The following is a 576,716-nucleotide window of genomic DNA, read 5'->3' as shown; positions in this document are numbered from 1 at the left end:
GGTCCAGTCAGGAAGGTGACAGGGCTCGTATATGTGGGATATAGGTTCCTTTAATGTATTTCTTGGCTCAGACCATAGAGTCCTTGTGTGGCCCTGGTTGGAACTTCAAGTTGCCTTCTCTCAGAAATGCCTTTGGCTTTGTTAGTACAGCTCCTTCCACAGGCACAAGCAAGGAGAAATTATATCTACAAGGCTGAATTAGGATGGAAAGCTTTCATAAGAAGGCAATTAAAAATAGGTCTGTGCATTATACTTGGGACTGATGAGAACCATGTGATATGAAAGGTACTTTATCCTATGCTCTGGTGGAGGCCCAGTTCAAGGTACCTTTAACAATTCTACTGATTACAAAGCAGAATGAAGAAGCATGATTGCCCTGTTCACGAGATTCTGAGCAAAGCATGGAAGCATGAAGACTAACTTGTCTGTTGTGTAGATTTCATGAAATCTTTGATTTTTTTAAAGCTAATTATGATAATTGATCTCTGTTTTCAAACGTGACTCCTGAAAGCAGACTGAGCAGCTGGCTAAACAACCCACATCACTCATCCCTCTGGATCTTGTCGTTTGGGAAATCTGTTTTGACTCGTTAGACCTTTCAAATTTCATCATTAAATGTGCCTGACCTAATCAGGAGGCACCTGCTCTACCAGGGCTGGAACAACTTCAGTCCATCTAATGGGTTAATCATGCGGCTCTGCCTAGCAAAGATGACTGGTAATGAGATGGACATGCACCTACCAGGAAATGAGCAGGGAGACAATTTTTTTAGAGGTGAAAGAAATATGCCACAGTAAATAAATATTAATTATCCCTGTTGTTCTTTGAAGTTTGTTTTTTGCGGGGGAAAGGTAGAAGTTTTTTAATGCTCTGATGTCCTATCTTATCCTTTTGATTTTTTTAAAAATTAAATAGAAAATAAAGTCAGTTCGATGCTGCTCCTTTCTTTCCACTCTCCCCTCACCCCATGCATACATACCACTGGGTTTCTGTGTTCCTTATTTAAGGATCGGGTGTTACATAGGTCTTCTGTCAGTTGATAGATTTCACCCCCAGCAAGCAGTGGCTCTCCAAAGACATTTTGATTGATGACAGAAAATTTTCATGGAATTTTCACAGGTTAAATATATCCTTTGGATTTCTTAAATATACACACTATGGATGTCAGCAACCAGTACGGTATGGGGGATTTTATGTTTGTTAAACTCTCTACAAAATAGCTATCAAAGAAACCTGAATGATTTAGAGTACGATAAAAATACAGGCCTACATTTCAGAAGCGATCCCGTACTTCTATTGGTTCAATTTTTAGTTGCTTAAACATAGGCACCTAGGACTCCTCTATTCCAATGACGCTGAGTAGAGCTGTCCAAAAAGCAGGATTTCTGGTTTCTGAGAAACTCTGAAGAGTTTTTTCAAAAAATTGCCATTTTCATGCCAACTGGATATATCTTGAAAACACTGATCTGAGGCATTCTGTAAAGAGAGTAATCTTCCTGGATCCTGCGCTTGCACAGAGAAACTGACATTCTTGTACTTTCACATCTGCTTAGAAAAGGCAGAAGCTTATTCTAGGGCTGGACCAGGGTTTTTGGAGGCTTCCTGGTTTGCTGCTGTAGAGCTGGGAGCTGAACCATTTGTTAAAGCTGGAAGGCTTTCAGACTCCAGCCACACAGCAGAGAACCGGGAATTCTGACTGTTCTGAAGTCATGTACCTTTGAATTTCAGGGTTCTGGCCCTTGGGCAGTGCCTATGATAGATCTGCCTTTGAGACAAGGCCTCTGCAAAACTTCAGGTCCCTTGCCCAGAGGCAGAGTACCGTGAGTCTAAATAGACCTTGTAGTTAACAAAAATTTGCCAGACCTGAGATGTTTCAGATGAAGGGCTTTGGGGTTTAATGAATTGGCATTTTCCATCTACATGTATTTCCATCAGAAAATGTTTGACCATCTCCAGTGCTGGAGACCTACTACTCTCATTGATAAGATGACAATTGACACTTCCGATAGTTGGGGACAAACTCTTTCAAGCTGAGCAACCAAAAACCACGCCAGCTATTTTGGAAAATATGCTTCTTATTGTGTCCAAGGTTTTGCTTTTGCTATATCTACATTTATATTTAATCAGTAGCTATTTTGAGAGAGCTATTTTGAGGGAATTAGGGTCTTCAAATGGGTTTTATATATGCAAATACCTCTTGTAATAAAAAGCTGAGCTTAGGTTCAGAAGAGTAAGGCTCTGTATGCTTTGGAATTTAACAAAATTGCAGCCCACCCCCATTCAGTGTGCAATTATAACAAGACATTTATCTTCACTTCCTCTCTTAATCTAGTAATAAGTTACTCTGGGGTGTGCATTATGCCTAATAAGCGCATTAAGTTAGCCCAATACACACCCCAGTGTGGTTTAGTGCTATTGAAGCATGATTCATTAAGTGTGTATTTTATTTTGATTTTTCCCCTTATCTATTAGCTTGTCAGCAATGATGGGGCTGAATGAAGCCTTTCCATCTATTCAGCTCTTATTGTTTAGTATTCACCATGATTTTTTGTCTTTTGCCTATATCACTCAGGATTCCTAGGTTGTCTGCCATTTGAGTGTTAGCCATGCCTGTAACTGGTGAGCTTCTGAGATCAGGACATTTGATCTGGCATGGTTGTAGGCTTCATTTTAACAATTTTATTTAAACAAAGAGCTTTGTAGGGGGTTATGCAACTATAAAAACTAGTTCTTAGTAAAAGGATAAGAAAAAAATGTTTGATTGTGTGTGTTGTCCATTGTTTTCTGTTAAGCAGAACAGACAAGATTGCTTGATAGGGATTTTCTATTCTGTGTTAGAGAAAAAGAACTTACTAAAAAGAATTGAAACCAGACATTAGATTTGCTTTCCTTTCTGAATGGGGCAAGGCCCTGTTATCGCTGGGGAAGGCAGGTTCTGTGGTCCATTTCCTGCCAAAGAGAGGGCTCTTGTACTCAAGAGCTTTCCTATTTTGTTGGCAAATTAACTGATCCCCATAGCTCTGTTGAACAGTCATGGCCATAGAGAGAGGAAAGTCTTAGATGGCTATGCTCAGTCTTATGACAGGCATTTGGAACCAGAATCAATGTTCATCAAGGTGCTAATGCAGAAACTAGAGTTTATGGTTTCCTGGACTGCTTAACAGCTGGACTGCTATGTTACCAACTAGAGCTTTGTCAGAGTAATCAGCTATAATCCTAGCTATAATGATTTTCAAGAATCAAGTATGACAGTCACAAATACATGAATCATTATAGACAGATCTGTTTTCAGTAGGAAAGAGTAAATTCTTCCAGTCAGCCATAGACAGGAGTGGGAGGTTTCTGCTGCTATGGCTACTTGGGCTTCCCACAGTGTTGAGGAGTCCAAGGCAACAGACACGAAAACTATGGGAATGCTGATGAAAACAGACATTGCAGAATTGTAAATATAAGTATTAATTTTGAAAATCGGATTATGGCCGCAGTTCATGAAAAACACAGTTAGTCTGTGTGTATTCAAGAAAATACTTAAGCACATGCATAAGTGCTATTAACTTCCATGGGCCTTAAACATGTGTAAAGTGCTCTCCTGAAGATAAAAGCTTTCTGAAATTAGGGTCTGTAAAAGTTATACTTTTCATATTAAGGAAGGGGACAGTATTAGAGCATTTGTTTATCCAGTCAAAGCTAATCAACACACCTTGAATTTCTAATCATCACAGACTGCTTGTGAATGACTTACAAATTAAGAAACATTTTCTAAAATGACTTGGCTAATAATTTTAAATACAGAATTAGCCAGAGCGAATCATACTTTATATATAAAATATCTCGAGCCATTAAATAGAAAGATTTTTTTGAATAAATTAGTCACAAATTATTCTTGTAGCACTTTATTTAATGCATGACACATTCAGGGTATGTGCAGACATTACACTTAAATGTTTCTTTTCACCTATTTCTTTTTATGTTGGTCTTCAGAAAGTGTTCTCCGTTCCTATCCTCCCCCAACCCAACTGGGCTATTTTTAGCCTCCCAACCCTACCCACCCTCAGACAGACAGCCCCTGTGGACCCACCAACTCCCTCAACCCCCACGATCCCACCCACCCCTTCCCCCATGCCATCTTACTTAGATTGGGTTCCTGGTGCAGATCTTGGCGCTGGCAAACATCTGCTAAAGTGGGACCTAAAGCAGGTCACGTGATCATAGATTGGGTCCCATAAACATGTGCACGTTTTCTTGATCACTGCAGAGCACTATGAAATAAATGTGGTCCTTAATAGAAAACGATGTTGATTATGGCTCTCTTTAATTAAGCAGATTGTGCCAGCAAGCATTTATAAATTCTTACATTGAAACTGTTTGAGTTAAGACGTTCTGCTTCTGCGTGTGGAATCCATTTCTTTTTTGCTTGTTCCCCTTTCAGAACTAGAGCTGGATTGCAACTCAGCAGGTTAATTCTCCTTTCTTCTAAGATCTTCCATTTGTTACCGAAGTCCTACCCCTGGCATGAAGTGATACATTTTTAGAAATGAATTTTGTGAGGATTTATTCTGGGAGGAAAGATAAAAACAATTCAAAATGTTTCTTTTTCTAGTGAAGCAAGGAAACATCTGCTTGAATTGCAAGCTGCTTATTAGTCTTGCTCTTAATAGAGGCAGACAGGGAAAGACTTTATCATGAGTAACAAAAGCCTGGCCCAAGCTGATACAAATAACTTCTACATTAGGAATTAATACAAAATTTTGGAGTTTATGAAACTGTCCAGCTAATCAGAAGAATAATTGCGAGGACAGGAAGTGTTGGCATTCTTGTAGCATAATTATAGAGGCAAGTACACACACACACATTTAGGGACACTATTAAATAGAGCCACTTAAATATCCTAAGATATGATAAAGTAGAAAACATTTGGCCAAGTACCACATTCCCATTAGGCAATATGTACTGGTCAGACAACAGTAGAGAGTGACTGAATTTCCAGAAAGACTTGAGAAGCTATAAGGAGAGCTCGTGTTGTATTTAAATGGGAGTTGGGCACCTAACCCCTCAACGTAGAGATTCTTCCTTTGAAAATTGCCTACATTAGAATGGAACAAATGTTTCTCTTCGAAAGAGAGAATAATTCTAATATAATGAAAGGCCTAGTCTGTCTGTCGGTGTGTCTGCCTGTCTGTAATACTTTTAAGTCAGGGCTGGGCTCAGTGCTTGGATGGCATGGCCCCATCTCTTGTGAGCAGCACTGTTGGCACCACTCGCTGTGAGTGGGGCCGCACCAGCTGAGTGCCAACCCCATCCCAGTCCACTATGAGCAGTGCATCCTTAGCTGAGCACTCAGCCTAGCCCCATCCCCATCCCCATCGCTAGCAAGCAGTGCTGAGCCTGGTGCTGCTCGCAGCAGGTGGGGAAGCGGGCAGGGTTGGGCTCAGTACTTCGCTGCCAGGGCCCCATCCCCTGCAAGCAGCGCTTCTGGTGCCACTTGCAGGGGATGCGGCTGCACCAGCTGAGTGCTGCGAAGCCCAACTCTGTCCCCATCCCCATTCTGTGAGAGCAGCACAGAGCTCACAGGGGATGGGGTCGTACCAGCCCAGTGCTGAGCTGGCCCTGTCTACTGTGAGAAGCGCTGCTGAACACCGAGCCCAGCTCTGCTCACAGGGGGTGGGGTTTGGTGCTCAGCTGGTGTGGTCTCATCCCGTGCAAGTGGAGCTGGGCTCGATGCTTGGTTGGTGACGCCCTATCCCCTGCAAACAGTGCTGGTGTGGCCCAGGTAGCACCGCTCACAGGGTATAGGGCCACACCAGCGGAGCACTGAGCCTAACCGAGCCCAGCCCCAGCCCCAATTTTTGGATGTGGCACGGTGTATAAGTTGAGTTTGATTTTGAAGATGCAAAAATTGGGTCTCAAAACCCAACTTATACACCATGTTTGCCACCACCACAAACTTCCCTGGCAGCAGCTCAAACTTGGACCCACACAGCCCAGGCCACACAGCCAATCGCTGTCTATCCTCTTGGTGGTGCATGAGCAGTTGCCCAAAAGTATTACAGACAGGCAGACACACAGACAGACAGACTAGGCCTTTCATTATATTAGAATTATTCTCTCTTTCGAAGAGAAACATTTGTTCCATTTTCATGTAGGCAATTTTCAAAGGAAGAATCTCTACGTTGAGGGGTCAGCACTATCTAGATGCACTATTTAGTAATTACACAACCCATCTACTCAAGAAGATTAATTTCTTCTATCCTTGCTTAAAAGCACAGGACTCTGATGCTTTTACCTGGGGGTGGGACTTTTCTGATTTGTCAAAACTGAAATGTTTTACAGGCACATAAACGTTTCAATGATCATTCATCAAAGCTTTAGCAGGTTTCACTTGGAAAGCTGCCTGGTTTCCTGCCAATTCACCTTGTAGGCTGCTCAGAAACACAGAGTTTCTTGTCACAGGGCTTTAGGGTAGTCCCACTATGTGGCTGGGACTTGCTGGTAGGGGCTCAGTGCTTTTAGATTCCTGAGTCAACTGGCTTCCCAGGGTGCCTGACTTTTACAGCTTCAGAAAACAGCTGCTGCCAGTGTCAGACAGCCCATGAGGCCAGAGTCAGTTGGACACTCTGATAACCACAGCCCCAGAACCATTTGTAGCTCTGGAAGCCCTGGCAGATACATGACAAATATCATATCGTTCACACTCAAGCCATTCACTTAGGCTCTCTCCTTGCCACACTTTGGAATTCTCTGGGAATTATTATAAGACTTCATAATTCTCAGAAATTTTATTCTTCATTTTTTTAGACCACAGTATTTCCTCCTGAATGCTTCACTCCATCCCCCCATCAGATAATTGTGAATGTATTGCTTAATTCTAGTGGTAGTAAGCAATGTTTTTCAGACAAGTGCTGCCAGTATGGGTAGTTAAATACACAAATGTTGTGACTAATCTTGCAAGGTACTGCATACGTTGAGTCTAGTTGGCAATCACAGCACTCCACAGCTCACTGGAAGTGCTGTCCAGTGTTCACGTTCAGGTCAGCCTTTTACTGATTGGGACTGATATAATTAGTTAAGCAGAGATATTAAATTAGCCTCTCATATAGTTTGCACACTGTTTGTAGAAACTTATACAGCATTTATGCTATATTTTAGAGCAACCTCTGAAGACATGTGCCACGTTGACAACTCAATCTAAAAATATTGTTCAAAAAACATTGGGATGGCAACAGAGGAAAAACTAACCTGTTTTCTTGAGTGTTGGGGAAAGCCCATCTACATGTGTTTCCAGAGGGGGAAGCTTTAGATAAACGATCAGTTTCCATGACAATCAGTGCTTTTGTGTTCTCATTTAATCCCTTCTGTCATTGTGAAGTTTGTTTATGGAGGCATTCCAGTGTCTTTTATGGTTATCATGGTTAAAATGTTGCAGTAATTTAAAATGTACCTAGCTTACAATTTAGTCCAACTTGCCTGATGACCAGGGATCTGGGTTTTCTCTGTCCTATGGAAAAACAGAGAAAACCATGGATTTCCTCTGTTGCCAGAGGAAAACATGGATTTCTCATTTTACCAGCAAAACCTGTGGATTTTGCAGTTTTGCAAAGAGCTCTCTGCGCACTGGCAGAGTTGCAGCCTGCAGGGGGTTGGGTGGGGGTGGGAGAAAGGCAGCCAGGCAGGGGGCACCATGTCTAGATACATGGCTGCCAGCAGCTCCCATAGGTAAGTGGAGAGGAGGGGATTGAGGGCGCCATAGGAAGGGAGGGAGTTGAACAGGGCTGGGCAATGTGTGAGGCCACAGTGCACTACTGCAGGGCCCTGGTAGGGAGTAGGATGGGGTTGCGGGTGGCTCATCCAGGGCATGAGGGTGGGGCTAGCTCTCTGCCATTACATGCACTCCTGGGAGGCAGGGGGACCCATGCCCCCCAGTTCTGTGCTTGGGGTGGGCGTGGGCTGCCTGCTGCAGGCTGGGGCTCCCACCCTGCTACCCTCCCTTGCAGGGGGTGGCAGCATTGAGTTATGCCCCTCACTGCTGCTACAGTGGAGCTCACAGCAGCAAAAAGATCCCTGCACAGCCCCACTGTGCCCTGCAGCACCGCGCCACACCTGCCGGGCTGTGGAGGCCCTGGAGTAGGGCAGCAGGGCAGGAACCCTAGCCTGCAGCAGGTAGCTGATGCCTGCCCCCACCCTGCACATAGATCTGGGTGGCTTGGGTCCCCACTGCCCCTCCAGGGAGTGTGCTCAGTGATGGGGTGCTGGCCTTCCTGTCCCAGCCCACAGTAGGCAGGCAGCATGGTGGGGAGCTGGGCTCTGTGCTCTGCTCCACTGAAGCCACCACTGCCTCCTGCCAGGGGCAGGGGCCTGTGGACCTGGGACCCTAGGTCCATAGCTCTGGAGCTAGGGGCCCCCTCTGGCAGAGCTGGGGGGCAGGGAACCATGGATGGGGAGTGAGGGACACCAGCAGGGCCAGGGATCTGTAGAGAGGAGTGAGAGACACCAGTAGGGCCAGTGAGTTGTGAGGGGTACCAGCAAGGCTGGGGGTGGGGTGGGAGTGAGGGGGACAAGCAGGGTTAGGGGTGTTGGGGGGGGGGGGACTGAGGGGGCACCAGCAGGGCCAGGAGGGCTGTGGGGGGTGGGGGAGTGAGGGTCCTTTCATTTTAATCCTAGATTTTGGTGTGGTTATAAGAGAATTTTCAATTTTTTATTAGAAAATTAGTGATTTTTTGTTATCAAGGAAAACCAGGATCCCTGCTGATGGCAACATTTTTCAAAGGATTTATGAGTAAAAAAAATCCTGGGGTATGAAAAAATCTGATTTTTCATTTGAGCTGCTGTTTGAGCTGCCTCTTCCTTATTGCTGTGTTTATCCACTTATACATTGGATCTAGTGCTAATGTCACTAGAACTATCTTGATTTACTCCAGTTCAAGATCTGGGCCACTGAATTTACCAGAATCTGCTCAGGGTACTACCATGCTACCAGGATGGTATTTGTATGAAGGTCCTGATCACTTCCAAAGCTAATTTAGTGTATTAAGGCTGACCTGAAAACGAAAAATTCACTTTCATGAAAAACATTAAGATGTTGACTTTATTTTCACTCAATATCAGAACAATGCTAAGATCTTCTAAATTTCTTCTGAGCTGATGAATGTGAGAGATCAAGGTAGATCAAGTACGTGAACCTGGATCTCTTATATCGCAGATAAATATAGCGTGTGGGGCGGGGGGGAGGGGGAATTGTGCATATCTGAAGGTTTTACTGAAAAAATCCTGCCCCCAAATGATTAACCAAATTCTTACTTTAAAAACAAAACCAAAACCAAAAAATCCTCCAGATACTGCAGAGCAAAGTTAATATACTAGACTTTAACATCCTGTGATCGAATGTTGTTATAAGAATTGAATTTAATTAGATCCCTATGCTTTCATTGGACCTCTGAAGACACCTTTAAGTCAGTGCACTATTTTAACATAGTTTTTGTTGAGAAGTAGGCCAGCACTGCAATGCTTCATAAATCTTGTGCAATTATCAGTTTTTAACAGAACACTGACAAAACCAAAAAAAGTAAAATAGTAAAAAAAAAATTTATCAACCTGAAGCAAAAATATTTGGTTTTATTACCAAAACAACGGTATAAATGGAGTCAAACGAAATATTTATTTGACCAGAAATGACACCTTTACTGGGCTGAAGGAACTGTTTATCTTCTTTCAAAAATCACATGTAGGTCATTTACCTCTGAGTTTTATCTTTTACTTATCTCAAGCTGAGGAAGGGTACTCTGTTCCTGAAATCTTATATATAATCTCTCCCAACCATGCAGTTGGTCCAATAAAAGATATTACCTCCCAAACTCCTTGCACGTGTATGTAAATTTGAAATTAAACTTTTAAAAATGAAAAATTGAAATGTTTTCTTTGAAAATGTTGAATGATAATGTACTGAGTTTAATTTTTTTTTTTTTTGGGAGGGGGGGAGGTCTGTGACAGCAATTTGATAAATTCAGCCCAAAATTTTATAAATTTATTTAGCTGATACAATGGTGCATTTTTTGGTGAAAAAAGTTACACCCAATAAAAATGAGTAATGAGTTGAGGAGCGGTGGATGAGCAGTGTGAGAAAAATGTTTGCTGTTCTTAGTTTTTGCCATACTCAGATATATCACCTTCTCTTAAATGTGCTGGAATTTAGCAATCTATCTCCCAGATTTTAAAAATAACTTCTTATTGGAAAAAATATATTTATGTACATATTACTACCTGTTTTACAATCAGAGGCTAAAATGAAGTATTTTCCAAATATATTTTTGGCTCATTTAAAGCCATTTTAAGATTATTGGGACTAATTAGCAAAATGTGATTCATTAAAATTGGGGGAAATATATGACTGAGTAGATTACTGGAAAGTGAACTGAAAATTTATTACTGTGCTGGCAGTGTCACAGTTATTAATTTTGAAGGATACATTATTCACAAAGATATGATTCTGCACCTAGAGATTAACTAACTCAGTAGTTCCATGGTCTATGATTTGAGAGCTATATGCATGAAACCAAATTAGATGATTGGAACAAAGCCACCAGAGCACAAGACATGGCATTCTGGGTTTATATATGCTGTTAAATTCCTAGTGACAGGGGGAATGTAAACATTGAAAAGCTTTGTATGATGGTCACTTGAAAAAAAATCAGCAATCCTCACGCTTTCAAAGCTAACCAGCCCAAAGTCTGCCTGGAACATTAAAAAAGAAAAGCCACCACCTGCCCCCTTTACGCTGGAAACCTCTGTAAAGATCAAAAGATTTTTAAAAAATTCTACCTATTGCTTATTTGATAGATCTGAACTATTATGAGAAACTTCTGATAGTTACAGGCTATATTTGTGAGGTTTTTATAGATAAAATTATTGACTGGAGCATGAATAAAAGTCTAACTAGTAATGAAACAAAGAGCCAGATGTTCAGTTGATGATCATTTGAGTAGTTCCATTGATTTAATTTGATTAATATCAACAAAGATTTTGATTCAAAGAGAGCAGTTAAAATATAACAGGTCTGGTTCTGAGCCTACAAATATAGTCAACATACTTTGTGTCAACTAAGGTGCCTTCCCAGAACATTTTGCCAAAGTTCCATATAATGGTATATAATTACACACGGTAATATTAAAGAAAATGACTCTCTCTGAATTATTTTTATGATATTTTGGAATTTCTTTCATCAGAATATTCTCGTCTTCAATATGGGCATGTTAAGTTATTTCCAGCAAATGTGGAATAATAGCTGTGGTCACCCACAAAACTGTTGAACGGTATACTTAAAGTTCTTACTGCTTATAATGGTTTTTTTGTTTTGTTTTGCTTCCTATAATTTAATAATAATTGATTATAGTGGTACGAGTTGTGTTGAAATAATTGGTTTCCTAATGGCATGACTAAATATTACCCTTTGTAGGTCACTGTCATGTCCCATAAACAGAGACATCTCAAAAGGGCTTTGAAAGCACTTGGATTGATTCTAGTTGACATTGCAATTACTGATGTTGATATCATTAAGGAATGTCCATCCGTAATCTATGGTTGGAACTGTTGGTGCCTGCTATGTAATTATTGTTTATCACTTGTTTTATGTTAAAACCTAGAAAATGTGGGAGCCATTAGGTGTCGCATCTAACCACCTAATAACCTGTTGTCATATGATGTTAGGGAAACATACAGTGTATTTGTCTGAACTCATGGCACCCTATATTGTAAAAATGCTTTACAGCTATTGAAAAGGACCTAATTCTGTTCCGTTTGGAGCCACCATGAGTTTTGCAAGTACATAATTGTGCATAATAGAGCAACTTCTTCATATAGCATTTTAGGACAGCTGGTGAAGACATATAAAGCTGAAAACAGTCCTCAAAGCTGACAGTAGTCTTTCATGGGCAATGGGTATAAGTTCAGTAATTAAATTGGATAGGAAATCTATAGCTGGTGTTAACAGTGAAACTGCTAAGAACAGCTGAGCTTTCATGAATGTTCAGCTACTTAACGTGGAATGGCCAGCTGCTTAACAAAGAATAAGAAATGCTTTTATCCATGAGCTCTGTGGGGATAGCAAATGCCATTTGCTATAAATGGCTACTAGTATTAACCATGCACATTTTTACATGGCAGGGACTACCAGGGATTTAGCTGTGCAGAATGGGAGAGAACCATTAAAGAAGGACTAGGTACCTAACTGACACTAATATCCAGAGGTCTTGAATTTTCTGACATTGAAATTCCCTAGGTGCCCAAAGCTCCTCTTCTGGCATGCCAGAAGCATCTTATTTATGGCAGTGGTGAACAGCTTAGCATCTACGTGACACCTAGCCTATATCAGGATTCCTGAACTAGGTGTCCCTCTGCTTATTTCACCTCAGTCTGGTTAAGTATCCTCACAGCATACCTGATGAATTGGGCTCTGTCCAACATGAAGAAGCTGACCTACCACATCTAGGGGCACTTGCTTAAGATGTGGAAGATATGGGTTCATGTCCTTTTTTCTGCCTTGGGGGGATTTGAATCCACACCTTCCATTTCCCAGGTGAATGTTCTAACCACAAGACTACAGGCCTTCTAGGGTAGGCAGTACTGTCATTCCCTCTTGTTGAAGTTGTTCCAACCTTGCATGGCCTACTTAAATATTAACTAGGACAGAGAAGGATTGTGCAAGACTATTGTTGTGAGAGATTAGGCCTCTCAGCTGGATTCCAGTTCTTGCTGTACTGGATATGTCACTGTTTTATATTAAGCACTCCTGGGAGCTGGGAGAGAAAGCCACGTCGCTTTCCTAGATGAGGATGCTAACCAGTAAGTTTAGACAGTTATGTCCATTCTGACTTGCTCACTCTCTTTCTTTGGGCAAAGTGCATGCAAAGTGGACAGCTTCAGCAAAAGTAAATGCGAGTCGAATCTATGACCCAGAAAAGAATACGATCAGGTAGAGAAGTCACTCTAGGTTAACATCCTATCAAGAAGAGGCAGAAATGGGGCCTAGCCTTTTTCCATCAGTTTATTGGTCTTACCATTGCTTACCATTGCATTATTGGATGGGGCAATGCCTTTTCCACCTCCTCCAGTCAAGTTTTGAAAGAAAGGACTGACTCTAGCTTTGTTTTTGGGAAAAAAGGGCTTGGTCACTTGACTCCAAGCTACAGCATAATGTGCCTAAATCCTCAAGAGGGGCAGGATATGAGGAAATATCGTGCTCATCAACACTTTTACTGTGCTTGTCCACATTTTACACAGCTTCCCATTTGCATGCTAGTTTTGATGGATCCCATTCTTCATTGTTCTTCATCTGAGATGTTGAACTTGGATATTGTGAATTCCACAAAGAGCCTAAAAGTTAGGTGCTTACTCAGCACTGTAATTCCTAAATCCCTTTATAGCCATAGGTTAATGTAGCTGTCCCAGTTGGTATTTGGCCAGGATACCATAATAATTAGAACCTCTTTCCTTATGTAAAGTATTATGCATTTGTAACGACTATCAGGGTATAGCACTTTGGTGTTGCATCTCAGGCAGCTCAAAGGTAACTTATCGTAGAAATACAATTGGATCAAAAGCTGTAATTTTTACTGATATAATAGAGCAGACGTTAATGTGTATGTACCTTGGGTACGCATGCACAACTTCCACAGCCCCAGTAATACTGATATTTCTCATGACTGGAAGAGGTCTCTGTAATTCTGGAGATTGAGAAAATGCCATTGTGTTTCTGCTATTTGAACGTTTTCCATCAGCCTTTCTTGTTGGACCTTCCCATGGTTAGTTTATAAATTGCCTTGAGAATAATTTAGCATAAAAGCTAAATTCTTTTTCCATTCTCTAAACCTTTCTTGAAGCAAGGCCATTCTGGAAATGAGTGATATGTAGCATACAAATTATATGTGTTTATTTCTTGGCCACTGTAAATAGAATGCATAATGAATAGTTGGGGGGTATTATTAGCATGTGTGCATTGAGCACATGAGAAAGATAAGATGAACTTTTTGGCTTCTATTTTCCAGTTGTTGTAATCCTAACTCAAAACAACCTTCCCTTCTGTAAACAGGGATAAAGAGTTATTTTTTAAACTGCTAATATCTATATATTACACTGAAGATATTTTCTTGCAACAACAAAAAATGATGTATTCATATCTCATTAAATATATTGTCATGTTTAGAGCAATATGCAGACCTTGGAATCTGTGGATTACAAGACTGAACTGCGCTCAGTATCCTTTGAATTTGCAATTTTTTCCCTGAAAATAACTCCCCACACAAACAAACAGCAAAGTATTTATTGAACAACTCTTTCAATGTCCATGCACTCAAAGAGGGCATTGTGTCATCTGCTGGCAAATATTCTTAAGTTGCTTTCCATTTATTCTTCTTTTGCAATGTTGAATGGTTTGTCACTGGCAGGGGGAGAAAGGCATTTATTGTTTCTACACAGAATTACATTCATATGTGAAATATCCACATGCTACATTTAAGATACAAGAGATTTTCAACTTAAAAAAACCCTAAAAAGACAAAAAACCATAAACCAGGAGCTTATGTTGTTTTGTGAATCAGAAAATAATTTTACATACAGAAAAGTTGGAGGGGGAAAAAACTCCCTGTGCTGTAAATGACAATAATCTTTATTAATAAAATTACTGTAATTTATATGAAAATGAATAACATACAGAAGCTTTGGTGACATTACATTTCTAAACCACTAATTTACTTATAGTTTCATGGTTTCTAGGGTCAGAAGGGACCTGAGCAGATCATCCAGTCTGACCCCCTGCCATGGCAGAAAAGAGTGCTGGAGTAAAACGACCCCAGCAAGGTGTTCATCTAACCTCCTCTTAAAGGCCCCCTGGGTAGGAGCCTGCACCACTTCTCTTGGAAGTTGGTTCCAGATCCTAGCTGCCCTGACCGTGAAGTAGCGCCCCCTGATGTCTAGTCTGAATCTACCTCTGCCAGCTTGTGACTGTTATTCCTAGTGCTCTCTGACTAGTTTGTAACAGGCCACTAGATCCCCCCTCAGCCTTCTCTTGTGGAGGCTGAACAGGTTCAGGTCCCATAGCCTCTCCTCATAGGGTCTGTTGTCCCCTGATCATGCGAGTGGCCTCCTCTGGACCCTCTCCATGTTGTCCACATCCCTCTTGAAGTGCGGTGCCCAGATGCAGTACTCCAACTGTGCCCTGACCAGTGTCGTATAGAGAGGGAGGATCACCTCCTTGGTCCTGCTTGAGATGCATCTGTGGATTAATGACAAGTTGCGGTTGGCCTTCCTGACTGCATCCTTACACTGCCGGCCCATGTTCATCTTGGCATTAATGATGGCTACAAGATCCTTTTCTGCCTCTGCACTGACGAGAAGGGAGTTCCCCAGCCTGTAGGTATGCTGCTGGTTCTTCCTTCCCAGGTGCAGCACCTTGCACTTGTCAGTGTTGAATACCATCCTATTCTTGTCCGCCCACCCCTGTAACCTGTCTAGGTCTGATTGCAGCCTATTCCTCCCTTCTAGCATGCCCACATCCCCCTACATCTTAGTGTCATCAGCAAATTTGAACAGGGTGCTTATTACCCCCTCGTCCAAGTCGCTGATGAAGATGTTGAACAGTGCAGGCCTGAGGACCGAGCCCTGGGGGACCCCACTGCCCACATCCCTCCAGGTCGAAAATGACCCATCCACCACCACTCCTGGGTGTGGCCCTCCAGCCAGTTGGCGACCCATTTGACTGTGTGGGTGTCGACATCACAGTCCCCCAGTTTCTTCATGAGAACGGGGTGAGAGACAGTGTTGAAGGCCTTCCGAAAGTCCAAGAAGACTATGTCCACTGCTACCCCTGCATCTAAGGATTTGGTGTTCTGGTCATAGAAGGCCACCAGGTTGGTCTGACAGGACCTGCCTCTAATGAACCCATGTTGGTTGCCCCTAAGCATAATCTCCCCTGCTGGCCCCTCATGGACATGTGCCAGAATAATTCTCTCAAAAAGCTTGCCCAGGATTGAGGTAAGACTAACTGGCCTATAGTTTCCCAGGTCCTCTTTCCTCCTCTTTTTGAAAATGGGGACCACATTGGCCCTCTTCCAGTCCTCTGGCACCACACCAGAGCACCACAAGTGCTCGTAAAGCCATGTCAGGGGTCCCGCAATGACCTCAGCCAATTCCCTCAGTACTCTGCGGTGGAGATCATCCAGACCAGCTGATTTGAATACAGCCAGTCCTTGCAGAAGTTCCCTGAGTAGATCCTCACTAACTCTTGGCCTAGGTAGGCCTCCCCTGGGGCCTAAGGGGGGCCCAGAGGGGAGGGTGGCTGTTCCGGTCCCTGCTCAGGAAAATGGAGGCAAAGAAATCGTTAAATATGTTAGCTTTGCCATTTATAGTGCCATTGTTACTTATTTTGCCATTAAAAGACTAAAAGTAGTGTCATACAGTACGCACATTAATAAGCAGCATTTATGTAGTGCTTTCTATCTTCATGATAATGTACAAGCATTCATTCCAAACCTGGGAGGTAGACGGATATAAGTTATGCTTTAGTTTTTATGGTAGTTCAGGGTAACTATTTCTAACAGAGGTTATATTTTTAAAGGTTTAAAATTAGTTTGTATCATGTTTCAGAAATCCTTGTATTTCCACCATCAAAATGAGTCAAGACCTGTCATTTGTAGATCTCAGAATATTAACCTATAGCCACAAAAAAGTGTTCTGTGTACTCCGAGCAGCAGGTGTACCACCATCCAATAATCATCTGGGTCACAAAAAGTCATGAGTCATGTGAGCTGCTTTTTAGGAAGGCTTGAAATAATATGAATTTCTCTGGCTCATTAAAATCAGAATGGGAAGGAAAGGACACAGAGCTGACTGCCGAGTGATATAGCTTTTGCCATGTGTATTTTAATACTATAAAAAACATTGCCAAAAAGTCACTCTCAAGTGCAATCTAGAGCAATTGAGAGTTTTTCCACCATTGTCATTTAATTTCAGTAATCAAACACAAAAATTAATCTGAGGCTTGTCCACCTCAGGACAGCCAGTGCATCAGTATTTTGGCTAATAATATGAAGTCAACCCACATATGTTAACTTAAATATAAATCTTATCTACAGGACTGACATGGCTGTTGCCTCTAGTCCTTTTTTTAAAAAGGCATTAATGTTTCTGGATACACTTTAAAGGAGACTTTATAGATGTGCAAGGATAATACTCACCAGTAATGTACTGTAAACTGGGCATGCACAGCAAATTGGACAATACATCACTGCTCTAATTAAACCATTATAAAGTGACTATTTCTGTGACAAATGTGTTCTAGTCCTCTCATATTTTACTTGAGTAAATGATAAAAGCTATAGTTAAATTTTAATAGGGTATGTTTACAAAGGCTTTTTTTAAACTGATGCCAAAATATACAATCTGTAGTCTGTATTTTTATGTGCCCCAAGGTGGAGTCTAGGTTATTTTTATGGTAAACATATGGAAAGTTTTTTACTTGCTATTTCTTTTCCAAATAAAGTTTTTCATTAAAGTATGCCTTTTTTGTTGATCTATTCATGCTGTTGCAAGACTCAGGAATGATGGATCTATCATGACTAAATTTCTCCACTCTTTAGAAAGAATGGAGAACTGGAATGTGTTCATGACTTCACTTCGGATAAAAAGTGCCACGGTGCACCAAAAATCTGGACATATGGCTGGTAAGCTGAATGGGAACTGAGCATCTCAGTGGAAACTATTTACCGTCTGTTGGGATTCTCAGAATCTTTACTTTCAGTCTTTAGTCTCCATCATTTCTAAGAGCGTCATAAAGTGGTTGGACTAAATGGACTGCCTTGGACTAAATGGCCTCTTGAGATTCTTTTTTATGCACGTTTTATGTATTATCAGTGTTTGGATACTGTTTTACAAAACTAAAGCATTCTCCTGCAAGTGTTTTCTCCATATGACTAGGTCTTATTTAGATGAGTAGTTCCCTTAGTCAGTGAGGATTTGCAAGTTTGGGCTTCAGACAGTAAATGAAAAATTTTAATGAAAAACAACCTTTTCCAAATCTGCTGTCTGAAGAACTGCTTTTAACTACTCATTACATAGTACCTTAGGACCTGGAGTCTGACTCCATAGGAGTTGAAAGATTCCCCTAATGGTCCAAAAAGCCAGGCAAGAGAAAAAAAAGGGTTTGTTTTGTTTTTAAACACAGCTCTTTCCTTGCAAAGTATGTGGTTTGTTCTAATTGCAAGAGGTATTTTAATATCCATTGAAAAAAGCATTAAAATAGAGAATAAAAAGGGTAAAATGTTCTCTGAAATTATGAATTAAGTGTTGCAAAATCAACAGATCATTTATATTTATATAAGTATTTATATGTATTTATATCTATATGGCTTTATTTATATATTTTAAATACATTAATAAATCACTGAAGATCTGTGATGTACCATCCTTACCTGGGATCTGCCTACCCTGAACTTGTTATTCCTGTAGGACGTATTAACTTTCTTTGCTTTCTTCTAGAACTTGGGTGGGCCCACCATAGATATGGCTTGTCATACTGTAGCTTATAAACACTGTATTAGTTAACAGAACAAACACTTAGATCCCAAGAAACTCTGTGGTTATACACTTAGTTGCTGTAAAATAAAGGACTCTATTAAAGCAAATAGCAAGGGTTTTGGACAAATGTTAAAATCTATGTACAAAGAAGAGTGTCTATTTGTAGCTAAATCAAATCCTGTGCGAGTGCCAGCATGTTGTTACACTTCACCAGGAGCAGACTGGGAAGCAGATTGTGACTTTGTTACAAGTAACTTCCCAATTCCCATGCTGCCTTGAATGGAAGAGCCCTGTGCCTGATCTGTTCCTGGTGCAAATGTGTCTTCTGGTATTGGGAAGGCAGATAAGAACTTCCTGGTTCCCGTGGTAAAAAGGCAACTTGTATTTTCCTTTACTATGGGTCCTTTGCCTGCAAACTTGTATGCACGTGCTTGCCTTTAATATAAATAAGGAGTCCCACTGAAAATACGCTTATTTGTATACCTGATATCCAGGGGTCAAAAAAACCTGCGGGAAAAAAGTGTGGAGCGGCGCACATGAGGGCAGTGTGTGCTGTGTAAAACCAGAACCTAGCCAGTTGGAGCTGCACTCCAGCTGCCGGCCAGGCTCCGTATGGCAGGATTGCTGCTGCTGCTGCAGCCCCAGGAGGCCCCCAGGACCTCAGGTAAGGCTGCTGGGGCCAGCCCAGTACTGGCCCTAGCCTCCCTTACTCCACACGAGATAACCTGTTGTGTGCCAGAAGGTGCATGACATAGATGTCCCCAAGGACAACTAGCAGCAGCACAAGGTATACTGCTGCTAGTTGTCCCCAAGGAACCAAACGCTCATGCACATGTGAATGGGGCCTATGAGTTGCAAGTGTTTACAGGGTTTACTAGCCTATCAATGAGACTGATCTGTCCAGGGTCTTTACACACTCTGACAGTTCACTTAACAGACTTGCTATGAGTAGTATACTTGCAGGCTGTAATAAATAAGATATGATAAATAAGATATGAAAAAGAAAGATGGAGCCTCCCCCCCCCCCCCCAAAAAAAAAAAAAAAGTTGATTTCTTTGGAGAAAAACGCAACATGAATAAGATGGTAAAGAACAAGAAGGTTATTCCAAATGGTGAAAGCTGAAGAGAAGGAGCATCTGGTGACTGTGTACTGGTTTAGGGAGACTCCAGATGACTTCAGTGGGCTTCACATCAAGCCTCAGAAGGGCAAAGGGAATGAGAAAACAAATATAGAGAAATGTGCTTTGGTTTAAAGTTTTCTGTAGGAGGTTCTGACAACTGGAAGGTCAGATGGAAGTGTATCTGGAAATGGGTTGGGGATAGACAGTACTGCTGTTTAGAGGGTTGCGTGTTATGGTCATACTTCATTTTATGTGAATGGAGGCAGGCACTGGCATTTTGTATGTACTGGAGCTTGGCTAATGTGATATGGGTGTTTTTAGAGACAGGAGCTGCAACTGAGGAATGATGAAGTGACACAAGAGGATTTCATCAGGAGGGGTGGCATGTCTGATAAACTCTGCAGAGGTGTTGACAGACAAATTAGCATCCATGGAGAAGGAATATTCAGAGTCAGGTTATGTCTAGCAGAGGTGAACAAGGAATTTGAACTGAAGAGGGAGAATTTGGTAAGGACAGGAAGGACAAATTAAAGTCCCAGCTGTACTGGTCCTGTCCCTATGGTCACTGATAAAAACTCATCTTCATCCTCTCTGTAATAACCCTTCAAGTATTTGAAGACTGTAATCAAAGTCCCCCTAAATCTTCTCTTCTCCAGACTCAATAACCCTAGTTTTCTCAGCATCTAGCAGGTGGAAGATAGGAAAGGGTGGGAGAAAAACAAAGAACAGTCAGCACCAAGCTTGAAGCCTATGAATCCCATCTTTACCATGGCCATCCCTGCCCTGCTTTGTGCCCTCCCTGTTCCATCCATCATTTCACTTGCTGATTCTCTCTTCTCCTTGTTCCCACATCTACACTCTATGGTCATGATCTTCTGTCTACCACTCACTCTCCCTTCTCATCCTTGGTTGCTTTCACAGTGCATGGCAGACACACAAGCTCTTTACTCATGTGACAGAGATTCCTTTTCAGGTGAGTAGGATGGGAGAGAGCACTAGAGCCCCCAGTTATGGTGCAGCTGCAATGAAAGCAGGAGTCGTGGCACCTGCACTCTCAGAGAGGTGTGATGGGCCTGAGGAAATGGAGTCATTTAGAAGATAAGGGGAAATCAGGGTAAGAATGTGAAAAAAATCTGTCATCAGGCAAATAATATGATGTGCTTTATCATTTTTATATATGTTCTGTTTGTGTATCTATTTTTAGTAAAATATATCATGAGCGAATTCAATGGAATTGTAATTGCATTTGTGAATAATGCTTCTTGGTAAACATGAATAATCCATCATGGATGACATCATTGTAACTCTGAGCTGCCACCCTTAGTAAAGACAGGATTATTCTTTCATATATCGCAACCGCCACTGATTATCCTTTAATTAAGGACACATTAGGCACGTGACAAATGCATCTTATGTTATCAGCATGAGGCCTTCAGTGTTAGTAAATAAAGTTGTACATGCAATCCAGCACTGCCAGTATCTTGCTGGCATGTTTTCTTGAACATGTCCAGAGCATTGTCTATCCCTCACAGAAAGTCTATATGTATGTAATACTAAATGCCTCTCTTCAGTGTTAAGGTGAAACCTGTAGTGATGTCATGAGTGTCACATTTCATGGCATGAAAATTAATAATGACGCAATTTTTTTCCTTACTGGGAATGCTGAAATGATGCCACGTACATTTCTTGAAGTGGAGGGCTTTGTTTGTCTGAGATTAAAATGATTTTGAAGAGGTGTGATACCCAGTACAATACTACAGAGCTGCACAGGATCACACTGACCCTGCTGGTGGTTATTCAGTGTTTGGACTGCAGTAGCACCTGGGAGTGCCAGTCATGGCCTAACGTCCTATTGTGATAGATGCTGTTTAAATCCAGTACATGGTGATTCCTGCCCCAAAGAGCTTGCAGTCAAAATTCTACAAGGTAATACGGTAACAGGCTTTCATGTCTCTTCTGTATATAAGCACATGAATACAGATGAACTGGCAGGCGTGTGTGTGTGAAAGACCATAACAGTGTGAATTATGCTGATATATATTTTTACTTCAGTTTCTGAGTTTACAAAAGACTCCTCTGAATGTTTGACAGTTGTTCTGTGGAGATAAAATAATGAGAACTCATCACAGATATGTACGTATGCACTCACACACACATTTTAACTTACAAAGAATCAATGCCCAGCTTTCCTCTTCAGAAAAATTGCAAAAGACAAGCCTTGTAAACACTTTCCTCAGTGCATGTAAACTGGTACAGTGCTATTGATATTGGTATCCCTGTGGAATATATTGTATTTTCACACACACGCACACACGCATGCATACACCCCCCCCCCACGTTAGCACAGGCAACTTCTCCCCACCTCAGTGCTTTTAGGACTTATTCACACAATTTATGTCAAAGAAGAACCTGACATCAATGAGAGTATTTCCATTGACTTAAGGACCTGATCCAAATCTATTACTCACCAGACATGTACTGTATTCCAGTATTTCCAGGAATGCACTAATGTATTTCATATGTCCCCCCACAGATCATGTGAGTCTGTTTGCTCTGGTTAAAGAAGATTAATTCAAGCTGTAGCTGCTTAATTGTTTCAGCTCTGGAAATACTCAGTTCAGTACTTAGCATGTTGGACAAGATGGGACTTAGGACATAAGCTCTCTTGGTTTTATTGTTACTCTCCCCATCCTTGATGTATTCCTTAAATCTCCAGCCTCTGGAGTGAATTAATTAGAGAAGAAACTTGGCTTTCTTTTTCTTACTTTTTCTATTTTAAGTTTCTCATGGGCTTGGCAAAGGACCAGAAAGTGAATAAACTGAATGGTCATAGATCAGAAAGCAAAAGGGCTGCAACATTAGTTTAAAAAAATAAATAAAAATATATTTTTAAACATTTTTCATTAAAAAAAAATTTGTGTTATATTTTGATACATCATGATTGTTGTATGTCTGTAGTCAGTGATACTGATACAACCTATTTTAGGCTGATGGGTGTAGACCCTTTCCAGTCTTCCCTCACGTGAAATGATGAACAGCTCTTGATTAAAATTAACTGCTGAATCATAGCTCTTTAGCATAAATTTCAGAACTGGTGCCATTTAATGAGGTTAAGTATCCTGGCAGGGTGCTTCACCTCTTTGAATGGCAGATGCCAAACCCAGATTCATGTTCATTCCCTTCCCCCCTGTTCTGCCTTTGTTCCTTAATGGCTCGCCCAGTTCTCAAAAGGCTGTAGGTTGTATTCCCTTCTTGAGGCAAAGGGGGACACTAGCAGAACAACTGAACTGTGTTCTAGAGGGGACAAGGACCATCATTATTTCTGGGCTTTGTGCCTGAGGCTGATGAAGCAAGGGAAAGATCTGTGGTACCTTCTCTCTCCTTGAACACACTCTCATGTGCCAGAATAATCTGGCCCTAGGCATATAAAAGCCTGTTAAGTAAAGGTGGTTGTCATAACTGTCAGTTAGGTATCAGGATCTGTGTTACATGCTGTATGCCTAGCAGATTAGCACTCATGCCAGCAGTGGTGAGAAGTTCATGGAAAATGGTATTGAGAAGGTACCTATCAATGGGTCCCTTAGTGAGACTTCTCTGGGTAAGACTTACCAGCTGAGTCAGAGTTTTACTCTCTTCTGATACTTAATGGAAGTCTTCCAGGTTGCATTTATTCATTTGTACTGATAACAGGGTACTTCTACTTAGTCAGTTTGAAGTCAGTTTTTGCAAATTATTGCCCGCCCAGCATGATCATCGGAAAGCCAGAGAGATTGGCAAGGATGCTAATTGCAGTGCTCTGTATAGACACGTGACTACCTGGCACCTGTTCCTCCTAGCATGATGCTCTTTATCATTATGTTGCAAGAGGCCTTGACAGAGAGTAGAAGCAGAATAAGGATAACTTCTTGCTGCTTCCTGCAGTCAGAGAGCAGTTTGGTTACAGCATTTTTGATTCTTTTGAAGTCTTAAGAATAGAGGTTTAGGGAGATAGTAGAATAAGAGAACTGCAATAGTCCAGGTGTGAAGTAAGTAAGGATTTCCTTAGGAAAGTAGTAGAAGTAGCAAAATTAGCATAAGAGTAGTTATGACCAGGGATCCTAGTCTTGTGTGGAAAAAACCCCAACAATCTCCAAAAAACCCCACATTTTTTTCCACAAATAAAATGAAACACGTAGGAACTTACCATGGCAGATGTGCAAAGTGTGCCTTTATTCTTGCTCTTCTTGCTGTGCCTCCCCCCACTGCAGATTGGCTGCGGGACCCCAGCAGCCCCATGCCTCTTGCCAATCAGAGGTGAGGTGCAGGGCTGTTGAGGCCCCACAACCAATCAGCAGTGAGGGGGGCACAAAAAGGCAAATTCCATGGTTTTCCATGGGAAATGGATTTCAAGGATTCCTGGTCATGACAAATGGTGCAGCTCTGAGGTTTTTGACAATCATAGTTGCAGGCAAAGGAAATGTGGATGAAAAAAAAGAATGCAGGGTCAAAGGTTGACTTCAAGATTCCTGGACTTGGTAGAAAATTAAAGACTGATTCCAATGAAGCTAAATACATGGTAATTCAATTTATTGTAGTAACACAGACTGAATGTCCTGTACAAACTCAACCAGGAGACACCTTGTTTGATCCACTCACTGCCCAGTGATCCAGTACCCAGTGAAGCTGATGGCAGACTAGCACTGAATTCAGTGAACTGAAGACTGCATTATTAAAATACAGTGTTGCAAACAATGTCACCATTTGAACTTTTATCTCTGTATCTAAAACGTAACAGTTCATGTTTTTGGGATAATGCCATACCGCACTAATTCTGATACTATGATGAAACAAATATAGATAAATATATTTTTAAAACTGATCACAGCTTTCACTTGGTTATTTGGGGATTTGGGGGTGGGGAAACTTTAGCTCTAGCTGCTACAGAAAAAATTCAATTTCCAATTTTATAGACGCACATCATTTTTAAAGATGGTAACAGTGAAGTCGAAGATAGCCCAGAAAGGAATTTTCACTCAGAAAAAAGGACTTTTATCTTTGCTGTATTTTAGCAGCAGAAAACAATGGTAATATCAGAAGCTGACAGTCTTAGATAGATGATATCTAATATGGTCTGAAATGTACCAAATCAAATGAGGCAGAATTGGAGGTTATCCACAGAGAAGTCATGTCAAAATGTAAAGCTAGCAGTGAAACATCTGAGAATGCAAAAACCCAGAATAGAGGGACATGGAGAAAATATCCCAGTGGAGGGAAATGAGTGGACAATGCAGTACCTGTCTGAAACAATGAAGGGGCAAGTGGAACAATAGGAATCACACTGCAAGGAACGTACTGGAGAGGCTGACTTCTCTGAGGTGTTCAAGGATAATCAGAACCATTAAAATCCATTTCTAGATTAAATAAACTAAGAGTATAGGGAAATTTAGATTAATCAGAAGAAGCAAGTTGTTGACCACTCAGCAGTGTGAAAGAGTCAAATGCTGTCAAATAAGTGGGTTTATGTTGGCTCTAAGGGATATTGTTGTGTCACAAACAATATACGTGAGATCAGACAGCAGTAAGTACATTCACATGGGAGTGGTCATACTGGCCCTGAACTCCGTGGTTTGTTTCCATAAAAACTATGACTGAGCATAAGACATGGTTTATCAGTGATCAAAACAGATGGAAGTTATTTAGGGCCTCAAAGACACCTTTCAAACACTTATCACACAGATCTGTGATGAAGCAAATGCTATGCAAGAACCTAAAAGAAAACCTAGCCTTGAAATATAAAAAATATACTTGAGCCTCAGAACTTGCAAATGTTAATAATGGAGTAGAAGGGGGAGTAAGACTGCAAACAGCTTTCCATCCCAGAAGAATTTTTTTTTGTTCAAAAAATGTTCCCTATCCTGAATGAAGTTGAAACGTAAATATCAATGTTTCACAAAGCAAAAAACTGAAAAAAATGGGAATGAGTTTTTTGTTTAGATCATGTTGAAATGCTTTCTTTCTGTTTTGACCTTTTAATATTTTTATGTTTTTTCTACTTTTTTATCACTATTTAAATTTTCATATGAAATGTTGCTGTGAACTCCTCCAAATAGATTTTTTTTCTTTACAGTGCAGTTTTGACAATGTTGAACCTTTCTTCCTGAATATTTTCAAAAAGGGAAACTGTTGAAACCGAGACTTTCTTGTTGTCGAATAATTAGCTTCCATGTTTCAAGGACAAATTCCTAATCTGATCTAGTAAAAAACATTTTTGGTTTGCAATATCAAACCCTTCCTGAAACTTACAGCCTGAAAGTATGGAGAAAGATATTAATACTTTAGTTCAAAGATGTCAGTGTCACAGCCTACAGGCCAAATAAGGCCTACACAGCTGTGCCATGTGGCACTCAGGGTTAATCTGAGGGCCAAGAATTTGGTGTTTTAACAAAACCCAGCATACAGAGCATTGCTGGTGATGTGTGTCCATGCCAGGATCAAGTTTTGACTGTGTTACCTCCACCACTTCTGCTCAGCTGGCTGCTGACACCACTGCCGTGTCCAGATCTGGCCTGGGGGACAGCACATTTGACACATCTGCATGAATTCATTAAGAAAGGATGAAAAAGTAGAAAACCAGACTGAAGCTGGTCAGTGGGATAATCTTTGCAAAAGCAGAGAAAATTCCTTTAATTGAAATGAGAGTCAGGAAAAAGGAGGTGAAGTTGTGATAGGGATTAGTATGTGATGTGATTTTTCTTGACTGAGGAACATAGGTAGAAAAAGTAGGTGGTTGAAAAATTGACACCACGACATTTTATTGATAATCACTTTCTAACAAAATGAAAATTCTCGTGGAAAAAAAATCCTAAACAAAAGCTGTTTTGGTTTTTTTTAGCAAATACGTAAAATAACTGAATAAGTAAGTACTTTAAAGTAGCATAAACAATTTTCCTACCAGGTCTATTGGAAATGAAATACCTGGTTATAGTAGCTGATGAAGAACATAGGAGTTGAGAATCAAATCGTAATCAGGAGTCATTTTACTTCATAGACAATATGAGTGAGGTGATGACAGTAGCAGATGAGAATGGAAAGAGTAGGAAGGTGTCAGACTGCAGGAGAGAGATGTGTTGTGGAGGTGGTTGTGGAGCAAGGTGTTAATTAGTTGAGCACATGCACTATAGGTGACCAGTGCCTTTGGTGATGACTGATGAGGCACACCAGATCTCTGCTCTCAGGCATATGCAAAGCCCTATGGATAGAGAGGAAAAATGCATATCTTTGAGGGGTGTTGTACATTTAAGTTTTATGTATTACAGTAACAGCCTTACTCATGAGTGTCAGAGATGTGAGTGTTGAAGCACTCACTGTAATGACTGAACAGAAAACATACACCCCACCCTTTAAAGGCATATGTTTATTATGTAGAGTAAGAGGAAAGCAACTGCATTTTAACTACTTAAATGTATAGAAACCAGGAAGGGCTTAGGGGTTTTGGCATGTAGCTATCTCAAGGTGAGAAAGGTAGGTGAGTATCTTTAATGATGAAGATTGGTGCACTGTGTTCTGGCCTGGGGGAAGAGGAATATATTTTATAGACCTTGCACAGCATACAACACAGCCAGGTATTCAGGCATCAGTAATCTAATGAGTATTGCTAGTATTAAAAATAGAAATGATGATTCTATAAAAAGCCAAATGAATGCCCAAATCAGGAAAAAGATTGGTGCTCGATGGGTTTAGGATAGAGGTTGGTCATCTGTAACTGGAGCTCTTGTAAAATAAATAGATTAAATCCAACAGAACTTTTATGCCTAATTAAAATAAAGAGATTCCTTCATTCTGAAACAAAACTGTCGTTCTTCAATTTTCAATCATCATTTCCATCATAGTTCTAGAACAAAGCAATATCTCAGTGGTTTAGCTAGGCACATCTGTGACTCCTGCTTTGTGTAATCATGTCAGCCTCTGATGTTACCTTGTCCTCAGAGTCTATTTTTCAGTGAATTCCTTTGACTTCCTTGTGCTTTGTATCACTTCTGTTGCATATTGTCTAAATGCATTGATGACGCATAGGGGGTGCATGCAGTGCATGTGCACCCCCTGAGCTTGGCAGCGCACCGCTGCAAAAGGCACCACTGACACTGCCAGTGGGACCTGTGGGTGGTCACCACTCACCACCACCGACACTGTTGGCGGTGTCTGTGGGCGGTCCCCAATCACAGCCGGCCACCGCGGCCACTGCTGGCAGCATCTGTGGGTGGTTGCCTACCGCCAGTTGGAGCTCGACAACCCCTGCCCTGCTGCTGACAGCACCGTGGCTGCCTGTGGGAGCTTGGCACTCGCTGCCAGGGTCCCACTGCCAACAGTGCCACCACCACCTGTGGGAGGAGCTCGCCGTGCCCCTCAGCCTCTGGGGGCATGTGGCGTTCATGTCTAAATGCCAGGGAGAGAGTGACCTGGGCAAGCAGTCACTCTGTGTTGCTTGCTTGTACAAAGTTACCCTAATTCCTGTTTAAGGTTTCTAGAAGTTGTTGCAAATAGCATCTTAATAACAATAACCAGAGGTTTATGTTCTCAATGTCCTTACACTGGGAAGGCTAATATTGAAACCTAATTAGCCATATTAATCTGAAGTCAAGGAGAAGGCAGGGTAGATTTGCATCTTGTAGATTACCTGAAGTAGAAAGTAACATTGCCAAGTGCTAGTGTTCTACAATCAGGAGTCAAACCCTTGACATCTATGAGATTATTTTTTAAATCCTGAGATTTCCAATTCTGTTGAATTGCTTTCTGATTTCTATGACTTTAGGACACAAAGGTGCAGACAGAAGAGCAACTTCCCATTGTAATTTATGGCACGTCATAGGAACTGAAGTTACAACATTTCCCCAGATGTGACAGAAGTTTGGTGTTGGGTTCCAGGGATTGGGGAATCCTGCTGTTGTTTAAAGTGGCTGTGAACCTGCAGCCACTCTCCCCATAGCCATACCCCTGCCCCTTCCATCCCTGGCACTGTTTCAGAATGGGAGTGGGGAAAGGGAGTGGATGAAGCTCTTTCTGGGGGTTCCCAGCCAGCACTGGAAAGTAAGGTGGGTGGATCAGACCCCCCAGTAAAGTTGGGAGAGGAGCTCCAATCTAGCCACCCTACCCTCCAGCACTGGCCAAAAAAAAACCCCAGACCAAACTCCCTCCATTCCCTTTCTCCCCTCCCATTCTAAAGATAATGCCAGAGCAGGGCTGAGCTGCAATCAGCCCAGTCCTGTGCACAGACAGATGTTACTGAGGGCATGCCATTTTCAAGCATCTTCATCTGAACCCTCATGCAATGAGGTTTCAACTTTTCACAGGATAGGGCCCTTTTAAAGTACTCTGCAGCTGTTCACTTCTGTTTGGTCATGGCTTAGAGCACTTTTAGGGGCCAGAACAGGTGAAAATTGTCACTTCTGTCAGTGCCTTTAGGTCACATTTTCAAGTTGTTCTCTGCGTCCAGAAACAGCAAATTTCACTTTGTTCAGTGAAACTTTACAATCTCCTATAGACAAATCATTCTAGGATATGAAGCTCTATGAAAAATAGCAAATGCCATGAAATATGTGATTAAAAAACCCATAAAACCTAGTGATACTTAAGACGCAATAATGCATAAAAGCATCTCAGGATAATAATCTTCCTTTTGGGACAGTAGATTCCTTTATACATGATTTATTTTTAAATTTAATCTCCACTGCTCCTCTTAGAAATTTGAAATGATTTTTCTTTCCTCCAAAACTCTTTGATAAACATTGTTTATTATTTTTGTATGTTTTGAAAAGAGCTGCATTTAACAATGCTGTTCTTCTTCATAAATCAAAACCACATTGTATGCCACAACATATTCAGTGTACTACCATGAATGCCCAACTTAGACCTTTTACACTGTTAGCTAGGAGCTTATTTTGGAAGATTTCCAAAAGCTGTGGTAGTCGCTGCAGAATCTAGTGATGCAGGAGGCTGACATACAATTCTACCAAAGCTACTTGCTTGGCCTTTTTTGGTCTTAAATCATCTTCTCAGATCTGCCTAATATATGACTAACATGACTTTTAAGCTTTTCTGTACCAAAGTAATTTGCTTTGGGGTGGAGAGTTTATACAGATGGCTAAATTATGACCCACAGAAAATGTTTTTGACTGAAATATGTAATCTTCTAAAATGAAGGCTTTTATTACTGCAGGGAGCTTTGTACACAGAGGGAGCTGTATGCACGTGACTGTTTTGTTTGTGATAGGGAGCTAGCCATGTCCTCAAGTATATCCCCTTCCTGAGAACTTAAGGTAGATTTTCCACAGGGTAAAGATCTGAGAGTAGATTAGAAAAAATATCTGCCAGAAATGGTTTAAATATAGTTTGCCCTGTCTCGGGACAGAGGGTTGGACTAGATCGGGTAACCAACCCATGGCATAGGTGCCACAAGTGGCATGGACAGTCTTTGTGTGTGGCACATGGCAGATCATGGAAAGAGTAGAGAACACAGCACCAGGGAGAAGAAAGCAGAGCAACAGACTGACCCAAAATGCACAGGGCTGGAAACAAAACAGAACAACACATTAGGCAGGGGAAGGGTATCAAGTAGCACAAGGGGAGGGTGCAGGATTTACCTTGTGGCATGTCTATCAAAAATGTTGCCCACCACTGGGCGAGATGACCTCCTGAGGCTCCTTCCATCCCCTTTTTTTTTGCTATGATTCTGTAGAGAGGAATGGAGGCAGTCAGTGCACAGCCTGACCTAGGAAGCAGGCCAACGAGTAGGAGAAGGTGGGTGATGGTAGAAGGCGGGTGATGGTAGAAGTCTTGTGGGCTTGGTAGGATAACAATGTAGACAAAATGTAATATTGTAGTATGGCCTTTTGTGTGGTGTGCCCTTGTCGAAGGCCTCATATTAACTAAGTGGCATGTAATCGGGAATACATGTACTCCAGTCAGACAGGAAAAGAATCAAGTTAATTTGTTTCTGCATACTTCTTCCTCACCTCCCAAGTTTAAGGGAGAAGGACCAAAATGAAAAAGGAAGGAGCAGCAAAACACAACACTCCTTTCATCAACAATACCTGTCTCCCTCACTGCAAACCAACTTAATAACCTGTGTCCCCCAGTCTGTCCTTCTCTTTTGCAGTTTCCCATTAATGCCCTGCCAATGACTGACACTCACTCCCACATAAATGACAAGCTGCACTGAACAAGGAGTTTCTCACAGGGATTTCTTCCTTTGGATTCCTTTCATGGGTATATGCCCTGGAGGAAGAAATCTGGGCCAAATGTATTTTTTAGTGAAAAAAATTATCTGGCATCTAACTTTCTGGCTTATGTTACTCAAATCTCAAGCCAGGTTTGCCACCCTTTAAGCAAACTGGATTGAATTCTGTTTGGGTGGAATCAAAGGAAAGTTTATTTAGGAACTGACCCGTTCTTAGTCATGGTTGAAACCTGAACCTCCACACAGACCTGGGAAGAGATAGGAAGCAATGTGCTCCCTTATTATAGCGCACTGCTACAGTGATGTTGGGGCTATAAATAACCGTGTGCCACCAGCACAGTGCAATACAGGCTGTTACTGTGCCATCATTTAGGACTTCCAAAAGGAAGGACTTCCAAAAGGAAATACTAAATGACGGTGCAGTAAAAAAAGGTGCCATAGGGATACATGTAGATATGCCCAGTGTGGAGGGAAAGTGTGTGTGGGGGAATTCTTGCCTTTGGGGACTTGAAAAAGTCCTCAATTGCAGAAAAGGAGGGGGTGTGGCCACATCACTGCACCTCTTTTGGATCCACTCTTGTTATCCTGTGCAGTTCTCAGAATAAAGGAGGGAATCTCTGAGTGGTTGATAAAGGGGTTACTCCCCACCCCCAAGCCTTGATTCAGGATAACTAGATTCTCCTCTTTTTGTCAGTTCCATGGTTGTGAACTAGGAACCGGCAATAGAAACAGTGCTAGCTGTTTACACCTATTACTGCAAAAATCAGTATGGCTTGTCAGCACAGCTCAGACCAGGGCTGTTTTGCAGAAAGTTGAATAATGACTGAAATAGTGATGTTTGGCCAAATTTCTCTATTTCCTTACAACTTTCATGGGCATTTTAATGTCTCAGAGAGGTGGGTCATTTTACCCTTGTTTGTAGGCTTACAGGATTTGGGAGAAGAAATACTGTAAGACCTGGGCTCACATCAATTTGAGCCTATGCACTGATCCCAGAGACTTTAGCAAAGTCTAAAAAATTTAAACAAAAGGGCAAATTATTAGACCTTTTATAGATGGATATTTTAGGACATTTTTCCATTCATCCTCTTCCTCCTTTTCAGTCCCTCTAACAAGTCTTGTCTAGTTTCACCTAACTTGAAATGATTTCTGATATAGCTAAAAGCAGAAAAAGGCTCTTCTTTTTCTTCCAGGTACATTCTTATACTCAGATAACTAGCAATGGCTTAATTGATTTTGGCTGAAACTTTCCAAAGAAAATTCCCTTTTGGGCTAAGATTAATACTGGGAAATTTAAACTGAAAAGGAGCAATTTTAAGAGTGGTAGAAGAATAAATAGGGGTTTAGAAAAGCACAACTCTTTGAACCATATGTTTATGATGAAGGTGATATCATTCACTTTGACAGAAGGAAACTGCCTCAGATTCTTCAGGATCAAAGAAATTGAATTATCGTCTCAGGTCCTGTCAATGTACATCACAAGCTATGTATTTAATAGCGGCCATTTCGTTCTTTTGGCCTCTTACAAAGAAAAGTGTATTTTTCAATGAAACTGTTGAAAATCATTTTTAAAGAGCAGTCAAGAATCTTTTCTAAAAGTGCCAAAGAGAGCAACAGGCAGGCTCATTGTTCTGTGTTAAGGACAGGTTGTGTAGTGTATTTTGAGTAAACCAACAAACTACTGCTAACATGATTTCAAGTGAGCAGTTTAATAGGGTGTAAACTGAGAAACAAGTGAATTTCAGAAGATGCTGTTAAGGTGGAGGAGATATGTCCAAGCACAGTCTGTTAATGAAGGGATTATGTCTGGAAGCAACAACCTGAGTTCTATATGTTGAAATGAAGATATAGCAGCTGAGATCTGTGCATAAATATGGTTTTGTGTGTGTGCATGCACATATAAAATACATTCTTTTAAAACTGCATAAAAGAGTATTTCCCAGTAGTTAGGAACTACCAGAAATGAGGGGACCTGTGCATAGTTTCATTTGTGTATTGTCAAATAGTCATGATCACGTTATTTTTTTTCTATTAGATTCTTCTTAATTTAGTTCACAGAGGGTGCATCTACGCATGCATTTGATTTGGGATCAGTTTACTCATGAGTAGACTACTCACTAGTAAATGCTCCTAGACAGGCATCTACACATGCAGTGAAGCAGGAGCAGATTTGCTGCTAATGGCAGCAAACTGTTCCTGCTTCCTGGGCCCCCTGCAATGGGCCCCAGTCATCATTGGGGAAGCTCTAGGATCCCCCTGGGTGCTATCCCAGGGTCTGGCAGGAAGCACCAGGCAAAGATGCAGCTGTCTCCTGGCCAGGACTGGGACATTACACCCTGTGCCTGGTGGCTGCCTGCTGCTGGGCTGGGGACAACGTCCCCTGCCCTGGCAGCAGGGAGCTCCTGGCCTTGGCTCCCTTTGTACTTCCAAAAGGAATGACTTCCAAAAGGAAGTACTAAATGACGGTGCACTAACAAAGGTACACTTGGTAGGGGACTTGGAAAGAGCTGCACAGGAGGTGCAGGTTCCAGCCCCCTGCCCCAACCTTCTGGTGAGGGCAAAGGGCTGGGACCTGCCACTGACCAGGACAATTCCCAGCCCCTGCCCTGCATGTGGGGTTGAGGCTGGGGAGCATGTTCCCCACTCAACTCCACAAGCATAATGCTGGGTGGAGAACAGACTGTGAAACAAACTGGAGAGCTTCTTCCCCACTCAGCTCCATGAGCATGCAGCTGGGTGGGGAGCAAGCTGGGGAGCTTGTTCTCTGCTCAGCTCTATTCTCACAGAACTGAGTGGGGAACAAGCTCTCCAGCCTGTTCCCCACCAATCTCTGTGCTCATGGATCTGGAAGATAAGGGTCTCCCAGCACTGGTCCCATGGCCATGGAGCTGGTTCTGGGAGATAAGGGTCTTCCAGTACCAGCTCCATAGTTGTACTGGTCCCACGACCACAGAGCTGGTGCTGGGAGGTAGGGATCTCCCAGAGCCCTGCTCTCCAATTGTGATTCGGAGATAAGGATCTCCTAGACCCCACTTCCTGATTGCAATTTCAGAGCAGGGGGCTTGGAGCTCCCTGCTCCCTACCCAGAGTCCCATGGTGGGGCAGGGAGCAATCTCCTGCCCCCTGGTGGATTGCTGAGCAGGAGCAGATTTGCTCCTGGCCAGGCATCTACATGAGTGCTACTGCGCCATTACTAATTGAAAGTAAATTTCCTACTTGCATTTGCAGGTAGCAAGTTTACTCACGATTAGCAAGATTTACTGTGTAGTAAGCATGTGCACATGTAGATGCACATGCTTACTGCACAGTAAACTCTGGTTCTGCACAGTTAAGCGTCTTGTATAGATGAACCCAGAATGGATGGGGCACTTAATGTTTGTAAAGAACTAAGATGCTACAATCAGCGTCACAGAAAATTTCTGAGGATGCCAGGATGTGCTGTAAGTAACGTACAGAAACACATAAAACAAATATTGCATAGTTGTTTATTCACTGAGTGTTGCTCATTCTTTGTACTGAATATGGAAAAAATTGTATGCAATCACATAATATAAACATTTTTTCATACTGCCTTGCTTGACGCATGCTCACTTTCTAGTGTATCATTTTCTAACTGTAATGTTAGAGATGTGCACAAGATAGAAATCTTGCTGTGCAGAGGATTTTCAGATTTGGCTTCTTTCTGAACCAGGACAAAACCAGAAGATTTAAAATTTTTCCACAACAGTAGATGTCTTAGATCAGGGGTTTGCAATCTGAACCTCGTGGGCCAGATCCAGTGTGCAGGGCCATTGGTTCTGGCCCTTGGATGTGGGTTTCAGTGGCATTTGGTGGCAGGTCCTGTGCTGCTTTGGGTGGTAGAAGGTGCCTTCCCCCATGGCATGGTGGGGAGAAGCAGTGATGGTCAGGTCTAGAGCCAGACTGCCTCTCTGCCTCTGACCTGAGCTGGGTCAGTCCAGCCCACAGTCTGAAAACTGCCAACTGCTGCCTAGGGTAGTTGCTTTTCTGAATTGATCAATATATTATATATTTGGGGCTGTTAATTAATCACAGTTAATGTGCAAGATTAATGCATTAATCATTTGTTCATGTTAATTTTTTAATGAGTTAATCACACACGTGGTTTTGGAGCCCGTGCCCAGACTCTGCTCCACTGCTGTCACTGCCACCTCCAGGCTGCTCCATGGGGCAGCAGTGGCAGCACAGAGGACCACAGGGCAGCCCGGGCATGGGCTGCAGGAGGCTGCAACAGGGTAGGGAGGGGTAAGCACAGATGCAGACATGCAGCTGCAGTCTGCAGGCAGCCAGGAATGCAGCCCGGTGAATGTGGAGCACTGCTCAGCAGTCAAGTCAGTGAAGGGGAAGGGGCATGGGGGAGGGAAGAGGTGTTGTGGGGGCAGATTGAGGCCCCCATGGGGATGGAGGGAGTGGGGACAGAGGCAGGGATTGGGGCTGGGGTGAATGGGGCCCCAGGGCAGGTTGTGGGATGATTGAAGCTGCAGGTGGCTCATCCAGGGATGCAGGTGTGCTCTGCCTCTGTGCATACCCTGGGGGAGGCATAGGGGGCACATGACCGCTGGATTTGTGTTTTGGGCAGAGGCAGGCTGCCACTGTGGGCTGGGGCTCTGCGCCCCATTGCCATTGTTGATGTCCAAACACTTCGTTGAAAGCAGAACTGCATTTCTCAAACAGAAAATAACTTATTCAAGGATTTTCCAGCCATCTTCATAACATTCTTTTTAACTTAATATTTGATGTAGCAAAATATGTAGTTTAGCATGAACAACTCTGTTTAAAGTAGCAGTCCTGCAGACACTGTGAAGGATTCATGTTAGGATTCAGTCTATCTTACTTTATAATGATGATTTAGATATGTTGTAACCCACTGCTCAGCATGAGCTACATGCCACAGTCTGCATTTAACCTGCAGAGGAGGTGCATCTGCTATGGTTGTTTCTTAGGGACTGACTGACTGAGTTCCAAAAGGACTTTAGTGGTAAAATAATTGAAATGTCTTTAAAAAATTGGTTCTGAGCCCTCAGCTGTTCAAGAGAGATTGCCCCTTGTGCCTGTGTAGAACCTAACTGCTTCCTTCTGCTGTTCCTTGAAAAACCATGGCCTTTCCCCTTTAGCTCAAGATGTACAATCTGATACTTTAGCTATGGAAGTTCTGTGTTCAGACCTGGATTTGAACTTCATAACACCCTACCATCTCCAGACTGTGTTAAGCTATTCATCTCCCTTCTAGCACCCCAGACTTTGGGGAAGAACAGATTCAGAGCTAAGCATTATGCCACAAGTCCAGCTCTGACATTAGTTTTTCATCCAGTGCAAATACTAAAACACCAGTCACTGCTCAGCTCAGCCATGCAGGCTCAAATGAAAGCACACACTCATTTATATAGCACTGCACTATGCACCATTTTTAAACTGCTTCTCATCAGCTGCCCAGTTTGTCCAACACTTCAGGCTTTATTACTTCAAGGAGGGGTTGCAACTCCTCTGTGCCAAAATTGCCAGTTGCACTGGGTTGAGACAACCATTAAACTCCTTAGGAGTGAAGCCAATTTCATTATGAATCATGGATTTTGTGGATTACCACATGCTAGACTTAAAGGGCAAATAACTTTGCTACTGCAGGAATAACAGTCTTGGGGAGATCAAAAGCAAGGAGGAAAAATAAATGCCTCCAGTCATGAAGAGTGCTCAAAATGATTCGTGGCACAAAGATTTTATATAACTGATGCACGCACAGCAAAGCAAAACCATGCTGTTGAAAGGGGCTTAACAGCACAGTAAATAAAAGACAGAGGATATACATCCTTATATAGTGGAGACTTGTGGGCCAAAATTTTAAAAAATGGGTGCCCAAAGCCAGGCCATTTAGGCACCCAAAATTAGCTTGCTTTTCATTGCCTTGTACGGGAACTTTCAAGCACTTTTAAAAATAAGAGCCAAGTCTGAAAACTACAAACCTGAAGGAGTAGGTATGTTCTCAGAAGTGCCCAGGAATCAGCATCTCTCACTGGTTTCCAACCATGGCTTAAAATGGAGTTAGGAAAGACGATTCCATAGTCATGAGTTTCCAAAAATTGGAAGTTTCTTATGTGAGAGAAGAGGGCAGAGAGAAGAACTAGCCAGTACAAGGCAGTGATATATCATGGATGAACATAGAGCTGATGGACTTAAATGTTTTTAAAATAGCCTGTATTGTACAAAATATTGTCATGCTACAATATTTAAACTTTGAACTAACTCTTGTGCTCCTCCTCAGATGCCAAACACAAGTTATTCTCAGGCAGAAATGATTTTTCCTTCAAGGTTTCATTATAAAAGTTTCCAAATACAGCAAAATAACAAGCATGCCTCTTTAGCCACAAGTCCAGAAATTCACAAACCTCAGATTACTTCAAAGCATCCATCAAAAATACTAGGCTCCCTGCCAGCCTGAGGATCTCCTGTGTACTGGAGCTGGTAGGCCCATATATGCTAAGACTACAAGTAGGATTTTGTGTCTGTTTAGGCACAATCAGCTGAACAAAAAGCAGAGCTTACTTTGTATCCACATAACTTTTCTGCCATCACACCCATGGTTTTCCGCCTACACCTATATTCTCACCATGTTTGGGGTTTTTTTGGCAGGGGTGAGGCAGGAGGTGTTGAGTGCACTCTCTGCAACACTGCCAGTCAGTGCCTACCAACAGCTGCTTGGGCCAAGGACCAGGGGTGGTGTTTATTGTACACTCTGTCTATGTGGCCTCATAAGTAGAAACAATACCTTCCAAGTATTTAAGAATAGAAATAACAGTGATAGCTTCTCCTTTGCCTGTTTCCAGCCTGTAGGGGGAATTACATCATTAGTTTGTAAGTTTTCAAGATAAAGATTGTATATATGCATGGGCGGGCTGCTTGATAGGGAATGCAAAGAAACTGAAGGAAAACAAAGTAAAAGAAATGAATTGTACCTTTAATTCTGAAAGCATAGAAGGCAGCCTAAAAGTCTCATGTAAAAGTGAGGTCCACAGTCCGCACTCATTTCTCATAAGAAGATAAGAACTGCCATTTACTAACTTTTAGACCATCTTGTCTGGTGTCCTGTGTTATACAGTGCAAGCGAGGGGATGCTGAAAGGGAGAGTGAACTGATTTCGCTCCTACAAATTCTCTCCCATCTTCCTGTTGGAAGATCTCCCTGTTGGTCAACTGTTGTCATTTTAACAGGATGTAGCTCATGGCAAGTCATGTGGTGATACAGAGGTTATCCCCCAGGTAGGTATGCAGGGCTTTGAATGTAAGGATAGAAACCTTAAATAATATTTATACATAGGAGAGGGCCCTAAGGTGTTGGCTTTTGCCAAGTGGATGGGCTTTGAACTAGTGGGAGCTTTAGCGCTATGACTTCACCCTTAGGAGCTGTGCCAGTTGAACCTGTCCACCGCAAATAGATGTCCAGTGAAACAAAGTGGTTGGAGTTTTAAGCTGCCCTTTATTAGCTGAATGATGTAACAAGAAAGAGCCTTTGGAGTATTTTATAAAACCATCCATTCCTTTGGTTCAGTTTGTTCCAACAAAAGACAGGGAGGCCAGGTTTCAAGTTGGCTGAAAATGTATTGCCTTGTATGTGGAAAGTGCTTTTTTTATATGTCTGTAAAGAAAAATGAAATCCTACATAGGCCTTGTTAGGCATAACTGAGGCCACAGACATTTGTTTGTTGCGGGTAGGTCTTGTTTGACCAATCTCATTTCCTTCTATGACCAGGTGACCTATCATCTGGACAAGGGAGAAGAGATTAATGTCATATATCTTGACTTCAAAAAAGCTTTTGATCTGGTATCCCATGATCACCTCTTGGCCAAACTGTCCAGTTGTGGCCTTGGCTCCACCACGATCCGCTGGCTGGGAAATTGGCTTCGTGGTCGGACCCAGAGGGTTGTGATTGATGGCAGTCACTCATCATGGTGCCCTGTGACCAGTGGGGTCCCTCAAGGCTCTGTCCTGGGACCCATACTGTTCAACATCTTCATTAACGATGTGGACATTGGAGTCAGGAGTGGACTGGCCAAGTTCGCCGATGACACCAAACTTTGGGGCAAAGCATCCACGCCAGAAGATAGGCGGGTGATCCAGGCTGACCTGGACAAGCTCAGCAAATGGGCAGACGAGAACCTCATGGTGTTTAACACTGATAAATGCAAGGTTCTCCACCTTGGGAGGAAAAACCTGCAGCACCCTTATAGGCTCGGTAGTGCTACGTTGGTTAGCACTACAGAAGAAAGAGACTTGGGGGTCATCATTGACCACAAGATGAACATGAGCCTGCAATGCGATGCTGCGGCTAGTAAAGCGACCAAAATGCTGGCGTGCATCCATAGATGCTTCTCGAGCAAATCCCGGGACGTCATCCTCCCCTTGTACTTGGCCTTGGTGAGGCCGCAGCTGGAGTACTGCATCCAGTTTTGGGATCCACAATTCAAAAAGGATGTGGAGAAGCTTGAGAGAGTCCAGAGGACAGCCACGCACATGATCAGAGGTCAGGAAAACAGATCTTACGATGACAGGCTGAGAGCCATGAGTCTCTTTAGCCTGGAAAAGCGCAGGCTCAGGGGTGATCTGATGGCCACCTATAAGTTTATCAGGGATGACCACCAGGATCTGGGGAAACGTCTGTTCACCAGAGCACCCCAAGGGATGACGAGGTCGAACGGTCACAAACTCCTGCAAGAGCGTTTCAGGCTGGACATAAGGAAGAATTTCTTTACTGTCCGAGCCCCCAAGGTCTGGAACAGTCTGCCAGCGGAGGTGGTTCAAGCACCTACATTGAACACCTTCAAGAGTAAATTGGATGCTTATCTTGCTGGGATCCTATGACCCCAGCTGACTTCCTGCCCTTTGGGCAGGGGGCTGGACTCGATGATCTCCCGAGGTCCCTTCCAGCCCTAATGTCTATGAAATCTATGAAATATGATCTGGATGTCCCAGGAAAACCATAGCTGTAAGAAAAGAAGGGAAAAAAGTTGTATCTATATGATGCAGTCCTTTGAATTGAGGTGAATTTGCCCTAACCCAAGGAGATTTTGCTCTGGTTTCAATCTCGAGCAATTTCTTTTCTGGGCAAGGTAGCTTGACCCTGTCCCAATGATCTTGTAAAAGGCAATTGAGTAAGAAAAGTTTACAGCTAGGTTGAACATGCAAGGGCAGAGTTCCCTCAGTCCCATAAAAGGAACAGTTTGCACCTTTTCTGCTTATCTCTGCTCAGTTAACAGAAGGCTGCTTCAATTTTCTTTCTTTGTACCAGATGTGGATGGGCTCTCCTGCCTTAGATATGCCCCAGAATGACGCAGATTTGTGATGTGACATGCTGGCACCATGTCACATCATTATTATTTTTATGATCTATTTATGGAACCCTGGACAGGTACAATGTGCCGAGCAAACATCTGAGCTCTCTGTAGATCTTGTATTCTACAGCTGCAACAACAAATGGCATACAGCAGAATCAGCACAAGGTAGGGTGTAGCCAGATCCCTATCCTATTACAGCATGACTGTTGTGCTGCAGTGCTCATGATCAAAAAGCCCAAGAAGCTCACTAAAAGGGCAATTCACAGCCTCCCAAAATTGTGAGCTCACCCTTTTCCCTTTGACCTTCTTCAGCCTATCTGTAAATCTTCATGCACAGTCCTGTCTTGTACACTTGACATTTACATCTCTCTGGCAGTGCACAGCTTTGAATAAAATAGTCTTCATCTGCTGTCAAGATGCACTCAGGCAAGGGGTTTTCATTTAGTTTTATAAAGGCTAACTCAGAACATTTATACTTGTCCCAGTGAAGCAAACATTTGGGAGGCTTAAAGGCCAAAGTTCCTTGTGTAGGTAATATGGCTCATCTGGCAGCCCTGAACTTTTGTTTAGAGAACAACACCTACGCTGCTGGGCGCCCAGCCAAGAGCTGCACCCACATAGAGCTCAGCCCAGCCAAGATGAAAGAAATTAACTTTCTACTGGCAGAGTGCTTCCCCCTTCCCCCCACACACTTTTTTTTCTTTTTTTTTTAGTTATTTTTTTAATGAAAGCAATTTAATTTTGTCACTGAGCCTCCCCCCTCATTCTTTTAATATTTTTTCCAGAATCCCATCCATGTTCTTTCTGAGGCTATTTAAAACATTCTGCAAACCATAAATATACCTGTTGAGAAAGCTGAAGCTGCTATGGTTGCTGCTAATGTTTAGTTATAAAGCAAGGGCATTAATCAGCAAGTGTACATATTCTAAGACAGCAATTAGACTCTATCCTCATTGGTTTCTCCCACAGCACCCTTCGTGGCATTCTCTGTGCTGTTCTCTACACCTTCCTGGACCTACCCATATTGCTATGATTGCTGTTCTGTATTTGTATGGTAGAAAAACCTACTGACCCCAGTCAAGGATCCCATTGTGCTAGGAGGTGTACACACACAAAATACAAAGTCACTGCACAACTCAAAGAACTCACAGTCTGAAGTCTATGAGCAGAGGCAGCAGATGGACAGTGAGACCAGTATGACTGGAATAATACAAATGGTCACCTAAAGGCCAAATAACTTAAAGGTCACTAAAGGCCCCAAATGTACCATTGACAAAGCAAGACCTGACAACTTCCTCCTGCTCAGATGACTGAAACCAACAGTTAGGTAGAGCAGATTGTTCAGCAGCCTCTCAAAGTAGTTTAGGGTGGACCTGTGTGCCTTGTACACAGCACGGCTTGCAGGCTGTTCCTGAGCATGATGGTAAGGTGTGCACATGGGCCACCTCAGGACATCTCTTCTGTCTGATTGCCTGGGCAGAAGTCAGTGGCCAGGGCTCATTTTATTAGCAGCAGACCCAAGTTTGGAAGGAACCATATTGGCATGCCTTATGATCTTCCATCCTTTCAGTCAGGGGGCTCCAACTTGCTTGGCCCCCTGGCCTGCCTCCAGACTGTGGGGCTCCTCATGGGCTGGATCCAGAACCACTTCCAGTGATGAGGCAGGCCTATATTGGTTCCACTTCCAGTGAATGACAGGCCTATATTGGTTCAGGGAGACACAGGGGTTAACACGGCTGTTCCTTGCCCTGCTGCTGCCAAAGAAGAGTTGCCAACGGGATTTGGTATGCTAGCATTGGCACTGGGGCATTATCTACCATGGCTCCCTGTACCATGGGGATTAATACCACCACTTACCCACCCTTCAAATCCATGCCCCTCCAGAAGCCCTGTGTACCAGATGACACTCCTACTTCAAATCAAAAAACGTGGTAAAGCCAAAGGAAGACAGTTTAGGTTTTCTAACTCAGCCCTGCACTTCAAACACCAGGGTGTCCTTCCTCCTGTGTTTTCTTTTGGATCTAGGCCTCGTGCTCAGTTTCAGCCTTGAGCTCGTTCTTAAGATGGATTTATGGCCCCCAGCAGGTGATTTTGTACTGTAAAAGCTGACACACCTTTAGCTGTACTCTAGGCCTCCCCTAGCAAGCACTTCTATAATAACGTAACCTTGTAAAATATTTTTTGGTATCTGATGCTATCTCGTGTGTTCTTTGCTTACATCATTACACCCTTGAGGACTGCTCCTGGCATGTACTCCCTTGTTGCTTATTATATTGTTTTCTAATAGGCGAGCTTCCTGTAATAGCTTCACGTAGAAGATGTCCTAGACTCCGTGTTAATGTGTCACACTTGCTCTGAGTAGGGCAAACAGAGGTGAGTCTGGACAAAGTGAGCTTGGCTGTCTGACTAGGCTTGACTAGATTTTATCAAGAGGTTGCAATCAAACAGATGGCTCTGAGAGTCTTACAAAAAGGTCAATAAAAGGCAACAATTTTACAATGGCCAGATAACACCTAATACTCTCTTTGAAATAAAAAGATTTATCCACTTAATTTTGCTTGATTCAAAAACAAAAGTGTGGTGATAAAAAAGTAGTTGTTTTATTAAAAGACTTCACTGTATAAATCCTCTTAGCAAACTGGAAGGTGGGCTAGAAAAGTGATCAGTTTAATCATAGCAGCATTTCAAAGTGAGGTAAGCCTCTTTGTCTCATCAGGTCCATCAGCTGCATCAGAAAGATGAGGCAAAAGCCAAGGATTTATTCCTGCTGGGCATGGTTTTGATAAAGAGTTTTATTTGGGAGACGTGTTTGAAGCACCTCTTCATTTTGTGATCACCCACACTAGGAGCATTGCTGAGTGAAAACATCAACCTGTAGGCAATCTGAGTCTGAGGTCCAGCCCTGTTGGGTCCATTGTAATAACACAGAATGGATGTAAAGGTACTCCCAGTGGGCAGCTGAGACTTCCTCTAGCATTTTTATTCCTTGCCCCTTGGGTAGCGGGCATCTCAGGTGCTAGAAGACAGCAGGGCTGGAATGTACTGCAACCCACCAATTTCTGCCATTGCAATTGCCTGTTCAGAGACCTTACAAGCCAGTGCAATTTACAGAAGGGAGCCAAAAAGTTTGCCTTCAGGACTAGAGTATAGTGAAAGGCTGGGCTACCTCCAGTGCACCTGGGCATTCAGCTCTCTGAATTCTGGTCCAATTGTACTTTGCAATCTACACTGCCGACTGTTAGTGTCACGTGGAGCTTCCCTGGAGGGCTTTTCCACTCCCTCTTGCAAACTTAAAAGAACTTTTGGACGTTATAAACAGCTAGTAACAAGTTTTATCAGGTTTTAACAGTCTTGTGGAGATTAACTGAACTGATTTACTGGCAATGATGCAGTGCCTCTCCTTATATACACATACACTGTTTATTGCCAGTCTTGTTCAGTTATGTTTTTAATCTCCAGGGAACAGTGATTAGGATGATAGATATTTTCATACTTGGAGGGAAGGCACATGCCATATGCAGTCCTAAATGGGGTTAGCTTGCAAAGTCTTCTTCCTGCGTCACTGTAATGTTTGCGTTTTCCTGCAAGTTAAGGGATGGATGAACTGGAAATGGTAGTTTAATACTCTTAAAGGATAGGGCTTGCTTTTACCAACAGGATCATGAAATTTCAAAATCAGTATTTTATAGAAAAGCCTTGTAGGCCAAAAGGCTGGGAAAAAAGTGACTTGTTTTCTCTCCTGTGCAGACAGAAGCTGTGCTATTTAACTGCAGGTTACAAAAATGAAGCATTAATAGTTTTTTCAGCTGATCTGATGGGGCTTTGATCCCTTCTGCCATCCCAGCTCCCCATGTCATGACCACGGCAGAGCAGCAAAATACCTGCCCCGCTATTAAAGGAAGGAAAGCCAGTCCATCTCTTCCCTCTGTTCCAATACTGCACTGGTTGTGCTGACCTGAGGTGGATTGCTCCTTTTTCTCTGCTGCAGGGTGAGCCTACTATGCACTCAAAGGAGTCAGTGTTTCAGGATTTGATTTCACCTTCCCAACACCTCTGCTTCCCAGTGAAGTGGTTTCATCCCAGTCGTTTGGTGCTGGAGTAAAAGGGATCTGCAGACTATCTCACTGAGCTTCAGGTAGTGGAACACAACAGTGCAAAGGAGGAAGAGAAATGAGTCTAGTTTCTTAAACACTAGCCCAGAGGTAGGCAACGTTTTTTGGCTGGAGTGCCGAAAAAAACATGATGTGTACCTTAGAAGGTGCCGGAGTGCCGGCATGCCAGAAAAACAAAATGGGGGGCAGGGGGGAGGGTGTACATGGCAGGACACACTGCGTAGTAGTATATTTAATAATCATAAATGTTGCCTTTGTTGTTGTGTATTCCTTTTTTGTTGAGCATGTTTCAATGAGAGAGAAAAAAGACAAATAAGAGAAGGGAAAAGGAGAGCAGAGAGAGAACCAGACACATGCACACGCACACAGAGAACCAAAACACACCCGGAACAGAAACATGCACACAGACACACAGGACCAGACAGAGGCAGACAAACATGCAGAACCAGATGTGTGGGCACATGGAGCTGGGCTCCTGGGCCACTGGACAAAGTCTGCTCCGAAGCATGCATGCACCTGCTGGTATGGAGCTAATACCAGAGCCTGGAGCAGATGTTTGCAGCCTCCTGGCTGCAGCCAGCCCAGGCTCTGGGTAGCTGCTGCCAGCCATGGCAGGGCTTGCAGCCACCAAGCTGCCTGCTGGGAGCAGCCCAGGCTTCGTGGCTGCCTAGAGCCCAGGCTGGCGATGGTGTGCCAAGCAAAATGGCTTCACATGCTGTGCTCCGCACATGTGCAGGGGGTTGCTGACACCTGCACTAGCCTGTTTTTCTCTGGGCCATTTTTCTTGTTCTCCAGCAGCAGCTTGCTCTGATTTATTTCCAGCCCCTCTCCATCACACTTCTCCTCTGAGGACTGAAAGAATTGAACTGTCCCAAAGCTGGGCCACTATCCCCTTTTATGGAGGATCTGGAATTATTGGTTTGTGTTGCTCACTGGAATAAAAACAAATATGAAAATATTAAAATCTCCCACCAAGTGAAACTGCCTTTCTTCACCCAGCTCTAAGCTAGGCACTGAAGAATGGGATGCTCACATATGCTCCTTATTATTATCTGGATGATGTATTTATTTCATGGTCATTCAGTTAGGCCCCTTTAGCAAATTCCTTTCTATTAATTCAAGCAAGGGGGACTGATAGTGTTGAATAATGTGGAACAAATCTGTGCCACCCAGTCTATACAACAAGGATGTCCTATTCATGTCTTAGTTTACAGTGGCAGACTTTTGAGGGTGGTTTGCTCTTCTTCTGCTGATGTTTCGGAAGACATCTTCTTAGCAAATATCCCAGGTATTTAAGCTGTTACCAGTCCTGTGCAATGTGTTTCCAGATGTGTTCTTAACTCTGCCCTTCAGAGCTCTTAGAAAACTTTATCTAGTTGTTCAAGATACTCCTAAATATTAAATTGAATATCTATGTCTGGGGTTAGCAATGTTTTTGGGCAGAATGCCAAAAACACCCACAACCTTGACTTGTAAGAAGTTGGCATGCCAGGGCTGGACAAGCAGGGAAGCTGCAAGTAGCCCGATTCTTGTTGTGGCAGCTGAGCCTCAGCTCTTCCCTGCCATCCACCCTGAGGCATGTGAGCAATGCCTTTGAGTGCTATGCTCTGGCACATGTGGCGGGGGTTGCCTACCCCTGGTCTATGTTGTCCAATTATATAGCTGCACTGGATTTACATCTTCTAAAGGGCCACTCCCGTTATTTTGAAACATAATCAGTGCTCTTTGTAAAGCAGTACAAACTGAATGCAATTTTTAATGCAGAGGACTCCTTTGATGGTTGGATTAAAGGCATTTGCCAGTGATCCTTGCATAGGTCCAGGATTGAGTTACATTTAGTTCTTCCTATGGGCTCAAACACTTTATGAGTGGGAAGCATGGCATGCAAGTCAGGTTTGCATTCAATGGTACAATTTAGAAAATGTGTACAGAATTCTGTCTTTCTTTCCTGGGTAACAGAACTTCTGGGCCAACCTACTTGTTGGGGTTAGGTGTTGTAAGGCCAAGCCCCCCTGGCCTGGCATCTTCCTGATGAATGATGTCAGGATGGGGAGGCATTGATATTAGCCCCTACCCATTTTCTGGTGTTATTTTCTCACCCATCATGACTTTGATCTTCTTTCAGTTAGGGAACTGGTTCTGCTGGGTGATAAGTCTGGGCCTGTTGGAGGAATTTCTTCATGGGGCTCTGCCACCCTTACCACTTCCTCAGAAACTAAACAACTCTTCTCTTTCGTCTGGGGTTGATCCCCTACCCTCTCTTTTTATCAGTTATGTAGGGATCCTCAAACACACACTAGGGCAAAACTCAACTTAAGTCTTTCCTTGTCCTTCAGTCAAGTTTGACTCTTTGTTATAAATTGGCTCTATCAGTCCAGCTGGCTTGAGTTGCCATGTCCCTGGCAGACTGATGATCCCAAGCCACGTATCACCCATGTCCTCAAGTACCTGCTTTGCCTGGTACTTCACTCCTGCACCCAGCGAGTCGCCCTGGCTGTCCACGGGGGTCCTCTAACCAGCCTTGCCTGTTGTCATGCACCATTCACCTGCCAGTAGCTACAAGCTGGTGCTGACCAGAAAGTCCTACACTGTCTCCTCTCTGTAGATGCCACAGTCTCTTCCCAGTTGCTGCTGTCTGGGGCCAAAAGTATTGTCCACACTCCCTGGCAACCAATTCAGATGGAGCACTCACTTTGGAAGCACAGCACAGTGATCCAGGCCCTGGCTGTGCACCTGAGATAAGTGAAAGGTGATTATCACCCTTGGGTTCCCCTTTGCCCTCAGAACCTTTCCTCTCACATCACCCATTAGCTGAATGATCAGTCCTTACTATACCAGCATTGCAGACACATCTTAAACAGCTGAACAAATGTCATATAAATCTCATTAAATAGTAAAGTTAAAAGCATGTTCCTCCTAGTTGTCTCAAAGCTTTATAGGGCTAATTGGATTTCAGCTTAAAATGAAGTTTCTTGCCTGGTTGTGGTTACAATGATAACAATCTGGTTTTGGCAGTGTGCATGGTGAAGCTGTAGCTTTAATACTAGTGCATGAGGAATTAGGTACTTATTTCTCATTGCTATAAATGGTCACCTAATCTTGTTATTCATTCAATTTATTGTGTCACCTGTTTGATTGCCATCAAATGGAATAAATGGGTACATCTAAATGTGCTATTAGCATGAAGAAATAAACTCTGGTACAGTCAGCTGCTCTCAGGTGCAGTGTTTACATGTGCACTCAGGACTGCAACACTTTGAGCCAGGGGGGAGTGGCCCCAGGCTGGCAGGTGTCAGGGCTGGAGTCAGCTCCAAGCTCCAGGTAGTGCCATCAGAAGGTGGAGAGGCTGGCTGGAGCATGAGATGCCAGAGTAGGCAGCAGGCGGCCCCCACACTTTTACACCTTTGTGCCCCAACCAGCCCCTGTCACCATCTATATGTGTCCTAATAGTGGCACACATATAAACTGTGATGTTTTCAGCTCTGCAGTAAAGCACATGTGTAGATGCACGCAATGACTCAAAATTATGTTCTTTTTCCAAAATAGCGCATTAGTGAAGTATCTTTGGGCCAGCTACATAAATCTTCAGCTGATGTGTCACATCTGGAAAATCTGAGTCAATTGCCCAACAACTTTTTTTCCTGTCAGCATTATTACAGTGCATTGCATAATCATCTATAGATAATCTGTGTTGTATAGAGTCAGAGATCACCATTAAACTACAAAATCAAATTATAGTTTGAATATATTCCTTGGTCATCCATCTAAAAAGTTCATAGAACATGCAGAGCACAGAAACTTTGGGCAAGAAGCTCAGATAGGCTGTTTATAATATCTTATCACCTCCCTGGGGTTTCATTTGCTGTGCTTATTTTGCAGAGGATTCATCAGTCATGTTTTGCAAAGGAGACTCAAGTGCAATCTTCACAACCTCCAGAAAGAGGAACTCACTTCCGTGTCAGCATGCTTCCCCCTAGCAAGTATTTCCCTCAATCCTCCTTACATATATGATGAATTAGGGCAAAAGGATTCTGCACAAATAGGAACTAAGGTCCTGATTCACCCATGACATCAGTTTTACACCATCATTCAAATGCAAAGCTGATAGAGCAAAAGTGAGTCAAGCACTTGATGTTTCAAGTTTGAAGGATTTGACATAGATATGGAGATAAGCCCAATTCTCCTGGGAGTAAGTAAACAAAGTGAAGTAAACGATGACCCAAGAACAAGAGGGTATAAACTTGTCTTGAATAAATTTAGGTGACAAATTAGGTTTTTAACCCTCAGAGCCGTGGAATAGCATTGAAAAAGCTCTACAAAGCTTTTCAGTAAGCTTTACTTACTGAAAATAAACCTTCAGAGGTTCTGGAATAGGCCTCTAATAGGAACAGTTTTAAACAGAGCTTGATAAATTTATGAAGGGGATTATATCACGTGATTGCTTCAGAGTGCAGGAGACCTGATGCAGGAACTCAGTAGGTCATTTCCAATGCTACTTTCTATATTTCTGTAAATGATCCATAGACCAAAGGCTTTCACATTTCTCCTTAAACTGCTCATTGCACAGCTTGCAGTCAAAAGAATTCTACTGGGCAAGTTATGTTGTTGGAGTTTAAGAGCTCTATATAATGGTTTATGGCAAGATGGTGAGATGATTTGGCAGGAGATAATAGAACTCTATTCTGTAAAGCTTGTTCAATAAGGTTTAATGCTGATCACAAGAAAGGGAAACATTTCACATGAGTTAAAGTAAAACACAGCCCTCCAACTAGGATTGTAAACCCTCCAGGATTGCCTTGGAGTCTCCAGGAATCAGATATACAGCTCCAGTAGGGCTGTGCAAAGCTTCGGGTGGTGATTCAATTCAGGAGATTTGGCCCAATTCAGTGGCTGAATCTCCAAAACTGAACCGAATCAGGGGACCAATGTAATGGTCCAAATCAATTCAAAGCTCTCTGAATCTTCAGAAAAGATTTGGAGAACTTTGATGATTAAGGCAGTCTCCCTGCTGCAACCACTCTGAGCTGGTAAGTACTAGGGGCGGGAGAGGGGAAGGGGGGAGGGGACCATGGGGGGACCCCTGCCAGCCCTCCTGACTCCATCCTGCTCCCCCAGCCCACCCATGGCTGCTCCCCTGCCCCAGCTTGGTACTTTAAAGAAAAGCCCCAGTGCTCACCAGGTGCTGCTGGGTGGGGGTGCAATCCCTGCTGTCCCCCACTGCTCCATGCTGCATGGGGAGCTCTGCACGAGCCCCTCAGGCCCCCCGCCAGTCCCCCAACCCCCCCATGGGTGCCACACCCAGGCCAGCTCCAGCCCTTTAAGGAAAAAAAAGCCGAGAAAAGCCCTGGGACTCACTGCTCCTGGTTCAGACTCGGGGCTTTGGGGGCTCATACAGAGCCCCCCCCATGTGGTGCAGGGCAGTGGGGGGCAGTTGGGATGCCCCTGCTGGCAGGAGCAGTGAGTCCTGGGGCTTTTTTTGGAGGGGGAGTTCTTAAAGGGCTGGAGCAGGCCCCAGGTGGGGCACCCATGGGAGGCCTGGGGGAGCAAGGGGAAGGGAGTCGGGGGGGGCTCATGTGGAGCCCCCCCATGCAGTGTGGGGCAGTTGGGGGCAACAGGGATTGCCCCCTGCCTGGCAGCACCCAGTGACCGGGGCTTTTTTTTTTTTTACAAGTGCCGGGAACTAGGGCAGCCATTGCTGGGCTGAGGGAGGGGTGGGGGAAAGTCACCCAGGAGATAAATAATAGGGCATTCATTATAATAAATATTAAATATTGAATATGATTTATACAATGGTCCAGTCGGTTTTTAAAATGTAATAGGAATGTGCATTTGCCTTCCTGACATAAAGTCTATGCACCATAATTTGTAACTGATAAATGCAAGCTTGTGGGCATGTTCACGTTGTGTCTCAGGCAAGCTAGCATTCTGGGAACCTCCCAGAGTAGACGCAAACAGATTTGGCAACCCTACCCTCAACCTAGAAGTCAGTCCTACAGCATCTGAGTGTTGCACTCAACTTTCTTTAAGGACCTCTACATGCCAAAACTCTTCCAGTCCCTTTCCTGAGCACCTAAGAAATGGAATGGTGGACGTGGAGTTAACTTCTTGTTCACTGGGGACTGGATAGATTTCTTATAACCAGGGGTCCCAGAAATCTGTTTGCCATGGAAAAACATGGAATATATGTTTTTACAGAGAATATTTAGAATTTCCAGGAAAAAAAAAGCAAAATTTACTGAAAATAAAATTCTGGCTCCCCAGTGGGAGCCAGTGCTTCTCATGGCTGTTATGGCAGTTTGCCAGGGGGAGAAGCCACTGGCACACATGGAAGCAGCCATGTGGCAGCTGCCCCCTCCTTCCTCCACTGCTGATTGGCTAAGAGGGCAGCCCCTCCTGTGGCCTCACCGCTCTTTGCCAATCAGCAGCAAGGGGTGGGGCTACATGAATGGCAGCCCTCTTGGCCAGTCAGTGGCAAGGGGCTGCCTGAAGGGCAGCTTTCTTGACCTATTAGCAACAAAGGCTGGTGCTGATGCGAGGACCTCTCAGCCAGTCAGCATTGTGGGGGGGCTTGCCATGGGGAAACATGGGTTTTTATGTTTTTATTGGTGATTTTTTTTTTTACCATGGAAAACTAGGATCCCCGCTTACAGCTTGTCACATGATGCCTGAGGATGATGCTAAACTTTTGAGCATGTAATAATTACCCTCAGTTTTGCTGATGTGTGAAATGCAGGATACCCAACAGTAAGAAGAGAAATGATGCTGCATTCTGTACTTTAGATAAGGTTTTTAGTTTGCCATTTTAAGGCATTTTCTTCTTTCATTGCAAAGAGCTTTGATTTATTTATACCAGTTGACAAAAGCATCTTGATTTATGGCTCTGAAAAGTATTTGCAGTAAGAACAAACATTTGGGAGAACTAGAGATGCTTGCTGAGTGTAATTGTATAGCCATTTTGCATCTTGTGAAAATGTCTAGTCAAACCATTTTGCGCATGGAAGAAAGGAAAAGTATTGGTCTTGTTTTTTGTTTCTTGCCCCTGATTTTGCTTTGCAGAGGTATCTGAGAGCTTTCTCTTGGTTAATCTTGGGCTGTGTCTGGACCACAAACTTACCATGCCTACTGGCGATGACCTCGGGTATGTCATGCTGCTCCACACATGACTCCCTTCTCACCAGCCAGAAGCAGCATAGCTTCATCCATGTGATGCAAATGGGAACAATCTAGCAGTAGTGTAAGTAGGTGTTGGAACAACTGGCGCATCAGCCCGGGCACCAACTGTGAGAGGGAAGCAGGATTCCCCTCTTTTGCCCTGGAGTCTTTGCCATGGCAGGGATTGCTTAGTGCTGCAGGGCCGTAGGAGTTGGGCAGCACAGCTCTGCACCTAGCAGAGTATCTGAAGGGGCGAGAGGCAAGTGGGTGGAGTGGAATGGTGCTCCTCCCCAATCTCCAGGGGAGCTTACGCCACAACACAGGCAACCCTGTCCTCAGCAGCACATCTGAGGCAGGGGGGAGTGTGAACTGGGCATCATAGTTGGCTCCCAAGGAGCACGCATCTCAGGGCTGCAGTGGCAGCTGTCTTTAGTATGCAGAAAGCCCAGGTAGGTAAGACTTCCCTTCCCTTCACCTGACCTCCCCACCAAATACACACCCCAGGCTCTGAATGATCTTGCTACACCTCTGCTATTTAGCATTGTGACATTTAGCTTGACCTCTGCACTGCACAGACACAGCTATCCGGTTTCCAGTTGGGGGAGCAGGGTAATAAGCATTGGGGATTGCAGCATGTTGGGGTTTCATGCAGTTTTTCTGTGAGGAAATGAAAGGAAATAATTTAATACCAGCACATGATCAGATGGGTAGATGCTGGTTTTGATTTAGTTTAGGTTGCAAATTCAAAGATGTCCAACCCCTAGAGCAGTGTGGTTCTGGTACTGCCTTCCAATGGGGGTAACTGGGTCAAAAACACTCACTCATTTTAAAACGGTGCCTGTCAGTTAAATTGTCTTCAGCACCACATGGATATAACATCACTATTGCTTGCAGTCTCAAACATGTCATGCTGTTGGGTGTAGGGTGGCATGAGCAGAGTGCCTCACTATGTTGTGCGGTATGGGTGGCAGGAATGATCTGCCACCCTTACAATCTCAAGTTGGCTTTAAGCAGTTTAGGTCATTCCCAAGCACAGCCTTCATCTTGTTGTACAATGTGACAATGCTGAAGGCAGGGGTTCTTGTGGCAGGGACCCTTATGAAACAACTTCTTGAGTGGTTTCTTAATGTCGGTAGTTCCTTCTTTCATTTACAAAAAATTCCTGGCATGTATATGACTTGAGTTTCTGCTCCCTTATCTTATTTGCTTTGTTCTGTATGACTTATACCTGAGTGAGACACCTGAGCGGTGAGTCATAAGCCTTAAAGGCAAGGAAACGGAAGGATCCCTTCCACTTCTTTTCAGGAGTCAATATGAGAGGAGAGGTGGGTGTCTGCAGAGAAGATTCTTCTTATCCTTCACAATTCAGCAACATGAGAAGAAACTCCGTTCTCCTTTTCCTGTTTGCTCTCAGTCAGATGGCAGAGGGGACACGTGGTCTTACCATAAATTTCTCAGTGTAGATGGCAGAAGGGACTAGTGGTCTTCCCATAAATTTCCTTTTCATTTCTTGTAACTGATAACCAGAGGGCTTATCCTCCTTGTATGGTCTATGGCCACACTACGTGGTCTATGGCCGTGTTTGAAGAACCACAGATGTAAAGAACTGCTTGAAGAATTTCATTCCAAATCTTTGCATCACATGAAGTAGGCCTTGTGCCCAAGGATTCCAGTGAACAGTGGAGGACACCTACACCAACTGAAGAGCATTTAGGTTGAAGTGATGTTAGAGTAGAGATCACTTCCTGAAGTGGTCTGCTTCACTTCTTGGTTCTGCTGCTGGCACACTTAGTATTCAAGTTGGCTCAAAGCCGCCGTGGAAGGCTTTTTTTTTTAAACCCATCACATTCCTGGCCCAGCCCTTAAATACTTCACCACTGTGTCATTTTCATGGTGAAATGTCTCTGCTTCATGTTTTTTGACTCATACAGTTGCAATTGACCCCAGTATTGTCTTCATCAATATTGTGGCAAAGCTTTAAATTCTGGCATATCTTATTTGTACCCAAATAAAAAGCTAAGACCTACCATCATATCTCAGTAGCCAGCTTCCAGGACCAAGCTCTGAAACAGCAACTCTGCTCACAAATAAAACGGTTTCCTTTACTTTGTGGCGAGAGTCTGTGACTTAGTAATTAGTTTGAAATGAAACAGACACACAGAAGTCCACTACTGTGGCTTTTTTGTACTCTTGATATAGTGCTGAGGGAATGTGACTTTGCCACCGGAGCAGCTTGTGATGTGTGTGCTGCTCTGAAAACTAGATCTGTGGCAAATGGGTACTTAATTTTCATAATAACAGCTAACAATTAGGTTTTATTCCCTTCATCATTAAGGATTTCTTAAGGATTTCTCTGGATGTGGAAAGGCCATCTGCAAAGATGGTGAAGTTCACATATGTGGTGCAAGCGTGCCTTTTGTTTTTTGTGAGTAGTAGAGTCTCATGGCTCTTCTGTGTCTGATTTTCTTATTGTTTTACTATATATAGCCCAATCTCTATAACATGAACAGTTCTGATACAAGCAGTATCATAAATTCAGATGTATGCATTCCTTTCACATAAAACAAATACAAGAAAGAAAAGAAACTGTTCTTATATATAAGACACCTTAGCATAGGTGGCTTCTACTGTCCTTTGACTATTTTAAGTGTAAAAGTTACCCACTGCTCAATTCAAGGGTGCATGCACTTCCTTCTGCAAGTAAATTCCACTAGACATTTAACTGCATATGTCTGGTTTATTTATATCCTTTAAAAAAAACCAAAACAGACACAAGCTTGGAAAATGGGCACAAAACTAGGTTATGTAACCACATATATCATTCATGCCCCCTTCTTTCTTCCTTTTCCATTTTTTTCACCTATTTTCACACTCAGTGACTGTCAACACATATGCATGTGAGAAACTCAAATATACTGGCATGTTTACTAGCATTCTGTCAATAGAAATTATATATTTATTATGACTGCATCAGTATTGAGTTCTTAATCTTTCTTCCCTCAGATTTAAGGCCTGGGGATTTTTTTGTTTGTTTTTTTACCAGTGGCTTCTATTATCACGGCTACAATTTGTATCTATGAATAGTTGTGAAAACATTAACTTACTGTTTGTAACATTAGTAGATTCTTTATATCTTTGCCCTTTCAAATCACAGTTGAGAAAAAATACAGAAACACAGAACTGCCGGCACTGTTATTTAAATGCTCAAAACTAACTTGAAACCCTATTAACTACCAAACTTTTACAAAATAAGAGCAGCAGAATCACCTATTAAATTTAGCAACCTATCCTGAAATTTCATTATTTGTAAAGAATGGAAAAATATGTTTACAAGCATTAAAATTGATATTCTTTAATGATGTGGTTAATAATCTTAGGCCATTTAGTGCTTGTAGATTTAGGGCATTATTTTTAATGTTCAGTTGAAACCATGAAGGGCATGTCTGGGCATTGTAACAAACAAACAGACCTCTGTTAACTTTCTAGGGTGGTGCTTAATTTACTTTTATACTGCAGTAATCAATGAGAGAAATAGAAAATGAACAGTGGAAAAACTCCACATAGATTTGGAAAAGAGCCACTGAAAACAAACTGCACTTGTGCTTTGTATTTAATTTAAGATAGTAAAATAGTTGAAACAGTTTAAGAAAATAATTTCTCAGCTATAGATTATGAATCCATGTTCATATAAAAAGAAATCCAAATGCATTGCACAAGATAAGAATATTATAAGCAGCTCAGGTAGTCGGGGAGGTTCCTTACTTCATACTAACACATCTCCCGAGATACAAGTGTCTATTGTAGTACCGTGTCATGATCAGGAAACTTGGTTTTCTCTGATTAAAAATTGCAGATTCTCTGATAAAACCCCCCAAATTCTTTGCCTAAAAATAAAAAATCTGTTTTTCCATCATTAAAATGAAACACCACTATATATAGGTATCAGTTAAACACAACGTTTAATGATGAATTTACCATTTTAAAGCAATTTGGAAGCCCGCCAGTGCCTCAATCATTGTAATAAATTCTAAATACCTATATATACTGGTGTTTGATTTTGGTTTTTTTAACATAAAAGATCAGAACTCCTCCTTCCCCCTTTGTTCACCAGGACATGGGTCTGGCTGTGGCTGTCCCCCTACATATTTTGTGGCATTAGAGTAGCCCTAATATGCTGGTGCCCTGCCCATGCTGTTGAACTCTTGGAGTCTTTTACTGCACAACATGCTTTGTAGTCTTTAATAGGGCTGTGCAGGGCTTCAGTTGCCAATTTAATTCAGAGAAGATTCGTCCTGATTCAGCAGCTGAATCTGAATGGAATTGGGAGACCCATTAAAAAGTCTGAATAGAACCCAAAGCCTCCAAATCAATTTGAAAAAGATTCAGAGAGATTCAGAGATTCAGATCAGCCAGGGAGAGGCAAGCACAGCTGGGTGGCTGCAGGTTCTCCCACAGCTCCTCTGGCTGTGCCTGCCTCTACACAGGCAGGGGGAGCCATGGGAGAAGCCCCCATGGCTTCCCTGCCCAGCCCCATGCCCCGCCTGGCCTCAGGCTCCTGGCACTTTAAAAAAAAAGAAAAGAAAAAGCCTGCATTCACTGGCTGTAGCACCAATGATTAGGGCCACTAGGGGCTCATGGCAAAGTCCCCCTGTGCAGTGTGGGGCAGTGGGGATCACCCTCTCTATCCCCACACCTCACACCCGTGCAGCAGGAAACTCTGAAACAGGAAACTCTGAGACAGATTCGGCTGAATTGAAATGGAACAGTGATCTGAAACACCGAAACAAATCACTTGTCCCTCCAAGACAGCCGAATCTGAAATGGAAATGAAACATAGCTGTTTCACACAGTGCTTGTCTTTAATCCTGACTTTTCTGTGAGCACTTTCCAATTTGTCAACATCTGTCTTGAACTGGGGACATCACAACCAGTTACAATGTTCCTACATTATTCCAACTTGTGGTACAATAATGCTTAAGAGCAAAAGTCAATGATCTGGGCCTAAAGTTTTGTAGACACTGTACTAACTCAGAACTTTCTGTTAATATATGCCAATACCCTATTAGCTTTGGGTTTCCCCCCACCCCCCCAAAAAATACACTGTTGATTCATATTCAGCTTGTGAATTATAATCGCCAGATCTTGTTCCTCAGTATTATAGTCTAGCCAGTTATTTGCCACGTTATATTTGCTTATTTGATTGTTCCATCCTAAGTGTCATACTTTACATTTGTCCTTATTAAATTTTATCTGATTTATTTCAGTCCATGTTTTTCAGGGTTATTTAGAATGCTAATACTCTCCTCTAGGATAGGGACAGAAGTTACACATAAACCAGTATAAGTGATCAGAAAGTGGTTCAAATCCGTAATACAACAGAAGTTCAGTGCACATAAATTGCATTAAAAATGGCCAAAACCAGTTTAAAACAAACCTGGATGGATGTAGTATCAGACTTAACTGATTTAGGTTAAACCAGTTTATTGAACTTCTGTCCCATATTCCCTCTGTGTACAAATTAACTCACAGTCCTTCAGCATCCCAGGATGCTTTGCACCTCCCTGCAAACCCCACCCCCCTTCATAGGGTGGGTGGGCTAGCTTTGGCCCAAGCTGTCTGCTCCAGCTGAGCAGGGAGGCATGCTTTCGTGCGCCTGGCTTCTCGCCTGAGCTACTGCAGGCATGTGGCTGCATTTCTGGAATTAAAAGTGACTGTCTGTTCACTTGCTTTTCAATTCAATCTACTCAGCTTAGGCTAACCTGCAAAGATTGAATCAATTCAGCCTTGGGCTTTTAAACTATAGGTACTTAGCTGTAATGTGCCTGCTCCTCCCCCCTTCCCCTCCCCCCAACCCACTTGTTGTCATCCACAATTTACAAACTAAGGCAAAAACTTTGAACATCCTTCCTGGTTTGTATGCTTTATGCAGCAGAACCTTCCATTGCTGCTGTATTCAGGATCTTTGCATGGCCCTCAGGATTTGTCTCTAGGTAATACCATTCAGATTTAAATCTGGCTGGTTCTTCATGCCCAGTTATAGATGGTACATGCATGCATGAAACAGGGAGGGGCAGATTCTAGGGACCCCCCGATTGGGGATCATGGAATGGAGGGGTAACTCAGGGAGGGAGTTTTAAACTTTAGGACTAGAAGAGACAGAGAGGCTTCTGAGGCAAATCTAGAGAGGGGACTAGACTCCTGAGGTTCCTTTCAGTGTAAGCCACAGTGGGTACATTTACACATGCATTTAAGCATGACTAATTTTAATGTGCATTAAACTAATGCACATTAAGCGATTTTTAGCAGGTGTCTACACATGTAGGGGCTGGGCACTAAAGTTAGTGGACTTGACACTAAAATTAGTGCCAAGTCCCTGCAGCCTTGCTATGTGCTCCTAGTGGCTGGGCAGACCCAGCACTAAAGTTAGTGCTAGGTCACGTCTACACATGCATAAATGTGCTTTAACTAATCGCACCTAAATTTAATACCTATATTTGCAGGTATCAAATTTAGATGTGATTAGCCTAATTTTGCCATTTTAATGCACATTAAGGATGTGCACATGTAGATGTGTGTCTGTAATATGTATTAAATCGGGTTAATGTGCATTAACGTGTATCACGTAGATGCGCCCAGTGAGCATTATATGCCCAGAGCCAAGAGGGTATGAGTTTATTAATATCCCCAGTTCAGTTTCTATTATGCTGATAAAGATGGTGGCGTCACAAAACATTGAAAATATTTCTAATATGTTTTTAAAATATCACTTTGCAGAGCTAATTTCACATGTCTGAATAATAGTTGAGTGGTTTTGCCAAAATGTCATGCAGCTTAGCAAGCCAAGTCATTCAACTTTCCAGCTTGGTGAATTATTGAAAACCAAGAAGCACTACCATTTGATGTCTTTGCAGAAACTAAAATAATTTTCTTATGTTTTGGTAGAACACTACAGGAAATGTCTGAAAGGCAAGGATTTTTTTGTGATGTTATTGATTTCTAGGATAGCACTGGAGAGCTGCAAGCTCTCTCAACTCTGTAGTTGATTCAATAAAAGATATTACAAAAAATGATCACCTCAAGAAGTGTTCTTAACACTTGATTGAAAATAAGCTATGGATGTTAATGGTTACACTTTTACAAATATTTACATGACTCTACCTGAAATTTCAAATACATTAGAAAAAACTGAGAAGTTGGAATTCAGATTTTGATCTGAACTTCCCCAAAATGTGAACAGAGAAGTTGATTTAAAAATACTGGAAGTCAATTTTTCATGAATTATTGCCTTGTTGCTAATTTCATAACACAGAACACTCACAAGGTTTTTTCCTGTATGTCTTTTACTTTATAGATTTAGCTCTTGTCTACTCCTGATTATACCAGGGTGACCAATGCTATATCAGAAAAGACAAGAAACTAAACACAACATTAATGATAGAGAAAGGGATTTATTTTCAATCAGGGTTTCCGTGGGGTAATATTAAGACTAAAGGTCCAGCTGCACCTAGCAGCTCATTGGGTTAGTATGGCTAAGACAAATCAGTTTATGTAGCCAAGAGCACACAGGGGTGTGTTGTGGTTAGCATGAGTCTTTAACTCCGCAGCCCAAATGATCATTTACAACTGAGTATGGCCTTCAGCAGAGCCCTGAAGCAAGGCTTAAGTTCTCACTTTTGGAGCTGCAGTCTTCTGTGGTACCATACACATTCCCCATGCCTTTTCCCCTCATTGGTATGAATTATAATTTGCATTTGAAAGTCAAGATAAGCCCTGATAGTGCAAGGAACTTTTTTTACATGAGGGTGTATACAAGAAGTAAAGAGTTGCACTGCTGGAGATGCACATGGTGCTAACTCTACTGTCCTCCAAAACAGGCAAGACTAAAGCTCTTTGTTTTTGTTAACACCTAATTGACACTTGAAAGGGTGATTCTGGTAAAGATTTAACACTCTCACCCTTTGGCCATTGTGTCAGAACTCAAGATATGCCAATAAATTTTTAAAAAATTTGATGGCTCAACTGAAAACAAAAACCAAAGAAGTTTTGTTTTCTTTTAATTTATTTCTTTAAAAAAAAGCTTTTTCTTCAGTAAATTTAAGCAAATTGTTAAGCAAATTTTCATTTTTAATGAAAAATGAATAGCTCAAAATGTTTCATTTTGACACTATTTTTATTTTTTCACTTTGTTTATTTTTATTACAATACAATTAACTTGACAATAATTTATTAATAGTTTTTCATAAGCCCACATATACATTTCTTTGGCAAATGAAATATTTAATTGATACCTTTTGCCTTGGTCTAGGTATGTGCACTTTATCATGACCTCCTGAATTTCTAACCAACGAGAAGAGGAAAAAAGAAAAAAAGGAAACTAGATTTGACAATCTGATATTTCTTAAGTGAAAGGCATCCAGAAAAAAGGAACATAGGCTTTAAAACTATTTAGAAAATTACAGTATTGTAGCTAATTTTTATACTATTTACAATGCTGATAAATGCAATATTTTTAGATGCAGAAACAGTAGATTACTCAAGAATTCAGTACTTGCTTCTGGTGAGTAACTCAGAATCAAAGTAGCAGGGACTTTTAAAAAGTTATGATGTAATCTTTGTCTCTTCATTGTAAGCAATGGTTTGTGTTGCAACCTTTGTCTGTTTTTAGCGGTAAAACTTCAATGTTTAGTACATAAAGTTTTCACAGCAACAGTAGCACACTTCCCTAGCCATTCAATATTTCATAACTTTGCCAGTGACAAACTCTGTGTTCACACAGTAATCACTTATGACTTAATATGGATTCAGTTTCTTGTTCCTCTTTTATTTTTAGTCAGCTTTGCCAACTGGAAAGTTTCTCTTTGTTCTCTAACTACAGGCCATAGGAGTCTTCTGTTCAGAAGTCTTTTCAGAGCAAATGTAGCTATCACTTCTAAAACCACAGAAGCTCTTCCCATCCTTGTGCCTGGCACAGAGATGGAACAGGACAAAATGAAGGTATCTTTATTCTGTTTCTGGGGTGCAGCTACATGTGCCCCCCATGAAGCAGTTGTTAGTGTGTTAGTACTAGTTCATTGTTGTGTGTCCCAAGAGAATGCAGCACCACCAGGAATAGTTATTGACAATCACAGCATTGAGTTCACTGAGTTCATTTGACAGTAAAGGCAGTTTCCCCTACTAAGTAGCCTTTCAAAGCCCCTGCCTCAGCCAGGTAACGATGTTGACCTAGAAGTCTTACAGAGGTCCCTATCTTAACTATTGATGTCAAGTATGTGACCTGAGGGAGTTGTCTGCTAGGATACCAATCGAGACAACCAATGGACCTCAGCATGTGACCTCATAAAAGCCTGCTTCTCCACATTAAGACCATCTGTACTAGAGATGCTGAACCAGAAGCTCTACACAGATGTGGGTTTGACAAACAGAGGTGAAGAAGAGCAAGTTTACAGACTACTGATAAAAACTTGAGCCTTGGTTTCAACACAGGAAGCAAAGCTGCTAGAGTTAGTGACTTTATAGAGGCCTGAGACTTGTCATCGGTCCAGCAAGCTAGAGATAATGAGCAGGGATGAAAATAAGAGGTGCCACATGGCAGTGCAATTTCCCCTCAGCTGCTTTCACCAGGGAGAGAGTTCCCTCACAGCTCCTTTTGGTCCTCCCTAGATGATGGCTGTCGCTATACTTCCTGCAGAAGAAGAAAGTTCCAAATGAGGATTTTTCCATCTCACATTTCTGTATTATCTGCATATGCTGCCTAAGTACAGTTCTTGGGTGTTTGTTTCCCCTTGCAGTGCAAAAATAATGAACAATTCTATCATTTAAACATTCACAATTAGGCTTCAGGACAAGCATACACTGAGGAAGAAAAGGAGCTCTTAACTCTTCTATTAGAGCAATTCTACCTGTCCACAGAACCCTAAGAGGGGATACGGAAGGGAGTAATGATGCCCTGTATAAGATCACAAAAGCTATCTCCCACGCATCAAACCACTGGTCATCCACTGGCCATCACCAGGCCAGTAGAAGAGGGGTTAGGAACTGTCTTCATGAGAAGATAGAAGATTAGATCTTTTAACAAGTACAGTTTTTCATTCCTTGCTCAGGTTTATGCTACATTTCACACATCCCTATCAGGCCTTTACTGAAGCTTAGAGTAGTCCCAGGCATCTGAGGCATTGCTCCAGAATATGACTGTAAGGTCACATCTATACCTGATGCTACATCACCATAGCGATGTGCTACAGTGATGTAGTGTTGGCAGGCATAATTTGTGATACCAATACTATGTTGCTGCAGTGGTGAGCTACTTTTCTATAGCACATCATTATAACAATGTATAACTGTGCACTGACGGGATAGTGTAGTAATGGCTGTTATTGCTCTGTCATTTATTACTTCCTAAAGCTGGTGCTGCATCCTCTTGGGACACACAACAATGAACTTGTTGGCTGCATCCAGACAAGCAGGGGCATGTGTGTGTAGCAGCACAAAGTACTAAATGACAGCACAGTAACAACTGCACCATGGAAGCACATGTAGGTGCGCCCCAGAAGTAGAATAAAGGTACCTTCATTTTGTTCTGCTCCATCTCTGTGCCAAACACAGGGATGGGAAGGACTTCTGTGGCTTTAGAAGTGATAGCTATATTTGCTCTGAAAAGAGCCATGAACTAGGTATCCTACTGCCTGTAGCTAGAAAGCAAAGAAAAACTTTCCAGTTTACAAAGTTGACTAAAAATTAAAAGGGGAACTAGAAACTGAATCCTGATTAAGTCATAGATGATTATTGTGTGAACACAGAGTTTGTCACTGGCAAAGTTATGAAATATTTATTGAACGCCTAGGTAAGTGTGCTACTGTCGCTGTGAGAACTAAGCTGGTACTACTAAGCTTGTGCTGCATTCCTGCTGGTGCTGCATATTCTTGGGGGACACAGCAATGAACTTGTTGGCTGTCTCCAGACAAGAAGATGTAGCCAGACAAGCACAAGCAAATTAGCAGCATGGCACACGTTTTAACATGCAAGGCTGAGGTTTGTGGCACCACAAACTGCATGTGCCTGCATGTGTGGCTATGACCAATGGATTTATAAAGCAAAGAGGAGGTAAAATCAGTTTCTATGCCCCAAAAACGAAACTGTTGAAAGCATCTAAACAGGTGCAGAGCTTAGTGTTACTAGTTTCTTTGTGGTAGAGAAGCTCAAAGGAAGAGAAAAATAGGGCTGTATAAATCCTACAGGATTTGGGTTGTGCGTCTTGAACTGATTCATATAGGGTTTATCCATCATAGCTGGCAGAGAAGCAACTCCTGCAGAAAGAAAACCCTTTGAATACAACTGCAAGGTCTTGTGTTTTTGTCCTGGTCCCAGCTAAACTTAATTAATGTGGAGCACCTTTAGGGAGAATTGAGATAGCCTGTGTTCAGCAAGCTGTTCTGGAGCCTGAGCTGAGGTTTGCAAATGGGTTAGACCCCCAATCAAGTTTGATTTCAGTTAGATTCTTTGTAAATTATTCACAAGCCTAAATAAAGCAGAGCCAGGAGTGGGTATAGGACAAAATCCTGCCACTGTCTTCCAATACAGTGGAGGGCTATTCAAGGGACATTGTTAATGCGCTATTAATAATTTTCTGAATCACTGCAGTTTTCATTCATGTCACTTCAGTAATTGCCCATTCTTCTGACAGCTTGAAACCACAGTGGTGCCTTAAGAAACTCTTCCACCTTCTTAAAGCTTTCTACTGTATCTGAAGCAATGCTCAGGGATTGCTAGGCAGCTCATGTTGTTTATTTTCTTTTTTTAATGAGCAAGAATATTTTAATATGTGTTGTAGAAACAAATAATGTAATAAAAAAATGAAACTCTCACGCCTGCCAGTGGGGATGGTTCTACTAAATTATTTTCCACTGGCTGTATTTTGATTGCTATGTCCTAAAAATAAGCTGGAAATACTGCCCACACGTCAAGATTTTGGTAAACATCTAAGCTGCTTTTAAGACAGAGAGACACACTGGTTTAAGAAAGGAAGATGTAATGTATGTGAGCCCCCGGTTGAACAAGATGACAAGATTGCTATCAGGGAGACTTGTTAGACTGTATAATAATCACCCAAAAGAAATGATAGAAGACCCATTACCTGACAACTGGACTTGGCAAAAACAGTTTAAGAGCAATCCTGCATTAGAGTACTAGTATTTTGTGACCATAAGCTCAGGGTCTTTTCCAGCTATGATTCTACAGGTATTAGTGTATGAAGACAGAAATGTTGACTTAATATCTGTGGTGCTAGTTAGCAGAATAACTTTCTCCTTGGGTGTTTAGGATGTTATGCCTGGTTAGATGTTGATATATGTATTTATTGATTAAATGCATGTAGAAATTCATTAATTTTGGAAGGTAATGGACAGAGAAGGCATTGGGTATGGAAAAGATGTATTTTGAGCCTTCCAATTCTTACAAAGCCCCTTGAGGAGAAAGTGGAATTATCACTTCATTGGCAACATTGCAGATGTTTGTTTAATGGAAAAATAGTTGAGAAGCAAGCAGGAGCACATTCCTGTTGAAGAAAAGGAGCCTTGTGCCTAGGACATTGGGGAAAGTATTCAAAAACAGTTAATCCTTATACAAAAATTATCTGCTTTGGTTTGTTAGGCAGCTGGAGTTAGATCGGCTTATTCAGTAGCAACACAATAAAGCTGGGGGGTTTTGGAACCTGATCTGGTTCTTAGTATCCCTCCAGATCAGGCTCTGTGAATGGCTGGGAGGGAAGGGGAAGGCAAGACAACACCATGTTTATTGCAACAGTAATATTTCTGTTGGATCCACACCTCTTCCTCCTCTGCCCTTCATGGCTTATCTTTGCATCTCACTGAGCCAAAATGTGTCCCATTACTTAGTAAAGATCCTGCTCACAAATGTAAGTTAAATGGGAGAATCATGTTCTGCCAAATTCAGCCTTTATATGAAAAAAAAAAATCATTAGGTTTGAGAAAGGGCATTAAAGGTAGAAAAACTCTCAGCCTAGTATTTAGGCTGCTGTTGTAGCAGAGCGAGTCTTGGGTTTCACTCCCTGCTCACAGGCCAGTTTTTGCATTTTGTTGAACTGTCTCATGCAGAATACTTTCATTCTGTTCTACGTGGAAGTGCAGCTTCAATAGGAGGGGTGCAGGACATTTCACTCAGACTAACCTATTGCTTGGTGGGGAGGAGGTGGAAGATGTAGATTTTTATCCTTTCAGGCAGTGGTGGAAGAAAACAGTGAGTCTTGCTAGCTCTTTGAAAGGGCGCAGGCTCCCCACTTCAGGAGAAGCTTCCTGCTGTGGATCGTGATTGACTGGATATACTTCCTGGCAGTCCTAGATGAGGTATATGGCAGGAGGGGTTTAAGACTCACCCCTGGGCTCTGGGCTGCTTATTAGTTAGATCCAGATCTCTGCACCTTGAGGACACTGATTTTTGCTGGTTCCTGATAATGTTGGCAGTTTTGGACTTTTTTCTGAGGTGCATAGCTCTGTATTTTATGGGAAGCATAAATGCTGCCCTGAGGGCTTTGGATTTCATTCCAGGAACCTGAAAATTAATTACTGCATTGGACAAATCTGTTGGGTTTTTTTTGTGTGGGGGGGTTGTGGCTCTAATTATAACGATCCATGGAATTCATAGACTTTCAAATTCTGACTTCCATGGAATTGCACCACTCCAGATCATTTGGACTAAGGTTTGGGGAGGCCTGTGATACTCATGAAACAAATGAAAGAGACTGACTGACTTTGTTTCTTTCTTCCTCTCTTTTTCTTTTACTATTTTGTCTTGCCTTTATGACTCCAGTAGGCTTTCTTAGCAAAATTAATATTGTGGTCTCTAGCTACTGGTAGACATTTACTTTGGAGTAGGGTATCAGAGTACTTTGCAAGATGTTAGTGGCCGCATCTGCATATGCAGTGGACTACACAGTTCTTACTGTGCAGCCATTTAGTACTTGCATAAGTAACCAGTCTTACTGTGCAGTCCCATCACTGCATGGTTATTCTTAGATGCTATTTTTAGATGCTACTGCCCGGTAGCAAAGAGATACTGTGTAGTAGCTCGTTACTGTGGTGCAGTAGCATTGCTGTCATGGTTTGTGCCCAGCGATACTACAGTGCCATAGCAATGAGCTATTGCGCCATAGCATTTCATGTAGATGCACCCACAGTGGGTCAAATTCTGTATTTCGGCCTGCACTACACAAACAAATGCTGGATCCTAATTACTGAAGAATTTAATCTTATAGATTTGGAACATCACTTATATATATATATGAGAGAGAGATGTTAATATATATTAAACAGATGCTGATATTGATATATATCTCAGCATCTGTTTAATATATTCTGTATTTAAGCCTGCATTATACAGAGTGGTGTTCTAAATCTACATGACTAGATTTATGCAGGCAATTTAATCTTAAAAAAACTGAGTCCCTAACATTTGATGAAATGAGATCTTGCTGCAGTTAATTGCATGTATACTGCTGAATTCTTATAGTTTATGTAGCATAATACCTACAGGCACAGAATTAAAGTCCTTTTTGTGGACGGCACTGTTTGAACATGTAAGAATCTCTTCCTAAGAGAGTTTGGAATCTCAATGGACAAGACAGTCAAAAGAAGACTCTTAGCCTTCGTTTTACAGATCAGGAGCTGAATATAGAGATGAAGTATTTTCACTCAGTTTACATGGGAAGAAGCCTGTAAGAGAACTGGGAATTGAACAGAATCTAGAAAATCTGGGCCTTACAGTAACCAGTACTCCTTATACAAGGTAATCAAAAGAAGATTAAGAAGGACTGAAGAGGGCAATAGCCCTGTGGAAGCTTGCTTATGGTTAAGGTGGAACTTCATCAACAGAGGCTGCATGCTAATCAACAATCCTAAAGCATAAGAGATACTGAATTTTGTCTTTTGAAACAATTGTTCCAGCTATTTAGTTGGTCTAATAAAGATATTACATTTACTCAAAGAACCTTGTCTACATCTTCTGACAGACTAGTGGCTTCAAGAGGCCTGCAGAAAGCAGGCTTTGGAAGGACTGGCATTGGCATTGTTTCTTTGTTTGGAAGACAACTGGGCATGATGTTAAGAACAGGGAGATTTACTGGGAATCATGGGCTACTCATTTGTCTGTAGACTGCTGGGGGAAAAAAAGACTAGTTTCCTACATGCCGTGTTCGGAGGCATAAAACACTCTTTAAAAATGGACTTCCTTTGTAGTACATAGAGACTTGTGCCTGGGACTTAATGTTGTGTCCATTAGTGTAATGCAATGCAAATTATTAGGTTAAGCTCCTGGAAAAAATGTACTGATGTGAGCAGTTTTTTGGAGACTTTGTTTCCAACTGATGTAAATTCTTTTGCTGAAATTAGGAAATAAAAATGTATCTTCCTTTTTCTTCCTTTAAGCTAGGCCTGTCATATGAAAAACAGATCATAAGCTTCAGCTCTAGATGAATGCTATTGCTGTCTTTTGGTGGAAGAAAAAAATTGTGCATTGGAAATGAAACTTTTAGAAACTGAGAAAGTAACAGTGATGATCAGGGATCCAAGAGGCGAGACTTATGGGGAAAGGCTGAAAGAATTAGGTTTATTTAGTCTGGAGAAGAGATGACTGAAGGGGGATTTGATAACTAGTCTTCAAATACCAGAAGGGTAGTTACAGAGAGGATGGAGATGAGCTTTTCTCCATGACAGAACTCAAGATGGAACAGGGGAAATTTAGGATGGAGATTAGGAGAAACTTTTTAACTATGCAAATGGTCAAGCACTGGAACTGGCTACCTGAAGAAACTGTGAAATCTCCATCCTTGGAAGTTTTCAAGAGCAGATTAGACAGACACTTGTCTGGAATGGTTTAGTCAGGGATGACCTTGCCTTGAGCAAGGGGCTGGACTAGATGACCATATGACATTGCTTCCAGTCCTACTTTCTTATAATCCTACTTTCTAGCAGTAACCTGGCAGAGCATCAAACACAAGGTCTCAGCAAAGGAAAGTCTAGGGTCTTTCTGAACACACACACACACACACACACACACACACACACACACACACACACACACACACACACCCCCTTTGCCTAATTCTCCACCTCCAAGCTTTACACTGATGTAACTCATTGAATTTACTCTTTCCTCTCATATCAACATGAAACAAAACTAGCCCTTGTACTTCAAATGTTATTGTTATGTTGCAGAAACAGAAATGAGAAATCCAGCTCAGATTGTCTTGGGATACTAGGAATTCAATCAAAGTTTAAGAAATGCACACAATTATTTAAATTTCTTTCCCCAAGAGGTTTTAATAAACATTTGATTTTTTTTAAACCTCTCACAATGTACACCACATTTAAATGTACATCAAGCTCAGATAAAAAATAAAGTTTTCTTACAAATTACATTTTTCCAGTGAATTGTTTTTGCAGTAAAAATAGCTGCTACATAAATTCCTCCTGATCTCTGAAAAGGAGTCACAAATATTTCCAAAAATAGAATTCATACAGAATAAACTGGAACCAAAAAGTAAAGAAAAACAAATCAACTGAAAAAAAAAAAAATTGTATACAAGCAAATTAAGAGGACATGCATAGAGGTTCAAAACATATGCCATTTATCAAAGAAAAATGACATTTATCCATATTCATATTTTAACTTTCAGGTAGAGGAGAAACCACAAAACAGGCCCTTTATGTCCAAGTTTCTTGTAAAAATGCCAAGATGTGTAAAGAATATGCCAGCTATGCTCATGGCAAAATGTTGAATGAAACCCTCTGTATGACTTTTATACTACCAGCATATACAACAGCATGTACACGTTCCTAGCATTTTATAACATCCCTCAGGCAGATTAAATATTTGTAGAAGGCTGTATGTCCTATTCAAACATGAAACAAACATTTATGTTTAAGGTCTTCCTAGTTAAAAAAAAAAAAAAACCCACTCATACAATTAGTTTAAATTACAATATACAGTATCTGTTAAATAGGAACATTACAGCATTTCAAAAAGGAGGGGGAAAAAAAAAAAAAAAAAAAAAAAAAATCGCAGAATATATACACAAACTGACCGCTGAAATGGTGAGATTTCCTCCCCCTCTGCCGAGAGAACTTTACAATTGCTATGCCTGGTTCCAACGCATTTCCGTACATGTGCAGTATGCTCATGTATAACAAAGATGTACTTTAGAAGAGATTACAGATTCTTCTCACTGCCCATTTTAAATAAATAGTGTTTTTTTTTTAAATGGATCATAATATACAATGTAAGCTATAATGATAACTTAAGTTTTGAGCTAGAATTCTGATGCATCCCTGGTCTCTCATCCAAGCTTTGGTTTTAAAAACCACCCAGATGAATATGGCAGTGCACACAGCCAAAAAAACCATTTAATCCTAGAGCCTTTCTTTGTCTTCAGGCTGGAGTTTGGCCCCGTGCTGACTTCTGTTCTGTTCAAGGGACCGATGCAGCAATTTATGAAGCCATTGCATCTGATGAAATAAGGCCACTTCTTCCTCCAACTTTCCCTGGTTACAACATTGTTTCTTTAAGGTCCTTATTTCTTAACAGTTGCACCAATCTGGATAGTCAAAAAAGCTGCCTGCAGATGGTTCCCTGTCACAGTTTGAACACGTGATCTCTGCCAGTTTTTCAGATTGCTGTGCTCAGTCTTCTGTGTCTGGCTGTACTCCTAGCATGGCATGCAGCTCCTCTGCCGTGTACCCCAGCAAGTTCTGTAGGTCACATACAAAGCGATATACATAACGTTTCCCTGAAGTCTTGTGGATGATATTCTTGTCATAATAGTAGCGTAAGCCTCGGCTCAGCTTCTCATAGTTCATTTTTGGCTTGTTTTTCCTTCTTCCCCACCGTCGTGCCACCTGCAGCCAAAAGGAAGGGGAAAAAATTAAATACTCTCTCAGGCAGTGGCTGATCTATTGGAAAAATTTAATTACTTAGTAGTCAAGCCATTTTATTTGGTTCAAATGGCCTGAATTCAGTGGAGATACTTGGCTGACTGGGAGTAGCAGGGCTGAACACTTAATAAACAGCCTCTGCTCAGATTACTGGCATTAGTTTGAATTGAGAAAAGCATAGTTTATGACCAAAACAATGGACACAATGCCAATTCAGAGTAGGTGGGCCCATATGACACCTTGTCTCAGAAGGGATTAATAAAAAATAAATAAAATAGAAAAAACCCCCACCTCTAAATAGAGATGTGGTTAAGAGTAAATTTATAAACAGTGCAGTATAATTCCTTAAGTGAAACTTGAATGAGACAGAGTCACTTCGGACTCTGTATCCTAAAGACATCAATAGGAGTCTTTCAGGGAGCCTTGGATCAGATCTCTTAACTGAATCAGAAAACAAAAATTTCATCATCAGTGAGAAAGCTGAAGAAGTTTATTCTAGCTGTTAAATAACTGAAACTTGTTTCTGAATGCATCACAGTAGTAATTCGATGGATATCTTTAAAAAAAAAAAAAAAGGAACCATACAGCCCTCAATATATGTACATGACATGTCATAAGTTTGTGCATTCCCAACTGCATTGCTTAAACTGGGTTTTCTTTAGGCAGTATAAGCAATGCTGTAAATCAAATGTGACAGCAACATGCAAAGTTGGAATGTTCCATCACATTGTTTTCATGCACTTAAGTGATTGGACTGATCACTGACCTTGAGAAGTCCTTCACCTTAGCCTAGCTTGTATAGTAACATATTTGCAGACAAACTGATTTCACTAATAGTCTGATTTTGTAAAACTTGTGTCTTGTGGAACAGCTCCACAGAGGGACTGCTTACATACTTACAGGATAAGCACCCTAAATTTTTTTATTTCATAAAAAATTAGGCACACACCTCATCTGGGTCAGCAAGTTTAAACTCCCATCCATCTCCGGTCCAGCTAATAAATGACTGACAGGACTTGTCAGTTAGTAACTCGAGAAGGAATTGCCATAGTTGTATAGGTCCACTGCCTGTATACAAACAAGATAAGGAAAAAAAAAATCAGTAAAATGACTGATTTCAATTAAAGGCTATATTATGGAATAAAGAAATGATTTCATTTTAACATACTAGGATGAGGCAAAGAACACTAACAGCTCGTTTGTGACAAATTTGCGGAGGGGAGTCATTAGAATGAGACAAGATCACCATTTTCAATCAAAATGATTATTTGAACTAAGCCTTTTCTCTCTCGATTCCTTTCTGCTGACATATTTAAAATCTTAAGATCCTGTTTTCAGGAAGTTTTGCCAGGGCAAAAACTTCCTGAAAAAGGAAGGTTTACCTGAGCAAGGCCACTAGCAATGAACAGTTAGTAGGTGAGTCAGTGTCTGTGAATGTAATGAACTGGACACGTTGCCTGATCTACCTTCTTTTCAGAAAGTCAGAACTGTCAGTTATAAAAATGGAATGCAGTCTTAGTTTTGATGTGGTCTGTATTTACTTTGCATAGAGCAATAGTCCAGTGATATTTGCTTTATTAATATTTGGACTTGAATCAGTTCATGAAGAAACAATGTTATCTAAGGAAGGGTATATTATACTTCTGAACTATAAATACCCTCTGTAGATGTGTATCAGTATGACAAAAGAGAGACATGAAGAGATGTATTTTGTTACTTCACTTACCTGTAAAGCCAGCTAGAATTGCTGCAGGTATAACTGGTTTCCCTTGCTCTACAGGATCACTTCTTTCTTGAATGTAGTCTTTGAAAGACATTGTAGGTTTGTTGAGACACAGAGACTGGTTACAGTCATCTTCAAAACTTTCATAGGATGGAACACGTTGTAAGTCCACTAAAGATGACTGGCTGTTCCAGGACTGAAGCAAGGAATCTGAGCTTTCATAGCTTTCTGTGCCACTGTCACTCGATTCATGCTCTCTAAGCTTCCCTTGAAGGGAAAAAAAAAAAAAAAAAAAAAATCATCGTTACTTATTCTGGCAAACAAAACTACGTAAAGAAAAAAAGAACATACATCACGTGGCCAGGGGGCTAAAAGTATGTCTTACCAGAATTATCTATCAGCAAATTCAGATTTCTTGAGAAATCCTGGTTCATGGAGCAGTAGTTCACACCAACTGTTTCTAGTTGAGTTTTGGGGAATATCGGAAATTCTTGATCTGGGTTGAGGAGGTTTGGTCTTGCAGAAGTCTGACACACATCATTCAGGAGATTGGGTTTGGAGTAACTGAGGGTTTTGGGGTAGCTAGGTAGCAGCATACCATATGGGTTCTGTTCCATATTAACACCTAATGGAAAATTAAAGAATTCATAAGTTATTTACAGCAGTCCTAGTTACAACAATGCCTTTGAAGCAGAACAAACCCCAGGCTCCCCAATGCTACATATACACACACACAGTTAGGTAACCAAGAATTTTTTTTGCTCAAAACCTGCCTGAGTGGGGGAGAAAAAAAAAAAAGAGCAAGGAAAACTATGTTATGGTCTTAAATCGAAAATCCGGCGACAGTGAGAGGCTACCCTTCTCTTCAAAAGGCTTTGAACCAGATTATCACAAAACTGGTTCTTTCCAGTATGATTAATAGACCACTGCTAGAGCTTTCTGGTTCAAAGGGACTAGAACCAATTGAAAAAGCTGTGAGAGCTTAGGTAATTCTAGGAAGGTCCTTTCTAAATTTAGGAATCAGCAGATTAAAGAGCTAGAGAATTCATGTGTTAAAAGTACAACTCTAAATATACAGATCTGGAGGATGGGGGAAGAGGGGTTCCAAGATCCATGTAATTTCTCCCCCACCTCCACCTCTACTCCACCCACGCTCAAAGGCTGGTAACAAAAAAGGGGGTTAAATACGACTCCTGCTAAAACTTATCCATTCTGGTTTTTTTATTCAAGCTAGTAATAGTGGTGTTCTACATACAGGAGTTTGGGTACTACATACACTAAAACCAAGCTTGTGTTTTAACTGACTTACTTAATGAGTTGTTGTTGACCCAGTGAGGGACAGAGGTGAGATGAGAAGATTCAGCATACTGATCTTGTGTCTTTTCTTGGCTGTCTGAAAAACAGAACAAACGTATTTCTATTTACTGATCTGGACAGGAAAACCTAGGAAGCCTTAAAGTGTTTTTGTGATATCAGTAACAAGATACTAAATCCACATCAAATCAAGCTTTTGAAAAAAGTACTTGCTAGCAAGTAATATTTAATGCCAATGAAATTCTGATATTCAACCTGTCTAAAAATCTGCAGCACGTTTTAAGGCTAAGATTCTGCAAACATTCATACAACTGTTTAATTTGTACACACATGCAGTTCCAAGAAGCCAAAGATACTAGGTATGTGTGTGTTTGTGGGATCAGAGCTTTTGATAACTGTTTTATACACAAGATAACAACACAACCAAGTTTAGCTAGACAACAAGACCACTGGTTTGTCTGCTACTGCCCAACAGTGGAGTTGTCTCAATACTGGTCCTGTGCTTATTCATTTACTAAACTGCTAATAATCACAGAACAAGAAGTTTCCACTTTTTTTGATCAGTTGCTTAGGCTTCCATCCTGCAAACCAACTGGAAGGCACATATGAATGTGTCCATTGGGAGACCTATTGACTTTGTTCATCTGCACTGAGTGCATTTGTGTAGGTTGTTTAGGCAGTTAAATACAAAATTTAGTAAAAATTATTATAGTAGTGTTTGTCTTCATTATTGGAATTACAGTTTAGATTCTGGTTATCTAGCTACCTTTTATCATCTGTTCCAGGTGTTCCCACAGAATCTCCCCCACATAATCAGGTGCCAGCTCCAGGAAATGTTCCTTGCCCAAGCTGCACAAGTTTTGGCCATTCATGAGGAACCGATGAAAGTTTACATTGGCCAAAGTAAACTCATTGGTAGCCCATAAAAGCCATTGACAAACTTGGTTCTCAGTCCACAGCCAAGGGTCTGTAGGGAGAAAGAAAAATAAAATTTAGAGGCAACCTTTGAAATTAATAAGAACCTAAAATAAGTTTAGTTAAAAAGAAATGAGTGGGGACTCAAAATTAGATAGGATTTTAGTTCTGGAGCTCAACTATCAGTAAGTTAGCATTTTAAAACAACACTCTAAATTTTCCTGCCTGACCCAGTTTGAAACAGTTGATGAGCTCATTTTTCTTATGTTGCCAAATACAAGCTCTGCATGCCCCCCCCATTTATATTAGCATGTCTAATCTTTCCACATAAACCTGTGCCAAATTCACAGACGATGTATGTTTGTACTTTCTAATAGATAATCCTCAATGAGAAGGAATTGTACTAATTAATTGTTACCTTTCACTTTTTAAGTGAAAAAAGGAGGTTATAGAAAGAAAACACTTACTATTTGGAATACCCAGGCGACACCGTTCTTTGGTGAAACCATTAAAAGTATCTTTTAAGGCCTGACTCATCACAGCCTTACTGCATGGGGTCAAGAGTGGCAATTCACAGTTGTTTGACTCTAAAAGAAAGATGGGGGCGGAGAAGAACATGTGAATATTTAGTTGAAGGGTAGTCATGAGAGAGAATCTATTTGGTTATTTAGGTGACTACAAAAGGAGGAACTGAAAAAAACCCTAAATAAACAAGCCAGTCAGAATACATCCATTTTAGGCCTTGCAACATTTGACTTAACACATATCATGACATTATCAATTGCAAAGATTTATTTTGATACAGATCTTCAGTAATTTCTGGTGGTAAGAAGTATAATTTGGTTATGTGGGGATTTAATTATCTTTGTTAGGAAATAAGGTGAGAGACGCTTCAATTCTTCTAGCGTAATTCTAGTGACCATTGTGTAAAAATCTCTCTGCCTCATATTTTTAATCCAGTCTGAAAGCTTTAGAAGAAGCTGTGATGAAATGGCTTGTGGAGACATCCTAGACTGAGTTGCAGCCCTGTTCATCCATGCATCAGTCCTTTGAGTTGTGTTGTCATGTTTTATTCAGATTTTAGCACTGTGCACACAGCTGCAAGGCTATTCTAGCTTTTTAAGCCTTTGGTACTATCAGGAGTTCCACATGATAAAACAGGTCAAACACCACACCCACATAGTTCATTGCAAGATGGTGCCTATGTGTTTCCATCACACCCATCACCAATATATTGGAGTGCTTGTTTGCTTGATGATGTCTGGTTGCCAGATCAGGTCACTCATTAGAATAAAATCAGTTAGATAAGAGGCTCAGTGACCTTCCAGTCTAAGAAGCCTAGAGGTATAATATTTATGTTCTTTTGTACCATGCTTTTTTCTGTGGGGGAGAGAAGCCAGAGAAAATTTTAGGTGAGGCTTAATGGAAAACTCTTGGCGAGTACAGTGCTACCACAAGAATTTTTTGTTATGCCAAATTTCGTACTTTAGTGTGTTGTGTTAAAGCTGTAAAATGCACCCCAGAAGGAGGAGACAGAGAGCAAGCTCATGGGCTTTAGAATGCCTGTATCTGTCCATTCTGCTGGACTGAACTTTTATATTCTGTATTTCCCTCTCCCTGCCTTGCTTCAAAATTATTTCCGACTAAAATACTAGAAGTGGAAGATGAAGAAGTTGAAAACTATCAGCAATATTAGCAACTTGTTGTACAGGCAGCCTCAAGTCTGTTCCAGAAACTTTCCACAGACACCAATTCCTTTTATGCTCATGAACTCTGCTTTAACATGGGAAGCTGTAAACTATCATTGCAACTACTCTTGCGAATAAAACTAAGTGTGTTGGCAAAGTTAAAGCCCTAAAGTAACTTAAAAAAACAGCTCCCCCACCCAAAATACTCCACAATGCTTGTTTTTACAGTCAAAAAAATTATTGTTGCTCAAAGAGAAAGGGTTACTGAAGCCAATACCAAATACATTTTATTTGAGCTGTTGATTTTGCTGTTCAGACTACAGAACAATATTTACCATAAGAAGTTGAATCAAAGCCTGTTGGCACTTCTTGAAGCGTCTGATCTTCATTTAATGTGGGAAAATATCCAGTAAATAAAGAGTTTCCTCCATCAAAGGTGTCAAACGCTGGCTGACGCTGCAAGATGGTTTAAGAAAACAAGTACGCAGTGTAAGCATTTTATCAGAACATTGCCAAGAACAGCTAAAAGGAGTTGAATTTCCCCACGGTTGATAAAAACAGGATTCAGACTATGATACAAGCATTATACTTAAGTTCAAGTTATGAATACCAGAAACAATATAAATGTTTAAGGCTCCAACTACAGTGAATGCTCTCTAGGTCCCAACATGAATAGAGCTACTGCATTTAAGTGTGCAGCCTGTGTACAAGTGTGTCTGTATAAGTTATACAGCAGAACCACTCCCGTCTTTCCTGACCCTCTAGGCCAGATCCTACATAGCTAGTGTAAACTGGCATGGCTCTACTGGCTTCAGTAGAACCATTTTACAAATCATAGGACCAGATCCTCAATCTGTGTAGAATAACTGTGCAACCTTCATAATGTATTAATGCTGCTCATTTGCATTTTTAAGACTGCACTGCCTGAGTGAAACTAAGTCAGAGGCTAAATGACCTCAATTAAGCTTTGATGTTTACACCACCACTAAGGTGAAAAGGCTGGGGAGAGGGGTAAGTGCCTATATGAGCTGTTAATGACTCTAGCAAAATGCTATTACAGTAAGAAGCACAGCACATCTGTTTACAGAGTGGCAGCTGCATCTCTGCAATGGCAAAAAGGCAATATAAACCTCTTTTTAAAAATGAGACTGTAAGAAGTGATATGAAAAGACTTGCTTCTGGTACTTTATAAAAGGCACAAGCAGCAGATGATATTTTAACCTTTCTTGGAACTTGAGTTATCATATCAACAGTTGTGCATGTACACTAAATGTTTAAAGAGAAATCTATATTAGTATATTTATTGTTTTAACCTATTGCAGTAGTGGTATTATCCTCTGGGTAACAATTATAACAATATGAACAGATAGTGAATAACTGAGGACTGAAGTAAATTTATTTACATTTTTTGAAAGATTTAATCTACATCATATTATTAGGAGGTGTTGTACAGCCCCACATGACTTATGTAACAGTTTCTCACATGTGATTTATTTTTATTTTTGTAGTGGTTTAAGTTACTAGACTGTGCATTTAACAAACGAGTTTAATTCTCAATTGTCTAATAGAACTTTTTACTAGTTTAATAGACAGGGGTAAGTAGGACTTACTGTAATAGAAAGTTTCTTTCTAGAAAAAATAATTAGGTTCATTAAGTATAAAACTTGTAGACTCCATTTCCCAAATAATATTTAAATAGAAAATGGTACAACTGGGAAATGCTGCATAGATAGAAAGTAGTAATACAAGATCTCACTGCTCACATGACCCCCTGTTTCATAAACAGATGTAAATCCACATACCTTTTTTTTTTTTTTTTGGTAAGATAAAAGAAGTGAGCTGCATAAGTTTGTACTTTTGTATGCCAAATAATCATATGGGGAACAAATTGTAATAGCTGGTAGTGAGTGTGGCTAGAAGTTCCCAGTGAGATTTAAAAACCACTTAGGGTTACACTAAAATAGGAAACTGCAGAATACAGCATATGGCAGCACATGTTCAACAACACAAGTTGAGCTTGAGGCACTTTCTATTTGTTCCCCATTTTCTTAGCCATGCACTTAAATGAAGGCACAGAATTCTGCTTAAAGCAAACTCAGTATAGTTTTGACATGCTATCATCACTTGGTTATAGCAGCTTGAATTGTGCTTCCAGCAGAGTGTAAGTGTTTGAATTCTTTTCTCAATCCACCATATTTCCTTTTTGGAGTTTACAGCTCCACCTCTTCCTGGGGTTATTTTAGTTTTGAGTTGCTGCCCTGGCAATTAACAAGTAGGACATACTTTGGCAAGCTGCATTGTATTTCAGGGCACAACTCATAGCACCATGTAGCCCACAAAAAAGCTGCCAGGAAGGAAAAATCTCTTTAGGTGGCTTCCCTTTAATGGTTAACCGAGTCCAAAAAATATGCCAGTAGAGAGCTGAGAGAATGTAATTTGTTCTAAACAACAAAAAGTATTCAGGAACAATGACAAAGAATAAAGTGTCAGGGTAAAATACTTCAAAGCTCTCATCTAAATTAAATGGTTAATAGCTGCCTAGAAAACTCCTTTTCTGTTAATAGAGAATAGCTCTGATTCATCACTAGTACCTAGAAGGAAGGCCAAGTTCTTTCAACATCATTTGGAAACTCCTGTGTTTTGTGTAAATATATGACCCTTATACTGAGTCATTGGAAAAAATGCAGTACCATGAACGAGTAGAAAGCATACTGGATTTTACACTTGTAAAGCTTTCAATAAATAGTAGAGGAAAGATCTACATGGGATAAATCCTGCTCACCTTACTTATAGTCAACAGAACGTTATTTGACCTCAAAATATACATGAGAACTGCTATTACAAATTTAAGTACAACTTAAAGCAAGTCCAAAAGAACTGCAAATAAGCAGTGAGTACCTGATAATGGAATAGTACCTTAAAGGCTGAGACATGAAATTGTATTGTTACTAATGTCTATTTTGTTTTATGCCTGGCATAACAACTGTGTGCTGTTCTATACAGTAAACAAATTAACAAAAAAAACCACATTCCCCCCTTCACCTCCACTTCAGCCCTTTAAGCTCACTTCTTAAACAAATCTCTGGTATCCGAATTGCTCTAAAAATAAAATCCTCAGTGATCGCAGCATTTCTTTTGGTTCAAGGATTCAGAAAGTCTGACTGGTCTTTATTCAATTTACCTTGATCATCACTACATAAAGAATCAAGGCTGAGATTGCAGGGGGGGCGCGGGGGTGGAAACTGTCATATAGATAAAAAGAGAAGCACTTGCAGACAGCTAGAAAAAGAATCTTTTATTCCTACTTTGTCCTCTTGTCTATAAATTCCTTCTAAATGGAGTCAATACATTTGAATCATTATAAAATGTAATAGCCTGCTTTTGTTTTCCTGCTGTACACTATTTTCATTTGGTACTAGGCTTGCATGTAATAAGTGAATAACAAGACAAGTTCTAAATTTTCTGCATACCATAGTAATGCTTTTATAACTAAGAACTAAAGCTGCATATCAAAATGCGACAGCCGCACAAAATTAAACACAAAAAAACCCAGTCCTGCTGCCTTTACTTGCACCTAAATGCCCATTACTTCAAAGAATTAGAACTCAGTATCTGACCCTATATTTTACTATGAGATCTTCAGGATTGGTGGGAATTATGATGGAATTAACTGTTCATCCAATATGTTTGTCAGTTTTAAGTGTCTGGGTACAGAGGGCTTGCTCTAGCTCTAAGTGCCAACTAGAAGAAGAGAACCTCATCTGCAATAAGACTTTTAGCACTTGAGAATCTATCCTCTCATCAGCATGTCCATACAGTTCCTTCATTAGCATTCACAGACTATAAATATGTGCAATGAGTAGATGCAACCGTTTGGCTTCAGAAGCATCTAACCTAAGAGAACTCACCTTGAGGATTCCTCTGTAGAGGTTAGACACAGGAGCTACCTGATCCATGTTCTTGATTCCAAAATCACTCATCTGAGAAATAGAAACAGAATACAGGAACCATATTATTACCTCTGTAAGTGCATATTCACAAATAGAAACATCTTATCTGCTCTAGAACAGAACAGGTTGAGTAAGGTGGAGCAAGAACAGAACTAGGTTATGTGCTATGTACTTGGGCAGGGCCCAATTAGGCACTCTCCTTTCAAGGGCTTAAAAAAAAAAAAAAATCAACAAACAAGCTGTATCAGTTATGGGCTGTGATCTCTTCATACTGCTAGCTGACATAACTCTTCAAGGTAGGCAAGGCCTTAAGCATACTCAGATTTGGAGTCACTTGTCTTTGTTTACTGCATCTTTTTTTTTTTTTAAACATGCCAGCCATAAAACATTTGGGATATTCAGAGAGGAGACGGATTGTAATGAGTTCTTTATCAGGCAAAATTCATAACTGAGAATGATCCAGAGTACACTGTTAATTCAATCAAGCTGTTATTCAATGTAAGTTGCATAAAAAATGTGAAATTTAATAGCCTAAAAATAATAGCTTGTTGATAGCCATGTTTCGATTATTTGACATGGGATTCTTGTGGTCAGTTGAATAAATAAGCGTTTGAGAATTATCAGCAAAAAGACAACCAACCCACTATAAAGGAAGGGAATTACACAATACCAACTTAGGCTCTTTGGGCATTTCAAAAGCAATGTGCAGTATAGGTTCTTTGGGTAAATCCAATATCTTTTATTAGACCAACTAAAATAGTTGGAAAACTTCTTCTCTGCAAGCTTTCAGGTACAAACCAGGGTGCATCTGAAGTTATGTGCTCTTCCTGGATGGGATAGAATAGAAGCCAGAGGCTGCTTGTCTCCCATCCAGGAAGAGTATATAACTGCAGATGTTTCTGACTGAAGCAGGGTGTTTGTACCCAAAAGCTTGCAAAGAAGAATTTTTCCCAACTATTTTAGTTGGCCTAATAAAAGATATTGGATTGACCCAAAGAACTTTCTCTGCCTATGCCCTTAGACCAACACAGCTACAACCAACACCCATGTACAGTAAAATACATTTTTAGTATAGTTTGTACCATGTCATGTGTGGATGGTACGTGTTTTAACTTTCCCATTTTATGGGAATTTTAGAGTTGCCTATTCCGAAAAAAAACTAATGACCCGATTTTCTTTACATGAAAGAGAAAGCAACCCTAAACTATCAGTTACTTTGCATGCTTCGTAACTGAAAGTGTAACTAATTTTGGTTTTAAAAAGTTTCAGGCTACCTCTCAAGTTTCCACTTGAAAGGGTTTCTAACTGAAACCAATAACTTGATTGCAGTGACACAAGTATTGTCATACTGGCAGAAGTACTGTCATATAATGTATAATACAAAGAAACAGTATTGTGTGATCTCAGGACTTGTACTCTGAAATCTATGTAATGGAATAAAAAGTGATAAGATTACTGTGCAGTCACTCAGCAAGGAAAGCTCAGACAAGGAAGTACCTTTTTTTTTGGGTGGTGGTCAAGTTTATCATGGTGACGTAAAAGTGAGACTAAATGCTGTACTCAGACTCTATTGAAAAGCTGTTTGTTTAAACACTTTCCACCCCCCCACTTTCTACCTCCTCCTCATGGTGATTGTTTCAGCCTCACAGAAACTATCTAGAAACTTGTATTTGTTCTGAAATTCCTTATCATGGAAAGGAGTGTAGGTTGTAGTCGTGTTGGTCTCAGGACATAGGCAGATAAGGTTCTTCGGGTGAATCTGATATCTTTTATTAGACCAACTTAAATAGCTGGAAAACAATTATTAAGCAAAGCTTTCGGGTTTAAAAACCCTTCGTCGAGCTAAGGAAGTTTCTGCAGTTGGTGTGTGCTCTTCCTGGATGGAATGAAAAGTAACACTGATTACCTGTCTTGTAAGCATACCAGACCAGCCTCTGGCTTCTTTACTTTTTTTTCCATCCAGGAAGAGCACACACCAACTGCTTAAACTTCCATATCCTGACAAAGTGTTTTTGAACCCCAAAGCTTGCTTAATAATTGTTTTCCAGCTATTCAAGTTGGTCTAATAACAGATATCAGATTCACCCAAAGAACCTTGTCTGCCTATTATCATGGAAAGGACATCAACAAATGTTCTCCTGTTCTTTCTGTTTTTTTAAATGACTTTACTAAAGGTATGTAAAACTCCAAGTGCAATCTTAAACCAGTTAAAAAAGAAACTGCAAATAAAAGGTTTTTAGCAAATAAACTGCAAATAAGAGCTGGTCTGGCTATATTTGTTCTCTCTAAGTGACACCCTACAGAATCCGTCCATATTTAAACAAACATGATAAACCTATTCCCTCCTTTCTATTTGATCACTTTAAAAGCAAAATTAAAAAACAAACAAACAAAGAACAACAACCTAAGGACTTGTTTCAGATACAATGTTAGCTGTTTCTGAGTATACAAGGCTTATGACCAAAAATATATTAAATTCATTGAAAGGAATTGTCAACTTCACAGGTCATTAATACCACCCAAGCATGTAATATACAGCTATCATTTTACTTAAATTAGATTATTAACAAATGTTATGCTTTAGGAGAGAACTTTGAGAACAGATGAACTGTTCACAACATACGCCTCAAGTTTCTTCGGTCCCTGCCCTGAAGATACTACAGTTTAAATGACTATTCTTCTTCTTCTGTGGCTCCTTTTTTTTCTTTCTTTCTTATAGCATGTGTGTTGGGGAGGAGGGTAGCATTAAAATACACAGAGAAGAAGTGTCCAGCTCTGAGAAGTAACTCCTGACACAGTCGCATTTGTGTGCGATATCACATTACTTATGTTCTTAATAAACTTTACATTTTGAACCCATCCTGTATCACTAGTATGGCTTCCAACGATTTCAGGTTCAATCCTGGCCTGGTGGAAGTCAGTAGAGCTTTATCACTCATCTAGAGGAACAGGATTTTCTCTTCTATATTTTCATGATTTGTCTGAGTAAAGGGTTCAGAGTACAAAGAGTAATTTTATGCAATAACTAGCATATCTGACATTCTTCCAGTTACTAAATGTAGCCCCTAGGACCGTTGTCATTTGATGTTCTAAACACACTATGATTTTTCTGGATCTTGTTTTCAGAACGTACGTGGCACACCGAGCACTGGAAAACAGACTGCCAGTTCAGCAAATTCAGGCTACCAAATCCCTGCATATTGACACCACAATGTCTACCTTCTAACCGAGTTCAAGTCGTACAACAAAGATGCAAACAGGCCTAGTGTCACTGGCTTGCACCTGCTGCCTAATCAAACATTGAAGTGTCCACCTATGCAGTCTGGAGCTTGTACATGGCTACTAGAAAACAAATGGGGCTGAGATGACCATCCTTTCAGTGCTCTTGAAAGGGTTAAATCCTGCACAGAAGAAAGCTGGTGTTCTCCCTCTCTGAAAAGACACAACAGCAGGATGCTGTTGGGCCTGACTGCTTATCCCACCCCCACTCACCACACACTGGCATTGGGCCTGGCTACTTCCACCCCCACTCGACCCAACCCACCCACTGCTCCTTGCCCTTGCCACAAGCCTTCTCTCCACACCCCCACACGGTTGCAAGTGGGTGAACCTGAACAGGGTCAACAGGCTCAGGCACTGATTAACGAATTAGCTGAACTGGGGCCCACGGCTTCCCAGCAGGGGCGAGAGTGTGCTTGCTCACGATGCCCGAGAGCTGGCAACTGGTCGGAAGACCAGGAAACAAAACACAACAAAACAAAACAAAAAAACCCACAAACCCAAAAAAACCTACTCAACCAAGCCAGCCTGTCTAAACCATCACGACACCTAAGAACTGGCAAATGGTTGGAAGGCCAAAGAAAAAACAAACACTCAACCAAACCAAAGTAGCCTGTCCTAGGCAGGCCAGTCTGAGCAGGCGATGGATGTACAGAGCTACATCTAAGCCTGCGTGTCCTAGGCGGGCTCCTCTGGCAGCTAGAGAGGCAAGGCATAGGGGGCTGGCAGGCGGTGGCCACGCTACCAAGCCAGCCTGTCCTAGGCAGCCTCCTCCGGCAGCTGGAAAGGCAAGGCGCAGGCTGCGGCTCCACGTCTAACCCGGCCGGTGCCAGGCGGGCTCCTCCAGCGGCTGGGCCGGCGAGCCATCTGCCTTGGAGCTGGAGGGTGCAGAGCGCCCCCCCCGGCAGGGCCAGGCTCCTTCCCCCCGCGTCCCCCAGGGAGCATCGCTGCGGGGACCCAACCCCGCAGCCGCCCGGCTTCCCCTACCTGCCGCTGCTGCTGCGGGTGCGGGTGCGGGTGTGGGGCGGACCGCTGCGCTGTGCCGAGCGCCGCGAGCCGGGCAGCCGCTCTTCAGAGGCAGCGGCGAGAAGAGGAGGAGCCCGGCGCGCGCCCCCGCCCCGCAGCCCGCCCTCTGCTGCGGCCGGCAGGGGCGGCCGCAGCGGCTCCCGCGCGCACACGTGCAGTCATCCTCACACACGCCCGCGCCCTCGCGCGCTGTCTCACACACGCACGCACTCATTCCTGCCCTCAGCCTCACACGCATACACTCACTCACTCACACATACTCGCATACACAGACGTACCACACCCTCATACACTCACTCACTCACACATACATGCACACTGACTTATGCACACATTCACACACACTCGCACACATACACACTCGCTCATACTCGCACACACCCTCAAACACTTGCCCACGCACATACACGCTCACACCCTCACACGCACACTTGCACACTCACTTTTGCGCGCACACACTCACACACATACACTCACATGCTCACTCATACACTTACTTTCACATGGTTGCATGCACACATACACATGCATGCTAGCACACATACACACCCAGGCGCTTGTACACACAGACACTTGCACACTTTCTCACACATGCACCCACTTTCTCACGCGTGCACACACACACACACACACAGAGCCACTCACACTTTAAAAGGAGCAACAGCAGCAGCAGAAGGTGATATTTATTTAAATGATGAATTTCAACGGTAGTGTCTTCAGGGCAGGGACCAAGGAAACTTGATGAGTGTATTGTGGTCCCTTGGGCCATTCAGACAAGTGGTTCTCAACCTGGGGGTGCTGCCACCACACCCAGAGAGTCTCTGAAGGGTGCCACAGGGTGCTGTGCAACGTTAGCACTGCTCCCAGAGATTTTAAATAGCAATCTTCCATATCAAACATATTCCTGCCCTATTTAGGGCTGTCCAGGGCTTAAGACAAATTGCCCTAGAATTGTTCTGAATTCAAAAAGGAATAAATACCAAGAGCCTTGACTCCTCCTTCATGTGTTTTAATCCTTTCTCTCTCTCACATGCACATGCAGGCCATAGCAGAAGTGCTCATGGTCCAGCAAATTCTGTTAGATGCCTTGTCACACAAGGACACAAAAAAGAAATGCACACACTCACACACATGCATCCACAAGCTTTAAAAAATAGAGGAAGAGCATCCATTATTTAAAGTGTAGTATCTTCAGGGCAGGGACCAAATAAACTTGAGTAGATGATGAACAGTGAACAGTAGTATTTTTGGAGGGGTGTCTTGAGTTGAAAAAAGATTGCAAAGCACTGTATTAACATGTCTGAAGCTACCAGAACAGAGGACCTTTCATTCAAAAACCCTCTTATTGTCCCCTGCCATCTGGAGGGTCCAGGTGCTACAGAAGGGAGGTTTATACCTTGCCACTTCCAAAACAGTTTAGATTAAAAAACACAAGCCTTTTTAGCTTATCCATTTAATTGGCTGACTATTTCATCTGATTCCACAATTGGGATTTGTCGGTGAGCAGTCCAAGGAAGAAGACAAGATTTCTTGGATAGATAAATGTGTATTGTGAGAATATTTGCAGTTGTAAATCAGGGATTTTCTTTCTGGGTTACTAGGTGGGAAGATCTTAGAGCTGGCCCTACAGAAAACCTTGACTTTTTAATCTGCAAAAGTGGGATGTATTCTCAGCCATCTGTTTCTGTAGTCATAGTCCCATTCAAATCTTCAGGGACTCATAGCAATCTGGGAAATTCAGGATTAGAAGTAGCCTGTATTAGAAGGTACATGTATTTGATTTGGTTGTTTTATCCAAGACAATGACTGCCCATTTTGCATCCTGTAGGAACATTGCTATTAAGCTGAAAAATATAAGATTTTGACTGGTCACCTCTCCTTAAGGTCATGAGATAGCATAAGCTATTTTTCACACGTCTGGAGAAAACACTATCACACCTTAAAGTCTTTGCTTACAGTGCTCCTTCCTGAGCTGAGCTGCTGTTTCATCTGCCTTTGACTGTTTTGAAAGATGAAGAGTAAACTAACAGAAGACAATTTATGTAAACAGAATTTATTATTAAGAAGGTGTCATGGCTGGCAGAAGAATGTGCTCTAGTCATTTTCTGTCCATAGAGAATGATAACTTCTGTGTCTTCTTTCCATTCTTCCCAAAGGGAAAAGTGGTTTATACCAAATCTGCTTGTCTAGATACAACACTCTCCTGTTGGTGCCTCAGGGGATCACTGCACAAAGCAGGGGGAGAAAAAAATCAGAGCTACAGCCAGATTTTTCTCTGACCATAGTCAAGATAGTTCATACGGATGAGGTATTTTTTTCCTAAGTGATTTTTATTGTGATTATTGACTATTATCTCAATGACTTTAAATAATTCTCCTAACAAAAGTTTATGTGAATGAAGCCTGAAAGTGAATATTAATGGTGGAGAAGTATACAACTTATGTTCCAGCTGAATTTAATTTTAAAACTCAATGGTAATGGTGACAGTTGTTGAATTAATCTAAATCATTCCATGCATTTATATAACACCTTCCATAATAGTTTTAGGTAGTGTTGGGTATTTGACTGGTCAAAAAAATGTGGTCAATTGACCAGTCAAATATTGGTCAAAAATTGTAAAAAACTGCCAACAGGTCCAAATAATACACAGAAAAAGCACAAATGTTCCATTTAAAAATGTGTGAAAACAATTAAAAATCATATTTCTGTTAAGAAAACTACAAACAATGTAGGGTTTTTTTGAAAATTGCTATAATCTTTGACCGGACAAAAAATATGCAGTCAATTGACCAGTCAAATGACAATATTTGGGTGGCCAGTTGACTGGCTTGCCAACCCTAGTTCCAGGTGCTGTACTAGAATGTAAATCAATATCAAATGCATATTTAAAGTTAGTACCCATTCACCTGTGTGAATTTCAGTCTGAATGACTACCCTGCCTTCTGCCTGACACCAACCTGAACCATAACAGATACTCAAAAAAGCCTCAAAAAATCTACCTGCCCCAGAAAAGTGGCAAACCTACCTTCTTGGTGGAGGTCGTAAATAGTCACATTTTTGCAGAATTTTAATTTAAAAACATTCTTGTCTGGATCTTTGAAGAGGTAACCTCCTCAAGGTGAGATAGAGTGGGCCAGGGAGATAAAACTGGCTTTGTTAGAGCCAGAAGTTATGAAACAAAAGCTGCATTCTGTTTACTTTTCTTTTTTTACCATTGATTCATTGCATGCCTTTTGGGCAAGCTACTTAGCCTGTTTTACTCTGTTCCTTAATTAAGGCACAACAGAACTGCTTGGTAACCCTTTGTAAGCCACTTTGAGATCTTTAGATGAAATATGCTATGGCACTGATTTGGAAAAAAAACAACATAGTGCTGAGTTTTTAAGGGTATTTAGGTGCCTAACTGAATGGATTTTGAAGCAAATCACATGCCTTAAATGTCTTTTAAAAAACTGTCCTATAAGTAAAATTATTACATTGTTCTATTTAACCCAATTCACATTTTAACTTAATTCATGCATTGGTACATAGCACAAGGAGGTGACTTTTCTTGAAATACCTCAATAACTGCTGTTGCTTTGTTTTAGAATCCTTCATTGGATTTCAGATTGCTATTTGAGCATGTCTTAAATCAGGATTTTTGACATTTAACAGTTGTAGCTTCCTTTAGCACTGGTGCTACAACTCTTAAATTCCCCATTTGCTGCCCTTTACTAATAGCTCCCCCACAATATATGGTTCTAGGTGTCTGCACTTTATTGCTTATTGAACTGCTGCCTCAGAATAAGATTCTTTAACTCAATATTTCTTTTGTAGCTTCTCCTCTTCCATCTCAATAGGAACCTATAATCTGATTTCTTTTATGTACATAAATCCAGGCATATTATGACAGCATACTTTGGAGAAGCACAACAACATTTGATTATGATGATGGCATTTCTTAGTGTAGGAGAGTCCTGATCTCGTAAGGCAACATCTGTTAAAATCCTAAGGGAAACCATTACAAAGGGTATCTGGGGAGTAATTTTAATTAAAAGACTGACAAAAACAATCATGCCGCCCTTTGTATAAGGGAAGCAGCTGTCAGAAACGATAACATGAAAGATAGGAAGTTACTTATTCTTTGATCCTTTATGTGCTGAGATCCTATGAAAAATGCCCATTTTTGCCTGGATTTTTAAATAACTGTGCTAAAAGCTGTATTTGCATCAGTTTTATACCCCCTTAATTTTTATGTGATCTGACCAAGAAAATTACATTTTCAGAACTCTTCCAGGCAGTTCCATAATAACTTTTATTCCTAAATGTGTTGCATTTTTCCTTGTTTTAACGTACTGTAAAGCACAGTGATGTATACAGAGGAGCCATATAAGTCAATGAATACTTACAATGTCAGTACCATTGTGAAATTTTCATTGAGAATCTTCATTGTGAAATCACTGTGGGGAACTGGCGCCTTTTTTTGCACGTTCTTGTAGCTGAGTTCTCACGCTGTTGTCAAGTAACTAGAAAGGTGAAAGCCTGACCATGAGAGAAGAGAAGTAAGTGTTAAGGCAGGAATTGCTATGAACTCATTGTATGAGGATTCTCCAGTAAGTTGTCAACTAAGACGTTGTCTCAGTACTCATCATCATGTGTTTCCAGGACAGCTTTGAGTGAGGTCACAGCTTTTGGGTAGTTTCACTAGTCTTTTCTTGGTATGGTGTCTTATACACATTTTTTTCAAAGAACGATCCTCTGATTTTGTGATTCCTGGGGAAGGAAGTTATTCAGATTTTGCAAAATATTTAAATATGAGATGTTTTAATGTTCAAATTTCTCCCTGCTTTCATTGAAAACCATAGACACTTTTCTAAGGGCATAGTTTGGCTTAATATTATCAAATTAAATATAGGTACTTTATGGAAGAAACAAAAGCAGCAGGGTACATAAATCTCTAGATTTGTTGAGCAGAGGTATAATGATTTGTATGTTTTCTGTGGGGGGAAAGAGAGGATTGGATCCATGGATTTTCATGGTATGAAGGAGTTTGTTCTAGGCTTGATCTATATACAGAACTCCTATTCATGTCAAGAAAGGAATGGAACCCTAGAAATCTGTGGTTTTAAATCTAATTGAACATTCGAGATGTGTAAAAGGAAAGACACAAAGAGGGGCTATGTTACAAAACAAGCCCCAGGACTTTCTGGAGTGGAAGCCCCAGCATGCCTTTAAACTATACAATGCACATTCATCTGCACGTTGCTTCTCTTTCCTTGGTAATGTGTCTGAGGGTGGGAATAGCCCTGAAGTGGCCTACCTGGCCAACTGAACTAACTTGGAATGGTTGCAGTCTTTGCTGTCAGGACTGAGAGTGTGCTTGGCACCTGTTCAGAAAGTTTCTGTGTTCTCCCTCCCTTACACATTCATACAGCACCAGCAGCAGTCTGGCAGAATAGCATATTTGCATTCATTACTTTTATAAAACACAGATGAAAAATGCCCACACGTTTGCACCTAAAACAGAGGGTACTGTCTATTCGGTCATAGCATAAAAATTAAAATTAACATCTTTAAAAGTTAAAGGTCTCTTTGTCTCAGTTTCAAAAACATCAGCATTCAAACTCAGTGCTGCTATGAGTAAAATAAATGAAGGTCCATACTTGATCTGTGATCTAAATGAAATTAATTCAGGGATGAAACTCTGGTTACTCAAAGGAAGATGTAGCAAGTGATTGGTCATGTACAGTTTCAGAAGAGGCAAAGAGAAACGGCAGTCACAGAATCACTCTTTCAAACCCATATACTTTCTGTTCATTTTGAGGTAGAAACTGTAAAATAATATTTGGAGAATAAAACTTGATAAAGGTAAGTTCTAGAAAGACATCTCAGTGAGTCATAAAATACAGTAATATATTAATGTACATCATTATTTTTAACACATGCAGACTGTCATTAATAATTCTGGCAAAGACAAATGCTCTGTTACAGCTCTCTGTAGGCAAGTTTGGACAAAAGAAATCATTGCCATATTCTGCCTATGTTGCATAAAATTGATGATCATTAAGTAAACCTGTCAACTCAGTCATTTATACTTAAAAAACTCAAAAGATTTTATGTTTGTGTGGTTTTTGAATTAGGTGTAAATGATATACATAATGATATACATTATGCCTCGCATAATGTGAGCAGTTGGACAGACAGAGATGCATAACACATGAACTTTGTTATTATGCGTCATGCCATTTGAAAAACTAAGCCTTTACTCTTCATATTAAAATGGAAGGTTAGTCATTAAACTATTCAGCCAGGCTGTTGCTTAAGAGATTACTCATGCCATTTACAGTACATTTAATTCATTTTGTGCTGTGAGAGGCATAAAATAAAAAGCACATGTTAATATTTTAAGGCGAGGGTGTCCAGACACTGAAGAGACTATCCTGTACTAATTTTAGGTGGTTTGTTGTTGTTGTTGTTCAGAAGTATTGTATCTTTCTGGAAGAGTTTTCTTTCAGTATCTGAAGGGTTTTATTTCCAATTGTTGATTGCATTTCACCTGCTGCTCATTTTCTTTTATAAGTTTACCTTTCCTCTGTACAGACTTACCATGCTGTTGCCCCAGGTTTACTCATTAATTACTCATGTTAATTAAGCTTCCACGGATCTATGCAGAGGAATAACTCTTTTCCCAGAAAGTGTTTTCATATGTTAATCTATATCTATTTCTCAAATTTATTATTTCACTTCTCCTCTCTGGTATTACCAAGCTTACCAGTTGGTTCTTTGGCAGGTTAGTGTGCATTTTTAAAACCACTAATTTTGCTCTGCATAGGTTTAGGATGACACTTGACAATGCAAAATCAAAAAGCCATTCAGGAAGTTTGTGTTTTGTTCTGCAAGCTATTACAGTCTGGGTAGGTGCAATTTTTGTCACTGAGCATTGGATGAATGTTCAGAACCACTGCTAAACCCATGACCCTCCCCTACTGACATATTCTGTTACCTTTAAGGAGTCAAACTAGTAATGACAGCCATTTGGCTGATACTTAGCTCCTTTCTACTTCTCTGTCTGTTCACATCCTGTATCGTCTGAAAGAAATTTCTTTCCAAATCTCTTCAGCCAGTGAAGTAAAGAAGTGGAGGATGGATCTCTAGTTCTATACAGTGCCTTATGGTACCTTATGTACCAAGTTCCAGGACTATATGTGGGGAGTGGAATTTACACAACTGAAAGTGAACAATGCCATATCCAATTTCTTGGTCTAGTATGAGAAAAAATGTTATGATTTAATACATACGTGTTCTTACTCTGTGCTAGAACATGCATACCCAGAGTGCAATGGAGAAGCTTATGCTAACTGTGGTTAGGACAAAAACACTTATTATGTTCACACAATGTACCTCAGAATCTTGGTCAAATTTTGGCAAGTATATCATATAAGGACCTCCCAGACATGTGGATTTCAGTATCAGCAGTGTGAGCCAATTTGTCTGCCTTTATTTAGACATGAACAAAACTCCATGCAGTGGCTGCTCTGGAGACTATTCAAAATTGGTGGCTAGTGTGTAAGCTATATGTTGAGTGAAAATCTTCCACACAATGATGATGAGCTCAAGGTCTATGCACCAGATATGTCCTGTTTTAACTTTCACGTTTCCTACATGGTAGACAGTCAAAGTCTGCCTAACTAGAACTTGAACTAAATCTCAAAGAAATATTGGGTACATTAAAGTTCCCTCTAGGAAGGTCTAATGTCTACATTGATTACATGGAAAACTGCCCACCGTTTATTAATAGATATGTTTTCAAGGCTAGGTACAGACAGTCAAACAACCCGAGGCTGAATAAATTCAGTCTTTGCAAGTTAGTCTAAGCTGCTGGAATTAAACTGAAACAGAAGTAAACAGACATTTACCTTTGATACAGGCATACAGCCACATGCCTGCAGTGGCTCAGGCCAGAAGCCAGGGGGTGTTAGAACAGGCTCTCTGTGTGTTCATTTCCTCTTCCTCCTGCCCGAGGCCTCTGGGATTTGCAGTCCAGATTTAAGCAGCAGGACTCTGCAGGGTTGCTCATCACTTCCTCTTCCCACTTCCCCCTACAAACTGGGCTGCAATACCCCCCCCACCATAGACTGGTCCAACTCCCCAGCCAGGGTTGCCCCCCACACCTCCTTGTCAGCCAGCCCTTACTGTTCCAGCTAGGGAACAGAGGGGTGGGTAGGGTGGCCATTTGTCTGGTTTTATAGAGGACAGGCTGTTTTTCTGGTCCTCTGTCCTCTATTGATATGACACCTCCCACCCCCCCTCCTGCTGCCAACACCGCTGTAGCCGCCTGCGGGAGCTCCCTGCTTGGCTCGCCCCTGCTGCTGAAACCACCGTGGCTGCCTGTGGGAGCTCCCTGCTTGGCTTGCCCCCGCTGCCAATACTGCTGTGTTCATTGTGGTAGGACAGTTCCATTTAGTGCAACTGTACCCATATTCTTGAGGTACCTCAATAGCCACCCTAGGGGTAGGGCAAGCCCTGCTCTCTGGAGCAGACAGCACAGCCCAGCCCAGGGCTAGAAAGCATGTTGGGATGCTGGGGGACTCTGATTTAACTTGAACCAGGAAGGGGTCTGGGACAGAAGTTTCATAAATCGGTTTGAACCAGATCAGTTAAGTCTGATACTACATTCAGCCAGGTTTATCTTAAATCAGTTTCAGCCATTTTGAAATTGGTTTATGTGCACTAACCTTCTGTTCTGTTAAAGGTTTAAAACCAATTTCTGATCACTTGAACTGGTTTATGTGTAATTTCTATCTCTAGCCAATGAGGCCTAGCTCATTCTTAGCTAAACCTTTACTTTTGTATGTCCAGGGGCATAATGCCAAATTAGTCACTTGCAGAAGAGAGAAATTTTCAACCACAATCTGCATTCTGCAGAACCCTGACAAAACTAGGCCCTTTTCAAAATAATTAAAACCAGCAGTGGCTTTATCCTTCCAACTCTTTTCGAATGGGGCAGGTGCAATGACTGTATCTGTTATCTGTAACCTAACATGGTTAAAATAGGAATTAAAAAAAATGGTTAAAAATGGCCTAGATGTTGTATATATTGTATCAGACATCCTCTCCTATCTTGTGCTTCTTAAAATTCAGAAAACTATGTTTAAGGTGAGTCATTAAGATTTATTAAAGAATATCTGTGTGAAAACAACAAATTAAGTAGGAAAAAGATGCTGGAGTTTTTGTTTTAGATACACAGACATTGAACATGATGTGCTATGTCCTATGATGGTGAAACAATATTGTTTACAAAGCAACAAGTGAAAGCGCTGTCACTTACCTATTAATCTACCTGAGCAATATTCACTCTGCAAATTTTAGAGTATAAATGATTAGGCTTTTTTTTTTTTTTTTTGAGTGGGGGGTGGCATAGGAAGGCAGTGCGGCAGGTGAAATCTACTTAATTACCAAGTCAGGATCCAAGGTGTAAGAAATACTTAGTAGTCTAGCCCCTGAAAACAGCTGCTCTCTGGGCATGTCTACATGAGACGTTTACTGCAGAGTAAGCTAGTAATTTCCTCAGTAAACGTCTAGCATCTACATGTGTGGTCCTATTAAGCTGCAGGAAACTAATAAACTCCATAGCACTGCATCTGTAGATGCTGACAAGGCTGGCTGGGGCAGGAGGGGGGCCGCCTGCCAGCTAGCCCTACACTGAAGCACCCTCATGCCTCAGCCAGCCACTCTGCAGCATGTTAAGCCAGGTCAGAGCTGCCCCAGGCTGGCAGGTTGACCTCCTGGGGCTCTTGCCAGCAGGGGCTGCTCTGACCCAGCTCAGCATGCTGTGGTTTCAGGCGTACATTCAAATGGTGCACCCGGGAGCAATAAAATCTGGCATGGTATGTGCCAGAGTTTATTGCTGAGTACTAATAGCACATGTGGATGCACCCTGTGACTACTATTTATAGGCTGAAAAAGCATCCACAGTTTTAGTGCTCTGACTGCAGGCAGTACAGTACTGAGGCTATGATCTCTGTATACCTGCTGTTCTTAGCTTGCTGATCTTCTCAATCAGGCTATGGAAGGATGGCATAGAGCTGGGTGGGAAACAATTTTCTTTTCCCACAAGAATCTGACTTTCTGTCTCCACTGAGAAGAGGAAAAGTTCTCAAGCTCAAAAGTTTTGTGAATAGAAAATTTCGGGAGGTTGGGTGGGAAATTGGATTTGCGTTTGATTTCGACTTGTTTCATGTGTTTATACTTTAAAAAAATGTTAATTTATACTAAATTCCAAACCCTCAAATGGAACTTTTTCTCACTGAATAGTATCAAAATGGGACATGTTGACAATTTCAAAACTTGTTTGCCAAACTTCCAGAGTGGGGATTTCATCAAAACTGTGAAAAGTTTGTCTCGATACATTGGTATGTTCCAGTGAAGAATGGCTGTTTTTAAAAAAAAATATTCCTAACCAGCTCTGGGCTGACAGATAGAGCTATTCTTTAGATAGAAGAGACCCTTGATCATGTCTGCACCAAGCAGTCCTCACGGTACGCTCTATACAGAGGCCCATTCCTCACAACACTGAATTTCATGTTTTGGGCCAGATGTAGCCCAGTTACTCAGTAGAGAAATCCCATTGACTCTGAGATTTTTTTTTGTGTATTTGCTCACTGAGGTGGAAAGGAGACCATCAATAAATAGGTATCCGTAGCAATGTATTCCCTACCTGCTATTTGCCCAGCATTCAAAAACTTTGAATTTCTCTGAAGATAAATTTGCTTTTTTTAACACAGTGTAAAATTGGTGCGTCTTTCATTGTTTCAACAAAATGTGATGTTATTAAGTTGAGTAATTTGTAGCAAAATGAGAATGAGTACTAAAGTATTTTTAAGAAAAATATATTTCTTATGTATTCTACCATAACTTTTAAGTATTCAGTTTGTGTGCTACCACAATGATTTTAACAAATTTGATATCCTTATTTTCATCAGTGTATAGAAGCTGTATTTTGAAAATAATACACTTTATCATATTTGTGCATTTTTAGACCAAATTCAGAGCAGAGAAAGACAAGAATGGAGTTGTAGGCTTGACTTCAGTAGGGTTTATCTGGGGTCTTGTATCAGTTTGAAAGTTCTCAGGTACCCAGGGAGAATATAAATATTGTCTGTGAGAAACAAGCTATTTGGTTGTACAGAAAACAACAGACAAATTTCAAGGGATGATGATTTTGATTTAACCTTTAAATTCTTTGTTTTCTTGCAGTGTCCAACATTTTTTCTTAATCCCGAAAGCTTTGGAAATGAATACCAATTCTATGCAGCTGGGTAGATGACCACTCAAATGATGTGCTTAAATAGTAGTTATTGGTAGCTATCTTTAAAAAGATCCTCTCTGTCACTCAGACCACCTGCCCTCCCCGCCCCAACCTTCCAGTCCTCCTGCAACTCTCCTTGAGGCAGTCATTTGGGCTGACGTATCTCCCAGTGTCTGCCCTGACAATAAACCCTACCCAGTGCCCTAAACATAGTGGCTTGAAAGGTGTGCTCTAAAAGGAACTTGTTGGACTCCCACTTGGAGACTAGGTTTGCACAGTAACAAAGTACACCATTGTGAAAACACTGGAGGTTAATATGTTCCATAACTCATAAACAATCCATCTACCCCCACATCACACACTTTGACTAGAAAAGCTTCCCTCACTTCTTTATGCCTCTGCATCCTGTTTCACACTCCAGTGGAAAGTTTACTTATTGAGACAGATGAAAAGGGCTTATATGACCCTGCACTACTACATACATTCCTTTTGGTGTTTTCAGTACTCATGAGTAGACTGCAATTTTTTCCTTCCCATATATTACGCATACACACACAAAACAAGCATATCAATGTATGATAGTTCCTTATGCTTAGTCATATATATGTATGTATATGTATATCATGTGAACTCATGCTTGTTTTCAGCAATGTTTTTGTTACTTCAGAGCAGTATGGATTTTACATTTATTTAAGTAAATTGTTTTTCATAGCAACTTGAGCACTGAGCAATCAAGATTTGTTGTGGCTTCTGTTTTTTGAGAGATTTGTTTGTCACAATTTGCAGAGAGCTCAGATGAACAAAATAATGATTTGGTCATGTACTCCACAAGTAGGGGCTAGACTGGATGCCTCCCAGGATCGATGGTGAGACAAAGAGGGCATGTCTACACGTGCATTAATGTGCCTTTGCTACTGCAGTTATTTTAGTACCTCTAATATAAGGTACTACATTAAGTCCCATTACTCTGTGCTAATGTGCAACAACAAAGGGGAATATTTTTTATGATGCTTCATGTGCAGTAGACTAACTCTACTGCATATTAGCTCATTAGTACAGTTTTACCACGATGCACTAATGTGCAGTACAATAGGCTACTACACATGATGGCTAAATACAGACACTCTAAAAGCCATAGCCTAAATTGATTCAATCTTTTCAGGCTAGTCTAGCCTGAAGACATTGAACTGATTTGCAAGTGAATAAACATTCACTTTTTAATCTGGAAATGCAGCCACATGCCTGCAGTGGCTCAGGCTAGAAGGTGGGGTCACTAGAGCAGCCCTCCCTTCCCTTTGGCAGCAGCTGCAAGGCTGGAGGGAAGCTGAGCAGAAGGGAGGCGGGGAGCAGGGGAAGAGGGGGAGTGTGGCCAGGCCCTGGCAGGTTGCTGAATATGACTGGGGAGGGTTTTAAACCCCCATGTTGGCCTGCAGGGATCCCAGCCAGGTGTGGCTGGAAGAGGAAGGGGAAAGCAGCCCTTACAAAGTTTGTCCCCAAGCAAGGAGGGGGAAATCGTGGCCTGGGCAGTGCCTCAGGTGAAGGGGTGGAGGGAAGAGGATTAAACTCCCCTGTCTCCATTCTGTCTCACCGGCACAGGGACTCCAGCAAGGGTCTGCCCAGCTGGTGGGAGGGAGGGGAGATAGGGGAGTTTAATCCCCATCCCTGTCCACCGTTCACCTGAGGCTGCTGCCCAGGTGGGCTCTAGCCACATCCCCTGCTCCGTAAGCAGGAAGGAAAGCTGGGCAGATCTGGGCTGGGGTCCCATGTGGATGGGAGAGGGTATGCACGGGGAGTTTAATCCCTCTCCCTTCCCCTGAGCCTGCTGGCCCATGCTGCCCTGCCCATTCCACTCCAGTGGGGAAAAGTCCAGTAGGGCTTGCTCTGTCCCCACTAGGCAGACTGGGCTGTGCCAGCTGTGTTTCCCACCCCACCTCTCAGCCAGCTGTCACTGCTCATGCTAAGGAGCAGAGGGTCAGGGTCAGCCCTGCTCTGCCTGAGCAGACAGCCCAGCCCAAGCCTGGGACTCATGCTGGGATACTGGGGCACTCTGATTTAACCTGAACCAGGAAGGGGTCTGGGACAGAAGTTCCGTAAACCAGTTTAATCTAAATCAGTTAAATGTGATATGATACTACATTCAACCAGGTGTACCTTAAACCAGTTTTGGCCATTTTGAAACCAGTTTATGTGCACTGAACTTCTGTTCTGTTACAGGTTTAAATCAGTTTCTGATCACTTAAACTGGTGTATGTGTAACTTCTGTCCCTAGCCTACAGCATCCTGTGTAGATGCTCCCAGAGCTTACCTGTTCAAATCCAAACCAGATAGTAGTTACTATCTGAAGGCTATTAAATGGCTAATAGAAAAGGAGTTGGTTGAGTTCACTCCAGTTTGAACTTGGCAGGTGGCCACCATAACTGGTACTTACATTTGCCAACTCTTAGCAAGGAGGTCAAGAGTGAGCAGGCATGGAGACTGGGCACCAATCCATGATCCATTTGAGAGAGAGTAATCAACATGCTGGTTTGTTTTAAAATGTATTATTCTGTATTTCTTGCATTGCCCTTTACCATATGATATATGTTCTGTGAACCATTAGGGGATTTAATTGTTGTTTTAAAAAGAACAGGGCTGGTGGCAGAATGTCTTCACTCAGGATCCTTCCCTCTATAACTTGTTCTTCTTCCTGTTCTGGCAGAGCTTGTGGTCCTGGGACATCAGAGATCATTAAAACTCTTATCTCTTTCTCCAAAGTTCTGTGAGAGTTAAGTAAAAGTGATGCAGTTTGGAGCATTTTTAGATTTGTTTGTATTAAGAAGATCTGTCCTACAATGATCCTATGTGATTTGTGTGTATTTTATAAATTAGGAACATTAGGCAGGCACACTTTAGCTTTTTATATTTACAAAACTGAATTCTCTGGGCTCTGTATATTTGGCAGCTTTCATCAGTACTGCATATGTTTAGTGAATTTTCAAAAGGTCTGATTCCTAGCCCTCTTTATGAATTTACAGACCACAGTAGACATTGTTTTCATCCTGTGGTTGAAGGGATCACCATTTTTGTTGTTGCATTAACTTCAAGTGACCTTAAAAAGACTCTGGCATCCATTGTGCTGGGTGCTGTACAAATCCAACCAGACTCTTGTTCGAAAGATTTTGCAGCCTAATATGACAAGATGCAGCAGAGTTGGTGTAATAGACAAAGGACTGAGTAGAGATGATGCGAGTGAGAATGATTAGATTGGTTGTATTCATAACTGACTCATTTCAAGCCAATATTTATATATTGTAAGGAAGAGAGAAATGAATTTGTTCAGGTTACTTCTCTTGCCATTATCATTGTCCATTTATATTCTTTCTTAAAACTTTCTGTACCATGGCATCTACACAAGCCCCAATGTTTAGGCAGCTGGTTTGCAGTGACCAGTTTTTCCACATAAAATATGATTCCACAGGTTCTTGTGTATGGAGCAGAGCAGAGTTGAGAGAGAATGTGTTAAGGTACACAAGATAGGAAGGATTAAATTATAAAAGAGCCAAGTCTGGGCAAAAACCTGAAGTCTTCATTTGATGTGAGGAGTAGTCATGTAAGATTCCCAGCCAGGAATATAATCTTTTCTGTTGAAAACAAACCAAAACAAAAGACTATGTTGTTGAGAACATGGGAAAGATGTGTCAGGGAGGCCAGAAAAAAAAGACTGCCACAGTCGGGATGGGAGAGAAATACCCATTTTTGATGAATCACTAGTCTTTATCCACATGTCAAAAGTTAAAGAAAACAAAACTTGTGGCCATTTTCCCTTAGCTATTCAATTAAAACTAAACACAGTTTAGCGAGTTAGATATTTCACATACATCTCACACTTATCAACACAGTCAACTCAAGCATTTTATTTTTATCACAACATACTAAATATGGCTTTTGGTGAATTAATAAAAGATCAGCTCTGACAACTGAGGATAATGTATCTAGTTTTGGTTAACATTGGGTGCATCTTCACATCACCCTATAGTGATGTTATGGCACTGTTGAGAAGTACTAAAGCACAATGCAGTAACTGCCTCTGCTGCTCTGTGTGCACGGTTAGTTTTAGCCACTACTTTGCCATAGTGGCATGCTAAAACGGGGGAGTGTGCTGCCATGGCAAAGTAGCTACTGGTCACATGTAGATTCACATGATCGCTATGTTGCTGTAGTGCATTGTATGGCAATGCAGTGCATCACTACGGTGATGTAGGATGATGTGTAGATGTGCCCGTTGTATGCTAAATCCAGAAGTACTTCTTTCTTATGAATTTCCACAAGGTTGCAATAAACTGAGTATATGGCAATGTGCACTGAAGAGGTGACTATTTTCTAATACACATGCATTTCCAGGGAATAGTAAACAATGTTGGAGTCATTCCTAATGACTGATACTTAACTCTCAGTCATCTATTCCTCTAGATATTATTATTTACATACATGATTACTGTATTGCACTTAAAGTTAGGATATACACACATTTATTTAACTGGAATTAAAACTTGAACTTGTGTTTGCTGATCTGAATTCCAATCCTTACTCATCCATCATTTATGAAGATTATATATCTAGAATGTGACGTGCATAATTAGGATTAATTAAAGCCATCAGCAGTATGCTGAAAGACTTGCATTGAAAATAGGGGTGGAATAATTAAAGCAATTAGCCAGGACTGACTCTTTGTAATGCAGCTTCTTGAAAATATGGAACAATAATCACTGATCTTCTGGACAGAGATGGACAAAGCATTTGTCTGGTATTTAATTTTGTAAATCTGAATTAACTGGGATGCTGCAGTTCTGAATTCCATTGCATCAGAAGGCCTTTAAAAGGGAATAGCTATTAGATATAAAGTTCCCATTTTTATGTCTCTCTAAGGAATTTAAAATAATTATATTTTTGGAGTACATAAAAAAGCATTTAGGCTATGAACAATGGTACTTAAACCTAGCAAGATGCTTCCTGCTTTTAGCTCTGAGCACTTTGATTTATAGCACTTAATTTATCTGAGCTGTACATAGTGTGAATACAGTGAGTAGAAGAGGTCTTATTTCACTCTCTGCTCCCATATTGTCTGTATGTTAATGCTTGCCCTTAGATTTATGTGCAAGTTACAACACAGAAGATACCTCACATTCTTTATTTCTTCCTGTAGGCTTAACAAGCTTCCTATTTATTATTTATTTCAAGGGAGGTGTGAGGGAATCTAACACCTACACTTTGGAAACTTGCCTCTGTCATCAGGAGTTTACAAACTATGACTGGGACTAGAACTCAAAGGATGAGAGAAAAGAAGAGTGAAGGACTGCTACACAGATTTTAAAGACTCTCCAAAGACAGTGATTTTTTTTTTTTTTTTTGGACAGATCAATAAAGGGGCTTGGACACTCTAGGCTGAGCATGGTAGTGCACTTGGGCTAGGGACAGAAGTTAAACCTAAACTGTGTAAGTGATTGGAAACCAGTTCAAATCTGTAAAATAAACAGAGCTAGGGACAGACATTACACATAGACCATCTTAAGTGATTAGAAACTGGTTTAAACCTGTAACAGAACAGATTCAGTGCACATAAACCAGTTTCAAAATGGCTGAAACCAGTTTGAGATAAACCTGGTTGAATGTAGTATCAGATTTGGCTTAAATGATTTGGCTTAAACCAGTTTATGCAATGTCTGTCCCAGACCCAGAAGTTCAGTACACATGAGCTGCTTTCAAAGGGCACTTTCACACATGCGAGGAGTCTGCTCCGACATGCCAAAAATCCAGTGCATTGGAGCAGACTCAATTAATTGAGTCTGCTGGAGCACATGATTGACATGCCCAGTGCTGCGTTGGGTATAGATGTATAAGTGGTGCAGTGTGCATTAATAGTGAGAAAATGGCAGGCACTGCTTTTTGAACTAAAACACATTTGATGTTCTTTAGTTTGAAGCTTACTGCTGCTATATGCTCGATACTGACACACACTGCACCGCTTATACATGTGAATACAATGCAGCACCAGGTGCTTTTCTTAGCACGATCGCTAATTAAAAGCACCTGGCGCTGCATCAGGAGCACATGTAAAAATGCCCAAAATGGCTGAAATTGGTTTAAGATAAGTCTGATACTACATCCATCCAGGTTTAATTGATTTAGATTAAAATCGGTTTATTGAACTTGTGTCTCAGATCTCCTTCAGGTTCAAGTTAACTCAGTTTTCCAGCATCCCAGGATGCTTTGCACCCTTTCTACAATCCAACCCTCTGCAGGGTGGGTGGGCTAGCTTTGGCCCAAGCTGTCTGCTCTGACCTAGCAGGGAGGCATGCTTTAGGGGCCTCCCTTTCCTGCTACCCGCCTCCCTCATCCCCCACTCGGCTTCTGGCCTGGGCCACTGCAGGCACGTGGCTGCATTTCTGGAATCAAAAGTGAATGTCTATTCACTTACTTGTCAGTTTAATCTAAGTATCTTAGTGTGAGGGAGTGGGGCCTAGGAGCGGCCGTGAACTCCCTAGCACCTCCTACCGTCACGTTAGGGTGGACTCAGCACCCTCAGAATCTCACCTGCCACAACTTTGATGACAAATAAGTTGTATGGGGGGCTGCCTCTGTTCCCCTAGTTGACAGTACCGATGTTCCTGCCCCTACTCTGAAATGGGTTCTCTCTATGCACCCCGCCTTAAGGACTATGCGTGCCTCCAAACCTCCCCTTCAGCACACCCCAAGCCTTGCAGCTGTTCCGTGGGACGTTGTGCGGTCCCTCACCCCTCTGGTGCTCCCTCTCTCTCTCCTTGTCAGGCACCCTGAGCTCCTCGCCCGTCTGCTGCCCTGTCGCCACCGCCCTTGGGGCCTGGCTTGAAGCCGCCGCCCTGTACTGGGCCTTGCCCCCTTTGGGGCCAATACCGCGCTCCTCGCGCTCTCTCTCCACCCGCTCTGGGGCCTGATACTGCCGCCCTCTCTGGGGCCACTACCGCGCTCTCTCTCTGCCCTGCTCTGGGGCCTTGCCCTCTCAGGGGCCGCTACCGTGCTCCGCACGCTAGGGGCACAGGCAACCACCACCGTGCCTGTCCCCTTTACTCTTCTCTGGGTCCAGTTGCCCCCACTGGGGCAAAACACCGCCTTTATGGGCTGGGGTCTGCAACCCTGCACACTGTGCCTCCCTGGCACAATACAGTGCCTCTCCAGCACAGAGGATAGTGCCCCACTGGCACTGTGCCCCTACTGGGCACCTGGAACCCCCAAGCTGTTGGGGAGCCCCACTGAGGCCTCCTCACTCCCCTACAGCCTCACCCGGTCCTCCGGTGCAAACTGTAACATAAACCACACAGAGTCTCCGTGCTCCAAACATAAACACAAGCCCCCACCAAGGCTCTCAAGCCTACCTCCCTTTAGGGCATTCTTGTCCCCCACATCATCGCAGCTGGTCAGCATAGTAAGGCTGCAACTACTAACCCAGGCCACTCAGCTCAGCCACAGAGCTTCTGCTCCTATGACAGTCAAAAGGGAACTGCTGCTCAGGCTCTGGCCTAAGCTGTTTATAAAGGCCCGGCCCTGCCCCCTTCTGGCCACCTGACCCGCCTAGTCGCCCTGGCAACCGGCACCTGAGCTGCCCTGGTGATTGGCAACTCTGCCAATCTCACTTACAGTCACGGAGCACCTACTTGACTCCGTGACACTTAGACTAACTTGTGAACATAAAATTGATTCAGCCTTAGGCTTTTTGACTGTCTGTACTTAGTCTTGATGCCTGTAAGGGAATCCACAGCCCTGAGTTAGTTACTGATGGTTCCTACAAGATGATGGGACTCTAATCAACCCCCTCCCCTGCCCCCCTCCAGCTCAGGCAAACCCCAGATGGCAGCTCACTGCTGTTTGCTTCCCCCTCCCCACTTCCTTCTTGATGACAGCCCCAGTGATATCTTTCAGGGGGCTGATAGCAACCTGGCTTGAGCCCAATGCCTGGCAGCAGTGGGGGCAGTGGCACAGAGTTGTGCCTCCCCTCCCACTATCAGCACTTACATGTGCACCTATGTACAGAAGAACTTTCTTTCAAAACAAAACAAAAAATCTAAGGAGGGGTCAGGGCTGTATAGAGAAACTAGTAGCTGTTCATTCTCCAGAAACATTGGGAAAGAATGTGGCTGTTGCCCCTGAACTTTGTAGGCCTAAATCAGGTAGATGTTCTGAGAAAATACTGTATCAGATCGAGCCCAACAGGCAAAATAGGAGGGCCTAGTTTCTAGATCCTAAAAAGGTCTAAACCTGAGCTAGGCAGCTGGGAGTTTGTAACCAAGCAAAGCACTCAAGGGAGCCCACCCCTGCCCCAGCCCTGGTACAATCTGTGGGCAAGGCAAGAGCCCCCAAGGGGACACTTGCCTGCCTGTACACAAATGCCAGGAGCTTAGGGAATAAGCAGGAGGAGCTCGTCCTCCTGCTTAATGCAAATAATTATGATATCATAGGGATAACAGAGACCTGGTGGGACTCCACCCATGACTGAACCATGGGTATAGATGGCTATACCTTGTACAGGAGGGATCATGTAGATAAAAGGGACGGGGGTGTAGCTCTCTATGTTAAGGAAAGCTACGCGTCCCAGCAAGCTGATATTGGTGACCAGGGTGGACGACTGGAAACCCTTAGGTTAAAATCCATGGGGAACATGGCACAGGGGACACAACGGTGGGAGTCTACTACAGACCTCCCACCCAAAGTCAAAAGCTTGACCAGGAGTTCGCCCGGGAACTGGCTGAGGCCACCATGCTCCAGGACCATGGTTGTCATGGGTGACTTCAGTTACCCAGATACCTCGTGGGAGGATCACTCAGTGAAATCCAAGTGGTTGCAAAGCTTCCTCTCATGTGTGGATGACCTCTACCTGACTCAAGAAATTTATGGGCCGAGAGGTAAACCGCTGCTCGACCTGGTACTGGCTACTGGGGATGACCTAATTGGCGACCTAGTGATCAATGGGAAGCTGGGTGACAGCGACCATGAACTGATCACCTTCAGCATCTGCCATAAAGCTGGCAAGTCAGTCAGGACCATGGAAGTCCTTGACTTCAGGAAAGCTGACTTTGACAAGCTCAGGAGGCTTGTCAGTGAAGCCCTAAGGGACCATGACCCCAGGGAGAGGGGAGTTCAAGAAGAGTGGTTGCTTCTCAAGGGAACGATCCTCAATGCATAAGCTAATTCTATTCCATCTCGGAGGAAAGGCAGCAAGAGGGCACAGCAGCCCCCCTGGTTCTCCAGGGATCTAGCAGACCTCCTGAGGCTAAAAAGAAAGGCCTACAAAGGATGGAGGATGGGATTCACCTCCAAGGAGGAATATTCTGCACTGGTCTGGTCCTGCAAGGAGCAAACCAGGAAAACCAAGGCTGCAAATGAACTCCAACTAGGTTTGAGTATTAAGGACAATAAAAAGTTCTTTTTCAGATATGTGGGGAGCTGGAGGAAAAGCAAGGGAAACATTGGACCCCTGCTAAACCCGATGGGGCAACTGACACCCAGGAAAAAGCCAACCTATTTAATGGGTACTTTGTGTCAGTCTTTCATCAGTCCCATGGGACACTCATACCCACTACGGGACAGGGAGGTCCAGGTGAGGGAGATTGCCCTCCATTAATGCTGCCCTCATGAAGAAACACCTTGAGAAGCTGGATACCTTCAAGTCAGCCAGCCCTGACAGTCTACCCCCCAGGGTACTCAAGGAGCTGGCGAGCATCATAGCCCAGCCTCTGTCACGGATCTTGAAAACTCCTGGTGCTCTAGTGTAGTGCCTGAGGACTGGAAGAATGCCAATGTGGTGCCTATCTTCAATAAAGGGAGGAAAGTGGATCTGGCAAACTATAGGCCCATCAGCCTGACTTCTATCCCGGGGAAGATCTTAGAAAAGTTTATTAAAGAGGCCATCCTTAAGGGATAGCCAGTACAGGTTTGCTGCGGGTAGATCTTGCTTGACCAATCTCATTTCCTTCTACAACCAGGTGACCTATCACCTGGACAACGGAGAAGAGACTGATGTCATATATCTTGACTTCAAAAAAGCCTTTGATCTGGTACCCTATGATCACCTCTTGGCGAAACTGGCCAATTGTGGCCTTGGGTCCACCACAATCCACTGGCTGGGAAATTGGCTCCGTGATAAGACCCAGAGGATAGTAATTGATGGAAGTCAATCGTCATGGTGTCCTGTGACCAGTGGGGTCCCCCAAGGCTCTGTCCTTGGACCCATGTTGTTCAACATCTTCATTAAGATGGATAGGTTACAGGGGTGGGCTAACAAAAACAGTATGCGTTTCAATACTGACAAGTGCAGCGTGCTGCACTTGGGCAGTAGTAACGAGCAGCACACTTATAGGATGGGAAACTTCCTTCTTGAGATTATGGAGGCAGAAGGGGATCTTGGAGTCATTATCGACTCCAAGATGGACACGGGCCAACAATGCAAGGTCACAGTTGTCAGGGCTAACCGGACCTTGTTGTGCATCCACAGGTGCATCTCAAGTAGGGCCAAGTAGGTGATCCTCCCCCTCTACGTGACACTGGTCAGGCCACAGCTGGAGTACTGTGTCCAGTTCTGTGCACCCCACTTCAGGAAGGATGTGGACAACATTGAGAGGGTCTAGAGGAGGGTCACCCACATGATCCGGGGACAACAGGGCAGACCCTACAATGAGAGACTGTGGGACCTGAACCTGTTCAGCCTTCACAAGAGAAGGCTGAGGGGGGACCTGGTGACCATCTATAAACTAGGGGGGACCAGAAGGGTTTGGGAGAAACCTTGTTTCCCCTAGTGCCCCCTGGCATGACAAGGAATAATGGACACAAATTATTGGAGAGTAGGTTTAGACTAGACATCCATAAGAACTACTTCACTGTCAGGGCGGCTAGGATCTGGAACCAACTTCCAAGGGAAGTGGTCCTGGCTCCTACCCTGGGGGTCTTTAAGAAGAAGCTTGATGCCTACATGGTGGGAGGCATCTGAGCCCAGTTTTTCTCATGGTTAGGCGGGGGGTCAGACTTCAAGATCTACAAGGTCCCTTCTGACCCTACTTCTATGAACTATGAACTATAACGATGTGGACATTGGAGTCAGAAGTGGACTGGCCAAGTTCACCGATGACACCAAACTTTGGGGGAAAGCATCCACACCAGAAGACAGGAGGGTGATCCAGGCTGACCTGGACAGGCTCAGCAAATGGGTGGACGAGAACCAACCGAAAAATGCAAGTTCTCCACCTTGGGAATAAAAACCTGCAGCATCCTTATAGGCTTGAAAGTGCTACGCTGACTAGCACTATGGAAGAAAGAGACTTGGGGGTAATGATTGACCACAAGATGAACATGAGCCTCCAATGCGATGCTGCAGCTAGTAAAGCGACCAAAACGCTGGCTTGCATCCATAGATGCTTCTCAAGCAAATCCCAGGACGTCATTCTCCCCTTGTACTCGGCCTTGGTGAGGCCGCAGCTGGAGTACTGCGTCCAGTTTTGGGCCCCGCAATTCAAAAAGGATGTGGAGAAGCTTGAGAGAGTCCAGAGAAGAGCCACGCGCATGCTCAGAGGTCAGGAAAACAGACCTTACGACAGCAGGCTGAAAGCCATGGGACTCTTTAGCCTGGAAAAGCGCAGGCTCAGGGGTGATCTGATGGCCACCTATAAGTTTATCAGGGGTGACCACCAGTATCTGGGGGAACATTTGTTCACCAGAGCGCTCCAAGGGATGATGAGGTCGAATAGTCTTAAACTACTACAAGACCTTTTCAGGCTGGACATAAGGAAAAATTTCTTTACTGTCTGAGCCTCCATGGTCTGGGACAGCCTGCCATTGGAGGTGGTTCAAGCACCTACATTGACCACCTTCAAGACCAAATTGACCCCAGCTGACTTTCTGCCCTTTGGGGGGGGGGGGCTGGACTTGATGATCTTCTGACGTCCCTTCCAGCCCTAATGTCTATGAATTCTTTGAAATCTATGAACCATCAAGATTTGAAGCACTTCTCTACATGCAGCTATAGGCACATGGGGAACTTGAATGATAAAACAACTGAAGTGTCCATGGATTTCAGGTGACACCAGGCTTAGGTGGAACTGAACAGGATTTTGAGGATGTAATTTTTATACTCAAGCACCTAGACCCCATTTTGGTATAAAAACTGAGACTTGAGTCATTGTGAAGATCTAGCAATTTACTGTCACCCTTCTTAGTTGGGGTAACAGCCTTTATTTTTATAGAGTTTATCTGTATCATAAGAAATATATGATAGGTCTTCCAGTCACTTTGATGTATGCACCTCTAATTATTACTATAAAGCCCTCTGTTTTAGAAAGGCTTAAAAAGGAGCACTGTAAAATCAATGTTGTTGTTTTTTTGTGGGAGAAAAGAACTTTGCACAGAGGTTGTCACTTGACTTATTTGCAGATTCTTAGGGGTTTTTTGTATTTTCAAGGAAATTAGTTTGATTGTGAGCCAAATTCTGCTTGTCACACAGATGCAGTTCCCAGAATTTGATTCTCATTCTTCCATGTTTTGCATTAAAATCCCAAGTCAGTAAAACACATAAGTGCTATTGATTTCAGTGGAACTTAGACATGTTTAGAGTGAAGCATGCACTTTAAGTGCTTTGTTGAATCAGAGCCTATGCTTCTAAACTGAATATAACTGTAAAGAGTTGCAATGTCAAATTTTTTCTTTAACCAGCTCATTAGTATTTTTAGGGTCTGACAAAATTCTGTTTTATAAAACCCAAATTAAGCTGTTTGTGAAAGGAAATAATGTCTTAAGGGAAGTTAGGAAAACATTACCATATTTCTAATTGCTAATCTTTTTCATGTTGTCAGCTTGCACCTTAAGTAAGGGCAAGGGAAATAATTGTTTAACTTCCTTCCTATTTAATGTGGTCACTTTATTGCTTGCAAAAATGGCCATTGCTGGTAACAGTTACCACTTAAGGCTGAATTGTGACATACAGACACAGCCCTACATTGGGGGTGGTGTCATTGTCCACAGTGTCAGGGAGCACTCAGATGCATCCTGCCTTGAGGAGAAGGAAAGCTTCCCAGAGCTAATTAGAGCATGGAGTGTGCTCCTCTTACAGTCTCTTTTTTATATTGTCAACAATCTTAATTTCACAATAAAGAGAAAAATAGAAACATGCTTCCTCTGTGCCCCATCCAGCAATGCCATGAAGCTCTGGAAAAGGGTGGATGAAGCAGTCTTGTACAGTGGCCGTACAAAGTGTGAGGAAGGAATCTCCACAGCCTTTTAACTAATCAAAGTTCCTTTTAGTTTACAAGCACTTATCACTGTAGTCCAGTGTTTGTGTTATGAACAATTTCTCAAACATGCCTTCTTGGGAGCTTTTTTTTTTCATTTGAAGGTTTTCTTTTACCAAATATTTTCTATATACATTCAGGCTGAACTTCAGGCCTCAGAATTAGACCCAAGACTCTATTATACATGAACACCCATAGTATGAAACTGCTCAAACTCAGCACTGTTTTTCTGCAGTGAAAATCTATGGTGCTCTGAGGTTTTGCTGTATTGCCTTTTTTAGGAAGCTTGTATTCACTTTATGTAATGCACCAAAATTTTAACTTACTTTCCACCTGATTTTCCCAGATCATCATCATATTAACATGTTTCTACTGTGTTGGTGAATGAAACTGATCTCCTGCTTTTAAATATGTCTCATAATATGCTGAAAATTCCTTGCATCATAGCATTGTAATGTAGATTTGTAGGCTGAAAGATGCATACAAACCTGGCTAACCAGTTTGGGGGGAATTGTATTTCTCAGACTGAGAATCCAGCAGGTAACTCAAAGTTGGTAGAATAAAATGACCTCAGAAAGTCAGGATCATACAAAGTATCTTGAGAACATAGGCAAGACAGTATTTGTGATTTAATATATTTTGTAGATGGGATTATGTAATAGCTGCCCCAATGATTTACTAGTGCTGCAAGACATAAAGGGTATTACGTGTTATACTTAGAAAGTTTGCAGAGCCATCACACATTAATGCTTACTAGCCACATCTACACAGTGCGCTTAACTGCACAGTAAACTGATTAATGGAGTAAAGCATCACTCTCTACATGTGTAATGCTGTTAGGCTGCAGTAAACTAATTAACACCACTGTAAGATAGTACTGTTGGGGACAGTACTGTCTTATACCAGGGTAATTAACACGGTAATTAACTGCGATTAAATACACATGTAGACACTAACCACAGACATAAATTGTGCCTGGTCAACCCAACCAGAAAGGGGCAGACTCTTGCTTGCTACCTAGCTGCATGGCTCCCTTGTGCTCCAGGGAGCCCCTCTGCCACCCAATGCTGCTACCTGTAGCCCAGGGCTGACCCCTTATGCCCCTGGCCCTGGCGTAAACTGTCCTGCCCTAGCTCTATTCAGCAAATTGCTGCTGTTCCAGATGCATGCGTAGATGCTGTACCCAGGAGTAGTTTACTCAAACTGCTCCAGAGTTTATTATTTGAATTAATTGAATGTGTAGATGCACCTACTATGATCTAAATATAGCACCATACTGGAGTTTTAAACTGGCTCAGTATAGTGCAGGGATTAGGAGTGACACTGGCATGGCATAGGAGCCGGTCCCAGTCCCCACGCTACACTGGAGCCTTAACCAGCTTCTGTGTGATATGGGGGTTGGCACTAGCTCTCATGCCACTCCATGGTCACTTCCAGCCCTGCACCACGCTGGGGCTTTGAACTGCCAAGGCTCCAGTGGAGTGGGGGAAGGGTGAGCCCTACAGAGCTGTTTGACAGGTTTCCAGCCTCCTTACTTCACCAGAGCCTTGAGCCCAAGGCTTCACAGGCTCCCACCACACTAGAGCCTTGCTGATTCAAAGCTCTGGGGTGGTAAGGAGCCCAGGAGCCCAACAACAGCATTGCTATGCTCAGCCCCAGCCCTAACCCTATCCACCCCCCATCCCCTGCTTGTATTACCTCCATGGAGCAGTCCAACGTCGTCTCAACACATTAGGTAATATGGCTTGGAAATGCTCCTTGCCAGAAAAGACCTAACTTTACTAGGCTACAATAGCACTTAGCACATGCTTCGCTGCTTGAACGCTGGGACACTAGTGCTATAAGTGCAGTTAGTACATGCTAAGTATAACACGTAACAATACCGAAAAAAAGCTCAGATCCACAGAACTAAAGCCTAGGGTTTGCGTATGTTTGATGTGCTAAATCTTTCTGAAGCAATCTTTAACTAGACTTCAAACCTTGCACCAACTATTTTTCTTAAAAACAAAGTTTTGTAGGCAAATCATAGTATTTAATCTTCCCAGTTTGCCTATGCACACGATTGTAGCTACTTATGCAAAACTGTATGCCCTAATTTTGAGATTGGTGATGAAAACATATCTCTAATTATCTTGAATTATATGCTCAGGAATAGGACACCTTTATTGATCCAGATATGTTTATCACTGTGTGTGGAGGTTCTGATGAAACCTTGATGATTTTGCAAGCTTTGGAGTAACTAAATATATTTATACAGAGTTTGCTTCTCTTGATTTTATCTTACTGAATAAGTGAGATCCAATAGGTGTTCCCTGCTTTCTTATCGGTGAAACCACCATTTGTGACGTAAGGGACTTTAGCTTCCAGTCAGTCCACAATATATACCTATTCTGGTAAGCATAGATTCATAGAACTTTTTAGTGAGCTGACCAAAAAATATCTAGTTAGAAAAATACCCAGTCTTGGTATAAGAACATCAAGCAAGTGAGGCAGTGGATTCTCCTTAGGTAAATTGTTCAACTCAGGAAATTTGCCTGAGTTCAAACTTTTTGGACTAGTCTTTTGCCTTTAAAGTCTGCTACTATCTTATTTCTGGATCTGTCTGAAAAGTGTTTTATGGAGAACTCCATTAGATGAGGTGTGCAGGTCTTTGGCATTTTGGGGGGGGGGGTTTGCCAGTTTTTATGGAGTCAATACTTGACAGCCTGGATGTTCTAACTTCTGTGTAACTGCCAGTAGTTTCAAGGGGCAATTCTTTTTTATTAATTTTTTAAAAATGAAACACAAAAATCAGAAATACATATATATCAACTATATATGTCAATCTAAACTACATACATCTCTCACAAACACTAACTAATAAAGGGGAAAAGAAAAAAAAGGAGAAGAGAAGAGACAGGAACAGAAAAAGAAAGCAGCTGTGCAAGGAGTAATAATTTAGTTACCAAAATAGTCTAAGAACTTTTTCCAAATTGCACCAAACTTTTTGAAGCAGTTAAGCCTGATAATTGTGAGTTTCTCCATAAATGCCAGGTGTGTCACCTTAACATACTATATTTTGACCTTTGGAGATGTTCTACTTTTCCAAAGCAGTAATATAATCCTGCATGTCACTAATAAGGACCACCTTAAGAGTGCAATCTGGGAAGGATTCAGTTTGAATTCCTTAGGGATATATCCAAGAACACACATTATTTACAAAAGTATCAATGCTGGTTTAGAACCATGTTAACTCTGGTTATAATTTCTTTCCAAAAAGAATTGATAATAGGGCATGACCAAAACATGTGATCAAGAGTTGCTTGCAATAGATTACATCTCCAGTCTATTTCATTTTGTAAGTTTAGAGGTATCCCAGTGCAGATGAAAAATGATCCTTTTCAAAAGTCTACATCAATTTTTGATGTTCAAATATTGTGAATTTTGCTGATTCTCACTGGGTTCTATCATTTGGATAACTAGGCCTTCATTCTACTATAGTCATAAACAATCTATATCATATCTGTTATGTGACAATATATATTCAGAGTGTGATGCCACAGAATGCAGAGAAGAAGTATATTTCAAGGTAAAAAAAATTATATATCTGGAGTATTTGCTATACACAAAGCCTCAGGTCCAAAATAGTTTTCTAATACTTTGTGCAACTGCATATATTGCCATTTAGCTGTTTCCAGAGGGCAAGGTTACCAACTGTCTGTAAATTTAAGGACAGTCCATAAAGAAACAGGAAAAAATGTCTGTCTATGAAGTCCCTAAAAAAGGAGCCACCCATAAAAGACTAAGAAACACTGAGCTTGTTTGAAGACCCGTCACTGACATTGGAATGAGGCTAGATCAAAGTGCCAATGGGAAAACTGTGTAGAGCAGTGCCACCTGGTGTCTGCATGGGAGTGCAGATTGATACCTTGCAGGAAACTGTCCATCAGCCACACTCCTACCTCAGTCATGAGCTACTGCTCTGTGTCCCAGCCATCACCTGCCTGTAGCAGCTGCTCAGGGCTCACTTCAAAGGACGCAGGGCCATGGAGCTCTGGGATACCTCAATTCTAGCCCTGGAGCCTATGTGGCTGGTAGGAGGGGGAGGGAAAAGGCAGTGGGTTGAGGGTCTGGGGGAGGGATTAAGTTTGAGGATGAGCTTTGGGGATGAGCATGATGCAGGGTGATGTTGGGGGTATCGAGGTATGGGATGAGTAGGGAACCCTTGGTGTGGGGGCAACATTGTGTAAAACCATTGCTGCAATCAAGCAGGTTGCCAAACTAAGAACATTTTTTTTCCATAATCTCCAATTTTTTTACTGACAACCACACTTTTTTTTACTATGGTTGGTGTTAAACCCCTAAATTTGAACCCAGACCTTCTAGCTTTCCTCCAGTGCCTTGAAGAAGGCTTATATTTACATTATGTAAAACATGTGTCATTAAAAAGTCTGTCAATAGAAGAGTTTGGTTTTCAGTAAAAAATTTGCAGATTATCAGTAAAAATAATTTCTTGGTTTGGTAATCCTGTTGGAAGGCTATATTCATCAGATAACTCAGAAAAGGGTTCAATATGATTTCCTACTAGAGGCTGGTATACATGTATAATTCCCTTGTCCATCCACTTTATCCACATCAGCTTGTGGGATGCATACTTTAAAAAGGGTTTGCCCCAAATAGAAGCCATATGATATAATGAAGGATGAAACTTCAGTAAGTATGTCAAATTTTTCCAAGCATGTTGGCTTGCAAAAATTGTAGGGCTTAGAGAGTTAGAAAGAAACCTGTTGAACATTTGGTTGATTTTAACAAAATAGGATTGTGGCATTATGACTGGCAGGTTATGTAATGGGCACAACATTCATTTTTTAAAATATTAACTTCCCCCCCCACAAGGAAATTGCCAAACTACTCCATTGGTTCAATCCTTTAATATTACATCAAATTTCTTCTGAAAGTTTGGCAGAAAATAACATTAATGTCCTTTGATATTTTAATACCCAAATAAGAGACATGTTCTGATTGCTACTAAAACTGCTATTTGCTAAACATTTCCTTTGTGGTATGCCTGTTTAGTCCAAGTAACACATATTTCTTAAAATTAATATTATAAACAGATAGATGCTAAAATTGCTGATTAATGATAAGAGAGCAGGAACTGATCTCTCAGGCTGTGAGTATTAGTGCATCATCGATGTACAACAGAATCTTGTGTTCACTACCATAATGCCTTTTATATTGCCCTCATTCCTTATAGCTGTAGCCAATGGGTGTCTATACATGTGCTCTGGGGGGGAATGCATTTTAATTAGACTGGCTCCTGGACAGCTGCTCTAATTAAAGGGCCTCAGCATCACATGATTTAAGCATCCCACATTTCAAAATGGCTTGGGGGTGCTTTAACTAAAGCTCATTTGACAAGTTTTAGTTAAAGTGCCCTCAGCCATTTTGAAACATGGGACATTTAATACGTGACAATGAAGCACACTGGAACGTTTTAATTAGAGCACTCCAGCAGACTCAATTAAACAAGTCTGCTCTGATGCATTCTAATTAGAACACAACAGAGAACGTGTATAGCACCCAGTGGTTCTAATGCTAAATCAAATATAAGGTGGAGAGAATGGCCAAGTCCTCTTTTTCAAGGGAAATGGATCAGTTAGCTTACTATTGGTCACAACTCTTAAATGGGATTTGTATATAACAACTGCACATACACTTGTTGACTTGTATATAACAATTGTATATAACCACTGTACATCCACCTTTTGAATTCTTTACTAAAGCTCCTTTGTAATACCCAAAGAGGTACTTCTAAGAAACACAATCAGAGGCCTTCTCTGCATCAAGTCATGAAAAAAGCCATAGGGACTCTGGAATTTTGTACCCAAGGGGCAATTCTAATGTTAAAACAGCCAAATTGCATACATGGTCTTCCAGACCTCCTTTCTGATACAAACTATGATAGGATGGCAAAAAGGGTGACACAGATCTGTTTTGTCAGCTCTGTACAATTCCGAGATTCTCTCTATGCCAGAGGGTTTCCAGGTAGCTCATCCAGACAGCTTTATGCCTTTGGACCAGCATGGGGAGACGTAGTGATAAGAAAATCATGTCTGTTATTTTAACATTGACAGCACCATCTCAATACTAACCAGGAACTGCAAGTCCAGCAAAATGATTTATCCACTTCAACTCCTCCTTCCACTTGTCTAGGCTGATATTCTTGTAATTAGATGTCTGCCATGGGAGGGGGAGCATTAATAAAGTTTGAGAACTAAAGAATGTAAAAAATTATCTGTTTTGCAAGAGTGCTGATTTTTGGACTCTGTGGCTTCCTTTCACTGATTATGTAAGAAAGAACACTGTGGTACAGAGCTTCACTCCCTGGAAAATTTCTCTCTATCTTAAACTCAGCCTGAATGCTTACATTTCTGTCTTTGTAAATATTCTTAGCACGCCTGCTGTTCTTTGTGATATATGCCTGCTGTACTGCATTTTGTTTTATTCATGGCTGATCCAGTGCTCCATAGTTTTTTATGTCTTATTTTTTATTGCCTCTGAATGTCTTGCAATAAGACGAGCTTTTATTATTATATCGTAAATATGCTATTAAGATAGGAAAAATTAAGGTCATGAAACTGCAATTGAGAGTAGTAGTATTTTGAGGAAAGACAAAACAGAATGTCAAGAGTGATTTAGATATGTAACTCCATATAAATTGTATTTGATGTTTTTCTATGAGAGATTATAAGAATAATAAAACCTGGAATTGACTCTAAAGCTTTAAAAATCAGTTAATTTACTGGAAAATATTAGGGAGCGTAACCTATTCTTGAAAACTCTGTATTGTGTGATATATTAAAAAAACATAATTATTCAGCTTTTCCATACTGAGATATGGAAACTTTATCCCTTTCCAAAATGAAAACATTCCAAATCTATATAGAAAACAGCATCCATGCTTACTCACAAGTAATTGCATTCTTTTCTATGTATCATTGATATTACCATTGGCATAAAGCCCCTTCTCCAGATTGCAAGTGAACAACACGTTTAGCTTGTGGGATTTCATAAGGTCACAATAGGGTTGGACCTTGTCAATAGTTAGACGAGGTTCCATCATGGAAAACAGAGATGCTGCTACAGGAAGCATTCTTGGTGATTCAGTGGCTCTTTTTCTCTGAATCATTATTGATCCACTGTCTCATTACACTCTTTTGGATGAGACATAAAATTGACATCCTTGCCACCCATAATTACTAACTATGCCATGGCATTGTTTTTCTTGCAAGAGCAGGGCTGTTAATTTATAATGGTCTGGCCAAATTCCAGTTCTGATAAATACATTTGGCCTATGTAAACTTCCTCCACAATTTCAATTTGATCTGTTAGTCTTCTTTTCATAACCTGAAGTATTAAACAGCTCCTGTGTTTTCTTTCAGTCCACAGCTTACTAATTTTTGGTGGTAGATGACGCAATCCTGCTATCCATATAATTTGTAAAGTACTTTGGAATCCTTCCAAAAAGAAGATTTATATGATTATCATACATTTAGACATCTGGACAGAGTCACCTGTTTGTCCTTCTTGTCTATATGGACTTCAGCTGCTTAAAGTGTGCAGTTTCATTCTGATCTTCTGTTTGAGATAAGCTCCTTTACTTACGTGATCTGCAAAAGGACAGACCTTTTGCACCTTTCTTTTCTTTTAAGGATGGCTTGGAGGTTTTCTGAAGATTTGGTTGTTTCCTTCAATATTTTTCTCTGCTTGTTGGACATTAGGGCTGTGCAAAGCTTTGCCAGCTGTTTCGTTTTGGTGCTGTTTCGACTCGTTTTGAGTTCAAAACAGTGAAATCGAAATGAAACAACGGGCTTCAAAACAGACTTGAAACAAAACAAGGCCAGTTGAAATGTTTTGAAATGTTTTGAGTTTCAAAGTAGCAGCCAGGTGGTGGGAGGCAGGGGAGAGGCAGGGCTGTGCTCTGAACAGCTCCACAGCCCCAGGTGCCTGTACTCTGTGGGGCTGGCAGAGCGAATCGGAGTGCAGAGCCAGCTCTAGCCACCCCCCGCCGCTGGGGTGCACCCCGATTGGCTCCATCATCCCCATGGAGCTCAGCCCGCTTCCCTCCCTCCCTTCACCGGCTCAGCTCCCAGTGGCTGGCAGCCCTGTGGAACTGATCCCAGTGGGGGGAAGCGGAGCACAGCACTGGGGCTGCGCTCCACCTCCCTCCACAGGCTCAGCTCCTAGCACCAGTCCCAGGCAGCAATGGCAGCCTTCTGCCCACCCCTCCCGGGACGATTGCAGGACCCTGCTGGACTCCTCCCCGGGGTGTGGGCCCCAATCTGCCTGTGGTTACAGGAGAGTGCTCCTCCTCCAGTTTTGTGCTTCCCTATTATAGCTTATGGGCAAAATGTCAAACAGCAAAACTGTTTCAACAAAACGAAACAGAACAATGCTTTCAAAATTAAACAAAACTCAAAACAAAACACTGTTCCATTGAAATCTCAAAACAGAAGTCAAAGTGGAACAGTGCTGTTTCGCACAGCTCTATTAGACATGTAGATGGTTATTTGGGTTCCCCTAAGTCACTGTTGTTCACTTGACAATGAGAAACAAGCACGAAGGCTGTTTTTGGGAGCCATGTCATCCAGTTGGGTGCCACTGTTTTAAGGTTTAAGAAAAAGGAGCTTCTCCCAAATTTTATTATTTACAAAATGTGTTCAAGTAGTTTTAAACCTAACAAAAAAAGTTTTTTTTTTCCTCCAGTACCACTCTCTGGAGGTCATTTTTAGAGACTGCCTGATCCATTTCCTATTTCTTCTTGTAGCAAAGAGACTCAGCATTGAGTTAGATTTCTTAGGCTAATATTAGAGACAGCCAAAACAAACAAACAGAAAATCACCATTCAGCACCACTTGGTGAGAGAGAGAGAGAGAGAGAGAGAGAGAGCAAATTAAAAGATAAAGCTGTGGCCTTCAGTGAGGACTAGTTTGCTTTTAAACACCAGCATCCACGAAGTGGCTCAGTGCTCTTTAATTTACGCACTTTGACTTCAAACCTTTAGTTGATTTGCCTTAGTTTTCTAAGTATCTCCTTATATAAGAGCCTTAAAAGGTAAATCATATTCCTTGTGTTCAGGTCAAGGAAATGAGTAGTTTATGGGAAAAGAAGGAGTCTTGCATACTTTGTTACATACACAGCAGAGAATATGCCAGAGTGGCTACTGCAGCCTCCAGTAGCTATTCTCTCAGTTTCTGTGGATGGTAGATTTGCATATGTATGGATTGTTATAAAAACTGACCTGCCTGTAGCTCCACTGTGTTCAGGGTCCTCTTATACACTTGTTTGGGTTCACAAGACTTTTGTGTGATAACATCCCTTAGGAGATGTCCACACCATGTTGGACTGTGCTAAGGAGCACTGATATGAAAACATGTGTTCATCCACTCCAACTCCACTGGCATTCACCAATTGCTCGGAAAATGTTGTAGCTGCTTTTGGCCAGCAGCCAAGGCTGCTTGCAATCTCAGATGTCCTTTTGAAGTGGTGATGGGCATAACATGCTTTTTTGGTGATGCTACCAAGCCCTGTCCAGTGTGGTACAAGCATGCCCCGAGAGGCCACAATTGAAACTGGGGTACCATTGTCTTAGGTGCCATACAAATGCAAGCAGTCCCTGGGAGCTTATAAAATAGACAAGAGAGTCAAAGGGCAGGAGAAAGAAACAACTATCGTCATTCTTGCTTGGAAAACTGAAAAGAGAGACAGAGTGCCTTGTCTCTGTCTGCGGTAGAGCTGAGAAATTAAATCCAGTTTCCAGAGTGTCAGCCCAGTGTGATGAGACCATCTTTTTCAGTATCATTGTAGAACCTTGACTAGATTCTGAGAAATATCAGAAATATAAACTGGTTTCCACTTTCAGTACAATCCATATACAATTTATCCTACAGTTTAAGCTAATGTTTTATTTTTAGATCAATTCTACCTCAGCCACAATTATGGCTGGTATCAATCAAGTTTATAATAATTATTTTATGTCTGACTACCCACTTGTAATATGTATGCATAAGCAGAATGAAAACTGGCTGGATTCCTCCCCTCTCTTCCTCAACAAAAGCCATGTCATTGGTAGGGTGCTAAAGCTTTACATCCAATGTAAATGGAATAACTGAGCATGAAACTAGCTTACAAAATGCCTAAGGATCCTTGCTTTCTATTATATGTACATGATACAATTTCTGAAGAGCTAATCTGCTGACTATGGCTTGATTTTAAGCACTAAGCAGAAAACATGTGTTTAACACTGCTTTATTGGACAGTCAGAAGCATTTGTGGGATTTGCGTGGGAGTACAAAATTCCTTATGATGAGAAATTGAGTCAGTTTGTTGGCATCTCATCTAGTGGCTGTTTATATGTAAACCTGAAACCAAACTAAGCAAACAAGAGTGAAGCTATCCAAGGCCTAAAATGTCATCTGGCAGAGAGGAATACTGTAAATATCAGATAAGAGTGCACAGAACCAATTGGCTGCTATTAACACTGACATGAGCTGTTCACCAGACCTCCGAAACCTTGTCATAAAGCCTTTGTAGGCTTACTTCCCCTAAGTCACTGCTGTTCATTTGAGGATGAGAAAAAAGTATGAAGGCTGCTTTTGTTTATGTTGGTATGGGAAAAGGGACAAAGAAAAGAGCAAGAGAAATTGATTTTGTGGGTCTATAGAAAAGAGCCAGATCATACTCTCATTAAAGTGCACTGCAAAATTCTCACACATTTTTCAGTGGTAGTACTATAAGCCTGAAGCATAATGAGACACTTTTAAGGTTCTAATGCTTGTACGTTGAAGAAACAATGGAGAACTATATTTAACATATCAGTTGCATATTGTGTATCTCTGTATTTGGGGTTACTGTTGCTTTCCTGTGTAATAACTATATATGGAACACAATAGACAGAGTTGGTCAGGAAATATTTCTTTTTTCTGCAAAAAATATCAGGTGGGTTTTGTTAGTCTGGTAGCAGTATCCTAGCACATTTACTGTGATAATAACTGAAGGAAGTTTCAGTTGGCATTAAACTAGCTTTACATTAGAAATATCTGTTCTAGGATCAAGAGTCTTAGAATCAGTTATTATGTATAGAATCTGAACTGTCACGACAAAGGATGTATTTTAAAAGCAAGAAAACAGGCTCATTTTTTTTGTCCCCATTGTGTTGAAAAATACTACTGGCCATCTTTAAACAATTAATTGGAGCAGCAGCCATTTAGATGCTAGGAAATGTGAAAGGTTTTCTTTGAGACTGTTACCTAGAATCAGATTCAGCCAGTTTTTCTTTTTTTAACACCACTGTTATTCTATTGACTTAAGTGGAGTTAGTCATTATTTAACTGGCATAAGTAACATCAGAATTAAATTCGCTAAACAGGGTCGACCTGTCCTATCCTGTGAAACCTGTGGCCGCAGGGGGTCCTGCAGCCAAGGGGCCCTGTGGCCATGAACACTCCAAATCAATGCCGTTGCAAGGGAGAGCTGGGCGGTTGCCACCAGTCCACGTTGCTGCCACCACAGACTTCATTATTGACCACTCCCCCCCCACTGCCAGCTTCTTCATGTCAGGGGGCCCCAAAAATATATCCTGCAGGGGGTCCAAAAAAAATTGTGGGCCAGCCCTGCCTGTAAACAGAAGTAAATGTAGCTTTACCCTGGAACTGAACTCACCTAATGGGCAGTCCTATTCTGTCTTAGAATCATAGAAAATTAGGGCTGGAAGAGACCTCAGGAGGTCATCTAGTCCAGCCCCCTGCTCAAAGCAGGACCATCCCAAATTTCATCATCCCAGGCAAGGTTATGTTTACCCGAGTCTTAAAAACTTCTAAGGATGGAGAGTCCATAACCACTCTGGGTAACCTGTTCCAGTGTTTACTACCTTCTTCATTAAAATTTTTCCTAATATCTAACCTTAAATTTCCTTGCTACAACTTGATACCATTGTTCTTTGTTCTGTCATCTGCCACCACTGAGAACAGTTTAGCTCCATCCTATTCGGAACCAGGTAGTTGAAAGCTGCTATTAAATAGATTTTCATAGATTTCATAGACATTAGGGCTGGAAGGGACATCGGAAGATCACCAAGTCCAGCCACCTGCCCGAGGGGCAGGAAGTCAGCTGGGGTCATAGGATCCCAGCAAAATAAGCATCCAATTTACTCTTGAAGGTGTTCAATGTAGGTGCCTGAACCACCTCCAATGGCAGACTGTTCCAGACCTTGGGGGCTCAGACAGTAAAGAAATTCTTCCTTATGTCCAGCGTGAAACAGTCTTGCAGTAGTTTATAACCGTTCGATCTCGTCATCTCTTGGAGTGCTCTGGTGAACAAATGTTCCCCCAGATCCTGGTGGTCACCCCTGATAAACTTATAGGTGGCCATCAGATTACCCCTGAGCCTGCGCTTTTCCAGGCTAAAGAGCCCCATGGCTCTCAGCCTGTTGTCATAAAGTCTGTTTCCTGACTTCTGATCATGTGTCTCTGGACTCTCTCAAGCTTCTCCACATCCTTTTTGAACTGTGGGGCCCAAAACTGGTCACAGTACTCCAGCTGCGGCCTCACCAAGGCCAAGTACAAGGACAGTTTGACGTCCTGGGATTTGCTTGAGAAGCATCTATGGATGCAAGCCAGCATTTTGGTCGCTTTACTAGCTGCAGCATCTCATTGCAGGCTCGTGTTCATCTTGTGGTCAATGATGACCCCCAAGTCTCTTTCTTCCATAGTGCTAGCCAGTGTAGCACTGCTGAGTCTTTAAAGATGCTGCAGGTTTTTCCTCCTAAGGTGGAGAACCTTGCATTTTTCAGTGTTAAACACTATCAGATTCTCGTCTGCCCAGTTGCTGAGCCTGTCCAGGTCAGCCTGGATCAGCCTCCTGTGGATGCTCATGTCTTCAGGTGTGGATGCTTTGCCCCAAATTTTGGTGTTATCGGCGAACTTGGCCAGTCTGCTTCCAACTCCAATGTCCACATCATTAATGAAGATGTTGAACAAGGACAGAGCCTTGGAGAACCCCACTGGTCACAGGGCACCATGACAATTGACTTCCATCAATTACAACCCTCTGGGTCCAACCACGGAGCCAATTTCCCAGCCAGCGCATCATGGTGGACCTGAGGCCACAACTGGCCAGTTTTGCCAAGAGGCGATCATGGGATACTAGATCAAAGGCTTTTTTGAAGTCAAGATATATGACATCAATCTCTTCTCCCTTGTCCAGGTGATCGATCACCTGGTCGTAGAAGGAAATGAGATTGGTCAAGCAAGATCTACCCGCAACAAACCTGTGCTGGCTATCCCTCAGGATGTTGGTGTTGGCCAGTCCATTAAGGATGGCCTCTTTAATAAACTTTTCTAAGACCTTCCCCAGGATAGAAGTCAGGCTGATGGGCCTATAGTTTGCCGGATTCATTTTCCTCCCTTTCTTGAAGATAGGCACCACAATGGTCTTCTTCCAGTCTTCGGGCACCACACCAAAGAGCCAGGAGTTCTCAAAGATCTGTGCCAGAGGCTGAGCTATGATGCTCGCCAGCTCCTTGAGTACCCTGGGGTGTAGATTGTCAGGGCCAGCTGACTTGAAGGTATCCAGCCTCTCAAGGTGTTCCTTCACGAGGTCAGCATTGAAGGAGGGCAGGGCGTCTCCCTCACCCGGACCTCCCTGTCCCATAGTGGAACTCATGAAAGACTGATGCAAAGTTCCTGTTTAATAGGTTGGCTTTTTCCTGGGTGTCGGTTGTCAGTTGCCCCATCGGGTTTAGCAGGGGTCCAATGTTTCCCTTGCTTTTCCTCCAGCTCCCCACATATCTGGAAAAGGACTTTTTATTGTCCTTAGTACTTGAAGCTAGTTGGAGTTCAGTTGCAGCCTTGGTTTTCCTGGTTTGCTCCTTGCAGGACCAGACCAGTGCAGAATATTCCTCCTTGGAGGTGAATCCCATCCTCCATCCTTTGTAGGCCTTTCTTTTTAGCCTCAGGAGGTCTGCTAGATCCCTGGAGAGCCAGGAGGGCTGCTGTGCCTTCTTGCTGCCTTTCCTCCGTGCTGGAATATATTTAGCTTGTGCATTGAGGATCGCTCCCTTGAGAAGCAACCACTCTTCCTGAACTCCCCTCCCCCTGGGGTCGTGGTCCCTTAGGGCTTAACTGAAACGCCTCCTGAGCTTGTCAAAGTCAGCTTTCCTGAAGTCAAGGACTTCCATGTTGCTGACTGACTTGCCAGCTTTATGGCAGATGGTGAAGGTGATCAGCTCGTGGTCACTATCACCCAGCTTCCCATTGATCCTCTCTCAGTCTTCTGTTGTTCCGATTAAAGAATCTCAGTTCCTTCAGCCTCTCCTAACAAGTCATGTGCTTCTGCCCCCTAACCATTCACAACAAGGAGACATTGATGGCTCATATTAAGCTTACTATAACCCCTCAGTGCATTTTCTGTAGAGCTGCTGCTTAGCCAGTCAGGCTGCAGTCTGTACTGGTGCATGGGATTGTTCCATCCTACAAGCAGGACTTTGCACTTCTTATTGAACCTCATCAGATTTCTTTTGGTCCAATCCTTCAATTTGTCTGGGTCACTTTGAATCCTAGCCCTACCCTCCAGCATATCTACCACTCCCCCCATCTTGATGTCATCTGCAAACTTGCTAAGCATGCACTCCATCCCATCGTCCAGGTAATTGATAAAGATATTGAACAAAACCAGGCCCAGGACTGAACAAAACCAGGCCCAGGACTGAACAAAACCAGCCCCAGGACTGGGGCACTCCACTTGAGACTTTCTTCTGAAAGGGTTTTCTTTACTATGTTTTCCCCCTTGACCCCAGTATGGCTGACTTTCTTCAAGTGAAGACTTGATTCATTATTGTGTTTGGTGACTTTCCATATGTGTGCTACCTGTAAAGCTCCTGCAATATTTTGTGACATTAGCTTTACCTTTTGAGTATGTGATTCATCCAGTTTAAAACTTGCCTGTTGTATCTTTCTGTGTGGCAGAATTTCTAAACTAATGTTATCAATGGTTTCTCTTCTGGTACATTTCTGTAACATTAGTAGGGTGTTGGATTATCTAGTTCTGATGGAATGAGACTTACAAGTACAGCCCTCTTTAAAAAAGAAAAAGATGTAATAGAGTTACCTTCTCTGTTGTCTGAGTCAACTAGGATGCAAAAAGCAAACGTGTAAAAACAACTACAACAAAACCAAAAAAAACCCCCAAAAAATCGGATTAAAAAAATATCTTGGTTATGTCCTCATCAATTAGTTCATTTTAGAAGTCAAAAGATTCATTTTCTAACTTTTTGTGGCCATGTGGGTGCTTTACATACTCATATACAATGCTAAGACTTCTGGGGAGATATCCTGGAGCTTTTTGCACTGAAGTAAGATAAGCCACTTTGGGCATGTCTACATGAGATGTTTTACTGCACTAATCTACCATGCAATAAAGCGTCATCATCTACTGCACAATAAATTAGTCTACTGTGTAGTTGGCCACTACCTGTAGATACAGGTACTAGATTTACCACAGAGTAGCCACAGGCAGCAGGGGGCAAGGGAACTGCCCCCTGCCCCAGGCAGCTGCCTTTTAGCCCCCACTTCAATTATCTGATCAGAGTGGGGATCTGGGACACTGTCCCCATGCCCCAGGCTGCTGCCGATCAGATCACGGGGCTGGGAGGGAGCTGCCTCAGAGGTGGGTCAGCTTCCCCCACCACCTCCAGAGCCCAGGCCTGACCCTGGTGCCCCCTTCCAGCTCTAGGGTTGGTACTAGGGGGAGCCTGGAGCTCCCACTGGATGTCGTAGGGGGACAGAGCAAGGCAAGAGTAGCTTGGCCTGCACTGAACTTGCTCCTGTCCAGAGAATTTGCTCCTGACAGGTGCATGTGTAGACATGCTTCCAGGAAAAGCTTACTGCACCTTATTTTACTGCACAGTAAGCTTAAAGCACATTAATAGCATATGTAAACATGTTCTTTATAAATTTTCCCAGAATATTATGGAAGAATTTCCCCATCTATTCTGGGCATGCTGGTGAATTGTGGGAAGGTTTGGGAGGATTAACAGTGCTGGAACAGGGCTAGTCTTTGACTACACCAGTGGGCATATTAGCAGCTGAAAAATAGGGGTGAGCTTTAGCTTGTACTTTCTGACTGGCCAGGCAGTTTCAATGAAAGAACTACCAGTCTTGACCAGACTTCAGTCAAAGGCAACACTTGAATTATAATTTTGTAGTGAAGACAAGCCCTAAGTTTTTCTTTTAGATCTTCTGATTTTGGTTGCTTGTTAACAGCCACACTGGAATTTCTTTATAATCAATCATAACTGGGACAGTGTGGGGACAGTGAACAGTAGAATGAAAGAGTCAATATAAGCAACTTGTTTTCCTGTTCTAAAAAATTAAAATTAAAAATTAAGTCCACCAATAACAGGTTATTCTAAAGTAATTGGCTAAGGAGATACAGGATCTGACATGCAAAACAGTAATTGGAAAGATGTTATTATCATAAAATAACATACATTTTTATTTTATTAAAACCTACTAAATAGGAACAGCATTTTCTCTCCACCAAAATGTCTTCAGTTATATAATAAACACAAAATGTGCCTTTACCCTCCAGGGCTTTTCCACACTCTGTTAACAGGCTACAGCAGGTCTCTTAAATATACAGCAGGGTATATTGTGTACTTGAGAATAAGGAACAGAGCATACTATTAAGGACTGCAAGTACTTATATCTGTAGGTAGTATGAGCTTGCCTAAACAATTTACACGATTGTTAAACAAAACTTGGCAAAAGCTAGAGAAGGAGATTCTGTGCATTACAGAACAAACACTTATCTCTTACCCACTTTAAACAATGACTGATTCTACTTAACTAATGATATCTGAAGCTTTTCAGTAAAACTGCTAACAAAACTTATCCACATCCCATTGTTTTCATAGACATTATAGATTTCATAGACATAAGGGCTGGAAGGGGCCTCGTGAGATCACCAGGTCAAGCCCCCTCCCCAAAGGGTAGGAAATCAGCTGGGGTCAAATGACCCCAGTAAGATAATCATCCAAACACTTGTTTTTCTAGAAAAGGAATTAAATTATACTAAATAGAATATAGTATTAATCCTGGATTTTTAATTTTATAGACAGATTTTGGAGAGATGGACCGCCCCATCTATTCTTTGTGAAATCAAGTTTCTGACTTTGATATCACCTCAGCCCCTAATTTATCCTCCTATTGGGATTTTTAAAATAGATTCCTCATCCTTCAACAGTAGAAGAATTAGGCTATTGAGGCAAAAATTAGGAGATGAGCACCTAAATACCTATCTTTTTAGGATCTTGACCACTGATTTCCAATAGAATTTAGGTTACTAAGTCATTTAAGTCTTCTTGACATTTTTGCTTTCTTTTGGCCATTATCTTATAACCAGTTTGAATATGTCTATGCTGATATTTAGAATTGACCTGGGGATGCTCCCCAACCAGTATGAACTATGTGACCTTGTAGCTCATACCTTGTAGCTCATACCAAAGCCATCCACACTGTGCTCCTTACTTTGCACTAAGAGTTATCCCAGGTCCTCTTGTTTTGTCTTTCTAGTAACTGGGATGCAGACTGCTTGTCTTTCTGTCTAGCTTTTGGAAATGTGGGGTTGCGTTGGTGGAGACCAAGTTTTTTGCTCTGAATTTGGTCTTTTGCTAGCCAGGATAGGGAATACTCTGGAGGCTGAGTGCTCCATCCAGGGTGTCACAGGGGCACTTAGGTGCCCTGTTCCTAGAATAGGATTAAGGAGCTGCCAATCACCGGGGCAACTCAGGTGCCGGTTGCTGTAGCAACCAGGACAGTCAGGTGACTGGAAGGGGGCAGGGCCAGGCCTATATAAACAGCCCAGGCCAGAGCCTGGGAGGTAGTTCCCTCTGGGTGGCTGCAGGAGCAAAAGCGGTGGGAGAGCTGAGTAGGCCGAGAGAATGGTAGTAGCCTGACTGGCTATAGGATGATCAGAGCTAGAGAGCTGAGTGAGTACGGGCTTTGAGTTACAAGCCCGGAGGCTTATTGTGTTTGTGTTGTAGCCGTTTGGCTCATGGCTTAGTTATGGTTATACCGGAGGACCGGGTGAGGCTGTAGGGGTGTGAGGAGGCCTCATGGGAGCTCCCCAATAATCTGGGGGTTCCTGGTGCACACTGGGGCACAGCATGTGGTGCCAGTGGGGCACAGCTGTTCGCGCCAGTGAGGCGCGGTGTGTGGGGTGTAGAGACCCCAGCCCGTAAGGGCGATATTTTGTCCAGTGTGGGCAAATGACCCAGGAAAGGGTCAAGGGGCCAGACATGGCTATGGGCCACCTGAGCCCCAAGCGTGAGAGGCACGGCAAGGGCCCCAGAAGGGGCAACAAGCGTGAGAGGTGCAGCAGAGGCCCCAGAGAAGGCAAAGGATGCGAGCAGCATGAGAAGCACAGCGCAAGCGCGAGAGGCGCGACGTAGGCCCCGAGAGGGCGAGGAGGCATGGGGGGGGGCACATGAAGTTTCCAGACACCCACCAGGGTATGAGCAGGAAAGGATCCCGGAGGGGCTCCACTGTGGTGGGGACCCCAGAGGGTCAGAGGGGCGCAGGTTGAGTGACTGGCCCAGGAGCACCAGAGAGAGGGGCGCAGGTTGAGTGACTGGCCCAAAGGCACTGGTAGAGGGGCGCGGGTTGCACGACCAGTCCAGGGGTACCAGTGAAGGGGTGCCAGGGCGCAATAAGCCCAGGAGTACTAGAGAGTGGGTGCCGGGGCGTGACAAGCCCAGGGGTGCCAGGCAGGGGCACCAGGGTGTGATGGGCCCAGGGGTGCCAGAGAGTGGCGCCGAAGGGCAGGGACCTAATAACGTCCAGGATCAGCTGTGAGGCTTGGGGCATGCTGAAGGGGAGGCATGCATTGCCCATAAGGCCGGAGGGTATAGGGGGCCATCCCAACTGGAATGAAAAGTAGTATCGGCACAGTGTCTAGGCGATGAGTGGCAGCCTCCCCAATTGAACCAGTTAACATCAAAGACGTGGCGGGCGAGGATCAGAGGGTACTGAATCACCTAATTGGCACGGCAAGGGGCGCTAGGGAGCTTCACAGCTGCTCACTAGGCCCCGCCCCATGACACAAGGAAAGAAGTATTTCCTGTCCTGTTCCATAATTTAAAAATGGCTTTGTTATAGGAGAAGTTGCATAGATAATCCTTGATCAAGCAGCTGGGTTGGCTTACTTTTGGTCTTGTGGGAGGAGAACAAAAGGGGGAAATGGAAGTATCTCAGGTGACAACCTTCAAAATGAAAATCATGTTACATTGGTACTTACAATAAGGCAGGGGTGCCAAGAATCTCTGCACTGCTCCACAGATGGGTGTGCCATAGTAAGTGCACAGAGCTAGTCCAGTGTGTATGCCATACTGGCTTCCTGTACCATGGGCAGCACCCACGGAGCAGGGTCCACGTTATGAGTCGCAGGGCAGCGCAAGCTCTGGAGCAAGGCCCTATGTGCTAGCTCCAGCACAGCTTGATCCAGACTAGCTCCAGAACCAGCATACAGTGTTGGCCCAGTGTAGAAGCTGAATTCAGTACATGACCCAGACAAAGCCCCTTTGCCATGTGCAGCTCCCATAGTGCCAGGCTTAGCCTGTGAACCAGACTGGTTCTGCACATTGCATTCAGTGAATGGGGTTGATCCAATACCCTCAGGCCAGATTATATGGCTCCAGAGCTGGATCCAGGATATAGGCAGTGTTTGACACCCCTGCAATAAAGTAGTTGTGTAATTTGGTTTTGTGTTGAATACTTATTACGACTCTCCTCTGCATGCTTGCTACTCATTAGTATATGTGTTTCCTTTTGGATGTGGCACCTCACTAGAAAGACAGGAGGGTAGGTTGCAGTGGCTTCTAGCCACATTTATACCACTCTTTTTGGTGCTCTGAGCCAATGAACTCTACTGTGCTGCTTCGTATTAACACTGTGCTGTCTACTTCGCTAGTATTTTAGGAAGAGCAATCCTACCCTTTCCTATTCTACAGTGCTTGGCATTCTATGACTTTGTGGGAGGAAGTGACAGCAAGCAAGGAGGAGGAGTCTGAGTCAGTGTAACTGGAGGAGGCAACACCAAATTCCAGCCCTATGGGTCAAATGATTTGTCTGTGCTCCGGATCCAGCCCAAGAGCTGGTCCTGTACTTTGAATCTGACCTATGGACTGTCCCCCTGCCACTCACCTGCCCTACAGGGCTGGATGATTTGGGCACTGCTCACCTGGACTAGCTATTTTTATTGATGTCTGACCATCTTGAGGAACTTTTCTGCAAAGCAAGTGATGTAAATGATGCAAATGATGATTTTGAGGAGCTTTTCTTTTAAAGATGTGGCTCTGCCGAGAAGCATTTCTAACATACCTCATTAAAAGAGAGATTTTTTTCAAAGCATCCAGTGTTGGTTTAATACTGCTCCGATTGAAGTCCCACGGACTTCATGGGAGTACAGTAAAATCTCTGTTATCTGGTACTTCACCAACCAAAATACCTTATTAACCAGAATTTTAGCGCCACGCTAAAAGCAACAGAATGCACTTGGTGCCTCACTGTGCCACTTTGCCTCCCACTGCACTGCTGAAAGCAGCAGGACACAAATGGCATTGTGCCATGCTGCTTTACCTCCTGCTGCACAGGGGGACAAGGCGGGGGAAGCTCGCATGCAGTGGCCACTGCCGCAGTCACCCACCACCCTGTGCTGCTGCTGCTCTGTGCACAGCTGCCACCACCCCCTCCCTCCCACTTCCCATTCCCCACTCGTGCCAGATAACAGGGATTTTACTGCAATTGCATCAACACTAGATACTTCTGAAAACTCTACTGTCCGGGCCTGGCAGGAATCCCCTGGTTCCTCCAGCTCCTTGTCTCCCTGTATTCAGTAGAGTCAGGCCTTAGAAAGTTTTTCAATGTTTTCCCAAACAGTCATGCATAGAAGAAGAGGAAGAGAAGGGAAGAGGTCCACTGCCCACTAACAGCTTGGATAAGCCAACCAAAGTCTAGTATCATGCACCTTTTTTTTGCAGAAAGACACACAACAGCACAAATTATTTACTAAACTGAGCTCTGTAAGTGAAGATATATGCCATCCAGTCCCAAAAAAAAAGGGGGGCAAAAAAAGTGGGGGGGAATGGGGGGATAGTAACAGCTTGTTGTAGAGCAAGGATTAGCAAAGAAACCTGTAAGGAATCATTCTCCGGCTGTAAATTGATGCGGTAGCATACTGAATAGAGATTTCTGCATTCTACCCTGACTTCTGAGGCAGGTTCTGTATGGCTCACATTTCAGCATGTTACTGATGCAATTGTGTGGTTGGAGTTTTAATCCAACAAGAGGATCTGAAGTCTATAGTATTGCTTCTCTTCCTAGTATCCACTTCTGTTAGCTTATTTAGCAGCCAACATTTTTAATGACAGTCATATTTTCTTTCATGTGCCATTTCTTCATACCTTACATCTGAAATACATGTGTGTCAATGACAGTCATACTTTGAATCTCAGAGGGCATGTCTACATGAGATGCTGCGTTGCTGTAGTGATGAGCTATGGTGATGTAGCATCAGCCAGCACTAACCGTGATGCCACCAATACTGCGCAGTAGCAACAGCTGGTTGCTACTGCATGCATAGTAAGGTTGAAAACAACCTGTACACTGCCAGGACTGTGCAGTACCAGCCGGTATGATGTAGTTATTTCACACTTGTGAAAGCTAAAGTAAATACTGAAACAAGTACTAAATAACTGCGCTGTACCAACTGTGCAGTCAGGGGCATGGGCAGATGTACCCAGAAAGTATATGATTCATCTACTAGATCAGTTATTAACATTTCTTAAATATTATTGATGCAGGGTTTAATTGCTCCCTTTCATATGAAAGCCTGTGGAAGAGGCAAAAGGGAAGACATCCCTGTGGTATTTTGTTCAGATGACTTCCAAATTGTTGTTCTAGAAAGCGGCAGGGTTTTCCCCTGTCTATGGATCAGATTATTTAACTGGCCTCCAAACTGTGTAGCTTATGGGTCAGGGCCATTTGTGCACAGGACCTGCATCTCTGTTCTCAGCATTGCCATTTCCTAGATGCCCATTCCCTACAATGGCAGAGCTACTTCAGAGGAAGTGTACAGTCAGCGTTTCCCCAGCTGTCATGAGAACCAAATATCTCCTTGAGAAGTGGAAAAGATCCCCATCAAGAAGATTCCTGGAAAGGATTCTTGGGGAATCCTCTTTGAATTTTGGCAGAAGGATGCTTATTCTGCTGTCTCACCTGCTATACTTCACATGCACACTTGCAATTCCATTGAGAGCTTTCCGTAAGCCTTTGGCCCTGGCCCAGGACCTTGACTCATTGGAGGCTGCCCGCCCCTCTCTTGTGCCTGAGAGGAGAGGAATGTGACTCACGCAGAGAGGCGGCCTTCCACATGTGGACTGGTGCTTCATCAAAGCCCCAAAATATGTCATTAAATTTACTTTCCACCGTTCAAGTGACTCAGTGTCATGCAAGCTCAGTTTTGATACATTCTTTAACTTAGAATTACTTTTGCTCCCAACATCATCTTTCCTACAGTAGCACTTGGCAGCAACAAATTAGTTTTCTACACCAGCCGCTGTTGCTGTATTGTGCAATACTTTTCTACATGCCCTCTGTCAGGCTTTGAACTGCACTTCATTTCAGTTGTCGGCTCCCATTGATGTGTTGAGATCCAGGAACTCATTATAAACTGTTGTGCAGTAGTTCTCTTTCTCCCCCAATGGCTAGGTCCATTTTGGGTTGGACTGGCTGTCTTATTTGCAATTATACCTCTGTACAGTCACTGGCAATGGCTTTTTAATTTTGCACAGTAAATGGTAATGGGCACTTACTGTACACAACAGCTTTTTTTTTTTTTTACTTCTCCAAAACTTCTATGCAGTAATCACTAGGTTTCTAGTGGATGACTTACCATCTAAAATTATAAGCCTAGGATATTATAAAGCCATAGTAAATAATTTAGTGACTTCCTTTCAGCTTGAGATTCTATTTTGTTCAATATGTTTTGAGGTGGAAATATTTCTCTGGGGGGAATAATTTAGTTCAGTTTTCTAATTTGATTAAGGAAGTCAAGTCTGCTCGTTTCATACATAGACAGGAATTTTAATGCACCAGGGAGATGTTTAGATATCTGAGTAGGTGTGCTTAATATGTTTTCCTTAATTGTATTTCCTTTCCACTAAATAAGAAAAGCCTTATCGTAATGGGACTAATCTTCCTAGTTCCCCTTGCTTTTCTTTCCTGGTTTTAATTGTACTGCTCCTCACAATCACAGTTGCATACTGTTTTATTGCATTTCTCCATAATGGGTTGTGTGCACACTAGCAATATTTGATTTATACTCTGAGGTCAGACTTTGCACTGGTTTACACCTCAGGAAACCAATTTATTTCACTGGGATTGTGCTGGGTGACAAACAAAACTCTTATAATTAAACCAGAGAACGAAATTCTCCAATTGATAAGAGTAAAGCATGTGTAACCAAAGTCAATGGGAGCCTATAATTTGTCCTGCACTGAAGTCACTGCTTCTTGAATAGATAAGACTCTGTGGTTTATATTTTTTTTCACTATTGAAAGGGTAAAATGAAGATTATATTATACTTTATTCTTTAAACAAACCTCAGTCTTTCCATATGACTTGTCTAAAAATGTAGCACAGTGGTTTTAAACTTTTTTTCATTAGTGGACCTCTAAAAAATTTCAAATGAAGGCACAGACCCTGGTTTTTGGTATTTTACTAATAAGGTAGGGGAGTAGAAATGAACATGTGATATAGGCACATATTGCTCTTTTCTCTCTTTTATATGTGAGTAGATAAATAAAGATTTGATTAAGTACATTTTGGACCTTTTTAAAAGTTGACTGCTGAGGCCTTAGGGTGCACTTGCTCACCTTCTCAAGCTTTCCTCTGCAACCTTGAGAGCTAGAAATAATGATTTTATTTTAAAGGAAAAAAAAATTCTTATGCCATCTGTTAAAAGATTTTCAGCAGCTGGAGCTTTAAGAAAAAGTCCAAATATTCCTAGACTTGTGTTTAAATTGCAAGAGTTGACAACACTGTAACAGGCATAACAAAACTGGGGTGTTAGTCTGCACAGTATAGGACATGTTATTTGTTTTTTTTCCCCCTTGCTTGTGTAGAAATTGAAATGGAAATGTGCCCTTACACAAGATCCTACAACTTTCTCATGTTGGTAATCCTTGCTCATGTGAGAAGTCTCAGTACCATACAAGTTTTATTGCACCATGAATTTTTTCAATTATGTGCTGGCCCTAGTAAATATGTGCCACAGAGTCATTCTACTGAGCTGTGGGTGCGTCTACATGAAATGCTTCACTGGGCAGTAGACTAATCTACTGCACAGTAAAGCACCACTATGTGACCATGTGCAGCAGCGACTGTGCAGTAAAATAGGCTAATGCGCAGTTTTCTACTACTTGTAAATACAGACAGTAGATTTACTGTGCAGTAGCACACATACAGACAGCTGACTAGGAGTAAATTGCTTTCAGACAGCCCAGGCAACGGGGGTGGGAAAACTTTCCCCTCCCCCGGGCAGCTGTCTGCTTCCCAGCCCTCATTCCAATCAGCCGATCAGAGCCGGAGCTAGGATGTCATCCGCTGGCCTGGCAGTAGGCAGCTGCCAGGGCCCTACTCCAAGATCAGAGTGGGGGCTGGGACATCGTCCCCCCATCTCAGCAGCTGGGCCCCTGCTTTGATTTTGGGGCAATCTCTGATCCAAACTCTGAGATCACAATGGGTGACCGGCAGCTGCTCTGATCTCAGAGTGGAGGTTGGCAGCTCCCCTCCCACCTCCCAGAGCCCAAGTCTGACCCTAGTGCTCCCTGCCAGCCTGGGGCTGGCACCCGGGGGAGCCTGGAGCTCCCCCTGACTGCTGTAGGGGAACAGGGCAGGGCAGAAGTATCCTTGCACTGAACTGCTCCCATCAGGAGCAAATTTGCTTCTCAAGGGTGCACATGTAGATGCACTTCCAGGGACAGCTTACTTACAGTATTTTACTGCACAATAAATGTTCAGTGCACTAAGTAATAGCATGTGTAGACATACACTGTGAGACCTTGAAGTCAAAAGAGCTAGGTGTTAGCATTACTAATATCTGAATGCTTATTTATGTGAATGAATGACTGCAAGATTAAGCTTGCAGAGGAGTTATAAAATCAGGTTTCTGCACCTCTCGCTGCCTATACCTGTGTGGTGGGGAGTTTGGGGGGGGGAGGGAATGCATTTAAATTAGAGTGGTTCCCAGACAGCCTCTCTACTTAAAACGGCTCACCCCACATTTCAAAATGGCTACAGTGGCAATTTAACTAAAGCTCATTCAATGAGGTTTAGTTTAAAAGCCCCCAGAACCATTTTGAAGTGTGGAGGGGCTTAATACACAAGATGGTGAGGCAATGCTGGGGAGTTCTAATTAGAATATGAATGAGCATGTCTATAGGCAGCTTATAAGACCAAACAGACTGGTGTTTTTTGAAAAAGGGAATTACTTTTACCTCATTCTAATATAATGTGATGCATAGAATATAACACAAAGGATCTGATTAATCAAGAATTTGTTTCAGTGCCTGTTGAAGTAAATGGAAGAATTCCCATTGAATTCAGTGGGTACTAGTTCAGGCCACAAATTAACAGGTAAGCGCTCTCTCTCTCTCTCTCTATATATATATATCTATATATAGATATCTATCTATAGATATATCTAGATATATATATCTATATATATAGGTGGTGATAGCATGTGTGTATATAAAATGTCTACACACACACATGAACAACTATTCTTTATAAAGATACTTTCCTATATCGACTGCTAGATCTAACCATAGCTGCTGGATATCTATATTTAAACAGCAAATTAATGCTTCATTAGTAGGACTTAATAGGACTCTCTTCCCTGTTCTTGTTTTCTATGGAGAAGATTCTGATTTGGCTCTGTAGTGACTCCAGAAGTATTTATTCTCAATTCACACACACACAAGATCAGAATCTGAACTTGAAAGAATAGTAATCTTGTCATTGTTAGGGATAGATGAGCCTTTTCAAAATAAAATGTGACACGCTTTTGCCCAAATTGAAAAGCAAACCTGAACAGAACCTCTCTGAGGTTCTGGCACAGGGGCACTAAGGTGCCCTGTTCCTAGGCAGGAATAAGGGCAGCTGCCGATCACAAGGACAGCTCAGGTGATGGTTGCTGGGGCAACCGTGCTGGTCAGGTGACCAGAAGGGGGCAGGGCCGGGCCTTTATAAACAGCCCAGGCTGAAGCCTAGCTAGCAGTTCCCTGCTGACAACTGGAGAGGCAAGAGCTTTGCAGTAGAGCCAAGCAGAGCAGAGGTGAGCGGTGCAGCCTGGTCACCCAGGCGGTTGCATCATGGTAAGGGGGAGAGAACCCTGACTGGGAAGCTTGAAGGTGGGACATAGTGGCCATAAGGGCATGGCACTTAAGTTCTAGCCAGGAGGCTCATTTTCAGTTACAGCCATTTGGCTCATGGCTTTACGTTTCTTGTTTGTTGTTGCTACATACCAGAGGACCGGGTGAGAGGAGGCCTCATGGGAGCTCCCCAGTAATCTGGGAGTTCCTGGTGCCCTGTGGGGGGTATAGTGAGCGGTGCCGGGTAGGCATAGCTGTTCACGCCGGTATGGTGCGGTGTTGAGGGGTGTTGACCCCAGCCCTGTGGGGTGATAAGCAGAGAAGCCCAAGTAGGGCAATAGACCCTGATGGTGGTCTAGTGGGCCAGGCACAGCTATGGCCACCTGAGCCCCAACTGTGAGAAGGACTTGAGAGGGGAATAAGCTTATTGAGAAGCCCGGTGAGGACTAGGAGTGCTTAAGCATGAAGAGACTGGCCCGATAGGACACAGTCTGTATGAGAGAAGCCCCAGGAGCGCGCACGTGTACTGAGAGAAGCCCCAGGAGGGGTGCGGACTGGAAAGGGTCCCAGAGGGGCTCCACAGTGGGTGGGGACTCCGAAGGGTCAAAGGGGCCAGGTAAGGCCCAGGCCGCCTGAGCCCAATGGGAAAGAGTACTGTCAGTAAGCCCGAGAGGGCTAACGGATAGAGGGGCGCCGGTTGCATGACAAGCCCAGGGGCACTGGGCAGGGTGCAGAAAAGAAAAGGATAACGTCCGGAAGAGCTGCGAGGCTTGGGGCATGCTAAAGGGGAGGTTGGAGGCACGCATAGCCCATAGGGCTGGGGTGCACCAGGTCACTCGGAACGGGGGACACTGTAAGTGTAGCATGGTGTCCAGGGTGACAAGAGGCAGCCTCCCTTCTAGAACCATATACCAACAAGATGTGGCGGGCGAGTAAGAGGGTGCTGGATCGCCTAATTGGCACGGCAGGGGGTGCTAGTGGGATCACGGCTGCTCCTAGGCCCCACTCTGTGACAGGTTCAGATTCCATTTTGCTATATAGGCTCTTTTTCCTGCCCTATCACCAGCTTATCAACGAGTGCCTTCCTTTTCATGACTAGTTTCTATCATTGTTTTCTCATTTCAGAAGAGTGCTGGGTAGTTGAGATTTTTTAAAAATATTTTTTTATATTATAAACAGGTTGTTTTAGGTTTATGTTGGAGAAAGCAGTCAAAAAAATGTCTAGTGCTTATTATTAAGATGGCGAGATTCATGCTTGTCCCTCGTTGCTAGAGGACTTAATTTCATAGACTTTCTGAGTTTCTGGATGTAGCTTGGACTCTCAGAACATCAAAGACTCCCTGGCTAGGTACAGACAGTCAAAAAGCCCAAGGCTGAATTGATTCAGTCTTTGTAGGTTAGTCTAAACTGCAGAGATTAAACTGAAACAGAAGTGAACAGACACTTACCTCTGATTTAGGAAATGCAGCCACATGACTGCAACAGCTCAGGCCAGAAGCTTACGGGGGTGGAGGGGTGCGGTGCTAGAGCATGGCTTTCTGGGTGTGTTCACTTCCTCTTTCTGCTGCTCCCAAGGTCTGTGGACTCTGCAGGATTGCTCGTCACTTCCTCTGCCTGTTTCCAGGTACCTCTGGGACTTGTAGTCCACAATTGCAGCCAGCAGTGAGTTTGAGCAGGGGAAGGGCCCCCCAGGCCTCAGATGGGGTTTGCCTGGGAGGTGGCAGGGGGGACAGTCCCATCCCACCCCCCTGCAGACTGGGCTGCATCCCCAGCTGGGCTTGCCAGCCCTTACTGCCCCAGCTAGGGAGCAGAGGGAAGGAGCCAACCCTGCTCCCTGGAGCAGACAGCCCAGCCCAGCCCAGGACCAGAAAGCATGTAATTTAACTTGAACCAGGAAGGGGTCTGGGACAGAATTTTCATAAACTGGGTTGACCCAAATCAGTTGCATCTAATACTACATTCAGCCAGGTTTATCTTAAACCAGGCTTAAGACATTTTGAAAGTGGTTTATGTGTACTGAATTTATGTTCTGTTACAGGTTTAAACCAGTTTCTGATCACTTACACTGGTTTATGTGTAACTTCTTTCCCTAGCCCCTGTTTCTGAAGAAGGGTGATTACCCCCAAAAGCAACTACTTGGTTTGTCTAATAAAAGCTATCACATCTACCCAAAGAACCTTGCCTACCTATAGACTTACTGAGAAACTTTTTCTCTTGACAGGGATATTTTCCTTGCTACTCCTATTTACTATTTCCCTTTTATATTCTTCTGTGCTTCTTGGTTCTATGGAGAAAGAAACAGAAGTGCAGAAACCCCATGACAGTAATTCATCGTTCTTCTGATGTGATCATGAGTGCTGGAATGCTTGTATGAGAGCCTGTGAGTTCTGCCCTGCAGAGTTAAGAAGTTCACATAGTCTGCATGAGGTCTGGATAAACATCTGAACTTTTGGATGTTTATCTGAACTGAACTTGAACCCTTAGGTCTGCCAATCAGTAGCTAATTATCAGTAAAACTTTTGTTAAAAATGTTAAAAGTAGTTATAGAACAAAATTCACAAGCAACAGACAAAAGGAATCCTTTGGCAAAGTCTTGTAATTAACCCTTTTTTTTTACTGGAGCAAAGTTTTACAGTGGATACTGTTTACAGGAGACAGTGTTACTATTTTAGCATTTACAGTGATGCAGCTCAGAGGGCTCACCCACATTTGAGGCTTATTGTTTTGGGTGGCATCCAAACATAGTAAATAATCCAAAGATTTTACATTCTGCAAAACTGGACATAACATGCAGAGGACAAATTGATGGGAGTGACTGGACAACAAAAATAATAGGATGTGAATCAGTCGGGAACAAGATTCACCAAAACCATTACTCCCTTGTGATGATATCATCATTATTTGTAATAATTAAAATGTTTCTTTCATGAGGGCTAAACTGTAAATAGGATCCCTTCTGGGAAAAAGGAAGTTAGGCCTATTGCTGTAAAATAAATGTAACCCAGGCAGTACTCCAAGAGGTACCCCCTCTCCAATTGAAGGGATCAAATCGGCTGCAAAAACGCTGTGGGAGGTGTAGCAATTCTCCTCCAAGCCCTACAGAGCAGAGCTAGACCACCAGTGGGGACTTAACCATATACCTTTTAATACTGGGAACATAACAGGCATAAATCAGAGGGTACAGTGGACACTACAATGCCCCAACACTTACAGTCATTGACCAAAAAACAGGGTTAACAAAATATAAAACACAAACAGGAGAACAAACGATATGGGCTGGTGAAATATAAAGAGAGGCACAGAAATGCAAAATGTCAAATGACAAGGAAATATAGGGCCTTAGTACCTGGAGGGGGAGAAAACACAATGGCCTGTTTTGACTGCAAGAAGATTTGCTTCTTGTTAGCTCACTCACCCCAAGTCATCTCAGCTGGGACTTGAACCCAGATCTCCCATATAACAGGCAGGAACACAGCCACCACTGATGGCACTGTACTAGCCTGTTAGGGGTCTTGACCTTCCTGGAGCCCCAGCCTCACATTGAGCTGCCTGACCCTCTTGGAGGAGCTAGTATCAGAGCTGGGAACCTCTCAGGTCACTGCTCAGATCCTTCCTGGAGCTGGGGAGCCTCTTCTGCTGGCTGTAACCTCTCCCAGGAAATCCTGGAGCCCAGCAGGGAGCCTCTCCTGCTAGCTACATGCCATGCTGCTGAGGGCCCCACTACTGCCTGCAGGTCCTGATCGTTCAGGCTCTTCTAAGGCACTGCTTCTACCCTACTGGCTCAGCTCTTGCCAGCTCTGTGAAGCTCCTTCCTTGTTGTCCCTTGCTGGTCTCTCCTGAGTCAGCCCATGCTGCCCCTTTTATCTCCTTCCGGGTGACCCAAGGGGCCAATCAGGGGACATGGGGGGTGAGTCTCTGGGGCCTGATTGGTGTGGAAAGGGAATCCCAAGTCCTCCAATCATCTTTTGCCCTTTCAAAACCCCTGGGCCAGGTCACTGCCAGCCAGCCCGTCACATCAATTATTTAATTGAATAAATAAAACATTATTGTTGATGCATGGCTTAGTTATCATGTTACTACCCTTATGGTGACGTTAAACTTTAACACAATAAAGCTCGGTGCTCAGAGAGAACAGTTTCCACCCACATGGATAAATATTGATCCCTGTGATAAAGAAGGACAAACATACAGATGGCACAGTATGAAAGAAAGGAACCTGATATGGTAGGTTTATTTTTACTGCATAGTAAAAGAAAGTTTAGTCTCTCAACTGAGAACAGGGAAGGGCAGTGGATAGCTTATCAAAAAGCAGTTTATGGGGTAATAAATACTCCAACTTCAGACTTAATATCTATAGGCTGGCTCTGCACAAAAGCAAATACACTTGCATAGTGAAATCCTGGGTGCAATTAAGTCAATGGGATTTTGGTCATTACTTTCACCAGGGCCAGACTTTTATGAAGACACCAAGCCATAAGTTCTCTGACTTGGTTTTACCATTTTGTAAAAGCTTAAATTATTTATTTACAATCATTTTTTCCTACTGAACTTGCATTTGAAATGCCACTATTTCAGTTGTGAAGTGATTGTTTCTGGTTATTCTCTTCCTGAATGCACACTAACCTTGGCCTCTGTGTGAATGTGTGTGCGCCCATCTGCACGTAGTATACTGCTGTCAGGGCCACAATGTGCACTTCAGCGCTTAGACTGAAAGTATTAATTATATTCCAGGACACACAAACATTTCTGTATATTAGAATTTTTCTTTACAGGCCATGCATAATGTATCTGAAGTACAAAGTAGTAGTAGTAGTGGTAATAAAATACCCAGCTACTTCTGAACTTCCATAACCTGATGATCTGCTCTGGAATTTTCCAGACAAGGAGATATAAGGCCAAATTTTCTACAGGTAAAGACCCACATCATAAGCATAAATCTGTACACGCTTGACTTTGAAATTCAAGCATCTATCTGAGCAAACTTATTTAAAGACACTGAAATATGTACTTGTATAACTGCAGTTATAGGCCAGTAGTTATGTGTTCGAGTACATCTATCCAATATATATTTTCATACATAATTTTCCCTTTCTAACATCTGCCCCCTATTCTCCCTAGTATATATATTCAAATAATCATCTAGGAATCATTTTAGCTTTCTGATGCTTTCTATGGGACGCCAGCTGATTGGTTGATAAATAATCAATAGAGGCAATTTGAAAAAAATAGTTTGTGTTCAATAGTGCTGTACCCCAGAGAAGGATTTGGCCTAGGCTTATGAGAAAGCTAGAAAAAAGTTAATCTGTGGGAATGTTACTTCATTCTCAAAATTAATAGGTACTAAACTTATGAAGGTGGTGGAATGTGTTATGAAAGAAAGACTAGTTTATACATTTAATGAGAAAAACTGTCTAAGAACTAGAAGATGGCCAGGTACATATTTTAAACTGTATAGGAACTCGTGCTATGAAACAAATATTGGTAACATAAATAGCCGTGGTCCCAAAGTACTGTCAGCAAGGTAATTGCTGTGATGGCAGGGAGGTGGTGTGCTCTCTGGACACTGTGGGACAGAGGGGGATGTGAAGAAGTGTGGCACCTCTCTGGAGGAGGAAGCTCATATGAATTTTGAACTCTCTATCCTTTACCTTCTACTGTCTTGAACAGTCCTCTGGTGTTTCTGTGCTTCTCTCCTGTGAATCCACCATGGTGGAGAGGGAGAGAAGAGTGGGTTCTACAGCTGACATGCCATAATGTTCTTAGTGCCATTTTTGGGTACCAGTGACTGTGGGAGAGGGGAGGAGATGAGGGAAATGAAACCAGCAGCCAAGAGCTAAGATAACTGTGTGACTGGCACTGACTCACCCCGCATGCCAGATCTGCCCACAGTCCAACCCATGCACCAGCCTGATCCCATGTACTGGATCCTTCAGTAACTGAGTGACTCTGGCATGTCTACATGTGCATTAATGTGCTGTGGATAATACACATTACGTCTAGTACCCCTAATAACAGGTACTAACTAAATGTGCAGTAACTGGTGCTACTGCACAGTAGCGCCAACACACATCTTTTTAGTGGTGGTAATGTGCTTTAGATTAATTCTGCTGCACATTAGTGCAATAGCACAGCTTTTGCTGTGAAACGCTAATGCACGGTCAAATTTGTCTATTGTACATTTAGCATCTCATGTAGATGTGCCCATCTGAAATCAATAAGACTATGCACAGTGAGTAAAGAATAGGCTTAGACAGCATTAACTGGAGATGTTTATGTGGCTTTCATTAATGTATGTTATCCTTAAGGTTAGGCTAAGTGCTGAAGTTGTGCTTGCATCTTCCTTATTCCAGTTATTTGCCACAGGTGGCATGCAATGTTTTTTAATTCCACACGCTTTTTATCCTTAGACCCACAAAAATGTCAATTTATTACTGGGTTTTTTAAAGAAAAATATCTTCAGCTTTCCATCTCTCTCTCTGCATCATCACTTTTTCATAATAAGACCTTTCTCAAGGCTTTCCCCAGCACACTGAATCAGTAGGCATTTTGCATGCCCAACTGTCTGGATGGATGGGTCTCGGTATCTAGCACTTCCTTCGATGTTCAAGCATTGATTGACTCTTAAAGAGAGACTGTAACTACCCCAGTGCTTTACAAATCTCCTACCTGTGTCACATTGCAGGTATAGGCCTCAGTGAATGTATGGTAGGTACAGGCACAGAAAACCTAGTTTTGCTTATGAGCGCCACTTTCAAATCAAAGGAAAGAGGAGTCTCTCAGGAAGATCAAAGAGCCATCTGGTCTTTGAAATTACTGTGTAGTATTAGTGCTACAGTACAGGCATAAGCATTAAACCTCAGGCCTTACAGACCCCCCTGTCAGCACTTATGAGAGTTCGATTCAATTCAGTGGTACTTTGTTGACAGGACAAATTATATGTCGCCTAAGTGTGAAAGGGATGAAGCCTTGGGTTACTGTTGGATGTAGACACAGCATATCAAGTATCTGTGCTTGGTGTGTTTGGTGATATATCCCTTATGAGGATTTGTCATTTCCTACTCCTGTTTTGGTGGGAAGCTGAAATCTAGCATGACATTTCCTTTGTCATCTTTTTGTTATGTATAACTTTTCCTCCTCAATTCTTTAATGGAAAGGTTCTTATTCCTGGTAATTTTGCAGAAATATTTTTCTTGAGCTTCTGCATATTTTCCATATGGAAGCAGTACACATGTTTCTTCTCTGTCAAATTAACTACATGGTTATTTCCCTCTAGAACTGTACTGTGCTTTGTCTTTTCATTTCTGCCTATAATTTACAAACACGAATTCTCATTTGATAAGAGTTTGCCTTGGTTTTGCATATCTCACCATAATGAGGTAATCTACCACTGTAATAGCTTGGTGTGAAGATCTGTTATGGTATAGCTTGCTGTTGTTGGTGGCTTTTGATCTATCCCTCCCTGTAACTTCTATATTGCTGCTTTAGCTTAATGTTTTGAATGTCATTTGACTATGCCTGGGTTTACTTTCTCTATTGGTATAAAAATGATTTAGTGCTGTAACCTGAAACAATGTTGCATAAGAGTAGGTTATATTTTCATTTGGAGTTAGTTCTTAATCTGTTAGCACTTCATAGGGGTGATTATCCCTGTTCAACTTGGAAAGTTTCCTTATGGGGTGGTATCTGTGTTCATATATGAAACTGATCAAAAAGCAGGTTTTTTAGCTTGGTTTTGTTCTGAAATTTAATTTCAGAATGATTTAGACCTAAATGGAGTTAGATCTGATAAAGTTTCATTGAACCAAAAGGGTTTTGAAAAAGAAAATTTCAGGCTCAGCATATTAGAATTTTTCAGTAAACTTAGTTTCATCAGAACACTTCTGACCAGTTCTGTTCATCCAGTAGTGTACTTGTTTGAAGAAACTCTGGTGTGGGCTTTGTCCCACTTAATGGTGAAGTTGACTGCCCAAATTTTCTCTTTTACCGAGTTGGTGGAAAGGCAAATTCTCTAATAAAACTTGTTTAGTGACTTCTTTATGGTGAAAAACATGCTCATAATTTCGTTTGCAATGCCTTTTAGCCAGTCTGATTCTGCTGGATCATTTTTTCATGTGATACAAGGGGGTATATGAAATTGTTATGCCTCTGTAAAACACAAATGCATGCGTGTGCACACATACACACGTTTGATTGGCAGGAACTTTCAAAAAATGCCCGAGGACCTCTGTTTGCAAACTGACCTGCACAGTCCATGTGTTGCAATACGTTTATAGGAGATGGATATTAAAAAGTTTTAACTTCCTACTTTCAGTTCCAGGCTGAGTTAATTTGTTTATGCTTGTATGCTTAGGGCTAGAGCCTTAGCTATGCATCAAGAACACTGTTCTCTGCCCCTAAAGAGGGGGGAAGGGGTATTAAAGTGGGACTCCTTTATCCAGTTTGCTCTCCAAAACGAGAAACCCTAGTTAGGTGCCTAAGGAGACTTTCTTTAGCCATTGATAATCTGGGAAAGAGCTACTGGATAGGAAGGGAGGTCAACCCAACAAGATTAAAAAATGTAAACAGGAAAACATTATTGAAACAGTTTAAATCAGAATCTCAGACACCTCTTGGATTTGTTGTGCCAACCTTCATCACAGTTGCTGGGTGAGGACACATAGAAGTATCAAGACAAGAGGAAGGAAATGACCAAAGCCAGAAAAAGAAACTATCTCCTTTGGTTTTACAAAGAGCCAAGATTAAAATGTGAAATGGGTGTAAAATGTAGAGTTGTACAAATCTGAGGATGGGGATTGATTATGAGCTGCTACTCGAAGTGCTGCTTTAAGGAAGGCTACATCATATTCATGAGATGAAAACAGTGAGGCATAAACTTGCTCCCATTAAAATCAATTGGAGTTTTGTTACAGACTTCAGTGGGAGCATGTTGAGTACTTTGGAGGGCATAAACAAGTGGAGATTCAAGGACTGATAAAGAAAAGCATGATTTGATTTTGGTAGCTAGTAATCCTACTGATCCTAGATACTGTATCAGCAGATAGACCTGCCTTCTTCATGGACTTCTCTGTTAGAATAATTACAGAAGGAAGGGAGACAGAATTTGTAAAGCTGGGGTGGAAGCTGGGTAGAGGCAATGGAACAACTATGGTCCTGGGCTGAAGAAATGAAAACCTTAAAAGCAAAAGTTTGCTCAGAATTAGAAGGGGTTATGTCATGCTGCCTCTAAGTTTGTCTTCTGTATACATTTAGTGCATAAAGGAGCTGCAAAAAGGACCTTAAGAAAGGCCTGGGCTAGTAGGAAATTGTTTGAGATAAGTCTGAATTCAAATATATTTTCTGGGGTAAATTTGCTGCTGCTGTGCACCAAATACAATCACTTTGGGCCTCATCCAAGACCGTATGGAGTTGTTAGGCATCTCTCTATTGACTTGATTTGACCAGATCCATAAATAGCTACAAAAGTGGTTGGTGCAAAATGCTTCTGTTCTAATCAGAATAAATCACTTTCAAATTGCATTAGCTCTACTAAGAAGTGATTTTAAACTTATACTGAAAAAGTCACTTTTATTTTGGAGCTCTATTGTATCAGTCTTAACCTCATCATTATCCAGTGTGGAGAAATAGGAAAACTTAGTACTGACCTTAACCCCAAGGAGATAAATAGTAAAATACCTATAAAAGCTGGGTTGGGCATAGGTGTTAAACCCTGTGTTGTTGTCACTGGGCACATCTACACGAGATGCTTAATGAGCAGTAGCCTAATAACACTGAGCAGTAGCGTTCTAGGCAATATGTTACTGCGTGGTGGTATTAGGCTACTGTGCAGTAAGCGTCACGAAACAAGCCATGTGCTGGCAGTACTATGAAATAGCATGAGTTACTGTGCATTTAGTTAGTACTTCATTAAGCAAGTACTAAATTAAATACGCAGTAACAATTGTGCATTAATGAACATGCAGGCACTCCCACTGTTAGGGAACATCTCTAGGATAACAGATTGTCTCCTTTTTATGGATGAGGAAGTGGCAACATTTAAGTTTCCTTAAATGTCAACATTGCACCTACCTTTTAGAAGGACTGGATCTGCAGGACTGACTGGAGAATGGAAAGGATCACTATTTTCACTTTGTTCAGAAGTGGGTTATCTGTTGTCCCATATTCATCACTTTTTTCCCCCTTTTCTACTGTGGATGTCTTTAAAAAAAAAAAAGAAAAGAAAAGGAAGGGGGGGAAAAAATCCTTCATTGAGGAGAGTAAGAACAAGAAGTCAGACACCCAATTTACACTTTTTTTTTTTTTTTTAACTGTTTTATAACAGTGAGTATTATGACTCACTGTTATAAAATATGGTCCCTTTGGGGACATTGCTGTTTGCCTTCTGCAGTTCATTTAAGTTATCTTCCTTATTGCACTACAGTGAACAATAACACATTTTCTGAGAGCATAATATTCTGACATGTTCAAGGCAGGCAGCTGACTTTGGCTGGATCACTCACCAAGTGAAGCCTCCTGTGATGGGAACACTTTGGTAACCTCAAAAATAAACATGGTGCTTCTACCAAGAAATGGAAGTCCCCCGTTAAAACATCAGTGAAACCTTCACTATGATTTTTTTTTTTTTTTAAGAATTCAAAGAAATAAATAGTTTACAGATGAGAAACAAATGTTGTGCCTCCCCACCTTTGAAGCAACTCCACTGAAAGAAATGCATCGTCTTCCCAGTCAGAATGGAGCAATGGGGAAACAACTGCAATAGTTATAATAAGTAAATAATAAGGTCCTGATCCTAGAAACACTTACACATGTAAGTAACTTTATGTACTTGAATAGTCCTATTAGATTCTACTGCAGCACATAAAGTTATTCATATGAACAAGTGTTTGCAGGGTCACCATCAGCAAGGTAGGGATAAGAATGCAGACCTCCTCTGTGAAGTGCTTTGAGAGCTGCTGATTAAAAGTGCTATCTAAGAGCCATGTCTTATTATGTACTAACATCAGAGCTGAAGGGTGAATGCAAATCAAACTGAAAAAAGGGCTTTGCAGTTTCAAGTAGAAGTCATAAATAAGTAAAGAAAGAAAGAAAAAGTTTGGGAAACAAATGTGCAAAAGGAATAAATAAGTCTTGAGAAATAACACTGCAAAAATAATGGGGAAAAATGTTCAAATACAATTTTAAAAGAGAGAGAATGTTGAAAAACCTTTGTCCCCCCACAGCAGTAGCTGTCCAGTCCATTTCATGTATAATTTTTTTCTCTTACACATTGAACATCTACTCTGCTTTCAGACATGCTATATGCTTGATTCTCCTGTCACTTACATCACTGTAAATCAGGATTAATTCCACAGAAGTGAATACAGTTACAGTGCTGTGAGGGGAGCTTGTTATATTTTCCTATGTGCTCTGTGGGTATAATCCTGGCTTCTCTGAAGTCAACAATTAAACTCCCATTAACTACAAAAGCAGTGAGGACCTCACCCTACATCTTCCTGTACAGACATCTACATGCTGCATCTATTTGCTGTGCAGCATGCATCTTTCTTTCAGTGCTATTATAGATGACGTATCTTGCTGTGTAGTTTGCTACTTAAAGTGATGATGTATCTTTATACCAAATTGCTATAATTTATCCTACTGCTTCAACTGAATAAGAAGCACTTTTAAGTTCAATTCCCTTTACTGAGTTTGATGTATTTTTATACCAACCTCTTTTCTTACATACATAATAAAAAGGATCATTTGGCAACACATCAGGATTTCTTTCTTTACAAGAGGACAGTGTGCTTTTTCTCTTTTAAATTGACTGCATTTTTAAACTTTCACGAGGCAATCCTAGTCTGCTTCTTTTTAATGTGATATTTGTTACACTAATGATTTGGGTTCAACAACGCAGCCAATTCATGTATATTTAAACATCTGTGTAGGACTCATAAAGATAAAAGATGCAATGTTATAAAATTCTACTGCACTGCACTGGATACAGTGATTTTTTTTTTTTTTCCACTTACAATGCCCTTGCCATTGTAAGTACTGTACGTATAGTGCCACCATCTGGTTGATAAGAGCAACGGGTTTAATTTCCAGATTTTTTTTTTTGATTCACTTTTGCCATTCTTACAGAAAAAAATAACATACTGCTCTGTGGGAAGTGGCTAATTTAATCTCTTCCTTTTAGTTAAGAGGAATAATTTAAAGAGAGTAACTATAATTGGTGATATTGGATATTAAGGACCCTCCATACCCCTCTCCTCAAAAATAGGATATAAAGGAATTTTCTTTTTAAAATCATTAATATAATGATAATATTTTAATATTATTAAAATATTAATATTTTAAAGGGAATATACTCAGTTTTAACAACTGAGTTATATGGGTGTGTTTGTGGGTATATACAAATATAAAAATGTTCATGTGTGCATTACCAATATTTGACTTTCAATGTGCAAAAAAAGAAGAATCTGTTTTTCCTGTGCTGTGTGTTTACTTTTCATGCTTCAGTCAGCTTGGAAAATCAAAATAGACGAATCAGTTCTGTTGACAGCCAATGTCACTTTCTGGTCTTCATTTCCTAGTGGAAACTGGTAGTACAAGAGTTGCAAATGCTACAGAGACATATTTGGTTCCTGTGAGAGTTTGGATGAGCAAGTTTTTAAGGGATCAAATCTCCAAAATGCCTTTGGTCTGCCAAAACTAAAAAGATCCAATTACATTATAGATATTTTATAGCTGATCTTTTAAAGCAGCAGTTCACTTCATCCTGTGTTTATAGATTAGTTACTTCTTTGTGAAACTACAGAGCAGCAGTTTAGAAAAACTGGTTTCTCTGGTTGGGTTCATACTTCAAATCTTTGCCACTTGCTGGCAGCCCCATTGCAACCTTTTCTTTCCCAACACCCCAGATTCAAGATGCACCCTCTGTTCTGGATTCTAGTACTTCTGTGCTCTCTGTTTCCAATCCAGCATTGTATCTCCATTCGCTAAGAGAATTCAGGGCCACTAAGAATCCCATAAGTAGCTGACTGTGCCAAACTATGGGGCAACCTGGGGTTTTGAGGATGCTAACCATTCTTGGCTGCTGACTTTTTCACCATTATATGCCCTGGAAGAGGAGTCATTTTGGAATTTCATAGATTTCGTAGACATTAGGGCTGGAAGGGACCTCGGGAGATCATCGAGTCCAGCCCCCTGCCCAAAGGGCAGGAAGTCAGCTGGGGTCATAGGATCCCAGCAAGATAAGCATCCAATTTACTCTTGAAGGTGTTCAATGTAGGTGCTTGAACCACCTCTGATGGCAGGCTCTTCCAGACCTTGGGGGCTCGGACAGTAAAGAAATTCTTCCTTATGTCCAGCCTGAAACGCTCTTGCAGGAGTTTGTGACCGTTCGACCTCGTCATCCCTTGGGGCGCTCTGGTGAACAAATGTTCCCCCAGATCCTGGTGGTCACCCCTGATAAACTTACAGGTGGCCATCAGATCACCCCTGAGCCTGCGCTTTTCCAGGCTAAAGAGTCCCATGGCGCTCAGCCTGTCATCGTAAGATCTGTTTTCCTGACCTCTGATCATGCGCGTGGCTCTCCTCTGGACTCTCTCAAGCTTCTCCACATCCTTTTTGAATTGTGGAGCCCAAAACTGGACGCAGTACTCCAGCTGCGGCCTCACCAAGGCCGAGTACAAGGGGAGAATGACGTCCCGGGATCTGCTCGAGAAGCATCTATGGATGCAAGCCAGCGTTTTGGTCGCTTTATTAGCTGCAGCATCGCATTGCAGGCTCATGTTCATCTTGTGGTCAATGATGACCCCCCAAGTCTCTTTCTTCTGTAGTGCTAACCAACGTAGCACTGCCGAGCCTATAAGGGTGCTGCAGGTTTTTCCTCCCAAGGTGGAGAACCTTGCATTTTTCGGTGTTAAACACCATGAGGTTCTCGTCTGCCCATTTGCTGAGCTTGTCCAGGTCAGCCTGGATCACCCGCCTATCTTCTGGCGTGGATGCTTTGCTCCAAAGTTTGGTGTCATCGGCGAACTTGGCCAGTCCACTCCTGACTCCAATGTCCACATCGTTAATGAAGATGTTGAACAGTATGGGTCCCAGGACAGAGCCTTGGGGGACCCCACTGGTCACAGGACACCATGATGATTGACTATCAATTACTACCCTCTGGGTCCGACCACGAAGCCAATTTTCCAGCCAGCAGATCGTGGTGGAGCCAAGGCCACAACTGGGCAGTTTGGCCAAGAGGTGATCATGGGATACCAGATCAAAAGCTTTTCTGAAGTCAAGATATATGACATCAATCTCTCCTCCCTTGTCCAGGTGATAGGTCACCTGGTCATAGAAGGAAATGAGATTGGTCAAACAAGACCTATCCGCAACAAACCCGTGCTGGCTGTCCCTTAGAACGTTAGCCTGGGCCAGTCCATCAAGGATGGCCTCCTTAATAAACTTTTCTAAGATCTTCCCCAGAATAGAAGTCAGGCTAATGGGCCTGTAGTTAGCCGGATCCACTCTCCTCCCTTTCTTGAAGATCGGCACCACATTGGCCTTCTTCCAGTCTTCTGGCACTACACCAGAGCACCAGGAGTTTTCAAAGATCTGTGCCAGGGGCTGGGCTATGATGCTCGCCAGCTCCTTGAGTACCCTGGGGTGCAGGTTGTCAGGACCAGCTGACTTGAAGGTATCCAGCTTCTCAAGGTGTTCGTTCACGAGGTCAGCATTGATGGAGGGTAGGGGATCCCCCTCACCCAGATTTCCCTGTCCCATAGCAGGCATGGGCATCCCGTGTGACTGATGAAAGACTGATGCAAAGTACCTATTTAATAGGTTGGCTTTTTCCTGGGCGTCAGTTCTCAGTTGCCCCATCTGGTTTAGCAGGGGTCCAACATTGCCCTTGCTTTTCCTCCGGCTCCCCACATATCTGAAAAAGGACTTTTTGTTGTCCTTGATGCCTGAAGCTAATTGGAGTTCAGTTCCAGCCTTGGCTTTCCTGGTTTGCTCCCTGCAGGACCGGACCAGCGTGGAATAATCCTCCTTGGAGGTGAATCCCGTCCTCCATCCTTTGTAGGCTTTCCTTTTTAGCCACAGTAGGTCTGCTAGGTCCCTGGAGAGCCAGGAGGGCTGCTGTGCCTTCTTGTTGCCTTTCCTCCGTGTTGGAATAGATTTAGCTTGTGCACTGAGGATCGCTTCCTTGAGAAGCAACCACTCCTCTTGAACTCCCATCTCCCTGGGGTCATGGTTCCTGAGGGCCTGACCGACTAGCCTCTTGAGCTTGTCAAAGTCGGCTTTTCTGAAGTCAAGGACGTCTGTGTTGCTGACTGACTTGCCAGCTTTACAGCGGATGGTGAAGGTGATCAGCTCGTGGTCACTGTCGCTCAACTTCCCATCAATCACTAGGTCGCTGATTAGGTCGTCCCCCGTAGCCAGTACCAGGTCAAGCAGCGCTTTGCCTCTCGTTGGCCCATAGACTTCTTGAGTCAGGTAGAGGTCATTCACGCGCGAGAGAAAGCTTTGCGCCCGCTCAGATTTAGCTGAGTGATCTTCCCAGGAGATGTCCGGGTAATTGAAGTCACCCATGACAACCAAGGTCCTGGAGCAAGCGGCCTCAGTCAGTTCCCGGGCGAACTCCTGGTCAAGCTCGGGACTTTGAGTGGGAGGTCTGTAGTAGACTCCCACCGTTGTGTCCCCTGTGCCGAATTCCCCACGAATTTTTACCCAGAAGGTCTCTAGCTGTCCATGCTGGTCGCCAACATCAGCTTGCAGGGCCATGTAGCTTTCCTTCACATAGAGAGCTACACCCCCGCCCCTTTTGTCAATACGATCCCTCCTGTATAGGGTATAGCCCTCTATACCCATGGTCCAGTCATGGGTGGAGTCCCACCAGGTCTCCGTTATCCCAAAGACATCATATTTCTTTGCACTGAGCAGGAGGACGAGCTCGTCCTGCTTGTTGCCCAGGCTCCTGGCATTAGTGTACAGGCAGGGAAGTGTGCCCTTGGGGGCTCTTGCCTTGCCCACAGATTGTGCCAGGGCTGGGCAGGGGTGGGCTCCCTTAAGTGACCCCTTAAGTGCCTTGGTCCGCTGGCTTTGCAAGGGCCGTTCAGCGGGCCAGCAGGGGCAGTAGTCCCCCCATCCCCCAGCGGGCTTAGTTTAAAGCCCGGTGGAGCAGGTCAGCCAGCCTGGCTGAGAAGAGCCTCCTCCCCAGGGAAGAGAGGTGGAGGCCATCCCTTCCCAGCAGCTCGCTGCCACTCTCTCCAAAGAGCGGGCTGTGGTCATGGAAGCCAAAGCCTTCCCGATAACACCAGCGCCGCAGTCTTTGGTTCACCGCGTGGATCCTCCTCTCCCTCCTCAGCCCATAGCCCGAGACTGGGAGGATCGAGGAAAACACCACCTGAGCTCCCAGACCCCTAAGCCCCGCTCCCAACTCCCTGTAGCACCTCATGACCTGGCTGGGGGTGCGCCGAGCCGTGTCATTGGTGCCCACATGAATAAGGAGCATGGGGTAGTGGTCTGTGGGCCGGAGGAGCTGTGGGATCCTCTCCACAATGTCTCGGATGCGGGCCCCCAGGAAGCAGCAGACTTCCCGGGCTAAGGGGTCGGGGCGGCAGATTGCCCCCTCGGTGCCCCGCAGGATGGAGTCTCCCACAACAAACACCTTATGCTTTGTCCTGGGGAGAGCGGGGCCAGTAGCTGCGGTCGAGCCTGGGTTGCCTGCGGGAGCTGGCAACTGCATGGGCTCTGCTGGGGCTGCAAGAGGTGCGAACCTGTTGCTAAGCTCCGGCGGGGCAGGGGCCTTGGTGCAGCAGGCCTTGGGGCCCTTGACCACCTTGGTCCATGCCCCTGACTGGGCAGAGCAGGAGGTCCCAGAGTCCTCCTTAGTCGCGGAGGGAGACAGAGTTCTCCCCAGCGGCTCCCGGGGGAGAAGGGCCTGGCAGTAGGAGTCTATCTCCTGCTCACAGTCCCTGATGGCACGCAGTCTCAGGAACTGCTGTCATGGCTCCAAACTGACTCAAGACGTACCAGATCAAGTAGTCTCTCTCTTTGGGACTTCAGTTTTGTATTTCAACAGCAGGGCTGGACACAGGTATGGGCAAAATGGGGCCTGGACAGAAACAAGGCCCCAAAATGGTAGTTGTTGTTATTGTTGTTGTTGTTATTGTTGTTATTATTATTATTATCTCTGGCATGGGGGGTCCAATACGACAAGTTTGCCTGGCCTCCAGGAGTCTAAGTATGGTGCTGTCTAACAGTGTACGGAGGAGGATCACAGCAGGGAATCAGGGCCTTGCTTATAATAGGTTGGGTCCCATAGTATTTCCCCAAAAGGTGAGAGAAATTATTTATATAACACTTAACATTGCCCACATCTTCTCTATTTTGCATGTATAAAACAAAGCCACAAATATGACATCTACTCAAGGGCACAACAGTGAAAATATCACTTGCATAAGCTCAGTTATTTGCTAATGTGTTTCCTTTGAAAAACTCTGCTGCGCAGGTGCTCTGAGTAATTAACTGTTTTATAGGACACTTGAGGCAAACATTTTCAGAGAGGGAGACTTTGGTAATCTCCTGGCCCCAGAGAGTTGTTTCATTTTTAATTGTGCATTTTAGGGTCTATTGGGCTCTGATATTTTACATCATATGGAAACAAAAAGCACACTGCTGTCATTGTAGTCTTCTGTTCAGGGTCATTGACTGAATTACCTCACGATAGGCTAGTTAACTCTTCTGGCCTCCTTTTCCTACTCATGTTTCCACACAGCACTCGAAAGAGATGAAGAAAGGGATAAAACAGTCCCACTGTTGCAGAGTTATGGGCTATTTTATTTTTCATTCAATGACATTTTAGCAATGTGTTGCTCTACTCAAGTAATATAGATTCAGAGAAGTAGTAGCTTGACGGAGGGAATTTGCTTTCTGATGTCATAAGTTTGGCATATTTGCTTTCATGTAAAAAAAAAAATAGTGTTTTTTTTCTGTTTGCTGCAAACAAAATGAAGGTTCCTTTTCAAGCATTTTTCTCTTCTGTGCAAATATTAATTAGAATAAACAAGGCCCACACAGTTTCCTTGAGAAGGAAATACATAGTGACCTTTTGTAAGTTTTACAAAAGGCTTTGCGTTGCTAAATGTCAGTTGGTTATTCATTATAGTAATATTTTCCTAGGGCCTGATCGGGCCCCAGCCAGAAGAGCACAGGAGAAGACTTGGCTGTCTATTAAAAGCTGCCTCAACCCTCTATTCTAGTCCACTGACATCTATTTGGGAGCCAAGCGTCAGGACTGACGGGAATTTGTGTAACATTCAAGGTGCAGGCAGAAATGGCATTTGTGGTGCAATCAGCCCACTGAAATTGCTCTAAAGCCATGCCCAGACCGAAGAGCATGGCTGCAGAGCCCTCCAATAGCATGACAAATTAGCCCTCGTTGTATGAGGGTTCAAATGTGTTTGCAGGACAGCATGTCTAAATCTGGCTTTGTGGACACAGATACTAGATGCAGAAGTAGGACTGGCTTCCAAATCACCCATAGTTTAGGAGAATTTGGATTCAGGATTTTGGTTTGGTTCTACCTCCAAGCATAACTTGTGAAGGTGTCAGTGCTATGAGCAGGACCAGATGAGAAGCCTCCAACTCTGATTTCTGCTTTCATTTCCAGCTTAAAAGTATGACATCCAGGAAAGTGAGCACAAATAGACATACATGAGCCAGCTTTCATCTAGATAGACTTCAGTGTGGGCTATACAACCCCTTCAGGGACTCTGAGTACATATTCAAATTGTTAGCTAGCACTGAAGTTCATGCCTCTGCATTGTCACTGCTGTGGTTGCCTGTGCTATTTTAATTTAGTTAGCTCATGCATGCTTGCATGACCTATGGTTGTACTTTTGATTTCTTTGTAGACATTGCACAGAATATATTTAGCAATATATTTAGTTTTTTGCCTATGGTCTGTCAAGATTATCACATGGGAAATTATTTTGATTTATAGAATGAGCCAAATTTTCACCACAAACTTCAAGAGAATTACACCAGGTATGATTGTGGCCCTTTACATATAATAAGTTACTTGTGCTAGGGGTTGTACAGTACTAAAGCTAGGCATGTTTTAATAATGAAGAAAAGAGTTGGATGCAGTGCTAACACTAAAGGCTAAATCCTAGCACAGATTTATGCTCTGGACAGATGTAAAAATCCAAACGTGTGTGGGTGTGCGTGGCTGAAGAAGATCTTCAGAATTGATCCGAAGAAAATGAGGAACACCTTTTGAAACCCTTCCTGAAATTTCTGCACACTCCACAGGGCATGGCAGAGTCCTCTAACATCCCCTGTTACTTTGCTCCTTGCTCTCCATGTCCTCCCCCGCCCCACAATACATACACACTAGGAGGATGGTGAGGACCATGGCAGACAGCTAGTGAATACTCACTGTCTTGTGTGCTCATCTGTCCTTGGAAGCTTAAAGGAGCCAAGAGACATCCAAGGAATTCTTCTCTCCAGACCCCTGTCAGCCCCTGGTCTCTTGTGTCTCTTTAAGAAAGCAGAGGATGAAATACAGGGATTCCTGCTGTCCTTCCAGGGGCTATAGAGAAGGATTGCTTGTCTGCCTCAGACCTGGGAGACTCCTGAGGACAGCTGGGTGCATGGGAGAGTGCTCACTGGCTGTCCACAGTACTGTAGCAAGGAAGTCTGGTGCCCAAGGCAAGCCTACAGAGGCAGCCCGCCCTCGCCCTGTGCAGAGATCCGGGTGGGGGGTACATGCCCCCCCATGCTTGCCTAAGAATGCACGCAGTGGCAGGAGCCACCCTCCTCCCATCCCCCTACGCCCTCCCCCACAATGAGCCACTTGCAACTTTCTCCCGTGCCCCACCCCAGTAGGGCAGTACCTGTTGGCACCCCTTCACTACAGCACCCAGAGCAGTTGCCCCACTTGCTCCCCCTCCTTGCTTTGATACTGGCTGTCCACCCCACTCCTGCTCTTGCCCAGTGGGGGAAGAAGAGAAATTGGGGCTGCCAGAAGACCAAGCAACCCCCTATCATGCCCTCTGCCTGGAGATCACTGCTGCCTGCCACTGCAGAGATTTTGAAGTGCTCCAACAAGAAGGTACATCTCTGAATAGCACTGCAGTGCTCCAAACCCCCTGAGAGACATGCAGGTAAAGGCACAATTGGATCTGATGCATGATCCACACAACCATGCTTCCTGCCATGCTACACCAACATGGCAGAAAGCATGATTGTGTAATCAAGCATCACATCCCTTCCTGTCTTTTTGGTGGTGGAAGGAGAGCCTGAGATATGCTTTTGTGATTCTGGGCTCCTCCTGCACCAGCAAGGAGAAAGGTCCTATAGCTGGGAGCCCTGTCAACTCCCAGCTAACCAGGGTACCTGGCCACATGTTCAATTAATAGTGTGTTAGGAACAGGCTACAAAGTAATTACACATTTTTTGTGGAATAACATTGTGGCTTATCCTTGTTTTATGATGCCATTCATTGATTGAATGTGTGGCCAGGTTACAGCTTAAGACATGATTGACTGGTTAATCATGTCTTAAAGGTAATATGTGCCATGGGGCCTGAGTTTGCATTATTCCAAACTGCGACACAATTTGGAGCACTTCAAATGCATGCCCATAGCTCTCACTGCTTAAAACTGGGCTTCAGCAGATTTAGGTATCTAAATTGAAAACTGAAATCTGAAAATCCTGATCAACTGTGCCTAATCCTGGGGGGGGGCCCTAAACTCACTAGAACTCTTTATGCATTTTACATTAAACAGTCACCGAATACCAACCATAAATTGTCCTTGGAACAGAGACCTCAGAGATGCTTTCCTCTGTAAATACTTGTTAATTGGTTTCATTCTGTTTCAGTTTTATTTGAATGCTGGAGTAGTGCTCTTAAAGAAATAGTAATAAATGCCAAGAAAATGGGAGCAAGCGGGGGACAAAAAGAACACTGAATTCTTCTTATGATCAAACAGTATACCTGTGACACATGTCAAGTTTGTGTTACTTTAAGGGTATATATTAGGCAACACAACAGAGTAAAAGGGGATAAATACAGAATGTTGGACTCGGGGGTGGGGGGGGGGGTGGAGGTCTGAGTAATTCAGAATGGAAGGATAGAGGAGTCAGCAGGTAATACCCACATGAAACAGGAGTGGATCACACATACCTGAAAAGGAGTTAGGGACCAGAAGTCAACTGGAGAGCAAAAAAGGAGACACAGCACAACTTACACAGCTTACAAGGAAGAACTAATTTAATACTTTAGTATTTAGGTAATAAGTCACTAAAGGAGAAATATGCAGCAGTAGAGCAGTTTTGGCTAGTATCCTATGAATGGGGGAAGGGTGGCCCAATAACTTATTCCCCAGAGAGCAATTTGATGGAGATTCCCCAGTGACGGTAGCTCTGCTTAGTTACCAGACTTTCACCCATGGCTGTCATCTGAAATTGTTTTAAAAAAAATACATAAAGATGAGGAAAAGAATAGCCAGTTTGAACTAAAATGCTTCTGCTGGGTAATTAAAAATAATGAGAGATAAATCATGTCACAAAGACATTTGTAGCTGAGGTTATAAAAGTCTTTCTCCCTCTGTAAAAAAAAAAAAAAAAAAAAAAGAAGAAAAAGACAAATCAAATACAATTACTATGAAGTATGATTGTTGCTTAAATGTATTACAAAAATACAAACACTAATACTGGAAGATCATAGGAAGAAAGAAATGAGCACAAAGAGAGAAGATGCAGTCTATTAGTGTCAAATGCAGTCATCAAGTTTCACAATATATTTAGGAACCATCCTGTTGTCCAAAAAAACTTTGACATATCATTATAACCCGTGATGTTGTCTGGACAACTCTTACATAAGGCAGCAGCAATCTATTACCTTAGCAATAGTTGCAAATGGCTTTTCCAAATTTAAGAATAATTTAATAATTAATTTGATATAGAAAAAAATATAGAATCACTTTGGATGCTTGTTCTAGTCTGAACAGAGCCAGCAAGGCCATTAAAACTTATAGCTCCTTCTCCCCCTTCCAATAATTTTTCTTCAGATTTCTCATGTACCTTGCTGGAAAACCTGAGTGTATACCTGTAGTTTTTTACAGTATCTGAACAGTAACACCAGAGAACTAGCATGTGAAATGATTGAAATCATTACTCATTTGAAGTACTGTAAAGCTTTAATTTTAATGGAACTGCCCAGAGTATAAGGTACTGTTCAGTGCAAGGACTGGGTGAACCAATGAGCTGTAGAAAATGGAGGTTTTGGGATGTTTGGCTCTTTTACCGTTTTTTTTTTAATTGGGGAAGGATGAATAGAGCATGGTTTTCGCTTGTAGTCTGACATCAATTTGTAAAGTGTCAGTGATGATGATACTTAAACACCAAAACCTTTCCAAAAACTATTTCATGGTGCTGCAGTGGGATACTTTCTACTCTTGCATTTCTAAGCCAATTTATAGCTGTAAAGTATTACCTACACTTTAGAGGAAAAGTTTGCTTTCCCTCCATCACTAATCTTGTGTTATGATGACATGAGCCATGTTCATATTAGGGTGAACCAATGAGCTGTAGAAAATGGAGGTTTGGGGATGTTTAGTTTTTTCTTTTTACCTTTTTTATTGGAGAAGGATGAATATAGCATGATTTTTGCTTAAATGATTGCATGCATTTTTAAACAGTTCCACTTTGGTTATGTTTGTGCACCTTTTCCTATATGTCTTCTTTGAGAATTTGAGTGACTGATTTTTCACTGGCACAAATTCATGGAAAGTATATTTGAAAGTTGCATGTATGAGCATTATGATTATTGTTTCCAGTAGTGCCCACAATCTGCTAGCTTCTGTACAAGCATACCAGAAAAGGCTTTCCCTGCCCCAAAGAATGTACCTCATTCATTAAAACTGAATTTGAAACTTACACATTGAGAGCACTCTAGCCAGAAATGTTTCTGTGCTCACCCATGGTTCTTTCTAATGGTGAGAACACATTATGAATGATCTGACTAATTTAACCAAGTCACTACTTAAATAGTGAGCTTTCCATCCTCTTAACCCTGTATGATCAATGCAGAAAATTAAAAAAAAAAAAAAAAGTAAATATGTTTGTTCAATAGTGAATAAAATACATGCAAGAAAATTGCAATCTAAGGGTAAAAAGATGGCATTAGAAGGCTACAGTCATTTAATACTCATTACAAAATATTTACTGTGATCTATTAATATTCTTTCCAGTGGGGACCCCCTTTAAGGAAGACGCTAAGGGGACTGAGATGATAAGGTGACAAGGGATTTATAAACACATTTTAAATGATCATAAGGAGATGGTTAACTATGTTGGTCTGAACTCAGGCAGAAGGCAGGATAGAGATGTACTTTATAGACTAACTGAATCAGGAAACATAAGCTTTTGTGAACAAGAGCTCACTTCATCAGATGCTGTGACAAGACACACAGAGAGCAAGCTATCAGAGAGAGTGGCTTGAAAATAAAAGGCAGAGGAGACAGGGAGGTGGGAGATCATAGGGAGTGGGGGCAGTGCTGTTGAGGCTATATTTAACACAATCCAGTCTGTGAATGATTTCTGGTTTTGCAATTTTGCATTCAAGTTGACTTTTAAAGTTGTATTATTTAAGAACAGCCATTCTGAGGTCAGCGATGAAATATCCAGGAAGATCAAAGTGTTCTGCCACAGGCTTTTGTGTGTTTTTGTACTTGATGGCAGGTCAGTGTCCTTTCCTCCTTGCATGTAGATGTTGCCCTGTCTGTCCAATGGAGACAGCAGGAGGGCACTGCAAGAAGGTCAGGTAATGTTCCAGCTTCTGCATATATGTCCCGTTTTGCTTGCAGCTCCAAAAAGTAAGAGAACTTAAAAGGGGCTGGTAGAGGATACAACTTTGCAGGCAAGATGCTATTCACTTTGGTGATTGACCACAGTGCTCCAAAGGATGCTTTACCCAAGATGACCTTTGTAGTGATAGTTCAAACAAACTGGTAAAATCCATTGTTTCTGTAAAACTTCAACTCCGACTAAGCATACATTTCCCTAGATGTGGCCTGACACTTGACAGCTGGCAGAAACCACTAAGTACGTGCTATTTCTATTTCTGCGTCTTAACTGGCATGGAGGGAATGGTAAAGAATGATAGATTTGATAGACCCCTCTCCCCAACACTGCCTGCTACCTTTCAACCCTGCCTTAGGTAAAGAGTTTCAGTGAACATTTCCTCAGAGAGAAATTTGGCTCAAAAATACTGTTGTTCATTCATTGCTCTCACACCCTTTACAAAGGTGTGGTACTATTATTCCTAAATTATAGTTGTGGAAGCTGAAGCCCAGAGAGCTGTATGACTTAAAGGGAACAAGACACTTACTGCATATTAGCCTAATATAATAACGGTGTGCAGTAGTGTGTCATGGCAAAAACTGTGCTAATAGCCTACTGCCCAGTGTTTTTAAGCTAATGCACAGTAAGCATCACTAAACCATGCAGTGGTTACTGTACAGTAAATCTAGGTAGTGCACATTTAGTTAGTACTTTTTTAAGGAAGTACTAAACTAAATGCACAGTATCTAAGGTATCCTGTTGTAGTGGTATTCATCTAGAGGCAAAAGGAATCAGAACTCGTGGGAGAAGTAATATTTTTTATTAGACCAACTAGATTTTTGCAAAAAAAATTTTTCAGTTGCAAGCTTTCGGCCATAAGCACCCTTTTCTCCTATGACTGAAAAGGGTGTTTGTGAAGAAGAAGCTCATGCCTGAAAGCTTGCAATCAAAGACATTTTTTTGGTTAAATCTAGTCACTGCATCCCCTGCTCACTCTCAATGGCTGCCCTGCCTCCTCTCCCAGCTCTTTGAAAAAAAGCCCCCATTCACTGGCTGCTACTAAATGGGGGGGGCATGCTCCCCGCTGCCCAATGCCACATGGGGGCTCTGCCACAAGCCCCCTGATCCCCACCCATGCTCCCAGCTCCCCCATGGCTGCCTTGCCTGCGCCAGCTCCTGGCCTTTTAAAACAAACAAACAAAAAAAGCACCGGCTCACTGGCTCCTGCCAAGTGGGGGGCGATCCCTGCTACCCCCACTGTCCCACATGGAATGGGGGCTCTGCTAGAAGCCCTGAGGCTGCTGCAGCACCTGGTGAGTTGGGGCTTCTTTTTTTTTAAAGGGTTGGGAGCTGGGGTGGGTGAGGTAGCCATGGGGGGACTGGGAGAATGGGTGGGGGTTGGGGGGCTCATGGCAGAGCCCACCACACAGCTCGGGCAGTGGGGGCAGCAGGGATTACCCCCCAGGCAAGCAGCAACCGGTGAGTGGGGGCTTTTTTTTAAAGAACCAGGAGCTGGGGCCAGGCAGGGCAGCCATGTGGGGGCTGGGAGAGCAGGCAGGGGTCAGGGGGCGCTCAGGGGGCTAGGGGAGCAGGCAGGGGATAGGGCCTTGCAGGAGTCCTCCTGTGGTCTCCTGCCCCCTCCTTCAGCCCCCTCCCCTCCCCATCCCCTATTTACCAGCACGGAGTCCAGGTCCAGCTTCCTGCTGCAGTGAATGGGAACTACTCAAATCGCCAAAGCTCTCTGAATCTTTTCCAAATCTATTTAGAGAGTTTCTAATTGATTCAGACCTTTTAATTGCTCTCCTGATTTGATTTGGATTTGGAGATTTGGCCACCAAATCGGGCTGAATCTCCTCCGATTAGAATCGGTACCCAAAGCTTCACAAAACCCTAGTGTGCATACATGGGCTGTTAGTAGACAAACCGGGAACTTCATTTACCATGGTTATGTCTCTAGTACCTTCACAAACCCTGGCAACGCATAGGGGTACACGGGGGGGGGTGTGCACCTCTGACAGTGCTGGTCCACCCCCTGACAGACTACGCTCCCCACTTAGGCAACAGGCAGTGGGGGCAGGCGAGAGCATTGCTGCCCCCCTCCCCCCCCCCCGTGAGGGCAAACCAGGTGCGGGGAGTGGGAGCACCAGATAAAGTTCTGCAGCCATTTCCGGGAGCTCTGTGGACACTTCCTGATTGGCAAGATTGGCCTTGGGGGGGACCCTCCCCAGGTTCTGACTAGTCACTTGTGGGGGAACACATGCCTCTCCAACTAAGGTGGCACCGGTTGCCCATGTTCACAAAAATTAATTTCTGACAAATTCGCTTAAAATACCATGATGTAAAAATTTGGCTTATAAACTAAGACTAACTAGGCGTAGTCTATTTCAGTGATTATGAAACTTTTTAGACTCAAGATACTTCCCAATGGAGTCAAAGCATCCCTTCAGATAATGCCAGCTTTTAGTCATTTTTTGACTACAGAAAAAGAGCAATTTTTCTGTTGCAAGGAACTCAGAAGGACCATCACAGGTTAGAGTGTTTTCCTAGTGGGGTCCCTCAAGCCTCTGTCCTGGGACCCATTCTGTTCAACATCTTCATTAACGATGTGGACATTGGAGTCAGGAGTGGACTGGCCAAGTTCGCCGATGACACCAAAATTTGGGGCAAAGCATCCACGCCAGAAGATAGGCGGGTGATCCAGGCTGACCTGGACAAGCTCAGCAAATGGGCAGACGAGAACCTCATGGTGTTTAACACCGAAAAATGCAAGGTTCTCCACCTTGGGAGGAAAAACCTGCAGCACCCTTATAGGCTCGGCAGTGCTACGTTGGTTAGCACTACAGAAGAAAAAGACTTGCGGGTCATCATTGACCACAAGATGAACATGAGCCTGCAATGCGATGCTGCGGCTAGTAAAGCGACCAAAATGCTGGCGTGCATCCATAGATGCTTCTCGAGCAAATCCCGGGATGTCATTCTCCCCTTGTACTCGGCCTTGGTGAGGCCGCAGCTGGAGTACTGCTCCACAATTCAAAAAGGATGTGGAGAAGCTTGAGAGAGTCCAGAGGAGAGCCACGCGCATGATCAGAGGTCAGGAAAACAGATCTTACGATGACAGGCTGAGAGCCATGGGACTCTTTAGCCTGGAAAAGCGCAGGTTCGGGGTGATCTGATGGTCACCTATAAGTTTATCAGGTGATCTGATGACCACGAGGATCTGGGGGAATGTTTGTTCACCAGAGTGCCCCAAGGGATGACGAGGTCGAACAGTCACAAACTCCTGCAAGAGCGTTTCAGGCTGGACATAAGGAAGAATTTCTTTACTGTCCGAGCCCCCAAGGTCTGGAACAGTCTGCCATCAGAGGTGGTTCAAGCACCTACATTGAACACCTTCAAGAGTAAATTGGATGCTTATCTTGCTGGGATCCTATGACCCCAGCTGACTTCCTGCCCTTTGGGCAGGGGGCTGGACTCGATGATCTCCCGAGGTTCCTTCCAGCCCTAATGTCTATGAAATCTATTTGAATGAATTCCTATTTCAAATCTCTGGGTTTATTTTGTAAATCATGTGTAAGTGCTTGCACACCTAACAGTGCTAATATTGAGTGGCACCCTGCAGGACTCTTAAAAGATGATTCCCTAGTGGGCCACAACACCTTGGTTGAGAATCACTGTTCTATTTGATTCCCATACAAGTAGAGTGAGAGGCAAAGGTCTCTGTCAGAATATCAATATATTGCCTGATTTATGGGGCTGCTACCAAAGTAAGTTTTACCAGTCACAATTTTTCAGAGATTTAAAATGAAACTAGCATCCCAAAGAACCTTTTTAAAAATTTTTTTAGTGACACGTTGGTTTGTATGGGCCTGGATCTTATTTTCAAGTCCTAGGCATTAAAAGACAATTTAAGAGCTTTTCTAAGTGGATATTTTGTACACCTCCTCAGACTATTCAGGGCACCTCACATTTTGTAATAATTTCCCTTGGGGTCATTCCCAAAAGAAAGTTTTTCATTTAAACATGTACACTTGGAACTCTTTATTTAATAGAGACGGCTTGCTTTCTTTGTGTCAATATGATTTCTATGTCTAGAAGTACTGCATATATGCAAGTACTGTACATATCTTGTAGCACTGTGGAGTTTTGTGGGTCCACAACACCTTATTGTCTAGTCTCGCAATTTGAGTGTCTCTTCGGTACTATAGTTTGGTTAGATGGAGTGGTCCCAGCTTATTTAAAACTAACTGGAGTAACTGCGTCCAGCTGCCCAGTGGGGTTTGTACTACTGTGGACCTAAATTACTGGCATTAAGTGCTACAAACCAGAGGGTGGATATGAAGGCCATGCCTCTTTCTTATATACTCAGGCCTGACAGAGAGCCCTAAATCCCAGTTTATTGTTGATCTCAGCCCTGGGACTACACTGGAAGTCACCCCAGGCTGGGACCAACAATCAGCTGATTGTTTTCTCATTAGCCTTCACAAAGTTGCAGGCCCTCAGCCAGGCTGGCTGCCTCCTCTTAAGGGGACAGGCTATCATTTTAGGGAAAGTCACCTCAGGTATGGATCAAATAAATAAAATTTCAGGTATTGTCAGGACCATATCAGTCTTGAGCCAGCTCTGGTTGCTCTGCTGCACATTCAATTTGAGGTGTGATAAAAACCAGCTGCAAAAATAATACACATCCTTGGTGGAATATTTTTGTGGCTGGTTTTCTATTTTGTTTCACCATTAATTACTTGAATGTGTTCCAGAGGTACTTATGGCATGATTAACAGATTAATTGCATCTTACTTGCAACATCTGCCCAGAACCATAGAGAACACATATTATTATTCACCAATACAATAGTACTTACAAACCCTCACTTAACTGTCTTAGTATAAATGTTCTCTGTATATGTTTTGCACCATTGACTATGGAGCGTATCATGATTTGGAAACTATCGCTCTTTGTGACTCTGCACAACATTTTGTTTGTAGTTATTGCTCTTTTGGGCTTTGATTTATGTAGTGATGGTGATACCTTTCCCACAGTCTAATATTCATGGCTGTAAGGAATTCATTTGCATTGCTTCCCACTCTGGTCTATTTCCCACCAAGAGTACCTCAGTTTCCAGGACAATTTCTATGTGATTCATACTTTCTGACCCATTTTTCTCTTTCAGACCAGCTACCAAGCAGCCAATTCTTTTTTTTCTTATAACCCCCTTCTAGTAATAATGGTACTTTTTCTAGAGTGGAAATTTTCAGGATTTTACCTACTGCAACCATTTTCAGTTTTGTTTTGTTTATTTTTAAGTACTTATTTAAGGTACAGAAGAGAAAGTATAAGACTACTTGTTGAAATGCGCTGCATATGTTTTGCAGAAACAATTCATTCTTGTGAAATTATTAAAGACTTCTTTGTTTTTATAGTAGAATCTGAAAGGTAACCATGCTCTCACCTGTTTTTGTTCATTTAGTCAGTCCTTTTTCTTCAGCTATATAGTAGAAAGGTGAGGCATTGGTACAGGGGAGAATAGAATCCTTCCTCCCTGCTTCATTTTTTAGAGCACAAATGAATTATAGTCTTTGTCTGCTTTGTAGTTCTTGAGATATGCAAAGGATGTCTTGGCTTTTGACTCCTCATTGACTAATGCCTTGCATTCAAACGCTTGTCTGTCTCTATCCCAATTATACAGTTGGTTCTATAACAGATATTACCCTAAGAAATCCTTGTTTCTCACATATGTTTGTAAAGTGACTCTTCAAAATTCCTTTGAATTTCTCAACCCCATTCTGAAAATGCCTTTTTTCCCCCCTCTACAAGATCCTCATTGAACCTTTGTTCCTGTAAACACCTTCGGTTCCTGCTGGCATCAGTTGGATCATATGGCTTTAATTGTTGTTTATCAAAACATCAAAGATGTTGCTAGGAACATAAAAAATAGGACTGAATTGGATCTCATGGGATATCAAGTCCAGCACCTGATATTGTAGACCATCACATTATCTAATTCCTTCCATAAATGTATCTATCTCTATCTTGAAACCGTTTGGGTTTTTTGCCCCCACTATTTCTTTTGGAAGGCTGTTCTAGAACTTCATGCTTCTCATGGTTAGAAACCTAAATTTATTCACTGCCAGTTTCTTCCTATCTGTTTTTGTGCCAACATCATCCTTTAGCTTAAACAGCTTATTTATCTCTCTGATTTATTTATAGATATCCCCTCTTAGCTTTCCCTTTCGCTAGGCTAAACAAATCAGTTCTAGTCTGCTCTTATAAGACAGGCTTTCTATGCCCATGATCATCTTAATTGCCTTTCTCTGCAGTTGGAGGTCATGTGTCTAAACATGGATGAACAGTAATGTAAACTGATTTCCAGATGAGGTCCCAACAGGGCCTTGTACAACTACAGTGGCATTAATACTTCTCTCTGTCCACTAGTAATAGCTCACATGATATATGCAAGGATCAAATTTGCTCTTTTCAGAGGTTCATTGCATTGCAGACTCATGGCCATCCTGTGGACAGTTAATAAGTTAGAAGAGGTCTTTCTTCTCTTCTGTCATTTCCAACGGTGAAGTCTCTAGCTTATAGCAAAGCTTTCTGTCTTTGCTCCCTAAAACTATCACCTTGAACTTGTTTATCCAATTTCATCCCAGTGCTCCAAGTCACCACTTCTTTCTGTGATGACTTATACGGTTCCAATCCTCCTCTGCTCTGATAGAATGCAGGAGATATTGTCATGAAATTCTTCTGAGCTATTTCAGAGCAATGGAGAAGCACTAAGTCAGTGGCTTTCTGTATGTATGACAGGACTTGTAACAACTATTTATGTGGCACTGTATATGGCCATAATAATGTGAAGTGGCCGAATTCTTGTCCTAAACAATTGAAAGTGACTTTTAATCTTTCAGCTGGTAACTTGTATCAGTTAGAAAGGCACTGGATTGAAGTCACTACAGCTCCTTGCAGACACCTCACTCCTTTTGTATCATTTGTAAGATTAAGGCAAAAGAGCCTAGTCCAGTTTTCGGAAATCAGTTGGAGATGGAAAGTGTCCTATAGTGGATAGAGCAGTGCAGGCGATATTTTTGGGAATGTAGTGTATTGCTATCTTCAGGCCTCTTCAACCAAGCTTTTGCTCCCCAAGCACCTCTTAACAAGCCCCAGAAATATACTGTCTTTTAGGGTAGGGACAGAAGTTGCACATAAACTGACATAAGTGATCAGAAACTGGTTCACATCTGTAACGCAACAGAAGTTCAGTGCACATAAACTGTGCTCAAAGTGGTAAAAAATGGTTTAAGATAAACCTAGATGGATGTAGTATCAGACTTAACTGATTTAGGTTACATTTGTCAATTGAACTTCGGTCCCAGATCTGCTTTAGATTCAAGTTAACTCACAGTCCTCCAGCATCCCAGGAGGACCCTCTCAGGGTGGGTGGGCTAGCCTTAACTCAAGCTGTCTGCTCCAGCTGAACAGGGAGGCATGCTCTAGTGCCCCCGGGCTTCTGGCCTGAGCCACTGCAGGCATGTGGCTGCATTTTCAGAATCAAAAGTGAATGTCTGTTCACTTGCTTATTGGTTCAGTCTATGCAGCTTATACTAACCCATGAAGATTGAATCGATTCAGCCTTGGTTTTTTTGATTGTCTGTACTTAGCCTTAACAAATAAAACAAGAAAAAAACAAAACAAAAAAAATAACCTTTGTTGTTCTAGACACTGGGAGGGGTCCACTGTGGCACCTGTCTTTCCACAGAAGGCTTGTGGGAGTGTCCCATCTCTGGTGGTTCTCCACACCTCCTTCTGGTTCAGCCTGCTAGGGATTTTGGCTCCAAGCAAACCATTTTCTCATTTGCCTTCACAAAGTTGCAGGCCCTCAGCCAGGCTGGCTGCCTCCTCTTAAGGGGACAGGCTATCATTTTAGAGAAAGAAAGTCACCTCAGGTATGGATGAAATAAATAAAATTTCAGAAAAATCAGCAAAACAAAAATACTGTTTTAATTTAAGAAACTTAAAAACCAAATAATGGTTAATTAGTGGTAACATCACAACAATTCATATGATGGAAGCAACAGAAATCATTCACACACTGGAGAGATGGTTCCATGGAGAAAGGAAAGTGGGAAAAGGTGACTGATAAGGAATTTCTTTATTCCTGAAAACTAGTCTAACATTTCTCCTAACTAAGCAGTTAGTTCAATAATACATATCACCAAAAAGTCCTTTTCTTTTCGTAAGAAATTCCTTAGCAGTTATTAAATAGTGCTGGAGGAAATAAAGGTAAAGCATGTGACCATTTAGCTAAAACCATAAAAAGCATATTTTGCAGGTTTAGCTTTGAAAGTGATAGCAGTCTCTCCATAATTGCCAGGAATACTAGTTATGCAAGGTTATATGCAAACCTGATAATATGTGAAAGAATAAGATGTGGGGAGAAGTGGGCACACTGGAGGGGAGGGACAGAATTCAACTAGATCTAGACAGGTTACAGAGGTGGGAGGATGAAAATAGGATGGAATTCAATAGAGACAAGTGCAAGGTGCTGCATCTAGGGAGAAGGAAAAAGCAACACACCTATAGGCTGGGGAACACCCTTCTCAACAACACAGTGGCTGAAAGGATCCTGGAGTCATTGTTGACTCCAGGATGGACATGGCCACCAATGCGAGGAAACAGTCAGTAAGGCTAACTGCACCTTGTCGTGCATCTACAGATGCATCACAAGCAGGTCCAGGGAGGTGATCCTTCCCCTCTGTGCGGCACTGGTCAGGCCACAGTTGAAGTACTACATCTGGTTCTGGGTGCCACACTTCAAGAGAGATGTAGCATTGAGAGGGTTCAGAGGAAGGCCACTCACATGTTCAAGGGGCAGCAGGCCAGGCCCTTCAAAGATAGACTAAAGGGCCTGAATCTGTTCAGCCTCCACAAGAGAAGACAGAGGAGATCTGGTGGACATCTATAAACTCACCAGGGGAACCAGCAGAAAATAGGTGAGGCTCTGTTCCCCTGGGCACCACCTGGGATAATAAGGAATAACGGTCACAAATTGATTGAGAGCAGGTTCAGGCTTGGTATCAGGAGGCATTACTTTTTGGTTAGGGCTGCCAGGCTCTGGAATGGGCTCCCAAGGGAGGTGGTGCTCTCCCCTACCTTGGGGGTCTTCAAAAGTAGGTTGGATAGCTATCTGGCTAGGGTATTATGATCCCAGTCCTCATTCCTGCCTAGAGCAGAGGGTCAGACTAGGTGATCTGCTCAGGTTCCTTCCAACACTAAAAACTATGAAAAGAAACACAAAAGCCAGAGATCATATAATAGTATGGTTAGCTTTCATTAGCTCTTTAGTCTGCTGGGTACTTCCTTTTTGTTGCAACAGTGGGAGACCTGTTTAGGGATTCTATGGCCTTTAGGCTAAGTGCAGATAGTCAAAAAGCCCAAGGCTGAATTGATTCTGTCTTCACAGGTTAGTCTAAGCTGCGTTGATTGAACTGATAAGCAAGTGATCAGACATTCACTTTTGATTCCAAAAATGCAGCCACATGCTTTCAGGGGCCCAGGCCAGAAGGCGGGGAGGGGGGAGGGGCTCAGCTGGAGCAGATAGCTGGGGCCCAAGGCTAGCCCATCCACCCTAGGTGAGGAGAGGGGCGTTGCAGGGAGGAGAAAAGCATTCTGGGATGGGGGGGGGAACTGTGAGTTCACTTGAATCTGGAGGGGATCTGGAACAGAAGTTCAATAAACCAGTTCAACCTAAATCAGTTAAGTCTGATACTACATCCATCCAGGTTTATCTTAAACCAGGTTTGGCTATTTTGAAAGTGGTTTATGTGCATTGAACTTTTGTTATATTACAGATTTAAACCTGTTTCCTATCAGTTATACCAGTTTATGTGTAATTTCTCTTCCTAGCCATTGTGACTACTGCTGCCTAAGGCTAACCTTTTTGGCAGTGTGCCACATGCTAAGGCCTACCCCTTCCCTGATCCCCATGCAAGAGAGGTGTCACCACCAAGAATTAAGTTAACTCTTCCCAGGTCCTGCAACTGCCATAGTTTTCTATGGCAAGCAAGGTTCTAAGTCTTTAATTTGGCAGTGGCTGTAGGGCTAGGTTAACCCAGGTGTCAGGGACAGTATTTTTCCATCTTCTTTCATTGGGTACAGTCTAAGCTAAGCATGCAGCTTGAGCTGAGCACAAAGGTCACACCCATACCTGAAGGCCTCTGGGTCCCAACATAGGGAAGGGTTAGTCTACTTCTTGGCAGTGACACTTGACACTATTCTTACAGCAGAGATTTGCTTTGCATAACCAGGGACTCAAACTCTCCCTGCCTTCATTCTGCTGCCTGCCTTTACCAAGCATCCACATGCTCATGTTCCACACACAGCAGCTGCCCATGCCACAGGTTAGCCACCCCTGGCCTAAAGGACAAAACCACAGTCCTTGGCAATGATACTTTTATTGCAAACACATCACTTTTCTTTAAAACCCTGAAATGTGGAGTGTTCTTTTGTTTGACTGCTATTCAGTGCCTCCAGCAGTAGGAGGGAGACCAACTCTGAAAACTGTTATGCTGGGGAGCAAAGACTTATCTTACATGAGTTCTTCCAATTTCTTTTACCCATCCTGAGCTTGCCACACCTCATCCACAATACCAAAATGATCTATAAGGTCTCCCTTTCTCTCTGCTTCATTCAGTAAATAGACCTAATTCCTAAACAGAATACTGTGAATGCAACAGCTGCCTCTGGCAAGGTGTGAAGGTTTACAGTAGGGGTGTACAAAGCAGGCTGTATTTGATTTGGATTCAGCCTGAATCAGAGATAGTGATTCAATTAGTTGATTTGGATCCCAATTTGATTTGGCTGAATCCGAATCTGAAGATTCTATGCTGATTCAGAGAATCAGCAATTTGGCCATAGAAACAGCTTTAAATGTTTTTTCTACATACCTCAAGGTACCAGGCACAGCTTATGAATACTATGATGTTGGGGTGGATGGAGCATCCCACAGGAGTATGAGGGGGGCCCCCTGTGTGCTTGGCGGTGGACTCCCTCCATACTGCCAGCTTGGCAGTCAGCTGTGAGGTGACCCTGGGTGCCCCCCAGACCCAGGAGACACCAGTTGCCGAGCCAGTGGGCAGAGTGGGGGTCCCCCCTGTGCTCCATGGTGGACCTGGAAGTGGACCGGAAGTGCTTCTGATCCACTTCCGGGTCCACCACCAAGCATGCTGGGGACCCACCCATGCTCCTGTGGGACACTCCATCTGCCCCAGCATCTCAGCATTCATGAGCCACCTGGTACCTTGAGGTATGTAGAAAACATTACTTGCTTTATTTTATTACTTTTTGTTTGTGCGGCTGCTGTTATACATTGATTTAATTTCTTTATGTCTGTCCCTGCCAGTTTATTTTATACTCCTAAAAGGAATAATTGGCATTGGGGTGTATATGATACTGCTCAATGTATAGGACTACAATAATGACCTAATGCTCTCAGAAAGGCCAATGGCAGTTTTTCCATTAGCTTCTTCAGCAAGAACTGGATTGGGGCTGTCTCACTATTTGGCAAGCATTATTTTTAACTCACAGGCCCATTTATATAATGACTGCCCTCAATTTGGCCCCATGAGTTTGTGAGCTTGATTCCAGTGTCGAACTTTACCTTGAACGGGTTTTAAAACATATCTTCTGTTTATATAGTCATCACGTGCCTGAATGTTTGCTTTTAATTTACTGCTGTTCAACTATTCTGGTAGAAACAGATGTTTAAAAGTTAAAAAATATTTAAAAAAATAAAATTTTAAAATTGAAAATGAAAGTGTAATTGCTGGTTTGGCAGGCAGAAAGGGCCTGAGGTTCTGGAAAGCTGATAATCATGTTCTTTGTGTAATGAGACCTAATCACAGGGGAATAAATGAAACTGTTCTCTGATACTTCATGACATCTTTTGCAAGATTTGTTGAAACTTAATTTGGGTGAGGGGGAAGGGGTGGGGGGAAAGTCCTGAAATTTGGGGGAGGGGGGAAAGTCCTGAAATTGAAAGGAAGCACAAGGAAATCATCTCAATTCCTAGCACATGTTTTGTTATATCTGTTTTTCCCAACTTATAGTAAAAAAAAAAAGGTATACATTTTGGTGAAGAGTAATGTAAAAAGGCAGTAATGAGTGTTTGTCTTTTAGTCTGACTGAAATAGCAAAGATGGAAATGATTATGTCTGATAAAGCCATTTAAGTGAACTGCTAAATGCCATGTATGTTTACTGTTTCCAAAGGGATGTGTATATTTTCAGGTATACTAGAACAGGACTAATTACCATGAAGAAAATAGGAATCAAGTATTATTTTACAATGTGTTCATTCTAGCCTGAGGTTTACAAGAAGGCTGAATAATTTAATGCATTTCACCAAAGACATATAAAAGGGAAAAAAGGTATAGACTTTCTTTCTTTCTTTCTTTCTCTGGCTGGGCCATGTTTCTGATTGTCGGGGAAAACCGAACTGAATGGATCGGGCCCCAAGGTCACGGTGGGCCGGGGTGGCAATCAGATACAGACAGGTGGGATTAACGGCGTAGAGTCGGGAGATAGGGACTCGGAGCGGATTGAAATTAAGGTGGATTTATTTCACTTACGCTTCAGGCGTAGGCAGAGAAGTCTTCAGTTACAGTTAGGAACGAACAACAGTAAACAACAAAGGGGTCTGTTGGCCCATGAGGTTCAGTCCGAAGACCTAGTCCCAGGGCTGGTCAACAGCTCATTAAATGGATGATACAAACAACAAAACGAAAACTGTAACAGTTGAACGATGAACTGCGTGACGCCAGTCCAAGGTAATGGACAATCGGGTGGTTGAAGGAGAAAGCCGAGGTCGGAAGCCAGGAGATGATGCAGCGGAGACGTTGGTTCAGAGGGATGAGCAGAATCGTAGTCAGAGAAGAAAGCCGAGGTCGATGATCCGGAACCGGGTTATAACAGAGTCCAAAGGGTGATCCACAATCGTAGCTGTTAGTCAATACGAAGGTAAGTCAGAAGCCAGGCAAGCGTAGTCAGAATGTACGTAACGATTAATACGAAAAGCAACCAGCAACAGAGGTGAGAGAGGAGATCTATAGGCCCAAGAGCCTGACTGAGAGACAGTCCCTGCAGCAGCAGCCTCTGTCTCCAGTCCACACGATCTCCCCCCCTCCAGGAGGGGCTCACTGAACTTTTATATGAATTTAGTGGCCAATCAAAGTGCTCTCCGCAGAGAAATTTCTAGTCCGATTACCTCATGTCAGGTTCTGACTGAGCATGCTCTCAGTCAGGAGCTGACACAGTCTGAGCATGCCTCTGTGGGGAAAGTAGGTCAACAATGATTGACAGGTCCGCAGGTCACCCAGCGGGCAAGGGCTGGGTGAGCCTTGGAACTTTCCACTCACAGAATCAAACCGCCCATGTCAGTTTAACCTCTTCTGTACTGGCAGCACATACTCGAAAAATTTCCATGACACTGATATGGCCGGCTGGACTGGGTGTTGGCTAAGGGTCTGGCTACCCATTTGGGCATGCAGTCGGTCTGCTGTGCCACCCGTCTCCTGGGAGACTTCCAGGCCATGGCTGCCCTGGAGGACCACCGAGCAGTGTGGATCATTCCTGCTGGAAATGTCCCCAGTGAGCCCTTTTTGCCTCTGCCCATCATCCCAGCCATGGGCCGTGACCTGGGTGGTGGGCCTGGCACTTTAATGGTTCTTCCTGTACCTCCTGACAGTGATGCCAGGTTTCACTTTGATGCAGTCCCCCAGAAGACCCTGTACATGGGGGTGATTCATGTCCATCATGCCCATGTCCTTGCCGTTCATCCTGACATGATGAGGTGAGGGCACCTAGTGGGACCAGCACTCATTCTGACCTGCCCCTCTTGGCACACGCTTTCTAATCTGCCCACTGCCAAAAGGACTGGCAACTCCCAGTGGTGGTTGCTGCATGGGATACTGGCCAATGGCACTCTCATTCACCATATGAATCCAGCTGCATCAGTGGCCTGCCCCTTTTGTCCAAGGGAGGTAGAGGAGGATCTGTTCCATGTCTTCCTCAGGTGCCCCCAGTTCCCACCAGTTTTTGCTACCCTTGGCACTTTGTTTGAGGAGCTGGACTTGGACCCCTCAGAAGGTACCTTCTTCTTTTTTCCTTTTCATACCTGGTGGCTAAGGGGGGGTGTCATCTGCCTGGCCAAATTTCTGCTTGACCAGGCCAAGAGCTGGAGGAACCGGCTTGCATCCTCAAGAGCTGGAAGAACTGGCTTGCTGTGCCTGGTTCTGATGATGCTCTATGGCTCTTTCAGTTCTTGGTCCAGGCATGCCTGTTGCTGGGATTGAGCATACGGTCCTCCAGTGGACAGTCCCCACCTTCCAAGTGCATTGAGCCATTCAGGGGGTCCCTTGTTGTACTGTTACCCCCTTCTTCTCCTAATAAACATTTATAAAAGTCTGCCTGTCTGCAGGCAGTGCTCACCTTTGAGGCATGCTGGGCCCTTGAGGGAGCACTGTGCTACGTGGAAGACAGCTGTCTTCAATACGCGCTCTGATCTCATGACTTGCCTAGGTGACTGGGCAGGCTCAGTGTCAGACTGCATGTGCCCTGGACCCTCACCAGGCTGCTTTTTGCTCTCTTTTTTTTGTGTGGGAAGTTGAAGGTGTTATCACATGTGTGGTTGGCTAGAGCAGGGTAGGAATTGTTTGTTTGTAGATGGTTTTGGCTGTATGACCATGTGGCCAGTGTCCTGACTGCTTAATGGCATGTTAGACACGACATGTAACTCAATGAAGGTATCCATCACAGGATGATGTTATGAATGTAATGACATGGTGCTCTTGGTTTAATGGTAATTTGTTTGTCTTTGCTTTGTATATCGGACCGGGACCCCAGAGGGGCCAACGTTTTGTACCCTGAACCCCTGAATAAAGTAGCTAAAAAGTCAAAGTCCTTCCTTCCTTTCTTTCTGTGGTCCTAAGAGGCTTAGAAAAAGTAAATTCAAATCTCAATTTTTATTTTAAAAATAAAATCTGGGCCTATAATAGTATTTGAGCCCATAACAATATTTGAAAGGTTATCTTAAAAACATAAACCAATATAACTCTCAGTACACTGGCAACAAGGGCTAAAGAAACAAAGATCCTTGGGGAAAGAACCTGAGGGTGTAGAGGAGCTTAAATATTCTTCCGTAACCTTTTACCTCATATGCAGTTTTATTTAAACTGCCAGTCCAATTGAGGCGCTATTTCCCAGCAGCACTTGCCGGATTTGGCATGCTGGCCCTCTACATTGTGGATTGGCAGTGGGTCAAGGAGCTGGCTACATTTGCAACACAAATGTGGGTGGGGGCAACACAAAGTATTTAACAAGACTTCTGTAAGGGGTAAAAACTGACTCTATACATTTAGTAATCCTTTTGTCAGTCACAGAAGGCTACAGTTAAGGATGAGAGTGGTTAGGATTCTTTGGGGAGAAAAAGAAAGCTTTTTAGAGAAGTTTACTATTATCATCTCATTTGTTCCAATTACGATCTGATCTGTTCCAACTGTATTATATCTTTGAGCAAGTCAAAATGTTTTCCAAGCTCCGTCTTTCCAGCTGCCAATTCAGCAACTCTTCTTTTAAAAAAAATTATGACTGGTGCTTTGTGTAAGTGACTTATCATTCCATTCTCTAAGGTCCCAATTCAAGAACACACTTAAGGGATGTGCTTAATAGGAGCCATTAGACCCATTCTGTCTACCCCGCTACTGCACATCCATGTGAGATCAGATACGTAAGCCATGAAGCAGGAGGAGGGAACGGCTAAAGGGAGAGAGGTTACTATCCTTAGGAATTATCTCAGTCACCTCAGTGCAAGTTCTGTATGTTGCTTTTATTCTTATAATCAATAAACACTTTAAGCAAAAATAGAAAAAAGAAGCTATGCAGTAAAACAGCGTGTGGTGCTGGCCCATCGCAGGGAAGGGAGCAGCAGCCTGCAGAAAGCCATGTGAACAGCTGGATTATTTGTGTGGCCATGTGATCCAAAATGGAAGACATGTGTCACACTGCAAATCTGTGTGACTTGGCAGGCATGTGCTAAGACGGGAGCTGTGGGGCCTCTTGGGTTTTCTACCACCCTTCAGATTCTTGGCTGTCACATTAATCCACATTAAATCCAACCTCTCCTTTCCAGGGATTGACTCCTACATCTTTTTTTCATCTTTCATTGCAGCCAAGCAACATCCTGTGCAGCTGAAACCTATTCAGCTCCAGAATCCTCCTACAAGGAGCACGCTGCAGGAGAAGCCTTTGGCCTTTTCTAGTGGCGATGGCCAAGTATGTGTGTAATGTGCTTAGTCTCCGCTGGCCCACACAGCAAGAGACTCTGTGCCTCTCTTGAACTTGGGTGTAACACTTTCCCCCTGCCATTGGGCGGGCCAGCTCTAGACTAATATTTTCTGTATAGTTAATGATGACAGGGCAAGTGCTGTACCCTGGTGGAAATTTGCCATTTGAAAAATTGCCTAAAAATATATCCTACAGTAAATGTTTCTAGGCATGATTAAGTGTGCATGTCGACTGCAGTATGTGGAGAGTTTCCCAAAAAGCAAATGTCTCAACTATATTTTTTGTCAGGATTTGATATTTTTAACAGTTTATTTTTATTGTCTTATTTACAAATGGTGGAAGCCCCTCTGGGAACTAAGAATTCAAAAAGACCTGTAAAGATGAAAGCCCATAAAAGTCTTTTAAAGGTAAAAAAAATGGGACATGATAGGGGGAACGTTTTGAGCTTTGACAGAAAAGGCAGTTTGGTAGTTAGGCTCTTAGATTTGGATTCAGGAGACTTGAGTTCAATTCCCTACACTACCACAGGCTGCTTGTATGACTTTAGGCAAGTCACTTAATCTTGCCGTATCTCAGTCCCCCATCTGTTAAACTGGGATAATAATCCTCTCTTACCTCACAAGGGTGTTGTAAGGAAATATATGTTAAGGATTGAGTCACCCAGATAAAGGCCACATTACTACTTTAGATTGAAGCTGGGTAGTGTTATAACTTTTGGGAGCTCCTATTGATGTTTCTTTGAAACATCTAGAAAATCTGAGCTTTGCTCTGCACTTTTATGGCTTACTGAACCTAGTGGGTGAATATTTCATTGCTAAAAAACGGGCACACGTAGAAGGATGCACGTGCGTCTCCTGTGTTCTGTGCACTTCTCTTTTTGCAATGAAATGTGAAATTCAAGTGGTCAGTGCAGAATTGGAACAAAAAGTTGCTTGGATCCACATAGTTGAACATGAGCCTGCAATGCGATGCTGCGGCTAGTAAAGCGACCAAAATGCTGGCTTGCATCCATAGATGCTTCTCAAGCAAATCCTGGGACGTCATTCTCCCCTTGTACTCGGCCTTGGTGAGGCCGCAGCTGGAGTACTGCTCCACAATTCAAAAAGGATGTGGAGAAGCTTGAGAGAGTCCAGAGGAGAGCCACGCGCATGATCAGAGGTCAGGAAAACAGATCTTACGATGACAGGCTGAGAGCCATGGGACTCTTTAGCCTGGAAAAGCGCAGGCTCAGGGGTGATCTGATGGCCACCTATAAGCTTATCAGGGGTGACCACCAGGATCTGGGGAAACGTCTGTTCACCGGAGCGCCCCAAGGGATGATGAGGTCGAACAGTCACAAACTCCTGCAAGAGCGTTTCAGGCTGGACATAAGGAAGAATTTCTTTACTGTCCGAGCCCCCAAGGTCTGGAACAGTCTGCCAGCGGAGGTGGTTCAAGCGCCTACATTGAACACCTTCAAGAGTAAATTGGATGCTTATCTTGCTGGGATCCTATGACCCCAGCTGACTTCCTGCCCTTTGGGCAGGGGGCTGGACTCGATGATCTCCCGAGGTCCCTTCCAGCCCTAATGTCTATGAAATCTATGAAATAGTTAGGGGTCTATTTAAATTGTGGTGGTACTAACCAGTTTTCATGGGTGATCACACTGTTAAGTTCTAATTCTGCAATCATTTCACAGCAGTCCGCCCCTCAGTGCTGATAGGCAGAGAGGCCCGTGGGGTGGTGGGGAATAAAGGATGAAGGGGTGGCCTCCATCTTGATTACTAGCTGCTCTTCCTGTGGCCCTGCGTCTTGGTGCTGATTGGTAGAGAGGCCCCGTGGGGAAGACGGACAAGGTAGCAGATGCCATCTTTTCTGCTACCCTCTGTGCCATCCTTCCAGCAGGTGCCCTCCCCTCCCAGCAGTGGGGGCTACTGGCTCCCACTGGGGAGTAGGCATTTTTTTTTTTATTATTTTGGTTTTGTGGATAAACCCAGATTTCGCAGTTTCTGCGAAATCCACAAAAGGTGAATTAAGTAGATCCCTACACAGAGTAGATTTCAGTGATGCCATTTTGCACTCCCGACATAATATGAACATGGAATTTTAAGTACATAGGAAAGGCAGAGCATTGTGTATGACAGCAACCCGTGAAACAAAAATTTTCCCTTAAAAGTGTCTGGTGGTGTGTACCATCTAGACACCTAGAGTTGATTTCTACAAAGATGAGAGAGGAGCATTTCAATTATGCCCTCTGAGACAAATTAACACAAACCTACTTCATGTTCATGCAAGATTTGTAGGGCTATGATCTATTTGAGTTGTAGCCTAGTTAATCTTAGAAGTAGATTTTTATAAAGCTGCTAACTGGTATTTCAAGAAGCCCCTAGGGTGTTTTGTTTTCATACAAAGCCTTGTTTGGAGAAATACTGTGAGAGCTTTTAAAGCAGATTGCCTGCTGTTAAAAGGGCTAGTTGAACAATCAATGATTTCTTTATGCAAAATTTTTGGCGGAAAAAACTTTTAAAAATGCACTTTGTAAAATTTCCAAAGAAATACTCTGATTCCTATAAAATCTGAGGAATGCCTTTCTGTGCACCTCCTCTCACTTATTTTTAATAATGTCAAAAGTTATTCAAAGAAACTGAACGTAGACCTCTCCAGTACTCGCATTTTCTAACAGCATTTTCTCCAGTTTTCTTTATATTGCAACATTAGCAAGTTTCTTTCCATTTAAGCAAAGAGTATCTGTTTAAAAAAAGGAACAAGTACACAAACAAAATATGACAGAACTTCATAGAATAGCTAAAGAACAGGGGAAATTCATTTTTTTGGTATACTCTTCATAAATCACTTGGGACTCTTGGAAAAGATGTGTGGGAAAGATACTGTTCATACCAGTAGCCCTGTTGCATCATACTACAATCTGGTCAGCTCTTACAAACAAAGCACATATGGATTCAAGTCCTGGGGAAATTTCTAGATACATTAGGAAGTGTGCCATGGCAATTCAATAGGGGCACCTATACAAGTTACATTTTCATGTAATCAGGCCCCTGAAAGTATTTTATAGCCATGATGTATCACATGTGCATGGCTGCAGAGACCTTCTTAAATGACCAATTGTGCAAAAAATTAACTCTCATCAAATCTACTATTATCTGAAGGTGTTCTAAAACAGAGCAACTTAGGGAACTAGTGTTCCTTCAAGAGTTAATTTTCAGTGCCTTTGTAGGCCTGTCAGCAGGGGAGGGAGGAGGAGTCTGTCTAGAGGCTGTCAAGATGCCCAGGCAGGGGACAGGTGCAGGGAGCCTCTATTCACTTTGCACCCAACCCCAAGCTACTCTAGCTGGGATATTGGAGGGACCCAGGCTGGCCTGCAAGATAAGAGGGCTCCATTCCACCCTGTCCCCCGCTTCAGCTTTAGGCACAGCAAAGTCCATGTTGCTCCCTCTCTCTCCCCCTCCTTCCCCTGCTGAAAGCCTTGGAGCTGGGGGTGAGGCTGGGAAGAGGGGCAGGTTCTTGGAGGCTGCTGGAGTGCCCCTGCCTGCTGGCCAGGGCTAGTGCAGGCAGGTTCGATCCCTCCTGACCCAACAGGTGAATGTCTTTTGGGTCAGGGGGAATGGAGGGAGGGGGCTCTAGCTCATAGTACTTTATGTAACACGGCATGAGTTAGAGCGCATCCCCTAAACCTCTGTAGGCACCCTAGATAGCAATCTTTCCTCTGTATCAGCACTGAATTAGTGGTCCAACATTTGACAGGGAATGTGCACTACTGGCTAAGGTGCCAGAGATTGTGGAGGAGAGAAAGGGAGCAGAGCTTCTGGTTGCTTATGTCTAGGAAAGGTCTAGGACATTTTTTTGGAAAGTTTTAGGGACTTACCTCTGCTTCCTGGCTACATTGCAGCTTGTATAATCCTTTTCTACTGACCTCTTGTCTCTTGAGTTTAAGTCAAATAAGAAACTCCTCAGTTTCTCTCGCTACCTTTGTTATATCTTGTTAAGGCTCTTTCTACAAGGTATGGACTGCCTGCTATAACTTCTAGATATTTCTAATTCTTTTCCCTACTCAACTTCTTGATTTAAACCCAAGGTCTTCTAACATATTCTAGGGGGGAAAAAATGAGAGAAAGAAAGAATAACTGTCACAGAATAGCAAAACGCTTGGTGGTGGGAGTACCTGGCAAGAATATGGAGGAATGGGAAAGGGATTTAACTTTGGATTTCTGCCATCCTATTGAAGAGCTTGGAGCATGAGGCTGCTGGACATTGAAGGATACATTTCTTTTTTTTTTTTATCTGTCCTAGAGCTGAGAACACTTTACTGATGAGCGTTTCTTCAAAATGGAATGTTTCGATGCCGACAAATTTGGCATTTTCTCATGAAATATGTGCTATTTAAGATTTCCTATCCTGTTCTAATTCTGAATGATCTCACTTCCCAATGTCTTCAGTATCAGCTGACAGCACTCAGAACCAGCTGGAGTAGCTGCATTTTCTCCTTTGTGTAATTGCCCAAATGTATAGTGCACTCTGTGTGTACATGAGCATTATGCACTCAAGCTCAAAGACGTTTGGGTCAGAAGTGTGCATGAAGTGTTCATACAGGTGTAGGTTGTAGTTGTGCTGGTCTAAGGACATAGGCAGACAAGGTTCGTTGGGTAAATCTAATATCTTTTATTAGACCAACTCAAACAGTTGGACAAATTAGCAAGTTTTCAGCTTTAAGTACCCTTCGTCAAGCTGGGGAAGCATCTGTAGTTGGTGTGTGCTCTTCCTGGATGGAATGAATAGATTTAAGTCAGACAAGAAAGTACCAGTCAGTGAGATAAAGGGTAAGGAAAGTTTGAAGGGTAAAATCCTGGGTGCTTCTGGTCCACTTCTGGGTCTGCCACCGAGCACGCTGGTCCACGCCCCTGTGGAATGCTCAATCTGCCCCAGCAGCTCAGCATTCACAAGCTGCCTGAGTTCCAATTCAATTCAGAGAGATTAAAGGATCTCCCGATTCAGTTCGGATTCGGAGATTTGGCCACCGAATTGAGCTGAATTCAACCGAATTGAATCAGTGACTAAAATTTTGAACAGCCATACTGTCTGCCCTGCCACATGCACAAACATTGACTTAGAGTCGTGGTACTGACAGACTTATGCTCTCAGACTCTCATAATATTAATGTCTACACTATGTCAGTCAGTGCTTGGAAGCACTGCTGTCAAAACATTCCCAGCCCACTTTGCCCTGCTCTGCACATGTTGCATGCCAAAAACATGTCTTGTGGCTGCCATTACAGTGGCATTGACACCCAGTGCTGCTGTCATGAATACACCGAAGACTGAGAGCCAGACAACAGTGGTGGGTGTGCCCTGGGCAGGTGCCACAAGGAAGCGGTATGTCATTTTTAGCATGTGTGGAATAACAGCAAGTGGGAAGAGCATGTTTTCATGGAAATGCTTCCTACTGCTTTCTGACACAGGGTAGATGTGCCTTGAATCTCCATGGCCATCCACATCCATCACCTTAATGCCACTGGAATCATTATCACTTTCAGTACCAACAGTGCCATAGGAAGGAAGTTTGGCACCTGGGACAAGACTGAAAACACTGCCTTTAATTATTATTAAAAATAATAATTTTAATTGTGTGTCAAAGAAGAAAAATATTACATTTATTACCATACATACAAAATTTATAGTTAAAAAACATACATTCCAGGTTTGGGGGGACATGTCTTTGCGGGGAGTGGGAGAGATGGATTATACCACCCCTATGTTGGGCTTTACTAGGGTGTGAGTGGGCCACACCAATGCCAGTTGCAGGGGGGGAGCATGGACTATACCAGTGTGGGTGCACGGCCCTACCAATGCAGCCGAGGAGGGAGGGAGGCAGTGCTGTGCAAGTGCTGCTGGCAAGTGAGCAGACTGTATCAGTGTTGAGAGCTGGAGTTGTGGGTGGGCTATGCGAAGCCGGGATCTGATATGGGGGTGATGGAACCCGAGCAGGGCATGGGAGAGAGGTGCAGTGGCTTGTGAGGAGCCATTGGCAAAGGCAAAGGGGTGGGCATCCTGCATGGGCTGCACCTCAGGTGGCCCACTCCCCACCCCCTGCCAGGGCACATGGGAGGCACTTGCTCCCAGCTCACTAGCCTGATCTTGACTCGCCTATTGGCACCACTTCGCTTTGATGCCCAGGGCAATCTCCCCGCTTGGCCCTCCCTTGCTACAGCACTGAGTACCAAGCTCTCTAGTGGTACTAAGGTCTTTGGCACCATCAATAGAGACAGTGTTCTTATTCCTTTTAGTCTTGATCAGTCTGTGGTGGAGGGAAGGAGCGGGGGCTAGATCAAGGCCCCCATGGTGAGGGGCAGTGCCACAGAGGCACGTGCAGGGGTAAGTTGAGTGGGGCCATGGCCAGGTGGGACTTACCTGCTGGGGAGGCATACTCCCAAATACATTTTTCTCCCTCTGCCTTGATCTGCCCCCCAACCCCCACAGACTTACCTGCTGGGGGAGGGGGAGTGGTGGCAGTGCACGGTAGAACTTGGATTGCTTTTAAATGCCAAGAGTGATCTCCTACTTAAAAAGGTTGGCGACAACAGCTGTACATGGACACTTATAAGAAAATGCATCAAGGAATACACAGGCCCTGTAAGAATCAACAATGCAGCCCTCATCCTCCTTCCATTACAGATCATCTGAAATGCCTAGGAATAAACAACATTTCCATAGGTGAGAGACAACCCACTCTGACATCTCATTTGTCTCATTCCACCTCAGGTCATAGACAGTCATTCTGAAAGGACCGTTGAGATAATTGAATCAACTCCAAGGATCCTAGCCTATGTCCCCTTATAGGAACTGTTTGGTCCATTTTGAGCAAACATGGACCCATATTATTACGGACCAGTGAGTCTTGGACACTGTGAGCTGGCTGCAGCAGTTCAATTCAATGCCTGCTTCTAATTGCTCTTTCCCAACCCTTTTCAGAGACCTTTGTTAGGATCGTGCAGTTAACAGGAGGCCCTTCAGCATCAGGAAGGGATTTGTACATCAGTTACTTTCTAATTCAGAAAAGAAAAGGAAGGTGGCAATTTGTCTTGGACTGGAGGGTACTCAGTATATTCAGCTCTAGGATCCAGTTCAAGATGGTCAGGTTAGCCGTCATAAACCCTTCCTTGCACCTCTTGGTGTTAGCCTTAAGATGCCTGCTTTCTTGTCCCTGTCATATCTTTCCACTTGGAAATTTCTGAGATTCATTCTAGCTCAAAACCGCTACTGTTAACAGGCCTTGCCCTTTGATTCTAAATATCTCTGAGAGACTTTACTGTGGTACCTATAGAGGAAACAGCCCTTTGCAAGAAAAACAATGTATGAATGCATCCTAACTTAAAGGTCTGAGTAGTGAATGGGATATCTTTGCTGTGGATGCTAAAAACATGTCATGCATTCTCCATCTGATCTGGGATTGGGGTCTGGAGAGGACCAATGGCAAGTCAGATCTTCTGCTGTTTGAACAGACTGGAGTAGGAAAGCATAGCATTCCCCCTTTCCACAGAGTCAAGAAGGCACTGGATGCAAATCTTGGACTTAGAAGCAATCTGTTTTGTTTCTGAGAGATACTGCATCTGATTAACGTGAACAAAAGGATGGAGGGAGGAAATCCTGAGGGGTATCTGTGGGAATTTCTTCCCTGCAGAACACTGGAAATGTGGTGTGCTCCAATGGGCGGGGGAGCTGGGCTGGGGAGCTTCCTCCCGGGCACTAGTGACTGCTGTTCCTTACCTCTCAGAGGCTCTTTGCAGATTCAGTTCATCATTGCTCACACTCAAGTTACATGTTCACACTTTGTGTGCGTCTCCCCTCCCCCCCCACCTCAACTGAAAGTTCATATTCTGATTTCACTGCTTTGTCCACTGGGGATATAACAGAAATTAATGGGCTTAAATTGCAGCAAGAAAGACTTGGGTTAGACATTATGAAAAATATTCAAACTTTAGAGCTAGTTAAGAGCTGGAATAGATTACCTTCTTGGAATAGATGTTTTTAAGAACAGATTAGACCAATGGTTCTCAACTTTTTTGAACTCAAGGCCCCTCTCCATAACTTTTATGAAGTAAGTGACAACGAATTTCACAGTTAATTTAAAAATTACAGTGCTTACCTCCTTGCAGATGAGCCTGGCAGTGGGAATGGGGAATCAGCCGGGCAGGGACAAGCCTGTGCCTGCTCTTATCTGCTTAGTTTAGCTTCTTATTGCCTAACCCCTAATGGCACCCATCAAAAGATCCAGAGGCACCCTAGATTATGGACTGCTGTAGTAAGGACCAAGCTGGGTCCTGCACTTGCTAGGACAATGGCTACCAGGCTGCCCTACAGTCCATGGACCCTCTGGGCCATCCTGATGGTGAGTCCACAGGCCAACAGCATGCCTCTCTGCCATGCACCTGCTCCCCAAGTGAGATGGGCAGACAGCAGGCAATGTGTTCCACATGTGCCCATCCCCCATGCAGGCTGAGAGCCAGAAGCCACCTGGGCCCGAAGCCCAACCCAGAAGGACAACAAGTGGCCAGTGCATCTGGTGCTGCCTATAGCCTGGAGGCCACAGCTGCAGGTTATGATGAGCCCCACAGGGCTCTCAGCATCTGGCAGTGGCTGCAGGGCACATGGGAGTATACAGGGGTCCAGGATGGCCAACCTGGAACTTCCTTTATAGGGCAGCACCAACCCCAGAGATGGGGAGGCACTGGCATAGGCACTGGCCCACACCACTTCTACCAGAGCTGAGGATGTCCTACCTGAGACCAGCTTTACCCTGGCTCCCTCAGCAGGATCCTGACCACACTGCAGATGCTGGATGCCAGGTACCTGCAAGGGCCTCAAAGCGGGTGGTAGTGCCCATGGTCCCAAACTACCCAAAGGGTTTGTATCAATACAGCCCTGCCCTGTGAATTAGGCTTGTAACTGGGGGTAAACCCTGAAGAGCCTCAGCCTCCTGAAGAGAAGGAGGCTGTAGGCTGCAAGGCCGAAGCAAGGCCCATAAGCAGACACAGACATAGCTATTGACATTACATCAGTTTATTTATTTCTACATAGCCCAGACTCCATTAGCTGCAGACCTTCACCAGGGTCCCAGGGCTTGGCCAGCTCACGTTGGTCCCACACTGCTTGGTTTTCCTATCCCACTGGACCTTTTCTCCCAGCACATGAAGACAGGCACCTAGGAAGGCCAGGCATCTATCCTGATCATCAGTGGAACACCTGAGTAGAAAGGGGTGGTGTGTAGTGGAGGTGGAGCCCTACCAAGACTCCCAGACCTTGAGATCTGTGTCCATTTCAATGAACCCCATATAGTCAGGTGCCACTTCCTGATATCCTTTGTATTTACATCAAGTTGCAACACACAAGATAAAGAAATAAGGTGACAAAACACCCACTGAGAGTATAGCACCAGGGCCCAACCTCAGTGTGACCCTTCAACCTGGGTCCCATTACAGTTGCTCTTTGGCTTTGGTCTATCGGAAGTAATGGAAAATAGTAACCACTCTGAATAAGAGTAAATGCATTTGATGACAATAATAGTGGAATCATGGAAAGCATAAATTAATCTCATTTTATATCATTCAACATACAATAAGCCACAAGGCTCAGAAGTAGGTAGCAGAATTAAAAATACAGTGGTGCTTCATAGATCATTGTAGCAAGTTGAAGATTTCAATCCTGTCTTGAAGACACTGAAAAGCTAGGTGCCTGAAAGGACATCTAAAGCTCTGGAATTTTGACCTCTCTTAAAATCTCTGCTTGTAAGGAAGAGTGGAATTACCCACTGTAAAAGAACAGGGTATCCTCAGCAACTTGACCAAGAACAAGAAACTTGACCCATTAAGGCATAAAGGCTACTTGAAAACAGTCACTTTCTGGTCCAAGTGAATAGTGCATTTCCTCAGTCTCATTTTCAGTAACAAAAGCATACAGCACGTTAAAAAAACCACCCCAAAAACTAAACAAAAAACCCAAATGCTAATCAAGAAAATACATCATATGCAGATTTAACCTGTGGAGAAAAATGGAGTTTCATCTTGATTATATTTGTTGGGTATCTCATTTCATGCATTGCTGATAGCTATGCAGCTACCATGGTCTTAGCATAAGAAATTATGGAAACAGTCAAAGAACCTTTTGCACAAAGTATTTTTCAGGCTGGCAAATGTCTAATAAACAAGGGTGAGTGATGCTGAAAACGGTATGTCTTTCTCTTCATTCACCAAAGTGCCTTTCACTATAAGTGTACTCAAGGTTGCCAACTGTCCATAAACTTACAGACAGTCAGTAAAAAATTAGCTAAAAACACTTGTCTATTAAGGACATAAATATCTAAGCTCCAGCTGCTTTGTGAAGCTCCGTCTTGAGAAGAAGCTGGAGCTTCACTGAAGAAGAGACAAAAGTAGAACTCCACTACTTGGTGTCTGAGGGGAAGTACAGCATCCTGCAGAAAGACTTCCCTGAGTACTTTGTAGACATCTTGCCATCGAGCCATGTTCTGCTGCTGGTTACCATTGTGTAATACCTCTGGGTTGCAGGTAGGCGTTTTTGGGAGTCCATGCAGGGATGGGGGAAGGATGACCAGTGAAGGTAAGACTGGGGAGTAGGTGGGGGGAGGAGGGCGCCATGATGCATGGGGGTATCAGGGTGTGGGATAAATAGGGGAATCTTGTGGTGGGGCAGCAAGACCATAAAACCATTGCTGTAGTTGCGTAAGGCTCCCAACCAAAAGTTTTATTTACTGACTGTAAAAACATGCCAGTAAAATAGTCTGTCAGTAAAAGCTTTGCAGATTGTCAATAAAAAAAAAAAAATTTCTTGAGTTAGCAGCCCTGACCGTACTATTAGTAGATATTATAAACTCTTTATGTGGCTATATATGAGAATAATTCTATTCTATAGCAAGAGCAGAGGTGGGGCAAAGACTGGATGTATCAAAATCTAAACTTGCTAAATAGAGTGGTGATAAGCAAACTATAAATACACAGACAGATGAATTTATCACAATAGCATAAGCTTTGTATTAGTTGACTTAGATCTCTTCATCCACAGTTGACATGGATAGCCCTGTGTTGAGCAGGGGTAAAACTAGATGACCTCATGAGGTTTCTTTCCACCCTATCTTTCTATGATTCTATGCTCATGGAATTTTTTAGTGGATCCAGTGCTTATGGTAAGTGTCACATTGGAACCCTTGTATTTATCCATAGAAGAAAAACATCACTCGTAAGTTTCTCCACAGAGGTTCAACTTGGAAAAATCATACTACAATAAAATTTCTGTCATCCAGTACTTCACCAACTGGAATACCTTATTAACATGAACTTTGGTGTGGCGCCACGTGGTATTGCTTTGCCTCCTACTGCACTGTTGAACATGGCAGGATGCACATAGTGCCACACCACACCACTTTGCTCCCTGCTGTGCAGAGGGAGCAGGGGGTGGGAAGCTCACACACAGCAGCCACTGCTGCCAGCCACCACCCTGCGCTGTTGCCACTCCGCGTGTGGCTGGTGCCAACCCCTCCCCCAGCCCCTGCTCCCCACTCCATGTGCAGCTGCTGCCACCCCCCCCCCCCAGCCAGAAACACTGTGCCTCAGGTAATTGTCACTTTTAGCTAACCGGCACCCCCCATTCCCTACTCAAGCCAGATAACAGGGATTTTACTGTATAAGCGTGGGAGGAAATTCAGCCTTTACATCTATTTCAACCGGTGGCAACATGCAGGGGGTGCATGGGGGTACACATGTACCCCCTAAGAGTGCTGGTGCACCCCCTGACAGGCCGCACTCCCCACTTAGACAATGGGTAGGGAGCACCCAGGGCATCTGCAGTGGGCACTATCCGGCTGCACAGAGGAGGCTGGGGGCAGCTTGGCCACAACCTAGCCCCACAGGGAAAGGGGGTGTGGCTTGGCCCCCCAGGGAGAAAGGGAGCAAGGCCCAGCCCCAACCCAGCCCTGCAGGGGAAAAGGGAGCATGGCCAAGCCCCTACCCAGCCCTATGAGGGAGGCAGTGTAGCCCAGACCCAACCCAGCCCGTAGGGGGAGAAATGTGTGTGGCCTGGCTCTAGTCCAGATATAGGAGGGAGGGAGTGTGGCCCAGCCCTGTGGGGGGAAAGAAGCACAGCCCAGCTCTGACCAGCTGTCTGAATGCTTGGGGTTGGGGAATTTGGCTGGTGGGAGGGTGGCCATATTCATAGATTCATAGATGTAGGTTCAGAAGGGACCTAACTACATCATCAAGTCTGACCCCCTGCCCTGGGCAGGAGAGAATTCTGGGCTCATATGACCCCAGCTAGGTAATTATCAAGCCTTCTCTTAAAGACCCCCAAGGCAGGAGCCAGCACCACTTCCTTGGAAGTTGGTTCCAGACCCTAGGTGCCCTGACTGTGAAATAGTGTCTTCTAATGTCCAGCCTGAACCTACTCTCAAACAGCTTACAGCCATTATTCCTTGTTACTCTGGGAGGTGCACAGGTGAACGGGGTCTCTCCCATTCCCCGCTGGCCCTCCTTGGTAAGTCTGTAGATGGCCAGAAGGTCCCCCTCAGCCTTCTCTTGTGAAGGCTGAACAGGTTCAGGCCCCGTAGCCTCTCCTCATAGGGTCTGCCGCGCTGTCTCCAGATCATGTGAATGGTCCTCTCGATGCTGACCACATCTCTCCTGAAGTGTGCCCAGAACTGGATGCAGTACTCCAACTGTGGCCTGACCAGTCTCACATAGAGGGGGAGGATCACCTCCTTGGCCCTGCTTGTGATGCATCTGTCACTTTGCTTTCTGCCACTGTGCTTTTGAGAAGGGAGTTCCCCAGCCTATAGGTATGCTGCTGGTTCTTACTGCCTAAGTGCAGTACCCTGCACTTGTCAGTATTGAATTGCATCCTATCGCATTCACCCACCCCTGTAACCTGTCCAGGTCCAGCTGTATCCTGTCCCTCCTTTCTAGTGTGCTCACCTCACCCCAGATCTTGGTGTCATCAGTGAATTTTCACCCCCTCATCCAAGTCACTAATAAAGAGATTAAACAGTGTGGGCCCAAGGACCGAGCTCTGGAGGACCCCACTGCCCACATCCCTCCAGGTTGAATACGACCCATCCACCATCACTCTGGGTGCGGTCCCTCAGCCAATTTGCAACCCATCTGACTGTGTAGGCATCAAGTCGCCTAGCTTTTTAATGAGAATGGCGTGGGAGGCAGTGTCAAAGGCCTTCCTGAAGTCCAGAAACACTACGTCCACCGCAACACCTGCGTCCAGTGATTTTGTGACCTGATCATAGAAGGCAATCAGGTTGGTCTGACAGGACCTGCCGCTAATGAAGCCATGCTGGTTGCCCCCTGCCGGTCCTTCCCAGATGTGCTCCTGCATAATCTTCTCAAAGAGCTTCCCCAGGATCAAGGTAAGACTAATGGGCTTATAGTTGCCCAGGTCCTTCCTCCTCCAGTTTTTGAAAATGGGGACCACATTGGCCCTCTTCCAGTCATCTGGCACCTAGCCAGAGTACCATGAGTGCTCGTAAAGCCGTGCCAGGGGCCCCTGCAATAACTCCTGCCAAATCCCTCAGCACCTTGGGGTAGAGAGCATCTGGACCTGCTGATTTGAACACATCCAGCCCCTCCAGAAGTTCCCTAACTCAGTCCTACCCGACCGTAGGCCTGTCAGAGTTTTCTCCTGAGTCTGTCCTGAATCTCAGTGGGGGAGTCCGGGTCCCTGCACAAAAAAATGGAGGCAAAGAAATTGTTAAAAAGGTCTACCTTTTCCTCTGGTGCAACCACCAGATTACCTAGCGTATCCAGCAGAGCCCCCACACTACCCAGTGCTTTCTCCATATTCCCTATGTATTAAAAAAAGGACTTTTTGTTGTCCTTGATGCTAGCCCTAGTTTGTATCTGCCTTAGATTTCCTAACAGTCTCCCTACAAGCCCGAGCAATGGAGGTATACTCCTCTTTGGTGATAGCCCCTCCCTTCCACTGGATGTATACCTCTTTTTTGGCTTTCAGGCATTTCTGAATGCCTTTGGTGAGCCAGGGGGGCTTTTGAGCACTCTTGCTCCTTTTGATTCTCATAGAGACTGTCACCCCCTGGGCATGGAGAATCATCTCCTTAAGGAACGACCACTCATCTTGGACACCCAGTTCCACAACTCTCCAGGACCCCAGTGACTCTCCTACCAATATCCTCAACTCATTGAAGTTGGCCGTCTTAAAGTCAAGGGCTACTGCCTTACTGCAGGCCCTTGACACCCTGCGCTGTATGGTGAATTCCAGGAGACAATGATCACTGTCACCCAGGTGGTCCCTGGGTCCACCAGGTCATCACATGTGGCCAGAACCAGGTCCAGGAGAGCATCCCTCCTGGTGGGACTGTGCACCTCCTAGGTTAAGTGGAGGTCCTGTATCTCAGCAAGGAACTTACATGAGTGGTCTGACCTGGCTGACTGCTCCTCCCAGCAGATGTCCAAGTAATTTAGATCACACATGACGACTACATCCCTTGCCTTAAGTGCCTCCACAAGCTGGCTGGAGAATTCGCAGTCCAGCTCTTCCCCTTGGTTAGGTGGTCTGTAGTAGACCCCCACCGTTAAGTCCCTTTCCCCATGACCCCCCTGTATTCTAATCTAGAGCACTTCAGCCTGCCCCCCACTCTGACCCCATCCTGTTACTTGAGGACACGTATTGCTCTTTGACGTAGAGCGCCACACCCCTGCCTTTCCTCCCCATTCTATCCTGCCTGTATAGTCTGTAGCCCCTAATGTTTACTGTCCAGTCATGGGATGAATCCCACCAGGTTTCTATGAGCCCTACTATGTCTGGGTTTGTACTTGCTCTCTGGAGGGTGAGTTCCTCCTGCTTATTTCCCATGCTACGAGCATTAGTGTAGAGGCATTTAAGGCCTTATATTGGTACATGCACTCCCCCCAATTCTTAGGACTATCTGGACCCCCATCAATTACCTGGGTGCTCCTTGTGCTTGTCACCCATCTTGGTTGGGAGGTGTTCTTTTGTCCTCCTGTGGCCCCAGGTGAAGCTAGTTTAAAGCATACCATATGAGATCAGCCAACCTGGAAGAAAAGACAAACTTGCCTTTAGGGAAGAGATGTAGCCCATCCCCCCAATCATGTCTCCTGTGCAAAAGTGTGGGTCGTTGTCCAGGAACCCAAGCCCTGCCTGGCCACACCAGCTTCATAGCCACCAGTTAACCTTGCCAATGCAGGCCTCGTGTCACCATCCGCGTCTACTATTAATGCCCATGGCTCCCCTGCTGCCAAATTTCCTCACTCAGGGAGAGCCCTTGAGGTCAGATGGCTCCATTGCCTGCATTTGGCCTGCAGGCTAGAAGTTGAGTACCCCTGTAGTATAGTGTTAATTATAGTGATGGGATAGTAATAAAGATAGCTGTCCACTAGAAACTGAACTGATATTACCCTACTCATATGAGCTACTAAAATGCCATGATATGGTGACAAGTCAATTCAATTGGATTGAATGGATAATACCTGGATGGATAATACCTCATCTGTATTAATGTCTTAGAGGTGAAAAGTTTCATTTCTATTTATTCATCCTTTGAACTATCCATTCTCTTGGTGGTTTTATGGCTACTTCATCTTGTGCTACACACCGTCTCTTGAAGCACTTTAACTTTTTTCCATTTAAGATCCAGAAAGAGAATATAAATGTTGTATCAAGAATGTTTCTAAAAATGTCACTAAAATAAAATAATGACCAGAGATGGGGCTAATCCAGCATCAAAACTTGTCTGAAGTTTGGTGAGTAGTAGTTGAGGAGATAAGAATCTGAATGTGGATCCTATCCCAAATTTTGCATGTGATTTCTAGTTCTGAAATACATTAAAGCAAAACCATTCAGGCAAATACTTTCAGAAGCCAAAGTGTTCAACATCCAAATCCAGGCCTGAATCTGTCAGCTCAGCCTCTTTCTGCTAACAGTATAAGTCACACATAAAATCTCATCTCAAGATGAATCTGCTTAAAGATGGATGCTAAACAAATAAGCCTGACAATAGCATGACCTCAGAGTGACTGTATTTGCTGGTGAGTAAAAAACACTTAGAATAATTTACTATTTCATGAAGTGATGCAGCTGGTTACTTAAAATATTCCTGCCTGCCACATGGAGAGAGAAATGACCACAGGAAGTGGTTCTAGAAAGCCATTTTCATTCCGCTGTGGCTTCTTTTGCTAAATCAGTTGCAGTAAAGACCTGCTCCAAATGATGCATTTTTCCTGCCCTGGTTTATTTTGTACTTGTTCAATAAAATAGTTTCCAAAAAAGACAACATTGTAATTTTTAATAGGATTTGTTAAAAATAGCTGAGCTGTGGTCAGAGGGATGACCACAGGAAGTGATTTTTTTTCCGTGATCATTCTTCCTTCTCTATCACTGACGTTTTAAAATGTGTACAGCAGATAGCCTGTTAATTTGATTTAAAATTCATCACACATAAAAAACAAATGCTAAATCTACTTTTAATCCCCAAAATTGCAAGTGACTGAGTCATTGGAGGACTGGGGTCTTAGTATTCTAAGGAGATTGTCAAAGTACTGAGCTGCTAGTCACTGATTGACATAATATGAAGATGTACAAGAATAAATGTCTTTTTAATGTTGATACACTGGGGAAATGTACAAGGTCAAACTATTATCTCAGTGCATGTTATTTACATGATCTGTGTGCTAGAGAGTTGTGGAGAGCCTAAAAAGGGAAGGAAGCATTTGTCTCAGTGTTCCTGCCCATTCAGAGTTTTATGGAATGAATGCTGTCAAAGATCCAGGGATATCTTTTCTTGCTTTTTACATGATCCTAACCTCTAACTCACTCCCACAGCTAGCTGTGGCACGAAGCCAGGGAACTGGGTTTTGCAGGTTTCTTGAATTGCTGTGCCATCTTCTCCCCCTTCTTTTGACTCAGCAGACCTAGTGTGGATGTCACAGTCCCACTGCTTGAAATGCTCCATGAACAAGCATTCACACCGCTTCAGCCATTTAAAAAAAAGCTGATGCAGTAGAAAAGTCCATCCCATCGGATGAGGTTGAAGTTCTAATCAGTTGGGGTGAAAGCATTTGACTGAACATTTGCATACAATCCCAACTGATTGGGGACACCCTGTGGCACCTCAGTTTGCCCATCACCTGCCCTGTTCCCCTTCAGAGATATACTCTGACTGGTTATGCTCTGTTGCTTTAGCCTGAGTGACATAGAGCCCTTCCCCATGACAGCTCAGGAACTGGGAAAGCCCGGCCCATCTCCACAGCCCAGAGGCTGAGGCAGGGCCAAATTAATGCATAGACAACTAGGCACATGCCTAGGGCCCTAAGCATGTGGAGGGGGCCCAGTCCTTCCCTCCGTGGAGGTGGTGTGACTGGCCCTGTCCACCTCCCTCCCCTTTCCCTCCCCTCTGCTGGCCTTACTGCCATGGCAGCTTCTTCCTAGCAGTGGCTCTGAGCCCTGCTCTCTGCGGACAGCAGATCTGGGGGGGAGGGAGGTCTCAACTGGCCTGGTGTCCACAAGTTTGTTTGCTTAGGGCCTAGTAAAAGGTTAAATTGGCCCTTGGCTGAGGAGCTGTCACAAACCCAGATGGTGCTGGAGGAGGAAAGCCAGCATAAGACCCTGTGTTGTCACTGCCCTGCCCCACCCCATCACCATCCAGAGCCCTCCAACCTTCCCCCACCCAGACACATCCCACTCCTGTCCTCAATCCAGAGACCCCTGACCCTGCCCTGGACATGGCCCAGCCTGCCCCCACTGCCCTGGAGACCCCTGACCTCCCTCCCTGATCCAGACATGACCTGGCCTATCCCCACTGCCCCGGGACTCCTGATCCCCTCTAGACATGGTTCAGCCTGCCCTGGGGGCCTCCAGGACTCCCAAAACCCCCATGGACATGATCCACCCCTGCCACCCAACACACCGCCACAGTCGTGAAGACTGTCAGATTCATCCCCACCACAGACCCTACCTAGATGACTTGGTCTAGGTCTGTACAGGGAGTGCGAGTGGGGTCTTCAGCCCTGGTAGGGACATATTCCTGCAATTTTTGTAAAGAGGGAGCAGATTCTGGCAAAATGACCCTTCTCCCCCCCCCCCCCACATGCCCCCAAGATTCAGGGATCTTATCCCTCATTCCTGGCCCTTATATAAACATGGCCTGGCCTGGAGACCCCGGCCCCAACATTCCCAGCCCCTTCAATCTCCCTTCATGGACCCTACATGGTCTACCAGACTTTATCTGTGCAGGAGGCAGGGGGAAGGTCTTGGGCCCTGGTGGGCCAGATCCTGCATGCTTTGGACAGGAGGGAGCAGGGTATGACAGATCAACCATGCCCCCTCTTGCCTCCAAACTATAGGAATCCTACCCCCCAGGACCTAATACTGCACCTGGCACAGGCATGGGCTGGACCCACCTCCAACACCCCATTACCAGAGACTCCTGACATCCCCATCCCCCTTCCCTGCCCCTCCATCTTTCTTCCCTCCCACCTCCCCCCATGTCAGGTTCCCCCATTCCCCATATCCCCTCCCATGGAACAACCCCCTTCCTTCTGTCCCCAAACTGTGGAGATCCCACCCCCACCAAGACCTGAAACTTCCACCCAAATTGACATAGCCCCTGACCCATTCTCAGAGACTCCCCCTGCCCCTCCATTCCTGGCCCCCACCCCCTTGCCTCTACCCCTGTTCATGGCCCTCCCATCCCCCTTCCTCCCAACTCCTGTTCCTGGCTCCTTATGCCCCCACTCCTACCCCTCATGAACCTTACCTGGACCACCACATGTCCTGGTAGGACTGGATCCCACAGTTTTTGGACAGGAGGGGGTGGGGGTCTGTCAGACCAATCCCACCCCTCCCAATCCCAAAATGTAGGGTTTTCACCCCAGCCAATACTGGGGACCCCAAACCAACACCCCTGCAGGGACGCTACTGGCCCCCATACTCTGTAGGAGCTGGAGACCCTGGATCCACCCCCACAACACTACCACTAACCTGCTTGCCACCCCTTTTTCTTGAAGCCTGAGGTGCTTCCCCAACCTGAGGGACTAGAGAGCTACTGAAGAGCAAAGATCTGCATTAGACCTGACAGCTAGTGGTACAGAGGCAAGGATCCATTGGGTTGCTGAAGGGGCAACTGCAGGCTTGAGATACAGGATGTCTCCTATGAGTTTGCTGTCTGAGAGCCTGACAGCTGAGTGAGGGAGAGGGTATTGTGGAGAGGGAAAGGTGAGATCCCTTTTAGCAGCAGCCGATCGACCCTGACCTGTGCCCTTGGCTATTGTCACCTCTATCCAGGTGGACAGAAAACGCCTGCATAGCACACTGGGATGTATGCTCTGGGTCCCCTTAGCTGGGTACTTCTAGCATTGCAGGTTGTCTACGAATCATGCAGACTGCCCTTTGCACTTATGTAGTGGTTAAGCCATTTGAAAATCAACCAGTTGAACTTCAACCATTTGAACATTAACCTTTGTACATTTGTACACCCACACTGAGGACATCGTTACTATGGTAGTTTCAGAAGTTCACTTTGTCTTCAGTGCTTATTCAATGTAGAAGGTTAAGTGGTCTTTTTTCACAGCTTAAAGAAAGAGAAATATACCCTTGGGCCTAAAGTATATGTCATCTCTGTCTCTCCTTGCCAGCCAGCCTTGTAAGAAAGTAGCAGATAGATTGAAATACTGTACATAAAACCAGTTGTGAAAAAAAAAAACAGCGTAGACAACTTTAAGCAAACTATTCCCTAGAGATGAGTCTCAGCAAAACCTTGGATATGAACACCCCTCCAGAACTCTGAGGAATTCTTTTATTTAAACACTTACTTGCAGAGTAAATATTATACAATACAAGGTAGTAGACTTGGACCTTACATGATGTAATGAACATATACAATATATTTGCTGTTGCTGTGAATTTATGTACAGAAAGCTGGCTTTTCTACAGAAACACATAACCTAAAACATTGTTTGCTGCAAAACCAATGTTTTTATACCTTGTTATTGCTGAGGAACTTAAATATCTAATCTTTGAACATATCTTTAAAAATGACATTTCAGTTTTCCTTTTCATTTACATTGAAACCAGAGAATAATAGGAACCTTTCGACTGAATGAAATTAAATGTTTCTGCGCTATTAGGCTATATCATTGAAACTAGTGCATTTATAACAGATGGGCAATGTCAAAAAATAACCCAGTTTACTAAAGTCAGTAGACAATGTTTGTGTATGTGTGTTTGGCAGGGGTGGGGGTTAGGGCTTGTGCCCAAACCAGGAAATAAATAGGACCTTTTTTCTAACAAATGTTAACTAAGAAATTTCTCCTTTTCTAAACATTTCATAGACACAAATACATAAACACATTATCTGAGAGCCATGGTCCTACAAACACTTGGGGCTATGTTTATCTTTATTCATATAACCAGTCCCACAGAAGGTATAAAACACTTAATTTTCTAACACTGAGTGAGGATGTGTTTGGGGCTTTGTAAATAAAATAAAGCATGTGATCAAGTATTTGCTGAATTGGGGCCTTTGAGCTCAATCCTGCATTCATAAAAAGTCTGTTTGAATTGGACTGTTGGCTCAAAAGACAGTAGGATAAGGCCCTAAGTCTTTATTCTTACAGGCTGTATTTTCACCTCTACATATTCCTTTACAGTGCAATGATCCGTTAAATTTAGAATACCATTTTTAGAATTTATTTTATGAACATACAAAAAATAATTACGTTGTGAAAAAGCATGCAGGCTTTTGAAATGCCATTTGTGAAATGTTCCAACTATGTATGACTGGCTCACTTACTACAGTTCCCAATTGCCATCTGAACATCTATTTTTCCAAGCATTTAAGAAAAGTGATGTGTACATTTTTCATGTGTAATTAGGCAGTGTAATGTGATCCCTTGCTGCAGTCAAGCTGCCATGTGCCATAGCCTCACTGAATAGCTTCCAGATTTCAACCCAATCTCTTCTGTCTAGACTCTACGTTGCTATTTTTTTTCTCCTAGCTTAAAACAGACTCCAATATAAAATGCCAAAAACAGAAGTTTTTGTCCCTCTTTCTCATAAAGATGTGGGACAGATCTCTCAGGCCCAGACGAGAGCTGGGTCCCAGACTTTCATAAGACACGTGTCGTCTGAAACTGACATTAAAGATTGTGCAGGCGTTTCAGCAGGTCATGCACAAAAAATTGCTTAAGAATATGGTTTTCATTAACAAAGTGAGTATTTTTAGAGAGGTGTGGTTCAGTTCAGATGAAAAAGAAAGAAAGAAAAATGAAAGCCGCACAAGAGATCCCAAACTGTTACATTAGTTATATTGCTGTTGAAATGTAGTGTGTTCTCTTTATAAAGCAGTTTTTGGGAGTGAAATAATATATACCATGCCAGGACCAGGTGCATATTATGCAGAATGTTTATAATCAGAGTTAAAGTATAGCAGATTTGTATTAGAAAAAGCTGTCTCAGAGAACTTTGCAGTGTAAGTGCAACGTTTTAATCCTGGACATTACATATGAAATCCCTGACTAAACTAATTATCTTTACTAAAACGAAAATACTAGTAAAAGATTTCACAGATAACTGCAGGAAACTTGTATCTTGTCTGATATAGTTTTAAACTTCATGTTCTCTTACCAGCTTTTAAATTTGACTGTAGCTTGTTTGATTTAAATTGTGTGAATAAGCTAAAATTTTCAAAGATGATTCATTTCCAGAGAAAGATACAGTTGGGAAAAGAAATTAATGATGAGGCTTTCTTTCTCTGAATTGCTTTTCTGCATATTTTCCTGAAAAATTGCTACATTTTTATATATGCTACAATAAATATGCCTTTCCAAAACTACCTAAAATAGAAGTTACTCTGTCTTTTAAAAGGAAGAGCCTTGGAAATTCACCATTTTTAGATAAAATTTCTTTTAAAAAATATTTATTTTCATATGCACTTTTCCAATACCTCTCCTTATGTTTTATTTTCTCTTTTTTCCATTGAAAACATGGCTTTTTGAATATTTTCTATGTGACTGTCATCTTTTCTCAAAAAACACACATTTCTGATTGGGAATATTTAGCATATTCAAAAATGGGAAAAATGGTTCTTCCTTTCATTTAAAAAATCATATATAACAGCAAACTTTTACATAAATATTGTTCCATATGGTAAAAGGTAAAACTGTTGAGTTGTTGAATAATTATATGTGCTTTTAAGAATACTTTTACACATATGCATAGGAAGTTAACACAAAATTCCAGCTATCATTGAAACTTTTTCAGCAGTTACAAACAATAAAAAAGCTAATGAAAAACTTCATAGAAAGTCTGAGGCATTTTAATTGATTTTTATAATAAAATCAAGCCCTTTAAAAATACTCTTCAACAGTAAAATTATAACAAAAATTCATTTTTAAATGCACTGATTTCAAAGTGATTTTAAAAAGGTGGATTAATGTTTGACAGACGGGGAAAATGAAACACAGAGTTAAAGGGTTTAGTGAAGGCCACACAAAGAGCCAATGGGAATAAAACCTGGGTCTCTTTATATACAAACTAGGCCCAGTGAACAGTACAATTCTGCTAAACTTCACTTCTGGGTTACTATTGACTATGACCTGTTTATCATTCAGTTTTCCATTTTAATTTAATTCCAATTAAATATAGATATATAAAAGCTATGGGAGTTGTTACATTAAGGACTGTGATTAGCCATCCAGCTCCACTATTATAATGGGGGGGTTCATAGGCTGTATGTCAATGCAGAATTTATACCTATGTGTCTGGCAGGCTTTGGATCAGTAATGGGGTTTTACACAGAATATCTACTCTATGTTGCATAGATTTTAATAGATTTTAAAGCCAGATGGGACTACTTATGATAATCTATTTTGACCTGCATAACACAGACCTTACAGAATTTCACTCTGCGACTCTTGCACGTAATCTTGTATCTTGTATTATTATACATTTTGGAATATTCCTTTTAATATTTTCTAAAACATTAAGGGTCTGCTTCTGATCTCTGCTTCTCATACATACATGTTATCAGAAAATAGAATGGGTTCACATCAGCCTCCATGCTAAACGGCAGTGTTGCCTTGGTATACTGTCATCCTTCACAAGCCCTTTATGACAGATTATTGTGTCTAGCACACCTATGCTACGTGTGTGGCTTGACAAAATAAGGGAGGTTTGGTTCTAAGTACTTGTACTTATGTTCCAATTTGAAACCACAGTATCAAAAGCATATTTCATGAGTGTACCATATTTATACAGTTTTTGGAATATACAATGCGTATAAACCCACAGGGATTCAGAATTGATAGGGAGCAGTCTAGATACAAGTGACTTTACGTATCCTCCAACTAATTCAGATATTCAGATACAAAACTAGTATTCAGAAATATCACGTAAGCCTGTGATACTATATGATGAACTGTGAGACCATAAACTGGGAAGTGATTTATACTTCTCCACTATGTAGTTTTTTTCATCTGTGACAGGCAGAATAGTCTTCATTTACTAGCGAATCCAAGCATTATCTGGTACAAATTACTGCCACGAATTAAACATGTTATTCATTTTTATTATTTCAGAAATTGTGTGTGAAAGAATGCAATAAAATACCGATTGTTTACACTAAAGGAGATTGCAATTTATTTTGGCATGATTCTTAGTGAAGTACAAGATATGCTATATGAGTTGAGGAGAGGGGTAGGCCTCCACAAAGGTAGTATGATTTCTGAAAATTCACCTTTATGATATACTTTTTAAATCAGTGTGGTATATGACATGTCACCAGGTGCTGCAAAAGGTTGCCTTACCATGTACAAGAGGTTTGTATGTTGCATGTGCATATATAAACACACACACATGCATCCTAAAAATGCTGTAATATGAATACTATATATCTGGCATACAGTATTTCTAGGATATACATACGGTTTTGATCACTAGTCATAAATTTGATGTGAAAATTCAGATTATATATGTCCCTGTGTGTCTCTCTATAGATATATAAAACGTTAGTATCCTGTTCTGTGTCTTGATACAACCAGTAAAGAAATGACTTGGAAACCTGTGCTGGATTAATAAAGTAGATGAGACATATGGTAGAGCAAAAGTACATAAATAGAGATGTGTATATAGACATGAGTATAGGTAAAACACCACACATATATGCCAGAATTATGGCTATTAAATGCCATTCACTCCCAGTCATACACATCACTGCCAGGCAGAGAGCAATATATAAATGTTTGTACTCACTTTTATGCTCTGGAACAAATTTTGTGTACTTGATAGTAGAATTTAGCCAATCACTAAAGTACATAAAGACTGCATATAATAGAGAAACAGTTTAAGGAAAAGAAATGATCCAAACAGTGTAATTATTTAAATTATACAACCCCCCTACTGCACATTGAGTCCTTTGGAGGTTTTTAAATTAGGCCAGGATCTTTTCAAAGGTCATAATATACTAGATGACTAAAGATTAATTGAACAATTTAAGACCATGTGCAAACCCCCCCGCAAACAAGTAATTTTACTGTATTAAAATTATTCATTGCTCTTTATCAAACTACTTAAAAACATTTTTTTTAGGTCAGACTTGTCCTTATGCAGTTCTCAGTTGAGGGCAAATTAGGACTGTTTATATTAAGATGCAAGGGCTGGCTCCAAAGTAACAAGCTACTTAAATTCTTTGTTATTAAATTAATACACATCTTAGAAGTAATGCTGTATCACTGTCTTGCCTGACCTTTTGTCATTAAGCCTCCTAAAAAATTAAACGTTTGTCTCTACATTTTAAAAATGTTACCATGTGACTGGAAAAGTTCATAGTTCTTCAGAAAATGCATGTTTAATGTTTCTGAGATTATTCATTTTTTGATTAGTTATTCTTTGAATTTAGGAAGTGGTATAAAATACTAATTTGCAATTACTATAGTAAAAATGCTTTGGATAAAATAAAATATGGCATAAGAAGTTACTCTGAAAGTGAACGAAAAATGATTTTTTTTGGAATAATAATAATAATAAGAGGAAGAAGTGTGGTTATCTTTTTGTTCTTTATTGTTGTTTTTATGCCTTTTGTTGTCAATAAATTTTTTTTTCTGAGGAAAAAGAAGTATCAAAATACAAAAAGAAGAAATGTTTATGTCGCATTTTTCTAGCTCAGTTTTGCTGACTCAAGAGGCTGAGCTAAGGTTCAGAGTAGTAGTACCAAACCTTCCAGATGACTTTCCATGTCAAACCTCTGCAACTTTTGAGGTTCATCCATCAACAGTTTGGGCCCTGATTCAAAGACCATTGAAATCAGTCCGTGTCTTTCTGTCGAGTCCAATGGGCGCTGAGCCAGGCTTTTTCAGCGTATTTTCCATTTGTTAAACCTAAGCAGCAGCTTGAGCAAAGACCATAAAATCACCAATTTTGTTTGATTGAAAATTGTTTAAAATACTCCAAAACTGGTCACAAAGGCTCCATAACTGATTGGTGTAGAACTCTGATTAGGACATAGTTGATCCATTTAGCTGCTATTTCTCTCCTAATGAAATGTTATCTTTTACTACTCAGTAACAGTAATATAGAGGAATTGTATCTCTTCCCTGAATTAATAGTCATCTTTGGGTCTTGTCAAAGGGAGTCAGAAATGTCAGTGTCCTACTTGTGCACACTTAATGAATATTTCAAAAGTCATCTTTTCTGAAATTAAAAAAACATATTATTTGACAGTAGAAGGTGTATTAATATGTCTTTCTATCCACCTTGATTTAAATGCCATTTTTACAAAAGAAAACCTTTTAAATGAATGCCATCCATACCTATGAGAGGTAATATTGATATGTTGTCTATCACAAAGTTGCCTGAAGTTAGAGGTTAATTTTTTATAGGATAAATGTAACCTGTTTTCATTTCAATGAGGAAGTTAATCACTACTATTGTGTTTGTTTCTTTCACATCAATACTCAAACACACACGTATATATGTATATGTATACGTAAATGTTTGTGTATATGGATCAGATACAGGTCATATTTATCTTCATATACTGATACTAAAACATGTATTTCTTATTTTATTGAAAATTGTTATTAATAAAAGATACTATTTTACTTGTACAGAACTTTGTTTCATCTGAGAGTGTATTTAAGAATTAGACTCAACATATGCAGATTTTACATCTGTTAAAATCCTACTACAAAGAGGGTAAATGCTTTGCCCTAAAACCCATATGACAGGCTAGTGATGTGGCTACAAACAGTTTTTGAGACCTGACTTACAGATCCCTGCCTATCCTACACATTCTTTGGTACTCAGAAAATCTGGAATACTTTTCAGTCGTCAACTTACAGGTACAGTGGAAGTGTGGGCTCAGTATAGAAATGAACGGGAGAAATTATTGGGGTTTATTACACAAGAGGTAAGAAATTTATTGTAATTACTTCTTTTGGTCTTAAAACCTGTGACTCTTAAGTGCTAAACAAACAAATGTGAACCCCTCTTATTTTACAGATGGAAAAGTAGAGGCACAGGCATTAAACCCTTATCAAAGATAATTCGATAAAAGAGCAGGCGTTCATCACAAATGAGGCAAAAGGGCAAAAGTTAGGGCTATGGGTTAGGGTCAGATTTTGCCTTTGACTTCAGTGGAACCAAGTTTTCATCCCTGCAATACCTATTAATGTCAATGGGAATTGTAGATGTCTATATCTTTAAAGATAAGGTCCCAGGTGACTGGAACATATATATTCTTCCATCAGCACTGAAAGTTACATATACGTGGAACAATTAAAATCAATTTGGTAAAAAAATGTCAACAGCTGTGCCACTATCCAGTCCTATCATTCTGAAAGAATATTAGAAAATCTGTTTAATAACAATTTATATTTCAAAATGAGAAATTTCAGTATTGCTTGTCAGTTTTAAAGTTTTTGTGAAAAAAATAAAGGGTGAAAAGTATGTGAATATTTTCCCACTGCCTTAATGGGAAAGCAGAAGAAGCCTTAATGCCAAGAATTAATGCTCCTATTAACTAAATGAAAATTTCTATTTCTTTGAGTAGGAACAGGATCAAGTAACTGGTTTCCGGAGAGAAAGTACTGATATTCAGCAGGGTTTCTACAGCATTTTAAGGAGCAGAGGTTAGTCCATTAACAACTGCCTGACAATGTGAACTCCACTAGATGAAGAGTAGAATTATTGTCACCCAGTTAAAGAGGAGGGAAGCTGGAACAATAATAAACCCATCAGCCATCTTTAGCCTGATAGGTTCCAGACTATATTCCTTTTACACCATTGAAGAGGCCAGTGTGGGCAACTCCATGCGGTTGCATAAGGATGGAAGTCCATTCTGTTGAAATGAAATTAGCTTCACTGCCCACAGATAGCAGGCTAGCCACATAAAATGTTAATGAGCTATAATTGCTTGGATTTTTTTATTCTTTCAGGACTTTGCTAAGTGCAAAATACAAGGGATGTCATACAATATAAAATATAATGACAAGCAGTTTGGAACATGTGAATAAAAATTTCATCTCCACCTTGCCCTTTTTTTTAAATAATTCAACCAGTCTTCATATTAGGGTAGTAACTGCAGAAGTGGCCATTTCCATTTACGTAATTAGGGAAAGACTCGGTGACATTTCTGAGTATGATATATAAGTTGTGGATGCCTATACTTTTGAAAATCAGGTCCCAAGTGACTGGACCACATATTCTTCCATCAACACTGGAAGTGACATGTACAAGGAACAATTAAAATCAATTGGGCTTAAAAGAAATTGACAGCTGTGCCAGTATTGCATCCTTTCCTCCTGAAAGAATCCTAGAAGATCTCTTTAATTACAGTTTATTTTTCAAAATTAGAAATTTCAATATTGTTTCTCCTTATGAAATCCTTGTGACAGAATGAAGACATCCTCATGACAGGATGAAGAAATCCTTGTGACAGAATGAAGCCCTTGATGAAGGCTACGCACAGGCAGATCCCAGGTTGCTGCTGCTGTTGCACAAATGGAGGTTCCCCAATCCTTTTTGTATAAGGAGAGCTCAGTGATAGCTGTACAATGTGTTTAATAGCCTCTGATTCTGGGCATTTGGCAACCTGATGCGAATTATACCCTGTGCCACATTACAGAGGAAACCATTATTGGACCTGCTGTGCACACAAAAGAACTAACCCAAGTCCAACTATGGTGCAGGAGTTTTAGACCCAGTAAAGCAAAATGGGCCACAACATTGCTTAGCTGTCCCTGGAACCCACCTATTCTTCATAAGAAAACATAATTCCCCTCTTTGCCTTCTGCTACTCTACAGAATGAATCCTTGTAGCTTTGCATTGCACAGATTTGCAGCCACTGATATGCAGGGACTGGTAGATCTTCAGCTACCTTAATGTATTGCTCTCCTTTTTGTTTCAATGGGAGATTCATTTTGGGTCCTCTTCCTGCTAGATTTATGTGCTCCAAAGATTTAAGTATATTAGTGTGGGTAATCTCACTCCATTACTTCCTATAAAACAGAATCTGTGACTTCCTCCCTGGTGTGCATTTACCCTAGTGAAATAGGCTACTATTTTCATATTTAACTCATAAAAACCAGCTCAAGACGTGTCTGCCCAAAGAACAGAACACGTAGGACGACTAAGCAAGAACTTTTATTACTCCTAACAGCCTCAGTGTTACATGAAATAGCAAGCACTAGCTATTGTTTTGAGTTGCAGCCCTCACATCTTCACTCAGGCTCCCTTTCAGCTTTGAAAGAAGCCAAAAAAAAAAAGTCAGAAATTTACAAGGCTTTTTAAAAACCTAGATGAGGCAATTAAATCTGCAGACTGGAGGATGTGAACCTTGAAAGGCCCTTTACAGAATATCAAAAGAAAGAGAGGATTATATTTAGCAGGTGTGACAGCCCACTCAGGACATTTCATTGAGAAAGGGGCCTGACATTATCCAGGAACCAATACTTAAATTAATATAAACCATCTTTGGGCCAAGGTGCTTTCTTTTCTTTTCTTTTCTTTTCTTTTCTTTTGCATTAGGACATCATAAGGTTTTCTGGCTCCTTCAGAAGTGAAGGGTCCCAGAATCACGGGGCATGTAAAAAAGAGAAGACATTAAAAAAGGGAGCTGAAGAGAGGCAGGATGGGGCTGACAAACCCTCTGCCTGCTGCAAGCACGGGTCTGCTCAGCGTTCTCCCTCTCCTGTCTCATTCAGAGATCCGCATCAGGATGCGCAAAAAGCCTATTTCTTCACATGAAGCCGAGGGGAGAAGTTAGGCACGGGGCTTTGTGTCTACCGCAGGGCAGGCCGGACCTCCCCCACCGGCTCCAGAGGGACCTGCAGCCTCTGAGCCCTTTGCAGCCCGCGCCCGCTCCAGCGGCGGAGTCTCCCGTTCCCCAGTGGCAGGGGCGAGCATCCCTCCTTTCCTCCTGAGTCCCCTGTTCAGTGCAAGGGACCAGAAATCCTGACTGGTCCCTTTCTGTCCTCAATTCCCAGCCCTGCTCATCTCAAGCAGGAAACTGGACGGGTGGTACTGGGAGGAGGTATCCAAGTTAACTATTCGTATTGTAGAGCTATAAAGCTACATAACCCATCCTCGCCATAGCACATACAGTGCTGGGGAGAGAGACAGGGCAAATTACATTGCGCTGATATTATTATTATTATTGTCATCATCATTATCATCATTTCTATTATCACCATCATTATTATTGTTATGATCATTATCCATATTATCATTATTATAATACTTTTTGTTATCGTTATCATTATCACTATTCTTACCATCATTATCATTATTATTGTAATTATTATCATCATTGTTATCGTTATCATTAGCATCACTACTATCAGCGTTATCATTATTACTATCATTGCTATTATCATTATCATTATCACTATCAATATTATCATTATTATAATTTTTATCATTATTATCATCATTATCACTATTGTCATCATCTTTTCATCGTTATTACTATCATTGCTATTATCATTATCAATATTATTATCATAATCATGTTGTTATTATTATCATTATCACTATTATCATCAGTGTCATCACTATCATTATTATCATCATTATCATTATCATCATCGTTATCATCATTATTACTATCATTTTTATTATTATCAGTATTATTATCATTATTATAAACGTGTTATCATTATTAGCACCATTGCCATCACTATCATCATTATTATTATCATCATTATCATTCTCACTGTTATCATCAGTGTCATCACTGTCATCATTATCATTGTTATTATCATCATCATCATTACTATCCTTTTTATTAGTAGTATTATTATCATTATTATAAACATGTTATCATTATCATTATTAGCACCATTGCCATCACTATCATCGTTATTACTTTAATCTTTATCATCATTGTTATCATTATTATCATTATCATCACCATTATCATTATCACTATCATTGTTATGATCATTATCAATATTATCATAATTATAATCCTTTTTGTTATTACCATTGTCACTATTATCATCATTTCTATTATCATTATAATTGGCATCATTTTTATTAGTCATCATGATCATTATTATCATTAATATGAATATTGATGTTATTGCTGTTGTTATTATTATTAGCCATTAATTAGGCCCAGTCAGGTCTTCAGTCTTCTGCAATGAAAGGAACCCCGGAGGCACACGATGCGATCGATGGACACGAATTGATGGCAGTGAATCAACACTGGGCAACTGTGTCGTGCCCTCTCTACCAGCTGTTGCTTCAGACCTGTAGGTCCTTCTCCTTGCTTCTTTTTTTTCCCCCAGTCATTCAAAAATCTGTGGGGTGTGTGTGTGTGGTATATGCCCGATCTCACCCATCTGCTTCCTTTCAGTGGGAGGGACACTGGTGGGAAGCCCGCATTCACGCCTTGCCATGTGCCCTCTGGCCGCTCTGGAGTTAAGGCTCCTCGGAGCCTATCCCCAATCCCAGCCTGGGCAGTGTCTCAAATGAGTCCTAGACCCACTTGGGGTTTTTTATTTTTTTTATTTTTTATTATTATTATTATTATTATTTTTCCCTTCCAAACAGGAAATGGAGTCCCGAAGGCTTTTTAACCGGGGAAAGAAGCGAGGAGGGCTTTTTTAACTGAGCCCTGAGCCTGACCCAGACTTGGGGGTCTGTGTGTGTGTGTGTGTGTGTGTGCGTGCGTGTGTGTCCCCCTCCCCCCCCCCATTATTTTGGCAGACTTTTCGGAATGTCTGGGCGCTCAGGGCTCTGCTTCACGGACCAGATTTCTGAAGCAAGAAAAAGAGAAAGTTATAGACTCAACCACAGAAATGTAAACATGTCTGCAGCTAAAATAACTCCGCGCTCATTGAAAACACTCCTCGCTCACAATCAGACTTCTGTGCGCTCGGCGCAATAAAACGGCATGTTAATAGCCACCAATTAATCCATTATGTAGCCCTGCTTGACAAAACGGAGGCGCTTTTTCATCGTCATCATCATCATCATTGTTATTATCCTCATTATTTAATTAAAGGAATACGCCTTGGCGTTTGTTTTGTCCCCGTCGCGTCCCCCCCTTTTCTGCTTCCCCCTCTCTTCCTCGTGCGCTGGCTCCCGGCACCTGGCACGGGGCGGCGGGACAGCAAGCCCGGCGGGGCGGGCAGGACGGGCCCCGCGGTAAGCCGCGTCTTACAGCCCCGGGGAGGGGGCGAGGAGCCTTCAAAGCACTGGTGCGATGCACAGCACTTCCCAATGCCCCCCCCTCTCCCCCCGCATTGGCTGCCTGCTTTCAAGAGGAACAAGAAGTTGCAAGAAGAAGGTCCTTTCACTTCCTCAGCTCTGGATGTGTCCCCCCCCACCCCTTCCCTTGCCAGGCGCAGCCTCAGCCCCTACTTTGAATCCCAGATCTTTTTCTTCCAAGAGTCGGGGGGGGGGTGACCCAACCCCCCCGGTTCTCTTCCAAGCTTTCGGGTGCAGGGGACGTGCCTTGCCCTGGAGGCGGGGCAGTGCGCGGGGACGTGCTGCCTCACGAGGCTCTACATGAGGGGGGGCGCTTCTCCTCAGGTCAAGTTCAAGTCCCCCCCCCGGAGGGCGTCCTCCCCCGGCCCAGCCTCCCTGCGGGTGGGAGGGAGCCCGGGCGGGCAGCGAGGGAAGAGCCTCGGGCTTGGCGGCTGCCCTCGTCCCGGATTGGCGAGAAAGAAAGAGCCTCATTGAGCCCGGGGCCAGGGCTATGGGCTGAGCCCGCTCCGCCCGGGGTGAGTCAGTGTGCGGCTGCAGCCCGGCGCTGCCCCCCTCCCCTCGCACACAGGCGCGGGCGCCGGCGGCCGCCACTGCCTGCTCCCCCTGCCCTGGACTCGGCCCGGCCCGGCTCGGTAAGTGCCTCCCTCTCGCGGGGAGCAGCCCGCAGCTGGGAGCAGCTGGGACCTGGCTGGGGAGCGGGGCAGGGAGCTGCCGGGACGGGGGCAGGGGGCTGCAACAGGCTGCCCGTGCGGGTGGGGGAGCCTTCATCCTTAGGAGGGCTCGAAGACCCCGCTAGACAAAGCCTGGGCTGGGCTGGGCTGGTCCGGTCCCGCTTTGAGGCCCATCTACTTTCCTAGATGTGAGGGCTGGAAGGGAGCTGGCAAGGTCATGGGGTCCGCCCCCCCCCAAGGGGCAGGGGTCAAATGATCCCAGCAAGATAGGCAAGTAAGGCATCCAAGTGCTTCTTAAGGGCATCTAGAGTAGGTGCCTTGCACCGCCGGGGGGGCGCTACCTTCGGGGGGAGTTTATTCCAGGCCCAGGGGACTGGGACAGTAAAGAAGTGTTTTCTTATGACCAGCCTAAAACGGTCCTCCTCAAGAGTTTGTGACTGTTGGACCTAGTCTTCCCATGGGGTGCTCTGGTGAACAGGCGTTCCCAGTGCACACCCCTTATATACTTGCAGGCTTTGGACTAGATGACCTCCTGTGGTCCCTTCCTGCCCTCCTTTTTGAGGATATTGGGATCCCATGAAGTTTCTTGGCTGTGGAGCACAGCCTTGCTTTCCAAACATTGTATGGCAGGAGCTGTTAAGTTTCCTTTAAGGCACGTGCATGGTTTGAAGCGGGGTTCACAGCCTTGCTGTCCACAGCATCACTGCAAGGTGAAGCTAGTGCAGAGGATTCCCCCCCATTTCCTGTGACCAGGCAGGTCATCCTGATATCCCTCCTCCCGCTTATGAATTTAATATGTGGCAGTAGAATGGGACGATTATTTTGCCTGACTTGGACTAAAATGCTGCAACCCCCTCCCCCCCAAACAGCAGAAGCTGTTAAGTGTCCTTTAAAGCATGTGCAAGGTTGGGGGGAGTTGCACAGCATCACCCTAAAATGTGTCCTCCAAGGGATGATATATAGCACTGCCAAGGGAGAAGAGACTCTTTGGACCTCCTTGGTACTTTGCTCAGCCACTCTCTGGAGCCCTCCTGCCTCAAGCAACTTGGTGTCTTGAATGTATCCATTTCTAAAGCGCTCCTTATTTTTGTTTGATCCCACAAAAGGGTAGGGGAGAAAAGCATGTCTTAGGATTCTGTGGAAATAGGTCTGGTTACTGGCCACTGGCTGTAAAGTTTGGGGATATTTTCCAGGTCTAACTTCATAGCTAGCTAGAGTTTTTCTGCTTTGCATGTATACCTGGTTTCAAGGTAATTGCAGACTTAATTCATTAGTTGTGCCATACCCGGAAGGTGTAGCGGGGGGGGCTGTGTGTCACATTCACTGTCCCCAGTGTGACCTTGTTCATCCTTCTGCTGTTTTAATACCCTTTATTGCTTGCCCATGATTTTTCCATTCTGCTCCCTCCCTCCCCCCATTTCGTATTAGCAGCTCCAGGTTTTTTTTCCTCGGTTTCTTTTTCTCCTCCCTGTACAATCCATCATTATATTCACTGATGCCGACAGTACCTTTTTAAAAATCACATAGCTCTTGAGCATGCACAAACTAAAGGGACATAGAGAGCTATTCCCTGCACATCTCTCCTCCACCCCTGCGCTGAAGTTATCTATCTAAGGAGATTCAGAATGGGTTGTGGCACATGGTAGAGTAAGTGCACTGATACAGAAACTCTACTCAAATGATCAGATGGCCTCCCAGTAGAATTTTGAGCGTGAGCAATCATATTTACAAAAGCTAAAATTGTTGGTTACAACTAGAATAAACTTCCATTCATCCCTGTGCTTACTCTGACCTCCACTGTACATGTGAATTCTTAATTTTTAGTCAAAAGTCTAATTTTGTTTTAAATGTCATTCTGCATATTTAACAAAAGCTTTTGTGCTGGAGTAATAATTTATAAATCGCATTCTGCTCATGTAACTTTCCCCACTAGGGAAAGTCAGATAGTTAAGTGTATGGACTGCACATGGAGAACTGTCACATTCCTTAGTTTTAACCCTTTATTGACCCCCATCCTTTCATTTAAGAAATAAGACAGACCGTGTCTGGTTAGATCAAGAAAGCAAAAATATAATCAGGATATATCTATTAGATATAATTCCAACCTTACCTATTTAAAGTAATACATTATAATTGATCAGGAGAGGGAAGAAACTTTGCATGGAGTGTCTAACACCGTTCTCATTTAAAAAAATAGGAAATGGAAATCAAGCCAATCTATTATTAATATTATGTGGCACAAGTATATTTTTGATGAACAATGTTTTATCCATTTCTGAAAGGAAGTTTTTGAAAAAAGTAGAGATTGTAGATCAAAATGATAACTCCAGTCCTTATTTCTGCCTCATAGGCAAATATGCTAACAATAGCTAGCTTACTACAACTCCGGGAAAAACTTTATAGGGAAAAATTCCTCAGCTCGGAAAACATTTCAAAGCTTAGAGCTTTGAATAGCATCCATCCCCACCTTCCTCAATATATCCTCAAGGGTTAAACAAATCTTATAGTACTGGATAGAGTTACATGTTACAAGAATTTTATAAATGATCTGTCAGTTTAGGTTCTAGAAGTGATTAGTGTTTTTTCCTGCTAAACTATTGTTCGAATTTTGTTATACTTAGTGTAGTCTTTTAGCTATAAATATACAGTTTGATTACATTGTTATAGATGCATCCTTCTCCTAACAGTTTGTAGTGCCGTCTACTTTTATTTTTTCAGCTACTTTTATTTTTTTACCGCCACCTTTATTTTTTCAGCTCTCTGAAATACTTTTAACAAGTTTTGCTTTGAATTCTTTGCCAGACTCTCCAGTAATCCAAGACATTAATTCCATTGAGGGGTTTCAGGGATATAAAGCATGAGAGTAAAATTCAGAATGTCACAAACTTCACAAAGGAAGAAATTTGTTGTTGCAAAGTTGTTCATTTGTATGTTCTTACAGCGTATTTTTTCTCTCTGAAATCTGTATTTTAAAAAGCATATTAATATTGAAAATATTCTTTGTTGGATCTGTACCATGACCTGTGTAATGTGCTGATGTGACTTTGGTACTTGCTGTCATTTTGGAAGCTTATTTTGGGCATACACATATAACTGTGTAAAGAAATACAAGATAACAACTTGTAAAGCAATTAGTTTGAGCAGCATCACATGAGCTAAACACCTTACCATCGATAAGGCAAATCCCTTCCGTTTTGCTTCACCCAAACTGCTAACACTCCACTCTCTAAATATAAGCCTAACTGGATTAGTTTCCTCTCTACAGAGTAGTTCATTATGATGCACTTTCGATGGTATCCACGTACACAGCAAAGCACTGTTTCTTCTCTTTCCTGATTGTGCCTACTCAGTAAGGGACAAAGCGTTTGAAAATCTGTTACAGTGGTGATGGCATCCAGAGGTTCCAAACATCTTTTCTTTTCTTTCTTTCCATCTGCAGTTATTAAAAAATGGAAGACTTAATACAAAGTATTAGCAGAATTACTTAAAAGCACTGAGACTGAAACAGGCCCCTTTCACTAAAAAGATCATTTACAAATGTTTTAATTATTGTCATTTCAGGGTTTTTTGAAGTTGGCATGTTTTTCTGGGAGGGATAGATAGAGGGTCAAACAGTAGTCCCTTAGGCCGGGTACAGACATTACACTTTTACTGATATAAGTGATCAGAAACTGGTCTGTAACCTTAACAGAACAGAAGTTTGGCACATATCGACTGGTTTAAAAATGGTGGAACCTGGTCTAAGACTTGGCCCTCCCTCTGTCCCTCATCCCTTAGCCCCTGCACCGAAGGGCAAATGTGTGTTCTGTTTGCTGCCAATCTAAACTATATCGCTAACAGAAAACTGCCTTAGCTCGATTCTGCCCTGGCCTTTTTGAATGCCTGTACCTAGCCTTAATCATGGAATCCTATGGAAGTCCAAGGGACTACCTTGAGAAGAAACCTACCTGTAGAGAATGTGCGCAGAGAAGGCCTCTGGCTTGATCTAGTTTCCACTGAGGTCAACAATGCAGGACCTAATTCTGTGCGTCTAATAATTCACACTGCATTTTTCTAGCACTTATTTTTTTTAGCCTGTATTTTGTATGTGAAACTTTCCCTACTGTTTAATTTTAAATGGTCTTGCTCAGAATTTTTTTTTAGTAAGACAGTTTCAGCTTCCAGTAGACTAATGTTTATCTACGGCTTGGAAGAAATATCTTATCTCCGCACTCTGGTTTTCATTATAGTCCCAAACTGGTCACTTTCACAACATATAGAGTGCTTTTGTTCCCAGCGTGCTCCTGGTCCTACACTTTATAGTCAGGTAAAACTTGCAGTGATGTCAAACTTCATTGAAAATTTTGTCTAAATAGACAATTCATGTTTGTATCCTGTGAGTTCACATTTGATTTGGCATGCTACAAGGCTGCATAGTAGGAGGGCAAAATTTAATATGCTTACTTGCTAGGATAGTAAGACTAGTGTAGGTAGAAAGCCAGCAGTCTAAAATTACTTTGCTAAATTTAAATGTCAGTAAAAAGTAGGTAACAGAAAAAAATTAAAGGGTATATCTAAATATGGAGCTGCGGACATAATCTGTTATATTTAAACTGCATTTTAACCTATTCTATTTATGTATAGTATATGTATAATCTGGAGAGCTTGATTGAGTATAAGAAACAGTTATTTAACAATGAAAACATAGGGGTATATTCTTCTCCAGATGCAATATGTGCATGGATAGTACTGATTCACATATAGGTATATTTTATTTGTGATGACACACAAGTCAGAATTTTTTCATGTTGACTGAGAACTAAAATGATATTTGATCTAGAATAAACACAAGTGGATTTACAAAAGGTCTTATTCCCACGCTTATATTTGTGACAAAACTGTCATTAACTTGAATGGAAATATTTGCCTGCATAGAGCATGGGGTTGTGCCCTAACAATCCCTTTATCAAAGTTGCAGTGTTACAACATGCTCTGTGCCAATGCTTTTTTAATTAAAAAAATTCTGAAGGGGAAAAAGATTGTTCTTGCATGCTGCTTGCATCAGACAAAATCCCTTCTTGGAACAACTTTCTTCCAGTAGGAGAAACTTACTCCAGAATAAAACACACTTTTTTTTTGAGAAGATAATTAATATTTATATGATGCGTTATCAAATAGAAGGCAATAAGCATATGTTCTCATTTTATCTGGAGATGCAAAGTACACTGCTGCAGAACAGTTTAAAAATAAAACCCTGATTTTACAGTCAGTTTTATATGAGAAGTCCCATGGAACTCTGTTGGACTATTCACTTGTGTGAGGGTACTTTTGTGCAAGTGGTTGTAGAACTGGGCCTTATTTTTTGCATTAAGGAGGCCAAGGTAGAAGATCTAATTTATCATGTGTCCATCAGCTGGAATTTAGATATTTGTTAAAGTATTCTGTAAGTAGCAGTCCTTCCAGTACTTTTTGCCATGTTTCTATTTATACTTCTAATATATAGTAACCACTAAATTATTCACGTTCTGAGATTATGTCATAGCGTTTAAATAAATTAATTTTTTACCTTTCTTAAAAGGTCAAGTTTTAGAAATAATCATTATCACTGAGTCACATTGCACTTGGGACCTTCTTCAGAATCTACCCCTTAGTCCAAAACTTTCAATTATAGGTGCTTACAGTTGTTCACATCTGTAAGTAGGGATTGAAATAAGGGATCTGCTGTTTCAGAGTGATGACCACACAGCATTCCCAAGAATCAGATCACGTTAATATATGCCTAATTGTGGATTTAACCTGCTGACTTGGGAGTTCGGGGGTTTCCACAATGGCATGAAGATGATATCTTTTTCCTTGACAGGCAGAAATAGGAGAGGCTGTTCAGATGAACTTTTTAAAGACTTTAGGAGTGACCTCCTTTGAGAGCACTGGGGCAAGAATTTGTAGGTGGAACGACAGAGTGGCAGGGCATATCCAGTAGGTCAGAGAATAATACCTGTCTCCTAGCCCACAACCTAATTTACAAGAAGTGGATGCAACAGGACGCAATCACAGGAGAGCAAAGAAGCTGGGCTGTGATAGCGGTTGCAACTATGTGCAGATGCTATAGTAGGTTAGAAGTATATTTCTATTCCATGCTTGCCCTACTGTATATCCCCCGCACAAGAATTTTTTACTCCTAGCTTTGCACTGAACTCCATGAATTAGCCATAACTGTTTGGAGTTCTAAGGCTTTGCACAATTATCTATTGCTAATTATATTATAATAATGTTATGATACTGCTGAGGTCAGGGCCCCATTTTCCTATTCACTGAACTTACACAGAATACAATTTAATAGGTAATTTTCTATCTTCTAAATGATGAATCTTAGAGATTAACTTCAGCTAATCACAGCATTTTCCTGGCTTTACTATTTTACTGTACGTTGGCAATTTTATGATCGTTTGCTCCTTAAAAGTAGATAGGTGCAGTATCCTAAAAGTTTTTCAAATCAAAACAGATCTTATAACTGTGCATTTTCTTAAATCTACAAGTTTCAGTGCATTCCATGAATAAATGTGGTTATTTTAATGAAATTAAATGGGTGCAAGAGAATTGTAAGTTTAATGACAAATATACCAGATTTTTTTAATAAACTATATTCTATATAAAAGTGAGAATACATATGAACTACAGGTATCCCTTGATTTATGCGGGTTCTTTATATGCGAATTCACTCTTATTTAGACCCATAATTCATTATATGGAAAGTAAATTCGCTCTTATGTGATCAGCATAGATGCCCACCCCCCCGCCCAAGCAGGTAAGTCTGTGGGGGGGAGGGGAAAGGGCCATGGCCCCATTCACCCCAGCCCTGGCTGCAGTGGCCCTGGGAGTGGCTGGCGCCAGCTGCCTGCAGCCACTGGGCTGCACCGTGTTTTGCCTCTCCCCCTGTGCCTGGGCTCCACTTGTCCCCACTCACCTCTGCTCCTAGGCTGTGCTATGCCCTGGTGCAGGCAGCCGGCATCGGCCATTCCCAGGGCTACTGCAGCAGGAGTTGGGGTGAGTGAGGACAGGCAGAACCCCAGGGGGTTTAGAGCACAATGCAGCCCAGCAGTTACAGGCAGCTGGTGTCGTCCCATCCTGGGGCTGTTGCAGTAGGGACTGGGGTGAGTGCCGCCACCCAGGGCTCTGTTTGCCCACGCTCACCCTAGCCTGTGCTGAAGTGGCCTTGGGACCATGGGCATGGCGCAGCCCAGGAGCAGATGTGAGTAGGGACTGAAGGAGCCCAGGGGTGGGAGGACAGGTGGAGCACGGTGCAGCCAAGCAGCTCTAGGCAGCTGGTGCCGGCTGCTACTGGGGCCACTGCAGCCAGGGTTGGGGTGAGTGCCGTACCCCGCTCTGCCCAGGGCTGTGCTTGTCCACACTCACCCCAGCGCATGGTGGAGTGGCTCCGGGAGCAGCTGACACCAGCTGCCTGCACCAGGGCACAGTGCAACCCATGTACTGTATAAATCTAGAGAAACCTGTATGCCTGTCATCAAACTCCTGTTAGACAACCAAAATACAGCACCATTGCTTTTCCTTTTTTAATTTTTACATACCTTATTAGAAAATTGGATTTATAAGGAAAGAAATTACTGGATATGTAGAAGCAAAGTCTTTTAATTTACATTCAGGTTTTTAAGGGAGCTTTGTCAATTTTGAACAGCAGACATAAACTTTGTGATTTAGAATTCTGTTTATGAAATAGACTATTCTGTGAAATTCACAAATTATTCATTGAGGATTTATGGTATTACTTTAAAAATGATTTACAAGATTCTTATAGGAATATGTATGATAAAATTAAGCCATGATTTCTCAAAAAGACTTTTCACTGTAACGTTTTTTTCTGTGATTGTGGTTGGTAGTTCAAAACTTCATAAAGTTGTTAGAACAAATTTGTTCTACTGACATGAGAAGAAAATTTTGAAATATATAGTGGATTTTTTTTTAAACAGTAGTCTAATTCTGCCTCAGTTTACTTCCCATGTATACTTAGAACGTCTTTTACGTTTTTCCCTGGATGAAAACAGGGAATTTTTTAAAATGTCATTGAAGAGATTTCTGGTATTTTTAAGTTTTATAACAAACAACCCCCGGTGTACTCTGCATCTCTTGCAAACAAGACAAGCTAAATCATTTGCCACCCATGCATATGTCAGTGTCCTGAAATTACAAGAAACAAATCTAACTAGAGATAATTAGGGCCCCACTTCAACAAAGCCATTTGCTGTGTGATAGAAATAAGTGGTTGTCCAAGTCAGATCCTAAGATCTTGGTTCTTCCATCTTTACTCAGGCAACTTCATGTTGACTCAATAGGAGTATTGCTGGAATGCGAATGTTAGAATTGTTTCCTTAAGGACTGACCCAAATCCACTGAAGTCAATGGAAAAATCCCCAGTTGATGGAAGTAGGTTCTGGATTGAGGCCTAGGATGCCAGTGGCTGCTTCAGGTAGATTTCACAAAAAGCATGTTATGATAAAAAGATCAACTGAAAGTTTTAAATCTAAATTATTTAGTGATGTCATATTGTTCATTTAATGTTTTCCTTTTAAGGTTGACAGCGTTTTTATTAATGTGTAGAGATCGTGTTAATACAGATAACTTTCAAGCCATTTTGTTTTGGGTGACCATCACTGCTTAGAAATATATACACACTATCAAAGCAGCAATAATGGTTAATCTGAGCAGATGATAAGCCCACAAACTGTTTCTCTACAGTGCTTTCACTAAGAATAGAAAAAGAAACAGGCATTTTATGCTTTCTGCTGCAATATCTATTTGAACTTCAGTAGAAAAATATGACATTTGAAAATATTAACCAAAATGATTTTTTCAGTGTTAAAACAATATTAAAACTAAACAAACTGGTGTATACTGCACTTCTTCTAGTAAGATTATTTTCTGTTTTTAAGGGAAACAACATGCCTTAAAAATATGAATTTGAGTTTTAAAAATGTTCAGATGTTGTTGACGTTATACACAGCAAGTGAATTTCACCCACGTTGTAAAATACCCAAGTATGGTGTATGAACCACTTTAATTTCTCTGCGATAATTTGGAGAGCTTGACTGAGTATAAGAAACAGTTATATAACAATGAAAACGTAGGGGTATATTCTTCTCTAGTGCTGGACTCTGCTGTGGGTTCATAGATTTCATAGACATTAGGGCTGGAAGGGACCTCGGGAGATCATCGAGTCCAGCCCCCTGCCCAAAGGGCAGGAAGTCAGCTGGGGTCATAGGATCCCAGCAAGATAAGCATCCAATTTACTCTTGAAGGTGTTCAATGTAGGCGCTTGAACCACCTCCGCTGGCAGACTGTTCCAGACCTTGGGGGCTCGGACAGTAAAGAAATTCTTCCTTATGTCCAGCCTGAAACGGTCTTGCAGGAGTTTGTGACCGTTCGACCTTGTCATCCCTTGGGGTGCTCTGGTGAACAGACGTTCCCCCAGATCCTGGTGGTCACCCCTGATAAACTTATATGTCTCCAATTTCACTATTACAGGACAAAGGCAGACAGGACAGTGTCCCCTTAGGGCTTTTTGAAGCTAATCAACAGGTCAGCTGGTAATGTCCCTTCCTTCCTTACTTAGAAAAAGATATTTAAGAAGAGCTTGAACTAATGATAGAGGCTTTTGTTTTGTTGATGGCTAATAAACTCTGTGTTATCAGCCCCCTGCTGGCTCCCTCCCCTGTCAGGTTTGCTGCAGACAGTATGAAGAAGCAGGGGAAGGGATATTGAAAAGCTCAGTATCATCAACAGATGTGTGCACCCTGCTTTTGCCTCAGAGTGCTAGTCTGAGGCTGGGGTCTGACAACACTCCTGCCCCTTGAGCAGCAAGCAGGGAAAAGCCTGGGACTGTGCAGGCAGGATATGGGTTTAAACTTCTCCCTAATCAGAGCGTCCTGCCAGGGCCTGGCCATACACCCCATCAGCTCAGGACTGTGGAAGGGAAGGGAGAGCTGCTCTACCACTCCCTGGCTTCTAGCCTAAGCCATTGTAGGCATGTGCCTGCATTTCCTCAGTCCAGAAGGAATGTCTGTGCACCTGCAAACCAGTTCAACCTAGGCAGGTTAGACTAACCTGCAAAGATTGAATCAATACAGGCTCAGGCTTTTTGAATGTCTGTCCCTAGCCCAAGTGCTAAGCCACCCCATTAGATGCAGCTTATCTCTGATATTAGAATTCTACATTCAAAAGCCACTCTATAGGGCTACAAATAGACAGTGCATTTGTCTTGAGATAAACCATTTTATCTGAGCAGTCATTCAGATGTCCATTGTCCTGGGATAAAATAAGATAAGTGCATCTGAAAAAAAAGTAGTAGTGCATTCAGTTGCTTGCTAAACCCTGATTTGAAGGGTGATGTGTACACACCCGTCCTGGGATATTTCTGTTTCAGGACAAGCACAGACACAACTTGTCCGGGGACAAAGGCAATGTCTGTTCTTAGCCTCTGAGCAATCATGTTTGCTGCATGTTAGTGACTTCTGTGACAGTTTACAGACAACAAAGAAGCAGGTTTAGCTAATTGAAAACTCTTCAAGCCTAACCTGGTATTAAGAGGCTAAACAGTGTTCCTTTTGGCTCATACAACATCACTAGTCATAAAGATTCTGCAGCTACAACTTAGCCAGAAAGCCTCTTGACATCATGTGACCCAGGATAGAATTAATTTAATTCTCTCATTGCTGGGTTGGTTCTGCAGGACTAAAGAGGAGTGAAAAGTAGTACAAATCTATTTCAGTCACTAAAGCAAGCAGACGTGACTCAGAACCCAGGGAACAGAGGTATTGAGTAAAAAGGTGTCATTTTTACATAGTGATTTCTCTGACCATATTGCCCTTTAAACTCTTACTAAAATAGCATACATGTTCTGGCACTTCTCTTGGAAACCTGAAATGTGAGTAAGAGAGAGGGTGTTTTGCTGTATTTCAACATGTACTTCAAACTAGACAAATTCATTGTGATGGAGAAACACTGAAAAACAGTTGAACTCATTGCAAAGGGGAATTTTGTTGGATAAATCTGAGGTGCGGGAGAGGACAGTGTGACTCCTATTTCCGTTAGGTCTTTGTCCCAGGTCAATGATGAGATGAATTCTTGATGATTGTCAGCTTCTATAGTAAATTTGAATCCCCTAGTTTCCCTTGGAAAGACTAATGTAATTGTAAATCCTAAATTAGGCTGAAGTGTAGCAAGGCTCCTTTGATCATTCACTAGATGCTACTCTTAGATTGTGCAAAGTGAGTGGTCTAAGCTAAAAATGAATCTGAAACCACATTGACGTAAGCCATATGTGTTTATGATCTTTGAGGAAACAAATCATCACTGGCAACCAAAACCCTGAAGTGGTAATGTTGATATTCAAGTGAGATTAAAATATTCACTGCTTCTGTGCACCTATGGTATAATCCGACTCCCACTGGAGTTAATTAAGCACACTATTTTACACCAGCTCAGAATTTGACCCAGCAAACTACCAGAAGAAGCTGAATATTTATCGTTTTCCATGTAATAAGTGACCAGGTAAAAGAAGCAAATTCCATTTCCTGCTACAACCACATTAGTACATTTCTGAGCTCTAGTCTTGAGTTTAAAGAGGCAAATTGGAAGCCTACTGGCCCATGAACAACTCAGTCCCACTATAAACCTGTGGGGGACTTGTAATTGAGAATATTTTCTATTGGGCCAATAATCCTATCAAAAAGCAAGAAATTTATTTAAGGATTCACTCCATAATCAACATTTTCAGTTGGTTTTAAATTTAAAAAAGTACAGCAAAGTCCCTATGTTCCTCTATTTAGAAGTAACCCAGGGAAGAGTTCAGAAATGAATGGTTCACACTGGGCACATCTACACAAGGTGCTTTACTGTGCATTAGACTACTTTGCAGTAAAGCATCACTGGCTACACGTGCATGGGACTTACTGCGCAGTAAATCAAGCTAATGCATGGTTTGCTAGTACAGGTGCTAGATTAACCACGCATTCACTACTGTGCAATTGCTCCCAGTCAGTGTAGTCAGCTGGAGGCCACAGGAGGTGTTGGGAGAAGTGGGGGGAGGAGCAGGGGGGACACTATCCAGGGCTCTGGTGTGGAGTTTGGGATCACAGCCTGGCTTAGTGGTGCTGGCTTGGGGCGATGTCCCATGGCCAAGCAGCAGCAGTGGTCTGAGCTCTCCCCTCACTTTGCTTGCTAAGAGGACAGGGGAGTTCTCTGTCCCTGGTCCCAGCTCTGCTCAGGTCCTGGCTTCCCCCAGGCATGGGCAGGGACTGGGAGCTGACAGGCATGCGCTGCATAGGCAGGAGCAGGGCTGAAGGGGATAGGAAAGCTCTCTGTCCTTGGTCTAGCAATGCGGGGACAGAGAGCTCCTCCATCATGGTGCTGCTGAGCTCCAGACTCCTGGGAGGAGTTCCACCATCCCCTCAGCAACCAAAGTGAGGGGACAGCTGAGGGCACTGCTGCAGCTTGGCCACAGGGCATCACCCAAAATCAATGCTGCTGAAGCAGGTTGCAATCCAAAGCTTCACCTGGCTGGGAGCTGTCCCCTGCTCCAGAACAACTCCTCCCCCAAGAGCCCAGGCCTGACTCCTGTTCCCCCTTCTAGCCTAGGACTGGCACCAGGGGAGTCTGGAGCTCTCCCTGGCTGCTGCAGGGGGTAGAGCAGAGCAGAAGCAGCTGTGGACTCAATTGCTCCCACTGGGAGCAAATTTTCTCCCAATGTGGGTGCACATGTAGATGTGTTCCCAGGCACACTTTACTGCACCTTATTTTAATGTTCAGTAACCTTAAGGCATGTTAACTGCACGTGTAGATGCACCCGGACTATGGATGAAATCCTGACCCTATTGAAGTGAGGGCAGTTTTCCTACTGACTTCAAGGGGAAGGGGTTGACTCTGTTTCCTCTCAGTGATTCTCCTGGTAGTAGTGGTTATCTCAGGCCTACAAACTTATTGATCACCCCAAAGATCTGCACAATTTAGGGTCTAAGACCCTATTTTCTTTTTTGCTCAAGCAAGTTATGTCTTGCCTACAGAAGGAAATTCCTTTGTACAAACTTGAGAGTTTCCTATTTCTTCCCTCAGAGCTAGAAGTACAGCACCATATACATAAAAGCCCTGTGTCTCCTGTTGCTCAGTCAATCCAATTCCAGGCCCTTTGGGTCAGTATAGCTTTGCTGTCAGGGTCTTTTAACTTCCCTTTCCCTAATCTTTGGTAGTAGAGCCAAGTAGTACTTCAACTGTAGGATCTTCCTAGTTTTGCTCTGTTGAAATTCTGAAAGGCGTTTGGGAAATGAAAAAATTAATAGCCGGAGTGTAAGACAATTACATCATTCTTTACACCAGCTTCCCTTCTCCTCTTTGGGTGGGATGAGTGATTTTTAAAGGGGAAGGAAAAAAGCAACAGAAACCCCATGTGCTTTGGCAAAAGTTTCTACCGCAGTCCTTGCTAATTAACACCTGAGTGGATAGTCTTATAGGAGAGACTATAAAGAATGAATGACCACAAAGTTAAAATGTCCTTCTCAGCCTGCTTTTGGACTGTTCAGAATAGAGTTTAGGAAAGTTGGTGGAATAATAAAAGGGATTGCAGCTGCTGTCCTTTGGAGGGAGGACTTAATTGTCCAGTGCTTTCTATATATTTCCTTTTGTCAGCACTCAATTCATTTTAAAAAAAGAGAATTCCACACACAAAACTTGAAGCACTGCAAAATAAAATATACATTCATGTGTCTGAATCTTTCATCTTTCTATAGACTGCATTTGTGACTATAGATTTCAAATAAAAGCAGAAAGGATGTCCCTAGTTTTGAATGACTCAGCAGATGGTGTTCCACAGCAGGGTTATCCCTCAAGTTTCACAAGTCCTGACCAACCATTTAATGAGTCATTTTTCCTCTCACAGCCTATAATAAATCTCACATTTAATATTTGCTAAACCTTTTATTGTCTAAAGAATTGTCTGTATTTTGTATTGAATTAGGTGGCCTTGTTCTGCACATTATTCAACAAGCAAAACTTATGCATTGGTCATAAATCCATTTGGTCTGAAGAGGTTGCTGAACAGTTATCTTAGTACAGTCTGTCTTCTGTGGAATGTACTGGTCTAAAAGATGCTGCTCCTATATTCTGTGCCCTGGCAATAATGAATGTCTTGGGGAAATGGGCTAAGGGAAGCCCATTTCCAATTATTAGGGAAAACTACTGATGCAAAAGATCATTTCACATTAGAAATTGCTCTACAAAATCCCTAAAGAAACATCCTTCATGTAGACATGACCCCATTATCTTGGAAGAACATAAAAAGGCAAATAAACTCTAAGTTATGCTGGCCACAAATAAGTTTGTTCAAAAATGGATGCAACAGGAAAACATTCATGTTGTTATGAAGGGGAAAACTATTGGAATAAGCAGTCAAGAACAACTCTCCCTCCAATGCATTGAAATAAATGACCCTTGTTGTTCTGTCAGTTTTGAAAGGAAGCATCCCTTGCATACCTGCTTTCCGTGGAGATGACAGCAACCTGTAGTCAGCTACCACATACGTACTTGCTATTTTTCAAAATGTTTCAGCATTCTTCCAGGAATATAACTTGTTCTTTCATGATTGGTCCTTCATTTTTTTTTCTACCCTCTTATGCTTGTTCACTCCCATTCAGGACACATACCATGCCCCTTATGCAGTTAAACAGCCATATTTATGAACACTGGTATAAGTGATGCATAATATTTTGGTTTGCAACTGTGTGATCTGGAAGGTCTGTGCTGTTCTGCTGCTGAAAACCTGATCTCAAGCCAAGTTAGCTATAGAGGCATAACTAGACAGATTTGTGCCCTAGGTAGTTAGTGCCCTGCCACATACCTTCTTTGCAGGGTTTTGGCTCTAGAGGTTTTGCCAACAGGTAGTGGCCCAGGAGCAGCAGCCAGAGTTTGCTGCTTCCGGCGGGAAAGTGTCGCCCTATTTTTTTGCCACCAACACCAATTTTTTGCAACAAGGGTAATGTTGTAGTGGGTGTCTGCTATACACCAGCAGACTAGGAGGAAGTGCTGGATGAGGCCTTCTTCAAACAGCTAGCAGAAGTTTCCCAATCACAAGATGTGGTTCTCATGGGGGACTTCAATAACCCTGACATCTGCAGGAAGGGCAATACAGCAGTGCACAGGAAATCCAGGAAGTTTTTAGAGAGTGTTGGGAATAACTTCCTGGTGCAAGTGCTGGAGCAGCCAACTAGGGGCCTTGCTCTTCTTGCTTGCTGCTCACAAATGGGGAAGAATTGGTGGAGAATGTAGTAGTGGATGGCAACTGGGGCAGCAGTGACCACAAGATGATTGAAGTCAGGATCCTGAGGGAAGTACAGAAGGAGAGCAGCAGAGAAATGACTCTGGATTTCAAAAAAGTAGACTTTGACTTGCTCAGGGAACTAATGGGCAGGATCCCTTGGGAAGCCAGTCTGAGGGAGCAAAGAGCCCAGGAGGCTCAATAAGCCTTACTGAGGGTCCAGGAATAAAGCATCCCAATGTGCAGAAAAAATAGCAAGTATGGCCGAAGACCAGCTTGGCTTAGCATAGAACTTTTCAGTAAACTAAATCACTAAAAAGCAAGCTTATAAGAAGTGGAAATTTGGACAAATAAATAGGCAGGAATTAGCGGTGCACTGATAGAGAATTTTTGGGCCAATACCAATAGCCAGTTTTTAAGGAGGCATATCAGCCAATACGAGTCTGATTTCCAATACAGCTGCATGCAGCTGATAAGTCCATTGTAGTGGAAGGGGTGCGGGGGGCAGATCAACACTCCCTGCAGTGAGGGAGGGGGCAGGGGTAGGCACTGCCCAAATGGGGCAGAGTGTGGGATGGAACCATGGCTTACTGTGCGGGCAGCTCCCACTTCTGCTTGCACCCCAAAGGGTATGGGGGGGCGTGTGCCCCTGAATCTGTGCAAGGTGGGGTGGGAGGGCTGCAGGTGAAGGTTGGAGCTGGGGCGGGGCTGAGCTTGAGGCAGGGGATTGGGATGGGCTGCAGAAACCCCAGTTTTTGCTGCAGCCCCACTCCCACTGACACTATACTCCTGGTGCAGCCCTGGCTCTTCCTGGCACGTGGGTGGTGACGAGGTGTTGAACTGGGATCGTGATGGCCATGCAGTGGTGGTGGTGCTGGGAGTGGAGCTATGGCAAAATTTGGGGGGGCTGCATCTCCCTACCCCAAATTCAGCCACTGCTGAGAAGAGCCCAGCACAGCCCTGGCTCCAACTGGCAGCTGCAGCCTGCCTGCCACACCCTGCACAGATCCTGAGGCGCACGCCCCCCTCCCCCCACTTGCCCTCCCATAGTGCAGTGTTGGGAGCCACCCCCCCCAAGAGCCACGGCTCCATCCTGCACCCCGCCATGCCCAGCTGGGCAGTGCCTGTCCCCTTCCTCACCACAGGGGGCGTTGATCTGCCCCCCCTACACCTCTTTCCTCCCTCCTCCCCTTCCACCACAATGTACTTAACAGCTGCACGCAGCTGCTTCTCGCTGCCTGAGTGCTGTGCTGTGGCTGTGTGCACACCCAAGCGTTTATCGGCTAAATTATTAACCGCGTTGGGCCGATTTCCAATACAGCCAATTTTCTTGATATTGGTACCAATCCAATATAGGACTGATGTATTGGTGCACCTCTAGTAGGAATATAAGAGCATTGCTTGACCATGCAGGGATGAAGTCAGGCAATTGAAGTTGCAGGTAGCAAAGGATGTGAAGGGTAAGAAGAAGGGTTTCTACAAGTATGTTGTTAGCAAGAAGAGGATCAGGGAAAGTGTGGGTCCCTTATTGAATGGGGGAGGAAACTGTGACAAAGGATGCAGAAAAGGATGAAGTGCTCAATGCCGTTTTTGCCTCAGTCATAATTTCATAGTTTCATAGTTGGTAGGGTCGGAAGGGACCTGAGCAGATCATCAGGTCCAACCCCCTGCTATGGCAGGAAAGAATACTGGGGTACTCTTAAAGACCCCCAAGGTAGGAGCCAGCACCACTTCTCTTGGAAGTTGGTTCCACATCCTAGCCGCCCTGACAGTGAAGTAGCGCCTCCTGATGTCTAGTCTGGCACATCAGTCTAGTCACAGTACTGCCAGCTTGTGACTGTTATTTCTAGTCACTCCTGGTAGTGCTCGGGGAAACAGGGACTCCCCCAGTGACTGCTGGTCCCCTCTAACTAGTTTGTAAACAGCCACTAGATCCCTTCCCTTCACTAGCCTTCTCTTGTGGAGGCTGAACAGGTTCAGGTCCCTCAGCCTGCCCTGCTGCCCCCTGATGATGAGAGTGGCCCTCCTCTGGACCCTCTCCATGTTGTCCACATCCCTCCTGAAGTGCGGTGCTCAGAACTGGACGCAGTACTCCAGCTGCGGCCTGACCAGTGCCGCATAGAGGGGGAGGATCACCTCCTTGGACCTGCTCGAGATGCATCTGTGGATGCATTACAAGGTATGGTAGGCCTTCCTGACTGTGTCCTCACACTGTCGGCCCATGTTCATTTTGGCATCAGTGATGACTCCAAGATCCTTTTCTGCCTCTGCACTGGTGAGAAGGGAGTTCCCCACCCTGTAGGTATGCTGCTGGTTCTTCCTCCTCAGGTGCAGCACTTTGCACTTGTCAGTGTTGAATCCCATCCTATTCTGATCCGCCCACCCCTGTAACCTGTCTAGGTCTGATTACAGCCTATTCCACCCTTCTAGTGTGCCCACATCCCCCCACATCTTAGTGTCATCTGCGAATTTGAACAGATTTAGCCCCTTGTCCAAGTTGCTGATAAAGATATTGAACAGTGCAGGCCTGAGGACTGAGCCCTGTGGAACCTCACTGCCCACATGCCTCCAGGTCGAAAATGACCCATCCATTACCACTGTCTGGGTACGGCCCTCCAGCCAGTTAGTGACTCATTTGACTGTGTATGTGTCGACACCACAGTCCTAGTTTTTTTAATGAGAATGCAGTGAGAGGCAGTGTCGAAGGCCTTCCTAAAATCCAGAAATACTATGTCCACTGCTACCCCTGCGTCTAAGGATTTTGTGACCTGGTCATAGAAGGCCACCAGGTTGGTCTGACAGGATCTGCCTCTAATGAACCTATGTTGTTGCCCCTAAGCATAATCTCCCCTGCTGGCCCCTTGTAGACATGCACCAGGATAATTCTCTCAAAAAGCTTACCCAGGATTGAGGTAAGACTAACTGGCCTATAGTTTCCTGGGTCCTCCTTCCTCCCTTTTTTGAAAATGGGAACCACATTGGCCCCTTTCCAGTCCTCTGGCACAACACCAGAGCACCACGAGTGCCTATAAAGCCATGCCAGGGTCCCACAATGACCTCTGCTAATTCCCTCAGCACTCTGGGGTGGAGATCATCAGGACCAGCTGATTTAAATATGTCCAGTCCCTCCAGAAGTTCCCTGACTAGATTCTCACTGACCCTAGGCCTTGGTGCACCTCCCCTGGGGCCTGTGGGGGTCCTGGTGGTGGGGGCTGATATGGTCCCTGCTCAGGAAAATGGAGACAAAGAACTTGTTAAATAGGTTAGCTTTGTCATCTGGTGTGATGACCAGATTTCCTAGCGTGTCTTGCAGAGGCCCAACATTACCTGGTACCTTCTTTTTACCCCTTATGTATTTAAAAAAGGACTTCTTGTTGTCCTTGATCTGGGTAGCTAGTCCCAGTTCCATCTCTGCCTTCACCTTCCCGACCACCCCCCTGCAGCCCTGAGCAACCGAGGGATAGTCCTCCCTGGTGATGGCCCCTCCCTTCCATTGGATGTACACCTCCCTTTTAGCTAGAAGACATTCCTGTATGCTTTTGGTGAGCCATGGGGGCTTTTGCACCTTCTTGCCCCCTTTGATCCATGTTGGGATTACCTCCCTTTGGGCTTGGATCATCGTCTCCTTAAGAAACGACCACTCTTCTTGGACACCTGACTCCTCTCCCCTCTGGGACCTCAGTGCCTCTCTGACTATTCTTCTTACCTCATTGAAGTCCTCCCTTCTGAAGTCCGGGGCTGCTGCCTTGCCACAGGCCTTTGCCACCTTGCACTGGATGATGAATTCCAGCAGGCAATGATCACTATTGCCCAGGTGGTTGACCACCCGCAGCCCCCTCACCAGGTTGTTGCCCATGGCCAGCACCAGGTCCAAAAAGGCGTCTCCCCTGGTGGGTCTATGCACCTCCTGGGTTAGATGGACGTCCTGTATTTAGGCTAGGAACCTATGTGAGTGGTTAGACCTGGCTGACTGTTCTTCCCAGCAGATGTCTGGAAAGTTCAGGCCACCCATGATGACTATGTCTTCTGACCTAACTACCTCCGTGAGCTGACTTAAGAATTCCCAGTTTTGCTCTTCCCCTTGGTTGGGTGGTCTGTAGTAGACCCCCATGGTTAAGTCCCTTTCCCCTCAACTTCCTTGTATTCTAAGCCAGAGAACTTCAGTGTTCCCCTCCTCTCACCTTGTGCTACTTGATAAGGATGTGTATCCCTCCTTGACTTAGAGCGCCACACCCCCACCTTTCCTCTCTATCCTATCCCTCCTGTACAGCCTATAGCCCTTGATATTCACTGCCCAGTCATGCATTGGGTCCCACCACATTTCTGTGAGCCCCACTATGTCTGGGTTTGTTGTCAGCTAGCAGGAGGGTAAGTTCCTCTTGCTTGTTCCCCATACTACAAGCGTTTGTGTAGAGGCATTTGAGGTCTCCTGAAGATGTGTGCACTGGCCCCCTAATCTCAGTACTGCCCTGGCCCCTGTTGCTTACTTGGATATTTGTTCTGCTCATTGTTGGTCTAGGCTGGGCTGTTCTTGTGGGCGATGCTTGGTTTAGTGGTCCAAGCCTTCCTCCGCCCTCATCTTCCCCTTCCCTCAACAAGTCTAGTTTAAAGCCCACTGGAGGAGATCCGCCAACCTAGAAGAGAACTTACCTTTGGGGGAAAAGTGAAGCCCATCCCACCCGAGCATGTCTCTCGTTCTGATGTGCAGGTCATTGTCTAGGAAGCCGAAGCCCGCCTCGATACACAGGCAAGGTCAGCTCCCAGACTACTGCACCCGGCAGCACAGTTTGGGGAGGAGGTGAGCAGCCAACAGTGATGAAAAAACAGGTGAGGGCCTAGCCTAGTTAGAAAAGCTGGACATATACAAGTCCATGGGGCTGGATGGGATGCATCCAAGTGTGCTGACGGACCTGGCTGATGAAATTGCAGAGCCATTGGCCATCACCTTTGAAAACTCATGACAATAAGGAATGGTCCTGGAAAATTGGAAAAGGGCAAACACAGGGCCCATATTTAGGAAAGGGAAAAAGAGGGATCCAGGGAAGTACTGACCAGTCAGCTTCACCTGGGTCCCTGGAAAAATCATGAAGCAGATCCTCAAGGATTCCATCATGAAGCTTCTGGAGGAGAAGAAGGTGATTAGGAATAGTCAGCATGGATTCACCAGGGGCAAGTTATGCCTGACCAACCTGAATGCTTTTTATGATGAGGTGACTGGCTCTGTGGATACAGGCAGACCAGTGGATGGGAAATACCTTTATTTTAGCATGGCTTTTTATAACATCTCCCACAACATTCTTGCAGGCAAGTTAAGGAGATATAGGTTGGATGAATGGACTGTAAGGTAGACAGAAAGCTGGCTGGATTGTTTGGCTCAACAAGCAGTATTCAATGGCTCAATGTCTAGTTGGTAGCCTGTATCAAGTGGAATGCTGCAGGGGTTGGTCCTGGGCTGGTGTTGTTCAATGTCTTCATCAATGATCTCAAAGACTGCATAGAGTGCACTCTCAGCAGGTTTGCAGATAACACCAAGCTGAGAGGAATAGGAGATATGCTGGAGGATAGTGCTAGGATTCAGAGTGACCTAGATAAATTGAAGGATTGGGCCAAAGAAATCTCATGATATTCAATAGGGAGAAGTACAAAGTCCTGCACTTAAGACAGAACAATCCCATGTACCAGGACAGGCTGAGGACTTGCTGGTTGGGTAGCAGCTCTGCAGAGAAAGACCTGGGTGTTACAGTGGATAGTAAGCTGAATATGAGTCAGCAGTGTGCCCTCCTTACAAAGAAGGCTAACAGTGTGCTGGGCTGCATCAGTAGGAGTGTTGCCAGCAGTTCAAAGGAACCCCTCTATTCAGCACTGGTGAGGCCACATCTGGAGTACTATGTTCAGTTTTGGGCCCCCCCACTGCAGAAAGGATGTGGACAAATTGGAGAGGGTTCAGTGGAGGGCAACAAAAATGGTTTGGGGGCTGGGAGACATGACTTATGAGGAGAGGCTGATGGAACTTGGCTCATTTAGTCTAGAGAAGAGGAGACTGAGAAGGAATTTAATAGCAGCCTTTAACTACCTGAAGGGTTCGAAAGGGGAAGGAGTTAAACTGTTCTCAGTGGTGATAGATGATGGAACAAGGAGCAATGCTCTCAAGTTGCAGCAAGGGAAGTTTAGATATTAGGAAGAATTTTCTCACTGGGTAGTAAAACACTGGGACAGGTTACCCAGAGAGGTGGTGAAATCTCCATCCTTGGAGGTTTTTAAGACAAAGCTTTGTCTGGGAAGATCTAGTTGGGGATGGTCCTGCCTCAAGCAGGGGGGTTAGACTAGATGATCTCCTGAGGTCCCTTCCAATCCTAATTTTCTGACCCTGAATCTATGTTGAAAGGCCAAAATACCACCCTTTTTCAACAGGAAAAAACAGGGTGGCACCTCCCCCCAACAGTTATGAACTCCAGCTATTGCTCCTGTATCGCCACCCACTGCCACTTGACAGAGCTACATTTCCCAAAATGCCTTTCACTTCCTCATATTTGCTTCTTCTGTGCTGGTGCTGTTTTCTTGCCAGAGCTGAAGCCAGGAAGCTGCAGAAAGAGAGGAAGTGGGGAGGGAGGTTGATGCACTTCCCACTTTATTCTGTCTCTTTCTCCTGCACCAAGGCAATGCCTGGGGCTTGTGGCCCACTCTCCCCCACCTTATGCTATTGGACCTTTGAGGAGTTTCCTTGTGTGGAAATAGTACCTTGTGGAATAGTACACCATCAGCTTCTCCTGTGTCACTGTTCTTTAGCCTGCCAATAAAGGGAATGTGAATGTGGGAAAATAGATGTGAGCAGAGAGTCATTTATCTTCTGATGATCCCTAACTGCTGAAGTAGGCTCTTGTCCTTGCTCTGATCTGTGCACAGGTGTCTCAAAGTTTGGGGAGGTACAACCATGACTTAAAATACCTTTTTGTTGAGACTGAGGGCAAACATCTTCAAAGCACTTTGTTCTAGTTTATGTCTGTATAGAGCTTGTGCAAAACCACAGAGCAGAATATAATTTGTAATATTGCTTACTAGTCTCAGAAGTGCCTTCTTCATTTAACATTACTAAAGGGCACTCTTCAGGGGAGACACTACAGCCAAACTGAGGTCTAATAATTGAATATTCAAGTGTACATGGTTTTAAACTATTACTTGCATAAAAATCATTAAACTTGTAACTGATAATGAGAAAAATGTTTATGTGATTAGTGGTTTACCACTTTGGTTCCCAGAGGATAAAAACAACTTCATAAAATTGACCACAGAATGTCCATTTTTAGCCTCTAGGAAGGGCACATGCTTTAGAAAATATGAAACCTGTCATTTTTAGAAATAATTTAGTATTCTCATTTGAGTAAGTTGGTCAAAATACCCTTTGAACATATTAGAATAGCAGGGATGTGGGGCTTAGTCTTACAGCTAATGACATCAGTAAGAATTGGGTAGGATCAAATCCAGTATATGTGTGTGTGCGTGTGTGTGTGTGTATGTGTCTGGATGAACCACATCTCCCTCTTCCCCTCCCTCTTCCAAGTATGTCAGACAAATTGGGACCTGCTCCTACACCCACTGAATTAAATGATACCTATATGCTTCAAGCACAGTGGGATCGAACCCCTTGAAGGATGGGGAATTTAATCAAAATTTGTTTTAGCAGTGGTTTTAGAGCCTGCACACTCTGGGCTTGCAAGACTTTTTTAATGGAAAAGAGAGCTTTCAGTGTCTGTACTTTTTTAAAAAATAACTTAATTCACCAGGAACGGTCCAAAGCATTCTGGCATACAGCAGTGCTGCTACTACAGTGGTTGGGAGGATCATTACACTATGCTATCTGCTAGTTTTGTTTTTAATAAGAGCAGCAGAGAGGGGTGGTGTTTTCTAAGATTGTCTTTGATTCTAAATACATATGCAGTAGATATGACTGATTTCATGCATTGACTAGGTAGTTTGCTCTTGTGTAAAAATGGAAGTCATTCCCTGCCTGCTCCCCTCCTGTTAAAGTGACTGTTGTGCCTTATTCAAAATGAAAATCAATCAAAGAAGAAACACATTTGGGTACATGACAAGAGAAACAGAATGTTGCCAGGGTGAATTTTTATGGAAATGATCTCTGCATAGTATTTCCATGAAAAGGCAACTTACTTACTGGTTTTTCAAGAGACAGAGTATAATGTACCACACCCTAAAACTGGCAAAGTCTATACACTTTTCACATATTTTAAAATTAGGCAAAAAGGAAGCCACACTCAAGACATAAAGGTTTTTCTTATTTACTGTGATATAATCAAGTTTCCTTGGAAATGAAACAAAATAAATGGGGGCTGGGGAACAGAGTTTTATGGAACTAAAATTCATATGTAAAACTAGAATAATGAACGATCCACTGAAAAGGAGAACTTAATTTTATAAAAAGCCCACCCTAAATAAAGTTACAGTGATGGCTTTTAAAGTTTGTCTGCCCTACATGCATGAAACTGGTTGATGGCACTCCCACGGGGAGTTTCATACAGCAGAGGATTGTAAGAGTGGTTCAAAGCACTCCAGCATACAGTAGCACTGCTCCTGCCAGAGATGGGGGAATTGTGGGGGGGCAGAGGATTACTGAAGAACCTTATATACTAGCTTTGCTTTTATTAAAGGCGATTGGGAGTGGGTGTGCTTTGTTTCAGGTTATCTTTGATTCTAAATAGTACTGAGGTTATGCAGTAGATATACAAATACAGTAGTCTACAAAACCTTAATCTTATTCTGATTGATACTTGTGAAACTTTTGATATTCACTTTTATTGAATCAAGATTGAGCCTAGAGGGGGAAATAATCCAGAAGAGGGAAAATGAAGGATTGCTGATTTGAGAGTGCAGAAAAGTCAAAATGATAAAAAAGTCAACCTAAACTTTGAATTTCTGTCAAAATGTACTCATTTGAATATATATTTCTAAAGGAAATACATTTGGGGTATTTGTGTTAAAAAAAACCCCCAAAACCTACACAGACCTTTTTCTCTTTCTCTGTTTCTCTGTATTTAAAATGATTAAAGAATCAGTACCTGCTTCAGAGTTGAGCATGACTTGAGAGTTGGAGTTCCAGACACATTAGTTTAATATTGAGGTAAGACAGACAGGGATAACAGAGGTGAGAAGGAGGTTGCAAGCTTTCATTATGATGATGTCCCTGGATAAGAAGCTTTCATTATGAAAGCCTGCAACCTCCTAGCCCTGTGCTGATGGTGCAGATGTGACTGTATTATTGTTTTAATATGGTAATCACTCTACAGCTAGAGCTTCATCTTCATCCTTAAGTTGCCTTCAGTATCAGATGCACTGCCTTTGTCAAAGGGGCTGATACTACCCACTTGCCATCTCTGGCTTCTTCCTCCCAACCCAGCATTATTACCTCAGTCATGTATGAAGCACTGAATTAGTTTATGGTCTTCTACCAACTGCAAATTAATGAACTTGGCCCATAGCTGATACAATAGACTTCCAACATTTTATCCAGAGGTTTAATCCTGGATAAGACTCCTCATCCAGGGACATCATTATATTTGTATGAGCAACTATTTGTTTGCATATGCCCATGTTAGGTTTTACAAAAACATCAAGCGCTCATACATTGCAGAATTAAGTCATTTAAAAGAGAGGAATATTTCCTTAGCTGGTATAAATTATGTAATGAATGGTTCTGTTACAGTTGAGAATCCCACAATTTTTGTGTTCAATATTAAAAACTAAATCCTGGCTTCTGTTGAAATGTATATCAAGTGAAGGAAGAATTTGGGCTGCCAACAGAGAAAGGCCGTTTGTGTGTACATAATCAGTCTGCTGAGGTGTTAACTATGTTAATTCTCAGAAAGTCAGTAGGTTCTGAAGGTAGTCAGAATCTTACAACAGCTCTATCTCTGGTCATGATGAGGTAAACTAAAAGGAAGTGCTAGCAGCCCATAAGGACACTCAGTAGAGTACATTCTGCCCTTTGGGAATTTCCCTGTAAGAGATATATTTGGCATTGTCCCTGTTCCAGCAGGGCAGCATCTTGGCATGGAGTCCTCCAAGATACATTTTCTATAGGGGATAAATGCTAATATACCATGGAAAACATATCAATAACTTGTGTTGACATCAATGGACCATTGGTGATGACTGTGGAAAGGGATTCTATTACTGAGGAGTGGTACTGATAACACTGTTTCATTCAATGCACAACAAAACATTAACCCTTTCAATGATGTCACATATGGGGGAAAAGCTTTATTACTTTTACTTTGTGATTTAACTTTGAAAGACATATATAAACACATAAATGTCACTGGGTAAAAAATAAAAATGGCTCAGCATAAGTTATAAATGACAATAGCTGTCCCAGAATGAGTGAATATAAGGCTGAGTTCAATCTGTTGCAGTCAATAAACTGTTTGTGTAGTGCTTTCATGGTCTATGATGTCAGAAGAGCTTTGGAGTGAATTACAGCCTTCTGTTTACTCTGGGGCCATTTATTATCCTGTGTGTAGCTGAAGACACGTTTCACTACAAGAAACAATTAATGGATTTTTTTTCCTCCTAAAAAGAAGAAAAATCAGTGTATGTCAACACTCTGCCTCTCCCCACCCCAGATACAACTCATATTGAGCATTAGAAAAGGGATATTGCATTAGAAAAGGGACTTTAAGCTAAGTCCCCAGTGCCTATATTTTTCAGCCCACTACAGGAAGGGTTCACAGAGTGTATCCAGAAAGATGTTTTTGTTCCCCCACCTTGGGTTTCAGTCCCAAGACTGCCAATTAAATTATCCCATAAATCCTCCATTATAGGTAGTAAAACCTAATTTTAGATTTCCTGCCCACTCCAGTGTCTTGCCTGATTGCTACCAGTTGGACAGAGGTTCAACCTGTTAAGCAGACAATTGTAGTGAATTGCTGTTTTTTTCTATGCCACATGTGGCGAATTTTTTAATATGTGGGATTTGGTCATAATTCTCTCTGGCTAGTTTTTTTTACCTTTTAGTTGCTAAAACTTTTTGTAAAGCTACAACTTATACATCTGTAATTTATTCTTTTGTAAAAAAAATGTTGTGAGTGAAAAAGTTATTAAAATGTTGATTAAAGGAAAAGGTGACGTTTTATGTGACAGCTGTGGCTAAAATAATAATATCTCATAATTAGTTATTTTATAGCTCTTGTAAAGACTGCATTAATAGGGCAAACACATTAATTCCATTACAAAAATGTAAGCTGCAAATGTTTTAGACAAACTGAAAATTACCTTCTTCTTTTCCTTCATGGCCAGATCCAAATGTATGATTTTTCTCCAGACAGTGCTAATTTCTTAAGGACATCTTCTGATAGCTTTTCTTTAAATGTATGGCACTTTTTTCTACAAATGTCATTTAAAAAAAGAACTCTTTTTGTCCTGGGCCTGCCCAACGTCAAGTAGAGTAGAACCATGGCCCATGACTAGAGCCTTTAGGCATTATTAATACAAATAAAAATAGTAGTTATAGGCCAACTGATAGTGTACACAATGGTGGGAAGCAGGGGGAAGCAGAATCGGGTCTTAAAGCATTTTTGCCTTGATCTCTGGGGCTGGAGAAAGAAATTACACATAAAGGACATATATACACAAATATATACATATATAAATGGTATACACATAAATGGTATAAATGATTGGAAACTGGTTCAAATCTGTAACAGAAGAGAAGTTCAGTGCATATAAACCACTATTCAAATGGTCAAAACCAGTTTAAAATATACCTGGATGAATGTAGTATCAGACTTAACTGATTTAGGTTAAATCGGTTTATTGAATTTCTTTCCCAGATCCCCTTCAAATTCAAGCTAACTCACAGTCCCCCAGCATCTTAAGATGCTTTCCACCTCCCTCGCAAGCCCCCAACCTCACAGGATGGGTGTGCTAGGTGTCTGCTCCAGCCAAGCAGGGAGGTGTGGTTTAGTGCTCCCCAGCTTCTGGCCTAAGCTGCTGCAGGCATGTAGCTGCACTTCTGGAATTGAAAGTGAATGTTTGTTTACTTGCCTGTTGGTTCAATCTGTGCATCTTAAACTAACCTGTGAAGATTGAATCAATTCAGCCGCAGGCTTTTTCACTTTGTGTACTTAGCCTGCAGGAGTAGACCACTGACCTTATGTGGAACACATCTGTTGCTGAGATTCCCTAAGAATACATGGGTCTGCCTGTGTAAAACTGTAATACTAAGCAAATTTCCACTTCTAAAACTATCTAATAGAGTTGAATATTTTTCTGTCATTTTGGTTAGAACATGTTCCTCCAAGCTGTAAAATGCCTTGGAAAACTGAAATGCTTTTGAAAACTATAATTGACAGGATTTATTATAACTATGACCTGAATATGGAACTCCAAATGTTACTGTTGGTTGTGGGAGTTTTTTTCAGCTCCCAAAGGCCATAACAGGAAGTTATAATATTCAATACAAGGCATAAAGTCGTATTATTGACACTTGTGACTGCACACATGAGGAAAGTTACCCATAGGTACATCAGAAGCAAAAGAACTCCTCCTCCTGAGCAAAGTTACACACATACAGCTTTATAGACTTATATACACATAAATGGTATACACATAAATGGTATAAATGATTGGAAACTGGTTCAAATCTTTAACAGAAGAGAAGTTCAGTGCATATAAACCACTTTCAAATGGTCAAAACCAGTTTAAGATATACCTGGATGGATGTAGTATCAGACTTAACTGATTTAGGTTAAATCGGTTTATTGAATTTCTGTCCCAGATCCCCTTCAAATTCAAGCTAACTCACAGTCCCCCAGCATCTTAAGATGCTTTGCACCTCCCTTGCAAGCCCCCAACCTCACAGGATGGGTGAGCTAGGCTTTGCCCAAGGTGTCTGCTTCAGCCAAGCAGGGAGGTCTAGCTTTATAGACTTAGCCTTCACAGTCCCTTTAGGCTGTAATATAATTTTACAATTTAGAGAGATCTGCCTGTGACAACTGCTCCTATGATAGTAGCTATTGCATAACTACTCAAAAGATCTTTTAATTTAGAAAACAAACTGTGATGGACAGTAGGTGTAGTAGGTAGGTTCTCTCCTAAGTGTAGAGTTACTCTTTAACTCAATTGTATAAAGAGCAGCAATAACATAAGTCCTTACTAAAGTGCTTTTTTGTCTCTCGCACTTTTGGTTTATTATTATAGGGCTGTTCATGAGTAGAATGATTTCATGGAAGGATCTCATCTTCCGAAATGGTAACAGAGGTAACGATTTAAAAATGGAAGACATAAAGGAATAACACGGGCTTTACTAATAAAGCAAAGAAGAAATAAAGGATGATCAAAATTAAGCCCCATGAGCCAGCATGGAATCCTTTTAAAATTAAGAAAAAATCACACCTGTAACATTATTTACATGTTTATGGTAGCACCTATTGCATAACAGATGCTTTCAAAGCAGACTGGGAAGAATAATGCCTTCTCTAGGAGCTCACAACTGATGAAAGACAGAGAGTTAGAGAGAAATAGAGGAAGATGGAAATGTATGTGCTTTTTTCTATGATAACCATCCCTGTAGCTAAACGAGTGTTTTGTACATGGGTGTAACTAATAACATTGCTTACATTCTATGTACTCTATAAGCCCTTGGACATTTGCTCCAGAAGCTACCTCTTGCTCTGGAATTGTGCTACACCATCAGGACCTTGAGCTCAAAAGTCATATCCATTATGGTTGCAAAAAAGTAACCTTAAAATATGAAACGAGTATAAATCCTTAAAGTAGTATCACATTTCCCCTGAAGATACTTGAAAAAAGGAGTTATAGAAGGATGGATTATTCCACCTGTCTCTGGAGCACTGATTTTGAAACCTAATTCTGACCGTACAAATGTTAACGTTGGGTGCGTCTACTTGCACATTAACAGGCTTTAGTTAACGAACATTAAATCTAGTACCTCCATGGTGAGGTACTAAGAAAATGAGCATTAGCCTGTTTTCATGCACATTAACTAAATAGCACAGATTTTTTAGTGATGCTTTAATGAACATTAAAATAAGCTAATTGCATTAAAGCACACATGTAGACACACACCGTCTACTAATTCTCATTTGATTGGTCTTCACAGAATTACAAGCTATGCCTGCCAATACGCCAGAAATTTGAGTTTCATTTTGGCCATCTTTGGCATTGAAGTGATACATTCTAAATAAAAAATTGCTTGCTGAAAATTTTAAAACTTAGGAGCAGTGAGAACACAATGGAAGTTAATATTGTATTCAGTGACACTAAGGCCCCTGGCAGACATGCGGGTAAAGGCACCATGGGATCTGATGCATGATTCAGGTGATCATACTTCCTACCATGCAGCATGTGCATGGCAGGAGGTATGACTGTGGGATTGAGCATCAGATCCCGTCACATCTTATTGGCAGTGCAAAGGGAGCCCAGGATTCTGGGCTCCCCCAGCACTGGCAAGTAACAAGCTCTTGCACCAGGGAACCCCATCATCTGTCAGCTGCCAGCCTTGGGGATGCACGGTATGTACATGGAACCCCCAGCTGATCAAGGTTTCCCACCTTGGCAGTGCCATGAAAGTTCCTGTAGCTAGGAATGCCATCAGCTGATGACTCCCAGGTGTGGGGTGCATGGTGTGCGCCCATGGATTGGAGCCTATATCTGCTGATGGGGCTCCTAGCCATGAGAGCACATGCTGCACCCTTGTGCCTCATTAGCTGGTGACTGCCACCCTCAGGAGTCCCATCAGTGGGTGGGGCTTCTAGTTACAGGGGTGCACCCTATGGTTAGGAGTTCCAGCCTGGACACAGTCAATGTAATGGTGTCACAGGAACTAGCTACAAAGTTATTACACACTTTTTGTATAATAATGTTGTGGCTTATTCCTTTTATTATGCCATTGATTGCATTAACAATTGGCCAGATAGTTATTTAAGAAATGATGAACTAATTAATCACATCTTAAATGTAATGTGTGCCCGAGGTATAGTTATTCTGTACTGCTGGTTTTAGACATCTTCCTACTTCACTGTTTTAAAATCTTGGGTTTTTTATTTTAGCGGAAACAGCTGCAGAATGTCCAGCTTTTGGCACTGAAGTGCCTAATAATCTGAGCATCTAGCTGCAGAATTGAGGCTAGGCTTGCTGCAGGGCTTGTGGGGTCTGGAATCTGCTGCTGTTGCAAACAAAAATGTCTCTCTGGTACTCTAAAAGGATGAGACATACTGGAGTTTCTAATTTTTAGTATTACTTATTCTTTATTATTAATAGATTAGTGGGGATTTTTCCAAAGACTCCTATGAGTCACAAAAGCTCACATTACTAAACCTTACATATTCATTTATTTATTCAACTACACATTAGAGCTTATGGTCTTTTTAGCCCAGAAAGAGCCAAAATACTGTAAGCATAAATATAGTTTATTGATTTGTAGAGGTCATAAATATCTCTTTTAGGATCTAATTCATCTTGAGCTGTGTGAATCTAAAGAGGAGTCAAAATCAGGAAAGAGGGGGTGTATAGTGATCCTTGGGACAAACTGTGTATTCATAACCAGAATGAGACCTTGGCAGACAGTAGTTAGAATTAACTGGCACCAGCCAGACAGCTTTATTTTATACACTGCAAGGTTATGAGAGTTTTATATATTTATTTATTTTGCCAATTAAGGGCTCAATCCGGCTCCCAGCAAACTCAATGACAAAACTCCCATTGATAAATATCTGGTGCAGATGCTATAAGAGCCTGGTTGGGGTTGGGGGTGTAGTTGTGGGCTATATATGCCTCCAGTGAGGTGCTGTGCATTCCACTCTCCCCTTGAAGTCAATAGGAGTTCAAGGAAGTAGCCACTTGCAAAAGGTGTGTGCACCCATATGGCTAAGTAACTGGGCTCAATTGTCATCTTTGGAGTAGGAAGCACTAAAAGAACTGTTTGTAGCTCCCTAGTCTTAGAGCTAGTTCTACACTGTCTCTGTCTCCAGTATTGCCTAATACAATCTCAGGTCAGCTTTAAACTATACTATCTGGCTTTGTAGCCAAGAAGCTAGAACCTAAACTGGCATGCCCCTGCAATAAGTTTTCCAAGCGTAAGGATCAGTGAGGCTGGCAACAAGTGCGCTCTATGCTGGTTGTGTCAAACTGTGATCTCCCCACACTGTAACAGAATCATTGCAGGTAGGATCTTTTGACAAGCTGGTGGCAGAGAATGCTGAAAAAAGAGGAAATTTCAAGCATCTTATTCAATAGAAGTCATTTCAATAGAAATTAGATTTCTTTTCACTCTTGTGGTTGTCCCAACCAAGGAGAGGTACAGGGACAGGAGACTTTGGGAATTGGATTTCCCTGAGAGCCTGGTTCCAACAAACCTTTATCCTGACAACCCAGGAGAGGCCCAGGCCTATGTGATTGGTAAGCATCTCTCTTACTACCTGATATTTTGGAAGAACTTCACCAATGGCAAATATATATTCAGGCTAAGGTACAGAAGGGATTTGATAAACAGAGAAAAGTTCATTCATTCACAAATTTCAGAGAAGCTGCAGAAACAGACAAGGGCATATAGCTATTTACTTTCTATCTGAATGGTAGAACAAGATCTTCCAAAAGATAAACTTGTCTGAAGTATATTTGTGGGGTTTTTGGTTTCTTTCTTTTTTTTTTCCCATTCAGAAGGGATTCAAAGACATCATAATCAGGACTTCAGTGCTGTAGACAATTCCAGATGGGGGGTCCTCCATAATTACAAGATTTTTAACACCCTAGTAGATTTCAGAAGTCTAGCTACCCATTCTAATCAGAGCAGCACACAGACAGTTCCTAAGAATAGCCTGTGCTTACTCGAAGTGCCAGTTCCATTTATCTCTCAACTACTGTGTGGGTATTTTCCAAGTCACTCCTGGGAATCTTACATCCAGCAAACCATGCTTTTCCTCCATTACCATCACAAATGACCTCAGGTCTCAGATTTCAAACAAGCAAAAGATACAGGATCAAAAGATGATGGAAGGAGCTCAATGGAAAAAAATGGCTAATCAATTGAAGTCATAGACATAGTACTGCAGGTCTACAGAAAATGTTCTATATCAAGGAAATACTAGGATACTTTGAACAAAGGTGTAGCAAGGTGTAGAAAAAGGAAATTGAGTACCTGGTGACCAATATGTTGTCAGTTCTTTAGCTCCTTCAAGATTTTTTTTCAAGATAACTTGTTCATGGTTTAAGATGCTCTGCTTATGGATCTACCTCTGAGAATGGGAATGTGTTTATACTTCTGTAAATTTCCTTCATGGGATTATTCTGGACCTACGCCAAGCTCAGAAAGCCTCCCACTAATTTCAGTGGAAACTTGGTGTTTACTTTGTGTAAATCAATTTAAGCTAAATCAATTTAAATCAATTTAAATGGAATTGTAAATCAGCTTAAGCTAAATAGCATAATTTTGTTTTATAACAAGAGTCTCCATAGACAAACATACTGATGTAAGAAGAGGTGTGAATTCAGACTGATATTTTTTGTTATATTGGTATAGTTGTGGGTCAGCCCTCGAGTTTTTGGTGATCTGGATTTGCTGGCAGAAAAAGCATAGTTTGTGGTTAGATATTAGATATTTAAATGATATATTTTTCTTTTATTGTTGTGAGACAAAAATTCCTGGTAGAGACAGTATTAGATCAGACAAAAAAGATCCTTAAAATGTATTAGGCCCTAGAGTTAAGCTGATTTACACCAGCTGGGTATCTGGTCACAATTTTTACATTCCAGTTCTGTGTTTTCATTTAATAACAGTGTTCTTAATGAAGTCACTAGGGTTTTACTGTAAATGGATGTTATACATACTGTAACACCATACTATTAAATACAGGATGAGGCTACATGTACATTAACATGCTTTAGTTAATGTGCATTAAGGGTGCCTGTTAATGAGCCAAGAGGCTGCTTCAATGCACTATAATTACAACATGTCAGAGCAGACTCAATTAATTGAGTCTACTGGAATGTGATAATTACCACACTCCAGCAGCCTCTGTGTCTCGTATATCACTGTCCTTGCGCTTCAAAATGTGAAGGTGGCTCTTTAACTAAAGCTTGTTTGACAGGCTTTAGATGAAATGGCCTTGCTGACACTTTGAAGAGTGGGGGCGCTGATACATAAGATGCTCTGGGCTCTTTAATTAGAGTGGCTTTTGGTGCTACTCTAATTAAAGCACCGCCTCCCACCCCCTGCCAGAGCACATATAAAACTACCCTAAATATAGTACAGGCAGTCCTTGAACTTACAGCACAATTGGTTCCTGAAAACTATGTCTTCAGTTGAAATGTTGTAACTTGGAACCAATTTTCTCATAAGAAACAATGGGGGATAATACCCCAGAATTTTGTACTCAATCAATTATAGATGAGTAATATAGCTATATTAATGTATTTATATTGTAAATAGCAATCATATTGATTTGGAAGGACTTCTTTGAGGTGACTTTGCTGGACTTTTTGAAGGGTTCTTGGCTAGAGTCTTCTCAGGAGCCTTGGCTGCAGGTTTTTCTGGAGACTTGTCTGCTTTCTGAAAGAAAGTGTCCAAGCAAGTTTGGACAGATGTTCTCCAAGGAGATGAGGGACACAGCAAACTTGTTTGCTGGCATGGCGTCACATCAGATCAAGCATTGTAAGTTGAAACTGATGTCATAAAGTTGAAACAGGGTGTCAATTTATAAATGTTGTAAGTACGAAATGTTGTAACTTGAAAAATTGTAAGTCGAGGACTGCCCGTACTGCCATGGTGAGGTACTAGGAAAATGTGCATTAGCTTGTCTTAATGCACATTAACTAAAGAGAACAGTTTTTTAGTAATGTTTTAATGCACATTAATATAGGCTAATAGTCATTAAAGTGTATGTGTAGCTGTATCCACAGTAAAATACTGGTGCACATTGTTGTTTGCAGCCTGTCACCGGGGCAGAGAAAAAAAGGGTCATTTAGCTGCAAGAGTGGTTCAAAGCATTCCAGCATACAGTAGTACTGCTCCTGCCTGTGACTGGGGGAATTGGGGGGGGGGGGCCGAGGGCAATTGGCTAGTCACCTCAGATGTCTGCACATGAATGCATGGAGCCTGGGAAACAAGCAGGAAGAATTTAAGTCCCCACACACTCAAGGAACTATGACATGATTGGAATAACAAACTTGGTGGGATAGCTGGCAGGACTGGAGCACTGTCATGGATGGGTACAAATTGTTCAGGAAGGCCAGACAGGCCAGAAGAGGAGGAGTAGTTGTGCTGTATAGAGCTGTATGATTGCTAAAAGCTCCAGTATGAAACTGCAGACAGGCCTGTTGAAAGTCTCTGGGTTAAGGTTAAAGGAGAGAACAACAAGGGTGATAACATGGTGGGTATCTGCTATAGACCACCAGACCAGAAAGATAAGGTAAACTTTCTTCAGACAACTAGTGGAAGTTTCCAGATCAGAGGTCATGGTTTTCAGTGCATGGGGGACTTCAGTCACCCTGACATCTGCTGGGAGAGTGATACAGCAGTGCACAGGCAATCCAGAAAGTTTTTGGAGAGTCCTGAAGACAGCTTCCTGGTACAAGTATTGGAAAGACCAACTAGGAGCCAGGCTCTTCTTGACCTGCTGCTCACAAATAGGGAAGAGTTGGTGGAGAATGTAGTAGTGGATGGAAACTTAGGCAGCAGCGATTATGAGATGATTGGGTTCAGGATCCTGAGGAAAGGAAGGATGGAGAGCAGAAGAGTAAGGACCCTGGACTTCAGAAAAGCAGACTTTTGTCTTGCTCAGGGAACTGATGGGCAGGACCACCTGGGAAGCCAGTCTGAGGGGGAAAGGAGTCCAGGAGAGCTGGTTGTATTTTAAGGAAACCTTACTGAGAGCGCAGGAACAACTCATCCCGATGTGCAGTATGGAAATGTGGTAAGTGACCAGCTTGGCTTAGCAGAGAACTCTTCAGTGAACTTAAACACAAAGAGCAAGCTTACAAGAAGTGGAATCATGGACAACCAACTTGAGAGGAGTATAAGAATATTGCTCAGGCATGCAGGGATGAAGTCAGGAAAGGCAAAGTGCAACTGGAGTCACATCTAGCAAGGGAGGTGAAGAGTAAAAAGAAGGTTTCCTACAAACATGTTAATAACAAAAGGAAAGTCAAAGAAAGTGTGGGTCCCTTACTGACTGGGGAAGGCCATCTAGTGACAGATGATGAGGAAAAGGCTGAAGTACTCAATGCCTTTTTTTACCTTGGTTTTTAACAGGCAAAGTCAGCTCCTAGACTACTGTGCCGGGCAGCACAGTTTGGGGAGGAGGTGAGCATCCCTCAGTTGTGAAAGAACAGGTTAGGAACTATTTAGAGAAGCTGGACATGTACAAGTGCTGAGGGAGTTGGTTGATGTGATTGCAGAGCCACAGGCCATTATCTCTGAAAAATCATGGTGATCAGGGGAAGTACCAGATGTTTGGAAAATATAGTGCCCATCTTTACAAAAGGGAAGAAGGAGGATTCAGGGATCTACAAACAAATCAGGCTTACCTCAGTCCCCAGAAAAATCATGGAGCAAGTCCTCAAGGGATCCACTTTTGAGTACTTAGAGAAGAACAATGTGATTAGGAACAGTCAGCATGGATTCACTAAGGGCAAGTCATGCCTGATCAATCTGATTGCCTTCTATGATGTGATAACTGGCTCCATGGATGCAGGGAAAGCAGTGGACATAATATACCTTGACTTTAGCAAGCTTTTGATATGGTCTCCCACAGCAGCCTCGCAAGCTAGATGAGGAAGTATGGATTGGTTGAACAGACTGTAACATGGATAGAAAGCTGGCTGGATTGTTGGGCTCAACAGGTAGTAGTCAATGACTCAATGTTTAGCTGGCAGCTGGTATCAAGTAGAGTGCCCCAGGGGTTGGTTCTGGGGCTGGTTTTGTTCAATATTTTCATCAATGACTTGGAAGATGGGATGGAGTACCTTCAGCAATTTCGCGGATTACACCAAACTGGGGGCTAGTAGATACACTGGAGGGCAGGGCTAGAATTCAGGATCATCTAGACAAATTGGAGGATTGGGCCAAAGAAATCGCATGAGGTTCAACAAGGACAAGTGCAAATTCCTGCACTTAGGATGGAAGAATCCCATGTACCAGGACAGGCTGGGGACTCACTGGTTGGGCATCAGCTCTGCAGAAAAGTACCTGGGGGTTACAGTGGACAATAAGTTGGATACTAGTCAGCAGTGTGCCCTTGTTGCCAAGAAGGCTAACAGCATACTGGACTGCATTAGTAGGAATGTTGTCAGCATATTCAGGGAAGTAATTATTCTACTCTTCTGTACTGGTGAGGCCACATCTGGAGTACTGTGTCTAGTTTTGGGCCCACCACTATAGAAGGGATGTGGACAAGTTGGAGAGAGTCCGAAGGAGAGCAACGAAAATGGTTCAAGGGCTGGAGTACTTGACTTATGAGCAGAGACAGAGGGGACTGGGTTTGTTTAGTTTGCAGAAGAGAAGACTGAGAGGGGATTTGATAGCAGGCTTTAACTACCAGAGGGGTGGTTCCATAGCAAATGGAGTTAGGCTGTTCACAATGATGACAGATGACAGAACAAGGAGCAATGATCTCAAGTTGCAGCAAGGGATGTTTAGGTTGGATATTAGGAAAAGCTTTCTCACTAGGAGGGTGGAAACAAATTATCTAGAGAGGTGGTGGAAGGTATATTATTCTTGGAGGTTTTTAAGGCCTGGCTTGACAAAGCCCTGGCTGCAATGATGTAATTGGGGATAGTCCTGCTTTGAGCAGGGGGTTGCACTAGATGACCTCCTGATGTTCCTTCCAATGTTAATTTTCTATGATTCTGTAAGACATTTACTGTGGAGTTGCCTAAAGTAAAGTCTACACGTGTGGCCCTATTAAGGCACATTTAACTAATAAATGCTGCTGAAGGTTAGTTGTGTTACTTGTAAACACAAGAACTGTCCTGCGGTGGCATTATTTAGTGTGCCACAATGCACATGTAGACACTGACAGAGCTGACTTGTGCACGAGGTTACTTTAGTGTGGGGGCTGCCTCATGCTCCAGCCAGCCCCTTTGCAACACAGTGAGCCCAGTCAGAGCAGCCCCAGGATGGCTGGCTTGTCAGCTGGGGCTTCTTCAGCCCAGCTCAATGTGCTGTGGTCTTGTGTGCATGCGTAAATGTTCCAGAGTTTATTCAGTTGCATTAACAGCACATGTAGACTTGCCCACTGATCTTAATTCACCATTATTAATTAAATATGCTAAAGGACACCTTTTAATACATGGTGTTTACTTACTTTTTCATTTTCTGCATTTTTGCTGAATGGTCAGTTTATTTCTCAGAATGCTCTTCAGAGCAGACAGTTGCTTTCTTGTTAGTTTAGGGTCCATTTAAGTCAATGGGAGTTTTTATTGACTTCAGGGGGGTTTCCATCAGGCCAAGAGGAATTTCAGTGGGAGTTAAGTGGCTAGATACCTTTGAGGATCTTGGGTTTAAATCCCTTAATTCTGTTTTTGAGGTTGAACCAGTTATCTGCCCTGGAGATTTCCTTGCAATGCCTGAATTAGTAAAAAAAACCCTGAAATTATTTTTGTTATTATATACTGGTAGTGAACTTAAGGTGTTATCTTTTAAAGCTGTCAGTGTAGCATATTACAACAGGTTTCAAATGCAGTGAAAATTCAGCATTTTTGCTTCTTTCATAGTGTTTCTACTCATATCATGTTTATTTCATTTTACAAGTTACAGATAGGCTAAGTACAGGCAGTCAAAAAGCCCAAGGCTGAATCAATTCAGTCTTTGCAGGTTAGTCTAAGCTGTGTAGATTGAATCAATAAGCAAGTGAACAGACATTCACTTTTGATTCTGGAAATGTAAGCCACATGCCCCCAGAAGCTGGGGGTGGGGAAGTGGAGGGGCATTAGAGCATACTTCCCTACTCAGTGGGAACAGACAGCTTTGGCTAAGGCTAGTCCACCCACCCTGCAAGGGTGTGTTTGCTGAAGAACTGCAAAACATCCTAGGATGGTGGGGGACCGAGAATGAAATTGAAACAAGAAAGGATTTGGGACAGAATTTCCATAAACTGGTTTAACCTAAATCAGTTATGTCTGCTAGTGCATCCAATCAGATTTATCTTAAACCAGTTTGGGCCATTTTGGAAGTGGTTTATATGCACTGAACTTCTGTTATGTTACAGGTTTAAATCAGTTTCTGATCACTTAAACCAGTTTTTGTGTAATTTCTGTCCCTAGCCATAGAGGAGTTGTGGAGAAAAGGGGGAAAGAGTGTTTAAAAAAGTATCACTGGAAGAAAGGGTATCATGGTTGTAATGAATGCCACCATCAAAAAATGGAATACAAGTGGCGCATAGGAAAATATCAGAAGGATGAAGATAAAATAGTTTGCATAAATTAATTGAGCTTGATTTGATTCTTCCACTTCTCCACCCTGCACTGCGAACAAAAAGAATATGTTCAGGGAATGGAAGATACTTGGGAGAAAAACATTCTTGAAACCAAGGAGTATAACTTATTTACAATAGCTTTTTAATAATGAAGTTGACAATAGTTTCCAAATGGCAAGCTGTCTTGTCTGTACAGAAATGCATGGGGACTGAGAAACAAGAAAGAAGAATTGGAAGTCCTTGCACAGTCATGGAACTATGATGTAATTGGAATAACAGAGACTTGGTGGGATAGCTCTCATGACTGCAGCAGTGTCATGGATGGGTACAAACTGTATAGGAAGGACAGGCAGGAGAGAAAAGGAGGAGTAGCGCTTTATGAAAAATGGTTGTACAGTTGCTCAGAGCTCTGCTATGAAACTAGGGATAGGTCTGTTGAAAGTCTCAGGGTAAGGGTCAGAGGGGAGGGCAACAAAGGTGATAGCATGGTAGAGGGTTGCGATAGACAAGTGATTCTTAGCCTTCTTCACACTGGGATCGATTAGCATAATTATCAGATTGCTGTGACCCACACCCTCCTTGTCCCTGACCCACAGAGTGTCTCTGTCTCTGTTTCTCCCCCCTTCCCCTTCAGCTGCTACATCCGGCCCCCTCCCTCCCTCCCTCTCCCACTGCTTTATGTGTGCTCATCATGTGATATATTTTGACATTATCAGGTTTTTGTTATTGTCTCCCGCAACATTCTCGCAAGCAAGCTAAGGAAGTGCAGGTTGGATGAATGGAGTATGTGGTGGATTTGTTAGGCTCAGAGGGTAGTAATCAATGGCTCAATGTCTAGTTGGCAGCCAGTCTCAGTGGAATGCCCCAGTAGTTGGTCCTGGGCTGGTTTTGTTCAAACCTCCCAGCTCCCAGCATGCTGCTGTGACCAGGCTCCATGTGCTGCGGTGGAGGGGCTGCCTGGGGCACAGGGTGCCTCAGCACAGGGCTAGCCAGCAGGCAGCCCCCACACTGAAACACCATGCCCTTGCCAGCCTGGAAGCAGCACAGGGAGATGGCAAAGTAGGCAGCCTATGACTGCTTACTGCCCTGTCTCCGTGCACTGTGGAGCCCCTGCACTGCAGCTGGCTGGAGCACAGTATACCTCAAAATGGTGAAGCAGGCAGCCCTGGGCTGGATGCTCCCCTGTCTCCACATGCCCCAGCATGGGGGCTCCACTGCTGAGCCCCCATGTTGAGGCACCTGGAGATGGGGGAGCAGCAGCTGGCTGGGAGCCCCAGGCAGTAGGGCTGTGAGACGCTTCAGAGCTGATTCGATTCAGAAGAGATTTGTCCCAACTTGATGGCCAAATCTCCAAATCTGAATCAAATCAGGGAGCAATAAAAAGGTCCAAATTGATTCCGAAGATTTGGAGAGCTTTGATGATTCAGACAGTCCCCGGTGGTTGCAGCAGGAAGCTGTAGCCAGACTTGGAGCCGGTAAGTACGGGGCGGAGGCCCCATCCCCTGCCTGCTCCCCAACTCCCCCAACCCCCACCCACTCCCCCAGTCCCCCCATGGCTGCCCCTCCCACCCCAATTCCTGGCACTTTAAAAAAAGCCCCCAGTCACCGTGCGCTGCCAGGTGGTGCGGGGGGGGCACGATTCCTGCTACCCCCCACTGTCCCATACTGCATGGGAGGCTCTGCCATGAACCCCCCAAACCCCACACTGTCCCTGCCCAGCCCTACCCCCCCATGGCTGCCCTGCTTGCCCCAGCTCTGGCCATTTAAGAAAAAAAAACTGAGAAAAACCCCAGGACTCTCCACTCCTGCAGCAGCCTTGAGGGGTTTTTCTTGGTTTTATTTTTTCTTTAAAGGGCTGGAGCTAGGGCAGGGCTGGGACAGCCATGGGGAGGTGGGGGACAGCAGGAGGGGTCAGGGGGCTTGTGGAGAGCACCCCCATGTAGCATGGGGAATTGGGGGCAATGCCCCCCTGCTCAGCAGCACCTGGTGAGTTGGAGATTTTTTTTCAAATTGCCGGGAGCTGGGCCAGGCGGGGCAGCCATTGCCCGGCTGGGAGAGTGGGCGGGGGATGGGCCTGGGTGATTTGCAGATTTGGCAGCAGCCGAATCTATTCGGCCAAATCTGTTCAGGACAGTGATTCAAATCACCAGATTAAATCACTGTCCCCTGAATTGGCCGAATCCAAATCCAAAGTGAATACTAGCCACTTTGAACAGGCTTACTGGGCAGTATCCCTTGAGATGGGGAATCAAGCAACATAGGGCTTGCTACTCCCATTTTCATGTACCTTGGTGCAGGGACTCCAAGAAGTGGAAACTCGAACACAGAGCCTTCGTGCTGAGGCACGTTAGTGCTCTGTCCTGAAGCATGAAGAGACGGGAGTAGCCAGCTCTGGGCTGCCTGCTCCTTCATTCCTAGACACACTGCACCCCAGCCACCTGATTTCTTGCCATAAAGCTTTGCAGCTGGCTAGGGCACAGTGTGCCTCAGTGCTGGGGATCCACAGCGTGCAGAGATTGGAAAGCAGATAGCCCAGGACCCAGGCAGCCCAGGGAGCAGCCCAGCCCTGTCTTTGCATTTGTCCCTGAAGATGCTATTTTGGTGTACTTTGCATTGCTTCCCTGCCCCTCCCCACCCCCTTTTTTTCTAGCAGGATTTCCTGGTAGCAAATTTTGCCCCTGCACTGCAAATTAGCAGCACCATGCACAGTTTAACATGCAATGCATGTGGTTTGTGGCACCACAAACTGCATGTGTCTGCATGTGTGGATGCAGCCTGAGAGGGATTTAATAGCAGCTTTCAACTACCTGAAGGGGGTTCCAAAGAGGATGGAGCTGGGCTGTTCTCAGTGGTACCAGATGACAGAACAGGGAGCAATGATCTCAAGTTTTAAGCCAGTTTAGGTTAGATATTAGGAAAAGCTTTCTCATGAGGTGGGCGGTAAAGCACTGGAACAGGCTAGCCAGAGAGGTTGTATAATCTCCGTCCTTGGAGGCTTTTAAGATCCAGCTAGACAAAGCCTTGAGCAGGTGTTTGGATTAGATGACCTCCTGAAGTCCCTTCCAACCCTAATTTTCCTTGGTTCTTTTATGTAAAATGGCAAAAATATGTTGTGAGTGGAATTTTTAAGGCTGCACAAGGTTTAAAACTTAATTCTCACTCCAACTTAGAAAGGCAAATAGTAGAGAAGAAATAGGAAATACAGAAAAGTTTTAAAAAGTTCATTTGATTTGTCATGGCCCAAAGCATCACATATTATAAGAAATGGTCCCATCCTTATTTTCTAATACTGTTGTTTGTGCTCTCTCTTCCAACCTTTTAAAAGTTTAAAACAAAATAAATTCTCTGAAAGTTTATTTCACCGTTTTTAAGTGTTGATATTCAGATGCAGTAAAAGGTCTAAACTGACTTAGACAAAACATTGTGTTTAATGGGTGTTTTGCTTAAGTAAATACTTTAAGACTGTACCACTTTGACATAAGTCTCAGAATACTGTGATAGGACTCTGCCTCATTACCCAGGGAAAAAAGAGTGTTACCACTGCCATTGGTCATCTTCACTGTCTCCCCATCTATCTCCAAATCTAATTTTATGTGGCCTGCCTGGTTTTCAAAACCTTTGTGGACTAGGTTTCTGGCCTAATGCCTCCCCTATTCCTGAACTTTTCCAGTCTTGACATCTTGTCTTATTTCACAGTGGAACCAGTTCACTGGGACTTATTTATGTAATTATTATTTCTGTTGAGTAATCCTGGAATGGCCATCCCTGGCCTTTGGGGTCAGTCTGTCTTAGTGTCAGTAGCACTAATTAATATTGGGATAGTGTTACCCATGTACAATATTGCTCTTTGCTTCCTCTAAGCTCAGCAAATTCTTTCTTTTTCATCTAAGGAATCTAAAAAGTTTCCTTCAAAGATAGATTAGCACCCGTACAGTTATTTCAGATTTTTGCTGGTGTAATTAAGACATAAGTAGGGCATTAATGAAATTTTGAATGGAAAAAAAAAGTCAGGGTTTCTCTGGTATAGGTTTATAGGGATGATCCTACCTCAGGCAGGCGGTTGCCTTAGATGACCTCTGGAGGTATCTTCCAGCCCTACTTCTGTGTGCTAAGGAGTAGGGCTGCAAGGGGCACCTAAAAGGGGCACTGTTAGCTAATTTTAAGTTAAAAAATTTTCCAGTTCATGCTGACTTAAAATACTACTGCTATAAGATTTTTTCTTTCTTATCAACTACTTTTTACAAGTAATAGTTAAGATCATTGTAAGAGAAAAAGATCAGAAAAAAGATATGTCCAGTTGGTTTACTTTATACAGTGTATTTGACAGCACTTTTTGTGCAGTTCTTTAACCCTGCATGGTCAGTCATTTTCTCTCTTTGCTTTTGGAGGCATTTCACACAAAATCAAAAGATAGAAAACATTAACAGTGTGATTTTAAGACCATAGTTACGTGCACAGTAGTAAGACTGCCTTTCTTCTTTGTTTTTGAATTTGTCTATAGTTTAGATCTGGGCTGTTCAAATTCAAAGCAGCCAGGGGCTGCATGCCACCCCAGTCATAGGCCCTGGGTTGCACACTGTGAAGGCTGCATGCCATGGGGGCAGCAGGTTGCACAGGCTCCCCAGGATCCTGAACATGCAGGCAGTACTAGCCACTCCCTTGCCACTATGCGGGCAGTGTGAACCCTTCCCCAACCATGGAAACCCATCCACCACTTTATGAGCAGTGCAAGTTCCCCCACCACCACTGCATTAGCTCCATACTGTTTCTTCCTCACAGACAGTGCACACCCCTGTCCTATCACTGCTGCATGAGCACCACGAGCCCTCCCTGTTGTATGGTCTCACCTCTCTGCTGCAGTGCTGTATGGGCAGCAGAAGCTTCCCACCTTTCTGGCAATGAGCTCGCCAAGTCCCTCTTGCTGTGCTGCCCTGCCCCAGAGACTGTGGCTGACACAGCATCAGAAGCAGTGGTGGAGTGGCAGCTGAGTGGGAGCCCACAGGATGCAGGTTAACCCCTTGTGGGCCACCAGTTGGACAGCTCCAATCAAGGATGTTGCTTTGTCTCTATTTTGGTTACACATACACATGAGAACGTGTTAGCTTTTATTCCTTGAGCTGTACTAAATGATGTTAATAAAAGAACAATGCGGGGAGAAGTAATTTATAATTCAGGGATGAACAAAGGAAACGGACCATGGATGATAAAGGGCCAAAGCTTGTAGAAGAGGGAAAAGTGAAAGTTCCTTGCCATGATTTTCCTGTCCCTGAGCTTCAAGGATCCTCCACAATATAAGCATTGTGTCAGTGAAGTGTTCTAGGAATGGGGAGGCTTGAGTTAGAAGCAGTTTCCTGGTGCAATTTGTCGCCTTGCAAAATGGCATGCAAAAGGGGAGTTTGTGTAGCAGCAGGATGTGTGTGTCCCTGTGGACATATGTTCTGGTGAGAACTGCAACAGTTTATTTTGTAGATCAAAGAGTGCTGTATAATTTTGGTTCTTTTTCTCCTACTGGGCAACTCCTCCACCCTTCATAGGTTGGGGTGGCACGCGAGGCAGGGGGAAAGCAAAGGCCAATATTGCAAGTTCATAGTCAAAGTTTCAGGAAATTATATAATGTAAATGATGGTGGTTGCTTACCATCAGGCTTTGTACTGTTCAAAGGGCATTTGAACAGCAACACTGGCAACCCATGTTTCTCTAAAACTCATCTAACATGCAGGTATAATAGTATACATCTCTGTTTATTGTTTGGTTACCACAGTTACCCGTGCCAATACTTCTAACAACAAGAGCCTTAATTTTAGGCTTCTACCTGCCTTTAAGTAACTAAATCAGTAGCCTCATTTTCACAGGTTCTGAACATTCAGCACTCTTGATTTGAAGAAAGCTGCTGGCTGCTCAATAATTCTGAAAATCAGGCCATGTGTTTGGTGTCCAAGGTTTTATGCATAAGCATCTCTTTTTTAAAGTCATGGCCAAATGGAGAGTATTGTCCCATATTTGTAGATAGAAAATAAGAAAATGTAATTTCTTGGCTTTTTGTTGTATTTGTATTAATAAAGCAAATGCCATAAAATTGATGCACTATTTTAAAGGCATTAAACTGAAGTTATGGCAGGAACATGGGGCCAGGTTCTTCTGTGGTATATACCATGGCTAAATCTGACTCAATGGGTGTGTCTACATGAGATGCTTTACTGTGTATTAGCCTAATATGCAGTAAAGTGTCACTGTCTACATGTATAATAACTGCATATTAGATTAGTCTAATGTGTGATTTGCTAGTAACAAAAGATACAGACTAGAAAAATGGTGCAATAACTAATGCTCTAAAGTGCCTATGTAGATGCTGGCTGGAAGCAAATTGCTCCCAGTCAGCCTAGGTAGCAGAGGACCACAGGGGGTGGGGAGGAGCTGTCCCCAGTTTTGGCAGCAGCTTCCAGCCATGCAAAGCTTGGGATCACAGCCTGGCTCAGTGGTGCTGACTTGGGATGATGCTCCATGGCTAAGCAACAGCAGCATCCTGATCTCTCTCCTCACTTTGCTTGCAGGTGTTGGAGGAGGCCAGGATGAACTTGCTTCATTACCAGTGCAATACTTTTAATAACACGAGACTTAAATTTAAGCTTCTACTTTCCATTTAAGTATCTAAATCAGTAGCCCCATCTTCACAGATTCTGAATATTCAGCAGCAGGAGCCAGGAGCTGAGCAGTACTGGAATCGGGAGGGGGGGACCCAGAACTTCCCGTCTGGCAGAGGAGGACAGGTGATTTTGGGGTGCTGTGCTGTGCCTTGGGGCATGGGCTGAGGGATTCCAGCCTGTGGCTGCCCTCCTTCCAGTTGAGTGCCTTGAGAGGCAGAGTGACTCTGAGGCAAAAAGGATGTCATTAACCAAGAGCCATCCCAGGACACTGGAGCAGGGCCTGAGGCTGCCAAGTGGGAGGATGCCTCTTTATCTTTCTTGATGATGAACTGATCCAGGGCATTCATCCTGGCCTCCTCCACTGCCTGCAGGCAAAATGGAGGGAGAGATCAGGGTGCTGCTGCCACTTAGCTATGGGGCAGCACCCCAAGCCAGTGCCACTGAATCAGGCTGTGATCCTGAGGTCTGTGTAGCTGGGAACTCTGCCTCAAAGCTGGAGACAGCTCCCCCTGCCATCCAAGATCTTGAAGCAAGGCCCATGACCCTTGCCAGCCATGGGCTGTCCCCAGTGCCCCCAGTAGCCTGGGGCTGGCATCTAGGGAGCATGGAGCCTCTCTCTGGCTGCTGCAGGGGGGGAAAAGCAGGGCAGGAGCAGCCCTGGACTTGGCTGATACTGTTGGGCTCAATTTACTCCTGACATGGGTCCACGTGTAGACATGTGGCCAGGAGCACTTTAATGAGCCTGAATTTTCTGCACAGATACAGAGAGAGGGTTGGGGGGCACTTTAATTAGAGCGGGTGTGAGACCTGCTTTAATTAAACCACCCACAGTATCACGTGTATTCAGCATCCCACACTTCAAAATGGTGGCAGGGATGCTTTAACTAAAACTTGTTTGATGAGCTTTAGTTAAAGCACCCCCCACCCTGCCATTTTGAAGCATGGGGATGCTGATGTGGCATCCTGCTGGAGTGTGTAATTAGCACACTCTAACAGACTCTCAGTAGACTCAATTAACTGAGTCTGCTCCAATGCATGCTAATTAGCACACGTCAGAGCAGAGGTCCGTCACGTGTAATGGTGCCCATTAATTGCACTGGTAGATGTGCTCAGTGTGATGAAAATAAGTATTAAGAATAAGGTATAGGTAACAAATCTTTTAAAATACCTCCATCCTATTTTTCAAAAATGAGTTTCAATCTCAGAATCTTATGCATCATTAAAAAGAATGAGACTTGAGTACCTAAGTCTATCATGCACTTTTGAATTTGTTTATATTTAGCCTTTTTTCTATGGCTTCATCAGATCTTGACTTTGCCATTAGCAACTTTGTACCCACTCATATCACAGGCAGTTTGAGGAATGCAGATTTCCATGTATCCAAGCCACAACATTTTACTCATGCCTTCTGAGCTGCTGTTAATTTTTTTAAAAAACTCTCCGTCCTTCCACCCTTTCACACTGAGTCCTGATTCAACACTTGTGAGAAGTAGTGGAACAGTCACATAGATTTTGATGACAGTTGGGTTACATCATAAATGAGCTAAGAGCTTAAAAGTTATTCATAGATTTCATGACATTAGGGCTGGAAGGGACCTCATATTGGGTCTAGCCCCCTCCCCGAGGGGCAGGAAGTCAGCTAGGGTCAAAGGATCTCAGCAAGATAAGCCTCCAAATGTTTCTTAAATGTGTCCAGAGTAGGTGCTTGTCCCACCTCTGGGGGTAGTCTGTTCCAGGCCTTGGGGGCATGGATGGTAATGAAATTTTTCCTTATGTCCAGCCTAAAATGGTCTTGCAGTAGTTTGTGACTCTTGGACCTTGTCATGCCTTGGGGTGTTCTGGTGAACAGGCATTCCCCCAGATCTTGATGCACACCCCTGATGTACTTAAAGGCTACCACCAAGTCACCCCTGAGCCCACACTTCTCTAGGCTGAAGAGTCCCATAGCTTGCTGTCTCTCTTCATAAGGCCTGTTCTCTTGCCCTCTGATCATGTGTGTGGCTCTCCTCTGGACTCTTTCAAGCTTCTCCCTCTCCTTCCTAAATTGTGGAGCCCAGATTTGGATGCAGTACTCCAGCTGCAGCCTCACCAAGGCCAAATACGGCTGGAAGATGACATCCTGTGTCTTGCTCGAGATGCATCGGTAGATGCAAGCCAAAGTTTTGTTCACTTTGCCAGCTGTGGTATTGCACTGGCTATATAAAAATGACTGAAATCAGTTTAAGAGAAACTTGGATGGATGTAGTATCAGACTTAACTGATTTAGATTAAATCAGTTTATTGAACTTCTCTCCCAGAACCCCTCCATATTCAAGTTAACTCACAGTTCCCCAGCATCCCAGGATGCTTTGCAACTCCCCCTTACAGAGTGGATGGGCTAAACTTGGCCCCAGCTATCTTCTCTAGCCAAGCAGGGAGGCATGCTCTGGTGCCCCCAGCTTCTGGCCTGAGCCACTGCAGGCATGTGGCTACATTTCTGGAATCAAAAGTGGATGTCTGTTCACTCACTTATCAGTTCAATCTATGCAGCTTAGACCAGGGGTGGGCAATTATTTTGGGCAGAGGGCCACTTACTTTTGGCAGGCTGTTGAGGGCTGCATGGGTAGCCCTGACCCTTGACAGGTGCCCTTCCCCTTGACAGGTGCCCCACCCCCTGGTCACCATCTTGGGCAAATGTCCCAATGTCTTGGGACCAGTATCTCAGGGTCAGCACTGGTGGGGCCCAAAGTGGGGCACAGGCTGGCAGGGGTCTTTGGAGCCGGGCTGGGCTGCACCAGCAGGGAGTGGGGTGAGCTGGCCTGGCTCCATAGAGTCCCTGCCAGCTGGGACCCCGCACTCCTGCCACACTGCTCTGGGCCCTGCCAGCACTGGCCCTGGGACACCGATGTGGGCCCCGTGCTCCTGCTAGCTCCCATACCTGCTCAGTCCCAGTGACCCCCAGCCCTGTGGTACAGGTGGGGGACAGCGCACAGCCCCAATTCCCTGCTCCCCAGCAGGAAAGGAGCTAGTGCTGAGCGCAGGGAAGAGCGGCCTCTCACCCACCCCATGGCCAGCATTCCCTGTTGCAAGCTCTTGCGGCCCGCACAGGGCTGTCTGGAGCAGGCACAGACAGTCCCACATGGGCTGCAAGTGGCTGCAGCATGGGACACCGGCCATGGGGTGAGCAAGGGGCTGCTTTTTCCCATGCTCAGCATCAGCTTGTAACCTGACCCTGCTGCCAGGTTGGGCCCTGTGCCAGCTCTGGGCTTTCCCGTCAGGATTGCGCATGGCGACAACAGCTGCAGCCCCTCAGCTTGCTGCGCTGGGCAGTGTTTGGTGCTGCTGCCCACCCAGAGCTTGCACACTGGGCAGCCCACTGGCGGCGGTGGCAAATGCTGCCTGGTGCGGCAAGCGGGGGGTGGGGGGAGCCGCAGCTGCTGTTGCAGTGCGCAGCCCTGATGGGCAAGCCCGGAGCTGGTGCAGGGCTCAGGCTGGCTGTGGGGCTGGGTTACAAGATGGTGCTGAGCATGGGGGGGGGGAAGCAGCCCCTCTCTTCCCTGTGGCCAGTGCCCCATGCTGCAGCCACTCACAGCCCATGTGGGACTGCCTGTGCCTGCTCCAAACAGCCCTGTGTGGGCTGCGAGGAGCTGCAGCATGGGGCACCAGCCATGGGGTGGGCAAGGGGCCGCTTTGCTCCATGCCAAGAAGGAGCCCAGGGAAAAGCTCAGCACAGGGGGGGGGAAAAGTAGCCCCTCACCCACCTCATGCCCAGCGCTCCCTGCTGCAGCCACTTGCAGCCTGCACAGGGCTGTTTGGAGCAGGCACAGGCAGACCCAGGCAGGCTACAAGTGGCTACAAGTGGGGTGCCAGCCACGGGGTGGGCGAGGGGCCGCTTTTCCCCCCCTGCACTCAGCTTTTCCCTGGGCTTCTTCCCTGCCCAGGGTCCTCCCCTGCCCTCTCCCCTTTCCCCCTTACCTGCAATTCCAGCATGGGGCAGCCATGTGGTCTCAGGCCAGAAGCCCCTGCTGGGGCTTCCAGCTGATGGGGCAGGGCCAGGTGGGCCCTGCTGTTGTGGGAGCCCGCTGGGCTTGCCCTGGGTCCTACTGCCCTTGGATAGCTGTCATTTTTAACGGGAACCAAGGGCAGATAAATATTAAATTTTGTAAATTTTTAGGGGCTCTGTGGGCCGGATAGAATGGCCTTATGGGCCGGATCTGGCCTGCAGGCCATATTTTGCCCACCCCTGGCTTAGATGAACCTGTAAAGATTGAATCAATTCAGCCTTGGGCCTTTGACTGTCTGTACTTAGCCCATATGAAAAACTGTATATTTGTAAAGCAACTCTGCATCCTTTCTGGGTTGATGTTGAATAATGTGTTATAAATTCTATGCTGCGGCTTTCCATTTGCTACTCAGACTTTACAGTTTCTCAAATGAAAGGGCTATGTTTCATCCACTAGACTACTGCAGGATTCAGACGCTAAAAAGAATTAGTCTAAAATTATACATTCAGTCAGTATTCACTATTTATAGACATTTTTCAAATGCATTTGAAATAAAATGAAAACAGAGTCATGAAGGCTACAAATCAAAGTATTATTAAAGATGACTTATATCCTTCCAATGTACTTGGTTTAACTGTAGGTATACTATATTTCTATTTTTATAATGTATTAACATTTTTATTAATAAAACTAGATTTAAATTACAGTGGAAATGCCAGTCTTTCTGATACGTACTTTTCCAGAGCTTTTTGCAATAAAAGTCAACACTTATTGAAAGTCACTTTCCTTTTTAAATGACTAGTGTTTGTACAGCTGGTTCTTTCTTTTCTTTTCTTTTCTTTTTTTAAGTTCATACATTTGAAATGGAGGTGCCAAAAGTTAAAAACAGAAATTAAACCAATAGAAAGAAGGAGCTAATGCCAAGGACAAATAACAGGGTTGAAAAGGATGTAGTCATATGAAGGAAAATGAGTCTGAAAAGTTCAAAGCCTGCAATATACTGTTTTATTTCATGTATGTATTCTGCATAACGACAGCATTCAAATAGGTCATTTTTATTTGGTAAATATTTTAGTTAGTTTACTAGATGTAGTTATCTTTTTTATTAATTCATTTGAAATAAAAAGTATATATCTGACCACTACATAAGTTGATATAAGTTGATATTGCTTCCCAGGGAACCTCTAGTTTCATATTCATCCAATATGAATAGATTGGGCCAGAAAGGCCATATTATTTCTCAAAGGGAACCTTGCTAAGGCTAGATGGGTGGTTTGTATACCTCCCCATTATTAACCTATGTTTTCTTTGTGGACTCCAGGCCCTGGTAGGAATGTTTTTCAGAGGATACTGCAGATTCAGCTGATTTGTTTTCTGCATGTGGAGAGGCCTTCTATACATGGCTCTGGAAGAGAAATAACTGAGCCCCATTAGTGTCATTTAAACCATACATATGGAGTTTTATATTGGTTATTGTTCTACCTGACACTTAGGTCGATTATGTCTACTTCTTTCTAAGACTCGAGGGAACGTACCTTATGCCTGAAAGCTGTCTAAATCACCCCAACTATGCAGTTGTTTCAACATAAAAGAACTTTGCCTTTCACTTAAGCCATGCTAAAAAAACATGCTGGAGCTTCCTGAATATTCAGTATGGTCCTGTTGGGCTTTATTTAAGTTTATGCATCTCCTAATTATATCAGATCTCCAGATTTGAAAGTTCACCATGCAGGGCCATTTGTCACACTCCTTGGACAACTTGAGATGCATAAATCAATTAAAAGATTTCATGTATCTATGTAGTAGAATACCTGTCAGTTCTCTACATTAGGGAGGATATTCTTTAATTAGTTACTGCAAACTTCATTTTACATTAAAATGGTGTTCTTTTGATTTGTCTTTCAGAAGCAAAAAGTTCTCCCAAGCCCAGCACTATCTCTGCTGTAACACTAAGCAGAGTAATCCAATGGTGGGAAATCTGACTGTGGTGTGGGAGGTTGAATCTGTAGTGGTGGAAGGTAGGCCCTTGGCAGATGTGTAAGTGAAGGTGTGAGGAGATCTGATGCCTGATCCACACAATCACACTTCCTGCCACACCATATGTTCATGGCAGGAAGCATGACTGTGGGATTGAGCATTAGATCCCATCATGCCTTATTGATGGAACAGAGGGAGCCTGGGATTGTGATCCCAGGCTCCCCCTGTACCAGCAAGTAGACAGCTCTCATGGCTGTGCCCCCAATGTTGGGAGCCATTACCTAACCTGGGCTCCTGTACCTTCAAGGTTGGAAGCTGTCAGCTGATGGGACTTTGTGGCTGGTTCTAATCACACCATTAATTAAATGTGTCATGGGCAACTGGTGCCTCCCGAGTCGGGGGAGGGGGGGCACCATATCGCTAATGGGGGGAGGTCTCTCAGTGGCCGATCACCAAGCCAGTGGCAAAACCAGAAGTTCACTTCCGGTTTCACGGCTGGTGCTTCCAGGAGGTGCACAGCTGATCTCAGAGGGTGCACGTACAGCCACGTGCATCCCCTACATGTCACAAATGGAGTGTGTCATCAGGCTGGGGCTCCCATCTGTGGGGACACACCATTCACCCCCATGGCTGGAAGTCATAGTTTCACGGTTGTTAAGGTCAGAAGGGACCTCAATAGATCATTGAATTCGACCCCCTGCCCTGGGCAGGAAAGAGTGTTGGTGTCGTATGGCACCTGGTTGGGGTCATATAACCTGCCCAGGGCCTTGGGTCAGACTCAATGATCTACTGAAGTCCCTTCCAACCCTAACAACTATGAACTATGACTTCTAGCCATGTGGGTGCATGGTGTGTCCCCACAGCTGGGAGCCCCAGCCTGATGACACATTCATTTAATGGTGTGATAGGAACCAGCGATAAAGTTAGCACACACTTTTTGTGTAACAACTTTGTGGCTTATTCCTTGTTATTACACTGTTGGGTATTATACGCTATGAATTCCATTAACATGGAGCCAGGTAACAATTTAAGACATTAAATGGTTAATTATGTCTTAAGTGTAACATGTGTCAGAGGCAGCAGAAAGGAAACTGAGTTGGCCTAGCACAATCCTTGTGGTGGCAGTAGGAGAGAAGATATGTTTTGGATAACCAGGAACCACATTAGTGCTGAGTGAACACATCTCTGAAGCAGTCTGCTTATTGAGGCTGCAGGACAATTAGCGTTCACCTTTTGTAGGAATGCTAAAAGGTAACAATGATTTAATTGATAAGTCTTCTTTTGAGCAACTCCCACAGCAGTGCAGCATCCTGAATTCAGGAAAAATAATCTGGCTTTAAGTGTAAAAGAAAACGTTACCATGATATTACCCATAGAAAAACCGTGGCCGAAAGAACTGATTTTAGTTCACTGAGATACTCCTTATGTCACAAACCCTGTACTTCCATAATGCAATAGATAGAGTAGCAGTAAATACCACTGTTGACTAACTTCTTACATATGACACTTCTTTACATATGATTCTTCTTACATATGTCAATTCTTACTTTAATTGTCATATGCAAGATACTCCATACATATGACAATTAAAAACATACACAAAAAGAGAAAACTCTTAGCAATGTTTTGTTTATTTAATATAGCTAATCTAAGATGTTTAAATTTATATTTTATTCTTGACATAAAATTAATTTTAGATGTTATATACTTGTGCTCAACTATAAAAAGACAACATTGCCTCATATGGCACAACTGGATAACAAAATGTAGTAGATAATTTATTCAGTAAATCTAGCTTCTTATTTTGTTCTGTTTAAGTTCATTAATTATCTGCAGATATCTTTTACATTTCTTACGACTCATCCAGTAAATAATTTCTAGGAGTAATATTTGATTTGTAGATCATCATTTGTGGAATCATTCATTACAAGTATTCAAAATGCAAGAACTTCTATTTAATTTGAATTGGCTATGTTAGTCACATGTTATTGTTTCTGTAAATTTTTTCATTTAGTTTTGTAGGCTTTAAATCTAATCTAATTGGTTTTCTATACTTACTTAAAATGCATGATTGGTATCATTTTTGATAACACAAATTTCAACTTTAGAATCAAATGCTTACAGAAACGTGTTGAGGTATTTATCCAGAGCTATTAAGGATTTTTAAAAGAGTATTATTTCTTTTTTTATAAACAGCTTTGTGCTAGGTGCTAGGCATGGTATAAAACGTTAATATTTTAATCCAGGGGTTGGCAAAGTATAGCCTGTGGGCCAGATAAAGCCCACAAAGCCATTTGATTTAGCCTGTGGATATGGGGCTTTTGAGGTATTTGGTGGTGGGGAACTTTGGCAGAAGTCACTCTCCCCATGCCATCATAGGTAGGGGCCACTTTAATTTGGGCTGCAGGGGATTTCAGGGGAAAGCCCAAAATTTAGGGTTTCCCCTGAAGCCCTGGAAAACTGCAATTTGGCTGGAAATGGCCTGGAACTATAGGGGAGAGGGAAGGCAGGGGAAAAAAGTTAACCCCCCCCAAACCCTCTCCCGCAAAACAAAAAACAAAACTGACCTGAAGCACAGAGAAGAAAGGCAGCAGAGCCCCGGAAACCCTGTGGAAGCTCCACGTGTTTCCAGGGGCTGCCTAGTGCAAGCAGAGCACCTGCCAGGGCTCAGCCAATCAGGTTGTTTGATTCCTTGCTTTGGCAGAGAGTTTACGAGCCCTGCCAAGAGCAGGTAAGTACCCCCTGCCCTAGGGATTGTGGGCATAGGCATGCCAGGTGCCTGTCCCCACAGTCTGGGGTGGGGCACAGGGTGCCCCCACACCCTACCTGGCATGGCCCCCCTCCATTTTGCTTTGCTGCTACATAGGAGCAGAGAGGAATTTCCCCCTCCCCTTCTATGATTGGCAGGGCAGAGCAGGGCTCTGGAGAGTTAAAAGTTAGCACTCAGTAAAAGTTGCTGTTTAATAAAGTTTATTTATTATGGTTTCATTAAGTTTGTGGTAAGCTTCTAAGTGGTAAGCTTTACTTAAAAGTTGTTGTTTAATAAGTGGTGAGCTTTACTTTCTTAAAACAGCTGAAGAACAGTCCGTGTGCTGCTGTTCAATGGTAATCAGCCCCATGGTGGGCTTCCTCAACCAATCATAGGTGTGGGAGACCCAACCCTGAAAAACACCTGAAATTGGCTCTGGTGAGCCTGCAGGGAGCCGGCTTCTCCCCTGCTGGAGCCTGAAGTACAGTGGTCCCTAATCATAGGGAAAAGCACTAGTAGCTGGGTCCTAGCACATGCCTATCTCTGACCCCAACTGGGCCAGTCAGGGACACCGCTTTAAATGGGTGGTGACCTTATTTTAATAGATTCATAGAAGTAGGGTCGGAAGGGACCTTGCAGATCTTCTAGTCAGGAGAAAACTGGGCTCAAATGACCCCAGCTAGGTAATCGTCAAGCCTCCAAAAGACCCCCAAGGTAGGAGCCAGTACCACCTTCCCTTAGAAGTTGGTTCCAGATCCTAGCCACCCTGACTTTGAAGTAATGCCTTCTAATGTCTAGTCTGAACCTACTCTCTAACAACTTATGGCTGTTATTCCTTGTTACTCCGTGAGGCACTTGGGGGAACAAGGTCTCTCCCATTCCCCACTGGTCCCCCTCTAGAAAGTTTATAGAAGGCCACCAGGTCCCCTCTCAGCCTTCTCTTGTGAAGGCTGAACAGGTTAAGGTCCTGTAGCCTCTCCTCGTAGGGTCTGCCCTGCTGTCCCTGGGTCATGTGAGTAAATCTCTGTGTTGCATGAAGCGACAATTACTTTGATTCTGTGCAGCACTTTCAGTATGACTGCATAAAATGGTTCTGTGAATCAACTTTTCTGTTAAACAGATACACCTTCTTTACCATTTGTATTTGTTCTGCTTGTGGTTGTATTTGGTGGTTCTTGTGGTGCCTTAGTCATTTAGGTCAGGACTGTCCAACAGCTGGCCTGCAGTTTGCATGTGGCTTGCAAAAGTTAACAGGTGGCATGTGGGCTTACGGTCCAGGTGCCATTTCTCTCGTTACTCTCCTGTTGCTGCCACCACAGTCCCTTGGCTCCACTTCCCTCCTTCAGAAGACCACCAGAGAGCCTGCAGCTTGTGGGTGCCTGTATGCCGCTGCATGGCTCAGCAGTGCACAGCGGTCAGGGGAGGACACCTGTGGTGCAGTACGATGGGGAATCCTGTGCAGTGCTGTGTGGGTATGGTGTGTGACTTACGTGGCATGCAGCCTGGGAGGTGTGCATCTTCTATCCACTTGTAAATTGGACATCCCTGTCCTAAATAAAAGATCCTTGTACTATTCAGTATTTTCTCCCAATGACATAACAAAGTCATTTTGTCCAGGCTTGAAATAGTAGTTCTCTATTTTGCACCCTCTTCAGTTTTTCAACATCCTTTTTTAAAATATGGACAACAGAACTGTATACATTATTCTGTTATCAGTCTGAGCATTGCTGTCTATAAAACCACCTGCTCTTATTTCTAGTCACTACTCCCTCTGTTTATCAATGTAAGGATTGCCTTAGGCCTTTCTAATACAGCATCACCCTAGGAGTGCATGTTTGTCTGTGTGCCTCCTACAAAGATCCTTTCCCAAGTCACTGTTCCATAGAGTTCCAGCAGTTCTGTCGGTTTTGTAGCTATGGCCTGCCTATGAAACATCCCCCAAACTACAAACAGATCTAGGGGCCTTGTAAAGGGATCTCTGGCCTTGATATTCCTAGTTTGGAATATAGATAAAGGGTTTGTCTTAGATAAAATCTATTACAAACTTTCAGCCAGTGATTTAATCATATTTTCAAATGTGCAGCTAGAAACTTCTTTTAAAAATAGAAAGCTGAGGATTATTACAATAATATAATATATCTAGGTAGTGCGGCAGAGTGAACTAAAGTCATTGACATTGTGCTTTCAAAGGCCAAATCTGGAGCTAATTCTTCAAGTCCTTCATGCACAGAACAGCCCTAAAGGCAAAGACAGTTCAACCCATGGAAGGCTTGCAGGAATCAGTCTGATATTATACTGCAAGAGAATATCTGCTTGGCTATGTATTGTTATAGAGTTATAGTTCATGATTGTACTTTTCAGAAATAAAGGGGTGCAGTGGCAGTACTATTCAGCTGTCTCATTACAGCTTCAGAGGTGTGATTTAGAGCCTTGTTTCCAGACTTGTGTCAAAGGCCTCTGCCCATTGACCCAGCTATAGATGACTACCTAGTTATTTGGGTCAGGGAGTCAGAGGCAGCCAGATGTGAATGCTGCCCACCTCATTCCTCTGTGTGCTGTTGGCTAAAGCATCTAGCAGGCCTTACGCTTGGTAACTGAATGGTTCTTTTTGGCTCAGGCAGACCATGATTTTCAAGACATATTTTTATTTGCCTTTATCTGTCATCAAAGGATATTGCATTTTCCCAGTTTGTGGCTTCTGCCTTGAAATCCTATTTCCTTGCTTCTTTGAACTTATTAAATATATTTATCTTGCTACAGCTGATATTTTAAGTGTTATATTGGTTAAAGCTTTTGAAAAAAGGGACTTCTTTTAATAGAGAACTGACCATAACTTGGAGATAACCACCATTTTGTTGCCATATCCCCCTCCTGACGTCATCCTGCTTTCATACAAAGTCCTGTTTTTCTTTGGAATGTTGTATTTCTGTCCGAGTACTTGGGTGCATAATTATAACTTGCAGACAAAAATACAATGGTGGCTCCTTTCCTGCCGTATTTTTTATTCTTGTGGAGTCTATTGCTCCACACCTGCAGTTTAGCATGGAGGTTGAATATCCAGACATAGAAATATGACAGACCTGATCTTGGGTGAAACAGAAAGGTAACAAAACACATTAGGCAAGAGTTTGATTTGATCCAGAAGTTTTACCGGTGGTTTTCCACTTGGAAAACACAAGGTCTTGAGTACATTCTTAACCCTCCCCTTGGTATCTCATGCATGTGTATAAGTATCCTGTAACAGGATAAGCATCAGGGACTAATCATTATCAATCGCTTTTACACAGAAGTAAGATAGACAGTTAAAACCTTGAACTATGGAAAGTAGTCATTGCAGTTAAATGTGTCAGATGTGACTCAAAAGTCTCCTTCCTTTCTGAAGATATAACTTTGTTCATTTTAACCACATTTGTAAGTGGCCTGGATGAAGAGGTGCCGTTTGGGGAATTCCTAACATTTTTTTAATTAGTGGGAGATTCAGAAATAGCAACAGTGCATTCCATATTAATGCATAATCTTCATGATGTTGACTTTGAATAAAGTGGTATTTTTCAAAAAAAAATTGAAGAAGTTACTCATCAAAGACATATTATGTTGAGGCTAATAATAAAAATAAACATTTTCATCCATAGCCTAAATTTTCTACTGTAGAAGAGCCAGCTCCAGGCCAGATCCTCCCTTGAGATGTTAAGCAGGATCTAAACTGGGTATCTGATGTGCAATGTGGAAATGTGACTTCTGCACATGCTTCCATATTCTAATGAGAGATTCTTACAGGTTCTGCCACCTTATTTCATTGAAAGCAGTGGATTTCCATAAACAAGGACTGTTTCTAAAACAAGTTTTAACTCTCTCTGCTACCAACTTCCTCAAAAAAATTGTGGCACCCAGCAGCATTATGTTTTATACAAAAGATGCTCTGCTGCTTCACTTCGGGGAGGAGGGTAAAGAGAAATATTGGTCAACACTGCTGCAGAGAGAGGGGAAAGAAACAACTGCATGGTTGCATTGATTTGCACGTATAGATATTAAGGGCAGAAATCATTTATTAGGACTGTTGAATGAAATGTAGCCAAGACCCCACGAAATCAGGTTGTAAAAAATGTCTCAAGTATGATCACATGCACCTCAATAATTAATTACCATCTTTCTTATGTTGATGTTCAGACGTATCACCTCTCAGAGTAGACTCACTGGGAAATCATTTCTTCCTCCTCAGAAACAAATTCTTTTTTTTTTTTCATTTTTGTGGATATTGTTCTTCTGATTTTTTTAGTTTTCTCAAAAAGCTATACATTTTCATTTATTCCTGACAAACAAAATACAAAACCCCAGGTTGTGGTTTTCCATTAAAATTGAATTCTAATGAAGATTTCCATCTTGTCAAAAAGCATTTTCCATCCAAGAAAAAACAGACTTTACTAACTTAGGGCTTTGTTACATGTTACACTATGGGCCACACAAATATTGATCAGTGTTAGTGGTGAGTTTGAAACAGTCATGTGTTCAAACCAGCAGGGCCTGGAGGACTGAAAGGTAAGAATCCCCACCTCCCCTCCCACCCCAATTCCAGGCTTCCTCCCTCCCTCCTGGGGCTCCCCTATTTCCTCCTTTCCCTGCCCCCATTCCCAGGGCTCCACCCTGGCTCCTCAGGGCTCACCCCTACCACTTCCCTTCATTGCCTGTTAACTCTTCCTTACCTGCTCCCCTGGGAGAGACAGCATGGGCAGCCACAAGTAAGCTATGGGAGGGAGCAGGGGGGTACAGTTAGTGGGGATGTGGGGGGCTGGTGGGGGGCAGGGAGGGGAAGTAGGCCCGATTTGGGCCAGCAGGGGAGGTGGAGCAGGTGGGGTGTTTACATTAAGGCATAACCTAGAGTGGCTGCACCTTTGTGTAACATGATCTGGGTAACCTGGATCAGAGATAATCCTGCCCCGGAGTGGCATAACTTTGAGCCACATAACAAGTGCTTAAAACCAGTTTCATGTGTTAATGTGTGCATAAACCAGGTGTTAAAAGCTCCAGGAGCCACCAAAAATTACCATGTAATGAAGCTTTTTCTGCACACTGATGTGCATTTTGTCACTTATACAACTGCACATGGTGCAGTGCAGTTCACCTCAGCTTCACCAAAGCAGTGGATCTCTGGCATGTCACGGGACAAAAAAGTACGTGTAGAAATGCCGTTTGAGTACAGAGGTTACAATGAAAGCAAAAAAAAATGTTCTACAGAAGGGAAAAATTAAACAGAGAACTACCTAATGTTATACAATGCAACCTCGTTACAATTCAGTGTAGTGATTTGCCTATTCTGTGCAAAAAGGGTACTCAGTTGGAAAAACAGTGATCATAGAAGGGTGCCACATTAGCAGAATGCCTTTATAAGCTATTTTATCTCTGGTTTATTAATCCTGACCAGTAAACACTCCTGTGGTGATAGAGGTTGTAATCTGGAGACACTCCTTTAGTTAGACTACAGAAACTGGGAATTGGGAGATGGTCCCTCAATTTGGTTGCTAGTCAGTTAGTTGGACAGACTGAAGGACTGCAGAAGCTTGCTTACTGCTCCACAAATAAAACTTGCTTTTTCATTTTTCTCGTTCATGTATGTCTGTGTTTATTACTACAGTGATCACTACAGTTCCTACAATTCTAAGTATTTATTTCACAGTTACTATTAGTTGCCAGTAGTTGTGCCACATATGGTCATATTTCTCACAAACCTCACAAATGGCTGGTGTGTGGAAGAGTCTGATTCCCTGTTGCTGCAGCAGGGCCAGGGAAATTGTTTCCATCTCTAGAAGGTTTAGAAATACTGGATCATGCAATCTCCATATTCTTCTGTTCAAGAAAACTAGTACAATATTTCCAAAATGTCTGTATGATACCTTTCTTCTCCTTTGTACTGCTTATACTGCAACCAAGACACACTGAGTGAAATTGTGGTTCCACCAAAGTTGAGGGGAAAAACCCAGTTCACTTTAGCAGATGAGGATTTCACCTCTTTTCTTTACAATATCAATAAATAACTTAATTCATACCTATGATGGTAGGAGTGAAAACTACAGGCCGTGGACAAGCAGAACAGCTGTGTCACCTAGGACATTTACCCACCAAAGGCTGTGTACACACCTTCAAATGATCCGGGAGTATTCTGTCAAGTTTGTTCTCCTGGTAGAAAAACTTACCCAGAGATGCCTGAATAAACATTTGAATGCTGAGACTGTGAAGGGCAGAGAGCTTGCAATATGCAACTAGGGGTACCCTGGGCACACTTCTCCTTCAGTCTGCCTGGCACCAGATGGTAGGAGTCCACTGGGTAGCTCTGATCAACTTATCCAGATTGCTCAGAGTCAACCCATGTCTCCCTGCAGCACAGTGTAGGGTTGTGGAGGGGTATGTTCTGCTCCCTGCTTAGCTGGAGCAGAAGAGTCTATCCTGAGTGACATATTGGGAGTGTCTACATGTGCATTTATGCCAGGTTAAATTTACTGTGCAGTTAGTGGGAATGTCTACATGTGCAGGCATTATAGCACGTTAACACTGTGTGGACTGACATGGGACTAAAGTTAGTCCGAAGTCTTTCTACACACACAGTGTTATGGTGCAGTAAGGCGTCTACATGTGCATTACTATGCAGTAACTAATCAGGGGTAAATTTGATACCTGCATGATGCCAGGTATCAAATTTATACTCAAATTGGCATAAATTGCCATATTTACTGCATAATACGGGCATGCACATGTAGACACATGTCTGAACTGTGCAGTAATTTTGGTACCTGTGCAGTAAATGTGCATGTGTAGATTCGCCCACTGTGTCCTTGGGGGAAGTAAGGTGGGAGGGGGAGAGAGCTGGAGCACAGCACCCCGGGATATTGGAGAATGATGCTGTAACTTCTCTCAGAAGAGAACATATACAGGCATTTACTCTTTCAGGAGAAACTCCCTGGGAGTTTTTTAACTCTTGCTGTTCCCAGGTTATTTTTCTCCTGAAGTAGCCATTTTTTCTCTAGGAGAAAAATCCTGAACATCTGTACACTCATGGCATCTCTTGGGAGTAACTAATCCCAGTGACTCTCTTTGAAAAGGGCCTGCCACTTTGACTCTTGCAGTTGTATAAGTGACAAAATGTGCGTCAAGGCTGAGCAAATGGTAGTGGTATGCTTTTGAACTAAAACACATAGAAGGTGCTTTAGATCCAAAGTGCACTACTGTCATTTTCTGTGCGCTGATGTGTATAAATGCCCAATTTCTGTATGTAGCCACAGAAAGGGCAGCTTGATGTTCTGACAGTGACGCAGTGTTCCAGTGACACAATTGCCTTGCTGGTATGGGCTGCTAAGAAAATGTCTGCTACTTAGGTATTGTATCTTCTGGACAACCTAACTTTAGCTTGTCCTATACACCATCTCACCAGTGTGGAAGAGTAGATCCCAAGTAAGATAGGAATAGCCTTTAATTCCATCATTGGGTCCTGATAAACAAAACTCAGGAATGAATAGAGACCTACCTTTTAAAATCTGACAACTGAAAAACCAAGGTTCCTACACAGTATATGGCTTATGCAGGTTACAGATGTTATGAGGGGATTTGAAATTTTACTGGCACTCATTTGGGATGATTTGCATAATTCACTTATGTATTCACCTCCTGTGACTAAGGGTAAAGATCCCAGTGTTATGCTTATAAAAATCTCTGTACAACACCACATCATATTACTCACCACATAATTTGGATGTGTGTGCATGAGTTTCCATTCATAGCTGTTCATATTACCTCATCCTAACATATTTATGAAATGTGCATTTATATCATTGCATGACAAATGCCCTTTGAGGAGAAGTGACAAGAGACTGGTCCTGAGTTTAATTATCATCCAGGAAGGACTTTTCTTCTACTCACTCTAGTAATCTGTGTTTAGGTGATAATCTGATATGACTGTTGCCTTTAGAATTATGTTACTTTCCACCACATGAGAATCTGGTCCATGAATTTTAGCAGGTTGTTTTTTATATACACAGCATTCTGTTATGGTTAATACATATATATATACACACACACACAATATAGATGAATTTTGTGCATTCTGAGTTCTGCATATATTTTGAGCTAAAATATCTGCAGACCATCTGTGGTCTATTCCCTTTGAAAATGTGTTTATTATTTACTAGTGGCCAAATTGTGCTCAGTTTCAGTGGATGTAGCATAGGGTAGAATTTGACTTTAAACCTTTTTTCAACCAATTAAACAGAATAGCAGGTAATTCTTACTGCATTTTAGTTCAATAGATATGGTGCAGCATGAAGGATCTGCATCTATTTAGGTGAGCATAATGTTGCAAGTTTATGCCAAAGTACTTTATTAATTCAATTAATTTAGGATTCCATCTACAAAATGAAGGATGCTGCAGAGGTAACACTGGTGCATGTAAGTGAATTACAGTATATCTGTATTGTCACCATGCTGGTCCTGAGCCCACTGGTGGAAGGAGCCCCACTCACTCACCCCTGTCCCACATGAATCCCATGCCAGAAAATGTGTGTAGTCATGTTTCGGCACATACCTAGTGATGCCCTCAGGATCCCAGTCTCAGGATTATGCCACTGCTTTAATGATGACTAAATAATATTTTTTTCGGCATGCAGTATGTGTGGAACAGGAGTAGATAGGCAGAGTTTGTTTTATGGTGGTAGTCTCAGGATTTCTTTGGTGTTCGCATAGACTTACCATAACTCACATGTGCAGGTAGGCATTGCCTCTATATATGTGTATAAACAATACATTACCTTGCTTGTAGATGAGAGCATCATTTAATTAGATACCTTTAGATATGTACAGCCTCCAGAGCAGAGAAGAGATACCTCTCCTTAAGTCTCCATGCATATGTTTAAATAGTTTAATCCTTTTGATTTGACTATAAAATAGGAAAGCAGTTTCGTTATTCCTAGTGAACTCCAGAGCTATGCATACTTCCAGGGCTCCGTGATACATTCATGCAATTTCAAAAATGGTACTTGAGGTATGTATAAATAGAAAAGCCTGTATAGTTGTTCTCCTCCATGTAGAGAATATACTTGTTTTGGGAGTGTATGACAGTAAAGATGCATGTCCAGGTAATTATATCAAGAGCACAACTTTATTTTTATTTTTTTTACATTGTGCTCCAAATGATCCAGGACACTGGTATGCAATTTGTCCCTGTTAATTTAGTGTACAATGATAAATGCTATTACTGTTATTCCATTGTTTTGCTTCATATATGTATTTCCAAAGCAAAGTGAATGAAGCCAGCTGTTAACTAAGAACACCAAGTTCTATAAGAATTCTCCTGAAGTACAGCCAATGTAAAGAACCCTTCTGTATACACTAAAATATGCTACCACTCAAGATTCAGGACCTGATGTAAGTACTTGCACATAAGCAAGTACTGAAATACCACGGATATCACTGAAGTTTAAATACATGCATAAAGTAAAACACAGATTTATAAATTTCCCTAAAAAAGGGATGCTTTCCTGAATCAGGGCTTTAGCTCCATTTAGGATCAGGTTCTGTTCTTAAATTAAAGACATGCTTAATAGGAATGCAGGTCAAAATATACAGCCTAGTGCAGACCCTTTGACAGACTGTCAAGCACAACATGACTTGCATGAAATTTGTGGAGTTTCTGACAATAAATACCGTCTGGCGCAAAGAGTTAGTACCAGATGTCTGAAGCTTCCAATTCCAGCTATTAAAAGTGGAACTTACATGATTTCAGTAATGCTTTTGTTTGGGGGGAAAAAGCAAGAAATGTCATAAGCACTCTTTTAAGCAATGATTGGCATAGGTAGAAATAGAAAGACATATTTCTATGGAAGATGGCCAACATGGTGCCTATCTTCAAGAGGGGAAGGAAGGAAGACCTGGGGAACTACAGACTAATCAGTTTGACCTCAATCCCTGGAAAGATCTTGGAAAAAAATTATTAAAGAATCCATTAACAACAGGCTAATGGAAGGCATCATTCTGAGAGATGCCCAACACAGCTTCCTTATGGGTAAGTCATGCCTGACCAACCTCATTTCCTTCTGCGACCAGGTGACGTGTCACCTGGGCTGTTGAGGAGAGGCTGATGTCATTTACTTGGATTTCGAAAAAGACTTTGACTTGGTCTCTCATGATGTCTTCATGGTAAAATTGGGGAGCTGTGGCTTTGGCAACCTTACAGACCAGTGGCTGGGGAACAGTCTCCATTGTTGGACCCAGAAAGTGATTGTCAATAGAACTGAGTCAATATGGTGCATGGTGACCAGTGGCATCCTCCAGAGTTCTCGGACCAGTACTCTTTAATATATTTATAAAACTAGATTCAGGTGTCAGAAGTGCACTGGCTAAGTTTGCAGACAACACCAAATTATGGGGAAGCACAGTCACTCTAGAGGATAGTCTGGGGATTCAGGCTGACCTGGACAGGCTTGCAAGGTGGGCGGATCGAACCTGATGACATTCAACATAGAGAAATGCAAGGTTCTCCACCTTGGGAGAAAGAACCCACAACATACTTATAGGCTTGGCAGTGTGTCACGGTGTGGGGTCTAGGGGTGGCCACGATCCCTCTAGCCCCCCCCACTGTGTCAATTAGGCAATCCAGCACCCTCTATCCTCTCCCGCCACATCTTTGCTGGTAAATGGTTCAATTAGGGAGGCTGCCTTTTATCTCCTAATCCATGGTATTTGCTAAACTATCCCCTGTTCTGTATGGGGTGACTCGATACACCCCAGCCTTAAGGGCCATGCGTGCCTCCTACCTCCCCTTTAGCACGCCCCAAGCCTTGCAGCTCTTCCTGGACGTTATCTGGTCCTTAACCTCTTGCGCCCCCCTCTGGCGCCCCTGGGCTTGTCACGCAACCAGCGCCCCCCTCTGGCGCCCCCTGGGCTTGTCACGCAACCAGCGCCCCCTGACTACTGATTAGCCCTATTGGGCTTACTAACGATATTCCTCCCACTGGGCCAGTGGCTTACTCCTTACCTAGCCCCTTTGGGTTCCCATCCACCACCTGTGTCAATTGGGCTGTATCAATTAGGCTCAGGCGGCCTGAGCCTTACCTAGCCCCTCTGGGCTCCTGTCAACAATCTGTGTCCAATTAGGCTCAGGCGGCCTAAGCCCTACCTGGCCCCTTTGGCCCCTCGAGGTTCCCACTGCTGTGGAGTCTCTCCAGGATCCTTCCTTGTCTGTACCCCTGCCGGGGTTTCAATCAAGTCACAGTGGGGCTCAGGCGGCCTAAGCCTTACCTGACCCCTTTTGAGTCCCCAGCACTGTGGAGCCCTCCGGGACCCTTTCCTGGTCCTACATCCGGTTGGGGCTCAGGTGGCCACAGCCATGCCTGGCCCCCTGGACCACCGTCTGGGTCACTTGCCCTACTAGGGCTTCTCCCCGACTTGCCCCACAGGGCAGGGGTCAATACCCCCCAACACGCGCCCCACTGGCACAAACAGCTGTGCCCGCCCAGCACCGCTCACTGTACCCTGCTGGGCACCAGGAACCCCCAGATTATTGGGGAGCTCCCATGAGGCATCCTCACACCCCTACAGCCTCACCCGGTCCTCCGGTATAACCATAACTAAACCATGAGCTTGGTTGCCCCAGCAACTGGCACCTGGGCGGCCTTAAAGTGTAGCAGCTGCCCTTATTTATTCCAAGACACGGGGCACCCAAGTGCCCCCGTGACACAGTGCTACACTCACTAGCACCATGACCGAAAGAAACTTGGGGGGTCATGACTGACCACAAGATGAAAATGAGCCACCGATACGATGCCACAACCAGTAAAGCAATTAAAATCCTGGCTTGCATCTACTGATGCATCTCAAGCAAGACCCAAGATGTCATCCTCCCACTTTCCTCGGCCTTGGTGAGGCCGCAGCTGAAGTACTGCATCCAGTTCTGGGCTCCACACTTTAAAAAGAATTTGGAGAAGCTTGATAGGGTCCAGAGGAGAGCCATGCACATGATCAGAGGTAAAGAGAGCTGAGAGGTATGGGACTCAGCCTGGAGAAGCATAGGCTCGGGGGACTTGGTGGCAGCCTGTATGTACATTAAGGGTGTGTATCAGGATCTGGGGGAACATCTGTTCACCAGGGCACCCCAAGGAAAGACAAGTTTAAATGGTCACAAACTGCTGGAAGACCATTTTAGACCAGACATGAGAAAATTTTTCTTTACCATCTGAGTCACCAGAATCTGGAATAGACTCCCCCCAGAAGTGGTGCAAGCACCTACTCTGGACATGTTCAAGAAGCATTTGGATGATTATCTTGTTGGGGTAATGTGACCCCAGCTGAGTTCCTGCCCTTTGTGCAGGGGGCTGGACCTGATGATCTCATGAGATCCCTTCTAGCCCTAATGTCTATGAAATCTAAGAATTTTTTTTGAATAGCTTGGAATCTACAAGGGGCTGTTTCCAGCCTGATGGAATAGTTAAATAGTTATCTGAGAGAGAATTAAGAATATGCTGTTAAAGATGAGGTTTAAAATAGCATCCTCTGTAAGGCATCACTGCTACTCAATACTGCCTTCTATGGGAAGAATATAAAATTTTGATAACAATTACCTATGCATTCTTTGAATTTAAACTGTACAAGTATTACTTGTTTTGGATTTCCATACTGGCTTCCATATTTGCTATCTTCTCTCTCTCTTTTTTTTTTTAAAAAGAATGCTTTCCTCTGGTGTCATAATGTACTATGGCTAAGTACTAACATAATCCTGCAATGCGATGCTGCGGCTAGGAAAGCGAGCAAAACGCTGGCTTGCATCCATAGATGCTTCTCAAGCAAATCCCGGGACGTCATTCTCCCCTTGTACTCGGCCTTGGTGAGGCCGCAGCTGGAGTACTGCATCCAGTTTTGGGCTCCACAATTCAAAAAGGACGTGGAGAAGCTTGAGAGAGTCCAGAGAAGAGCCACACGCATGATCAGAGGTCAGGAAAACAGACCTTACGATGACAGGCTGAGAGCCATGGGGCTCTTTAGCCTGGAAAAGCGCAGGCTCAGGGGTGATCTGACGGCCATCTATAAGTTTATCAGGGGTGACCACCAGTATCTGGGGGAACGTCTGTTCACCAGAGCGCCCCAGGGGATGATGAGGTCGAATGGTCATAAACTACTACAAGACTGTTTCAGGTTGGACATAAGGAGGAATTTCTTTACTGTCTGAGCCCCCAAGGTCTGGAACAGCCTGCCATCAGAGGTGGTTCAAGCACCTACATTGAACACCTTCGAGAGTAAATTGGATGCTTATCTTGCTGGGATCTTACGATCACAGCTGGTTTCCTGGCCTTTGGGTGGGGGGCTGGACTCGATGATCTTCCGAGGTCCCTTCCAGCCTTAATGTCTATGAAATCTATGAAATCCAAGCAACTCCTCCCAAGTTTCTGCCCCTGCTGCTCGCTCTAGGACTATTTGATTTTTAGAAAGCCTGATGACCCTATTCCAGAAGAAAATGTGTCATCTCCTAAACATAGTCAACCCCATAAGTTGGACATCTGAACCCTCTGTGCAAAATACTGCCTTTGCATCTATGAACCAGAAGGGCAAGGGCAGCCAAGCTTGGCTAGATGCAGGGTGGGTCTCTAATCTATTATGGCATAGAACAAGGGTTTTCAACCTTTAAAAATAAGTGTACCCCCGGTATCCCCATTTTTAATGAGTGTACCCCCAGGGGGAGGGTGTGGCAAGTGGCTGGACACGGAGCAGGGGGAAGGTGGTGGCTGGTGGCTGGAAACAGAGCAGAGGGGTGGGGGTTGGCACATGGCTGGATGCGGAGCGGGGGGGGGGGGGCGGCAAGCGGCCAGATGCAGAGCAGGGGCATGACAAGTGGTGGAGTGGCAGTAGCACAGCATCTGTGCAGCCCTGCTCTTGCCCCACCCCAGCCCTGCTCCTGTGAGGCAGTAGTGCGGGGTGGCAGCACTCGTCCCTGCCTGCCTCCATGTACCCCCCCGGACCCTTTCAAAGTACCCCCCAGGGGTACGCGTACCTCCGGCTGACAACCCCTGGCATAGACTGTACCAAACCTCAGCAGCCTTTCTAATGCATGAAGCACATTGTAGCATGTACATGGCTTTGGGGAGCTGGTGCTGTTACCATGGGTTCAGGTTAGACCTCCACACCATCTTTGACCCACAGAGTGTGACTAGTTTTGTTAACTAAGCCATCATTCCAGTTTTTAAGAGAGTGCTAAGTGGGTATTGTTAACCCTCATGATGTAAATTAAATGCATTTACAGTTTTTTAAGTTTGACGGGCTAGATTTTTAAATGCAGATAAGCCCCTAGTGGGGTTTTCAAAACCACATAGATTCTTAACTCTTACTGAAATCAGTGTAGTAGGGTCAGAGTGTTGCTGAAAACCTGATGGTCCAGGAAATATGCAAGAAGCAAAGTTTGCTTGGTGATATCTTTTATCATGTCATCTGTATAGTTGGAAGAGTGTTAGACAGGATTTCAGGGAAAACATGCCCTTCTTCAGGTCACCTGATATCAGCATTTAGCCTTAAATAAGTAGACAAAACCCCGAGCCTCAGATTATTTTAGCTTGAAGAACAGATATAGTAAATTATAACAAAAATGTTACTGTTTGTGAAAGAGAAGAAAATTAATGACAGTGTCACTGTGTCATTTTAAATGATGGAAAGGGGTCTGACAACATAGGGGGGAAAAAAGAAACATTTTGTAAAGGAATCTCAGATCTTCTAGGCTTTTAGTGAAAAAATAAACAAATTCAGATTAATTGAAAGGCTGCTAAAATCTGTCACATTTCTGCCTAGGTTTTCCCAATTTTTTTACTACAAACCATAACTTATTAGCAGAACCATCCCTTGGGGCGACAAATCTGGGCAACTGCCTTGGTCCTTGCACTTTGGAGGCCCTGAAGATAGTGCTGTACAGGCCTTTGTGCTCCAACCACCCACCACCCTGCCCTCACACAGGCCCCACAGAGCCTGATATGCCCCAGACCCCACGTACCCCTAGGGTCAGCTCTGCTTTTTAGCACATATCTCAAGTTGTTAGATAGTACTTTGTAAAACTGTTTTTAAAAGTCTTATGTTTTGAATTTCCCAAGAGTTTTATGTTTAAAATTCTGTTGAACTAGCTTAGTGGTTCTCAGCCAAGGTGCTGTAAAACCCACTCTGGCATGCCATGGCATAGGCAGCTGATGCCGGCAGCAGCCATGTGAAGCTGCTCTGTGCACAGGGCTGAAGCGTGCATGCATTCTTACTGTGTTAGGAATCTCAGATAATTATAAAGCAGATAGGATTGCTGGCTTGGGCTGTATCCCTTCCCAGTCCGGTCCCCCACCCACTCCCATGCTCCTTGTGGAAAAAGAGACACATAAGTAGAGCTGTCCTGTGTGCCTCTTTCTGGCAAGAGTTGGGGGTGGGGAGCAGACTGGGAAGTTTGACAGCCTGAAGCAGCTCTCCTGTCTGCTTTAGGGCTGTCAGAGAACCCTACTGCAACAAGAGCACATGCATGTGCCACAGCCTTTCCTGGGCTGGCTGTGCAGCAGCCACCTGGAGGCAGCATCACCCAGTTGAGAAGCACTGAGGTAAGTTGAGGCAACACCAGGAGTAGTCCTCAACCAGGGTTGATGCCACATTAACAAAAGTGGGAAAGGGGTGCCTTGACTCTGAAAAGCTTGAAAACCACTGAGCAAGATGATGTATCAAATCCTAAGCTGTTGTGAATGGGCACAGCTGCATTGAAGTTCCGCTCATTTACATCTGAGAATCTGTCCCAATCGCCTTGTGTCTTCTTAGTATAACGTACCATCAGTTAAGTTCACTGAGGACTTTCCCTGGGGTCTGAAGTAGAAGATCAGCCCCTGACATTTGTTTTCTCCTGTGTAAAATATTTTAACTGAGTCTGTAGAAACAAACATCAGATGTATGCCACTATTGCTGTGGGGGAAAGGGGCGTGGGGAACAAGCATGAAACAAAACTTAGACCTTGTTCCCCATAAAAGAAAACAGAGTCCTTTGCAAATAAACTTAAAAAATACAGATGCTTAAATGCTTGTGATTTTTTGTTTTCTTGATTATGCAGTTGCCTTGGGGCCTGAACTTCTGGGAAACACGTTGGCCTGTTAAAGGACATGATTCAGACTGTCCCAGATCCAGCAGCTCATATCAAGGTAAATTTCCTGTTTATTATTCATCTTCAGATGTTCAGGAAGTTAAAATTTTAAGAATTATATATGTCCCCTACTGGTCTATTGTATGCCTCTAAATTCTATCAATTTAGTGGATTATCTCTTTCATTCCTTTATATGTGGTCAGATATTTCACAAGATGCAATTTTTTCACAGTATGCCATTTTTTTGTTTTGCTTTTGTTTCAAAGTCTGAAATATGACTTCAGTTGGTTAAAGTAACAGAAAATGCTTTGAGGATAACTCTATGGATTACAGGGCTCTGATTTTTCATTTAAAATTTGTGATGCTTGATAAACTAATCCACCTGGAGGTTACAAATCTCATAGAGCCCAGATCCCTAGCTATTGAAATGGCAAAATTTTCACTGGCTTTAATTGGAAAAGAAAAATGTAAAAAAACAACTCCCCCCCCCAATTTCCTCTCCCCCCCCCCCCCCAAAAAAAAAATCCAATAGTTTTTGGTTGTATATAAATAATGGAGATTTTTGCCACTAACTTCAGTAGAACTAGAATTGGGTTCTGTATGTGGGTTGCCTAGCTTGCTGGTTTCTGCAGATGGATTTTGAGGAGCTTAAAATACAGTCTTTAAGCAACAAAGCAAGCAAACAAATAAACAAAGCCAAGGCTTTCTGCATTGTCTCATACACTAGGAGGGATGCCCTTTGGCTTTGGCCCCAGCATGGTAGCTTGGCCCTTCCTTGTAGGAAGTTGTTCTGGTTGTTTGCTCCTCCTCTGCTTACTCTTCTGGGACTGTGTCATAATTCCTAGGGGGACACTCCCTGCTTATCCAAAATATCCTGTGGCTGGGTTTTCTCAGCAGGCCAGGCCATTCCCTTTTAAACAGATAGATTTCCCTGTTACAGGCTCAAACTGCAGCACTGTTTTGCTACATCTTTAAAGCTGTAGTATTTTTTACCTTCATTATTTACATCATATTAAACTCAACATATTTTTTTATCCTTCAGATATAATTTATATAATTAAACTTATAAATGGAGCCTCATGCTGTAGTATTAATGCTAACATTTTGGAAATAGCATAGACATCATAGACCTGAACCCAACAAGCTAACTTTGGTTGTCAAGATACTGTATTTCTGCCTATGTGTTGTATCATTGTAACGGTTTTGTTTGGAAAGAGTTGCATAGAATCATAGACTAGGAGGGCTAAAAAGGGCCTACACAGGTCATCTAGTCCTGAGGCAGGATCATCCTTGTCCAAACCACCCCATACAATCCATAATCTCAACTCTACATAAGACTATCAACCCTCATACAACTCAGACCTAACACTTTAACGTGCCATAGGTAAAGCAGGGGAACTGTGGCAGCCAATGTCCTGATTCTGTGAAATATTGTCAATATATGATCAAGGGATCCTGGGTAGAGGGCCATGCCCCATGCTATAGAGGAAAAGAAACCCCACCACAGTCCATACCAATCTAACCTTGGAGTACAATTTCTTCCTGACCCCAAATATGGCAGCAAGTCTTACCCTAAGCAAAGGGGCAAGATCCTCTAGCCAGGAACCTCTGGTTTTGGTCCCAGCAGAAGCACTGGCATACCCCAGTCCCAATCCCCAACCTTCGCTGCAGCCAACACCTAATGCCTCTGAGGAAGGCTTAAAAACACTCTGACATATGTAACAGAAAAGGGAGTGGGGAGGTTGGCAACCATCAAGGCCCAGAAGCACGGGAAATACCCATCGTAGATCATCCCTGACCAGTGACTGCCCAACCTCTTCTTAAACACAACCAGTGAAGGAGAGTCAACAACTTCCCTTGGCCATCTGGTCCTCTGCCTCACTGTTCTAACAGTGAAGAAGTTTTTCCTGATTTCTAATCTAAACTTACTTTGCTGCAACTTCAAACCATTGGTTCACATTGTCTTCTCTGCAGCAAGAGAGAAACGGTGCTTTCCCTCTTCGTTATGGCAGCCCTTCAGATATTTGAAGACTACTATCATGACCCTTCTTAAGCATCTTTTCTGCAAGCTGAATATGCCTAGCTCCTTCAGCCTCTCCTCATATGACTTGCTTTCTAAGCCCTCTATTGTCTTTCCTGCCTGCCTCTGGACCCTCTCTAACTTCTCCATGTCCTTTTTAAAATGTGGGACCCAGAACTGCACAGAGTACTCCAAAAAAGGCTTAACAAGTGCTGGGTAGTGAAGTCACATGCTGTGTCTTGCACCTAATGCTTCTACTGATGCATCCTAAAATTGCATTCACTTTTTGTGCAGATGCATCACACTGCAAACTCACTGAAACTATGATCTTCCAAGACTCCCAGGTCCCTTCCGTAGTGCTGCCACCCAGCCAGGTGTCACCTACTTTATATTTACGTTTTTGATTATTTCTGCAAAGGTATATCACTTTGCATTTGTCCACATTGAACTTCATCCTGTTAACTCTACCCCAACTTTCTAATCTGTCAAGATACATCTGAATTGGGCTCACATCCTCCGTGTTCACAGTCCTTTCCAGTTTCATGTTGTCTGCAAACTTGCTCAAGCTTTCTATGCCAGTGTCCAAATTAATAAACACATTGATAGCATTGGGCCCAGGAGAGAACCGTGGGACTCCACTCAAAACCTCCTGCCATTTTGACATGGACCCATTAATAATTACGCTTTGCTTACAGCTATTGAGCCAGTTATTTATCCACCTTGTAGTAGTTTTATCAAGACCACATTTCTCTAATTTATGTATGAGAAGGTCATGTAGGACCTTGTCAAAACCCTTGCTGAAGTCTAAATATGCTATACAACAACATACCCTTCATCCAGTCAAGTAGTTACTTTGTCAAAGAAGGAGATCAAGTTTGTTTGATCTGATTTGTTTTTCATAAATCCATGCTAGCTGCCTGTAATAAGCCTTTCCTCTTCCAGATGATTGCAAATGACCTTCCTTAGGATATGCTCCAGTAACTTTCCACATATTGAGTTGAGGCTAACCGGTCTGTAGTTCCCCATGTCCTCCTTCTTGCCTTTTTTAAAGTGGGGCACTAGGTTGGCCCTTTTCCAGTCCTCTGGTACCTGGACTGTCTCCCACAACTTCATGAAAATCATTCCCAAGGGCTCTGAGATCTCCTTTGACATGTCCTTCAGTACCCTGAGAAGAAGTTCATCTGGCTCTGCTGACTTGAATTCATTCAGACCCAACAAAAACTCCCTGGCTCTTTTGTTATCTCCTCCCTCAGTTTGCATAGCTAGCTGGGAAATGACAGATTCCAGATTATACCTCCTAAAGAGCACGACTACAACAATCCTATTCCTGGAACTAAATTTCTCTGCACAAGTGTCAGAAGTAGGGAAAAATACTGCTATTTGTTTACCACAAACATTTCAGTTATTGTTATTGCATCTCCTGCCTTCTAAAGATACTCTTGATAAATGCTTTTGCAGCAACAGCAGAAATAGATCAGTTATGCAGTTGGGTTCTGAGAAGTTTTTAAGTGAAATGTGATGTTTCTTTTGATATCCACTTCCAAGTATTGAACACATCTATGTTTTATTTGTATCAGATGCATTTTTAATTGTTGTTTCTTACACTGTTTGAGCTGATGTCTTCCTGGTTGCTTATCTGTATATCTATAATTTTGCTAGCTCTTTATATAAATTTACCATTTGAACCATTTCATTTTTTATGGATTTCTTTCTCAATAAGGTGGTTGAAACTAATCAGCAGCTTACTGAGGAATGATTGCATTTGTATAAATAACAATTTTTACTTTTTCCTATTAGAAAGTCTTAACTCATTGAACCTTCTCACCTAACAAATGCAACAAACTCTTGAAATGTGCTCGAATATTGCAGTGACCCCAGAGCAGACAGACAGTGTGGCAAAAGTGCTTTTCACCATTCTCTTTGTTCAAATGTTTTTGTGGAATCTAAGTACTAAAATACTTAGTTCATAATAATTTGAAATCAAAATAGTAACCAATTCAAATCTTTTTAAGGCATCTAATACCTTTTTGTGAAGTCTTAGTAATTTCAGAGCCAAAAATAACATAAAAGAACTGATTTTCATGTATTTTGCCAAAAATTACATCAGAAGAAGCTTTCACAAGGAGAATTGAATTTCAGTAGGGGGAGGCTGTGTATACTTGTGTGACTTTTGTGGTGAGACTAATAATGACATTTTCTGACAGGCTGGCATTTGCAACCACCCATATTCTTCTCTGTGCATGGAAAATACACAAACTTATGCCCTGCATCTTCCAGGAACAGCTGCTAGGAGTTTGATCAACTAGATTTGAAGCAGGCCTCAGAAGTGCACTTGCTGTGGACAAGTAATACTTCCGTGATTTTACGTCCACAGAGCACAGCTGAGCAAGCAACCAGTCTGGTAACAAGGAAGATGAAAGGCAGATTAAAGGAATCTGTTTGCAGCAGTAAAACATGCAAAAGTTAGTTATAAACATGGACAAGAAGTTTATCCCATCCATTTTCTTAACATGTTTGGGATATCAGTACTAGCTAAGTAAACTTTTATTCTTCCACATTAATTATGGAATTCTTTTAAGTATAAACATATTCCTAGAACAAAGTAGTAAATGCTTCTTTGGATATAACTGTAAAAATTGAGTAGGCTAAATAATTAAAAATAAACTAAGGAACTTGCATCGTCTGGGAAATGGTCTACCATATTTTCTAGTAGGTAACCTCTCCCCAGAATAAAATTTTGTAGAAAAAGTTTTTAAATAAACCTGATTTACTTTTGGTCAACTTTTATTACAGTCATGTTTGCTGTCATATTTTATATAGTCTTATATATTTTGAAACCTGTTTAGATTGCAATGCATCTTACAGTTGTCTGTGGTTAGTTTTACCTGTAATGTTGCAGTGCTTGTTTTTTATAGCTTTTCATTAAATCCACAAAAAGATATCTTCACTTTCACAACCACTGAAGCCACAGAAGTCTTCCTATTCAGAACTGTAGCTCTTATTTTCACTTACTACATATAGAATGTGATCTTCGCTGTCATCGGGTACATTGCTCACTCTGTATTTCTTCAGTAACTTAACAAGAGCTTCTCATTTGACTTGATCCCCTGAAGTTTCTACCTGCTCACAAATATGTGTACTGGTAGGCCTTTTTAGCCTTCCTGAAGCTATATGGCTCTGATGTTCAGTGTCCATCACCCACTCATTCCAGAGTTCCTTCATAAAGCAGCACTGGCCTTGCCCCCTCCCAACCCTGCTCCCTGGAGGCAACGGCAGCATGGGGTGCTGGCCAAAGGGGTGGAGGGGATGGCAAGGCAAGGTTCCCTCTTCCCCGCCACTCCTTGGAGGGAGTGGTGGCATGATGGTGGGGAACAGGGTCAGACCCACTGTGGCAGGGAGGGGGCAGGAGGGGAATGGGGTTGGGGCTGCCATGCCAGAGGTGGGAACAGGGTCTTGCCCGCTGAGGTGTCGGGCAGGGTTGGGCTTACTGCAGTTGAGGGGGGCTAGGGGAGTGGGCCTGGACCTGAACAACTCGCCCGAAGTCAGGCCCAAAGTGATTAGGGGGGAGGCGGAGCAGAAACAGGGTCGGACGAGGACGGTGGGGAGCAGGGGTGCAGGGCCGGAAGCTGGGCTCCATCTCTGCCAGCCTCCCCTGTCATTTTTGAATGGGCAATTTGCTAGTATATATATAGTGGTGTTTCATTTTAATTGGGGATTTGGGGGGGGGTTAATCAGAGAATTAGCAATTTTTAAACAGAGAAAACCAGGATCCCTGATAAGATGCCCTTTATATCAAGTTACATTTCTCAGGAGGCAAAACAGTTTCTCATACTCTAGAAAATATGGTAACCAGCCTGGTAGGCCTTTTCTAGCACTACTTTTTTCCATAATTTAAGAGGGACACAGTAATTTTGTTTTATTTTACTCATTATTCATGTAGTTTTGTTTAGTTATGATTGGTCAGGTCAGTCACATGGTGTTATTTCTTTACGTTGTTTAGTGAATGAACATATACTTTTGGAGAGGAAGCTAGTTACTTTGAGTTTAAAACTGCAACTTTGAAGCTAACTTTCCAGGAACATCTGTGCTTTTAAAATTCAAGCACTTGAATATTTGTAGAAAATAGACTCAAAAGGAAAGGAGGAAAGGCAGTATGATCAATGTGAATATTTATAGACATTTCTGTGCAATACCAATGGCAATTTTTTCATGATGTGAAATTTTATATTAGACATGTAGGGGGAAAAAAATCCTGCTAGTGACAAAAGGAAAAGCTAACTATTCTCACAGTCATGTCATTATACTTTAGAATGAGAAATGAGGAAGTGTGTCTTATTTTTAAAAAATAAAAGCCCTCCACATTTAGGAGTGGTTTAATTCTGAATCTAGACTGAGAGGCCACATCTAGACCCATCTCTAGCACCACACACTGCACATGCAGGTGATCCCTGTGCTGCTATGTTTCAGCGCGGGTTGGTTTTTTTTTTTACCTTAGGAGATTCCATGCCAAAAAAAGTGGGGTGTTGTACATGGCAACAACACATGCTGCCCCAAACTGTAACCTGGCCAGCAAGAGCCCTGCTCTGGGTGCTGGCCAGGCTCCCAGGTGCAAGACCCCTGTGGCTGCAGCTCCCGGAGGCCCTAGGAACCCAGGTAAGGCTGCTGGGTCCAGCACAGTTTCTGGCCTGTCTTTTTTACCTCACCCAGGGTAACCTGCCACAGCATGCATGGCACAGACATTCCCCAGGGACAAGGTGTGCCACTGCTACTTGTCTTTGGGGAAACAAACAGCCATATTTGTCTGGACACAGCCAGATGTTGTGGCTTTATCTTTGTGAACATCAAACCATTCTGTTTGAAGTGTTTATAACTCTCATTTCTTTTAAAATGACTTGTTTACTTACTAGTTCTGGATGTGTGCTTTCATCACCATATCATAACTTTGGGGAGCTGTGGCGGTGTGGGTGCTAAGACACACAGTTAACAACCCAGAAGTTGCAAGTTTGGAGCCATAGCAGAAGTCTTCATGGCATGTCCCTGTCAGATTCTATCAAAAATGTAAATTCTGCTAAATACCTTGTCACAAGGACATGAAAAGAGAAAGGATCGTATTTTTGTGTTTACACTTAAAATCACTTGACATGAATGAAAATTGAAGGCTAATTTTAGAAGAACAATAATACATGCAGTTGTTTAGTCCTAGTATACAGAATGAAAGACTGGCATGGAAATTTTGGCTTTATCCAGCAAACAATGACATACATGCTTAAACTTCGTCTATATTTCATAGATTTCACAGATTTCATAGACATTAGGGCTGGAAGGGACCTCGGGAGATCATCGAGTCCTGTTAAGTAAATGGGATTACTTGCATCTGCAGAACTAAGCATGCGCATAGCTGACTGTAGGATCAGAGCCCAAGTTTCAACAGAGTTGTTACTGGCAGAGAGAAATTCACAAACTAGCAACATGAGACTAATATCAAGCATAACTGTACAAAATTAAGATGTTTATTTGATTTAAAATGCAGCCAAGAAATTCTTTTTCAGACAGCAAGCTTGGGTTAAGACAAAAAAAATCCACTTTGGGCAGTCTTTTGGAGAAGTTTTTTGGTTGTTATTGAAAGTGCTGCTATAGAAAGTGTTACTGTCTGTGGCATGGCTTGAGTTCCCTCACTCTTCCAAACTAGTTCTGCTATATGAGGATAGTATGCCAACTATGAAGCAGACTGAATGCTAGGAAGAAGACAATGATGAGGATTTCAATTGTCTCTGTATGTGCCTAAGTTTAGTTGCTGTGCTACCTAACTTTTGAGCACCTACCTTAAGAGAGTGACTTAAAATGACTGGGTCAGTGCCTAGCATTCTCATAAAGTCAACGGAGAACATCAGACCCACCTAAGTGGGATTCAGGTGTCTAGTTGTTTTCCACAGAGAAGCGGAGTGGTATGTGCCTCTAAATGGCCATTCATAAAACTTGGAAATACTTAGAGGTTGTCAATAGGAATGACTTCTGTAAATTCCCACTATTCTAAAACTATCCATTAACTGTTCCCAATTTCCTTGCAATTCACAACACATAATAGCAATTCTGTGCTGCATTTCTAAGGACAGTTAAGTTCATGATGCATGAGTCCATTTGACCAGTAGTTAGAGCAGTTGTCCAGGACATGGGCAACCCAAGTCTTAGCCCCCTTTCATCCTTAAGGAATTACTGTATTTGTTTGAATATGAGATGAGGTGTCCCCCGCTCCAATCAGCATGGGGAAAACAGCACCTCATCTTACATTTGCATATAAGAAAACCTCACTAAATACATTGCCTATCGTTACATTGCTGCCAGAAGCATCATGTTCTCAGTAATGGAAACCAACTCTTAAGCTGATTGAATGCAGCCCACACTGAGCATGCCTGTAGAACACATGGCCCATATTGGACAAACATAACTGATGAGAACCCTTTTTTTTCTTTCGCTAATTAAAAAAGACAGGCAAGAGGTGTTCCTTCCCCAGAGAACTGGCACTGGGCTTAGAAGTACTGTGATATCAGGCTGGCACCAGGAGGGCCAGAGCCAGACCTGACACCCTCCTTTGATGACAAAAACCAAGATGCTGCTAGGAAACTTTCTTTCTCGGCAGGGGTGGCATGGTCCTTAAAAAAACCCGGGTTAAAAAACCAGGTTATTTCAGCCCACCTGAATAACATACAGTGCTCACTGTGCTCAGTCCCCCTCAGTGCTAACTCTTTTCCACTCATAGTGAACCACTTCACTGAATACATTTCAACTTCCTCTTCAGTTTCACAACTTGGTTTGTAGCTACAGCTTTAAAAAATCAGTTCTCTTTTAAATTTTCTCACCCAACCATATTCTTCCAGCATTCCAGAAAATCAGAACATAATACTTGTCAGCAGACATTATTAGTTCAGACAGAAGAAAACATTCTTTTAAGTCGTTATATGCTAATAAAGCACAAAATAAACAAACTGTGGCAACAGAAAAATATATAATTAAATGTTTAAGTCCAAGATTGATTTTTAAATTGCTAATAAGTTCTATCAAAACAAAAATAAGGGCAGTTTTACCAGTTGCGTCTAATCAGTGCTTCAATTTAAATACATAGCTATAAACGTCAAAATATACAAGTTCTTATGTGAGCGAAGAAGTGTAACCAGAATGCAAATACATTCTTCCCTTGACCAGAATCCTCTAATGGGAAGGACTGAGGATTCTGGATTTGGCAGCAATGGGGGGCAGAGCTTAGGGTATGCATAGCTATCTCTGGAATTCTCTTTAAGAAGGATGCCAGCCTGCCTTTATACATATCATTTCAAAATTAACTGGAAGTCCTGAACTAAGGCAGAAATTTGATTCTGGGCTTCTTGATTACCTGAGGCCTTCGTATTTAGGAGACAATCCCTGCCTTTGAAGTCTACCCTGGCTTGTTCTGAGCTGAGCAGAAGAGACACTTGAGCAACATCACACTGTTTCCAAAAGAGAAAGGTGCTGATGACAGAGCATTCTTGCAGATGGTCTTTTTTCCTGGGACAGTCTCTCTCCTGCTCTTGTCTTGCCTGTTGCCCTTCCACGAATGTTTACATGCAAGATTTTTTGTGAAGGGTGGGGTCTGGGAAGGATGAGATCTGTGGGGAATGGGGAAGGCAGTTCTGCTTAGCTGTACAATTGTATTTGTTGCTACTGTTTATGGCTTGGGCACTTCATTTTATTTTTAATAAAATTGATGATCAGCTATATCAACTCATTTCACTGGTTGGCCTGGGCAGTTTTAACATGTAGATTGCATAATAGAGCTAGAATGGGGTTGCCAGTTGATACAAATTAAGCCGCCTTATTAAATTGCCTTCAGCTGTTCTCTGCAAATGCTTTTAAAGAAACTTCTGCAAAATTTTTTCAGATAAAAACAGCAAAAGAAAAAAATCCAGCCTCAGTGGTATTCTGAGCTACTACATCTGTTTGCAGGACTGGGAAGCTTAAAAAGCAGTGTGTGTTTACAGGCAAGTAACACAAAACCATAAGGAATTATGAGCATTAGTGGAATGAGTTAATTTTTTTGAGACTAGAGTCCAAGTGAATTAAACCAGAAAGAGGAATCAAACCTGTGAAAGTGAGTTTACTTGATTTTTTAATTTGCTGTTGGTGTTTACGGCTTAGAGGTTTGAAAGACATATCCATACTATCCAATGAGATTAGTCTCTTTTCTCTTTGCAGAATGCTTATGAGCAGTTTATGATTTCCTTTAATTCAGTCATTAGATTTATTTACTAATATTATTTATTAATACTTGTTTTTTACTTTAGGAATTAATTATGAATGGTTCATTCCAAGAATTTAATGCTCGGTATTTGAAACTTATGCTGTGTTTCTCAACTGTCATTAGGAAAATAAATCACCAAGTGTTTCTTTTCCCTGACTGACCAAGCATGAAACATTTAGGTGTGCAAATTTTAAATCTGATTTCTCATATATATGCATCTTTTGAAATCTGCATTTTGAGGACATTCATTCCAGTAAAATTCAATAGCACTCTCGTTGATGGAAAGCAGAGGAGACAGTTTTTCTCCCACTCACACATCTATGAGATTTTCAAAAGGGGGGCAGCAGGTCATTTTAGAACAATTGGAGCTGCTGGGAGATAATCACTTTTGAAATCTGGGCACAAATCTGAAGGCAATTCATTCAAAAGTCAAACAAATATTTGCAGAAAATCTTTTCATTACAGTAGGTCAACTATACTTAAGCAGTTTTTATTTTAAACTGTAATGCCATGCTTCTCTGTAGATTAGAGGAAAATTTCACATAGGAACAGTGAATTCAAGTTAAATTGACTCTTCTTTCTTAGGGTTTGTCTGGATTGCCGATATTCTTAGTTATACTGTAGCAGTCTAATTATATTAACTATAAAGTGCTTTAATTAGACTAAACTGATGTATTCCCCCTCCTGAACAAGAGAGGCTTTTTCACTTTATTTTAAATCACTTCCTTAGTGATATAAGCTTAATTTGAAACAGGCACTCTTACACTAGAATAAGAGGCCAGATATAAAAGTTACGCTTATTGTGCATTAAGTGCATAGAAAACAGTCTACAACTGTAAACAGACAGTCAGAGCACATAGTGTGCTGTAAAAATGGTTGATCCTGCTCTAAGATAATCCTGGATGGATGTGGTATCAGACTTCAGGGCTGTAGGTTAGAGCACCATAATGAATATCTCTGTACCACATCCCATTGCGAGTCACAGTGGGTCACATTCTGCTGACATCCCAATGAAGCATTGTGGTACCCTGCTCACCTCTCCTTGTGGGATGGCAGTCTAGCTTACACCAGAGCTCGTCCCTTCTGCCCAAGCACCAGGCTAGCTCCACCCCTGAGCTGTCAGTGATCCAAAGTGGCGAAGCCCGCCTCCAACCCCTGCCCCCTTGTTCCCTCTGGCTAGCCGTGAGCCACTATGTGGTATTATTGTTCAGTGTGCAGATTCCATCTACCTGTTCTGGGCATTTGTAAAGACTGAAGCTTTTGATTAAGTGCTGTGCTCTGCTGGACAATGTATTCACACAGGGGGCAGTCCAAGACATTCATCTTGTACTGTGTTGTTTTGAAGTGTCTGAATCCAGATTTCAGTCTGTTCAGCTTGACCCACGCTTCTCTGTCAAGATCATGCCCAATGGGTAACTCATTTGGTGTAGGTATAAAATGCTGTAGAAATTGCTTTCAGCCCAGGTTACTCTGAATGATCATTTTATTTTCCATTTAGCACAACACACAAGGCCACAGTACCCAGCCTGCTGGGCTCTCCACAGGCCCAGAAACCTAGCAACAGGGGAGTGGTTAGGATCTGTCTTCTTATGTCACTTGATCTAATGCTGTAGAGTGCAGGAAATACATCTGTGTGCAAGTTGTGCAGCCTGTTAAGTGTTTCTGTGCACTGTTAAGTACCATATCAAGGTTTTTAGTGCAATGATTTCTGGACCATGCAGGAGCAATCTTTTGGGGCATATACCCTACAATGAGAGACTGTGAGACCTGAACCTGTTCAGCTTTCACAAGAGAAGGCTGAGGGGGGACCTGGTGACTGTCTATAAACTCACTAGGGGGGACCAGAAGGGTTTGGGGGAGACACTGTTTCTCCTAGCACCTCCTGGCATAACAAGGAATAACGGCCACAAGTTGTTGGAGAGTAGGTTTAGATTAGACATCCACAAGAACTACTTCACAGTCAGGGCAGCTAGGATCTGGAACCAACTTCCAAGGGAAGTGGTGCTGGCTTCTACCCTGGGGGTCTTTAAGAAGAGGCTTGATGCCTACCTGGCTGGACCCATTTGAGTCCAGTTTTTCTCCTGCCCAGGCGGGGGGTCAGACTTGAAGATCTACAAGGTCCCCTCCAACCCTACCTACTATGATTCTATGATACACCATTGCATGTGCTGTAGTTCTGAGCATTTTAAATTGACATCCCATGTTATGCTGGCTAAATGTCTTATGGCAGATACCCATGCAGAGACTTTACAGCTGACCTTCTGAATGTGAAGTTTATAGGTGAGGGAACTGTTTAATATGACTCATTGTTAAGCTGGGGTATGCTCATGAAGAAGGATCTAGTTGCCTATTTTGATGTTTAGCATGCTCTTGGCTTAATTGTCCATGTGGAAGACGGATGATACTGATTTACTGATGCTCCTCATTGACCTCATGCCTCTCAAACAACCCCCCCAAACCTCTGCACCACAGGCCTGGAAAGAAGGTACAGCACCAGGCTTGGTGCCCTCTGCTGTTGTTGAGGGGCGTATCAGTTGTGTTGCATTGAGTGGGACATTGTGTTACACTGAGTTGTCAGTCTGGGTAATTGACAACTGACCACCCCATCCCTCAAAGTCAGTGTCTTTACCCAAATCCATCTGACACAAACCTTAACCCAAACAGACCTCAATATATACTGAAAGCTTTTTTTCAAGACCCAAAGCCATGGTGTAACCAACCGGTGAAACTGCGTGTTTTTGCTGGCAATCTTCTAGATGCCATTTGGCAAAGCAGCTATGAATGAGCAGTTCTACAGGTAAGGTGCAGAGGGAAATGGGAATTCTCTCTAAAAATGCCCCTTTCCCCCCAAAAAACTCCATCTCCTCCTGGAGAACCAGAGTTAGTTCATGCCTCCAGACCCTGACACTTGGATTTCCCATCCTTCCCAGCTCTCACGGTGGGGAGATGGCACCTGAGCATCTGGGTTTTCCCAGCTGGGAGATGGAACACATATGTATTGTGCCATGGTCAGTGTTGGTTCATGAAGAGCTTTGTGGTTTCTGGTCCTGGGTAGGGAAAAGGCCCCAGACAAGGGACTCATCAGAAGTCCCTTGGTGTCTCCCTTGTCTGCAGGCTCCAAATTTGTGCCTGGGAGGCCTGGTTATGGAGCCTGAGATGCTGGATCCAGGATGGTCACCCAGACACCTGCAGACTGCTGAAGATATACACTTCTGCCCCTGGGGCAGGGGGCTGGACTCAATCCTCTGGGGTCCCTTCCAGCCCAAATGTTTATGAAATCTATGAATAGACAGCATCAGTGATGTGAGGACCAAAAGGGACTCTCAGTATAGGGCATTAGAATGGACAAGTTGGCAACTGCTTGCACCCACAGTGCTGTGGTGTATGAGAGTCACATTGCAGAATAGGGAGTTTATGTACGTAATCAAAGGACACTTGGAATCCAACTATGACACCCTTGAGTAGTGTCAGTGCTGCCTTCTGTAGGGAGACTGTTGTCCTCCCACCACGGAGAACCCCAGTCCAAGGACTATATCCTGAGATGACAGAAATGGGGGTCCCAAAACGGGAGGCCCTGGATGGCCACCTTGGGGGAATGCTCCACACTGTGCATTGATTGGGAGATGCTGGGGTATGGGGGAGCCTTGGAACAGAGGTATGGTGCTTGGAAGCTGCTGATCTATGGTCTAAGGAGCCAGGAAGGTGTCTGGCAGGGCCAAAATGTGAAAAGCATCTTTGAGGTAGGGAAGGAAGTCCAGGGTGCTTGAGACTCAATGCCAGGGCTGGCATTAACTTTGCCTACCTTCCAGGGCCAACACACTACACCCAGCCACTGGTGGTCATTGTCATAGGTGCACAGTCCCAAAGATGTTCCAGGTTTGTCCTGGAAGGGGGCAGAGGCACTCAGAACAAGGGGTGGGGCAAGCTCACCAACCCACTAGGTCAGGGACTGCAGGCCTGGGTCCCACTGTGGAGGATTGGGACAGCCTCTGTGAATAGGCACTCCCCTGGTCTCTGGTCCAAGTTCCAGAATGGGCAGCATTCCAGTTTTTCTTTATTTTGTACATGCACATTTGACAACATTAAATGCAGGGGCAGCAATTTCATGTGTGTCATTCCCCCTGCCACCCTAATGTTTTGTGTTTTGTTAAGTTGAGCCCATATGGCTGCCCACCCCATTTCCCCCCCTCTATGTCCCACCCAGTGCAGGCAGTGTCTTTCTCCATTCTCTCAATTCTTCTCTCAACTGAGAAGAAGGTTCCAAATTCTGGAGAGGGCAATGTTGCACAGTTTTTGTTTAATAAATACACTAACAATTTGACAGCTTCAACATTTGATTAAAATAAGGCATCTCTCTTCCTTGCTCCGCATTCTGATGCACCTTGATGTATGTCTCTAGGGGGAAATGGGGAAGGAGAGGAGAAGGGGGATGGTGTGTGTTGTGGACAGAGGTGCCTGTAATGATGGGCCAGAGGAGATCATGGAAGGAGACCTGTGGCTTAGTACCAGGGCATGGGCAGTCAAAGCCCTCCGGCTCTACTCATCCAGGGAGGGCTCCCAGCCCACACAGGTGAGGAGCTACTTAGCCAGGGCTTCATGGATTTGGACAGCCTGCCATGGTGTGAGGCCAGGGCCAACAATATCGGTCAGGGGTGGGAGCACAGGCATCTGGGGCATACCCACACACACACCCACCCACCCCAAGCATCTGAGACACATGCACACACACAGAACCCAGGCATCCAATATATGCATATATGCATGTGTGGTATAGCCGGCTGATGGCTCATAGCCATGATGAGCTGCTGACGCCTCAGGTCCAGGTGGGCAGCTGTGATGCCCCTGCCAACCAATCAGGGCTGGCTGGGACCTTTTGGCTTCGGCAGCCTGGGGCCCCATGGGGCAAAGTGGGAGGCATGCAAGAGCCCTCCCCCCCCCCCGCCAAACCTGCTGTGCAGGCAGGCTCTGAGCCCCCACACCAAAAGGCTAACTTGTGTTCTGGTTCCTCCTGAACTGAACGGGAGTGTTTAGAGTAAAGCTTGAAAGTTAGAGCGTTTTCACTGCCAGCTTCTTGAATGTCTGTACTTAGCCAGAGTGTCCAAATGGGGTGTTGCTGTGGTATAACTTGAGGAGTTCTCAATCTTTTTCTTCCTGAGGCCCCCCCCCCAGCATGCTGTAAAAACTCCATGGCCTGCCTGTGCCACAGCAACTGCCCAGCCCTCAGCTTTGCCTGTACAGCCCTATGTGCAGTGAGTGGGGTTAGTGGTGGGGAGCCCTGGGGCCCCACTCACCTGAGCAGCAGCAAGGTGGAGCCTTGCCTGCCTGCCTGCAGCACTACTTGCAAGATGGAGGCTGTAGGGCCAGGCAGGGCAGGCCCATCCCTGCCCCTTCCTTGAGACTTGCCTCAAGAGGTTGAGGCACCTCCTCCCTGAGCTGGACAGGACCAGGAAGGGCAGACCCCCTGAAGCCTGTTTGCAGCCTCTCCAAGGGACCATAGACCTCCCCAGTTGAGAGCTATTGATATAATAGCTCCATCTAAAATTCCACTGCATTTTATAGTAATGTAACTTTTCTATGTTGTAAAGCTCTAAATAGAAAAAGGGCAAAGTAGCAGGCTCCTGATCTATAAATCCACTCTTCTCTTTCTATTAAATATACTTCAGTTTTGTATTGTTCACCTTGATGGTGCAGTGGGCTCTAAACGAGAGAAATGCTTTGAGGACTATCTCAGAAGGGTACCTTGTGTCTGAAAGTTTGTCTAAATCTCTCCCAACCATGCAGTTGGTCCAATAAAAGATATCACCCACAAAAATCCTTGCCCCTTGCAACTTTCTTGAACTATCACAGTGATAACATCACTCCAATACTCAGTCCGTCAAATCATTTGTCTTCATGGTTTTCTGAAGTACGTTTTATTTACAGATCTCGTAAGATCATAAATTACATACTATTTCTCAAAGATATGGATCTTTCCAATGTGAAAAAAGTAAGGAAGGCTTCTCCTAAAATCAGAGGGGGCATGGAGCGAGAGACACTTAAAAAACAAACACTGAGTTTTTATGCAGTAAATATACTAGAAAATGACTTTGGAGTCTTCCTTTCCAGTGGTAATCCCTATTTAAAAAAAACCTAATAAAATGCTGTATAAAAGAAATTCCTGGGGCAGTGCAGAACTAGGGATAGAGCCAGATGTGCTGGTTAATAACCCAGCACATGTCCAAAGCCAGGCCAGGAGTCACTTGCTATCACCTAAGCCAGACATTCTATATAGATACAAAGCAATACTGCAGAGAATGACTGATCATATGCAATCATATTTTTTTAAAAGAAAAAAGAGGGGACACGAGGACGGAACTAGAGACAGTGTGTCTGTCCTAAGGAACAGCAAAGTAGAAGACACTGTCCTCCACATACGCATTAGTCTGCCTGTGTGGATTCTGTTATCCAGATGTTGGGCTAGATCCTATGGCAGGGATTGTGAGGAAAAATCCTTTTAAAAGAAATCAATTTCCAGCGCTAAAATTAAGGTTGCCAGATTTTGTAAATATAATAGTGAATGTAATTTCTAAAAAGTTTCTTTTTTTTTAAACTCTAGTCACAGTGTTTGCTGTTGCTGGCATTTGTGTATGCTTCTGAGTATCTTCCAGATAAAAATGCAGTTACCTTAATTTTAAGCTTAAATTTGACAAACAGCTGTAACACTGCGATACCTTAGGATAAATGACCACCTAGTTAAATGGTTCTCAAACCAGCTCTAAGAAGTTTTAAAATAACTTATGTTATTTTGTCAATTGGCTTGATTAAATTATATGTTCAAAACCTGATGTGATTTTCCCTCATCCCTGTCTTAGCTCAAACAGAAATTTGCTTTAATTGAGATATCATACCTATTATCCAAAAGTACAGCTAGAGCAATGATCAAAATATATCAGCGTCATCTGAATTAAAAAAAAAAGATTCAAGTTTTCTCTAAATGAAAAAAATAAATTAGATGGAAATATAAATTGCTTGAAGCAGTTATAATGTATTTGTAATTTGAAATCAAAGTCTTTATGTTGCAAAGTGGAATGCATGCTGCATATGCACAAATGATATTATAAAAGGCAGTTTTGCTTTTGTGTAGTCCCAAACCTATAACAGACTCCAGCATTTATGCATATATGGGAGCTAGGCTCCAAGTACATGGTTCTCATTGCAGAAGCAGAATCTGTAATGGAAAACCAAGTTACAGGAACACTAAAAGCTGTGCACAATTGGCTTGAAATGGTAATGACAAAATAAAAGAAAAGCATCTGTGAATCAATGTTTATTTTAATGAGTCAAATGGTTTGGTTTGTTCCTTATCTATGGAGTTTGCATGAGGAATACAGCATTTCCAAAACTGAATTCTGATACTCAGATGTTGCTACTTCTACTATATTTCTTTCCAACTATCAGAGAAAGTGAGACTCTAACTAGATGAAAACTTGTACAGAGGATTTTTTTGTCTGTCAAACAGAACCAATATTGGTTACAATTCACTTTGGAAAAGCAATCTGAAAATAAACAAAACAAACTATGACTGGACTAAAAAAATAACTGCATAAATTTTGTCTATATATCATTTTTCATTTTGGAACACTATCTGTCAAATAGGATTTGTGAGAAATCTTAGCCTACGATCTTACTGAAAACCAGAATTTTGAATGTAGATTTCTTGGTGGTCCTTCCCAGAAGTCTGTTCAATATGTATTATTTATTTGGACCATATTATGCATTTCCTAAAATATAAAAGACCTCTGTAGTTAATGTCTTTCTTATTTTTTTAGCATATAAGATGTACCACAAGTTACCATATTATCAAACCAGAGTCAGAGAAAATGTAGTTCCTTTATTTTTATACAGTAACAGTAAATGACACTGTTTCCTAGGAGGAGGAAGTGAAATTGAGCATGTTTGAGAGAGCATGTCTGACGGTGAGTGGTGAAGTTGATGAAAAAGTGTATAGTTCGTATGTCTCACCTGCAAAACGGCAAGCGGTGGTTCTGACTACTGAATCCATTTGGACATTTTAAAGCATTGAATGATGCAGAAGGACTGGGAAAAGGGGCAGATATCCTTACTTGAGAATGAAGATACAATTTCAGACAGTTCTTGAAAACATTTCCCTTTGCCTTTCAACATCTCTTCTATCCAGTCTAGAATCACTTCCAGTGGCTTTATGTCAGCCTATAAAGCCTGCTTCTGCACTGAGGAAGGTGGATAGTGGAGCTATGAAGAAATGTAAAGAGCTGAATGTACTCTGTGCAATCTGGTACACAAATCCATTGATCTTGCAACCTGCCCTTGGGGTTTAACCCATGTGTTAAACAGGGGTATGACTGAAACTTGTGGGACTCCATAGATGAATGCTTTTGAAGCACAGAAGTCCATCATAATCCACTATATTCTGTTGATATAAGAGTATTGGCACTAACACAGGGTGATTCATCCACCCCTGAGAGATCTCTGAGGCAATTTGACATTATTCAGACTGATATCATTAAATAATGAGGACTGAATGTTATTCTTAGACACTGGATTAAATTTTCGGTTTAGAAGTATATGAAAGGGCTCTTTGATTTTGGAAAATTCCTATGACACTGTCAAATCTGCTAACAGGATTAAGTCATCCACCCACTTTCAAAATGAAGTATCACATCCTTATATGCATCTCTTCAGTATATTTTCAGGCGGCTTTTCAACAGATTCTGATTTATGAGTATTAAACTAGTGATTATCAACAGTACCAGGTCCAAGAACTTCAAAATCTTACAGAGGGTTTGTCCCAAATGTTTTTGTTTATTTTGCGGCATGTTTGATCAACCCCTTCATGTTTTTTATTTGAGTTTCTAGTTTTAATAAATTCAGTCTCAGTGATACTCAGCTAAAGCATAATTTTTGGTTTCGGGTTTGTTGCTGAATTTTGTCTTGATTCAGCCCCAAACCATAATGCCCCTTCCAAGTACCTAAAACCTGGCTCTAGCCCATTAATAAGGAAAACCTATTTACGTAGCCACTGGTAGCTCAAGGTTGGGGTTTGTAACTAACTCCAGGTTTCATGTGGTTCAAGGCTCATATTAAAAATGTCACATAGTCTATTCCTGGCAATTAAAATGACTTCTGTTCTGCCTCTTGTTTGTGCCTCTGTCCTGTCTGTTGATGCCCCTCAGTTATTCTACTGTGTTTTGCTAGTCTGAGTTATGCTGAGCTGGCTCTTCCTGATTGTATATGAATAATCCCTTTCCACCCGTCCATTTTGCAGATTTTGCAGGTGTCCAGAATTAGCAAAGACTTTGCAGGCCTCTGGCGGAAGATATATAAATATAATACTGTCATTCCTTTAAGAATTCCAGCAACAGCAGGTTTAGAGAATGCAAAAAGCATGGCACACATGTGAATTGTCTGTCTTGCACTGTTTTTACCACATGGATTTTATTGAGACTGCCAGTAAAACTGAGAGGTAGGGGGAAGGGTTTTCAATCCTTTCAGGAGGTCAGCCATACATGAATTTTTGTCTTGAAACTTTGATTATATTCTGATTGCTGTTGATCTTTATTTAAACTGAGAGACACAAAATGCTTTTGAGGGTCACCTGTGTTATTTCATAGATTATAAGGGCATGACGGACCATTTGTGCTGAACTGGACCGACCTGTATAATGCAGGCCATAGAAATTCACTCAATAATTTCTGCATCCAGATAAAGGTAAAATGAGTGTGGGTATCTAGTCTAGAGACTTCCTTAAAACTATTTTTTGAGTTGCCAGTATCAAGAGAGAAAATGCTGGAACAAACTCATAAATGAAATAACCAGAAGTTATCAGGACCTGATGGTTTTAATCCAAGAACTGTGAAAGAATTTAAGAATGAGGTGGCTGAGCAGCTAACAACAGCAATAGAACAAGTTATTGAAGTCTTGGACTTAAAAGCAACAAATTATTGTATATTTTTCTCTTTAAAAAGGAAGAATACTGTTGATTATAGTTGCTTACAGACATGAAAAAACAGTGCTTTACTTTCAGCTTGACACACTACCAAGCCAAGCACAGCACATGCTTAAAAGAGGCATCATATTAGTTTGACCCAGCTCGCCCAAATTCTGTATAGATCAGGCACTCCAGTAGGGCCTTTGGGCACTTTTATCTAATGGCTGACTGAATAAGCTGAAGGGTACAATCTATACAACTCTGAGGAGCCAGGTCAAACTAATGTGCTTTCTCTTCCAGTAAAGTGCTGGTTTTTAATTTTTTTTTTACCGTCTGTCAGTAGCCTATGAAAATTAAAGACTCCTGAGCCTTCTTGCAGGACCAAAAAAATAGAAATGATAAGTAGTGGCAAAGTTATTAAAATACCTAGATGAACATAATATCAAATGAACAAATCCATACTGTTTCTGGAAAGAAAATTCATTACTTTCTGACATACCAGCATTGTTTGGGTCAATAAACTAATGGATCAAGAAGAAAAGACAAAAAGCTTAAGAAAATGAATTAGCCAAAGGATAACAGGTTACATCCAAAGATAAGAAACTAGCTAAAGATGGATAGCAACAGTGATGATAATAGTGATTTTGAAGTATTAAACATTCAATTTTCAGCATTTCACCAAATATTAATAGCAGGCTGTCCTAGACCCCATCCTAAAACTAGTGTCCATTGTATATAAAGTTATGACTTGGAGGAGGGTATGAACCATATCATGGGAGAAACTTGCAGATGACAATATTATTCAGGTTAGTCAAAACTAAGTGATATGTGATGAAATTCAAATGGTTTCACAAAGCCAGGTCATGGAGGCAATGTGAGGACAGATGAAATCCAAGGGAGGTAAGTGTTAAGTAACACATATTGAAAAGGACAGTTTGGGCCAGACATGCACACTGCTTGGATTAAGTATATCGAACTCTTATTCTAGTATAGGTCTGAGTGCACACTACTATTAACCTCTTTTCATATTAATAATTGTATACCTCTGTTTTGCTAATGTATTTGTAGTTGATGACAGAACATTAACAAACAGCTCGTGACTACCTATACCCTGTAACAATCTCTGAAATGGAATTAAAAATTTCAAATACATAGGTTTGTTGAGTTTCTCCTTTTCTTTTTAATTTTTTGTAATATGAAAGTGTATTGAACCTGTTTTGATGCAGAGGAGAAATCTGTTTTTTTAATAGGTTGTTCTGAGATATGTGTACAATGTGTTCTTAGCTAATATACATTTGCTGCCTCTTTGCCTTGTAAAAATATCCTGTTTTTACTTCCTCTTATATTAAGAGAAGTGAAAAGGTTTTGAGGTTTCAGGAATAGAGAAGTAGAATATAAAACAGAAGTACCAACTGCTTGCTTTTCAGTTACATATTAGTAATCCAAATTTAAATTCCTTCCACAACCTACTGAAGATATAACTTAAGGTTTTTGTGGGGGTTTTGTATTGCAGCCTATTTGGCCAGGTTCTTTTGTGATTTTAAATGAATTTTGAGGTTAACCTGTGGCTCCCACAGGATCCTATATTACATGATGAAGTTTCTACATGATTTAGTTTCTACATGGATAGCATATCTTTATTTTTGTATATTCAGTACTCAAGAAAGACTGATAGTCAGAGACTAAAGTTTTTTACATAAGAACATAAAAACTACCATTTACTGGGTCATTGAGTCCAGTATCCTGTCTCTCTCAGTGTCAGAGTGGATGCTGAAGGGGAGGCTAATAAGACAATCCAGAAAGCTCCTCCTTCAATACAGTTTCCAGAACGTAGAGGTTTAGAAATTCTGATTCAGAGGCTGCAGCCCTATCCATCATGTTCAGTGCCTACTAATGGATTTTTCCTACCTGAAGTTATCCAGTCCACTTTTGAACTGTGTAAAAATATCAGTCTCCACAACAATTTGTGGCAGTGAGTTGACAAGTTAATTACTCATTGTGTGAAAAAGAACTTCCTTTCATTAGTTTTAAATCCCCCACCTACTAATTTCATATTGTCCCCTAGTTCTAGTATTTTGAGACAGTAAATAATAAAGCCTAATTTACTTTTTTTGCACCATTTAATATTTTGTAAGCCTCAATCATCTCTTTTTTTAAGATGAAAGGTCCTAGCCTATTTTGTCTGTTTTCCTATGGAAGGTCCTCATGCCTCTGATCAAACTTGTCCACAGAGAGGATACAGAAAAGGAGGTGGTGATGGAAGCTTCTTAAGATTGCTCTGCCCATGCACCTGAATCTGACCTGGAACAACAATTTGCTAGGATAAAAGGGTAATTCAGTCTTTGTATATATGCTATACAGGTCCTTTTGCCCGAGCTGGACAACCTTGTGGCCTACTGAATTGGTCTTTTGAGATATGGACACTGGCAACCAGACAACCCACTACATATACCTTGTATAAATCAATGAATAATCAGTCATCTGCTAGCGACACCTTTTGGTTACTGTTGAACAGAGCTGGTTTTAAAACACAGCATCAAAAGCCTTGTATTTCTCATTTCCAGATTGCTGTGCCAACGGCTTGACTAAATACCACATCTATTCTGAAGAAAACAATATAAAACAGATATAGCACATCACTTTCAAGTCTCTATTAGTAGCAGTGTATGCATGAAAGGCAAAATGCCTGTTATTTAAATTGATCTGAATCCTTAAGATTGTATGGTCAGAACTAACAACCCAGTGTCACCATCCATGTGAAATGAAATTTCTTGCTTTAAAAATTCTAACTTTCTACAATGAGACATCTTACCTCTGATTTATTCCAATGTGTTCCTGGTATCTCATACACATAGGCTGATTTTCTCTAACAGAAAGACATAGTCACTCTTCTTTAATAAGAAGTGGACACTTGCTACCTTCATTTATAATAAGAGTAGATGTATGGAAGAAAAATGCCACCAAATAAATTTACAGCTATTAACTGGAATTGGCTGCCTCTGCGCTTTACATCTTTAAAAATATACTTGAACAATACAAGCTGTGGCTTTAATCCACAATGACCAGAGAGAGACACAGAGATTAGTTAAAATTCAAGATGGTTACTGTGTTTTCATAGATTTCTGTGGGAAGGCAAAACATTTTTCTCTTGGTCTCATAGGACTTTTAAAGTTCTTTTAAAGTCAGTGAACTCTGTTTTACATGGTAATTTTCCTTTTATTAGCACGTCTAGTTTATAGATAATTTTTAAAAGTATTTTTAATCATGTAATTTTAGGTCTGAAATACTCTGCTTTAATGCTGTGTCTGTGCTTGGCTGAGCCTATAAAATAAATACATAATAATACATGCTTCCAAAAAAATAATATCTTAATTCACAGTCTCATTATCCAAGTTGATGGTATCATAACTAACTGGAATCCATGTGTCTCCTGCAGATTTAAAATATTTGCTGACATGGAGGCATAGCATTCTTGGCTATTTGCACCATATGGTTTATAACTTACATTTATAGTGTCTCTTTCATCCTGAAGGAATCCCAGGGTGCTATACAAACTATTTTTATAGGAGTTGCCTCAATCATCAATGAAATGAAGCTAGTTCTGAGGTGAAACATGGCAACTGTTCAACCGTAATTTGAGTCTCTTCTGCAAAACTTGAACAATTTTTTTAAAATTCAGTATTTGTTAAATGACATTTGCTATGATCCTCAGTTGGCATAAATCAGCATTTAGCTGCATTATCTTTTGTGGAGTGATACCAAATAATACAAAGGAACTGACTCTATGTATTTTTCCATTGTCTGGAGCTTTGTAATAACTTTAGAAGCCACTTTCAGATTCACACTTGTGAATTTAAAAAAAAAAATACCAAAAGAGCACTATCATGCCAGAGAATCTATCTCAGGACAACCTGGCTGTGTCTACATGTGCACTTAACTGAGTAGGCTAATTAGCTGCCAAGTAAAGCATCACCATCTACACATGCAATACTATAAGGCCACAGTAAACTAATTAACATCTCCATAATACAGTACTGTCAGTCTACACATGTGTTTAACCACAGTTAATTGCCCTGCCATAAAACAATATTGTACAAGGGACAGTACTATCTTACAGCAGGGTAATTAACTTAATTTAAACACATGTGTAGCCTCTGACCGTGGGCATAAATTGCACCAGTCAGCCCAACCAGCAGAGGACCAGATTTCTGCTTGCTGCATGGCCACATGGCTCTGGACTTTTAGTACTCTCATGCTCTAATTGCAGCTGTCCCAGGCACATGTGTAGATGCTGCACCTGTGAGTAGTTTACTCTGACTCAAACTGCTCCAGAGTTAATAACTTTGTATTAATTAATTGCATGTGTAGAGTCACCCCTGGTGTTCTGTTCTCACCTCTGCCACTGACCAGCAGCCCCTGTCTGATCAGTGTAACATTTTGCATAAAATGAGCCATGTTCAGCCTAGAGTATGTACTTCCTCATTTCAGGACCACTGAAAAAAATAAACACATTCTTAATATCAGGGAAAAATGGGAAACACAGCCCAGGAAACAGGCAGCAGGGGCAAGGACAGGAACATAACTTTGGTGACTTGTTTTGGTTGCTTTTGTATGAGGCACAGTTGACCATTCTAGATGAAAGAACGAGCGGTGCAGTGGCTAGGCTCAAATCCCTATTTGCCACAGACTTCCTCCTTGGTCTTGGATACATTACTTAATCTCTCTGTGCCTCCATTACCATCTGTGAAATATAAAAAATGGTCCATTTGTAAAACAGGGATAATAATATTTCCATGCCTCACATGGTTATTTTGAGGCTAAATACATAAAAAGGTGCATATGCACCTAGATTGACAAAACCAATAACCATTGCTGCGTGACTATTTTAAAAATCTCTCTCTCTTAGGGTCTGAAACACAGTTGTGCTTTCGTATCTTAGCATCCAAGATGCTGTTGGATCATTTACCTTGATGTTTAGTTGAGTTTAGTTTGGCATATCTGCTTTTTTTTTTAATCTGTTCAAATATCTGCAAATCTTGTTGCAAAATCCTCCCTGATCTTCACACCAAAGAGCAACTCACAAAGACACTTGCATGGGCTGAAAGGAACAGACTTTCACCTTCAGCTTCCTCTGCACAAAAATGAAGTTTATTTTCTACCTATGGGGATTTTTTTACCATCTTTAATTTTCCCTGAGCCTCATGAAGGGTGTGTGAGCCCGAAAGGTTGCAGAAAAAGATATATTTGTTGCAATTTCTTAGTTGATCTAATAAAAGGTATCATTTCTGTACCAACAGTTCTAGAGTTTTGCATTTCATTTTGTCTCAGATTAGTATGGCTACCAAATAGATCTCTGCAAGTACTGTCTAAATTGCAAATTGCTCCTCCCTGGGTAAAAAGTGCTGTGGAAATGAATGATTTCATAGACATTAGGGCTGGAAGGGACCTCGGGAGATCATCGAGTCCAGCCCCCTGCCCAAAGGGCAGGAAGTCAGCTGGGGTCATAGGATCCCAGCAAGATAAGCATCCAATTTACTCTCGAAGGTGTTCAATGTAGGTGCTTGAACCACCTCCGCTGGCAGACTGTTCCAGACCTTGGGGGCTCGGACAGTAAAGAAATTCTTCCTTATGTCCAGCCTGAAACGGTCTTGCAGGAGTTTGTGACCGTTCGACCTCGTCATCCCTTGGGGCACTCTGGTGAACAGACGTTCCCCCAGATACTGGTGGTCACCCCTGATAAACTTATAGGTGGCCATCAGATCACCCCTGAGCCTGCGCTTTTCCAGGCTAAAGAGTCCCGTGGCTCTCAGCCTGTCATCGTAAGATCTGTTTTCCTGACCTCTGATCATGCGCGTGGCTCTTCTCTGGACTCTCTCAAGCTTCTCCACATCCTTTTTGAATTGTGGAGTCCAAAACTGGACACAGTACTCCAGCTGCAGCCTCACCAAGGCCGAGTACAAGGGGAGAATGACGTCCCGGGATTTGCTCGAGAAGCATCTATGGATGCACGCCAGCATTTTGGTCGCTTTACTAGCCGCAGCATCGCATTGCAGGCTCATGTTCATCTTGTGGTCAATGATGACCCGCAAGTCTTTTTCTTCTGTAGTGCTAACCAACGTAGCACTGCCGAGCCTATAAGGGTGCTGCAGGTTTTTCCTCCCAAGGTGGAGAACCTTGCATTTTTCGGTGTTAAACACCATGAATTTCTCGTCTGCCCATTTGCTGAGCTTGTCCAGGTCAGCCTGGATCACCCGCCTATCTTCTGGCGTGGATGCTTTGCCCCAAAGTTTGGTGTCATCGGCGAACTTGGCCAGTCCACTCCTAACTCCAATGTCCACATCATTAATGAAGATGTTGAACAGTATGGGTCCCAGGACAGAGCCTTGAGGGACCCCACTGGTTACAGGGCACCATGATGAGTGACTGCCATCAATCACAACCCTCTGGGTCCGACCACGAAGCCAATTTCCCAGCCTGCGGATCATGGTGGAGCCAAGGCCACAACTGGGCAGTTTGGCCAAGAGGTGATCATGGGATACCAGATCAAAAGCCTTTTTGAAGTCAAGATATATGACATCAATCTCTTCTCCCTTGTCCAGGTGATAGGTCACCTGGTCATAGAAGGAAATGAGATTGGTCAAACAAGACCTACCCGCAACAAACCCGTGCTGGCTGTCCCTTAGAATGTTAGCCTGGGCCAGTCCTTCAAGGATGGCCTCCTTAATAAACTTTTCTAAGATCTTCCCCAGGATAGAAGTCAGGCTAATGGGCCTGTAGTTAGCCGGATCCACTCTCCTCCCTTTCTTGAAGAGCAGCACCACATTGGCCTTCTTCCAGTCTTTGGGCACTACACCAGAGCACCAGGAGTTTTCAAAGGTCCGTGCCAGGGGCTGGGCTATGACGCTCGCCAGCTCCTTGAGTACCCTGGGGTGCAGGTTATCAGGGCCGGCTGACTTGAAGGTATCCAGCTTCTCAAGGTGTTCGTTCACGAGGTCAGCATTGATGGAGGGTAGGGGATTCCCCTCACCCAGATTTCCCTGTCCCATAGCAGGCATGGGCATCCCGTGTGACTGATGAAAGACTGACGCAAAGTACCTATTTAATAGGTTGGCTTTTTCCTGGGCGTCAGTTCTCAGTTGCCCCATCTGGTTTAGCAGAGGTCCAACATTGCCCTTGCTTTTCCTCTGGCTCCCCACATACCTGAAAAAGGACTTTTTGTTGTCCTTGATGCCTGAAGCTAGTTGGAGTTCAGTTGCAGCCTTGGCTTTCCTGGTTTGGTCCCTGCAGGACCGGACCAGCGTGGAGTAATCCTCCTTGGAGGTGAATCCCGTCCTCCATCCTTTGTAGGCTTTCCTTTTTAGCCACAGTAGGTCCGCTAGGTTTCTGGAGAGCCAGGGGGGCTGCTGTGCCTTCTTGCTGCCTTTCCTCCATGTTGGAATAGATTTAGCTTGTGCACTGAGGATCGCTTCCTTGAGAAGCAACCACTCTTCTTGAACTCCCATCTCCCTGGGGTCATGGTCCCTGAGGGCCTGACCGACTAGCCTCTTGAGCTTGTCAAAGTCGGCTTTTCTGAAGTCAAGGACTTCTGTGTTACTGACTGACTTGCCAGCTTTACAGCGGATGGTGAAGATGATCAGCTCGTGGTCGCTGTCACCCAACTTCCCATCAATCACTAGGTCACTGATTAGGTCATCCCCCGTAGCCAGTACCAGGTCAAGCAGCGCTTTGCCTCTCGTTGGCCCATAGACTTCTTGGGTCAGGTAGAGGTCATCCACGCACGAGAGAGCTTTGCGCCCACTCAGATTTAGCTGAGTGATCTTCCCAGGAGATGTCCGGGTAATTGAAGTCACCCATGACAACCAAGGTCCTGGAGCAAGCGGCCTCAGTCAGTTCCCGGGCGAACTCCTGGTCAAGCTCGGGACTTTGAGTGGGAGGTCTGTAGTAGACTCCCACCATTGTGTCCCCTGTGCCGAATTCCCCACGAATTTTTACCCAGAGGGTCTCTAGCTGTCCATGAGTGACTTGCCTGGGTAAGGGTTTCAGGATTTGACCCAGTCTGCATAGATATTACAAGCATTGTGCTCTGTACAATAGGAAAGCTGTATTCTGAGAAAATAAACTAGTGATTTCATAAGAACATACACTACGCATAGGCGGATCTAGAATTTTGAAATGAAGGGTGCAGATAGTGAGGTGCATCATCGCATACACAACAACACACATTTTTCTTCAGGTAAAAATAAATTAGAAGCTTTAGTAGTAAGCTAGGGGCCTAGGGCTGTATTATTCAGTTTATCATTAAAGGAAAAGCAAATATAACTTCACTGGAATGAGTTAAAAGCAATTTGCAGGGCTGTAAAATAGGAGCTTCAGGAGCCACTGACAGCAGAACTGCAGAATAAAGGATAGCTCAATACCTTGGTGGAATACCAAGACCATAAATAAAAGAAGAGAGGGTCATTAACATCTGTAGAAGGAAGAATTTCGAAGGGGTCAGGTAGATTATAATGAGCCATGAAATGAAATGACTCCCTCAACCCTGCTTGACAAGACATATATTGCTGCTACTTGCCAGGAAGTTGGTTTTAAACTTTGGATGGACCAGGAATCAAAGTGGGGTGCAAATGCACCAATGCACCATTCTTCCTCCTATTCCACGCCCCCCCCCCCACACCTGGCCCGCTCCTTCCTGAACATACATCAGAACATAAGAACTGCCACTAATTGGATGAGATCACCAAGGTCCATTTTGTCCAGTATCCTGTGTCACACAGTGGCAGAGAGTAGATGCTGAGAGGTAGAGTGAACAGAGTTTGACTAGAGTTTTTCCATGTTTCTTCTCTCACTTGCAGCCTTCAGAATTTAAGGTCTAGAAAGTTCTGATTCAGAGGCTGTGCCCCTCACTCCCATGCTCAATAGCTACTGATGCCCATTGCCTCCAAGAATTTGTCTAATCCCTTTTTGTCTAATCCTTTTATGTTCTTATGTTTAATCTTCTTTTACCAAATCATAACTGGGTGCATCTACACATGCGCTTTACTGAGGAGTAGACTATTTAGCTCTGCAGTAAGGTGTCACGTTCTATACACACACTGGTATTAGGGAGCAGTAAATTAATTAACTCTGCCATAGTACTGTCCCTGTCCAATGGGGACAGTACTATCCTGAGATGAAGTTATTTAGTCCATCGAAACACATGTGCAGATAGTGACAGGAGCTGCCTGGGGCACGAAGGTGCTAAAATGCCAGGGGCTGCCTGCCACCTAGCCCTGCACTTTAGCCCCTCTGGCACCCAACACCACCACCCAGAGACTGGGGCTGACCCCCCAGATCCCCTGCCAGCTTGGGGATGCTCTGCCCTGGCTCAAATAGCTGAGGTCCCAGGCACACTTGTAAACGCTGTACTTGGGAGCAGTTTTCTCCTGCACAAACTGCACTGGAGTTTATCAATTCACCTGAATGGCACATGTAGGTGCACCCACTGTCAATTATATGTTTTCTAATGGTTTTTGAACTAGAGATTATGATTTATCTATAAATTCCACTAGAGGAAAGGACTAAACTAGATTTAGATTCTCAAATAATTTCCCTTGAACAGTTTTTTTCTTTTATTCTTAAAAGATGTATGCATTCTCATAATCTCGTAACTGTCAGTCAGAGCCAAAAGCTCTCAAATTTTATCTTAGTCTTTAAAATCTTGGGATCCTACAATGCAAGAACTTTCCACTGTATTGAAAATTCACACAAAAAGTTACTAGAAAAATTAGCGCCAGCACAGAGCACATGTACTTGTATTAAATAGTATATGTGCCTATAAGATTTTGTTTGGAAGTCACTGTCAGTGGGATCACAATTTCAAATGCTGTAGCATGTTTCATGTGATCTTGAGTCAATTAGTCTTTGTTCATGTAGATTACTATTATATATATTTTACAATTAGTATACAGTGAATAGATATGGAAAACTCTGTCTACACATAGGCACACACATATGTACAACATATACCCGTAGCTTTGTGTCTGTGTATGTGCATGTGTGCATACCTTCGTGCATGTATATTTTAATGAGAATTCAGTCCTGAGAGTCTATAATAGTAGCACTCCTAGTATTACTGGTTTTGGCTTCTTAGATACAGGAAAATTGTTATAGAGCCAGAAATCTGACTTACTTGGCTGGGGGCAGAATTTCTTCTATCTTGTTCTGCATGTGGTTATAACTTAATACCATTCTTTTATTTCTGACAGGCAAACAATTTGGAAAAAAAAATTTAAAAATGTCTCCTTGAACTTGAAGTTCAAGATCAGCTGCACACATGTGGAGATGTAAAACTTTTACATAAGCCTGCAGTATAGACAATTCTGATCACAGCGAAGTTCTTACAGAATTTTCTATAATACCTCACTGATATGAACATGAAAGACATTTTGTTTGGTATTTAGAGTGTCTGAAAAGTGACCAAAGAGTCAATAATTAAATGTCAGTTTCTTCCTAGTGCCCATCATTAATTATCTTCAAGTGGGGAAGGTAGTTGCAGTTTGAAATATTATGGTGGTTCATTTTTTTGACATGTATTAACATAGAAATGCATTAATTACCTCATACTGCTTTATCTTTACATTTACAAACAGAATAAAGCTTTGAAAAATATTTCTAGAAATGTAGGACATAATTAGTTCATTGGTTAAAGAAATAAATCAAAGAGGATGGATGATTGGAGATATTGCGCATATGATTATTAACTGTTAAGGTTTGATAATCTCTTCTGTATTGTATAATATATAAAATACAGACTTATCTCTCCTGAAGAGTTTTTCCCTCTAAGTAGAAAAGACACAGAGTAGACAGAATGCACTTTGAGGCCTAAAAGGGAATAAGTATGATTTTTAGAAATAAATTAATAAAATATGGATAAATATCTTGCAGAAAAAAGTTGCATAAGATTTACCTTAATACCTCTTTCCTGCTTGTATATAAGCTAAATTATATAATCATGGCTTTTTTTCCTTGTTTGGTGCACATCTGAATGCTTTTTAGAAATAGAGAAAGGTAGTTAGCCATGTTAGGCTGAAGCCTGCCTTTTGGAAGCAGTCCATGGGCTAATGACTCCGTTCTGAAAAGGACCCCATGCTCACTGTTTTCCATTGATTAGCTTTAGGTGGCTCCCTGCTCAGCATTTGTTTCTCTAAATTGCCCTCTTCAGGTGCCTGACTCACCATCTTACTGAACATCAGTTATTCCTAATGACCAGCTGTTAGAAATACCAGTAATGAAACAGTTGTTTCAAGTAGCACACAAGCAGCTGAGGTCATCTTTACTATTATCAATCTGCAATTATAGCAAATTTAAAGGTTTGAAGTAAATCCTACTGAATTTTGACCAGCTGCAGTTACTTAATTTGCTTCAAAGGTCATGAATTTCAATTTAGAAATGCTTAAAATGATTTTGATGAACGTTAAAAAATGATGAATGAACAGTTTTTCAAGTGTGAAAATATTTGTATCACTGACTGCATTAATCCAAGTATTTTGACACATTATGAAACATCAGGAACATAGTAAGCAAATGTGATAACTGCTGAGATTCCCTAATATTTTGATGAACTTCCACTATTGAGCTGATGTAAATACTGTTAAGCCTATAGTAGCAATGTCATCTGACTCATAGACTGTTTGAGAACATTGGATAAAAATATCAACCTTAGCACCAGAGTTTGTAAACAAGGCACCAAAAATGTACATGGAGAACAGTTACCTGTTTCAAGGATTTGTGACTCAGAGGCACCATTCAGTGCTTTGTGGGGCAGAAACCATGTTTTTGTTTTGTATTTGTAGACTGTCTAGTACAGCAAGTTGGTTTAATAAAATATCTAGTTGGTCTAATAAAAGATATCACCTCTTCCACACGTTTTGATTCCTTTTGCTTCTAGACCAATATGGCTACAACCTGGATACCTAGTACAGCAAGCACTTCTGTTCTGTGTTCATGGAGTGTCTAGTACCTGGTTTATGACTGGGATTCCTAGGCACTACTGCAATACAAATACTAGTAGAAATAATACTGATAGCATAATTTGGCCTTAGGAGTTTTGGCCTTGATGCCTGCTTTTCACTAAAATTAATGAGAATCAGGCATCCAAATCCCCTGGGTGTCTTTCAGAATGTTAGCTCACATATACAGCATGACAATTCCCATTAACACTTTGTTGGCATGTTGGTTTACAGTGAATCAAATGAAAGAGGTTTACCACTTAGATGACCATAATTTTCCCCTGAAGAATGATAGGTAATCTTATGAAGTATCTTAACAAAATAGTCACATGGCCAGACCCTGCTTGACATATTGATATGATAGATATGATAGAACCAGAAGTGCCACAGCTACAAATATACTATTCTGGAGAACACTTAAAGGTTGCACGTTTCAAAAAGAACTATCTTCACAGAGCTCTCTCTGGGTCACAAATCACAGTCTTTGCATCAGTTGCTCACCTATACTACTGCACTGACAATTTGTATGAAACATAGAATTCATAGACATTAGGGCTGGAAGGGACCTTGCAAGATCACTGGGCAGGAACTCAGCTGGAGTCACATTACCCCAGCAAGATAATCATCCAAACACTTCTTGAATGTGTCTAGAGTAGGTGCTTCCACCACTTCTGGGGAGAGTCTATTCTAGTCCTATGCTGCTCAGCCTCTCCTCAAGACCTGTCCTCTTGATCTCTAATCATATGCATGGCTCTCCTCTAAACTCTCTCAAGCTTCTCGACATCCTTTCTAAAGTGTGGAGCCCAGAACTGGATGCAATACTCCCAGCTGTGGCCTAACTGAGGCCGAGTAAAGCAGGAGGATGAATTCTTGAGTTTTGCTGTAGGTGCATCAGTAGATGAAAGCCAGAGTTTTATTTGCTTTGCTGGCTGCAGCATTGTATTGGTGGCTCATGTTCATCTTGTGGTCAATCATGACCCCCAAGTCTCTTTCGATTGTGGTGCTAGTGAGTGTAGCACTGCCGAGCCTATAAGTATGACGTGAGTTTTTTCTCCTGCAGTGGAGCATTTCTCATTGCATTTCTCCGTATTGAATATCATCGGGTTTTGATCTGCCCACCTTGCAAATCTCCCCAGGTTGGTCTGAATTGCCAGCCTATCCTCTAGTGTGACCACACTTACCCATAATTTGGTGTCATCTGCAAACTTAGCCAGTCCCCTTCTGACACCTGAATCCAGATCATTTATAAATATATTAAAGAGTGGGTGTGTGCGAAGTTTGATTCAGATTCAGATACAGCCCAAATCAGGGACAGTGATTCAATTCATTGATTTGGATCACTGTCCCTGATTTGATTTGGCTGAATCCGAATCTGAAGATTCGATGCTGTTTTAGAGAATCATCAATTTGTCCATAGACACAGCTTTAACAGTTTTTTCTACATACCTCAAGGTCCAGGTGCAGCGCATGATCGCTGTGATGCTGGGGTGCATGAAGCCTCCCACAGGAGTATAGGGGGGCCCTCTCTGGTGGACCTGGACCTGGAAGTAGACCAGAAGTGCTTCTGGTCCACTTCTGGGTCTGCTGCTGAGTGCATTGGGAAGCCCCCCATGCTTCTGTGGGATACTCTGTGCACCCCAGTATCACACCATTCATGAGTCCCTTCTACCTAGAGGTATGTAGAAAAAACATTTAGAGCTGTCTCTGTCTGAATCTTTCTGAATCAATTCAGAGGGTTCCAATTTGATTTGGAGAGATTAAAGAGTCCTCTGATTCGATCTGGATTTGGAGATTTGGCCAATGAATCAGGCTGAATCTCCACCGAATCAAATCAGGGACTGAAGCTTTGCACAGCCCTATTAAAGAGTACTGGTCTGAGTACTGAGACCTGGGGGATGCCACTGGTCACCACACACCATGTTGACTCTGTTCCATTGACTATCACTCTCTGGGTCCAACCATGAAGCCAGTTCCCCAGCCATCAGACCATAAGGTTGTTGAGGCCACAGTTCCAAAATTTTACCATAAGGACATCATGGGAGACCAAGTCAAAGGCTTTTTTGAAACACCTGGTCATAGAAGGAAATGAGGTTGTTCAAGCAAGACCTACCTGCAATGAAGCCATGTTGGCTACCGCTCAGAACATTGCCTTCCATTAGCCTGTTGTTGATAGTATCTTTGATGATTTTTTGATGATCTCTTCAGGGATTGAGGTCAAACTGACTGGTCTGTAGTTCCCTAGATCTTCCTTCCTTCCTTGAAGGTAGGCACCACATTGGCCCTCTTCCAATCTTCAGGAACCTCTCCCAAGTGCCACAAGTTCTCAAATATCCTTGCCATTGGTCATGCTATGATATCAGCCAACTCTTTTAACTCCAGGCCAGCTGACTTGTGGATGTCTAGCCTCTTAAGCTGTTCCCTCACAAGATCTTTGTCAATTACAGGTGTATGATTGCCCTTATCCTGGTAGTCCCACATCTTGTCAGGCAGGGTGAGGAAAGATTTAACCTAGGAAAAGCACTGGGTCCCTACTCAGATTTGAACTCACAGCCATTGTATCCTTAACACGGCAGTCAAGCCACAGCACCACACAACAAGGCCGAACAAAATCCTCATAGCTCTGTTGGGTGTGGAGGGGCATTAATTTTTTTTTCATTGCAAAATGAAATGTGTGCATGATAACAATGCAGAAAAAGCAATGCTATTGAGGAAAATAAGCAGAGGAAAGTATTTCAAAGATCTTCAGCATACATGGTGACCCCTTAAAATTATCTTTGTGCAAAAGACATTTCCTTATGTTTTATTTGCTGTAGGAAAAGTGGAGCTGTCCAGCATTGTAGGCAAAAGACACTGAATTTTCCTGGAGTATAGAAACCAAGCAGTCTTTTACATAGAGGAAGTGTACATGTGTGTATAAGAAATCCTCCTTCCTCTCCTATCTCTGTATAGCAACACATACACATGCAAGTGGCATTCTTGCTCAATTGTAGACTGTTTTATTCTTGATACACACAAATTTGCAAGAGCTAAGAAAGCACTGAAAGTTTCTGACATCAGGTACAAAAATTAAATAAAAGTGGAACTGGGTAGTTGGAAATTCGGCTTTGAAATGGGACAGTCTTCAAAGCTGGCTTGCCTAGACTGTGTCATGATACACAGCCTTTTGTTTTGCATAAGTGCTTATTTTAATGAGGTAGTGCAATGCAGCTCATTGAAATCAAAAACATATGATGCACCCTAGGCAAGAGAAAGGCAATAACTATACAGATTTTGCAGAGGGCTAGTCATACCACAGGCTACCATTATAACAGAAAAAACAACAAGAATTTTAATATAGCTGTCTGGCCAAATATATTAATTTAAATGGAATGGCTTTTTCTGATATTATAGCTGTGAGGCACAATGTTCTACTGGCAAACATCTTCAAACCCGCTTTTTAGAAGATCCATTTCAAATTATTTATCTGCACCAGGTCTTGATGGTATGTAGATTTGGGAGTCCAACAAAAATAGCTTTTGATCATTTCTTTGACCTTTCCTGGGGTTTGACATGAGAGAAGATTGTAATACAGAAGGCTAATTTTTTAATGTGCATTTCCTTGCAAAATATTGAAAATATGGCACTTTTTTACTCTAAGCATCTTACCATAAACCATCAGTAGCTCTTACAGAAAAAAATTGTGACAAGTGTGCACATTTTGTTTAATGAAATGCTCTTCATTCTGTTCAGTAACTTATTTGATTTTAGTACTGTATTTTTCTGAAATGATTAAATTCCAGCATTTCTGAAATGATCAGATTCTGTAACCATTACTTACAGAAAAAGATCTGGTGGGTGCTTGCTGAGCAGTCTTGAAAAGCTGACAACTTCCATTTGGGTTGCACCCTTTTAAAATCTGGTTCCAGTTGTGGGTGCTGAGCCCCCTCCTAAAACTGACCTTCAATGTTCCATTTTCTGTCATAATTTTAGAAGCCTGAAAATATATTTTCTTCCCCTCCTGCAATTACGACTTTTTCCACTTGGCAAATTTGAGAAGTTTTCTCCCCTGTGTATAAGTAGAGTCAGCATGATCACATCTGGTTTTGTTTAACACCAACTTTGGTTTACATACCAGTAGCTCTTTATCTTGACAAAACATCTTTGCACGCTAGTCTCATTCCTTGATAGCACAGAGCTCTGGGGACATAGAACCGTTAATAGGCCGAGCACTTTCAAAACCCGTTGATGTTAATGTGCTCAGCACCTCTTTGGAAGGGCTCAGTCGGTTATGTTGTAATGCTTATTGTTGTTCCTGCTACAGCCAGAAGATATTGCTCTCAGCACTAGGAGCTAAATACTAATTGTCCAGTTAACTGAAGGAAAATTAAAAGAGTTTCTAATCCATCTTCTTTCTCACCCGATCCTGGGCTGATTGGGTCCTTCCAAAATGACTTCTGGAATAATTTAGAATAGTCTGAAGCTGTAATTCTCAAAGCAGGTACCCCAACACCCTTGAATGCCTTGAGATCCTTTTATGGGTGCCTCAAGGTACCCCACAGTGTTAGCACTGTTGTGTGCGCAAACATGATTCACAAGATAAACCCAGAAATTTCAAATAGGAATCCATAGTATTATAAACATTTGAGCTGTTGTGATCTTTCTGAGTTCTTTGTAACAGAAACATTTCTCTATTTTTCTTCTACAGTTAAAAAACACATGAAAACTTGGAGTTGCCTTTTTCTGAGGGGTGCCTTCAGTCAAATGGGGACTGCTTTGAGAATAAAAAGGTTGAGAACCACTGGTCTAAGAGCTGTTTTAACCTTCACTTGTAATAGCACTTCAAAGCTGCTGACTTGGGTGGGGTACAGGTGATACTGTCTCTGTGCTTCTGCCTCAAGGAGAATATTCAGTTACCTTCATTGTACAAGCTTTTTGGCTACTTTGCACTCCTGGTGGAGAATAAATTAGATAATCAGTGGCTGTAAATCTAGCCCCACTCTCTTGTTGTTGACAGTGCCAATGGGCCACCCAACTTAATTTGGCACTGCGTAAACACAGAACTATAGACAGTCTTTGCCCTGAATGTTGCATCACATGACCTCCATCTACTCCCCGGAGAAGGCCTTCCGTGAAAATACAATGCAGCTGTTCTGTGATGTTAAGAGTAGGACATTGTCAAGCAGTTGCCTGGTTATAGCATCTTTCCCAAATAGATATGAACACTGCTGGGAAGAAAGTGTAATAGTATAATCAACAACCTCTGTGGTTTCCACTCTGTGCTGGCAAGTCATGTCCTTTGGGGAGGATGGGGGAGGCAAAGATAAGTTCTAGCTTAGGGCACCACCATTCCTGAGAGAACAAGGCTACTCTAACAGATAAGCGACACCTGAAGACCAATGCAGAGGAGTGGGCTGGCTGTCTGAACAAATGTCCCAGCTATCTGTGGATACCTTTTAAATCAAAGTATAGTTGCAGGGTTTAGACAATCATTCTGCCTGTACTGCTGATGGAGACCATGCTTCCAGCACTTTTTCTCGATCCCCCATGAGTAGTGTACTGTCCCTGCCCATGAGTTTTTCTGTGAGAAGGGGTGGGATGTCCCATTGTGAGTAACTCCAAGGCAGTTTCACCCACTATTTTGCCTTGTATTTCTCCCTTTGTCATCTAATTATCATTTGGCAATTGTTGCCTTTTACATCCATCAACTAGGGAAATGCACCTGTGCTGAGCCATTGGCGTCAAGATTGTGGATCCTTTAGCCACAACAGAATTTTACAAGAGAGTCTGACTACAGTATCATGGCCAGTCTTTATTTGTGTAATAAGCCACACCTACCCCTTCCCCAACTTCAATACCCCCTAAATCTAAATCTTGAGCTAAATTATATTCCCTGAGTTTATTTTTCATATTGTCTCTTACACATGGCAAACAAGATATATAGTGCTATTGAATTCAATAAGTTGACTTTTGCCTACAGCATTTCAGTCAAACTTTTCTAAAAACACAGCATTGTGCTTAAGCTAGATGAGCACCTTTCCATTAGCGCTGGTAGTTTTAAGAACCATTTTATTTAATAAGGAAAGAATAATTCTTTAAGATGTAAAAGTTATCTAGTGATGATCAGAACTGTGATTTGTTCAACATGCAATTTTTTTTATGAACCTGTTTACTAGTTTCCTTTGTATAACCATTTTTGACATCCTTGCTGGCTGAGTTTGTACAGTTGATTGCCACGTCTCATTGAGTTGGAGCTTACCAAACCTGGTTTTCCTCCAAGTTACGTGCCTTCTAATGACTGGTTTGCTGTTCTGAGCATTGTTGGAGGATATTCAAATTTGTGTCAGAATCAGAGTATTTTCCAACAAAATGTTCTTGTTTATAAGGATTGGTAGTTTTTATGAAGCACCAACTTACTGTCTTCTTTTATTAAGGCCTCCAGCTGTAAATCTCTGTGGGCCAGATCTCAAGAGATGCTGAAGACTTGTAATGCCCAATGACAGTGCAATCTATGGGCAATGCAATCCTCAGCACATCTTGATATTCGACTTGCAATTGGAATACACCTTTATCTCTGCTGAAGATAAAGCAGCTGTTCCAACTGAAGTGATTTATGAAATCTTTGCCAGATCATTTCAAAGATGGGAAACTGCCAGTTTCTCCAATGAATCATCTTGGGCCAGTATTATGTACTCTTCTACTGCATTCTGTTTACATTAATTTACAGGTATGATATTTGTGTTCATATCTATGGGAATTGATCAATCACTTCCCCCTCTAATCCCTTTCTCTCAGGGATTATAGGGGCTTCTTGCATCACTGCTTCCTTTAGCTGCAATCATGGATTATTCATTACTTTTCCAGGAACTTAATAATATTTTTCCTTGTTTGGGTTTGAATTTTTTGTCATTTGTTTTTAAGTTTATCATTAGGAGCCTGATTCCTAGCTTTTGTTTCTATCTCAGCATGCTGACCTTCAATTTGAGAAATCATGCAACCATTTAATTAACTTTAAGCACATGCTTAGATTCCATTGATTTAAATTGGACTTAAAACATGTTTAAAGTGAAGCATGGATTCAGGTGTTCTTTTTGCCTAGCAATGCTTTCCTCAGGAAGTGTTTGAGTGCTTCATCTTAGAATAGATCTTACCTTCCTTTGGGGTCATGGCATAGATTGTAGGGGTGCACTGATAGAGATTTCTTGGGCTGATACTGATGGCTGGTTTTTAATAAGCCATATCAGTCAATAGCTATCTGATCACCAATATACACCCCTGCAGTGCCACCCCAAGCACAAGCTGGACCATCCCCCCTGCCCCAGCGGGAAGAGCCGGTGCTGCTCCCGGCTCCAGCCTGCAACGGCAATCTGCCCTTGCCCCACACGCAGACCCAGGGGCACATGCCCCCCATGTCTCCTGGGGTACGTGTAGCAGCAGGATCTGCCTCCCCCTCCCCTGGCTGTCCGTGTGCCTCACTGTAGCGGTGCACATGGCATTTATGAGCCACGTTATCGGCCACATCACCCAAAAAAAGCCAATCGCCGATACTGTCAATTTTCCTTATATTGGTGCCGATCTGATATGGAAGCAATGTAACCGTGCACCTCTAATAGATTGTCTTCTTCAGTTTGCATTTGCAGATGGTTAATCTGCTAAACCAATACTACTTCAGATTGTAAAGACATCACAGCTTTCATCAGTTTCTGCTTGCCACTCGATGCAATTGATCATCTGCATGAACCTGAAGGTTTCAAGTAGAATCCTACATGGGTCTGTCCTGGGTCCAGTGCTGTTCAATGTATTTATGAACAATTTGTATGCTACAATAGAGAGCTTCCTGAGCCAACTTGCAGATGACAAAACTAGGAAGGATTGCTCACACACTGGACACAGGTGGAATTCAGAAGGATCCTAAAAGCTGAGCTGAAGCTAATAAAATGAAGTTCAATGAAGACAAATGGAAGGTGCTGCTCATCAGGAAGAAAAATCAGAAACACAAATACAAAGTAGGTGAGAACTAGCCGCATGGCAGCATCGTGGAGAAGTATCTAGGAATCTTGGTTGGTCACAGACATAACGAGTCTGAAATGTGACACGGCGGCACAAAAGGCAAACGTGGTTTTGGGCTGCATCAGTAGGAACATTAGGTACAAAACACAGGAATCACCAAGCTTCTTTACTTGGTACTAGGTAAGCAGTATTGTGTGCCATTTTTGGTTCCACACTTTAAAAGAACATGGAGAAGTTAGATATAGTACAGAGGTATATGACAAAAATAATAAAGGGCTTGGAAGACAAACCATAGGAGAAGAGCTTGAAAGAAATAGGTAAGTTTAACTTACAGAAAAGATGATTAAGAGGGGACATAAAGAAGAGGAAGAACACATTTTCTCCCTTGCTGCTCAGGGTAGTACACAGACCAACGGCTTGAAGTTGCAGTAAACTATGTTTCAATTTGATGTCAGGAAAAAAACCTCTTGAATGTTAGAATAGTGAGGCAGTGGAGTAGATTTCCATGGGAAGTTGTGGAAACTCTATTGTTGGTGTTAAGGAAGATGAGAAGCCAAGGATGATTGTGAAGTAGCTGTACCTATGTTATGCTATGAGTATTTCCCAGACTTTTGGGCTTTGCTGGTTGCCACATGGGACCAAGAAGGCATTTTTCCCTCTCCTATTGCTACACATCATGTTTTTTTTCCACCTTCCTCAGAAACACTGTGTATTGGCTGCCGCCAAGGCTGGGTATTTTAACTAGGGTGTGCCGGCACTCTTGTTGGAACTAAAACGTATAGTCCCAACAACTTCCTGTCTGGAGGGTGTTGACCCTCCACTCAGAGTCAGACCAATTTGGGGTCAGGATGACATTTCACCCCATTAGTATCATCCTATAATGATCAGGGAGGAATTTCACTCCATCATGGTCAGTTTGGCATATAGTTGTGGGAGTTTTGCTTTCTTCTGTAGTGGAAGGAGGGGAGCATAGCCCTCTTCCTTGGATCTCTCAAACATAGTTTCACACTCTTTGCAGCAGTAGGATGCCAACTACTATTGTCCCCCTGCTTTACCTGTGGTAAATGTTAGGTTGTTGACTATGTAGTTTTAGTTATAGGTTTTATGGGATTCTTGCAATAGAGTTGATTCTGCTTCAAGCATGGGGTTAAACTAGACATCCAAGGTCCCTTTCAGCTCTACTTTTCTATAATTCTGTGATTCTATGATCCTAGCATCAAAGAGTTACTTTTCCAACTCTTCACAAGGTACCAAGTTTGTTTTTTAACTTGGTACCGAAAACATCACAAATATGGAATTAGGGTTGCTTAGCAGTGCTTTATACTTCTACAAAATGTGGAAGTTGGCAGCTAGAGACTGAAACCCCTGAGAAGCAGGAACTATACACAACAAAATAAAACAAATGTTTATTAGAAAATAAAGAAATGCCAAACACCTGCACTCCCTTAATTCAGAACCTCTTTTGGCAAAAAACACATCACATCACTTTCTGAAAACAATGAAAGGCCATGTGAAGTAAGCCCTCCCAGACTTTATTGTATACCCCACACCTCTAATTTGCATTTGGCACATACAGCTCCTGGGAAGCCTAGCTAGAGAAACAAAAACAGTTTATTGTGGAAATGTTGAGAGCAGTTTTCTTGGATTTTTTTTTCTTTTTTATTCAGTTGATACTGTTCATCAGAATTTTCCTGTGTTTGTATGTCAGTTTGACCAAAGCTAGGGTTACCATATTTCCAGTTCCAAAGAGGACACCTATGGAGGGGACCTCAATCCCAACTCACAGCTCCCTGGCACTGTCAGTGCCCCACACTCCTGACCCACAGCCCCCCAAACCCCTGCTACCCCTCACTCCCAAGCCACAACCCCCACCCCAGCCCTCCCAGTGCCCCTCACTCCCAAGCCACAGCCCCGTGTTCCTGCTGTGGCCCCTCACTCCTGACTTTCAGACCCATGATGAAGGGGGAGGCACCTCCCTCCTGCCCCCTGACAGATGCAGCCCCAGCATCCGGCCACCATCCTCCAGCACTGGCAGGCACCTCCCTCACACACCCATCCCTTTCCACTAACCCCCTGGTACACACACACACACACACACACACACACACACACACACACACACACAGAGCTCTCCTCCCCCCTGGACAGTCTCTAAACCCTGGCCCTCCAACCCCCAGCCTCCATAGACTTACCTGCATTCATCTGTCAGGGTTGCTCCCACCACCCTGTCTAGTTGTATGCCGGCCACATGTGTGTGCACATGCAGGTCCATGTGGCACCCTCTGTCTCCAATTATCCTCTGCCTCCAATCGCCCCACGCAGTTGCCAGCCTGCAAGGGAGAACCTATGGTTTCCTCCTTTAAAAGGGAGAATCCATGTTTTTCTACAGCAAATAGAAAACTTAGATCCCTGGTAAACACGCATGTTGTTAGGACAAGCCGGGAAATGCAGTTCTACCAGCAAAATACCCAGACATTTTTTCATATTTCAAAAAACCTAATGGATGAGATCAGAGGACCCAAACAGAAGACGTACAGGAAAACCTGGACATATGTTAACTTTAACTATTTAAAGTTAAAGTTATGTTAACTTTAACTAACTTAAAAGCTATTTTTAACCAAGTAAACTGTTCACAAATGCAAAAAAAAAAGGGGGGGGGGAGGCAAAACAGCTAAGAAACAACAACAAAAAATTCTCATCATGTCTTGGGCCTTTCTGTGACAATGCATTCTTATGCCTCTCCTGAAAGATAGCTCTCTGCTTACACTACCTACATCCTTTATCTATCTAATATAAAGAGAAGGACTTTTACCACCTACATTCCTGCTACATTCTGGATTCTTTTTAGGGTAGGTTCTATACAAGTCCTGAACACAGCAGCCTGGCATTTCTGACTGGTTAAATGACTGCCCAAAGTGGAATGGTAGCGTAAATTACACAGATACAGGAGTATATTTTATATCCATAGATGATTGTGCTTGAAAGCAATAATGTACCTTAAAAGACATGACTATAGCCAAATTTTTAATAGAAAAAATAGTTAGCCTACACAAAGAAATGTAAAAGGACAGAAAACAAACCAGCACCTTACTAGTTGCTCATTGCATTAGAGAGGTAAACAACAAAGGAACAACTCTGCAATTGAAGAAGTGATGTGTTTTGACCCCCCCCTCTCCTTTTATAATAAATAACAAAAATGGTGGTAAACTCAGTGTACATTATATGCTGTATATACTCAGCAAGGTTTTATTGACAGGTGTAGAAGTAGTACAAAGGAGACTTACTTTATTTCCCAGCTGTACTTGAACCAATACAGACATTTTACATTGTTACCCAATTCAGTGTTGTTTGAAAAGATCATTTCTAGAACAGTGACTCAATACTATCATAGCACTTGCTGTAACTCTTGAATTTTTTATTTTTCTAATAGAAGTCCAAGCCAGAAAACCCCACTGCTTGGCAATTGATGAGAACCATTTAGCAAGAATTTTGACGCTGCAATTATGTGGTTCTAAGTCAAATACTACATCTCAAATTCTTTCCTCATGGAGAGAACTGTGAAGCTGGCAAACCTGACAATGTCTTGCTTGGATTATGTTTCTGATATTGGTGGGAAAACAGTTTGAGTTGAAAATGGTTGGTTTGAATCAAACCTGCACAAATATACTTTTTAGATAAATGCACTATTGTCTAGCATTACACATTATTTGTATTGTGGTAGCACCTAAAGACAGGAGCATAACTTGAAATTTTGGGCAAAGCAGTTGTGGGTGGGGAAGGGAGCACTTGCCTCCCTGTTCAGGGGTTGCTGTAGTTGTGGTAACAGCATGGGCTGCTGTCACCTCAGACCAAGCTTTCTGAACAGGGACTGCGGCAGCAGGGACACTGTGGGCTTTGCAGGGTTGCCCCCTCTGAATTGGTGCCTGGGTTTGGTGGGCTGCTTACCTCTTTACCTCCTCCCAAGTTATGCTGCTACCTAAAGACTCCAAAGATAATTGGGGTCCCATTCCATTAGGCACTGTGCAGATGGGTAGGAGAACACAGTGTTTGATCTGAAGAGTAATGCTTGAGACAATAAAAAAAAGAGTAATAACTGATACAGGGAAGTATGTAAGCATACCATACTTACTTGCATACAACATGCCACCCCATAATACATACACCTAGTCTAGGGAAGGAAAAATGAAGAAAAAATATTTTCATCAAGTCTTAACTTCCACAGCACAAGCTTAACATGGCTGGATCCTGCTGCTTGGCAAGCAGGGCAGAGCCCACTGCAGTGTCACTCAATCTCTAGCTGAAGCTACAGACATATAGTTTTATTACTCAGTGGCTGTAACGGTGTTAAAACTAAGGGTAGCGTGAGCATATGGGACAATGTGAAATCCAGAACACTGCTCCTCCCCCGCAACTCCTGCAGGCAAAGGTGGGGGTGGGACATGACTGGTATTACTATTCAGTCAGCTATGGAGTCAGTGGCCCATTAAAGACCCGTTGTTCTTTACTTCACTACTGTTAGTAGTCACCTTTTTAAATGGTCATTCCATTAATCAAGTTATGCTATTAAGGCAGTTAGGGCTGTCTGCTAGGGCTTCCTATTTCAAAGCTCATGCCTGGGATGCTCATTTTAATTTTCATCAGATGGCAGGGACTGGCTTCCAAAATCCAGGACAGTCCTAGCCAGTTCAGGACATATGGTCACCCTAAGGGTACATATAGCCATTACATATAGCCATTACTAAATCTATGCAGGTGTTCAGGGAGGTTTAAATTGCCCCCAAATGGTGGGCCTGATCTAAACTAGTTCACATGAGGAGGCTCAGATGAACTAGAGCGGGAACAGGTTAACCTGATCTATCAAATGCTTGTACACATTTGGAGCACAGCCCTGGGGCTGAGAAAGCCCAGTCACTCACCCCAGCCCTGGGCTATGCTCTTTTTACCCCACCGATTCTGACCAAGCTATTTTTAGCTCCCAAACCCGCTATCCTCAGAAGGACAACTCCTCCTCCCCATAGACCCACCAACCCTCCCATGCATATCAAATAGCACCCCCCCAGCCAAATCCCACCCACTCCTCCTCCCACCATGAATTATTTACTCCTGTTTCCCCATGCAGCTCCTGGAACCAGTGAATGGCTGTATGTGTTGCTCTTAGTCTACATTCAGGTAGACCATTCATGTAAAGCTACATGAACATAGACCCGGAGCAGAAAAGGGCTGTACGTACCTCCAGCCCCTGTTCTGGGTGTTAGAAGTAGTCGGGCAGGATTTGGGAATGGACATACCCTGGGGCATCTAGTGGAGTTGCATTGCCTCTGGAGCCACTGGGAAAAGGGGCCAGGTGCACCCTTCAGGGTAGAAGGAAGATCCTAGTCACATGTAGTCATATGGGCAGGGAGCAAGCCTCCATTGGCCCCCTGGAGTTCTGGTAGAGCAGAAAAGGGGAACAAGAACATGGACTTCCCCTGGAGAGAGGAATGCACAGCTGACTTAAGGACCTGTACACTCTGCATGGATATGTGGAGCAGGAACATCCAAACAGCTGGGATGATAGGGTTAAGCCTGGTAAGCCTGAAGGGGATCAGGATGAGACTGGGTCTGGACAAGACAAGAGGAGCTGAGACCGCCCATTAGTTCCATGTCCTGCTGATCTGGTGGTGTCTCCAGGAATGTGATGAATCAATTGCTAGTGACCCAGGTCTCTTGACTTGATTTGATGATAGGACTTATTTGGGTGAATTATCTATTGACTATGCGAGAAGTTGATGAACTGCTTGTTGATTAGGAGGAGGGGGAAATAATTAATTGATTTACAATAATGAAAAGACATTGATGAATTAATTGAAGATTACTTTGGGAAGACAGAACTGAAGCGAATGTACCAGATTTATGAACCTGATTAGTTGACGGTTGGATACTCTAAAGAGATAGTGAATTAATTGATTCCCATCACGAAGGGTCAATGAGCTAACTGTTGCCTGGTCTGGGGAGAGAATATCTTGGTAGACCTTTACTGGGGATTCAACTAAACTGACCATCAAGTCTGCTGGGATCTCTGTAGACGGAGTTGATTGCTGTAGGACTTGGAGCCTCCAATCATGTTGATGTGATGAACCCCAGAATCTCCTTCAAGTATGAAGACTTAGACAAGAGATAAAATATTGCATAATGCACCAATGGCATGGGTCACAGCTGGTGGGTGCCTAGGGTGGTTAGTTCCTAATCAGGCCTGGGCTCCAGAGTTGAGATCACAAAATCTAACATCAGACTTTGAGTGGAAAGGGCAGATGTAGGGGAGGAGGACCCTTGCAAAAAGGACCAGCTTCAGCAATTTGGATTTCTGCCCTTGTATAGCATTCAGCCTCCCTCTATGTGAACAAGTTGTGGCAGGCAAGAGCAAAGGCACACAGGGATTTGGGGAATGCAGAGGAGAGAGGCAAACACAGCCACACTTGCTTACAATACCCTAACTGTGATCCTGAGGGGTGCCCTCTGCCCTTCCCTTCTAGGGTGGGAGAGAAGCACAGCACATGGCAACCATTACACAGCAGTCGTTACATGCTTCAATTCCAGCGTAGAAAGTTAGCTTCCCCATTGAACACATACCTTCCCATTTTGGAGGGCTGATTTTTAGGAAAATGGTGCATGAAGTATGTGAATAAATATAAATTTTGTAGGGTATTGTGGGGTGAGTTGTTTTCAATCTTTTCTACTGATGCAGTTTCACTTTGCATAGTAAGTATTTAAATAGATGGGGAAGGGCAGAGAATTAAGTAACTCTACAAGTCAGTGGGTAGGGCATTGACCTGGGAGGTAGAAACTTAATCTTGAACTGCCACACTCCAAGTAAGTGTTTTAAGCACTGGCCTGTTAAAGTAAAAAAGGGAACTCCCTTCTCTGACAGTTTTGTAAATCTAGCCTTTCCTGTCATTGTCTTTTAGTATGAGTACCCAAGAACAGAATGTTGAAACGATTTATGTTGAAAGAGTAAGAAAGAAAAAAAAATCCACTGAAACAAACCTTTTCAACATTTTCAAAATGTTTTGTCATTTTCACTTGGGCCAAAACTATTCAGGGATTTTGACTTGAATTCAGAAATACTCTTTCCTACCCCAATATTACAATTTTAGATTTTTAAGAAACAGCATTTTTGTTTACCAAAATAGTTTTGCTGAGCTCTAATAAAAGGCTGTTTATGTGGTATGAGTTTGCAAGAATGGGTCTTTAGTTTTGCCTTTAAACAGGGTAGAGCGCTGTGCCTAAGTATTAACTATGTGATTTAATATGCTACCTGCCTCATGACTGAATTTGAAGGCTCATAAGAGAGGGCAAATAAACTTGAGCTGACATTACTAAGTATCGTTAAAAGAAGTAAACCTACCTTTCAATGATGACTCTGTGTGTGTGTGTGTGTGTGTGTGTGTGTATGTAAATTGGCTTTTCAATTCAGAAAGCAAAAATACAAAATCTGAGTTTGTATTGATTGGTGGGGGTAGCAATGGTGTTATACAGGTGATTTAAAATCTGGTTATGTTTGATTTGAATACTTTTGTTCATAAATTGCCTCAAGTATCAGGAGCATGAAATTGATACACTATAAAATTGAAATGCATTATAAATATGAATGATTATTTAGAAAATTATTAATTTTCTGTATCCCTGTGTCATGAGGTGCTGAGACAAATCTTGGTAGCTCAACTTATTGGAAAGCACCACTATACCTACAGGAGACAGAATTTGTAGGACACTAGTGTTTTTCAACAACCCCAATGCCAAGTCATTGTTAGCACAACAAGAAATAAAATAAATGCCTTAATTATGGATAATAGCTATATTAGAAAAATTAACTTTCTATCCTAATTACAATACTTTTAAAGATAATCTAGAGATCATTTTGAGAATATCTCATCTATTTTATCTTTTTCTTTCTTTCTTTCTTTTTCCCAATTGGCCCTTCTCAAAGCTGCTCTGCAACTCAACCAGACAAGAGGGTTCAAATTTTCAGAAACTTGACAGAATTTTTGCACCTACCATTTAGATCATTTTGAATTCTAAGTATCTCAGTGCATTTATAAATCAAATAATTTGATGACCTAAATTCGGAGTGCAAAACTGTATCTTTAGTTATTTGAGCTTCCATTTTGTGGTACATGAAAGGAAGCTCAGTCTAAGCATGAGAATTTCTCACTAATTTTATAATGTGAACAACTAGGGTCCTGATCCTGCACTCTGAGTAGTCAGGACTGAGTAGTCCTATTTAAGTCAATGGAGCCCAAAATATGGTAAGTAATAAGTCTTTGCAAAACTGGAATCCAAGAATAGTTTTATTCCAAAACCAAACATGGGTTGCTTAAAAAATACAGTGAAAGATGTGACAACAGTGCCATTGCCTGTAGTGCCATTTACAAAATACAAGAAATTAGAAGCACTGCAATAGTAATAGTTATGGGAAATATAAATCAAGGTTACTTTGAAACCAAAGGAGACATTTTCTATTAAGACTAGAGAATCCTAGCCAAACCACTTCTGGGCATCAGATGACACCAATTTGACTAATGTTTTGCAGTTAATAAGCCAGACAAAATTTTCATGCTCAAGTTTCAAGCCTCAGGTTACCAAAATAGGACTGTATAGTAGAACTTGGTTGCAGCTTTCAGTGTGACTAGGCTATAACTTTTCCATAACAGGGAGCTGAAAGTGTAAAATATATTTTTAAAAAAGAAAGAAAAAAAGCAATAAGGCAAAATTCACCCAACAAATAGTAGAGTCCCCATCTACAAATTTGAAAGCGAGAGTGGGTATACAATATGCAACATACTCCCAGATAGAATGCTAAATGGTTTATCTTGAAAACTTCATGGGGAAGGTTATGCTTCCAATAGTTTTTTTTTAAATTACAGTGAAATAGTAGTGCATGTAAATCTTTTTCTAAAAAGGAACTTCTTTCTTCCCTGGAATGATAAGAAGACAAGTTTTAGGAAACAAGGGCCTAATTCTGTATCTGTTGAAGTCAGTGGAAGCATTGATATTGACTTCAGCGAGGGCTGGATTAGACCCAAAGCAAAGGAAGGAAAATGCTCTTTGAAAGTGCACTGATGAAGTCCTGAGTACTTTGAAGCCAGGGAGCTCAGGATCTTGGAAGACTGGGCTCAAAATACTGCAATTTTTAGAATGAGTGACATTTTGAGTAGATGACAGATATAAAATAAAAAATCCTACCTCAGCTCCATTTTATTCCAACTAAATTATAAATATTTATTTTTTTGGTTCTGATTCTTGGGAAAGCTGTGGGCTACAAGATAATTTGGCACATATGTGTTAGCAGGTCTGGTATATCAGCCATAGTGGGAGAAGAATTTAAGAATTTCCTTTGTTGGCCCTAAATCATGTGCTAAATCCTACCCATTAGTGACTCTCTCAAATATCTGTTCTTCTCAACCAAGTCATTAAGTAACCTACTTTTTGCTACTTGTAAAGTTATCTGTTTAGAGATAGATTTCCAATTCTTGGGAAACTTTGATGTTTTGAGATGTTTTGTTACAAATAAGAATGTTACCAATAATCTAAAAATATCCCACAAAGTGGAATTTCTTAAACATCTGTGTTTCAGAAATATTAGCATCTAGTATTCCCAAAGCCAGTTCCAGGCTCCCATCACCCACGCAGGAAACCTGAATGCCCAGGAAGTTCCACGGGTTTTGGTTTAGCAAGCATCTTAAAAACTCTGAGATCTTTGGTCTGGTGGTCCTGGAGACTGTGGCTACCGAAACTCTGATGTCTTTTCATGGGTGGTTGCTTGGAAGCTGTCAACCTTAGACGCTGGGGCTTGCCAGAAGCCTGCCAGAGAACAGGTAGCCCTCTGTGCGGAACTCTGCTATCTATGGTTTCATACAACTTGCTGATCCCTTGACATTTTCATCAAACATTTTGGCTTGATGTGGCATATTTCAGTTTGAGCAGTCATTTTTTTGCAAACATAGATTATGCAAAAGTTCTCTATTTTTGTGTCTGATGAACATATTTGACTTTTTACCTATTTATTCCCTTTGGTTTGTATTTTGCACTTAATTGTTTTAGTACTTATAGGGGCAAGACTTCTACAAACTTTTGTAGAGTTGGGATTATTCCTCTAAACTGGAATGTTAGGAGTTATGTTATCATTTACATGTTAGCTAAAAGTATGCATATATACTTACACACCTGCATAATGTATGTATATTTGCACACTGCACATACTTGTCTACTTTGTAAGATTTTTTAGAGCAAGGACACTGGTAAAATATTAGTTCCATTGAGGACAATAAGAGTTTTGACACTGATTTCAAGAGGGGCAGGATACTGCCTGCCACTTTTATTTTTATTCTTTGTAGAACATCATGAATGTCAATTGTTCTTCAGAACTCTGAGAAATGATGATGATGATGATGATAAATCCTAAATTTTCTAAAATAATTACATTATAACAGTTAACCAGGTGTTCTGGTTTCCTAAGAAAGAAAAACTTCCACATCATTTACTTCTATTAAGGTATTCAGAATTCTGTCTATCTTTTTACTCTTTCCCTTGCAAAAGCAGTTAGTCATTGTGCTCAGCTAAGTGCTCTGGAAACTAATTTTACCACAATTTATTCATCACATGATGTTCTTGCTTCTTTTTTCAACATGTTTTTCCAAATATGCTACATTTGACAAAAGTATCAGATCAGGTAGAACATTGTCAGTGACATTTCTTGGTTTCTGGATATGCATAGCATTCACCATCACATGTTCCTCACCCAATGAGTGATGTTATTATGTATTTACAGGGGTTCCCTGGCATATTCCATTTTCAAAAACTCTTTCATAAATTATTTGGGTAAATGCCAAATACCATAAACTGCCAATAGAGAGGTCTTGGAATTTCTTAGTTACCAAATAAAAGTACTTTATACTACCTGAACAAGCATTAGTAGGCATCTTTGCAAACATATTAAAGCTCTGATACCTGGCATCAGACTGACAGGAAGAGGCAGCATTTTTGTTGCCAAAGAGTTGAGTGAATAATCTGCAGCACATAAATTATACCGTGAACTTGGTCTCTTCTCCTTTTTCTCAAGCAAACACAATCAAATTGTGAATTCCACAAAGTTTTTTTTGCTATGATCCTTGATCACATATTGCTTTATTCTAGATCATGAATAAGTATAGTTGGACGGAATATAAGAGATTCAATATTTGAGCTGGATCAGTTATTAGAGATCAGTTGGTGCCATTTGGGTCATAATTCTGCTGTTGGGGCTGGTGGTCAGTTAGAAATAGCAGAGAAAGAGAACAGCATTTTCGAAAATTGCAAATCTTTCTTTTCTGAAGCTACACAGGTCTTGTGTTGAAGCAATGTTCATGGACTATTTAAGTTAGTGTGACTTTTGCTAGGTTCATATTTTCAATTTACTTTTTATTTGATTACTTTCCTGCAAAAGGATTGTACAATGGCTAGCATGTCTTCCAGTTTCCAGGCTTTTTGGACAGCAAGTACCGGCATTTGGAATGTGCACTTTTGGCAGTTAAAAAATATGTGGAGAGGTTCCACTTTTACTGTATGCAACATGTGTTTAGTGTTTTGAAATACAGTCACATGAGCAGGTCCCCATGGAGCTTGAATCTGTGCTTTAGTTTTGATAAAAGTAGCGTACTTTTGGGGGAGCTGAGTAACTAAATCAACCTGTCATCTTAGTCTCTATCATTCTTTTAGCAGTGCATCTCCCATACAACCATGGAATGCAACCAAAGTGTGTGTGTGTGTGTGTAACAGAGAGAGAGAGAGAGAGAGAGAGAGAGGGAGAGAGTTTTAACATGATACAACCAGGTAACTGGCAAAGAGATGAGTAAGGTTAATGCTGTCTATGTGCACTTATGGCTTCTTTTGTAACTGCCTCTGTTCCACGCCACTGAAGAATCATGCCTCTGAAGAAAATTGCCTGAGCTGAAACATCTGATGTTGGAAATATTTTCCATGCCCCTGAATCCACCTATATTTGGTTTAAATCTGCACAACACTGGGCGCACGTTTAATGCAATGAATTAAAATCCATATTATGCAAGTCCTTTAGCTCTTGACTCTATTAAAAAAAAGTCTAGGTGGTCAAAGGGTGGCAGTTTTGAGTTATTAAGAATGATCTGGATTAGCCCCAGTCTCTCTGGGTCACTAGGTTCCAAACTCAGATATTTCACATCTGTTTCTTGTTCACAGTCACTAACAAAGAAGCACAATATGTATACAGTCCCAATTTTAGTTGTATGCCTGTTCCTTTAAGGAACTCAACTAGGTACTAAAAAAAAGTGCAGCTATACCTCCTATTCAAATTTACAGATTAGGCAAAAGAACAGGGGTGAAAGGTCATTTAAAACAGTTGAAAGCATTTTCTATAGACTTCCTGATTGCAGGGGGGGAGGGGGGAAGAGAAAGCCTTGCAGTCCTATGAGGTATGCCATAAAAGCCAGAGCCGTGTGAGAGACACTTTAATGGGTTCCATTCTTGATGAAAATCTTAAAACAGCTTCACTAATATGGTATAGAAATCTAATATACCAGACATTTTCTCTGTGTGCAGTGGTCTTTTATTTAGGGAGGATAAGACCTGAAGGATAGCATTCAGTAGCAAACTATTCAAACCTTATTATAAATTTGAGCTAAACTATGCATCCAAATTATTTTAAAAACATTTCTGAAAAGGTGACAAAATATCTTGACTTTCAGACAAAGGCCTAAAATCTCTCTATAAATATTAATCTGTACAGCACTCCTTTGAATAAGGAGGTATAATTATCACCAGAAATCCTGGTTTTCTCTTTTTAAAAATTGCAAATTGTCCGATAAAAAATACATTCTCTAATTAAGCCCCCTCATATCCGTCACTTCCCACCCACAGCCCCCACCCCTCCCAGCCCTGCCAGAGTGGCTGCAGGGCCAGGGACACAGGTCTACAGCCCCCTGCCCCCTGAAGCAGCACCTGAGCCTCAGCTGCCACCCGTGGGAAGCGGTGGCTGCTGCAGTGGAGTGGAGCACAGAGCCTGGCTCCCCTTCCCCTACAGGCAGCATGATGGGAGCAGAGCCTATGGAAAGTGGGGGCAGATGCTGGCTGACTGCTGCAGACTTGGGCTTTCCACCGTGCTGCCCACCCCGTGGGTCCTCTGGGCCCAGTGGGCGGGATCCGGTGCAGCAGGGCAGAGCAGGCCCAGGCAGGGAAGCTTGATGCCACTGCTAGAAGCCAAGCACCACCCTGGCAAGGCACCCCCTGCCCTTGCTGCTGCATGGGGTTTGCGGCAGCAGCAACAAATGACCCGTCCAGCCCCGCTCTGCCGTGCTGCCCTGGGTCTTGCCTAGTGCACCTTGGAGGCCTCAGGGAAAAGGCAGCAGGGTGGGGAGCCCAAGCCTGCAGCAGGCAGCCTGCACCCACCCCTGTCCCATGCATAAATCTTGGGGGCACATGACCCTTATGCCCATCCTGCAGATGTGCGCAGTAGTGGGGAGCCAGCCCCCACAGCACAGTGGTGGGATCAGCAGGCAGGGCGCAATCCCCGCTGCCCCCCGCTGCCCCACGTTGCACTGGGGGGCTCTGCCACGAGCCCCCAGAAGCCCCAACACCACTTTTTTTTTTTTAAAGAGCAGGGCAGTCATGGGGGGCCAGGAGAGTGGGCGGGGTTTGGCAGGCTCATAACAGAGCCCCACACATAGTACGGGGTAGCAGGGGGCAGTGGGGATCACCCCGCACCTCTCAGCAGCCAGTGACTGGGGGCATTTTTTTTTTTTGAAAGAACTGGGAGCTGGGGCTGGTGGGGCAGCCATGGGGGAGGGGCTGGGGGAGCAGGCAGGGGATGGGGCCTGGCAGGGGTCCCCCCATGGTTCCCTCTGCCTCCTCCAGCCCCCCCCCGCCCCACTTACTAGCCTGCAGCAGGAAGCAGGGACTGCCCAAATCTCTGAAGCTCTCTGAATCTTTTCTGAATTGATTTGGACATTTTAATTTGTCTCCTGATTCAATTCAGATTTGGAGATTCTGCCACTGAATCAGGCTGAATCTCCACCGAACCTTCACATAGCCCGACCAGGTAGGCAAGCTTTGCATGCCATGCTACATCAGCAATCAGATCTACATATGCAGATTGCTCTGAAGTTAAGAAGATTTTTACTTCCTCTTGCAACTCATACAAACATGACAGAACTTTTCCACAGGAAAGCCAGCATACTTCCATGTGCAAAAGCGAACTTTCATGTTCTGTTCCCATATCCTCACATAACAATGAGAAAAGGCAACTTTTCAAGGGCCATGCTTTATTAAATTCACTATTTTTATTGTTCCATCCAACACTGAGGAGAGTTCTTCTGGCAATGTTTTGGCCACAAGAGCTTCCTGGTGCAGAAAACAGTAGGTCACCAGCACCTCAGGGTTTTCTTGCTTGACTTTGTTTAAAAACCATTTCACTTTCCCTGTCATAGAGGCCACCCAGTCAGTGCAGACATTCAAGCAGCTTCTCCATTCTAGTTCTCCCTCCTCAAGATAGGTCATTGTCACCCTGAATATTTTGTTTCCAGTTGTGTTACTGGTAGCTGCTTGCAAAATATATATATATACACACACACACATTATACCATCTCCATCAATGTACCCATTGTTAGCCAAGAGCTGAGCGTGACCACTGATGTCTTTTTACTCATCAAGCAGCAAAGCAAATTTTCCACTTAATTTTATTTTTTCTTGAACAACAGCTTCAATGTCAGCAGACATATCATCATTGCAGCTACTTATCATATTATCTGAAAGGTGAACCTTTGCGGTTCCATTGACTGCATCTGAGCCAAACATTACTCTCAAAATACTGATAAAATTAAAGATTCTCCAATTGTATGTTGCTTTTTTGTATTTGCAACAAGCTCAGAGATCAAGTAGCTTGCCTCCAGCACTTTATCAGATGCCATTACACTCTTTCACCATTCGCACTTTGTTTTTTATATTGAATGTTGAAATGCTTGAAAAAAATCTCTGTCCGTGTTGGCAAGAGATGGGTGTTTGGTTGTAAGATGTTGTTTCAATTTACTTGGCACCATGGTATGGTTTGAAAGTTTCTCCTCATACACAAGATGTAGTGGAAGAGGAAAAGTTGGTTCACTGGTAAACAAAAATCCACAATGCAAATAATTCTCAAAGTAGTGTCAGCTTTCCTTTTTGATTTCTTCATGCTCATGTTCACCTTTGTCAGTGCAAGTGAATTTGGAGGAATCAGAATCTTGTCTTTTCAAATATTTATCCATTTTCCATTTTATATTCAAAATTCACCACTGTAAGTGCACGCTCCATGAATACTCCACTCAACACGATTTTTTTTACCACATACAAAGTCATTAGAGCATAGCATGACTTACTGTCTCACGTCTGTATGCCGGAACAGCAACATGACACAATATGCTTTGGTTCCAAACGGGTTTTTTTATAAACAATATCTTTCATTTATTCATTTATTTATTTTTCTAATATATGACTTTTTTCCAAAATCCCATGGCACACGTGTTCATTTCTGATGGCACACTGTTGTGCTGTGGCACACAGGCTGGGAAACACTGGTCTAATGTGTAACTTCAGCCAAAGCCATAAGGATGGTTCAGACTTTCAAGTACTTGGAAATTGGGAGTCCCTGGTGATCATTACTTAGATTTTCTGTTCTTCAGTTTTTCCATCTGTAAAATGGAAATGACACTATTTCCTTGCCTAACCAGGTTGTTTTGAGGATAAATACATTAAATACTATGAGACGCTCCCCTGTAACTGTGACAGGTGCTATACAAGTACTTAAGGTAAAAAAAAAATGGGGAACTATTATTTAGTCTCCCCTTCCTTGTATGCTTTGAGGGTGAGATCTATAATTAGGCTGAGGATACATGAGTATAAGAATGAAGATAATTAGACTTACTGAGTAGATTGCATGATATGATGATTAGGCAGAGTATATACTTGTGTGTGGGCATGTTTGTGTTCATGTTGTGTTCAAACTATTATTGAAGTACCTTCTTAAAGAAAATGAATTTGAAAATGGACTGAGGTTTAGAGGGTAAATATAGGACACCTGGAATCAGGTGGCACTTAGAACTGGGGGACTTTAAAAATGAAGTTATGGGTGATGGAAAATATTTGTGTACTCAGGTCAAATTCAGTACAGCAAAAAAAATGTTTGGAGAAAACCGAATGTTTCGTTTCAATATTTTTATATACAAAATGCTTCAATCTTTCATTTTTAAATTGCCAAACTTTAATTAAAAAAAAACAAAACAGCTTAAACTCAAAGAAAAATGCAACATCTCATTTGGGATAATGCAGCATCCCATTTGGGGTTAAACAAAATGTTTTGGTTTCCCCCCAAAATATTTTCCCTTTTACTTTACCAAGAAAACAGAAGAAAATGTTTTGGGCTGTCTCCAAATGAAACTTTCCCCCTCAAATTCTGGTTTAGCCAGAAAACTGCAAACACACTTTTTTCTCATATTTCGGGCATAAAAGACAATATGAAAAAAGATAGATGGTGACGGTCCAGACATAGGTGTGTTAGCCTATAAGTTGTGTTGACTGAAGATGGCAAGCAAATGGGAGAAAAGAGATGTAAAGGAGCTAAGTTGGGCAGAAAGGAGCTAAGATGGGGCTGTTGTTAAAAGTTAAAACAGTAATCTGAATATTTTACTGGGGATGAAAAATGTTGACATGATAAGAAAAAATCTGCATGATACATTTCTGTGAAAATATATTTCCCTGTATTGCCCCTGATGTCAGAGAAGTATACTGTAACTGAGTAGCAAACAATGCAAGTAACCGGATCAGACAAGCTAAAGTATTTCTTTTAGAGGGGCACTGAGCACCCTCTAGTGACAACAATCATTGCAACTGAAAAGAGTCAGCGGCGCTCAATCTAGTTCTCATTCCATTCAAAGCAATGAGGCTCAAACAAGTAATGCATTGCACACCTCTTAAGAAGTGGTGTGTCCCAATTCACTCAGCACACTGCACGACTCCATTATAAGCCATTTCTTGGCTTGTAAAAATGCAATATTTGCATTTGGGAAAGTGTCAGAGGGAGGATGACCTGTTATTCCTCTCCCTGTTGTGGTTTAAAATAGAAAATAAAGCAAAAAAAAAACACCCAAAGTTTTGATACAAAGCTGAAGAGAAAACAATGCTTTTCAAAGCAAATATAGGCATAATTCTACAATGGTGGAGAATAGGACGAGGAAACTGATGGAAAACCTGAAAAGCAGAGAAAATAAGCTGCAATATAAAACCTTTTCCTTGCACTGGGATGCTTAGGTGCTGCTTAACCTTGATGCATTAATTAGCCAGATTCTTGTATACTTATTCCCCTGGAAAAGTACCTTATCCCAGGAGTTAACTTCAGTGCAACTATTCCTGGACTGATGCCCATTCAGTGAGAGTAAAGGTGAGAATTTTGCCTTTATTTTAAAGGAAACACTGCTCCTATTCTGATAGATAGACAGATACTTTCTGCATGATGTTTACCAGTCGGATGTTAATCTGAGGATGGGGAAAAAGGCAGAAAAATTCTTCAGAGAGGTTTTCTGAATATCTTGGAGGAGGTACTGCCTTCTACTGTAAGACATATAGATAGATGAATCACTTCCTCTGATTTGCAAGTGATACTCTATTAATACTAGATAGATAGATAGATAGATAGATATGACCCTTCTGCTGGGAACCAAACCCAAGCAACAAGGGCCGGGTTCAGTTCTGGAGCTCTAAATATATTTTACCTTGGCTCAAGCCCCCACTCAGACTACCTGGGAAACAATAAATGAATTGCTAGTGTCCCACAAAAAAAAACCTCCTTACAAGCAGTGTAAACACAAAAGACATATTTATTACAGAAAACAGAGAAAAACACCAAATGCAATTTAAAACACTACTAACTACAGAGCAAAATCTATAGGTGGCACCCTCTTGCAGATGCTTCACCCATACCCAAGCAGTCTGGGACTTGGGGGTCCCCAACAGGTAGTTCTGGGGTCCTGCATCCCTATACCTGCCTTCAGAAATGGGCAGGAGAGGGGGGCCCACACCAGAGAGTCCTATGAGCTGCTCCTAGGGTTCACTGGACTGTGGAGAGTTGCTCGATAGCATGCCTTCTTCTGTGTTGCAAGGAGCTCCATTGCTCCTGGAGACGTGGTAGAGTGCCAACCTCCACTTCCACATGGTGGCTTTGAGGGGTTAACCATAGTTTCTGTCAGCATAGCACACCTCAAGTTGCAATCCCAGTTTACTGGGCAGAAAACTGTAAGATAATTAAAAGGAAAGGTCAGGCCTATCTTGCTGAGCCTGAATTGGGCAGCAAAACGCCAGCCAAGCCTATACTGCACTAAGGCCTGGATAGACAACAAGTAGTGCCAGGTCTCATCCTGGCTCAAACCGTGCCAGGCTTCACATGAGCCCAAAAATGCCAGCCAAACATATGGCTGGGATTCAGCCACACAGCCAGGCTGAAATGCAATACCTGTAAAAGAACAAAAAGGCATATGGCTGCAGCCTGGATATCCAGTCTCAGCTATATCACTGTACTGAGACAATACAATTACAAAACAGAGGGATCAGCAACTGCCAAGACCCATTCCTGGGAAGTTTGCTCCAGAGATTAATAGCCCCATGACATTAACCTACTTAAGAAAAAAAAAGAAAGGGAGGAAATAGGAGTCTCAAACTCTTGAGACAGACTTTCTGTCCTTGTAACTGTAAATCCATAGCTTTTGCTTGCCTCTCCAGTAAAGAGAAGGGGAGGCCTGCCTCTCCCCCCAAGGAGCAGGTTTTCTGGCTCCCAGTTCAGCTGTGCAGCATTTAGCAGCCCTAGGAGAAAAAGCTAGAAACCTTAGGAGTTGCTCTTATATACCTGGTGTGACATCACCCTAGCCTTGCCCAATTAGTGAGTGCTACGCACCAGCCTCTTTCTCACTCACCTACCTGGAGGATCTTCTGCTACCTCTGGCCAATGAGGCCAGAGGGTTTTACATATTTTTCCCAGATACAGGGCCCAGCTTGCCATGTGCTGTGGATGTGGCCAGAACAATAGGAGCCATCTTGCCTACATAAAACACACACACACATGCAAAAACACAATACGCAACCCAGTGTGTGTGTGGGGGGGGGCTTATATAAAAATAAATCAATAAATAGAAAATTGTATTAATAGAGTCTCACTTGCAAATACACACACACACACACACACACACACACACACTTGATTTGCAAGTGATACTCTGTAAGCCCACCCCCCCACACACACATATGTGGCAGGCTGGCCAGTGTATATATATACACGCACATACACACACACGCACTCTTGATTTGCAAGAGATACTCTGTTAATACAATTTCTATTTATTGATTTATTTTTATATAAGCCCCCCCCCCCCTCACACACACACATGTGGCAGGCTGGTCAGTGGACTCACCAGCAGCCCAGATTGTTAACTTGAGCGCAAAATGGCTCAGGCCAGTTCCTGGAGCATTTCCACCAATGAGGAGGAGACAGGAGGCAAGCTTGTCCAGCCCTGACCCAGGGGCAGGGTGAAGAATTGGACCTGAGGGAGAACTAACCCTTCAGGCATTCCTATTGGTCCATTTTCAATTGGGATGGAGCTTCCAGAAGGAATAAAAGCCCATGTGCCCAGCACCTGGAGAGCTGATGGGGAGGGATGATGAAGACAGGGCTTGTGAAGAGCTGGTAGAGCTGACCAGTGGGGCCAAGGAGTCGCCCCAGAAGCGCCCCAGAAGATTCCACCACCTAGCAGAGAGCAGCAAGGGTCTGTGTCCCCAGCCCGGCCACAGAGGGAGCCATGGCACTGGTGCACAGATTGGTGCATGGAGGATCCGGGAATGGACGAGACCCCGGCAACTGCACAAGGCAGCGCGGGTCTCCAACACTGCACGAGGCAGGGGCAACAGTGCACAGTTTTATATATATGTAAGCTCTTAATGTATAAGTGATACTCTGTTAGTACAATTTTATATATATTTTTTTTTATATAACCCCCCACACTGGGCTGTGTATTACGTTTATATATGTGTGTGTGTGTGTGCATGCGCACACGTGCGTGCATGTGCATGTGTGTGTATAAAATTGTGTTAAAAGAGGACATACTTGCAAATCAGAGGAAGTGATTCTTCCATGCAATTCAGCACCAATGAGGTCTCACCTGGAGTCCTGTGTCCAGTTCTGGGACCCCACACTTCAAGAAGAATGTGGATAGTTTGGAAAGAGTCTAGTGGAGAACAACAAAAATAATCAGAACCCTTCAAGACTTTTGAAGAAAGGCTGAAAGAGCAAGGGTTACTTAGTCTGCAGAAGTGAAGACTGAGGGGGCATTTGATAACAGTCTTCAAATACCTGAAGAGCAATTACAAAGAGGATGGAGATGGTCTTTTTCTCTGCAGCTGTAGGGGATAGGACTAGGAGCAATAGCATCAAGCTGCAACAAGGGAAATTTAAGTTGGAGATTAGGAGGAACTTCCTGACCATGAGGGTGTTCAAGCATTGGACTAAGGCTACTTAGAGAAGTAATGGGATCTTCTTGCTTGAAAACGTTCAGAAGCTGGTTAGACAAACATCTGGGCTGGGCTGGTTTAGTCAGGTATAACCCCTCCTTGATCAGAGAGCTGGATTAGATGACCTTGTGAGGTCCCTTCAGACCTACTTTCTTATGATTCCTAGAATTCCTATGATAAACACAGTTGATGATTATACCCTCTTTCAACTTCCACCAGATGCTGAGTGGGATTTCCCCCAGCACAGACAGAGTGTAAATCTGCTGGAGAATATACCTCTTCATGACAGCTCAGTGTAGGGGTAGGCCAGGGGTAAGGCAGTGAGAACAGAGTGCATTGCATTAAGGAAATTCTGTGCATTGGTATGGTTCAAAATAAGTCCTGGGTTTTAAGATGTAAATTAGAACAACCAGGCCACATCCAGATGAGTGCAGCTGCGTGGTATGTGGCACCTCAGACATGTCTGCAGCACCGCACACCATACCTTCAGGTGTTCTCTGCATTGCAAGGTAGTAGTGCATAGTGGCAGGGTGGGTGTTCGAACCTGAGAGATCCCGGGGTCAGAAAAACCTGTGCAAAAAAAAGGTGGGGCAGCACATGTGGGGGCAGTGCACCCCTCAAAAATGGAGCTTGGTCTGCCAGAGCTACACTGTGGTTGCCAGCCAGGCTCTGAGCAGCAGGATCACCACGGCTGCAGCTCCACGTGGCCCCCAGGACCGCAGGTAAAGTTGCTGGGGCCAGCCCAGTGCTGGCCCCAGCCTCCCCTACCCCACCCTGAGTAATTTGCTGCATGCCAGAGGGTGTGTGGCATGGGCATTCCTCAGGGAAAAGCAGCAGCAGCACAAGTTGTTCTGCTGCTGCTTGTTCCTAGGGAATAAAACATCCATGCTCATCTGTATGCAGCCCTAGAGGTTGCTCTAACACAGTGGGGGTCAACCTTTTGAGCAAGCAGGCCACAAATTAACCCTACACCCTCCTCAAATATCACTCTGATTCCCTTCCCCTGCTGCTTTGCTTTCTTCTTCCAGTCCTGTGCTCCCTGTTTGATCTGCTGCTTTGCTTTTTCTTTTTTTTTTGCTTTTTCCCTGCCCAGTTTGCTGCTTTCTGCTTCTTGCCCTATATGCCTCTGTGCTGTTTGTCCCGCTTGTGGCACCTGTGCCACAGGTTGGCTGCCCCTCCTTTAATTTATGGCAGGGTGATTTTGGCCCTCAGAGCAGCTCAGAATTGAAAAAGTGGCAAAAAACACTCCTGTAATATACAGCATACAATCTACCCTCTTTTTGAGGAAGCTCTGTATCTAGTGGTGCAGAGCACTAGAAGTTGACTATAGGTTGGGAGTGGAAGGACAGAGAGAGCAGCTGTACCTGGAGTCTTAATCCAGCTGGGCATACCTACAAAGGGGTTCAGAGGGACTACAACTAGTATTTCAGACTGAAGTACCAGGCATGAGAGGGCTGGCCTAGCCTCCTCCTGAGCTATGGGGATGGATGTTTTTATCCCCATGAACCCACAATTAGTCCCCTATGAAAAACCATTTATGTGAGCTTTCTTGTTGTGAGGAAGGAGATTATCACTCTTTGCGAACAGATTTACTGGCACTTTCTTCTGAGTCAGTTAAAACAGTGAATTAGGGAGAGGAAGTCCTGCTTGAGAGTTTGGTGAAAACTTGATAAGAATATATTTTCCCCTCACACACAAAGTCTGAGTTTAGTTTGGCCAAACTTTATAAAAAACTCTCCTAGCTACATTTAATCAAAATACTAAGCTTTTTAAATAATGAAAGGTGTATTTAACTGAATGACACAAATGCATATAGGGTGGTATGATAGATGTGCCATGCACTGACATTAAAAAAATCCCTATCTTTATTAAAATCTATATCCAAAAAACCCCCCCAATGACATGAGAACTAGTTTTATTCATTATTACTATTTGTATGTAGTCTGGTTCTACTTTAAATGTATTTTTTACATGTACTTGCTACTTCTGGTGAGAAAAAGGGGCTTCATTTCTTTTTTTATCCAGATTATATTAATTTGTATATACCAAGAACTTGTTACTGGTTGCCATTTTCAAAAGCTGTGCTGAGTCATTATCTTTATAGACCCCATACACATGATCCATATGCGTTTAAGAGGGAATTATTTATATGTAATGGGACACTATCAACTTGAAAGTACATTTTCTCCAAGCAAAAAAAGTATTTATGATATTGACAATAGTTAAGCATATTGAAAAGGAAGGGACTTTAAAGATCTAATTTACCAGTCACTTTCTGTTCTGTTTATTTTATGCATTTGATGGGATAATGGGTAAGGAAAAGTAATTAAGTTAGTCATTTTTGTTTACTGATTTATACCCCAATCCAGTAACTGACACCAAAGAGTACACCCTGGGGAATTATGCAATTATGTGCCCGCACAATTTTGCACATAAAAGGCATGCCCGTGCATAATCACATAATTTTATGATGGCAAGCTCTGTGCTTTCACCTCTGTGAGGCTCCCAGCACTCCAGGTGGGAGCCCCATGATGTGGAGGCACAGAGCTGCATGACTGGACAGCTGGGCACATGGTGAGGGGAGCTCCTGCCTGCAGGTGGGAGGGGTGGCATGGAGTTTGTGGGCATGGGGTGTGTGTTGGTGAGTGTGGGATTTGTGGGTGGGTATGGGCCTCACACCCTCAGTCTGGGCGGGCTCCATGCCTCTGCATGGGGCTTCCAGCACTCCATCTGGAAGCTACATGTGCAGACAAGTAGAAGCCCTCCTGACCTGATGATGTGTGGCTCCATGCCTCCATGTGCAGCTTCCGCTGAAGTGCTAGAAGCCCCACATAGAGGCATGGAGCCTGCCTGGCTGAATGATGCATGGACAAGGAGACGCGCACCATTAGACTGGGCAGGAAGCCGCACATGAAGGCACAGAGTCGCATGCCATCAGGCTGGGTGGGCTCCTGCTTGCCCCTGCACACGGCTTCCCACTGGAGTACTGGAAACCTCACACAGAAGCATAGAGCCTGCCCAGCCTAACGGCATGTGGCTCCTGGTCCATGCACTATTGGGCCGGGCTGGCTGGCTCTGTGCCTTCCAGTACTCCAGCAGGAAGCCGTGCATGGAGGCATGGAGCCTGCCCAGCCCAATGGTGCACGGTTTCTGCTTGCAGTGCTGTGATCTGCATATGCTGGCACGGATCCAGCCTGATCTGGTTTGAAGGCCTGCACTAGTGGGCCAGGCCAGCTGTGCCAGCACATTCAGGGCCTGGGTCTTAGCCAGAGCTGCACGCCACAAGGGGCTCTGCCTGCCACAGCTATGAGCACCCCAAAGGCCCACTGCCGTAGCTGACCTGGGCTGTGCACCCTGGGGAGGGATGTAGGATGGTGGGGCTCACACCACCTACAAAACCAAACCACACACACCCACACCCACACCCCATCACAATTCCCCTCACAAACATTTCCAAGCATATTCCCATACCCATACTGCCCCACAAACCCCTCCCCCCCACACACAACTACAACCTCCTTCATAGCCCCTCCACCAGCTCCACACCTGTCTACAACCCCCCACATACACCCATACCCCTCACACCTTCACAAACCCCTCCCACACATAAATCCCCACACCTACCCCTGAACCATAAAATACCTAAATATATTTCTAAAGAAGGTACAAATAATGTCATATTTATTTTATTTTAATTTGTAAAAAAAAAAAAAAAAAAAAGTAATTCATTTTGCACAATTTAGATTTTTTTCTGCACATAATTTTCAATTTTCTGAGCATAATTCCCTGAATGGGAGTGCTCTGTCCACAGGGCTCAACCAGTGCACAATCTTTGCATGATTTCAGCCTTTGTTTTCTGGAGCTTTATGGAGTAACAATTAAGTCAACAGCAAAGCTCCCACTAAACCTGAGGGGCACATGCCCTGGCCCTTGTGTTAGAAAGACTAGCTTTCAAAAACTCCAGGAAAATGTTTATTTTAAAACATCTGTTTAACATAATTTCCTTACTCTTTCCCTTCCCTTTCTTTCAACTGTGGGACACTCTCTGCTAGATTTATACTTTTATAAAAGCTTGTTTTCACACAACTTACATTTAAGGTATGCTTGAAAATAAAAGCACCCTTTTCACTTAACAAGAAATTCAGCTACTTATCATCATCTCCATACGGTTGGGTGATAGTTTAGCTAGTGGATAGAGGAGGTGCTATTTTGCTACTGTTAATGCTTTGCAATGACCCACATCAAGATAAGCTTTATGTAGATACGGTCTTTAAATTGGCTGGCTTTACTCACTAATAGAGAGGTAGTTAGCCCTGTTAGTCTGGAGTCAGGCAGAAGATAGGGCAGGGTGGCATCTTAGCAGGGGTGATGTGTAGGGGGTGCACGCGGGTGCACATGCACCCCCTGAGCGTAGCGGTGCACCCCCTATAAAAAGGCACCACTGACAGTGTCAGCGGCACCTGTGGGCAGTTGCTGCTCACCACCCCACCACTGACACCACTACCAGCAGCATCTGCAGATGGTTGCCAACCCCTGGTTGGCACTTGCCAACCCCCACCTCCCTGCCACCAACAGCGCCTGCGGTGTCTGCTGGAGCTGCCCTGCCTACCACTGCCACTCTCTCACTGCTGCTGTGCCCCACCCCCAAGCTACAGGGACCACGTTTGGGTGGCCTAAGCCCCATTAGCCCTGGCCTTCTGCCACTTATAGAGATAGGTGTCCATTGCCCCTCTTTAAATACCTTTGAAGTACACCCCCCCCCACAAAACTGTTTATGTCTTTAAGTTAATAGCAGCCCATTCAAGTTAATTGCTAGTCATTCCAGAGACAAACCTGTCAGGCTGTGTGCTCTGACTGGCCACTTCACTGGCAGAAGAGCAGCAATGCATCTTGGAAGGGCTATGTGTGTAAATGGTTGTGCTACTCCTGTTTTGATCCAAGTTAAAACACAGGACAAATAGAACTGCCTCAAATGAGATGTCTGCTTACAACCTTAGGAACTACCTGGTTTAGAGAGGCATGAACTTTCATAGGCAAGAAGTCATTTAGTCAAACAATTCTGGTCCTGCCACCCTAACTTACTTTCTGCCTTACTCACTGCTCATGTCTGACTCTGTTGAGAAGATTTTCAGGAGCTTAAGTTACCCTTTGACCAATAAGAATTCAAATAATTTTAACATGTTGTATTTTAATTTATTGTATAGTATCCACTGTCCGCATATTAAGAAATACCTATCTTTCTGCTTAATGAGTACAGTTATACAAAAAAAGAAAGCTGTTATGGTCTGTGATATTTTTATAAAACTGAGGGCCACAGAGCCTGAGACAAGGGGTATTGTACAAATGATTTCTGGTAGGACTAAAGAGATTTAAGGGTGGTAGTGCAATTTAGGATTACATGAAAAGAGCGATATAAAACAGACATATTAAGATATATTTAGAGATGATTATCTGCATGCTCTGCTATAAATGTAGACATTATTCTGATCAACCGTTGATCAGGGAGCATGAGGATAAAAACCTGCTGTGGCTTTTAGTGCCCCCACAGTGCAGGCACTACGGGCTCAGTTCTGGCTTCCTGGTCAGGTTGGGCCCAGAACAGCATTCTTGGTTATTCTCTCTGACAGCAATCTGAACATGATGGACTGCAGAACACATAAAGGGTAGGTTTTTCATTAAATGTTAAAATATATTCCCATAATGGTGCATTCTCATATTCATTGTATATCAAATTCAAGACATGAATAGTATTTTAAGATATCAATTGTATTTTAAATTGCAAATAATTTATGTGGTTTAGAAATGTCTTAGGGTGCATACAAGCATTATATTTTTGCTGGTGGAATCACAGTTCCACAAGCAGAAATCCTAAGTTTACAAGTGTTCAAATAACTTCTACCAGACCAAAAATGGCAGGTGCAATAGCAACTTCTCCCATTTCCAACAAGGTAGAGTTTCTACCAGAGAAACAAATGCTTGTACATCCACCTCTCTGAGAGAAGACTCCACACTGCTGCCTGGCATTCCAGCACACATTGTTCTGCCCCTCCACCCGCCAATCTCTAGAGAGACAGTCTGTGATTTAGCTAGGGACTACTGATCCAGCTGAGCATAGAACAAACCCCACCTCCTGTCAGCTTTGGGTTTGGGAAAGTCCAGGTCTGGAGCTGTCTAGCTGACAACCATCCAACTTGAAGCAGGTGGGAAAAACTCATCCTGTAGGACCCAGACTGGTCCATCCTGCCTCTACCATTCCTAGATCCCCCAATCTATCCCCCTTCCCAAGGCCGTGGACACAGACCTGAAAGACCAGTCTATGTTGTGGGGAAAACAGTGGGCTCCTTTCCCAGCAAAGACAGTGTGTACACTGTTTGGGTATGGGAGAGGGTAGGGACCCAGATCTGCCAGACTCCACCCCTGTACCCAAACAGTATAGGTAAAGCCCCAATAGGAACATAGTCCACCAACCCCCATCCTCTTGCGACATGGACTGACCTGATCTGGCCACTGCTAGGAACAGAGGCCCCATACCCACTCCTCAAGGCAGCACCCAATGCACCAGCACCCAACTTCAACCCACCAGGACCTAAATCATCAGCACCTGACCATGACCAGGTTCACCCAACCTGCTCTGGAAATGGGTCTGTCAGCTGATTTCATAGGTGAAGCTGACAGGCTTGAAAAGACAGCAGACACACTCTGCTGTTTTAAAGCCTGACAGCTTAGAGGGAGGAAGGGGTTGTTATGAGGTAGAGGGAGGTAGTCCCCTGGGGTGGCCAGTAAATCGGCCCAGATCTGTGCCCTTGATTGGTGTGAGTTGTCTCCAGGCAGACAAGAGAGCCTGAAAAGCACGTTGGGACTGTGCAGTGGGACTCCCCAGCAATCTGCAGAGCACCCAGCTGGGCTCCATAACACTTGTACAGTGTTCTACCAATAAGGTTTTCAAATGTTCAAATTAAACTGCTACACTTCTAGTGGTTCATTTGAATGCTTGCATGCACCCTTAACTGTATATTTTTAGGTCAGTATTTATATTTTAAAACGATGTGCAATACATATTCTTCTTCTTATGTCTCTACACCACATTTGACCATTTTGTTACACATTCTTGTATTTGCTTACTGTGCTTTGTGAGATCTTTCATTGTACGTGTGCCTTCAAGCAGCGAACATTGCAGCAGGTGTTGCATAGTTTGTGGCTGTGTGCCAGTCACAGGTGGTTGAACCAATGTTATAGCCCCACTTTTTATTACTTCCTTGGAGTGTCCAACTCCTGTGCATAGGCAGTCAAGACATCACCATATTTGCAATGACTCATCAGCCCCTGGTGGTAAGTATGCAGCCACTGGAATATCCATTTTTTCACTGTCAGGTATTTTTTTAGTCTCTTGTTCTGCATACATAGTCATGTCTCCTTGAGTGTAGCATCAAGCGTTTGGGTATTAGCGAGGAATCTCCTGTTTGACTTTGGTTGTTTGTGTGCTACAGGATCGTTGTACAGTGGATGTCTTACATCTTTAGTTTGTCTTGATCCCTCTATCCTGATGGCTACTGCTCCTCTGTCAGGAAGAGCAATGCCAGCCAGCAGGTACACACTGTTTAGGCTGGTAGGCTTCAGACATCCTGTGATGCATCAGCAGTTATTATTCAGAATGGGGTCAAGGTGCTTAGCATATAGGCATCTCCCCCATACAAGGCATGCATACTTGGCAGATGAGAAGCTGAGAGCTAAAGCGGTGGTTCAGATGGTTGTGGGGCTAGCTTCCCATTTTGAGTTGGTGAGCTTATGTAAAATGTTGTTATGAATGCTCACCTTCACTTTTGTCTTCATGATGTGATCTTTGTCTGAGAGGGTTCAATCAAGGGTGACTCCAATGTAAATTGAATTTGGACAGTGGGATAATGGGGTCCCAAACCATGTAATGGTGGCCTCATTGTTTTTCAGATGCAAGGCACATACTTGCATTTTCACTGGGTTGGCATGTAATTGGTTTTCAATGTAGTATGAGGTTAGGCCAATTAGTGCCTTGCTTAGGGATTTTTTGATATGGTCAAAGCAAGTGTTTTGGGCTGTTATGCACAGGTCATCTGCATAGATGAAACATTTTGTTTCCAAATTGATTGGTTGGTCATTTGTATAGAAGTTATATAGCAGCAGTGCAAGTACGCTTCCTTGGGGGAGGCCATTTATCTGTTGCTTTCATCTGGTTTGCTTTGAATCCAGTTTGACAAAAAAAAATCTGTTTTTGAGCAGGGTTCATATCAGCTTTGTAAGGCGCAGATCTTCTGTCATTTCCAGGGTCTTGTGGAGAAGTCATTAGTGCTTAACTGTACCATAAACGGCTGATAGGTCAGTGAACACAGCTCCAGTGATTTGACATCTTTCAAAACTGTCTTCAATTTGTTGAGTTAGATTGTACAGATGGCTTGTTGTTGATTTTCCAGGGTGAAAGCCACCTTGTTCAAGGATTAGGTGTTTACCCACATATGGGGCAGGCCAGTTCAGTATCAGTTATTCATACAGTTTGTACGTGGGGCATAGCAAAGAGATAGGTCTGGAGCTCAGATAGACATTTAGGACCTGCAATAAATTAAGCATTTTTCTGTCCTGGATTTTTTTTTTACCCCCTTTTAAAACTTAATCTTCTAAATTACTTTGTAGATGCAGACAGAAGTGATGATTATTGCCTGATCTGGCCACAGAAAGTGGTCTTTAGCCATGACCAAACACAAGTGCGTGGCTGCTAAGATTGCCAACTCTGTTTGAATCTATTCTGGGAGGTTTCTAGAATGCCAACGTGCCCACAACACAACATAAACGCACCCACATGCTTGTGTATGTCAGTTACGGATTACAGTGAGTAGAGTTCACTTCAGGAAGGCAAGTGCACATCACTATTACATTTTTAAAACCCACTGGACTACTGTATACATCCAATTTAACACTTAATATTTATTTTAATGAATGCCTTTTCATTTTTCTCCCAGGTTACTCTCAGCAGTCTCCTGGAGATTTATATGTAATTCCTGGAGACTCCAAGGCAATCCTGCAGGGCTGGCAACCTTAACAGCTGCAAACAGCTTAAAAATTGGGTGAAAATATGAACCCTCATTGCATGAGGAGTCAGACGAAGACATTTCAAAACATAGCATCCTCTGTCTGCACTGCCTCCCAGCCTCAAGCTGTTTTCAGAATGGCAGGATGGGAAAGGGACTGGAGGGAGTTCAGTCTTGTTTTTTTTAACCCCCACTAGAAGGTGGGGCAGGGGTATTGGAGATGCGGGGGAGCTCCAATTCACCCATCCAACCCTCCAGCACCAGCTGGGGAACCCCTAGAACAAGCTCCTTCTGCTATCTTTCCTCCTTCCCATTCTGAAACCAAGACAGGCTGGGAGAGAGGAGGGGCCATTGCTAAGGGAAACTGACTGCAGACTTGCAGCCACCAGATAGATTCTCCACCCACCAGGAAGCAACAGTGAACTTCTGTTTGGTCCAGATGATAGTTGTAACTCAGAACACTTCCTGCAAAACATTCTCAGTTATAGCAGGGAACTTGTCTGCACCCTTAAGTGCATGCTAAATAGTTTCATAGTTTCTAGGGTTGGAAGGGACCTGAGTAGATCATCTAGTCTGACCCCCTGCCATGGCAGGAAAGATTACTGGGGTCAAACAACTGCAGCAAGGTGTTCATCTAACCTCCTCTTAAAGACCCCCTGGGTAGGAGCCAGCACCACTTCTCTTGGAAGTTGGTTCCAGATCCTAGCCGCCCTGACTGTGAAGTAGCACCTCCTGATATCCAACCTAAACCTGCCCTCTGCCAGCTTGTGACTGTTATTCCTGGTCACTCCTGGCAATGCTCGGGGGAACAGGGACTCCCCCAATGCCTGCTGGTCCCCTCTGACTAGTTTGTAACAGGCCACTAGATCCCACCTCAGCCTTCTCTTCTGGAGGCTGAACAGGTTCAGGTCCCATAGCCTGTCCTCATAGGGCCTGCCCTGCTGCCCCCGATCATGTGAGTGGTCCTCCTCTGGACCCTCTCCATGTTGTCCACATCCCTCTTGAAGTGCGGCGCCCAGAACTGGACGCAGTACTCCAGCTGCGGCCTGACCAGTGCTGCATAGAGGGGGAGGATCACCTCCTTGGACCTGCTCGCGATGCATCTGTGGATGCATGACAAGGTACGGTTGGCCTTCCTGACTGCATCCCCACACTGCCGGCCCATGTTCATCTTGTAGTCAACGATGACTCCAAGATCCTTTTCTGCCTCTGTACTGACGAGAAGGGAATTCCCCAACCTGTAGGTATGGTGCCAGTTGTTCCTCCCGAGGTGCATCACTTTGCACTTGTTGGTGTTAAATCCCATCCTATTCTCATCTACCCACCCCTGTAACCTGTCTAGGTCCGATTGTAGCCTATTGCTCCCTTCTAGCATGTCCACATCCCCCCCACATCTTAGTGTCATCAGAAAATTTGAACAGGGTGCTTTTTACCCCCTCGTCCAAGTCACTGATGAAGATGTTGAACAGTGAGGACCCGAGGACCGAGCCCTGCGGAACCCCACCGTCCACATCCCTCCACGTTGAAAATGACCCATCCACCACCACTCTCTGGGTGCGGCCCTCCAGCCAGTTGGCGACCCAATTGACTGTGTGTTGACTGTGTGGGTGTCAACACCACAGTCCCCCAGTTTCTTAATGAGAACAGGGTGAGAGACAGTGTCGAATGCCTTCTGAAAGTCCAGGAAGACTATGTCCACTGCTACCACTGCATCTAATGATTTGGTAATCTGATCATAGAAGGCTACCAGGTTGGTCTGGCAGGACCTGCCACTGATGAACCCGTGTTGGTTGCCCCTAAGCATGAAATGTTAAATACATGCTTAAGTGTTTTGCTATTCTTAGGCTTATAGTTTCAGTTTGAATGTAAATGAAAACTTCCATAGAATTTTGCCAGTTTAACTTAGAAATGTCTGGTGAATTCAGGTGTCTAAATGAGGTTTGTGGCTCCGTTGTAGGCAGGGACGATACGTAGGGGATGCATGCAGGTGCACATGCACCCCCCTGAGTGTGGCAGTGCACCCCCTGCAAAAAGGCACCACCGACACTGCCGGTGGTGCCTGCAGGCAGTCACTGCTCGCCACCCTGCCGCCAGTCCATGATCACCGCTGTGGTTGGTCGCCTACTTCTGGTCAGCACTCATCACCCCCTCGCTCCACACCAGCGACGCTGGCAGCATTTGTGGGAGCTCCACGCTTACTGCCACCAAGCTCCTACTGCTGCGCACCTGCCACCAACACCACAGCCATGCCCCCTTAGCCGCCGGGGGTACATGCCATTCTTGCTCATAGGGCCAATTAGAATTACTGTTTGGACATAGCTGACTAAGCTCTGCCCAAGTCCCATTTAAGGATTTAAAGGACCAATCTGTATCGAGTCCTTTGTAAAGTCCTTGTTGAAGGGCTTTGTCAATTTAAAACTGCAAAGTGGCTTACACATGATCTCTACAACAGTGAGGTACCTAGACTCCTGGTAGCCCCAGGTGAACTTTTAGTATGGGCCCTCCTTTGCCAGAGATAATAATAATAATAATTGGAGAACAGAAAAAAAATACTATTTTTGGGCCCCCTTTCTGTCCAGGCCCTGGGTGGCCCCCCCAGTTCACCCATGCCTGTGTCCAGGTCTGCAAATATATATAGTAGAAGAATAGAGCTATGTCACCTGTCTCGTACATCCAAAAAGAATGCAGAATTCAAGAGATCTGAGGAGATGCAAAATGAGTTAGAGTGAGATCGGTATTAATGCATGTTGTTAAATGATTGTATGAGGAGACCTCTTTAGACACATTATATAATGCTTTGAAAATTTCTAGAAATAAAAGTCCCAATATTCTGGATGTCTTGGACATTGTTTGGAAATGAAATGGCAAGAAATCAACATCCCTGTGAAATACACGTACTGTAAATTGCTCCCTTTTCTTATTATTCATAATGAAAATAGGAAAGTTACCATAATTTTCCTACTCCAAACAGGCACAGTAATGAAACTGATACAAATTACAAAGATATACGAGAATACAATTACATTGGACTACATATATAAAGTAACTCATTGAAATAGTATATCATCCCATCACAGAGCTAAATCTGAACTATTCTAAAGTGACCAGCAGTTATCACTGTGTGGGTATTACACTTAACCCTTGTGTATTCTTTTTGCCACATCCACCATCCTATTGGCTTCACCTTTTTACTGTTACTGCTTTCTTACAAGTAGTTTTGAAGCAAAATATATAATTTATCAGAAGCCGAGTCTGCAAATAAGTAATAAAAGGCAAGTGAGAAATACTGGAAGGAAAATGGGTCTCTGTATGAATTTCTTAGACTGAATAACAAAAGCAAAACTAAATCTGTCAGCTGACTCATCCCTGTGTCAATGCAAAGGACAAGTCAGGGAGGCAGGGCAGGGCAATCAGGGTTTCAGTAACCACTACCTAAATTTGAAGGTGCCAGGGGCTTAATCAGCTCTAACCACTGGTTAGGGATTAATTGGGGCAGAGGTACAGCTTGGCAACACATCACCATTCTCCCCAAAAGCCTGACCTAGATCACTCTTAAACCTATTTAATAATTTTCAAGTATGCTTTAGTGGGCAAATCCTGTTCCCACTTCACAGTTTAGTTAGCAGAGGAGCAGAAATCATGTGCCAAGCAATGAAGGGGCTGGGAGGTTGCAGTAGTTTCTATTGCTTTTTTTCTCCTTTTCCACATAGGTATAATGAACAGTAGGTTACTGTGATCACACTCCTGTCAGGCTTCTCCTGTAACAAAAGTTCTTTTTTTAAATTCATCAGTGGTGCATTCAATCTTAAGCCTTCCCAACCTGTCAAAAATTGCCAGCAACACAATGCTTGTGATGAACACTAAGGGGTGGGAACCACCTTTCTTTTTCAGTTTCTGTGTAGCAGTTTGCACTGTGCTATCCCAGTTGATGATGTTGGTACAGCAATACTAATATAAGGGTATTAATAAGTAGTAGTAATAATAATAACAAAGCAACATCTTTTTTATTGAGAGGGAATTGCCAGGGAAATTGATTTCAGTTTCAGAGACTGGTAAAGAAAGAGAGAAATAGGATGGAAATATTAACGTTTATTATGGACATGGGGGTCTCTTTTGAAAGCTTAAATTATTTCACAGTCTCTTTTCCTCACTGAGGAAGAGGTAGCAAAAATAAATCATGAATTCCAATTCATCTGTGTCTTAGTTAATAATAATATATTATTAATAATAATGTCTTAATAATATAGTAGGTCAGGTCAGCTAAAAGCTGTTAATAGCTCAAATGTCTATGAAGTTAGTAGACAAATTCAAAGACGGCATAAGCAGGTTACATGTAAGTGATGTTAGTGGAATTAAATGCAGTTGCACCAAATCTGACTTTGGCCCTAAATTGGTAAGTCCCCAAGGGATAGCCTATGTGAAACGATCTCGAATTTGGCTCGTTTCATCTGACATCTGTATCCTGCTTCAGTGTGGCATGTTATACTTAGTGCACATCAGATCACACCTGCCTAAGCTGTCATAGGCAATTGACTTTTTTGTTAAAAAAATCTTGTAGTTGCATATCATCAAGAAAAACAACTTTGTTTTTAGGACCTCTTATCTCTTTGCTCCCAAATATCCTGTTTCTTCGAGTTGCAGTAGCCAGGACCAATAGAAACCTCTTCCTGCCATTGGCTGACTTCATTTCCCAGAGTTAGCACAATCTCATCCGCTCTAAACAACCTCATCAAAACTTCTTTCTGGTCAGAGCGAAGCAATAATTTTTATTAACAATTATTAACGATCAATAATCTTGATCGCATTATGGCAAGCACTATTAAGGTAAGAAAGGGGTATATTTCTATTAAACCTTTTTTTTTTAATAATATGTTCTTTGGTTTCCTTTATCAACATAGATAAGTTAGAATTGGGCAACACCCCCACTGCCACAATAGAGGACAACAAGATTTCCTCTGTACTGCCTAGTAAATTTCCTTTTTCCTACTGCAACCATCCGCAAGGCTTAAAAACTTCAAACTCGGAAAAAAATTGGGTTTTTTAAATTCACTGTTCAGTGCTGTGGATTGCATATGCAAAACCCTTTTATGAGAGCTTCTGAAATTTCTTGTAGGTATCATTTATGGATGTGTACATGGACTGCCATAAGGGGATAGGGTGTTCGCTGAAAGGAAAATAGTTTCCTCCGATTGCTAACCTTTTGGATACAGGGACACAAATATTTGCAAAAGGGAATGAAGAGATACCGGCTCTTATTTTTCTGGGTTTTTCTTTTTGTTGCTGTTGTTTGGTTGATTGGTTTTTTAATTTTTTTGCATCATGCAGCTGTTACCACTTTGTTTTTTTCTGGAAATTCTGTACTGATATTTCAGGATTTTTCTCAAATGTTATTTTAGTGGTAGCGGCAATCTGATTGATGTGTTCTTTCTGTCTATTTTTTGGACAATAAAAACCTGTCATTGGTACATAATTAATCTTTATGAGTAAGTGTTATTTTTAAAAGTTGTTTAAAAGACTGCTTTTCTGGGTTTTGGCAGTTTCATTGCTCAGATAGCTCTATCTATCTATCTATCTATTTAGTTTTTGCTTCTGAATATGTTGCAATAGACATCAGTTACAGATATAGCAATAGCTGTGATTAACTGCAGAAGAAAACTAACTGTAGCTAAATGCTTGATGACAATGAAATCATTTTTATGAGAAGTGCAAAAGTACATATACAATAAGAACTCTACATCATTATGTTTTTTGCAGATACTGAATCCAGATATTTAATTGCTTCATGATATTATGTTTTTTTAATACTTTTCCAATTAGGTCAAAGATTTTTCTGGATGATATAGAACAATATAGCAGCAATGATGAACTCTTAAATAGTTTAATTAAAGTTTGATTCCTGGATAACTTCTGCTTAGCTGCTTAGTTTTTAAAAGTCATTTGGCATTCTTTTTATAATATGAAAATCTTAATAGAAGACAATTTGAGGGGTATATATATTTTTAAAATCCTTATTGTCTTGTAATCTCAGAGTTTACAAGCGTATCTTGATAGAGATCAAAATCTAACTCTACTTGGCCAGTGCCTGTCATGTGCTGAATACCTCCTGTAACAGCTGAATTCCCATTGACTTCACTGGCAATTTAAAAGTACCCAAGCATCTGTCAGGAAACACTCAGCACTTTGCAGGATCTGGCCTGAGATGAAAATGTTGAGGTTCCTAGAGTAAGGCTCAGCGAGACTAAGAGAAAATGCTGTGTATTAAGTAAGCAATACTGTGTGTCTCTTTTAATCAGAGAGAGGTACTTTGCCTGTTAAGCTGAAGTCAGGCAGAAGGCAGGGTAGATCTAGACCTCACAGACTAACTGAAACTCTTAAGCAAAACATCCTACTGATGTTAGTGGGAAATTCTGCTTAACAACTGATGGTCCAATATTTCTAGATGCAGTAAAGGTTTTCTGATTTGGCATGATTTATATTTCTATATTTTTATAGGTGTAGTATGGTAGATCCTTAACAGCTAGTATAATACTGTTATATATTTCTTACTGCCTTCAACCTTAACAAAAAGAACAATTAGCTTCGTGTTACACCACATTTCCTTAATGCAAGTTTCAACAGAGATAGCAAGGTCTCAAGGGTGCAATAGTTTGTGGATTTTTGTCTCCTCATTTTGGGTCAATCGCTGTGGTGCAAGTTTTGTGTAATTAAGGCCTAAGGATTTTAGATTTAGTCAACTGGAAAGGCCTTAGTTCTAAAACCAGAATTTAATTTATGCAAGTGCAAAATGGAAATCAGCTGGGGAGAAATTATAACTGTTTTGTTCTCAAGACTCAGGAAGTATCTAACATGAAGATGGTTTTCAGTCCCAAGAGATTCAAGTCCTGTTCTAGATAAACAGAGCAGTCATTTGATTGAGAGAGAGATCAGCAACTAAATTTCCTGTTTGCTTGCTTAAAATGAGTCTGCGTTTTTCTTAAGCAATGGTATAATATAATTTCTCACTTCGGGGCCATTTCAAAATGATGGTCCAGATCCTCAGCTGGTGGAAAGCAGCATTGCTCACTTAGTGGCTACACCAGCTAAAGCCCTGCGCCAAACCTTAAAAGCCTTGTTAAGAATCCAGATTGGATCTGTGTATGAGATGCCCATTCTTCTCCACAGGAGCCTTGCATATTCAGCAGCAGTGAGAATCTGCCCTGGAATACTGAGTTTTGATTTTTAACAGGGTACAAATTGCTACTGATATATATGTACATGTTGGTACACTTTCAGTATAACTGACTGATCACTTTTTAGCATGCTAAACCTGCAATCACTTCTACACTTTCATGCTTATTTTTAAACACAGAAGTAGTCTCACTATCAGGACTAATTGGTGTATTTATAGATAAACATTTGACTTATAAATGTCAGAATTTGTGGGATCAGGACCAGTGTTACAAATATGGTATCACTATCATTTTTGTAAGTCTCAGCTACGTGGTTACCTTTGTGTATTCTAACTTTAGAGTACCTCATAATAACTTTCCCCATGATGATGTAGAAAGTGGAGTGTTTGATGGTTCACCCAAAGCCTGGTTGGTAAAGCTCAGGAGATTCAACAGCTTTTGCAAGAAAGTCTCGAACAGCTTGCTAGCTAGAGTTGGTATCTATGGAGAATGGCTACTCCAAAGATTGGAAAAGACAACTCTGTCTTTTCCCCAGACTTCTGGATAATTTAGTGACCTTTCGCTATATATATACTCTAAGAAAACTAAATTGGCTCAGGCCCGCAGTCCCTCTATAGTCCACAATAGTGGCCAGTAGCAGCTGTTTTAGAGGACGATGAAGAAAATCCCACAATGGAACATTATGGAATAATCTGACCATAGGAAAAGTTTCTTTCTAAACTTCATAATTCAGCAGTTTGTTTACGCCAATTTAATTCTAATGTATTGATCTTATCCATCTGATGTAACTGGATGCTCTCATTATTCATGTTTAAATGTTTTTAGTATTCTGAGGGCAAACTGCTCTTCCAAGCAGTGTAAGGTATCTTAACAATAAGGACAGCAAATGCAAGGAAGCAACATCTTGTTCTGACATAAATTGTATCCTAAAGGTGTGTGCAGGGTGTACAGAACACTGTGTACAAAAAAATGAAGGCTATAGAATAAACACAGAACCATTGACTATAGGCTTCTTGGCAGGCTAAACACACACACACACACACACACACACACACACACACACACACACACACACACACACACACACACACACACACACACACACACACACACACACCCCCTCCCTCCCTCCCTCCCCCAGAGCCAGCCAAATACATCTATTTTTATTTTTTAGAATGTCTTGGAGAAATAATTTAATCTTACCTTGTGGCTGGAATAAATATACTTGAATCTCCTTTTATAATCTTACCCTGCAACGCAGGAAGGAATGTAAACTGAAAAAAAGTCTTCAATTGAAATTTTAATTGCATACCTGGCAGCTGGCTCTGTTACTTAGCATGCCTTCCAGGGCAATTAGTTATTTTATATAATAAAATCCATTCTGTTTGTAATCTACATTTTATAATGGCTTATCAATTACAATTGTGGATAGTTCTTTTCACCTAATCTACCTGTAAGCATATATATTGGTGCTTTTTATTAGTAGTTTCCTTTGTGTGATTGGCCTGGGAGCTGTGCTTTGTAAGATAAAATGTCTACATGCATGATATAGGAATTTGGAATACTTGAGGTTATCGTGGCTGGAGTTATGAATTCTGCAGATCACCGCAGAGTGTGGGTGTGCTGATTACATCAGTCTATATAATGCAAGATCCTTTCATAAGAAATTTTAGTCTGAACACTTCTGTATAATACTGTTACTTTTCCTTCACTCTCTTTTTTGAAAGCAAGATACTGGAATATTTTCAAAACCAAGCAAAAACTGAAGGCAGTTTAAAAACTTGCTGACGTTCTGTGGAAAGCTTAAAGAAAGATTCTGTTTGGAGATGGGTACGATTACATTACAGCACTCATAATTTATACAGTATTCTGTATTTCTGTTCCTTGCATTAAAGCAAGATATATAAAAATGTATTCTTCATGTAGGACACAATCCAACAAAGCACTCAAGCATGTGCTTAAAGTTTAAGCAGATGAATGATCCTATTGACTTCAAGGATCCACCTGCTTAGAATTAAATAAATGCCAAAGGGCCTTGCTGAATCCAGTCCTAACAGACGAACAAGAACAGAATCAGGGCCTTGGAGCCCTTAGCTCTGAACCTGTGCACCACAGTTCAGACAAATTTCCCACTGATTTAAATGAGAGCTTTTATCAAATAAGGGCTGCAGACCGGGATCATAATTATTTCCAGATCAAACAATGATGTTGCCATAAACATAAATTCATTACATGAAGCAACTAGGAAAAAACATAAGTCTTTACAAAAGGGAAGGGTGTGGGGAGGCACAGCCTTAGCCCTCCAGGTGATTTCTTCCTGCTTACACCAAAGGCTGAATTTGATCTGGAGATTCTGTTTCCCTCAAAATGATTCAACCAGTAAAGAACAAGGGATGAAAAATGCCTAGTTTTTGGGTTGTATTTTTTAACAGAAACTAAGATAAGAATAATGTTTTCCAAGAATTCTGAGAGACAACAGCTCCTTAAACAGTAATATTAATAGAATTAAACATCCTGAGCCCACAAGGGCTTGCCTGCTGACAGATCATATGGAAACACTTTTAAGAAATGCTTAGACAACAGATTGTTTTTCCAAAGTGACAATTCAGAATCCAGTAAATATGTATAATATTAATATATGATTCTATTCATTTAAAATTGATTACTCCATTTTGCTTTCTAAAACAACCCAGCAGAATAGTTTTAGAAAGTCCGTTTCATGAAAAGAAAGAACTTCACTCATATTATCAGTTTTAACAAACTAGCATTTAAATAGTGAGGTATATTGGTTCTATTTTAAAACTCAGTGAAGTCAATACAAATTTTACCATTGACTGCAATTGGTTTTGGATATGCCTACTGTTAGTTTATTGAAAAGCAACTTCCTTTAGTGGACAAAATTGTGGTGGAGTTATTTACACTAATGAAAAGATACATGTTAATTGACCGACAAAATTAACATGTAAATGGCTTAATTTATTGTTTTTGTATTTTATATCGCTAATATTTGTGGAATGCTGATTGTGTTCATTGTGCAGAATGCAAAGGAGAACATGAGACCTGCTCTCAGGGCTTTATATATTCAGTTGCTGCATTCTAGACCAAAATATGGAATATATCTGCATGATATCAGGCCTTGGTTAGATATTATAAATAAGCCTTTTTTTTTATTAGATAAATGCCCCATTTGTCACTTTTTATTTTCCTAGTTAAGGGAAAAATTGTATAATTCCATAGTAAACCCTTTGGGTTGGGTGAAGAAAAGAGAAGTTGTCAGATGTTTAAGTAAGATTCATCTTGCAAATCAATAGTAAATGGAAGTTCCCTTCCCACAAGGATCTGTCTTTTCATGATGATTTTTAATAGTCCCTTCCCTCCTGCCATGTATGAATCCTAGGTAAAGAGTTTGTGGTTTTTATTATGTAAATGCCTATCCCATTGGGAAATTAAATGAAAATTACTTATTTCATGTAAATCATGAAATAGTTATTAGTTAATCATGACTTTTGATTACTATTGGGTTAAAACCAATAAGCAATACATGAAAGATTCTATATTGATTCTGGCAGGTATTGTGCTATAGGTGTAGCCACTGTCACTAGTGAAATACTGGAACAATTACTGACATAATATTAATTAACTGCTAAAGGTTCAAAGGGTCATGTGTAAGGAGCATGATTTTGTACAAGATACATCATGCCAACTTTTAAATAGATTTTTAGATAGACTTTGGAAATTAGTGGTTGGAGGGAATGCATATCTATAATGGCTCAAATGTATCTGTAGATTAATTCAGTTGATGAGGAAAGGTGAGACTCAGCTGATGAAAACTGATTTACACTAGCTAACAATATGATCCATTAAAAATTTATTACATATGCATAGCTAGTTAAGCAGTGATTTATGGAAAAGAGAGATGCATAACAAATCACAATATCTAAGTGTGTTCATCCCAAGAAGGGAGAACATAGGACAGGGTATAACTCTTAACATATGATCCTCTATATAAGATATGAGAGAGAATCCATATGAGATCTGTGGGGAGAAGCCACAAATTCTGATTCCCTGTCCTCTTCCTTATACACTAGAAACCATAGTAAAGGGGATCTTCTGACCATTCAATATTTACAGTTTTGTTGAAAGGAACAAATGATGGAGTTTAAACTCTCTTTGGAAAATGATTTGTAAATACAGTGAGATCACACAGGACTTTTAAAAGCCTTGTTCTTCAGAGCTGAAAAACATCTTTTTTTAGACTATATGTTTATTACCTTGATAAACAGTAAAATGCTGCCACAGCAATTACCTTGATGATAAAGTGTCTGTAGACAGATACTTCCTGTGTTCATTTCCTACCCTGATAACTCGCCAAATCAGGGAGTACCAATACAGGAAGTGCTTTCAATAGGAACTTCCTATCTACTAATATCTAATTCATTAAAAGGAACTAACCACTTAATGTTCAATATGAAGGTAATTTTTACCTATTCTGTTTAAACATAAACCATTATATATCAGACTTGCTGATGTGAAATAAACAGGATCACAGGAACTTTTGTATTTGACTATGAGTTTTGGTATATTGCAGTAGTGGATAAGATGATCTCAGTATATTGAATATCAGGATGTTTAAAAAGTGCTTTGGAATTCCTTGAGGGAAAAATAAACTGTGTCCTGTGGTAGTCATATTGTGCATTAGAGGAAGACTAGATTTTATTTAATTTTGTAATCTCCTAGAGTAGAGATCTTCCGTCTTTTAAAATTGATGGGCAAAAGTTCTTTAAAGTGTATTATGGAGAGCAATCTTTCATTGGCACAAAAATGGACTAAATGATCTAATAAGCCTTGTTTCCCTGATGTCTGTGATTCTACCGATTTATTATGGAAAGAGGAGTGTGGGACAGCCCCGTTGCTAATAATGTCATCCTTATGGAATGCCTTTTGTAGGACAATAGTGTCCGCATATGGAGAGGAGTGGATTCGTCTCAAGACAGGTGGACTGAATAAGGAACAATGGAGACTTGGCAGGAACACTTCTTGGATTACCTTCTTATGTTCATCTCTGCTACCCACTTAACATCAAATTAACATCTCTACTACCCTCTTAACAAGATAGGCTTGTCCAATATATTGTTGAGGGCATGGTCCAGTATATTATTGAGTCATGGGTACCAAGAGTAATCTGATATGCAAGATGCATTCATTTGAGCTGATTAGGGAAACTGCCTCATTGTTCAGACAAACAGAACTATGACTGACTTATAAGTCTGGACTTCTGGTGGGGAAAAGAGAAACATGGACCAAGGGAAACAGAAATAAAGGCATACAAACTCAAATAGTCATAATAAAAGTTGGGTAACTGTTTTCAGACACATGAATAGAACGGACAAGGCTTTGATAACATAGGATAAAATTCTGACCACATGGAAGTTAATGGGAGCCTGGCCATTGATTTCAATGCAGCCAGGACTTTGTCCAAACTATTCAGGGGGCTGGGATTTGGAACTTGCTTCCTGTCTTTGATGAGATGCTGGTCATTGTTCTTTCAATGACTTCATTGACTTCAGTGGAATCACTCCAGTTTTCTGCAAGTGTAACTGAGATCAATATTGGGACCATTGCCTTGCTATGCCAATAAGCCTGGTCTAAATCAGACATAGTGTGGTTCTGTCTTTCAGAAACAGACTCGGGTTCTGTTACCTGTAAGCCACTGCAGCTACCATGACTGACATCATTTTTAGAAGAAAGGTTAGTTAAACTGATATTATTTTCTGGAGGGCCCTGGCACTTTTAGGTCAAATGTGAGAGTTGACTTGCAGACTGTCTCAAATGTAATGCTAACAAGTAAATGAACACACCAGTTATCTGATAGAAGAAGGTTGCCATGTATTGAGCAGCCTTTACATTTATGTTAACACAAGTGAATCACTTTATCATAACTACATTTTACCAAGTTACAGGTTTGGGGCCTAAAGCAGTACATCATCATTGGGAAAATGTAATCTACCCTAACGTGGAACTTAACTAAGCTGAGCTAACTTGTTTCAGCTTGCTAATATTTTTACTGTTGCTAATGTCTGGTTTATTTGCACCAGCTTCCCTGATAACTCATATGCAGGGTATTTCCTTGATACCAATAGCTACTGCATGTAGTCAAAATGATTTCTTGTTCGCTAATCAGATCAACTTATTAAGCAAAGGCCAGAGCTACAGTTCACAAAATAGTCATGCAACCTCTACTTTTTTGTAATTTTTTTCCTGAGATTTGCCATCAGAGCACTGCTGCACATCCAGTTTTCACGGAATGAAAATCTGATTGTTTAGTCTACACAGAAAAAAGGGATCCTGTGCCTTTAATGTTGTTTGTAACGGTTGGACAGAGCTTGTCAGGTGAAGGTTAATTGCTCTCCAGTTAAAGCAGTTCTCTGCACAGATGGGTTATCAGGGCTGAACACTCGTTACAAGATTAATCTCATTTCCGACAAGACTTCCCTTTCCTTTAACTGATTTTTGCTCAGCCATTGGACCTGTCATCAGCCGTTAAAAGAATGGTGGATTACCTCTGGGATATTAATGCTTATGTACAGTGAAACAATACAAAGTGTGTGTCATATCGGCAGGGAACATCTTTAGGAGACAGCACATATTAGTGCCGTTATGAAGGTCGAGATTCATAAACAACTGAAACAATCAGGAATATTTGAATTAACCCTCTTAATGAACACAGTCTCAAGCTGATTCATCCTAAGGTTCCTTTTTGTATGTCAGCCTTATTCTAAGTGTTCTATTCCAAGTTCCCAAACTACATTTTTGATGACATTTTAATTGAACTATTTGATATATCTGAAATGTGAATAGTCTGCATCTTTACCTTTATGGAGACCACTTTAAGCTAAAATACCATTTTTTTCGAAACTCCCTTTTCTTTGAAAAAAAAACAAAAAAGAAAAAATGCAAATGATAAGTTTGGCTGGTTTATTTAAGATCTGTTTCAACAACAGTGTAATGTGATGGTCAAAGTAAGGTACTGAGCATAAGAACTTCTGGGATTCTCTTTCTGACATTGACATAATTCAGGATTAAATCCATTGTCATTGAAGATGTTCCAGTGACATAAAATGAAGGTAGGTGAAAATAAAATCAGACCCATGAAATGATCTCAGACAAATAATATAATCTCTTAACCTCTCTCTATCTGGAATTGTAATGGTGTGGCAGGGAAGCTTTGAAAAGCTAGACAGAATGGAAGAGAATGGAAGAGGCTTAGGTTCAAACACAAAACTCTCTAGAGTTTTGGGTTTATTTCAGGAATTCTGATATGACCGAAATAACACAACATGGCAAAAATCTCTGGCTACTGAGTTTCTTCCATGCAGCTTCACAGTCAGTAAATTCCAAAACACAAAACAAATATTCAAACTAACAAACAGGGGAGCTCTTATGTTTCCTCAGAATTTCCTATCTTGGCATCTTGTCAGCAAAATCCCTGTCCTTTTAAGGGGCCTTTCCATTGCCTTCAGTGGCTTTAAATCAGGCCCCCAGTTCTCTGGATCACATCAGCCAAAATGAGGGCTGTGTATCTTAAGCTCTAAGATAGGACTATTGTAGGTGAATGGACCTATTAGTTCTGATCCAGCAAAGTACTTAGGAACAATCTACACTTGTGGTCCCACTGCTGCTTTAAGCTTGTTTCAGCTTGCAAATATTTTCAGCTTTGCTGTGTTGGGGACTGTAACAGGGAGTCCTCTTGGGGCCGACTTCCCAGTGGCCCGCCCACCCGTTTCTGGGCTAACCACCTACCTTCTCTCCTGCCACACCTTGTTGTTAATAGTTTAATTGATCTTAATAAGCAGGAGGCTGCCTATTTCTTGCCCCGATGCCAGGGGGTGCTATCTGCAGCTCCATTCCTCCCCTATACTGCAGCCCAAGCCTCACAGATGGCATCCAGATGTTCTCACAATCACTGGCCCCATTCTGAGCCCCATAATCCTAGTGTTGAACCCCTCTATGGTCCCTCCATTCCAGCGGTCAAATCCACCTTCATCCTGGGCAGCATAGCTCCCTAAACTGCGTTCCCTTCTGACAGTGGTTCCCCCAGGACCTTTGGCTCACTAGCCCTGGCCCACCTCCAGGCCCTCAGCTCTTGGGCATCCCTCATGGTGGGCCCCTGGCCCTTTGACTCTTCCAGTCCTGGCCCCAGCATTGACCAATCAGGGGAAGTCCAGACAGGTGTGAGTCTATGGCCCCACTCTCTTTCTCTGGGGGTCCACCCTCCAGACCCTACAAAGGGGTAACCTACCCAGTTGTGAGGGCTAAGGGTTATGGCACCCCGATCCATCTTTCACCAGGGTGGTAACTGGCCTGGCATTTCCTAGGGGCCCCTGCACCACTGGGAGCCCCACCAGGCCACCCACTCCCGGCAGGGTGCAGTTTTAGGTCATACTCAGGACCAGGTGCCTCCTGACCATCCCCTACAGCTCCTCCCTTACCTCCAGATGATACCAGCAGCCCTGTAGCCAGGCAGTGTTGTTGCCTGGCCTCACAGCAACAAAATGCCCTGTTTATATGGGCAGCCCTAAATCTAAAATGGCTTCCCTAATCAGGCAACTGCCAGCTGCTGTCTCAGGCCCTTAAAATGGCAGGTACAAACAATGCCCTGCCACAAGGGACTATATTTGAACAAGGTGTGATCCTAATTTTTTGTTATTGAATTAAGGTATAGGAAATAACAGAACCAGTTCTACAAAAACGGTGGAATTCTATTTCCCTTTGTGCAGCTGTTTCACCTGCTTTCTGTATCTAAAAGGCAGACTTTAACTAGGCCTGTGTGAATCAGCTAGTATTCACTTCGGATTCAGAGTCAGGGGACAGTGATTCAAAATGGTGATTCAAATCAGTGTCCTGAATCGATTCAGCCAAATCTGATTCAGAAATTTGGCCACTGCCGAATCAGCCAAATCTCCAAATAAAACAGGCCTCCATCCCCCTGCCCATTCTCCCAGCCCAATCAATGGCTGCCCCGGCCCCAGCATCCCAGCTCTTTGAAAAAAAAAAAGCCCTGCACTCACCAGCTCCTGCCAGGCTGGAGGGGTGGGGGTGATCCCTGCTGCCCCCACTGCCCCACACTGTGTGTGTGGGGGCGGGTTCTGCTATGAGTCCCCACAAGCTCCAGCAGCTGCTGCAGCAGCCAGTGAGTGCAGGGCTTTTTTTTTTTTTAATGCCAGGATGCTGGGGCTGGGTGGGGCAGCCATTGATGGGGCTGGGAGAGTGGGTCGGGGGATGGTCGGGGGGCTCAGAGAGCAGGCAGAGGATGGGGCCTGGTGGGGGTCCCCCCATGGTCCCCTTGCCCCCTACTTACTGGCACGGAGTCCAGGTCCAGCTCCCAGAAGCACCAAGTAGAGACTGCCTGAACCTCTGAAGTTGTCTGTAGCTTTTCTGAATTGATTTGGAGAGCTTTAGATCAATTTGGACCTTTTACTGATCTCCCAATTTGATTTGGATTTGGAAATTAGACCACCAAATCGGGCTGAATCTCCTCCGAATCAAATGAGCACATGAAGCTTTGTACAGACCTACTTTGAACTACATAAATGCAAAAAAAAGCCATTTGTATACAAGTAGTGCTTCTATTTGCATTGTGAGTGTGTAAGTATACTCATGTGGGTTGAGAATGAACAGCATGCTGTGCACTGGCCAGGCACATATGGGACTACATATGTGCGTCCATTCTGGACTGTACCCACATCTAAGCCATGAAAATATAGATAGCCAGAACCCCAGGTCTAATGTTTGTTATCTCCAGGGGGAAGGAGGTGGGCTTCTGGTTTAGTTCCAGTAGCTAAGTGGTTAGGGCACTGCCCCAGGAAGTCAAAGACCCAGTTTCTATCCCTCTTGCCCAGAGGATTTTTGAACCTGTCTCTAATCACAATGCCCCCTGATCAGGCATTAATAGGCATAGTCCCCTGGGCAGCTCAGAGAGGGATACCTGTAGGAAAGGGAGGAAGGGAAGTAGCTAGAGGATGTGTGGTTCAGTGAGAGCAGGGTTGCTGGCCTAGAAAGGAGCAGAGTCTAGTTTCTAGCCTGGACCCTTGCTTGACATTGAGGCAGAAACCTCCCTGCTTCACTATCTTCCATCCATCATACCCCATGGCTATTAAATGCAAAGGGTAGTAGGTCAGCCAAAAAAAGGAGCACTGGAGAGTTCTCTGGTAAATGTCTGATCTCTGGTGTGGTGCTTAGACCACTATGCTGAGAAGTTAGAGAGAGGTACATTCAAACCCCTCTCTGAATAAAGAGAGGACAAGACATCCTTTGGCTTCCTGGATGACTGCACTCACTACTCATCCCTCATGGTTAAATTATGGGGGGGGAGGGGCCTTCCTACACCACCTCCCCCATTTCTACATAATTTATGCTCAGATACATGTACCTAGGTTATGTGCTCAGTCAATATATCACCCTAATGCATGTGCTCAGTCTACACATGCAAGCTCACATTCTCCAAAGCTTAAAGTGAGGGTCAAAAATGGTCAGGCAGACTGCTAAAAAATAGCCATTTAGATTCATGAAGGGAAAGAGCTGAAGTGGCTTACTACTGGAAGTCAGCCTTGTGCGCAATGAGGAGAGTGCACCACACATCTTATTAGCAGACCTGTTCAGAAAATGCTCTCCTGAAAAATTTCAATAAAGACATTTTATTTGTTTGGTTTTATTTTGTTGGAATCTGTGCTTTTTGGTTTTATTTTGTTGGAAAAAACTGTTCAGGTTTTTTTTTTCCCCAACAAAAACCTAACAACTCAGCTAAAACAGATTTTTTTTTAAAATGACATTTGTCCCTTCTAAAAAACCTTGAAAAAAATTGAATTAGCTGTATTACATGGTAAAATGTAAGCTGTTGAAATGAGAGTATGTGGCCTGTATGAAAATTCATGCAGAAAGGAAAACAGGCAAAAAGGCATTCATGCAAAAAGGCAAACAGAAAACCCTGGTAAGAACTACACTGAGCTGAGTCAGAAAAAAGGAAGCAGAGTTAAGGTATTTTCCTGGGTATGCAGTATTAATCAACAGTACTTAAAATATTGGCTGTGACTTCCAAAATATAAGCCTAAAATCAGACTCTTAAATCTATATTGAGGCATCTAAAATAGTGGCCTGATTTTCAAGTGACAAACACCAAGTAGCTCCCACTGATTTTGTTCATGCTGCTGTTGGATGGGGAGTTTTTGTAATGTCACATGATTATCTTGTAAGTCACAAGTGCTAATGTGGCAGTCCTCAGCCTATCAATGCTAGTAGAGCAATGCATACTGTAATTTATTTCCAAGAGAAAAAAATGCAGATTTGAAGTTATATTCAAAGTATCAACTCTTTCTTCATTTTCACTAAATCAAGCCTCTCCAGACACCAAACAAATAATATAGAAAGTAATGCAGTTAAAAAAAAATAATTACCTGGCAAACAAGACTGGAGTAGGTTTCTTGTGCTCTGTCTTGTTTTTCCAATCCACCCCTGTTCCACACCCTCCATCTATGCTCATAGGTTGCAGCTTTACAGCAATTTCTCTGCTAGTTTCTTTCTATATTTAGCCCTACTTAAAAGCATGCCAAAATAGTGAGTGTCCTCATTTAGAACAATTATAACCTTGTTCCCCTTGAAACTACCCAACTCATTTTTCTTTTTTTTCTTTATTGGGGTGACAATAACAGTAAATGCGACTTTTACCATATAATTTATGATGTAAAAGACACTGAAAAGATTGAAAGAGCAGCAGTGGCCTATAAATTCTGAAGCTACAAAACTGGCAAGCATTGGCGATGCTTAGGGGATACATGGGGATGCATGTGCACCCCCTAAGATTGGCCATGTACCCCCTGACATAGGTCACCACTGACACTGCTGGTGGCCTCTGCAAGCAGTCACCATCTCCATTCGCCACCCCGCCTCTTACTGCCAACACCTCCATGGCCGCCTGCAGACGATCCCTGCTTAGCCTGTCCTTACTGCCGACATCACCGCAGCCACCTATGGGTGGTCCCCACTTGCCACCACCATGCCCCCGCTCCCACCACTGCCACCACTGCCTGTAGGAGGTCCTGTGCCCCCCCCCAGTTTTGGGAGGCATGAGGCATTCATGCTGGAAAGTATACTGAGAATTTGGCAAGTACAGCTCTTTGTTTTTTAAATATGTGTTGACTACATGTTAAATACCTTTTTAAATATAGAAATACCTATCAAATCATTCTTGAATTAGTGACCTTTAATTTTTCATCCCCTCTCCCTCTTCCCCCCATGGCTTCTCTCTTTCTGGGATGGAACCCAGATTCAAGGTACAGTTATCTCTAGTTCCTTTACTTTTTCAAATCCTTGTCTCTCCATGTGAACAAACTTTTTAGAGTCCATAATACAATAAGTTCTACTCAAAGTAGTTTTCCTTTCTAGGATTGTGCCTTAATAATGATGTCTTCACCCTATAGTGGAAGTTTTATTGAGCTTCAGCCTTCATCAGTTTCAAGCAAATCTTAGGAGCTAGGGACAGACATTCAAAAAGCCTGAGCTTGAATTGATTCAATCTTTGCAGGTTATTCTAACCTGGCTAGGCTGAACCGGTTTACAGGTGCACGGACATTCTTTCTGGACTGAGGAAATGCAGGCATATGCCTGCAGTGGCTTGGTCTAGAAGCCAGGGGGCACTAGAGCAGGCCTCCCTTCCCTTCACAGTGCTGAGCTAAGGGGGGCAGGGGCATGGCCAGGCCCCAACAAGACATTCAGATTAGGGAGGGGTCCCATCCCCCATCCCCCACTGCTCTTTACCAAGGAGGGAGACAGCATGGAGTTGATAATGCAGCATTTAGAACTCTATCAAGAAAACAAAAGCCTCTCTCATTACTTCAAGCTTTCCTTAATCAGCTTTTTCCAAGAAAGGTACAGAGGGACATTACCAGCTGACTTGCTGATTAGCTCCAAAAAGCCCTAAGTGGACACTGTCCTGTCTGTCTTTGTCCCTTACACAGGGGGAGAATCTTTGCTTGAGCAGGGAGTAGGGTGGGGGAGCAGAGGAGCAGATCCAGCCCTGCTCTGGAGCAGACAGCCCTGCCCAGGGCTGCAAAGCATCTAGGATGTGGGGGGACTCTGGTTTAAGCTAAACCAGAAGGGGGTCTGAGACAGACATTGTATAAACCAGTTTGACCTAAATCAGTTAAATCTGATGCTACTTTCAACCAGGTTTATCTCAAACCGATTTCAGCCATTTGCAAGCTGGTTTATGTGCACTAAACAACTGTTCTGTTACAGGTTTAAACCAGTTTCTGATCACTTAAACTGATTTGTGTGTAATGTCTGTCCTTAGCCAAATAGTGAAATTTACAGTGTTGCCAACCCTCATAATTTCATTTTAAGTCTTGGTAATATATGACAGTAGGGCTGTGTGAAGCTTCAGGTGGTGATTTGATTCAGAGGAGATTCGGCACAATTTGGTGGCCAAATCTCTGAATGCAGATCAAATCAGGGGACCAATTCAAAGGTCCGAATTGATTCAAAGCTCTCTGAATCTTTGGAAAAGATTTGGAAAGCTTTGACGATTCAGGCAGTCCCCACCCACTGCAGCAGAAAACTGCAGCAGACTCCGAGCTGGTAAGTACTAGGGGCAGGGGAGGGGACCATGGGGGGACCCCTGCCAGTCTCCATGGCCCCCTCCACTCCCCCAACCCCTGCCAACCCCTGTCTGCTCCCCCAGCCCCTGCCTGCCCCAGCTCGGTACTTTAAAAAAAAGCCCTGGTACTCACCAGGTGCTGCCGGGCAGGGATGTGATCCCTGCTTCCCCCCACTGCCCCACAGTGCATGGGGGGCTTTGCACAATCCCATCCCCCCCTGTTACCCCAGCTCCCCCACAGCTGCCCCGCCTAGGCCAGCTCCAGCCCTTTAAGAAAAAAACAACAAGATAAGCCCCAGGACTCACTGCTCCTGGTGTGGCCTCAGGACTTTGGGGGCTCATGCACAGCCCCCCACGTGGCTTGGGGATTGCCCCCCACCAGCAGGAGTGGTGAGTCCGGGAGTTTTTTCATTTTTTTTCTTAAAGGGCTGGAGCTGGGGCAGGTGGGGCACTTGTGGGTGGGCTGGGGGTATAGTGGAGGGTCAGGGGGCTTGTGCAGAGCCACCCCACTCAGTGTGAGGCAGTGGGGATCGCCCTCTGTCTGGCAGCACCCAGTGAGTCAGGGCATTTTTTTTAACAAGTGCCAGGAGCTGGGGTGGACAGGGCAGCCATTGCCAGGCTGGGAGAGTGGGCAGGGAATGGGCCTGGCCTGGCTGATTCAGAGATTCGGCAGGAGTCGAATCTCTGAATCAGATTCAGCCAAATCAAATCAGGACAGTGACTTGAATCACCGAATTGAATTACTGTCCCCTGAATCAACCGAATCCAAATCTGAAGGGTATACTAGCCGCTTCGCACAGGCCTATTTGACAGTTTTCTTAAAGCCACAGTTCCTGAAATTCTGTGAATTCTTAAAAATATCAGGTTTCGCTTACAAAAGAGGCAAGTATCCATATCCCATGTTTGTAGAGAAATACTTGAAAATGTCACCCAAATACACCCTCAAAGCCAGGAGGCAAATAAAAACACAAATTATTCTTTTAAGCCACATGATTTTTGGTAGACTGGTCAGTGATTTTTGAATGTCTTGAGGTGGTAATACCGAATTCAGCACAACACAGAGGACTTAACACGTTTCAATTTGTGTGAAGGCTTGCATAGTATACAGGTGTTGCATTTGTCTCGTGCTGGCCCTTTGCACAGAGGTACATTTCACCTCAAGGGAATAGTAATGTAGGGCCAATCTTGGACATTCCAACATAGGTCAAACTTTAATTAGCCTGGGTCAACAGGATTAGGTTTGTAATTAATAAAAGGAGTCATATAACTTTTTTTGGTCAAGTTTCCAATTTAAAATATGGGGTTCAGATTGAATCAGCCTTATACTGAACATTGGTGTTAGATGACAGGTACTAAAAATCCTAAAACATTTGGAAAGAAATGGACTTGGCTAATATTCCAATGTTTTGTGAGAAGATGTATATATTATATAGTAGCTGATAGATGCTTATTTCTTGGCATAAAGTATGCCTGGTGTTTGTGGTGTCACGATATAAACATAATCTATACCTACATATTACAATGTGCAGATTTATAATTTTGAATTGAGATTTCTGCAGATGGGTGTTAAACATTTTCTGCCACTGTAGTAATATTGTAGTGCCGTAAAAACTTATTAATTTTCTAAAGTATATTAGAAATTTAACAAATGGGAAGTGAGAAATATTAGGAATTATCTCTTTAAGGCTTTTACTATAGACTAGAACAGATATAAAAAATGGGATTGGGATGATACTGAAAACAAAATTCCAGAATTGCAGATGATGCCAAAACTAGAGACTGAGCAGAAGCAAAAACAACTTAATTCAAAATAGATTTGTAAATGTTTGTTTATATGACTGGAGGAATATGGATAAATTCAGTTCAGTATTGATAAATACAGAGCAGGTGGCCATGATGCAATGAATTGACACAATTTTTGAGGGAAAGGAAGTGATTGTCTATCATCTGCAGGATTTGGAAATTTTTGTGGGGAAAAATACTGAACAGGAGACATTAAAAAGGCAAAGAAGAAATGATGGCCTGGATTCCTATTTACATCAACACTGTGTAAATTACACTAGCCTTAAAAGCTCATGTATAGTGCCAACCTGATTTAAAGAGGCCTTGATGTAAACGAGATTCTGGCTCTATATATTAACAAACAGGGAAAAACAGAGGATTGTATTTTTCAAAATACCTACCAAGGGCCATACAGAAGTGTATCTGTGGTTCATGTTTTTCCCTGTATGTTTGGGAAATATGTAGAAAAGCCAAAGCTCAGGCACCAAAACCAGCATTTTGTGCTTCCATTTACCAGATTATTCTATGCAGTTGTTGATGGTTTATGTGTGAAGACCTTGAGCCTTCATTTTAAAAAGGTTTGGTTCCTACAGAAAAGTTTTATTATATTATGTGTTCACTAAAGGTAGTTTAGGGCCACCACATGCCTGGGTTATTAGTTGTCATCCACAACTGGACTGGGACCACTGCCCTGTGAGTGAGACACCTGTCTCCTTCTTAGGTCTCGCCTCCTCTTTTGGAGTGTTTTGTATCCCTGGAAGTCTACAGCCTACAGCTGGGCCAAGTAGTAAAAAGGAGGATTCCAGGTATTGTCCACCTACTTCTACACCACTTTGGCACAGCCACACAGATGGGGCCTAGCATCCAACATTCCTGGTTTCAGAATCTTCCCAGCAAATGTTATACCTAAATCCACTACTTGATAATCAGCTAGCAGTTGCTGTTTGAAGATTAACTGTGAATTGCTGCATACATTTTCTGATATGTTTTCAGTTCAGCCCAATATGTATAGTGAATCCTCCATTTGTTTATGTTAATTTATTTGCACTCCCTATATATACCACTTCAGATCTTTTATTGTGACAGTCATTTACCAGAAGTTTAAATATCAGAGTATCTATCGATCACCAAAATAGGGGCATTTCTATATTACTGGTTAGGTAAAAGTTACACTATAATTTCCTGGCCTATTCTAATAGCAGAGAAAATATGAAATGAAGAATTTAACAACAGGTTTGTATTTTTCTACTGTTTTATCTTGTCCGATACTGAGTCTAAAAATTCAAAAGCAATTCTAATCTATTATTCAGCAGTGCTGAGTTAAATATCAAGTGCTGATTTTATCAGCTGTGGAGCATGAGGGAACTTTTAGTACAGTAGCTTGCAGTAGAAGCAGTCAGTACAATAACCTCTAAAGTGCTTTTTAAACACTTTCTAAGCATCCTGGAATCTGTGGTTCAGCTGATCAAACAGGAGAAAAAATCAGTAAAACAACATGAATGCTCGGTGTTTTAAGTTTAATGAAACAGTTCACTGAACTTGTACACGTCAGTGGGAATCTTTGGGGAGCTCTGTTGGAAGATTGTTCAGTTTTATAAGCGTTTCTATCTGCATACTGAGTTTTTGCAACATTAACCAATAGATAGTCACTCATACAGTTCTTTCTGCCTGGATTGTTGTGGATATTGCCACTGTATTGAAATCCTTGTGGATATTGTCTTGATGTTGCTCTCTGCCATCCTCTCTGATTGATTACTTCACACGCAAGTTCATTCTAACATCCTAGTTCCTACTGGGACTTTCCAGTCTCAGCCTACTTTCTAATCATATTCTACCCCTCTTCAGATTTTTCTGATCTATTCACCTATGCCCACTGTCTCAATCCTCACACATAATACTTGAAACCTCCTTCCAGTCACCTCTTTCCTTAGCAGCTCTCTGCCTCTGAAACTTGTATCTGCCCTGAGCTGCTTTGGTTTTATCAACACCTGTGGGAGTATATTGGCCTTGTACACTCAGTCCAGTTACTCCATCTTCCCTAGGAGACTAGAAGAAACATAGGACTTGGAATTCTACATTTATAAAAGACATAAACGAGGTCTTAATTTTCAAATAACTGATATAAAATATTTGTTTATATAAGAATATATTTAAATTTTCTGTTAACATTTGTTATGTGAAACATACAAATCCAGTTTGAAAAAGAAAGAAAAAATACAACAAGCCATGGTAGAAATAAGAAAACATTGATTGCACTTCAAGTCAAAAGTCTTCTCTATGGTAATGGCATGTGCCTGGAACTTTAAAGGAGGGGGAACACTTTTCTAATGCACCAAGTTAGTGAGGTGGTGCTGAACATGAGATGAAAAAAAATCCCAGACTCCAGTGCAATGAATTGTTTCCTTCTACCTTATGTAGACATACCCCCCCAACTAGACATGGCTTCCATTGGGAGAGATGTGGACAACTTCAGGAAACCCAGAGGTGGGAACGTAGGAATAGAAAAAGCCCCTAGGGCAGGGGTAGGCAAAATCCAGCCCATGGGCTGGATTGGCCCATGGTGGACTCCATTTCCCAGCAACCTCTGCCCATGTCACTGTAGCTGGTTTCCATGGAGACCCCAGGAGGGGCAGGGCCAAGCACATCTCCAACCTCTCAGGGCATGCAAGCAATGGATTGCAGCTCTGCCCTGGCTCTGAACCACTTAGCCACCACCGCAAAATCCTGGCCCCAGCCCTGGAGCAGCTCTCCACCCAGCCATATGCCCTGCCAGTGCTGCTTTGGCCCGGCCCCGCAGTGTCATGGCCCCACCCCTTCTGGGGCTTCCATGGAAGCTGGCCACACTGACATGGACAGGGGCTGCTAGGAAATGGAGTCTGGCCACCAGTCAGATCTGCCATTTTGCCCACCTCTGCCCTAGGGCCATCAAAGTCAATTCCCAGGTAGATAGGTACTTTTCATTCATTGTTGCCTTTGGGAAAAACTGCAAAGAAGAAATAGCCAGATACTTCAGCTTATAGGAACAGCCAGTAGCATAACAGTTTTCATGTAAACCCTGGCCCCGCAGTGTCATGGCCCCACCCCTCCTTGGGTGCTTAGGGAAAACCCTTCAGGAAAGTGGGATATGGCATGTGCTGAGAGCTGCTTTCAGGGAGTCGTGAGTTCTGAGAGCGGGGGCGGGGAGCAGCTGCCTTACCCATGCCAGGGCTCCTCCACAGTTCCAGCTGAGCTGCTGCCGGTGCTGCTGCACATGGTCTTAAAGCAGCAGCAGCTGAAAGCTGTTTTGGCATTCCTGCCACACCAATGCTTCTGGGGTAAAGACTTCATGGCATGGGGAGGGAGACTTCCAGAACCCCTCCTACCTTGATGCCTGGGGTGGGTGCCACTCTCGCCCATCATGAGTTGCTGTAGAAGTAGTCAAAGCAGGGAACATGGGGCATTCCAATAATTTTCTAGTTTTGACTGGATGCTCTTTGACCTATAGGCTAGGGATAGAAGTTACACATAAACCAGTTTACGTGATCAGAAACTGGTTTAAACCTGTAACACAACAGAAGTTCTGTGCACATAAACTACTTTCAAAATGTAGCCCTGGGCTATGCTGTCTGCTCCGGTGGAGCAGGGCTGGCTCTTCCCTACTGCTGTCAGAGCTGAGGCAGTAAAGCCTCTGCTCCCCAGCCTCAGCCTGTGCCTATCAATACAGCAGGACAGGAGGAGGGGAACAGATGAGAGACCACCCCAACCCTGGTCTGCACACCACAAGGGGAGGGAAAGCACCTCCATGGGACTTAGAGCCTCCCTGAACAGACCCTAGAGCCAAGCTGGATTCACCGTAACTCCCCACCCTTCCCCCCCGACAGCTGCACTTGCCTCTGGGGGGCGAGAGAATGCACCCACCTAGCATGGGACCCCGAACTGGGGTCTGCAAGACACAGGGAGCAAGCCCCCTCCACTGGGTTTTTCACCCCCATCCCTTCCCAGGGAGCCAGGCTGAGAATCCTTAGCCCTTCCCCCTCACCAGCTGTCCTTGCCTCTGAGGGTCTGGCTGCCTTTCCAGTTTCAGAAATGAGCACTAGTTCATGTCATTATCAGCTCAATCTGTGCAGTTCAGAGTAAACTTTGAAGGTTGAATCGATTCTGCCTTGAGCTTTTTGACTGTCTGTACTTAACAATACTAATTGACTGCTTATGCCAACTCTCTGTCCCTCAGTCTCTTCACCTCACTGTCATTTAACATAGTTACTTTTTGGTTACCAAATGTAAGGACATAGTTCTGATTGCTAGATATGGCTCCCACTCCAGGTTTCCTGCAATGAAGTAATTAGTTTGTCTCTCAAGGGACGCAGCAGAATACTGCCTCATGCCACAGGAATATTAAAACAGGAAGTCAGACAATTTGGAACCAGCATTCCAACTCAGGAAAGAACTTGCAATCCGGGGTGTCTTGGGGGATGCTGGGGCACAGCCCCAAAATTTGCAAGTGTACTGTAAAATTTGGGTTGGTTCTTCACTTTGCCCACACTCCACATCTGTCTTTCCTCTCCTCCTCTCCCTTGCCTTATCCACCTCCTCCAAGGTACCCTTTCCTGTCAATTTTTTTTCCATTTTCTGTATCACCTTCGAATTCAAATCAAATCCTGGAACTTGTATGGGTTTTGCTGCAGTCTCATTGTCCAACCTAGTTATATTTTAACTTCTTGTCCTGTCTATTTAGATGTTAAGCTTCTTGGGGTAAAGAGGCTTTACTACTGTATTTAAGTACAATGTCCAGCATAGTGGAACCTCATTCTTGGTTGGTCAATATACACTGCATTAATACTATGATTAATAAATAATAAGGGGGGAGGGGAGTGAAATGTCCTTTCTTGGTGTTATGAGAACCTACAGCAAGCAGTCAACAAACTGGACAAGTGTGACCTCCTCCCTAAATGTCATTTCCAGTAGAGTATGTTTCACATCTATATCATGCAAGCATTAATGAAATGGTACTATTTTTGATGGTGGGTTTCCTGTGTGTTACACCTTTTGTCTGCAGAAAACAAATGTCAATGGCATTTTGTAACTGAAAGGATAAAATGGGCTTCACTTTAACACATTTTACAGATGGTACAGACTCATTAATTGGGAAAATGGATTATAGCTGCCAAGTTAATTCTAAAAATGGAGTCTTTTGACTTGCAGACATGTTTCGGGTAGGGCAATTGAAATACTTTGTCATTTAGTTTTATTCCCTTTTTTCTGCTTTCATGGCCTTGACAGCCCAAATTTGGAAGCAGGAGTTAGAAACAGCGTAGTAACATTTGCCACTGACTTTTATCAGATGTGCCACAATGTAGAATACCTACAGGAGCTCACTGCATGGGAAATGGGAGCTATGCGTGGGTTTTTCTGATTTAAATGAGTCTCAGCAACTTCAAAGATTGCAGTGTTTGCCCAGGAAATTAATTAATTTGATTTTCTGTTTCATTCTTATTGAATGATGTGCTTTATTTTGCTTTATGTAGTGCATACTTTAATTTTGCTAGATTGCTAAGAAGCTTAAATGGCATTTGTTTACTTTCCTTATGGATGAGACTTGAAATCATGACCTGAGTATGACTCATACATTGTATATAATGATATGGCAGTTTTGGACTCCAAGACATATAAAGGTGTTCTTGGAAGCTAAAAAACCAAGGTACAAATCAGTTAGACATTTGGGTGATTTTGAAACCTCAGATCCTTTGAAATAGTTGGCAATATGCCTATTGCATATTTACAGTTATGCAACTCTTCCTCTGTGTGACTTTTAAAGTTACTCCTTCCTTTTTTCTTCACGTCCCTTGGTGGTACCAAAACATTGAGCTTTTTTTCCCCTCTCTCTCTCTTCTTGGTATGGAGCATTGTTCTGTGGAAATGGGTTGTTTTGAGTTCACACTTTGTTTTCCTGCTGTTTTTCTGGGAAGTTGGATATGACACAAAAGATATGAGAACAGCTTGTAGGAAATGGGTTTGTTTGGGGAAACAATAAAAGAGCAACTGCTAGCATACCTTTCAGATGTATGCATAACATACAAGATTCACACACACACACACACACACACACACACGTATATTTATGTAGCATTTCTTAATGCTATCATCAGATAAATCAGTATTTTTGATGTATCCTAAACTTTGTATAATTACTGCTTCACTTCACATGGTAAGGATGATTAATTATGTTGTTCAGCTACTCTCTAACCTCTCCGATGTATTTTGAGCTGTGAGGAACAAGTCAACTTAATGTTTTGATATTCTAATATAAATACCTAAGTTCTCTGGGCTACATATTGCCCTCATTTTGCAACGAAATTTTTACTGGTGTCACTTTAAGATAGTACATATGATCCTTTATATTGACCATACATATCTGCATTTACATCTGTCTACTTTGGTTAGTCCATAAGGTGCAAAACTACCTTGCCTTAACTTTATGTTGACTCTAGAGGTTAATGATGTTGCAGGACAGTGATATGTTCTGAAGGAGAACTGCAAGTAATTGTTTTAACTGAATCAGTTTTAAGAATCTACCATCACCTAATTCTGCTATCCATACAATTGTCCTTGACCTGCAGTATTTTTACTGCAGTGGCATCTTCCTTCTTTGTATATGTTGCCATTATTCCTGAGTGAATATTTTTCAGCAAATAGTTAATGTGCGATTACTAAATTATTCACAGAAGAAAATATAGATAGATAGGGATATCTAACTTGAAAGCAGAACAAATCATTTTAAAACAAGATTCTATTTTGGGAGGAGGGTTGATCTGAAACAATTTCTTTCTTGTGATATTCTTGGTTTTGTCTACTCAATGGTAGTGTATTGTTCATGCAGCTCTAGTTACATTATACCACAAGACTTTTTTTACTAGTCTTATATTTAATGTGTGATCTGATACAACAATATCCTTAAGATATTCCTGATTCAAGAAAGAATGAAAAGGACACTAGGTTGTACACAGTAAAGGATGCAATTGAAAAGTTTGCTCAAAATCCAGAGAGATTACCCATACAAGCAGCATGCCACGGTTTAAATTGGAAACACCACAAGAACCATTTAGTATACAGTATTTAGAGAGCAAATACACAAAAGTGTGAGGAAGTAAGAAGGGAATCTAATGGAGATTAAGAACATAGTAAGGTGTTATGCAAAAAAAAAAGAAAGTGGTCTTAATGTGGTGACCTAAAACTGGCTATATTTATTTGCATTCTAATTCCAGCTTCTAAATCTAGAATTTGCATCCTAATTTCAGTTTCCTAATTGCAGAGTACTTAGAAAATGGCAAGAAAAAAATCTGACTCCAAAGTAAATAAAAACATATGTATAAACAAAGATGCTTTTATCTGCATTTTTTCAAAGTCATCAAGTAGGGTAATGACTTTAATAAGCATAGAGTTTGATGAATGCTTTCCAAGTAGGGATAGTGGCTCATAAATATGTATGACTTTGGACATAGCGGTGTATATTGTAACTTCAGCAGCCAAATGTGGGACCTGGGGAAGTGCACTTCCTTAGCATTCTGGCTAGGGCTGCTAAGAAAAAAGCAGCGGGACAATTGCTCTGAGAATGACCTCAAGCAGTTTCTACACTCCATTTACAGGTGCTGTGTGTAATTTCCCGCACCTCTGGGTTGGCCAACAGCAGTGAAAAGAGGCGAGAGAGAGGAATAAAAGCCCTACCCACACCCTTACTTTAACACCATCATTTTGGGCCAAGTTTTCACATGATCAGAAAGTGGAAGATGCCCACCAGAAATCTGGATGGGCCAGATGTAAAGTGGAAAGTTCCTCTTCCTCTTCTCTGCATATATCTGATCTGGGGTAAAATTATCAATAGTACCTCAGTGGGGTAAGAGCACAAACCCAAGTGACTTTCAAAGAGACACAGGCTTCTCAGTGCCTGAATCAATTTGGAAAATTTTACCACAGATCCCATGTGACCATGCTAAAATGTGAAAAGTAGGTGCCTGGGTACTTACCACGTCACATCTGCCAGAGTTCAATTGTCACACCAGTTTAGGCATTTAGGAGCCCAAGTTGAAAGTCATTGTGAGTTGGGTTCCTACCTCCCTTAGGTGCTTTAGTTCCTTTTATCCTTGAGTCTTATTTGTCTCTTAATTTTTTAGATTTGTAACATGTTTCTGATTCTTCCTGTGATGATTTGTTTGGCAGAGTAGGTTCTATATATATGTTTAGCATTGGTTGGACTAAAATATTTTGATGATTTAAATATTTTTATTTTAAAATGTGCCCAGAAGCTGAAAACACAATCACCTTAAAATGGAAATATATACAATTAATTTTGTTAGGCTTATTGTGAATACAATATCTGATCTTGGAGTTACAGTTCAACAGTAAAGAAGGTTGTAGATTCCACCTTCTGTGCTGACTGAGGGAGTCTCAGGATCCTCTTCTCCTTAGCTAGCTACAGGCAGTCAAAAAGCCCAAGGCTGAATCAATTCAGTCTTTGTAGGTTAATCTAAACTGCAGAGATTACATTGAAACTGAAATAAAAAGGCATTTACTTTTGATTCAGGAAATGCAGCCACATACCTGCAGTGGTTCAGGCCAGAAGCTGGGAGGCGCTAGAGTATAGCTCTCTAGCTGTGTATGTACTTCCTCTTCCTGCTGCCCCCAAGGTTTCTGGGATTTGCAGTCCAGAATTACAGCAGCAGGACTCTGCAAGGTTGCTCATCACTTCTTTCACGTACCTCTGGGATTTGTAGTCCACAGTTGCATCCAGCAGTAAATTTGAGTTGGGGAAGGGATGTTTAACCCCACTCCCTGGCCCCAGAACCCAGCTGCGGTTTGCTAGGGAGGGGCACAGACTAGGCCATATCCCCAGCTGGGCTTGCTCCCTACTTGTCAGCCATCCCTCAGTGCCCCAGCTAGGGAGTAGAACTCAGAGCCTCTCTGGACCAAAGAGCACAGCCCAGCCCAGCCCAGGGCTGGAAAGCATGCTGGGATGCTGGGGGACTCTGATTGAACTTGAACCAGGAAGGGCTCTGAGATAGAAGTCTCGTAAACCAGTTTGACCCAAATCAGTTAAGTCTGATACTATATTCAACCAGGCCTATCTTAAACCAATTTCAGCCATTTTGAAACCGGTTTATGTACACTGATATTCTGTTCTGTTACATGCTTAAACCAGTTTCTGATCACTTAAACCAGTTTATGTGCAACTTCCGTCCCTAGCCCTTTAGTCACTTCAATTGGCAGAAAAAATCCATGATTGTTTATGTTGAGGTTTTCTGGATAAATCTGCAAAACCAAAATACAAGCACTCAAATTGTGTCCAAGTACAACTTGTAATTCCAGACTGAGATGAATAGCCTCACAAAACACAGTAATTCTTTTTAAAAATTGTTGGGGCGGCTACCTGTTGTTCCAAAAATGCGAAGTAGAAACCCAGAGAGGATAGGGTTACAAGACTAGAATGAAATCTATGTGTTGGGTCATACAGCTATTTTGGCCCTGAGAATAAGTTTCTCAATATCATTTTGATCTAACAGCAAGGAAAGTTCTTAGCAAGTGTGGCATGCAGCCTCAGCTCATTTCCTATTGGGCTATGGTCCACTTTACAAACCTGCCACCCATTTTGCCAAATAAATCTTTGCTTGAAAGAAGACTGAGACAAAAACAGATGTTTATATTTTTTAACAAAGTAGAGGGCTGGCTGCTCAGTTAGGCCGATGATAAGGTCTGAAACTGGAATAGCTTGGGAGAGGCTGTGTGCTGGCAGTGGGCTGACACAGGATTTGAAGGAGCTTTTGATCCAAGTACTCTCAGTTCTTTACCCTTTTTGGAGTCTCAGAAGTTATCAACAAAACTGAGAGAGAAAATAGTTTGAAAGTTTTTAAAGTTGACAATAATATCAAGATGGAAAAAAACAAAAGTCCATTGTAGTATCTTCAAGAAGTGGTTATTCAAGCCTCAGTGTTATTTTGCTTATTAGATGGATGGAAGAACTAAAATAAACACACAAAGTTAGGTATTCTTTAAAAATATATATACAATATACAATTGGATAGCTGCAGAATACAATTGCAATCTTTTTGGCATTCATGAATTTAGCTTTTCCTAAATTATTCCTAGTTATTTAGGGATAAACATTATAGGCCTGATTTATCATTGTGCTACTCCGAGTTTGCACAAGTGTAACAACGCTGATTTGAGGCCTTCTGGTCTTTAAGGAAGAGATCAACAGCACAAGAACTTGGTATGTACCTAACTCCTAATTTCCATTAATGTATTTGACAATCTCACACAATTTTTTAAAAATTTTGTTCCTTTAAAAAAACCCTATCATTAAATAAGACCCCATTTTTCTCTGGTCTACTGTGCACTCTTCGATATTGTAACTGAAGTATCCTATCACTGGGTAATCAGGCAATTTGTTAATACTGTGATAGTGTTGATTCTTGGTGAGACTAGCCTGAAATTCCTTCTGTTTTTGTACAGGAAGCATGTTTGGCTTGCATGTGTCAGTGCACAAAGCCATAAACCTGACTACTTTAGTGATTTCACACAGCAAATACAATGAAGAAAACTCAGCAAGCCTGAGCTAGTCACAAACTATATCGCCACTTGCTTGAATAGCAAACCTGCCAGTTAATAAATGAAGCTTAGTGCTAACCCTGCTATCAAAGACCAGCCAGACCTTTGTCCCAAGACTTCTGTAAAAGCAATATGCATTATGTTTCATTAGCTAATGCTTGCAGTTTCTGATGCCCATGACTTCTGCAAAATGTTTTGAAGTTTCTATCCCTTAACTCAAGTTTGGGACTCTATATGTTGCTTTAAATTATTGTGAGGTATCAGATGAAATAGCTCATTGTGATATGGCATGTCTTTAAAAGTAGGTCCCCTTTGCATCCTTAATGCATCCTGTGAGAGAAACCCCCAAGCATGGCACGTCCATCTGCTCCTACTTGACCACTTCAGTGCAATGTCCCCAGTAGCCTCTCTTAAGGACACTGGAGACTGAGGTCTCAAGAACAGCCACAAGGAGACCTCCTCAGAGAAGCTTCATGGGTGCATTTCTGGGTTTGGTGCATGCAAGGAAACATGTGTGGCATCCCTCCTAAGGCATGCTGGGAATGCAGCATAGATGTATCCTAAGACATTTATAGGGACTTTCCAGTCTTTGAAGATGATTGGTCCACCAACCTTTTGGATGTGGTAATGATGTCATAATACCCTGCATGGAGCATTGCCCAGCAGGTGGCGCTGGTCTAGGAACTGTGGAGACCTAGATTCTAATTCTAGCTTCTTAGGTAACTCAATTTCCCAATGTGTAATAGGAATTGAAAAGAATGTGTCTTCTCTTGAAAGCATTTTGAGATCTAGGGGTAAATGCCTGATATTATAAATATTATGTCATGGATAAGATGTGATGACAAAAAGATGAATACCAATGGCTTTGGCAAAAATAAAGTTATGGAAATTAAAATCATTAAATTAAAAAATATAATTCTCTTTCAAGCTTTGTGTTTTTAGGATATCTGGGAACTTAATTACATTATAAAATACAAAGCTTCTGCATCCAGTCCTGCATCCCCTTGTTTGTGGAGCCAAGAGAATGATTCACATAAATAAATGCTGTAGGTCTAGACCCTGCCTACTTACCAGCAGTTGCTTTCATGGCCTCAAATTTCATATTGTCATTTTGATTTAGGGTCAGATATTTCTTTTTCTGAGTGGGACTATGGTTGTATCTCTCTCTGGCTTTCAAATATGCTTTAAATTTTTCCAGCAAGACATGAAGACCCCCAATAAGTGGCAGCAGAATGCCTTTATTTGAATTACTACTGACTTCTCAAATGCCCATTTCAAATAGGTGGAGGATGTTAACTGAATTGGCAATAATATTCTTATGGGTGGAGGTGAGGACAACATCTGTCTTTCCTATCTTGTACTGGCCAAGGCTTTTTGTTGTTTCTGAACTCTCTCATGAATATAAGAAGTGGAATTTTGTCTGATTGAATGAATCCAAGTCATAGAGATTTAGCGATAGAACACTTTCCAGATGTGTGCTCCAACTCCTGAAGCAGGTGACTACATTTTAAGTTTTAACCTTTGTCAGTATCTTCCACACACAGTATTAAATATCTTTTGATGAAGCTTCTTTTGAGGATGGTCAGAATAGAGTTGTAAGACTGTCATGATCTAATAAACTGGCAAGAGCATTAATCATTTGATTCTAGTTCACTTGCTATTACCTAGTGCAATGAATCTGAGGCTCAAAGACTTGGCTGCAAATTTGGATAACATTCCAACAGCAGTTCAACCACAGTTTGGTTTACTACGCGGTACTGCCAGTTTCTGACCTGGGTACAGTGGAGGACTCAAGACTAGAAGATTATCCAATGTCCTGTGAGATGTTATTGACTTGCCACTGGTATCGTATTAGCTATATTGTAAAAACGGCATTTTTAACCTCTGAGATTAGGTTTTGCTATCCAGCAAACAGCCTCCTAAAGTGTAAAATAAAGGGAAAATATGCCTGACAATAACAATAAAAGTAGCAAGCTGCAGCTATGAATTTCTGTATATCATTTGATAAAAATCAATGGAAACTGTTCCATGCAACTGTATATTCTGTGCTCTTAGTTCCAGTCTGGTTGACCATTATTTGGCTCATTTTTATGGCCACAGTTTCATACAAAGCCTCTTGATTCAGAAAACACAAGTTTTGCCTGTGACCGGCAAGACAGCCAGGCAGTTTTAACTGATATCTCTCCACTGAAATCAGTGGAGTTATGCTGATTTGCACTGACTCAGGATCTGTCACTTCACATATTCATTTTCACTATGCATGGGGTCAATGAATGATAACTAGAAAGAAACTTGTTGCTATCTGGCTCTTGAACCTGCAGCTTTTTGTTGATGAGTGCTTTTCTTTTTCCACTCTTCACATATATTCCATCTCTGTATTTGTTTAAATTCATGTCATGCACCTATAATACCTATAATAATATCTATATTAAACATATAGTAGTCATCCTTACATGCTAATTAATAGATTGAGATTTGAATGGAGGTGCATGAAGTCATGGACCGGGGTGGATTCAGAGGGGTGCAGCACTGCAGATTCACTGTGTTTTCACCACTCTCTCTGCCTTTCCCCCCCGTCTCCCCATAGGAGTAGTGGTGTGTTGAACCTCTTTTTGTAAATTCTGGATCCACCCATAGACATGGATGGGGAGGGGAAACGGAAACGGAAACAACGATGTGGCTTCATAGGGTACAGAACAGGGCAGAGCCTAGTTAACATGTTAATTAGTACTTGAAAAACCCAGGTGTGACAGCTTATACATGTATATGTCATTCTGATAAAATTGTTGATGGGAAAGAATTTATTAATTGTTTCACATTCTAATTTTATTTTGATAATGGCAATATGTGTTGTTTTAAAAAGGTAAGGGGTTTTGTCTTGCCTTTATGCTTGTGGTTTTAGGAGTTTATATCACTAAAATCTGAAATGTAGTATAATTTACATCTTATTAATACTATTTGCACCATATTTAATAATGTGTATTACAACATTTCTACAGGTCTGAAACAAAATAGTTTGATATGTTTATTCAGAAAAAAATTGATCTGATTCAAGATTGATTTTTATTCTGAAATGCCAGAATATCCTGAAAATTTAAATTTTTGCTTTCTGACCAACTCTAGTGTCTATAAAAGTATAGGAGGTAGACTGTGTTGGGAGAACAGTTTTCAGGCTTAGGAAACATATGCTTATGTATCTGAAAAATATGTATTCAAGTAGAATGAAAGCTCATGCAGATGGTGAGAAATAAGTTGAAAATAGGGTTACATAGAAAAGGTTACATAAACAAACTGATATGTTTAAAACAAAGGAAATTAGTTCTGCTGTATACGGGGCAGAAAAGGGCTCTCACTTTGAATACTGTTTGCATTATAAAGTAGCCAAGCTCTAGAAAAACTACAGAGGAATGCAGCAAACTTATGTAGGGGGTTAGGAAGTCTTTGTTCAGAGAAAAGCCTCAAAAGTTTTAACATCTTAAGTCTGGGGGGGAAAAAAGAATAAGAAATCAAACCCTTCCATATTTCAGGTAGGCTAAAGTGAACCAAGAAGATCTTGAATATGTATTCTACCTGTAGGGAAGAAGCAGTAAATCCAGAGCCTATCTGGAAAATTGAAGGAAAGAGTCAAGCTAGAGGTTAAGTAATGTTCCTATTCTTGATGCCTGATCCAGCCCTCATCAAAGAGAATGGAAAGACAGCTATTCACTACAGTGAGAGCTGGACTGGCCCCAGAACATTATTGGAAAGTTGAACAGTCTACCATATGATGATATGGAAGCAGACTACATAAATGCATCTTCGGCAAAACAAGAGCTACATTCTGCAGCTGGAATAAATGTATATAATAATGCTATTAATTTATACCTTTATCCAAACTCTTTTAATATCCTGCTCTAGGATTTTTGTAGTAACTTTCTATATTGGTAAATTCTACTGCTTAGCTATATGCTGCCTTAAGAAGTATTTTTTCTTTTTTTAATTTTACTAGATTTTAAGAAAAATGGTCTTTGCTTTTAATTTATGAGATTTAACAAAAAGGAGGGACTGATTACCCTTCATAATGCAGAATACTTTGATCATATGTCCTGAAATTTCTGCTTTCCAGCCCAAATAATCTTGGTTTGATTAAACAAACACCTTTCCTCTAATGATTTAATGTCTGCTTTAAAAGTATAATTGTCCCTATTGTTCTGCTAAATCAGTCTGTTATTCGGGGGATGGGGTTGTTTTGTTTTGTTTGGGCTTTTTTGACTTATCAAAACGAATAAACCAAAATCAAATACAGAAGGACATTCTGTTCTTTCACCCTTGGTACAGAAAGTTCAAATGAGAGCCCTGGTACACGAACTAAAAAACAAACTCTGAATGAAAAATAATTATATTCTTTTGTGCTGCTGATAGTGGGGCAGCAATTCTGTCAAAAGAATGAAAATGGTTGTCAGATATAATTTTACTTCTCATAGTACATCAAAGTATTCAATTTCATGTACATACATGAATAATCTTTCCCGTCTGTCACTACAGTCTATGCTTCATCATGCCATGCCATGCAGACCACTAGTTACTAGGAATGAATGCTTTAACTTTTGAGATGTCAGAAGAATATATTGTCTCATGAAATCCAGGAAGATGACCCATCCAATTACTATAACTGTTCCCAGAAAGGTACAAAACTTGGCAGAGTAGGAGGAAGCCTTGTATGACTCTATTTTTATAATATGTTAATATTTACTTTGCCTACTTGATGTTGCCAATTTTTTTGGGTAACAGCATTAATATAAATGTGAAAAAGATTAGCATGAAAATAAGTGATGAAAAATGTTTAATAAAAACATAAATGACATCCATATGCAAAAAGCTATTTTGTTATGTAACCACATATATCTATGTGTGCTTGTGTGTGTGGCTAGATCATAAAGTTATTTTTCATATTGTTGATTACTGAGACGTTTTAAATTAAATGTTTCAGAAGATTGCACTTAAAATTTTATGAATACAAGCTATACATTTATACAAATAACATGTTTGTAGAAAATAAGAATCTATGTCTTCCTAGCCTTTGCAGTTGAAAAGAGAGAAGAGCCTATCAGGCATACCATATAAAAATAATTTTTACTCATTTCGAGTTTAAACATTTCAAATAATAAAATTCTATTCACAAATAATTTAACAATGGATGAAACAATTAGCCATTAAAAATGTTAGTCTATGATTTGGTGATTCATAAGAGTTGGATAAAAATGTGTGAAACCTGAATAGCTTATTATAGTATTAACATGAAAAAATGATGAAATACATTATTTGCAAATATTTTTTAATGATTGCTATTGTTCTTTACTGTAGATATATATGTAGGTGTATACAGATGTATATGTATAACATATGGTCAGTCCCTCTCAGTTCTTGTATAATAAAAATTCCCTTTGAAGTCTAAATGGCTTGGCTAAGACAGCAGAGTATGTGTGAGTCTGCACCTGACTTCCCTTATGTATGCATATTAACTACTGATGGCATTGGACAGTACAAGGAAGTAATAAAAAAGAAAATAATTGTGCTTATCTAATTCATACATTAATATAATGGTTAAGTCTTAGGGGCCTTACTAGAGAGTAACTGAGGATAGATAGTATGGGTAGAAGTACAGGAGGAACAAACTGTTTTTGGGTGCCCTATCATTTCTTGAATGACAAGATTGTATGTAGTCACAACAAATTCCAAATTTCATGGTACTATTTTATACTTTTCTACAATATGAAACTCATATTTTTCTTCATACCATGAACCATCCTGAGATGATTAGATACTGCTTTATCTTTGAGCTAAATTCTGAAGCGTCTTGAGTCACACATTGTTAAGCCTACTTCAGAGGCCATGGAAAAATCAACATTTATCAACCCTACTATATCCAAACATGTTCTATAGGTATTCCATGCTCTAAAAACAAGTAAAAGATGTGATAATCTAACATATCATGGGGTAGTAACAATTGGAAGGCTGAGAAAAGGAGAGGATGGAAAGTATGATGGCCTGAATCCTGGCAGACAGAAAATACTGTGAAATGGCAGCTAAGAATACTAAGTTCCAAGTTTCCAGCAGTGAAATCCTTGTCCCACTGAAGTCAACAGCCATATTTCCTTTAATTTCTGGGCTGAAATCCCAACCCCACTGATGTGCAGGGGGAGAGGAGAGAATAGAATAATGTAATCCTAGAAGAATACAACTGGAAAGGATCTCAGGATGTGATCTAGTCCAACCGCCTGCTCAGTGTAATCTATTCCAGTGCTTATCTACCCTCATAGTTTGAAAGCTATTCCTAGTGTCCAACCTTGGTTCCCCTTGGTGCAATTTACCTTTAGTTCATTTACTGTCCCTTATGAACACAAAGAATACTTGATCACCATCCTTTTTATAACAACTCTTTTGCATTTGAAGATTTGTATCAATACTTATCTCCTGAGATTTCTCCAGACTAAATAATTTAAGTTCTTTCAACCCTTCTTTGCATGTCATGTTTTCTAGATCTCTACTCATTTTTGTTGTTCTCCTCTGGACTCTTTCCTATTTGTCTATGTCATTTTTGAAGAACAGTGCCCAAAACTAGACACAATACTTAGGTGGGTCCTCGTGTGCTGAATAGAGTGGAAGAAAGACTTCCCATGCCTTAGCTGTGACACTTACTTTTTTAATAGTTTGCCTTTTTTTTTTCTTGTTTTGCAACAACACTACACTTTTGACTCATATTCTGTTTGCGGTCCACTATAGTTGCTTGGAAGTAAGATTATCCTGTTCTAGGTTATGTTCCTAAGGTATGCTGACTCCACAGGTAAAGCTCTGTCAATTGTTCAAACTTGTTCAAACTGAGAATTGGACAGGATGTTTTCTCCAAATATCTTGTCTTCCCCAGATATCTACACCTTCCAACAGCAAGGGAAAGAAGGTGCATGTGGTGTCACCCAGGACTTATAGGTGCAGACACAAATGCAGCTCCCTGCTGTAACTGAGAAAGTTTTGCAGGAATCGTTCTAAGTAACAAAGTTCATTGGGCAATAGTAAAGTAAAGACAGACAGTACATGTAGTCTGGTTATTATGGAAGCTTCACCCTGCCACTAATTCCTCCACATGAAATAACCAATGTGTACAAAGATATGACAGAAAGTACAGATATTCCCACACTGCCTCCATAGCCCTTTTCTGATAACTGATAAATCACAAGGCAACACACTAGTGGAATCTGAACTCAATTGCCAAATCGTATGAGGAATTCCTGTGGTAGACTGGATATTTTTAGCTCAGAAATCATTTAGAATGAGACGTGTTCCTGATAAATGTAGCTAGACACAATCTTTTATATTAATTTATGGGCTTTATTTTTCTGTTTTGATCTGTTCTGTTTTGATCATAGTCTTTACACTATCACTATAATTGTTACTAACTGCCATAGTTTTTGGGGGGGGATTTAGTATAATCAGCTCAGATACATTGAATCCACTGAAATACATTTCATTTCTCCCCTTTATGTAATATAACATGTCAGGTTGTACATTCATAGGATGTTGAAAAATAACATGGAGATGTTGTAAAATAAACTAAGGGGGAGGCAATATTTTATGATAGTGATTCATGCCGATAGATACAGATTTAGTAAATCCTCCTGTCTCTTAAAATCCTGGTTTGTGTTGTATAAATACCCCCAAACAGTCTTCAGTCATGTTGTTCAGAGCCATGCTTAGTGTGATCTTGGAATAAAAGGTGTTTTATTTAGAAGGAGGGTGTGGGGTGCCTGCATGCTTGTGCATGTGGGTAAATAAAACCAATCAGCAGCATTTTTATGCAACTTTCAGAAATGTCACATATTGATTACAGATTAAAGTAACATTCTACCTGCTATTTTTGCAGCCTTCACTTTGCTTTCTTATGTATAATTCATACTTTCTTATACACATTTACGGTAATCAGTATTGCCAAAGTTAACATTACATAATATGTTATTCAGTCCATGTACTGACTCCACAGCGGAGCAGAGGAGAAGGAAGTGGGCAGAAAACTGTCTCAGACACTGAATGGCAGTCCATCCAGTATTGCGGGTACATGCTCAAGGGGGAGTATATTTTCATGGAAAATTACAGAATACAGTAAAAGAAAATATTTTCCCCCCTGAGAGACTTAATTCCTTTGAACCTCTGGAAATGAAAATAAGAAAGTTGGATGTAAAGATCCCTTACTAAATGATGCAGCATCAAAGGGTTTTGACACCTCTTTCCCCTGACCTCTCTTCAGTGCATCCTCCTACTTGGAGCCAGGATGGTGGGGATAAAAATCCCCAGCAGTCACCCCACCTTTCTAGTAGAGCAGTTCTCACTTCTTCCCACTAGCATCTGGTATGATGTTTGCACGCTGTCAGGATCCCTAAGAATATCAGGAGTTCTGAGCTACTAGGAGCACAGTGAAGAGGTGGCAAAGGGATGGGGGTAGAAAATAGGCTGGTAACTTAACTATGCAATGGTTCAGGTAATGCCCAGATTCTTGTGGCAGCTTTCGTGCAGCCTTTGTGTAATGTGAGTAATGATAATGATACTTTGTAAAACATTTTCCAATATTTGATGTGTACTCCCTGATACAAAGTTATAGCCTTGTTGCCAGCTCTTGTGATTTTATTGCAAGTCTCATGATATTTAGTGCTTAGCTTGAAGATTCAGTTCCTGAAGTCAGGAGATTAACTGATAATCTCATGTTTCATTTAAAAAATGTCAGCATCTAGCATTCCAGGTTGTGGAAGAAAGAATGAATGTTATCGAAATATACCCTGAGGGCTCAGAAACCAGGAGAAAAGGAGCACTAAATGCATTGCCTTTTTTAAAAAGTCAAACATTTTAAGACAATGTCATGACTTTAAAGTGTGATTAATGTTTTTGAACAGCTGGAATTAGTATTACTGTAGTTTATTCTTTTCTCCAAACATTGTGACTCCTATAGCTCTAGCTCGTGTATCTGTTTCATTCTCTGTTGTCAGGACCATCACCAAGGATGTTGCCTGTTACAGCACACTGACCATCCCACACAAAATGTCCCCAGTGGGGTGTGGTCTGTGATCTACCACTTACTCTTACCAAGCCTGTCTAGCAGACCTAGCTCATGAAGTCTGTTAGTATGTCTAACTTTTGTCAGATGGCTAGTTCATATACTGCTCTCGGCTGGGACTATGTACTCTCAGGCAAGCAGGTCTCTTGTTTGGTGACTTGGTTTTGCCCTGGAATTCTCCAACCCACAACTTATTCTCAGGGCACCAATACGCTCCGGGCTGTCTCTCTGCTCCCTGGCTATATACTGGTCAGAGCAGAGCTTGACATAAGGGGTTCAAACCTTCTTTGTGCTATACTAGGGCAACAAGCAGGTGTTACGTCTATCCAAACTGTGCCATCTAAAAGAGCTATGGTGACTTTAACTGGTTAAAAATAGCAACAAGAAGAAATAAAGTCATTACAAGATTAATTGCAATGGTACAGTAAAAGGGAGATGATCTTTTTTGTAGGCTACATCATTCTCGGGTTCAGTCCCCAACTACATGCAGCTGCAGCTGCCTTCCAACTGCCAGTCTTTTGTACTCAGCCACCTAGACCGTTCCAGGCTGTAAAGGTGCCGTAACCACACTGTCACCACAGCAAGGAAAAGGAGGCAGGGAACCTCTTCCCACATATGCAGCAAATTAGGATCTCCATGCAGTTCTCAAAGAAGTGCTCTGAGAGAGAGATGGCTTATGGGTTGGTCAACATGCCACACTCTCAAGGGAGTTTGGTTTGTGGTTTAAGGGTGGTGTCCAGCCAACCAGTCAGTTAGCACCTCTTTTGCAGCCAGCAGCAAACATTAGCTTTGTTTGCATTTTTATTTTGCTGACAGAAAGACCAAAATCCCTGCAACAGAGGTTACACCCAACTATATCTCTTCTCCCCATCACTCTGCTTTTCAGAAAAGGATTTGGCACTAATCTTACAGGAAGGAAGAGAAACTCCCTGTGATTTAGCACAGTCGATTCCTTAATCATTTTGCAGGGCAGTTAATGCCTAATACTCATGGATCCTTCTGCCAGATATGGCTTTTTAATGTCTTTATTTTGAATTTGCATTATTTACAGCAGTGTTGGTACAGGGTTCTTTTTCATCAGTCCCAGAAAGTGAACTCTTTTATGTGTCTATAGCAAAGGTGCTCAAAGTTTTTATAAAAATTAAAATTAGAAATGGGCTGAGGGTTGCACAGAAAAGCATTATAAAAACACACATTATTAGTCATTTTAGGCTTAGCAATACAAAGTAAAAAAGTTCAGTATCCTGTTGAATTATTATAAATTTAATAAACATAATTAAACTTTAAAATTAAATAGTGTCCTGTGCAGTAAGTAAAGGTGGATGGGCCACTGGCTTTTGTTAGCCTACCAGGATCTGGCTGGTTTCCAGGTTCTTAGTGTTGGTGTGGGAGAGACCAGATGGTGACTGCCCAGCTGGCAACACTACCTTACCTCATCTCCCTGGGCTTCCCAGTGCCTGAAGAGAAAACTGGGAACATGGTGGGAGTGAGATCATAATCTGCAACAGAAGAGTGGGCCTTTCTTTGAAATTACTTTCTGCTGTTGTCAGCCCTGTGCAGCACCCTGTACATGGGTTGGGTGGGTATTCATTGCATTTTCCCATCCAGTTGCCAAAGTTTTCATGGAGATCCAGAACCCGTGAGCCGAGCATCTCTACTGTTCACCTCTTCTTTCCCCTTCCCCTCCAATGAATTCAATGGTAGGGAAAATAGGATCCAAGCAGCAGAGGCTGTGCTCGTCTCCCATGCTCTAGAGCTGTGTGAAAGCTCTGAACCTACCAGCAGGCTCTGGCTGGAGTCACAGCTTTTGTGCAGCTGTGGAGCTCAGGAACTGAACACTACCACCAGCCAGAGCCCAAGTTGACACGCTAGTAAACTCAAAGCTTCCCTGCAGCTCCACAGCTCAGGAGCTGAGCGCTGCCACCACTATTGCTGCTCATCCTCTCTTTTTCCCTGCTGCTGAATTAAGTGGTGGGCTATGGGAGGGGAACGTGAATGGCAATTGTGCTTAGTTCATGGGCTCCAGAGCTGTAGGAAAGCTCTGAGCTTACTGGCATATATGTCTGTGAAAATGAATGCTGCTGCTGCTGCTGCTGCTGCTCCTACCCTCCTTTTGTCTGTCACAGAATTCAGTGGCAGAGGAAAGAAGGGGAGGAGCAGCAGTAGCATTCACTTGCACTGTCATGCTAGTGATCAGCTATTCACACCAGCTTCACTGGCTGCACCTGAGGATGAGCACCACTGATCTGCAGAATAACAATAGGACAGACTATGGCAGTGCTTGTGTTCCCATCCCGCTCCTTCTCATGTTCATAGCTGAATAATAAAATCAAAAGATCACTTTGAGGGAAAATATGTAGGGTGTTCTGCAGGCCTATACAGTTTTTGTCCATTCTGCTAAGACCAACAAAACACCAATTGTGGTGACAGCTTTTCTAATGTTGAGATGTTTCAGCACAGTAACAGGGTAGAGACCACTTATATATTTCACAACTGAGAAAACATCAGCTCTTATGATGTAGCTCTCGTGAAGCTAAAAGGATCAGTATTCCACCAAGCTTCGTGTAAGCCATTCAGTCAACTTAGGTCATACAGAAATTCCAGGTTAGGAAGAGATCATGATTTCAATACTAGAAGGCTCAAGAGCCAGATCATCACTTTGGGATGTTCTTTGGGTCAGAGACTCTCTTTCTGTTACTGTGTGCTGTGCTTCCAGTAATTATTTTACTGCACTTCTTGTAATTATATTACAACAAATGATCTTTAGAATGCAAATAAACCGTCAATACATACCTTTCATATGATGCCTGAAACGTAACTTATTCTCATAAATGTTTTGATAATATCTGTACTACCTCTCTGATACAGTGTCATGCTTATTTCTTCTGTTTGGTTTTTAGGAAGCATTATCAGTAGTGAGTGAAGATCAGTCCTTGTTTGAGTGTGCCTACGGAACGCCACACCTTAGTAAGACAGAGATGACTGCCTCCTCTTCCAGTGAATATGGGCAGACGTCAAAGATGAGTCCACGTGTCCCCCAGCAAGATTGGTTATCACAACCCCCCACCAGAGTCACCATCAAGATGGAGTGTAACCCAAACCAAGTAAATGGGTCAAGGTAATGAAGCCAGAGTTTAAAATTACTACTAATAAAGCCTTATGCCATTTGTGTCCACCTGTGGTCCAAACTACCATAGCAACTGAATAGCTGTATAGAACAGCGAAATTGGTCCATGTCAAAATGGAATGTAAGGGAAAAGACAGTGAAACATTTTAATTTTTGACTGGTTTCTTTCTGTTTTGTATTGCGTTATTTTTTCCATAGTATTGTGCAGGCAGATTTAGCAGCTCCATGTAGTACAGTATATTTGCTAACTCCTTTTATAAGAGGTCAGCAGGCTGTATTGTGAAAATAGTGTATTTATTCACTTATTGTATGTACCTTTCCCTCCCCCCCCCCCAAAAAAAATAAGGTATATGTTTTGAACAAGGAAGCTGATGTCTACACTAGAATGAAGACATAAGGTTGCCATAATGGCTTCCAAGACCTCTGCTGCTTTTCGTTTCCTTCTCGGGTGCAGGCAGGAGAAGCAGTCACTACTCAGGTCACTCACTGTATCCTTGCAAACCAGGGTTAAAACCTGAGCATCAGAGCTAGTAGGAGGGAGAATGGTACAGGTAGCTGGAAGCATTCAGCCATGTTGAATCCATGTTATGGAAGGGACGATGCTGGAAAAACCTTTTTTTCCTTCATTCTGTCCTACCAAAACAGGGTACATGTCTTATCCTGGGGGAAGGTATATGGTATGTGAGAAGAGAGGTATACTTTCAAGACCTTTTTTGTCTGATAAAAGGCTAAAATGGAGAAAGTAAATTGAGTTATGTACTTCTCTAAATTTCTCATCATGAAGGGGTTTTTTGAGAATGAAAAATATGTGCAAAACAATTTTTATGCAAAAATTTGCTTTTGGGAACTTTAAAAATAAAGTTGCATATTCTTGTTATCCTTATCTAATCGAAGTCATTATAGTTATATTAAAGGTTTTAATTAGATGATTGGATTTTGGAAGGCTTAATTCCCTTTCTTTTTCTTGTCAGCTGCATTAGCAAACAGGTTCATTTTGTTGCTAACTTATTCTAGTAAATAGGGTGCCTGAGCTGCACTAATATATAACCTGTTCATTTTACCTTTGTGGATAAATGTTTGCTGCTACCAGAGAGAGATAAAAGTATATATTCTTTGTCAAGAATCTATACTTTTCTTCTACTTCCCTAGTAGTAATGTAGTGTCATTAAGGTGAGTGTGAAGCAGATACTCTGAATATGTTCATGGATATGTATAAAATGATGGGTTCCCTTAGTTACTAGATTCAGAATATGTTTATCTTAACAGCAATATTGTACCACTCATAAATGTTACTGTCTATAAATGTTATTGTTACTATAAATGGGGTACTGTCTGTTTCTTTCTCTAATCAAGTTCAGCAGGTTTGTAATTTATCCACACGCCACTATATAGCAATTGTTTGTTCACAAGCTATGTTGATTTTTATGGTTGAAATACAATCTCCAATTGACATGCGCAAGACATTTGTTTTTCATGTAATTGTGACTAGTTTAGGAGGCAAGTTTCCTATGTAGCCAAGGTGAAAGTGCAGTCATACAGTAACACAGAACAGTGCAGAGTCTCTCTTCCTTTCAGAAGCTTAGTTGAATTTGTGTGTTTTAAAGTGTTGGATGGGGCCCCAAAGAGCCTAGAAAATGTTGTCCAAGTTTGTTAACTAGACTTTATTGGAGCTGTGAGAGAGTGGTAATTACAAATGGCTGGGATCTGGGGCTGCTGTCTTTGTCATAACCAAACAGTCCAATGTAGAAACCAAGTCCTAAGAGCCTACACTTACTGTGCGATACGCATGCAGAAAGCACTCTACAGCCATAACTGAACAGACATTCATGACGCATAAAGAACTTTTAAAATGGCGGATCCCATTCTAAGTTAACCCTGGATGGATGTGATATCAGAAAAAATCATTTTAGGTTAGAGCACTTTATCAAACCTCTGTACCAGATCCCACTGTGAGTCAAGGTAGGTCAAGGTAGGCTGCATTCTACCCCTTACAGCACACTAGCCTTGGCCAGTGCCCATCTGCTTTGGGTGAGCCCTGGACCAGCCCTGACCCCAGGTTGTCAGAGAGAGGAGACAGAAAAGGCTCTGTCTCCCTCTTGTGTGGCCAGGCAGGGGAGGGAGAACAGAACCCCTGCTGTGACCTGTCCCCAACTTTCTGGTTTGGGTCTTGGGGTGGCTGGGCTGGGTCCACATGGCAGGGTGGCTCTGTTCCCCACCACCACCCCAGCCTTCTGACAGATGCAGCTTAGAGCTGTACATGGCTTTTCACAGCACCAGGAACTGGAGGTGAGAAGGAGGGGATTGGAGCCCCTCGATTTCACCTCCCTCCCCCTCAGCCTGCTGGCTAAAGTCTTGTGGGGGTAGAGGAAGCTGGGTCCACATGAGAGGTGGGCTCTGGTTTCCCCAGCCTCCTGATGCAGTGAAAAGCCATACATAGTTGTGAGCTGCTGCTGTCAGGAGGCTGGGATGGGGAAGGAACAAAACCCTCTCCTGCCATGTGCCCCCCAGCCTGCTAGCTTGGGCCAGGCCAGGCCCATGCAGTAGGGAGGCTCCTTTTCCCCTGCCCCTCCTGCCCAGCCTCTTAATGGCTGCAGCTTGGAGCTATTCACAGCTTTTTGTTGTGCTGGGAAGTAGGGGCAGGTGGGCAGCAGGACAGAACACATACGCACCCAGGACCCAGCAAGCGGGGGGGCGGGGAGAGGGGCACATGGTGGGGGGGCTCTGTTTTCCCACCTGAGCATCCTGGTACAGGTGTTCCTGGTGCAGTTAAAAGCCACATGCACCTCCAAGCTTCAGTTGTCAAGAGGTTGGAGCTGGTGGGGGGTGGAAATGGAGACTCCCTGCCATGTGGGGCCAGCCCAGGCCCTCCAAGACCTGACCCAGCAAGCTGAGGGCAACCCAGATGGCAGGGGGCCTCCATTCCCTGTCCTCACCCATCAGCTGCTGGCACTGACAGCAGCCAATGTGTTTGAGGGGCAGGGCTAGGGCGAGGGGCTGTATTAGTTAATCAGGCATGGCTGGCTGCTTGGTTGGCCTCAGCATTCTCCAGCAGCCTTCTGGGAGGTGTGTTGGAGGACCCAGGCCTGCTGGCCTCACCAGTGCAAGCAGGCTCTGAGCCCCTCCCCACCAAACAGTGAACATCTGTTCTGCTCACTCCTAACCTAATCTAAAGCACTTTGAGTAAAGCTGGATACTTAGAGTGCTTGTACCTCAGGCTTTTTAAACATCTATACTTAGCCATAATGAAAAGGGGAGTGCTGTTGATCTTTACTGTCATTCCTCTGAATTACCTAGAGTAGCCTAGCACTGAGGAACATAGTCACAGGCCAGGACTCCATTGTGCTCTGTGCTGTACAAAACCAGAACAAAAAAATAGTCCATGCCTCAAAAAAGATTTCAATCTTAAAATAAGACAATAGAGAACAATCGGGTATGGACAGATGAGGAGCACCAGCCAATGATCACAATGGCAGAGGGAAATTTTAAAGGGGGATTTGAAGGAGGATGATGAGATAGTTTTGCAGTTGTCTATTAGGAGTTCTTCGCAATGTGAAGATCAGCCTGAAAGCAAACACATTGGTGCTTGCTTGAAAAACCGTGCATGAGTGACCTGAGGCTTTATATTTAACATTTCTCATCCTTGAACAGTTCACTTTTAAAGTTTCTGCAGGGCAGCAACCCTAAATATCTCTGAGAAAGTGATCAATTATTTTAAATGGTGAGGTGTGCAGCTACAGAAGTTGCACTTCATCACTTTGTAATAAAAGCACCTGCACTTATTCACATAGTAATCTGATCTCTCAGACTGATTCGTTTAAAAAAAAAAAACCCAAACCAGCCACATGCAGAGTGGTTACTGTTTGCATTTGCTGTACTCCCATGCCACATGCATGGTAAAACAGCCTGACGGTGGGTCACATCTATACAATTGTGGGATACATTTCAAAACTGGAGATGGAAACTGTACTGAAGTCAAATGTGATATTTCACCAAAGGATTAGGACATACTGAAATTAACCCATAGTTAACTGAAATATAAACAATACCTCAGTAACCAGTGTTACATGAAGTCTTCTTATAATTCAGATGGTTAGGACTAAATATTTATTTTTGCATGAATACAGAAGATTAATTATAATTTATTAATTTAAAAGCAGTATTTCATGTGTTTTCTCCAATGCTTTTGGGCTGTGTTGGCTGCAGCCTGGGGCCAAGAAGAAATTTTTTCCCCTCCCATTTTTCTCCTCCTTCCTCAGAAGCCGTGGGTGTTAGCTGCAGCCAAGGTTAGGCATTTTGACTGGGGTGAGCTGATGTATTTGCTGGAACTAAAACCTAGAGGTTCCTAATTGGAGAGTTTTGCCCTGCTTCTTAGGGTCAGACTGATCAGCTACATTTGGGATCAGTCACATTTCTCCACAGTCAGATCAGCATGGGCTGTAGGATGTTTTGCTGTTGTGTAACAGGACTTTTTGACGAACACCTGTATAGGATCATTTGGGTAGTGATGATCTTGCGTTGAACATGGGGTTGACCTCCTGGAGTCCTTTCCAGGCCTACTTCTTTATGATTCTGTGATTCTCCCTAATATTACATTTAAGTATTTCCATTAGTTTCAGTGAGTTTCAGTGAGTTCTGTATGAGAATTGATGGTGAGAATGTCTCCAGCCAAGATCAGCAAAATGCTCAAGAATATACAAATAGCATTCATAGTTGATTAGCCTCATTGTAATAATTATCAATGTTATACATAACTAAAGGCAAACTCTAGGTTTCAAATACTCTGAAATTGTAGGGGAAATCTAGATAATATAGACATATGAATGTTGCAGTTGATCCTTTTTCTAAAATAGACCAAATCAGAATCTTGGATTAAAATTCTCCCAAATTTTGGGATGTTGGAAATCTAGAACCAATCTGTGTATTAGAGCCAGAAACAATTTCTACTGGGCATATTATGGCTCCAAAGAGTTGCCAGACTACCTGGAATGCCCAGCCACACAGCTTTTCTCCATTCTCGCCCCATTTGCTAGCCATAGGAAGTAGAAAAGATGTATGAGCCTTTACAGACCTTTGCACCAATGGTGAACCCCCTTATATTAGACAAATACCCACAGAACTTACATCAGCTTTAGGACTTGGTTAAACTAGCTGAATAGCAGATTAAGATCTGACTCATGATTTTTATCTTGCCAGTATTTAAAGATGACAAAGTAGTCACCATTCTTTGTCAACTGTGAGTGCATGTGAGCTGGCCCACAGAATTGTACTCCAGGTCACACTGTTCTGGAAGATAAAGCCAGTCACTGTTCTAGTTTTTAAAAAGCACTTGATAAGAACGATGATCATCTAAAGTTACCATAGCAAATTATGATTGTATATCTAAATCGAAAAAACATCCTTAATCCTGAATACACTGAATTTAAAATAAATACTGAAGCTTTTCTGTTTGAAATAAGGTTCAATTTACTAATTTTGTATGCACCAACCTGCCACATTGACAGAGCAAAATACAACCAATGAATGATGCTATACCTCCTTTAGTGAGCCATGAGAATTTATGAATCTCTACAGTTCCTTAGGCAAGATTTTATGCTAAAAATAGAGGATTAAAAACAATTTTTTTCATGAATATGCAGCTATATATGTACTTACTAAAATTTTTAAATGTAACAATGTAATTTAAAAAAAACCCAAACTTTTATGAAAAAAAAACTATTACACTTTTGTGTCTAACAAATCCATGAAAAAAACAGATTTGTACTTAATTATTATATACATGCATACACATACATACAGCACAAGCTTTCGTGAGCTGTAGCTCACTTCATCAGATGCTGTGATGGATACTGTGACAGCATCTGATGAAGTGAGCTAGCGCTCATGAAAACTTGTGCCATATATCTCGTATCTTAAAAGTGTATCTTTATATCTATATATATATATAATATCTTTAAACATATATACTATAATTATATCATATTGTATAATTGTGACATTTTATGGTATGTGAAAGCCATTCCCATTCTAAGAGCCTGCAGAAAAGCCCATACACAGCTAAAGTATTTATTAAAAGAGATTAGTTACCAGTAGCATAAGTATATTGGCAATATATTAATATTGTAATACAGTAAGAGCCGGCATGCCGGCTAATAAGGTAAAAACAAAACCAGAAGTGCCCACCGTGACACTTCCAGTTTCACCGAGCCCCCACAGCCCGGGGCAAAGCAGCCTGTGCTGCTGAACCTCCACAATAACAGTTCTTTTCCCCTTTCTCTTCTGCCCACCTCCCTGTCCCTCGCAGCAGGAGGGGCAGCAGCGTGGTGGGAGGGGCGGCGGCGCACCAGACGTGGCAGGAGAGGCGGCCTCTCAGGTAGCCTGCATATTTTGTTATCTGGCACTCCCGATTCCCCATGGATGCCGGATAACAAAGTTTTGCTGTATATACGCAAAATGAATGTGTGCACGCACATGCATGTGTGTGTGTGTAGTCTCATAGGTCTGAAAATAATTTTCTCCATACATAGGTACAGCAGGACTCCTGACTACTAGGGGTGTGTGAAACAGGCCCTATTTGATTCAGAATTGGGGACAGTGATTTAATTTGTTGATTTGGATCACTGTCCTGATTCAATTAGGCCAAATCCAAATCTGAAGATTCGATGCTGATTCAGAGAATCAGCAATTTGGACATAGCCACAGCTTCAAATGTTTTTTCTATATACCTCGAGGTACCAGGCACAGCTTGTGAATGCTGCGATGGTGGGGCAGATGGAGCATCCCACAGGAGTGCGGGGGGTCCCCTGCATGCATAGTTGGCCCAGGAATGGACCAGAAGCACTTCTGGTCCACTTCTGGGTCCGCCAAAGAGTGCACAGCCCACCGTGCTGCCTGGCTCAGCGACTGGCCACAGGAGGCCCTGGGTGCCCCCCAGATCCAGGAGGCACCAGTCACTGTGCCAAGGGGTGAGGGTGGGGGCCCCTGTGCACTCTCCGGAGGACCCAGAAGTGGACCAGAAATGCTTCTGGTCCACTTCTAGGTCTGCTGCTGAGCATGCTGGGGAACCGCCCCATGCTCCTGTGGGACACTCCATGCACTCCAGCATCGCAGCATTCATGAGCCGCCTTGAATACCTTGAGATATGTAGAAAAAACATTTAAAGCTGAATCTATCTCTGAATATCTCTGAATCACCTAATCTTTCTGAATTTATCTGAATCAATTGGAGAGTTCTGATTCAATTCAGAGAGATTAAAGGGTCCTCTGATTTGATTCAAATTCAGAGATTCGGCCACCAAATCAAGCTGAATCTCCACTGTATCGAATCAAGAACTGAAGCTTCACATAGCCCTACTGCCTACTTCCAGCAGATTCAGGTGTTAGGGCAAAGGCAGAAGGTTCCACAGTTTTTCCACCAGACTTTCTGCTGTTTGCCATGTACTTAGTTCAAGGGGCAGTACTGGCTACATTTCTGTGGTGTGTGAATCGCACAGTGCTGACAGGACATGCTGTTTGCAGCCCTGTACACTTTTTCTGCAGATGTGCTTTCACTAAAGCCACTTAGGCTGATCTAGTTATATTTATACCTATATTACTACCAAATTATTGTAAAGGAGCCCTCATGTAAATGAGACTCAACTCCTATATTATAGTAGCTGTTTATTTGCATTATTTTTCTTACATGGTACATTTCCTTAATGTTCACTAATAATTATATTTAAAAAATGGGAGAATGCATCTGCATAACATGAGACAGGCCAGGGCACTATTGTCTGAGGTGCATGAAACACACACACACACAGACCCATCCACCCACACACATATGTGAGCAGCCCATGCTCACTGCAGCACTCTTTCCTTGCTCCACCTTGCTCAGGCCAATTCCTGCCCCAGGCAAGAGAAGCAGTGCCTAGCCCAACCTCCCCCTTGCCTCTGGCTGCTGCTCAGGAGAAGCTGGGCCAAGCATGTGTGGGCAGGGTGGTGCCTGCTCCTGTCTGCCCACCTTGCTCCCACACAGCATCAGTGGTGTCTTCTTGCTTACCTGCCTATCTGGCATACCATGCCACTGCGCCTCCTCTCTGGACTGCACCCCACGCCCCTGCCTGTTTGCCTCTGCCTACAGCAATGCCACTGACTGGGGGGTTGGTGGGGGTAGGATATCAAAATGCAAGTTTACCCAGGGTGCCATTATATGAGAGGTGGAGCATGCAAAACTGAGCACAAGATACCACAAAGGAGTACATGCAGCACAGTCAGTTACTTGCTGTTTTGCATCTAGAAGGAATGTTGCTATAAGTTTCCTTCTTATTATTTTATACTGCTTCCTGACTACATATATACTTTACTCTGGAAGAGGATATAAAATTTTAAGAGTGTACTGAGCCTTCAACAAATTAAGAACAAAGTACCTTTTCCAACCAGAAATAGACTGTTCTCTCAGTGCACTGTAATTCTTTCCCCAACAGTACTTCAGCACTTTGGTTTTAACTACACTACATTAAATTTCAAAACATAATAGCTTCTGCTGTTAGCTCACCTATGGATTATATCCCAAAAGTTTGGCTTCCCACTTATAAAATAAAACTCTTATTACTTTTAAATACAAAAAAGAAGCTACATTAAAAGAAAATTAAAGGGTTATTTTCAGTGTATTGCACAGGGGCTTAGATATGCAGTTTCCTTTAACAATAGTAGGATTTTTAAAACTAACCCATTGTGCACAGCACTAGAAATTACAGCCTTAAGGGCATAACCTAAAATACATAAAACAAAAAATTTTTAAATTAATGTTGTCATTCTCTTTGATTCTTCTGCATATATACTAATAATAATATATATTATTGTTATATATTATTATAATAATAATAAGATACAGCATTAAATTAGGTTATTTCATGTCCATTATATGAGAACAGCTATTATATAACTCCAAGACATCAACCTTATGGTAACTTTAATGCAATCCAGCATTTTGATCATCAAAATCAAGCAATTTTGCCTGAATTTTCCTTGTGCATTGGCATTTTACTTCCATCATCATTTGCCTTAGATCCAGAAGATTTGCTGTGTTAACGGCCATAAGTTGTTGGAGAGTAGGTTTAGATTAGACATCCGTAAGAACTACTTCACAGTTAGGGCAGCTAGGATCTGGAACCAACTTCCAAGGGAAGTGGTGCTGGCTTCTACCCTAGGGGTCTTTAAGAGGAGGCTTGATGCCTACCTGGCTGGAGTCATTTGAGCCCAGTTTTTTCTCCTGCCCAGGCAGGGGGGTCAGACTTGAAGATCTACAAGGTCCCTTCTGACCCTACTTCTATGATTCTATGATTAACAAGGCACTACAGTGTAAATGAAGAAACTGTATTGCTCATATAATTCTTTCTGCATGTTCATTGCAATTATTTATACATTTAATATCATTAAGTGTGCAAAAACCCATTAAAATTTATGTATGAAATCCATTTTATATACATAGGATCCAATTCACTGCAGTGCAAATACTTACATAAAAGCTTTTGTCCCATATCTCTAAGTTCATTAGTGGCCTCTGGATACTTTCATTAATAGGACTTAATACACATATACTACAAAGTCCATTAATGAAAGATATACAAAGATATGAATGATAAGGACTCTCTTTTTAGTATGTAAAACTTAAGTGTTGCATAGGCACTTCTGCAGAATTGTAAGACTGGAATGAAGTCCACATATTTTGAAGCATTAGAGTATGAAAAAAGCTCTTGGAAAATTAATTGTAGTATAATCATAGCAGAAGTTATTAAATATTAGATTGGTAGATTTAGGTGTCTTTACCAAATTTAAAAAAACTAGCTATCATAAAGACCTAACATTTTAGAAAATGCTATTTAAAACACTCACTAATTGTGCTTCAGTGTTGCTTGAAAACCATTTGAAGTATGAAATTGTATGTCATGTATCCTTTTGGTTGACTTATTTGGGAAACACCATTTTTTTCCCCTTTTACTGCCTCCATATGCAGACTGCGGTGTCTCATAGAGATAGGCGAGTCAGCTCTACGTGAAACAGTATAGCAGTGGTAGCCTGGAGTCCATGGGGGCTAATTTACCCTGCCAAAAAGTAGGATTATTATCCTGCGCAGATAGTCTGTGTCCTGTCTGCATCTCAGATAATTTAAAACTAGATAAGTATCTCTATACAACACTGCAGTCTATAGTATAGACATATCCCTCTAGGAGGTGGAGTTGCTTATAATATTTAGAACTGTATAATACATTTTTAATATTAACACAAAGAAATCCAATTGATAAAAATCATTGTGACACCATTCCTTTTTCAATGGCATTTTTTTTTCCATAACTGAAGTGCAGTCCTCCAGCTGGTGTTTGACACCATCCTTTCCATCATTTGGTGGTATACCACTATACTCACTAATCATATACTGGGTAAACCTCAGCACAGACTAAATGATGAGTCTGATCCAAAGCCCATTTATGTTCATAGGAATCTTTCCACTCACTTCAGCAGACTTTGGGTCAGGCCATATTTCAGCCATAGTAAAACTGAAAACTAAGAGGTTGACTTATTTAATTTACTTATTTGAGCCATTTCCATAAACTGGTATTAACTCTGGTGAAAGGGTTGGGCTTTCCATGCTCAGACAGAGTAGTCAGGTGGTGGTAGTGGCTGTGGCCTAGACAGGGAAAACTGAAACTTTAGTATCTTCTTTATATTGCTTTGTGTTTGCTGCTCTGTGAAGCTGGTCATTGCCCTAAAAAGCCAACAAATTCACATTTTCTTTTGGCTTAGCTCTATTCTTGGCACAAACTTGCTGCCAAGAGGATAAAAAAATAAGGCACATGTATCCAACTCATCTTTTGAAACATTTTAATAAGGTTTAGGCTACTTCAAGGAGTGGAGAAGTTAATTATGTCATCACAATGTCTTTCCAGAAGATTTTATTTGGTGCCGTTCTGGCAGGTGCTAACTAGAAAGAAGGCAGTTGACTTGCCAATCCAGTATAGAATCATAGAAAACAAGGGTTGGAAGGGACCTCAGGAGGTCCTCTAGTCCAACTGCCTGCTCAAAGCAGGATCATCCCCAGCTAGATTATCCCCACCAAGGCTTTGTCTAAAACCTCCAAGGATGGAGATTCCATAACCTCTCTGGGTGCCTGTTCCAGTGCTTTACTATCCTCCTAGTGAGAGTTTTTCCTAATATCTAACTTAAACTTCACTTGCTGCAACTTGAGACCATTGCTCCTGGTTCTGTCTCATGCCACTGCTGATAACAGTCTAGTTCCATCCTCTTTGGAACCCCCTTCAGGTAGCTGAAGGCTGCTATTAAGTCCCTCCCCCTGCCCCTGATTTTCTCCAGACTAAATAAGCCAAGGTCCCTCAGTCTTTCCTCCTAAGTCACGTGACCCAGTGCGCTAACCCTTTTCACTGCTCTCCACTGGACTCTCTCAATTTGTCTATATCCTCTCTGTAGTGCGGGGCCCAAAACTGGACACAGTACTCCAAATATAGCCTCACCAGTGCCAAAGAGGTGAAGAATCACTTTGCTTGACCTATTGGTAACACTCCTACCAATGCAGCCCAGTATGCTGTTAGCCTTCTTCCCAGCAAGGACACACTGTTGGATCATATTCTACTTACTGTCCACTGTAACCCCCAGGTCCTTTTTTGGAGATCTGCTGCTTAGCCACTCAATCCCCAGCCTGTACTGGTACATAGGATTGTTCCATCCTAAGTGCAGGACTTTGCACTTGTCCTTATTTAGCCTCATGAGATTTATTTTGTTCCAGTTTTCCAATTTGTCAGGGTCTCTTTGAATCCTACCCCTACCCTTCAGTGTATCTATTACTCCCCACAGCTTGGTGTCATCTATAAACCTGCTGAGGGTGCACTCAATCCCATCTTCTAGGTTGTTGATGAAGATATTGAACAAAACCAGCCCCAGGACTGACCCCTGGGGCACTTCACTTCATACTGGCTGCCAACTAGACATTGAGCCATTGATTACTGCCCTCTGAGCCCAACAATCCAGCTAGTTTTTTTTATCCACCTTACAGTCCATTCTTCCTTAGCTTGCTTGCAAGAAGGTTGTGGGAGACCATATAAAAAGCCTGCTGAAGTCAAGGTGTATCCCATCCACTGTTCTTCCTGCATCCACCGGATCAGTTATCTCACAGAAGTCATTCAGGCTGGTCAGGCATGACTTGCCCTTGGTGAATCCATGCTGACTGTTCCTAATACCTTCTTCTCCTTTGAGTGCTTAGAAATTGATTCCTTGAGGGCCTAAGGTGAGGACTGAGGTGAGGCTGTCCAGTCTGTAGTTCCCTTTCTTAAAGATGGGCACTATATTTGCCCATTTTCAATCATCCAGGACCTTTTTTAGCACTTTAGAACTTTCCCAATAGACATGAGTTTTCAAAGATAATGGCTGTGCAATCACATCAGCCAACTGCCTCAGTACCCTCAGGTGCTTTGTGTCCATCCTCCTGGACTTTTCCATGCCCAGCTTTTCTAAATAGTCCCTAACCTGTTGTTTTATAACTGTTGGCTGCTCACCTCCTCCCCAAACTGCTGTGTGGTGCAGTAGTCTGGGAGCTGACCTTGCCTGTGAAGACTGATGTGAAAAGGGCATCAAGTACTTCAGCCTTTTCCATATAATCTGACTTGTTTAATTTGAAGTGATGCAATTGTACAACTGCTACTTGTTGTTATATGTTCATTGTGGGGTTGCTATTTCTTAATCTGTAAGAATAAGGAGAGACGTATCAAGTTTGAATGTTCTTTTCTCCCTTGGAAAAGTAAACAAGGTTTTAAAAAATGGGCGTCTTTCAGGAGTCCAAGGAAGAGAAATCTCTCCCTAAATCCATATACAGAATGTCTCACAAAAATGTATATGCACCTTTCTTATTCTAAATACAAAGATATGCAGATCAATAGTGCTGATTCTTGAGAGTAAGAAACATTACTTAGAGTATACCACTGTGGGTGTTGAAAAATGTCCGCCACAGCAATAAACAACAGAGCACCACATATGTGTGTATACAGAGTTGCAGAGACACGTAACTAGTGAGATATCAAAAAGTGCTAAAAAAAAAAGCATTAGTTTTGTTTCTGAATTTAGAAATAGGGGCTTAAGTTTGATCTTCTGAAAATGTTGGTGTGAAACGCTGCAAAACCTATCATCATCAACAACAACAGCATTCATTTGATGTCCTTATGGTTAACATATATTACAATAGGAGCCAAGAAAGAATGTGTTATGTACTTTGCAATCACAGTGCAGCAGAGAAGCTCTGTCCTAAGAAGTTTCCAGTTATAGCTGGACATATTTTGCTTTGGTTTGGTTTTTTAGTGAATAGTTTATTCAGCAAGAAAGGCAGTTTCAGTGCCTACCAAGGCTATTGCCATATTCAGGTTGAGTTTGCTGATTATTTACTGCTGAACAAAATAATCTTAGATTAGTAGCTGGGTTTCCCCAATGTTCTCTGTTGTTTACCAAATAGGCTAATATCTTGGATACTCACTCACCTGAAATTGGAGGACCCACATTCAAGACTTTTTTGCCTGAAAGAATCCAAACGCATCTCTCCCCATGAAGAAAAATGCTGTAACCATCATGCTACAGATTATTCTGAGGTGACTGTTTTCAGTCTCTTCTGTTGGAAGGGTTCTGCTCTGTAGAAAATACATAAATATTCATTGCAGTACAAATTGGAACCTGGGTGAGTGCATTTAGCACCAGACTATAGAAGCATTCTTTTCTGCTTAAATGCCATGCAGAGAAGAACATCTCCAGTAGAAAGAGTGAAGACAAGCCATACCACAATACCCTGCTGCTGAGTTGGTGACTCTCCTATAATGTGGGAAATATAGGTTCAAATCCTTTCAGGAAATTGAACCTGGGTTTCTCATACCCTAGATGAATATCCCAAGCAGTGGCCTACTGAGTAAAATCATGGAACCATAAAAAGAAAGAGCTGGAAAGGACTTCAAGATGCCATCTAAGCTAATTCTCTTCTCAAGACAGGTTCATCTAACCTGCTCTTAAAAACTCCAAAGACAGGGATTCCACAGCCTCTCTAGGTAATCTAGTCCAATGCCTAATTGCCAGGGATCTGGGTTTTCCATTTTCCACAGAAAAACAGAGAAAACTGCAGATTTCCTGTTTTTAGCAGAGACAATGCAGATTCTCTTTTTTAGCAGAGAAACCCACGAATTTCCCTGCTTTGACAAAGAGCTCTGCAGGCTGGCAAAGTTCCAGCCTGCAAGAGCTGTTTGCAAAAGGGGTGGGAAAGGGAAGGGCCCAACACTTGCACTTACTGGAGGCTGCTTCAGGCTCACTCTTCTTGCTGCAGGTAAGTGGGGCTTGGGGGTTGTGGGGCAGGGCTGGGGAGGGAAGCTGGATTGGAAATGAGGGAGTGGGGAGGTTTGCAGCTGGCCTGGCACTCCGTTGGAGAGGGGGTTTGCAGCCTTCCCACTCCTGGCCAGAGTGCTTGGCCAGCTACAATCTTCCCTACTCCCTTAGTCCCGAGCCAGCTTGGGCACTCTCTGGCCAGCAGGTGGGGTTTCCAGTTGGCCTGCAAGTGGGACTGCAAATCCCCCCTCCCCTGGCTGGAGTGCCTGGCCAGCTGCAAGCCATGGGTCACAAATGCTGTGCTCCCTGCCCTGCTGCTCTCCCCCAGGCCCTCCAGAGCACAACATGTGCAACTGGCACAGCAGGCCACGCATGAAAGCTGCCTGCCACTGCAAGCTCCATGCTGCCCTGGCCACACTTCCTCTGTGTACATGGGGACAGTGCATACCCCCGTGCCCCTCCCCCCACAGATCTGGGGGCATGGGTCCCCCCTGCTCCCCGGGAGTGCACCTGCCACTGGGAGCCAGCTCCACCCAAGCCTGTAGCAGGTAGGCAGCAGGGGGGAGCCGGCTCATGCTTCTGCTGTAGCAGCTGCTACCTGGGTCCCTGGCCCTATAGCCCTGGCAGCTGGGGGGCCCCTCAAGCAGGGCTGGGGGGCTGGAGTGAGGGACACCAAGCGATTGGGGCGGGGGAGCTGTGGGAGCATTTAATTTTAACCACAGATTTGGGGATTTTTACCAGAGAATCTGTGATTTTTTTTATCACAGAAAACCAGGATCCCTACAAATTACCCACATGGTTAGAAATGTTTTCCTAATATTCAACATAGATCTTCCTTGCTAAAGTTTAAGACTGCTATTCCTGTGACAGCAACCTCCTCATGCCTAAGTCTAGGCCTTTACACCATCTTGCTTTTGTTAAAGTTGTCTGAAATGAAGGAAATAATTCACAGGCCCTATTTACACAATGGATTCAGGGTGGCATAGTGGCTAGAGCATAGATCCATATGAAACAGCTTCATAGTAGGAAAGGATAAGCAAACAAAAAATACTGAAGGGAGAGGGACAAATGAAGTGAAGTGAATGAGGGGAACCAGGCTATAGAGACAAGGGAAGGAGAGGAGTAAGGTCAGGAGACTGGTGCAGAAGGAAGGGAGGGTCAAGCAACCATTCAATCAGCACAGGGTGAAGTCTAAGCAAAGTTATAGGAAGTACTCTTTATATCTAGAGATCCCTGCTTCAGCTGCCCCTGTTCCTGCCAGCTGGAGTCTTGGGCTGATTAATTCAACCTTGTGCAGATGTTCAACACAAAATCTCTGCAGAACTTGAATATCACTAACGGCATGTTTTGTGGGTTTAACTGTTATAGGAGGCACGTTAGCTCATAGTACAGGGTTAAATTTTACTTCTAGAGAATGATGGGGCATTGAAAGTTTCAAAACTCTGCAGCTCTTATCAATGCAATGCACTATTGTATGTTTTATAGCTTAAATATAAGTAGTATGCACTGTATTTAATTAGCAATAGATACTAATGCTTTAAGAGAGGAAAATCTTAGTAAGATAAAGAAAACTGGTTAATCTCCAACTTGTGCACACCAATTTCACAACACAAATAATGCCAATCACTAAAATCAGCAGACATTCCAGAGACTGGAGACTATGGTTTCCATACAAGATGTCACTTCTTTTTATGCTAGGCATGCTGTACTTCACTAACCTTCTATGTGATCCCTGCCCACAAAAGAAGGCATATGTGGTTTGGGAAGGGCCCTGACTCCCAACGCACTAGTATTTTATGAAACCACAAACACAACAGGCTTACAAGCTCTTGAAACAAAATACAATTTGAGAAATGTAATCCATTACTATTCTAATAGAATTTCTATAAAAATCATAAAAGAAAAATAAGAGAAAATGGGTCCTGAAAGTTATAGGCCAACTGGGAAGTTATTGTGGCTTCAGCCAGACTACCACTGTATCAGACTTCAGAGTTCTCCCAGGCAGCAATCTCATTGTACATTACAGATACACAGAACATCACTTCTTAGCTGGGGCAGGTAATGCCCCCCTCCTCCTCACTGTATTTTCCTTTTCCTCACTCCAACCTCACACATAAGAAATATTGAAGTGTTTGTGCTAATGGAGAAATGACAATGTGCAGTCAAACTTAAACCAGCTGTTTCCCTACACTCTGAACACAAAGAGCAGGGCTGGTAATATTTATAGTATGACTGGCCTCTAGTGAGCCAGATGTTGACTGCCTTAATTTGCTGTGATGGCCTCAAGGCTTCAGGCAGCTGTGGATTGTGAGATAGTTAAAGAAGAGGGGGGAGAGGAGAAGATTGTTTCAATTAGCAAGAAATCATTGTTTGATTGAAAATGTACAGCTTCTGCATATACTTCCTGATACATAATCATCTTTTGTTTTGTCTGCAGAATATCAGTAAGTTGCATGTATTAATGCATGGTGTTCTCTTTATCCTTTTACTGTATGAAATAACAGACTTTTGATTCGAGACCCAGTTATAACAGCACATTTGATCCCTGGTCTTATATGAGCTATCTTTTTGAAACAGGTCATCCACTAGGCTGCTAATAAAAAGCATATGAATCCATTGATAGGAATCTTGTCTATAGGGACTGGAAAGTGTCCCCAGCAGGACTGGCAGTTCAGAATATGTCCTGGGTTTGGAGAAGGAAAAACAGTTATAAAGAGTTTTGATAAAAGCTGCAGGCTTATTCCACTGAACTGAATAATAAATATCATCAACTTCAGCAGAAGCAGAACTAGGCACATAGGACATTCTGTTCTTTTCTGGACAACTAGGTGCTCAGATCTGGTCATCTACATGGCATTTTTTGGAAGTAAGTAGTATGTGCCCTAGCATGACATGACTGCAGTGTTGTGCTAGGAAGCAAAAGAAGCCCTAGTTCAACCCTCCCCCAGGCAAGGCAGGCCCAGAATCCAGGAGCTCCAGCTCCCAGATGAGTTGCATTTATCAATAGGGTAAACTCCTGTTACCTTTTTTTCCACTCCTGAGTCCAAGGTCTGGTAGTCATGAGTTTTGGACAATACATTTCTGGGTGTCTTAAGACCACTACATACCCACAGAAGGGGTGTAGGCATCCAGAAAAGAATGGAATGCCCCCTCATGGTGTTTGTTAGGAAATATAAACTCACATGTATTTTTAATGTTTCATTCATAAATCAAATTGCAATCAAGTGGAAATAATTTGTAATACTTTTTAAAGAAAGGAGTTGTACAAAAGTGGGAGTGTATTTTCTTCACAATGGGCCACATGTACTGAATACACTCAGCAAATTTCAGTGGCAATATGCTTGTATAAAAATTGAATGAGGATTACTTTTTGTGAGCATATAATACCAATCAGTTTTGACTTCAGTTATGCTTTACCAGAACATATGTAGCATAACCTGAATTCTATCAAACCACTAAGCTGGGCTTCTGATACCAGGACAGAAGACTGTCTTCATAGTCACAGTTCATATCTCACTTTACATCAATGTAATCAACCCTCTGGGCTCTCTGTAAAGCCTCTATCTGCTTCTCTTCTCTATCTGTTATCCAGAAGTAGGCATTTTGGATTGCCTGTTTTCTTCTGGGGGATGCAAATAATATTGGAGGTGAAAAGATGCTTATTTTTTTTGTATTCATATGGTAAGGCAAGTTTCAATTGATGTGGACCTTTGTGCAGTAACTCACGTGTTCTTGATTTAGGCACAAAAAAGACTATTAAAACATTTCAGTGAACATTTGTTGATTAAAAGCTGTAATGAAAAAAATTGAAAAAAACCACTAAAATGTCAGCAGTGGAAGGGAACATTTCTAAAAAGTCTATTTTTCAATGAAAACCCTTCTTTTGAAAACTGCTGACTATACAAGTGAGTACATGCAGGGGAAGGAGAGTAGACTGAGTATAGCTTGAAACAAACTAAGTATGTTATGACCTTCAGATGATGTAATTTTGGTTAAATATGATTTACGTATAGTGGCCCTCTTTGTCTGAGGGATACTTCTTTGCATGGCTTCTAGAAAAGAAAAGGTAGGGCAGCTTCACAGAACTGTTTCTCCTTTCCCAGTTGTCTATGGAAGGCATTATGAAATGTTGGGATAAGATAAAGAGAGAGCATGGACCAGAGCTGAATAGGCTGCATTTCAGAATAGAAAGGGGTGGGGGGGGTAAACTGGGCATGAAGCCAGGAAACAGCCCCATTTTCTCATCCCCAGATCACTGGAGATCACGAATACATACTGGCGGGGGCAGGGGGATGCAAACTTTGAGATGAAAGCAGGCATGAGAAATCCATGCCCTACTCCCAGCCTGCTTAACCATGTTTTGGAGTGCAGTTTTGCCAGGATAGTCTCACAGAGTCCTTCTACTCTTCTGAGACCTCTCCTTCCACTCCTGCCCATGAGGGAATCACCCAGGCTTTGGCTGTTAGATTAACTAAACTAAGCACTCTATGGAGATTTCTGTAATACAGATGTCATTTTTCCCTACTGATAAATGAATGAGTTTTTCATATCACAAGGACTCTACAAAAGGATAATGTAAAATACTTTTGCTTAAAAAGTTATTTTTTATTTCCATTTTTCACTCAGTAAGGTACTTAATGGCATACAGAAATCTTTTCCAAAATAATTCATGACAAAGAATTAAAGAAAAGATTTCATATAATTATTTATGAACTCCATCCTGCTTCCACTGGCATCAAGGGATGGCAAAACTCCTAGGAGTTTCAATGAAAGCAAGAGCAGGCGCTAAATGGACCACCCTATCGTCTTGACTTTAAGTGTTCCTAAATAAAGTGAAGACATCCACTTGCAAGAGCAGAAGTATTTCAACCACAGACATTTAGCAGCATTCAGAATTAGCTCATTACATGACAAAACACTAATTGCTCTACAAGAGGGCTCTTGGTTAGCAGCACCCAAATAACTTGTAGCCTTGAGGAGGTGAGGGGGGGAAGGGTTGTAAACTCCAGGTGTAATGAAGTATATTTACAAAAGGGTAAAAATAACATGCAGCTGTGAAGAAAAACATCTCAGGTTTCAGTTCAAGCCCAGAGTTCAGAACGGATTGCTACGACGCTGCACCATTTGTACTGGGCACACTTTCTGAAGGCTGCTTTCCACTGCCCTTGGTCCCCTGATGATTCAGAAATAAAACAGACTCACAAAATGTCCTAAAAAACTTTTTCAGACAATCCCTCTCTTGTTGTTCTAAGTCCTAAAAATATCTTTTTCTAGCGGCTGCTCATGTTTTCAGCTTTTATGGAATTTACTTATATTTGCTGAATTAAGAGCCCATTTCAGAAAAGCACCTAAGCACAGGCTTTACTTTAAGCACGTGAACAGTGACTTTAGTTTCACTGGAACTATATACATGTGAATAGTTAAGCAATGGTGTATATGCCTTGCTTATTTGGGGCTTCAGCCATTTTTCCAGTAGGTTAAAGGGTCTCTTGCTCATCTGCTTCTGGATTTTAATGAAAAATGAGGACTTAAGTTGTGATTTTTTTTTTTCTCTCTGCTCTGTTTATATTCAGATCAGAGAACCACCCCAGCAGCCCTGTCACTCTGCCAAAAACCCTTTGCTACTGCTGGATCTTTCACGTAATTTGCCGTTCAGTGTTTACAATAGATTCTTAATGCATGGTTGGCCATGGAAATGGTACAGCTAAAGCAGACATTGTATTTTACAGCTACAAGACGTTTCTGTTGCCTTGCGTTCCCAGGTCTTTTTACAGAAATAAAAATCCAGTCACTTTTGTCAGTTAGTTTGGAAGATCTTGATAGTAGGGTTTTTTTCCCCAATCTGTTCAAAATAATCTCTGTGTTCAAAAAACTCACTGAACTGGCCAAACTGCCCTCATTTTTGTCCGTGTAACCTCACTGACTTCCGTGGAGTGGTACGGATATAACTGAGGGCAGAATTTGGCCTGCATCTCTCAGTATAAATTGGATTAAGTATGTAAACTGAATAATACAGAAATGCCATTTCTGTTTGTTAAGGGTAAACAAGAAACAAAGTGATATTTTACCCTCGGTCTTTGCAAAAGCTCATTGTGGCAGGTAAATATGTCTGGGGGAAAAAGATTATTTGTTTTTCTGCTTACCTTGATTTAAATAGAAATAGGAGGCAGCCCTTAATTATCTATTTAAAAGTGTGCAGTGGTGGGGGGGAACATTTGCCCTGGTGGAATAAAGCCCATGTGTTCTGACTGAGCAGGTGGAGATTAAATCCACTGTCATCCAACCTAAAGCTATGTGTTGCTGCGGTTTAACTCCTACATCCATCTTTGTGACTTTTTTTAGGCCTGTTGGTTGGCATAATTGTTGCTGCTCCTTAACGCCGAATAGATTGAACTCAGAAGGTTATGCAGTTATTTTATAGCTGAAAACAGTATTGGAATCTAATATTTCCAAGACAATCATGGTTAGCTTCTGTCTGTATTCACAGAGCTGAGAACAGCCTCTGGCATGACACAAGTGAAATGGTTTTTGTCTCTTAATTATCATGATATGGAAAAATGAATACCAATATTTGCAAAGTATTCATAATTTCAGATGACTTGAACTGAAGCTGCCAGAGTATAACACCTCAAAAATCAAATGCCATGATCAGATATATACAAATGCTATTTAATATAAAATAAAAATGGAGGCACAAAAATAATGGATACCTTAATAACTTGGGCCTTAACTTTTTTGTACCTCACTTCTCCAAGTATAAATGTTGGAGGATATCATGCTGTTAATTCTCTGAAAACTGTAATGAAAATCACATACACATATTACTGAATATGGAGATATTAAATTATTATACGTACATATACAGATAACAGATGATATAATGGTTTTACTCTCCAGTTTGGACACAGGATAAAATACCTGCCAAAAAATCACATTAGCAATATTTGGAATTGCCTGATTTATATTTTATGGTGTAACTTCATGTGAAGACCTAGCCAAAAATCTCTGAACCGATTGGCACAAAAATAGCAAAAAACAAAATCGTTTTCTCAGGAAGTTTTTTTCCTGTTGATTGCATGCTGTCATCACATTGCAGCAGCACAGCAATGGCAAAGCAGTAAATTCATAGGTATGAAGTTATTTCAGCATGAAACTTTTTTTTTCATTCTCTCAGAAACAGTACATTAGAAACTATATAAGTTCTAAGTCGGCAAGGTATTTTAGAGAATGACTAATGTTGCCTTCAATAGGACAATTAATGTTCTTGCATTTAGGCATGTGTTTCATTAACTTGCTGAACTGAAACCTGAAGTCTGGACCTTTTATTTGGAAGTTTGTTGAATATTTGAACACCAAATGTATCAGGGTTTTGAAAATGAATCTTTACTTTAAAAAAGAAGCAAGCTTGAATTAGTTCTGTACTTTAAGGAAATATTTAGAAACTGTCTCTTTATATTCCTTTTGAATACAGTGCGTGGACTATAGGACAAAGTGTGTGTACCTTTCCCTTTTTGTCCTCAGACAAATGCAAAGCAGTTCTGTGAAAGCATCTGTATTCAGGACATCTACAGATTTCCCCTTTGACATGCCCTGCTTTGCTTGTACTAGAAGGCTAAATCATCTGAACTGGGCAGCTTGCAAGACTCATACTGAAACACTTGAGGTGGAGACAGAGGAGCAGTTTTTTGTTATAACTCATGGCACTTTGCAGGAAGCACAATGAGTTACAATGATCCCCTGGATCCAACAAACAGTCACTGCTGAGTCCCAGGAGCTGGGAGATCAAACTGCTGTTTACAGCAGCTGCGAGCCTGCAGCTGCTCTCCCCTAGCAACACCACACCCCATAGAAAATATTATTTGGGGAGCTGAGTGCATGCATCAGCATGAGAACAACAACTCCTGTCGTGCTCTGTGCAGTACAACGCATGCACAATTAGCCTTTTCTTCCGCAGCTGCATGGAGCTGAGTGCATGTGGGACGCTGGCCTGGCTGCATGTCAAGCAGTGCAGTGGTGCTGCCACTGTCACCAGCCACCACAAAATTAATTTTCAGGGGGGCTAAGCCTCCCTCAAGCCCCAGGCCTCCACTGCCCATGCTGCTCAACCCTCCCAGGCAGGGCAGTATTTTCAGAATAGAATGAAGGAAAGGAAGCAGAGGGAGCTCCTTCTGGGGGTTATGCAGCTGGCACTGGAGGGTGGGGCAGGTGGACTGGAGCCCACCGCTGCCTATCATCTAGCCACAGGGCTCTGCAAGCTGGGGCACACTTGTGACCTAACCAGCCCCTCCACAGCCTGACACTGCCTCCTGGAACCCAGGGCTCACGCCCCAGACCCCCTCCCAGCCTGGGGCTGCTCCACCCTGGTTCAAACTACTTCAGTCCTAAGTGCAGCATCTGCACATGTGTCCTGGATTGTGTCAGTTTGAGTATCTACATATGCCATTAAGGTGTTGTGATAAACCAGCACAAACTGCACCAGAGTTTATCACAGTGCCTTGATGGCATGTGTAGTATGAGTTATTGGAAGAAGGTGTTGAAGGAAACTAATACCTGGAAAAGCAGTCAGTTACTTAACCAAAGTGGTATACATCTGAGCACTACTAAAAATACACGGTCTCTCTCAAACAATATTTATTATACCAGAAGACTGCTGTATAGCAAATGTTGAGCCTGTATGGTCTCAGGAAAATTCAGAAAATTGCAGAACAGTAACCAAGTATATATGTGTGTACTTGATTAATTAGTTGAATGATTTAGTAAAAACTGAATAATAAATCATGTACAAAAGCATAATATAATATCTATCCCACACAATTTCTTCCCTCACTATCCTATTATGCTTCTTTGAACAAATCAGTAAAGCAGTAGATTAAGAGGAACCAACTGATATAATTTATTTAGACTTCTGAAAGGTATTTGGCAAGACATATGTCTTACCACAAGCTGTTACTATAAAACTTAAGTAGTCCAGATAAGGGGCATAATATTTTCATGGATCAAGCCCTGGTTTCAGACAGTAAACTGGGACTAAGAAATGGAAATCTTTCTTCATGGAAAAAAGGTTAAACCAAATTTGGTGATGGCACAAAATTATTTAGATTAGTCAGATCTAAAGATGAATGTGAGGGACGCCAGGAGAATCTAATGCACATGGAAGAATGACTAATATGATTACAAATGAAAATGAAAGTTGACAAATGTAAAACACTGCATAGTGAAGAGAAAATAAATTAATTATTCATATTCTTTGCTGGATTAACCCTGTTAATTAAGAAGAAAGAACCTTGGTATAGAGATCCTTGGTATAGGACTGAAGTGTTTTGGAGCATCTTCATCTGAACCCTCATGCAATGAGGGTTTAGATTTTTTGTGGGATTGGGCCCTTTCAAAGCACTCTGCAGTCATGTATTTGTGTTTGGTTATGGCTGCAGGGCACTTTCAGGGGCCAGATTGGGCAAGAACTGTCACTTATGTCTGTGCCTTTGGTGTATATGTAAAACAACATGGGCCTGCCCTGACCCATGCTTTCCTGTTTCAGTATGTAGAAGATCCACTCAGTTATGCTGACTTTAATTGATTGGGTTTGGGAGAAGCCAAGACTGAGGTGCAAAAACCTTTTATGGGATAAAGTGTTCAAGGAAAAGAAAATGTCTTGAGAGTAATATTTTTGTAGATAGAACGTCTGTCTAATCTAACATGACTTTTTGCCTGCTATATACAACCAGAGAATAGATCTGCATATTAAATAGTAGAATTACATGAATGTTTATGACCTCAATTCTGCATCAGAAGAAAAAAATCGCCCTTCTGTTTCAAGGATTGTATTCCTTTCCTTTTGATTTGTGAAGCAATTCTTGGTTGTATGATGAAACATACTGTAGACCTTAAACTAAGGCTTAAATATGCCTATGTCTGGCAGGAAGCAAATCGTGATGTTATTAAAAGGCCATTAGGGAACCCCTCTGTGGAATGTTAAACTCTAAAGGCTCTGTTCAGAAACCAAAGCCAAAATTAAAGAGATGTCTGGTTGCAGATCCTCTGCAGACTTTCAGTGCTTAACTAGAGAACCATGGAGATTCTACTAGTCAGGACCTGAAAGTTTTTTACCCCTATCGTGCTTGTGATATTTTGAATCACAGCTTTGCCAAAAGTGCCCCTTGTATAAGCCATATATAGAAGAATGTCTACACTGCAGTATATGATAGGCAAATAAGCATCAGCTTAGTGTAACAATAACCACATTGGAGGGAGAAAGTACTCCAAAACTAAACAGCTTGTGACAGTTTTTTTCTCACGTCTCCTGCTTTCTGTGCACCAGGTTTGTTTTCAAATGTTCTCTAGTCCATAACATATTTACAGAAAGCAGCTGCATAGCTGCTTGTGGCCATCAAGCCTAGAACAATCACCAGCAAAGTCCAGTTCTAGCCTGACCCTCAAAAATTAATTTCTGGCAGCTGTAGGTTTGAATATGTCATGCCAGAGCCTCGCCTGATATAAAGCAGTGTATTGAAATCAGTCACATTTTCAGAGCAGGTCCCAAATCAGTTTTGATGCTAGTTGCCACAGTTTCCAAAAACTGGCCTGTCCTTACAATAAAACCTTTCTTTCTAGCTTGTATAGCATTAGTGTTATTATTACTGAAAATTGTAATATGGGTAGTATAATTATTTAAGCATTTTTTGTCATTTCTGTAGGAATTCCCCTGATGACTGCAGTGTGGCAAAAGGAGGAAAGATGGTTGGCAGCTCTGACACTGTTGGGATGAATTATGGAAGCTACATGGAAGAGAAACATGTTCCACCACCAAACATGACAACCAATGAACGAAGAGTTATTGTTCCAGCAGGTTAGAAAGTTTAAACAAGAAATTCCCCTTTCAAGTAAAAAAGTCTGTTACCACTAGGAAATTTTGTTGACCTGATAAGATTTAAAACATTAGCCATCTTCTGTACTAAACTAGATATGGAACATGTTAAAGACTAAATTTAAGTAGAGTGATTAGAAAGAAAAAAAATGAGCTCCCAGGTTTCTTATTAAGAACAACTCGAGAAATAACATAAGAAAGCCTCCTCATGTGCCAATGCTGACTGCTTTTTAGGCAGCACTGGGCAAGCTGCAGGATTCAGCTGCTTCCTCCCTGACTTTATCAGTGGCTTACAGAGCAATTTGCCACCATCTAGATTGAAGGGATTGACCAGGTCTTTGCATGATTCTTCACTGACCCTAGTACAGAACAGAAGAAGAGAAAATATTCCACCCAGTGCTGAATTAAGATTTATTGGGACCCTGAGCAAACAGAAAATTGGAGGCCCCTCGCACCCCATTATAAACATGAGTATATTAAGGGGAGGCATGGGGGTACCTTGCATGGCTGAGGGGGAGGGAGGAGCCCTGAAGCCACAATTGGGCTGGGAACTCACCAGTGTCATGGTGCTTGGTGGCCTGGGAGCAGTTGTTGTGGAGCACATAGTTCTCCATCTGCAGCTCCATGGAGCCACGGGCATCAGCACTGTAGCAGGTCAGCCTGCGTCTGACCCCGTTCTCAGAAATGCTGGGCCTGCTGCGCACAAACAGCTGTCACCAGGGGCCACTGCCTCCCCACCCAGCCCTGCCCCAAACTGGCCTGGAGAGCCATACCCGCCTGCCCGCGGAGCCTTGCCGGTGCTGCAGACAGTGCACAGCCATGAGCATCCAGCATGAGGCGAGGAGGCTGCCCCCACAGAATGGCTGCCCTGGCTGCAGGGCTGTCAGGTAAGGGTGTGTGCTGGGCAGCACCACCAGGCCCCCAATTATGCACTTGCACTGCAACTGACTCTTCCCGTAACGCTGCCTGCAGCCTGGGACAGGGCCCTTGCTGGATCCCACATGTATCAACTCCACCTCGGCCTCAGCCTGGTGTCTGGTGTCCTGTCTGGTGTTTTCCAGTGCCACGGTGCCTGCAGGAAGGCAGGTGGTCCCTGGCACACACAGTTAGCCTCCCCTATGATTTTTTCCTATGGGGGACCTGATTGACAGAGGCCTCCCGGGCCCATGCCTTAATTTGCCCCTTGTAATCCCACTCCATGCAAATACAAGACACCACCTGGCCCTAAGCATAACAGAAAGGTTGGCTTTTATGAAATCAAACAACAGGGATGATCATGCCTTGAGCAGGGGAAGGGGTTGGGGATTGGATAACCTCTTGAGGTCCCTTCAAACCCTAGTTTTCCATTATTCTATGAATTTATAAAACCCATTTGTAGAGATTATTCTCAGTGCTTGAGCTGTGTAATAAATGTTCATAAGCAACCTAATAATTTGCTGCAATAGAATGGCATGGCTGATAAACATTGTATGTGGTAGCAAACTTTATTATGGGATTCAGAAGACTAATTGAACAAGAAAGCATTCACTGTTGTGTGAACTGCCTTCTTTGGGCACCTCAGGTGCAAGAAAAAAGCCTAAATAGAAACTCAAAAAATATACATGCTACTGGGTATATGGATATACAAATATACAAACAAACATAACACCTAGTATATTGTATTATTATTTTCCATACTGCAGAAATTACTTTGTATGAAACATTTCTGCTTCTTCCATATTGCTTAATGTTTTTACAGTTATTCGGTTGCTAAGGTCTGCAAGAGTACTAGCTGTGGCTAATTTTGCAAGCTGCAATGATTTCAGTTATTTGTTAAGATACACACATATGCACACAAATATATTGCATTATCCTCCACATGTATTTAAGTAGTGCTTTTCTGAACTTCAGCAAAGTGAGGCATTGAATGACTAAGTATTCTGAAAACTGAAAACAGGCAGTGTTTGAACATGATAGCATTGGATAACTTTGGAAAGTGAATATTTCTTTCATTGATCATTGCTACCTTTTCCAGTCTTTTAGTAATCACCGATTTGTGAAGATCATAAAGCTCACTTTCCTTTTATCCACTTCCTTTGCAATATATTTTTAGATGAATTTGAATGTGATGCAAGGAAAAAGATGATCATAAGCACAACCAGTTATTTTGTGAACAGAAGAAGAAATATTTTGGGTGAAGCTCAGCTGTTGTACATCCAGGCGTTTTCAGTTCTCCACCACTAGTGCAATCTACCAACTGATATGGCAAAGATATGTAAAGTCCAAAAGAAGGGTTCATAATTTACAGCTAAGCTAACATTTTGAATAGAGCTTACAGTTCACATTCAAATTCATCACCATAAATATGAAGCATTTGGAAAGTTTGTACATATAATAAAAGTATGGGCAAACCTTTGAAGCTTTTGTTTATTGACTTTTGTATGACTCAAATTGCACTGATAGACTTCTTAGATAACCCATTAGGGCTGACAACCAGTTATCCTCTCTTCCTCAAGCACTCTAGTTCCTTCCTGGAAGCCACATTACCAGTGCACATTTCCTTCCTCAGCAGCTAGCCCTCTGTCCATGAGGTCCATTAGGGTTCTTTGGACAAACACTTACTAGATTATGGACCACTACACAAGTCATGCTGTTTTGAGGCTTTTGTTTTTGATGTGGGATCATCATACATGATGGATCTCAAAAACTCCAGAGAGCTAAGGGCTCAGGCCTTCAAAAGCTTAAAAATACCTGTAAGAGCATTATTTTAAAAAACCTAGACTATATGGAAGTTGAAGAGAACAGCAGCAAATAGGCTGACTTAGCTGATCAATGCCACATGCCTCTGAAAATGGCTATGGGGGGAACAAATGTAATTCAACTTGACTAAGGGAAGAAAAGTAATTCTGAGGCTAATGCACTAGATAGGAACTCCAAACATGAAGGTTCCTAACTCTTCCACAAGATTCTTGTCTGAACCTGAACAAGTCTCTTAATGCTTCAGTGTTTGTCTTCAGTGTACGTTGTCTCGTACTCTCTATATACACCTCAGGGAATTATGCGCAGAAAAAATCAAAATGATGAGCAGGAAAACTCAAAATTATGCAAAATTAATTACATTTTTTTAACAAAATTAAAATATAACACTATTTGAACCTTCTTTGGAAATATATGCAAGTATTTTGTGTGGTTGGGGGTGGGGTAGAGTATGTATGTGAGGGGGATTTGTAAAGGTGTGTGTGGGGGGTTGTACGTGGTTTTGGGAGGAGTGGGGTTTGTAAAGGGGTATGGGGTGTATGGGGGGATTTGGGTGGGTATGGGAGTATGTGGAGTTTGTGGGTGGGTAAGGGGTTTGTGCAGGGGTTATGAAGGGGTGTGGGAGGTGTGGGGGGTTCTGGGGATGTGTGTAGGTGGGTGTGGGGCCCCCCACCACATATCCCCCGCATAGTGCACAGCCCTCACCACCAGCAGCTCAGCAGCAGCAGGCCCGATGGCACATGACTCCGTGCCTCCTTTGCAGCTTCCTCCCAGTCCCATGGTATGCAGCTCCCAGTCACGCACCATCGGGCCAAACTGGCTCTCCACTTAGAGGGGGCTTCCAGCACTCTAGTGGGAAGCCACACAATGAGGCACAGAATCATGTGCCATTGAACTGGGTAGGATTCTGCTTCCTTCCATATGTGGCTTCCCACTGGAGTGCTGGAAGCCCCACTTTGAGGCATGGAGCCAGCTGGCCCAACCTGATGGCACACAGCCCCAAGCCCCCCACAAACCCCATGCACACCCACCTCTCCTGCAGGCAGGAGCTCCCTTCCCCACTTACCCAGCTGTCTAATCACATGGCTCTGTGCCTTCACATCAGGGGACTCCCACCTGGAGTGCCAGGAGCCCTGATGAGGTGGAGGCAGAGAGCCCATCATAGTTAAATTATGCAATTATGCATGGTCATGGCTTTTATGCACAAAATTGTGTAATTCCCAAGCATGTATCTATCATCTTCTGTCTCTTTAAAATGTAGGCACACCTATCTCTTACTGTGAATAATCCACATGCAATTAATGCAAAGGGATAAACTCCAGAGTTGTTTCAGCCAGAGTACACTGCTCCTAGGCACAGCATCTACATGTGTGCCTGGAATAGCAGTACTCTGAGCTGGGGCAGAACAGACCCAGGCTGGCAGCAGGCTTTAAGGGTCAGACCTAGACTCTGGGTGGTAGCAGAGGGGCTGGCTAGGGCCTGAAAGTGCCAAATGTGCAGCACGATGTGGCAGGCAGAAGTCTGACCCTCTGCTTCCTTTGCTGATCAGGTGCAATTTACACTCGGGTCAACCTTTACATGTGTGTTTCACCACAGTTAATAACTCTAAACTAATACAATACTATCCCTGACCGTACTGTCTTATGGCAGAGTTAATTTACTGTGCCCTAATACCAGTGCACATGTAGACAACGCCACTTTACTGCGGAGTTAATTACTCTACTCCACAGTAAAGTGCATGTATAGATGTACCCAGTGTGTGGTTTAAAAAGGATATTGGTATTGCTTGGGGCCTCACAAACTACTGTAATATACAGTAATAATGAGAAGTCAGTAGTCTTTTGGGATGGATGAGGAGGTAACTTAAGGGAGTAAATGGAGGTATACTTGGGAATAGAGATTTATTTAAACCTCAAAACAGTGTGGACTGGATTCAGGAATGTGTCAATAATTGAACAGATCATATTTTTTTTCTCACAACCAGCTTTGCCACAACTTGATGTAGGTCACAAAAACTAGTGTAAGACAGGAGCAATGTAGCAGTATACATTAGTACAAAAGAATATTTTCGAGTAGAAAGTGAAGAATGCTGTATCCAGTAAAAGCTATGCTAATTTAGTGAGTAACAAGCCAAACCATGACGTTGTACTCAGACTTTTTCTCTGCTCTCCTTTTCTCCTAATGTAGTAAATTAATTTCTGGTATGTCTCTGCTGAAGTCAATATAACAGGGATTAAGATGATCCAGTTTGATTATAGTTGGTGCATCTACACAAGATGTTTACTGCAGAGCAGCCTAATTAGATTCACAGTAAAGGTCTCAACATCTTCATGTGCAGCCCCATTAGGCCACAGTAAACTAATAAACTCTGCCCCTGCGGCAGAGTTTTTAATGCACAGCAACACATGTAGATGCTGACAGTGCTAGCTGGGGTGCAAGGGTGGTTCAGTGTTGGGACTGCCTGCCAGCTAGCCACACACTGGAGCACCCTCATGCTCCAGCCAGCCCCTCCATAGAACGTTGAGCTGAGTCAGAGCACGCCGGGCCAGCTGGCTAACCCTACAGGCCTGCTGCCACCTGCAGCTGCTCTGACCCAGCTCAATGTGCTGTGGTTCCAGGCACAAGTGTAAATGATATGTATGTAAATTATATGCATTGGTAAACAGAGTTTATTGCTTTGAATTGCACATGTAGATGCACCCAGTGTATAGTAATTTGCAATTGGTCCACCACATCAGATAAAAATTGATAACAGTATGTTTGTAAAACCATCAGATCCTACACTGTGGAGCACAGACCACGTGCGTCAGTGGTTGGAATGGGCTGTGAAGGAATATGGTCTTCCAGACGTTGACATCTTGTTGTTCCAGAACATCGATGGGAAGGAGCTATGCAAAATGACCAAAGATGACTTCCAGAGACTCACCCCCAGCTACAATGCAGATATCCTCCTCTCACACCTACACTACCTCAGAGAGAGTAAGAAAATTTTCTGACTTTGCAGTAACGGTTGAAACAAACCTCTCAACCTTTTCAGTAGTAATGCCTTTGAATTTGAAATACCAAAGGTCTCTACCTCAAGTGTCACTGCTTGTGACAATGTTCTGTAAGGCTAAGTCCAAACCCTGTTGAGGTTGATGGAAAGATTCCATTGACTGCAGTGGGCTTTTGGTCAGGCTTGTTGTGATTACTTGTAGAAATGAGATTAGAAATGTCTCAAAATGTCAGAGACAAAGATCAATTTGAACCCCAGCATATTCATCTGCATAGTATAGGAAGAAAATAAAGTGGGATTTGATGATAATGTTTTTTCTGGTCACATGCTCTTTCCTTTCTATTGTATATATGAGGACATTAAATGAGAGTGAAAACATTGATTTATAAAGGATAATTCCAGGCATGATTCTTTGAACATGTAGGCATCTGTTCTACTTTCTATAGGTGCATGTAACTCACATTGAGCCTAGTAGGAGATTATGTATCTCCATGAAGAAGAGCCCCCTCAAATGGAGCCAAAGGATGTGTAGCCCATGGCTAATATTCTAAGGGCAACCAATTTAAATGTTTAAGGCCTCGCATGAGAATATTTTGCAAATCTGTATCATTAAAAACACAAAATAGGCAAGTATGGTTTTAAAAAAAACAAAAAACCAAGCATTGCAACACCAGTGTGGTGCAGTCTTCTCCACACTCACACTGACAATCAGTCATATATATGTATGAATAATATCAATTAAATGAATACCCTTGTTTAAGTTTAACATTCACACCTACCCTGCCAACAACAGAACTAAACCGTTTGGTAGTAGACACTTATAAAAATAGTCCTATCAGGGGAAATGGTTTTAAAAGATAATTCTCAGTTTTTTTTTCATTTTGGTGTTGCTTTTTGTTTTGTTTTGTAGCTCCTCTTCCACATTTGACTTCAGATGATGTTGATAAGGCCTTACAAAACTCTCCACGGTTAATGCATGCTAGAAACACAGGTAATGCTGGCACTGCTCCCATTCCTATAGGTCATCTTCTAAAAGCACAGGATTCCTGTTTATGAGTTGCATGCTAAAAACAGAAATGGTAAATTAGCAAGGAGCACTGCACTAGCCCAAGAGCAGGCTTGTGAAGATCATCTTATAGTACTGGTAATTAAGTGTGTGTGTGGGGGGGGTTCTCCCATGCAGTATACTGCATCATATATTTAAATAGCATTTTATTACAAAAGTAATTAGCCATGAATAAGCAGGAGTTTTATTTTTCCCCATTATAGAAAAATGGGAAATAGTACTGGCTCTTTTCAAAATGGAATATTTCCATTTTAAGCTTTTAATTAAAACTATGCCAACAAAGAATGGAATCTTCTGAATTTTAAAAAAGGTTTTATACTTTGCAAAATGTGAAAACTGTATCTTTTTAAAGAAAAAAAATTCTATTTATCATGGTAATCCATTACCCACATTAGTACTATGCCTGGGTATTTTTTAGTGGAACAGAAATTACATTTTATGAAGATGCCTTTCTAATAATGTTTTTCAGACTTGCTTCTTGAGTATTATACTCTGCTGAAGCCCCACGAAATGCAGAATCTTTTATCTGTGCACTGCTTTATAGATACATGTATTTTAAGATCATCATATATATTGTTTATATGAGCTATTCCCAAAGTCTTAATAAAGTTTTATGATTATTACCATTCAGATTTTTTTTTAAAGTACAAAAAGTATTAATATTAACCCTTCTATTAAACACTCCAGGCAAGTATGGAGGGTAGGTAGAACTATAAAAAACACTTCTAAAATGTGTATTGTTTTCTGCAAAAATTATCTGCTTCAAAGTATTTATAAAAATCAATGTGAAGTCTGTGTCGTTCTAGCATTCGTACAGTAGAGGATTACTGTTTGCTTAAATAAACATCCTGGGTATTGTATCATCATGCCTGAGGGTATTAGGTACCTACAGTGACCAGAAATAACAATTTTCCAGAAATGGAAATGTGCTAGTAACAAAACAAAAAAAATGCATTTTTTTTCTGTTTCATAATTTACCTAGTTTTTTGCTTGGGTCATTAGAAATGAATGTCCCTAAAGAATTACCCAGTACTTGCTCAAAGATCAGGTGTTTTTTGGCTAAAGTTAAATGATTAATATCTGATGTATACTCTCTGTGCACTGTATCCCTGATCCAAAATCCACTAAAGGAATGTGAGTCTTTCCATTGAGTTGAGTGGGTTTTGGAATAAACCTTTAAATCTATTTTTTTAAATGTAGCCTTTTCCATCTCTAACATTCACAATAGCCATTTTCCAATGAGCTTCTGTGCACAGTTATCTAATGATTCCCTATTTTACCAGACACCTGCAATATTATTGAGAGTGTTGAGTTCATTGGGCCAAAACCAAATGAAAATATGCAAAATAATCTGCATATATTCATATATTGCTGGGATTATTGATATAGTAGTCTTACATAAGCAATGCTGATGGCAACATGATTATTCAGTTGTATAAGAAAAAGGAACAATATCCTGTGTGGGTCAAAATCTGAGGTGGGATTTTCAGTGTAGTCTAGTGTCCAATCTCTATTAATATCAATGGCAATCAGGCACATAACACAATTAGGCCTCCTTCAAATCCTTAGCCATGGTAATTGTAAGTTAGTTAACAAGGTGAAAGTGATTTTAATGCCTGAAATAGTCAGAAAACATGTTTTTGTATCAAAGTGGATGTTTACTGTTTTTCACTGTACATAGAGAATTAATTATCTGGGATCCTGACCCAAAGCCAGTTTGAATAAACGAAAAGACTCACTGGCTTCACTGGGCTTTGGTTCATGCCATCAACTGTCTGCTGAAAATATATGCATGTTGCTAATGATGACCAGGCAGCACAACTTTGTATTTCACAACAAGGATGAAACCATTTGAAATGTGACATGAGCTTTTCTAAATTTGAAAAATTTAGACTTTATTTTCTTCCTTCTTGCACTGTCCTTTCACTGATGCATCACCACAGGTTTGAACAGGCGTAAGGGAGATCAGTAGCAAATTCTATACACCACACTCCTGAGGAACAGGATATTTTTTAATGCAATTGATTCAACTAAATGTACTGTAGCTGACCATGGTGCATCAGAGGCACAAATAATCATAAGACTGGGATAACCAATTCTAAAGTGGTTTGTCTCCTCTTCTGTTTACAGGAGGTGCAACTTTTATTTTCCCTAATACTTCAGTTTACCCTGAAGCAACGCAAAGAATCACAGCCAGGCCAGGTATGAATGATGACATTTTTTTTATGTGCTGTGATCTTGCTCAGTTACTCTTATGTAAGCTGTATCCCTATTTCTCCCTCCTCTGTGTATATAGGAGTTTGTAGGGGAGAAAGAGCAGTTTCATAAGCCTATGTTACTCATTATGCCTAGGGACAGACAGGCAAAAAGCCCGAGCCTGAATGATTCAGTCTTTGCAGGTTAGTCTAACCTGTAGACAGTGAACTGGTTTGCAAGTGGATAGATGCACATACCTGCAGTGGCTAAGCCAGAAGCCAGAGGGTGCTTGAGCACGCCTGCCAGCCACTGGCAAAGGGGAGGGAAGAGAGATGCTCTTCAAGGCTCTCATCTCTCCCTGCTGGAGCAGAGGGGACATGGCCAGGCACCAACGGGAGCTAGCAGGGGGGAGAAGGGGGACAGCTGCTGCCAGAATGAGGAGTGGGGGGAAAGTCCTTTCTCTGAAGCAAGCATGTATTGAACACAGCAATTTGCAGCCTCAAGCATACAACAGGGAACTACCAAAAATCTTTGCCTAAGCTAAAATACGGCCCTGTAAAACACAGCATACATAACTTAGTCTAACTTAAAGTATAAACCAGGAAGAGATGAGAAAGCCTTGCATGAATCTTCCGTAATCCTGAGGGCAGTGTCTCCTTACAGCCAAAAGGTATCAGGGCTTGTGGTAGAGGTGATAGCTTTTATTAGACTAACTAGATTTTTGCAAAATAAATTCTTTTGTTTCATTAGTCCACCTATGGGACAGGGTGCCTTGGTAGTGCAAGCAGTGTGGGGGTTTATTCCCCCCTCCCTTTCTTGTCTAGCCAGTAGGGACTTCAACCAGGGTCTGCTGGACAGGGCAAAGCAGCCTTTACCAGTTTCCCTCTCCTCCCTCCCCCCCCTCTTTCCCAGACCCACTGTGAAATTAAAGTAACCCCCTGGCTGCTGGCAAGCCATGGAGTCCATGGCCAAGGTGGCGGGGGGGGAGGGCAGAGGGAGGAATTAACTCCCTCCTTGCCTGGCTACAAGCCACAGAGGTGCAGCCGGGCTAGCAAACCTCAGGTGTGGTCCAAGGTGATGGAGGAGGGAACTAAACCCCCTTTCTGGCCCTTTGCCTCAGAGGCCATAGCAGGCTAACTCTGGCCATACCCCACCCCGTTCCTACTAGAGAACTAGGGGTTGTGGTGGAGCAGAGAGTCCCGCCCAGCCCAGAGAGCATGCTGGGATACTGGGGGACTGATTTAACTGAAACTAGCAAGGGGTCTGGGACAGACATTGCATAAACCTGGTTTGACCCAAATCAGTTAAGTCTGATACTACATTCAACCAGGTTTATCTCAAACCAGTTTCAGCCATTTTCAGACTGGTTTATGAGCACTGAACGTTTGTTCTGTTACAGGTTTAAACCAGTTTCTGACCACTTAAACTGTTTTATGTACAATGTCTGTCCTAGCCTATGTGTTGTCTTTGAGGCAGTGCAGTGTAGTGGTTAGAGCTCTGCACTGGCACTAAAGATAACCATTAATCAATTAGTTCCTTGTCATTGCAGCGTAGGACATAGACAGTGCCCTCACCTCCTTTGCTTTTACCTACAGCATGCTCCGTGGCCTACGAGGTACTTTCCTGTCTTGTGTTCTACACAAGCAATGCTTCCACACATCTACACATGAAACACTATTTGACTAGAGCAGAATAACTTTCACTACCATAAAATAGCACTGTTGGGGACAGTACTATCCTAGAGTGGCAAAAATAACTGTTTAAATACTAGGGCTGCTCAAAACAGCACCATTTCATCTTGACTTCCGTTTCACCATTTTGAAAGGACAGTATTTCGTTTCATCATTTCATTTTGTTTTGAAGCACTGCTCCATTTAGTTTAATTGAAACTGTTTTGCTGTTTCAATGTTTTGTCCATAGGTTTTAATGTGGAACCATAAAAATGCCTGTAACTTTGCAATTTTTGCCTGATTTGGATGAAAATTGCAAGGGTAGTTAGCCCCTCCTGAAGGAATGAAGCCTGCCAAGCTGCAAGGAGATAGGTGCAGGGGGGTTTGTGCAACTGCACCTCAAACAGTTAAAACCAAAACTCACATCACCTGCTGACAGAGGCAGCTTGCTGTCATCCTGTGAGCAGATCTTGCTTTCAGCCCATGCCCGGTGCTGGGAAAACTGCTGCTGCTGTTGGCTCCAGGCAGCAGTGGCAACCTCCTGCCACCCTGCATGCAGTTCTGAGGGGCCCATGCCCTTTGGGAGGCCTGCACTCAATGGCAGTGCTGGGAGGGCAGGTGTGGGGGGGGTTACAGTGAATTTTGGGGTGACAGCAGCCCCCTTCCATCATTGCGGCCTGCCTCAAGCACTGGGGAGAGCATGGTGCCATCCTTGCTGCAGCCCTGGGAGCGGTGGATGCTGCCTGCCTGCAGCCACTGGGCTGCACTGTGCAAGGGAGTTCAAGGCACAATGCAGCCTAGCAGCTGCAGTCAGGCAGCATCCACCACTCCCGGGGCTGCAGCAGGGGTGGCACTGGGATCTTCCTGGCTCTTGATGGCAGCACTGGGAGGGCAGGTTGAGCTCCATGGGGCTGGTGGAGCCGCTCAGAGCACAGACCTGGCTCTCTCCACCTCCTGCTGCTGGGCTGCATTCCAAGTGGCTCTGCCAGCCCTACGGAGCTGAGCCTGGTGGTAGGAGGCAGGGGAGAGCCACTGGCTAGAGCTGTACTCGGAGCCAGGGCTGCGCTCTGAGCGGCTCCACTACTGGCTCTCCACCGCCTTCCACCACCAGGCTCAGCTCCATGGGGCTGCGGAGCCTCCAGCTGCTGGTTTGTGCTCACGAGGGCTGCACTCAGAGCCAGATCTGTGCTCCAAGCAGCTCTGCCATCCCCTTGGAGCTCAGCCCTGTGGCGGGAAGTGGTGGAAGAGCCAATGGTGGAGCCACTCAGAGTGCAGCCCTGGTGAGCACAGCCCAGCGGCAGGAGCCTCCGCAACCCCATGGTGCTGAACCTGGAGGTGGCAAGAGAGCCACTGGCCAGGGCTGTGCTCTGAGTGGTTCCACCACTGGCTATCCCACCACTGGACTGAGCTCCATGGGGCTGGTGGAGCCACTTAGAGTGCAGCCCTGGCTCTCCCCCACCTACCGCCACCAGGCTGCACTCCGAGCAGCTTCCCAGCCCCACGGAGCTGAGCCTTGCAGCAGGAGGCAGCAGGAGGTTGGGGAGAGCCACTGGCCAGGGCTGCACTTGAAGCAAGGGCTGTGCTCCAAGTGGCTCTGCCAGTGGCTCTCCTGCCACCTGGCTGAGCTTCATAGGGAGGACACCAGCACAGCTCCCCAGTCTGCAGGTCTCTTGTTGCAGCTGGCACCAGTGGCCCCCTGAAAAGAGCTGGGGGAAGCGATCAGAGAGCTGGGGAATCCAACTGGGAACTGTGCCCAGTTTGATTCCCCAGCTCTCTGATCACTTCCCCAGAAAAACCGGCTTTGAAACTCAAAATGTTTCGAGTGCCTTCATTTCATTTCAAGGCCTTTTATTTCATTTTGATTTTTCTGTTTCAAGCTTGAAACACATTGAAACAGCTTCAGAACACCCGCTGAAATTTTGCACAGCCCTACTAAATACATGTGCATGAATGCCTCATGCCTCCTGAGGCCAGGGGGGCACAGCAACTGCCTGCAGGTGGCAATAGCGGCAGTGGGGACCACCCTCCAGCGGCCAGGTTGACGTTGGCGGCAAGGGTAGGCCAAGAGGGGACCACCAACAGGCAGTTGTAGCTGTGGCGGGGCGGGGAGGTGAGCGGCAACCAGTCTCAGGGGTGCACATGCACCCCCTATGCATCACTAATGTACATATGTAAATGCTGACCTGGGCAATCAACCCAGGCAGCAGGGGCCAAACCCCTGCCTGCCACCTAGCCACAGGGCTCTGCAGACTGGGGCATTCTTGTGGCCCAGCCAGCCCCTCCACCACCTGACACTTCCTCCTGGAGCTGACTCCCCAGACTCCCTGCCAGCTCAGTTGATATCATTTATTTAGACTTTTGAAAGATATTTGGCACAACATCTCACAAGGCCTGGGTTCAGACAGTAAGATAGGATTAAGAAATGGGAATCTTTCTTCATGAAAAAAAGTTAATAGCAGGTTACCCCAAGGTTTTTTTACTAGACCTGGTGGCGACTAAATCCAATTTCAATTTTATGCCCCTAAATGGCATTTATGTAGCCATGGCATAAAGGTGAAATATGGTTTAGCCGATGATGTTTAACATATTTATGAGTTATTTGGAAACAGGAATCTGACAGCCAAATTTGGTGATGACACAAAATTATTTAGATTAGTCAAATACAAAGATGAATGTGAGGAACACCAGAAGAAGCTAACCAACATGGAAGAATGACCAAGATGATGACAAATTAAAATGAAAGTTGACAAATGTAAAATACTGCATAGTGAAGAGAAAAAAAATTAATTATTCATATACTTTCCTGGATTAACCCTGTTAATTCAGAAGAAATGACCTTTGTATAGACATAAGTATATCTGAATTTTTAGTAATGATCAAATGCAATTATATAATCCTTGGAATAATAAATGTAAGAACTATGAAATACAATTCTAATACACACAATATCTGCCTCCTAAAATATTTACATAATTATTGTAAAAAAAAAAGCAGCTGTAAAGTTAAATTGAGAATACAAAGCATTAGCAAAATAAGAAATTAAATCTAATTCAACCAGTAGAGAAAAGATGTGCTTTCAGGGAAGATTTGAAATGAGAAGGGAAGCTTATCAAACAGCACAATAAAAGAAGGACAAGCTGCTTGGGAGAAATAATTTTTGTATTAAGAATAATGAGATTTTAAGAATGACCTGAAGGTAAATCCTCCTATTAGAACCTTGCACCTGCTAATGGATGCACAAGAGCAGACTCATTATTCATATTTTTTAAACGTATGTTATAATAACACCTAGGACTTCTCATCAAGTTTCAGGGTACTATATCAGTTACCATGCAGATATATAACAAAGAATGCAGTTCTTTCCCCAGAGAGGTTACGGTCTACGTGAAAAGTCCCACTGTCAGGAAATCCATTTTGAGAGTCCTGAATTGAGTGCATTTCTGTGTCAATAGGAATGACATAATTTTATTCTGTGTACGTGAGGTGGCAAGAGAAAATAACTTAGAGATTATTTTAAGAGTATGCTTTCATTGGAGGTAAGCAAATATTGGACTTTCCTAAATTGGGACAAAAAGTTGAAAAATTACTCTTTTTCATAAAAGAAATTAAATTTTAAAAAAGTGTTCATAAACATGGAACATTTCATTTCAGCATTTATTAAAAGTAATAAAGCATTCTGAAACTCACTATTTGAAATTAACAAATTTCAGTATGCTGGCCTAATATAAAATATTTTGTTTCAAGTCAGTTCAACACTAAATTGGGTCTCTGTATAGTATCACATTGTCTTATAGGAGTTGTCATTTGGATGCTACATACCTCCATTCCCCCAAAGGGACAAAACTCTCTGCATAGCTGCACCTTCCTAGATGTATCCTTTGTTATGCGACTACCGAGATACATGACATAGCTTAGTCAGAGAAGAGACCATGTTTCATCATGAGAGTCATAGTTCTGGAATTCTGGCCCAGAGAAGGGGACAGAGCATCTAATAACTCTCACGAGAAACAGCAGCATCATTAGGAGGTACAATTAAATTTTTAACTGACATGAAATAAAACATTTTCAATTAATAATATTTTAGGTTCAGTACACTGAAACATATTAACCTGTATCCAGCTGACTCAAAACATTACATTTTGTTTTGTTTTTTCCAACAGAAAATAGAAAAATCTCAGAAAACTGAAATTTTTCCCACAGAACTTTTTGATTTTGCAAAAACTTCTTTTTCTGTCAAAATCTATTTCAGTAGAAAAATCCTGAGAACTGTAGTTTTCAGAGAAGGCCCAAATCTTACATAGATAGACTAGCATCTATAGTAGAATTTAACAGAGGACAGTCACCTGATTCTGAGTAAAAGGAAAAAGAGACATAGAGGGTGCTAATATTTTAAAAAATCAGCCAAATACTAGGAGGCAATTCCAGAAAAGGCAATAAAACATTGCCATTGTTAAAGCAATACAATGGAAAATAGGAAGTGAGTGAGGCTCCGGATGAATTAGAACAACTAAGGCATATTTCTCCAGCTATCATTACAATAAAACACCAGAAGTTTTTTGCACATTAAAAGTGAAGCAATGGTTTCTGTGGTAGCTCAGGAAGGCCTAATATGGTGTTGCCTGAATGTCTCATCAAACAGAAAAGTTCTCATCAAAGATATGCTCTAGATAAGAACCTATTGTACCATTTTCTCATGAATCAAAACAGACCTGCTTATCTGCAATGGCAATATGTTTATCAAAACACAAATCATTGTCTAAATAAACTCCAAGATCCTGAACTAAGAATAAAGTATTAATTTAGAGGCTATTTCAAGCAGGACTAAGAACTGGATCTTTCTTTTAAAAGAGGGTGTAGTCACAAAACTGTATGGGGATGGGCCTTGATTCAGAAGGAAAAGAGCTTTCTCACAGAACTAAATTTATACTTCTTAATGCATTTCAGGTCTGTGATATTTTACAAAAATAAGTCCTTATAATTACAAGTATCACTAATACACAGATCCACAAAGTCCAGGCAGCTAGCATCAGAATACAGATCTACAAGGACTTTCAATGTGAGAAAGTTGTTAAACCCTAAATAAAACCCAACTGAAAAGGGAAGAGGTCAAATAGGATGGTCACAGGTACAAATCTGAATACTGTTTTATTTTCCCTTTGGCCCTAGGTCTTTGGGGCAAGGGCTTTAAAGACATGGGACCTACCACATTTATACCTGACACTACACTTATCCAGTCTTTGCTTGTATATCATGTGCTGCTCCTCCAACACAGATTTTGGTGCTAGAGATAGACATTACACATAAATGGGTTTAAGTGGTCAGAAACTGGTTTAAACCTGTAACAGAATAGATGTTCAGTGCACATAAACCAGTTTGAAAATGGCTGAAACTGGTTTGAGATAAACCTGATTGAATGTAATATCAGACATAATTGATTGGGTCCAAACTAGTTTATGCAATGTCTGTCCCAGACCCCTTGCTGGTTTAAGTTAAATCAGAGTCCCACAGTATCCCAGCATGCTCTCTGGGCTGGGCAGGCCTCTTTGCTCTACAGCAGGGCTGGCCCCTTCCCTCTGCTCCCTGGCTGGAGCTCAGCACAGACTTGCAGGCACAGCAGGGTTGCTGGCCTCGCCGTGCTGGCCCTCACCACTCACTGCTTAAGCAGAGATCTCTTCCTCATCTCTGCCACAGCAGGGAATGTAGCCAGCATGTGGTATGCTAGCTAATACTGAGAGGTGTCTGTGTGTGTCTCTCTCCAATTTCACAGGCAGACAGAACAGTGACCACCTAGGGCTTTTGGAGCTAATCAAGAGGTCAACTGGTAAGCTGTTTAAGAAGTTTGAAGTAATGTGGAGAAAGGCTATTTTTTGGCTAATTGGGTGATAAAGACTGTTATCAGCCCGTCCCTCGCTCTTCCAGCTGGCTTGCTCGCCTGTCAGTTTGCTGCAGACAGTATGACAAAGCAGGGAGGGAAAAGCTCTGTATCATCAACAGCTGCATGCACTGCACACACTTCCTTGCCTCAGAGTGCTAACCTGGGGCTGGCAACACTTCCGCCCCTTGAACAGCCAGCTGGGGCCTCCCAGCCAGCTGGGAATAGCCTGGGACCGTGCAGGCAGACATCCTGAATGAGAGAGTCCTGCCAGAGCCTGGCAGCACCCCACTCAGCTCAGCTCCCTGCAGAATAGAAGGGAGGGCTGCTGTAGCACCCCCTGCACCCAGCTTCTAGCCTGACCCACTGCAGGCATGTGCCTGAATTTCCTCAGTCCAGAGAGAATGTCTGTCCAGTTTCAAACCAGTTCAGCCTAGCCAGATTAAACTAACCTGCAATGATTGAATCAATTCAGGCTTTTTGAATGTCTGTCCCTAGCCTTGGTGTTATGCAGGCACAAAGGTGGGAAGATACTGGTCACAACCATTAGGTGGGAATACCACCAGCCTGGGAAGTTTCTTATCAATCAGGTGACACACTTCCACTTCCTCTCCTGCCCCCCAGGGGTACACTGAGCCTGGAGGTGGGGAGGAGAGGAGAAAAGAGGCATAGCAAAACAAGGAGGATCAGGCAAGGGTGTGGATGGGCCATGATGTACTCTGAAATTCTCTGCTAGTATGGGATCCATTGAGGACTACAGCCACACAGTAGTGGTTCAGAGCAGCCCCTCAGCTATTCTGAACTTTATACATGGAAGTGAGCAGAGGTTCAGGGTTATATGAACGGTTTGATGACCACCCACTTCTTTCTTCTGTTGTGTTGAGTAGACTCTGGACACAGCAGGAAATATGACTCTTTGTCTCTTCATTTTCTTTTATGACAGTGAGGTCTTCAGAGCAGGCCCTATCTCTAACTATACTCTCTAAATGTACAGAGGACCATTGGATCCCAACCTGATACTAACTTCTGGGTGCTACTGTAATTCAGCTGGTAAACAGTAATAATAGTAAAGTCTACTGTTGTTCAGCTCAAGAATTAATCCCTGTACTTATCACTATTTTCAATATGTTTTTAAAAGAAAACAATCAGAGGTGAAACTGTAAAAATCATGGATAAAAAAGCATTTTGGGTTAAAATGTAATGCAATTGAAAACTGCATCTCTCAGCAAAAGCAAAGTTGTTAAAGTGTAGGATTCCAGCCGCCCCAAGTGCTGGTAGTGCCAGTCAATCCCTCAAGCCAAACAGACTAAATAAATTAAAGTCAATTGGGTTGTGAATTACACATTACACTTTGTTTCCATTCCACTTTGTCTCATAGTGTATGAAAATGGGCAGAGGTACATAGAGCCATACATAGAGTCCAATCCTCTTTGGGACTTGTTCATGACGTTCTACCTGATTTTGTTTTAACGGTTGTCAGGCAACTTTTCTAAATGGAAGCAAAGATCGTATTAAGAATCTACCATCCAAAGGATCTATCTTAATACTGCACTGATTTGGCAATAAGCAATATATTTAATTCTCTTTCTTGAATTCTCAAAGCAGGACAAAAAGTTATGCATTGACTTGGTAGAAATAGTAGCTAACATGCCAAAGTCAATTATGGAAATGCACAAGAAAGCAAAAACCTTTTTTGAAAGTGAAATTAACCCCTGCATATTTCCTATACTGTATAGTTTAAAGAATTTAGTTAGGACAGATGTAAAGAAAATTCCTGAATAGATGAAAAGTGAAAGCAAATGAGACAAGGAACAGATACATAAGTTCCTTGTCTCAGAAAGCTTGAAATAATTTAAACAGTATAACAAGAAAAAAAGCTAGCACAAGAGGGAGAATACAGGGCAAATGACAAGGAAAGCAGTTGGAAAGCCTCTGAAGAGATTTCCTTAGAGTTACTGTTGGGCATTAAGGGTTGTAGGCAGGTAATATATCACATCATGTTAACTTCTCAAGTTTTGGGTTTCCTTCAGTAACTGTGAAATTGCCACCCCCATACTGACAATGGGAAATGCTGAAGTGTAGGCCCGCAGCTAATTATGAAACAAAAAGAGGTATTTTATGTGAATGATTATGAAGGCTGAATATGAAATTGGTAAGTGCACAAGAGGTGGAAGATTGTGCCAAGTGTGAGGAAAGAGCTATGCACAGGAGAGTGTAAGTAATGGCTGATATATGCGAATAAAGTTAACAGAGTGAAGGGCTCACAAAACGGGAAACAGGAACAGCTGTATGTGTATGAAAGAGGTACACAGTAAGTAGCACAATCCAACTAGCTGTTAACGAGAGAGGAAATGGTTCCAAATTTAGTGTTGTTAGTAAGATTGATAAACAATAAATGGTTTCTTTAATCAGAAAAATTGTGGAATATTAACAAGAAATAAAGAGTTGGTTTTGCTGGGGAGTCGGGGAGGTAAGTCTTAGTAGTTGCTTAGTGCAATATTATAAAAAAATACAGAACCATGCTGTCCCAAATATCCCTACTAGGTGCAACCTACAAGAACGAGGAAACACTTAAGCTTTCCATATTACAAGCAGCAACCAGAAAGCCTGGATTTATCTCAGAAAGGGACAGCAACATACTAGCAAGTTACAAAACAGTAAAGAGGCTAACCAATAACACAGCAGGTGGTGAGTGAGGGGACACACATAGACTGACTTTTTGTGGGTGCTGGAACAGAGGCAGTGATGCTTAAAACTTCAACAGCTATGCCTTCCAACAGAACAAAGTAAGCAGAAGTGGCCAAAAAACCAGCTTAGAGCAAAGTTCTGAGGCTCTGGAGTAAGGAAGAGGGAATTTGTGGGAGAGGTAGGCTGCAGCCAGGTTTATGCTGCTACCAAATTTCAAATTTTATAGGGTGTGGCTTTCAGTGTCACCCTTGAGCCTCCCTGATTGCAGTTTCCCAGCCTAGTCCTGCTACTCTGCACCAGCCAGAGACCTAACTGAGCTTGGACCAGTTCCTGCTTCCGTTCCAGTGCCCACAGGTCAGGTACATCTCTGCTGTCCATGGCACTGAATATACTAGTTGCACCTCTGGAGACCACAGTCCCTCTTTTAAAACAATGAATGGCAGAAGAGGCCTCCATCTCACCCTTACATCATAGGCACCTAGTGGATCTGACACTTAATCTTCCCTCTAACCTCCGTGGAAGCTTGACATCTTTCCACTGAACATGGCTGCAACACAAATTGTCCACATGTCCACCATACCCTTTTCCTTATAACTGAGTGGAAGAGTAAGGGTTAAAGACAGGAGCAGAGTTGTGGAGAATTTTGCAGGTAAGGATTAGGAGTCTAAAGACTAGGTGGAAGGTGACAAGATACCAAACAATATATATAGTACAGTAGTGGGCAAATGAGATGATACTTTTTTTTTTCACTGCCAAGATTGAATACACGTTGGGGAGTGATGTCAGTCATGTTGTTAGGGAGGCCAGGGGGCAGCTGTCAGTGTAAGAAAAGAGTAAAAGTACAAGGATTTGGTTTATAGGAATCCTTATTTCAGTAATATCATTGCATGCAGTGTTTTAGAACATGTTACACTATACCATACATACCTGAGACAGTGTATTTTCCTCTACAGATTTGCCTTATGATCAAGCCAGAAGATCAGCGTGGACAACTCACAGTCATCCTGCTCCTCAGTCTAAAGGTAACACATCTGCTTACTTTCCAACCTAGAGGCCTAGTTCATGGCAGGCAGAATTCCAGTGCAGTTTTAACTCAAACCAAAGCAGCAATGTCCAGTGTCAGAATGCTGCCGTTGTGTTTTTTAAACTATTATGACTCAGGTGTCTAGAATGGGTATCTGTGTATCAAGAGCTGATCTAAGAACTTGAACAAGGAATTGGGTGCATTACATTTAGGGTCAAAATTTCAAAATCAGAAGAGTTTGGAGAAATGTTAAAGTCTTAGTTATCTCTGTATTCAGTGTCTATTTACCAATAAAGTAAATGTAAGTGTGAGTGCTGTAGACTGTGCAGGAAGATAGGTCAAGATCCCTCCCATGTAGCTGAAATCTATTTAAATGATGGGGGTCTCCTAAACATTGTTCTTTAAAGCCTTTGGGCTCCATTTTCCCATCTATGGCTGCATGCAGAAAAGACTCAGTGTCCAAAGAAAGGAGTTCTGCCTCTATAAGGAAGGGTATTATTACACATTACCTCTCAGATGTGTTAAGGTCTCTTAAAAGTATCCACACATAAGGAAAAAGAGGTCTCTTTCTTTGTGAGTTTCACAAGAGGTTACTTAGAAGAATTTAATTTATCCTCTTCGTGTACATCAGTACTACTGACGGGAACCAATAGAAATATGCTTGGATGGAACTTGCCATTCACTGGAGATTATGGTGTTAGAATTCCTGATCTGTGATGCTGACAAGTCCAATAAGTAGTGCCTGGTTTAACCCACAAAATCACAGCCCCAGCTTGCTAATATCATGGCCTGATTATGGTGAGGACTGCCATTTTCATGCCCAGATCACAGTGTCCCCCCATTCCCCCAGTTGGCTGAAGTGGCAGGTTTAGGTCCAGGTTTAATTGCAGCAGCAGAGGCCTTCCTGCCAAGACCTCTGATAGCTGCCGAAAAGTAGACAGCCCTGGCTTGAGGTGGGGGAGAGACTGTTTGTTTCACTGGGCAGGAAAACTGGGGCACAGGGAGTTGGGAGTGCCTGGGGGCTACTTTGGCAGACAGGCTTGGCACCAGGTAGGGGAGGAACTGTTTGCTCCTCTGCATGTGCCTTTTCTTCCTCCAACCTCCAGTGTTGCAGTTGTCACACCCAGAGGAGCAAACAGCACCTCCCCTACCCAGTGCCAGGGCCATCTGCCAAGGCAGCCCCCAGGCACCCCCAACCCCAGCACCCCAGTTTTCCTTCCCAGAGAAGCAAACAGCCCCTCCCCTCCCCATCCCCAGGCTCTCTCCTCCCCCTGTCCCTTTTGCAACCCCTTCCCCCCACCTTACCTGGGCTGCTGGACTTTTGCAGCTGGCTGGGGAATGCTTTCCCCAGTCTGTGGCAGCCATCTTGTTGCAACAAAATGCCATGACATAGCTGCTTGCTGGGGAGTTGCTCAGCAAGCGGCCATGTCATGGCATTTAGTTGCAAATTGCATTTTTTGTGAAAATCACCTAATTTCATGATTTTCTGGATTTAAATCAAGCCCTACCAATAAGCATGCATATATATGTATAGTAATAGCTATGTCCTTCCAATAGAGCTAAAATCTGTTCTCGCTGAAGCCAGAAGGACACTTGCCTTTATTTCACTATGTGATCACCTGCATACTCAGTTGAGCTTGTCAATCCAAATTCCAGTGTTTTCATCACCAGATGCCGCACTGTTGGAAATCCAGCAAGTTATTGCTCCTTGTGCCAGTGGTAACTTTGGCCTTTTCAATGTAAGATAACTTTGGTGCGGGATTTTCAAACTGGAAAATTAAATAAATGTATCCATTTTTGTATTTTCAGCTACACAGCCATCATCATCATCAGTGTCCAAAACAGAAGACCAGCGTCCTCAGTTAGGTGTGTGTTATTTTAAGTTAGACCTGCGTGGCAGGAAATATATTAAATGTTACCAGAAAGGCAGTACAGTGTGCCAGCAGGTAGCCTACTGGGAACGCTTTTCAAAGTATGGAGTTTCCTCATGTAGCCTTGTCACTTCATATATTTGTCTATGTGTCCTGTCCGTACAGCTGACTCTCAAACTTCAGCTCTTGTGGTTACAAATCAAAGAGCCTAGAATACATGCTAACAATTTGCTGTAAAGTCAGACATGGTGAAACTGCATCATTGCCAACATACTGTCATATCCCCATCATGACCTGCTTTTCGTACTGTTTAAAGGATCCTTATAACTGATTAAACAAATCATGCAATCAGAAAAGATGGAAGCTAAAGATGACAAAGGCTTCTGTACCCAGAGGATGCTGTGGGTAGATGGATTTGGATATTATGTTTTCTAGATGGACTTCAAGTTATTATTCTGGTTTATGTTATAGCTGAATAAGAATATGTGCATGGCTACATCTCATTAACTTGAGGTGTTTACATACAGTGTTTGGGAGGTATTTTATTACTGTTTGTCAAAATAGCATTTCCTAGTTGTAGCTAATTTGAGCTCCCGCATACTAGAGACCGTTGAGAAAGGTAGTGACCTTTAATGCAAGTCTTATAGATCACTTATTAGCTTTGTATGAACTGCACACAGTATTTTACAAATATAAAAAATGCTACCTGATTATCCCCTGAGCTGTCATCCATTTGAGAGTAGCTCCCAGGGGGATGAGGCTGTTGGGAAATGAGAAAACCTAGCAACAGTCACATGACCAGAGGGCTTAAAGCTGCATTAATGCCCTCGAGTTTGGGCTTTGGTATTTGTGGCTCTCTATTCCCTTTTCCTTCCTATTTCTTTTCCCAGGAAGGAGCCACTGAAATTCCATGGTACCTGGCTGCTTAACTCTCTCAGGCTCCTTTGAAAATCCTAAGAAATTACATAGAACATTCCTTGATGGACCAAGTTTTCAAAGAAAAATTAACTCAGCTTCATCTCTTGTGTTCAGCTACGTACTTGGTTCACAAGAATGGAAGATAGAGTGGATAATAGATTTAAGAGAAAGAGAGAGAGAAAGGGGACCTTTGAATATATTATATTGGATTCTTTAGGCCAAATGTCCAGCATCTAAATATGCTTGCACATGTGTGCACCTATTGATGGTTGCATTAACGAGCAGCAGAAAACCAGTGTCCCAGCACTGATTTTTTCATTTGCATGTCAGTGAATGTCTTCTATTCAAGGAAGCAGGAAAACTATCCAAAGGAGGGAAAAAGACATCATTTTCTTCAGTTTCCTTCTTCTCCCATCAAAAAGTACCTACCACTCCCAGAATGTAGGGACCACAATTACCTTCCTCTAATTCTTACTCCATGAGAGCCTCACGATTTCAGCTGTTGCCATCTTAGCTACTGAACCACCCCCCCTCAATTTATTATCACATTTGCTGCACATGGTACTTATGCCAATGAAGGGATCACCTGGGCAGTGGGTAAAGTAAGAAGAAAGCAGGGGGAAAATACAACCTCCCTTTTTTTACAAAAAACAGATAGGTTTTTTTCCCCTCTTCTCCTTGATTTAGCTTAAGCAGTGCTTCCTCTAGCTCCTTGGCTGGAGTCTCCCTAGTTCAGTTTGCTATAACCATTTGTCCAGGGCAGGGAAGTCATACGACAGATTGCAGGTCTCAGGTCCCTGGAGTGGCCTTTGCCTTTGGCTATGCATGTGTGTCGGCTATGTATGCAAATCTGTGTGCATGATACCCACATTTCTAATTGATTTTAGGTTGTTGCATCTTTTTTTTCTTCATTTTCGTGTAGATCCCTACCAGATTCTTGGACCAACCAGTAGCCGTCTTGCAAATCCAGGTGAGGATTCTTGATACCTTAAGATGACTTTTCTGATCTCACCACTGAAGAAACCTCACTACAAATTAAATGCCAGATTCAGCAGGGGAGGTGACCCTTCTTAGCTCCCATCAGAATAAACCAGCAAAGCTGTAGGAGCTGATGGAACCCAACAGATTACAGAATTGAGCTTTTAATCACATGAATAGTCTTACTAAAGTCAAAGAGAGCCAGTGCAAGGGCTTATTTAAGCCTTATTTAGAAGGTTGGTGTTATAGTGTCCCATTGATAAGACTGCAGTTCACCCAGTGAGATTCTCCCACTCAGAAAAAAGAGAAAGCTGCAGTTACAAGTAAGATCAGATTTTGATTAAATATGACATGCCCTTTCTAACATGTTATTGAGCACATTCTGAACTGTAGCTTATAATATTTAGAAAGGGATGCAAAACATCACTGTGGTGAGTAATTATTTTGATAGACTATTAAAATATTTTGATACACTGATCTCACTGTGGTTAATCTGATGCCATAGTAATCAGTCCAGTTAACTGTGTCCAGTACAACCAGAACCAGCGTAGTATAAATGAGATCAGTCTGGGCCAGAAGATTGACATTGCGTATGTCATGGACTATTACCCCTTCCCTAACATCCAAACACTAGAAAGCTTCTTTCTTTCTGCTCCTTTCCCCCACTGTATTATTTCTGTCTATAAAATGTCTTACTTTTCATGGTTCTTAGGGTGATGTTGTTATGACTTGTTTAGGTTGGGAGCATTTCAATTGGTACTGAATACCAGCTTGTAATACCAGTTCGCAATGTCAGTTGCTATTTTCCCCTTTATTTAGCTTTTTTAGATAGTTATTGTATAGTTTAGTGTAATTTTTAAGACAACATTTTTTACATCTTGTAAGAAAGAAGTTAAATAAGAACTAGTGTCAGAAGGTTGTTTACAAATCAGATTGGAAGCTGGGTACCTAGCTCCTTCAAACCATTTGCAAATCCCAGCCTAGCACATTTGCATCAACTGTCTTTTTGCTAGACTCGTGCCTACAGCATTCTGGAAAGTGCTAATGTGACCTGCTCTGAATGGGGATACATTTCAACATTTGGGGAAAGTCAGGGGTATGGAATTTCTACAAACCATCATTCCTGCACTTTAACAAGTTTGTGTATTTATAAAATGATGGAATTACTCTCTCATTAAAAGGAAATTGACAGCAATGATTTATTTTCATAGGACTATATATTACATTTGGAAGGCAAGTGTTTATATTAGAACATATGTTGGATTGCTTATTCAAAAAAATTGTGTTTTGTCCAGTGCTGAACTGTTTATTGATTTCCAAACTCTAATCCTCTTGTTATGTTTTATGTATTAAAATTGCATGCCCTGCTCATACCATAGATTCTTTTGTTTGTTTGTTTATTTAATGCATGTTAATGGAACAGAAGAAATTCATTAAGAACAGTTTGGATAAATATAATTTAAAGGAATATAGGTTTCAGTTGCACTGAAGTATAAACTGCTAATAGATTTCAGATGTGACTTAAGATTGATATTGTAATGTACCCTTATAAACTTTCCAAAGAAAAGCTTATTTATTATACCTACATATCAGCTTTAAAAATGTAATTTCTCATCAGAGATGTACAGAAATGTATGGCTGACAAATTCTGCTGACATTATGCTTCATGAAACAGAACACATTACAAGCAGTTGCACATTGCAGGGCACAGTTGCATGCAGTAATTTTCATAATTTCAGTGCTGCTTTATCAAAAATTGTTCCTCTTCTTACATGAATATAATTGGCAAGACCTATCTAACACAAGTGACAACTGCTTAGAAACCTCATATTTTATTTTATCCCATTGACGAATGCAACATTTCCAATAGGATCAACTCTTTCTCTTTAAGATTTAATTCGGGGGGGCGGGGAAGGGAGGGGTGCTGCGGGTCAGGATGGGACATTGCTTTAAGTCTTAGCCTCAGCAATTATTTGCACTCTTGTTTGACTTAGGACAATTACATAGCATTTGGGGGGAAAAGTTCATTTTATGAACTTTTTCATTGTTCCCCCAAATGCTATGCAATATAGTCAGGGGCAATGCAACAGTATGCTAATGAGTTTTCATTCTGCATTTCCCTAAATACTGGAAATGGGTGATACAGTTTGGATTAGATCCAGCTTTCTCTAAACTTCTACATTTTGTGTAGATTTATTTCATGGTAGAGAATATTTAATTGCAAAATATGTTATGAGAATAAGACCAATATCATGTAATGGAAGTGAAGGCTGTTTCTCCTGAGCTTTGGGGATTAGTTTCCTAAATATGCATTGTATTATTTTGCCATCAGTTGTCCAAACTGCCTGACATTAGGTCATTACTGAATCTACATATAATGGCATTCTCCTTCCCAAATTAGGAAAAACAATATATTCCGTCATGGTCTCTGATATGCAAGGATTTTTCTTTTTCTTTTCCATTTTTTTTCTTTTCTTTCCTCTTTTTTTTTTTTTTAGAAAAAGAAAAGAGGTGCCAGTTTGAGAATGAGAGGTAGAAAGGCTGAAACATTGGCTATTTGGCTATGCATTTGGATTTTGTAGGTCTGCATGACAATCTGGAAGAGTTGCCATCGTTATGTTATTAGACACTGATTCCACCTTTCTATTTTCTGTTCCGCTCACAGGGAGTGGACAAATCCAGCTGTGGCAGTTTCTACTGGAGCTCCTGTCAGATAGCTCTAATTCCAACTGCATCACCTGGGAGGGCACCAATGGTGAGTTCAAGATGACTGACCCTGATGAAGTAGCCCGGCGCTGGGGAGAGAGGAAAAGCAAGCCTAACATGAACTATGACAAGCTCAGTCGTGCACTCCGTTACTACTATGACAAAAATATTATGACTAAAGTCCATGGTAAGCGTTATGCCTACAAGTTTGACTTCCATGGAATTGCTCAGGCTCTCCAGCCACATCCCCCAGAATCATCTATGTACAAGTATCCATCAGACCTACCCTACATGAGCTCCTATCACGCACATCCCCAGAAGATGAACTTTGTAGCTCCCCATCCTCCAGCTTTACCTGTAACTTCCTCCAGCTTTTTTCCTGCCCCCAATCCATACTGGAATTCACCAACTGGAAGTATCTACCCTAATACTAGGCTTCCAGCTACGCATATGCCTTCTCACCTTGGCACCTATTACTAAATGGAAAAAAGAGAAAGAGACATGCATTTCTCCCGTTATGGAATATAGTCCCCAAAGAATTATAAAGAACTCTACTGGAGAACATGAATTAAAAGTGCCTAAAGAGACATGAAAAGTTTGACTGGGAAAAAAAGATGTCAAAAAGACTTTGTGTCGTAGGGATTGAAAGAAAGTTTTCAAGTATAAAGATGCTAAAATGTAATGTTATATGGGCATCAGGTATACGGACCAAAAACTGCAAGACTGTTGTAGGTAAAAACATGAAATGATATGGAGAACCTACAGGAGAAAGTGGTCTTAAAATGTTGATAAGCTTTTGTATAAAGTTTGATATCTTGCAAACTGGGACTATAGTACAGCAATATAAGGATAACTCTATAGTGACCTAACATACAGTATATGAATTCATTTAAAAATAACAAAAAAACCTACCTGTATTTAAAAGATAGAAACATATCAAAAAAAGACTGGTCTAGTATGGAGGCTGATTTGGAATATGATGGCATTCTTTCAATTAAAATCAAAATGCATTCCATTTATTGGGGAAGTATCAGCTATTTCAAACTGTGAAGACAAACCAAGCTTTAAGATACCTTGACAGTATTACAGGAACCCTGAGCCAAACATAGGAATTAAGAATGTGCTGAAGGGCAAGTGTATGGTTGTAGACCAAGGGCCTGCATATGATATAGGAAGTAGAAGGAAAGAGAAGGAAAAGGAAGTTGATGGGAATGGGAGAAAAAATGCTTCTTTCCTGGTAGATACTCAAGAGATTGAAAACATGGTGTTGCTTGGTGGACTAAGAAGAATTACTTGTTTGGACAAGAAACATTCTGATCAATATCATACCATTCCCAGTATTACAGTAGGAAAAGACTTGATTTAAAAAATAGTAAAAAAGGAAGAAGCAGTAGAATTCAGAAATCAGAATATGCATCTCTTTTTTAAAAGTTCAGAACTGGAATTGTTTGATATTTAAAGGTAACCTGTAGGACCTCATCAGTATTAAAGGAGTTTGTTTTCTAATGTTGTAAGAGACAAACCCAGACTGCCAAAATCAGAAATCACTTGAGTATTTTTGTTAGGCGGGCGCCAGTTTTTCTTTTTTGAGTCGCGAACGCTGTGCGTTTGTCAGAATGAAGTATACAAGTCAATGTTATTTTTTTTCCTTTTTATATAATAATTATATAACTTATGCATTTATACACTACGAGTTGATCTCGGCCAACCAAAGACACAAGAAGGGACAATCAAAAATATTGTGGCCTTGAATTTTAACTCTGTATGCTTAATGTTTACATTATGAACGTATTAGTACTTAGAATGCAGAATGTATGTAATAAAATAAGCTTGGCCTAGCATGGCAATCCAGATCCACACTGTAGTCTGCATTTGCATTTTTAGTGACTAAGATGTCTGTTAGATCATCTTCCTGCGTGTTAAGATACTTTACAATGTTTGGGTTTTAAGTATGTTTTTTTTATTGTGAATTTTGGAAAACACAAAAATAAGGAACAGGTAGCACTGGGTAGAGTTGGGCTTAATATGGACAAGTCCTGTTAATCTTGTCCCACACACTTACATTCTGCCCTGCTACTTCTGTCCTGAGCATTAAATTCTTTGATTAAGTGTGAAAATGAAACATAGAATTGGGGGGGGATCCAAATTTTCCTTTTCAATGTATCAAATAATATGACAAATCATAGCCCAAATCATACTACTATGCTAAAAAGTTTGTTGAAACCCCATTCTCTTTTGCTATTAACATATACTGTACCATTTTTGATAAATAAAATGAATACTGAATAACTTCCATTATTCCTCCCTTCAAAACTGAGTGAACGATAGCTTCTTCACTTGTCATGAAAATCCCTCTCTAATGCTTATCCTGAGCAGAACATTCTCTTTGTGTTCCAAATACAGACTGTTCCTGCACTATATGCTAGCCCCAGGCCCATTTATTTAATGGCGTAACTTCATTTTTTTTCATCAGCTGAGTAGCTGGCCTAGAGATTTAAATTTGACATTTATGAGTAGCTGTTCACAGCAGGCACTGTTTACTGTGGAAAATCCAATCAATCCAGACTTCAGATTATGTCCCCTTTTTGGTTCATCATCTGCCCTTCTTACTTATAATGGGCGAGGTAGATTTTAATGCAAGCCTTGAATAGCCATGATGTATTTTGTTAAGCAACAAATACTTAGCTAACAGACTTGAATGTTATGGGTGTTTTGCAATAGGCTATAAATGTAGGATTATATTACTAATATTTAAGGCTTTGGGTATAAATCAGATGGCAAGTAATGGCATCATCAGTCATACAATAGTCACTTGGAATAGAACCATTGTGAAGAAAATGGTTTGAAAAATAAAAGATAATTGAAAGGTTACAAAAACTAGGCGATTGGGAAAGGTTAGTCATTTGCTGTTTTAGAAAGTCAAGCCAGTTACACCTATAATCTGAATATGAGAATAATAGTTTACTTTTCTATGGGAACACGTTTCTACAAATGTCTGTTAATTGCATCATGTTCACACTACAGAAAATAAAATACAAGGTAAGTTTATTATTGAACCACCTTTAATTAAACATCTTAAAAATCCAAATGAAACAGAAGTCTTTATTTAGATCGGCTTGAGTGTATCTGATGGCCATGCCAAAGTACTTCAGACAATCACCGTGCTGCCCACAGAGTTCCTAACTCTCTCTCGGCTTCTGTCACTTGCAAGAGGAACAACATGTTCCAACATCAAATACTTTCATCTTGATTCCTACAGAAGTTAGTCATGTTGGACCTGAAACTGATGTTGGCACTACCTCCTAGAGACTGAGCGAATGATCCTGACACATGCATTTCCAACAGATATTGTCAAGCATAAGTGATGAGAGAGAGATTGCTGCAATGTAGATCTGTGCCATCCAGTGTAAGACTATGCCCCTCCCCCTTAGCTATTGGCAGAAGAAATGTTGCCAGAAAGAAAGGACTGTGGCCCACACATGCAGTGGATGCCCAGGTGCCGTGTAGGTTCTATCTTATTTTACAGCTGAAGCTTGTCCTAGCACAGACTAAGCTAACGATCAGGGAAGTGCACAGAAGAACTATCTTATCACCTCCCCTTGGCTTGCATTATGTGTGTTTCAGCTGGAGCCCAAGATCTAGCTTGGAGATGGATACTGTTTGCTTCATTTTGTGCAAATGTAATTGTTAGTAATATGGGGTAAGATCCAGCAAGGCAAATCATGCACCTCCATCTTAGACTTCAGGATATGTAAAAAGCAGACTTCTGTCCACAGGATCATGAACCTAAGAAATGGGCTTAGGCATCTTGACTCCCTAGGTAGTCAATGTGGAAAGACTGTGCCAAAGGGTAGCCCAAAAAAGCTTACATGGAAACTACCCAGATGTAGCTAATTTGAAATACTGGGCCCAGGGGTCCGTTTGAATTCCTGCCTCTTCAAAGTTTAGGCACTCGAGTCAGGACTTCACATGTCTCTGTGCACCCAAGGTCCAGAAGCCTGAATCCTCTTCTAAGGGCAGGCACCTAACTCAAAAGGGTTTGCTCTTTTTAAAATGCCAGAGGAAGACCAGGAGATGGAGGTGATGGTGGGCAATGGTGCTATGCCTACTAGAGGTTTAGGTGGAGCATAGATGCAGCTCTGCCTCATATGTGGGTTGCAGTGGAGTTTAGGCTTAGGTTGAGGCCTGGTTGCTCAAACCAGGAAACTTCTGCAGATGCATAGAAACTTTTGTTTAGGCACCCAGAGTAGGAGTAAGCAAACTTTTGCATTGCAGGCGGGTCACCCTTTGCAACTTGGCTCCCACTATGAGTTGCAAGTCTCCATCCCTGGAATGGTCAGCTTCCTGCACTCAACCTCACAGCTGATTCATATCCCTTCTGCAATGAAGGTAAGTGGAGGCACAGTGAAGTAGCAGGGGAGCTCTGTGAAGGGGATGGGCAGCACTGCACAGCTTCCTGCTGACACCCTGGGTACGGGCAGAAGTGCAGCTCCCTGCTGTAGCTGAGAACATTTTTCAGGAAGCGTTCTGAGTTACAATGATCCCCCGGATGAAACAGAAATTCACTGTTGGTTCCAGTGGGGAGAGGAATCTAGCTGCTGGCTGGGAGTCTGCAGCCTATTTCCCCTAGCAACAGCCCCTCCTCTCTCCCAGCCTGTCCCTGTTTCTGAATGGGAACGGGAAAGGGAGCAGAGGAAGCTCATTCTGTGGGTCCCCCAGCTGGTGCTGAAGGGTGGGGTGGCTGAATTGGAGCCCCCCCAGCTCAGCAGGGCTCCAATACACCCTCCCCATGCTCCAGTGGGGGCTGAACCCATCCCCCCCCACTGCCCCAACTGAACTCCCTCCGCTTCCTTTCCCCCCTACCATTCTGAAAACAGTGACAGGCTGGCAGGCAGTGCAGACCGAAGTTATGGAAGAAGCTCTGTTTTGAAACGTCTTCATCTGACCCCTTATACAATGAGGGATCAGATTTTCACCCAACTGGCCATTTTTGAAGCCGTCTGTAGCTGTGCACTTGTGTTTGGTCATGGCCATAAATGGTTTTCTGTGACCAGATTGGGCAAAAAGTGCCACTTCTGTCTGCAGCCCCTGTGCTGTATGGGGCCTTTGCAGGCAAGGTGTAATCTGAAGGTCATACATTCCCAACCAATGACCTACGAAATTTTCAAATTTCCAAAATGTAGGCACTGAGAAAATTCAGGGACCTTCTGGATTAATTTTTTTGACTCAGGCATCTAAATTCCTCCTACATCCTGTTTTAGTACTTTATGTGACTGCGAATTTCCCTAAGAGTACTGGGGGTGTAATGCAGACATAGGAGAAGAGTCCCAGGAAAGGATCTATCTTTAATTTTCTGAAGCTGAATTAGGACACAAAATAGATTGCTCCAACTGCTACCTCTTAAGATCCCCCTTGGCTACTTTTATATTGCCTTGCTTATCCAAACTAGTGAACTTCATGGATTCTCCAGCTTCCTTTGGGCTCAAATCCTGGCCTCCATGTTTAGTGTCCTCTGCATACTCAGCTGGTGATTTCAGCTAAAAGTGCTTAACTTTCCTCTTTCCCATGCTCTGTTTTGTACATCCTCCAACCATGCAGATAAAATTCGATTACATTTAGACTTAATGTTGCGTGCACTTTAAGCAGAGACAAAGGAACCCAATTAAACTCTAAGTAGCCCTCTGAATATATTTTCACACCTCTTTTCGCTGCTAAAGTAGGGGTTAATTTAGGAAGAAAAGGAGTGATAATCTTCCTCTTTCTCCATTATCAGTTTAGGAATTGTGAAATGAGCCACTGCTCACAGTAGATTATGTAGATTTTCAAAATATGATTGTGTATTGTTTGTAGGGCTCCACTGCGATCCTTATGCTGGGATTCCCTTCAACAAACTCAGATTCCCCCTTCCCTTTCCTGTGGGTTCTGCTAGGAATTTCAGTTTCCCTCAGGGGGAGCCCAGATGCCCTTGGTCTCAGCTTAGCTTTTTGTAAGGTTACAGAAGACTAAACAGTGCTCTCTTCCAAATGCCAGGTACTTGTGGCACCATCCTTATTGGTTGCTTACAGTAGACTGCAACTCCATGAATTTCCCTCTCCTTTCTTACTGCCTCACAGGAGGATTAAAACAGTTTAAAATGCTGACCTTTATCATGACTGGGCCTCTGAGTTAACACCTCTCTGGGATGAATGAGGCAGATCACGCCGTTCAGAGCTACTGTTTCCTACTATTCTTGTTCACTATTCTGACGAGTATATTTGCTAGTATTAACTTTGTTCCCATCTCATTTCAGCAGGCCTCACCGTGAGGACTTCCATATGAAGCCCCTCAAGAAACTATCCCAAAAGTTAATAAAGCTCCCAGACAAAGAGATTCCCTCCCCCCGCCCCATATATTTACCCTACATTTCCCTTTTTGTAATTTCAGTCCTTTATTTCTAATTATGCTGCGGTGCATTACACTAAATAATTCTTATCCTGCCTTAGTGTTTACATTTTTTATATATTACCAAGTTCCCCTTAGCTGGCATGTAGCCAAGCTTAGAAATATTTAGCTTTGCAAACCAATCCCTGTAGCTCCCTCACAATTGCTAATGATGGTTTTACTGGCTCTGCACTTGATCAGTCCTGACATCTCTGTCTAACCCATTGCTATCTGCTAGTTCTTTTCCTGCCACCTCCTCCTCTGGCGGTTTCCTGCTCCGATCCTGAAGCAGCCATGCCCAGAGCTTCTTCTGGCCTCAGTTGGAGTCCCTTGTGAGCAGATGAAGAGTTGAACCCTGTGCAACCTTATCCATCCTCATCACTGAATGCTCCTCCATGCCATTCTTCTAGTTTGGAACAATGTCCTCTTTGCTCATGTTGTAGCCCCACAAAACACAAAACACACCTTTCCAAATGATGACTTCAGGGGCTCTCTCATGACCTCCCTCATGACTGCAGCTCATGTTACTTAGCCTTATATTGTTCATTTCCAACCTGTTTTTGTCTGTTTCCTAGCCAGACTGTAAGCTGCTTGGGGCAGAAACTGTGTAGACTTACTGGTTGTAAAGCACAAAGCAGCATGTGTGGCTGCTTAAATGAAAGATAATGACAATGAGAAATACATTTTCTTATGCATTTCTGAGATGATTCACAATTAATTTTGTTTTGTTTGTCTCTGAAAATTTCAGTGCTGCACTAAACGGGGTGAAGCTAGAGGATCATAACAGATCTTTCTGGCCTACAGATCTATGAAGCTCTGAAAAATGTGATAGTCAGACCATACACCATGGCTGTGGTTTCAGCCATGCATTCTGGTTTTCCAGGTTCATAATTTGCACCCTCATTTTTACACCTGTAGCTATTTCAGAAAGACACCTAACTGCCAGGAGTGATCAGGAATAACGGTCACAAGCTGGCGGAGGGTAGATTTAGGCTGGATATCAGGAGGCGCTACTTCACGGTCAGGGCGGCTAGGGTCTGGAACTGACTTCCAGGAGAAGTGGTGCAGGCTCCTACCCTGGGGGGTTTTAAGAGGAGGCTGGATGAACACCTTGCTGGGGTCATTTGACCCCAGTACTCTTTCCTGCCATGGCAGGGGGTCGGACTAGATGATCTACTCAGGTCCCTTCCGGCCCCAGAAACTATGAAACTATGAAACCTGTCTGTGCTAGAATACCAGGTAATTAGTCAGCTGACTACTAATTCAGTCCAGAATTACTTAGGGGTGCAAACCCAGGCAACAATATTTTGCAGTTATAAGCTTACATCCACGAAAGTAAAAACCAAATTGAAGCCCAACCCAGATTATTATATAGCCTGGTGATCAGGACACTCCTACAATCAGATATGTGGGTTTGAATCTGTTCAGGCTATGGGCTTACAACTGAGAGCTTTCACTTCCTCAAACATCAGTCCAACCATCAAAGGTGAACACTGCAGCTGGTAAGTTAGGGATCACACTCAAAAGGAGAAAGCATTTTGGATCTCACAGGAGTAGAGAAACCTAAGCTCTGGAGAGGAGCAGGAATTTAGACATAACCCTTTGCTCAGCATTTCCTATTGGCTGCCTACAGGTGCCTTCAGGCCTCACCCTATGGAGATACCTAACCTTCCCCCATTCTTTTTGGGACTATCCTAGGTGCCTAACCCAGCAGGTTCCCTGGGTGGGGTGGGGTAGGAGAGCCTGGCCCCAGCAGCCTTAACTGGGGTCCTGGGAGCCTCCAGCAGCTGCAGCAGCAGTGCTTCTGCAGCAGGAAACCCGGCCAGCAGCTGGAGTGTGGCTTTGACTGGCCACGCTGCCATGATGTGAACCACCCTGCTTTTTTTTGAGTGGGTTTTTTTTTATCGTGGGATCTCCTAGGGTCAACAAAACCTCCCATGCTGCAAAGTAGCAGTGCAGGGAACAGAGGGTGCCACTGATGCTGCCCAGGCCGCCGCAGACATCTCAGTGGGCCTGGCCTCTGCTATCAGTGCTGCTGCTGCTGCCAGTGCCACCATTGCCGTCACCACCACCACCACCTAAGGCACAGACCCTGGCTACTGTGCTTCTGAGAACTTACCCAAATCTTGCAAGGTAAGGAGGATGTTTAGGTAAGATTCATCATGTTGGCCTTTTGCCATTACTTTGACTCTTTTCTCTGATACTAATGTTTCTGATAACTAATAAAACAGACTTCATTTTGACATACCTGTGCTATGTTGCTGCTTCCACTGTCTGGTTACAAAGCTCCTGGGGCAGAAAATACTTGCAGGGAGATAAGCCAAACTGTACCTGCAAATGGACTGAGGATGAGAAACTGGGAATGCATTCTAAGAGCAGAAAAATCACATCTTATTGCTGTGAAGCACAGACTTGTCAGTAGGAAGGGTGCATTCATAACAGGCCGCAAAGGGGTAAAAAGTATAGCACAGCCTGTGATCCTTGATAGTTGTTCTCTGTTTCCTGGAGCTCTGAGTTTAAGGAAAGGCAGAGAAGCAGACAGAGGTCAGGTGAAAGGAAACAGCAAGTCACTGTAACAGCAGGGCAGAAGCAAATGAACTAAAGGGTGCTTTAATACAGACAGAATGAGTGTATCCCCACAAGCGTACATAAGCAGTTTGAAGCACTTCAAAGCTGTTTGTGGTGCCACAAACTACATGTGGCATGTGAGCACCCATGCACCATGTTGCTAGTTTGTAGTTTGCAGCGCACCAGGTTTTGTTGACACTGGGAGAGCCTGCTGTCAAAAAAACTCACCACTAAAAAAAAGTGGCACAGCATGCGTGGCAGCAGTGTGAGCTGCCAGAAACCGGAGCTTGCCTGGCCAGAGCCATGCTGCCAGCCAGGCTCAAAGTGGCTGGCTTGGCACCACTGCTGCCCCAAGAAGGCTCCAGGACCCCAAGTAAGGCTGCTGGAGCTAGCACAGGTGCTGGCCCCAGCCTTCCCTACTCCATCCAGGTCCCTTTGCTGTATGCGGGCGTGCATGTGCAGAAGAATGCCTGAGGACAAATAGTGTGGCACATACCTGTAAATCATGTATCCCTGCACATGTATGGGGACGCACCCAATGGGTCTTGGCAGATGTGTTTAAAGAGGCTATACCGTATAAAACAGCTGCATGGAGGAAGTTACAGAGATTATGGTGCACGTTGACAAATGGATGGGAACCTTGCAGCATGAGTTTCTAGGGACAACATGAAGTCAACAGGGGAAGATAAAGAGAGGGACCTTGGAAGGTGGTGACAAAAAACTTAAATTTGCTTTGACAACAGATAGGGAGACAGTCAAGCAGTTGAACGAGTGCATTAGTTTCATCCAATCATGGAAGGAAGGTGACTTTGGCAGTTTCGTTCTGGTTGGACTGGAGTCAGAGCATGTTCAGAGAGCCAGGCAGGCTGCATTAGAAAGGGCAGGATATAATGTTATAGGGAAGTAAAGGACATATCTTGGAGATGTCAAGAAGGAAGTAGCAGGATGTGTGAAGTAAAGAGGAAGTAGAAGTAATCCATGATTGGCTCCCTCTGCCACCTAGTGGCCAGTCACAGTAATAGGCCCAGGGCCTTAGAGAAAAAGAAACCGATGGTGCCTTTGAAAACAACTGAGGGAAAAGGTTTTTTTGAGGCAGATGAGGAGCTCTATTTAGATGATGACCAGGCCTCTAAGAGGAGATGTCAGGAACAAGCTGTGATGTGAAACTGAACAAAATAAGACAAGTTAGTGGAGCAATCAACAGCATGGAGATGTTCGTTGAAGCCATGTAAGCTGATGAGAGTCTAGACTCTATAAAAAGGCACATGTCCTTTTATTTTTCTTCATTTACCACTTTATTATATTTTCATCTAACATTTCTTTATAATTTCCACAAACATGTCATGCCACAGCTTCATTACAATGTATATGCCTTGCAGAACAGCTGTAAAATAGTCTTGCCAATGTAGGTAATTTCCACTGGCAAAGTAATAATCAGTTCCAACTGATGAGTGCTACACAAAATGAGCTAAACAACATTTTTCATTTCTTTAATAACTTACCTCAACAATTAAATATATTGCAATGCTAGATGTACAGCCTATAATAAATCTTTCCAGGCTTTGGAAAAGCATCAGATGATACGTCTCTTTTGTTTTGTCATAAACTGTATAAAAGGCTGGCTCAGCCTTTTAAAACTGTAAACTGCTTGGTTCAGCCTTGTCGTTTTAATCATACACCAAACAATAGCAGAGTTCAATGTATACAATGTCATGCCTCTTGTTTGTCAGAGCCAGTAGGCTCTCCTCAAAGAGATACATTTCCCCCCCAAATGTAGATCACAGTGAAAGGCTCAAGCACCAAAACATGCAGGAAGAAAAATGTGCCCAGCTTTTGTACTTTATGTATACCACAAAGAATGCTTTTAAACAGTGATGGATGCTTTTGTGCATTTGTTGGTAAAACTGGAATTAATGGTAAGTCTCCTAAGCTGGGGTGCTCAACGCCTGGCCCACAGGCCACATCTGGCCCATCAAGCTGTGTCACCTGGTCCACTGGGCTTCACACACATCTAAAAATTTGGCAGCAGGGGAGTAGTGGCAGCATTAATTGTTGCTTCCCTGGTGCCAAAATGCTAAATCAGTGGGGAGCCCTGCAGGCCAGGGCCCAATCCAGGCATGTGGCACTGTGGCAAGACCAGTTCTGGGCCTGATCAGGCACACAGAACTGGAGCAATAGGGGGAGTGGTGGCCAGGCAGGAGCCCAGGGGCTGTAACTTAACCCCTTGTGGGCTCCCTGAGGCCTGTGAGGTACTGGTATAAGTGGGATTCTGTACAGTGGGACTGGAGCTGCTGTGAATCTCTGAAACTCAGGACAAGCCAGGGGGCCAGTGTTAAGCCTAACAGATCAAAATGTTAGATCTAGTTTTTAAAAGCTTCCCTAGTATGGGTTTTCAGCGATGGCCTCTGCTTGACTTCCATCCCAGAAGCCAAGTCCTTTTCAACTGACTGACCCAACACCTATCGTGAAAGTGTGAGTGCAGGGGAGGATCCTCTAGGATGCAACTTTAGTGTCCTCAGAAAACTCCTTTCTATAGCAAAAGCAGAGACCCAGTACCTTTAGCCCTCCTCAGCATCTTTGTTTGGCCATGCAGCCTCTCAACATTTTTCCAGTTAAACAGTTTTGTATGAAATTGCTGGTTGACTCCAAAAGGCTTTATTCAAAATTACTTGAATCTGATTAACTTTCCCCACATTCAAGACTGGAGTCCTAGGGGACCTGCCTGGATTCCTGGAGAAATCATCCCATGGCAACGTCCCCAGCTGTGGGGGGAAGATGCTCCTTGTAGGTCTGCCCCAGAGGTAGCAACCCTGGAAGTTTCAGGATACCAAATGAAGATGTTTTTTTTAAATCCTCCTATTTCTTAGTTGTCTGCCAGTATTTGGTCACTGACATCCCTGAACCAAAACTGTTATCTTGTTAGGGTTGTTGTTGTTAAGGTACAAACCTTCTGAACTCTCTAACTTACCTCTTCTCTTTGCTGGGCTGATTTCAATTCTGCAATGTGCCTGAATCAGCCTCTTGCATGTGCTGTGTCGATGTCAGGACACAGGAAACATCTGGGAACATGTGACACCTCAGTCTTGCTGCTTTCAAAGCCAAGGTATATGTGGGATCTCTGCTTCAGCACCTCCTGCATGCTGGGTTGATGTCAAAGCACGGGCCTCTTTGTGCTTAGCGACCCTCCACCTCAAGGTTATTGGGTCACTGTTGAGGCACAGGCCATTGAGAAGTCACATCTGCACCTCTCATTTGTGATGTGAAGTCCCAGCTTTCTGGGGGACTGCAAATTTGGCTGTCTGAGATGATGCTGAGGTTTAGAGCTTTGTGAATATGCAGATGCAGCAGTAATTATTATAGTCTGTGAGAATCAGAGTACTCACCAGGTTGACATCATCCTGAGGACTGTTGTAGCACAGTCACGCTGCAGCATCTTGGTGCAACACGGAAAAGGTTCGGGGATGAGGAAGTGTGTGTACGGAAGGAATCTCTGTTTTTAAGTGGGCCCACAACTCCCCAAAGCATGTGTGTGAGTGTGTGGTACTTATCAGCAGTTTAGCACTCAGGTTACGCAGCTCCTCACTGAACCCAGGAGGACTAGGGGAACCATATTGTTTCCCTTCGATTCTGGCTAGGGGAGGAGAAGCCAGTAACAAGGTCTTCCTCTGTCCTTGGAGGGAAGAGACATGTGGAGGTCACAGACTTTGCCCCCTTCCTTCCATGGAAGCTGGAACCAAAAGGGGACAGTTTTCCCATGGAAAAGGAGGAGGTGGATGCTGGTAGGGGGATCTCTTACTTGAAAAATTCAGTTCTCACTGAGTACTGGTGATATCAGATGTTTATAGACATGCTCCTGGAGGTGGGAAGGGGGGGCACTTTAATTAGCGCAGCTCCGTGAGCCGTGCTAATTAAAGTGCCCAGAGCATCACATGTATCAGCGTCCCCGCACTGAAAAATGGTGGCAGGGCACTTTGAATTGAAGCTCGACGAATGAATTTTAAAGTGCCCCGCCACCATTTTTCAGCAGAGGGATGCTGATATATGTGACACTGGAGTCTACTGGAGCACAGTACTACCATGCTCCAGCAGACTCAATTAACTGAGTCTACTCTGACGCGCTGTAATTACAGCATGTCAGAGCAGCCTCCCTACACATGTATAGAAGTCCATCACGGCAGGATTGTCGGTGGTCCCACAGCCTCCCCATGCTGCTGCTATTTCTCTTCTTGCTCTACCTGATATATTCTCCTTCATGAAAGCAAAAAGACAGGGGACGTCTGCATTTAAGAGATCTGTGCTCCCACTTTAGCTCCTTCATGTACTAGATTATTCTTACTTGCAAAGCCTGCTGGAACTTGTCGTTTTTAATGTAGCAATACAGTAATTGCTACATGTCCTACGGTCTTGTCTTGTGGTTTTTGCTTGTGCAGCAAGTTTGAAGCTATTTTATCTACCTTGTATCTACAGTGGCACTTAAAACTGTTAGAAAGATGCTACCTGTCTTGTGGGCTAGGGACAGAAATGACACATAAACTGGTATAAGTGATCAGAAAGCAGTTCAAATTTGCAACACAACAGAAGTTCAGTGCACATAAACTGCTTTCAAAATGGCTGAAACCAGTTTAACATAAACCTGGATGGATGTAGTATTAGATTCAAATGATTTAGGTTAAATCAATTTATTGAATTTCTGTCCCAGATCCCCTCCAAATTCAGGTTAATTCATGATCCCCCAGGATCCCAGGATGCTTTGCACCTCCCCTGCAAATCCCCCGTCACATGGTGGGCAGGCTAGGCTTGGCCCAAGCTGTCTGCTCCAGCCCAGCAGGGAGGTATGCCCTAGTGCCCTCCTGGCTTTAGACCTGGGCCACTGCAGGCACATGGCTGCATTTCCGGAATATAAAATGAATGTCTGTTCACTTGCTTATTGGTTCAATCTATGCAGTTTAGACTAACCTGTGAAGAATGAATTGATTCAGTCTCTGGCTTTTTGACTGTCTGTATTTAATCATGCTGACTGAATTATAGTGAGGCACACTGTTCAATATTCGAAAGCACTGCAAATTTCCAGATGCTTGGGTTTTGCAAAGTGAGGCATAATCAGCTCTCTGAGACCAAGTCCGCCCCCACTCCCAAGACTGCTCAGAGTAAACAGAGTTCAGGTACAGGAGAGAACGGATGTGAATGGTTTATTTTCATATAATACCTACAGTAATAATCCTGAAGGCTTTGTCTGGAAATTTAGATTGTCCCTTTTGGCCCAGCCTAAGGGAGGGGTCAGTGCTGACCCATGCTGATCAGGGGGATTTCAAGGAGTAATAGAACCATAGTAGAATATAGAATAGATTTGCACCTTATAAACTAACCGAAGTACATATGTGTTTATGAAAGGATGTGAATAAAGCAGCATATAAGAGAGAAATATGAACAAAAAAAAAAAACAAGAGAGGAGGAGAGATAGGGGAGAAGGCAGGCAGGGAGTAGGAAGCAGGAACCATGCTGTAACAGCTAACCAACGAGCAATAAACCCATGAGAACCAGTCAGAAAAGATAATCCGTGTAATGGGATAAGAATCCATAGTCCCTGTTTAAAGCACACTTACAGTCCAGTCTGTGGATGTTTTCTTGTTGGTGTGCCCAGGTTACATTCTACAATTACCTGCTCAAGTCATGTGAAAAAAAGGGGTTTTTTTGCCTGTGAAGAGCCACCCGCGGGTCACTAACGGAGTGTCCAGGGAGGTTAAAATGCTCTGCCACAGGCCTGCGTCTTTCTGCAGTTGATGTCAGATCAGCGTTTGTTCATTCTTCAATTAAGGGATCACCCTGTCTAATGTAGACGGCAGAGGGGCAATTTAGGCAGGTGATGGTGTATATTATGTTGATGGAGTTGCAAGTGAATGACACTTACAATCCATGCTGTTTGATCCAGTGATGACATGGTCTATATTGATGGGAACACAAAGCTGGCATCTGTAGTAGTTGACAGGTGCAAGAAGTCTGCTGTGCACCTAAGGGGAGAACAATCCCATGGCCCTACCTGACCTCTCCACTTTTAGTATAATTTATGCCCATGGTCTTGCAAGGGGGTGATGCAAAAAGCAGTTCGTTTCTCTGGAGGCACGCAAAGAAATCTCAGACACACACTTATTAGCAGCACAAGAGGTGTATTTGCAAATAGGGTCAGAGTAGAGTTAAAAGACTCAGATTACTCCGAACCCCTGAGGAACTTTTTCAGCTGGTTTTTATCCTTCCCCTCCTGGGCACGTGTGCAGAAACAGGAACTCTTACAGCTCATTTCCATTTCATACAAACATGTATGTGGCTACGTCACTTCATCCATCGCATGTATATTATAATTAACTACTTAAGTATGCAGGGCAGATAAGTAAATATTCATCAGCTAATTGCGCATGCTCAGAAAGTTCTTTAGGTCACCAAGAGTTTAAACCCCTCCCCCTTTCAATGACACAGTCAGTTGAATTCCAGCTTCTGTAATCTGCATGAGAAAACCAGGGGGAGTGTGGGGGAGAGAGTGATTTAAGAAAAACTGTAGCAAGGCTGGCCAAGGAAAAAAAGTCCTTGGCAGTGTTTTTTTCTTATCAGGTACGAGATGCTAACAACACTCCATCTCTAACAATATTATAACAATACTCCATTTCTAACAATATTCCCCCCTCAAGATGCTTTCTGCTCCCCATTTTCATTTAGGCAGATCAAGATAATTACGAGGAATTTTTCTGAGTACCATGACTTTTGCTGCAGTCTGCGCTTTGAGGGGGGCTGCCGCAACTTGCATCCCTTCAACTGTGGTGGTTATCAATCAACCATTTTGGGGCCAAAGGAAAAGCTCTCCAAGGCCACTGTTCTCCGGCCTCTCGGAGTCCCCCACAGGCCCAGCAGTTGGTAAGATTGAAAGTACCTGCAATTCTTTCCATCATGTCAACATACAAATTTGTCCCTGGGGGAGCAATTGAGGGAAGCGGGGATATAGGCTGGCGGCTAGGGCTGCTCAATCCTGCTTCTCTTACTACATAGATAACAACAAAGCATATTAAGATTCCCACCATATTCTCCCTTTCTTGAGATCAAATACAAGCCTAAACTTTTCCCTTTTTACTTTCCTGTCTAATTTTCTGAACTTTGATTAAGCCATCTCAGGTGCACTTGGAGATCACCAGTAGGTTCACAGCTCCACTTGCTGCCTTCTTGTTCCGAAGATGACTCAGCTTCCGGAGTGAGTTCGTCTTGGGAGTTGGTGTCCTCTGACGCTCGTGGATGTCGTTTCACACGGGTATGGTGTATCCAATGGTCATGGCCAGCAATCTTTACAGCGGTGTGGGTTGTTAGAAGTACCTGGAAAGGGCCACTCCACCTCTCAGTCATAGGTTCCTTTTTCCACCGCTGCACCAAGACCCAGTCTCCCGGGCAGAAGTCATGTACCGGTACGTGTAAAGGCAGATGCTGAAAGGAGGCTGCATATCTGTGAAGAGAAGACAAGACAGACTGCAGAGCAATAACGTACATATGAAGCTCACTATTACCTAATTCAAAAGTTACATTTTCTCACATCCCAGGGGGTAAGACTCGAGTTGGTTTGCCAAACATAATTTCATATAGGGTTAATTTAAGGCCCCGTCAGGGAGTGTTTCGAATGCAAGTAAGAGCTAGCGGCAATGCTTGAGGCCACTTAAGCCGTGTTTCAATACAGATTTTGGTGAGTAGAGTCTTTAAGGTCCTATTCATGCGTTCCACTTGTCCTGAACTCTGTAGTCTCCATGGTGTGTGTAGTTTCCAAGTGATCTTGAGAGCTTGTGCGACTTCTTGAACTACCTTTCCCACAAAGTGTTGTCCTTGATCCGACTCGATGGATTCAGGCAGGGAATACCGGGGAATGATCTCCTGCAACAAATACTTCACTACTGTAGCCACAGTGGCAGTCCTGGTGGGCCAGGCCTTGACCCAACCAGAGAGCTGGTCTACCATGACAAGTAAAAACCCATGATGTCCGGACCGTGGGAGCTCGGCAAAATCAATCTGCCATCCTTGTCCAGGGTACGCTGCCCAGGGTCTACCTCCCATTGGCACAGGGGGTTTCCTTCGAGGGTTTACTTTCTGGCATGTGATGCACCTGGTAGCAATACGCTGAGCTTCTACATATAGCCCTGGGGCTACTGCTTAGCGGATCACTAGATCACCCATAGCCAAGCCTCCCATATGGGTTCTTGCATGGAGCTTTGCAGCACCTCCCGAAGCAATGGCCTGGGTATCGTGACCTTTCCTCCCGGTACAATCCACCACCCCTGGGAGTTCTTTTTTGCACAAGCTTTCTGTGCAAATTTATCTTCTTCAGGGGAATACTGCGGGACTAAATCCTGGACGTATGGCCTTATGGCATGGGACAAGGCCTGCCTGGATACTTCCTCCGCTTCTCCACCAATAAATGCAGCTTCCTTTGCTGCCGCATCAGCCTTTGCATTTCCAAGCTTATGCTTTTCCTCAGCAGCCTTCCCATGGGCCCGCACATGAATGACTGCTACCTCCTTAGGCTGGTGGAGTGCCTCTAGTAGCTTAATAATCTGGGGACCGTTAGCAATTTTATTCCCAGAAGCTGTAATGAAACCCCTTTCTTTCCACAATAGTCCGTGCGCATGGACTGTAGAAAAAGCATAGCAAGAATCAGTGTATATATTAACCCGCTGGTCTGTCCCCAGCTGTAATGCTCGGGTGAGCGCAGTGAGTTCCGCGGCCTGTGCCGACCATGAGCTCGGCAATAACTTCCTCCATACTACCTTATCCAAGGTTACCACTGCACATCCTGTTCGTCTTTTTCCATCGATGACAGAGCTGGAGCCGTCTACGAAGTATTCAGCATCTGGGTCTTCAATTGGGTCCTCAGCAAGATCAGGCCGCACCTGTGTGGTTTGATTCAGGACCTCAAGACAGTCATGCGTCGGTTTCCCTGGCTCCGGCAGCAAGGTTGCAGGGTTTAAGGCTGTAGTATGTTTGAAAGTAAGTCCTGGATTAGAGAGCAAAAATATCTCATACTGTGATTGTCTGGAGGGGTTAAGAAACTTTCCTCCCTCAGTCCCTAGAATCTGGGGAACTCCATGTGGGGTGTGTATTTCCATATCTGCACCCATGACTATCTGCTGGGCTTCTTCAACAACCACTCCTGTGGCTGCCACAGCCCAAAGACAGGCTGGCCACCCGAGTGCAACTGGATCTAGAACCTTTGAGTAATATCCCACAGGTCTCCAGGTTGGGCCTGATGGCTGTGTCAGCACCCCTGATGCGACCCCTTGATTCTCATGAACATACAGTCGATATGGCTTTTTACTATTTGGGATGGCCAGGGCAGGGGGCTGGATTAATGCTGCCTTAAGCAGCTCAAAGGTATGCTGCATTTCTTTATTCCATTTCCATTTAGTGAGCCTCTCCTTAGTCAGTGAGTCATACAGTGGTGTAGCCTTCCCACCATAATCTGGTATCCATAGTCGACAGAACCCAGTTAGCCCTAGGAATGGCTATAGAATGCCCGCAGCTCCTTGGGTGACTTAGGTGAGGTTAGACCTTGGATTGTCTGTATGCGATCTGCACTCAGGGCTCTGACTCCTTTTGAGAGCTTATATCCCAAAAATGTAACTTGAGGCTGAGATATTTGGGCTTTCTCTCTAGAGACTTTATATCCTTTTTCCCCTAGAGTGTTTAGCAGTGACCTGGTGGCTTTCTCGCAGGAGTTGCAAGTTTGGGCTTGCAACTAGCAGGTCATCCACATACTGGAGGAGAGTCACTGCGGGGTGTGATCCCTTCCACTCCTCCAAGTCCTTCTGAAGGGCAAGTCCGAAAATATGGGGGGCTGCTATGAATCCTTGTGGAAGAACTGTCCACATGAGTTGGGCTTTATGGAAAGTATCTGGATCCTCCCATTCAAAAGCAAACAATTTTTGACTGTCTCGGTGAAGGGGAATGGAGAAGAAAGCATCTTTCAAATCTAGCACTGAAAATATTTCAGCTTCCCCCGGTACTTGTGTCAAAATCGTGTGTGGGTTCGGGACTACAGGATGGTCTGAAAGGACCTTCTTATTTACTGCTCGCAGGTCTTGGACCAGTCTGTATGAGACCCCATCTGCCTTCGGCACTCCAAGAATGGGGGTATTATATGGTGAGGACCCTTCCACTAGCCATCTGCACCTCTTGTATTTCTCTATTAACGGCTTGAGCCCAGCTCTGGCCGCTCGGCTGAGTGGATACTGCTTTACCCGAACAGGCCCCTCCCCATCCTTGAGTATGATCCTTACCGGGAGACCGACTTAGCTCGTGCAGGGGTTCCCATACCGAAGGGTCTACTCCAGTCATGTGATCCTCAGAACTTACTGCAGGGCGTCAGTCCTCCAGGAGAGCCATCTGATAGTTCGAGCTCTGCTTGACAGGTAGCTGGACCACCATCTGGTCATCTCTGAAAAATATCTCAGCTTGCAATTTTGTGAGTAGGTCCCGCCCACGTAGTGCAACCAGGCAACTTGGAGAATATACAAAGGAGTGCTCAAGCAAATGGCCCCCCACTTTGGTGAGGAGTGGTTTACAAACAGGGAGTCGGGATTGCGTTCCCTCAATCCCTTCCACAAGTACATGCTGTTCACTAGTTCCTGCACAGGGGGGGTTTTCTGGAATCATTGAAAATGTAGCCCCAGTATCCACCAAGTCTTCAAAGTTTTTGCCACCAACCCTAATGGTTACCATGGGATCTTCTCGGGCTCCAACCCGAAGGGTAGTGGTCTTAGATCCCCGTCCCCTTCATTCTGTGTCCTCACCCTTTTCCTCTGCCCACATGAGGTGACCTTTCGTTTCACCCTCTCTCTTCTCCTTCAACTTTGGGCATTCCCTCTTCCAGTGTCCTTTCTCTTTACAATAAGCACAAACGTCTGCTCCCACTCTTTCTCCTTTCCCTTTCTGCATCCTAGCCTTTCCAGGGTTATCTCCAGTTATAGCAGCTGCCAGCGCTGCCATCTGTCGCTGAGCCTTTTTATCCTCCTTGCGCTCCTGCACTTGCTCACGATTCCCATATACCTTATATGCAATTTCCACCAGCTCTGAAATCGGTTTCCCAGCACCTCCCTCAGTTTTCTGTAACTTCTTACGGATATCAGCAGCGGATTGACCAATAAACATAAGATTTACCATGCGTTGATTATCTGGGGTTTCTGGATCTAGGTCCGAAAACCTGCGGAATGCCTCATACAGCCTCCCGAGGAAAGCTGAGGGATCCTCTTCTCTTCCCTGTCTCACTTCATACAATTTAGACAGATTAGTAACCCGAGGCACTGCCTTCCCCATTGCTTCCACTATAATCCCCAGATACCATGCACTCAGCTCTCTTCCTTCTGCAGTATGATTATCCCATCTCAGTTCCTCAACAGGGCAGGTATCACGCAAGGTACGACCAGAAGCTCCCTCTGCTTCTACCCTGGCTGCTGCAATGCGCTCTGCCATCCCCAACACTAATCTCCTTTCCTCCAGGATCAGGAGGGTTTGGAGCATCATCTGGACATCAGCCCAAGTGGGTCGATGGGTTTGCCCAATAGATCGAAACAGGTCCCTCATCTTTTCAGGGTCTTCACGAAAAGAGGGGCTCTGATTCTTCCAGTTAAATAAATCTGAAGTACTAAATGGGGTGTAAACAAAAGTTGCATTGCCCCCCTCTCCGATAACCTCTCGCATCGGGCAGTTCAGCACCGGCTGTGATTCTACAGTCTTGCGCAAATAATAGCCCTTATTCCCTGATTCAGATGGGGCACTTGGCTGAGGCTCACGCTCTGAATCATTAGGTATGTTTTGATACGCCGGTGGTGGTCTCCCTGAGGGAGGGAGTGGTGATGCAGAGGGACTGGATCCCGAGGAGGTGTCTGATTCATCCTCGCTACCTGACAGGGCGACCGGAGAGCGGGTCCGATACTCAGTCAATTCAGAATTCCCCCCCCCATTAGACTCAGGGAGTACAGGCGGTCCTCCTCGAGTCTTTCCTTTAACAACCATCACATGAGACTTTACTAATCCAAGGTGGCTGATTTTGAACCACCCACAACCAACAATCAATATAAGGAAATTGATTCCAATATCCGTTCTGCATAACTATTTCATGGATAGCTATCACTTCTTTTACTACAAAGGATCCTTTCAGGGTCCAGTGGACCCCAAATGTTGGCCACTCGAGTTGACAAAACTTAATTAAATCACCCTTTTTCATCTTCACTCCACAATCTGCCTGCTTTGCAAATTTACTGAAGTTCCATAATATACATCCTAAAGGCGTATCTGGGCTCTCTACACGGGAGCGACCCGCACCCATTGCCCACAAGAGTGCGCCCAACGCACACCAAATACCAACAGGTCCTTAACAACAGACGATTTATAACGAAAACCCGGCTAAAATTTTTCCCAGTAATCGTACACGTCTTTGTTCTTGGACCCAGACCAAATTGGGCAAGGGAATTCATATACTCACTCAGATACCCCAGAGATCTCGATCAGAATGCCGGAGTGTGTGTCTGGCGTCCTCAGAAACCAAAAATTTGCGCAGGAGCCTTTAACTTCCCGAATATCCCGACTCACATCTCAAACCCCCCCGGGCGAGCCCAAAAAGCCGGCTCGGTGCGCACTCCCCGTGGTGCCAGAGATGGTTTTGTTGCTGAATTCCGGGGTAGTCCAGGGGGTCCCGGCGGAGTCGCCAATTTGATGCAAAAAGCGGTTCGTTTCTCTGGAGGCACGCAAAGAAATCCCAGACACACACTTATTAGCAGCACAAAAGGTGTATTTGCAAATAGGGTCAGAGTAGAGTTAAAAGACTCAGATTACTCCGAACCCCTGAGGAACTTTTTCAGTTGGTTTTTATCCTTCCCCTCCTGGGCACGTGTGCAGAAACAGGAACTCTTACAGCTCATTTCCGTTTCATACAAACACGTATGTGGCTACGTCACTTCATCCATCGCATGTATATTATAATTAACTACTTAAGTATGCAGGGCGGATAAGTAAATATGCATCAGCTAATTGCGCATGCTCAGAAAGTTCTTTAGGTCACCAAAAGTTTAAATCCCGCCCCCCCTTTCAAGGACACAGTCAGTTGAATTCCAGCTTCAACCAGGGGGAGTGTGGGGGAGAGAGTGATTTAAGAAAAACTGTAGCAAGGCTGGCCAAGGAAAAAAAGTCCTTGGCAGTGTTTTTTTCTTATCAGGTACGAGATGCAAACTGTGCATTTCTAACAACACTCCATCTCTAACAATATTATAACAATACTCCATTTCTAACAGGGGGAGCAATCCATTTGTTCCATTAATGAAGGGACCATAAGTGTTCCTCACTCCTGCACTGGGCTTGGAAGGATACATCTATGACTACATAGTCATATCCAACCTAGCTTTACATGAACTCAGATAATGGTAGCAGTCTAGCCACATCAGCATAGAGCCTAGGGTGGGCAGCAAAGCCTTCCTGAGAAGATCAATCTCATGCTGCTGTGATGAGATTGTTACCAGTACCCAAGCTAGCTACTTTAAAAGCTAGCTCAGGGATACATACACAAGTGGCAGTCACAGCAATGACTGCCGTGCAGGTATATCCTAAGTATGAGGTTCCTTACACCCTCCTCTCATACATCAAAACAAAGGCCTAGGAACACTCTGACTCTGTGCAAAAATAGAAGAGGAGGTAAAAGCACTGCTAATTGTGTTCTCTTTCTGTGAGGCATATACCTCTTTCCCCCAAGAGATGGCACCAGGAGCCACTGAAAGAGAGACCATCTGCTGTCTGAAGATTTTCTTTCTGTGATAAATGCCAATAGATCCCTCAGATCTCATTCACCTGAATTCCATATCCCAAAACAGATAGCTGAAAAGGGAGGAAAAGGGAGTCTTTGCCACAGGAAAAACACAACATAAGGGAGCTCTCAGAGGTGGTCAATAATGATGGAGCAAGACAGGGAAAAGTTTCTTGCTGAGAAAAGAAAAACAAGAAAGGATCACCTTTGTGGGATAAGAATAAACCCCTCTGGAGTTTGTGTATCAAACAGAACAGGAATATTTAGAAATATGCAACACTGGAGGGGGAGAATTAGCTTACTGGGATGCTAGAAATGTAAGCGCTATGAGGTTTTGTATTGAGATGTTAATTATATTGACATGTTTTATTATAACATCTCCAGACAAGGTTCTTTGGGTGAATGTGATATCTTTTATTAGACGAACTCAAATAGTTGGAAAACAATTATTAAGCAAGCTTTTGGGTTCAAAAACCCTTCATCAGGCTAAGGAAGTTTCAGCAGTTGGTGTGTGCTCTTCCTTTACTATTCCTTCCATCCACGCTTGCTTAATAATTGTTTTCCAACTATTTGAGTTGGTCTAATAAAAGATATCAGATTCACCCAAAGAACCTTGTCTGCCTATGTCCTTAGACCAACACAGCTACAACCTACACTGCTGTTATTATAACATCAGCATTCATAAACCTATAGTTGAAGTGAGAGGGTCTGTTTGGGAATATAGGATATGTATTTAAGTTTCTTTAAATGCAAATCATTTTATGTGATGATGATAAAATTATTATTAAAATGAAGTAAATTAATGTATTGTTGTTGAAGATATATATACTGTCTTGCAGTTTTTATAAAATACAAAAGAAAACATTTTATGAGTTTAATCAACTGTATTTAATGTCCCCAAACATCCAAATTCCAGCATAATGGACTCAGCGTTTCTAATACATCTTTTATAACTAGACTATTTGCAAAATTCTATTGATCATTCAAAATACAATGAACAACTAGATGACAGTGTACTACAAAAACAGGTTTACCTAAACAGATTCCTTGTGTGCATTGTGGAGCAGCTAAAAAAGGATGTTTAATACACTGTGGGCATGTCTACATGTGCCCCTACAGTGCTGTTGTTACTGTGCCATCATTTAGTACTTCCAAAAGGAAGTACCAAACGATGGTGCACTAGCAGTCTGTATTGCGCCGTGCCGGCAGCACATGGTTATTTTTAACCACTATTCCTCTGTAGCAATGCGCTATAGTGAGGGAACATGTTGCTATGGCGACATAGCATCTCGTGTAAATTAAAACTGATATTTTTTAAAATTAAGATTTTGCCCCATAGAAAAGACCCATTAACATGATACAGGCTGTGTCTACCTGTTCATTAAGTCACGGTACTTACTGCACATTTAATTTAGTACATGCTTAATGAAGTACTAGCTAAATGCACAGTAACTACAGTTACAGTGCAGTAGTGCCAGTGCATATTTTTTTAATGATACCTACTGCACAGTAGCCTAATAATACTGCACAGTAGTGTATTTACATGATTTTTGTCTGGCATGCTACTGTGTAGTGTTATGAGGCTACTGCACATTAAGTGTCTTGTGCAGACATGCCCTCTCAATATTAAGCAGATGCAGATGTATTAAATCCTTAGATGATCACATGCCTAGATACCCTTATAATACTTATTAAAAGAAGAACTAGCTATTAGGAATATCAAGTGGATTATAAAAAATTACTGCAGGATAAGTCTTCTTAGGAAGGGGACACAAGACAATTATTATGGAATAATTTATCCCAGATTTTAGTCCACAGTAAATTTACTGCATATTAAAGAGATACATGATATACTCTCAAAGCTACCTGCTTAGGGTAGGTGCTATATGCATTGTGTGTCTGCTCCACTTACTATGTAGTAAAGTCGAATAGATCCCCTCTATGCAGCATTGGTCAAACCGCAGTTGGAGTATTGTGTCCAGTTTTGGGCGCCGTACTTAAAGAAGGATGTTGATAGACTTGAGAGGGTCCAGAGGAGGGCCACTCATATGTTTAGTGGCTTACAGGACTATGAGGAGAGACTGAGGGGTCTGGACCTCTTCAGCCTTCGCAAGAGAAGGCTGAGGTGATCTTGTGGCCACCTACAAATTCATTAGGGGGGATGCAGCAAGGGATCGGAGATGCTCTGTTCACCAGGGCGCCTCTTGGGCTAACAAGGAACAATGGTCACAAACTGACAGAGAGCAGATTTAGGTTAGATATCAGGAAAAACTTCCTCACAGTAAGGGTGGCCAAAATTTGGAATGGGCTTCCAAGGGAGGTGGTGCTGTCCCCTACCTTGGGGGTCTTTTAGAGAAGGCTGGAGAGGCATCTGGCTGAGGTCACCTGACCGCACCACTCTTTCCTGCCTAGGCAGGGGGTCGGACTCAATGATGTGTTGAGGTCCCTTCTGACCCTAACGTCTATGAATCTATGAAAGTCAATGTACCATGTTGTAAAATTCTTTATGTCTGCATCGTTATACTTTGAGAAGTGGCTAGCACTTTCAGGATGATAGTTCCCCAAATCTCATCTGCATAATTCTTCCAAACTGGAGGATTATGTACATGTGATTCTCAGACTCAAATCAACCAAAAGAGCTTATTTTCAATCTGATTATGAATTGTCATTAAAATATTTACCAGTTCCTGAGGACGTATATGTGAAAAGTGGTGTGTGAACAACTGTCAGAGCAGGAATTTGTAGGATCCCTCCTCAGCAATGTACATTTCCAAAAATGCACATGTGATTTTAAATGTATAGGTATAGAGATGTCTACTGAGCATTGGCCTTGTAGAGCAATCCTGCAGCTAAGGTGATCACCTGCTTAGCTTCTCATAACAATTAGAAAGGCAAACCCTAGTTATCAGGACAATAATAAAAACCCTCAAAGTGGGAGAGGGGCTGTTTGGTCACTTACAAGGGGCTCCTGTCACAGAAGATATTAACTGATTATATTGCCACACCTGAGCAGAGTTACTTTGATCCTGTGATGTTTGATCCATTTTTTCCTGTTACTGCCAACCCTACTTTTGTTTTAATTAAGCACAGCCTGGTTGATTTTTTTTTTTTTTTAATGACTCTCAACAATGGAGCTCAGTGTAACCCCCGCCAGCATGCTAGGCCAGGTGATATGCTGGAGAATCAAGAGAAGAAATATATATATACACACATACATACATACATATATATATAAGATCAATAGGTAATAATAAGACCAACAATTTGAACAGAATTTACAAGTGCAACAATAGGTGAATAATTCCACCACACTGAGTGGTCCCACTTGCATCTAACAACCTCAATGATTACATTCACCTGGTTATAACACTTTAAAACAGTTTCCCCCCCATAACCCATGTTGATTTCCCTCTGGTCACTAGGACTATGCAAAATTTCACCGCCAGTTCTGTTTCAATGCTGTTTCAACCTGTTTCAAGGTCGAAACAGCAAAATCAAACCAAAATAGCTATTCATAGATTTCATAGACATTAGGGCTGCAAAGGACCTCGGAAGATCATCGAGTCCAGCCCCCTGTCCAAGCCCAAGCAGGAAGTCAGCTGGGGTCAGCTATAGTCGAAACAGCCTTGAAACAAAATGAAGCAAGTCGAAATGTTTCACTATTTTGACACTGTTTCAATGTTTCATCCATAGGCTATAATGAGGAAGGACAAAACAGCCTATAACATTGTCATTTCTGACTTGATTTGGATGAAACTTGAGGAATGGTAGCTCCTTCTGAGGGCATGAAGTCTGCCAAGTTTCAAGGAGTGGAAAAAGACTGGAAAAGGGCCAACGTGGTCCCCATTTTCAAAAAAGGGAGGAAAGAGCCCATTAGTCTTACCTTGGTCCTGGGGAAGCTCTTTGAGAAAATTATCCAGAAGCACATCTGCAAGGGACCATCAGGGGAGATTATGCTTAGGGGCAATCAACATGGGTTCATTAGAGACAGGTCCTGTCAGACCAGCCTGGTGGTCTTCTGTGACCAGGTCACAAAAGCCCTGGATGCAGGTGTCACAGTAGATGTAGTCTTTCTGGACTTTAGGAAGGCCTTCGACACTGTCTCTCACCCCATTCTTATTAAAAAATTAAGTGTCTGTGGTGTTGATGGGTCACAGTCAGATGGGCCACAAACTGGCACTGGCTGAAGGGCCACACCCAGAGAGTGGTGGTGGATGGGTCATTTTCAACCTGGAGGGACATGGGCAGTGGGGTTCCCCAGGGCTCGGTCCTCAGGCTCCCACTGTTCAATATCTTCATCGGTGACTTGGATGAGGGGGTGAAAAGCACCTTGTTCAAGTTCACAGATGACACTAGGATGTGGGGAGAAGTAGGCATGCTGGAAGAGAGGGACAGGCTACAACTATATCTTGACAGTTTATAGAGGTGGGCAGATGAGAATAGGAGGGGTTTCAATACAGACAAGTGCAAAGTGATGTACCTGGGGGGGAAGAACCAGCAGCACACCTACAGGCTGGGGAACTCCCTTCTTGCCAGCGCAGAGGCAGAAAAGGATCTTGGAGTCACTATTGATTCCAAGATGAACATGGGCCACCAATGTAAGGACGCAGTCAGGAAGGCTAACCACATCTTGTCATGCATCCATAGATGCATCATGAGCAGGTCCAAGGAGGTGATACTCCCCCTCTATGTGACATTGGTCAGGCCGCAGTTGGAGTACTGTATCCAGTTCTGGGCCCCAGAACTCCCCTGCACCTATCTCTTAACAGCTGGCAGGGCCACAGCAGGGCCCAGCAGCCAGGCCTGCAGTAGTTCCCTCCTTGTCCCATGCCCCAAGACAGACACAGTTGAACAAGCACCCATGACACGAGTTTTTTTCTGTCAGCAGCTAGAGGTGCAGGGCCCCAGAACCCAGAAGACCTTCACCAATCTCCTTGACAGCTGGCAGGCTTCATGGCCTTAGCAGGGGCTAGCAGGCCAGCAGCTTTCACTCTGCTGCACCTTAACACACAGAACAATGTCACCCATGTCATGAATTTTGCTTGTCTGCAGCTTGAGGTGCAGTTTCCCCCAAGCCTCTGCACCTATCTCCTTGAAACTTGGCAGGCTTTGTGGCCTCTGCAGGGGCTATCATGCCTGCAGGTTTGACCCCTCTGTGGCTTAACACATACACATGGCACAAGTTTTCAAAATGTTAGGGTGCAGCTTTCTTGAACTCCCTGCATTTATCTCCTTGAAACTTGGCAGGCTTCATGTGCTCAGAAGGGGCTATTATTTCTGAAAGTTTCATCGAAATCAAGCCAGAAATGACAAAGTTTTAGGCTGTTTTGTCCTTCCCCTATGGGCAAAACATTGAAATAGCTTCGCCGTTTCGACCCTGTTTTGACGGAACAAAATGGAACAGCTGTCTGGAATCAAAACCAAATTTGAAATGAAATGCTGTTCCATTGAAATGTTGAAACACTGGTCGAAGTGGAACACTGCCATTTTGCACAGCCCTACTGGTCACACTCCGCTTCCCATAACAATAAATGGCAACATAGCTTTAGCTATGATCCACCACTAGGTGGGAGAAGTGAGGCTTCTGCCGCTCCAGAGACCGGACTCTTTGCTCTTTCTTGGTAACTCAGTGAAAAACAAGTCTCCAATCAGCCACTGCAGGTAATAAGCTTCTTTTCTTTAGTTTTCTTCTGAAAAATACACCTCTTGCAAACACTAGGGGTTAAATGTCCTCTCACCCACCCATGCAGATTTGGGATTCTCACAGCCCGCTCCCTCTCTGGGCTGTCTCTCCCCCCCAGCACCTCCACATGCAGACAGGGGATTCCCTCTCCAAGCCTCTGTCCCTGCAGTACAAGCCTTTCCAGCCCAGAGGACTTCCCTCTGCAGGCCAGGCAACTTCTCCCAGCTAGTTTACCAACCCCTCCCCACTCTTTTCCTGGGTACCTGTGTCCCTGATTGCATGGCTCCAACCCTGGATAGGGAATCAGCTTCTCCTGGGGTGACTCAGGCTCTCCTCTGTCCCCAAGTTTGGTTCCCATCAAGCCTCAGCTCCATTCCCTCTGCCTGGGGGGTGGGAAAGGAGGGGATGAGTCTCTGCCCCTCTCTTCAGGCTGGTGTAGCTCTTCTGCCACTTCTCTCTCCAACTGCTTTTTTCTCCCTCAGCTTTTATGGCTCCATAGTAGCTGATCAGAGCCCAGGGTTTGCAATGGGGGCTCTGGTTACTGTTCAAATCTTCCAGTAAAAAGCTTGCATTGTGCACAGCATACCCTCTGTTTGGAAAAGCTATTGCAGTCTCTGCAAATGTTTTTCCGCCTTTCTTGCAAAGTTGTTCGGCACAGCTCACCCACTCAGGTTGCAGCCAAGCAAGCCCTGGCAGCTGTTACATCAGTTATTACATTTCTGAATGCAGGAAACTTGTCTTTTTGTGTGTCTGTAAACTGCCAGGCACACATGTGGCAGTAGAAATAATAACTACTAATAAAACATTAACGAATGTGATGCAGACTTAAGTCAGGTCTGCTTGATTTAATAAGTGATGGCCTCCCCACATCCTCCCCCAAAAAGTAGAGTCTTGGTGTTCTTTGAAAACTTGCTGATGCCTCACTAGTGATTATGGAGCCCTACTAAGAATGGCTTGGGAAATGCACTTCACATGGAAAGAGTGTATATTTGAGGTATAGGGACTGAATACATTTTAGGAGCATGAGGTACATTCTGGGGGGAATAGGTTAAAAAATAATTTGAGTGCTTTACAACATCCAGACACTAGGTGGTGTAGTAGGTTAGAACATTTGCCTTCCATTTCTGGAGCCCCATTTTGTGCAGACCTCAGAAACCATCCTCAGGCTGGAAAAACTCAGCCCAGCTGTCAGCTCCTGCTCAAGCCAGGGTCTAAACTAGCAGTGCAGTTTCAGGTCTAGATTGAGATGCTTTGGCAGAGCTGTGGGAAGCTCCTTGCAGCACTGCTTGCCTGCTGCTGCTCAAGCCATTTCTCTTCTTCTCATGCTTTCATTAGCAATACCGTTGGCAGAAATTTAAAAAAGCAAAGCCTTTGCACTGTAATTAGTCATCCCAAACAGAAACCCACAGTGGGAGTCAGGCTGCAAATGTTGCATCCTGACTTGCCAGAATAGGGGTGGTTAGCTTTAATCATCCCTTAGCCTGTCTTCTTTTAAGCAGTGAAGTTCATAAGGCCCCCCAGCTCAGCAAGCACTTAAATGCATACTTACATTTCAGCACATTCTCAAGTCAGCTCGTATTCAACAAAGCAAGTAATGACATGGGTAACTTCTGTTGACTCTAGCAGTAGCATAACAAGGGGTGAGCAAGTGGGGCATCAGCCCTGGGCACTAAGGTAGGGAGGGGGCACCAGAATGGATCCAGGGAGGCATCTTACCCATCTTCTTTCTCCTTTCCCCTTCCCCCTTGTACCCTAAGCTTTCTAAGTACCAGCTTCAGCAGTGAGGTGCAGCAATGGGGCCAACAGCACCTAGGTGGTAGTGGAGGGGGTCACAACCAGTAGAAGAGTGCTGTGGTAGATGTGGGTAAGTGTCAGAGAGGGTCAACCGTCTTGTCTCCTTGTTTTGCTGCTGAAAATCAGTATTTAAATCACTGTTTGGCACTCATGTTGGCAGCAAAAAATGGGAGCAACTGTTCCTGCTACACCAGTGAGCCACCAGTCATTGCTCCTGTTCCATGTGCCACCACCACCCAAGATGCAGAGCTGGCCAGTTACATCTCTGGACTCCAATAGGACTAGGACCTTGAGTATAGTTAGCAACTGCCTACTTGATTTGCTGAATCAGGGCCAAAGAAGCAGATCCGCCAAGGCACTAAGCACTCCTTTTGGGGAACTGAGTGCCTGCTACTCCCACTGACTTCAATGGAGGGGGCAGGCGGCAGGGCTTCAGACATCACATAATTGTTTGGCACATTGCAGGTGAGAGCCTTTAATGTGGTTTCATGGGTGGAACTGAAAGCAGCCTTTGGCAGCTTGAATGCCATGTCTTTGCATACCCAGTCATTTCTGTAATCATGTCTTTAAATATTTCTTCTAGAGAAAAGTAATTAATGAAATATGAATTTCAGTTATGTTTTGATAGATGCTTTGAAGCCATTGAGCAACGTATGGTACATATTATTGTATTCACTCTTGATTAGCTTTCTGAAACTGGGTTGCATGTCTTAAGTGGGAAGTAGCCCGAGAATAGCAGCAGTGGCATTTCTACTCAAACAACTACCAGGGAGTCAACTGACATTATGGTTTATTAGAATCTACTCAATTCTTGCCAACTGCTCTTCACTGAACAGATGTTAATGACCCGCTTGCCTTTTTAATGGTCTTGCTGTTCCAGTAATCAAGTGAGCCTTTGCAGTTTAGCTACTTCTGGTCTCGTTCTTCCTATTTCACAGCCTTGCAGATGCTTTTTAGCTCTTTTAAAAATCCTAGATCTGCCTATGGACTCCAGCATTCAGCAACAGCTACAGTTTCAGCTTTGGCAAACGAGCCAAACTTCTGATAATTCAGCTGTGAAAGGTTTAAAACTGTAGCTTTTGCTTGAGCAGGAAAGTGAGGATGAGTGATCTGAGCATTAGGCTCTGTCCCTGTTGGATATGGCCATAACTTTTGGGAAAAAAAACAAACCTTGTTTTTTCTTTATTCTGTCTTCCCAAAAACAAAGAATGTCTTATTTGGGGACATGTAGTGTCAGAGAAAATGAGGTATTACTGTGATGAGATGGCTACCTGACATCTAAACAGGTTATCAGATCAGTGAGGAAAGTTTCTGGAAACTTGCAAGGTAACAAAATACCTTACAAATTGAAACAAATTTGGCAGGAACACAGCCCTGAGCAAGTCAAGAGCAGGATCAGTCCTCTGTTCTTACAGAGTGCTCAGATTGCACAGTGTGAGATTCTCAGAAGGGCCAATCTACAACAGGCATGCAAGGACTATGGCTTCACAAGTCACCTAGGGCCAGATCCAACAAAGGATTTAGATGGCCAAGTTGCCCAGGCAAACATCTAGCCTCATGATTAGAGTGCACTCCAGGGAAGTGGGAGATGTTTGAAACCTTCAGGTTGAAGAGAGGGAACCAATGTCTTGGACTTTATGGGCAGGTGCTCTAACTGCTAAGCTATTACCTAGGTGATCTCCCCCTCTCCATGACTGACAGAGAGCCACAGCCTATATATGAAGACATAACTTAGGCACTTAAGTCTAACCCATTGAGGTTTCAGGTTGTGAATCTCAGACTCACAGACGTGCTCAACTACAGCTCTGAAGAAAGTATCAAAGTCTTGGAGAGAGACAGGATTTCAGATACATGCCCCTCTTTGCTCTTTCCTGTTGGCTGGTGCAAGTATTCACCATCACAGTGTGCTGAGTGTAGAGGATCCCAGCCATAGACACCTAACTCTCCCCATTTCAAGTATGTGTAACTTAGACATCTAATTTGTGTTTATGAATTCCACTCCCAGAGCTGACCTAGGAATACTCAGTGCTGACAGGCTTGACCCATTTTTTGGATCTAACCTTTTATCTTCAAAATAATCTCAATGCATTTTAAACATGAAATGATGGTGGATCTTTTTTATCTTTCTTTTATGAGGCCTTTATTTGCATGCAAATGCCAATTAGGATATCATTTCCTTTTGACTTTTTGAAATTTTGAGAGCTGAACTTGTCCTCAAATATTCTGCGTTGTAACTCATTATTTATATGCTACCATTATAGGTTCTTTACAGACCTAGACAAAGGCAGAGTCCTTGCCTGGCAATACATGAAGGTGCCTGTTTTCCAGTTGAAGATCCAGTAGTTGTCCCCACCTGTGAGAGCAGTCCCTTGGTTACTACCCAGAAAGCAAAGGGGTGAGATTCTTGCCCCATAATGGAACGTGTACAAAATCTCATAAAATATGAGATTTTGATAGTGTCGAACCTGAAGCCAAACCTAACAATTTAAGGCCATGCCTTAAGAACTTTTTTGTAAATATGGCTATAAATCCAACCACTCTCTTCTTGGTCTGATCTCCAGCTAAACCTCCTGACGACACCTGAGACTTCTCTAATTAAGGATAAATAGTGAAGAATTTATACATAGTTAGGCCTGTTTGATGTATAAAGCAGGTCTGATTTATTTTTAAGGCTTTATCTTCTCCTCCTTTTTTACCTTGGAATAATGTCACCTGTGATCCTGCTTGGAGAATGTTTTGGGAGTCCCCTGGAATAAATTTTGTTAACTCTCATAGTTTAATGTTTTACAAAAACAGTCTTCTTCCAAAATATGTCATTCATGAAATGAAATAGGTACTAACAAACTAAACCAAACACATGGAGTTTTAAACAATGACAAAAATCCTTTTCCATTCTCACTTGTTGAGACCTACGTCTGTTGATTAATCTTAGAAGTTCTCATGTCCCTCTAAAATTTTCCAAACAGAATGAGGAAAAAAGTAGAAAAGTAATACCATTGATATCAGTAACAACCCTTTCAAACCTAGTTTATGTATTATACTGAAAAGGGGAAGAAGGGCACAAGACCATTTTCTGTAGCTCAACTTTAACCTATTTTAACATCTCTAGTTTCTAAGGACTACGGATATGTCAATAGCAAGACATGACAGGTATATTTTCTTGTAATAGAGTCAAACTTTATTTAGATTAGAGTTGCATTTTGCTTACTTCAGATGGTAAAATTCTTATTGACCTGAATGAGAGTAAGTATGGCCTTAAATTGTTTTAAACAGGGCTTTAGGAAGAGAGGCAATTTCCTTAATTGTGAGAAAGCAAAAAAAAAAAGCCTTTTGGAAGACCTCCAATAGAGATATTACGTGCAAAGCAATGAAGAATTAAGAGTGAAGAAATGGGAAACGTAATAATTAAATAAACCTTTAAACACGAGAAAAACAGAATTCCCAAGACCACAGTTATTCTTTAAGTGTTTCTCTCCCCTTGCCACAAGCCACGCATACAATTGCCTCCCTTAAATAGCAACATTTTTTCTTTAAGCTTATTTAATGGGAGAAAAATGCTTTATAGGGATGAAAAATAATACTTTGAGAGATAAGACAAATGGAGTAAGATGAATCTCAGATGCAAAAACAACATAAGATAACAGAGGTAAAATTATTACAAACCCTATTTCATTCTCAGGAATGCTGTAACAGCAGTTTAGGCATTCTCATAGTACTCCTAGAGCCATGAAACAGACTCAGGAATATTTTCAAGAATGAAATAAGTGGAGTTGGCTTTTATAGACTGCACAGTGGGAAGGGAGCCCTAGAGCTCCTAATCTGATTTCCTACATAAGAGTCTATAGCATTTCACCCAGGTTCATTTGTATGGAAACCCATAAATAGAGAGTTATTTTTACCTGTTTACAAGTTTTCAGGCTGCTATGAAGTAGTAGTTATCCTTTTAAATTCCAATATTTATCCATCACAATTCATCTAATGCATTGCTTGCCTCTTTGTTATTCCCCCTTTAAAAAGCGTTGTTTGCAAACAGGGAGCAGAAAAAATATGCAATTCAAGCAAATCACACACCTCATAGCTTGCAAATTGCCAATAACAGAAGTAACTGACTTGTGAATCACCTATACACTGGAAATTATTCATCCAAAACACCAGCAAACAGTTAATATGTCCATGATCATTCAAAAAGGAACAACAGGGCTATCCTATCATTTTTAGTAGTCTTATGGTAGCATCTATGAAGCACAAAGCCTCTCTGGGCTCAATGTAGTGCACAAGCATAGCAAGAGATTTTCAAATGCACTAGGCCAGCAATTTTCTCATTGTAGACTAGACAAAAAAAGAATCAGAGAAAGGTAATGTTAGTTACATTTTACAGATGGAAAACAGAGGCACAGACTATCCTATTAGGCACATGGCAAGAGCCTAAACACCCTTGGCATGCCTAGGTCTCCATGCTTGCCTTGACTATTTAGAAGGTCCCTGGGCCAGTTTCAATGTAATCTTGCTATCTTGCTGTATCTGCTTCTGTCCTAGAGACTTGAGGAATGGTACTGTAGTGTCTGATAGCTTCTCTAAGTCTATCCCAATTATGCAGTTGGTCCAGCAAAAGATACCGCCCACAAGAATTCTTGCCACTTACGTACCTTCTTAAATAGCGTCTAGCACAATGGGGCTTTGGTATCTGAGGGCTTCTACATGTTACCATAGTGCTGCTAAAACTGATGATAGCTTAGCTATTTTGGGTATTGTAATTATTCACAAGCTAATCCTGTTTGCCCTCATGCACTCCTTTTTTAAAACATTTTAAACTGGGAGCTGCTACGTTACCTTTGAGGATCTGGATCTGAACAATTCAAGGCAACATTTTCAAAAGCCCCGAAGTGATTTAGAAGCATAAGCATCCCATACATTTGTGCACTTAAATTACTTGGGTGCTTTTGAAAGTCCAGCCTTGAGAGACTTACCCAAGGTAACCCAGTTATTAGGAGACCTGTGGCAGCTGTAGATATTTACTTAGGAGTCCCAGTGCTGTGCATTAACTATGCCGACAGCTTTAAAGGGCCAGAATTAAATAATCCGCATCCCCTTCAGTGGGCATCTATTTGGTTTCAGGATTTTTTTTCAACAGCTAGATTCATGGGTGGTTTTGGTCTTGACTGCAAAATATATATATGCAGTGTCCTCTTGCAAAGCTGTATACTGCTATGCCCAAGTTAATGTAAGCTTCCTTGTCAAGCAAGCACTGCAGACATGTTTTCACAAGGCATAATTGTCCCGACAAATGAACAACTATTTGACAACACGGTGTAATTGATCATTGTTTAAGAATGGCCACCTGTTTTGTAGATTTTTGGCACTTTCTTTGAAGTAGACTTCATTGTACAGCACTGCCTTCAGGCAGGGAACACATAACAAACAACAATTGACTGCTATTCAATAATCAAGCAAATGCTGAGCTCATTAACCGTTTTCCAGGTTGGGTAGTTTCTGATAATAAAGGAAATATTCTGAAGAAAAGGAGCATGTGGAACTAACCTGGCCTCATCTACACTGCTATGACAAAAGTTGCATAAGCGGCAGACTAGTCTGTGTTTACAAACAAGCATGGGTTCCCGTTGACTTCAGTAGGCCTTCAGTCCATGCAGCAGAGAAAGGAAGCTCACCTATGTAACAGAATTTATTTTTCTGGTTAGAGCTGTACAAAAAATGGACATTTCAATTTTTGTGGAGAAATGAAAAACAAGAATAAATGTTGGATTGGGTTCACCAAATATTTTGTGGGGCTTGGAGGGAAGTTTTATTCTTAAATTTGAAATTAAACAGGTAATTTTCAAACCAAGATTAATTCCCAAAGGAACTGTTGAAGTATTTCAGCAGCAGTTGCTAACAGTGATTTTCAGGGCTTTGCACAGCATTTCTGTATGTGTCCCTGGTGAAGCTGAATGGCAGTGACATGCAAAAAGAATTAGACCTCTTTTGTTGAATTGCTTTTGAGCTGGCATATTAGAATCAACATAGTCCCATGGGGCAAAAATATAGCCATGCAAGGAATTTAGATTGGAGTAGTAGAGTCCAATGACTTGGCAGTCAAAGGAAAACTACACCTTGATATATAGTGCTGCATCCATTGCTCTCCAATATAGTTTAAGTGAACCGCTATGCGTACCATTAAAAAAAGTGAGCAAAAAATTAGACACTCTGTGAAAACGACAACGCTTATGAGTTCAAGAGTGTCGTTGGTGACTAGAATTCCTCATTTAGATAAGGTTGAGAAACTCCTTAATCTTTGGATCAATAAAATGACCAATACAAAAGGAGCAGTTGTTGACGGTATGGCAATTAGGGCTAAAGCTTTGTCTCTGTATGAGCACACAGTCAGGAGTAAAGGAGAGAGTAGTGACGCCAAGTCATTTGCTGCTAGCAGGGGTTGGCTGTACAGATTTGTTCAGAGGTATAATCTGTGAAATGTGAAATTAATTACAAGGCGAAGCATAATCTGCTGATATGAATAGTGCTAGCAACATCAAGCCAGAGTTTTTAGAATTGATTAAAGATAGTCTATGAACCCTCCCAAGTTTTCATCTGTTATGAAACAAGACTTTTTTACAAACAAATGGGCAACAGGACTTATTTAACCAAGAAACATAGTGAGGCCAGTGGTTTCAAGGCATTTAAAGATAGATTAACCCTTTTGTTTTGTGCAAATGCCTCGGGGGACTTTAAGTGCAGACCTCTTCTAGTGTACTGAGCCAAAAATCAGCCTGTGCTAAAGGGTAAAAACATGAAACGTTTGCCAGCAGTGTGGCATTCCAATAAGAAAGCCTGGGCCATGCGTGTTGTTTTTGAGGACTGGCAGAACTCATCTGTACCAGAAGTGAAGGGATTCCTTGAGAAAAAGAATCTCTCTTTCAGAGTTCTTTTTGTGTTGGACAGTGCGCCAGGTCACATGTTGGAGTCATTGTCCTTTGTTGATCTCAACATTTCCGCTAAGTTTTTGCCTGCCAACCCTTGGACCAGGGCATTATTAAGACTTTCAAGTCTTATTACACCAGGAGGCTCTACAGACAAGCACTGGATGCAATCAACGCAGGGAGAGTAGAGAATCTGATGCAGTTTTGGAAGCAATACAACATTTTGGACTGCTTCAGCCTAATCCAGGAGGCTTGGGAAGTGGTCAAACTTTCAACCTTGAATGCCTGTTGGCATAAACTCTGGCATGAGACTGTCAATGACTTCAGAGGCTTCCCCACCATTGACAATGAAGTCTCTGATATTCTGAGGCTGGTCAAATGGCTGGGAGAAGAGCAATTTGAAGACATCGAGGATGTGGAGGTGGTTGAGCTGATCGATTCCCACCAACGGGAACCAGCAAGCGAGGAACTTGAACAGCTTGCTGCATCCAGCAGCGACGGTGAGGAACAGGAAGAGACAGAGTCTGCTAAGCCAGCCTTCACTGTTAAAACCATGTGAGAGTCCCTGTGCAAGGCTCAAAACTTGAGAGAAGAGATTGTGGAACTTGACCCCATCATGAAAAAGAGTCTCAACTTTAAAGGGGGCTTAGATCAACTCCTTTCATGTTACAAGGAGCTCCAGAAGGAGCTGGACAGGAATGTGAAGCAGCAAAGGATCACCTCCTTCTTCAAGCCTAGTAAAGGTAAAACCTGAGTAAAGGCTTAAATAAGGCTGCTAATTCTGTTATTTTGTGTTTAAATATCCTTTTATTATGAAATAATGTTATCAAATCTTGGTCCCAGGTCCCTATCCTCCTGTTTCCCATTAACTTAATGCCTTGAGTTACATGGTTTCAACTTGCACTGTGTTTTTCAGGAACATATCCCCCGTGTAACTTGGGGTCCAACTGTAATTGGTTAAACTGCTAATTGGGTGATCTCCTCTTTGCTCTTGTAGAACATAGTGCATAATAATGTTAAGACCTTCTACTGTTATATGACACTATCCATTATTTCAATCTTTACATTTGGGCAACATTGCCTGCTCACTATTTTGTGTTTGATACACTCAAAAGGGTGGGCTATTACATATATGCAACTATTCAAATACCTAGACAGCTGGATTGATTCTAGACTTTGCCTTTAACAACCAGCAAGATGTGTTCTGTCCCATGTTGACAGTGAAAACAATGTGCAATATCCCTCAGTGTCAGAGGCAACTGGTGTTTGATGCCAATAGTAGAAGTACAACAGCAGTTTTTTCTCCAGGTTGTTAACTTGCCAGTCTTGGCCTTAGCTTAATCAGAAAGTGGCTTCTTCCTTGTCTCTGTCAGAAGGCTTTCCAATCACTCACTCTCCGTATTTGGACTGGGTGATAAAATGAGGCAATGGCTTTTTTTGGAACCAACTATATCGTTGGGAGAGATGACAGACAAGATTTCAAGCACAAGATGCTCTTCTTCACATCTGGGAAAAAATGGATACAGCCTAGGTTAAATATCACTTAGAACAATTGCTTGACTGAGCAAAAGATCCTGGTATTTGCATTCTTTTTCCAACCTTCCAACCGACTACGATTTCCATCTCATTGAATGCAGGTTCTTGTTTTAGCCTCTATTTTTTGTCACAAATTATGATAAAATGTTGAAATACCTTGTCTTTTCTTAAACACATGTTCCAAAAATGTTCCATTAGCAAATGGCAAAACATTTCATTTCAAGCCAGCTTAACATCAAACTACATTTTCTTCAACTGAGCTGTAGTGTAAACCTAAGCTCTCACTTTCCTTTGTCAGACTCCTTTTGTAGTTAGATGACATATCCCAGGAGGCAACAGTCAGATGAGGCTGCAGTGCATCTTGAAAGCAATTCCATTTCAATTGTGTTTCCTTTCCTGTTGATTAAATATATGGATGCTATATTATGTTGAATCAAGTTTAGACATGAGGCACTTTTTAAAGAAACTGTCATAACTACAGACCGACAAACAGGCTTCTGCCAAGCTTGAGTTCTTTCTTTGTCTACTATGTTTATCAAAGAACACGCACTTTCCAAAACTAAACAACTCACCAGGGTATCTTGTGGGTGAATAGTATATTATACTACAAGTAAGTGCCTTATTATATCAAACATGTAAAGATCTTGGTGTTGCTCATTGCACTTCCCCTGCAGCTGTCTAGCAACAAAGATCATAACTGCTGTATCTCTGAGTCTTATCTCTATTGTTGACAAGAGTGCTCTCAATTCCATCCCCCAAGACGCAGTCTGAGACAATCTCAGAATCCCTCCAACCCTTGATGAGGTGAGGAAAGCCATTAAGCAGCTGAAGAACAGCAAGGCATCTGGAGCAGATGGAATCCTGGCTAAAATCTTCAAGTGGGGGGGATAGGAGCTTGTCACAGCTCCATGCCCTCACCTTAAGGAGCTAGACGGATGAGGAAATCACAGATGTCCTCAGGGTCATCATGATCAGTCTTCAAGAACAGAGACAGGTCTGACTGTGGAAATTACAGAGGGATCACCTTGCTGTCCACCACAGGAAAGATCGTTGCAAGAACCCTACTGAACCCTGTCCTCCCACTTGCTGAAGATCTCCTTCAGAATCTCAGCGTGGGTTTAGGGCATCAAGAGGCACAACTGACAAGATACACACCACTTACCAGCTGCAGGGAAAATTCTGGGAACATAAACCTCTCTCTTTGGCCTTCTTTGACCTGGGAGGGCTGCTGGGGCTGTGCTGGAGTCCTGGGAGTGTGGGCTCCCGATCTGCCTGCCAGATGACAGGAGGTTGTTGCTGCCACCTAGAGCTAGTGGCAGCACCAATCTTCTGGCCCTAAGTGTGGCCTCTGCCCAGTGCCAGTCTGTCATCTGGCAGGCAGATCAGGGACCTGCAGCCCCAGGAAGACTCTGGCACAGCCCCCCGCAGCCTTCCTGGGAATTCAGTCAAGCCCCTTACCTGCCTGCCGGATGAGAGGAGGCAGGTGCTGCCGGGTGGGACTGGCACCAGAAAGATCGGTGCTGCCACTGGCCCCAGACGGCAGCACCTGCCTCCTGTAATCCTGCGTGCAGATCAGGAGCCCACCCACACCCCCGGGAGGGCTGCAGGGGCTGTGTCGGAGTCCTCCCAGGGCTGTGGGCCCCCAATCTGCTTGCCAGATGACAGAAGGCGGGTGCTGCTGCCTGGGGCCAGCAGTAACACTGATCTTCCCGGCACTAGGCGTGGACTGCATCCATCTGTGGTGAGTCCCAGCACTAAGCAGGAGGAGCCCAGACTCGCTGTGAATCTGAAGCAGGCCCAGGTCGGGTGGAGGGACCTGAGGCAGCACCCAGACTCATAGTGAGAATTCTGAGCCTGCAATAGAGAGCTGGGAGTAAAGCTTTAGGGGGCTGGGGTCCTGAGCCTTGTGGCACTATGAAGGAAGCTCCCAGGCCAAGGGATAAGGGGGTAGCCCAGGGGGGCAGAGGGATGGGTTTGGAGCCCTGATCTCAGTGTGAGGGCTTATAGGCCCAATGTGCAGGCTTGGAGGCCTGGGGTGGGGCTCATAGGCCCAGAGTATGGGCTTGGAGCCCAAAGTATGAATTAAAAAGCACCCAGCGTAAGAGTGCTGGGGCCATGAGCTCCAGTGGGGAATGGGAGTCCTGTATGAGACTCCAGAGGTTGGGTCCCAGTGCTAGCCAGCTGGAGAAAAATCTGCAAGGCATGGGACACAAGAAGGAGAGGTGGCAGGAAAGGTAGGCAGGTGGTTTGCCTGTCCCCAGGACACCCACTTGTTACAGCGACTCACACTTTACAGAAGACTAAGAAGGTTCTCCCTCAACAAATTCTTAATGAGCAGTTCCTGGCTCCGGTAATTCAGATATTTGGTGAGACTCTGGAGAACACTTAGTTTCCCTTACTTTGGAAGCCATCTCTTGCAGAAGGCTGACATCGACAAAGAAATCCATCACCAAGTCAAATGGGCAACATCAAGTGCAGCCTTCAGACACCTGAGGAAACCAATGTTTGAAGATCACAACATCAGATTCAAAACCAAGCTCATGGTTTATCAAGCAGTCCTGATCCCTACTTTACTATATGGAGCTGAGACCTGGATGATGTATAGGAGACACCTCAAGTTGCTTGAGAAGTACCATCAATATTGCCTGCAGAAGACCCTTCAAATCCAGTGGGAAGATAAGTGCACCAACGTTATCATCCTTTCACAAGCAAACCATGAATATTGAGGTGATGATCATCCAACATCAACTTTACTGATCTGGCCACATCATCTGAATCTCCAGCTCCAAACTCCTGAAGCAAGTTTTATTCTCCCAGCTCAGTCAAGGCATCTGATGAAATGGAGGGCAGAGAAAGCACTTCAAAGACATCCTCAAGGCCAACTTGAAAAAATGCAACGTTGATATCAACTCATGGGGTATTATCACCCAAGATTACCCCAAATGGAGGAAGAGTCTGCTGCAAGGATCTCAGTACTCTGAAACCTCATGATGACAAAAGGAGATGGAAAAGTGGGAGTGGCAGAAACAGCATGTTGTGGACCAAATAAAAAACATGGAGCCATCCACCCCTCATGGAAACGTGCCTGAGTTGCAATAGAACCTGTCAATCTGAGTTTGGTCTTGTCAGCTATCTTCAGATCCACAGATAAGGCAATTATGGAAGACAATCCTCCTTGATTGTGAGGGATTGCTGGTGATCTGTTGTATCTCTGAGTAGTCTGATACCATACTGGGACCTGGGCAGAAACACCTCAGTAAGGGAAGTGAATCTGTTGAGGAGAATGCAGGTGAGGATCTTCCCAGCTATCAATAGACATGTAATACCACAATAATTTCTGCAATCTGATCCATCTCCTTTCTTGAATATGGTAATAATTCAGGCATCTCTTAAGTCACTGGCAATCTGTTTATGTTTCCAGATTTTCATTATCATGTTGTGTGGTTGGTTACAGATTTTTTTTCCACCTGGCTTATAAATTTCACTGGTACTCTATCAGGACTATGTGCTGTGTTGTTCTTCAACTGCTTAATTGCTTTCTAGGTTTCTTGTTAAATTGGTGGGTAGCCCTTAATGGTGCGCTGTGAAATGGCTACAATGGTATTGTCTTCAGCTTTAGAATCTTAGTTCAGGAGTTCTTGAAAGTGCTCTTTCCACTATGCATTGATGGTGACGCTGTCTTTAAAGAGTTTTATTCTAACTTTGGACCTCACAGGGCTGAACCTCTTTGTGTACTTGCTCCATAGATAGCTTTGATTAACCTGAAGAAACTACATTATGGCTGTCCACAGACTTGAGTCTCTTTTGCTTTGTCCTTCCACCGCTTGGTCTTTCACTCTCAAATTTTTCTCTGGGTCTCAACTTTAATATGGTGATAAGTTTCTTGCTTCTGTTTGGAACTGATGTAATTCTGCCAAGCTTTGAAGTATCTCCTTTTTCTGTTTGAATTTCTCTATCATTTTCATAGAACTACTCCTGATACTTCTTTGTGGAGAAGCCTAGAGATTTTTGCATGCCTCATGGATGCCTTTCTTGACCCAGTGACCAATGATATTAAAATCATCAGGGAGGTTGGAGAGTTTCTTGCTGAGGCACTACTAGAGATAATCACTTTTAGCAGGGTCTTTCAAGCACTCAGTATTGAACCTCTTCCTTCCATGACTTGACTACGCCCTTTGATTCGATCAACAGAGAACTCCTATGGAAGATGCTAATGAGATTTAGATGCCCACCAAAATTTGTTACAATTATCAGATTTCTTTGCAGTGACATGCAGCAAATATCCTAAGCAATGACTCAGAAATGGAGCCCTTCACTATTAGGCTGGAGTCAAGTAAAGATGGGTGATTATACCAACACTCTTTTCTGTCTAGATCACAGCTATTCCATATCTTATTCTGATAGGGTTCTATCTGGAGTCAGCTTCCAGTATCACATGGACAGGAATCTCTTTATCATCAAAATCATCTTTGAAACCATGCCTTTGATAATCCAAATTAAACTTCTCATTTACCAGACTGTTTTCATCCCTGCCCTTTTGTATGGGTTTGAAATTTGGGGAACATACTGAAAACACCTGAAGGGTTTACAATGTTACCATCAGTGATGTCTTTAGACATCCTCCATATTAGTTGGAAGGAGAGAAGAATGAAAGCCATTGAAGCTAGATTTACATAGCACCAGCTCCATTGGATAGGATGTGTCATAAGGATGCCTGACAAATGGGTCCCAAATGATGGTCAGTACTCTTAACAATGAGCAATAGAAGAGATGCAGATATATCTTGAACAGCAGTCTGAAGAAATGTGACCTTAACATAAGTACCTGAGAGACTCAAGCACCAGATTGCCCCAATGGCACCAAGATGTATGACAAGGCATCAATCTTTTGAAGCAAACTCGACTCACTATGGAGGAGGATAGCTGATAGAGACAAAGAGAAAGAGCTGTGATCTGACATCACCAGGAACTACTATTTGCCACATCTGGAGACAAACATGCAGATTTTGAGCTGGCCTCCTGAGTCATCTATGGACATATTCATATTCTTTTCTCATCTCACCTAGTTCAATTCCTTTATTTATGGCCTGCTTAAATCCTCACTCTGTATAAGGTACTAACTCCACTGAACAAACAACTTCATCTATTTCAACTTAAAGCAAACTTTCTGGTTGTCAAAGTTTCCATGGACTGACTCAACCCCTGACCTGTGATATTATATCTTGTGCATTGTGCCCTTGCCCACCCATACTCTCAGTCCTTATATCAGAAAGAAAACTGACAGTCAGCGTATGCATAGTTGCTCCCAGGCGCAGCTGGTGAACTCAGACTGGTGGGGTGGGTGGAGCATCACACAGCAGTGGGGGTGGTTTGCAGCCGGCCAGGAGCGGGGTGGGGTTTGCAGCCGGCCAGGAGCCGGTGGAGGGAGGGGATTTGCCGCTGACCGGGCACTCCGGAGCAGGGAGGCTGCAAACCCGTCCCCCCACTCCCTGCCGGCTACACACCCACCACTGCTCCCATGTGCCACCCCACCCGCCCCACCAGTCTGAGTTCACCAGCCACACCTAGTTGCTCCTATTTTAAAATGATGGGAGCCAGCAAGGATTCCTGCATGTACCGTCTGGAGCACAAAAGCTAACCTGAGTCACTTTGCTCCCTTGGTCTTTATTTGCTGTATCACTGTAACCTCGTTATGATGATCATCAAAACAGATGACGTAACAAGTAAATAAAGTCCTCCATTCACAAACCTTACCTAAAATAGCTACCCTTCACCACCTGAGAAGTCCTTTTTCAACTCCAGATGTCAGCAGCCCAAAGCAGGAAATGCTTCCTCCATTGTGTTTTCCTCCTGGGAGACTGTTAACTGTAAAACCTGCTACTGTGCAGAGAAGAGTTTAATCCGCAAATGACTAAAAACTGCACAGCATCCTGTCTTTGCTATTCATAAAGTAGAGTCTATCAATCTCTGTGTGACACTGAGAGGGACTGAAAAGAAAATTGCTCATCTGTAACCTAGTAATGCTGGATATTATGAGATAGTATTGTCCTTGTTCAATTGCAACAACTTTTTACAATATGAATACTGAGATCAGAAAGCTGGACAACTTCCTGGCACAATACTGAAAAATTTGCTAGCTTAAAAATAGGAATTACAATGAGCTACTCCGATTTTTGTTAGATGATTATTTGTTACTTTGAACAGTACTAGGATTAGTCTCAATAGCCATTGAGAAAAAAACAGGCCTGTAATTCTCTACTACTGAGTTTTTATTGGTCGAGCACATAAGATTTTTCTGCAGTGCTGCCCTGCTGGGAGTAGGGTTACAGAGGGAATGAGAGTGATCAGTGAAGAATTATCACTATTTGACAATCAATGGGGCCACATGGAAAACACCTGAGGCGTGTTTAGACTGTAACTCCCACTGTTGGTACTGCTGATAGATCTCCATGGATTCACATTTCCCTACCTGGAAATGGGGCACCGTGACATCCCCTGAGCTAAGGTAAGTATTTTCAATTTGATTAACACCAGCTGAGAATCCAGCTGAGCCATTGTGTGAAGTTTTAGCTGATGCAAGAGGAAATGTTTCCTTAATGTGTGCCAGTTTTATAACTGGGGGATATACGCAACTGGGAAATACCTAGACTCTTCTTCATCTCTTGCAAGGAAACGGAGGGGTTTCATAGCCAAATATTTGTTCGGAGAATCAAGAGGAAGCAGAGTTATTTATTCATCAAAGGAAATAGGAGGGCTCAGCTGCTGCTTTGGAATCATTATCATAGTGTTTTGCATTTATATGGATAACAGGCCTGCTATTGCTCTCATCCTGTTTCCATTAATGCCTAGGAAATTATCAGTTTTGATTCTGTAAATATACATTGTAACTGTAGGACCTAATGTTTCTCAAAAGTTGTGATGTGCCCTATCAGAGTTACAGTTTATTTTCTTTTACTCTTTGTCTGATCTTTGAATAATGCTACCAGAAGGTGTTTTAGCAAAAGTCAATTTATATCGATATACACAAATTTATATGCACATCTACACATATAAAGTGGCTCCCAACAAGTATTTTTAATATAGCTCACTCCCATTTCCCTACTGGGCCCCACCTTGGAAAAGGAACTTTCCAGAAAACCTGTTTCTGTGATCTGAGCTAATATTAACTGGCGTTATAGGAAAGACCCTTTTTACTTCAGTGGTCACTCTACTTAATTAAATTGTATGTAGGTTTTTATATTATCTTTCTTTGTCACGGTAGCTGAGTATCTTCCCATTATGTAATGGGTAGTGTTCATTTTTTCTTCTCCAGGGACCTGCATGTGCAGTTCAGTGTTTTGATTTGGTAGCTTCACTGTGTGCCTACTGATGTGTGATTTTGCTAGAGGAGTCAAGGCTGAAGTAGTCTGCCACACACCAGGACTAGAAGTTGGTGAAGCTTAGGATAGTCCTAAATTTCTGTGGAAGATCATGCTAAGCTGGTCTCTATGAAACTTTGTGCATTATCATTATGGAGAAAAGTGCCAAAGGAGCCCAATGAAGGTGAGTTAATCCTCGGTTCAGAGCTTTCGGCGATAATTTAGATATGTTGAGCCCAGGCCATTGAGTGCTTTGAAGATAAGGAGCAAGACTTTGAGCTTTTGTTCAAAGTTCAGTTGGACGAGGAATAGAGAAAGGCAGGCATGTGTGATGTGGTTTTGGCAAGTTGTGTTGCTGAGGAGTGGTGCTTCAGTGTTTTGTACTTGCTGGCTATTCCTAAGGCCTGATGACTTCATGCTAGTCAGTAGAGCTTTACTGTAGTCCTGACGGGGAGTGCTGGAAGTGTATATAACCAAAGCCAGGTCATTGTCACTATCATTATCTACCTGGAGAAGACAGTCTTCTTAACAATGGGAGGTGGTAAGAAGCATTATTCTTCAGTGCTGATCTATGAGAACATAATGTCCATAAGGGTTGCAGGCACATTCCTAAACTATGGCCTGACTTGATCTATTATGGGCATGTTCACTCAGCCAAAGAATTGCAGTCTGGCTTCAGACTTTCCAAAATGCTTCCTCTGCCCACCAGCATGATCTTCACTGTCTTTGGGTTTGCCATCATTAGCAACAGTCACAAAAGACACAGGTATGCCCACTTGGTTCATTCTTTAGCAGAGTTTTGCTGCCTAACTGAAATCTCAAGAAATGTACTCTTTAAAAAAACCCACCAAGGATTATCTAAGTGGACTGATACTTCTTTGAGAATTGTCAGAAATGTGTGATAACAAAATGGAAAAAGTACAGTAGGTACCACAGTATGATAATCTTATTGAATAAGTATAATCGGAAATCAGTGGATGTGTGATTAGGTTCAATATATTTGGTGTACTGGTTGACTTAGCATCAAATGATTGGTGGCATGTACCAAATATGGGGGGGAGGGGTGCAGAGTGGAGAGTACACAAACTGCTGATTTGGCAGATTCTCCTGGTTTCAACTTTTCATACCATCATTAGGTCTTTCAGCTCACAGGTTCACACTGGGCCAGGTCAGTCATACTAGCAGGCAAGGTCATTGTGCAGCCAGGCTTCGCGGGTAGTGTGAATGTGATCACTTCTCTCACAGGTATGAACAAATACACACCTTCAGAAGGGCTTTCCACTAACACTTAACAGTGACCAGACTGAACACGACCAATGAAGCACATGTCATTTGACTTGGCAACATAGACACTCCCTAGGTAGATGGGAGATGATGGTCTAAACCTGGAATGAAAAAGCCTCCCTCTATCATGCTAGGGCTCATGGGGCTCTCTTTATACTGCTGTAGATTTGTTTTTCTAGATCTCTTGCTAAACTCTCCTAGCCTTGAACTTCAGTAGGCCATGTACAGAATACAATCATGGAGACATACTCATACACTGGCTCTCAAGTCCATTGTCTATCCATGCCAGTCCACGATAGGTCCCTGGTAATTCTAACATGGTGGGTAGTCTTTGTAACTGCTGTTGAGGGAGCAGCCTTCATTTCCACATCTATCATCTAGTGCCCACTGGACAAAATAAATCTTTCCACTGGCATAAATGAGCTTTGGTTCAAACCTCATATGAACAAGGAACTCATGAGGTCTCTTGAATTTACTTCTCTGTGGCAGCCTACAACCCATGGACCAGACCTGGCTAGCAAAAAGATTGATTCCATCCCATGATGAATGATCCAACCCACAGCAAAGTCCCTTGAAGCCCATGGGCCTCATGCCCCTCCACCTCCCCCATGGGATATGCTACTGCTTTAGAGGCAACCTGTCAGCGCAGCCAGCAGGCAGCAGCCAGAGGGTTAATGTAGGCCCCCTACTATAGTCACAGTCTTTCTTGACTCCAAATTTATTGCTGCTTACTAATGCCAGTGGCAGAAATTGGCAGCACTTGGTGACAGGGGTGAGCAGTGGCTTCAGGAGGGGACGTCAGAGGGCTCCTACACCTGGTAAGTGGGACATGAGGCTGATGAGGGGGCCAGAGACACTGGACATTCAGACACCACCTCCTTACCAGTTCCATCTCTTGGAAGTGTGTCCCAAGGATGATCAGCTGTTGGGGAGTTGGGGGATTGCCTGGTGAGTGGGGATCAGCAGCCCTTAGCAGCAGCCAGATGGCAAGTAACAGCTTGCTGTTGTTAAAAGGTTGTCAACCCTTGGTTTGTGAAACACAATTTTTTGCTATTTTTGCTAGTGAAGCTCACTAATTTTTTCCCAAAACTACAAAGCAATTCTAGGAGAATTAAAACATGCTTCATAAATGCTTGCCTATTTACAGTACACCGTTGGAACAAATCATATCCTCCCAGCTCCCATCAAAACCAATGGAATGAATCATGTGAGGAAAGCAAGTGGGAGTTGGTCCAAATTCAAGCCATTCCACAAGCCTGGTTCTTCTTTTGTGTCCCAACAGTGTACTGCACTCTTATGTCAGTTAAAGAGCTTTAGCATAAAAAAAAGTTCTGTGGCTAAACAGGGTGATTTGGTAATCAGAAGGCAGTAAAGAGATAAGAAAGCTGCATTTACAGCCAACAGCACAAAGTCACTGTGTGGGAAGGTTTTTTCTGTGCAGACTCACAGTAATATAGTCCTGTAGATTTGTGCCCAAAGATGGGTTATTATTTCTGATATGAATTCTTAAATGTATGGCCAGTTTGCTTTCAGGTAGTTTTGTACCAGAACAAAATGCCTGTATGCCCTGGAAAGTAGTTATTTTACATAAAACACTGGCTTGTAACCACAGTGTACTTTGTTCCCTTGTTCCAGCCATGCTCCAGTTAGTGAACTATTTCATGTTTATTTTCCTCTTTAATTCAAAATGAGCACATATGCTAGTTACTGACTGACGTCTGAGGCCACTGGTGAGAGCTGTACACAGTGAGAGAGATGGGTCTAGACCCCTTTTGGTTTCCTGTCCATTCTGAATCCTTACTACAGCTACAGAGCTGATGCTTTTTATCTGGACCCTATCTTGCCCTTGAATGTCACGTGAAATGGGAACTTTTGAATCTAGCCACCTGATTGCCCATATACCAATGATTATATGGGCAATAAGGGAGTGTGGCACTTGCTACATTTTTTTTCAGTGTGAGGCAGTATTTTCTAAAATGTGACACCTAACAACAGCCTTCAGTAGCCACAACCATGATCCACCTGATCCTGCAAGACCAGGATCAGATTTTAAAAGCTTTTAGTGGTGACTTCTTGGGAGCTGGGCATCTAAATGAATTTAGAAATCTGGGCCTAAGAGCTGCTTGTGAGGTAGTGAGTCAACTCAACCCTGTCAGGTGTGTCCCCATGAGCAGGAACTTGCATTTCATAGAATCATAGAATCACAGAAGTAGGCTCGGAAGGGACCTAATAGATCTTCAAGTCCAACCCCCTGTCAGGGCAGGAGAAAAACTGGGCTCAAATGATCCCAGCTAGGTAGGCATCAAGCCTCCTCTTAGAGACCCCCAGGGTAGGAGCCAGCACCACTTCTCTTGGAAGTTGGTTCCAGATCCTAGCTGCCCTGACTGTGAAGCAGTTCTTGCAGATGTCTGATCTAAACCTCCTCTCCAACAACTTGTGGCCGTTATTCCTTGTTATGCCAGGGGGCGCTTGGGGAAACAAGATCTCTCCCAAACCCTTCTGGTCCCCCCTAGTGAGTTTATAAATTGTCACCAGGTCCCCCCTCAGCCTTCTCTTGTGAAGGCTGAACAGGTTCAGGTCCTGCAGTCTCTCATTGTAGGGTCTGCCCTGTTGTCCCCGGATCATGCAGGTGGCCCTCCTCTGGACCCTCTCAATGTTGTCCACATCCCTCCTGAAGTGGGGCGCCCAAAACTGGACACAGTGCTCCAGCTGTGGCCTGACTAGTGTTGCATAGAGGGGGAGGATCACCTCCTTGTCCCTGCTTGAGATGCACCTGTGGATGCACGACAAGGTGTGGTTAGCCCTGCCGACCGTGACCTTGCATTGTCTACCCATGTTCATCTTGGAGTCAATACTGATTCCAAGATCCCTTTCTGCCTCCATGCTCTCAAGAAAGGAGTTTCCTATCTTATAAGTGTGCTGCTGGTTACTACTGCCCAAGTGCAGCACCCTGCACTTGTCAGTGTTGAAGCGCATCCTGTTTTTGCTAGCCCACCCCTGTAACCTATCCAAGTCTTGCTGCAGTCTTTCCCTCCCTACTGGCGTGCTCACCTCACCCCAAATTTTGGTATCATCAGTGAATTTAAACAGGGTGCTTTTCACCCCGTCATCCAAATCGCTGGTAAAGAGATTGAACAGCACGGGCCCAAGGACCTAGCCCTGGGGGACTCCGCTGCCCACTTCTCCCCAGGTTGAATATGACCCATCCACCACCACCCTCTGAGTGTGACCCTTCAGCCAATCTGCAATCCATCTGACTCTGTAGGCATCAATGCCACAGTCGCCCAATTTTTTAATGAGGATGGGGTGGGAGACGGTGTCAAAGGCCTTGCTGAAGTCCAGAAAGACTACGTCCACGGTGACACCTGCATCCCAGGCTTTTGCGACCTGATCATAAAAGGCAATCAGGTTGGTCTGACAAGACCTGCCCCTAATGAAACTGTGCTGGTTGCCCTTGAGCATCATCTCTGAGGCCGGCCCATCACAGATGTGCTCCATGATGATCTTCTCAAAGAGTTTCCCTAGAATTGAGGTAAGACTGATGGGCTTATAGTTGCTCGGGTCCTCCCTCCTCCCTTTTTAAAAGATGGGGACCACGTTGGCTACCTTCCAATCATCCGGCACCTGGTCCGAGCACCACGAGCGCTTGTAAATCTGTGCCAAGGGTCCTGCAATAACCCTGGTAGCTTCCTCAACACCCTGGGGTGGAGAGCATCTGGACCCGCTGATTTGAACACATCCAGCCCCTCCAGAAGCTCTCTAACCCAGTCCTCCCCAAGCTGAGGTCTGCAGGTGTTCCCCTCGAGTCCGTCTTGCATCACACTGGGGAAGTCCTGGTCCCTGCCCAAGAAAACAGAGGTGAAGAATTGGTTAAAGAGGTCTGCTTTCTCCTCTGGTGCAACCACCAGATTGCCCAGAGGATCTTGCACGGGCCCCACATTTCCTGGTGCTTTCTTCATCCTCCCCATATATTTGGAAAAGGACTTTTTGTTATCTTTGATTTTGGATGCAAGTCCTAGCTCTATTTCTCCAGGGACAAACAGCAGTGGCACAATATGTGCTGCTGCTTGTCTCCATGGAATGTCTGTGCACATGCGCTCTGGCGCATTGCCCTGAGTGGGATAGTGGAGGCTGGGGACAGCACCTGGGCTGGCCCCAGCAGCCTTACCTGGGGTCTGGGGAGACTCAAGGGGTTACAGCTGCAGTGATCCAGCAGCAGGGAGCCTGGCCAACACCTGCAGCATAGCTCTGGCCAGCTAGACTCCCGTTTTGGGCAGCACGGACTGCCTCTACTTGCGCTACTCCACTTTTCTTAGGCACAGGTTTTTTTGACACCAGGATCTCTTGGTATCATAAGTCCCTCCCCCCTCTTGCAATGCAAATTAGCAGCATGGGGAACACCTGCAGTGTGTGGTGCCATAGACAGGTCTGTGGTGCCACATACCGTACATGCATGCTTGTCTGGATGTGCCTGTCTGGTGTAGGCAAACACAGACATGTAACCCGAGTGGTATTCCAAGATGTAGCCCCTCTCCGATTGAAGGGCTCAGAGCAGGTGCACGAGCACTGTGGGAGGTGGAGGGACCCTCCTTCTCTATCAAGCAGAGCCAAATCACAAATGGGGACTTAACCATACACCTTTTAAAGAAAGAAATGGTGGGAACATAACATATATAAACCAGGGAGTATAGGGAACACTACAATACCCTGAGGGGACGGGATTCAATAAAGGTTAGGCATTAACATTCATAGACATATTCATCTAGTTAACAAAAGACAGGTTTAACAAAATATAAAATGCAAACAACACAATAAACAATACTGATTAACAAAATATAAAACGCACAAAATACAAAACACCAAATAACAAGACATATAGGGCATAGGTACCTGGAGGGGGAAAACACAATGACCCCTCCACTCCAACAAGAATTTCTCCCCTGTCACTTCACTCACCCCTACTTGACCCAGCCAGAACTTGACCTCAGCTCTTGCACACAGTAGGTAGCAACTCTACCACACAGCCCCCACTGCTGGGCCTGCTCCAGGCTGCTGTGGCTTTTAACCTTCTGGAAGCCCCTGCATCACATCAAGCTGCCCTGACTCTTGCTGGAGAAACTAGAAAGGGAGCTGGGAGCCTTTCGGCTCACTGCACAGCTTTCTGCTGGAGCCAGGCAAGGAAACTCTCCTGCTGGCTGCAGTCTCTTGCTAGGGATCCTGGAGTCCAATAGGGAGCTTCTCCTGCTGGCCATGCTGCACTGCCTGTGGGTCCTGCTCCTTTAGTCTCTTCTGGGGCAACTGCTCCTGCCCTGCTGGCCCAGCTCTTGCCAGCTCTTTGAAACTCCTTCCTCGTCGTCCCTCGCAGGTCTCCTCTGAGTCAGCTGCGCTGCCCCTTTTATCCCCCTCCAGCTTACCCGAGGGGCCAATCAGGGGACATGGAGGGTGAGTCTCTGGGGCCTGATTGGTAAGGAAAGGGAATCCCAAGCCCTGCAATGATTTTGTACCCTTTCAAAGCCCCTGGACCAAATCACTACCAGTTAGCCTGTCACAGACACACCAGAGTGAAGCATAACTGTTTTACCTTGCCATCTCTAGAGACACTCAATAGTTTGCAGGATTCAGCTCCAAAACACCCTTCTCTTCCTTGGTAGACAATGTTTACAATGTAGAGCTGAAATGGTTTCAGAAGTCTTCAACCCCTTTCCTTTTAGACAAGAAGGTCAGAGTCAATTTCTTTACTACGTGTCATGTCAAGCCTGAGTGGATTATTCCTGATTTACTCAAATGTAAATGGAGAATCAGGCCCTATTTGTAGAGAAAATGTAGTATGATAGGGTAGCATAGTTGAGTTTAGGGCTGCTGTTCATGGTGGTTACTTGATTGCTGCTGTTTGCTTTGCTTAGGGGTGAGAAGAAGATCCTGTGGTTAAGGTACTAAAAGTCAAAATCTCAATTCCCTTCTCAGCTCTGCCATAGACTTCCTGTGTAACCTTAGGCATGTCACTTCATTTCTTTATGCCTCAGGTACCCTGCTTAAAAAGACAAGGGGAGGAATAACCTTTCTTCACAAACCTTTGTTTGTCTTCTGTATCAGGGCCAGAGCCTAACTGAGCTCTGTCTCCAAGGCACTTCCACTCCAGTGCTGTAACTCAGGAGAATGGTCCAAATAAACAGGGCTAGGTGTGAAGGATTCCTATACAGTGAATAGGGAGACATAGATGCTCCCTTAGTGACCCAGCGTATCAGGTTACATAGCAGGCAGGGGCTTACAGCTTGCTGATTGCCACAGGAGGAAGGTTGACCGCCTGCTCCTCCTCAGAACTTCCTAGCCTAACTCAGAACTACAAGAGAGGCACTTCTGTCATGTCCACATTCAAAGGGGAGATGCTTTCAGCATCAGAATATCCTGACTGATGGCAGCATTGAACTCAGCATATAAAGCAACACTCTCAAGTACGTCACGGTACTACCCACCTTTGGCCCAATAGGCTAATGGTAAAAGCACATGTCCAGGAAGTGGGGTATCTGTATTGCAGGTTTACTCATTCTGACGGGATTCACGCCCACATGCTCTGTTTTCCAGGAGAGTGCCTGAAGAGCAAGTCTTGGGTGGGATCTTCTTTTTGCTGCTAGCGCATGAGGCATCCAAGTGCAATATTTGAGGGGAAGGGTCTGGAAGAGGGCTGGCAAGATCAGGAAGCCTAGAGTCTGTGGGTGGGGGAGGGGTGTCAGGAGGTAAAATAGCCCAGTCAGAGGTGGGAGAGGATAGGAAGAGCACAGTCCTGGGACTGGGGCAAATAGTTGGGCTTTCCCAGCCTTGGGTTTGTGCTCTGAACTAAGAGTGTGCAAAATAGGCCATATTAGATTTGGATTTGGATTTGGATTCAGCCCAAATTGGGGGACAGTGATTCAATTCGTTGATCATTGTCCCAATTCAATTCGGCCAAATCCAAATCTGAAGATTCGATGCTGATTTGGAGAATCAGTGATTCAGCCATAGAAACAGCTTTAAATGTTTTTTCTACATATCTCAAGGTACCAGGCATGGCTTATGAATGCTGCGATGGTGGGGCAGATGGAGCATCCCATAGGAACATGGGGGGATCCCCCGCATGCTCAGGTGTGGACCCAGAAGATCTTCTGGTCCACTTCCAGGTCCACTGCTGAGCGCACAGGGGACACCCCCCACCCCCGCACCCTCTTGGCTCAGTGATCACTTGCAGGGGGACTCCATGTGCCCCCCCAGACCCAGGAGGCACCAGTCACCAAGCCAGGGGTGGGATGAGGGTCCCATGCATGCTCCACAGTGGACCAGGAAGTGGACCAGAAGTGCTTTTGCTCCACTTCCAGGTTCGCTGCTGAGCGTGCTGGGGACCCCCCTGCACTCTGGTGGGACACTCCATCCACCCCATTATCTCAGCATTCATGAGCCCCCTGGTACCAAGAGGTATGTAGAAAAAACATTTAAAGCTGTGTCTATGTCCGAATCATCAAATCTCTCTCAGAACCCTCCAAATTGTTTCAGAGAGATTAAAAGGTCTCCTGATTCGATTCAGATTCAGAGATTTGGCCACCGAATCAGGCCAAATCTCCACTGAATCAGATCAGTGACCGAAGCTTCGCACAGCCCTACTCTGAACCAATGCAGATATTCCCTGGATTAAAATGTTAAACTGTTAAACAGTTCCCAATCTAAATTAATCCACAGATGCATCTCAAGCAGGTCCAAGGAGGTGATACTCCCCCTCTACGCGGCACTGGTCAGGCCGCAGCTGGAGTACTGTGTCCACCGCACTTCAGGAGGGATGTGGACAGCATCAAGAGGGTCCAGAGGAGGGCCGCCAGCATGATCAGGGGGTAGCAGGGCAGGCCCTACGAGGAGAGGCTATGGGACCTGAACCTGTTCAGCCTCCACAAGAGAAGGCTGAGGGGGGATCTAGTGGCCTGTTACAAACTAGTCAGAGGGGACCAGCAGGCATTGGAGGAGTCCCTGTTCCCCCGAGCATTGCCAGGAGTGACTAGGAATTACGGTCACAAGCTGGCAGAGGGTAGGTTTAGGTTAGATATCAGGAGGCACTACTTCACGATCAGGGCGGCTAGGATCTGGAACCTACTTCCAAGCGAAGTGGTGCTGGCTCCTACCCTGGAGGTCTTTAAGAGGAGGTTAGAAGTACACCTTGCTGGGGTTGTTTGACCCCAGTACTCTTTCCTGCCATGGCAGGGGGTCGGACTCGATGATCTACTCTGACCCTAGAAACTATGAAACTAAGTACTCAGGTAACTAACTTAGATTGGGCCTTCTATTTTTGGCTCAATGTAAACCACCTGAATGTCTGCACAGATGGGCATTTAGATTGACTTAACCCTTGTTAACCCTAAGTCAATTTAAATGTAACATCTGCACATACCCTATGTTTGTAGGTACAGCACCTTGCACAGTAAAACCCTGCTCTTGGTTGGGCTCTCTAATGTCACTTTAATACAAGTAATAAAAATAGCCTTGAAGTTACTGTTATCAAATCTTCCCTATCTAAAACATCCACATTTAGGCAAAAGGTCTGAAGCTGCAAGCTGCTGAGCATTCTCTACTCAAACCAAAATTGGAGGGTTTGAGAAGTGCCAGAACTTCCTGAATCTGCCCAGTACTTTGGAGGATCAAACTCTAAATAACTAAAAACAGATATTTACCTGGTGGAACATAACAACAAATTGGCCAGAAGCCAACATCTGTTTTGAATTTTGAGAGGTTTGGGATTCAAGTCTCCAGAGCTGTTGCTGTAGTTATGGTTCAGGATCAAGTTTAAAAACAGCAGGCTAGGGTATTCTGGTTCTAGGGTCCGATTTTTGAGGTGCTGAAATCCTAGTTTTGAGATTAACGGACATTGAGGGTATGTAGCCCTACACTAAAGGTACACTGCATACCGTAGCATTGGAGCCGCGTTTCTTGTAAGACTGAAATCTTACAGGAAAATCTTTCTGGAAAGGATTCTTATCAAATGACCTCTTGTGATTTTCAATACCTCAAATATGAACCTGAACTCTAGCCCTGGGTCAGCCTCAAACCACAAACCAAGCTTAAACTTAGTCTGGATTCAAACACGGCTGCTTTGCCCATTAAAAACACCCATGAATTCTAAAGAGGAATTTTGGAATTCTCTGTGGTTTGTTACAATTTAAGTGGAACAGAATGTGGGTAAACAAGCATGTAGCAGCTTTTGGTTGCTGGGGGTCAGATTCTGCTAGCTGGACAGGGGCAGATCTAGAATTTGGCCAAGCGGGTGTGGAAACACCAACTCACACTGCACAGGTGGCTGCACCCACATTCCCAGCCTCCTCCCCACCCCGCTCCCTCAATGGTGTTGGCAGACCGTGCTGCAGGAGCCTCTAGGAACTTTCTAAAGTTCCCAGAGCAAGTCAGAAGTCTCCCCTCCCCCAACCTCTATGCTCAGAGTCATGTCCTTTCCCTTCCCCAGCTCACCATTGTTGCTTTTCCTGCTGTCCCAGGTGTAGGGGAGGCTTCAGCCCATTCCAGCTGGGCTGAGCAGGGGTTGAACTCAGCTGGGACGGACATCAGCAGCAGAAGTGGCAACAAAAATGGTGGGAGGGGAGTTCTCCCACCCTTCCTGTCCCCCGTGAGTAGATGTGGGGAGGGGGAACTCATTCCCCTACCCATCACCACTGCTGCTGACACTGTCCCAGCTGAGTCCAGCCTCCATGCAGCCACTATTAAGTTTCCTCCCAGGACAGCAGGGAAAGCTGCAGTGGCAGGCAAGGGAGGGGACATGACTGAGCATGGAAGAGAAGAGTGGGATTCTCACCTGCTTTAGGGATTTTAACAAAGGTTAAAGCCTTTTAAAAGTTCCCAACATCTTGCCAGTCCAAACGTCTTGCCAGTAGCTGCACCACTGTACCCCCTCTGGATCCACCCCAACCATTGAAATCAATGAAGCTACCTTTAGGATTAGATGCTACTCCAGGTAAGTGAGAATGGCAAAATATGGCCTTTAATTATTGTGTATAGCTTTCTGAAACTGGAGTAAGAAAATTCAAAGCATGTGAAAAAGGAAGGCTAAGTAGGGAGCTCTGTTCCAATAGTTGCTAGGCCTGCAAAACCTGATTTTTTTTAAAACCTTAGATAAAAACTGAAGTATTGATCTTTCTGTCTGAGGTTCCAGTATTATGATATGATCCCATCGAGGAGAATCTGTCCTGACCGTATCTGCTTGAATGCATAGGCGACGCATGGGGTGGGGGCATGTGCTCCCCCTAAGATTGGCTGCTTCCGAAGCCACCACTGGCTTCTGCAGGTGGTCACTGGTCACTCCCTCTCCCTCCACTGCCAACACTGTCACCGGCATCTGTGGGCAGTCCCTGCTTGCTGCCTGCAGCTCGCCCCTCCTTCCCCCCCAGCTGACTGTGCCACTTGTGTCTGCGGGTGGTTCCCACTGCTGCCTGCAAATGGTGCCCCCCCAGTCTTGGGAGGCACCAGTCGTTCACACTTGAGTGGTATAAAATATTCAACATGGGTGCAGTCATCCTTTGCTGATGGCCTGCACAAAGCTTTGCCATATACTCAGATCCAATTTAACTTCTCTTTTAAGGACTTAGGAGGTGTATAGCTATTGTGCTGCCTCATTGCTCAGAGATATAGCTCAACCAATGAAATCTGAGTTCCTTGCATCCTAATCAAGGTTTTCACAAAATATGGCAAAAATACCATACTCCAGGCATGTGAACACAAAGGAAATAAGTATGGAAACTGAAAAACACTGTGCTATTTTGCTTAGCAACAGCATCAGATATGTGTTTCAGGGAAGTCAGGAAGCATTCAGTGGCTATTTTCCTGGTTTTCTATTACTGCAGTCTTTATCCTTACTTTACTGGGACCTGGATCAGAGCATGTTTTCTTGGAAGTGATTTTTTGTTATCAGAGAGGTTAAAGATAATTTGCTAGCAATCCAAGCAGATATCACCCTGAAAAACAGAAACTTTGTGTTTCAGATCAGACTGTCCCATTACAAGTAAAAAAGGAAAAGGGAGAGGGAAATAAAACAGGAAATGAGAAAATGAAAAGGAAACAACAGATGAGACTATTGGATAATTATTTAGGACTGATATGTCTTCATATTTTTTACAGCAAAGGAGTGTAGAGAAGAAACGTTTCCATTCCTAGGTTTGTAGTCTCAAGCATAATGCCATGCCATGATTAATAATGGCTTGAGAGCCTTGTGAAATATTTACCTGCCAACCTCAGATGATGTGCATCAGTGATTAGGGCAGCATCTGCTAAGCACCAAAAGTCAATTCAGAAAAAAAGTCAGGAAACATAAACTGTATTCAATCAAACAGATAGTTCTCAGCAGCTGTGGCAAGAGAACACAGGCTAAGCTAAGAGTTTGTCTAGAAAAACTGAAGCTCTGACTCTGCAGATAAAGAGACTAAATTGGCAAAACATGCCTTCTCTTGACTCTCAGTGAATTTCACTCCAGGGCAGAGGGCCAAGTCCAGGCCTATGCACCATTTCAGTTGGAAGCAGCCACAGGAATTAACTAACTTCCATATTGGTTTCACTTGTAACCAATGCTATATAAATCTCTCTGGTGCATAGAAGATAGGAAATGTATAGAAACAGCATGCTGAAAAGCTAGATCAGTTGCAAAACCAAATGCAGCATTTCCACATGGCACTTAGCTACCAAGATGATAGACACTTTATAAATATATATAGGCACATGCATTTCGGGAGGATGCCTGCCAGCTGTGGGGGAGTACAGAACTGAAATTCCAAATGGTGCCTCACAGACAAGAAGAATATTTCCCAAGGTCCCTTTGCATTTTAAGGCTTCTCTTAAGTGTATGAAATCTCACTAACATTATCATACAGTTGTTAGAAGCCCTGGCAGTAACTGCATTAAATACGAAAATACAATGTTAACATTCTAAAAGCCAACTACAATACAATAGTTTTCTTTCCAGCCAAGTAGCATCACTAATAGAAAAGTGAGGCATGGCTGAAGAGATGATGGCCCAGGCAGGTTTTTAACGGTAACATTAGATTGTGAAATAAAATACAATGGGTAGGAAGAATCTGCATGCGTTTTTCAAGTGGTATTGTTGATGACAAACATTTTGGCTGCACATGCCAAAGTATGTCATTAAGTTTAAATGCAGCCTTTAACTGAGGACCAGCAAATGAACTAGCAACAGAATTAGGGTTGTGCAAAGCTTTGGGTGGTGATTCAGTTCGGAGGAGACTTGGCCCGATTCGGTGGCCAAATCTCTGAATCTGAATTGAATCAGGGGACCAATTAAAAGGTCTGAATCGATTCAAAGCTCTCCAAATCTTCATAATCCCCTGCCTGCTCCCTCAGCCCCGCCAACCCCCCTCTCTCCCCACGCCCCCCCCCATGGCTGCCCTGCCCGCCATGACTCCAACACTTTAAGAAGAATAAAAACGAGAAAAGCCCTAGGACTCACCACTCCTGCAGCGGCCTTGGGGCTTTGGAGGCTTGTGCAGAGTCCCCCACGTAGCATGGGGCAGCAGAGGGCAGCAGGGATCACCCCCCGCTGGGCAGGAACAGTGAGTCTGGGGTTTTTCTCTTTTTTTTCTTAAAGGGCCAGAGCTGGGGTGGGCAGGGCAGCCATGGGAAAGGCTGAGGCAGCAGGGGCGGGGGAACTGGGGTCTCATGCAGAGCTCCCCATGCAGCATGGGGCAGTGGGGACAATGGGGATCGCCCCCCAACCCAGCAGCACCCAGTGAGTCAGGGCTTTTTTTTTCCCAAGGTGCCAGGAGCTGGGGTGTACGGGGCAGCCATTGCCAGGCTGGGACAGTGGGTGGAGGATGGGGCCTGGGTGATTTGGAGAGTCAGAGATTTGGTTCCTGCCAAAGCTCTGAATCAGATTCGGCTGAATTGATTTGGGATAGTGATTCAAATTACCGAATTGAATCACTGTCCCCCAAATCCGCTGAATCCGAATCCAAAGCAAATACTAGCCGCTTCGCACAGGCCTACTATGTATGAACCAGTTCAATCTCACTTAGATCCTACAGAACAGTATTCTAAGGCTTAAAAGAAATTTAAGAGCCAAGTTCAACAACCTGTTTTAAACCCACATTTAACTACTCACTTCAATGGAATCACACAGAGGCTTAAAATTAAGTATGTGCATCTGTGCCATAGTTACTCAGGCACCGATCATGATAAGCCGTGTGTGGGTGGGGGGGAGCGAATGTCACATCTAATCTATTAGATTAACTGCTATATTTCACAGATAAAGGCAATATATTCATTGAACAGGAGAAGGTTAAAGACAACAGGTGCCTATAGACATGCTGATAGGCTGCTCCAGTGCATTGTAATTACAGCACGTTGGAGCAGCCTCAGTTAATAGAATCATAGAAAATGAGGGGTGGAAGGGACCTCAGGAGACCATCTAGTCCACCCCCCTGCTCAAAGCGGGACCATCCCCAACTAGATCATCCCACCAAGGCTTTGTTGAGCTGGGCCATCTGTTCCAATGTTTTACCACCCTCCAATTGAGAAAGTTTTTCAAATACCCAAACTAAACCTCCCTTGCTGGAACTTGAGACCATTGCTCCTTGTTCTGTCATCTGTCACTACTGAGAACTGTCCAGCTCCATCCTCTTTGGAACCACCTTCAGGTAGTTAAAAGCTGATATCAAATCCCCCCTCAGTCTTCTCTTCTGAGAAGAGATTAATCTACCAGCAGATTAATCAAATCTGCTGATCATACTATAAGCATGCTGTAGCCAGCCTCCATGTCCCATTCTTCAAAATGGTGGCAGATATACTTTAAATAAAGCTTGTTCAACAAGCTTTAGTTAAAGCACCCTGCCACCCTTTTGAAGCACAGGGACACTGATACACAAGACATTGTGAGCACTTTAATTACACCAGCTCTTGGAGTCACTGTAATTAAAGAACCCCACCCACCCCGGGAGCTCATGTAAAAATGCTCAGTATTCCAGCTTAGACAATAAGATTTCTACATTTTGAACATTTCCCATTTACAGAGAAAGAGAGAAAGTGTACTATACAAATTTTCATTCTGAAATACTCTGATAGACTGAAATCATTGTAATTGTAAAGTATAGACAATTTTTGTTTGTTCATGGTAAAGTTTATTCATGGCAAACATCACAACAAAGAAACCCCCCAAGTTTCCCCAGTATTGCACAAATAATGCAGTGTTAAACAAATGATGTAAAGCAAGACTGGAAAAGTCAGCACAGGCTCCTTCCACTCCATAAAGACATAAATTAGACTTTGATCTGACAAGCTATCCCACAGTTATTACATTCAGCCACTCCAGAATTAGCTCTGTATAAGGTTACTAGCAAGTATTAAATACTGTGGTATCCCATTGCCCCCATTATGTTTATTTTTTCTGCTGTTCTATAAAATTTTTTGTGACCAAACCACTACTAATATGAGGCTAGACTAGTGCTCTTGGGTTCCTCATTCTGTTTGAGTCCAACAGAGTTGGCTATATACTACACAGCTTTGCCTTCATTCTTCTGACAGTTAATTTACCCCCACCAAGTGCTGTGAAGCGTCTGCCACTACCTGGCAGCCAGCTGAAGGTGCACATAGACATCCCTGTCTTCCACCAACTGCCACGGTCCAGTCCACAACTACATCCCACCCACAAGCCCCCTTCACTCTGTGGCACCTCAGCCACTGTACCACAGTTGCCGGGCATGTTCAGGTGTGCATGTACTATGTTGATTTGGTGGCCATAGCTGCTGCCTGCTGTCATCAATTCTGCCAGCAAAGGCAGTAACATACTGACAAGAGCGTCCTGTGAGTAGCATGTAAGATCTGTATCTAGAACATGTTTGACATCTGACAACCAGCACAACATTGTGTGTTCAGCCTATGTAGCCAATAGTAAAATGGAAAAAGATGGTGAGGTTCATTTACCACAATCTACAGATAAGGGGTTTCCAGTTTATACAACTCTAATTACACAATTAAATTAAAACAACAGGGAAAGAAAGAATTGTAGAGTCCAGTGACACAGATTCCACTGGGGAATCTTGCTTGGGACATTCCCTCAGCTTCTTTGCAGTCTTTCTGAGAACCTCCTCAAACCAGCCCAGGCATAGCTTCTGGAGAGAGTGAACTCAAAGCTCATCAGGGCTTTGTTTCATGTTGCATTTTGAGCTGCTCAAATGTTGATCAGTGTTAGTGCTTGCTTGAGTTTGGAGCTGTCACACCTTAAGAGTATGTACAGACAATTGAGGTTAGGGGGAGGTTAGATTGAGTTAAAAAGGGCTGCCCAATCTAAGGTAAGTCTGGCAGCTAGAGAGGGATGTGTTGGGGTATTGGAGGCCAAGCTCTGGGGATGACTGGGGGGCTGAGGAGAGCTAGCAGGGTCTGTGGGAGGATTGGGGGGATTGGCAAGGATTAAAAAGGCTATCACTACATGTGGGGGGGATCAGGGGGTTTGGGAGCAGGCAGACCCATAGGGGGGACTTTGGGCGAGCCAGTAGCATCCATGGGGGGATTGGGGGACTCTCAGGGTTTGCAGGAGGGAGTGGGGTGATTGGAGAAATGAGCAGGGTCCACAGGCAGATTGGGGGAAATGTGGGTAAATGGGAACCATGGAGGGAATCAGGGGAGCTAGTAGGGTCCACAGGAGACACTGGGGGGATCAGAGGGGAGAAAAGTGTCCATGGGGCTGATGAGGATCAGAGGAGAAGCAGTGTCCACAGAGGGGATTGGGAGTGCTAGTGGAGTCTGTGGGAGGGATCTGGGAAGGCAGGCAGGGTCCACACAGGGGTTGGGAGGATGGGGAGGATTCTCTCCCTACCCGGGGCCAGGGGCTATTTTTAGCACTGTAACTCCACCACCCCCAGAGATATGAGCCCCTCCCCTGGCAAGACAGCCCCCACATTCTGCAACCCCTTCCCCTATCCTGACTTACTTCATTGGCTCCCAGCACTGGTGAACGCCAATAAAACCAGCACCAGGAGTCGCCTGCAGGATGTGGGGTTGGGCAGGCTCAGGGGAGGCTAGCTGGTCCATTTGGGGAGGGGTCAGTTGTCCATGTGGGTGTGGGAAGAGGGGATGGGGGCTGAAAATAACCCGGCGACAGGGAAGCAAGTAGGAAAAGCACAGCTTTGGGGCTCAGGCTAGTGGCTAGGCTTTCCCAACCCCACGGCTGCATTGGGAACTGTACAGAAGTTCAGTTAGAACTGCCTTGACGGGCCTGATCTAAGTTAGACTGCTTCTGAGGTACACATAAGCACAGACAGAAGTGACAATTTTTACCTGACCTAGTCACAGAAAGCAGTTTATAGCTGTGACCAAACACAAGTGCACGGCTGCAGACAGCTTAAAAAATGGCTGATCGGGTGAAAATATGACCCCTTATTGCATGAGGTGTTGCTATCAGATGAAGATGTTTCAGAATGCAGTATCTTCTGTAACTTTTGTCTGTGGAGCTCCCAGCCAGTCACTGTTTTCATAGTTTCATGGTTTCTAGGGTCAGAAGGGACCTGAGCAGATCATCTAGTCCGACCCCCTGCCATGGCAGGAAAGAGTACTGGGGTCAAACAACCCCAGCAAGGTGTACATCTAGCTTCCTCTTAAAGACCCCCAGGGTAAGAGCCAGCACCACTTTTCTTGGAAGTTGGTTCCAGACCCTCCCGCCCTGACCGTGAAGTAGCGCCTCCTGATATCTAGCCTGAATCTACCCTCTGCCAGCTTGTGACCGTTATTCCTGGTCAATCCTGGTGGTGCACAGGGGAACAGGGACTCCCCCAATGCCTGCTGGTACCCTCTGACTAGTTTGTAACAGGCCACTAGATCCCCCCTCAGTCTTCTCTTGTGGAGGCTGAACAGGTTCAGGTCCCGTAGCCTCTCCTCGTAGGGAACTGCCCTGCTGCCCCCTGATCCCCATAGAGTGGCCCTCCTCTGGACCCTCTCCATGTTGTCCACATCCCTCTTGAAGTGCGGCGCCCAGAACTGGATGCAGTACTCCAACTGTGGCCTGACCAGTGTTGCATAGAGGGGGAGGATCACCTCCTTGGACCTGCTCAAGATGTATCTGTGGATATATGAGAAGGTGCGGTTGGCCTTCCTGACTGCATCCCCACACTGCCGGCCCATGTTCATCTTGGCATCAATGATGACTCCAAGATCCATTTCTTCCTCTGCACTGCCCCAGCCTGTAGGTATGGTGCCGGTTGTTCCTCCCCAGGTGCAGCACCTTGCACTTGTTGGTGTTGAATCCCATCCTATTCTTGTCCCCCCACCCCTGTAACCTGTCTAGATCTGATTGCAGCCTATTCATCTCTTCTAGCGTGCCCACATTCCCCCACATCTTAGTGTCATCTGCAAATTTGAACAGGGTGCTATTTATCCCCTCATTCAAGTCACTGATGAAGATGTTGAACAGTGCAGGCCCAAGCACCGAGCCCTGGGGGACCCCACTGCCCACGTCCTTCCAGGTTGAGAAGGACCCATCTACTACCACCCTCTGGGTGCGGCCCTCCAGCCAGTTGGTGACCCATTTGACTGTGTGGGTGTCGACACCACAGTCCCCCAGTTTCTTAATGAGAATGGGGTGAGAGACAGTGTCAAAGGCCTTCCAAAAGTCCAAGAAGACTATGTCCACTGCTACCCCTGCATCTAAGGATTTGGTGATCTGGTCATAGAAGGCCACCAGGTTGGTCTGACAGGACCTGCTGCTAATGAACCTGTGTTGATTGCCCCTAAGCATAATCTCCCCTGCTGGCCCCTTGTAGATATGCACCTGAATAATTCTCTCAAAAAGCTTGCCCAGGATTGAGGTAAGACTAACTGGCCTATACTTTCCCGGGTCCTCCTTCCTCCCCTTTTTGAAGATGGGAACCACACTGGCCCTCTTCCAGTCCTCTAGCACCATACCAGAGCACCACGAGTGCTTGTAAAGCTGTGCCAGGGATCCCGCAATGACCTCAGTTAACTCGCTCATTACTCTGGGGTGGAGATCATCTGGACCAGCTAATTTGAATACATCCAGTCCTTCCAGAAGTTTCCTAACTAGTTCCTCACTAACCCTTGGCCTATGTGCACCTCCTCTGGGGCCTAAGGGGGGCCCTGAGGGAGGTGACTGTTCCAGTCCCTGCTCAGGAAAATGGAGGCAAAGAAATTGTTAAATATGTTGGCTTTGTTGTCTGTTGTGATGACCATATTTTCTAGCGTGTCCTGCAGGGGCCCCACATTACCCGGAACCTTCTTTTTGCCCCCTATGTATTTAAAAAAGGACTTCTTGTTGTCCTTGATCCGGGAAGCTAGTCCCAGTTCCATGTCCGCCTTGGCCTTCCTGACTGCCCCCCTGCATCACCAAGCAACTGCAGTATAATCCTCCCTAGTGATGGCCCCTCCCTTCCATTGGGTGTACGCCTCCCTTTTTGCTAGGAGACATTCCCGGATGCTTTTGGTGAGCCATGGGGTTTATTTGCCCTCCTGCTCCCTTTGATCCATGTTGGGATTACCTCCCTTTGGGCTTGGAGGATCATCTCCTTAAGGAGCGACCACTCTCCTTGGACACTGGTTCCCCTCCCCTCCCTTCCGGGACCTCAGTGCTTCCCCGACTATTCTCCTTACCTCATTGAAGTCTGCCCTCCTGAAATCTAGGGCTGCTGCCTTGCTGCAGGCCTTTGCCACCTTGCGCTGGATGGTAAATTCCAGCAGGCAATGATCACTGTTGCCCAGGTGGTCAAGTACCCTCAGCCCCCTCACCAGGTTGTCACCCATGCCCAGCACCAGGTCCAACAAGGCATCTCCCCTGGTGGGGCTGTGCGCCTCCTAGGTTAGATGGAGGTCCTGCATTCTGGCTAGGAACCTACATGAGTGGTCAGACCTAGCTGACTGCTCTTCCCAGCAGATATCTGGAAAGTTCAGGTCCCCCATGATGACCACATCCTTTGACCTAACTACCTCTGTGAGCTGACTTAAGAATTCCTGGTTTAGCTCTTGCTCTTGGTTGGTCCCCCACCATTAACTCTCTTTCCGCTCAACTGCCTTGTATTCTAACCCAGAACACGTCAGAGTGCTCCTCCTCTGATTCTTTGTTAATTGAGGATGATGTGTATTCCTCCTTAATGTAGAGCACCACGCCCCCACCTTTCCTCCCTGTCCTATCCCTCCTGTACAGCCTATAGCCCTTGATATTCACCACCCAGTCATACGTTGGGTCCCACCATGTTTCAGTGAGCCTCACTATGTCTGGGTTGGTGTCAGCTAGCAGAAGATAAGTTCCTCCTGCTTGTTTCCCATACTACAAGTGTTTGTGTAGAGGCATTTGAGGCCTCCTGTGAATGTGTGCACTGGCCCCCTACTTTCCACATTACCCTGGCCCCTGTCACTTCCCTGTGTATATGTTCCGCTTGTCGGCCTAGGCTGGGCTGTACTTGTGGGTGTTGCTTGGTTTGGCAGTCCAATGCTTCCTCTGCCCTTATCTTCCCCTTCCCCCAATGAGCCTAGTTTAAAGCCTGCTGGAGGAGATCCGCCAACCTAGAAGAAAATACATGCTTACCTTTAGGGGAAAGGTGGAGCCCATCCCATCTGAGCATGTCTCTTGTCGTGATGTGCCAGTCATTGTCGAGGAAGCCAAAGCCTGTCTCGAGACATCATTCCCGAAGCCACCAGCTGGTCTCCATGATCCACATCGCATGCCATCTTTCACATCTGCTCACTGGTAGGATAGAAGAGAAAACCACCTGTGCGCCTATCTCCTTTAGCACGCCCCCCAGAGCGTGGTAGTCCGCCATCAGGCGATCAGGGCTTCTCCTGGCCGCCTCTTTAGTACCCACGTGGATTAGGACCATGGGGTAGTAATCGGTGGGCTAGATCATGGCCTGAATTTTTGCTCCAGGTAGACAGTAGACCTCACATGTTGAGGGGTCCTGGCGACAGATGGGGCCCTCTGTAACTCTCAGGATGGAGTCGCCTATGACGATCATTCAACGCTTTTTCCTCCTGGCCTGCTTAGCTCCTTTGGCCTGCTGGGAACGTGGAGAGCGTGGAGTTGCCTCCTCTCCTTCCTTCTCCTCCAGAGTTGCCAGGGCCTCATACCTGTTCTCCAGCTGGACTGGAGGAACCGGTACTACTATGTTACGAGCAGCCCTAGTTCTGGAGGTGACCATCTGCCACTCTGCAGTGGAAGGCATCTCCCAGGGTGCTTCTTCCTTGAGTGTGTGACCCTGCAGGGAAAGGAAATAACTGTCAATTTCTTCCTCTGTCTCCCTGATTCCCCTCAGCCTGCTAACCTCCTCCTGGAGCTCCCTCACCTGTGCCTCCAGGGCCCTAAGACACGTGCCTGCAAGACAGGTGTGGGGGTCCCCAATCCCAGGCCTTGTTGGACAACTCCTGTGGGCCAGGGGGTGGAAGGACACCAGCTCCCCCGTGGGCTCTGTCTGGGTGGAGGCCTCAGACAAGCCCCGGGAAGGCTGTGCCCCCAGGCAGGGGCCCTGGCAGCACTCCGTGTCGACACCATCATAGGAATTGCTGCTTGTTTCTGACTTAGTGTGGTGCCTTCGCCCCACAGTAGCAGGAGACTCTCTCCTGGCCCTTCACCCACCCCACCCTTCAGCACTGGCTGAGGAACTCCAAAAATGAGCTCCCTCCACTGCCTTTTCCTCCTCCTATTCTGAAAACAGAGAGCACCGGCAAAGAGCCATGGCCATTGCTATGGGAATCTGGCTGCAGGCTCCCAGGCGCAGCTAGATTCCCCTCCCCCTGGAACCAACAGTGAACTTCTGTTTGGTCTGCAGTGACGCAACTCAGAACGCTTTGTAGAAAACATTCTGAGTTACAGCTGGAAGCTATACTTCTGTCTGCACCCAACTTTGGTCAGATGGGATATTTTTAGATTAATCTAACTGTCCTGAACTTCTGTACTGTTCACACATAACTAGGGATCTAAGTGTAAGGTCCACATTTGAGCAAACTAAGATCAGATGGCCATTTTAAACGTGATCTAGCCTGCCTGAATGTCTATGTATCCTAAGGCTAAAATCCTTCTCTGACTGTCCCCCACCTGCACAGCTGTGACTTGCCACTAGCAGGGGCCTGACTAGGAGCTACAGCTGTGAGTTGCTACTACAGGCCTCTATCCCTGTTTTAGGGTGGGGGAGGGTGGTGTGAGAAAGAGGTTGGAGGGGAGATCATGAAGCTGGGAGGTAGAGAGTTAATGGGATGGGGTTCAGTAATGAAATGGGAGGTAGAAAGGAAGTGGGGGTGGGGGAAGAGTGCTGAAATGAAGGAAGTCAGCCACTGAAGGATAAAATTAAAAGAAGTAAAAAAAACAAAACAAAAGCCAAGAAGAAATAAAGAGGAAATAAATTAAAGGCCTCAAGTTTTAGTCCATTGGAATGGGTGTAAGAGGTGCTGGTCATGCTTCTAGTCTTGAAGTGTGGGGGGGTGGTTGGGAGGTGGGAACAGCGAGAGAAGATACTTTTGGGGGAGTTACTACCCAGCCAGCCCCTTCACCACCCAGAGCCTGGGGCTGACCCCTGTGCTGCCTGCCAGTCTGGGCTTGCTCCACCCCAGCTCAAATTAATGCTGTCTTGGGCACACATGTACATGCTGTGCCCAGGTGTAGTTTACTCTGGCTCAGGCTGCTCCAGAGTTTATTGCTTTGCATTAATTATACATGTAGAAGCACCCACAACACCTACATTTATTCTCAGGTCTATTCCAAAGTAAGAGTTAACCCTTTCTTTCTTAATATAGAACAGCATACAATTGAGACAAGGAAACTAAATGGCTTACTAAACAGGACTACATTCTGTCACATCTCTTCAGGCAATTTTAATTGTCACGTTTATGTATGCAGTCCTGTGAGCCTGATCACTAAAGTCAATGGGACTGCTTGCATAAGTACAAGCTCCAACGCAGGCAAGGATTGAAAAACTGGGCCCCTATTGTAGTTCCAGGACAAAAAGTGGGAATAGTCAATATTCAGCCAACTCTGAACAGTTGAGGTGCTTACTAGATCTAGTAAGGCCCAAAGTTATTTCTTCTCTGAACTTTTACAAGTCACATGATTTCCCCTCCCTGTATTAGCATGCCAGTATATGAAAACCAGGCTCATAATTATATAATCAATTTTATCATATTACTATTGCTTGATAGGAAGAAGGCTGTGGTGATTCAAAAGTATTGAAATAAAAAGGATAAGGAATATATCTGTAAACGATTAATGTTTCAACAACTAAAAGACTGCATTTGAATACATAATTGAGGGAAAAATCTTTTTTTCACAGCTTTGAAGGGTAATTGGGCACGAAATATAGGATGTCAGCTAGTGGCCATGAAAATTTAATTACTTTGTCAACTGCTGAAATGAATTATGGAGCCTCCCATCCCTTTCTACTCACCTCTCTTGCTAGTCTTTCCCAAACATGCCCGAACAAATTTTATTGGTAAGACTCATTGGTGGAAGTAACAGGCACAATTCTGTTGACTTCAATGGAGTGTCACATACCCAATGGTGAATGTGGTTCAGTCTCTAAAGTCCTGACCCAAAGCTCCTTGAAGTCAACAAAGAGGCTCCTTTTGGCTACCAGGAACTTTGGATCATGTGTGTACTCCATGTATGTACCTTTCTGCACAGTGAACAATTATATTAACATTATAGTCTAGATTACTTATAGGAACACCAGCACAAGCATGGGATTAGAGATGATGGAAATGGGCTTCCAGTATTTAATGGTTCTATTTCTATAGAATGAACAAATGGAAAAATTAAAGTGAATTGGGGTGACAACATACTTCAGAACAATTGACCTGAAATAACTGTCCATATGCTTACCTGACACTAACTGGACCCTTGCTAAATCAGATGGGACAACTGACAACCTACACCCAGGAAAAAGCCAACTTGTTAAATGTGTACTTTGCATCGGTTTTTCACCAGTCCCAAGGGATGCCCAAGCCCATTACGGGATGGGAAAGCCCAGATGAAGGTGATTCCTTACCCTCTATCAATGCTGACCTTGTGAAGGAACACCTTGAGAGGCTGGATACCTTCAAGTCAGATGGCCCTGACAGTTTACACCCCAGGGAGCTGGCAAGCATTATAGCTCAGCCCCTGGCATGGATCTTCAAGAACTCCGGGCACTCTGGTAAAGTACCTGAAGACTGGAAGAAGGCCAATGTGGTGCTTATCTTCAAGGAAGGGAGGAAAGTGGATCCAGCAAACTACAGGCCCATCAGCCTGACCTGTATCCTGGAGAAGGTCTTAGAAAAGATTATCAAAGAGACCATTCTTAACAGACTGGCCAATGGAAACATCCTGAGTGATAGCCAGCATGGTTTGTTATGGGTAGGTCTTGCTGGACCAGTCTTATTTCCTTTTATGACCGATCACCTGGACAAGGGAGAAGAGATTGATGTCATATATCTTGACTTTAAAAAAGCCTTTGATCTGGTATCCCATGATCACCTCTTAGCAAAACTGGCTAACTGCAGCCTTGGCTTCACCACGATCCACTGGCTGGGGAATTGGCTCCGTAGTTGGACCCAGAGGGTGGTGGTTGATGCAAGTCAATTGTCGTGGTGCACTTGACCAGTGGGGCCCCTCAAGGCTCTGTCCTTGGGCCTATATTATTCAACATCTTCACCAATGATGTGGACATTGGTATCAGAAGCAGACTGGCCAAGTTAGCCAATGACACCAAACTTTGGGGTACAGCATCCACGCCTGAGGACAGAAGGGTGATCCAGGCTGACCTTGACAGGCTCAGGAAATGGGCGGAATAAAACCTGATGGTGTTTAACATGGAAAAATGCAAGGTTCTCCACCTTGGGAGGAAAAACCTGCAGCATGCTTATAGGCTGGCTAGCACTACGGATGAAAGGGACTTGGGGGTCATGATTGACCACAAGATGAACATAAGCCATCAATGTGATGCTGCAGCTATTAAAGCGAGCAAAACACTGTCTTGCATCCATAGATGCTGCTCAAGCAAATTCCAGGACGTCATTCTCCCCTTGTACTCAGCCTTGGTGAAGCTGCAGCTGGAGTACTGCATCCAGTTTTGGGCTCCACAATTCAAAAAAGATGTGGAGGAGTTTGATAGAGTCCAGAGGAGAGCCACGCACATGATCAGAGGTCCGAAGAACAGACCTTATGACGAAAGGCTGAGAGCTATGGTACTCTTCAGCCTGGAAAAGCTCAGGCTCAGGGGTGATCTGGTGGCCGCCTATAAGTTCATAAAAGGTGCTCACCAGGATCTGGGGGAATGTCTGTTCACCAGAGCACCCCAAGGGATGACAAGGTCAAATGGTCACAAACTCCTGCATGACCGTTTCAGGCTGGACATAAGGAAGACCTTCTTTACTGTCCGAGCCACCAAGGTCTGGACTAGACTGCTGCCGGAGGTGGTTCAAGACTCTACTCTGAACACCTTCAAGAGACATTTGGATGTTTATCTTGCTGGGATCCTATGACCCCTACTGACTTCCTGCCCCTGGGGCAGGGGGCTGGACTCGAAGATCTTCTGAGGTCCCTTGCAGCCCTAATGAAATCTATAAACTGAAAGCTAAAGAGAGGTAGCTTAGCGCTCAGCGCTAAATTATCACAGTTTAGCACTTATCATGGGGTAAAAGCAGCCATATGCACAGTTACTGAGAAGAAGTGGAGGTTCAGAAAGTCCTTTTTAACTCTCTATATTTTGTTTTTGACATTCTAAGTGTCAGGTCCAGAGGCAGTTAATGCAAAGCTAGAATAGCAGTTATATCATTGATTTCGCTGCATCATAATCCCTTCCTAAGTGTTGTCTTATCACCCACCACATTGCTTACCTGTAATTGTACAAACATCACATCACAGCTATCTTGGATCAAGCTTCTTTGGAAAAAAGATAATCATAAACTAACACATTCTTGCATGATGCCAGGTGTCTGTTTTATGAAGCCACCCATGAGAATTTCCCAGAGAAAATTCTTAGATGGGGTGAAAAGAACTGAAAAGAAACTGAGAATGTGCTTTTAACTGACAGTAAACAACTTCTATTTGCAGAGCCTGTTATAAAATATTGCTGAATGTTTGTAGCCAATATATTGAGAAGACATGCTTAACTAAAAATGGGGCAAGAGGCACATGTGGGAATGAAAAAATGTTCCCTGTGCTTCAAATTTGCAGCACAGGGAGAAAATTAGACCCCTGGAGTTTAGAAGAGCGGGGTAGCAGGGCAACCAGAGACTGGGTCCTCCATGGAGATGCTCTGACTACTAGAGCATTTCTATGGTTGGCCCCTCACCCTGGTGCTGAAATGTGCGGCCTACAAGGCCGCGTGTTTGGCACCAGGGCTCCAGTACTGTAAATAAGGGGTCGGGGGGCTGGAGGAGGAGGAAGTGGGCAATGTGGCTGGTAGGGGGTTCCCTGCCAGCCCACTCCCCCATGAGGCTGAAGTTGGTTCCGTATTCCCAGTTCCTTATTCCTTATTCCCAGTTCCTTGTTCCTTATTCAAAGCTAAACTAGACCCAAAAAAACCTTGTTTTTAATGAATTACACATCCAAAAGAGACATTATTTCATTAGCTACACATATGTACTAATTAATACAAGTACAGAGCCCTAAACGAAGGTCAGATTAGGATGCGATGATGGGGCAAAATACTTTTTGGGCCACTGGGGGACTGTCCCAAAGAACCATGACCACAGTCCCACTCAGCCCAAAGCATGGTTTGGCCGTGCCAGGCTGCCAACTAAAACACCTCATGCCCACTATACTAAGAGTAATGGCTTGAATAAGGAACTGACTTTCAGGATGGGATTATGGCTAGAAATTCTGCTTGGGACACCCATCAGAATACCTCTGCATGGCCAGCGGACTGTCCCGGACATCTGTGACCAGGGACTTGCCCAGCCCAAAGCACGCTTTGGCTCTGCCAGGCTGTCAACAGACAGCACCCCAGCCACTGTGCTAAATACATGGAATTGAAGAAGGAACTGAATTTTGGGCTGGGATTATACCCAGAAATCCTTCTTGGGCCAACCCAGACCACACCTCTGCCACAGGGGAATGCTTCTTGACATCTATGAATAGAGACCTGCCCGGCCCAAAGTGCAGTTTGGCTGTACCAGACTGCCAAAACAGTACCCCAGCCACTGTGCTAAATATCTCGACCTGAATAAGGAACTGGAATTTGGACTGGGGTTATACTCAAAAATCCTTCTTGATCCACCCTAGAACATGTCTCTGTGCCACTGGGGGCACTCCTGGACAACTCTGACTAGAGACTTGCCCAGCCCAAAATGCCAGCTAACAGCACCCGAGCCACTGTGCTAAATTAAAGAACCTAAATAAGGAACTGGATTTTGGGCTGGGATTATACCCAGAAATCTTTCTTTGGACACCCCATAACACACTTCTGTTGAACCGGGGGACTCTCCTGGACAACTATGACCAGAAACTTGCCCAGTCCAAAGTGCAGTTTGGGTATGCCAGGCTGCCAACATACAGCACCCAAACCACTGTGCTGAGTATCTGGACCTGAATAAGGAATTGGATTTTGGACTGGGATTATACCCAGAAATCCTTCTTGGCCCACCCCAGACCACACCTCTATGGCACCAGAGGACTCTCCTGGACATCTCTGAATAGAGACTTGCGCGGCCCAAGATGCAGTTTAGCTGCGCCAGGTTGCCAAGTGTCACCAACCCCAGACACCATGCTAAGTATATAGAACTGAATAAGGAACTGGATTTTGGGCTTGGATTATACCCAGAAATCCTTCTTGGGCCACCCCATACTATGTCTTGTGCCACCGGAGGATGCTTCTGGACATCTCTTGCCAGAGATTTGCTTACCCCAAGATGTGGCTTGACTGTGCCAGGCTGCCACCAGAGAGCACCCCAGCCACTGTGCTAAGTATATGGACTTGAATAAGGAACTGGAACTTGGCCTGGGATTATACCCAGAAATCTTTCTTGGGCCACCCCAGACCACATCTCTGTGGCACCAACAGACAGCCCCCCCAGCCTGGTACAGCCAAATCGCACTTTGGGCCAGGCAGATCTCTATTGATGTCAAGAAGCATCCCCTGGTGGCACCAAGGTATGCTCTGGAGTGGCACAAGAAGGATTTCTGGGTACACTCCAAGCCCATAATCCAGTTCATTATTTGGGTGCATACAATTAGCACAGTGGTTGGGGTGCTGTCTGTTGGCAGCCTGGCATGGCCAAACCACGCTTTTGGCCAGGCAAGTCTCTATTCAGGGATGTCCAGAGGTGTCCCCTTGTGGCACAGAGGTGTATTCTAGGGTGGCCTAAGAAGGATTTCTGAGTATCATCCAAGCCCATAATTCAGTTACTTATTTGGTTCTGTATACTTAGCACAGTGTCAGGGGGGTGGTGTCAGTTGGCAGCCTGTCATGGCCAAACTGTGCTTTGGACCAGGTAGGTCTCTGTTCAGAGATGTCCATGAGAGTCCCCCAGTGCCACAGAGGTGCAGTCCAGGGTGGCCCAAGAAGGATTTCTAGGTATAATCCTGGCCAAAAATCCAGTTCCTTTTTCAATTCCGTGTAGTTAGCACAATAGCAGGGGTGATGTCTGTTGGCAGCCTAGCACGGCCAAAGCGTGCTTTGGGTCGGGCAGGTCGCTCATCACAGATGTCCAGGACAGTCCGATGGTCACACAGAAGTATTCTGATGGGTGGTGCAAGCAGAATTCCTAACCATAATTCCAGCCTGAAAACCAGTTATTTATTCAAACCATTATCCTTAGTATAGTGGGCATGGCCAAACTCTGCTTTGGGCCAGGTGGGACTGTGGTCATGGTTATTTGGGACAGTCTCCCAGTGGCACTGCCATGAAATTTGGGGTAGCCCAAGAAGTATTTTGCCCCATCAGCCCATCCTAGCTTGATCTTCATTTAGGGCTCTGTAGTTGATGTCCGATATTATCTTACATATTAATTAGTACATATGCATAGCTAATGAAATTCTGTCTCTTTTGGATGTGTAATTCATTAATAACAAGTTTTTATTCATTCTAGATTAGCTTTGAAAAGGGAACCGGGAACCGGGAATAAGGAATAAGGAACTGGGAATAAGAAATAGGGAACTGGGAATAAGGAACAAACTTCAGCCTCGACTCCCCCGACTCCCCCGACCACTTCCCTGCCTGGCCCCAACCCCTGAAAGCCCCTCTGACCCCCCATATCACTTCCCTGCCTGGTCGTTCCCCCTACCTGCCCCACCGACGCCCCCCATCACTTTCCTGCCCAGCCCACCCACCACCAGGCCCCCAGACTCCCCGATCACTTCCCTGCCTGGCCACTCCCCCTGCCTGCCCCCCAGACTCCTCCAAACCCTGCCCTGCCCGATCCCATTCCCCCAGGTCCCCCTATCTCTGGCCCCCCACCCCATAGTTTTAAAAAAACAAGAAAAAAATTCCCCAGCACTTACTGGCAATCCAGCTGCCATCTGTCTCACTGTGGCTCTGACCGCACAGCACAGGGCAGAGGGATAGCCTCAGCAGCCCCAGCCCAGGCCCTTCTGCCCCCTGCTGCCCTGTGCTGCCTGAGGTGGGGCTCTGCCAGGAGGCCCTGAAGCTTCCCCAGCCCTGCTTTATATGGTAAGTAGAGGCTTTTATTTCCATTTTTTTCTTTCTTTTTTTCTTTTTTTTCCTTTAAAGTGATGGTGCCTGGGGTTGGGGAGGCAGCCATGGGGGCCTGAGAGTGCAAGTGGGAGGTGGGGCTGGGTGGGGTAGCCATTGTGGGGCTGCAGCAGCTGGCGGGGGATGGGACCAGGTGGGTCAGCCATCAGGGGGATTGGGTGGGGCATGTGGGCCTTGCAAGGGGGGGTAGTAACCCCTGCAGGGGCCATTTCACCCCTGTTGGGGGTCCATAGACCCTGTGTGGGGGCCATAGCCCCTGTGTGGGGGACAAATCCCCTGTTGGGGGGGCATATCCCCTTTGTGGACACCAGATCCCCTGTTGGGGGGGCCATAGTCCCTGTAGGAGGGCAGCAAAATATATATGCTTGTATTCATGAATTCATGAAACATGTTATTTAGAGTTCACTTTATTATTATGATAAGATACAAGCTTTTACACTGTAGATACATCAATAAAACATTTTCCAACTGACCGTTGTCTCTGTCTCACTCTCTCTCCCTCTTTATAGTAGTCTTTTGTTTTATTTGTAGAGGAACATGGATTTTGGGGTATTTTGGATAGTGATTTGGGGATTTTTTTTATCAGGGGTTTTTCAGTTTTCCAATAGCAGGATTCCTGCTAAGGAGGCCAGTGACAGGACCCTGCCTGCTCAGAGCTGGCACCTTGGACCCAGCTGGCTGTGGCTGATCTCCTGGCCAAATGGAGCCAGGAGGACATGCTTTGACAGTTCAAAGCAGGCCACCATACCTGGAACATCTTCCAGGAGATAGCTGCCCAGATGGCTTGTCAGAGGGCACACGTGGCAGTAGAATCACACAGAGGCCAACCCTGCAGCCACAGCCCCCTGGCAGCTGGCCCAAAGGAGCAGATGCTTCTATTGGGTGTGCAGTCCCCATCTGGGTCTGGCAGGTGCACAGCAGGTCACAGCCAGGCAGCAGCCCCCACTGCCAGACTGCTGCAGTGCTTAGATGGTGCAGGGAACTCTTAGAGCTGCTTCAGCAGTCCAGCTGGCTCAAGGGCTGGTGTCCCAGAGTACCAATTGGCTGGGCCACAGAAACTGCTGAGAGCAAGTAGCCCTGAGCTACTTGCCAGGGCGTCTTTTTATACTGCTGGGGCCAGCACAGGTGCTGAACCCAGGCTGTAGTTCCCCCTGGCTGCAGTTCCATGAGGATTCAGGCAGGGTTATTTTGCCCCAGGCAACACAATTAGCTCCACATAAAGTGCGTGTCCAAGCATGTGTGCTGAGGTGAAAAGCCCCGGCTCAAATTTGCACTGCTTCTATTTGAGTTTCTGTAAGCGCATGTGCTTGCATGTGTGGACACGCCCATTGTAGCTGATAAAGAAATGTAGCCAGAGTCCAGTGAAATGTGAAGTTTGTCAAGAACCTTAACAATGACTAGGAATGAATCCCACATTAAATTATGTGGTCTTACACTGAGGGCCACAGGATGGCATATATATCTGCTCATATGTCAGCAAGCCTTCAGTCCTTGAGCAAAAGAAAACAGCGGTAACTTCCAGGATAGGGTTAGTCCTGCAGTGTCTGTTAAAGGAGTAGAAAATGGCTTTCCCAGGGTTACCATATTTTCAATTTCAAAAAAGAGAACTCCTGTGGAAGGGAAAGGAGATATATGATTGGGATGGGGGGGGGGGGGGGAAGAAGTGATATGCCCATGCCCTGCCACTGCCCCTGCCCCTCACTACCAACCCACAGCCCCGCTGCTGCCCTTCACTCCTGACCCACAGTGCCCTGCCCGCCAGATCATGCTGGTGTTCCTCACTCCCAACCCACAGCCCCTTGCCCTCCCAAAACTTGCTGCTCACACAGCTCCCTGCTCCCCCTGAAGCTTCCCTCACCCCCTTCCCCCACCTCCTCACTCTGCTATAGCCCCAGTGCCAGCAGGCATGCATGCATGCACACACAGAGACACACACATATGCACTCGCGCGCTCTCTCTCTCTCGCTCTCTTACCTGCCTGCAGCTGCTGGGGCCAATGCACAAAGCACATGATGCCCAGCCTCTAATCACCTTCCCTTGCTGCCCCCAGCACCAACCAACACCTTTCTGGAGGAAGCCGGGAAAGCAGAAGCAGAGCAAAATCCCGAACATTTGCTGACATTTTAAAAAGCCACCTGGATGGAGATGGGAGGACCCAAAAAGAGGACATCAGGGAAAACTCAGATGTATGGTAGCTCTAACTTTCCTCCTTTTCTTGTGCAGTTTGAGGTGTGCAAAGGGGAGAGGTCAAACACAAACATGAAGTGAGCATGTCCTGAGAACAAGGGTGAGAGACAGAGGTGAATAGAAAGGTTATTAGCAGGCAGTGACAGTAGTATTGGGTCACAAAGAGAACCTTCACCGAAAGCCAAAAATGTGTTGCTGGTACAGCTGCAAAACATTCAGAATAAGTATTTAATAGAGAGACGTGCCCTTGCTTATGAGGGTCAGGATAGAAAAACTGAGAAATACAGACAGAGCGGATTCCTGCTGCGTGGTATTAACAGAATTGCTCACATCATGCACCCAGTGTCGTGGCCTAATGTCTAGGTTCCTGTATTGGCACTCAGGAGCCTGAATTCTTTCCCCACCTCTGCCACTGGCCCTGCTGAGTGAATGTCAGCAAGCCATTTCACCTTTCTGTGCCTCAGTTCCCAGCTATGTAAAATGATGAGAACACTGACCCCCTTTATAAAGCTCTTGGAACTCAACTGATGAAAGACATGATATGAGAGGTAAGTATGATCATTAAAGAGCACCTTTTTTAGATATCAGATAGATGCTGACGCCAGCTGGTCAGTTTAAACGAGTCACATTCATTATATTGGCTATAGCCAACCTCTAGAAGCTCTCGTTTAATCACCCACTAAAAACTGGCACTGAAAAGACTCCAACGGTCAAATTCCAGTTAGCCATCCATATAGAAGACCTTAGAAGAAAATATGTAAATAATATGTAAATCTTTAAATGTTATCAGCTCATCATCCTAAACCAGAATTTGAGCTGAGCCATGTAATATGTAGTATTAAATGTAAAGCTATGGGAAGTTTTAAGGTTTCTCTTTTCATACTTTGTTACAGTCTTGATAATGGGCTCAGTTTATGGGCTCATAAGATTTCATTAATACACACCCAGTCCTTGAGCAAAATGAGGTTTACTTTCCAGTGGAAACAGACTAGTTTCCATGCTACTACTATTCCTGCCAAACAATTCTCAAATGACCTATTAAGTCAGTTTTAATACCCCATTCACTGCATCAAACCACTGCAAAAGGACCATTGTCAAGCCAAGAATGTGTTCTGTTGACTTCAGTGGCATTATACCAGGAAGGAATTTGATCCAGTACGCTAAGGATACAAACTTCTCATTAATGATCACAGACCCGGGGGACAGCAGAACTGTTAAGCATCTATTTTAACGAAATTATACAATATAAGCACACCTTTCAAGGGAATTACCATTTCAGGCAAATGAAACTGGAACCATTAACAGCAATGTAAGGCTTGTCTAGACAAAATAATCTGGAATCAAATAGGAGGTAAGTGAAAACTGGAGTAGTTATTCTGTATTGAATGCGTATGTGGGTGCTCTTGTTCTGGGATCAGTAAAGACCCTTTGTGGACTAATTTAATACATTTTGACAATGAGGTAGATTAAAATACAAACAGTAGCATAGCAGGGGTACACAAATCAGTTAATGCCAGGTCAAAGGAGGTGGGGGTTCATGACACCTCATCTTTTCTGCAGTAACTGCTTATATGCACATTCTTCCTCTGAAAGAAGAAAAGGAAGTCTTCAGGGCTAAACTACTGTGATTTAGCTTTCATTTACAATGAGGTAAGAGCATGCATGAGGACAGTTATGGTAGTCCAGCTGATGGGTAGTAAATCTGTATCACCTTTTGTTCCATAGGAACTAGTTCATATGTATGTATCCTTATTCTGGAATCAGAGCATTGGCATTGCAAATTGATCTGGAATAGCTAACCCACAAGAGTTGGTCAAAAAAGAGCTTTTCTAGAATAAAGCCATGTGTAGACAAGCCCTTATTTTATGAAAAACTAGGGAAATCTTACCAGGAACAAGCTGGCTAATTTGTCCAGGTTTATGGGCAATCACTATTTTTATTTGCAGTATAATCCCTGGGAACAGATGAAGGCATCAGTGCTTTATAACATTTTGGAGATCGGAAACCTCTTTCCCACTATCAGACAGAAGATACACTTTTTTTGTCTAAGCCATTGTCTGCAAACAATTTATTTCTGTAACCAAGTGAAATGTCTTGGCTGCTGTCCTACAAATGCTTTAGCAAAGGGGAAAAATCAAATCGCTGTCTCCCTGTGAACATTGTAACACGTAAGCAATGAAAGTGAAGTTAATTGGTTCCCTACTTCAAAACGTTTAATAACTCTAGAGGGGTAGTAGGTATTGTTCTCCTTCTTGACTCTCTATATTAAGTTTAGTTTTCTCTCTTCCCATATGTAAGATCACAGAAACATAGAAAAATAGGGTTGGATGGGATCTCAGAAGGTCATCTGGTACAATCCCTCCGTGCTCAAGGCAAGATGATATTTCCCATCCTAGTCTAATATTTGTCTACCCCCTTTTAAATATTTCCACAAACTCTCTGACCAGGTGGCGCACTGAGGCCTGCAATTTGGAGACATTTGTGTAGCTTCTCATTCTCCAGGAGTTCCACAAATCTACAAAGCCATTTAGTTTCTAGGGCACCCTATAGGCTATATGGATATACCTTAGACCAAATGAGTTTGCAAAAGATATCAGAGCAGAGGTAGGAGAAGAATGTAGAGCACTCATTTAGAATGAAGTGTAATTTCAAGGTTTATTCATCAGAACACTAATAAGCATGTACTACTGTTTTAAAGAGTAGGGTTATTCTATCTGAAAAGTACCAATAGTAGTACTGCTACTATTATTTTTTTGTTTTCCCAAAAGAAAGATACTATGGTATACTATGCTATAACTTCACAATAAAAGTCTGCCTTCATGGTACACAACAAATTTCCTCCAGTGATAAGACAAAATTTCTTTTGTTATTCTTTTCAAGATTAACCTAGATCAGGATAGCATTATATCTGCTTTTAAAGATTTCTCCTTAGTGCAATGTTCTCTAAATATTTTTATCTATTTCTGTAAAAAGAGTAATCACTTTATTGCAATAACTATCAAGGCAGGCAGTTTAGCATGTATCACATAATTTATTCCAGGTTTTAGATTTCCGTATTTATTCTGAGGTATTTTTTTTATTCTGGAGCATTGCAAAGGGTATGTTTTCACAAATAATTTTGGCAATTCCTTGGACTGAAGCATGAATAGCAGTCTTCTAACTTCAAAATCATTGTTTAACCACAGCTGTTAAATGAAACGTTACACTTCTCAGGAATTCAAGTATATATCGTCTTAGCAAAGGAAAGAACATAAATTGTGATTCTAACGAAAATCAATTAGATCCTTAAGATGAACAAAAGTGGGAGGAAGATTGTGAGATGGAACTAGGACAGTCTAATAATTTGTTCAATTATTCGCAAGTACTGAAACATAAAAACTTATTTAAATCCATGGTTTTAAGTTTCCATTCTATGTAGTTTTTAATGGTGTACAGTCAGGCCCACTGCATCTTAATTATAAGAATGTAAATTTGAGACTGGTATGTTCCTTCCAAGCTTCTAACAGATACCTAGGTTAATATAAAGCTTGGCCCTTCTTTCTATCTCCTGATATCCTCACATCAGCTCTTGTTTGGGTTGATAGTTAAGAATGATAATAATAATGGAATGACATTATTACAGTCTACAAAATAGGATAAGATGTGCAATTACCATTATAAGGTTTATTTTTAATAATATGTGCAATAAATGCAAAAGGCAGCTGCTGCACTGTTGGGTGGTTTTACATTGTTTTGCTTCTGTTTACTGTGTGATAACCCAGGGTAAGGCAGTTTAAACGACCTCGACTGAGAAAATATATGACGTACTGGAAATGTTCCAGCAGCTCTTTCAAGCCATTTAAGTACAGGATGTTCAGCAGGAATCTTAAGCATTAAAAAGATCTGGTACTCGTAATCTAATATTTTCACAGAATGTGTTCAAGGGATTCACCACCATAAGCTTCCATTATTCATGAAATACTAATCATGTAAGTGGGGCAGGTAAATGCTAACATTTTAGTCAAGCGGAGTTTTAGTACTTAATATGTAAGATCTGCATAATACCTCCTTCGGTTGTGCTGTACAGTGAAGAGCTAATAACACTGATGCACAGTCATTACTATTCTGTATTGTGGTCAGTCTGTCATAGGGAACATTCTGATTGGAGCTGGGCTAAAATGACAAACGTAGTGGCAGCCAAAGTTCAAATATAAAATCATGAATTCATTTCAGTATTCATGACCTGTTTTATTTATCATCGCGGTCATTAAAGATATTTATTTTTGCTGTTGTTGTTGTTGCTAGTAAGTTCTGCATTCATTTTGAAAGCAAAGTTCTCTAAACAAAAGTATCTGATATCCTTGAACAAATGGATCTGATGGTGGTAGACAGACACCTGAAGTGTATACCAGGCCATCATGGAATATTTTGGAGCTCTTCTTTCCTCTTTCAAAGAGCAGCAAAAGCTATTCCATGTCACTTTAGTTATCTGTCATCACAGAAAACTGGCATAGGAGAGCTGAAGACACAGGCATAGGAAATAGTTTATAAAAAATCCAAAGTCTGAACTCATTCATATTTCTGTGTGCAGTTTCAAATAACAAACACATCTCTAATACATCAGTCAGGCATCCAGTGGGGGGGGGTCTGTTTTATGTCCACTATTGTTCAACATCTTCAATTTCATAGATTTCATAGACATTAGGGCTGGAAGGGACCTTGGAAGATCATCGAGTCCAGCCCCGCCGTCTGAAGGACAGGAAGTCAGCTGGGGTCATAGGATCCCAGCAAGATAAGCATCCAATTTACTCTTGAAGGTGTTCAGTGTAGGTACTTTAACTACCTCCAATGGCAGGCTGTTCTAGATCTTGGGGGCTCAGACAGTAAAGAAATTCTTCCTTATGTCCAGTCTGAAACGGTCTTGCAGGAGTTTATAACAGTTCGACCTCGTCATCCCTTGGAGTGCTCTGGTGAACAAACGTTCCCCCAGAAACTGGTGGTCACCCCTGATAAACTTATAGGTGGCCATCAGATCACTCCTGAGCCTGCGCTTTTCCAGGCTAAAGAGCCCCATGGCTTCAGCCTGTCGTTGTAAGGTCTGTTTTCCTGACTTCTGGCGTGGCTCTTCTCTGGACTCTCTCAAGCTTTCCACATCCTTTTTGAATTGTGGAGCCCAAAACTGGACGCAGAACTCCAATTAAAGATCTGGATGATGAAACTAAGTAGGGTGGAGTTATAGACACTTCAGATGGTAGGGCTGTGATCCAGAATGATCAGGATAAACTGAAGCAATGGCCCAAAATCAAGCCAATGAAATTCTAAAAGGACAAGTGCAAAGCCCTGCACTTGGGTCAGAATAATTGCATGCACCTATATAGGCTGGGGAATGATTGACTAGGTTGCAGTACTGCAGAGAAGGACCTGGGTGTTACAGTGGATCATAAGCTGAAAATGAGACAACAGTGTGCTCTTGTTGGAAAAAAAAAATCCAACAGCATAATGGGTTGTACAAACAGGCGTGTCACTTGCAAATGAAAGGAAGTGATTCTTCTTTCTTCAGCACCAATGAGGCCTCACCTGGAGTACTGTGTCTAGTTTTGGGTCCCACAGTTCAAGAATGAAGTGGGCAGATTAGAAGGAATCCAGTGGAGGGTGACAAAAAATATTAGAGATCCAAAAACAATTTATGAGGAAAGGCTGAAAGAATTTAGGATTATTTAGTTTGATGAAGAGGGGCTGGGAGGGATTTGATAAGTCATCAGACACCTAAAGCAGATGGAGACAAACTAGTCTCTGCAGCTATAAGGGACAGAATTACAATCAATGGCTTCCAAATTGGATTGGAGATTAGAAACAATTTTCTGACTATGAGGGTGGTTAAACCTTGGAACAGGCAACGTAGTGAAGGTGTGGAATCCTCACCCCTGGACGTTGTCAAGAGCAGATTAGAAAGACACTTTTCTGGAATGGTTGAATCAGGGATGACCCTGCCCTGAGCAGGGGGCTGAACTAGATGATCTGATGAGGTCCTTTCCAAGCCTATGAACCTATTCTTTGGAGTTGGCCCAGCTCTAATTTGGATCATGTAAAAGTGAACTAGCATCTTTCTCAGTGTAGGGATTAGCACCAGAAAGTCTATAAAAAGTCTAGTGGTTACCAATCTTGATATATTAATATAGATTATAGGCCATTTTTAAATGAGGGGCACATATACACATGCCAGACATGTGCTCCAACACATTCTAATTAGAACACATTGGAGGAGACTCAATTAATTGAGACTGATTGATTGAAACAGATCGAGCAGCCTCAGCATCATGTGTATTCAACATCCCTGCATTTCAAAATGGTGGCAGAGGTGCTTTAACTAAAGCTCATCAAACAAGCTTTAGTTAAAGTGCCCCCGCCGTCATTTTGAAGCTGAATAGACAGGGCACTGTAGGCATTTTAATTAAAGCAGCTCCTGAAAGCCGCTCTAATTAACACCACCTGCCCTCCCCCCACAACCACCCAGAGCATATGTAAAGACATCCAAGCATTTTAACTAAGCATGCCCATCACTTTGGGTTTCCCAACTCCCAGTGAACTGAAGAAAACAAGAAAATACAGCCTGCAAAAATGAAGAGTGCTCAACTCATTCCATAAATCACACGTGCATAAATCTTTTTCCCCTCACAGGATGGATGTTTGGTCTAGATATGTCAGTGATGGTTTTCCTGATGCCAAATCTTCAAGTCCCAATCCTCAACTGGAACAAATCAGCATAGCTGTAGAGCTACGCTATGTTGTACCAGATAAGGTTCTAGTCATAAATCTCTGGTCTAAAACCCAGCAGCTAACAGTTTAACATGTCATTTTGTTTAAATAACCTATTACGTTTAGTTCTATACCACTAGTATATTGCCTATTTTCCATTCCAGATGTACACCAAACTTATAATAATATCAGTGAGAGTTAAACACTTGCATGAAGGCAGAAAGGAAAATATTTAGATCATTACAAGATGGGAATTTGTTTTCAACCTAAAATAAAAGCCTGTATCATATCTTATTGTTCAACATATTGTTACCTAATGGAAACTGGCTTCATTTGCCAGAGCTTTACCATATTTACCTTGTGTTGTTGGCTTGTTTAAAAGCAAAGGCTGTTTTTGCTGGCAGTTTTGGAACATTCAACTTTATAATGCTTTCTTTGAACGTGAATGGTATTTACCTTGGATGACAAGCTTCTTCAGTGTGATTTAATGAATAGGCCCTGAGAGTGGAATGGAATAGACAGTGTTTCAGGGCAATTTATCCTGACGGTATGCATGGAAAAGCTCAATGGACAAAAAGATTTGGACATCTAACTGCCACTTTAGCCATCTAAATCCAAAATTTAGATCCTCAAAACTACTGCTCAGTTATTACCTAATCCGGGAGTCATTGCCTAATCCTAAAGCCCTGGACCTTTAAACATTACTAGTTAAGTTTCCTAGTCTTCTTTTTTCATTAATAGACTAAGGTGCTTTCAGTTAGCTTCCACAGGGTCAGATGTGCACACTGGCAGGTAATGTGGAGTAGCTGATACAAGGAAAAACCCCATCCTCACTTACCTCATAATAATTTGCTCATGCACCTTTGCCTTAAGTTCTATCTGACAGCTGTTCTACATACAGCAAGTATGTTACAAACCCAACACTGCTCCATGCGGTGGTTTTCCTCTTGAATGGGGTTTACTCCCCACTATATGATCATTTGAAGAAATCAACTGTATTCTTTGTTTTTTGTTATATAGAACTGAATATGCTAAGTATTTTGTTGTTTCAGAATCTAAGTACAGTACTACACCGTCTTGCGGTGCCACAAAGAAATCAGTAATCACCCAAATAAAATCCCTTCATTAGTGGAATGGTCTAATGGACCTGGTTTAATGGAAATGGATCAAAGGAATGTATGTCCATTAAGGCAGAAAGATGTAAAACATGTCAATATTGTCTACAGAAGTCATTCAGATTTCTTTTAACCAAGACTCATTACAACCTATAGCAAAGCAAATAATCTGTAGAAATGTATTGTTATGCTACTGTTATAAACTATTTACACTTTATAATAGCAATAGGTCTATCAAAGTCAGTTTTAACCTTTGTGAATTACCATTTTGATTTTTTGTTACCTGCCTTTCGCTTCCTCTTTAGCTACTACATATAAACCAGTAACATGATAAAAAATTAGTATTTAAGGGACAAAATGCCCCTCGTGCAACAAAGAGCACCATTTACCACAACCCAGCAAAGCTATTAGTATGCAAGTCATTGCCTTTCATTCAAGAAGGCCTTTACCAGGTGAACAATCTTTCCCCATTGACTGAACCATTTTTTTCATACTGGTATATTTTCAATCCCAGGAAGCCCATGCAAATATATATCTGGTATGAGAATACACTTATTAAAGAAGCATATCTATTTGAAAAAGAACTGTATGCTGTGTCTGAGATCACATATTTATAATTAAAACCTGACAAATAAATATTTGAAGAAATCTGCCTAATGTATCAAACTACACTTGCCAAATGGTAAGTAGCATGTCTGCTTTAACAATTGGGAGATGGCAAAATCATAACATAAACCCTATTGTATTAGGTTAATAATATAAGCAAAGAAATGCCATCTAATTAAAAAATACTTAACACCTCAACCTGACAAAGGGATAGATACTCCAGACCAAAGCTATTTGCTGAAGAGGTCTCCACTCTGCCTTCGTAACAGGTATACAGCATAGAGAATATGCTTCTGTTTCAGTTTGTACATAAAAGTTACTAATGTTCAATTTTGCACATACAATCAAACATTGCTTTGCTGTAATAATATTGTTCTCAGTTCTCTCTCTCTCTGATCTTCCTGTCTGTACTTTTCTTCTAGTTTCTGTTTTTCAGAGTCCATAGTATAAAAGGTAGAATCTGTGGTTCTTCTGATTTTCTCAAACTGACTAAAATCAGCAACATATTTTCCACTTGGAGAAAGAGAAATTACAGGTACAAAATCATAACCCCAGTGGATCTCGTCTGGAATATAAGAAGTTCTGCTTTGGCAGACAGCACTGGTAGACTCTACTGTGGCATTCAAGAAGACAACCAGTTCAAAATCCTTTTCTTTTAGGTTCTGGGGGGTGAGATCTCTTAAAGGACTATTTTCATCCAATATATGGTAAAAGGTCAAAGGTAAAATCAAAAAAGGACTTTCTGAAGAGGAGTCAACATGGAATTTGACACTGTCTTGGTTGAGAAGGATCTTCTCCCCTTCTTTGGTTTCGTAGGTTTGAAGAAGTTTCCCAGACAGCTGACACTGAATCAGAAGGCTTTTCCGCATGTTTGCCACTCTGATTACAAGGCAAAGTTCTCCATTGTGCTTGGTAATTACAGCACAGTGACTGAACTTAATAGTCTCAGCCCGTTTTTTGGGTCTTGCAATTTTGGCCAGGAAAGTACCAGTGATAAAGATCTCAATCAAGGTTGTAATAACCAGTTGGGCAACCAGTAGGAAAATGGCATGAGGACACTCTTCTGTGATGAAACGGAAGCCATAACCAATGGTTGTCTGCGACTCCAAAGAAAAGAGAAATGCTCCAGTTAGTGAGTTTACTTTCTCAACACAAGGTACATGCTTCTCAGAGAATGGAGTCCTTTCTAAATCTCCATGGAGAAATGCAATAGCATAATAGATAACTCCAAAGAGGAACCAGGTCATCACAAAAGTAGCAGCAAACAAGGTAAGCTTGTATCTCCACTTCATGTCTATAACTGTGGTCCACAAATCTTGAAGATAAAGCAGGTATATACCATCCACTTTGTCAATCCTCACATTGCTATGGCCACTTTTGGACATCACACGAGGTCTGTGTGTCTTGAGCTGAGCATTGATGCCACCATTAATGAGTGGAGCACTTGACATATTGATCTGAGTGGCTTCCATTTTCAGTGCTTCAGTCCTAAGAACAGGAAATAGAAAAATAATTAAGTTATTACATGAAGTCAGAGTACATAACTGATTCTTAAAACCATTTAAAAATACTGATCAATAGCAAATAGAAACATTACATATTTATAGGCAAGAAAACCACCTGGAATAAAAAAAGTTATTATCATATAGTATTTGCTACTAAAGCTAGTAATTTTTTTCAAAGAAAAAGTAATTATTTGACTTTACTGAATGCCATATAAGGAAAAAGCCTGGAAAAGAGTGTGACCAAGCTGAACGCCTATGTTAATATTTTATTTTTGTAAAGATATTAAATAGACTTCTTCTCATGTAAAAAGAAAGGAGAAGAGACTATTTTTTTAACACAAATCCTACCAATGTACTCAGGAGACAGATTACATTAAAATTAAACATTTTGATGCTTGGGCTAGAACATAGGATCAGTACACTAACCATGCCTCTCCAAGCTCTTCAGGCAATATAGACCCGACAAAATTTAAGTATGACCAATTAACTTCCACAAGTGATTTAATAAACATTTGCTAAACATATAACTAAGTTACAGGGAAACAGCATAGACCCATGAATACATAAAGGAGAGCTTGGGGAAAAAAAATGTTGCACCTGAAAACTCATCAAGACTGTTTATAACAGAGCACACCAATTTCAAACAGTCCATGGAAAACAGAAGGTAAATTCACAAAATCAGCATTCTAGCAGTGGGCCCGACCTGTGCAAACACAGCAATCATTGAACCACCAGACTCTTGAAGTTTGTTTACTGTGCATCCCAGTTCAGTCCGGATGGAGATTAAGTGTGAGGACACCCAGGGCTGAACAAAGCCCACAGAGTGCAGTGGAAGGTTGCCTGTGCCACTTTGATGAGGCAAGTAAAAAGACACTGCTTTCAGGACCAGACAGGGTTATGTAGTGCAAGGACAGGGCACATTGTAGTAGTTTCCAATAACAAAACTTCCTGCTCTAAAAAAAACCCCCTATGCATCCTTTGTGCTTTGGCAGTTCACACAACAAGCATTGTTTTGTTCCACTGTTTGGCTCAAAGAGAAACTTTAATAAGTGATTCATTTTTATGAACCAGATAAAAAAGATACGTTTTTCCTTGCAGCTACTTAAAAGAAACTCTCAGGAAATTCAAGATGCAGTGGTGGTATATGTATGTGCCAGCCTAAGACAAGAAAATAATTGTTTGCTGTTGTACTTTCCTGTTATGTTAATAAAAGAGCATTTCGTTTACTGAATACAGCTTTAATTGAGTTACTGTTTTTCTGGGGAAAAGTTAAACTTTGGTATTATTATTATTATTATAATCAGGCTGTAAATCATTCTGATTTTGTCCTAATCATTAAGCACATTTTCGTATTCCAGGATCAATTAAAGCATACATTTAAAAAAATAGCAGCGCTCTGATGATCCCAGCAAGAGATCTTTTATGTGACAGTCACCTCAGCACATACGCTGCACAGTATGTCCGGATAATAAACAGGAAAAAAGGCCAAGTGATCTGAAAAAGAACAACAGGAGGAAACCGAAGGGAGGGAGGTGAGGGGGAAGCAGCATACAAGCAACTTGCTATTTAAACAAGCTTAGAATTTAAATGTTGTCACCAAAGGAAAAGGCACCTTAACATGAACATATGTAGCTTCTAATGGGAAACGTACAAGGAAAAATGCATGCCATTTAATCAAAAGACTCTGGTGCCGAACTTAATGACACAAAAGGGCCCCAAATCTGTCCTGATGTTGATATTGTCACCCTTTAAAAAGGACTTTGTAAAAATGGATTAATCAGGCACCTGCACACGTCTCTCACGTGTACGCCATGATCCAGAGGATCGACCATTGCCTACTAAAGCCCATTCCCCATCAGTCTTTGCTTCCAGCCACAAGTAATGATTTGTTAAAATTAGTTCCCTTCCACAAATAGCTTTGAGTATCTGAAGGGAAGAAAAATATTGGCCTTTATGAACACTTTACGTACAGGGGAATAAGTTCCATCTCCTGCACACCCTACCTTGATCTCTGCTTTGTGTGTAGAAGAAGGTTACAGCTGGCTCCCCAAAGCTTGAGCAGGACTCTGAGGTGTGAGTTCTGCCATCTTCCCTCAATGCACCAGGAAGTGGAGCAGATGTGAAGAGTAATCAGACCCTGCAATGCTACTGCAAGACAGTCCCACCATTAGAGCAGGGAGGAGCCTGGGAGGCACATGTCCTTTGCAGGGTTACTTCTGGGGTGGCAGCTATATTATGGACCACGTCTTGCATTGACCAAGACATGTTCTTCATTACATGTACTATGTGGTCCATGAAATCTCCCTTTCAACCCTTACCTGAAGCCACCTCCCATTCCCAATGTTCTCACTACTTCTTTAGTCAGCTTGAGAGATCAGTGGGCTTCTGAATCTTCAGCAAGTTATATACAAGTTAAAATAGCTTTTCTCCGGTCTTTGGTTTCCTTCTCTCTTAGTTCGTATTTCTGTTAGCCAGTTGTTCCCATGGTCTTGCTGTCTTCCTTCTGAATCCATGCTGAATTGATCCTGTTGAATCCCAGGATTTTTGTTTGTTTGTTTTAAACTTTGAGTATTCTGACTTGCTTCCCTTATTCCTGCGTGATCCTCAATTTCTTCCTTCTTTTGGAAAATTCATGTTGGTTTCCTTTCTCTGGAAAAGTGCTTCTTCTCCTTTCTGTTGCATTAATGCAGGAAGACAGGAATTGACAAATTGGATCAGAGCAGTGATCTGATATGTTGTCATGGACAGTGGCTAGTGCCAGACACTTCAGAGGAAGAAATTCTGCTGTAGCCAGTTGTAGAATAATCTCTCTATGAGAATAAAAAATTCCCACAAGAAACAGAGATTGCCTTATATCCTGAATCTAGAGGGACTGAATCCTTTTAAAAGCTCTTGCTAAAAAATGTTTACTGTTATAGGAGCCTCTTGTTATACTCTTGTAAAACTCTTTATAACTTGTGGCAATGAGTACTACAGGCTCATATTCTGCTATGTTGAAAAACAGCAATTTTGTATTTGTCAATGTCAATTATCTTTGTATGTGTGCTTGGCCTTGTAGTGAGAAAAATAATGAAAGGGAAATTTCCATCTACTAGTCTAAAACATTCATTATTTTGCACACTTCTACCTTGTTCCCTCTTATTCATCCCCTTCCTAAAGTAAGCCATCCCACTCTTTTAAGTTTTTCTTTATATGAGAGGTCTTCCTTGTCCTTAATCATTCTCACTGTTCATCCTTGAATGCTGTCTAATACTGCAAGTATCCTTTTTTGAGATCAGGCAACCAATGTGGTATGCCCAATGAGGACAAATCATAGATTTATATAATGAGATCTATCTATGTACCAGCTATGAATTTATATCATGGTATTATAATATTTCCCTTAGTATTCTCCCTTCCATTCATTTTTATATAGACTTCTCAGGTATTTCTACATAGAGATGTCCTTGCTCTGGCTGGACGTTTTTAATTCTGTCTCAAGTTCTTGTCCCCTTATAATTGTTATCCTTCTCTCTATTTTTCCATCAGTCAGAAAGCATTCATTATTTAACAAATTTACATTATTCAAGGAAATATTCATAATAAGAATATATTACTAATTGTAAAGAAGCATCTACAATTTATTATCTGGGTGATCTACTCTGAAAAGTACCATTTCTATTAGCCAGAATACCTGGTTAAAACTTTACAAAAACTCTAATTCCAAAATGAAAATGAATGGAATAAGAGTGAAAGAAAAAGATGGCATAATAAAGGAAGATGCAGAGACATGCACAACCCTACAGTACCTTTGCAATGACCTTCTTCTGATTCTTGACCAGAACTTTGGATCAACTGAAGGAGAGACTTCACCAGAATGTACCCTGATAATAAAGCAGTTTAGCAGGGACAAAACTATGAAGTTTAGTTGCATACTTAACCACACCTCTTAAGATAATGCCAGGAGCCAATGATACAAATAGATTGACACTGACTCCAAAGACCACATTATCAAAGAGCAGAGGCCAATATGCACACGTACAAAAATATCCATACACATAAAGCCAGAATAGCTTGTGGGAGACCAACATAAATCAAGCAAACATGCACATAATGACCAAATGTCTTCAAATGCCTTCTTGTTTATATATCAGATGTGCTTCACCATCTGGGCCCTCCTCCCCTGCCAGTACTTGAACTGCACTTTTAATCCAACTACCCACCAGCAGGCTCCACATTTAAAAAACAAAACCAAAAAAAAGCTGTGTAATCTTAAGATCTTTACTAGGTCTGTCATGCTTCAGTTAACTATGCAAGTGTCTCATAAATTCTCTGTGCTTTGTGTAGCATGAAATATCACCATCTCTCTAAACTATGCAACCTCTGAAAGGTGACAGGCTCAGGAAATCTGGGGCTGTGACAGCTTACCAGTCAAATCGCCCATGTTCTGACTCATGGACTCCAGAAGGTGGAGCGTTCCTGTAACTGAGCCCTTCGTCTTCTCCCAAACTATAGCTCTGGTAGGACAGCCTTGTCACCTAAAACCTTCTACTCTGCATGAAGGAATGACTTCACCTTTAGCCTTGAGTTATGCTTTCTCAAGGGCTGCAAGCCCATTTATGTATTTTTCATAAACAAAGAAATACTCTTTTGTTTGAAACAAACAAATGCTCATGACTATAAAGACAACTTCCTGATTTTTCTTGGTTGATAGGTCAGATCCTAAAACTAGTCATTTATTATAATTGAGCCATTTTCCTCTCTCCTCCATCGCAACTTGATGTCCAAGGTTGTAGAAGAAAGTCCAATGAGTGGTTAACTTTAGACATGCATATCTAAGCAAACGGAGTAAACCATTGAAAACTAGAATTGGTTTTGTCAGCATGCATCTCTGCCTGACTGACATTTGGTCACCTGAGAATGAACTCAAGTCAGAAATGTTCTACTGTATCGTATAGGATTCATAACCCCTTCAAAGTCCACATCATGGATTTTGCTATTGTTACTTGGTTTAACATTGAGGATTATCAGACACTACAGTGATGAGTATGTCCTGGGTACAACTATAAACTGTAGCCAACTGGAGGGCCTGGTGGCAACACAGTAGGGATACTCTTGGCAGGTAGTTCCTATAAAATACCACAATGTTGCAACCCCCAAAGTAAGGCAAATATAGGGTGCCTCAAAACCCTAACCCCCACTACCTTATGGGTATTTCTTGGTTGGAGAAAGACTACGGGACATCATCCTGAAAGAAAAGCATTCTCACGGAGGCCCTAGGCAGTCAGTAGCAGCTCTAATCTGTTGCTCTCTGGCAGAAGTTACAACCAACAGGGCACTGAGCATTTGGACTTGGTTTGGCCTTTGGACTCCTGTCTCAATGGTCTCAAGGGAGGATGGTAGGTCTTGGGCACCTTCCATACTCTTGTGTATGCATTAAAGACCAGACCTCTTACACATACACCGTGATCCAGATGATTGATGGTTACCTACTACAGTGATGAGCAGAAATATAAAAAAAATAGACAGATAGACCCTGTTTAAGTCAAATCATGATTAAATATTTGTACATGCAATCTACAGATTAGGATGTCCTAGGCTGCTAAATGTTGGAAGCTGTAAAGGAAGAGGAACAGATCAGTCTGGATAGGCCTCTTTTTCTTAACATCCACTATCCCCCAACATCCCTCTGAATCTAGCCTGAATAGTCCCTGCATAACGGAGTAGTTTCCACTGCTTTCCCCCTGTTCTGTGGATAAACAAAAGGTTTTAATCTTTATACTTCTCTCCATCTGGGATCATTCATGAACATCACATTTGGTTTTTTTTTAAGAAGCAAATTAAATATTGTCTAAAAAAGAAGTTATAAAATGTTGCTGGAATAAAGATAAACATGTATGCAAAAAGTCACCAGAAACCTGTTATGTCAAAACTTTTTTATCAATGACACATCCTCAGTAACAAAATGCTCAGTACTCTTTAATGTCTCACTTGCCTGAATAATATTTTTTCAAATTCCTTGTAGTTTAAAATTTTCTCATCTTTAATGTGTAGTAGCATAGTTGGTCATTTAAAACCTAATTCTGAAGTGATGCTCTTTCATCCCTATAACCCTTTCCCCAGTTCCTGCTGTGCAAACCATACCTGGCTTTTTAAAAGAATGCAAGTCTAAACAGACACTACTTGCTAAGAGCCCATACTTTTCATTTCTGAGCACCTGGGTGCCAAAATTCAAACTGCAAATTATAGAGGGACATTAGCAATTGAACACGTTAATCATAACAGTGCTGCACAGTCATTACTCCTCACAATAGACCTTTGGTGTAGCCAAGCAGCTCCAGACCCATTTTTCATAGAAGGATATCAGTAAAGAGACAGAAATTACTGCCTTATTAAAGGCCACATCACAAGTCAGTAGTAGAACCAGAACCAGCTCCTAGAGCCAGGAGATCCTAGCTCTTAACTAAGGTCTTCCCTGTCATTAGTGCTGTATTTTGCCTTTTACTTTATTAGTGTCTTACAGGAGTCTCCAATCCTCAGAGGCTCTTGGCTCTGCCCTTTGCTTTGAAGTATCCTCCACTGTTCTATTTTCTCTTTCTTTTCCTCTCTCTATGAAACAGAGTGTATCTATTTGCATTATTACATTTACCAATGGGATATATTTGACTCTCACAAATCTTCATCTCATTATTTTTACAGGTTAGTGCCACCACTTCTTGAAGCTGCCCAAGTCCTCCCATTATAAGACCCTGTTTTCAGCTGCACATAACTCTGATGACTTTGCCAAACTGTAATTGTTTGGGCTGAAATGTTCTAGGCTACATGGCTGCCAAAACAATTTAAACAACTTAGACATTTTCAAGAATGGGACATGTTAAAAAATGTTTGCCCACGTTAAAAAATTCTGCCAGCTTTTTAGAGACATTCTTGTACACTCATACTTTGGAGCCGGGACTTTAAATTTGGCAGTGGGATGCCTTTTTAAGTAAGTAACATCCTTTATGCCATCTATATAAAACTATGGTCTCCTCATTAAGCCAAATTATGAGCTTTGGGAAAATCACAGTTTAGACATACTGTCTGTGTCTACATGAGACACTGGCTGCTCACTCATTACTGCACAGTCATTTAGTACTTGTAAAGTAATTAGAGTTACTGCGCAGTAATGCTGCTGAATGTTTTTTTCATGATGCTGACTGTACAGTAGCTCATTACTACTGCACAGTAGCACTGCATCATGCTTCTTGCCATACAACACTACTGCATAGCAATCATGAGCTACTGCGCAAGTCAGTGTCTCGTGTAGAAACAACCACTCAGTACAGACTTCTAAGATTGCACCAGCTACATTCCCTGAAGATGCTTTTCACCATGACCATACTCTATCCCAAAGCTGAGCAAGACTTTCCTCTGCAACAGCATCTCTGGGCTGGGCCAAGTCTCAGTAATGGAAGGGAAAGCAGAGCAAGTCTGTCTATCCTCTGCTTTCAAAGATTCCTGTATGGGACCTCAGCAATGTGTAGAAGGAAGTATCTGTTTTGAACACAGGTGAGAAAAAAGCCAAGCCAGCAGGGGCCAAGAAAGGGACATGATATTTAAATTGGTACAGGGATCCTGAGGGCAAGAATGGGGCAGGAAGGCAGAAGAGTAAAAGGAATCTGGGGGTGAGATTTGGTTCTGCAAGAAGACAGGGGATGGGAGCCCAGATAGGGAATCAGAAACCTGTGGAGCTGAAAGAGAACAGGAGCCAACAGGTGTAGGGAAGACTGATGGATGAAACAGATTGGGACAAAAAAGGAGATGCTGAAAGTGGGTGGGCTTGGGAAAGGAGAATGGAACTATGTGTTAGTGGAAAAGAGGAATAATGAGGGAGCAATTGACTGAAGGCCAAGAAAAAGATGCTTCGAGAAAAAGATTCTTTGAGAAGCTGGAAAGGGAGAAACAGGGGCTGATGGAGGACAAGGCCTATGCAGGATAGGAAAGACTGGAGTAGCTAGACAAGGAAATGGGGAGTGACAGCTGAGGATGGGAGAAATACTGGGAGAGGGACAGGGAATCCAGAGGTGTGAACTCAGACATGGTAGGCAGAGAGACTGTGATTAGGCTGAAGAGTAGAGCATAGGGCTGAATAGTTGAGTGGAATGGAACTGAAATAGAGCCAAAAGTGGAGAAAAGAGGAATGAGATTGGATGGAGGAAACTGGGCCACCCTTGGGGGGAGAAAGAGCAGAAGAGTCTGTATAACTAGAAGCCACATTCTTCCAGGGTCTGAAATGGAACCAATGCTCCAGCTGTCAGCAAGTATCTGTGAAAATCCATCAGCAAAGTACCCCTAACCCCCCTAATGCTGATTTGTAGAAGATGACAGCCAGCTATTTTAGCTTGCTTTTACAATAACCTAGGAAATTATGCCCACAAAAAAGACATGAAGTAAACAAAGATTACAAAGTCATGCACTCAAAAAAATAGGAAAAGTCAGAATTCATGTTGTGCAGTCATCATGCATGTCATATGAAACAGATAAAACACAGATAAATAATCTTTGCATCAGGGACAGAAGTTTAGCTCTCTCCCAGATGGGAGCCCTAACCACTAGGCTGCTGAGTGGCACTCACTCATGTTCACTCCAATGGCTTGGAAAATCTTGAATTCTACCCAGCCAACATCACATCGTCAGCATGAGGGCTGGAAAATGTTTTCATGCCATACTTAAAATAGCTCCTAGTCTGGTGGTTCTGGCTGGCTCCTGAGAGGTAGGATGTGTGGTGGACTCTTTCCCTACTTCCTCAAGGAAAGTGGAGGTAATTGACTCTTGTCCTACAACCTGACAAAGTTATATATGGGGCATGAGGCACCACCACCACCATCTCCTCTAGTGACTGTTTGCACACAAAAGCAGCAGCTGCCAAATTTCGTTTGAAGCCCGGTCCTGTCAGTGCTCTGAGAATGCCCGATGAATCTGGCCAGGATACCCAGGAGGACCTGACAGAAGGACATCTGATTTCTGGATCCTGAATGAGCTTAGGCACGAGGTTGGCACTGAACTGCTCAGCACCGTCATGAATGAAGCACTTCAGGGCACAACTAGGAGCAGAACTTTAGGGCATGACTACATTGTGCAAGCCAGAACCATGCAGAGATACACAGCCCGGATCGGCGTATGCTAGCTCCAGAATGAGAAATGGAACGGTACTGATGAATTATTGTAGCACTCTGCATAGGCTAAGCAAGCCTTGCTTCTCCACCATTGCCTGATGTGGCTATCCTGCTTCTACTTATCCTGCTTCTACCCCAAAGCTAGTACATTCAGAGCTAGCTCAGAGTATCTCCATGTGGTACTATTGGGCCATGTGGACATGCCCTCTGGTGCCTGGGGAACTGGAAGGTCACAAACTGAGGCATAAGTGCCTTCAGAGTTAGACATTAGCTGTGCAAGGATTGCTCAGTGTCCTAACTTTGGAGTTAGTCATATAAATCCTGCCTGAGGATCTTTAGTCATCTAAAGAGCTTTTTAAAGTCTCTCAGTCTTTTTTTGGCTATGACCCATAGACAGACAATAGGCACAGTTACTGGAAGAGAGTAGTATTTTACACATCATTTGCATATCTGTTATTCATATTCTGTTGCTACATTTTCTCAAGTTTGCACGTGCAGTCCCTTTCCCCCAGTAAGCAAAAATATCCTTGTTTGTACCGTCTCAGAATGCAGGTGAGCAGGGAAGTCCTGCCTGGTAAAGGCCCCAGGAAGGGTGTGCTCAACTTTTCCCAGGTTTTAGGGTGGAGGCTGCAAATTTTCATATGCCAAATTCAAATACCATTGTGGTAGGAAATGGGAGGTACCAGTATGCATCCAATGACAGCATGTGGATGCTATTTATTTGTCAAGAGGGATACTGAACCTGTCCCTTATTACTGCTGATAGCCACCATATTCATTCAGGAAGAATGTTTATATATTTATAAAAGAAAGCTCATCCAGATAAGGTTAATATCGATTCTTACCCCCGATTATTATTTGCAGCAGAGATAGAGACAGTGCTAGGCAGAGAACAGTCCCAACATGTGCTGTAGGTATAGAAGAGGAATAATGAGGCAGATGACAGCCTAATATTACCCCCTTGAACAGCAGCACACATTGAAGACATACTGTGGGGAAGAACAGTATCCATTCCAGCTGCCTAGGAACCAGGAACAGGAAAACCAGGACTCTGCCCAGCAAACTGGGGCCACCAACAAGTTTGCCTTGATTTCTGTTAAACGCTGAGGATCAGTTTTGCTGAACTGATAATGAATTTTGACTCTGAATTTCAGCATCTGTGTAAGACACAACTTGATACACAAAGAGAAGATATCATTGGCATCCCCTGTGTCTGCATACCACAGATTCAGAGCACTTCAAGATGTATCAGTCCATCACTGCACTGAGACAGGTAAAAGCTATTCTTCTTGTCTTGCAAAGCGGAACTGAGAGACAGAGCTGAAACACTAGATCCACTAAAGGCACTGCAGGTGGCAGCATTGCAGGGCCTAAGTTTGACGCACCTTGCTGATCCATGGAGTCTGAAGTTGTGTGTTAGTAGCCTATAAAATGCATAGAGAAAGTTAGATGCCTCTGCATGTGCCTGAACTTCCCCTAAGCCATACTCCTTAGGAGGAATGCCTTTCAACATAAACCTGGAAGCTTAGGGGGGTTTTCCCCACACTTGAAGAAGGGCATGTTATGCCTGAAAGCTTGTCTAATATCTCTCCCATCTGTAAAGATGGCCCCATAAAAAAAAAAAATTACCAAACAAATCACAGCTAAACACCACAGCTACACTGCTTTGACCTGAGGACTGCAGCAATCATCTGTGAGATGTGAGATATACTCAACACTCATCAGGGAAACAAGGAATTTAAACTTGGGTCTCCCCCATCCTGGGGTAGTGGGCAAAGGGGGAGGCAGAAGGACACTGCAACCAGCCTCTTTATCATTTTTATAGTGCCTGATCCTTTAAGTATGTGCTGAGAACATCTACTAGATCAAACTAGGGTGGAGAGGGAAATGTCTAGTGTGTGAATCCAGCAGGCTGTAACTATAAGATAGATGTTTACCTGCTCAGCTCTGTCAGTACTTACTCAGCTCTGTATGGACTCAGAAACAGACACTTTTAGTACATGGGGAGCATTATTGGGAAAAAAACTGGGAGACTCCAAAACAGGAAGCAGCTAAGCAAGGGTTCTGAGGACCTAAAGTTGGACTTGGGCATCTAAAGAAAAACTCAAGCACCAAAAGGCCCTTTTCTGGGCTTTCCTAATGACACAGGGAGCTGTGGGTACGTCTACGTTGCAGTACAGATACCTGGGGTAACTCCAGCACTGGGTGTTTAGCTGCAGCAAGATAGGGTGCATACAAGTGTTTGCTGTAGCTGGTCTATGATCACATGACTGACTTCAAATCACATGATCGTAGACATGGAGCAGCACATACAGGCCTACGCTGGTGCCAGGAGCCACAGGGAACCCAGCGTGAGTAACTTTAGGTTGGGGGAGATGAGGGCAGGATCAGGGTCAGGGGCTGGTAGGACTGGGGAGGCTGGCAGGTCTGCTGGGAGGGCAGGGGAAGGTAGGTTCAGTGTGGGGGTTGTCTGTCCAGGGGTGGGAGGGTCGGAGGGCTAAAAAAGAGCTTGATCAGGGTGGTGGCAGCAGAAAAAGGGCAGCCCCAGGGTGGAGTGAGCACCTGGGCTTTTCCAGCCCTGGGGCACCTACTCAGGTGAACTAACTTAGATCGGGCCCACCATTTTTAGCCCAGTTTAATGTCTTGTGTTCCCCCCCCATGAACATCTGCACAGATGGGCATTTAGATGGACCTAACCCTCATTTGGTGAATCTAAATGTAACATCTTTAGTACCCATGGAATTTTGTGCAGGGTGGATAAATCACAGCGCTTTGTGCTGCTACTGCTAAATGGCTTCTGGTGCTCAGGCTGCAGTAGAGAGACATAGCACTTGAAAGTAGACAGGCACAGGGAATTGAACATACACTAAACTCCAGGCTAGTTTTCCAAAAATGAGATGATTCTTCCCCTTTATTAACCTTAGAATCTACTGTATGTGGTTCTCACTATAGGTGCATCTGCATGGTATAGTGCAGCATGCCTGAATTTTCTTTTTCTTTGCTTTGCTTCTGAATAAAGCTTAAAGGTAAATCCCAACATATAAGATGTGAGTCACCACTTAGCAAAGGGTAATAGTTGCTTTGACTTAAAAATCAATATGCTTAGGAAGAAGGTGCTTTGTCTTACTATTTGCCTTTCACTGATATAAAAGAAGACTTCTTTTTTTTAACATCTTTCAGTGCATGAACTTGTTCACACAGGTAAAGAAATTTTTCCAAGCCCAAGAGTTTTCTAAGAAAATCAGCTTCTAACAAGTTTTGTGATAAGAACTTCGCAGAATCATTCTTCTTCCTTGGAAATACACTTTCTAGTATTGCAAAATCGTAACGCCAATTTCATCAGCATGCTGAGGTCACACAAATCAGCCACAGGCCTAGTTAAGATAGATTTTTTACTTCATTGCTTACTTAACTGAAGCATTTCAAGGAGTTGAAACATACAGGTGAATTGTGTCACTGGCTTCATTCCTATGCTTGGACAGGAGATATCATATTCTCCCAGCTACATTAGAGGCCTGTAGATCTGGCCAGAGCACAGTGACAGAGTGGGCAAAGTGTTGGCTTATGACTCTGAAAATATAGCTTTGAGATCTTCTTTGGATTCGGTAGAAGTTTAATGCCTTCCAGCAAGCCTCACTTTGCAGCCACACCCATGTTAAGTTATGAAGGCAGTTTAGTACTGTGACTAATTGAAAAACAAAACTCAACTTGATTCTGATACAGCACATGCATTAAAGCAATGAAATGAATTAGTAAACGGTTTTACTGTGGCTAGAAGAAAGAGCTGTTCAGAGTATGTGTGACTGAAAAACTATACTGAATCACAGCCAGCACTCAGATAACATGGAAATATGTAACTGAGCTAGGAGAGTGAGATTGTGCTCAATAATCCAAGGGCTGATGGAGGTGATGCAAACACAGGTGTTATTCCCCGGCTCCTACTTCCTTACTTTGTCCTAGTCCCATGGGGTAAGTGCAGCGGTTCAAACAGCCCGAGGTGAAATCAATTCGATCTTCACAGGTTTTTCGAAGCTGCATAAACTGAATCAATAACAAACTGAACTGACATTCACTGTTCAGGTGGTCGAGACAGGCAAAAGCTTGCACCGGGCCAGGCCAAGAGCCTAGGGGCACCATCCCTCGTGGCAACACTGCCTGGGGCTGCTCAACCCAACACAGTGGCAGCCCATGCCTAGTTGAGAGCAGTGGGAAGGTAACACACCCTCTGCCCTGGCACTGCCTCCCCCCATCTGGGGTCTGCATAGCATGGGGGGGCCCTCCATGAGGCTTTTTCACCCCTCCAAGCCCCCGCAACCCAGTGCGCCAGGCTGGGATCACCTCAGCCCCACTCCCACAGCAGCCGCTCCCCACTCTGCACTGTGCGACCTCTGCATGGCAGGTGGGCAGTGTCAGAGTGGGGTGAAGAGTGTTTCCCTCCCCATTCCCCATCTCTCAGAGTCAAGCAGCTGGGGATGGGGTGGAGCTGAAGTGATCTCAGCCCGACTCAGTGGGCTGCTGGGAGGGAAGGGGGCGGGGGGGGGGGTCAAAAAGCCACCATGGCAGAAGCTTTCCCTCCCCTTACACTGTGCAGATCCAAGCTAGGGGGACCTGGGGGTCTGTTCCTCTGACCCCATCCCACCAGGCTGACAGGTGCAGACTTTCTTACAGCACTGTTTGTGACCAACTGGCTCTGTTTCAAAGCAGTCCTATACCTCTTTCCCGCCTACAGCATCAGCTGTGGGGAACAAATGAAAATGTAATTATCAGATATCCCCCTACTATACAAACATGGATGTGGGGGGGTGGTATTGAGACAGACAGATAGACAGACACACACACACACCCTCTAGCTATTTAAAAACCTCACTATAGCCTTATGATTTTGCAATACTAGAAAGTGTAATTCCAAGGAAGAAGAATGATTCTGACAAGTTTTCATCACAAAACTTGTTAGAAGCTGATTTTCTTAGGAAGCTTTCAGTCTTGGAAGAATTTGTTTACCTGTGTGAACAAGTTCATGCATTGGAAGATGTTTAAAAAAATGAAGTCTTACATCAGTGAAAGACAAGTAATAAGACAAAGCATCTTCTTCCTAAGCATATTGATTTTTAAGTCAAAGGAACTATTACCCTTTGCTAAACAGTGACTCACATCCTATATGTCAGAATTTACCTTTAAGCTTTATTCAGAAGCAAAGCAAAGAAAAGAAAACTACTTAAAGCAGAATTTCACTAATTGGCACAAGTGATAAGGAAATACACAACAGATTACTGAGGAATGGGAAAAGTTATTCCTATACAAAGATGATCTATGTACCACTTAATCTACAGACTGTTTCTCTGGTGCATAAACCTCATGCTGGCTCTGCAGAAGGTGGAATTTCAGCTTTGATAAATGAAAAATAAATATTTTCAAGATGAAAAATGATGGGGATTTTGTGGTGATGTTTTTCAAGGTTGCAATATAGCTGTACAAAAGAAATACTTCTGGTGAAATCTTTGTCCCAATTTTAAGTCAATGGCAAAATTCTCATTGATATTAAAACAAAACATTATTTCATCCTTTATTTTTAAAATGTGCGCCAGGATCAGGACTACCAGCTTCTGACAGCAGAATTGTGAGTTTTTCTGAGAGTTATAGGAAATCTGTTGCAGTTATGGAAGTTTGGGGAAATCTGTTATGGAGGATTTGTTGCAGTCACTTCATGCTTATGGATGAATATATCATGAATTTATTGAATAAGTGTAGTTAATATTCCCTTAGAGCAAAAGAAGAGCTTCAGTTGTGCCATTCTTACTCCATTTTTTTCTTTACTCAAAGGTTGCAAATTACACCAAATACTTAGAATCATGGAATCATAGAAAATGAGGGTTGGAAGGGACCTCAGGAGGTCATCTAGTCCAACCCCCTGCTCAAAGCAGGACCATCCCCAACTAGATCATCCCAGCCAAAGCTTTGTCTAGCTGGGTCTTAAAAACCTCCAAGGATGGAGAGTCCACCGCCTTGCTAGGTAACCTGTTCCAGTGTTGTACTACCCTCCTAGTGAGAAAGTTCTTCCTGCTATCTAATCTAAACTTTCCTTGCTGTAACTTGAGATCACTGTTCCTTGTTCTGTGATCTGCCACCACTGAGAACAGTCTAGCTCCATCCTTTTTTGAACTTCCCTTCAGGTAGTTAAAGGCTGCTATTAAATCCCCCCTCAGTCTTCTCTTCTGTAGGCTAAATAAGCCCAGTTCCCTCAGCCTCTCCTCAGGAGTCATGTGCCCCAGACCCCAAACCATTTTTGTCGACCTCTGCTAGACTCTCTGATTTGTCCACATCCTTTCTGTAGCGGGGAGCCCAAAACTGGACACAGTACTGCAGGCGCAGCCTCACCAGTGCTGAATAGAGGGGAATAATCACTTCCTTTGACCTGCTGGTGATGCTCCTACTAATGCAGCTCAGTATGCCATTAGCCTGCCTGGCAACAAGGGCACACTGTTGGCTCAAATTTTGTTTATTCTCCACTGTAACCTCCTACAGAGCTGCTTTTCAGCCAATAAGCCCCCAGCCTATACTAGTGCATTGGATACTCCGTCCCAAGTTCTGTCCTAAGTGCAGGACTTTGTACTTGTACTAGTTGAACATCATGAGATTTTTTATTTTTTTTTGCCCTATCCTCCCATTTGTCTAGATCACTCTGAATCCTAGGCCTACTCTGAATCCAAGGCCTACTACACCCAGCTTGGTGTCATCTGCAAACTTGCTGATATATGCCATTACCAGGTCATTGATAAAGACATTGAACAAAACTGACCAACCCCTGGGGCACTCCACTAGAAGTCAGCTGCCAACTAGAGCCATTGATTACTACTCTCTGAGCCCAATGCTCCAGCCAGTTTTCTATCCACCTTATAGTCCGTTCATCCAGCCCATACTTCCTTAGTGTGCTTGTGGGAATGTTCTGTTTGACTGTGTATGTGTGGTTAACACAGAGCAAAATCTACATGGCATTGAAAAAACACCTTGTAGTTATTAAAATGAAAACCTAAACAATTTAAAGTGATTAAATGAAAAATGGGAATTGCCTGTGAAAGTCGGGCCATAAGGTCACTTTAAAAATATTGTATTAATATTTATACTTTGTTCTAGGGTTGCAAATTGGTCAATTTACAAGTTAAGAAGTGCCAATTGACAGCATATTTTTAACTGGTCAAAGACTATAGCAATTAAAAAAAGCTACATTTATTTGTAGATTTTTTGACAGAAGTATGATTTTTTAATTGTTTTGAACATATTTCTTTGTGGAAAAATGTATGTTTTTTCTGTGTATTATTTGGACCTATTAGCACTGGGTTTTTTACAATTTTTGACTGAGATTTGACCAGTTAATTGACCAAACTTTAATTAATCAGTCAAATACCCAACCCTACTTCATTCCATTCTATGGATAACCATAGACCCATTTTTACCAGTTCTAATAAGATAGCATTGTACTCCTATAAATGACCTGCAGTGCAGGTGAGAATTGTGAATATTGCACAGCAGCATACAGTCATTGGCTGCCTCTCTTGTTGATGATTGGATGAAGAATAAACTGTTGCAAGTATGAGCAGGTTTACATAATAACAAGGTATTCATTTGCTGCATTTAAAGGAGGCGTTGGAACTTCTGGTTCTGAATGCAGATTGCTTTGGTTATAGAGTTGTTATTTCTACTTCATAGAATCACAGAATCATAGAAGTAGGGTTGGAAGGGACCCTGTAGATCTTCAAGTCTGACCCCCTGCCTGAGCAAGAGAATAACTGGGCTCAGATGACTCCCACCAGGTAGGCATCAAGCCTCCTCTTAAAGACCCCCAGGGTAGGAGCCAGCACCACTTCCCTTGGAAGTTGGTTCCAGATCCTAGCCGCCCTGACTGTGAAGTAGTTCTTGCAGATGTCTAATCTAAACCTACTCTCCAACAACTTGTGGCCGTTATTCCTTGTTATGCCAGAGGGCGTTAGGGGAAACAAGGTCTCTACCAAACCCTTCTGGACCACCCCCCCAGTAAGTTTATAGATGGTCACCAGGTCCCCCCTCAGCCTTCTCTTGTGAAGGCTGAACAGGTTCAGGTCCCACAGTCTCTCATTGTAGGGTCTGCCCTGTTGTCCCTGGATCATGCGGGTGGCCCTCCTCTGGACCCTCTCAGTGATGTCCACATCCCTCTTGCAGTGCAGCACCCAGAACTGGACACAGTACTCCAGCTGTGGCCTGACCAGTGTTGCATAGAGGGGGAGGATCACCTCCTTGTCCCTGCTTCAGATGCACCTGTAGATGCACAACAAGGTGCGGTTAGCCCTGCCAACCGTGACCTCGCATTGTCGGCCCATGTTCATCTTGGAGTCAATACTGACTCCAAGATCCCTTTCTGCCTCCGTGCTCTCAAGAAGAGAGTTTCTCATCTTTAAAGTGTGCTGCTGGTTACTACTGCCCAAGTGCAGCACCCTGCACTTGTCTGTGTTGAAGTGCATCCTGTTTTTGCTAGCCCACCCCTGTAACCTATCCAAGTCTTGCTACAGTCTTTCCCTCCCTACTGGCGTGCTCACCTCACCCCAAATTTTGGTATCATCAGCAAATTTAAACAGGGTGCTTTACACCCCGTCATCCAAATCGCTGATAAAGAGATTGAACAGCGCGGGCCCAAGGACCGAGCCCTGGGGGACTTTGCTACCCACTTCCCCCCAGGTCGAATATGACCCATCCACCACCACCCTCTGAGTGTGACCCTTCAGCCAATCTGAAATCCATCTGACTCTGTAGGCATCAATGCCACAGTCGCCTAGTTTTTTAATGAGGATGGAGTGGGAGACAGTGTCAAAGGCCTTGTTGAAGTCCAGAAAGACTACGTCCATGGTGACACCTACATCCAATGCTTTTGTGACCTGATCGTAAAAGGCAATCAGGTTGGTCTGACATGACCTGCCCCTAATGAAACCGTGCTGGTTGCCCTTGAGCATCATCCCTGAAGCCGGCCCATCACAGTGATGACCTTCTCAAAGAGTTTCCCTAGGACTGAGGTAAGATTGACAGGCCTATAGTTGCCCGGGTCCTCCCTTCTCCCTTTTTTAAAGATGGGGACCACATTGGCTATCTTCCAATCATCTGGCACCTGGCCCAAGCACCACGAGCGCTTGTAAAGCCGTGCCAAGGGTCCTGCAATAACCCCTGCTCGCTCCCTCAACACCCTGGGGTGGAGAGTACCTGGACCTGCTGATTTGAACATGTCCAGCCCCTCCAGAAGCTCTCTAACCCAGTCCTCCCCAGCCTGAGGTCTGAAGGCGTTCCCCTTGAGTCTGTCTTTCATCACGGTGGGGAAGTCCTGGTCCCTGCCCAAGAAAACGGAGGTGAAGAATTGGTTAAAGAGGTCTGCTTTCTCTTCTCTCTCCTCTTAGCAAATGTCTTTGGGTCTTGATACAAATGGAGCATCTACAATGACTATCAGGATGCCTTAGCCACTATAGCTAGTCTACTATTCTCTTTTGGACAAATTTGAAATACTTACTTAGTCAGAATTGGAACTGGACAGACTTTCAGACCATGTCCACATAAAGGCCCCCTAAAAATGATGCCTGGCTGTGAACTGAAGCAACAGCAGAATGGAGAACTGGACTCCCGATGCCTTCTTTAATCATACAACATCTCTGGTAGCTACTGCTAGTACACAGCCACTGCAGCCTCACCTGTGTGGAAGAAACCTAAGAGCTGCAGATTACTTACAGTGAAAATAGAACTAGATAGATAGATAAGCCATTATAACCGCATGGTAGAAGTAAAGACTTTCACCTGCCACTTGGAAATGACTATAATGTTATTTAAAATGCCAATGGCACATCCCTGTTGAAGTAGTTGGGCTTATTTTCAGTAGTGGCTCAGAGTATTATTTCAGGGCAACTTTCTGTTTCTTTCCTCACCCATCCATGGATGTGGTCAATTTATGGTTTAAAAGGTTTTTCTCTCTCTCACCCCCCCCCCCCCGCATATATGCTTTCCACTGAAGTCTGTGCTTTTTCCTAGACCCACCCAAATTCCAGTGCATACCTCACTTGTGTGCCAAGCTTTCAAATTCTCCATGAAATAAATGGGAAAAAAAAGTCCTTTTTTTCCCCATTTCTGCACATTTTTGGGGAGAGAAAGAAAAGGCCTCCAGAGGAATTTGGTTATACCTGTTGTTTCAGGGCAGAAACATGAGAGATTGCCACTGTTAATGAGAATATTATGGTGCAGCTGCTGGAAGGAAGTTTATAGTGCTGGAATCCACAGTGTTTGATTGTGATTTCAAGCACTGCATGTAGAGTGCTACAGTGATTTTTAAAAATAATTATGAAGTGAGAGTTGGGTAAACTACTAGATGGTGTGATCCTTTGTTCCATTTATGTGAAGAATTCCAATACCCATCCTGAATTCATTGATGTTTTATGAAGGAGAAAAAAAACTCATCAAAGCTCAACAGAAAAAAACTTTAGAGGGCTTTAAGGAAATGATAGCTTTCAGCTGTAACATTATATACGTTTTATAATACAAATTTCAGGGGATTCAAATGTTTGTGAAAGGTACTGGAGTCACAGCATTGTAGTTTTCTCTTCAACACACAGAAAATGGAAAAGGCTGCAACACAAAGATCTTGCCAACATTGCCCCAGCTGCCATTCCAGAGGGACCACCCACTTTAGGACTGAAACTTTCTCACAGACTTTCTTTTCCAAAGTTTATTGAGGTCTGAACTGTTCTTCACAAACTGATTCTGCTATTTCTACTCACAGGGCACATCTACACAAGTCAAATTACTGCAAAACCATGCTAAATGTGGTAATGCACAGTAGAATGTGTTTACTGTGTACTGGCATCACAAAAAAGCATATGCTGGCACTAGTGCACAGTAGTGCCGATTATGGCGCATTAAATTATTACAGGTACTAAACTTAATGCACCATAATTACAGTGCATTAATGCTTGCGTAGACACACCCACAGTGTATAGCGGCTTTCCCCACTGAAGTCAATGCCCCAGATTATCCTCCTACAGTTAAACCATCAGGAGTTGCTATGGGCAAGGAACATTCTGCAAAAATAGAATCCTTATGGATAGGCCATAAGTAGGATGAGTACAAGTAGGATTTGTCAAACATCACCATACTCCCAAATTTGGTGGAAGGTAGGAACAGCCTCATAATAGCCTAGAAAACCTCATTTGCCTAGAATCTACTTCTAAACTTTATGAGGATTTGGGAGAAACTATTCAACCTATTCATAGAAGGCAGGGAAGGATGGCGTCTTAGAGGCAGCACCTTAAGTGCTCACCTTGGAGAGAACAGCTGACAAAGTAGGCTGTTGCCTATGAAAGCTTATGCATCTCTGAATCTGATAGGCCATTTGTACATGCCACAACATTGGCCTTTAAAGCAACTTAATGCACTTTTGCACCACTTTAATGGTGCAGCTGTTTGCACCTGTCGGTGTCATAATGCACTTTAATGGTGGGCTGTTTGCATGTATCAGGAGCATAATGAACGTTAAATGACTTTGGGATGCAGCAAAATAAAACATGTCTGAGGTGGTTTAATTTGCCACAGAGGGAAGCACCAGACCCCATGCATCTCAAGGGCTGTGCAGGCAGCCCAGCAGCAGCCTGTGCTGGCAGGCTCCACTGAAGGAAAAAAAAAATGCAGCATTCATAGTTTCATAGTTTGTAGGGTTGGAAGGGACCTGAGCAGATCATCTAGTCTGACCCCCTGCCATGGCAGGAAAGAATACTGGGGTCAAATGACCCCAGCAAGATGTTCATCGAACCTCCTCTTAAACACCCCCAGGGTAGGAGCCTGCACCACTTCTCTTAGAAGCTGGTTCCAGACCCTAGCTGCCCTGACTGTGAAGTAGCGCCTCCTGATGTCTAACCTAAATCTACCCTCTGCCAGCCTGTGACTGTTATTCCTGGTCACTCCTGGCGGTGCTCGGGGAAACAGTGACTTCCCCAATGCCTGCTGATCCCCCCTGACTAGTTTATAACAGGCCACAAGATCCCCCCTCAGCCTTCTCTTTTGGAGGCTGAACAGGTTCAGGTCCCGCAGCCTGTCCTCATAGGGCCTGCCCTGTTGTCCCCTGATCATACGAGTGGCCCTCCTCTGGACCCTCTCCATGCTGTTGACATCCCTCTTGAAGTGCGGCGCCCAGAATTGGATGCAATACTCCAGCTGCGGCCTGACCAGTGCCGCATAGAGGGGGAGGATCACCTCCTTGGACCTGCTCGAGATGCATCTGTGGATGCATGCCAAGGTGCGGTTGGCCTTCCTGACTGCATCCCCACACTGCCGGCCCATGTTCATCTTGGAGTCAGTGATGACCCCCAGATCCCTTTCCGCCTCCGTGCTGATAAGAGGGGAGTTCCCCAACCTGTAAGTATGGTGCCGGTTGTTCCTCCCGAGGTGCATCACCTTGCACTTGTCTGTGTTGAAACCCATCCTATTCTCGTCCGCCCACCCTTGTAACCTGTCAAGGTCTGATTAGCCTGTTGCATCCTTCCAATGTACCCACGTCCCCCCACATCTTAGTGTCATCAGCAAATTTGAACAGGGTGCTATTTACCCCCTCATCCAAATCGCTGATGAAGATGTTGAACAGTGCGGGACCAAGGACCGAGCCCTGTGGAACCCCACTGCCCACGTCCTTCCACGTTGAGAAGGACCCATCCACTACCACCCTCTGGGTGCGGCCCTCCAGCCAGTTGGCGACCCATTTGACTGTGTGGGTGTCTACACCACAGCCCCCCAGTTTCTTAATGAGAACAGGGTGAGAGACAGTGTCAAAAGCCTTCTGGAAGTCCGGGAAGATTATATCCACTGCTACCCCTGCGTCTAACGATCTGGTGATCTGATCGTAAAAGGCCACCAGGTTGGTCTGACAGGACCTGCCACTGATGAACCAGTGTTGGTTGCCCCTAAGCATGCAGTCTCCTGCTGGCCCCTCCTGGATGTGTGCCAGCATAATTTTCTCCAACAGCTTGCCTAGGATCGAGGTGAGACTAACCAGCCTATAGTTTCCCAGGTCCTCCTTCCTGCCTTTTTTGAAGATGGGGACCACGTTGGCCCTCTTCCAGTCCTCCGGTACCTCACTAGAGCACCACGAGTGCTCATAAAGTTGTGCCAGGGGACTTGCAATGACCCCGGCCAGTTCCTTTAGAAGTCTAGGGTGGAGATCATCCGGGCCGGCTGACTTGAATACGTCCAGCCCCTCCAGAAGCTCCCTAACTAAATCCTTGCTAACCCGTGGCCCAAGTGTGCCTCCCCTGGGGCCTGAGGGGGGCCCAGCAGGGAGGTGGCTGTTCTGGTCCCTACTTAGGAAGACGGAGGCAAAGAAATCATTAAACATGTTAGCTTTGCTGTCTGGTGTGATGACCAAGTTACCCGTGTCGTCCTGCAAGGGCCCCACGTTACCCGGGACCTTCTTTTTACCCCCTACGTATTTAAAGGAAGACTTCTTATTGTCCTTAATCTGGGAAGCTAGTCCCAGTTCCATCTCTGCCTTGGCCTTCCTAACTGCCCCGCTACATCCCCGAGCAACTACAGAATAGCCCTCCCTGGTGATGACCCCTTCTTTCCACTGGGTATAAGCCTCCTTTTTAGCAAGGAGACATTCCCGGATTCTTTTGGTGAGGCACAGAGGCTTGTGTGCTCTCCTGCTCCCTTTGATCCTCGTTGGGATTACCTTCCTTTGGGCTTGGAGGATCGTCTCCTTAAGGAGCGACCACTCTCCTTGGATACCTGGCTCCCCTCCCCCCCGGGACCTCAGCGCTTCTCCAACTATCCTCCTTAGCTCGTAGAAGTCTGCCCTCCTAAAATCTAGGGCCGCTGCCTTGCTGCATGCCTTTGCCACCTTGCGCTGGATGGTGAATTCCAGCAGGCTATGATCGCTGTTGCCCAGGTGGTCGAGCACTCGCAGCCCCCTCACCAGGTCATCACCCATGGCCAGCACTAGGTCCAACAAGGCATCTCCCCTGGTGGGGCTGTGCACCTCCTGGGTTAGATGGAGGTCCTGCACTCTGGCCAAGAACCTACGTGAGCATTCAGACCTGGCTGACTGCTCTTCCCAGCAGATGTCCAGGAAATTCAGGTCCCCCATGACAACCACATTCTTAGCCTTCACTACCTATGTACTCTAACCCAAAGCACTCCTAACCTAGCCAGAGTTAGGAGATCTACTTCAGTGATTCAACCCATCTTCAACTCTCTCATCAGTAATCCCTCTCCTTGTCCTTTGTACATGAATTCTCTTCTATTTAGGGCACCTAAAGTGTAATTACATATTGCATTTCAAACATGTTAAAGGCTCTTAAGATGGGACTGTCCACATGTTAAGGCAGTAAAAGACTAACTAAGTACCCTCTGAGACTCTCCAGGTTACTCCTCTTTAGGCAAGGAATTGGAACAGTGCAAAGATCCCTGGGGACCTGAGGAGTGCCAACATTGTGAGTATCTTCAAGAAAGGAGATAAGTTTATGTGTGAGAACCACTGAAGTGTGTGTGGTCTTTTTTTCCATGGAAAGGAAAATCCTTGTCTGCATCCTCCTGAACTGTCTTCTGCCTTGTGTTGAGGAAATCCTACAATAAATCTTAGTGTGGTTTCAGACCATCCTGTGAGGCAACTGACATGATCTTTGTTGCCACCAGGTCCAAGAATAAGCATCAGGAACAACACCAGGACCTGTATATGGCCTTCACTCAGCTAACTAAAGCCTTTGATTCCACAAATCATGAAGCTTTGTGGAAAGTACTGATCAGATTTGGATGTCCAGAAAAGAACATTAAGGTTCTGAGGCTTCTCTAAGACCAGATGACTAAGACTATTCTATGTAGTGGATCGGAGACAAATCTGTTTGTCATCTGAACTGGGGTCAAGCAAGGATGTGCCATCATTCCAGATCTGTTCTCCTGTTTTTGGATGATCATCCTGGTTCTCAGTGAGGACCACCTTCCTTTAGTGCAGATACTGAACACTGAATGAATACTAAATGAATACTGTAATGTCTTCACTTTAGGACATTTTCAGTCAAAAACCAAAGTACTCAAAACAACCATCCTTGAACTTCGATATGCCAATGACTGCTTCATCCTTGTGCACACAGAGAAAAACCTCCAGACTGTGCTGGATCTTTTCAGGGAAGCCAACTGACCTTTGAGTCTCTCTCAACATTGAGAAGATTAAAGTGCTCTATCCTGAGCCACAAATGTAACCTCCGTCCCCAAATTATCACTGAGAGAAAGACCCTAGAAGTAGTCAAGTACTTCCCCTACCTCAGTAGCCACCTCTTTCAGAGAATGAACATTGATGAGGAGATCCAACATAAGATCCAATGTGCAACTGTCTCTTTAGGGAACTTGCTTCGGCCTGTCTATATTCATTGGGAACTCCAGAAAGACATCCAGGTTTACGGTGCAGTCAGCATCCCCACTCGCCCCTACAGATGTGAAACTTGAGTGACCTACTGTCATCTCAAGAGCCTGGAGAGGTATCACCAATGATGGCAGTGGAAAATCCTGCACATCAAATGGGAACATCACCACACAAACTCCAGCAGCCTTGCTAAAGCCAGTGTTGCCAGCATTGAGTCAGTGATCCTCAAGCACCAGCGTCACTGGGCCAGGCACCATCTCCCAGATTCCTAACTCTCAACTCACCCCCCAAAAAGTGCTCAACTTCCAGTTCGGTAATGGTCTGAGGTCTTGGAGTGGCCAGAGGAAATGCTGTAAGCACACATTGAAGGCACATCTCAAGAAAACAGATGCCAATGTCAAGACTTGGCAGGACCTGACTGCTAACTGACTCCAACAACACTACCACCCCAAACAACTGGCTGGTACAGCACCTTACCCTCAAAGCAGAGAAGAGACAGTGGGGGAAGGTAAAAAAGAGAAATCCTGGCTTACAGCCTACCCTCCCCTGCAGAAAGACCTGTAACTTCAGCAGATGTGTCCCTGGCTCAAGGATTGGACTCTTAAGTCACCTCAAGACCTATCCATGAGCCATGATAGAGATCATACTCAAATTGATGGATTACCAATGACAAGGCTGCAGAGAAGTGGGGGAAGGGCCCCCCATATCATTTGGATCACTCCTCTGCCCACCAAATTGCCCTGCTGTCCCCCACCTACCCCAGATTCACCTATCATCCTGAAATCAATCTCTCCAAGCCCTGCACACCAATCAGTCTTTCCTACCACCCAGCTGGGCAGCAGCCCCAGCCCCTACCCTGTCTAACTCCCTCCCTCCCTCAGTAAACTCTCCCTCCCCCACCAGATTTACCTGTGGGAGCTGCTCCCCAGGCTGCCTGGCAGCCCTGTGCATGTGTGAGTGTGCACATGCACATGGCACCCCTGCCTGACCACCCTTCTTCTCCTTCACCCCAGCCCTTTGCAAGCTGGAACTCTGCCAGCTTGCAGAGAGCTCTTTGCAAAAGTGGAAAATCCATGTGTTTCTCTGTTAAAATGAAAAACCCATGTTTTTCTTGGTTAAAACAAAAAATCTATGTTTTTTTTCCATTTTTCTGTGGGAAACAGAAAACCCGGATCCTTGGTTCTCTCTCAGATCAAGAGTTCAATGATCTTTTATTTTAGGTAACTTGAGAAAGTCTACCTTCCTGATATATTAATATTCAGCTCTTGGAGGGGAGGGGGTTATTTCCAGTTTTCCAGCTGTCTTATTAAAAATTGAAATTTTCAGTAGAAAACAGACACTCTTAATAAATGTATTGCTTTAATTGAAAAAGAAGTTTCCAACTGAAAAAGAGTTTTGATAAAAAGTATTTATAATCCCATTGATGGGAAGTCCTCTATAAAGGGTAGATCACATTTGACACAGTTGTTAAGGATAAATGAAACTAACAAGAAGTCTGAGTTTATGTAATCTCCAGGACTAAACATTGCATTTTACTAAGTATTCAACATTTTTTGCTTTTTTTAAGTACCTAACATTATATGGATCACATACCCTCAGCAATAGATCAAAAAAATGAATTACTGAAGACCATGAGTATAATTTTACAGTGGATTATTTCAGTGGAAACCATCTATGCATTAACATAGTGATGGCTTAAGATAGAATCTATCCTTAGAGGGGCACAAAGCACAGTGCTTCCATCAAGTGTATTATAAATTATGTATTGGCAACTTGATGTAAATATAACATCTGACCCTGCCCCATAATTTATCCCTACATTAGCAAGACAAAACCCACTGAAACCCAAAAGTATTTTATCTGTGATACAGAACCCTTTGTTCCATTACTTACAGGTAAAACTCGTCCCTTCATTTAGGTAGTTATGAACAACAAGATCACCAAAATCCATCCCTTCCTCTCCAAACAGTCAAAAGTAGTTAGTTCTCCTGCTTATTTTTCAAATTTGCCAACTGCAAGGTCATGTCCTCTGTCCTTAGCACACCTATACAAACCACTGCAGCGAAGATCTTCTTTCCTGTTATTCTGACCATAACTTCCCTTTTCATCAGTGCTTGCTAAGTGTTCCCTTCCATATCTGCAATTAGTTAGAGCTTCAATTGTTCACCTTCCAGGTTTCCCATAATTCCACATTCATCTAACTCAGGGGCAGGCAATTATTTTGGGTGGAGGGCTGCTTACTAAGTTTTGGCAAGCCATTGAGGGCCGCATGACAGGCAGCCTAGGGCAGATTAATAATAATTTTCTAATTTTTTTAGGGGCCCCACCAGATAGAATGGCTTGGCGGGCCGCATCCAGCCCACGGGCCACATTTTGCCCACCCCTGATCTAACTCCTGCATGTCCTCCATCTCTTTCCAGTTCACATTTGAGTAGTACTTGTATCTCTTTGCTTACAACTTTCAGGTTTTTCTTATGGTGCTCCATATTCTTGGAGCAAACTTCCCATTAGCATACATAAAATTTGCTTTCTTGCTGCTTTCAAAACATCTTCTGAAAGCCCATCTGGCTTGAAAACTTTCTAGGTGTAGTTGCTACTTGCCACTCTATGTTTGCTAATATGGTATATGTATGTATTGTCTGTGTTGTATCAAACTTGGCTTGTACTGCTAGGGCACTAGTACACATGATGGAAATTGGCTACTCTGTGGTTTAATTGTGTCACACTGTGCATGTGCAGGGCTGGGTTTTTTTTCAGTTTAAATGAGTTTCCTACATTTCAAACTAAACTACATCTGCATGTATATTAGATTAGCTTGCAACATAGCTATTTGTAACATTGAAGCCTTTGACAACTTGACAAAAGAAAAGATGAGGAGTCTCGCTGGGTTTTTTTTTTTTTTCCTCTCAGCAGAGCCTGCCTGTGTGAGTTGCCATCAGGCTGTGCAGCCCCTGAGCTGCAGGGGACCCCAGTCTTTCCCCCCTGGGCTGCTTGGGTAGGGTGCTAGCTGCGCGGTTGCTGCCCCAGCTTGCGGGTAGCACCCACTAGATCCAACTCTTCCCTGAGCCTGCATGGGGACCAGCACCAAGTGGGCTTCCAGCGTACACACTCAGGGAAGAGTTGGATCCAGTGGGTGCTGCCTGGAACAGGGAGAAGCACCCACACAGCTAGCACCCCACCCAGGCAGACCCAGGGAATGCTGCCACCACAGAGGGAAGAACAGGGCCATGCTGCAGCTCAGGGGCTGGACAGTCTGGCAGCAGCTTGCATGGGCAGGCTCCACTGAGGAAAAAAAGAAAAAGCTGGAAAGGGCCTAATCCTTTTTTTTTCCCCCTGTGGAGTCTGCCTACCTCTCCCACAGCCAGGGGGGTGAGCTGCTGGCAGGCTCCGAGCTGCAGGGAGCCCTGGACCCTCCTTCCATGGTGACACCGCCCCCCAGGCAGCACCCACCCACTAGCAGCCCACCTAGGTGGCTCTGGGGGTGCTGCTGCCACCATGGAAGGAAGGACTGGGGTCTCCCACAGCTCAGGGGCCACTTGGTCTGCTGGCAGCTCACCACCCAGCCACAGGAAATGTGGGCAAGCTTCACATAAAAAAAAAGAAAAGAATCAGGCCCCTCACCATAACAGTGACCGAAGCCCCTAAATTGAAATGGTAGGTTTTTAATCATCGCAATTAAAAACCTTCCATTTTAACTTAGGGGACTAAATCCCCATCACGCATACAAGCGGCCCTAGAGCTAAAATGTTTTAGGGCAGCAATGCTGTTGCTTGTTTGGCATTTTGTAGATACAGGTTTCCTCTCTTTATGCAGATTCCGTATGTGCGAATTCGGTCTTACCTTTTCATACCAAAAATTTTTATATGAGAGATAAATTCACACTTATGTGATTGGTGTGGTAGAAGCCCGCAGTCAGCTGCTTTCTGTAGTGCATTGTGGGAGTGATGTGCACCAAAATACTGTCTCCTGTGTGGATCTGTGCTCCTCGCTCATTGTCTGTGACACGCGTTTCTGTAGTTGCCACCCCCACTATGATAGTGTCCTGTGTTAATGAGTATCAAAATTGTCTTGTAAAGGTAGTAGAAATCGGCTTGGGGGTCAGTACAGTTGAGGTCTTGGAAGGTATCCCTATTTGTTACACTATAAAGTTGGTTCCCTTCATGCAAATTCAAGTTATGTGCCATTTTCCACAAACACATGTACAGCATAAAGCGAAGGAAACCTGTATGTGTTAGTGTATAAATAATGCATTCAAAACAGGTCACATTCAGTGCTAACATAAACACAAGTAGCTCAATAGCTTGTTGGTTTGTGCCTGGCTTGAAATGATAAAAGACTTTGGTTCAAATCCCATAGTATCTTGGTCAAATAGGACAGGAAAAGATGGCCTACAGATGGTCAAATCAAATGAACCAATAGGCCCTTGTGGTCCTAATGGTTAGATTACTGATTTGTAAGTCTCTGTAAAGCAAGCACTGAGAGAACAGAGAAGGGTGCAACAGAAAAACAAGAAACTGGAGATGCAAGATAAATTGTGGGAATGCATCTGTTTTTCTCACACCTTTTAAACTCCTCTTCCCTTCCATCTCCTCAGTATGCAACTATATACCACCTTAAAGTCTTGAGACTATATCACTTCACAGATCCATAATGCACATTGCAGTGAAGCAAACTGGCATTAAGGCAAAGTAATAAACTGCTTGTCCTGAGAAATTCAGATGGATTTTTGGTATCAAAAAATCACCAAAATTACAAATTAAAATGAACAATTAGACCACCTAGTCCAGTGGTTCTCAACCTTATCAGACTCAAGAGATCACTCATTAAACTCAAGGCATCCCTCAGAAAATGCTATCTCTTAGTTTTCACTCATTTTTTTGAATATGGATAAAATAATATAGCAATTATTCTTTTACAAAGAACTCTGAAAGACCACAGCAGGTCACAAAGTTTTCAACACTATGAAATCTCTGTGTTTATTTTGTGAATGATGCTTGCATACAGAATGGTGCTAACATGGCATGGTACCCTGCTGCAATAGTCCCCAAAGTGCAGTCTCATCAGTCTGGTGCTGTTTAGTACTATGAGTTCCCTGATCCATGACATTGGTGCATCAAAACGTGTGCTTTACTGTGGAGATGGCTAATTAGCTCCACGGTAAAGCATCGTCATCTGCACATGGCCCATATTAGGGTGCAGTAAATTAATTAACTCTGCTGTAGGATAGTACGGTCTGGCACAAGACTGTCCTATGGCAGAGTCATTTACTGTACAGAAATGTGCAGAAATGAGCATATGGATGGTGACCAGGATTACAGCAGTTTGAGCTGAGGCAGAGCAGCCCTGGGCTGGCAACAGGCTCAGGGGGTCAGCCACATAGTTTCACAGTTTCAGCACTCTTGTGCTCCAGCCAGCCCCTCTGCTGCTCAATTCCGCCAGCCAGAGCTTGGGGCTGACTCCCTGAGCTTGCTGCCAGCCCTGGGGTGCTCCGCTCCAGCTCAAATTGCTGCAGTCCTGGGTACACGTGAACACACTGTGCCTGGGAGCAGCTGACTCCAGTGCAAACTGCACCATGGTTTATTGAGCCGCATTAATATCTCATGTAGATGCACCTGCTGTGAAGTATGTAACTCCATAAATAGCGTTGGCTGGTTCTGGTGCCTAACCCTGTGTCCAGTTCCTATCCATTAATATCCCTACATCCTTTTTAAAATCACTTTTTTCCAAGGATCCCATTTGCAAAGAGTTTGATTTTTTAATTCTGCCATTACTTCAGACATTTGTATTCATTAAGCATTAGCTTAAAACCGGGGGGGGGGGAGCAGAAACAGTGCTGTATGTTGTTACCATGTGCTTCATTTCAACAATTTTAAGATTGCTGATCAGCCAGGGGTCCTACTGACGTTAGCTGAAGTTCTCACCAATTCTGAAATTCTGAATGCTTTTCTGAGACTAAGGAGCCAGGGTGTAGTGACTGTTCAAGGCTTTTTGGTTAACTTTTAACTCATGTAGCATGTGTTATAAAACAACATACGTTAATGGGTGTTTTCAGTCATTCTTAGAAAGGAGAGCTTATGGCCGTTTGAGAAACTTTTCATGCCTTGTTATCTATGGTAAATTAGTTTCCTAAAACAGCATAACGTATCTAAAAGAAAATATTTTTGTTTGTTTTCTAATCATTACTCAAAAGCTTTGAAGAAGAAATATGTTTTCTCAGAAGTAAAGTGAATCACTCTAAAAGTTTTAAGTGCACTGAATCATAAATATACCAAGCAAAAATAAAGTTTTAGTACCAGATCCCCTAGGATGATGCATTTGCTTCTTGACTTTCCTGAGGAAAAATACTGAAATATGGCATTATTGTAACATTTTCAAGTTCCTAATCATAAACAAATCCTGTATAATGTGTTGCAAAGCTATTAAAGATATTGTGTGGCAAAGTCAAGTCAGAACTTGCCTATTTCATACTGGGAAAGCAAATGAAATACTTCAAGTTTAAAGTACATTTCTAGTTTAAAAAAATCAACATATAGTGTGCAATGTATTTATGAACTGGAAAAAAAACACTAAGAGGAACTTTCAGGGCAAGTGTTTCTCACATCTTTAATGTGGCACTCACAGCCACTAGAATTGAATAGCTACAAATAATAATTGAATAGACACAAATAATACGCTGTCTTCCCTATCTTGATAGTGTTAGCTCAAGAAGAGCAAAGATGTAAAAGAAAAATAAACTATACAAGCTGAAGAGAAGTCAGAACAATATTATGCCAGTCCAGTCACAATCCAATTATGCTTTCACTGTTACAAAAGTTGAACTGATGCTCAGAAAATGATACCAGTTTCCTATACTGGAGGCACAAGGTGTAGTTCTCACAGCAGAATGAGACCTTAAGATCCACTATGAAGTCCTTTTTCACTACCTAGTGTAAAAGGACCTTGAAGTGTATGAGAATCTGGCCTGAAGTCTTTTGTTTCTTCATTGTTCACAGATAACAATGGCTGGCTGTGCAAGCTTTCCCATGCCACCTGGCCTTTAGTATCAAGATGGCATTTCACATTTCAGGTCATTTCAATCTTTGACTCTCCCAAACAAGAACCCTAAGAACATTTCATTTTGCCAGGAGACTGGGAAATCCATGTTCAGTAGCCTTTTGATGACATTGGTTGTGTTAATCAATAACAAACAACTGGAAAACTATGTGCTTGTTTTTGTCTTGCCTGTGGGATGGGGTGGGGAGGGAATGTTGCAATATCTGTAAACTAAGAACTGCCCTGAGACCAATGGCATGTGTTCCCTGTGAGCCGTTAAAACAGGTGTCTGCTGGTTAGGACTAGTCTGGGCTGAATCTGAACAGGGTTAAAGAAACCAAAAAAAGCTTCCTAATCAAGTTCTAATTTCTTGAGCTGTTCAATCTCCTATATTCTTTTCATCCAGGAAATAGTATACAAATGTTTTCTCATTTATTTCGTATGAAAATCAATCAGGACTTCATGCAAGCTAAAACATACAAACGTTTCATCCTATATCCTGCTCATAACTAAGGCCTTAGCTGATTCACGTTTTCATGAAAAATCACAGAAATAATGGGGCTTTGTTTCTCTTTGTCTACTAGGTCTCATCTATTTTGGCTATATTTGATGCTTTAGCAGTGTTTTGTATGTGTTAGTGGTGGGGATTGTGCTGTTAAGGGTTAGCATCCAGGGGCGCATCTCCAGAAGCGGAAATGTGCGTTTCCCCCGAGACAAGTAGCTGCACATATTTGTACCACTGCTAGTTGTCCTCAGGATGCCCCTGCACACGCACTCTGCTGTACAGCAAATTGCTCCAGGTGGGATAGGGGAAACAGGGGTCCTGGGGCCCTCTTGGGGCTGCAGAGGCAGTGATCTGGCTGCTTGGAGCCTGACTGGCAGCTGGAGTATGGCTCTGGCCAGTGGGCTCCAGTTCTAGGTGGCATACATGGCTGCAACACATGACTCCCAAAACCGGAGCCTGGCTGGCCAGAGCCTTGCTCCAGATTCCAAACAGGCTCCATGTGCCCAGAATGGCACCGCTGGAACCCCAGAAGACCCCCAGGACCCCAGGTAAGGCTGCTGGGGCTCCTACCCCACCTGGGGAAAATTGCAGTGTACCAGGGTGCATGTGCAGGGGCATGTCTGGGAACAACTAGCAGTAGCACAAGTGTATGGCACTCCTAGCTGTCCCTGGATAAATGTACGTTCCTGCTTATGGGGATGTGCCCTAGAAGGCTAAGGCAGGATGCTTTGGGCAATAGGTACATGTGTATAAGACACCAAAGGAGTAAAGATTGTTTTCTGGAGTAGAGACTGAGGAGGGTTCAGCAGCTTGGAGTGAAAATATTGGGAGTAGGGTTATGGAAATTGGGAGTAGGGGTAAGGAAATAACTGAAGCTAATCAGAAAAATTGGACTGAGAGTTCTGGAGTGGGAATGGCAGGAACAGGGGAGATCAGTCAAAACAAAAGTTAGTTTTTTGTTGATTTTTTTAGGGCATTTGTTATTAACATTTTGAATTTGGATTTAAAAAGGAGAAAATGACTGATGAAATCATTGAGAACTTCTTTCATTCCACATTTTTGACCAGCTCCCACTATCCACCTAATCCAAATTAGGTGAGTAGAAAAGCAATGCATACAGCATTTGTACCTGATTTCTTTTAAGGAACTGCATTACTTCATGTTTTGCTTCATTACCAATTACACTAATGTGTTCAACAGACAGTCATTTAACTAAACAGCCTAAACACTAAAGTATAAATTGCAGATAAAGAAAAAAGCAGATAAAATATGAATGCAAGAGAAGAGAAACAAGTTGTAGTCTAACCCAATGTGAATTATATAAACTGAAGTCACGGAAATTAACTGGCTCTAATCAGGACATACTGTTATTCTGATCAAAACTCATTTCATTTTATCACTGTATCACTTCTAGCTTGCAATTGGATTTCCCAGGCTTTTGTGTGCCTTTTATACTGATTTAAAAATGCAAGAAAAAAAGCACTGACAAGTCTAACTTTAGTCCTTCCTACAAAACAAGAATAAACAAACCAAGCACTGTTAAGTGGTGAACATGCCTTGCCTTTCTTAGATGCCAACCCTCACACACACCCCTCCCTCTACCTCTAAACGCCAGAGGGGAAAAGAAAAGTTTATAGCATATCCTGCAGAAAAAAGCAAACACAAAACAAAAAAACAAAAATTAGTCTGGGCTATTTTGAACCAAGTGGAGCATGAAATTCTTAAGTCTGGCAACCATTATGAGAAGTAACACAGCAACAAGCTCTTTCACTGTATCTTGAACTCTCTACTGGTTTTATATGCAGCACAGCAAAATAGATGGCCAGTGAGGTAGGCATCTCCAGGGGCAGATCCAAACATATCCAAACGTGGTATAGTTGCATCCCCTTTTGATTCCTGGCCCAACCAAAATTTAAAACTGCCTAGCTGGCAGTGTCTGCAGCATTTCTAGTCAGGTAGTGCTGAGGGAGTTAATTGACTTCATGGCTCATTATAATCTACCTGATTCCTTCTAAAATGTCATTCCACAGGTATTAACAGCCTTCTCTTCTCTTTAATGGACTTGATGTTCCACTAATCAAGCCATCCTTGGATCAACAATCCTACTGTATGTTAGCTGTTCCTGATAATATAGCTCCTGTTTAACAGAGTGGCAGACTCTAGCTAGAGACATTAGCTCCGATGAACTCATGTGTGGAAATAACTTCCAGTGAAGCACTGGATGCACTGCCAAAGCTAGATTTTGTTTTATGAATCTGAAAAAAAGAGATGTATAGGACTAATAAAATGGCATCTTTGGATTATTTTTGAGCATTTCCCAAGCCATGTAGAATCTCATAGATCACAACTAGCTTAAACTCCACACAGGGACCCACAGGATGGTAGCACAAACCCATGAAATGTGCCAGATCAGATCACCTTATGGTGAAGCACACAGAAAGACAGAAAGATATTTATAAGGCTTGGTGACTTTATAGTCACAGGACCATGAGGGTTGCCTCTTTGTCCATACCTGAAGTACCCCAATATCCACAAGCATATCTTGCAGAGCCCAGTGAATCTGGAATTCTCTTGCACAGCCTCACTCACTGCAGCATGGATCTGATTCACAGTAGGGATAATATGCCCCCCCCCAAAGTTTTGCTCTTGGAGTTCACTGGAGTCAAACTCTTCCACAACACTTCCCGCTTCAATGGGTAAAAGCAAATGGAACTGGGTTTTATTTTAGAAGTTCATGATGTCCTTGCCATTTTCACACGTTTCTGGGGAGGGAAAGAGGTTGCAGCTATGCCACTCTGTTTTTCCCTCCTTACCCCTCCCACGTTAAGCATTCATCAGCTGGTTTTGGCCCGTATTTGTGTGGATTTCACCCGAAGCATGCCTAGAAACAGAGAAAATGATTTAGCTTTTCACTTCCGCTCATGTGTGACAGCTCTAAGCCTGATGACTTTTTCAACTCAGCACTGTTTACTCCAATTGCGAGCACCCACGTCTTAATTCCAAGACATTTACTATATTAGCAATACAAATAGGAGCACTAGAGGGATCCTGGAGCCTGTAGTAACTCATTCAAGTAACTCATGAATGCATTTTCATTCCAGTGGGTTAGGGACAGCACAGCAGGAAGGCAGCTTTCAAATACTTGACATTTAATGGATTCACTCAGACTAGAAAGTTTGATTTTAACTGTTTGATATTCCAGCCAGTGTTTTCCATAATTTGTGGTGTGTGTGTGTCTGTGTCTGTATATACAAGATAAAGATTTTTCCCAATACAAGAAAAAACTCCCAAGCCCATAATTGACTGTGTTTTTTCTGGAAATAAAGCAAATCCAAGTTTATTTCAAAATGGGCTGAGGTTCAGCATGCAAAGCAGTTAAGCTTCTGTTTTTCTTGGCTTCGCATATGAGTACCGTCTGGTACTTCATGGCTTTGGTCTCTACCTGTTCCCAAAGAATACAGCCTGTCTGTGCTTGTTATGTGTGTCGGGAAAGAGAATGGGGGAAATAGCACTTCACAGCACTTTGGGTAAAAATTGTGCAAACCAAAATTTCAGCTCCAATCAGTGCTGTGGGCTGGTGACTTGTTTGTTTCTTTGCATGAGCAGCCAAGGTAAAAAGAACTATTTGTTTTAACTTGGGAGACTATAAAAAGTAACGGGACTGAAGTATTGTATGTATGTTGGAAGAGTGAAGCTTAAGTCATCTGCTGCTGTTTTTGTCTTTAGGCCATGCCTCATTTACCAAGATGGAATTCTTTTGGAAGTTTTTGGTCCCATCTACAGTCTGCTTTACAGTCTGATGCCAGTTTTTAATGTACAACCAGCTGTACTAAATTACATTGAGTCTTTCTTTCCCCAATAAGCTGATTATTAGAGAAAGCAGAGACCCCAGAGTGACATTTTATAAGAAAAGAAATAAAGAAGATATTTCTATAGCAGCTTACTGTTTCCAAAATGACCGTTCTGATACAAGAAATGATGGATGATGATCTCAAATGAAAATTCAAGGAAACAATTTTGAGATAAGGTAGGCACTCAAATACTGTGATAAGGACCTTAAAAACAAATATCATTAAACTAAAGGAAAGTAAGGAAACAAAGTTAGTTATAAAGTTAATAAAAGTTTCTAAGGTTCATCTAGAAAAGCTGGTTTTGTTGCCTTTTCATAGCATGTACGTCATGGAAACTGTAATTTATCTGTAAATCTGTTTAAAGCATAACTCTTATCTCATAAACAGGATGGTAAAATCAAGCTATACAAAAGTAAGGGGTAATTTTCTACTCAAATCTCAGATTCAGATTCCTGAGAGTGAACCAAATTTTTTGTAAACTTAAGCAATCAATTTCAAGACAATTCAGGAACTGGTAAGAAAATGCATGTTTTCTAATTGTTTACATTCCTTATACTTACCACAGAAAATGTACATAAGCTTTTCTTATGCAGATAAGTAACAGAGGGTTTTATAATGTTACAGTCAAATAGTCAATAAAAAAGGAGAAATAGCTGTCTGAAAATTTGCAGAGGCATGATTCTAACATAATGCAAAACATTATAATCTCTTTTGGAGATATTTAACAGTAAATATATTGCAAAGGTAAGTCCTATATTTTCTTCCAACATGCTAAAGACAACACACATTACAAACCTAACATTAGGTATGTTACATCAATGAGAAACATGTTGTACCATCATTAAACTATCATGCATCTCTATTTCACATGCAGACAAGATCTTACAAACAGATTTTATTTAAAGACAGTTTCTGGAATCTTAATTTGCTAAAAGTAGTTAGAAATAGGAACAGAATTCACTCATCAACTTTGTTTTTACATAAAGTTTTCAAGCCACTGTTAAGTATGTATGCATTTAGACAATTAACTTACCTGCAAAAAAAAATGTTCAGATTCCTTATTAGATGTTATCGTCATGACAAGCCAAGCAACCTTTTATAGAAGATTGGGTGTACTTTAGATTAAAGCACATGTGTATGTTTTTAAAAGTTCCCCAAAGAGTCTCCCTTAACTCACTGTCAGTCAAAGGCAAGTTGGTAAGAGTCTGAATTGGAATTACCTGAATGAGGAAACCGGAGAGAGGGAGAGAGAGGGAAAGGAATCTGAGAGGAGATTCAGTGATGTCAGCAGTATGTCTTGAGGAAATCTACAGCTGAGCCCAGCAAACTTTATAACTACATAGCACTCAACACCCAGTTACGTAGTAAGTAAATACCTGCTTAAAAGGAAACTGATGTACTTTTAAAGAATGTCAGTTAATCGTTGAAGAAACATTAGCCATGCTGATCAAAGTCCCAGAAAGGCCTTATTACTTAAACAAATAAAAGGCTTTGCACAAGTCTTATAAAAAAATAAAAGAATAATAAAAAAAGAAAAAGATCAACGTTATTGATGACCCCATTCCTTTTGGAAATAAGAAGACTAAAACTCATCTGAAATAAATTTATAACAGGACTATTGTAATACACAGAACCATAATAGCCATAGTCACAGTTGAGATCCCTGACCACTAATGTTTCCAAGCTGGTTAGTGATGACACTGTTTCTTTCTGATGAATTGTTCCAAGGTTTCCTGTGTGCTGTTTCCTCTGTTATTTCCCAGATGCCAAAAAATAAAGAGAAATGATGCAGATATGATTTGGAAAAATGTGGGTACCTTCTGAATTCAGAGATGAAGAGATGTAAGTATTTTGCCATCCAGAAGTCTTCTTGTCATGCCGCTGTGTTATTTGATGGGCTTCCCAGAAGTAAATCCCAAAAGGAGAAATGAAAGGGAGGACACTGCAGTGCTGGGAACATTTATCTGTTGGCCCTTGGATATTGTTCTCTTACGTATGACCTCCCAGATGTACTGCTTCCAGAAATGTTGTCTTAGCAAGCCGGTCCAATACAACTGTGAGTTTAGCAACAATTACAGAGCCTCTCAATGGCAGTAGAGATGCTACACTACCCTTGCCCTATTTCATGTCAGGTACTGAAAGGTGTTTTAAGTGTGACTTTTTACTAGTAAAAATCTTAACCATATCAGCAGAAATAAAAACTTCCCTTCCACAAAGGCATTGGTAAACAGACATTAATAATGTCACCGATATGCAACCATAGGAAACCAGAGGTCTGGAATTCTGCTGTTATGTGGTCAAATATGTAGGCATTTAGGCAGTGCCAGTAGGCAACAGCTGTTTTAAATTTAAAAGGACATAAGTAATATGTGATTTTTTTTCTTCGTTAGAGACAAAAGAATTTCAAACAACTCAGACTGCTACCCAAATCCTTGAACCTGTTACTCTGAGTTCCCCATTATTATTATTATTATTACGATGAAAGGAAAGCTGGTAGCAAACTCTATATTTGGGTTGCATAAAGCTTTGCAGTAGAAAAAATCTTGTGAGCTTTTTTCACATGTTGCTGGTTTTGAGTAGCTCGATTATTTCCATTGTTAGATCTAAAACTGGGCAGGAATAAAGCCAGTACACTATAGGAACTCCTCTTCATCCTCCCAGGACATGCCATTCAAATATACCTGAGCTATAAACTTTTAAATTTATAAAATTTATCATCTCCCAATTATATTTCTTGGGAAAATGTTGGCAGCCTCCCCAGATAACAGGTGAATAATTAAATTACTGAGTTCACATTAAAGTAGGCTATATTGCCATGGGAAAGCCTGGTTGCTGCTAAGCAGCTGTAGTGGTAGAAGCTGGATGTACCTGCTGACCTTTCCCTTTGAATCTGTATATGGATCCAGTATTTAGTACCTTCAATGAGAGTAGCAAGTAGGACAAGAGTTCCTCTACTGCCACTGTCAGTCTGTGCTGCGGTGCTAGAGATTCAGTTCACCCTCACCCGACTAGTGATCTGTGATTATAGATTTTTCACCTAAAAAAAAGAGACAAAGAAATTACTTGCAAATATATATATATATATATACACATACATACATATATATATATACACAAACACACACACACACACACACACACACACATATGTATATATATATATAAGAACATTAAAGTTTAAAAAATCACATGAAGAATTGGAGATGCCTATATGAGGTGGCCATGCAACCCTAACTCAACCATTATATAAGTGCATCATGACCTTTAAAAACAGAGTATGGATTCTTAACCCACTACCTGTTAGCTTTTATGACTCCTTTGTGCCTGTGGGTTTATTACTCATTTGCCTCTCCCAGAACTGCCCTCTCCCCCATCCTTCCCTCCCTTCCTTGTCTTTTTTATTCAAATCACTTTCTGTATTTGCTACATGACCACTTTGTTCATGTCCTTTCACAGCATCTGATAAAGTGTTTCAGCTCACTAAAGCTCATGCTATACATCTCTGATTTAGTTAGACTATAAGGTGAAAACCTACCTGGCCTTCTATAATTATACAATCACGTGCTACTTTTTCTCAAAGGACTCTGTCTCATCCAGTGTGCAGACTGAATATATGAAGAGGCAGAATTAAGGGTGCATGAGTATACCGTTTCCTAACTTTTGAGAATGTGAATCTGGAACCTAAAAAATCTGTTTTATAACACAGAGATGTATAGGGTCATAGCATACAGGTCTCTTGACAGAGAACAGTGAATAGAGTGTTTCCATCTTTAAGACTAGGTACAGACATTCAAAAAGCCTGAGGTGGTATAGATTTAAATTATGTAGTTTTCTGTAAGCGGCATAGTTTAGATCAGTAGCAAACAGAACACACATTATCCTTTTGGTGGGGGCAAATCTTAGACTGGCTTCCACCTTTCTTAAACCAGTCTGTGTGTGCTGACCTTCTGTTCTGTTATGGGTGTAGACTGGTTTCCGATCACTTACACTGGTAGAAGTATAATATCTGTACCTGGCCTAATAGTTTATAGTACATGTCATTTGCTATACCATAGATCTGTACAGTAGCTCACAAAACCATTGGTTTAGAGCAGGGGTCAGCAACCCCTGGCACGCGTGCCAAGCATGGCACGCAAGGCCATTTTGCTTGGCACACCATTGCCAGCCCGAGCTCTAGGCTGCTTCTAGCAGGTGGCTGGGAGGCTGCAAGCCCTGCTGCAAGCAGACCTGGCTCCATGGGCCGGCTGCAGCCCGGAGGCTGCAAACAGCTGCTCTGGGCTCCGGCATGTCAGCACTCCAGCACCTTCCACAGTAAACATTGTGGTTTTTTCAGCACTCTGGCCAAAAAACGTTGCCTACCCCTGGTTTAGAGCAACAATAGTCTGACCTTTGGGACAGACAGAGTTCAGATGCCTATCCAAACCTCTTCAATCTACAAACACAGGCAGGCGAATCTCAAGTTAATAACAGAACTTCTTAAAACATTTCCAGTTTCTACACTGTATTTTGAACTGAGTCAAGTCAGATTGAGAGACAATAAAACTAGAATCTCAGGAAGAAAATTGTTCAGCTTTTTCAGACCTGCAAGGCTTGTTACAAGTTCACAGTTTTAATTTTTTTTAAAGGCTTATGTCAGCTCTTATTTTATTGTAAATGCTTTGCCTGTTGAAAGGAGGGAGAGCCTCGAAAGCTGTCTGTGCACACAAATAGGCAAGTTTGCTAAGTAGGAAAAAGCCACGATGAACTTTTAAAGCCTCACATCTCTCTATTAAGATGTCAGAAAAACATTCTGCTTCCCTCTGAAACCAAAAAGGCACAACAAAATGTAGAGGGGCAGACATCACATAGGTCAATGGTGGCCCACCTTCCAGCCCTGTAGGCCAGATGAGTGGCATGGGATAGATCCACAGGCCAGATACCACATAGAGTCAGTAGGTGGGGTCAGTTGGTAGGTGCAAAACAGCATATTTTTTCTGAACCCATGTGCCCAAAGCTGGCTGCACACTAGCAAATCCTGTGCACCTGCAACTGGTTGTATCCTGGCCTCGCCTCATATGCTGGTCCAATACTGTGTACCAGCCTGACCCCATGTGCCCAGATCTGGCTACGCACTGGTGTGATCTGGATGCAGGATTACATTTTCTATCCTGGAGGGCTCCACATGGGTTCAGAAATCTGGCAGCTAAAGTGCATGTCTACACATGACACTGCGACATAGCATCCACGGGTGTCTACATGTGACCAGCAGCTACTTTGCCATAGCAGTGTACCTCCCTGTTATACTGCACCGCTACAGTGAAGTAGCTGCTAAAAATAATTGTGCGCTGTGCATACAGTGCAGAACGGGTGGTTACTGCACCATGCTTTAGTACTTGCAGAAGGAACTGCTAAAGCACAGGACGGTAACAACATTGCCATAGGGCAACGTGTAGACACACCCAAAGAGTGGCAATGAATGCTGCCACTGCTACCCTGCTGCCAGTTTTCTGGATCCTTGTGGGCTTTACCCCTGGTAAAGATAAATCTTCGAGGAAAATAGTCTGTAGCAGCATAACTAAGGGGCTAAGTAGAGGGGACACCAGTATGGCTCCCTGAACCTAGGAGTCTGCCATGGCAAGTATAGCCCAGTTGGGCAGTACAGCCCCATGCCTGGTGGTATATCTGGGTGGGGGGATGGAATGACACCCCCTCCTCCCAGAGGCTTTGTCATGAAGGCACAGCTCTTGGAGAGAGGAACAAATGGGGAACTAGGAAAGGTCCCTGGGAAGCCTGCACTGCTTTCTGTCACCCAGGAGCAGCAGCTCAAGCCTCTACTGGGACAGCCCCAGTGAGGAGAACCAGGATAGCTGAGACCCCTCACTAGATCAATTATCCAATGATCAGCATAATTCTCTCCCCACAACACCTCTGCCCCAGGTGCTGAGAGAGCTTGTTACTCCTCTGAAAGTCTGGGTTACAATTTACAGCCATAAACCACAGAATAGAAACAAATCAGTTGTTCTTCCTTAGATGTCTTAAGAGGGCTAGGTACCTAAACTTCAATGGAAAAGAGCACAGACCATCTGCAGACGCTTCCTCAGCCTGACAAAGGGTATTTGTACCCAAAAGCTTGCAAAGAAGAATTTTTCCAATTCCTTGAGTTGGTCTAATAAAAGGTATCAAATTTACCCAAAGAACCTTGTCTGGCTGCTTTTGTAAACGTCACTAGGTACCTATCTGCCTCTTTAGGCAACTTTATAAATCTGGCCCTTGTTCTTACACTTATTTGGTGCCACAGGAGTCTATCAGGTATGTGACTACCTCTTGGCCTCCATGTTTCAGGTCTCCACCTATAAAATGGGGATAATAAAATGCCCTTAATTCCCAGCAGTGTTATGAGGATTAATACAAAAAAGGTGATGAGGTGCTCAGACACTATCCTGAGGTGGGGTCTATATGAAAGCCAATCTCTCTCAAACAATATAATATTCTTTTTGCAATAACTTGACAAAATTAATCACATTTCCAATGTTGCATGCAGCTTCAGAGTTTAATGACCTGCCTAAGAAGATGTGGGCTTTTTTACATCAGTTCTTTATCTTAATCATGGCTTTTCTACTGAATACTAATGGTATATATAATATTCCAGTATAAACTTCTGGAATATTAGTAGTTTTTTCTTATGTACAGAAACAAAATGCCACCTGGGTTTCCCCTTTAATTAATGAAAAGTGAATTTGTCCATGTTTATCATAGGCGTTTCATTGTTTAATTTGTAATGTTAAAAGTTAAATCAGTAAAACAATTATTGAAAACATGACAAGAATGCTTCTTGCCAAGCCAATAATATTCAAAAATAAAATATAAATAAAGATTATTATTAATTCCTTAAAATATATTTTGTTTAGGAAGTCCTTTTTGGAAAAATCAAAACCAGTGAAGTTACTTATTTCAACATTTAAAAAAATTAACACACAGTGAAGCTCGAACCACACAAGCTAGTTAAATCACATCAGTGATTTTGAACCAGGGTGCTATGGAATGCTCTAAGATCCTTTCAAGGGTATCACAGAATGCCTCACAACGTTAGTACTGGTAGATGTGCAAATATGATTCACAAGATAAACCCAGAGATTTCAAATAGGATCCATAGCGCTAAAAGCATTCTGGCCCATTGTGGTCTTTCTCGGGACCTTGCAACAGAAAAGTTGTTCTATTTAATAGATTTCATATACATTAGGGCTGGAAGGGACCTCAGAAGATCTTCAAGTCCAGCCCCCTGCCCAAGGGGCAGGAAGTCAGCTGGGGTCATAGGATCCCAGCAAAATAACCATCCAAATGTCTCTTTTGAAGGCGTTCAAAGTGGGTGCTTGAACCACCTCCGGCGGCAGTCTGTTCCAGACCTTGGGGGCTCGGACAGTAAAGAAGTTCTTCCTTATGTCCAGTCTGAAGTGGTCATGGAGGAGTTTGTGACCGTTCGACCTCGTCATCCTTGGGGCGCTCTAGTGAACAGACATTGTTTGTTCTCTAGTCAAAAAATGAGTGAAAATTAAAAGCTGGCATTTTTTGATGTGTGCCTTGAGTCTAAAAAGGTTGGGAACCACTGAATTAGAATTTATTGTTTAATTTTATAAATCCTTCAGGATTACAAATCATGTTTTATTAAAATGTGGTAAGAAGATATATTTCAGTGTGCAAACAGGTTACATTTTAAAGAAAAGAAGTTAACCTGAAACTTCTTTTACATTGATCAGCTTATTACAAAACTCATGAAACCATGACCTATTGACTTATGAATAAGCAGACACCAGTATATTTCAAAACCAGAGGCCTTGAGTACAACAGATGAGAGAAATTTAATTCAAATCTGTTTTTTTCATAATATCAGTTAGTTATCCTTTATGAGAGTATGAGATTACAACATTATAGCCTCTTCTTTCATTACAGTATTTTTTTTTGTTTAAAACTATGTTCCATGTTTTGCATATTTCTCCCCTTTATTAGAAATGCTACCTGTAACTAAATGCAATTTTGGATTAAACAAGTAAATCTCTTTCTATTACCTGAGTCCTTGATAAAGTAGACTTTGAGGATACACATGCCATTGCTGGCATTCCCATAAATTAATTAGATAAGCCACAGGGGAGATTGTAAATTTGTAAATGAATACACAGTCTCTCATGCAGGTGTCCCACATGAGTTCCTAGGGAAAAGGTCCTACTCAAAAGGTGTTGCTTGCACCCCAAGGGAATGAACAGCAGAGCTACTGCTCACATAAGGGATACAGGATCAGCCCCTGAGAGAATGCATCATCTTTCTACTCTCTCATATTTACATACCATCATACTAAATGCTGCAGTCT

The 576,716-nt window shown here is 42.8% G+C and overlaps 3 protein-coding genes and 2 long non-coding RNA genes across 10 annotated transcripts; 3 read left to right on the top strand and 2 right to left on the bottom strand.

Annotated features, from left to right (window-relative positions):
* Positions 1–67,790: 67,790 nt before the first annotated feature.
* On the bottom strand, positions 67,791–83,405 carry ETS2 (ETS proto-oncogene 2, transcription factor). The gene is made up of 10 exons (XM_090060819.1): positions 83,292–83,405; positions 78,984–79,055; positions 75,411–75,531; positions 73,855–73,974; positions 73,239–73,439; positions 72,468–72,551; positions 71,544–71,783; positions 71,162–71,425; positions 70,385–70,503; positions 67,791–69,399 (listed from the first exon to the last, which is right to left on the bottom strand). The coding sequence occupies exons 2-10, from the start codon at positions 79,053–79,055 to the stop codon at positions 69,184–69,186; spliced, it is 1,437 nt and encodes a 478-aa protein (XP_089916945.1). The 5' UTR covers positions 83,292–83,405; the 3' UTR covers positions 67,791–69,183.
* A 118,215-nt stretch (positions 83,406–201,620) lies between these two features.
* Positions 201,621–206,116, top strand: LOC149874378 (uncharacterized). Its single transcript, XR_016439931.1, has 4 exons — positions 201,621–201,690; positions 202,456–202,540; positions 205,166–205,315; positions 205,617–206,116. It is a non-coding gene; the product is annotated as an uncharacterized LOC149874378 (long non-coding RNA).
* Positions 206,117–206,556: 440 nt separating this feature from the next.
* On the top strand, positions 206,557–446,589 carry ERG (ETS transcription factor ERG). Of its 4 annotated transcripts, none has more exons than XM_090060785.1 (11): positions 206,557–206,791; positions 277,121–277,208; positions 392,142–392,359; positions 417,405–417,556; positions 423,086–423,289; positions 424,216–424,296; positions 426,502–426,573; positions 437,751–437,819; positions 439,631–439,687; positions 441,533–441,580; positions 444,254–446,589. In XM_090060785.1, exons 2-11 carry the CDS (start codon positions 277,170–277,172, stop codon positions 444,772–444,774), a joined length of 1,461 nt encoding a protein of 486 aa, XP_089916911.1. In that variant the 5' UTR covers positions 206,557–206,791; positions 277,121–277,169; the 3' UTR covers positions 444,775–446,589. The 4 variants fall into 4 exon arrangements, with proteins under 4 accessions (XP_089916911.1, XP_089916901.1, XP_089916932.1 ...); XM_090060775.1 differs by having other exon boundaries at positions 206,557–206,908; XM_090060806.1 differs by lacking the exon at positions 424,216–424,296 and having other exon boundaries at positions 206,557–206,908.
* Positions 446,590–525,501: 78,912 nt separating this feature from the next.
* Positions 525,502–569,928, bottom strand: KCNJ15 (potassium inwardly rectifying channel subfamily J member 15). Of its 3 annotated transcripts, none has more exons than XM_090060735.1 (2): positions 569,409–569,928; positions 525,502–532,434 (listed from the first exon to the last, which is right to left on the bottom strand). In XM_090060735.1, the coding sequence occupies exon 2, from the start codon at positions 532,416–532,418 to the stop codon at positions 531,291–531,293; it is 1,128 nt and encodes a 375-aa protein (XP_089916861.1). In that variant the 5' UTR covers positions 532,419–532,434; positions 569,409–569,928; the 3' UTR covers positions 525,502–531,290. The 3 variants fall into 3 exon arrangements, with proteins under 3 accessions (XP_089916861.1, XP_089916871.1, XP_089916881.1); XM_090060745.1 differs by having other exon boundaries at positions 569,596–569,928; XM_090060755.1 differs by lacking the exon at positions 569,409–569,928 and adding an exon at positions 533,155–533,262.
* Positions 568,219–576,323, top strand: LOC149874375 (uncharacterized). Its single transcript, XR_016443932.1, has 3 exons — positions 568,219–568,551; positions 570,139–570,217; positions 575,708–576,323. It is a non-coding gene; the product is annotated as an uncharacterized LOC149874375 (long non-coding RNA).
* Positions 576,324–576,716: the final 393 nt, after the last annotated feature.

This window comes from Crocodylus siamensis, chromosome 1, assembly GCF_052110815.1.
Source record: "Crocodylus siamensis isolate JL-2025a chromosome 1, ASM5211081v1, whole genome shotgun sequence".
In the NCBI taxonomy this organism is placed as follows: Eukaryota; Metazoa; Chordata; order Crocodylia; family Crocodylidae; genus Crocodylus; species Crocodylus siamensis.
The sequence above is the reverse complement of the archived record's forward strand: the minus strand, read 5'-3'. Positions and strand labels throughout refer to the sequence as shown.

What these genes read in the sequence shown, in the direction of transcription:
- KCNJ15 (XM_090060735.1), bottom strand. Translation starts at nt 532,418, where the DNA reads ATGGAAGCCACTCAGATCAATATGTCAAGTGCTCCACTCATTAATGGT.
- ETS2 (XM_090060819.1), bottom strand. Translation starts at nt 79,055, where the DNA reads ATGAGTGATTTTGGAATCAAGAACATGGATCAGGTAGCTCCTGTGTCT. An exon ending in GGTCAACAACAACTCATTAA is followed by an intron (nt 71,784 to 72,467) that starts GTAAGTCAGTTA and finishes ATTTTCCATTAG; the next exon opens with GTGTTAATATGGAACAGAAC. An exon ending in TTTGCTGATAGATAATTCTG is followed by an intron (nt 71,426 to 71,543) that starts GTAAGACATACT and finishes TTTCCCTTCAAG; the next exon opens with GGAAGCTTAGAGAGCATGAA.
- ERG (XM_090060785.1), top strand. Translation starts at nt 277,170, where the DNA reads ATGATTCAGACTGTCCCAGATCCAGCAGCTCATATCAAG. An exon ending in AAGAGTTATTGTTCCAGCAG is followed by an intron (nt 417,557 to 423,085) that starts GTTAGAAAGTTT and finishes TAAAACCATCAG; the next exon opens with ATCCTACACTGTGGAGCACA. An exon ending in TAGCCGTCTTGCAAATCCAG is followed by an intron (nt 441,581 to 444,253) that starts GTGAGGATTCTT and finishes TTCCGCTCACAG; the next exon opens with GGAGTGGACAAATCCAGCTG.